Consider the following 576,716-nt stretch of genomic DNA (forward strand, 5'->3'; position numbering starts at 1 on the left):
GACCGCGGCGTTTTTACTGAGGTACCAGATGGTGCTTCTGGTGCACAGTCGGGCGTGAGGAGCGGTCCGAGGCCATTGTGTCTAAACCACAACTGATGCCGCATCGAGCCTGGAAACATCAAGGCAGTTACATCTCCGACCTCCTGAGAACGGGCTTTGCCTCGTGCGAGTGATCACAAACTTCCTCATCTCTCGCAGCTCTCTCCCTCCCTCCTGCCTGTGCCCCTCTCAGGAGGGGCTCAGCTCTAGACCTGACTCGGTTGGCTTTAGACCCGACTCATTTCGCTGCACACCGACCCCCCTGCGCTGTGCTGCCGCTGCCCCGCCGCCCTGCCCGGCCCGGAGCTCTGCGCGGAGCCGCCGTGCCCGTCAGCCCGGACGGGTCCGATGTGTCCCGTCCCAAAGGCAGCCTCGCACCGCCACCCCCGCTCCCCACGGCGGCGGGGCACAGGTGTCTGAACACTCGGCAACGGGCCAGAGCGCAGCGACCGCTCCAGCCCCCGGGGGGAAGGGACCAAGGGACCGCTGCCTTCCCCTCCTTCAGAGCGCGGGGGAGCGGGACCCCCTCTACGGTCCGGGGAGCCCCGCGGGACCCCCTCGCGCCCCGAGCAGCGGGACCCCCTCGAGGCCCGGGAAAGGGGACCCCTTCTCCTCCGGGGGAGCCCCGCGGGACCCCCTCGCAGCGCGGGGAGCGCCCATTGAAACTTTGCCCCGAGTTGCGGGGTCGCGGCGCTGCCGCCGGGGCTCCCCGCACGCCCCCGCCCCAGGTGCGGGCCGGCGCTGCCCCGCCCCGCCCGCGCCCGCAGCCACTGGCGGCGGCGGTGCCGGCGGCGGGCGGGGCGCATTGGCTGGAGGGCGCCGTCAGTCTCCCCCGGCGGCGCTGGGGAGGGGTCTGGGCGCTGCGTGCGGGCGGCTCGGCGGCTCCGCGCGGAGCGCAGCGCGGGGCTGAAGCAGCCGCGGGAGCCGCGCCGGCCATGGCGGTGTCCGCGCCGCCCGTCATCGCCGCCACTTCCAGCGGCGGCGGCGCGGGGGGCTCGGCGGGCTTGTTCCGGGCGGACCCGCTGTACTCCAGCCCCGCGGAGTCCCCGCGTCTCACCAACAGCCTCGTCAACACTTTCCTCTCGGCCGGCGGCGGCGGGGCCGGCGCGGGCGGCGGCGGCGGCGGCAACGAGTGTAAGATGGTCGACCTGCACGGGGTGAAGGTGGCCTCGTTCCTCGTGGAGGGGCAGGAGCTGATCTGCCTGCCGCAGGTCTTTGATCTCTTCCTCAAGCACCTGGTGGGAGGGCTGCACACGGTCTACACGAAGCTGAAGCGCCTGGATATATCGCCCGTGGTGTGCACGGTGGAGCAGGTCCGCATCCTGCGCGGGCTGGGGGCCATCCAGCCCGGCGTCAACCGCTGCAAGCTCATCACCAGGAAGGACTTCGAAACTTTGTACAACGACTGCACCAACGCGAGGTGAGCGCACGGCCCGCGGCGCTGGGGTCGTGGGAGGGGTGCGGAGGCACGGGGGGGATGCGGGGGAGCGGGGCCGGGGGCGGCGGGGCCGGCGTGGAAAACTTTCCCGGCTTCCCGGAGCCCCGCGGTGCCGGGAGCGCCGGGCAGCGGAGCGGCTCCGCGCCGGGCTCCAAACTTTTCCCCGGGGGTAGTTCCCGAAGACAACTCCTCGAAAAAAAACAAAGCGGAAACTTTTCTCCGCTGTTTTTCTCCCTCTGGAACTCGCGGCTCTGCCCGGGACCCGTCGCTCGGCAGTGCCCCGGGCAGGGCTGGAACCGCTCGGTCCGAGCTCCGGAGCGGCCGCAGCCCCGGCCCTGCCGAGCCCGGAGATCCCCGCTGGGTCCCGCAGAGCCGGGATTACAGTCCTGGTCTGTGACCTCACGGCTGCTGCCTTTAGAAATGATAATGATCTAAATAAACGCAAAACCCTCTCGGGGCTCGGTGGAAACGCTGGTGCCGTGGGGCAGAGTGGAAGGCAGGGAGTTTGGGGATGGCATTCCCTGGTTCAGCAGTTGGCGAGGGACTTCCTCGGAAAGATTTCCCTGCCAGCGTGCTCCTGCTTTCTGTGGCAGCAAACTTTCTGTGCAGAGCTTTCAGAGAGCTTTGGGTGCGATACCCGACCTGCAGCCTGCAAATCTTCGGTAACTTTGGGGGTTATGTCACGAATTGCTTAGCACTGAACGTGGGTGTTTTTTAATAACAACTTGATTTCGTGCTAATTTGGGGCCTGATCCTGCTCTCGCCGCTGTGAGCCGAAGTAGGAGCGGACTGGGCGTCCTTTTTTGATTGCAGTATTTCCTTTGTTTCAAATCATTTTATATTACAGGTGTCGTTTTAGAGATGTACTTAATTCCTAGATAAATTAATACGAACTATGTGTTTCTTTTCTTGCTCCTGTTCTGTTTCTGTAACTCCTTCTCCCGCTGCCCATTTCAATGTCAGGCACCTCGGTGACATCACACCTACTGCTTTATTCAAGTGATGGGTTTATAAGTAAACTCTGAGACTTACATTAATATTATTCAAATACATTTAATTACTCAGGGACACGTTTAACATGTAAATGCTTCTCTGAAATGTTTCTGAAACTCGGCTGGCGTGGAAGCTGACGATTAAAGAAACACGTCTTCTTGATTTCTGTGATCATGCCAAAGTTTTCCCTCAGGGAAGTACAGGATCTGATATGATGATACAGCCTGTAGATACAATCTGATGGTTTCTTCTCTCCTTACAACTAGTGATTTAAGATCTGGAAATGCTGAAATGGTAAATATTTAAAACCTGTGTTTCACAACTCTTGTTTTTTTCCCCTCTGACGAAGACTTATGGCTGTGATAGGATGAGGGAACAGGTAAAGCAGGGAGCAGTGGGGAGGGAGGCAGGTGAGGAGCCAAGGGATGCTCTGGGGGGTCTGAAAGGAGCAGTCAGAGGAACAGAGCCCAGGCCAAAGGCTGGAGATAAGGCAGGAGGAGTGTGAAGGGGCTCTACCAGGGCAGGAACGTGTCTGAGCGGAGCCAGAGCTCTCAGCTGAGGAACACACGTGTTGAATGTGCTTAAGCACAAGCTCTCCCTGCCCTGTTTTGTAAACACTGTATTTTTACCTGTTCAAGACAAACAAATCCTGGCGCATTTCCCCAAATATTTACTGAAACCGGCACTCAGCCTTTGTTTATGTCTCATGGAAGCGCCACTGGTTCCAGGAACCTGCTGATACCCATGTGTTTTGCATTCAGTGTTTCAGGTGTGAAGCACGAGGAGCGTTACCAGCACACCTGAAACTTCGCTCAGGGGTTGTGACTTAACGTTAATTGTGTTCCATCATGCTAATTGAATGCTTTTCATACGTCATTTTACTTACAGATTATTATTTCCCCTTGATCAGTCCATACTTACTGGAGAGAATGGTGGATAAAAACAGCTAAATGCACGAGTAATCTAATTATTTGTGTTTGCTGTGAAGTGACCTGGGAAGCACTGCAGTGTTACCAAACAAATCAGATGTGGTAGAACTGTTAAAGCCGTGCACACAGGATTTAGTTCTGTACCTGGAAAGTAAACACTTGGACAAATGTGATCTTCAGAAGCATTACTTTCAACTAGGAATATTATGTTGCTTTGGTAATAAATATTTTTTTAATTTCTGGGGATTTGTATGTATGTACTTGGATACTGTAGAAATAGTGCATTAAACTCACGAGCTGCCAGAAAAAGCAATAAGAAAGGCTGGGTATCATTATTTTCGCTGTTAGTTGACTTCTAAAAGTCAGCATGTCTTACGTTAGTGTGCACTTGTAGCTTTTTTTTAATTGGAATGCAAACCATCAATTATGTATAACTGAAAAAAAGAGAAATTCTGTTTCCCCTGCTTACTCTATTTCCCCCTTTTTTTTTTTTAATTGAGTTTGTCTGCAGAGAAATACCCCCATCAGCGAAAGTTGTTTGGTGTGTTTGTGTTGTGTGTGTGACAGCAGTTACCTGTATCCAGCAGCTTTGACCTGAGTGGTTTTTTTAGTACGTTCACATTTGCTGTTTAATTTTTCATTCGCATGTAAACAAAATGTTCCTACAATGTTTAGCCATCATCATGCAGTCTAATTGGGAAGCAAGGCTTGTAAAACTGAAACTAGCTGTTCATTTCATTCCAGGTCGTACCTTCCAGTGAGTAGTGAGTACAACATCTTGACAAAATCTGGCTCCTGATTGGCAATACCTTACAAGATTACTTAAATTAGGGACACATGCTTAAATTTGGTAGTAAAGCATAACATTTCCTTAAAATAAAAAAAACTATAATGAGGACTTATTTAAAAATGAAATTTAAAACTGTAGTGAGAACATACTTATGATTGTAAATATGTCAGTCTTTAAAGATAGGATTATATGAGTACGATCATATACCCTCTTCTACAGGGTTCTGTATTTGGTGGATGCTGCTGGCCACTGAAAAAGCATAATGTTGGTCTGGATTATTCAGTGAATAGTCAGAATACTTTCCAGAAAACAGCATTTCAGTGCATGGTGTATTTTTTATGATTTAAAATATCCAGTTAGGCTGATATTTTGTACTACTTTGGCTATTCACAAACAATAAAAGGCTTTAGGAATTAATTTAAGCAGTAAATGCAGACATTTTATTTTATGAGATTAGGAGGGTCTAGTCATGTTGTCTATTAAAAGCTACCTTATAGTCAGCAATACTCTGTCTTTTATTAGGAGACTGATGTCAAGATTATAATTAAAGCAATCCGGTCGTGCAGCTCTGCACAGAGCTTCCTGCATATTGATAGTCATTGTGGACATCTGATTATACATAAACTTCTTTGACCAAGTAAATATTTAGCACGCATTCAGACTTGGCCAAAGTTGTGAATTTTGGAGGTGCTAGCATTTTAAAATAAATAAAGCTCAGTTGCTCAGTTTCCTTCTCTTCCTTGGAGAGGAGGCTCCCTTCAAATACTCTGGAGAGAGATCAGTAGCATAGTGGATTCTGCTTGAGGTGCAGAAAGGAATTTTCCCATTTTCTGAGCAGAGTAGTCACGCTTTTGGAAAAATCCCTCTTTCTTTCTGGACACCTTGAAAGTCTATGCTTGTTCAAAACTCCTAAAATGCTCGAATATTTTCATCAGATGCATATCTAATGTGGAGAACCCTTGATTAAAATTCCCTTCTTTCTTCGTAGCACTAGAGCTCTCCCCATTTGAAGTGTAACTTGCTTTTCCTCTAAAATGGAGTATTTGTGTGTTTCCTGCATGTGAATATGCATAATACATATGTAATTTTCTACTGAGACTTCTACAACTGAAAAATACTGTGTTTTTGTAGCAAAGACAAAAAAGCTAAACAATTAGGTATTAATGATATTCTTGTTGCATATTCAAAAGGTCTTTGCAAGCATTTCTTCTCCTTTTTTTCTTTTCACCATTTCAACCTGCAGAACTCTTCACTGTCACTTCAAATCACACAATTCTACGAAGATAAAACAACATTTAAACTCATTTGCTTTGGGAGGAAAATTGAGCATTTGCACCCAATAAGCCTGATTGTGGAACTGCATGCAAATTGTGTTTTGATTTATCTCTTTTGCACTTTTTTCCATTTGAATTGATCTTGCATTAATTTTGCCAAGCGGCTCTGTGAGGCTGCAGATGTTGCCCTGTGTTTAATAAATCAATGAGACAGATCTGAATGAATCACTTCAGATGGATTCTCTGCTCGGTTTGATGTCTAGATGTTATTCTTAGCTTGTTATCATGACAGATGCATTAATGTTCCCATACACTGCCAGCAATGTCAAAGAGATTGAAGCTTTTAAAGTGGCGGTATCCCCTTTTCCCCTCCTGTTGGAATAACTAAATTGCCTTTAGGAATAGGTCAAAATATAAATTTGATCGTGGCATCATTGTGGGGGAAGATGCTAAACTTCTGATCGTGTTAGAACACAGAGTCAGGCAAATGCAGGTTCTTAGAGAATGATTAATTATTCCCAAATAGTGGAGATCAATATTAAAATCTAAACATAGGATAGCTCCTTAATAGAGTAACCACTTTCTCAGCATTAATATTTCATTGTAGTAGGAATGATCCGAATAAATAATATAAGACTAGAACATGTTAAAAGTGTTGCTATAAATAGAATATCATTGTGTCCAAATTGATTACAGGCTGAAGTAAGGCTTTTTCTCTTTTTTTTGGTTGATTTTTTTTTTTTTTACCTCATTAATAATTTTCTTTTAAAGCTAAATACGTCTGGATTCAACATCTGTTAGATTTAAAGTACTTATTTATTATGTTTCTGTTCCTACTTAACATTTAAGGCCAGATACGTTAGAAAAGTTGCTGATCACCGTTAATTTTGGATCGGTTCAGTCTGGTATCCATTATCTTGGAGCAGAACCTGTGGAGCACAAATCATAAAGAAGGCTGGAATGTGTCTTTGTGGAACAGCTTTAAATTCTAGGAAACATTGCACAAAGTGTAAAGGACTCTGCCGTGAATAGTGAAGATCTATTTCCCACGTAGGCTATACACAGTCTTTATTGGCTTTATTCAGTAGAGTTTATTAAACCACTCGTGGTCTTCGTTTTTTCTTCCGAGGATAAAACAGGATTTTGATGCAATCATTTTGTTAAACCTGATTTCTCTTTTATTTTAATTTTAAAAACTATCAGGAGCGTTCCTTTTTCTAATCTCTCCCCCGAACAGAAGAACTTTGACTTTTTGTCGTTAAGGCTTCTGAGAATAAATTGGAGAAACTGGCTGTAACAGATCTAGATTTATGTTGGCATTCTTGGTATTCTTGCTCCAGTAGTTCCAATTTGATAAAGGAAACAATATATGTAATAGAAATTCACAGTTTATTCAAATGAGTTTAAGCTTTAGCATTGTTATATTTGCCTTTCTCTCACCAATATATCAATGTGTGGCAATAGCATTATGCTAAGAAAGGCTCCAGAAGGGACCAGCTCTGGGGATGGGGAGTTATTCTCACGCTGGGGCTGCACACGCAGCCTCTGGTTGGGCACTGCTTTTAAAGGCAGTGAAAATCAACTTTGGTGGGACTGAGGAGCACAGGAAAAAACACTGAATTAGGGAATCATGTTTTGTTGTATTTCAGTGACCTTGGAGTGAGAAACTGGTCTCTACCTACTGTAGCAGTTTTGAAGAAAATATTTCAATGAGCTGTGTGAGCTGTTTTGAAGAATTGCCCTGTTTATTTCCTTGTTTACAGGCTGGAATTGGCCTCGTGTAAGGGCTGTTTGTCAGGATCAATATTAAAAAGGGGTTGAAATCTGGGCTGTAAAGTCCCTGTTTTGACTTTGCTGAGGTGAACCTCCCTTTCATGCCAGGGGCAGTTTGCCAGAACAAGGGCAAAGAACTTAGAAATGTTTCTAGGATCTGAGCCCTTCTCCTCACAGGTGGGACATTTACTGAAAACCTGTGTTTGAAGGAATTATGTGTTACTGCCATTTTGGGTCTGATCTTGTACTTCCTGAACGTGTGATCTTTAATCCCTTTTGTGCCTTTTCCAGAAATCAGAATTTTGGATTTTCTGGAGTTGGGAACAAAATTATCCAGATCTTTAAAATACCTAGGACATTCCCGTCTGGTTTCTTTTGCAAGTCCTTCGTGTGATTATCAGTGTAATAAAAGCCTGTGGGTGTATGGAAATGCGTAATATTAATGATTATTTACATAAACAACACGAATAACAAACCCAAACATAACAAGGCTGTTTCAGAGTTCCTGCTGTCTGTGGTGTGTTCCTTTGGTGTGAGCCAAGGCAGGGTTTTCATGTGTTACAGTTAACCCTGCATTCCCAAGCACAAGTGTGTTAGTTAGTACTGATTCTTAGTTGATTTAGGTTTATCCTGCTGGATATTAGAACTGTCCCTCGGGGTACACGCTTTTGATCTTTGTTCCCTCTTGGAAAAACAGGGTTACCCAAAGGGACTCAGTAATAGGGTTTCCCCTCTCCCTCTACTTTCCAGCCTCCAGTAAGAAACACCGATACCTACTAACTAATGCACTTTGATACCTGCCCCAGAAGGTTCCAATATCCTAGTCCTGTAAACCAGAAATTTGTTTGCTTTCCTTTATTTTTGGGAGCGCAGCCATGTTGTTGTTTTGCGTGTGCATATAAAGTTTATTGTCACTGGCAGGCGTGGGGAGATTATATTTCCTTGTCAGTACATCTTGACCTGCTGAGCCCATTTTGCTCATTAAAATAGATTGTGTCAGAGCCTTTCTTGACTCCCTCACAAATACCTCCTCTCCAAAAAGTGAGAACTGAACCCAATTAAAGCGCTCTCTTTATTACCGTACAGTGGCTTCAGGTGTGATGTTCAGCAGTGTATGTTGTTCATATGATAAGGTATAAAATGTTCAATTGCAATTGTGTCTGATGTTATCAAGTTTCTGGAAATTGATATCTGGTACCAGCGTTTAACCTACATGCAGTCTGCCTGCTATCTATGGGATGGGTTAAAAAGAAAAAGTAGTATTGATCTGTCGCTGGATTAAAGTTTGAAATCGGCAACAGCACGAGCACAAAAGGCTTTTTTATGATTTCTCAGCTTACCATTGATCTACCAGTTTTATTGCATTCATTATTTATTAAAAGAATTTGCAAGCTAAACATAACGTTAAGCTAGTTTGCACACAGGGACTGCACTTAGGAAATTGGATGGAAATTGCATTAGAGATGAACATCTGTGCTATTTTTCCACTCGTGTGTTTATGGGTTTGTATAAAAGGTGTATTGGATTAACAGTTATAACCATTATAGCTTGCAGCAATATGTTAGAACCCCAAGCATTTAATAGTTATTTAAGAGGGAGACTCTTTTTTTCCTTACACTAAAAAGTATGGTAATGCCACGACAAACAGAGCTTTTATTGGATTATTCTTTATTAATGGGCTTTTTACTAGTAATGTGTAAAACTTGAGGTATCTTGCTGTATTATGCATCTGGTTTATTATCTATGCTACATAAAGCTCCATTAATATTGCCATTAATTGAAGGTTTCTAGTGACAGGATTAGTTAAGGATTTGGCACATAGTACTGAAGTATTGAAATGTATTTTATGGTGTACAATAGGAATGTAAGTATTGAAAAGATCCTTAATAAATGTTCCTTCAGAATTTTCCCTGCAATTCAGCTTTTTTTCTGTCCTTCTTGAGCTGGGTACCTTCTGTGATGTATGATATCAGTGAATCAGGTGAAAATCTTAACTATTTTGAGATATTTTTCCACTTTGGTTCAACAGTTCAGTTGCCCTTAACACTTGTGTAGTTGTGTGTGACATACAAAGTGTAGGGTAGACCTGGAATTTTGAGGTCATCTCCTGTAATGATTTTTTTTTTTTTTTTTTCTCTGCTCTTTCTATAAAACAGATTATTTTCCTTGAATATCTGATGGTTAAATAGGGAGAAACACAGGAAAAATTACTCTGGGGGCTTTGGAGGAAAAGTATGTTTTCAGAATCAAGATGTTACCTCTTTATTTGGTCTGAAAGTAAGTGCTGGTTATGAGTCAAATGCACTGAAATATGTCATGTTGTGCATCATCAGGGCACTTGCAGTTGTTCTATTCAAGACTCAGCCTGACACATCTCACCAGCTTTGGGACTGTCGAGGGTTTCCTGTGCTCAGAGAAAGAAATGTGCTCCATGCCAGGAGGTTGTGCTTCCCCCTTGGAATGCCACCTCTGCATTCCTCTTGTCTCTGGTAGTATTTTGACAATATTTTGAGCAGAGGTAGCTCTGATTTTGAGTTGAAGGAGTCTCAATGCTGTTTTTCCACATTGTTTTGCATTCAGTGTTCTTCATCTTCCTCACTGTTGTCCCCAACCATAGGCTCCTGTGATCACAGTTTTTATATTCCATCAGATAACACATTTCAACTACTCTACAAATTAAAAGTAGAAGTTAGATTTAATGTAGGATTTATACAATTACTATATACCTATACACATGTTGTGTAATGATAATACTTACATACACATAAATGTATTTATAATGCAATTTAAATTTCTGAGTTTTTCCAAAGTACCTCTCTAGCCGTGGAAATCAACTTCGATTTTTTTGAAAAATTGCTGTAGGTATTTATAAGAGAGAAAAGATTTGGAATAATCCAGAAGTTTATTTTAAATTGCATTTGCTATGGACATGAACTAAATTTGCTCAATGGACTGACAGGGCTCTAGGAGCCGTCTTGGTGTCCTGACTAAAAGTCTTTAATTTTTTTTAATACTTCTCACAGCCATGTAAGTGAGCAGTATTCTCAGATTGTAATTTGATTTCTGTCCAGTCTGTGGCAAGAGAACTTTTAACCTGGGATACCCTTTTGGTACCTTAAATCAGCAGAACTCTGAGTCATTTTTCTCTCCTGTTTCCAAACCTGCTTGAAGAGAACACTTTTTAGATAAAAAAGTTAATCAAAATTATTTCACACTGTATGTGTACGGGGTTCCAAATCTGACATTTCTGCAGTCACAGGATTGCAGAGGTCAGCACTCTTGGGTTAGTCTTGGTGCACCTGGATCATGGCTATCCCTGCCTCTAAACTGGAGAGATGTGGGTTTGATGGATGGACCACTAGGTGTGTGAGGAATTGGCTGGATGGTGACACTCAGAGCTGTGGTGAACAGCTCGGTACCCAAGTGGTGACCAGGGAGGAGTGGGGCCCTCAGGGGTTGGGGTTGGGACTGGCTCTGTTAAACATCTGCCAGTGCCATGGACAGTGGGATTGGGGGCATCCTCAGCAGCTTTGCTGACAGCCCCAGGCTGTGTGGTGCTGTCACACACTGCAGGGGAAAAATGGATCCAGAGGGGCCTGGACAGGCTGGAAAGGTGAGACTCTGCAAACCTCATGAAGTTTGACAAAGCCACGGGCAAGTTCCTGTGCCTGGTCAGGGCAATCCCAAACACAGGCTGGGTGGAGAATGGATGGAGAGCAGCCCTGAGGAGGAAACCTTGGGGGTGTTGGTACCTGAGAAGCTCCACATGACCCAGTAATGTTTCTGGCAGCCCAGAACCCCCCTGTGTGCTGGGCTGCATCAGAGAACTGTGGCCAGCAGGTCGAGGGAGATGGTTCTCCCCCTCTGTGTCACTCTCCTGAGACCCCACCTGCAGAACTGCCTCCAGCTCTGGGGCCCCAACAAAAGAAGGACCTGGAGCTGCTGGAGTGAGTCCAGAGGAGAACACAAAGATACTCCAAGGGCTGGAGCCCCTCTGCTCTGGAGCCAGGCTGGGAGAGCTGGGGGTGTTCACCTGGAGAACAGAAGGCTCTGGGAGACCTGAGAGCCCCTTCCAGGGGCTAAAGGGGCTCCAGGAGAGCTGGAGAGGGACTTTGGACAAGAATCTAGAGGGACAGGACGACGGGGAATGGCTTCCCACTGCCAGAGAGCAGGGTTAGATGGGATATTGGGACGGAATTCTTGGCTGTGAGGGTGGTGAGGCCCTGACACACATTGTCCAGAGAAACTGTGGCTCCCCCATTCCTGGAAGTGTCCAAGACCAGGTTGGACAGGGCTTAGAGCAGTGTGGTCTAGTGGAAGGTGTCCCTGCCCATGGCAGGAGGTGGAATGAGATGATCTTTAAGGTCCCTTTCAACCAAACTGTTGTGGGATTCCGTGATCTGGACCAGTTCGTCTGTGTGAGCAGGGTCAGGCAGAGCTGGTTGTCCGGAGCTGTCGCCTGATAGATTTTAAGTAGTTCCAGGGATGGTTACTCCCAGCCTTTTTGGGCAACCACTTTGCAGAATAGAAATAACTGTGCTGTGGAAGGGAAGATTTTATTGGAATGACTGGATGCCGTGGGAGTTGTTGGAGCTGGGAGTAGGTGTCTCAGAGAGCCCCTGCCGTGGTCCCTTGGAAGGTCCATATGGAATCAACCATGTCATGTTCAGATTGTGCCATCTCTGTCTCTCAAATGATTTCCTGAAATCCTGTGTGTGTCCCAAGGAGTAGATTTGTCTTATTCCCCACTGCTTTCCAAGAAGAACATTTGTATATTTGTAATTAAAAAAATAAAAAAGGTGGCTGTAAGAAAGCTCCTGGCACAGCCGTTGTGCCAGTAGGGGGATTTAGTTACTTGCATGTTACAGTAATTTAAGAGTTGCTAATTAAGAAGATAAAACTAGTTAAAAGAAAAAAATACTTTGAGCTTCATTTAGAACCTCTAATCAGTATATTTAAAATATTATACATGATGCTTTCTCTTACACATGTAGCAGTTTTTGCCTAGTACGAGTTTTCTGTGCTAGCTCATAGACTGTTTTGATGACAGTTAATCAGAGAATGTCCTGTGTCTGTGAAACCTTATCCCTGTTGTTTTTTGAGGCTGATGAAGGCATCTCTCCTCGCTGCTGCAGGTGTCTGCAGCTGCCTGCTCTCCTCTCCTACTTACTGAATGTTATTGTGTGCTGAAGGAGGGCAATTTTCTAAAGAGCTTCTGAGATAATACTGAAAAATAGAAGTAGGAAAAAAGTCAAGTCTTTCCAGTGAGACCTAAAATACATGTTTAAAAAAGAAAACCCAAAACCTCTCCTCCAAACTCTCTCCCCTCAAAAGACTGAAAGTGAGCCAGGTAGTAAAATGCTGGTGGTCAGAGGAGAGCAGAGTGTGGATCCTGAAACAGGACCCAAGGTAATGAACTCTGTGTTCTCTTCCCTCTGTTGTACGAGCTTGTTGCTGGAAGATGTATTTGTAGGTTTGGGGAGTTTTTGCCTTGTAAAGCTTTATTTGTAAATAGGAGGGTTTTTATATGGCAGTTCATGTATCTGGTTGGTGACTTATCAAAGTACCTCAAGTCGAGCATCTCAGAAGGGGTTTGACCAGAGTTCTTGCTGTAATGTGCTGCAAACCTGGCTCACTCTCACAGTCAGCAGTACTTAGGAGGGTTAATTGATCCTGCTGTCCTACACTGGAACTAAGATTCCTTGTCTCACATCAGAACCAGAATCACTGTCATTTCTTTCTGCTCTGTTTTTATAAATTGCCTTATTTGTTGCACAACTGATTTTTGGTTCAAACAAATCTGTTTCTCTCTGCTGGAACTCAGGAATGTTTCTGTTCTGCAGTTTCATGAACTAAGTCATGTCAAGCTAGAGGGGTTTCTGGTCATTTCCTTACCTTGCCCTTTTTAATATGCTTTCTTCAAAGTTTTAGTTTTGTGTCCCACTCCAACCCCCTAATCAGCAGCCCTCTAGCAAACTGTTCCATCTTAGTTATTAGTCCTTAAAGGTTTATGATTTTAGCTTTTAATCTTACTGACTGAAAAATTAACTCTTTATTACACTGAGAGAATCTGTATTTGTTGATGAGGAAGCAAACCAAAAAAATATTGGTGACATACTTATTGTGGTCATCTTTACTGATTGTGAGAGTGGTTCAGAGTATGGCATTATTTTAAATACATTTTTGAGACCTCATATTCTCTTAATGAAGATCAGTTGAGTTCTTAATGCTGGTATGGTATATTCTGATCCAGATAGAAATGCTTCATAAGAATTTTTTTTCATTCATTCATGTGAGAGTTCCTGATAGTATAAACTCCATATTTTTGTTGTTTTTCTAAACTTGGCTACTAACAGGACCTTAAATGCCTGGCAAGGATGAGCATCTCTGCTGCTCAGGTAAGGCAGGTGAGAGGCTTAAACTACCAGCACTGCATTTGATTTAAATAGTGTGTTGTATTAGGGTCTGAATGGGCCCATTCTGTGACAATTATTTCCCCCCATCATTTGCTGTCACAGATACTTTTCCCATCATCCAGACTGATCTGTCATTGACAACAACAACAGAAATAACTAAATACCCAAATCGCAGGCACCACTTACACGTTTCATTTGCTGCATTGAATGGTCTTTGAGTTGTCTTTCAAGTTTTAAAAGTGTCTTTTAACTCAAGAAGTTTAAGGTTCTTGACCATATTTTGATATTGGTGTTTGGTTGGTTTTTGGTGCTGCTGTTCACTTTTCTGCTTTTTGGTTAGAAGCTCTTTTTAGCATCTTATGCACATGAAGTTGTTTATCTGATGATGTCACACAGTTTCTAAAATAATCCCCTTTGATGTCTAGTGCTGTGAGAACTTGTGTGATAGTAAACAAATCCACAGGCAGTAGGTTGGCAAAGGGCAGTTTTATTTAAGTGCTTCTGTTGATTGCTTAGTTCTGTTGTCTGACTGTGGGCAACACTTCCTTTTCCTTCTGTTGATTTTTCACAATATCCCATTCTGAAACTGTGGTTTCAACTGTCCTTTTTCTGAACAGATAAGAGTCTTTTCAATTCACTGATGCTGTTGAGGGTGTTAAAACAAATAGCAGTGGTCAGGAATGGACCCAACTCTTGCTTTCTGTGCAATCCTGCAGAGGAGACTGAATGAACTCCAAGGGCTTGGATCTCCATGAAGGAGGAGATTGCTTTGTCCTTTTGACCTCATTGCAGGTGAAATTCTGCAGTGGAACTGTTGTAGGACCAGAATCTTTCAACTGAGTTCAGTGGTTTTGGATCACCAACCCAGAAAGCATCCAAACCTCAGTGCACATCCAGGAATCAATCTGTGAATTGCCTTGGTCCACGTCAGGAAATGTGCTGTGTGAATTTGGACGTGGGAAATCGGTTGTATTTAGCTAATCTCACATTTGGATAGGTTTTGGGGTTTTTTTTTAAGTCCTTATACAAAAAATAAACATAGAAGAAGTATGTGTTGGAACCCCAAATCATTCCAGTAAAGAGCCTGTGTGTTTGGAGTCCTATAATAAAAGGGCACTACACAGACTAGAAGTAGGAAGAGCCAATAAATGTATACTTGCATTGCTTGGAAAACTCTTTTGAAGGATTACATGGTGTCTGTGCAAACTTGCATAGGAATATTCTCTTTTTTCTTTGAGGGAAGTGTGTACCAGTGGTAATAAATGGAAAATATTTTCAGTAAAGTGAATACTATGAACGTGTTACTCTGCATATATTCTACATTGCTGATCTTCAGAAATCCTTACTTAAGCATAATCATAGTTCATATATTTGAGACTGTCTAGATTTTTATTTGTTGAGGGGGGTTTAATAGTCTAGGTGGAGGTGACTGAGTAGAGAGTAGTGAAAAGCAATGCTGTGCATCTTAACAGTTAAAAAAGTAGTAAACTGATAATTATGATGTATTTAATAAGCATGTGCATTTCACAAAGTTTACAGTATCATAAGTAGCATCCTGGCTATTTAGTAAGCTCTTGATTTATTGTTGCACATAGAATTCAGAATGGATTGAAAACATGAAGGGCAAACCACCAAGTACCTGTATTTCTGAATACTCTACAAGCTGAAATGATGGTCAGTGCTTAGGACTTCACACATGCACCTGACTTTTCTGGGAATCCTCTGCACCCTTTGAACGGGAATGGCCCTTGGTGGACTATTTATTGCTCACTCTGGTTTGGGTGGAAAATTCGGCCTTGTGTGTCATTTAGACTTTGTGACACATGTAGCCTCCCAGGGCCTAATGACTTGTCTGCAGATGGGCTGTTATTTATTACAGTCATGTAGAATAAAATTGATTGTCTTCTAAAATTAATTTTTCATTTGCCTCCAGCTCTGCTTTAATAGAGGACACACAGTTGCCTGTTTGCAGAAATACTGTTTAATCACATTAATATCTCAGCCCCCCAGGCTGGTGAAGATAATTGTACAAACGAACAGCAAAATCTGTATCTTTAACTTCTTTTTATGATTAAATTATGCAAATGACTTATCTCCTGCCCTTCCAAGCACTAATCATCTAATTAGGAATGATGTGTTAAAGGGATGGTTTTGAATCAGGAGAAGGGGAGAATGGAGGAAGCAGAAAATGGGACCTGACAATGAAACTGCTGAAGGTACTGTAGTGGTACAAGATAAATCTGTGTATGCGTTCAAAAAGCAATAATAAAGCCTTGTTGTGCTATTTCTAGTCCTGCTTTAGTGATGTTTTTTCATAAGAGGATAATTCTTCTGTCCAATCTCTGCCCATAATTTTCCATATTAACTTTAAATTCAATTATTAAGGTTCAAGAATTGAGTCACTTAGTACTTTATCTTCCAGTTCTTGTAAACAAGATAGCGCAAGTGTCTTTGTATTTGGCTTCACTGGTAGAATGTTTGAAAAACAGAACACATTTATTTGTTGTTGTTTTTTTATAAAAGTGCTTGTTGTTGTACTGCTAGATGTCCTGAGCCTGTCAGGTATTTCTATTAATGTATCTTAGTCTCTCTTTTTTGAAGACTTAACAACTGGTTAAAAAACCCTAAAAACATTGCCTTTTAATGTACAAATGCAAATGCCCAGTAAAGCAAATGCTCATCTTTTTGATCGTGTTCTGTGCCAAGTTTGGGGAGTTTCCGTTTCAGTTACGATTGAAAGCCCTTAAATTTAGATGTTTCAATAATCATAAATTCATATTTTAAGCATATTTATACAAAAGAATCATGTCTTCACCTCTCCAAGAGCTTATAGCATGATTTACTGTGTTTCTGTTTCCTACTCTGTCAGCAAATTCTGGGTTTTTTTTTGTGAGTGATGCCTTTATAAGCAGCTCCTCTCCTGCTTAAAGCACTTGCCCACAGTGGGTTCAAACTTATGTGTTATTCCTCTTGCCAAAGGTACAACAAACCAGCTCGTATTGGGTGATAACCCTCAGAGTTTGGTAATACTTTACTCTTGTTTTCCCTTGACTCAGTTGTTGATGTACTTGCTGTGCACAAGTAGCATGCAGTGTACCAATAAAATAAGAATATTCTAGAGACTAACTGGAATTTCAGGTATTCCTGTGTATATGAATGTATGAATATACAAATGTCTCAGTTCCTTGTGAGAAAGTATTCGTGCAGGGAGTATATGAATTCATAGGATAGTATATATAGATAAGCAGTAGGTTCCACACTCCCCAAAAATGTCTTACAGAACCTACCTCATTCCTTAAGGAACCTCAGGTTCCCTGCCTGTGTGTAGGGCTCGTGCTCCTGTGTCTGTTAGGCACAGGTTTACTGATACAATCCGAGGAGAAGGTGTGAAAAAACACTTTTATTAGAGGTGGGGATCCCCCAAGAGAAGCCAAAAGCAATGATGTCAAACTAATCCTTTTGTTAGTGCTTAGGTGTATGACAGGGATTTAAAAAAGGGGAAAGAAACCCTTAAGCAAATGAAATTTGAAAGCAGTTAAAATGCTGACTGGGGTAGGTGGATGATTTGGCTTTTCTGTGTTGTTTTTGGATGTTTCAACGTAAAGGATGCAAGTTCTGACACTGCTTCCATTTGTCTGACACACACATAAATTGCTGGTGGAATGTTTTCATAAACACTTCATGGATGGGGAGGCTGCATTTCTTTCTGTACCTTCCAGCAATAGGACTGAATTTAATCAGTTCACATCTGTCTTTACATGTGTTTTCATCATTATCCCCCCAAATTCTTCTCAAAAGGAAAGGTGAGAAGACCTTGTTGAAGAGCTCTTGCACGAAGTATTTGTGGCAAGAACATGTATGTAACTAATTCCAGGACACAAGGTCTGAGTATATTTTGTAAAAATTACAGGAGACTCAAAAAGACAGGATTTCTTATGGAATTAAAAGGTTCTGGGATTCATCGGAGGTTTAAATCTCAGTGAGGGCTTCCAGTGGAACTGCTTTCCTCTTAGTGTGGGAGATTCTATGATAATTAAGGAGCAAATAGTCCTAGACTACTTAATTTTTTTTTTCTTTTAGATTGGCTGGATCCAGATACTACAATAAGAGATAAAGATAGAGGCTGATGGTGTGTGATAGCTCAGTGGAGAGAGTGGTGGACATCCAGCTGCTATTCTTTCTGTGGCTGAATTTCCCAACTTTTGTAGCTTTTGGCTGAGGTATTTTATTCTGGGAGGACTGTGGTACCGAGGTCAGGATGTCTGCGATGAGCATTTGCTGAGGTACCATTTGTAGATGATAATCTTTAAAGTTGTAGCATCAGTGAGGAATCTAAAAGCCCTTGGGATCTGTGGCCTGCATTTCCCACCTGTTAGGCTGGGGCAGATTGGAAGAAGGTGATCTGTAGGAAGGACTCAGATCTCTCTTATTTGCTGTGCCTGCACATGCTCAGGGCTTTATCTCACCCAGCTGCTCATTCAGATGTTTTCCTTATCTCTGCACTGGGCAGTTGCCATTGAGTAATGACATGTGACAACAGATGGTAGATAGCCACTCATTTTATGAATTAAGGTGTTGGTCTTAGAAGAAGTTGAACTGGAAAGAATTCTTCTGAGACTTCACAATTGATAGATACAGTAGTGAAGCCATCTCATGATTTTTCTTTGTGTTCAGAAAGTTTTAAATCATTTAAGTTTACTCCCCTGAGTTCCTCTTGGTGGGTTTAAGTGCTGGGCTAACACAGAATGGCTAGTTCTCTCTGCTGAGATAGATGATGGTCTCTAAAATATGTAGCAGCCTTTTCAAATTGTGAAGTCTCTTAAATGTGAGAGATTTTTAGCCAATTTTGACCTCTCTGCATGTTCTCAAAGCTGCCTATTGGCCGTGCATGGCATACTGAGAAAGTGGAGGCGAGTGTGTTTCAATTATTAGCATTGCTAATTGCTCTTTTACTTTATGAAGGAAAGGATTATACCCAAGTAAAAGGGAGGAAAGTTGATACACAAAATACTAGACCGTTATGCACCTTCACTAGTATGATCTTAAAGCAAGTTCCTGTTTCAGTGGTAAGGTCTAAACCAACTGTGACATTTGGGAGCAATGAGAGTTCTTACAGAGGAGTGGTCTTATTGATTTGGCTGCTAATTTAAAATGAATTTAGTCCAGAAATCCAAATTAATTCCTTTCTGTGGTCTTACTGGGGGTTGGGGTAATTGAATATTTTTGAAGAAATGTATAATCCTGTCATTGGAGTGAGGTTTTGGCAAATATTAAGAAATAGTAGAACATTTAGATATTCAAGGCTCCAGCCTGTCAGTGTATGGGGGTGCAGTTTCTGGAATCGTGGGTAATATGGAATAAAACCCTGTTGGACAGTTTTCCTTGACTTCACAAGAATAATGTGACCAATCTTTCTTAACCCATATGGGTGAAACCCGAGTTTGATAAACTGAAAGCAGTAGTCTCTTGCTTCCCACAGCAGTAGGACACACTGCTTCATCTCTTTTCCAGAGCCTAATAGTGCATGAGTGTGAAGTGACACCCTGAGCATACTTGTGTGATCATTTTAATGTATTTCCATGGCTCTGCTCTTTCTTTAAAGTTATAATCTTTGATCTTGGTTTTTCAGAAATTGCTGAACTTGTACTTTTGATGACTTACAAACATTAAAAGAGGTCAACTCCCTTTACCGTGGCCCTGTGATTAACTGTCTATGACTCAGTGCTGTTCAAGCTGGGATATGCAATGGTTTTCAAATTACAGCTCTATGAAAGTCTGGGAAAGTGGAGAGGGGGGAGAAAACCCAGTGGGAATACTGGGAGGATGTGCATGTCCCCTTTAAACTGTGGAGGTTGTACACAGGGGTTACCCTTTGAGTGTGTATTCTGCCGAATTAATCTCTCTTGACCGTATTCTGCTTGTTTTAAGAGTCAGGAGAAATAAGGAGTCATTAAAGTAATTAGTGAAGCATACGAAGGCAAAGTTGGGATTTCTGGGCTGTACAAACACGTGGGTTAATACTTTTCTAGGAAAAGTTCTTGTCTCTGCAGGCTTTGATGTTTACAAACCCTTGTTACCAGCCGTGTATCATGGCCAGCAAGGCTGGGGAAGTGCTAATCTCATGTTTTTTAAGTGGGTTCTTTGGCCAGTTGTGCAGTTGGTATGATTTAGTGGTTCTCTGTGTGCAGAAGATACTTAATATTGTTATTAATATCTCAGGAAATGAATGTCTGATTTTGGCAGTGGGCACAGTGATAGTTTGGGGGGTGGTGAGGGCACCTCAGCTTTCCCATTATGAAAGGGAACTCATTTTTTCCCTTTGTGGAGCGTGCTGGTACACGTGGCTTCTATTTACTTGGCTGCTGAGCTTCCAACCCTCTGCCAGGGATGAAATAGTAACAGGGCACATCAACTTTGGATCCATTTAAATATAAACAGATTGCCTGAGGGCTCTTTATGTAGTTACCTTTATTCAGAGAACACTGGTATTAGACAGATCACAGCCAGATCTTGTCTCTTTACCTTTGAGATCAGACTCCTGTCTCTAAACCTGTATGGGCAACCTGCCTGTAAAAATGTGTATCTGAATATTTAGTAATATATATTACCTGGTTTAGCATTCCTTAACCTGCAGCAGTGTGATTCCTAACAAGTGATTGTTAGAAGTTATTTGGGAAGGTGTGTGGAACAAACAGAAAACAGAACAGTGGAATGTGACTGTGTAGATTCAAGAGGCACTTTCATCTTGGAAGCTATTGGGGGAATAGTTTGAAGGAATGGGAGCAGAGCTGTCCAGGAGCATTGACCATGTGATCTTGTTTTTGTTACCTGCCAACACTGAAAAATGCTCCTTTACCAGGATAATATATTCACCTTGGGTAAGCTGTTAAAGTTACTTAAAAAATCAACCCAAACAATCATTGTAAAATATACAATACGCACATAATAATCTAGAAAAGTAACATATATATTCCATAATGCAGTCTTAGGCTGGAGAGTACTCAGATTCCAGTTTAGACTTAAAAAATTAATTTTTAGGAGCGTACTGATTTTTTTAATATGACAGCATAAAAACTTGAAGGGGAGCAGCATTTCCCTGTAATATTTTTTTAATAAATTTCAGATAAGTTATTTTACTGAAGACAGTTGGAGAGAATAAGTCACTGTAAGTCATCTACTCTCCTGAGCAGAGCAGCTGCCCTGTGAGACTCGTGGGAAGGTGCATGGAAGGCACTTCTGTGGGCTGAACAGCCTTGGGTTGTTGTGTTTGGTTGTCAGGCAGGAGTTGGGTTGATTCAGTTACAGCCCTTGTACAGAGGTGCCATGTCCAGCAAGCTGGGATTTTGTTGGGGTGAGTCTCACTTGGTGCTGTGAAATGAGACTCATGGAATTACCTTCTTTAAGATTTGCAAAACTGAACTTGCACTTGGTTCTGTTAATGAAAGTACTTTTTACATGTAAAAAATCCCAGAAATGTAGCATGCCTGGACAAAATGATGGGGCATGGGTTGTTGCATGATAAATTAGTATTTTTAGTATTTTTAAGTTTTATTTTTATGTATGTGAACTACATTCATACTATATACACATATAATTCATAATGTAGATTTAACACCTTTTAAAAAGAGTGTTCATTAAGCATAACTAAGTTTTATTTGCATTTTCATGGTACTTAGTGTTGTGGTAATCTCAGGAATTCCCCGAGGTGTTCGTTCTCCCTGGGTATTGGATGTTAAACTGCTCAAGGAGTTTGGGAATCTCAGACCTTAATTTTCAGGTAATTGAAAAAAAAGCATGAGAATCAGATATCGCCAGGGTCACAAGAGATTCTGGTGGATATTGGGGCAAGAGGAGGATTTCAGTGGCTGGTTTGGAAAACTTAAGCCAGAGTCACTCAAGGTCAAAGCAAAGTTGGGCAAATCCAAGAAACAAAATGTGGAGAGGCAGCTCTTCCTCATACACTGAAAATATAGTGATGTAGAGGTGCAGCTTTACAGAACTCTGTGTATTAGGAGCTCTATTTTATTATGGGATGAAGGGGAAAAATAGTTTCCAGATTCTCCCCTTTGTTTCATCGTAACAGCAGCCTTAAATTTTGCTATAGGAAAAAAAAGGGGTTTTTTATGTCTTTATTCTCCTAGTACCAACAGGCTATAGCTGGGGGGGTTCTTTTTCAGTCCCTGTTATACCTGAGAATCAAAGGGTGAAGAATAAGAGATCAGTGATTTCAGTCCCTTTCTTCTAAATTAATGTTTTCAAACATTTGATTCTTTATTATAAGCAAATTCAGTTGGAATTAAGCTTAAAATATCCAAACAAGTTGAGCTTGTCACATCTATGGTTATATAAAAACAGGACTTTGTGATATTAAAGCAGCAAATTACTGGTTCATTTCTAGAGCATGCAGAACATCTTTCTCAGTATAGTCTGATTTTATCGTTTATAGTTCTGTGAATATCCCACGTAATTTGCACTTTACAGATAATGTAGACTTCTGAAGATTTTCACCCTGGAATTTGTATTTTGTTTTTGTAGTGAGAAGCAGAGAAATAGGGAACAACCCTCTCATCATTTATGTATCATGACCCAGCATCTCGGAGCCTTGGGCTATTATTTCAAAATCCAATATATTCAAACTTTGGCCTCAGAGAGCAGTAGGATCAGTACACAAGAACAATAGAGTGATAAATATAGATTTTTCATTAAGGAAAAGACTATATCCTGTCATTTTTGAATCAGTGTTGGAAAGAGGACCTCAGAATTCATAGCCTCCCGTAGCCTTGAGCACTATTTTTGTTGCAAAAAAGGACTTTTACCAGCCTTTTTGTGTTGCTGTGAGCGAGGCATCGCTGACACACAGAAACACAATTTTCATCTGTGCTAAAGGAGAGCTCCACTAACACTGTGACAGTAATTTAATGCAAGTCAATTTGGAGCCGTGCATAATGAGAGGCGTGAAGTGGAGCCCTGCTCGTTCCCGAGGCTGGTTCGTGTGGAGCCACACGGATCCAGGTGCAGAGCCTTGGCTCAGGGGTAAGCTGGAATTCTGGGAGCTGGGCTGCCTTGCTGCCCAGACTGTTCTCCCACACTGGAAATTCACTTTGGTGGTCAAATTATACCCGGTGTAATTCGTCTTGTCGCAGATTTCTAGGACGAAAGTGAGATTCCTGGATGGCTGGCATATGCTTTAGGCATGTCCCAGATAAATGTACATATGTACATGGAAACACCACCCTCACGTGGGAAGGGGGGGATCTGCTCACATCCTAGAAATCGCTGAACTTGGAGCCATTAACACGTGTGAGATTCTGGGAGACTTTCAGATTCCAGAAACGCTTTTTCGTTGGAACAGATTTTCACCCAATTTCTCGAAGTAGAACAGCTGTGATAGTGTACAAACAATCAAAATTCATGCTGAAAAGTGATTCTTGTGCTGTTCGTTTCACTCTCAGGGAAACAATTTCTGTTCTCGTTTTGAAGGCAACAGTTTAACGCCTGTTATCAGAGAAAGCACCGAACAGTGAAAAGTTTTGGTTTGTGCAGTAAATTTAACAAACCTGTGATTTTTTTCCTGGACTCTGATGCCACCCAAGAGATGATTGACCTCATGTGTTAATATGAGGGTCCCTACCTAAGCACACACAGCTCAGGTTTGAATGGAAACAGCAATGCTGGGGAGGGGTTGGGATGTGCTTTGTACATATGTGGTGATTATATATTGCTGTTGTACCTTTTTGAAGTTTACAGAGCAGCCCTGTGTTTGATTTGGTGGGAGGGAGGGCGGAGGTGGAATGATAAACTATGGGTTGGCTTTCCAAGCCCTGACAGGGAGATGCTTTATTCGGTATTGTTATCAATGAGAAAATAAAATTACAAAAATAATATTATTTCAAAAGTTTCCCGCTTGCTTTTAGCTGACAGGTCTCTAAGTGGATATAGCTTTTTCCACCTGCAATCAAATGTAATAAACCATCTTCACTGCAGAAGTCAAATTCCTGGAAAAAAAGAAGTTGGAAGCTCACACTTACACCATAAAACCTTGTTTATTGCGCCCATCAGTCTTGGAAGATATGCCCCACAATGGGCTTTGGTAAAGCCATTACAAGGTGCCGTATGAGTTCCATTTGCCTACAGTAAATAGAATGTCAGAAGTGTCAGGGGGAAATAAATATCGGGCTGGTTAAAAGGGAGCAGAGATGGCTCAAAGCATCATTGAGAGGATTGATTTATCTGGCATGCTGTAATGACTGCAGATGTGGATCTGTTATTCTAGATGAGCAATGAATTTGATGAGCTGATAACACAGGGCCAGAGAGGCCTGGTTTTAATTACTGATGAGGAATTTATTTGTGAAGCACTGTGATTTACTGAGGGTTTGTTCTGTTATTGACAGGTGACCTTGGGGCTTTTCTCTTTTGATGAATAAAAAAAGCAGCATTTTTTTAAAGGAAAACTGTTTTATCAGTGCTGTGAATACAGCGAGGTCATTTTAGATAGAGTATTGTCTTTCAAACCATCTTTATATATAATTATATTTTGCAGCAGTTGTTAATTGCCTCTCTCATTGAGATTGTTGTGTATGCTACACTTGCTACTTGAGAGACACTAATTCTGGTGCAGATTGTTGCTAGCAAGAATATTTTGAGTAGAACTTTTGTGGTGGGGATCTTAAAGCAAATAACGAAAAGTGAAATGAACCAGGGATGTATTACTGGGTTGTTCAGCTTTTCAGCTGCATTATCTTATACTGCATGTATGACTTTTACTGTTCTGATTTTCCTTACATATCATGAATGGGAAAAAATTAGAAAGCATTGAAAGGCCTTTTTTTTTCCTGTTTGTTTTTTTTTCTTTCTGTTTTTAATTTTTTTTAGGTAGACATATTGTCTTAATTATTTGAAACAGCAATTAATTTGAAGTTAAGTTTTAATCAGGATAGATTCATTTGTTGGGCAGAAAGTTATAGAAATACCTGTTATTTTTAGACAATTATTTTACTTTTTCTCCCTTAGAATATAGCTTTTGATCTGTACATCCAGTGGGAATTTTAATTTTGACTTGTGTGATTATACTTTTAATTCTGTGCTGCACTTGCAAGTTAAATTATCAGGATAAATCAAAGTAGTTTCTCTCTGGACTGTGTGCAGGTACTAGAGATGTTTTCCAGTTTGTATACAAACACCCAGTTTGTATTTGTATACAAATATCCAGGTTGTATTTGTACACAAATATTCAGTTTGCATTTGTATACTGCTTGCTCTTAGGAAAATATTTTTTTAACAAAACCTAAATTGGAAATTATTTGAACTCAGCATTTTGTAGATGATGAGTATATATGATAATTTTATGGTATGCCAGGAAATGTAGGCACCACATCAAGTCCCTGCCTTTTCACTTGCCCCATTTCCACCAAAGTGAACTTGAATCTGGTACTATGAGGGGGTTTTTAATTTGTCCTAAACCCAGGAAATGTTTTTGAAAAAAGTACTTTTATTTGTTTTTTAGTGTTTCTTAGACTCACTAGAATTTTGTTGGAATTTTTCATATTAATCCAAACCAGATTAGAATTGGAGATGAAGGAAAGGTGAGGAGAGTTAGGAAGAAAGAAGAGAGGAAGAATGTTCCTTCATTTTTTACATGAAGACATAACTTCTTGAGATAATAGAGGGGAAAAAAAAAGGAACAAAGATCTCTTGATTCAGTGCAGGATGACAAAACCCAAACCAAATGCACCAAAAAGCCCAACCCTGGTGAAGCAAACACCTCCCTTTGCTCCCTTACTCTCCCCTTGCTTTTTCTGTGGGATTTTCCATGGAAAGGGAGCAGTTAGTTAATTATGAATAACATGTATCTTATTATAAAAACACACAGTGTTTAGCTCTAGGGATAGTATTTCAATTAAATGCATCTGACAATTGTAGATCTGCTCATGACTTAAATATCACAATTAAGCAAACTGCAGTTAATAAGAGTATTAAATAATGTTCTGTTTTACAGCTTTACTGGGTTTAGGTCTTTGTTTGTAAAAGAGTGTGTTTTTAAACCAATTAAGTGTATTTCAGCTGTAAAACTGAATATTTGTCTAAGTAACAACAAAAAATCTGTCTCTACATTTTTTTTGTGGGATGTACTTCTGAATATTACATAGGACTTGTTATTATTAATAGAGTGAAGGGATATCTGTTGTATGAGTTTTGAACAAGGATTTGGACATTTCCATACAGTCATTTCAAGCCCAGATTTAGGTCTGGAAGGTGACCTGCAGCTGCTGAGGTCAGTTGATTTTGGTCATTGATTACAGCAGGAGATGGCTGCATCCCACAATCCAAAGCAATTGCAATGCTATTTATAAAATTTGTTTTGTTTTTTTTTTTTTTAAAAGCACTTCTTGTGTAGCATCTTAACATGCACAATAAATATAACAGATTTAGCAGACTTGGAAGTTTTTACAGCTTCTGTGGGACTGAGCTTAACTTGGAAACAATGCTCCAGAAGACACATTCCTTATTGCTGCTTTCCCCGAGTGCCAATCTGTATTTTGTGTCACTGTAAGTAGCAAGGATGGAAGGGACAAATAAGCTGTTGTGTAAGAACTCTGCTTGTTTAGAACAGTTTTTTAACTTTTTTTTTCCCCCCCTCATGGATAATTAATGTTGTTCTTATTTTAAGGTTACAGTCTGCTGCTGAATTGCTTCTTGCTCTCACAGGGAAAGTTCTGTGATAGCTGGGTGTGTGTGAAAATAATTTTACAAAGTTGGCATTGTAAATTATCTGATGAGGTTTCTCCCGATTTTGTGCCTTTCTGTGAAAGCCATTTTGCTCTGTGTCAGTACCTGTGATCCAGGCTTTTGGTGTGAGGGAGCTGCTGCCTTAACTCCCCTTTCACCCCTGTGTGACCACTCTGTGATTAGTGTTTAATTCCTCCGACTTCATTGTCTGGATTTACCAAGGCCTCAGCTAGGAGTGAAACTTGGGAATTCCCGTGGAACCAGGAGCTGGTTTTGGGAGAGGGAAATACAAACTTGGATCTCACTTGGAGTGTCTGTTTGAGGAGTGCTGTGCTTTAATTTTTGAGGGTTTTTTGTGCGTGGTGGAAGGATGATGCTGAGATGACCCCACTAAAACACAGACCTGTGCTGCCAGTGCTGCTCTGGGCTCCAGGAGCTGACAGTACATCTGTCTGTCTCTATCTGTATAGATACACAGAGATATCTAGAGTCCTCTCTCTTCCAGGCTGTGCAGAGAGGTGCAGCAATATGTAAACTTTAATATTTGAATTGCCTCTCTGTCACTGCAGCACAATGTGCAGGATGCAGCAGATGCAGCAGAGGGCCTGTGAGGCAGATAATCAAGTTATTTGCAATATGAATGTCTCTGAAGCAAGGCAGTCTGTAAAGAGACGTCAAGATTCTCTTATGAATTATGAAATCTTTTAAAAATGCTTGATTTACTATTCGATTTGAACATGTATCACAACGTATCTTGTTAGATTATTTTTCTAATGTTTACATGCAATCATATATATATATATACACACACAAATACATCTTTAAAACAGTCTAGAGATGGAAAAGGATGTGCACTGTTTGAATATTTAGCTCACGAACACTGAGGTCTTGCCCAGAGCAAGGCAGATCATGGACCTGTCTCAGCCTCAGCCCCTTGCACACAGCCAGTATAGGGAGTTTCTGCATTTGTGCTCGTTAATGCTGAAGCCTCAGAACAGAAATTAAGACGTGTCAAGCGTGTTGAAGATGGAGATGTTAAAATACATCGAACTGTTGCTACCTGGCAGGTTGCACAGTGCTGTTTCAGTGTAAACAGCCAGTCTGTTCCAGGGCAGTTATTCCTGGCGATCCCTTTATCCTATGGGATAAACCAGTATTTCAGTTTTAACAGTTCTCAGTAGTTACATGAAAACTGTGAAGCTGGCAGGAAACAGTATTTTCTCCTGTTGAGAGTGGTGAGAGTTCAGGTGGTTGGAATGAAAAGTACTGATGCTGCTTGATTGAGTTCACTAACAACGTCCTGCGGAGCGGGGGGAGCATGAAGGTGAAAAGTCCACATTTAAATAAATGTCAGGGAAAGGATTAAGTGGTCATTTGAAGATGTGCATAGTAGTACTTCCTTTAAAGAGTCGTAATTAATCTTGCAGTGTTAACTTTTGGACCATATGACAGTATAATAAGGCACAAACATTCTAATTCAGTGGTACCACGTGCTCCGAAATGAGAAGCTGAGCTGTCCTGTTGGTCACGTAAAGCTGATCCTGCAGTGACTCTGAAGTCACTGGTGCTTAATCAAATCCACAGTTGGGTAGAACAGAGCAAGTTTGGCTCGTGTCTGTGTACTTTTATTAATACAATAAAACTTGTGTCTTCTGTTTTCGTCAAGATTTCCGGTGATTCCTGTGAGGGATGTGCTCAGTAAAGGATGCAGGAATGCTGCTTGCTTTCCAGCGGTACCTGAGGTCCTGTTGTGTTTTATTGCTCTGTGGGTAGTTGTTTTGTAGAAATTCCCAAATACTTTTATTTGCACTGTTAATAAAATTAGATACATTCTGCTTAGTTAGTATTTTATCAGAATCAACTCAGTGTTGAATGTAAAATATTGTGGTTTCTTCACTGTTACTAGATGAGATTTTTATCATGTGAAGGGAATAGTGACCTTGCCAAGTGGAGGGGTGGGTTGAAGCATTCAACCATTGATCTCACTGAGAAGCTGGATGTGCTTCCATTGGCAGATGCTGACTTCTGTAACACAGCCAATAATTATAGTATTATATAAATTGTGTCAGTAACCAGTATTTATGAAAATCAGATTTCATCAGGTATGGCTCTGTGGAAAAACACGAGGCCTGTTTGTGGTCCATCTGCATTCAGGCTGGAGCTCTCTTCTTGTTTCTGTTGAAGGTATTGGCTTTGCAGCCCTGCTCGAGTTCTCCTGTTTACCTGTAAGGGGCCTCTATTTTTAAATACTACAGATTATGTTCATGTACCTTCCAGAAGTACAGGCCTGCACTTGATGTTCTTTCTTGATGTGGTACTGATAATTGTTACAAGGTGTGAAAGATCATTTATCCCTTCCACTTTCTCTGTATTTAAAAGAAGTAGAAAAACCATGCCTTAGTGACATTAACTTAGTGGTGATGGGACATAAAGGAATATTCTAGAAGATACTGGGTGCCAAGCTTACCTCCAACATGGTATAGTTTAATATGATGTTCATTTACATAATTTGGAAGTGAGTAGTAAAACATGCAGTTTTGCAGAGTTCATCTTTAAACTCTGATTATTGGCATCACCAATAACAGCTCAGATGGGATAAAGCAGCTCTGTTTATAGACACTCTCACACTCAACATAATCTCATGTTCCAAGTTTTTTGTCACTACATGAAAAGTAATTTCAGGCTTGTGTCGTTACTTTGAATTTCTTTTAAGTCATTTTTTTCTTGTGGTACGATGAAAGAAATACCACTTGTTTCGTTAAGCTTCATCTGTTCTGGGGAGAGGCAGAAAATGTCCAAATTTCAGGAGCAGTTTTGATATCTTTCTGGAGGAGGAAACACAGAAATCCATTCCCTTGATTTCTGAGCTCGCGGTGTTAGTGTTTGAGCAGATACTGGATATTTGTGGAAATATCTGTAAGCCTTGAAGGTTTCACAACTCCCATCACAAAACCGTGTTACTATGGAAAAGTGGCGTTCACTCTTTTGACAAGTGTGACACTTAACCAAGGAATAAAAATAATACAAACCACATAATACACCAACCGAGGAGGGAGTTGTCTGTGCAGACAGTTTGTTGACACTTTGTTGGAAAAGATTTCTCTGATCTGTTTGTTGGGAAGGATCAAAAATACATTGGAATTGGACAGGGCTGTGAACGTTTTGTGGGGATGTTGCTACATATACATGTGTTCTAAATTGGGGCGTTGCTGTTACGGGTTTGGGGCCTCCACGTTGAGCAGGGACTGGCCAGGGCTGGGGAACTGCCACCAGCTCGTTAGAAAAAGCAGAATCCAGCACTTGAGCACTTTTTTAGAATGAATATCTCTCTTCACGGCTTTCCAAGAAGATGCTAAATGTAAGGTGTGCAGTTCTTTACAAATTGGAAGAAATAGCATGTCTCTATTTTTTTCCCTTGTTAAGATTGTTTTCCAAACATGGATACAGCGAGACAAAAATGTGCAGCTCTTTCTTGGCGTAGGCTGTCAGAGATGACACTCACAGAGGCTTATTTCTGCAAAATAGAAAAATGTGCTCATAAAATATATGCTTTCTCTTTTTTTTCCCCCATGTCTGAAGTTGGCCATAGTGCAGTTGAGCATTTGGTGCTTCCCCCAGCCTTTCCCAAAGATGTGAGGGCTGGAGCCATCGCTGTTTGCGTGTTGGGTGGACTCTGGTGCACCTCGTGCAGAAAAATCCAAGATCCATCCTTTGTTGTCCCTTCCCTCCTCACGGCCGGGTTTAGGGCTCCGAGCCAGCCCGGCTCAGTGTGGATGTTGTTTTGGAGTCCTTTGAATGGGGATGTGAAGCAGTTTGTCTGTCCTTTGCTTCGCAAGAATTCTCTTTTTTAAAAAACAAAGCTGCGGCTATGAAGTAGCCTATTTGTCCTAAAACTTATGAAAAGGAGGGGGAGGGAGTGCTGGGACCCATCTTTATAACAACAATCAGCCTTTGTAAGGTTTCATTCCAGGCTAATGGCTGGTGAAATTGTTCTGGGTAGTTAAAATGAAATGAAATGAATTAAAGAACATGAAGGAGAGCAAGCAGAATGGTTTATTGCTTTTCTTTGAAGGCACAATAGCTATACTCTGTCTCTTTTTGTTACTCATATCTGTGTGGCGGATATTTAAAGTCAGGGGTTTGAATAGCATGATGGCTAAATGAGGGCTATAAATCGAGGGCTATGGTGCAAAATCCTAGTGCTAGCAAGTACTAAAACACAATACCAAAGAGGCTGGGGTCTGAAATTGTTTTAGATTGATGAATATGCAGACATAAACCCAAGAAAATATATATATTCCCTAGCAAAAAACCTCCAGAAAACACTAATGATCAATTATTTAAAAGAGAAAAATATTTGAAACATGTTAATGTTTTCAGTTTATGCTGGAATGTTGCTGATGTTTCCTTGAAAGCCTGATGATCCATACTTCAGAATTTTAATTAAAAGTGTGAAAAGCATGAAGTTGTCAAATATTTTTGTTAACGGCAAGATGGGATAACGTCAAGAATTTAATTTATAAATCTACAAATTTAGGCAATTTTTTTTTTTTGTTACCTTGCTGATAGCAACACAGAAGTTTCCCCAAATGGGATAATGCAGCTTAGAAAGCACCTGGTTTAAGACTGTTGTTACACAGCTGAAAAAATAAAGTGTCATATCAGGTTGGGGTCACGTTTGTCTAAGAAAAACTAACAGGAGGATTTCTATTGTCAACACAGGAGATGAGCAGTGTGATAACAGCAAATTATACTCTCTGATCCACCCCCTGTTATAGAAGTGACTCGAGATTAAAGCCTCGGCCAGGAATTTCATTACTCTTATACATTTTTCACAAAGGCAGTATTTGCAAAAACACTGGGAAAGAAGGGTCAGAAATTTTCCTGAGAGCAGGAGATGATTTTTGCCTGTGTGTGCACACGCATATATCTGTGTGCACTACGAGCAGCATGTTTAGAAGCAAACAGGACTCACAATGTGTCTAGTAAAGTTTATGTGCCGGGGTCTTGGGCTCCATAATGTGGGAGTGGACGTTTGCTGGTATTTATTTCATGTTATGTGAAACGTCTGGGTGTTTTTTGTTTGGTTTTAATTTTTCTTTTATTTTAAACTTTAGCATAAGGCTATAAACTAAAATTGAAGATGATTTAGAACATTATGTGTTAATAAAAAGCGAAATCTTTTTAGGGAGTGAAGAGTAGAGAAATTGGTTACTTTCCAAACGACAAAAGTTTCAGTTCTGGTTTTATTGTCCCTCAGTTAAGCAAAGCCCTGACTCTGGGAAGCTCAGTTTTGAGGGTTTTGGTGAACTGTGGCTCTCAGAATTTTTGAGATTGTGTCTCTGAGAAGTTGACAGTGCCCAGCCTGACACTCTCCTTGGCTGTCCCTGGGATCTCTGGCTGGGATCTCTGAAGTGTCACAGCTCTCCTTGTGCTCCCAGAACGTTCACTGTTATGTCTCTGCTCCAAAGAGGCTTCTCTGCTTCCCGCTGTTGTCCTTGCTGTGCCAGGGGCAGATCCTGGCTGGATTGAGCTCGCCTGTCTTGGAGCTGGTGAGGTACCTTTCTTGTGTTTGCCAGCATGTGAACTCCCCTCCATGGATCCTGCTGGAGCTGAGCTGCTGCCCTGGTGCAGATGGGCATCATCCTTCTCTTGGTGGCTTTCCTTTCCCTCACCTTTTCTCATACTAGATGTCAAAGCATTTTTCTGCACTCAGGGCAGGGGCAAGATGGGTGGGAGAAGCATCTACAAACTCGTGGGTGTTGGTAGCTGTTGTTCCTTTGAGGGGAGAGAGCCAAGCTGAAGGGTGAGATGTGCTCCTGGGTTATGGTGTCTAGATCTGCCCATCAGCACTGGGACAGTTGTGCTGTGAGACTCTGCTGGGATGGGTGGCACCAGAGAGGGATATTCCATCTCCAGGGTGGGCAAGTATTTCCATTCTGGGTGGGGAGCCAGCCATCCCTAATACCCATTGCCATCTTTTGCTGGAGGTTGGCTACTGAACAGGCTGCCCAGAGAAGCTGTGGCTGCCCCATCTCTGCACGTGTCCAAGGCCACGTTGGATGGGGCTTGGAGCAACCTGGTCTAGTGGAAGGTGTTCCCATGGCAGGAGGGGGGGGACAAGATAAGCTTTAAGGTCCCTTCCCACCCAAACTGTTCTGGGATTCTGTGAACAAAAAAGATTGAACTCCCAAGTCCAACTTGGGGTGCACAGAAGAGTGAGCAGATGTGGCACGTGTGACCACATGAGAACTGGGCAGTGCTCCACTTCAGGTGCCTCAATTGCTATTTGACTGGTTTTAGCTTCTCACTTACAGGCAAAGATAGTGCTGGGATGACCTGTCCAGTTCTACCAGCAGCAGGTACAATAAACCTTGGAGCTTCATTAAAAGAGTAATTTGGGGAGTATAATGAGCAATCTTAGTTGTAACCTGAGTGTTTCACAAGCATGAAGCTGCTGGCCAACTTCTGATAGAGAGCAGCATTCATATTTTTATCATGTATTAAGGAAGTTCATCCATCAGATTTAGGAGATGGATTAAGTCCTGCCCTGTGGCTTGCTGTGGAATTGCTCTCTGGCATTGCCCATCTGTTACTGCAGAACACTTACTGCTGCAACCTGGCCTTGTTTGTAGTTGTTTCCTTTCCTAATAGGTTAATGTGTAAGGTGTGTATTTGCAGATGCATTGCCATCCATGGGGAAGGATCACAGTGTGATTCCATAACAATGGATGGGCTCTGTGTTCAGGTGGGAAGAAGTCTACACACACTCCTGCTGCCTTTGCTTGATACCAGTGTTCTTATTTCCTCCTTGGGAAGCTTTTTAAATGTTTAAAAAATGGTAGATGACTGACATCTGCTTAGACAGGCACCAGGAAAAGCTTTTTAATAGTTATGCATTTAAAACTTTGAGAGAACAGTAGATACGTGTCCATGAAAATATTTATTACATCCATATGAAATGGCCCATTTTTTACTGAGTGCTGGTGTATTTCCATAACGAGCATGTTCCACTGGGATTGTGTTTACTTTAATAAAATCCTTCACTGCTTCACTCTGATCGTATCTGTTCTTGGATAAGAATAGTTTGCAGGGCAAAATGAATGAGTGGCTTTATGCATAATACAGGAGTATCAAATTAATCAAAATGTAAGGTGCTTTCTGCTTTTTAATACTGACTAAATGTTTTTCTTGCAGAACTTAGTAGAGTTGGCTGCAAAATAGATTGTTACATTAAAATGTCTTTTTCTTTTTTCCCCCCTTCCTTTAAAAAAAGATTTGAATTGTTCCTTGTTAGAAGAGCCCTTTTACCCCAACACATGTGAACCCTTTTAAGAGTATTTGGCTATAGGAAGCATGCAGTAGTAGAGGGTATGTTTGAGGCTTAACTATGGCTTTAGGAAGCTGTGACAAATACTGAAAATCAGAACAGTAGCTCATGAGTTGGGTTTCCAGCCTGATTCTTCATAGGTGAAGGATATCTGACCCATTAAACCAGATTGTCTCCCAGTTTTCATTGAAGCTGAAAGCTGTGGCTGCTGTTCTGAACAGCTCCTGCTGGGAGACCGGAGCCATTTCATACTTGTATGCTTTAAAAAAAAAAAAAAAAAAAAGACTTAAAATCAATAAAAGCTTTCTACAGACTGAGCAAGACCCTGGCATGGTAGGACAGCACTGTCAGTGGTACCAGGCTGTGGGGTGGCACTGTACCACTGGTACTTTATTTTGAATAATGAAATGCTGGGGGGAGGTAGGCAAGTAGTGCATGGGTTGGGGTCTCCAGCTCTTCTTTCTTCATATACTTTGAATCCTTGTACAAATGCCCTTTATTCAGGAACAGCCTGATGTGCTGCCTGCTCCCCTGAACCTGCTCACAGTGTCACTGGTACTGCTGTTTTGAGGTGAGACACTGGTCTGTTCTCGCTGCCTGGAGCCACTCGGTCTTTCCAGCTGTTTTGGTGTGGAATTTTGCAGAACAGTTTTGCCAGAACACTTGTCTGTTGTGTTCTTTGTCCCAGGAAGGACAGCACTGTTTGGCATTAACCTTTTTGGACTATGGTTAATGCCACTGCTGAAATTCTGTAAGAATGCGGTGAATTCACAGTAATTTAACACAGAATAAGAAACCTATAATATTGATCTTTCTGGGTTATTACATTTGCTTTTAAAGGTAGATGAAGCATTAACACCTGAGACTGCAACACTGATCATCACAGTGTCACTGTAAAAGCCTAATGACTGTGAGTTTACTTCAGAGATAATATAAAGAGCAACCTACCTTTAAATCAGGTGATTAACTTGCTTCTCTGTGCTGAGGCTGGAAGAGTTTCAACAAAGGGCAAATCCACAGATTGTGCTGTGTCCAGACAATGGGGGTTTGCCCATTGTCCAAGTCCAGACAATGACTTTTCCAGTTGCTGAGCATTTCTCAGGTGGGTTCCCATGAGGAGCATTCCAGCCTTTTCTTGGCTGTTGTGTTGGAAACCAACTTCAGAATATAAGTTTGAGGTAGGTGGGAGTAGATGTTTCCACATCTTGGTTTTGGAAATGTTTATGGTGTTTTGTCTGTGGAAAATTAACTTGGGAATGTTGCCACCAAAAGAAAAACCCCCACCCTGAAAACCTGAGACCGTGCAACTTTTTTTTTACTTACTAGATTTTTAATACATTTTTAGATTCAAAAATCAACACCCAGTCTTAAAGGTGGTCAGATACCTTTGAGGATCTGAAGAAACAGGGAAAAGGGAGGAGAAATGTCAAATCCATCCCTTTTGTTAAGGAAAAGAACAAGTGATGATGATTTTGGAATATCCAGTTGGGCACCTGTAGGGTGAAAAGTGTTGAGAAGAAACCTTTCAGAAGGTAAAGCCTGGTTTCAGTGTTGCAAGTATTTTTTTAAGTGAAAAATCATGTTTACAGGTGGAAATCTTTGTTTTAGCTTAATTATATATTTCTAATTCTGCAAAGACCGTTTCACTTTTGATAGCCTTTGCAGGTTGCCATACTTTTCAGTGTCTTTCCAAAGTTTTATTATTTGATTTTAACAAAAAGAAGAGCTTACCTGTGTCTTTTTTTTGATTACTATGTTTTTGATAAAATGCAAAAATTTCTGAAAGCCTTTTGTAACAGTCTGAGATTTAAATTTTACAGTAAAGGCAGTTCTAGAAAACAGTTTTAAAGCAGTTTATCAGAAGAGGTAAATACCGAATCTATATAGTGTTCAGGAATGCAGAGAGGCTGTGTTAATGTGTGACTCTCAAAGGCATCTCCCACTCTTCTGCTCTTTTTTCTTCCTTGCCTGTGTTTGCCTTTTTTGATAAGTAAATACATAATGAATTTAAGGAGTGCTGGGAGGGCAGGAAATAAAAGGAGTAGCTATTTAATATTGGTAGTAATGTGTATTTTGTACATAAAGCCTTGAATTAAGATGCAAAAAGTAAACTGAAGAAATGAGTGTGACACAGGATTGAAAATGGCTAATGAGCAAATGCTGTGGAGGATTTGGGATTTCCCTTCCCTTCTTCCTGTTCCTTCAGAGCCCCGAAGGTGTCTGACAACCTTTAAGATCGGATGTTTATTTTTTAATCTAATAACTTAGTAAAAATCTAATGAAGTAAGAAAGGTCTCATGGTTTCAGGTTTGGTTTTTTTTTTCTTTTAAGCATTTCAGCAGAAAGCAATTAAGAGAGCTCATTCTAGTGGCTAATCAAAATCATAAACCAAAACACAAAACAAAGGCGAAGTATAAATTAGTGCTACTGAAAAGATGTTCCCAAACCAGCTGTGCTTACATACATCAAGTTTACATTATTAACTGCACCATTTCTCCCCCACTATGTTGTCAGCACAGTGGAATGAAGCCTTCATCTTTCCCCATTATTTCCTTTCATGAAAACTAAAATAACTTCAGCAGAAAATCAGACAGCAAATAAAGTCACAGTGGAAAATGTGCCTTTTCATTCAAACGTTTCGTTTTGAAGCAAAAGCGGCGAAGCTGCGCGCGAGGAGTTTGTTTAAGGGGAGCTGCTGAGATAAAGATGACAAATGTGTGTGGGGGCTGGCGGGGCCGGGAGCCCCCCTGTTGGGGCTGACAGATCCGTCCAGCAGTGGCAGCGGGGCAGGAGGAGCAGCTCCAGTAATGGGGAGATGTCTCCTGGAAGGATTGCTCTATCACCGGGATGGGCCCGCGCGCGCCATAAATCTGAGATTGTTCTGGGCCGCCGCGGAAATGAGCCGCTCTTTCTCCTGCCCAGAATGAAATGTCGGGGAGAAAAAGGAACAGAAATGAAAACCAAAAGTGAGGAAAGTTATCTTTTTAACATAAATCTCCTGTGGAAGCAGTATCAGAGCCGTTAGTGATTTGAAGAACAGCGCTGTGCCCGTCTTCTCCCTGCGCGGGGCAAGGAACGAGCTGCTTTATGGCCTCTCCTCTCGCCCCTCCTCGGGGGTTGTAATCTGGGGGCTGCAGTGATGGGCTGCTCTCAATTTCTGTGTGGGAAGGGAGGTCCAAGATGGTGACAGCTCAGGGAGCTGCCATCTGTGCAGCAGTGAAATTTGGGAAGAGGCTGCTCAGGGGGGTGGTGGAGTCGTTGGCCCTGGAGGTGTTAAGGGAAAGACTGGACGTGGCACTCGGTGCTGTGGGCTGGGTGGTGATCAGATTTGGTGATTCCTGTTGGTATGAAGCTGGGGAAGGCGTGGTGGGCCAGTCCCCCCTGCCCCCAGAAGGGAAGCCCTTGGTCAGCAGTTCCAAAGAGGACCCAAGAGCAGTAAAAAATGGTCCAGGCATGTGCTTACCTGGGACTGGCTCGTCTGCTGGGGTGTCTGAGACATTTGAGGGTCAGCCCCTGGCACACAGGCACTGCCTATGGAAGCTGGCAATGGATGCAAACCAGCTTCCTCTCTACCCCCTCCCACCCTCGCTGCCCTTCCTGCATCCTGTGTGGTTTCATCTGGTGTTTGGTGTGAAGAACCTCTACATAAGGGTTTACTTCAAATCCTTCTGACTTGGTTCAAAATGCTTTAGGAGTCCTGCAAATGCTGCTTCTGGTTGTGTTTTTATTGGGTGGAGGCAAACCTGGTGAACTGCTACAGGTTTTGGTTGTCCTAGTAAGGAAGTACTTTGAATCCTTCTTATTCCTCAGTAAGGACAGATATGCAAACATAAATTTACTTGTCTTGGCAAATTTATATGAACTTTCATGGTTCTAAATATGGAAAATTTAGAGGTAATCATTTATCTAAATGGCAAAGGGGAACTTGAAACAAATTCTGTTATTAAATGTAGTTCAAACCAAGCCGAAAAATGGATAGTTAGACACAATGTTATGTGATTTTCCATGGGTAGATTGTGCTGAGGTGACTCAATAGCTGTGTTTGCTAAGATCACTGATTTATTTGTTTATTTATTTATTTATTTTAAGACATAGGTAAGGCTACCACTGCTATCTGGACTTCTGCAGAGCAGTTAGTGTAGGAAATTCCTGGAGAGGGTGGTAAAAGTGGGGAAAATGGCTCAAGGATGTAAAAGGTAATTGGAAATTATCAGACTTCAAGTTAGTGATTGAGTTTTCAAGGATTGTTTTGTGGCTGATCCTGTTGAATATCTTTAATGATCAGCCCTGGCACAGAGTGGGAGTGTGGTAATACAGTTTACTGATGACAAATGTAAGAAGATATTGTCAGTATATAGAAGACTAAAGATGACAATTTGGGAACTTGAAGGACTTGAGTAATTGAAATGGGATGGAAATTAGTAAATTGTAAGGCCAATAATTCACTTAAGATGACTGTTAAATCTGAAACATTAGACCAGGCAAAATAATGAAGTTGATTAAAAGACTCTAAAAGAGACCAAGAGGAGGAATGGTGCAGACAAGTGAGAGCGAGCTCTGGTTCTTTTAGAATTGAGATGATTAAAGCTGTTCCAGGTAGGGCATTGCCAGTGTCCTGAACAAAGTCATCAATACTTGTGTCTTTGCAAGAAGCTCCACTCTTTCCTAGGTAATTCCTGTTACCTGGAATTAGATTTAGCTCTTTATGCTGTGTTGGAGAGGACCCCTGGAGGTCATCGTGTCTAAACCCTGCTCAAGCAGGGTGCCCAGAACCACGTCCAGATGGCTTTTGGAGAGCTTCATTAAAATACCTCATTTATTCTCTCTTTAATTACCAGTATTTATTTATTTGACAATGCATGTAGTTCAAAGACCTCATGGGAGAGGAACAGCCCCATGAAGACAGTAACCTCTCTCTCCCCTGTTTTCTTTTTTCATGTTTTCAAGGAGTAACTAAATTGCTCCTGCGTTTTATAGTGAATGTTGGAATGTTTTGTACAATTTTTTTGTCAGGAAAAAAAGCCCTGAAAACCCCTTGTAAGAATGACTTGGGAGTTTGGTGACTGGCCTGTGTTGTTTTCCTGCAGTTCTTGTGTTCTACATTCTAAGTTGCGTGCAATGAAATCACCTGCTGTGAAAATATATGCCCATCTTAATTTAAGACTTTGGAAAGTTGTAATTGATTGCAGTGATTGATTTATCATTCAGAATTATTCCAATAATCTGTTCAAACTCTCAGTTTTTAAACTGCCTGTATACTGTCCACTTTGTTCTCTGTGTGCCTGAAACTGCTGAAAATTGGAGAAAATAGATAGGTAAGTGGATAAGAAATAGTGAATAGTAAACAGCAGTTGTCATGTTTAGTCTTTATAGACAATTGTTTTCCAAGCAGTAATGTAACTTCTGAGATTTGCAAACAGCTGGTGGTTGTTCAAATTCTGGAAGTAAAGCAGAACTGGACTGGTTTGTTCCCCTGTGTTCCCCAACCTCTTGTAGCTGCTCAGCCCTCCTGCTACACGGCTCCTTTCCCACCAGCTTTGGGAGTTTTTCCTGCTCTTCCCCCCAAGTTTTCAGGTCAGGAATGAAGTGTTGTCCTCCCATAAAAATGTCATAATCCTCGAGTGATTTGAAGTGCTCCTGGATCCGAGATTGATGGCGCAGGGGAGTGTTTGCTGTAATACAGTTAAAGGCATCGTGGTCTGGTTGCCGGAACCAGGAGCTGAGGAACTGAAGTCTCATTGCTGGCCCTGGAAATGACTCGTGTTGTGACCTTGGACAAATCACCTCATCTCTTTGTGCCTCTGATGTGCAGGTTGTGAGATGGGGATCCTAATGCTCATGTAGCTTCATCAGGCACAGAGTGAGGAGTGATATGTGCGGGATGGATTTGCCATGAGGGGACAGATTAGGTCTATAAATTCCATATAAAGTAAAATTTATCTGCTAGTCTGAGTTTAGCTTTACTAAAAGCTTGGAAACAGAAAGGCATAAAATTCTGTGTGAATTTTCTCGTTAGTCTTGGCTATTTCAGGATCTCACCCTTTTCCTGCCCTGGAATTGGACTTGCTTCCCTTGCAGTGTGCATTTTCTGTTGGAATCCAGTGGAATTTACTTGGGGTATTTTTCAAATGAATAGTGCCTGTTAAGAAAGCAGGTTTGCCCAGTGGGCCAGTTACTGTGTTTTAAAATACGTATTTATTATATAATCGATTTCTCTTTGCTGTTCTGTTATTCAGCAAGGATTCATTTTTCCACACTTGGGAACCTGCCTTATGCACATATCCTGCTTGAGAATTATACAGGTAGTGTATCTGTATTGACCTGTTGAAGGGGGCAGAGGACACATGGCTGGTCTGATTTCACAGACAGATATAATTTCTTCTACTTTTTGTTGATTCTTATGGAATCTGCTCAGTTTGAACAGCAGAGATTTTAAGAAAAAAGGGTTAATATTCTGAATTTCACGATAGAGTATGTGTTTGGCAGCAGTGGGTATTTCTGATGAGCATCACTCACCTCATGCCATGGGATTGATGTGTCTGTCTTGGCTGCCTGAGGGGAGGGCATCTCCTTTCCCTTTTGTTCCATGTCAATACCTTACTGACTAATTTGGAAGCTTTAAATGCCTTTGCACAAGTGTTTTCATACAGCATCTATTTTGATGTTATATGTCTTAAATACATTCTAATTCTAGAACAAACTTAAGGAGGATCTCTATGTTGGTCCATGCAGTTAGGGAACTTCCACGATCATCCAACTGGAGGTGCTTTTTGTTCATTGGAAAACACTGGAAATATGTAGGAATGAAATTAGATACAGTATCTTAAGGCTTATGTTCAGTTCTTTATGTATCAAAGAAATAAATCAGGGAATTTAACCTAATATAAAGTTATTTTTCTGGTTTATTGAGGGGGTTTTGTCTCGTCTGTAGAAAGGTTTTATTACCATTTAACCTTACCACTTTCTTCTTCACATTTTCTTCTAAGACATATTAAAAGGAACATCAGACTGAGAATGGACATGACATTCAGGTTTAAAAACGGAGTGTTTAATGGAATCATGAATAAATGGAAACAGATTTGTCTGTCAAAAATTAAATAGGAGTATTCTTTGATTAATATCAAAATCTAATCTAAAATAGTTTTAGCCATTTCATACAGGTGACATCTGTGCTTAAATATAATTTCCTCTCCCTGTTCTGGCATGACTGTTAATTACTTACTCAATGTAGTTCAACATTTAGTTAATAAATATGTCAAGCTTTTACCATGGTGTTCTTTTTGCAGAGTTGTGAATTTGCAATTAGTTTTAGATTTACTACATGGTGACAGACAGTGCTGTATAAATAGAGGTTAAACACACAATTTACATATTAATTTCATGATTCATTTATTCAATGATTTATGTGGATATAGATTGTATTTAATCTCCGTGCTGTAGTTGTTTCAGGCATGACGAGCAGAATCACTACTCTGGTGGAGTAGTAATGATGTCTGCATTGAGCCACAGCAGCAGAGAGGAACAGGGAGAGATTTGGAAACCCAGTTATTCATTAATCTCAATACTTTTTTGAGAGGTCAGTGAAGAGCAGTAATAGGTTTGTAAAGCAGGTATTTATAGATGTACACGTGTACACATGCACATACAGACACGCCGTGGATATCCCCACAGGATGGATGCTCCATCTTGTCTCTGTAATAATGAATATTATCATTAGATAGTGCTCTGTGCCCCATTCTGTTCATCCAGGGAGCCTGAAGATTAGTTACCACCTTCTCCTTCTGGGGTTGGTATTGCATGTGTCCTATGATTGTCTCTTACTCCAACTTACTTGCATGTGTGCTTAATTTTAAGTGTATGCTGATTATTGTATTCCTGAAGTCTAGGTATCTACTTCTTGTGGTCAGATCATTTGTAATGGCTCTCTCTTCACCTACTGCAGTTTTAAAAGGCAGCTTAATGAGTATTATTTTATCTGTAAAAACACTTTCACTGTATTTTTTTATCCATAACTTTTAATTTTGCTTGATTGAAGAGAAGAGCAAAGTATTCCTGGGTGAGATGAGAACGTCAGAAAATGCATGCTCTGATTTTATACTTGGCTATGGTAGATACATGGATATATAAGTTATTAGGAAGTATTTTGAAAATCTAGTTAGGTTTATAACTAAAGCACATGCACATGTATTTTGATATGGTGACTGATTAACTTAAACCATGTTTTTGGTTTAATATGATTTTCCTTGCTGCTCGTTGTGAGTATAAAGGTCTCTGAAGTGCAGGTAGATCTCTGACCTAATTTAGCAGATTATGGACTTGATACACTTCAAACAGTGTTGAATTAAAATATATCTTGGATTTTGCTGCTGTGCTGGGTTCCTGTTCCTTGCAGTACTGTGTGTGTGAATCCTGCCTGCCTCTTATTCCAAATCTTTTGTGATACAAGGGGAAGGCTCCACTTTCAGTGTGTTCTCTGAATCCCTCCAGAGAAACACTGATTTAGCACAAGAAAAAATAAATCATAACTGAAGCAAATAAACCAGGATAGTTGGAAACAGATTAAGAACTTGAAACAAAAGACATAATTCATTAAACCTTTAATTTATTAAGATAAATGGCACGTTAGTAGTTGCTTTTTGAAAAGACCAGGGACCTTTTCCTGGGACTGTTCTGGGTACATCTTCGGCTGTGCTGTGCCATCCTCCCTGCACCTTCACAGGCATTTCAGGACATTGTTTTTGGAAGAATGCTCTGATTTTTTAAAAGGACTGAAAGAACTGCTGATTAGGTGAAAATAATGTATGACTGATCCTTTTATTTTGAGATAATTTGGTGATGGTGTAATAACCACTGTCAGTCCAAACCACTTGGATTTCACAGCTGGGAGGGGGGGAATCCCTTTTTGCTTTAAGGAATTGCAGCAGTGGGAGTTGTCTTCAGTCTGATCCCATGAAAAGGGACCCATGCTGGAGCAGTTGGTGAAGAACTGCAGCCCTTGGGAAGGACTCATGTTGGAAAAATTCAGGGAAAACAGTCTCCCATGGGAGGGACCCTCACTCTGGAGCAGGGGAAGGAGAGGCAGAGGCACCATGTGATGAACTCACCACAGCCAGGGTCTGCCCACCACAGGGCGTATCCATGGGGGAAGATCCCACCAAAATCTCAGGATACCTTCTCTCCTAGGAGGAAAAGTAATCTGAAATCAGGTTTTTTGGATTAACTGTCACAGAAGCTTCATGGGGAGAAGTTGAAAACTTGAGTCTTTCTTAGGTCCCCCCTTCTGTGACACATCAGTTCTGTGATGTTCATGGCTCCCTGGGCACACAGATGTGAGCAGCACATGTTTTTGTGCTATTTCCCTTTATTTACCTGGGAAAAGTTGCCAAGTGTCTGCTGAAGCTGCCATTTCTGCTTCTTAAACCGAGTCCCTGAAACATGTTATAGATGCAGTAGAGCTGGAACCTCACTCCTAAACCCCTCCAAAGTGCTGTGTGCTGAGTACTGACTGCAGGGAGCAGGTGTCAAACAATATTTAAATGACATCCTCAACAAAATAAATATTGAGCTGCCCTGTCACTTTGGTGGGAGAATAATCTGCTCCAAAAAAAAATCCCATTCATTGTAAACTGCCTTTGACATTTGTTCTTCAGGAATTATTTGCAGTTTATCTTCTGAGCTGGAGCCTTTATCAGCACAGCAGTTGAACTGCAGTGCAAAAAAAAAAAATGGTAATTGAGTATTTTATCAAAGGCTTCCAACAAAACGGACTTTGCAAGTCGTAAATGAAGATTAAAACCATTGTTGGCAGGGATGAACAAATTGGAATGATTTATTATCTGAAACATCAATATGTCACTGCTCAGAAATAAAATAAAAAGAAACAAACAACTGCCCCCCCCTTCCCCCAAAATGTGCACTTAGTCTCAGCCAAGTGATGGAAGGTAAATACATGTTTTAATTATTTGTGCTAGAGAGGCTGTTTAAAAAAAGAAAAAGAGAGAAGAGAAAGCATCATCATAATGGCACAGCTGCTGTGGGACATTATGTGAGGAAAAGAGACAGTAATAAGAGAACTGTGTCAAAGGAAAGCAACTCTGAATGTGTACTTCAGCTCTCCTGATTACAGAAGGAAGATTAAATATTATAAATGGGGCAATTTGACAAAGTGGATTTACTACTTGTGTTTAACACCTAAAGAGCCAGTGTTTTAAATGGAACCTTATCTCACTTATGTGAAATAGCTTCAAAAACAATGTAGGAGGAAAGCATATTGCAAATTGTCTTATTTACAGTGTATAAATAATTGAATGGTCAGGAATAAAATGAATCTGTTATGAGCTCTGTATCAGTTTCATATTACAAAACAGAGGAGAGGAGAACAGCCTTATGAAGAGTATCATTTTTAGAAATGGTGTTTTCTGTATATGTTCATAAAGCAGGAAGCTGTACAGGCTGCATCTTGGGACTTGGTGACCCTGGATTAGCAAAAACCACTCCCTGTGATGATGCAGGAGTGTCCCCACAGTGAGGAGCCCAGTAGGCAGCAATGGGCTGTCAGGGGCAACAGGAGTCCCTCCCTCTCCCCAAATGCTTCTCTGTAAAGCAGTCAAGAATGGAATACCACAGTCTTCAGATTTATGGCAAACCTAAAGTAAATTTATTAATTTATAAATCCGTTACTTTTGGATGTCGGTTCTGTATGTGTCTTGAATGCTGTTTTTAGCTGAATTACTGTTTCCTTCCCTGATTCTTCCTTGAGGAAAGGCATATTGTGTATGCCAAGCCAAGGCATTATAGTTTATAAAAAAGCCAATTAGTATTTCCCAATAAGAGTGTTCTTCTGCCATGATATGCCAGTAAAATGTTGACTTTTTAACTCTCTTCTGAAATCTACAGAAAATAATTCATTCCATCTGCCTACAGAAATAGTTTTAAAAATATATATATTTTGAAAGAGAAATGTCCACCCTGTTTTGGCTATTTTCAAAATATTTGGGAAGTTTATAGAAATTGACTGGGGAGATACAGAGCCTCTTCCTGCTGCAGAAATTGGATTCCCTGGAGTTTTGTACAGTACTCTCTGAGCAGTGTTTTCACTGAGAAACTTTCAAGATTTGTTAGAGATCTCTTGTACATTGTTGAGGATATAATAAAAAAATTATTTAAAAAAACCCTGCTTATAGATTGCTACTGGTTAACTTTCCATGACACCTGAGAGTTGTTGTATCTTCCATGTTGTTGCTTCTGAATTAACCCCTAACATCATAAAAGAGTTCTGGACACCTTCCAGCACCATGCAGGGAAGGTGGTCCCTGGAACTGAGTGCTGAATAACTCCTCAGGAGAGTGGACATCACTTTTATTTGGTGCAGTAAAGGTGGAGAGGCTTTGGACCATCTGTACAGTGTTGGTTGGAATTTTGTTTAAAACATTATGTTCCAAAGTGGTTTGGAGTTCAACAGAGATAAAACTGTATCTTCCCCAATTAAAAAAAAAATTATCTCTGGTAACAAAATATTAAGGTTGGAAAATAAAGCTCTTAGAAGTTGGGCAAATGCAAAATTTGGGGAATAGGACCCTTTCCCTTCACTGTTTACACAACTGTATGATTATTTTTTTTTTAAATGAAGCTGCTCTTCCATGGATTTCTGAGTTTAGGGAAACCAGGGCTGTTGAAGCTGTTGTGCTTCAGGGTCTGTTCTGTACAGCCTGGGAATGAAGGTGGTAGGACTGTCATTTGGAACCAACTCAAAGATGGGGACAGACCAAGAGTGGGATCTCCATCTGTAGTTGGTCCTGATCAGAACTAAGGAATCCCTCAGCAACCAATGCTGAAAGTAATTCTTGTGGTTTATATCTGAATGAGGTCTGTGCTGCTCAGATTCTGAACTGCTTTGCTTTTGGTTAAAGAAGCATCCTTGGATACTCCCAAAGCCTTGCTGAGTAAGGGACATTTTGTGTCTAAGCCAGTGAATTTCCCGTATTGGAGCCATTTTTACATAATAAATTCATATTGTGGAGTTGGAGGAGTTTGACAGGCCTGTGTGTGGTGATTAATCTTCATTGTCACCTTTTCCCTGTTCATAAATTCAGTATAACATAGTTTATATGTTGGTACAGCTTAGATTGTTATCTTTGAGAAATTAAAATAGTGTAACTCCTATCCCACCTATCCCAGCTTCCTATACCAATGTGTAAGCTTAAAATATATAGAGAGAATCAAATTAGCGAGGCTAGAGGAATTCTGTAAGTAGTATTAAAATATGTTTTGCTGAATATAAGGAAACTTTTGGTTATATTTAGCTCTTCTGAGTCAACATTTTGCATCAAGTTCTAGTATAATGTCCAGTAAAAGAAATGCAATTACAATAAATGCTTTATGTACTTGTTTTTTCAATCAGCAGGTTTTTTCTTGACCCTTGATGTCCCAGTGACCTTGAATTTTGAGCAACTGAGTAATAGTACACATTAAACTTTATTATCTTCCTCTGCCATCCAAGCTAAAATAAAACAGAGGGCAAAACTGAGGTATTCTGCAGGCTAAATGACGTAAGGTGCTTGTTCACAATTTTTAAGAAACCTTACTTATTGTGTATAAAATGTGTGATAACAAGAGCACACTTGGAAAAAAAAATAGTATTTATGTTCTGGCTTAAGCAACATTGGCCTTTTGAGAGCGTGCTGGGTGATTTTTGGGAAGTTAGCTTGATATTTCCCAAAGGTGGTATCAAGAAATTACTTTTGTCTCTTCAGAGAAGACATTCAGGAATTATTTCTGTGCTCTGAGTGGCAGTGATTCTGTACCTGGATGAAGCTCCAGCTGAATGGTGTGATGTCTGTAGTGCTCTGAGCTGTTCTCCTGGTGGTTTCTCTCTGAGCCTGCACAGTCCTGGGTTAGCAGGGTCCTCTTTGTGGAGATTTTGAGGAATCTGGACAGTGTCTGTCAGATCTGGTGTCCCTGAGCACCCAGGTCTGCTGATGTCGTGGCATCCTGCTCAGTCAGTGACAGTAATTCTGTGTAAAGTGGCTCTGCAGTAGCTCTCCCCAGGCCATCCAGGAGGATTATCCTGCTGTGCAGCAGTGCTTTCATGGACCTTTCTCTGGATCTCAGGGTTGTGTGATCTCCTGGAGGCAGAGTTTATGATGATGCTCTTGGGCAGAGGGTGTCCAAAACTCTGTCTTCACTGTAGCAAGCACAACCCTCAGGTATGAGTGACTGATGCTCTGAACAGATTTGATATGGGACTAGTTACAAAGCTGTAGAAGTTCTTGTGTCTGAGCCTCATTTTTCAAACTCTACCAGGTTTCTTTTTAAAAAACCCACTTCCATTGCAGCCCTAATCTAGTGGATATCACAGAGGAGAGTTAATATAACAGTAAATTTTATTATGCAGTATATGGACGAAATAAAACCCCGTGTGCCACATTGAGCTGCCTTGTATAGGTGCAGTTTTTACCTTTTTTCCTCTTCCAAGGTACCTTTTATTGACTGCAGCAGGAAAAGTGACACTTGCTCGAGGGATCAGATTTTCCTGCAAACTCCTCTATTCCAATGGGAAATGCATAAATAAATCTGAGACACAACAACATCTGGGATAATACCAGGCAAAATAAAATGGTACTGGCTCTCCTGAGTCTGTGTAAAATGCACTGAACAGAAAAGCTTTTGTGTAATTGCTGTTGGATGCTCTCTGTGGTGGTGGTGTCTGTGTCCATCCAACCTCAGTGTTCAGATGGGATTTTGGTGAGTGATCTTCAGAAGTGATCTACTGTTTGTGCTGGAAGTTTAACTCAACCAAAAATACTTTTCACAAGTTGGACTTAAATACGAGAAGAGTCTACTGCTACTTTATAGTGCTTTTTTACCCCCTTGGCATACTGGCAGCTGCAGGTGTTGGGAGCATATTAAAAACATATCACAAATTCTGAATTAGAGGAGTTAGAGCATGAGTTTCCTTCTCCCGCTTCAACAACAGGAGCTTATCAGGTCAGTTAGAAAGAATAATGCTAATTCTGATGATTCAGGCTTTTAGCAAATAGAAAATTCTAGGCAGCTAGAAAGCTGACAGTTGTGAAATCTCTGTGAGGTTGGAAAAGCATTTGTAAGATGTGGACACGTTTAGTTTATGCATTTGGTAGGTGACTCAGGTCACCTCTGCACTCGAGAATGAGTTACTCCTTGTTAACAAGTGTGCAGGTGAGATGCTTTTCCTCAAGTGGTTGTTGGTCTTCTGAAGTGCAAGGAGCCATCCAAAGGGAGGGCATGAGGAGGGCCCTGTACCAGGAGGCAAAAAACTACTGCTTGAGAACAGCATTTTTAGGTGTCTCTGCTGCCACTGGTGAGCGTTGGGTTGATGCCCCGGGCTCTCCAGGACAGCGAATGAAGGAGCCCAAGTGGTGAGTAGTGGATATAAAAATCTAACAGATTGTCCTTGCTGTGGATTTTGAAATGGCAATTTCAAAATCAGGTGGGTCACTGATGGACAGTGCGTATCTGCAGTTTGAATTAGAAGGATTTTTGTGTGGATGTAGAACAGAATGTCCTGAAGAGAAGTCAAAGAGTCCCCTTAAAGACTTGGGGTTGATTGTCTTTTGGGGTTTTTTCCCCTGTAATTTTCTGTAAGGTGTATGGTTGTTTTAAGAATGGATGTGAAACTAAAACAGTGTATTCTGTGCCTAAAACTGGGTCCTCATCCTCATGGCATGGTGATTCTTGTCTTTACTCCAGCCACCTCCAAAAAGAGTGTTGGCTTTCTGTTTGGGGAAATCGTCTCCAAAGACTTTGCAACTGTCAGGTATTAGAAAGGGGGAAGCCTCAGGGAGGGTTAATTTTATCAGTACCTGTAGTACCATAATATTTTTTATTAATGTAATTGGTCCTGGCTGTTGTTTGAATCTCAAATTTGAGAGAAAATTCTGTGTGAGGACACAGGAATGTGAGGACACAGGAAACTGGGACATTACATGAAACCAACAATTTTATTTCTTGTAATTTTCTGTCTTCAGCAAAGTTACAAAAGGAACAGGGTAAAGACTTTGTGCTCTTGCAGTCATACAGAGCAAGTTGAAGATGTAGACGATTTCGATTTACAAGGCTGTCAGTCAGACATTAAATTAATTACAAATAGGCAAAGATTTCACAATGAAACAAACAAGGTCTTTGACATAAATTATATCCTATCATTAAAATATTTAGAAATGTGTAATTATGGGTTTTAGCAGTGTTATTCAAATTATAATTAATAGGAGCCTCAATAATATTACCTCTTCTTAAGTGACTTCACATTTTGAAATGCTTTCTTTTATCTTTATGTGCATTTTGGATTTAGATATCCTATTTAGGTATTTTTATACTCTTCCTTCAGGGATCATTATTCTCGTGCATGGTGTGCAGAAGTTTCAAGGTCAGCATTACTTGAACAGTTGTAATAGTCCCAACAGAAAGATAAATATATATTGACTAAGGCTGGAGCTTCAATTCTTTCAGTTGCTGAAGGTCAACAGCCCCTCTGAGGTGCTCTCCAACCTTCAAATGTCTATAGGTTAAATCACTGATGAATTACTGCACTTTCCTAAATGGAGGGAACATATTCTAGACGGAGGCAGCTCGTGGTGTTGTGCCTGTTGACTGACACAGTCTGGAGGAACAGAGAGGAAATGCTGTTCCCAGGCTTGGGGAAATACAAACCTGAGAGCCCGAATTTGGTGCATCAGAGCTGTGGGGGGTAACAGAATTCCCACTCTTTTTTGTATGGAAGTCCTGCCCCTTGCACGCAGGGTGCACTGAACACAGTTATGATAAAACAGTTGTCACTGACAACCTGGTGGCAATCGCTGGAAGTGTCAGGGAGGGTGTCCCTGAGGCTGTAGGGACAGCACTTGGTCTCCTATTCCAAGGTGGATTTCCCTGGCACACTGTTCTTCTCAGCAGAATACACAACCTGACTAAACAAAGCCAGATCTCCTTCCTGAAAAATACTCCTCAGGCTGGAAGTAATCCTCTTACAGAGCACTCCAGACCCGCCTGGTGGGGCAGAGGGACACTGAAGGAGACACTTGGCTTTGCAGATATTCCTGCACTATTCCTGGGAATATGATCTGCAAAGGGCAGCTCGAGATCACCAGGGGGGCACAATAAGGAATCTTGTGTTGTGGTTCTGTATTTTACCTCTTAGCCTTTTACATAAGCAAGCAGAGCAACATCCTCTGCAAGTTTAAGGGGCTGCAAAATATATTTTGATTTGATAATCTCTTAAAATGTCCTTTCAAAAGCAAAGTACTCTTAGGAACTTTGTTCTGGAATGTCCTTTAAGGTGCATCATTCTAGGCATTTTCAATATTTTTAATTTCAGTTTGATATGTAGAATATGTGTACAGTGTTCTTACAGAAAATTGAATGAAACATTATACTTCAGAAGATCTGTTTTAAAATGACTTGTAAGGAGGTTCACATTGACCTGTAGCTGATCTAAAATAAATATATATTTTATATATATAATATGTATATACACATACAAATATATGTATTTATAATATGTATATTTATATATATATACACTCATGTATATAAAATATATATATTTGTGTGTATATCTACTTCATAATGTATCTAAAATACTTAATATTGGGATCTTTTTAATATAATTTTTACAGCCAGCTTCCTTGTTTTTTTCTACACATGGAAAAGCTGATATATTTATCAAGAGTGTAAATGTATTATTAAATATAGACTGACTCAGCTAAGTCTTGGGGCCAAAATTTTCAGTCTTAGGGAAAACATTAAGCATCGTAATGTCCGTAATACTGTGCATTCCCATAATTTGTTTGGTGTCTGATTTTCATAGAACTAGTAATTAGTAGTAAAACAACTGCAATATTTGATAAGTAGTGGTTTTCCTTGTGCAAGTATAGCTCGTTAATGTGATTTCTACAAGAACAGATATTTGTAAAGTTAAACCACTTTAAAATATAAATTTAGAAGTATGGAACACATTTCAAGAAATCCAGTTGTCCTGATGGCAAATGGAATTCAGCCCAAAAATACAAGCAAGTGTAGCCATTGCCATTATGTTGAACAGTTGAGGGAAATTACAAATACAGTGTAAAACCTCAGAAATTCTTCCACAGGAATGACTGTAACACGTTGGGCAGCAACTTATTAGTTCAGATTTTTGTCCCAACTTTTCCCTGTGCTGTTTATTAAATGCCCTCAATATCAGAATACAGCTCTTGAGGTCCAACAGTCTGCAGGAGGATGTGTTGCTAAAATGAGGCAATGTGAGAGAAAGAGAGGTTAAAAAAATTGAGTATCAGCAAATAAATTAACACAGTTTTAAAAATGCATAAATTTCCTACAAATCAAGATTTTATTTGCTTTCAGCCTTCTGCTTTTTTTACTTTTTCTCCAAATGAAAGCTGGTTCCCAAACATGTCCATGACTCTTAGGGCTGAGAACTTTTATAAACTCTGCACAGTGTGGAATATATGAAAAACCTCTGAACATTGGGAACACGGGACTTTGATAAGATTTGGATTTCAACAGTCCACCCGTGGGGGAAATTGGGAAATACTGAAAGCAGAGAGTGTATCAGCAGATAAGTGCAACCTTCTCCTTGTGCTTGTGCCTGTGTGTTGTTGTCTCAGCTTCTGACTCACTGGATTCTTCCTGAGAGATGAAACCACAGGCCTGACAGTTTAAGTGACAATTCTGTGTCAGTAATTGCTGCCCTGGCCCGTTAAATAATTTCATGTTAATTGTGGCACAAATGGGGAAGAAATTTAGTCACTACAGGCTGTGTTGAAGACATGCTTCAGGTGCACCCAATCTGTGTGACCTTTTCCTTGCTGTGGAAAGCCCGGGGTTTATTTTATTACCATCAGATTTCACTATTGATACAATTTTCTGCATTTTGAAGGACTTTATGTTTTATTGAAATTTGATTTGGTGGAGGAGGATTGTATTATTTGTGTCAATTTTGCGTTTGGAAAAGATGATGATATTCATCCTTTGTTGATGTTGAACTTTAGGATGAGATCTTAGGCAGAGGGGGGAAGAATTGATTTGGGCACCTGAAAATCCTCATTTTGCTTCCTTTGTCCTCTTGAGCTCCAGCAGTGGCTGCCAGGGCAGAGAGGGACCAAGTTAGATGGGTCTGTCCTGTTGCACAGTCCCATGAGAGGGCAAAGCTGTGGATCACAGTGGTGGCCGTGGATGTCTCTGACCACTTTCAAGAGGATTGTCCATGAAAGATGGTTCCACCTTCCCTCCTGCAGAAAAACCTTCTCTTTGGGAAGAGCCCAGGGTTGCTACTCTGTGTTGTGCCTCATTTCTCATCTTGGTGTCCTTTTGGGATCCTTTTGACACTGATGCTCTTCCAGCCTCAGTGTCAGTGAGGATCTGCTGTGGCAAAAATTCATGTTTGAGGTGATATCTGTTCTGGTGGATGATAATTTCTGTTGCCTGTTCTTTTAAACCTCTTATGAACTCAGTTTCTCTTGAGTCCTCTGGGTCTTTAGATGGTCCAAACCATCACAAATGGACCCTTATGAATATCTCCTTAAACATTCTTACTGTTGGTATCCCATCATAGGTATCAGTATTGATCCTAAGCATTGTTGTTGTCTTAAGAAGAAAAAATGAGCATAAGGGGAAAAAATATAAAATCAAACCAATTTATCTCTTTAAAGACCTAAATGCTAATAAAGAAAAGCATAAACTCCTTTAATCAATCAAAGTTGTCACTGAAATGCTGTAGCTTGGGCAAAGGATAATGAAATTCTGCGGAATTTTCACTGTCTTCTAAGTACCAAATATAGATTAATATATAGTTCAAAACACTTTAATTTTTAAACTCTTGTCTTTCTTCTTCACCGCTGAAAAATTATTCTTGAAAAATAAAGAAACTGCCCTGTGGTCAAAGATAGTCTTAACTACCTGTCAATCAAAAGGAGAAGTTTGTTGAGACATTTAATTACAAGATAATGTAGTCATCAAAATCTCGTTGTGGTAACTGACAGCTCATTTTGGACTGAAAGCCTGCAGCTCCCTCCCCTGAGGTCAGAGATGTTCTGAGGTTAACGTAGTAATGACAAGTCCTTTATTATCACATTATGACATTGAAAAAAATTGCAATTATACTAATAAATTAATAACAGTAATAAAATGACAGTCATAATTGCATAATATACATGTTGTCAACGGCATTTTTGTTACATGGCTGGAATTCATATTTTATCTGCATATCTTACGTTATATTAAATTTTCCCAATGCAGTCCAGGAGTGGAGTGGCTCCTGAAATTTCTGAAAGCCTGGGCAGTTAAAGTAACTGTTGGAAATGCTTTAAGGTGTGAATTGTTTTTAACATTTATGGATTAAAAAAAATAAATAGTGAAATTGAAGAATTTCACACTCAACTGTAATTAAATATTAGAATTCTGTTTTTAGCAATATCCCTACAGTGTCTCTTATCAGATATAATACTGGATAAAAACCTGGATTAGACATGGACACTTAAACTGTTACTTCTCAGTTCATAAAAAGAAACTTAAACCACACAAAGGCTCAAGTTTAAGTGCACACTGTGGGTCAGAGTGGAACAGGGCTGGATCATCACACCTTCCATGATCAGCTTGAGCACAGGACCAGTGTTTTTGTACTTGTAGTGAAGTCAGTCTGTGCTGATGTAATGTATTGCTCCATGAACTGGTGATGCCTCTGGTTTCCAAAAAGAATGTTCATTTTCCTCTGTAAACAGGGAATTTCATGGTGTTTTTTTATTCAGATCTTTAAAGACTGGCTGTAGACTGGGGTAAAATTTGTGTGGACAGGACAAGGAAAAAGGATGGGGTCAAGATATTGCTGCTCTTATTTTGTTGCTGAATTGCCATGGCACTGGTAGAAATCAGAAATCTTCCAGTCTGATATCTCCCCATACATTCAGTTTGTGTACACCTTCAGAAGTTACAAGATTACCACGCTCAGCACAGAACTCATTTATCCATCAGCAACTGGTTTTCTTCTGGTGCTAATAGAACCTTTTCTGGCTTACTGTGACATCTCTCTGTCAGTTTAAAAATAATACCTGTCTGGGACACGTGCACTGGGGACAAGCACTCTCTCCTCTGGTTTTCTGGAGGGTCCACCCAAGCTCTTGGGGTCCCTTGTGATTTTGCCCACGTTTTCACAGTGGCTTTGCTGTAGTTGGGAACAGCTTCCAGTGATGTGGAGGTTGAGGCCTTTCACCATTTCCCAAATCCTGCAGAGTGTTGTCCTGATGTGCAGTATTTGTTTCCAAGTTCCATCTTCTGTTTTTTTTTTTTTTTGTGGATTAAACTCTGTGTAGCTTTTATCTCCAGTCTCTTTCCTTGTTTTATTTTCTTTTTCTGGCAGAGTGTGAAAACACCACCAGTTTTTGTGACCTGTGGTGGTGGTTTGGTTAATTTGAGTTGGGTGCATTCTTGCTTCAATTCCACCCTCCCTTTTTCCTTCTGCTTCTTACCCAGATTTTCTTTGTTCACCAGCACAGCATTGTCATTGTCAGTGTTGTTAGGGAACCATAAGTAAAGGCTTAGGGTACAGCTGCAGTGAGGCACTGTTATCTTAAGATAAATCATAAATACTTCTTTTTCTTTTGCTTTGAGTTCCTTTGGAACCTCCTTGGAAGGAAGTGGAACTACCTGCTCCTGTTCCCCAGGCTGTTCTACAGGACTCCCTGGAAAAAGAACTGTTATTTGGGTTCAGGTTATTTTTATTTAAAATCTCTGTAACCTGGCAAGGAAAATACAAACTGATTTCTGTAGAAAAATCCGATAATTTAGGTACTGCATGATTAACATTTACAATATCAGATTGACTCAAAAGCTTAAATGATTTGACTGTGTTTAGGTGAACTTGCAGAGGAAGAGTTGACATACTTTTCATGACTTCAAAATAAGTTTCTTGGAAGGATATAACCCATACTTCGTTTTTTGCATTAGATAACATCATACAAACAAGAGAATTTAATATTGAATAGTTACATGAGTTGTAAGTATAATGTTACAATATAATAATATTTAGCTCAACAAATTTTAGAATGCAAAGAAAATAAAAGTTAAAACTAATGTTTCATTAATTTATTAATCTGCATGAGTCATATACTTCAACAATTCAAGTAGAGTTTACTCAATACAATTATTATTTTACTGTTCATGTCAGTTATTCTTCAGAGATAGTGATGAATATCAGATAATTAATTCAGTTGAGAGTGTTTCTCTTTAGTAATGGACAATTTGTGAGAGTAAGGGGAAAGTTTTTATTTTTAAATTGTCCGTTATTCCTAAATTTACTTTGTATCAGGGACAATTTCCTATTCCAACAAAACTTAAATGTGAAAGGTCCCTTTTTTTAAAGATAATTTGGGTTCAAAAGAAATGCAGCAGTGCAGTGATATCTATAAATGTGTACGTAGAGAAATAGAAAATTTCAGGAGTCAGGAGAGTCTTGGAAGTAGAGAAGTGTGTTGAGTCTCCTGAGATTTATTTGTGTCTGAAGGGACTTCACTCAGGAGATAGGATAGTATTTTTACATGCTGTTGTGAGGCTGAATTGTTAAATACACTGGGCTGGTCATGATCATCATGAGAGTTTTCCATGGCCTCGACTCCTGCACTCACAGGTGTTGGGCCCCACCTGCACCCATATTCATGGAGATGAAGGACTTCCTTGGGTCTGCACTCAAAGGAATTTGGAGTTTTCAGGTGTTAGTTCAACCTCAAGTTGGTGAGAGCCCATGTGTTGTGTCAGAGTCCACCATAGGGGGTGTCATGGACTGCAAAAGAGACTCACCCCAACTGGGAATTCCTAACTGGGAATACTGACATTCCATATTCCAAATGACACTGAAGTGTGTGGAAGGAGATCCGCCTGGAACACGGGCACATCCTGAGCCTCGTGTTTCATTGGTTCATCGTACTGAGTCCCAGCCAGAAGCATTTGCTGTAAGGAGCTGCAGTCTGGTTCAGTGGCCTGTTCTGCTGTGGGGTTTGGTTTTGTTTTCCGTGGGTACAGTGGTTCCAAGAGGAATGTGGCAGATAAAATGGGCAATGCTGCTGGGTGCTTCCCGTGAGCCACGACCTCATCCTGCTCTGCCTGTGGGTCATTCCAGAGCCACTTCAGGGGCACAGTGCTCTTCACATTTCAGGTGTGATGAGTTTCCTTATTGGTTTTTATTTTTATTTTTTTTAAAGGTGATGTTTTGCTGGTTTTGCCCAGCCCTGTTATTGCAGTTGATCCATTTCATAAGAAACCCAGAGAGCAGTTAGCAGGGACGTTGCAAGAGTGCTCGGAATGTTTTGTAAGAGGGGACCTGTCACAGGCAGATAAACAGAAAGCTTCACCCAAATTTTAATGAGGAGATTTTTGTAAGCTCTGAAGAAATCAAAGATCAGATGCATGTACAGACATTCAGTGATATTTTACTTCTTTTTCCTCCCAGTTGCTTTTTCTGTACAGTTTTGAAGGCTTTATAAGGGTGTGTTTTGATTTTAATTGTGAAATTTGCTTTCAGTTAATACGTTTGACATTTGCTTTAAACGTTCTCATTTAATACGGGGAAGAAACGAACCTTGCTCAGGAATGTTTATCTAGAAAAATACAGAGGACGTGATGTTGTATTGCTGATACAAATATCTACAGATAAGAGAATTCTTTTCCACTGTAGCTGAGAAGCTGCTTCTTTCTGTCAAAAACTGGTTGTTTCTGTCCTGTGCTGTGTGCACGAGTCGGCTTTAGATGAGGTAGAATTTCAGTTGTTATAGTTATCTATTGCTTTACTTGTGATTTATTTTATCCTTGTTACTCACATTCCTTTCCATCTGATCTGATCTTCCAGTATCTCCTTGTAGTTTCACTTTCTTATTTTGTTGGTTTAATTTCCCTTTCTCCCTGTCCTGTTTGGTCCAAGGAGTCCTTTATTTAGGTGGACAGGTTTTGGTGATAGTGTGAAAAGTCTGGTCCTTGGAGTACACTGAGGGTGTACAAATCATCAGCAGGACAGATCATGTCACCACCTTTCTCATACATAACTCTAGCAGTTAATGTGAATAGTTTTCTTTCTGGAAGGAGGAAGACACACAAAAAAAGAAACCAGAATGTAAAATAAACCCTTTTTTTTCCACCCCAAACCAAGACTGCTCCCCCTTCCTTTTTTTTCCCCCGGACTCAGTTTGGTGGTTGCAATGCCAATCTCCAGTCAGTTTTGAGTTCTAAGATGAGGATACTGGATGCTTTTCCTTGACTTTCAAGTCATTCACCTTTAATTCCTGAACTGCAATTAGAAATAAACTTTTTTCTTGCCCCTACTTTTTGCATCCTAGGGTAGCAATTAAGAAGACCCGGGTGAAGAGGTGACCATTTTCTCCAACTCTATTACTCTGACTGATGGAGCCATTAGATAAAGGCAAACTAATTCTTTATTACCTGCCTGGCTCATTTCTGCACTTTGCCCTGGAGAAGAGCTGCATGAAAGATCAGTGTGTTATTGAAAACTCCTGAGCAAATATTGAGCAACTTACTGGGTCACTCAGGTAATGGCAGGATTTTGTGGCAGTGCAGCGTGGACACGGGAGTGTTTGGGTGAATACGTGGTGAGAAACTTCAGGATGGTGGAGCTGGAGTAGGATGGCTTTGGGAAAGAGGAGCTGAGAACACTTTGTATATGATAAATACGCTTATAATTAGCGAGATCATTAGCATGGACACCATGTACTTAAGTATTCACAAAGAAGTCTTTAAGCTAAGCAGTTAGCTCCACAATGAAGGGAAGAGACAAAATGAATTATATCCAGCTGAATAAGCTTTTCAGAATCTCCAAGGAGGTGACTTGTCTGTTGATGGCCAGTGGGGGTCGAAGAGTGAAATAATTACTTAACAGCATGTAAACAATGTGAGATGTGAAGTGTGCATTTTTTTCCTTTTCTTTTTCTTTTCCCCTTTTTTTTTCATTGAGAGAGTTTCTTGTTGCGATGGCTCCACTGGGACAAGCGGCAGAGAAATTTGATTAAATGGATGCCTGGGGTCACGACCCTGTCTAAACATGCTGCAGCTCTCAGCATTAATCAAAGAATGTTAAAAAAAAAATTTCTGACCTTGCTGCATATGAGTATTGGTGAGCTGTGAATGCAGGCGGGATGGAGCGGGGCTGTGTGAGCGCCCTGCTCACAAAGGGGACAGAGGAGGAGGCAGCTTTCAAGGACAATGGCAACCCATCATGTTGTTCCAGTTCTTGTTATGGGACTTTCATGTGCTGATAGCCCAGCAGCAGCCAAGTTGGGAGATCCCATTAGGATGCAGTTGGGAATGCAGTTTTTTTTGTTAAGGATTGCTGCTGCTTGAACCCTGAGCATGGAAAATATTTACAGCTCAGAGGTACATGGGAGACCCGTGGGTTCAGAAGGGCCTTTGGCTGCCTCCCCTCAGTTTAATGGATCTCAAAGTAGAGAAGAAACAACTCTCCTCTGGAGGAGTAGCCAGGATTAATATAATGCTTATTGTTTAAGTGTGGATTCTTAAAGAGTTCTTGCAGTAGCAGGGTGAAAGGTCTTGGTTTTTACTGAGCAAATTACAGAGTAATACAGGTTACAATAAATCAGAAAGTGAGATGTGGTCATAAGTCCACAAGTGGGTTTTTATAACTTACAGAAGTCTAGATTCCTTCCTGAAACTCCTGATCCATTTGATTTAGCCCTCAGTACCAGCTTATTCTCATTGCAGGCAGGAATATTTACCAAGTCAATCAAGTCTCATTAATGTCCAGTTTTGAAAACAGTCCAAGACAGGGATAGATCTTTCATCAATTTTTAAATTATTTAACTGGGCACTGAAGCAGTGTAATCACAGGAGGACATTGGTGTGTTACCCACTTCCCTGCTGTACAGTGGGATGCTGCTGCTGCTCAAAAGATGAGTTTTGCAGTATTTTATTGTGGTTTTTACTTTTATTAGATGATGAGAAAGACACTGCTTGAAGAACAGAATTGTGCATAATATCACAGAGTCAGAAACTTGACCCTGGTTAGTAGAAATCTGCATTTTGAATTGCAGTTTGCCCTCCTTTCACAGGTATTTAGAGGGTGCAACATGGCAGGGTAGTGTAGGTAACCCACGTACACCTGGAAACTTAATTTCACTTAGAGGTAAAGGTACGTGGTTTGCTTTTTACAAGGCACAGGACTTAAAATTTATATTCCAGTGCCACCCAAGTTCCACTCTCTACTGACTGGATACTTGTTTTTAAGAGAAATCAGTAAAATATGTAGAAATTACTTGCACTTGATCTGAGCATGATTTAAGAGAAAGTAAAATACTACACTAGCGTAGAGCTTGATTTTTGAAGAAGGTGAGAGGAAAGGGAGATGATTGACACCATATTAGAGGAATTTGGTCTTTCTGTCTGTTTTTCTGCCTACTGGAGTCACTATTAAGAAAAGATTCTCATTAATGGGAGCAGCTCCATACATTTACGTGTTGGATTCTGATCAACAACAAATTACTAGAAACTATTGAACTATAAACAGATGTAAATAATGTGAATATATGTGTAGAGCATCTCTATGAAGGAAATACCCCTAAGTTTGAAAACACCTGAAATAGCTGGATAGGGAAAAGGGGTGGTGGGGATCTCATTTAGTGCTGCAACAAAGCCATTGTGAGCTGTAGAGACCTTCAGCTGAAATTTTAAGTTTATTTTCCAAGTGTACTGATTCATTCTGGAGCACTGACCTGCATCCACTGGTTTTGGTGTCATAATTTGCCTGAAAGGCCTGACAAGCCAGTTTTCAGTAGAGCTGTACTGTGCACGTCACCGTGATCAAAAACCTTGAAAAGCAAACCAGGTACTTGAATTCGGGATTATGAACTAATAACACATGAAGATCAGTTTAAAAGATCTTGTATGAAACCTCAGGCAAATTGCCTCTTGTGAGACCTGCAAGAACCCCCAGTTTTAGAAAGGTTTTGAATTACAATGTAAATTACTGATGGTAAAGCCCAACCTGGTGTGGTTGTCGCTGCCTCCTGCATGGCCCAGTCAGAGGAGATCAGTAACACAGGGGTGATTGTTACCAGTATTTTTGTTACTCTTCTTGGCCTTCCTGGTTTTAGCTCCTGCCTTCTTTGAAATTCCTTCCTGAAGAACAAAATAACATTCTCTTAGCTCTGGGCCTGCCCTCAAAAGGCAATAATTCCTTTTCGAAATTCACCGATTGAAAGAAATGTAACCTTTAAAAAATAACCATCAGTGCCACTGAGTTGATTTCTTTGAGGTGAAACCGTGGAGAACTTGGGGGTGCCATTTTTGACAATGGTCTTTGCTTGTTGGTGCAGGATTGAGTCAAAAATCAGAGATGGGCTTGGATTTTCCAAAGAAAACCCATTGCTCCCACTGAAACCAGAGAGAGGATATGATGTTGTTCTTGCCTTTATAAAGAAAAGAGTTAATACAGCAGCCGGTGCTTCTCAAAAGCCCACCTCAGTTTCCCACCTTTTGAGCTTTTTTTGGACTCCTTGGAGAGGTTTGGCCTTGGCTAAAGGCAAGTTTTTGGATGTGCCACAATGGGCCCCAATACTTACTGTGTGAGAGAGAATAATTAAGTTGGAAATTTTTTCTTTTATCCCAATATCCTAAAATTTCCATCTGCCAAATGCATGATTGTTACCCCCAATCTCCTGAGGGTCCTTTTATCTGAGCCCTTCTGCTGGGGGACAGGGTTCAGGTGCTTAAACTGCACTTTAATGTGTTCAGTTTGGTGCTGATAATCCCAGAATTTCTCAAATTACAACACTTCAAGGATAAATGTTTCATAATTATAACTTGTGAAAAGTTTTAGGGGTTTTTTTTTGATAAACATTCCCGATTTTTTAGCTTTACCTTTTGCTGCTTTTTACCTGGATTTTGGCTGGTACTCACCATGTATTTCTGTAATTGCCTGAATTTATCTTCAAGAGATGAGGCAGGGGGTGGCTGCTGTTGGACTGAAGGTGAGCAAGGTCATTGTGTTCATGCCAGGCTGTTTGTATTTTTATAATTACAGTGCAGAAGAGTTGTTTTGTTTGTTACAGAACAGGTTATTCTTACATAAATTCCTTTCTGTGAATGGTACTGAAAAGGAATTAAAATCATCACACATCAGTGTCTTTTTACCATTTCCCCATGACAATCATAACATGTTATGCCATAACTAACTCTTGAGGCTCTTTAATATATAATAATTATAATCATATAATTTTTAAAAAATCATTTAGAAAACTCCATTTTAATTCACACAGCAGTTTATGCTGTAAAGCAACCTAAATGGCCAGTGACTTTTAGATATCTTTATTTAACTATGCTAAACGTAATTTGTGTCATTAAAGCTGAAAATTTCGATATCTTAACAAAAATGTTTTGCACAAAGTGCATATTTTTGTCTAATAAAAGTAGAAGCGGAAAAGATGGCCACATCTCAAGTTACACACGTGCTTTAAGATTAATGTAATGTGCTTTTTTAGCAAAATTAGCAACTTGAATAGGAGTTACCTGATTTAAAAGGATGTATTTATGGAAGTGTTTATTGTAGGTTAAGAAAAAACATAATAGTGATCAGTAAAATGGTTTAGATAATAGCATTTTTTAGAGATGAGTCTTGTGTATTCAGTGTTTCACATCGTGGTACTGTGCTTTGAAGCTTTACTGTAAACTTTTGTGTCATTTTTTGGGATATGCAAATGAAGAAGATCAAGCACAGCTAATCACAGTTTTTAACCAGGACTGGTAGTTGGTCTCACCAAGGACAAAAAACATTGTGTGACTCTGTCACTAGAACGGTATGGGGAGGTAAATATTGCAGAATTTGATTAAAATAGAGTGATTCCTGTAAATTTCATAGTTTCAGAGTACAAATAAGACCCACATCTGTGTGTCTTTGTAGTCTTTGTACACACATGCAAATAGGGAGCTGGAAGCACGATTCTTAACACTCATGTGTTTATCCAGATATTAAAAGGAACTTCATGAAAAGCGTACTTTCAGCAAAATATTTTGTTAAAAAAAGAGTGAAATTTATTCGTCATTCTCACTAAAACAATTCTACAGTAAATATTTTAAGTAAGTTTCTTAGGGAACACAATGGGCCATGGAGACTCCAGTCCCAGTGACAGCACTAAAATGCACTGCTCGATTTATGAGAGCTCTCTGTTTACCAAGAATGTAGAAATTTCCCTTTCTAAATGGGACAGCCTTATCTTTATTATTCCAGTGCCTTTTAGTTTACAGTCCTGCTGTAAGCAATGTTTCAGGAGCCTACTTCAGGATTCCTAAATAATGAACAGCCAGAATTAATGCTCACTGCCAGCAATCTACATTTTATATATGGTGTGATTGAATGGAAGCCTTGCTGAGCAGCACAAAAGAAAATGACGGTGGCACTTTATTGATACCAGAATTTATTGTGATAACAGAAGGTAAATTGAGCTTCTGAAAATAAACCTTGTTTACAAATCCAGGGGTTTTTATTTAAAAACACAAGCCAAACCGTGATGGCAGTGAAAAATCCAGGTCCGGGCACTCCAAGAAGCCACCCCTCTTCTTTTTCATCAAATATGTGTCAGAATGGATATAATTGTTCCTCATATTTACTCAGTTCATGCAGACGAAACCACTCTGCCCCCAGTGTGGCTGGTTGTGCCTGTCTGTCACTGGGAGTGGGACTAAAACCAGTGTTTTATTTGCCAAGAGCAGCATAAACCCAAGCGGGCTGATGGAATTGCGTGGTCCGTGTCCGGATGTCCCCAGGAAGTGTCACTTCCAGCATAAATACGGACCAGGGACTTTGTGGCACCAGAAAAGTTTTCAATATGTCCTGCCCAGAGTAACTGGAAACAGCAGCTGAGTTCCAGCACAGGCACTGTTTTCTCCCCGAGATAAAACTCTCCCAGGGCAGCAGCTGATGGAGCTGAGGCGACGTGTGCTGTTTCCATCTTCAGATAACAATCTGATAAAGAAAGCAGCTGATGTAAGTTAAAACACAGTGTACTATTTATATGCTAAAAATAACATTTGGAATGCTTTTGTGTTGAGTTATCTTGGCTGTCTTGAGCAGCAATTAATAATTTATTCTGCCTTTCTTAATCTGCTTTTCTGTCTTTTTATCAATGGATCTTCATTGGAGAAACCACTGTGACAAGTCAGTAAGATGCTGGGATTTGATACACTCTTTAACTGAGAGGTGTTTCTCCGTTTTAAGCACACTGCTACTGCAGCTGAAATTCTACTTAATGTGCTTTTCTCAGTCCTGTTTTGTTTACTTTTGTGTGTGACTGTTTCCCTCTTCCACCCCCTTCTTCATCAAATAACCCATCATTCTCCAAGGTGAACCTTAAAAAACCCACTACAAACCCCTCAATCACCACCCCAAACAAAAACAAACAACCCAAACCCCAACCCTAAGGGGCTGAACTAAACTGATGGTTTTGGCTCATTTAGGGAAAGATTTTGGCTGTGGAATGAGGTGTTCAGCATAAATTGTCTGTTGTTTTATGTACAAGGGAGTTAGGTTTCCTATGTTTTTTATCATGTAAGGGAGTATAGGTTCCAATAATTATAGTTTTATTTTTTGAGATAATTTAAATAAAACAAAATTTAGAATTGATCAGATTTTTACCTCTAAATGTTTATTTTTACTCTAAATTTTTAGCGATGTTTAGTAAGGTTTGTTTTTCCTCTGAATTTTTGTTTGAAGTTTTGTCATGTGTTACTGTAGAAATGCAGTATTGTTTTAAAGCTGATGAGAGGCCCATGGTTTAAAAAATTCTAATTTGAACAGAGAGTATGAAGTGCCAAAAGTCAGTGATAACCAGGTTAAGTTTATATCCTCAGCCACACTTTTAAATACGGAAAGGCTTTCACCTAACGTTATAACGTCATCATTTTGTGCATTTTCATTACTTTTTAGGGTTTATATCAGTTGTAGAAAATCAGTAAAACATTCCATGTGTTTGCCTAACGTGACTTTTCCCAGGCCACTGAACCAGGTGCTGGATGAGGCCGTGCAGCACCAGGACGTGGGTGAATTCAACCCGGGGCTCATCCCAACCTCTCCCGGGCCATCCCTGCGTCCACGCGGGCTCCTGCCTTACAGCCCAACTTCAGATGTTTGTCTTCCCCTAATTAGATCCCCGTAATCCATTCAGCCAGGCTGTGACTGTCCCTTGTCCTCTCTGGCTGGGGCCAGACAATGAGCACAAAGATACAGTCGGACTCGTTTTCTCATTATTGATTTCACGCACCAGCTGGCAGCTGTTGGAGCTTGTTCGTTTTTATAACCCTCTGGGCAACTTTTTAAAAGTACTTTTCTTTGACCATCTGCTAAATGCAATTGGTTTAATAATTAAAGACTCGCCATCCCTTTTCAGAGAAATACAAATGCTGTTTCTGCAGCTGAGAGAGTTGGGTGGTTTTGTTTTAAGCAAAGGTGGGATGGTTCTGTCAGCGACGCGGCCGCTGCTCCGGGAGGATCCCATCGCTCATGTTAATAAGGGGATAAAAAAAGGGAGCTTCTCTGTGGGTTTGTTTCACACCAGCTCAGCACAGGGGGTTGTGTCCAAGCTCTGCCTGTTTTTAAGTCCTGAGAATTCCCAGTCCTTGTGTTTGTAGGATTCAGGGAAAACCTCTTCACTAAGTGTGTAAGCAGCACATTTCAGTCTGAACTGGGCATCAAGGGAATAAGGACGAGAAGCATTTGGAAGTGTTTTGTCAGTGCTTTGGGATCACCATCTGCCTCCTCCCTGCCTGGGGTTGGGACAGCACAGGCCCCTCAGCACAAACTGGAGACCAAACTCCTGGAAACCATAAAAACTTCCGTTATTTTCTGAGACTTCCAACTTCTTTCTTTCTTTCCCTTTGCTGAAGTGGTGTTGAGTGAGACGCCAGTGTCTGTCTTGCTGGGACTAATTTGAGATACAAAATTATAAGTAGCATGTTAAAAGTTGTTCCTAAAAAAAACAAAGTGCTTTCTAAAAGTAAAAGCAGAGACAGTAGGTCACTGATACGAATGGATCCCTTGGAGCCCCTGGATTTTCCATGCAGTGTGCTTCATAGGCAGGATGTGTAAAAAAGATCCAACCTTAGTTTGAACTCATCTTTATGCTATGATTAGATCTAAACTTTCCCATGATTCCTTCAAAAAGGGCTGCTGAAAAATCCTTCTGTTTACCAAACAGTTTACCATTTGTTTCAGATGTACCTCAAAGCTGACCTGGAGGATTACTCTCATGAGAGGTGAAAAAGGGTAATTCATTTTTTATGTTCCTTTAATCTTGGAATTCTTTCAAGAACTCGCCGTGCAGGAATCGGTGCATTTTATTTTACTACTGCATCATTTATTCCTCAAACATTCTTTGCTGCACAATGTACACTTAACAGAGCTGGTTAGAAATGCATGTGGAAGAGGAAAGCCTATCAGAATTTGTCAGGTTTTTTTAATACCGTTGAATAAGACTCTTTTCTACAGAATGAAAAAGGAAATAGTCATGTGTTTTCTTAATAAGATGAAAGATATCTGTGTTTGCTTTGAGATTTTTATGTTTGTTTGTTTTAAAAGTATTCCCATCTTTAATATTTTTGTACTTTACAAACATAATCTTGTTCCAGACAGCTGTGATCTCTGGTCCCTTCTAATTCCTAAAGTAGACAAGAGCAAGTCAAATTTTCCAGAGTATCTGGCTAAATATCCCCTGAAATATAATTGAACTGAAAGTGAATGCTTACAGTAAAAGTTCAGATTAGAGTGCAAAGTTTGCATGAGAAATTCCTTTCTTGAACTTAATCCTGTGGTGGTTTTCATACAGAGCATTCTCATCATAGATTTCATGGTTGCAGTATTTTTTTAGATTGCAACAAGTCTGCCCTAAGCTGTGTAAACCTCGCTGTGTTTCGCGTGGGTATTTCTCTTTCAAACAAACTCCTCACTTCTCTTCATTTTCTGCTGCTTAATTTCAGGAGCTGAGTCTCAGCGAGGCTGTTAATTACAAGCCTGTCGGACTCAGTGGAAGTGGGAAAAGGGCAGAGGAGATAAATACAATTTCTTGTATTTGTTGAGCTCGCACAGTTGACAAAACCAGTGACAGCTGAACAAAGCGCGTTTGGGTCAATGATGTTTCTCTTTAGTAGGTTCGAATGATTCTTCCTTGAATGCCCTAAACCTCTTGAAGTGTTTCACAATACTCTGTATAGTTGCTTTGAAGTGTCCTTTTCCTGTGCTAAGTTTAGTTCTAAATGAACTGCGGGTGGATGAATGGCCGATAGGCCCCGGCAGGGAATTCAGGCAGGGAATGGAGCTCGGGATCAGTGCAGGAGCTGCACTGCAGGCTCTCCTGGGCACAGCTCTGCCTAGGGGAGAAATCACATCAAATCCTTCATTGTGGGAACCACTGCATTTGATTTTATTGAAATACAGCGAATGCTCCTTGATTTGCCCCTAAATAGTGTTTGCATTCACTGAGGAGAGCGGAGACACTGCTCATCCTCTTCCTCTCAGTGCTGATCCCTGCAGACCAACAAATGCTGCCTTGTTTCTGGAATCTTTGTGGAGAGGTTAGGAATGAGAATTCTTAGAAAAACACCTCTCCCCTTAGCCCCACTGACCTTTCCCTACTTGGGAGCTGCACCCAGTTCCTAGAGAGGGTAGTGCAGAAAACCTGGAGAGGGTTTGTGGTGCAGAACCTCTGTAGGTCTGAACCTTGTGAACAAGTGGATTTATTGGGTTATTTGGTAGCGTTTTACACCCAACTTTTTTCACTGTACAGAAAGCAAATTCTTCCCCAGAATTAATGCAGGCCAGAAATAAGCTCAGGGTCTGTAAAAGGAAGTCGTCCTAAAATGCATTCATGTGTTTGCAGTTCCCAGGATAAATATTTTTGTTCGTGCTAAGCAGTGATGTGACATTGGTACAAATTCTGAAAGCAAGAAATGGTATTTCACAAGTTATTTTTTGTTTGGGTTTTTTTTCCCCTTTTTTTCCTTCTGACAGAACTTTACCCAGATTTTTTTCCTCTGAAGTGGCTTTGTGGTTGCAGGGCTGGGGGAGTGTGTGACAGGCAGGTTTTGCTGGGATGTGGCTACAGACAGCTGTCTGCTTCTGGAAATGGACTTCTGGCTTCGAGGTGGGGTTTGAAATGGATGTTGACATGTGGGAATTAATCCAGTTTGTCACATACATTGGAGTGTGGCAGAGAGTGAGTTTTCCCCCCCTCTTCATGCTGACCCGGATAATAAAAATATAGGCAGAGTTTTCTTGTGCTGCAGCTTCAGTCGTTATGTCGTTCCTTAACTGCCTCCCTTTGGAGATGCCTCCCTTGCTGCTGCAGGACTCTGCATTGTGGTTCCAAAGAAAAAGGTGAAAGGATTCATTCTCCCCTAAAATGTGCATTTTTGTCCCATGCCATTGATTGCTTTCATAGGGTGAGCCAGAAAGGATTCATGTCTCTGTAAAGATTGTCGGTAAAAATGGGCTCTGCCTGCTGGATTTCAAGTCCTGAATAATTCCTGTGCTTTTAGAACTGGAATAGAGACACTTCAATGAGCAAACCATAGATAATGCTCTAAGCAAATACAGTAAAAATCTGGTGTCTCTAGTTTTGTCTGTAATCTAACAATAACATTAATACTTAAAATATTTATGGAATTTACATCATTCAGTGATGGTCTGAAATAGGTGTGATTTTGCCAGCTTTGGTCCTTTCTCCATGAGAGCAGGACATTGTCTGTGCCCTGTTTGCAGTCCCATGGAATGCCTGAGGCCCTCACCTCTATGTAAAAAGTGGAACATTTTTTCCAGATACCAACGAGCTGGTTTTTATCAACTCTCATTTCTAGCTTTTGGTGTTTGTGCAAACAATTTGTGCTGATCTTGGTGAGATTTAATTGTGCAAACAGTTCCTGTAGGACAGAAAGGGAAAATAAACACTGTGAACAGGACAGGAGGAAACATAGGTGGTCAGGGCTTCTATGCTATGATCTTTAACTACAGATAATATAAAATAAATAGTGTATTGAGGGGTTTTCTAGGGAATGTTAACACTACATTTTCATCTTGTTTTTTATTGCTTGTTGTGCAAGTAAAATGTCACCTACAATTAAAGGTGTTTTTTCAGAGAGGTATTCAACTCAAGCTAAGAACTCTCTGCTCAAAGTAGTTCCATGTAAAGATATTATGATATTACAGCAAAGTATGAAAGATACTTTCTTCTAAATAATGTACATTTTGATGTATTATTTCAAACAGTTTTATGCAGGTTCAGTTCAACTAATACGTACTAAGTTCTGAAGACCCTTTGGAAAAAACTGATGAGTACAAACGCTGATGGAAAAAATTATAAATAAAACATTCAGTAATCTTTTGGACTAGAATGAACAGCTTATTTGTAGATCCATCATTTAAGTTCTGTAAAACTAAAACAAAAATGGTAAAAAAAAAATTAAATAATTCATTGGTCTTGTCAGTACTTCCAAGTGAATGAAGTGCAGAATGGTGGAGGTGTCTGGGTAGTTGTTATTTTTCTTCTTTACATACTTTGTAATCAAACAAAACTGTTTCTTGAAGATTGTTGGTATTTGTTTGCAAGGTCTGTCAAATGCAGTAAGATGTATAGGTGCCATTAAAAATCCATATTGATTTCCCACAGTCAGCTGGGAGTTACTTGAAAAGTCAATCATTAGTTGAATGAGTGTCCAAAGCATGTTCTAATATCTATTAGTAGTTTAAGTTTTTAAGCAAAACTGACTGTTTTAAAGAGCAATGGTGCCGGTCCTGGGTTCTGAAGTGTAAAGATTTGTGGTTTTCAGTGTTCCTGCTGGGCTGTTCTGCCCTGAGTGAGCACCTCTGATCCTCCGTGTTCTAATATATCTGTATCCAGTCTTTGAGCTTTCCTGGGGTACAGTCCCTTACAGTCTGACCCTGTGGATGTTTATGTGTGTCTGGTGGGATCTGGGAGCCTGGAGGAGCTAAAACTTTGCCGTGTGTGTCATCTGCCTCCTGGGACCCGATCCTACCACTGCTCCTTGGGCACTCATGGTGTCCTGGAGCTGAGCAGGATTTTAGCATTTCCTCCTTTTTCCTTCCTTCTTCTTGTCTCCTTTCTTCCAATCCTGAGTTTTGAGAGGAGTTAACACCACCTCCACTGGTCAGGTAGAAGGGTTATCATTAATGGATGATACGTTCTCCTTACACTTAGTTGCACAGACAACATATGGGATATCTACCTGTCCTGGGATATCTGCCTGTCCTAATGGATTGTTCCTATTTAATGTATATTAGTAATTAAGAAAATACATTTTTAAGAAGCAAGGATATATTTAGTTTTAATAACTACCTTTCCCTGAATCAAGAAGTCTTCGCACAGAACTCTAATGGGTAACATTAGTCAAATGTGTGATAGATCAAATTGTTAAGTATGAGGGGTGTTGTTAATGCAACACAGAAGAGAAATCTGGTGAGGTAACTCTGATAACACCCAGGAAGAGTGCATTCATCATGGTATGCGACAAAACATCTGAGTAATGATGGCCATTAAATCTTTTGTCATGGCTAAGATATGAAAAAAGCAAACAAGTTAAAGGTGTGAAGCCATTTAGGAAAATTGCCATTTGACATGTAAACCTTTCTGCCTCTGTGTGTTCATTTTATATTATGGAGTGAATTTGCATTTAGAAGGAAATTTGATTTGTCTAGCAATTAGGGGGAAAAGGTGAATTTCAGTCTCTAGTTAGTCAAACATTTAAATGGAAAGAGCAGAGCTTTTTTTTTTTCTTAATTTCTTTTCCCTGCCTTGATCTGGGAATTTGGTTTCAATACAGTTTGGAAAGGCAGAAAACAAGTTCACAGCAAATCAACCAACTAATGAGATTTAAAAAGATTTGATTTATTGATATATTTATTTCTGGGAAAGACCCAGTGTCCCACCATCTGTATTGTCTTTGCATGACCCTGTGTGTGATGTTAATTGGGCTGCCTTAAACCCGGGAGAAGGGAGTGATTCCCAAACACTCAGCACTTCTCATGTTCCCTGTGCATTAAACTTGCTGAATTCTGTGTGGTGGGAGGGGAAGAACAAAATTCAGGCAGCAGTGACACCATAAAGAACAATTTCAGTGATTAAGTAATGGAAACAAGAAGTGACCAAAGAGTCTTTTGAATAAAGATGGGCTGTTTCTTTGTATCTGGAGCTGTTGATGTTGTGAGAATATTTGGTTCGAGTGACTGCTCAGACAGAGGTAAATGCTGGTGTGGTCAAATATGGGAATAAAAAATGAATTTACAGTGTTAGGTGAAGTCACTGGATCACAGAGTATTTCTGAATTGCTGTAACAGAGAAGAGACTCTGGAGAGGTACAGTAAGAGAAGTAAAACTCGGGGAGTCCCCACTTACTCTGATGTGGGGGCTGAAAAGCCAACTGACAGTTTTCTAAAATGAATAAACTAAAAACCAATTCCTTACCAATTCCAGGACATTGATGGAATTGGCATTTTGTAGCAGCTGGTTCCCATATCACATTTTTCTAAGAAGATAAATAAGAAGAAAATGGTGATGTTGAAGTCAAGAAAGAGTATGTTGTGAGACATTTTGGAGTTGCTGGGAAGGTCTGTCAGGTCACTGGAGTGTGTCCACACAGCAACATTCTGTTGTTATATTAGGAGGAAATGAGGCAAATTACAATAAAAACTGCATTTAGCCAAGAAGGAATTTGTAGCAGAATTGTCCAGATGGTTTATCTTAACCCTGACAGCAAAATATGTTAACCAGATTAGAAATTTAGACACCAGTGATATAAGGAGGGACTGTTTGGAGCAATAGTGGTTTGTTTTTTTTAAAATTGGTTTCTTGATTGAATTTCTTTAAATGAATGGTCAAGTTTTCCTGGTTCAGGTTGTGTTTTAATAAACGTGGCTCTTTCAAAACCTGATTTGATATATACAACTTGGAATAATTGCCAGTGTAACTCATGCAAGTTTATTGAGTTCGTTTTAGTGTAATCCCTTCTAAAAGTAAACTTTAGATAGCTTTGAACCATCAAACAGAGTGGTATTTCATCAGCACTATTTACAGGGGAAGGAAAGGGCCTGGAAATTCTTCTGCAAGTTGTTACAGCCAAGTATCAGCCCCAAAAGAGCTGAAGGGGATTGGATCTACTTATAATTTTAAACTATAGAGATGTCAGTAAAAGAGCTGAAAACACGCATGAGACAGAGAGAGTGAGGAAGAAAGGAGAAGGGGTAGGATGGCCTGTGATGGAATAAGAATGTAAGGATATATGTAAAGGTTAGGAAATCTTCTGACCTCACTTAGGATATTGTTTTTGTTCTGGTTACCATACTCTTAAAGATGTAACATTTGAAAAGGGGAATTTGATTGACCTTATGACTAAGATAGGAACTCTGAGGAGAGGCTAAAATCATGAATTTCTATAACCTTTAAAGAGCAAAGGTTGAAAGGCATTTAATTAGAAAATATAAAATCTCCTGAATTATATATCAATATATAACTCTATTTCTTCATATCAGAAATTATTATAAAAGGAAGAGTATATGTCAGCTGAGAGGAAGGAACTGAGCAACCTCTGTGTGCCTGCATCATTTTGCCATTCCCACAAAGAAACCAGGCTTCCTTTTCACTGTTAACATCATCTGAGCTGAACTGGGAAAATACAAAAATGTGTTGTTAAATGAATATAGGGGAAAAAAACATCTGAAAAAGCCCGAAATTGCTCTCAGGTATTCAGGCAGTCTTACTGATCATTGCTGCAGGGGGTTGCAAGGACTCTTCAGTCTTTTGAAGAGAACACGGACGCTTGGGGATGGACCAAAATCGTGCCAGGGGACCTCAAGGGTATTGTTTACACATGGTAAGAGCAGGAATATGGATGTTTTTCTTCCAGGGGAACATGAAAGGAGAAGGACAGAGGGTGAAGTGGATGCCATTGGTATCTTGGGACTGATGCAGAGGCCCGTGGCTGTTGCAAAGCTTTCTGTGGTGGTTGGTCTGTGCCCATAAATAAATTGTCTTGTGGTCTTTGGCAGAGACCATGGTATAACTTCTCAGGAAACCTTTCAGGATTTGGTTCCTCAAGATTCCCAAGGCAGGGAGAGGTTCCACACCCACTGAATGACTGGATCTCCCACCATTACCTCCTCAGCAGAAGTTCTTCACACCCCATGGCTGGATCTGTCTGCTGGCAGAGCTTTCCCTCTGAAATAGCAGTGGGAAAGGAACCAAATGTGGGGGAAGCTGTGCTGCACTATTGTATCCTAAAACTGTACTGGAATTACCAAAATACAGCATTTAATTTAAAACTCATTACAGGCATAAACAGGCTTTGAGATTGTTTTTAAGATGAGATTTTAAAATTATCCTATTCAATGTTTTCTCTAATTATATAATATTTTAACTTTATTTAGTCACTGCAGAGATTAAAATCAAGGGTGCTTGAATCTTTGAAAACAATATACTCAAGAAAAATAAGATGTGTTTATGTCCTTATGTTTATAATTTAAGGGTTCAGGTTTGGGAGTTTGAACTCTTAAGGTTTTCACATGTAAAAATATTTTGGGATTTCCCAAAGAGAACAATATTTGTGGTAGAATACCCAGATTTTGTGTCTGTGTCTGTCTGTGACAGCTCATCCCAGAACCACGGTTTTGAAGTGGTTGCTGAAAAGCAGAACCCAGTAAAGGGAGATGAGCAGCAGCAGTGTAGCCTCTCATGTTGGTTGGCTTTTGCTCAGCCAGTGACACCAAAAAGAAGTGAATCTTCTGAACTTTGCCATTAACTTGCAGAAATGGAGTTACTTTTCTAGGAAATGAAGTGGATGGACTTGGTATTTCCCTTTATCTTTGATAAATGTTGTTTCTTGTACTCTTGATCTAATTGAGTTTTTCCCACTGACATCACTGTTTAGGTATAATATTTAACCTTGTTAATTGAGTTTAATTGGGCAGCTCTGAGGTGATCCAGCCCTGAACAGTCACTTTATTTGCCTCTTTCAGTGTTCAGAGTCACGTTTTTTAAACTTTTTATGCCAAGAACGTTGGGATGTTTTGTTGTTTCGTTTTTGTAAATAAGCACCATTTTGAGAAAGATGTTTGGTCACTGGAGCTCGGCATTGATTGACTGTTACTGTTGAGCAGGATCCATGAGAATGCTGAATTCCCGTTAGAAAATACAGAGCTTGATTTATCCTTGATGAGGGACATTGATCACATTCACACACTGAACAATTATTGATGCAATCTGTGATGAACAAGTCAGTCTAGTGTGTGAACATTGGCTTCTAGCAGACATTTGACACTGAACCATGAGATTCTTTGTTGTTACAGCACATCTGAGAAAATCATTAAGCTTTTTGAAGCCTTTACAGGCTGTCTGAAAGCATTATTTGCATCCTTTCACATCAATTTTGGCTTTTTGGCAGGAGTACATTTGCAACTTTTGGTTATCAGAAGCTGTAGCACATACTACAGACAGAAGTAAAATGCAGCTCATGGATGTGTTTCTCCTTTGAGGAGAGGACCAAAGTAACCTCAGGAAAGCGCAGAACATGTTTAAAGCTCTTCATAATATGGTGAAGGGAAACTGCAGCAATTCCACAAACAAAAAGAAAAAGAATGGAAAGTTTGTAGCTCAAAATTCTTGTGGGTTCCTATATTCTTCTTGAGGAGAGGAAGGTTGAAATTCAGAAAAGAAATGTCTTTTTCATGGTTGTTTCAACCAATGTATGACTGGTTTTATGACTGGGAGGAGAGTTTAAGGAAAGCACTTTTTTGTTTGTTTTTAACACTGGAAGCCACAGGGTTTAGTTGAGGATTTTGAGAGTGGAAGTGGCTTTCCAAGGGTTGTTCAGATGTTGCAGGACAGTCATAAACACGGTCCATCACTGGTCAGACCTGTGGGATGGTTATACAGTGTTCTGGAAATGACATCAAGCTGCTTAGAACAATTCCTTGCAGCCCATTTCATGTCATGGAACATGAAGGGAAGAAAGCTGAGCTTGGGTTATTGACCAGTTGTTCCTCATATTATCACATACTTGGGGGCCATGAAATCTGCTCCTGAGAGAAACAGGGAGAAATTTGTGATCACTCACAGGCTGCTTGAAAACAAAACCAGTAAATGCAACAGCACTGTGGTTAAACCTTGTCCAGCAGGATCACACTCTGTCTGCCTAAAGATCCCAATTGATTTGTGTAACAGCCTGAATAATGAATGTGGATTTTTATTTGGCTCCCCTGAGTGAGTGATGCTGTTTCACTCCCTGGGAACTCTTGCTCTCAGCTTTGTTTATGATCTTTTAAGTTCAATTTGCTCAGTGTAATTTTAGATTCAAGAAGACTGGAAAAATGACATTATCTTAAAAATACAATATTTTTTATTGTCTTTTTTGAAAGGCATTGGTAATTGCTGAAATGTTCTGTGATGGAGAGTAACTTGAAGATTTATTATCATTTTAGTATTTAAATCTTTGGAGATCTCTGACCATGTTCTCTGACCCACAGGCTTCCTGTCAGTCCTCTTGACCTCCTTGCACTCCTCATTTTCTTTCTTTGTTTTTTCAGTAAACTGGTGTTACACATAATGAAATGGATTTATAAAAGTTAATACTCTCTCTTCTTTCTGAGCACAGTTACTTGATATTTTTGCTCCTAAAGCGCATTATAAGTCTCTGTGCAAGCAGAACAGGATCATACTTTGTATTTTATGTGCTAGATAGGTGACCTGAGAAACTCTGTGCCAAAGGAGGGTGAAGGACAAGCACAAATCTCACTGTCCTGTATCTTCCAACACACACACACAGACAGAGAAATATTTTTTCTAATATTTTTGAGGACCAGAAATTGTAAAGTCATGAAAAAGAGAGTTTTTAACAGTCTTCACTAGTAGCTTTTGCATTGGCTTGCATCAAAATGCATGAGGTGAAAAATACTAAAAGGGATTATTCTAACCCAGAAAACTTTTCCCATTAAAACCAATGTGTCCAGCAGTGATTCTTGCTCAGCATCACTTTCATTAGGTGACCTCTGGGGATGTTCTACACGTGGAAGAGTCAGACAGACAGAGCTGACTCACATTGGACTTGCACAGATGCATTTGCAGAATGTAGTCCCTGAATATTTACACAGCATTAGTACAGAGGAGATGCAGCTCAGTGTTACAGTGTGCTGAGAAAGGTAGTTTGTAAATTGTTATTTAAACATTGGACCACTTCAACTTTGAATATTTTCTGGTTTCTTTCTATTTCTCTTCTTTAGAACAGAAGCTCTTTGGGGGAGGAAAAAAAAAAAAGATGTGAAATTTTACTTAATGGAGTAAAGGACTAAAATAACCATTTTCTTCAAGTACCTCTGAAACGTGCTCCCAAATATGTTTAAATGAGAATGTTTTGCAGAACTTTCTGGTTTCAAAAATGGTATTATTTAGACTAAAAAAAATCTAACAATTATTTCAATCCCGTGTTATGTAGGATTTTGCAATACCTGCACTCAGTGACTCAGAGGGAATTTGGGCACTGCGTGCTTTGAATCCCATGAAGATGGTGTGTTGTGTGCCTGCCACGGGGGATAACAAATCCAGCTTTGGGTAGGTAGCAGCTCGTTGTGCTGTTCTGGGATAATATGAAGTTTTCCTGCTAAGTGCTCAAATTTGCCCCTTCTCCCAGATGTTTGGAATAAGTGATGTGAAAATCTCAGGGGAAGATGCCTTGGTGGGGTGTGGGATCATGGCTAAATGCATCTCAGTCAGTACAGAGTGCCTCCTAAAAGGCAGGAGGAGAGAAAAGTGGAATTGCTGGGAGTCCTTGGGAAGAGGCAAGCTTGTCACACATGTCATTTGACATTAAAGAGCTAAAATAACATATATTCTCACAAAATAAAAGTTGTGGGTTGTAATCCCGTTGCAGGAGAATGGGGGTGTCTCCATTAGAGCTTCCTGCACCAGACAGGACTTAGCACTGGGTGACACTTGCCAATTAAAAACTGAGCTCAGATTAATTACAATACAATTCTTTGTAGTGAGTATTGCATCAGGTAAGTGTTGCATAAAGATATTTTCAAGGATATGTGAAAACAAAGTGAATGTAGTGCTGTTCTGACAGACTGTAATAAAATGCATAAGAGAATTATTAAAAAATTGAAAAAGTGACTTTGGCCATTCTCCACATCATTTAAGCATTGTTCATTTGCTACCACTACAGTAAGCTCTCTCTTACTGCAGTTTATTTATTTGTTCCTCTTGCAAATGGCAGGAGGACAGTTTGTTCCTTCTAGATGCAGAATATCTCATTCCTGATTACTGAAACTTGCCTTTTTTTCCCTTCTTGCATTCCAGATGCTCACAGATGAGAGTTCTGTTATGCTATCAGGCATATTTGTTAATAAGAAAGTAACTTAAGTAGTTAACATAACAGGGGTTGATTTGACCCACTGATAGGCATTTTTGCAGAATAAATAAAGCCTGTTATCTGAGATTTTATTATAAGGATCTGCTCAAGTGATCTGAGATCCCCCTTGTTTGCCTGTCCTGCCCTAGACCTCGGCACATAATCTCACTGTACTGCTGCCCTTTTGACATCTGATTGCCCTTTCCATCAGCAGCCATCCAAAAGCATATTTGTCTAAAAAGGAAACAATTAAATTCCAATCTCATACAGAAAACCTTTACTTTTCAAAGAAAACATACTGAAGAAGTCACAGAGTCATACATGATGGGGAACCCTCAGTAAATCAGAACCAGAAGTCATTAGGCCAAATTCAGCTCCTGCCAAAATAGACACCAAGCCACTGATCTTGATGATATTTTGCCTGTTTATATTAGTAATATTAATGCACTTAGTTTTTATTTGTTTTTCCATTAAATCCTGTAGTAAGACTAAGTTGTAATAAATGGTGACAAGGATCATTGACATGCAAGATAATAACAAGTGTGATTGGGGAATACTGAAATATTCAAATATGAAATGAACTGCTTGTTATAACCACCTATGACTGGGCTAAAATGACTGAATTCTGTGAAATTCAGTTTAAATGATGTTACTCTCCTCTAATACCTGTGTGTGCCATTGCAGAAGGATCTAAGAGTTGCATTTTTTTCAAGTATAGCAGTAAGTTCCTGTGAAGTGCACACTAATGCCCAGAGCAGATCTGCTGCACATCCTTTTCTGGTTGTAGGTCTGCAGATGATTTCTCTTGGGAAACACCTTTTTTCCTTCATGCAGAGCATCGTTCCCTGACTTTGTCCATGGTCACAGGTTTGGGATCGTGACTTTGAGCACTGGGTGTGACATTATCTGTGGCTGCAAGCTGTAAAAAAGCTGCAAATAATTCATGATATATAATCAGTGGCATGATTGAGCTTTACTCTGAATTTGGGTTTGGTGGGAAAGCAGTCCCTGTTTCTTCCCTTCGAAGCACCTCATGCTGAGGAATTCACTAAAGGGAGTTTTTGTCACTGGTGGCTCATTGTAACTGTCTCCAGGAGCGGCCAGGGAAATACTCAATGTGGTGTTTTCAGAGTGGAAAGCCGTGGGGCCATCCTAGTTAACAGCTGCAAAGAAGAAAGATAAGGGACACATTTGTGTCTTACGCAGGGTGTAGAAAGTGGTGTGAAGGGAAAAAGATTCCTTTGTGTGTTGTTCTACCTGTAGTTGTTAGTATTCATCTGTCACAGGTGTATCTGTTGATTATACACTATGAATTAAAGGTTGATTATCTCAGATTATATTGTAATTTGACTTTTGGAAGAAGGACATGAAGAGTCAGCCAGGAGCAGGCTCGTGGCTCTTGCTGGCAGTTCCATCCCTGACAGTAACAAGCTGAAAGCTGGAGTGGGCAGATTTGACTCCTGTGGCTTTTTGGCAAAGGCCTGTTTTTGTCAGTGAACTTCTGAATGTAATTCCTACCTGAGAGAACGTGAAACAGTTTAGTTTTGTCATTAGTGAAATTTCCCACAGCCACTGTTATAGATAGAAATGGCTGAAGTGACATTTCCAAGGATCTGGGACGTCAGTGACACGTCCCTGGGTACCACTTCTCCACAGGTGGAATTCCCAGGAATTCCTAAAGCCCTGTTACTGATAGGGATAGCTAAATCCAACCAGTCCTGGTTTTGTTATGTCTCCAAGTATTTAGGCTTGAGTGCTTGTGGATTTACAGTGTTTGAACAGTTTTGGAGATGCTAACAACACTTTTGCTGTTTAGTGAGTTTTATAGTGCTGGTGCTTTCCAAACCCACAGAGCTGATGGATTTGTAGGTTGTTATCTGCTAATTGGAGGAGTGCAGCTTGCTCACCTGTGCAGTCCTTTGTTTAGGTTAAGATCCAACTAAATCCTGGGTGGTTGAGAACTAGACAAGTGTGTGTATGTATATATATATGTATATATATATACACACAGACACTGAAACATGTCTGTGTGCATGGAGTTTACCATGTATTGTTGGGGTAAAGAAATTCAGTTGCACATTTGGCTGTTAAACGTTGAAATCACAAAAAATAGTGTAAATGCTTTCCTATTGGAAATTCAAAGGTAAAACAACTTCACAAGTGAATTAAAAAAAAAATTGTTTGTAACAATGAGGTTAATATGTTTTCCCAGCTCTCTGACTGACAGTTTAATGGAGGTTTTATTGTGTTAGTTAATGATGTCAGTGGAATATATATTTCTTTGTTTGCATCTGTCACTTATAGAGTTAATTAATATTCTGCTGATTTCATATAGGGTTTGTACAAAACCAGTTCTCTTTTATTCCATGCGTATCTTTGGCAGCAGAGTCCTTAAAGAGAAGAAGTTTGCAGTGTCCTGACCAGCTGAATGTCCCTACAAACAGCAATGCAGTTTGCCAGTGATACCTTCTATAAAACAGGACTAAAATATCAGTGTAGTACATAAGCCTTTTACCACCCTTGAAAACCCAGCTTGAACCTTGAGCGAGTCATTTACATGATGTTTCCTTGGGATTACCTACATTCTTGTCCACTTTGACCTTGTAATTTTGCTCACAGTTGGAAATGTAATGCAGAGTGACTAAGATAATGTTGTTTACACAGACTTTAAGTGGAGTGACATTATAGTCAAGCAAGTGTCACATCACCCAAAGTGAAGGAAGACTTAATTACCATAATCCTGTGAATACTAAAATTCCTTAGCCATGTGCAGCATAATAATGTAATGTTCTGTGTGTTCCATTTAATAACCTGAAGGTGCTGTATTAACTCTCAGGGAACTTTTAGTTATCCTAAAGTGAAAGCAAACAGATTTAGAGCAGGGTGGGAGAAATTCTGTGGTCCATGGAGATCCTTGGTGTGGTACAGTGCTGACAATACATCCCATCTTTCCTTTGAATTTATACTTTGGCAGGTGAAACAAAAACTGAGTGATTGTCCCATCGTCTTGATCTAATGGTATGGTCTGGGCCAGGGATTTCTGCAGGTGACGAAGGCTAAAGTTCATTAACTAACAGGAATGGTAGGAATGAGGCAGTAATAAAACATACTGTATCATGGCAAACATACCAGTAAGTGGAGAGGAGTGTTAAATACTGCAGGACTGGAACAATCTGTTCCTGAAGTGTTCAAACTATCCCACCTTTTAGCCTGTAGTGCACCAGCCTTATGGACTCAGCCAAGTAAGTGAGAACTTGAATGAGGATATAACCATGAAAAGCAAATCACTGGCAGTTGTTGTGCTTCACAAAGACTGAAGTGTTTGTCACGTTCTCTTCTGAGCAGTGTGTAACCATTTTACAGACATGGAATGATTATTCCTAATATATTGTCTTGAGTAACACTAACTAGTAGTGCACAGCCTCCTGCATGTCTTAAGCACGGTTACAGACATACTTAACAAGAAACAGGTTATTTAGCAGCTGAAAGAATCCAGCTTAGACAAAACCAGAGTTCATTGAATAGCTCTCTCTCTTTTCCTACTTGAGAGCCCAGAGAGTTCTCCAGATCCCATGTTCCTGTTGCCTGGGCTCTGGACTGCTGTGGTCAGTAGCCGGCAATGATAGATTGGATTCAGAAGCAGAAGTGAGAACCCAGTGTGATTTAGTGTTGTTTGAAGTACAACTTAGGGATTTGCATCTTACTGAGCGCAGCAGATGTAATGGTTAGTCTTGGGAGGGGTTATGTGCTTTTATTTGGAATTGGCTTTTTAATAACTGTTACTCTCGTAGTTCAAGTTTCAAGTTTGGTTCTATGAGGACTGGAAAATGCAAGTTTACAAGAAAATGTGAGAAAGCTGAACATTAAAAAACACGTGCTGCTGGTGTGTGATGTTAGTGTACATACAGGCAGAAGCACTTGAGGAGTGAGTCAATAGCTGGTGTTGGTTGGGCTGGCTCAGAAAGCTTTTCTCTCTACTTACACCAGCATGATGCAATTGCCTTTAATGGAATTGGTCTTATTTGTGGAGAGGGAATGGGAAAGGAGGCTTTCAGTAAGGATTTTAAAGAATGGATGTTGGCATTAAGGGTACTCTGTGGAAGGAGGCTGCAAACTATCACTGCACAGCCTACAGTTTCTACAGCAGTCTTGAAAGATGTTCCTTAGAAGTGGTGCTTTTCCTGGGAATTGGGCCTGAGGGGAAGACAAGAGGATACCCTGCTGTCATCTCCAAGTCATCTCAAAATTATGAAGAATGAAATGAATATAGGAAACAAATCGTTAGTGGTTGTCCTGTCACTGGGATGTTTGTGGTCACATACATACACTGGGGCTAGGCTAATAGAGAATAATTTTCAGGCTAATTCTTTTTTCCTGTGGAGTTTCCAACCATTTGTGAATTAAATAAGTGCTAAATATTTGATAGGGGAAAAGAACGTAGACTTGCTGTTTTCTCAGGTTGTTTTTGTTGAATTAAGCTGTGTTTAACGCTGCTGATTTCCAGAGGTCCGGCCTTGCCTGTAGTATCCACTAATGGTATTAGGGGCTAAATAATAGAAGACAAAACAAATGCAAATCACAGAGAATGGAGATTATACATGAGTTTTGTTGTTATGGCTTTCTTATTGTTTGTTTATTTTATTTTATTTTTTTTTTTAAGAAACAAACTTTCACTCAGCAGCAATTGCCTGGGCTGTGCCGTGTACTCCTTCGTGCATCCGTGTCCCCTCTCTGTTGGCTCTGGTAGAACAGCATGATTTGGCTGAATATGTAAGATGGGACTGAAGAGCTGTGCAAAGCAGCAGCATTTCTTTAAAACCCGCCTTTGTGTGACTCCCCATCCAGCTGGAGGCAGCCGGGTGGATGCTCCGCTGGTTGGTGAACACGGATCAGTTCTCACTGCTCCAAGCTGATTATTTCCCCTGGAAATCAGGGAAGCTGTACCCCTGACGCTGTGGTGATGCAGAAATCCTGCTGCACAGGCTGGTGCTGGAGCCTGGAGCACCTGTGAGCACAGACTGTGGGGCTGGATGGGGCCCCAGGAGTGCTGAGGCTGCAGCTGCCGGGATGAGCAGCAGTTGGAAGCGCTTCCGCGCTCCCTCTCACCGAGCCCCCCGAGACCCACTAAAGGGTTTTAACTTCCTTTGGATGTATAATTTTTGTTGATTAACAGGAGTTCTGGGAAGGAGCCCTTTTGTAAAACTGATGACAGGGAGGAGCCTGCCTGGGCAGAGGCTGTCAAATGATCTCCTTTGTGACTGCAATAGTGCAAATATTACGAAGGATCCAAAATCCCTTCCCTCATCCCGGCTCCCTGGGGGCGGCAGTGCTTGAACATGAAACTCTTCATATCACCAGAGGTGAATCTTACAGGTTCTGGCTTTCTTTTTTGCCATTTCAAATTGCAGAGTGTTTTGAACTACGCAGACTTTAAAAGATCATTCTTGGGAGCAGAAAGGTCAGAGCCTATTCCAGATATTAGGATGCTGGAGCTTGGCTTTCATCATTGCTGACTTCCTTAAGTAGGTTTATTTTCCTAGGTGTCTGAGTAGTTAGTGCTGTTGTGGCTGAGAGCTTTTTGGGTCCAGGACGTTTTGGTTTTCCTCCTAGAGATGTCACACTGTGTCCTGTGTTGTTATGGAATGCAGAGCGTGGGCAAGGGTTTTTTCCAAGGTATCTATGAGTGCTGGGCATGAAGATTTTGGAAGAATGGTCTGAGTCTGAGTGGCCCGAGTTTGAGACGTGATAAGTGCTGTGTTTAAACACACATTTAAAGTTCAGTTTGGATAAAAACTGGTCAGATTCCTTAAAAGAAGCAGTAGAAGCTTGACTGGAAGGGCAGAGTCAGTGGCCACCAGAGTGTCATCACTTATGTCCACTTTTCAGGGCAAATGAGCATTTTCATCTCAAACTTTGCACAGGACAATCTGAACTATTCTGCTATGAAACAAACCCAGGTTTTCCATGATTTCTTTTACATTCCTGTAAAAAGCCTCCCAGTCACTTGAATGATGTTTGAAGACAGAGGGATAAAATATGTAATGCATTGATTGTTTGCCACACTCGGAGGGGAGTGTGGGGGTCCTGGGGGGGCAGATCCCGGAGTTGGCATGGGGAGGGTGGCCCTGCCTGTCCACCTGCCCATTCCCTGCCCGTGCCCTGCCTGTGCCCGGCATCCCGGAGGAGCAGCCGCCCCCTCGGATTCCTACAACTGCAAAACTAATTAGTGAAATTAAGTTGAAAACGCTGTAAACAAGTGAAGTTGTTATTCATTCCGTGCGGCACTACAAATGTGGGAGGACATGTTAAATGATAAATTAGGCATGAACTGCTTTAATCTGGAAGCCGAACATGCCAGCGAAGGGCCTGCATTTGTAATTAGCATCGGGGCCACAGGAGAGTGGTGCCTCTTTTAAAACAGTGACAGGGAATTGATCAGTTTAGGTTGCCGTGGCAACCAGGAGCCCTCCATCGCTTCCCCTCGTCCTCCTCTTCTGCCGTCCCCACGTTCAGAAATATATTTATGAACTGTAAAGATAAACTACTCAATAATGCAAAAGAGACTCCGGTGCTCAAATGCCAAAGTGATGGGGGCCAAGCGGTGCCTGACTACCCGATAACGAGCTTAAGTGTTCCATGGTTGTCATGACATTTCTTTTACAAAGCAAATGATGTCTGCGGGAAAAAAAAAAAAAATCTCGAAATTAGCCGAAAATGCAAATCTCTTTATGAGGCTGTCACCTTCATAATAACAGACGATAATTGATGATTTATGAGATGCCACCATAGCAACCAACTCCTTCGGCACCCCCTGGTTCCTCTCACACAATGGCTTGGGCTCCTGTGGAAAAGTTTCCAGCCCAGAGCTCAGGAGGTCTGGAAACCTCTTTACTCCATGAGATTGGCAAATGTCACAGGGGTTTTCTGCAGTCATTCTGCATGTAAAGGGACTCAAGTAAGAGCAGGGTAAATAATTATCAAAATAGAGTGGTTTCAATTTAAACCTTTTAAGAGAACGGATAATTTTTATTTGCTGTTGAAGCTGGAACAGAAGCTGAGGGACCCAAATCTCTGCTGTGCCAAATCTCTTGGCTTTTCAGGCTCTACCATCTAATAGTTGTATTTAGAAGTATTGGTTGTGTAAATCAGCCCCTTTTGTGCCTTCTGCTGTAGAAGTTAAACTGACTATCCTAAGATAAGTGATGTTTTATTTAGATTGAAACTTAAGTGACTGCAAAAGAAAGGCTTTTATTTACAAATGGTTCAGTACATTAATTGATGAATGTTTAAAAAAATATTTAGTTTTTTCAGATTACTGTATTTTCTACCTGATGAAACTGAGTTCAGGAGAATTAGGATCTCTAGTCTTGCTTGAAGTTAGTACAGCACTAGGAGGTATCAGGTTGAGTAGCATTAATGTCTTCATGTGCAAAGACCATATTTTTGCTCTTCTGAACAGGACTGGAGGGCATGAAAACCCTCACCCCTGGTTCTGTATCACTTTGTAAAACTGAAGTCCCTAAATTTGGTACCTAGAATGGCCAATTTAATGTTGAGGGAGAACTCTCATTAACAATTTCTTCTTGAGGTGGTGTCATTGATCTCCCCAATTTCTTCCCCTCTTCCTGCCACTTATAAATGGAGATTCTAAATGTGCCCTTTTACTGCAGTTCTCTTTTTTAAAATGTGTTGCAGTAGTAGGGAAAATCCACTGATTAGAAAAAGCATTCTGAGAGCAATATGTTAATTCTCCACCCATATCTGCAGATCCATACTCAGACAAGGGTGCCAGAAACAGTAGTAGAAAGTTGTTTGAATTAGGAATTCATGATCTTTCCCATTCTTTTTTACTTCATCAAATCTGACAGTGAGAGCTGTCAGTTCCAGAAAGTCATTTCTGGTAGAATTGTATCTTTCAGTCACCCTGCCTGGGATAGAGAGGAAAAAAAGAATAAATAGGTGGAAACCCTTTATGTTGTTACTGGTTATATCTTTTCTGTTCACATTTTGATTTCTTTTTCTTTTTTCATTGCTTAATTTAACTCTTTCTATAAGTTTCCATGGAACATTTTTATAGGATTAATTTATTTATATGTTTATATATGTATCTTTCTATAACTTTCCATGGAACATTTTTATAGGATTAATTTATTTATATGTGAGAAAAAATGGAAATTTCATGGAAACAAGTAAACTCAGTGTTTTCCATGACTGTGTCCTCTGACTTCAGCAGAACTTGCTTGTGTTCTCTTTCTTGCCAAGACAACACAAACAAAAAAAACCCATAACATCTCTTGGCATCTTATGGATAACCATGTTTGGATACTGCAAAAAAAACACAGAGAGTAAGAAGAGGAAGGATAAAAGCTGTTCTTGATGTACAGGGCAAAGTGGGTATGATTTCTGTAGCTGGATCCTTAAAAAAAACCCCTCTATTTTTATATGTTCCTTTCCCAGTGCTGCTGTGGTTTCAAGGATATTGAGGATATTCTCTGGGTTCCTCTGGAGCTGGGCTGGGTGTGGAGCTGTTCTCATTAGCATTTTACAAGCTCTGTGTGTGCACCAAGTGTAGAAATGGCTGTACAATTTTTTGCAGTGTATTGACCTGAAGTCCATTTGAAGTTGATAAATACCAGCTGTTCAAACAGAAAATTAAATAAAAGCAACTCCAAACTTACTCTGAAGTAAACAGGTGAACAGTATGTAAGACAAAGCAGTTCCCCAAAGGCATTTTTAGTACATGGTCATTATTTAACTCCTGACTGAAAATAAACAATGCTGACAGAGTGTGTGTTGGGGGGCTGTGATATATGAACAGTGTCAGTCCTGTAGGCTGATAACCTATAGCTTGACATCCTTATCTATAAACTTTGACAGATACATCAGTTTGTTATTGTCACTTTATTAACTTGCTTCTATGATAGCAGAAGATAATCTTTCTCAAAGCCTAACTCAGCTAATACTTTACTAGGTAAAACAGTTGGAGAAATGTCAACAAATTTTGTTTTCCCCCCTCAAAGGAAAATCCTTTACAGTTCTTTACATACTGAGCCAGTATTTCACAATATGGAGCAGCATTGTTTGCATATCAGCAGCAGACAATAAACTGTTTTGTCACATTAAATTATTTATGCCAGAGACATCCTGACAGCCTCTCTTAAAAAAAAAAAAAAAAGAATATATTGCTGGAAATGTAGTTGTGATTGTGTGAACTGAACACTCGCTTAATAAGTTAATATTTTTGTCTTGTGATTTTTAATTGGAAAATAACAGCCGTTCTAGTTGGAACTGTCTACGTTGTCTGCTGGTGGTTCAGGCAGAGCTGTATTACAGATTTCACAGGCTGGATCACTCCATCCTGCTCCCTGTGCTCCTGCCACTGCCACGGGGTGAGTGAGGGACGGGGCGGGAGCTGAAGTGGCATCACAGAATGTACAAAACCAAGCACTGACTTCTTTTAAACTTCTCTCAGTCTTACTTCAGAATGTTAATATGAATTATACTTCCAAATGAGCATTTTTTCCGTGTTCTCTGAGACAGAGTTCTTTAAGCTTTGTTTGATTCCAGAACTTTATCCAACATCTGTTGCATCACTCTGGGACAGGCACCCTGTACTTCCAGGCCCCTTCTATCCTGTGTTTAACAGCACACCCTGTATCCCAGGCTGTGCATTACAAATGGGGGAGTTGGGAAATGATCCTTTAAATGCTCAGAAATGTTGGTTTTTTTCTGCAGAGCAGTGAGGTGAGGTCAGGCTGCTCGCCAGCCCAACCTCACAGCACTGGTGTCCGTCCCAGGGGTTGTGTTTTTTGGGATGGATAAGGGGGAAGGGCAGTAGTTGGGCTATAACAGGAGAGCAGAACTTGAGCCACTTGAGCAACCAAAATCCTGAAATTACATCACTTTAGGGTACTTGGTCCTCTCAGTAGTGGTCTTTTAACATAACTCTGTGTGTGATTACTTGAGATTTTTAAAAACTCAGTCAAACCCTGTAAAACTTCCGTAATTGGCAGCCAGTGCCACCCACGAGGGTCCTGCAGGTACCAGGCTGTCCAGACCCACTGTGGGACTGCTGGAGTACCTGGAGCTCCTGCAGGCTGCAGCCATCCCTGTGAGCCAGCACTGGGAAGAGCCAGATGCCTTTGGCAGTGCTGTTCATGGGTAGGAGCTGCACTGGAAATACTGAGCTGCACTTGTCTTTGGAGAGCACTTCACGTTTCCTGCTCGTCTTTCACAGCTCACACGACTTCCCCTCCCTTTTCTGCTCAACACCCGCTCCTCACTTCAGTCACATGCCCTCATCTTTTGTTTCTTCTCATCAGATTTGCCCTCCAAGTCCCAGCTTTAGCCCCACACAACTTCCTTCAGCTGCTTGCCTTGAAAACTGCTCTGGTTTCTTGGTGCCTCAGAAAGACTGGCAGGAGTAGGGGATCGTTCCCCAGTGTCCCAAAATGTTCCATTTCTTCTGCAAACTGTGTTTGAGACAGGAAGGAGTTACTGAGAGTAGTGCTGGGAAACCAGAATAGATTTGGAGAAAAAGGGGAAGGCAAAATTCAAGTGACATTGGGCTGTGGGGTTGCTGTTGATGTAAGCAATAATTTAGGGTCGGAGGAGATCCAGGCAGGAATTTAAACCAGTTTGAGGGAAGGCCCCAGTTGGCTTTGCTGTAAAAATTTAAAGGGGGTTGCCAGTTCTAATTATCACAAGTGTAATACTGGGAATGGGGAAAGGATGTTAATAAAAGGACAGTTCAATTAATGGAATCTCAATTAAATTTGAGAAAATACGGATTTTCAAGATTCGACAGCTTTTCAAGTTATACGTGTTATGAGGGTGCTCCAGAGCCAAATCTATTCCTGTGTCATAGAAATCAATACTATGAAACATGGGAATGTTAAAGGATGATATGTAAAGAACTCATATAATAAAAAAAAATTACGGTATTTTTCTCTTACTGTTTTTCCAGAATGATCCAATGAGGTCTTATCAACAGTTTGTGTTTGTATGATTTCTATAGGAGACTCTGCAACTGAGCCTGCCCAGGGTGTACAAAATACAAATATTTATTGTTTGGTTTAGTTAGAATAATAGTATTACGTGTTACAGCATTATTATTACTTCACAAATGAAATGATCTGTATTTCAAGGCAGAGCTCTGTGGATGAAAAAATATTAGCTTTATAAAAAAGTCCTGGGTTTCTAAGGAATTCATAGATAAATGTGACATTTTTTTGGAAAAGATCATGCAGAATAAACTCAATTTTAAGGACATATGTGTGGCATCAGAGCAAAATCCTGCAGCATAACATTTGGTCTCTTTCTTCTGTTCTTTATTTGGGTAAAAGTAATGTTCCTAATTTAACTGCATTCAAGTTTAGCATGGCCTAAAAAAGTAAATCATTAGAGAAGAGAAGAGAAGCTCAGCTCCCTTATTGAATGGCTGTAATGAAACGTAGCTGGGGGAAGACAAACTTCTAATTCCTGTTAAGTAGAATTTTGCAGTATCTGGGAAACTAAACAAAATGGTCATAAACAGAGTAAGAAAGATTTATTTAAAAAAAAAGTAAACAGTTGTGATAATTGATCCTGGGATTCTGATGGATTGGGATCTGTGTCACTCCTGAGATGTTTTCCCTGACTGAGCACACCCAGTGCTGCCTCAGTCCTTTGGCAGCTGCATTGCACACGAGCCCTGCACAATTTTTGGTAGACCCTTGCTGACTTGGAGCACTATATCACGGTGTCAGCTGCGTGACAGCAGCACTGCTCCTGGATCAATATTGTATTATGTCATTTTGTGCTGTGAAGGAGAGCTGCAGGAAACTTCTGGATGTGCTGCTTTGGAAAAACGGGCCGGTAAAAGTCTGGAGTGGTGTATGAAAATGGAGAGAGGGTGATAAGGGGAGTAAGTGTAAAGGGAAACAGGAGGATTCAGACTTGGAGGTGCAAGATAAGGAAGGTAACACTACTTTCATACAGCAGCTGTTATCACTTCATTCAGGGATTGTAACAAACTGTACATAAGGTGGTTGCACCTTTGAATCCACTGGATTTTGCTGCCTTTCCCGTGCAGAGTAAGACTGTGCACAGGCTGTTGCCAGTTATTTCTGCAAGAAACAGGGTGATTTTATCCCCATCAGTGGATCAGGAACTCTCCTGATGGTGTGATTTAGGAACTGCTTGTTAGTTCTGCTGGTTTCTTGCTTTTCTAACCTGTTCTGGACAAGTGGAAGTGTTAATACCAGAGGGAAAGAAATGTGTTCACTGGAATGCACAACCTGAAAAAGTTGATGTGTGTGTTTACATATTAACTTGCTAATTAATCACAAAGCTTCTAGGTTAGAATTAGAATGATATGGCAAGGCTTGGGGGTGAGTGTAGATAAAACAACTGGTCAAACTTTTAAAAAAACAGAGGTGTGAGGTTACTGTTAATGAGTTTAGAGCAGGTACAAGAAACAGGCTGGTGGGTTGGTTCCAGATCACCCTGAAGTCATGTTGTAATCTCAGTAGGACAGGGAAATAACAAAAATAATAGTATATTATCATAATTTATCATTGTTATGAAAAAGAATTGGTCAGATAATTCACATGTAGAGGATATGACTTGTTCAGGAAGCAAAAGCAATTAAGGAAGGAAGAGATGTTGCCTTTAAAACAGGGCATGTGCACTTGCTTGAAGGTCCAGGCTGTGGAGGGAGATGATGTGGGAAAGGAGCACTGAATATGATGTTCAGACATATAACAAGCGTGTACTGAAGTGCTTTATAGAAGATATTTTGTTTAATTCATATATAAGATAAATCAGCTTTAAAGGGACGTTTATGGAAAAAAAACTAGTTGAGAATGTCAAAATATAATAGAAATTGGGTGAGAGTGGCTATGAAATGATAGAGTTTGTGAGCCACATGACAAGTAGAAGAAATAAATAAAACAGGACCTTAAAATAACGCAGACTGATGTATTAGGGTTGGGAAGTAAGAGCTCCACAGCAGTAGAAGGGTAAAAAATTTTAAGAAACCTTGAAGTTCCTTAATTTAATGTGGGTATAAATACAAATGATTCCTTCAAGGAATATAAATAGCAGCTGTAGGAAGAGGTCAGATTGGCTGGGTTGGAATCCTTCTTTGGCAGTCGGGGGCTCAGTGTGGCAAGAGAGGGAGGTCAGGGAAGGCAGCTGGGAAGAGAGAACAGCATGAGCACGTGGGACAGGATGAGAAAGGGCAGAGAACAGGGAGATGCCATCAGAGATGCCTTCCAGAGTGAGAGAGAATCATTCCACATGTCCATCTCGAGAAGAGCAAAACGAGGGTTGATGTGCTGCAGCGTGAAGGGAAGGGAAGCAACAGATGGTGCTGGGAAAGTTTCGTGGCTCTGGGTCACCTGCAGTTGGATGTCTGACACAGTTAATAGCAGTGACAGAAGTGCAAGATGGAAACTTGAGTGAGAAAACAAGTGTGACAGAAAGCTTGTTTAGGTTGGATGTTTTCAGATGAGCTGGGTCTGGAATAATGTAGTTAAGGAATGGTGGATGGGATGTCGGAGTGATTAATGGCTGACTTTGAAAAGTCATGGAGGGACGAGGGAGGTACCATGAGAGCAGAGGGAAGAAAGGAGGAGGATAAGCTTGGAAATTATAGACCACTCAACTAGAGAAATACTGCAACTGATAAACAAACTGTTTGTGGGTGCCCAGGAGATAACAGACAACATGGATTTGCCAGGAGAAAATTATGTTAAACTAATCCAGTTTCCTTTTACAAAAGAGTGAGAGTGCAGGGAGGACAGAGGTGAAGCCATCGGTGTCACCTGTCTGCACTTCAGGAAGGTTTATGGTGCTGTCTCAGAGTGTGGGAAATGCAGTGTAGGTGAAACTAAGAGATGCAAACCAGGTTTGAAAACTGTACTTGTCAGAGGATTTATGGGTACCCTGTCCAAATGAAACTCAGGGGAAAAGCTGGGAGCACAGCAGCTGCGTGGATGGTCAGTGTGCTGTACCCCAAATTCAGACCAGCAGACTGGGAGTCTGCTGATGGGAAAGTTCTCTGGGGGCTGTAAAATTAAATATTGCATCTGCAAGGTGGGGCAAGTTAAAATTTTGTGTCTGATTTTCCAAGCTTACCTTTACTGATTAACTTGTTAACTAGTATGGAATTCTGCCTCCAAAGAACTTGGATATATAATAGTAATTTGAAATTAGAGTATTATTTCCCCTTCTGATGTTTTGCTCTTTGTAACAATGAGGATATTCTATTCTCTCCTCACAGTTCAGCTCTTATGCCCATTGTTACTGGTTGTCAGGACTGGGATTTCTTCCTCCAGTGCCAAGGACATGGGGTTTGTGATCTCTCAAAACTGCTCTGCATTTAAATGTCTTTAATTTGCCTTTACCAATGAGGGGTGAAGGAGAGAAAAAGGAAAAAGAGAGGTTCCCCCTCTTCTTGACCTCTTTCAGGCTTCACTGTCCAGTACAGGGCATGTTATCCCTGACTGTGTTAAGTAGTACATCAAGGAAAACTGGCAAATTTGTTCTTTCTGGGAGTTTTATTCAGAAAATGCAGCTCTATCAAGGTGCTAAAACAATGTATCTGATTAGGAAACACATAATTTTTGTTATTTCTCTTGACTGATTGTGTTGCCAAATGTTCAAGAGGAGTCATTCCACTTAGTAAAGGTTCTCAATTAATATGATTTTATCCCTAGGGCGTGCCTGGGTGTAGATTAGAGTTTGGGGGCCAGTTTCTTTGCCAGGTCTTCATCAAAGGACATAGAACGAGTAGGAGCTTCTCCCCATGTGTTTGGGATAGATCCCTGCCAGTCCTGGAGCTTGGTGAGTCCAGCAGGATGTACCTCCCACTAGTGGGACAGGAATGTTGTGTGTGTCTGTCTAACTGAGGCTGTAATTTATTCTTAATGATTTCCATTCCAAAATTATGAATTCTGGGAGCCAAACTGCATTTTTCTTGATGTGTCAAATGCGGCATTTCGTAAATATTATTATTAGGGCTGAAATGGATGTGGATGTGTTTGCAGTGCAGAGAGAACAGCAGTGATTAGAGACAGGGTGGTGTGAGGGCTGTGTACCCAAATATTGCTGTCTGCACGGAGAAGGTGAAAGTGAGTTCTTACTGAAATCAACTTGAGAAAGGCAGGGTATTATTTACAATTACTGGGAATTTCTCTGGGCTTTTGCTTTCCTTCTGTGCTCCGTTATGTGGGATTCAGTTGTGGCCCAAGGATTCTGGTTTGTACTCAGCACCTGGGCTCAGTTTTGAACATTTATTTCCTGTCTTCTTTTCCTCCAAATGACAACCAATGTTTTTAGTTTGAAAAGTTGTGTTACCCAGGGCAGTTTTTTTTTTACAGTAGTTACATTCTATATTTAAAGTATGGTCTGCAGAAGATGTAAAAAGAGGAGATGCTCATTATCATTTTGCCATCTTATTCCAAGGGCAATTGCAGAGGATGGTGCTTGTTGACAAAAGAAAGAGTCTGATTTTAAGGGCTGCAGATCAGTCTGTGGGGTGGGATTTGGATCACTGTCAGTGGAAGGAAAGTGTGTTTATAATAACTGAGATCCCACGTGCTCATAATTGACAAAATTAGAGGCTATATGCACGATTTCCCTGCAGAGAAGAAAGATAATGATTTCAAAACCTTGTTTGTTCGGGCTTTTTAATATACTTTTATTAAAAAGGAAAAGGAAATCTGGTGTTTGCAGCGGTCTAAACTCTTAACTCATGTGGGAACTTCAGATAAAATCATGGCTTCCTTTGCATGATTTGTACATCATTACAAATCATCAGACTGCATTCTGTGGCACAAAGGCTGGTTGGAAATCAGGGCTTTTTGTCAGGATGTATTTGGATAGCTTCTTGATTTATCTCCCCAAAATTAAGTTGGTATTGCTGGAAGCGCTTTATTATTTTGCCAGGAATACATATTCTAAATGTATTTTGCTATTGACTTATATGCTTTTGCTATAAGTTTCCAAATGTAATCAAAGAGAGCATCATTTCCTCAATATTTAGCATAGGAAACCCAGTGTTTTCAATAACTACTATATTTTTATGCTGTTTAAAGAGATCTAACTCGGCTCCTGCTGCTCAGTCCTAGGAAAATTTTAATTTTCTAGATTTTTATATCCTGCTGTTGGAAACACTAAAGGAAATCATGTCATCCTGTTGCCAAAATGTTGGTTACAGGGTTTATATGAAGTGGCCATTCTGTAGTTTCCATGCCATAGTAAGGCCAAGAACGGGTAGCACAAAGGTGATGAAATAATGCACTTCTTATATTTTCAAGTTTCTTCTGCAGCAGTAGACTTCAGTAGGAACTGATTCAGTAGCAACCACAAACATTTCAATTTGCTCTCTCCAACTGGCATTTTTTGTAATAAAAAGTGAATTTTAATGACCAGGGAAAGCTCATTTGAAACAAAGGAAGCCGTCTGTTAGTTTTATTTTGATTGACAAGCGTGCCAGGGATAAAGTGTTGGCTGACACTGGAACATGCCTCATCAGAGCAGTCTACAATGTCCCCAAAGTCAGCTGAAAACGTTAAATAACATGGAGTATCAGGATCTTGGAACGGCTTGAGCGACAGGAAACAAACTGTTTTTTGTTTTTCCTTCGGTTTGTTTGTAGGTACAAAAAAGGAATCTGGTGAGTGTTTACATCTTCCCATGACATTTTGCACTAATACTGTTGCAAACAGATTACAGAGTAGAATATTAAATAAATACCACAAAAGGAACTCCTGGTTTTCAGTTTCCCCCAGTGCTGAGTGACAGTAATCCTCTCTGACAAAAGAGGGTTATTGCCATTAGTTAATCCTGTTATGTAGTTCCCTCAGCAGCCTGTAACACACGTTGATGAAGACTGGGAAAATCTGAAATGTCAAACTAAGAGGCCGCCGATCATCTTGACCATGAGGCTGTGGCAGAAGCAGCCCAGAGGATTTAACTCCTGGATCTGAGCTGAAATGAGGCTTTTGGGCTGAAAGATGCCTGTTGTCAGTAGCATTCATTGTTTGCCCAGTGAAGGGATGCCTCATTCACATTCTTTTTGTGCCCAGTGAAGATCAGCTTGAAGGCAGGTGGGTAACAAGAGGCAGCAGTTACACCTGGTTAGATCATTTGTGGTGTGCCAAGCCCTGCCAGAGCACACAGAGTGAAGTCTGCGATGTGCACACAGTTTAGCTGTATTCTGGGTGTTACAGAAACAGTTTTGAAGACCATGCACATCCTAAATCCTCCTCATAATTCTAAAGTTAGGTATAAAATCATGGGTCAGGTGATGGTTTAAAAAACCAAAAACCAGTTAGATCGATGAAGTTGGGGCTTGTGGTGCAACAGTTAAGGAGTCTGTAGTTAATTTAGAATTATGAGAGTTCCTGTGCATTAGGATGGAAGGTCTGTTTGGGAAGTAGAACCTTGTCTTTCCCCAACAACCAAGACTTTGGAGTCAAAGGAGTGGATGTATTAATTGTTACTGTAATGGAGATGAGCCATGTGCTTGCTTGGTCTGCTGCTGTCTGCTGCTTACAACCATATTCCCTAATAGAGTCACTCCACGAGGGTGTTTAAAGCATGTCCTGTGTGTCTGTGACACAGAGACAGATCCTGGGAGGCTGAGGATGCTCCTCTGCTCATATTGCAGCTCTGAACTTCATTAGAATGTGGGTGATTTGCGTGATTTGCTGTTCCTGAGCACGCAACGGTTTTCTGAAGTTGTTACAGATCTGAAGGAAACTTCAGCAAAACAGCTCCTGAGTCTGTTGTCATGGCGAGAGACACTAATTTCTCTTTATCTGTCAGTGTAGTTCAGTGCTTTCCAGTAAGAAAATTCAATGGGAGGGTTGCAGGGCAGTTAAAAATGTTGGATTACTTCTGCTTTGTTATAGCTGATATTTTTCTAACTAATTTTCAGTAGTCACAAATTTGACTCAAGTAATTTTCACAGAACAATAATAAAAGTAATGTATATACATAGAGATATATAATTTAGTATCTGACACAGTAAGCAATCATTAGTGTGTGATCTGAACATTTAAATTGCATCTAGTTCTGGCAGATTCGAATGCATGTAAGTTATTTTCAAGACACTGAAATATTTGGAATATTCATTTCAACAAGGAATATATCTTTGGACCTCAAGTGTTGGACCATTAGGATATCTTTGGGATATGGTTTCCTTGGGTTAGTGTGTTGTTTTTCCTGAAGATCACATGGTGTGTGGTAAAAGGAAGAGGCAGTTGTGCTTTAGCTGTCTAATCTATCACTTCACAAACTGGTTTTTTTTTTCAGAACATAGGAATTCCTTTAATTGCTCTGCTTTTTCTTTAAATAAGCCTCACTGAAAGCCTGTAGCTCACAGTGCTGCTGCTCGGAGAATGGCTCCCATTTATTTCTAGTCATAGCAATTGAAATCCAATATTTATTCATTTACCACTCAGTAATATATTTGACAGATGTGTTGAATAACTGAGTCAATTGCTGCCTTTAAACTCCCAGCCTTTTTTATTTGAATTCACAGTATCTCAGAACACTGCTGGTAACACAGCATTACAATATCCACAAATTAATGTAGTTGAGATCCCACTTACTGTTGTGATTTGGCTGCAATTGGATTTGGTGGTTGGTTTTTTTTTTAAATCCCTGATTCAGATTCCCCCTGAATAAGCATTGCTGAGAGGGAAGTGAGTTTGGGAAATGCTGTAGGAGTCTGATCTGTGGTGTTCCCTGCTGGAAGAGCAGTTCTGGGTGTTTGGGCTCTGCCAGAGGTTCTGGCTGTGGGTGATGTGAGCAGGACTGGCACGGCCAGTTCCCTGCACGGCTCTCAGAGTGGATACAGAGCATCTACCTCGTTTCTTCATGAAAAAATAACCCAGATATCAATGTGCTCTTCCCAGAAAGGCTGCAGAGATGAACTCAGGGTCCTCATATCAGACACCAGAAGGACCTGAGCAGCCTGAAATGCAGTTGCTGTCCCAGCGTTGGGGGTGATGCAGTGTGGTTAATGTGGGAATTCATGGGCTGGAGGGATGGGGTGGTGGAGGGTGTTGGTTTGTGAGAGGTTTGTCAGCCCTCTGGTGCCAGGTGAAGAATGCACTTCTGTCTTTTCATCGTGACATGTTGAATGTATCTGTAGGAAGGTCTCAAGGCCACAGATAGTAAGATAATCATGAATGTAGGTGCAGTGCACTCTTCAGTGTCCAGCTTGATGTGAACTTAGGCCGTGTGTTTTGTATTTATGTTACTGATGCAGAAATTGAAAGGTGGAGGAAAACAGTGAGAAAGAAATCCTTCAAAGTAACTGTGTTATATTTATGGAAATTACTGTCACAGACTAGTGGGAGATTAATTTGCCAAGGCTGTTTTTTCAGTGCCTTACACCATTGCTCCTACATCTGCAACCTTTTGGTCACAGATGTTCTGTAGGTAATCCAATATAATTTTATCATTTTTTCTTGCTAGGACACTTTCACTGCTGAAATAATACTTGGTTTTCTTTCATTATTTGCCCAAACAGTGGATTAATCCACTGTTTGACCTTTGGCGTGAGACTTTTGGGACGGAGTAAGAACATGAAGGTAAGAGGTTGTGACAGGGCTGGTCATTAGGCGTCAGACTCAAAAATACAGAAGTATTTTAGGAATGTGTCATGCTGTCCTCTTGGTTGCAAAAATTAATGCTCTTTAGGAAATGTGAAAGATTCCTGATCTTGTTATTTTTTTTTGTCTGGAAGTGTTAATTCATCAGTTGTAGTTTCTCAAGCTGAATGGTGAAATGGAGAAGTCTTCCCGTCTTGTATTCCTTGCTGGTGTTCCGTAACGAGCAGAGCTGCTGTGGAGTAGCTGACTTTGCAGGTAACTGGAAGGTGTAACAAATAATTGCTTTTGGGACTGGAGCAGTCAAGGGTGAAAAGCTGATGAAAAGTTTTGTCAAACTTTGATCCTTCTTGGCCAACTAAATATGATTAAGACCCTCCCCAACAGTGAGACCATTGTTAGCCGCTCTCAAATATTAAATTGGTATCAGACAGGAAAGTCTGAAAATTTAAATACATCTTAATGAGTGTGCTCTGGCCATGTTTATCTGAAGAAGGGCTTTCTGTGAAAGTGTGTTGCTTGTCTGCACTCCTTGTTTTGAGAGAGGGAGTTTGGGAATATCAATTTACCTTCAGAAAGATGTTAATCTGAAAGTAGAGTTTCGTTTTGTTCATTTTTAATCTGGAGATAATTTTTGCTCAGATAATGTGTTAAGAGCATTAGTGGCTTCTGCCAAGCGTTAGGAGAGACAACCAGAACACACAGACTGGGGGTGAGGTTCCCTTTCCCTCCAGGTGCTCTGTTCTCACAGCGTTTTGTAGGAGCACAAAGATGCAAATAAGCGAGTGCTGATGAAAGAGTGCATTTTATTTTCTCACTTCATCTCCTGCCAGAAAAGCTTAATGGTATTTTAGAGCTGATATTACACCTCAGAAAAGGGGTAATGCATCTTTAAAAGCTAAACTACATCTTCTTTACTTTTATCAAATTCTCTATAAATCTTTCATGACAGTTTATTTAACAAAGTGTCATTGAAACTGTATAGATGATTGATGTGACCCATGTAAGATCAACATGAAATGTTTGTAAATGTCAGCAAAATGTGACCATCTAGAAGCAAGTAAGGATGGTGTTACTGTGAAAGTGAAAAACAAACAGAAAATGTTTATCTTATACTTTACTTTCTGGGATGAAATTACAAATTCATAGAAGCAGTATTATGTGATTTTTCTTGGACATCATGCTATGGAGTGAGGAGGAGGATCAAAATTTGTCTTGACATACTGTGCTTTTACTGTTGGCTGCTTTTACAGTGGATAATAGTTTCTCACCTATTAAAAAATTTTTCTGATTTCACTTCTCAGTAGAAGAATATTAATTTGCCTAAAAAAATAATAGAAAATTAACCAGAATCTGAATAAAGTAGCTTTATTCAAGCAGCTCCTGTCATCAGAGGAGCTGGAAATAGGTTGAGGTTCCCTTAAGGTGCTACCTCCCCTAAGAATGCTAATCTTAGGAAAACAAATCCACCAGTGCATTGTCACCAGAAAGTTTCTTTAAGATGTTGACCTGGTAACTCCATATCAATGCCATGCTTCTGGCTTCAGTACAGTTAATTAAAAATAAATAGGAAGATTCTACTGGGATCCTTCTGATAAACTAATTTTTGGGGTCACCTTTTTGATCTAATTCCTGACTTATTGTTCCTGTTGTGATTTATTGTTCGTTCCTGACGTACTGTTTGCCAGCATCAAGGGAAACAGTGGCTTTTGGGGCTCTTCAGAGCCCTTGGAATGCCCTGGGGCCTTGCTTGGCAATTCCTGGGGCTCCCCAACCTTCAGTGGCTCACCATTCATCCCGAGAAAAATTGTAACATGTGACATCATAAACCCTGCAATTTATAGTTCTTTGTGGTTTTGGTGGGTGTTCAGACACAGATAATATTCTGGGTCCACAAGGTTTGCAGCAATAAGTTTATGGCTTGTTATTTGCAGCAGCTGCCCTGTTCTATATGTTCAGGTGTGATGAGCCATTAGATTTTAAGGGGGAAAAATATAAACTGGCAATAATGGTAAGTGTGTGTGTGATCCCAGGTTTGCTTCTCATCCCAGTTCAGTGCAAACCACCTCAGTTACACCTTAGGGTCCAGACAGGGTCCCTCTCTTCATTCATAACCACCCAAAGCAACCAACCCTCGTGACCAAAACTCCAAAGGAAGTTCATGAGAGCTGGAGATAAAAACATTTTTGGTCAGCAGCCAAGCAGAGTGTGAGCCCAAGCCCCATGGTTTTTATAGTATTGCAAAACTTCCCTGTTTGGCAGGTCCTTCCCACAGTGCCCAAAGATGAGGTACAACAGCTCACAAACATACTGAGAAAGGAAAAAGAACCTGAAGTTGAAAATAAATCCTTTCTGGTATCAGCTGGGACAAAAGCCTTTGCAAATTAACTCTAATGAGGTGATAAGATACTGTGGTGATAAAAATCTTGTAAATCAGACATGTTTGTATTGCTTTTAAATTAAACTAAGACAACATCAAAGGAAGATGATTGAAAAATTTAATATCTAAAGTGGGAGACACAAAATGAAACTGAAGGAGAGAACAACAATCAGATCCTGTGTGCTGATGCATTTCCAGATGTGACGGGATGAGCTGAGCACAGCACAGAGGTTGGAGTCAGATCACCCACTTCCCTGGATCTCATTCTGCCATTCCTGGCCCCCATTTTTTTAATTTCCTTGTGAGACACCTTATGTTTTCAGAGCAGATATGTAGATCCATATGTCTCATATGATGTATGTATTTAAAATGAGTTTATTGGAGATACAGTATTAGCTGTTTACAGGGTACTGCAACAGGGCCTCAGTTTTGTGACATTGTCTGGGAAATGGAGAATCTTTGGCATTTCTATGGGAATACAAGACTTTGTGCTATTATGAACAGTAACACTGACATCAAAAGCTCAAGAACAGCCTTATTTGGGTACCAGGAAGACCTTGGGTTATACTGATATCTGTAATAACCACAGTGCCCTGATTAAAGAATTATTACTGCAGATGTACTTAAATGATTTTAAAAGGTGCTTGAGTGTTTTTGGAAGAAGCATTGAAAAGTTTTGGACAGAATTTAATTCTACATGAAGGGGGGGGGGGGTGTGTCTGCATGAAGTTCAATGCAAATGGCAGATTTCCTGAGTTCAGGTGAGTGTGTTTGTGACAGGTAAATGGTGACTGAACTGTGAGAGAAGCAGTGGATTCGAGTTATTTGTAAACTGCTGTCATTCCAAACTAACCTACATTTGGGAGTTTATTTTTTGATCATAATTAAATAATAATCTAGCATATGGTTATCATAAAAAATACAGTGAGTAGCTGGAAGTTAAAAAGCAGAGAGTTTGAGGGTTCACACTGGTGTTATTAATTGCTCACTGGTGATGCAAAAGGCATAAAGAAAGGAGTTACCAAAGGAGACAGGATTATATAACAAATAATTTACAGGTAAGCATCTTGTAGGAAGTGTGCACAGGCAGTCAGAGGAGCCCTGGTGTTGCACACTTGGTTATAATTACTCTGTTTCCCCCAGTTTTCTCCCAGTCCTGCTCTACCAGACAAACGCCCCTCTGCCAGTTGGATCCCTGCATCCCACTGCACAGTGAGTGCGGGTGTTTCTTATAACCATGGTAATGAATATGCAAATATCATTAAATTAATTGGCAGTTACAGTTTTCTGTGCTCTCACAGCACAGAGAGTTGTGAGCTGTTAATAGAAAAGCAAAGAAACTGCGGCCTGTAGGCGACCGGTATAAAATTATACTTTATTTTCCATTCCTTCCTTGGCACTTTGATTCCTGAGGATGTGTTGCACGTGTCATTATGTTCTTCTGTGAAAAATCTTAAGAATCTTTCTTAACAAATTCACTTTTTGACATAAATTCAAATAAAAAAAAAACCCTCAACAAAGTAACCCCTCCCTGTGTTCAAAGCAGGAGCTTTGCTGGTCTGCAGGAAGGGGAGTGATGGAATCACAGAAGGAAAATCAAAAGCATTTTCTGTTTTCAAATGCCTTCAGTATATGGATGGTTCTGCTTCTTCCATGGCTCCTTGTATTTTCATTTGAAGTAGTGGTTCAGAGATTTAAGGGAGATTTTTCATTCTTTCATGACTGATTTGGGAAAAGGCGTGCTGTGTGCTGCTGAAGCAGTGTTATTGTTTGGTGTTTGACCACATATATTTCTACTACTTATAGCACAGATAAGTGGTGGGAATTCCTTTTTATCGTGGGTGTGCCTGATCCTGAAAGCTTAACTTTTCTTTAAGGGAAAAAGGGAATTTGATCTCTAAAATCCCACCTGAGCAGTGACTTCCTATTGCACTTAGCTTCTGTTACTTATAAAAAGCAAGTGATTTTCAAAGATAATAAAGATTAATTTCTTTAGTTTTCTCAGCTAATAGAGTAAGTAAAATGAATGTATAGTTGTGAGTGATGTGTAGTTCTGCTGTGTCTTCTGATTACTTTCTACATTACATCCTTTGCATACATTATACATTAAAAATGTAGAAATTGTTCTAAAAATGACTGTATAGTGTTTTTCCTCAGCAGAAAGGGATACTGATGGCTTGAACTGGCAGCCAGCCACCCCAGAATCTCAGTGGAAATCTATAACTGGCTTAGACTTTAGTCTTTAATTGAAAAATGAAAATTAAAATGTAAAATGTAATTTGTCTGAATGTGGAGAAAATTGAAGTACCTACAAATGTACTTTCTTGTCACAATTGTACAGGTAAAATGACACGTTTCTATAAATTGTTGTTGTGAGAGACACACATAATTTAGTGACAAGTAGTTTTGGACATGTGAGGTTGCAGACTTACTTTGAAGGGTGCCCATGGGGCATTAGTTGCATATTTTTTTCCTGAGAGAGAAATACTGAAGGTGAATCCCAGCAAGGCTTTTCCTGACAGAACTCCAGGGTGATGTACTTGTTCTGGGTGATGTACTTGAGGAACCAGAGGAACCATCTTCTGACATGGAGTTATGGCTCGAACCATCTGTCTGTTCCAGCTATCAGAGGGAAATTGTAGATGTGGTTTAACATTTCTTGAATTTTTAAAACTTCAGTTTAATGTTTATCCAGTAAAAATCCAAGGTGCATTAACGTATGGAAAGCCATTAATTTGGAACAGCTCTCGTTTTCTGTTTTGCTGCCAGATGTTTGTTAGTGTCACCTTCCAATCTAACGAGTGCTGAAATGACTTTCTCCCCCCTCTTTTAACACTGCATAACTCCACGTGGAGAAAGATCAATTCCCAGGGGGCTGTGGCACACGGATGGATTTGGTCCATGAGAAATAGTCAGTGCCATTTGCTCCTAAAGCAACTTCTTGAAGGGATTTAGGACAGACAGGTAAGTGCTGACTGGGGGATAGGGATGTTTGGTGAAGCATCGGACTGAGCTGTTTGATCTTCAGTGACAGGCAGGGCAGCCCAAAGCAGAGTTAGTGCACGGGGAGAGGATTCCTCCTAAATCCATTATTTCAGGTAGGAGAAGGAAAGATGTGACTATTTGGGAAAAATGGAAAAACCTGTTTCCTAGTGATGTTGGGAATGCCGTGCTCAGAGCTGGAGGTGTCCAGGGGCATGAGGATGGAGCTCCAGCATGTGCTGAGCTCAGGGTTCCTTTCAAAGGCTGCTGCAAGCTGAATGCTGCTGAGCAGTGACCTTTCTCCATGGTTTTTGTCTTTGACATCACTTGAGAGCCACGGATTTTTAGTTTTCCTGTCAAACTCTCTGCACAATCCACAAAGTCCAGTTACTTTGGGTGGGATGGAGCTCTCTGCCAACTTCACACATGTGCCAGCTTTAGAAACTATGTCAAACTTTAATTAAAATAAACTGATGATTTTGTCACTACTGTAGGACAGATGTTCTTGAGGGTTTTTTGCAATGACCTGTACAACAGCAAGATAAGGGAGACTTTCAGGACAGTCAATATTATTAATTCTATTAATATATAAAGTCATGTAGCTTTTACTGCTGGTTTTGCCCCCAGTGTATTTGTCAGCTGTTCCCACTGATCATCTCACAGATTCAGTTTAGAGTATGTTTTGTCTTCTTACATGCAGTACATATAGTGACATTTGAATAGTTATACACAGAAATAATTCAAGTTTGTTAGAAAATCACCTTTCCATTCCAGGTGCTTGAGATTCTGTGCTCAGTGCAGCTGTTCCACGAGCCACAGAGCTGTACAGGAACATCTCCTGCGAGATGGAGCTCTGGGGAGGGGTGGGGAGTGTGACTGTGCCCTCCTGTGTTGTGACAAGTCATCATGGAACGAGCACAGGGGAGTGCCCAGCCCCAGGCAAACGGGTTATTACACAAGAGTGTTGGAAAACACCGGGAAGGAAAACGTGTCAGTCACTGCAGGGAGTGGGGACACAACCTGCTGGAGAGAACAGGGCTGGGAGGATGCGGAGTGGGGTGGGAACAATCCCAGAGCAGTGCATGGGGACCAGATTCCAGACCTCTGGTGTGTCACGAGTGGGGGATTTCAAGCCTTTGTGGCTATTTAAACTGGTTTCTTTAAAAAAAACTTGTACTGTGTACTGACATCTCATATGGTTTTTTTTTTCACGGACTATTATACGAATACTATAGAATCTGTAGCTTTTTTTTTTTTCACTGATATATAATCTTGAAGTGATGAGTGATGGTGAAACAATTCTTTTTCCTCCCCTTCTCCACCCAACAGTTTCTCTAAAATTCATGTTAAAAGAGAGTTAATAAAAGATAAAAAGTTAAATCAAGGCTGTTGTAAAGTGGAAACTTGAAAATCTCTTTGCCAATCAGTCGTGTCAGGGTTGCTTTCTTACGATTTTTAGGAATCCCAGTGATTCTTTAATTGTCAAAAGATCTCCTGGAGAGACAGGAACTGGCTTCCAGTATGAGAATTAAGCACATTAAACACCTCAAAATAATAAAAACAAAGCGTCTGACTCTATGAAAAAGGACTTAACCCGTGTCTGATTCTACTTTGGAACGGACAAATCTCTCAAATCCTTAGGGTGCACAGAATTTTGAAGAGGGATATCTTCACGTTGTAAAAATGAATTTAGTACTTCTGAAAATGCTGGAAGCACACTGAAATGTTCTGTTATTAAAGGGAAGTTAATAAATGGACGACCTTGTGCTCCATGGCTGCCTCAGCAGGTCTTGGCTCTTCCCAGAGGGGTTTCAGAGCTGCGATACGTCACCTCTCATGGGTTGGAGAGTTGCTGAGAAGTTGGTGCTGACATCAGCTGGGGTGTTTATCCTTTGTTCCATTAAATTGTTTTATATCTATATTTATGCAGTGGCTTTAATAGCAGCTAATAGCTACATGGAAACAAACTGTTTAAAGTCATTTTTTAAAACATTTGGCAAACGAACGTAAATAGTAGGCTAGTTTTAACAATATATGAAGAATATAATAATACCATAAGTGGAGCAAAAACTCAGTGAGTGTAAGAGATGAGCAGTGGCTCAGTAACAAGACTCTAACGAGTGGTTATTGCATTAGCCTTTCACCTTTGGAGATTTGAATTTAAGACCTGGTTGAGGCTGCAGTTAATGAAGGTGAGTGGTTTCATGCATTTTAGTCAGTGCAGTTCTCAGTGTTGGCCCTCAAAGGCCTCAGGCTGGGCTGGCTGATGTGCTGCAGGTCAGGGCTGAGTTGCCAGAGCTGTGGGAGGACGTTACAAAACACCACCTTTTCTTGATATTTTTGTCCCTTGGTACATTTGCAATCAGTATGTTAATGCAAACAAAAAATAAAAATACCTTTCTAGGAAAAAAAGAACAGCCATAGAGGGATGTGACATTTTGCTGTTGCTCTTCCATGAAGCCACTGCTGTGGCTGTTGGATGTGCAGGAAATCACCACCACTGACTCACAGGGGTGTTTATTCCAGAGACTGCATGGTCTGCAAATACCAGAGTAAGATAAACCCAGTGAGCAAAACAAATGCAGAATGGAGGTTCTGGTGAGCCTTCCCCATCATCGTGACAAGCCATGGAAAAATTAATCTAATTACAGATACGTGTGTTTGTTTCATGGATTAATTTGCAAGTCATAAACTACCTTGTCTTCCCAGTGGTAGATGCCTAAAGATCATTGTTTAAGCCCCAGAAAAGACTATAAATGCGATGTAGAAGCAGGATATGTGAGTCGGTGTTGAGTTTGCTGCTTTTTCCGTGTAGTTCCTGAGCCTGTCGTTTGCATGTTGGTTGTGTTCTCATGGTTTCTCAAGTTCTTCATAAAAGCTCTGTCTGTCCTGTCATTGAGCCACTGCAGGTGTGTGAATAAGGAAGATGATACTGGGCTGTGATGTACAGACATCCGTGAGAAAGCTGCAGGGATGAGGGAACATGGTTCAGATAGGCCAGGGAATGTCAGATAGGCCAGGGGATGTCAGATGTTTGGGCACTTGGATGTGCTGGGTCCAGCTCATGGAGTAGAAAGCAATTATGGTTATATTCTTATTTAGCTGGAAAAGGTAATGATGCTTTGAAAAGAAAATATTCCACACATATATATGAATCATGCTTATCTAAGAATGTGTTTAAGAGGTGTAGAAAATTAGTGGGAAAATTTCCTGGGTCTGAATACATTCAGATGTATAAATACATTCAGATGTATAAACTTGACTAAATATTTTTGAACACTTTAAGGTATAGATTTTGGTCTAACTTAGCGTGGCCCTTAATGATACAAAGGGAGTCTGGTGAGCAGCAAAGGAACCAGAAATGCCTCCAGGCAGTATTTATTACTTATTATTACTCAGCAATCAGAAGCCATCCCTGGAGGGTTATAAAAGTGGTGTAGATGTGGCACTTGGGGATATGGGTTAGCGGTGGCCTTGGGCTCGACCTAAATAGGTGTAAATGATTCTGTGGTTCTGTGATTCCATTTGAGAAAATCAGGAGAGGGGCCTGGCTTCCTCCAGCAGGGTGGACTTGCTGGGTGTGCTGTTAAACTTCCTTCTGTGATGCAAGGAATGTTGACTCTGATCTGAAATACTGACTCTGATGTGGAATACTGACTCCGATTTGGTTGCTTGGAGACTCCCCAAATGTCCATCCCTGGCTGACAGATTGAGCTGAGAGGAATCCATCGGTTCCAGGGAGGTGCCTGGGCGTGCCTGGGGCGGTGTGTGACGGCAGAGGAGGATCAACCATATGGAAGTGGCTTCTCCGAGGCACCGGCGGGCGCAGCCGGAGCGTCCCCGGGCGCCTCTTGGCAGCTCCGGCTCCCCGAGAACGGCTCTGCTTTCAAACATGAGTAATTGATGAATTGTATGCAATATGCAAATGTGAATGCATAAATCTCCTGAATGACAGCTTAATTTATGTGAGCCCTTAAGAATGTGGGATTAGATTTTAATTAAATATCTTCAAAGGCACCCTGACTTACTCGGTTTTTTGGCCGCTGGCTTTGTGAGAGTTCAGGAGGGGACAAAATCCTAATTTGAAATGTATTATTTACCGTTTCTTTAATAAATAGACATTGGACAAAAGCTACATATATATATATATATATATGTATCTTGATGCATATATTTTAGGGACTGTTAGATAAATCCCATGGTAATGATAATCAAATCAAAGTGCTGTGACACTTGTTTGAATGGATATAATTAGTGCAACTGGTTCACTCGTTCCTTTCTGTTGAAAATGAGCAAGTGTCCAGGTTAAAGCAACTGTAAACGTTTAATTTAATGTCTCACATTCAAGAAGTACCTTAAACTTCTGAAACCAGTTATTTCCATTTTAATGGTTGCTTTTGCTGTCATCGTTACCCCAAATGTGAGTTGATTATTTCTATTTGGGCAGTGAGAGCTAAATCCAGCTTGGCTGCCTCAGCCAGTGTGTAGCAGCTGCAGGAGATTATCTACATGGATAGAGGACTTTGAGGTACCAGGGTGTAAATAGTGGGTGCCAAATTCCTTTGCTCCTGGAAGGGGCAGGTTATCCTGTGCTGGACCCAGCAGATGACTTGAGCAGGGGCTGAAGTTGAAGCAGGCAGGAGCAGAACCTCGGGAAGTATTAATCGGTATTTTGGTGTTTTGCTGGACCAGACTTATCAGTCTGGAAGAAACAAAACCAGTGTGATGGGAAGAGGGTGGAAGAGGACAACAAGAGATTTTTACGTGGAATTTAAGTGTATGTAAAGTCATAGTTAGACTTGAATAGTGCTGTAGTCTTAAAATTTGTTTTACAAAGAAGCAATTAAACTCAGGAAAATAGCTTTCCTCTCTGGCCTAATCAGTTAGTGGTGGCCTTGGCAGTGTTGAGGTTAATGGTTGGGCCTGGTGGTCTTAAAGGCCTTTTCTTTCATTTAAACAAGGAGATAGTTAATGAGGATGGGGAAGCACTGGCACAGGTTGCCCAGAGAGGTGGTAGATGCCACATCCCTGCTAAATTAAACATTCAGGGCCAGGCTGGACAGGGCTCTGAGCAACCTGATCCAGAGGCAGATGTCACTGTTCACAGCAGGGTGTTGGACTAGATGGCCTTTGAAGGTCCCTTCCAACCCAGATCACTCTGTGATGCCCTTTCTGTATTAATGTGTAGTATTTCCATTTGCATTTTGCTCCTCTGCTCACACTGAGCTGGATCCTGGCGACGAGACAAGAAGTTCCAGATCTCTTTTTTGGGTGAGGAACTGTCTTGGAGGTGGTCACTGCCCCACCTTGTGTGCAGCTCCTGAAGCAGGGGCAGAGCAGTGATCTCCCATTCTCCATCAGCTCCTACAGGAGGAATTTTTGAGAAGGTGTGCAGGTGTTGGAGCTGACTTTTTCCATCCAGGGAGGAATAGAGGAAAGGACAGGAACTTCATTTTCAGGTCATTCTTGACTTTCTTTGTCTGTCTGATACCATAATAGTGGTCTAGGGGAAGTGGCTGGGGTGAGGTATATCCCAAGTAGTGGGAGGATAGATTTGAGGTTCTGAGGTAGATTTGGCAGATGTGAGGGCAGGAACAGAGAGTTTGGAGGATATTCTAGAGGCAAATCATTGTGAAATATACTGATCATTTAGGGTAGATGTTGATTAGAAATAATAATGTGGAAAAAATTTATTTTGAATCTTATACAGGCTTTCTGGTTGGAAATAACTCGATTTTTGTCTACCTTAATTTTAATTTTTGCTCCTAATGTAGTACTGTTGCAAAACAGGTTACTCTGGTAAATGCAGTCCACACGATACACTGCATTTTTCAGTTTTTTTGGTGCAAATCCTTAACCACAGCCCCTGGTCAGCTGTTTTTGTTGAGTTCCTGTGTGTGGCACGTGGCAGTTAGGAGGTGGTTGGTTATCAGGATTGGAGCTCCCTGCCTGAAAGTGTTGGCTGTTGCATAAACCATGATAACAGATGAAAGAACAAACTTACAGTTGCTCTAAGTGCAATATTTTGTAATGCCAAAAAGCAAGTAAAAGCTCTAGATACGGTGCTTTTTTATTATTGAGACTAAGATGTAGGAATTTCTCGAAGTAGGATTGTAGGCTACAGACAACAGTGAGAGATTTCTGAGGTTCAGTGAGGAAACACTTCTGGTTCAAAGAGAAACAAAAAAAAAATTGCTGAGGAAAACCATCACCCAAGTAGGGCACCACAAGTGTGCTTGGAAGGAATTGCAGAGAGGTTAAGAAATAATCTCATTAAGTTTAAAATGGTTTTTAATATTTTTACTGGGGGGGTTTTGTAGACCTTTTTGATAGGTGTCACCTTCTTTGTCCCCTTCTGGGCCATCTGTACTTCACAGTATCTCCCTTATATGGTGGGATCTGTGAGGAATATCTGAAGGCAAAAACTTTTCTGTACATCATTAAATCTTCTTTATTTGGACACTAATGGATAAGGTTTGCTAGATATTTTATTACTGCCTTATTAAATTATGTTGACGTGTTCTTGTTGGATGAATGCTTCCTGTAATTATGCCTGCATTTAAAACTTCCAGCCTTTGAAACTAAAAATCTAAAATTCCAATAAAAATAGCTGTATAGATAAGAGATTGGCACTGAATTCTGTTTATTTCTGAGCATTTTTTTGGTTTATGTTGCTAAAGATCAAGAGCTATTTTAAATCACAAGATCAAAAAAGTCAAGTTAAAAATAACCCTAAAACATAAAAAGGCTGGTGATGGAAAATTTAAATATGTAAGTGTAGAATTGATAAATATCAAGGTAAAATTCAAATACAGAGAAGAGAACAGGCCTGTGCAATTTTTTCTGAGCAACTTTATGTTGATTATCTCATATTTAATTTTGCCCAATGTCTTTTTTAGCTTGGAAGCAATTTGGGTGAAGTGCTGCTGCTTTGGGAAACCTGCAGTCGAATCGTGATAATTAACAGAAATTTTAGGCTCCTGTGCAGTAACAGAGGTCTAAAGGTCTTTACTAAAACCACAAATGATAATAAGAGATGGCAGAAGTTTTCTTGACTTTAATGTGCACATCAGTCATTGGTGGGGTATTTTTTGGCTTTAAAGTTAGAATTGATGTCCAGTTTCCTTTTGCTTTTTTAATCATTCTCACATGCTCTTTTTTTTTTTTAATTTCTCTGATATTACTATCCTGTGTTGATAAAGCTAATTATAAAAACCAATTTAGGCACAGGTGGACATTTCTTCCAAAGACTTTCAGAATCTGAGGTCTGATGCATTTAACTGATTCAGTCTCAGCATCAACACAGAAGTCTGTTTGCATGTATTGTAATTAGGCCTATTTGATTAATTTGTGACGGACCAAAGATTAATTCCATTAAGAAATGCACACAAGGATATTTCTGGCGTTCTTACTTGGTGCCCAGACCTGCAAAGGGAATTTCCGTGGGTTGCTCCCTGGAGCTTGGAGGTTGCAGGATGTTTTAAGGTCAGACTTGTTCAGGTAAATAACATTTCTGCCAAACTGTACTATGTGAAGGATTCATAGGGATAGCAGGAATTGGTCCATAATGAAAAGGATGTGCTTCCTGAAGTGTGTGATGGCACCAAATCTATTTTGAACCGACTTGGTTCAAAATTTTTCAATAATACCTTATTATTGAAAAATTTGAACTTGAATAATTTCAAATAATTTTTATGCTATACATACTAGAAACATAAAAAATGAGCATACTCCAGCAATGCAAGATTAAAAGTCCCGTCCTCTTCTTTGGGAAAGTATGTCTTAAGAAATGAAAATAGGAAAAAAAAATTCAAAACTTCATAACTTTTATTTTTGGTCTTTTTTTCCCAGTAAGTGTCTACATCCAATAAGAATAAAAATCAATGAGTAAGTAAACACAGTGAGAATGTGCTTACCAGGCACCAAACTTGGAGATTTCATGAAGAAAAAAAAATTGGGCTTATAAGGAATTACTGAAAAAGTGTTCTTGTGCTTTTTCCTTTGAGATTACAGCAGTGCAACCTAAGCTGAATTTCATCCCAGCCAGATTTTGTGTGGTTGGAAAAGAAATGTCTTCTGTTGTATTTGAAAAAGAATCAAGTTATGTACTTTACACTTCTTCTAATGTCAATTAGTCATCGTAGAATAATGCTTTGGAATAACTGTGCTCTTCTAAGCATCGTTGGAAAATAACCTTTTCAGTTAGCTGAGGAATTTGTTCTGTCGTTAATATTTGCTCAAGGAAAAGCTGTGCAATTAAAGCTGGGAAGCAGCAGAGAGCAATACTGAGGGGGAGAACTGAGAGGGTTTCTGCATCCCTGTGCTCAGGAGGAGACCAAGTATGTTACACATCCTTACAAAATGTGTCCAGAGCACAGCTCTGCCCTGGGCCTGTTCCAGATCTGAAACACCTCTTTGGATGTTCTGAAATCATCTGAAATAATCAAGTGTGGAGTGGGGCAAATCTCTGCAAAGGCTGGGTGTCAGAGCTGTTTAATCAGGGCAGTGAAACCTTAACCTGTTCATAACTGTCCCAGCTCTGCCCCGCAGGGAATCTGCAGGAATTTGGGGCGTTCTGTGCCTTTTTACTAGTTCATGTTTAAAAATTGTTGATCTCTACGGTGCCATTGGACCGGTGAAAAAGTTGTGCTGTTCCTGCTGTGTGTGTCAGAATCTGCTTAGATGTGTTTTATGGTGAACATTCTTTTCCCATCTGCTATCTACCACACAGACCACAGCGATGTAAATCTTAATCTTCCATTTGAAACCAGCTCATTCTTACAACTTAATCATTTGGACTGCCCTGCTTTCAGTTCCCTCCATCTTGGGAATAACTTCCTTGTAATTAGGTTGCTCAGGAATCCACATGCAGTTCCAGGTACAGCCATGCAGGAGCACATGAGTTTGGGCACTTTCTTCCTTCCCTCACATGATGCTTCCAAGCTGCAGCCCGGCAAAAAGTTGGATATTTTCCCCGTTTGATCACATCTGCCTAATTTGCAATCTTTCTAACACCTAAATGTCTCTCAGCATATTAACGTTGCAGATGTTGCCTCTCTTTTGGAGGGCCGCATTTTCGTTGCTTTTCGCACTTCATTAATTTTGCTTTTTGAAAAAGTGGAATTAATTTTTAAGCTGCTTTTGCTCACTCAGATCTCGCTGAAGGGGTTTGTAGTCTTTCTTCTCTCCTGTTGATGCTGTCTCTTCTGTGAGCTTTTGTTTAAACTTTTCTACTTGCTTTTTAGAATGTTTATGGAGATATTAGAGCCAAATCACTTTATTGCTGAATCTTCAGGGTAGCTCCTCTCTGTACATCGTTTACTCTCTTTTGGTCCATGAGTGTTTACATCCATACTCATCTTTTATTAGAACAGAGCACTCTGTTAAGTTGATTTTTCTTTTTAATTAGTTGATTTTTCTGTTTAAATTGCAGTATAAATGTATTACATCTTCTTTTCCCCCCCCATCTATCAATTAAATCTGCAACTGCCTTTCTAGAAGGATTTTATTCTGCCTCATGGCAACAGCACCTTGTGCTGTCATGAGCCCGAGATCACTCTCTTTATAGTTGTTTAACTATTTATCAGAAGCAGAAGTTATTTCTCCAGGTCAGTAGTTACCTGGACCTACCCAGACTGGACACAAACATAGAGCAGATTTTCATGCTTCCTTATCTGAGCTCCTTTAAAATATTTTTTCAATAAAAGCTATTTTTAACATTTAAGGGAAATGAACTTGTTGACCTGGAAACTAATTACGTTGCTTGAACTCAGGTTTTGCTTTTTTGTTTGTTTTTAGTAAAAAGGAAAATTATTAGTTAAAAACACTATTTAGAAACAATTTCTTCAGTAAATTTTGTACTGAGGTGATGAGTCTGTTTTCATGTATTGTTGATACAGGACTAAAGCTAAACCCTCATGATTTCAGGTGCAGTGCAAGATGAAGTTTTCTGTTTGTAGCTTTAAGTGTCTCTGCAGTTTGGGCTTTAAAGACAACCCAGCTGCTTCTTGATGCTGAAAAGTGCTTTCCAACTTCAGTAAATTCAATAAATTTTGTGTTTCATGTCACTTTCTTTTTCTAGTAACACTGAGAAAGAAGCTTCTGTTCTGAATTTTTAAAAATAAAAAGAGCAAAACTACTTTAAAACTCTTCAGTTTCAAGGAAAGAAATATTTGTCCAAAATTGGAGAAATTGGTAATAGTGGGACAGGTAAAATTATGTGAACAAGAACAATCCAGATGTCCATCACTCTAGCATTCAGTTAAGCAGTTGAGTTTATTGTCAAATCAGTTTATTGTGTGATGTGAGAATTCTCCTAAATTAATTAGTTCCAAGCAGGTATTTTATAGCACTTTGGCCTGGCTGTAAAATAATGCAGCTGGGTTGTTTTCAAATGGGAGAGAGTCTCCTTATGTAATTTCTCTGCAGCTTCGAAAAATGTCTGAGTGATACCTGGAATAAGACTAAGCTGGAATTTCTGTGAGCCATTTATTCCAAGGTGATTACACCAACTTGAGAATGTCAACAATTACACAGTACTCATGTTTAATTAGTGAAAGGGAAGCACCTGTATTTTTAGAGGAAAAGACTCCAGGATTAGACTCTACAGATTCAAGTTGTAACAAAAGACAAAAATGAGCATATTATTCATCCTTGGGGAAAATCAGTCACTGGATGGGCTCCGTTCACGGAAAAAATGCAACAAATAGTTCTTTTTGCATCTGGTCTCACCGTGCTTTTGTACTGATGCATATCAGTCATGATGTTTACAACTGCTTTGTCTGTCCAGCAGCAAAAGAACAACAACAGAAGAATTAAGAGCATTTCTGGTTGTTAGACAGACCTGTAACAGTCTTGCTTTAATATCTGAAATTTTACACTTTCCATATCATTCCAGACTGAAAAATGTGGCTTCTTATTTATTTTCTTTAAATGGCTTTCTTTAAACCACCATCTGGTTGAGGCATTAAAACTGGCAATATTGCTCTAAGAGTTTTCTTAAGACCTTTTTTTTGGCTGTTAATTGCACATTTATAATTATGTTCTTACAAAAAGATAAAAGAGTTTTGAAAGATTATTCTTGGCAACAGACCTAAGGTGAAAACCTGCTGTTTTAATGTGTAAATTATAATGTGTGCAGTTGTGAAGAGTGGTTTTTGTGAAATGCTCCAGTAAGCGCAAGAATCTGAGAGAGCTGTCAAAGAGTTTGCACTCGTAAGGGGCTAATGTTCACTGAAAAACAACTCATAATATGCTGTGCCTGAAGGCTAAATGAGTAGTTTAACTTAAACACAATCACTAACTTTCTGGAAGACAGATAAAGGAAACAATTGTTCCTCAAGCTAAGTTGGAGAAATGAAAAAAAACAGCCTCACTTTGATGCCTGTTTAAAAATCATTAATTTTCCTGTAAGTTAATGTAAATCAAGGATTAAACAGAAACTGTTACCATATGACCCTTATAAACTAAACTTCTGTGTGGCTCATCTATTTGAAGTCAGATCTGTCCATACATCTAAACAGGAAACTGAAGGAAAACAGTTTTTCTTTTCATTTCCTATATCCTGCAGTCTTTTTGAAAACCTATTTCCTTTTAAAAGTTGAGTCTGCAGACTTAGGCAGCTCTTTCTGTTTTTCATATGTGGGGTTTCTTAAGCTCTCCACCAGTTACTGAGCAGAGGAGTAGGAGAGGGTTCTCTGAGCACTGCAGTTTGCAGTGTAAATGTTTCTACAGTACCATCTTTGCAGAATTCTTTTGGATTGTGTGAGAGATCCAAGCTTCAGGGTAGTCTACAAATATCCTAATTATGATCACTTTGATTTCATGACAAAATGGCAAATGCCGGGGATTCAGGATTACAACTTCTCCCTACAGTTCAGGGTGATTTCCACCTTGTTAGCTCTGTATTTCCCTGTCTGTAATGACATTGATCTCTAGAAAATACTTTGAACTCTACAGACAAAATTACTGTATATTAGATTATTATTATTGCTGTTATGTATTTGCTGCAAGGATAAATGACACAGCTCTGGAGCGCTCACCACTTAGGTTTGAAGATTGCTGACAGTTTAAAAAGGTGGTAAATATCTAACAGGGATTGCTGTCATCTGTCATGTTGCAGGGATGCAGAGCACGTGGTGATGGAAAGCACTTCCTTCAGTGGATGTGTCTGTTTTCTTCTGTGTCTGTGCTCGACAAAAAATTCCTCATCTTAATGAACTGACTTGCTGTAACTTCATTATCAGATGTTCTCATGTCAAAATAGCATCATTTGCTACCTGGTCAGTTAAGCCTTATACAACATGGTGAGTTGTTTGAAGTCAGATCCTTCACTCCTCTGCAAATAACGTGACTGTAAAGAGCAGATCCAGTGGAGGATCCACAGCCCTGACCCTTTCCTCTTGGTCATGGCCCTGCCCTGTCTTCCTGGCCCCTCAACATGGGATTGTGTCTCAAGATAAGTTGCTTTTTCCTAGATAACAGATACACAACAACTTCTGGTGTTGCACTGTTGTGTATTGAGTTTCCAGAGAGTCAGGACATGTTTCCTGTGATCCCGAGTTACCTGGACAGGTGATACCCGACTATTTCATGCAAACGAATGCGGGGTGTGCAGCCTTTCCAGTGTGCAGTGTATTGCTTTACACAGCTCTTTGGGGGATTACCATTGTCTCTCTTCTCTCCTTGCATGGCTGTAGCCTAAAAAGAAAGTTCTCAGTGGTTTTCATTCGTCACACACCTACAGAATTAGTTTGAGATCGTTCCTGTGCCATCCCAATGGAAAGGTGCACCTGGACCTTCAGCTGTCCTGGTATTTGTTCTTCTGCCAGTTTGGCCATGAAAGATGAACTCCCACATCTCTGTCCCCTCATTTGAAGAATCCTCTGTCTGCTGTTTGGAAACATTTTCCTCCAGGAAATTGTTCCTCCCTAAACAGAATAAGACATTGAATGTTGTAGGTTTTTTATAATTTTTTCCTCAATAACTGGATGAAGAACATAAAGTCCATTAACTTTTGAAAAGAATTCTCATGCATGAGCAGGAGTATGCAAGGTTTTTCATTTATGGCATAATGGTAAGGAAGATGATACTGGAACAGCAAATTCCTGCTGTTCAAGGAGGATCTATTAGAGCACATGAGAAAGAAAATGTAGAGGAGCTTTTGGTGACCTAATAATTGGCACTTGGCAATGTGCTTTTAGCAAGAAACCTGACAAGTTCTGCCTTCATACAGTGTCTGTGCACTTCCCTACTTTTTTTCCTGCTTGTTTTCTTGAATTAGTTAATGAGCACATTGGGGATTGAGGGAGCAAACAAGTCCAGAAGTCTGGAACTGGTACTTGTGGAACAAGCAGCACTGAAACGAGATGTTGCACCATGTCAGAAGTGTCTCCTGCTGCAAAAATGCTGTTTCCCTTGGTTTGCAGTTGATTAAATGGGAGTTATTAGTTGTTGTATAAAGTCTGTGTATCTCAAACTGGCCAATGAGGAGGACAGCAAAATAATTCATGATCCCACTTGCATTGAAAGAAAAAAAAGGATTCTTTTGCCTATTTTGAGGGTAGCAAAATAGAACTTAAATGAATTTGGCTCTGGACCAAATAATCCTCTTTTGCTGATGTTAAAACACTGGCCACAGAAGTGATTACAACATAAGAGTACAAAAGAGGCTTTATTTATACTACACTTCTTCTTTCATGTTTGCAATCATAAAAATAAATACATCTCATTAGAAAAGAAAAAATGTACTTATTTACTAGTTTGCATGCTGGGAGGCATGAAGTATTTCCTTTTTTTTTTTTAAGGGAAATGTGTCACTCGCATTTAACTCAGATAAAAATAAGTGAAGATAAAACTAATTTAATTTTAGAATATGATTTTTTTTTATTTGTTGAACAAGTGTTGTTTTAAAATGGATAGCCTGCTGCGAAAGAAACAAAGCCACTTCAACAAAGCAGGAAATCAATAACCACAAGAAAGCCTAAAGAAAATGAATACATACAGGGTGAGCAAGTGACAGAGAAATTATTTTCTGGGGTATGAATGGTAATAATAGAAGGCATATGGAGGGGATGAAAATATACATAGAAAAGATGTGTTCTCTATTTCTATTTATAAATAATGACCTCTGTGTTACAGCATTTAAACTTTGAAGGGTCTAGATGGTGGTTTTCTTCCTGATTTCCCCACCCCCCCAGTCCTAGGTAAATATTTATGCTTGCAAAATTTAGTAGGCTGGCAGCCATGGAAACGTATGTCTTTCATTTATCTCCAGGAAATCTGGTTACAAACACTCTTTTACTTGAATTCTTTCAGTCTTTTTTCAACAGCTTTTAAAACAACATCTTTAGTAAGGAGCAGGGAGTGCATGTGACGTGTGACTGTGATGCTGTGGAAGTCCATGGCAAGGCTCTGTTTGCCCAGTAAGTTTCACATACACGTAATTTTTGGGAGAGTCAAACCTTTGGGTCTGAAGGGAAATCTTGTAAAGATCAACAGCAGGTACGAGTTGTCTGCTCAACCATTGTATCTACTCTAGGACAGGCTTTAGTTCAGGAAATACCTGAATTTTGCAATAACTTTTCAGTACTCTGAACTGATTTTGGCTTTTTCTGTAGTTGGCTTCTCCCAGTTTTTCCTAATTGTATATGAGAGAGACTAGATGTTAATTTTGCAAAAATTATCCTTCTGCCTTCTTATATTTTCACGGTCCTAAAGGCTCCTTCCTAAAAATCCCCATCTTTCTGTACATCTCCAGTAGAAGTAATAACCTTGTCTGTCTCTGTAGCTAACAAGTGAAATATAGTCAAAAAATCTGGAAAGGTAAAGGTGGAGCAGTGGAGCTGTTTCCTTATATTTACTGCCTGTTTCATTTCATACTGTTCCAGGACCACCAGCAAACTAAAGGGGTATTTTCAGTGTAGTGAAGTTTATCCCTCAGATGTTTACTCCTGGATACAATCACCTAATCATAGAGGCTCCTTTGGATTGCTGAGAACAATTCCTCCTTTCAGCATGGATATGGGTGCAAAAGGTGGTACAGAGGACTGTTTCTATGTTCTTCCACTTATTATTCTTTGAAAGATGAATTTCTGTTTTCGAACTTTGAAGAGTCTTTGCCGAAATTGTGAAAACACTCAAACTTGTGATGCAGAGATGGAAAACAGTTAAGGCAAGAGTAGTTTCCCATTGCATCAGACAGCAAATTGCTCTGACAGCTTTGTACCCCCACAGCACAATGCCCCCCTGTCAGGGAATTAGGATCAGCTCCGGTGGGTTATGTGATACTTGGGGCTGGAAATACGTCCAGTCTTGCCAGTGAGTTTCTGTCCATAGATAATAGGCTTAAATAGCCACATTTTTTACAAGTTTCATTGAATTGAGTCTTACTGAGATACAGCTCAGTGGTAAACAGCAATATTTCAAAAACATTGTAATAATGTTCATCTAAATTGACACTGAATTCAGATACAGGTCAAAAATAAAACTTGTAGGGGTCTGATACAATTCAGAGACATGACATATCATGAGTATTTGTAATAGATGGGGATTCCCTGCTTGGAAAGTATCCATGCAAATATTTGTAGAAGTATTTATGTGGAAACTGAAATAATGCCTGGAAAAATTGGTGCTAAATTAACTTGGATTAAAGCTTCTCAGCCTAGTGGCATATAACTGCAGTGAGCTGGACTGTGCACTGCAGTACTTGTGATGTTCACCCACCTCAGTGAAAGTGAGTTTCTTCGTGCTCTTTCTCATTCCATTTCCAGTCAGTATGTATTCTTTTGTGTTTGGAGAAAATACAGATTTTTATGCAGATTTTGTCATTCAAGGATTTTCAGCACAGGTGAGATTGAGGCTACTCATTGTCACTGTGAGGTCCTCACTTGATCCTTTTCCCAAGAGACAGTCCAGGGTTCAGTCCCAGCTTTGACAGAATCCAAGTAGAACTACCCGAGTAGCTGAGCCAAGGTTTGCAAGGCTCGTTATACACTTGGCAATGTCTCTGCACTTTCACATTTGGTTTAGCTGGACATTGTGGATGAGCATTGTTTGGATAACAAATCTGTAATTTGAATTTGTGGTCTGGGTGTGTAGTTAGTGGCATCATTCCAGCAAGGACAGGCCCCCTCCTGCTGGGTTTGATCGAGATACAGTGGGGAACAATAGTAGTAAAGACACAGCAACAGGAACTTTGTCCCACTGGGTGTGATCTCAGGTTGCTAAATGAACTATATTTTATCTGTACCACTGTACCTTTGCTGCTAGAGTTACTAATTTAATACAGTTATATTAAATTACTGTGTGTATATGGACATGTGCTGTAGTCACACTTCCAATTTCATTACTGACATATCCCCAAATGGAGCTGGTGCAGAGTGTTAACGTGGCTCACCTTCCATCTTGGCTGCAGCCATGAATCACCACAATGCTGAAATTTGGTGATTTATTCCCCTTTTTCCTGTGGCAAGTGTTATTTGACAGTAAAAAAGTAAAAACAGGAGTGTTGAGGTACTTTTTTCTCTGCAGGCACAACGATAAGTAATTCAGAAAGAGTTATTTAAAGTTTTAAATCTTAATGAACCAAGAATCCTTTTTGGCTTTTAACTTGTTTTGAAATGCCTGATTTCAGAAGTAGGCAGTTAGTAAGAACCAGTCACTTGTTCTCTATTGCAACTAGACTACAGTGACAATTGAATAATAGGAATTCGGGTAATTTTTCTGACTGTAGCCCCCAACTCAAGTTTTAAATAAGTAACTAAATCAGTAAATAACCAAAAGGTCCTGTGGGCTATCATTTATCTGTAAGATAAATCTGTAAGACATCTGGTAAATTTACAGAGATGTAATAGTCCACTTTAGTCCTGCTCTGAATGGTTCAGTGCTATTACAAATTCTTCTCTTTGTCATTATTGAACTGATGTTGAAAAAGTTCAGATTTGCGATGCTTTAGGAACAGACCTCCACTGATGCTTTCACTGAGGCTGGTGTTGAGGACCTTCCTCACTGAAATCCCGGGAGAATGGAGTGGGAGGGTTTCGTGTTGGAGTGTCAGAGCTTTTCCCCACGATCTCCTCCTGCCATGAGCCCGTGGAAGGTGAGCCCTGGAAGGTGAGCCCTGCCTGCGGCCCTGCGGTGTGGGCACTGCTTGGAGAGTTGCCACAGGGGCCAGGTTCTAGCTGTGGGCTCCAAGAACTTCATGTATGATTAATGTTAATTGCCCATTTTGCATGGATGGCTTTTTTCCTGCTGCTGAATTGGCTCCTGTTGCCTTTGATGTGGCCGGTGATCCGATGTCCTGCCATGGTTAGACAAGTGATCAGTTTGCCAGCACGGAGAGGAGACAGAATCAGGTTGCTGCGAGGTCAGGGTTTGCTTCTCTTCTTAAACACTGAGAGGTCAAGTAGAGTTTAACTACCATTGGCATCTTTGAAATGTTGTAATAAATGCCAAAGCAAGGAGATTATTTTAAGTCCGCGCTACAACTAAAAAATCTGAAGATAATGGGAAGGAATTTTAACTCATCAAGATGTTATATTTTACTGGTAAAAGCTTCAAAAAGTTCCTTTCACAATCACTAGGGGGTATTTAATGATCGTTGGAGAGTGGAAAAATTTGAATTTGTGGTTCCTGTTGCAGTTTCAGGAAAGTAACTAAGATTGGGGGGGTGTGGTTGAAGTTTTTAAGTGTTGTTTTTGTTGTGTTTTCTTTTTTCTGAGCGCTTGCACCAGTTACTGCCACTATTATCAGGGTAATTTACACAGCAGGTCATATACAACTTGTGTATTTCTCCTTTAAGCCTAATAAAACATGTTGCTGCTGAAGAAATCTGTGATACATATGAGAGCTTCCTAAATCACTAGCCTAGCATATTTTTATACCAAATAGCTCAAGCCTCATGAAATCAATAATTAATTTATTAACTGGGGGTATCTTTTGAAAAAAAACCCCTAAAATCAGCAGTCTTGGCCAGGCTGCTCCTGCCAATACATAAATAGTTGATGACAAAAATGAAAAGTGTAGAAGTAAAATTCAGATCTTAACGATCAAAGTATCGGGTACCTCATCTATCACAACTTGGAATAAACATATCACAGAAAGTGTCATATCTCATTGACACTGCAAAACAGAAAGCTTTCCCTTGTTATCTCCCGAGCTGCCAAGGCTGCAGAGTTTATAGGCTGCTAAGATAATGTGCTGGTGGGATCCACTTCACTTGCAGGAATATGAAGTACTGTTGAAACATATTTCTACTTGGTTTATTCTTTGCTCTCAAGAGGGTAGGGTACTATTTCAGTTCCTCTAAAGAAGCTCAGAGAATGAAAAGCGAAACATCAGGATAAATTATGCTAAATGGTGGACTAGACCCCAGAGGAAATCAGGCTTCTGTGGTACAGTATTCCTCCATTTATCTCACAAATGTTACATCTAATGTTAATTTTGTAAAGGGGAAGCATTCAAAGGTTCATCTGATCCTTTTAATTATAGTTTTAGTCCTATAGTGTTATTTGTCAAGCTCATACCATCATAACTTACTTTTCTAGTTTTGGCAGACCATTCAGACAGATAATATTTTGGCCGACTAATACATAACATTTTATTTCACAAAACACAAATAACCTAGTAATTACACTCCAAAACTTAACAAATAATTGCCAGCAAGCAATTACCATTCAATTAAAGAGTAATTACATGGTTATTTGTGCCCTGTAAAATAAAGCATTACTGAAATCAGCAGTGCAATCAATATTTTAGCAGAAACAGGATGCTGCAGTGATGGACCTTTCAACCTGTGCTGATTAAATTGTCATCCAAATAACAGTTTCCTAGTTAAATCACCACATGTTTATTTGTGTTGATTAATATGCAAATTCACTTCTGATTCTAGTAAATCTCCTATATTTAAGAGCACAAAAGTAGAGCACTATCATACATCAACAGTGATGTGCTCTGTGTTTCCACTGATTAATTACATTTCACAAAGCATTGATGAATTCGTGGATTTTATGAAATATAGTTGTCTATAATGAGCATAAAATAGAGTTACGAAAGATGGAGCTGATCGGTAATTTTAAGAAAATCACAAAAATAACCTAATTTCGTGTTTTGATTCAAATTAAAAATCCTTGGGATATCTAGGGAATATATAAAACTTTGAGAGGAAAAATAATAAAATTAGATCTCAACAGGAGAGGAAAATAAAGAAGAAAACAGACATTAATGAACAATTTCACAACATTTTACTGTATAAATTTTAACTGTCAGACATACTGCTTATGATATAATTTATTTTCTGGCAAATTTAATTTCAAACAAAATTAAAAAAATGAACAACATTCAAATTAGTTCCTATTTCTCTTTCAAGAGTTAGTGATTTTTCAGGGGTGGGGTGGAGAGGATGGGAAGAATGACAACAGATATAGTATAAATGCAGGTAGAAACCCCAAACCTTCCAGTCATCTTCACTTCCGTGTAGTTGATGACTTAAGGAGTTTTTGGGGGGTTTTTTTGAGAGATACTAATAGAATTTTAATGAGTAGAGACTTTGAGCTGACCTTATTTAGTAAAAAGAATAAGATTCCTGAAGTTATAAATGAGAAACAGTGTTTTGCTTCTGTTTTAGTTTGCATGGTCTTCACTTGGGACCATAACTTTTGTATTTTAAAATGTTTTTAAGAGATATCTAGAAACCAGCAGTTTCTAACTGCGTTAACATCAGTTTAGATTTGAGTAATTTTCCATTCACATCGTTCCTATTGATGGCAAATATAAAATTTGTGCAGAGATTTTAGACCCTCAAAGAAACACAGTTAAAATTGTTTGAAGCTGATTGTTCCTGTTTATGCTTCCTTTGTTACCAGTGAGGAAAAGATTTTTCTACACTTCTCGAATGTGTAACTTTCTTGAAGGAGATAAAGGAAAAGGTGAAAAAGAAAACACAATAAAGGAGCAGGATGACAAAAGATGATGAGAAATGATATTAAATAAAGTTAATATTTATATGCTAATGCTATTAGCATTTATATGCTAATACTTACATAATCACAAATTATGTCTTACTCTCCCAAAATGATAACTCTTCTTGCCTTGGCGTTGCTGCTCACTGCTTGTATTAGCAATTGTCTCTCAATTGTGGAGGTTAGATGTGTTTTAAACAGTGAATGTGAAATCTATTGGAATCCTAGACCTCATAAGACGACAAGAGGGGATATTTGGGAGTGTTGAGACAGACCAGTGAAATTCCATTGCTTGGTGGTGCCAGCCCTGGCCCTCACATCAGTGCACCCACAACACAAAGTAAATCCCACAGAAACCTGGAATCTGCTAATGCTTTCTTTCCTCTGTGCATCTCCTATTAAAAAATAAGATTTCGTGCAGACCTTTGTATCCTGTTTCTCTGAAATTTCTGGTTTCACATTTGAACAGAAATGCCAGAAAATTTATTTCTGGCCAGAACTGGAATTGTTTGGGTTCAGATGTGGAACCGAGGTGCTTTCTGTGAGTTCTGGTGTCCTCCCAGGCTAAAGGTCTTGCTTTATGATGGGTGACATGTCTCTGATGATCTCCAGGGAATCCATCTGGAAGTGCAGGGTATCTGGGCAGTGCTGGGAGCTCTTGGCTTTGTTTCCTTGGGTCAGAACCAGACACGGGGCAGTGAAGGTGTTCTCATGTGAACTGCAGAACACAGAGCTAAAGACCCAAAGGGTCCTCTGCAGGTGTGTGAAAGTCATCTGTAAGCAGCAGCCAGCCTGGAGTTTTTCATTTAAAAGCTAAGATTAAATTAGAGACAAAGGACTTTAGATTTTATTTGAACAGATTCAGCTGGGAACAATTCCATTCAAATTATTACGGCTGCAGCTGTAGAAGTAAGCCCGGAATCCAGCCTCCTGGAGTTGCTGCTTTATAGTAATAGTCACTAAAAGGGTTTGAGTAGGTTAGAAGTACACTTTTCTTCATGTCTGCTCATGGTATAATGCTGAGGAGCACTTTAAGATCTGCTCTGGTGAACCTGTGGGCTCGGAGTCAGCAGAGCCATCCACACCAACTGTTGTCAGGGCAAAAACTGCATAACCAGGGGTGTGAAACTCCACTGTCCCCCCTGCCCGTCCTCTGAAAACACAAATCATAAATAAAAAGCCTCTTCATAAAATCCCTTAAAGCTGTTTGTTGAATTTTGAAATGTTTTTCTGAGATTAATATCAACATATGGAGTTTTCTGCAAAAGATTTGTTAGTGTTTGAGCTTGAGCAGAGACTGTTTTGTTTTTTTGTTTTTTTTTTTTTCTTCTGTTGGAGAAAGCTGCTAATTTTAGCTGGTTTGTAGTTGTTTGGGGTTTTTTTTTCCAGAGACAATAAGTGCCAACTAAGCACTTAAACATGCCTGTCGATAAGCACAGGCTTCTGTAATTCAAAAGAACAACGACTCTTGTTTGTTTAAAACCCCCACGTACCAGCCTAATACTGTCTGTTAGACAATATTGTTGAGCAGGGGATGATTTCAGCAGGTGATTTTAATAGAAAATGCACATGTGCATCAGACTTCCCGTGGAAATCAACTGCTCTTATTTTAGATTTACTTTATTATAACCCAGCGAGTCGAGGCTCTTGTAACCAGCTTTACTGCATAGCCATCATGGGATGATAAACAACTGAAAGCATCAAAAAGAAAAAATGGAAAAAGTACTGAATAAAATGAAATACAGAATGGACAAACCTGAAACTAAAAGAGGGGGGAATGGTTTTATAGAGATAAAATAATAAACCAAAAAAAAAAAAAAAAAAGATTTTGTGCTACTTCGCTGTACAGTAAAACAAAATAACAGTAGCACGGTGTGAAAAATGAACAGGTTAATGGTACCTCTGTGTGGTGCTGCTGGAAGTTGTCTTCATTGAAATGCAGAGTTTGTTGTACGTTGATGGAGGGCTTTGCCACTGTAAGTTGATCGAGCGAAGTTTAACTTAAATTTCTTTGTGAGCCAGAAGTCATTTTGGAAATGTTTTCTATTCAAACCTCATTCATTGTTGCAGCTTAGTTATTTTATACAGTGTTTCACTCCATGTTGTCAGAAGCTCCATTATTCAACAGAGTAAAATCTGTTTTGACCAAAGAGAAGCAGCAATGCTTTTCCAAACATGAGGAGGTTGCATTTTTATTAGCTGGCTTGGAGAAGAGTCGATTCAAATGGGTTTTTGGCCTGTAAATCTGTATTATGATGGCAGCTGTGCAGGATTTACATGTACACACCGATGTAAGGGATAAATGTGGTAGTAGAAAACAAGAGTTCAATGGAACCAGTCTGTAAATGGACCTTTAACATTTTGGATTAAATTCTGTAGCCATTATTCATAAACTGGTCAAGGGGTGGTGAGTTTTTTGCTAGGTTGGGTTGACATTCTTCATTTAATCTGTAGTAATGAAAACCACCAGTCATAATCTGTGAAAATAAGTGGTCAACCCTGGCACAGCTCAGTGCTAAATTATCTCTGCCCCTTCAGAAGTGGGCAGTTACCTGCCATCATTCCCAAGGCAAGGTTCGAGATGATGTTGCTTTCAGGGTTCCAATTTCTCATCTTTCAGCATCACAGATTTTAGTTTTCTGTGGTGCAGGTGCGTGGCCCAGACCTTGGAGCAGTTACTGCTGTGACCCCTCTCCACCAGCCACCTGTAAGGTCATGGAAGCCCTGGATGATGGAAAAGCTTACTGTTAGCTCCTTTGAAATCTGTACAATTCTGTGTTTAATCAAATTATCTTTCTTTTTTCTTAGGCGAGAATTTCTATTTTTTTTTTTTTTTTTATCACTGATGGTTCATATATTTTATACAAATCGATGCCGTTGTGTCATCAGCAAATATTTCTGAAAGAAAACGAGTTTTCATTTATGCTCTTATTTCATCAGCTCACGCCCTGGCAGACCCCCCAAGCGTTCCCTAGGAGTTGCCATACAAGAAAATGCACGTCTCCTGCCCCACGGAGTTCCAGGCCTCTTATCACCAGGACTTATCTCTCCGACAGGTAATAAAATCCATCAGATGATCAGCCTCATCTCTTCATACTGCACAGCAGTTAAAATAAACTAATATTGATCTAACTGCCTTGTCCTTCAGGGCTTTTTCAGGCTTTACCAGAGGTTACGTTATTGGATTTTTTGAGTGTTCATGAAAACTCTGTTTTGTTGCTGCAGTGACTGAAATCTAATGGATTTGTAATTTAGTTCTTTATTAATTGTAATTTCCTTACAGGAAATTCCATTAAATGTGTTATTTTAGTAAAAGAAAAAAAAAACCTGAGAAAATGAACTATTGTCTCAGAGCCCTGTAGCAGCATTTCTTCCTTTGAAATGTGTGTGTTTTAGTTCTCGTGGGATATGAGCAGCGTGGCTAATGTGTGTTGTATTGTAACACCATTAATGTATGCTGGGAGATAGAGAAATGCTTGTACGAATTAGAGAAGAAACACTCTTGAAAAACAGATAAGTCCACGTTGCCACAGTGGATTGTACTTTAATAATCTGCTTTCAGTAACATAATACGAAAAAAGTAGCATGAAAATATGTGAAATTATAAACAAGCCCTAAACATAGTCTAATGCGTAGTATTTAATTTCACTTCATTAATTTATTAATAGAGTTTAAATTAAATCTTGTGCTGTCCTGATGAGTGTTTTAATTTTTTATTAATTGCTGTATGCTAAAGGTAAGTTGATTTTCATAATAAAGCTATATTCACAGACTGTATTCATAAAAGTAATTGCTTAAACATTCAACAGGCTTAGGAGTTTTACGATTACTGTCAAAGTCCAGTCCAAGTATATTGTAACTCCGTAATAACCAAACCTGGTGAAGTGTTTAGGAGAATATAAAGTTGTAGAATATGTTACAGGAGATGCAGAATTAAAAAAGATTATTTCTAGGAGTGTAGTGATGTCTGTCCTGGTCTGACACTGCAGAACCTGTGCACTGCAGTCGAGGGCCTCGGTGGTCTTGGTGTTCACAGGGGTAACACAGGGAAGAGCTTTAATTTTTTGTATCTCTGTAATGTTCTCAACTTAGGGACTTCATGGATTTGGTGTTGATGTCAGTACTGATAGGAAAGCACAAGAGCCACCTTGCATTGATAATTCCTTCTCTGAAATCCAGAATATTTCATATTACTTTCCCACTCTGTGTGAGTTTGCAAATAGGACATCAGATTACGCAGACTGCCTTGCTGCTTTAAGCTGGGTAATATTTTAGGATGTGCAGGGTGTGCACATTAAGCTCATATCATAGACGCATTCTGTGTCTCACAGATATTTTGAGTAAAAGATCTTTAAGTTGAATTTCTAGGCTGTTGGAGGTTGGTTGGAGTCTGAAGTGATGAGGAGGATGCGTTCTGCTGTGTTTAACACACGGGTTACAGGAGAGGATTGACTTGGGGGGGTGTCTTTCAGCCGAGACCTCTCTGACCTTGGGAGCCGCCTGAGAAAACCTGTGTGTGACCCAGCGCCAAAAGCCCCAGACAGTGTGCCTGGAGCAGCTGAAAGGGAGTTGTGGGAGCAGCTGAAAGGGAGTTGTGGGAGCAGCTGAAAGGGAGTTGTGGGAGCAGCTTGGAGGCGGGGGAAAATGCCCATCTCCAGAGCATCCCGGTGTCACCGAGGGCCCGGACGAGACGGGTCCCTGCGGCCGGGGCGGCCCTGACGCCAGCCCACGGCAGGACAGCTCCACTGGTGCCCCATGGCCTTGTCACTCAGGACTCAGAGCTCCTGGCGGGGGTTTGTGTTGGTGTATTTTATGAAGAAAGAATAGTGTAAAATTTGAGGGAGTTTCCGAGTCAGGAAAGATGCTGAAAGGGCCGCTTGTGAACACAGTGGGGATTTGAACTGTTGTAAACTTGATGGAGCACCTGGGATAAGAAGCCCCCATTAGCTTTATTTATACCTATTTACACTTAATTACTGGGTACCTTCAACACTGCATTTGATTCTTTCCTTTTGGCTGAACTAAGAACAAAATGGGTTTTAACACTTCTTACAGAACAGAGATTTTTTCTTCCAGACTTCCGAGTGGTGGATAATAGACTGGAATAAAAGTTGCAAGGTTATTAACCTCTTGCCTGCTGGCTGAGTGAGACCATAAACATCAATTCATGTTTATGATCTCACTTGCATAGAATTTGCTGTGTTTCTGACAGTTCTGGCCCACAGAGTCTGTGTATAAAGCTGAATCTGTTCCTGCCCCTGGCTGTCCCTGCTCAGTGACCACCAGCTCGGTGCAGGTTTTTGCACAGAGCAGGACCAGGGCCAGGACAGAGACTGAGGAGAGTTTGCAGCATGGCAGGGCTGGATCCACCCCTTCCAGTAGAGAGGACGCTGATAGTGAGGCAAGAAGGACTTTTTACATCTTGGTGATTTCTTTACTTCCTTCCTTCCTCTGTCTGTAGTGTAACTACCAAAAGCATTTCTTCTGAATGTCTTCTTGTCCAGTCCTTGATACTCCCTTGTCCTACAGCACAGATGCAGATGCTTATGTTAATCTGCCTACATTGTTATAATTAAAAAACCCTCACTCACTGTTCTTATGTTGCTCCCTCATTTTCTAATGTGTCAAACTGAGTTGTTTTCTTCAGATAAACTCATTTTAGTAGCAGGCTCCACATCAACCAATGCAGCATGATTCAGCCATCCATTGCATTTTTTCATTTTTACCTCCTCTTTAGTCCTCTGTCAGGTTGAAGTGAAGGAGTTGTCGTTGGTGAGATGGATGGGTCTCAAGAAGTCGCAGTTCTGGCTGCAGAGCTCCCAGCTCTGTCTGGAGGGGGTATTACAGAGTGATGATTAGTAACTTCCTGCAGACTTGACCGAGCCATCTGTGTTTCCACTCCTTGAAATGTGCTGTTATTTTCATCACCCATTTGGTTTGTGTCAGCTCAGTTTACATGGTCATTTTCACATAATAAACAGGTAGTTAAATTAGGCACACTGCATTTCCCAGTGTGGAGTGTATTTTTTTGACCTCTTGGCAAAGCCAGCTACAACTACTCTTATGCATAAGTAACTTGTGAAGGAGCTGTAAGTGAAGCCTCGACCTTTTTAAGTGTTTGTAGGTACTTTCCACCTTTGGGGAATGGGAATATTTGGGTTATGTTTGGGTTACTGCTGTGCCTGAGAAAGATGAGGTGGTGTGTCTGGGATGCACGGAAGGGCTGGTGGAAACTGTGCCCTAAGTGCATCCTTCAAGAGCTGATATTTAATTACTGTCCATTTTATGTTAACTTAGGAGAAAGTGTTTTTCTTCTTGTATTGGAGTAGGAAATGTGGAAATCAGCGTGGTGCCCCTGCCTGCTGTGAGGGCAAAGGAAAAAACCTGCATGTCACAGAGGGATGGGCATCAAAGGCTCGGTCCTTCAAACAATGCCGTGGGATGAAGTGACATTAACAAAAAAGAGCTTTATCTCCTATTAATGTACAAGTCTTTATCTTCAGTGTATCCTAAGAAGACAGTTGGGATTTATTTATGGAGCAGATGCTCAAGGAAGTTTTGAGAAGTTTTAAGGAAGGAAGTTTTGAGGTCTGAACCAGTAGTTTGCTGTGTGGAGAGAAGCTGAAATCTGTTACTTGATTTAAAGCAGTAGTTCAGCAAACTGTTGATATGGAATGAAGCTGAAAGAGTAGTTGAATCTTTTGGTAGTTTTCTGTGCGACTTCATTCCTCCCACCCTTCATTTAGGTTGTCCTCAAAAAATGTTAGAAAACCACTCTATGAAGTCTTCATTGCAATTTTTCTCTATTTAGTTTGTAGAATGGCTGCTGTTATTTCAGTAAAACCATTTTGGGGACTGCTTCATTATGGTTTCAAGGTATTGGAGAGAGTGGCTCGTGAAGAAAATCATCCTGTCACTAGAACTCTGTTAGATTGTGGTCCAGGGCACAAACCTGCTGTCTGGGTCAGTTTTTTTCATGTGGTAGGACAAACATCACTCTGACTGCACTTGAGCTGGGAATCCTGCAGCTGGAGCTGGAAACTCTACATGAGTTTCCTTGAAGTGATCCTTTTTTTTTTTTTCATAAGCAGTTAAAATAGACACTGTCTCATTAGCTGTTTTCTAGAGTTTTTAAGAATGTAATAATTAAAATATTGACCTGTTTGTACAGGTACAAGTACTTTTTTTCAGTGCAGTTTTGTCTTATTAATAGTTAAAAGAAGCTGTTGTGAACTTAATAGTTTCAGGTAATGAATATTTTAGTGAAGTTAATATTTTAATAGCTGTACCAAGTCACATCATTGTGGGATCCAAATGAATAAATAGCTCACAAGATTATGATAACTTCATGTGTTACTTCAGTTTATCAGTGGTATCAGCAGCCACTTAGTCTTTTTATAGGAAAGGCAGGATAAAACTGTATTTGCTGCAATCTTAAGGCACTTGCATGTGGTATATACACGTTAGAGGAATGAGTGAGACTGATCCCACCTCTTGTGGTGTTTAATGTGGGGTCACTGGGGCTGGCAGGAGTCTGGAGCCTCTGGGAGCGGTGGATTTTGGCATTAAGGGAACCTTTTTCTTTCTCAGAGTACATTTTTGTGTGTTTACATCCTATTTCTGTGGCTCATTTCGCTGCTTACAATTACCTTTTTTTTTTTTTCAGTTGTCATAGATGTCATTTCAAAGTTCCATTTATAATGAGAAACATATGCAGGACTTTGTCATTGTTGGCATTACCTGGCTTGGTAGAAATTATTATTTTTAATCAAAGGCAAACTTACTGATTAAGGATGCCACAACACTCTCCTGCCTATGGGAAACGTTAACAGTTTATAAATTGTTCTTGGTGACAATTCAGTAGTGAATTACTTTGATATATATGGCTAATAAATTAATATGATTAAGTTAATGAGTAGTACAAGTGTTGCCAAACTCCACTCGTCGGGCTTTTAATGCTGCTCCACATTTGCAGCTCAAGCTTCCCCCTGTGGTGAGAGGATCAGTGCTACCTACGCACTGTCATTGTGATAAATGGCATATCCCACAGTGCCCTGCACTCCATCTGCTCTGTCCCCAAAATGAGAAATATTTTATACAAATCACACACTCAGAAGCTCAAAGGACTGTGGAAAGATCTATTTTTTCAAACAATAATAAAAATGCATACATCTCTTTAGCAACTCTTCATTTTTACTGTCATAATGAATGCAGATGGATTTGGGAAATGAAAGCTCATGTGAGTAACAGAGGAAAGTTATCCACTACACAGTAAAGCTGACAAATAAGTTACATGCGGGCTCTTTTATTTTATCATGAAATGTTCTTAGATAAAAAATGATGTTAGAACATCTATTTAACTGGATTTTAAAATTAAAGACCATGTGTGCTGCATGATTGAGTACCACCCATCTCATGCCAGCGAATTTCTGTGCTGAAAGGAGCATGAATTGGAGTGAATGAGGAATGCAGGATCATATCATTACTCTTTAAAATAGAGCCATTCAGTAGAGTTCAGATCATCTAAGAACTATACTTGGTGGCTGTGAGTCACTCCTTTTCTCTTTTAATATTATCTTTCTTTAGGGATCCATTTTTAGTGTCTGCTTTATCTGGGTGGGACATTAGATTTTTGACAAATGAATAGCTAAAGCTGTTGAGATTTTGCTGAATGGTTAACCTTGTTGTAAATTTAATTTACACATAGCCTCAGCTACTAATTACTGTCCGAGAAGTGTGAAACTCAGCAATATACTTTCATTTTTATGCATTTGTACAGATTTTTTTTTTTTTTTTAAATTTGATCCTACCGGGTTCATACATCTTTTGTGACGACGAAGTTCAGCCAAAGTGGTCACGCCGAGAGAATTAAGACTGTATCGTCTTGACACTCAGGGTAGGTCTGTTCTGAGTTTATCTTGATTTTTCAGAAGGAAAGGAACCATTTGAAAAAGTTGGCTGAAGTGTCACAGAGTTGGTGAAACCAGTGAGTTTTCATCTATCTGTTTTTATAATCTGTGACATTCTTTACTATCAGCTTTTCTGTTCGTCTCCTGTCAGATGGCACTGAGGTCTGCAGTGATCATAATACCTGTCTGCTTCTCAATCACATCTTTGACTGACTTTGAAACTGTTATAGCTCTTTTAAGTAACATTAAGAAATGCCCTGCAGTCAAAAATAGCATCAGGAGATATGAAAGATTTGTCTTTAGCACTCCCTGTTTTCTGGAGGACTGTTTTGGCAGCAATACTATTGTTATTGAATAGGTTTGGTTAGGTTTTATTTTTCTTTACAAAAACTTTGATGAAGTTGAACAGATAGTTACTGTTTTCAGTACCTTTAACCAGTATCCCAGGCAAGTGTATTTAAATGTCTCAAGAGCATAAGGATCCCAGACTGCACATTGTACAGTCCTGCATTTCAGCATAAGAACTGAAGTTTTATTGTCATTCCAGAATTTTTACGTTCCTACTGCTGAAGAATGGCTTATTGATTTAGCTGGTTACAAGGCTCATCAGGGGCATTGTAGGGTGATAATTCTCCTGCAGGCAAATGGAGCCTCTTCAGATTCTGGACTGTCACCTTCAGGGCCATAAGGGCTGTTCATGATCCTTCATTTTAAAAGAAGCATGTTTTATGCTAACACTAGAAATTGGAACCTTGTAGCAAACATCATCAAAGACAACCCACATCAGTCCTTGCTGATTCCCCTACTCAGTTTTAGATGTATCCAGCAGGTTTTCAAAAGACCTGTTAAGCTCAAGTTATCTTCACACACATAAATTTTTATTTCTGTGATCTGTCTTTGGCTAAATAGGTGCAGTTGTTAACTGGTGGGGTAAAAGGTCTCTGGTTGCAGAAGAATGTTGACCCATCGTGTCTTTGCAGTGCTAAAAGCTACTACATTTACATAAGTAATATTCTCCTCAAATGCAGCATTCAGATCTAGATTTAGATTTGAGTGGTGTGGTTTCCTAAAGGAAATCTTTATAAAACTGTGTTGCAGCAGAATTCTTGGTGTAACAACACTGGTGCAAACTGGGGAGAAAACAAGGGAATAAATCTGAAGAAGTATGTATGTTGTGTACTTAAATGTGAGTATCTCCATAGTTTCAATTCTAGTCAGGTATTAAGCACTTTAAATGTGATTTAGCAGCTGTTGTGCTCTGGTCCTTGTCCTACATCCTAAATGAGGGAAATGCTTCAGTATGCTTTTAAAATTAGGCAAACAAATAATCCCATTGATTTGGATTGGATTACTTGATTGCTTAAACATAAGTGTTCTGCTCCTTATTGTGGTGTTTTGGAGAATATGTTCTGTGAGGATTCTTTTGCAAAATTGTGAATTCAGTAAGTGCTTGGTCGATATTCCCTTGTGGTTGTCCTGGTGATCTCATCCTTCTGCTGTCTGTGTGGAGTGGGATTTGCTTTGAAAAAAATATGGAAAAAAATTTAACAAAATGGCTGCTGATTGGGAATTCACCTGAAAGGTGATGGGTTTTTGTTCTGTTTTGGCCACATTGAGCAGCTCGGAGTGTAATCACGGGTGGCCAGTTTGGGTTGGTCTGTGTAAAGTAGTGAAAAACTGTCCTGCTAATCCAGGAGAGAAGAATTTGGCATTTTTTTAATGCATTTTCAGCACTAGAGGCTGTGCCTCGCTGTTCTCTCTGGAGCAGCTGCTGATCTCCCAGGATCAAAACCTTCCCTTCAGAGAAGGTACGGCGGCTGCAGTTGGTGTTTCCTCCTGCACAAGAAGAATGTACTCTTCTTTCAGCCCTTCCCAGGCAATAAAACATGATGCCATGTGCTGGCAACAAATTAGGATTGGTGATGAACAGGAAACATCTCTTCCTGAGCAGTTTGAGGAGGCTCACATTTTTATTTGGAAGCAAGCGGAACTGGAATAGATTTCATTGTCTGATCGCTCTCATTAAGTGACTGGGACCCTATTAAGATTTCACTGGAAATGTGTTTGTATTGTCTAAACTATTTTATCACAGTCAGCATTAATTGGTGTAAAGAAAAACAAGCTGACTTGATGAGTGAAGTATCATACACTGTTCTTTGCTGAAGAGAGAGGCCTCTGGTTTGCAGAACTGTGCTGGCGGCAACTGGGTTGTACCTGTTTTGGAGATAAATGTAGGACTGGAGTTCTGGAGGATTCAGTCTAGAAACCAAATCCATCCTGAAAATCCCTTGCCAAGAAAAATAATTCCTAGAGCTACCAACATCCTGTGACTTGAATATGAAAAGGTTTTCTTCAGAAAGGGAAGCATTTTATATAATACGTGCCTGAATATAAATGACAGACATTTTATTAGGAAAGGAAAGCCTTTATTAAAATATAATGATCTACATTGTTTTTATGTAATCTAATGAATTACAGTAAAAGTCTGAGAAATGAGCTGGAAAAGGTAGAGTACTCTCCCATGAAAGCGAGCTATGATAACCTTTTTGTAATTCTTTAACATGTTGAAAGAGTATTTCTACACAGACTTATTAAATTAAGCAAGGTCACCTTTTCATTTTATTAACAGAATTAGTTTGCCAGATCATGGACTTTGATTCTGAAAAATGTGGATGAATCATGCACTAACATATGTCAAGTAGAAAATTGGTTGTAAAATGTTAAATCATTTTGATGCACTTTACATCTACATCTTTGTTTTTACCGTCGAACAGTTGTAGAAAAGAAAATGTTTAATTACTGTTTTTCACATTTCCATATTGATTTCCATGTGCTTTAATAATAATGATATTTCTAAATTGATTATTTCTCCTGACTGGGTCAGTCTCAGTCTAATATTTGCATAAAGGGAAGAAAATATTCTCTTTCATAGCAATATAAAATCCTGGTTTTTGACATGCAGTCTATAATCATTACCCTGAAAGGTTAACTGTAAATAATAACCAGTGAAACTGGGCATATGCTTAAAAATGAGCACATAGATTACATTTACCAGTGTGACCCCAGTTCAGCAAAGCAGGAATAAAACTGACATCATGTCATACAGGTTGTTCAAAGGCACCCCCAGATCTCTGCATGTGTATTATAGTCTTTTTATATAGTATATATGAGGAGAAAAATTATATTTATCAGGTGTTACATATATCTAACACAAAACCTTGCTGTAGTTGTTTATAAAGAGTTTCATAATCATTTCTAATCAAGACAGAAAATGTCATACATCTTTCTAGATTCTTGGAATTAATTTTTTTTTGTGTCTTGGCCTCTGTCACCACCTTTGTTAAAGTAAAAGTAAACCCTGGGATATGTAACAGAACTGAGAGGACGTGCCAGCAGTAACCCCAAGTTTTCTGTAAATGAGGGAGTTAACAGAGTAGGTTATCTTCATGTTGCATATTTGGTTTCAAATGAAAGTACACTGACATACAGCTGGATCTAAATGTCCCTGTTGTTCTCACATGTGCAGAAGGCCCTTCCTGGTGCTGCAGGGTGCACTTGGCTTGGCCTGGCAGCCACAGAGCAGGTGACTTGATTACACTGAAATCAGGCAGAAAATGTCCTCTTCTGGCCACTCGAGTGAATCAGTCAAATTATCGAGTGGCAAAACTAATTCTTTGCCTTGGGCCATCAGAGCTGCCACTTCCTATAAGTCAAGCCTTCAGTTAGTGTGAAATTGGTTTTTATTTTATTCTCTTTCATTTATTATGCTCATTGCAGCTAATGCAGTGGATGTGAACTGCCCAGTCCACTAAAGCTGTTCCAGGTGTGCGACCTCCTCGTGCTTTGCTGGTGAAACAGGACCCTTCTCCTTTTAATGCACTCCTGACTCTGTTATGGTCTATGCATTTAAAGTAATATTTCACTTTTTCAGATGAGAACTTGAATGAGGGAGAAGAGTTTGAATACAGTTTAAAATGGACTGAAAGTGCATATGGCTGAGCTTTCTTTTAAAAGCACTCACAATTCAGATGGGTCACATTTTTAAGAACTAGAAATATTATCTGCGGTGAATTGTAGGCCATTATGTACTGGTTAATTTGAATGAGTTTGACAGAAAAAAAATACTCCTTTGGAAAGCACTGAATATTGTTTTCAACAGTAAAATATGGCCTTCAGTTTTGGCAGAAACAGAGCTGAGATCTGCTTAAAGCACTCATACAGGTGATATACCCTAGGCAGTAATTGGGTGTATAATTCTGTCCAAATGGCAATCCCTCATCTGACTGTGCCCTCTGGTACACAGCATTAACATCTTCCAATAAATGAAGAGCAAAACATATGGAGTCTTTTATTTCAAGCAAAGAAAAATCAAAAAGAATAATGAGGATAAAAAGTGAAATGCCTGTGGTGATGGGCAAGGGAAGTTACAGGGGAGTTGCTACAGCAGAGTGAATCAGAATAGCAAAGCAAAAATAGCCTGAAGGCACATCCCATAGGCATCCAAATATAGGCTTCCTAGATGTGTAGTACAAAAATGTATGTATCAGATACTAAAACAAAGGGGCTTGATACAGGAGATACCAGAAATATTGTTTTAACTCCCATTCACACTGTGCCTGGAGCTGGTGAGTGGAAGGAAGGGTGGAAAGAAGTTAAGCAGAGCCTCCAAAAGGAAAGTTGAAAGGCTCACACTGTGATTAAGATGGATGCATTGCTGACAGTGTCGGAGCAACAGCTGCTAAATCTGGGAGGCACTTGAAAGAGTCTCTCTATATTGTTAGATATGGAAGTCAATAGGTTATTTGGGCTAAGAACACCCTATTATTCAAATTCAGCTGACCCAGAAAGCTTTGCCGTCTTTCAATGGCAGTTCAGAGGGCTTTGCTGTTTAGATGGTGGGTTTAGTACTTCCCTTGTTCTCTGGAGTCCTGTGTAATATATGGATATGTTGATCTCAAATTCTTTTCCTGAAATACATCAGCTTAGTCTGTATAAAGCTTCAGAAGGCTGTTTTTTGTTTGTAGCTGGGGTAGATTGCTGAAAACTTGTCACCAGAATCTCTTTTTCAAACCTATTAAACATTAAGGAAATGTACCATGAATTGTTTTGGCCTTCCTGTTTTGGAACTGCTTCATTAAAATTTTTAATTACAGATAATATTTCTTCAGAGTGGCTTATCAGTCTGTATTAGCTAAACATGAGTCCTAATCCTGCTGAGAATTTGTGTTCACTGATCGAAAGTTTTCACTGTAGATTTTGCTCAGGAAAATATCCTGAGAAGAGTTTTTTTTGCCCACTGCTATGGGCACATCGTTCCCTTTCTGTTGTGTCTCTCCTGATCTCCACTTTTCTGTGGATCATAGTGCTCTGCCTTTCCTCTTTATTTTTCTGCCCTTGACTTTTATGTCTACACCACAATTTGTGTTGACCTTGAGGTTGCCCTCAATTAGCTGGGCCATTCCAGCATCGTGTCCCACACCAAAATCCTCCACACTGAGCTGCTGATTGGAAAAGCAGAGCCATCCTAGAAAATGCTCCGTGGCCATTTCTCTTTTCCTTTCAAGTTAGTGTTTATTTCCAGGCAGTAAAGAGAAGGAGTGATACAAAAGAGGTAGAAATAGGAAGCCATAAATCATGGGGTCACTTTGGGTTGGTTTCCTGTGCTCAAGCCTGCGGTGTCTGTGCCACCTGCACAAAAGAGGAGGATTAGGAAAGGTTAGGATGAGAGAGATAAATCTCATCCCTGAAAGTTCAGCAAACCTCTTGGGATCCAAAGGGTGGCTGCCAGGGATCAGAATTAGGAGTTTGATGAATAACAGTCAGACAGCAGGTTAGGTTTGGCTCACATTGGACCCTGAGGAAGAGGAGGGTGTTGGACAGTCTTCTTTGGCTGTCCCCATTCCATGTGGGAATTTGTTCTCTGGCCAAAGTTCTGTACTGACAACTACAAACCAACCTTACTGTCTCATGGCAAGTGGGAAGTGGTCTGGGTTTGTGGGTAGACAGAGATGAGGATAGTTTGTGGTGTTATCATAAAAGAATGGCCTTCGGCCTCCTTGGCTGCTTTCTGTTCTTTTTTTACCTCTTTCTGTTATAATTCCTTAGGTATTTCTCTGATTTTTGCAGTCTGATCTCTGGAGCAGCAATGATCCAACTCTGTATTTGTGTAACTCCAGAACTTCTGTGCTGATACAATGACAATTGCAATGAGATAGAAGTAATTTACTGTATAGTGAAATGTTGCTTATTTTTAGGATTTACCACCTGCATATTTTGAAAGGATAAGATGAATAGCCACTATGTTAATTGAGGAACTAGCTGGTCTTGGTAGTGAGCATTTTAGCTGTTTCCTGTTCTCCAGCTCAAGAAGATCACATTGGTCTTCAAAAGAATGTGTGAACTGTGACATGTGATATTATCACTCAGGTATTTTTGCTAAGTGACAGCCAGTAGTACAACTGCAATACTTGTATCTTCTGAATCATCAAATTCTACTTTTATACATCTGTGAAGTAACAAATGGAATTTTTGCAATGGATTTTGTGGGATGCCATTCGATAGCAATTGGAGAAATTGTTTTTGTGTGTCTAATATGAGTTATCAAGATCAGAGTCATTTCAACAAGAAGTTGAAATAAAAGATAAATATCTTCCTCTTAGTGTTTACTTTAAATCCCAGATTAAAAATGAAACTTTTTCTGAAGTGCAAGATGTTGGCTCATCTTGGTTTAGCTGTGACTCTGTGAAAATTTAATGAGTTAAATTGAGTAGATAGAGTAGGTTGATTTGGTATTGCCAGTCCAGACTTGTAACCATGTCAGTACTTACAGGGGAAGTGGGCTGTGTTTGCCTGTTTCTGCAGGTTTAGATGAAATGGCAAGAGCTGCTGCTCATTGTCTGAGGAGAGTTCTGCTGGTTGGGCCACTTGGAGATGTCTTCATGCCCAGGAAAATTAGAACCTTGTTTTCTCAATTTGAGACTTCCATTGTGATCTGTGATGAACAATATCTATAAGTAAAAGGGAATTGGAAGTATCTTCTCTAGGTTAGTTTTAATTTTGCTTAATGGGTGAATGAAAGGCAGCCTCTTCCCCAGGGTTATTTAACCTTAGAACTTGAACCTAATTAAGGGACTTGAGATTTTTTTTTTAAATAGTTTCAAAAACTGAGAATGTTTGAGTCATCTCCTAGTGAGAGGTACCTGGCTCCTGGCCCAAGGATGATCTGGGGACTCACTCAGGATCTTCTGGCCTCTAGTCCCTGTGGTACCATTTCTGTATGTCTGGGTTCTGGTTGTCACATGGCTGTTGTCCTGCTTCCACTCCTCCAAAACTGCCAAGAGTTGGATTATGCCATGTGGGGACTGAGGAGGTTGATAAGTCAATAGATATGAAATATTTAGAGGGTGGAAAATGTGTAGTACAGTGAGGCCATGATGATTAGTCATGTCTTTAAAAAATCTTCCACACAACTTCAGGGCATTCTGCCCACATAAGGAGGGTGAGAGCAGACTTTGCACTGAAACTGTAGGGAACTGTGGTAGATTACTTGAAGTTACAGTCCCTCAACATTTGTATTCTATTTGGGATATCATTTCCAGTAAGCTTTTTAGAAATGTGGTGGTGCAAATAAAAAAGTTTCAGCAAATATTAAATGTAGCCATGAAGACTTTTGTTCCTCATTAAACCATTTCTTGATGTTTCCTGATAGATTTTCATCTAAACACTTGCTAATCCCAGAACTCTGACAGGGAGGGCCTGCTGAATTAGGCCAACTCCTGCTACAAATAGCTGCTGCACATGAAACAGTAATCATTGCTTTCCAGTCTATTATTAGATTAACTTCATAGGGATTGCTTTTTTCTCCTGTGAGTTGATGCATAAATGACATGCTTTACCCTCCAATAAATCTAACAGCAGAGTGGCTCTGACATGATGTTCATACCCCTTAGTCCCATGACAGATTATTTTTGATGGCTGCAGAAGTTTACAGCAGCTTGAAACCATTAGAATTTAAAGGCATCATTGAAATTTTACAGCGTACCTGCCTCAGCCACAACAGGGCTCGCGCTGCGCCGAGCGCGCGGATCGTCGGCTCCGTGTTGTGATCCCCTGTCACGGGGACTCTGACGGGGATCTGCTGATCCCCAGCTCTCTGGAGAGCAGGGAAACAGCCCTCCAGCTCTGCACCTTCACACTGTCTCCTTGGAGAACCTGTGCTCGGTCCATCATACCTGAAACTCTCCTTGGGGACAGCCCTAACACGTGGGGACACCACGGTGCACACACAGGACGTCCTGAACATGGATGAACATACTGGAAACATTTGAACCTTTGTTTCTTGTTAACCTTTTTAAGGATTTTTTATGTTGTTAATGGTCCCTGTTTTCCCCACTTAGCAATAAATCAAAGTTTGCATTGTTAAATTCAGTTTTAGGAGCATATATGTGCTTTTAATAGTGTTCTTTTCTTCCAGATTTAAAAAGTTTGTTTTTTCCCTAATGAAACCCAGATAAAGTTAGCAAAGCTCGAGACTTCAAATCCAAGGTGTTTACTGCTATTTATATCTCCTGGGGTTGGTTTTGGCCCTGGTTCTAAACTGTATTTACCTTTTGTTTCCTACAGCTGCCTAAAATTTGCTGCTTTTAGATGTGAGAATCACAACTATAAAATTGCTGTCTGACTTAGTAGGAAGATACACACTGATTTCCATCGATTTAGGTGTGTGTGTGTACATACCTAAAAAGCATCATGTCAAACTGAGCTCTATAGATTTCCATAAATCTCTAAATAGATTTCTATTCTATGAGGTTTCTAAAAAAAAGAGATTAAGGCTTTTTCATCTAACAGCTCTGTTTTTGTGTTCTGGACAGTGTGATTGAACCTGTTTGTGTTCTTAACTCCAGTCCTGTAATAGGTATGTCAAGCAGGTTCAGGTCGATGAGTCTGGTGTGGAGTAGAGAACTAATCTTAACACAGATCTACTGCAGCCTGACAGGTTTATATTTGACAAATATCCTTTTTAAGGAATGCCTTCATAGAGAATAAGGTACAAAACCGGTATAAATGGTACATATTGTTGATAGATAAATATAAAGCTCTTCAAAGAAAGCTTTAAGGTCTTTGCTCTAATTAGGCTGCTCTTTTTTCTTAAAAACATAAATGAAACAGGTATTTAAGAGTTACATGGATTGAGTCCCTTAGTAAGTTATTTTTGGAAATGGGTTCCAGTTCTGCGTATGTTGTGGCACAGGCTCCCTTTCTCTCAGCACTCTTTATCATGACTGTCCTTTCCTATGTTTGAGAACACAGAACAGGACAAACATTTCTTTGTGGAAATCTTAAGCTCTGTAGTTTTATATATCAGTGTGTTTAGGTGGTAATCTTTCTGGAAATAGGACTGATTTTGTTAGGGTAAAATATTTATACCATAAGAGGAGAATAATTAAAAAAAGATATTGAGAAAGCATTTGGAGTTTCCAGAGGTGAACTTTTGTTACAGAACCTCGAGCATTAAAAGCTGTGCTCATTAAGTCAGGAAAGAGAATTAATACTTCATGAACTCAAGCACATATTAAATTTGGTCTTATTTGAACATCTTGAAATTTGATTTCAGGTGTTTACAGAATTCTTCTACAGAGTTTTGCCCCTGGGATGCTGTTTGAATACCTGAGCTGCCTGAGCTCAGTGTGGTTGCAGTTGGTCCATGCACTGTTGTTCCAGGGCTCTGCATAGGCAAGGCTGAGTGTTTTTTGTAGTACTGGGTTCACCTGTAATGTCTGCAGCAGTGACCTCTGGTCTTTCTCTCCGTATGGATACTTCTACCTATTTTGTGATCCGTAGTTTTATAAATGATGATGAAACGATGATCAGTTGGGATCTGTCTCACAGAACCTTCTGCAGATGAAATAAAGGATGTATTCACCACAGGGAACACAGAGTTTCAGAATTAGGCCATTTTTCTTCTGACCTGGGAGAGTCAAAACTGAAGGGACCTGAGGATTAATCCATTGTTTATATCCATATGTAACCTCACAACATGTGGATTAAATCTTCTCTGCACCTGTAGCATAACATTTTCCTCATGCTCCAGAGTTATACCTTAACTAAAACCACCTCAGCTTTCTGATGACTTCAAAGACATGAGAAGCCACATTCAGGTTGAAAGCATTTTATTGTTTGTAATTTTTAGCATAGTGCATATTAAATGTAATAACCGATGAGTTTAGGAGGATAATCTATGGCTGTATGCAAGAACTGTGCTTCATAAGTTATATACATCTTTAAGAACTGTTAACTTTTATAGAATTTGCTGCAACAAATCATTCTGGGAATGCTGTGTACTTGTGTTTTCAATTGAGGCTCTAAAATTTGGTTGAAGTATCTTCTGTACTTCTCTCATCTCATCATTTCCTTCAGAGCAAAGAGGGAACAATCTGCTCGTTGGGTGGGAGGATGAGGGAATGCTAATTGAAACCATGTAATAAAAAGGTAATTTAGCAAAACTATTAGTTTTTGGTTTTTTACTATTTTAAACCTATTATTTTTAAAATTACATCTGTATTAAAAAGGCTGTAAAACTCCACTCAGTGTCAGCACATTGCATCTTAATTCTCATTTTCCTTTGCATGAATAGTAAAATCTTTATAAATCAAGAACTAAAATTAATTGAATAAACTTCAGTTGAACATTTTTATGTTTCTACTTGGATTAAAAAAAGCATGTTGTGGACTTTTTGAGGAACATTTAATGGTTTCTAACATTGACCACACCTCGAATGCAGTAGAGGAAAAAAGTGCTGATGGAGGGAAACAAACCCAAAGAACAAATGTTAATTGGGCTCTGTGTTTATGACTGTAATGGAGTTGCTAATGCCTGTATCTATTTCTACATCATGGTTCTCCAGCCATAACTGTTATCAACAAGTGCTTTTTTCAGCCTTGCAGCCAGCGAGTTGCAGCAGTTCAACACCTGGAGATCGGGCTGCAGGTTGACACAGGTAACTTATTTTTACCAGGTCACTTTTAAGCTGAATTGTGTCCTCCATGTCTAGTTTTATTATATATTATACATTGTATTATATATAATATGTATAATATATTGTAGATAATAGAAATAATATTATATAATATTATGTTATATCTAGTATAATTATGCATTATATATATTATCTAATATTAGATATTATATTACACTGGGGATAATAGAGGGGACTTGGCAAGCAGGGGGAGCAGTGTAACCACCTGTCCCTTTCCTAACCATGCTTTGCTCGTGTGTTTGGTACAAGAGTTCACACTCGTGTGTTGGTGTGTACATGGAGCAGTGTTGACACAGCTTTTCCCTTTACTGTCCCTCATAAATGCTGGGATTACCTGGGCAATTGTTTTCTCAGAATGCCATAATGTGATCTCAAACCTAATACTCCAACAACCATGCGCTAATTAAAACTGCAATTATATTTTTGCTCAAACAAAACGACTTAATAAACATTATCACAAACTGTTTACCCTTCCCAAAAACAATTTATGCTCACTAATACAATTTCCCATTAAAACTGCTGCCAGGTAAATTAAAAACTCTTGAAATAGTAAGTAAGTGGGAAATTAATTCAACAGTTTAATCTAGAGCTAATAACAGTTGCAAGCTCAGAAAAAGATTGCTACAGCGGGGAGTTAATTAACAGCTTATTCCCCATTTGATAAAAGTAATCCACTCTAATTCCAGTGTAATTTACCTCAATGTAATATAAAACCACAAGCTGCTTCTGGTGCTGGTAATTATTAGCCTTGTCCTGTGGCCACATTGACAATAAAAGTCAGCAGTATCTTAATAATAAAAGGCAGTCTGCTAAATGCCCACAATTAAAGATGTAACATGGAATCTTGAAAATGCAACAATCAAGTATAAAGCTGAAGGGGCTGGAGGTACAACTTCCACAGGAAGAAGCAATTCCAGTTGCTGTCTCTCATCCTGCTACCCAGGTGTGCCTTTCCTAACCCAGGATGTTCTGCTGCATGAAGTTCTGTCTGATAAATGCACTGAGGAGACCATGGGGTACAGGGAGCAAACAGGTCTGGGTGTAATTCCACTGCTGGGTGAGCCAGTGTGGGTGCACTGTTTAGGACTTTGTTAGTATTTTCTCTGTAACACAAGTGAAACAAACGTTTGGAGCTCATGAGCTAAAATATCATACTAGGATCATACATACAGTGTGGCTCTTTTGACCTCAGCTGTGTTGAAATCTGTTTTCCTTCCATTTCTCTTTTCGTGGAATTAAAATCAAGGATCAGATTTATACATTCGTGTATATATATATATATATATATATATATATATATATTTATATCTGGGCATACACATTCATCTGTACATATATATGTATATATGCATACACATTCATCTGTACAAAGACATGAGAAATACATTTTTATTATAACTTTTCTTCTTCGATCCCAGGATGATATTTTCTGAGAATGATTTTGATTTGCTCTTGAACAATCATGGCATCTCTCACTAGGGAACTCGAACTTAATATTTAAGTATTGCCAGGTTTTTTTACTTTGGTTTCTGACTCTTGGGTGACCTCCCTGGTCAGCTTACATGATGTGTTCTTAGCACTTTTCCATTGTCACTGGTTTAGGGATGTCATAGGAAGGATAAGGACAAGTCAGTACACTGTAATCACAATTTAAGTTAAGTACATGAAATTAAATGATCTGTTTTATCATCTGAGTGCTCATATTTGAAATATAAAATGCGTGGCATAATTTTAACCTGTTGGTTATTAACGAGGGGTGAGTGGTTTTGATTTTGTGCTGTCACCTAAAACATTTGTTTACAGTATTGATATACTTGAGTAACTTCCTTCTGGGAAAAGAAAATAAATGCCTGCTGGGATGTGCTCCGTGGCATAACCATTGCTAACAAATACATACAAAGTTAAAATTGTGGGGCTATTTTAATTATTCTAAGCAGAGGATGGATAAATGTTGAAGACTGACTTTGAAAAGCCAAAACACAGGTTCTAGGCTTGTGCTCTTGTGTCACTGTGAAGGTGTCAGAGCTGGTGACAAAGATGAAGACAGTGACTCCAGTGATGGTTCAGTTACAGATCTGGTGTTCTGTTCCACAAGTTCCAAAAGCAATTTGAGTTTTCTGGGGTTACTGCAGAGGCAGACAGATATTTAGAACTGAACTAGTGCTTTTAGCATGTGTGAGATACTGGCATACTCTAGTTTTTCTGTTAGTGCTGATTAGACAAGGCAGGGGTTTTTTTTCTTATAAATGTCATTCTTCCTTATTTATAATACTCTTAATTTTGCCTACTTTCAATACTGATTTTTAGTTTGAATGACTATACCTACCCTTAAACTGTGCTACCCACTCCCACTTCAGCATACTTAGCAACAGTCAGATCTACCAAGTTTAAGCTTAGGAAGGATTTTTTTAAACAGAAGGATTTTTTTAAACAAATCTTTAGCAAAATAAATAATCTTGACTGTAAAGGACTTTCTTTCCTGCTGAAATGGTCATCCATAATTTGTATTTTGTCTATGTACAAAATCTCTAATATGAGTGAAGTGATGCTTAAAATTCTCTAGGTCAAGGATTGAAACCCAGTCATTTCCAACTAGATATCCCTGGAAATGAATCAGCACAGCTCATCAGCTGCTCACACCCTGCTAATGCAGTGCTGGGCCTCCCACTGCCATCACTGTGGTCACAGCAGGGCCAGGGCAGGCTCAGAGCAGCTTCAGCTGAATTAGCATCAGCCTGAAATTATGCTTGAAATTATACACTGCTCTGCAGTGTAGCTTGGACTGAGGTGTTCTAATGGCCAGAGAGAGTCTTGGATTTTAATATGATTCCATAATTGAATAAATTGTATTTTTTTAATTGTATTTCATAATTCAGAGGAAGACCATTTAGGAAGTACTTAAAAAACAATTCAGTTTGGTATTCGCATTGCCTGTTCTTCAAATACATCTGCAAGATTGTCATTGTGGGAAGTTATATATAAATTAATAGAATATTATGCAAGAGGATGGTCCTCTCACAGATGAAATTCTTGTTTAGTAGTTAGGATTTTAAATAGAGTGTGTAGGATGCAGTTGGGGAGGGCTGAGGCTGCAGGAGAGACTCGGGGTCTTGCCTTGCGTGCCTCAGGCTGGAGAGTTGGATGAGGAGGCTTCTCCCACATCCCTTGTGTGGAGATGGCCCAGGGAGTTGTGTGCCCACCTCAGCAGTGCTGGGGTTTACACGTGAGTGGATTACAATAAACTGGCACCAAAGAGCTGCTGTGGTGGCTCATCCTCTGGAGAGGTGGGCTCTCCTTCTCCACAATGCTGAGCCAGGCGAGGCCGTGCGGGGCTGGACCGTGTCAGTACGTGAGAGGTGACAGCGCCGGTGTCATTATGCTGCGTTTTAACCACACAAATCCTGTTCTGCATCGTCCTAACGTGCCTTGGCAGCACACAGAGAGGCAGCACCTGCTGGGTCAGGGGGAACTGTGGCTCCTGCAGCCCACGGAGCATGGGAGGTGCTGGTGGGCACATCCCAGGGGATCCGCGCTGGACGCGAAGATAAACTCCCTTCAGCTGGTTATTCACCCCCCGTATCACAGTCACGCTCAGTTTGCATAAAAATAACCTCAAGGACACAACTTGATTTCCATATGAGGCACAGTTAAACTTGTTAATATACATATAAAAATGTGGAAAAACCCTGGCCACCGGGGCACAGGTTTTAACCAGCCTGTTTCTAAAGAACAGATACCTTTGCAGAGGCCACGTGCAACTAAACAACTAGACCGTTAGAATAATTTTTCTTAAAAAGTTAAAATTTCACGTTAAAAAACCAAAGTAACTGTATACCTAATTATTGAGTGCAAACAGTCTGTTTACATCCACACTGCACATAAGCAAAGCCATGCCATAATCTGAAAGCTCACCACCTGCAATGATTCCGACTGTCCCACAAGGAATTTTACACTCAGCGGGGTAAATTTGCAGTGCAAGCGGCAGCCTGTGGGCCTGGATGGCTCTTGGGTTGCACATCAGTGAACAGAAATGTCAGGGAATGTGTACAGGCCTCCTGTGTTATCTGGGCTATGGAATTTCACCAAGCTCTTCCTTTGAGAAGCATCCAGCTGAACTGGATCTGAGGAGCACATCCAGTCCAGCTCACAGATGAAGAACACCCCCACACCCGGTAAATCGTCCCGGCGTTTATTTATTTGTGCTGTTAAAAATTGACCTTTTTTTTTTTTTACCCAGTTTATGTTAAAATTTCTGCTTATTGCTGCAAATCCATTGAACTTTATCTCCGTGGTCAAGCACTTGCCATTTTTCTTTCACCTGTTGCCTTTTTCCTCCCTCGACCCCGACTGCACTGAGCTGGTGGCAGATGTCCCCAGTGACCGGGAAAGTGCAGGTCCCTGACACAGAAACAGAAATGACATTAGTGGTGTGGGGAGCAAAAGTTGTTGTGGAGTCTGGCAGGGATTGGGATTTGGGAAGGAGGATTTCAGAGCTGTGTGCTCAGGAGAGAGCAAAGTGATCCAATCCATGACTTCTATACAATTCAAACTTGGTTTAAGGTCCCTATAACTTGTTAGCACGTTTTTAGCAAGTCATTTATTTTCTTCTCCCTATTTTGTCTGGCCTTTCAGACAACTTCCATTATGCTAATGTAATTAATATACATTCTAAAAGCAGAATTAGGGCAGTTTGTTTCAGGAGTGTCTACTTTGCTTTTTTCTTGCATTCTTTCCCATACTGCCACTCAACATTTCACCACTAATGCTAAAAGAACCTGCTTTTCTGCAATTCTTTCTGGCATGGAAGGGCTTTCCTGTATTTCTCTGCCTCATTGACTCTCCATCTCATTTAAAAATCTTTGCTGAAAATACATCTTTTTCCCCTTGCATGACCCTCATAATTTTTATCTCTCTCTGCTGTTATTTTAGTATGTAATTTTACTTTTAAACTAGCTGATGGCCCTTCATTTGAGAGAGGGCGATCAATAAATTATGTGCTGATTGTGGATATTCTTCTTCATATTTTTGTATTTCATTGTCCAGACCGTAACAGTTGATATATATTTTTGTTGTACTTTTTCACCTTCTCTCAGGTATCATTATTCTTGGCTTTTAATAATTGAAAGAAAAATTCAATCTTTTTCCATCATGAAAGAGAGAGAGTGAAGGAATGAATCTCCACCTGCTAAATATCATTTCTATCAGTTAATGGCCTTGCTGAGGAAACACAAGCTTGAGCAAACTCAACGTGGGTTGAGCAATGAAAGTGAATGGTTTTCCTGAATCATTTTTGGTTCATGTCACTATATCATCAGCCAGCAGCTTTTAGAGGTATTAAACTTCTGTGAAAAACTCAACGAGAACTTCTGAAATAATTTTTTTTTGTGTTAACAAACTTTTTTTGGGGGGGGGGAGGAACTTCTCTAGCAGCTTTAACAGCAGATGTTTTTGAGACCTACCTTCATCCTTTTCCCAAGGAGTAAAGGGAAATTTTCAATATTCTACTAACTATAGCTACAATTTATAGTTAATATAAATAATATAGTTTGCAGTTGAATGAAGTTTAGAGAAAGAAGATCCCACCTGCAGTAAATATGGTCAGTTCTGGCAGCACAGAGGTGTGTTTATGTGTGCAGGTATAAAGCATAAATAATATTGTCTTTTACTCTCCTATGTATACAGGTATTACTTGCAGATTAGTTCTGTGGTCTCCATTACATGCTAATTAAAAAAAAAAGATAGGACTGAGCAACTTCTGGCAATTCAGAAAAAACTCCAGATTTTCTGTCCGCAGTTGTGTTGCTTCAGAAAGATTACTGGAACATGTATGATGAGAAAAGTTTGTCTTACTGCTGTTTTATGGAGGTTTTAAAAGTAATATAGTATGAAATATCTGCTTAAAGTAGCACCGCCCCGGTGTGAGTTACTTTCCCAGCTTTCAGGAGTGCCTGGTGCTGGCTCATCTTCATGCTGTCACTGAATAACTAAATTGTGATATGTAAAGAACCAGGAACATATTCTTAGGTCATCTCAAAGCATGAATCCAATCTCATAAAGATTTTCATTATGGTTTGAGGGATGAGATGTGCATCTTACTCATTTGCTCATACAGACCTTCGCTGCTGACCCATCCATCAAATGCACCAGTCCAGGCCAACAGGAGTGATCTCTCCAAGAAAGATAGAGAGCAGAAATTTCAAATGAAAGGCATTGTTCTTTGTACCAGCTCACCTCATCTGCCATCACATGTAATTGGGATTATCTGCTCTGTCATCTGCCACTGTATGGGGGAAAAAAGGGTTAAATAGGAGCCATAGAGCTTATGGAACAAAATTAGGGGAATTCCATTTCCTGAGTGTTTCATGTGCTGTTAAGGGAGTGCTGGAATATTATTTAGAAGCCTTTCAATTATTCCAATTCAGCCATTTCTGAAAAAAAGAGCAAGCAGTAACACATTATTGGCGAGGGAATGTCGTCAGCCAGCCAAAACCAAAGACAAAGAGAGACTACTTTGCAGTCTGAAAATGCTGATTGCACTCTCTGTGAAGCCAACAGCAAAAATATGCTTGTTTTATTTCTTATTTTTGGTAAACAGCTTAATTAATTAATATCTCATTGGCCAATGCTGTGCCTGCAGTGTTGCAGATGAATGTGTTCACGTTCGACAGCTGGAGCTCCCAAAACTTTGAAGCTGACACTCAATTTTGTAAATGTAAACCAGCAAGAAGTTATGATACCTTTTCAAACTCCTTAGGAAATTAAAAGGGCTGCTCTTACAGCAATAAACATTATTTACTAACTTCTAAATACATTCACCAGTAAATTGTATCGTGAAATGTGTCAGTGTATCTAGAGGATCTCCTCCAACCCTGCCAGATTTAATGACAAATAACCTGTGCCACTCTGGTTGGGCTTTATAGGTTGCTTCCCTGATTAAACAGCAATTATCATGTTACACTTTGGTAATAGAGTTGGTCCCTCTGCTGAAATTCCAATCAGATTTGGTGAGGAATATCTCAGGAGTGAGCTGAGCATGGCCTTACCTGTGCAGATAAGGTTTGCAGCAGATGTGCAGAATTCCTGAGCTCTGGTTTGTTGTGTTTATTTACTCAGTTACTGGTTTCAAGATACTTGACAACTTCTGTTGTGTATTTGTTCCTTTTTTAAAGGTATTAACATAAGAAATCCTGATGAAATAGTTTTCATTTCTCTCTAGGGTAGCATGGGTGGTAGGAAAGGAAAAGGATGCAAGTTGCTGTAACTGCAACAGTGCTGCTCTTAAAGTTTAGTTTGAACTCTCCCAAAGCGTCTTCAACTTGTAATAATACTGTTTGCAGACTCCTAAAAGTGGATAGCCAAAATATTTATTTTAATGTGTATTTTTATTGAACCAGACAGCATTATTACTGCCACAGATTAAAGACCTGTAATGTGACTTTAATACTGTTATTAGATGTTAATGTCTTAGGAAAGTGTTTTGAAGATGAAATAGTTCTCATTTCCTTTTCCCCATAATGAATCCTAATGTGTCAGGGGACAGAGACATCTTTGCATCTTTTCCTTCTGTTCATTTTGGCCAAATAAAAAAAGACAAGAATGTGAGACAACAATTAGTCACCTGTGAGTGAATGCAGCTGAAGTTGTGGGTTAATCCAATGGAAATCCAGTCGTACAGATCTCCCTCTCATTTTTCTATTTTCACTACATAAAGTAAGAATAGGCAGTAGGTTTTCCACTTTCCAGGATTTCTAGTGGGAATTATTCGTAATAGATTTGTTATTTCTACAGCTTACAACACCATTTCATCTCATCATTGGGGATGTTATGCTCATCATATTATGAGTTCTTTCAGGGAGGGGAAGATAACTCATTTCCTGGAGACCATTTGTTTTCTGCACTTACAACTGTTTTTGCTCAAGAACAAAAATACTTAATCATCTGGACCAAAGTAAATTAATGCTGTCTCAGTAAATCTGGGTACCTATCACAGCTGTACAGATACAAGTAGTTCTATTAGTATGTGCATAGGAATATGTCTCTTTACCCTTGGTTAAAATTGTTCAGGGCAGTTTTTTCACAAGGGAAGAGCTTTTCCTGGAGTACCTTAAATACAGTTTATAGTAAATAACAGGAGGGGCGCAAGTGGTTACAGATTACACTTTTTTTGGAATCAAAGAATGTTGAGGAGTTGGAATGGACCTTAAAGATCATCTAGTCACAGCACCCAAAGTCTGATGATCTTATATTTAAGTCTTACTGTTAGACTTTAAGTCAATGTTTTGCTTGTGACAGCAGAAGTTACGGATGGACTTGGCACCTATGTTGTCTCTTCCTCACTTTGTTCAGCCTAAAGGGCTTCACAGCTGTTGGATAAAAAAAGGTAACATTTTAATCAAGTATTTTTATCTGTGATGTTACCAAATATCTTTTAGGAAGACCAGCAATTTATCTGAAGCGTAAATGAACCAGCAGAACAGACATTCTGCATCTGCCCTTGCCTGTGTGGGAACACCAAGACTCCTGTGCCCCTCCAAGGCTGGCCTTTAGTCCTGCTGCACCTTTCTGGGCTCCTCTTTTTCCTTTGGAAAATTTCCATAGTTACAAAGAAAACAAAAGAAAACCTCACAGTGCTCATTTTTGGTCTCTGGCTGTTATTTTTTAAAAGGTGCAGTTATTGATGTCTCCATACCAGATGGTGTGATCCCATGGTGCCTCTTATAAAACGTGATATATAAGCAACTACCTCGATAGTTCAGTATTCATAATATAAATCAGTCTTATGATATCCTCCACAGGCTGGTCCTTTTATATTCCTACTAAGGACCAAATTAATCAAGCACTATTTTACTTAATTTTTGCTTCATATTCTACTGGGTTTTATTTGTTAGAACATAAATACACTCGTGCTTTTTAATAAATTCCTTTTCTTGCACAGAACCAGACACTGAAGATTATGAAGAATTTATTTATTTCACTGTTTAAGAGGCACAGTATTTTGAAACTTGAGCCCACCAGCAGAACAGTTGGAAGACTCAAGGGATAACTTTGTTTACCACACATCCAAATTAGTTGTACAGTATTCTACTAGTTGGTTTAATTGTAATTTTTTTTTCTGTCATTGAACACATTTCTGTATATTCCATATAAAGAAGCTTTCTGATTTTTGAGCTGCTTTCTTTGGAAATTCCAGTAACAATACATTCCACAGTTGAATCTGCATATAAACCTTCTCTGGGAAATGTATAAAAAGGAAAAAGGAGATTTGTGCTGCTGGACAGGGAAAAGGCTGAGACCAAGACCTGCTTTGGTGATGCCTAAATGTGATGTATAATTAATCCTATGAGTTTTTGTGTCCTTCAGGAAAAACAAAGGATATGCAGAACAGCAAACATTCAGCTGCTGAAACAAAGGAAGTTTTTTATTGACATTTTGTGGGCTTAATGTCTTAAGAGTATAGAAGTGAAAACAGAGAAGTGAAAACATTCATGGCTTCAAGAAAGACAGAAAGTTTTCAGTGCCTGGAGAAATATAACTAATAGGAGAAACAGGAACTGGATCCCACATTGGCTACACTTTGTTGATCAACAAACTGTTGAGAATGAAAGCATATATATATATATATATAGTATATATATATAGTATATATATTTTCTTTATATTTATATATAATGCTTTAATTGCATATATGTTAAAAACCCCTCCATGTGGGGTGGATAAACAGCCTCTCTCTAAAATGCCCTTGGTTACTGTTAAGCAAATATCCAGTTTGCTTCAGTGGCTTCCATTCTCAATGTGTGTTCTCTGTCCTTGAAAACAAGATGTTTTAGTACTTTTCCAAATAGCTGGTGTAAAAATGAGTTACCTTCTTAGATTTTTATTATTTTTCTGTCCATTACTAATCCTTCTGGTTTAAGGCAGGGGTTTTTAAGCATCAGGTTTGCAGTAGCATAGATCAGTACTGATGTGCATCTGAAGTTGGGTGACAAGTTTCCAGTTTAGCTGAAGGTGTAAGTTTTTTGGTGGCAGTGAACTGAGGTGCTGAGAAACAAAGCAGTTTTATTTGTGATGTATGGCAGGGTCTTGCAGGTAAGTTTAGGGTACAAAGGGAGGTGCATACTTGTAATATTTGAGAATGGCATAGCTAAAATATTGCTGGGTGCAGGTGTTCTGTACCTGGGAGAGTCAGATCTAAGCCTATTGGGTTTTCTGGTCTGCACAGATCTTCAGTATCCAGGTGGGTTCAGCAAATCACACTTATTGCCTCAGCAGCAGAAATGTGGTACATGGAAGTCATAAATAATACAAAAAGGTGTAATAGGCCATGTCCTGATAAAAAGAGGGGAGAGCCTGTGATATTTCCACTTTTTAGGAAATAATCAGTATAAAGAAGGAATGAGTGAATTATTGCTTGGTGTGGTTAAATTTGTGGCTGGATGTTGGAGAGCAAATAATGGCTGAGGCATCTTATTCCTTTGTGTTGTGTTATAAGTGGCCCTTGAGAAAGGTATTGGGAGAAGTGAAGTACATGGGAATCACCTGTTCCTTCCCTGGGTTACCTTCAGGGCTTGTGGTCAGCTGTGTCTCCTTTAGTGATGATAAACACCTGACCTTGTATCTTGGGAAATTCTCAGCTCTTTATCAGTTCTTTCTCATTGCTATAATACAGTAATGCAGTAATTTGAAGGTAAGAGCAGGAAGTTCTTCCCTTGTGTACCATTTCTGTAGAGTTTCTGAGGCCAAGGCTGCACTCTTTTCTATTGCAATATATTTTGTGGGGTAAATCATTAATTTTCATCAAAACTCTAAAAAGGCACTTTTGAAGCTTGGGGTTGGGGCATTTCCTGCCATCACTGATTTCTGTCAGAGGGCTGAGCTCATGGAACTCCTTTGGAAAGTTTGACTGTAGCCTATGAAGTGATTTATAGGTTTTTGCAGTGCTTCTGATGGCTAATGATAATTAATTTTTTGTAACAATAGTAATGATTTCAGCCTGTTGCTTTAATGAGTGTTATCTCATCTTTTCCCTTAATTAAGCAAGTTGTCTTCAGTTAGCAAACACCATTATTGCTGACAAATTGGAAAGTAATAGTTTGTAGATTGTAATCCATTCCTGTCTTACTACTGTTTAATTTACAAATGTGGACATCTGCAAGAACTGTGAAATAATTTGGTAAAAGGATCCGACACACTCTGGGCTGGGGACACGTTTTATTTGAGTAATTCCAATGACTCTGCTCAGTGCTCTGCACTTCCCTTAAAGTTTCTTGCTAGGAACACCATTGGTCCTGATTTCACAGCACTGGTGGATAGTAACTCTTAAAATTGCCTATGATTAGGAAGATGTGTTCTTGAAATTGTTTATATTCATCTGGCATTAGCAACAGTATTTAGGCCAGACCTGACTTCATCGCAGTAAGAAAAAGATCTGGCCAAATACTTAAGATGTTTTTCCAAATGTTGGTATATGTTAAAGTCTTACCAAACTATTTAAACCTCAGGACTTCAACCAATTCATTTTAATCATGATATGGCCTAAAGTTGAAGTATTTTATAAAAGCTAAACAATGCCAAATGCATTTGACTGAGATCAAAAACCAAATCTATTTGTTCTCTTTCATCTTCAGTGTTCCATTTCCTAGGAGTGTGACCTTAGTCAAACATCTATTAAAGTTTGCTTTTGATCTTACTCCCTTTAAAAAAAAAAGAAAGAAGTCAATCTTTAAAATTTTCTCCCAGAGACAATCACACTATTGTATTTTAATGTTCCAATAGCGTGTGAGTAAATAGGATTCTCTGATGTATGTGATAGAGCAGGGGCTAAATGGGACAATCATTTTTGTGTCAGAGACAAGAATCAAAAGGAAGCATTCTTCAGAAGCTGTTAACTGGAAAAATCTCCCCCAGGTCAGTGGAAACATGTTCACTGGTCAGTGTGCTGCATTTTTGGGTCCTTTGATGAAAATGCCTTGTAATTTGATAACAGGTAGCTGTTCATTTGTAATACAATTTTCTCTTCAACAGTCAAAGCTGCCTAATGATTAATCAGTAAAAAGGTTAATTTTCTTCTCAAGTATGAGCAGTTTGGTGGATTTTTGAAAGAAATAAGGACAAATTTATTTTCTGAATAGCACATAAATACATTTCTTGGTCATCTGTAAGTTCCTTCACATTAGGGGAGCCAGTCTCACACCCACTTTTCAGCCTGACTGAAGTGAGTAGGCCTAAAAATATACAGAGGAATAAAATTACAGTTAAGATTTATATTTAACATTGTGAACTGGTCAAGTATTAGTTATTAAACCTAGTCTTATCAGTGTAGTGCTACTGTTAGGGAAATGTCAGTTAAAGGATATAGTAGATAAATACTGAAAAGATTTATTTAAAAGAAATATCTATAGAAGAAGCAGAATTTGTGTTTTTAATAAACTCTAAATTGACAGAGGTTTTGCATATTAAACTTCTAAACCCAGAGCTAAATGCTTACTGGGAATGCATTGGAATATTGCCTAGATAAGTTTATAATAATATATAATACTCAACCTATCAGTGTGGGAAAAGGCCTTAAAGTAGAATTAAACCTCTCAGCTCTAAAAAGATAGCTGCAAAAAGTACAGTACTAATATTGCGAAATGGTTGAGGACTGAAGAGTATAATAATTACAATGCTTGCAAGGGGTTAGTTATATAATGTAGAATTCTGGAAAAGTAAGATGAATAGAAACCTGCAGTATTTTTCTGAATTGGATAAAAAGATTTCAGTACGTCTTGGACATCATTTGTATTAAATATAGTTTTATTTTTAAAGTGCATTTAATTAATTTCCATTTCAAAAATCTTGAAAATCTATTTTAAAATCTGAGCATACTTTGACTACTGAAATAATTGCACAAAACCTGAGCTAAAAATGTTTGTTGCCATAGTTCTAGAAGGAATGAAACCGCTATACTGATGCAAACGCGGGAGTAAGGACCAGTAGAGTTTCTCTGTAAAGATTTGCAAGGGCAAAAAGAATATTTGCATAATTTTAGATTACTCAGTGTTTCAATTCAGTGACTAAATTATTCCTCTCCTCCTTGAGCCTGCATTTGGCTTGGAGACTGCAAGTTAATTCAGCTTGACCAATGAGTAGAGACACATCCTTTAAGGTTTTAAAAATGGTGTAGTTCATCTTCTACGTGTTATTTTTATTCACCACCTGGAACAAGAAAATAAGCTTCCAGTCAGTGTCTCAGCTTTGAAAAATGTTCTTTGCCTTGCATAGCGTAAAATGGAAATAGCTATTCTGGCATAACTTCATAAACAAAGGCGATATCAACCTATTGGGACTAAATTACTTGTCTCCCCTGTTATTTGGGTGAGTAAATGTGCATGAATAAGCTTCAGCAAAACTATATGAAAGCAACTTGAAAAGAGAGAGATCAGAACAATCAGAGGTAAAAAATGAAAGTTAAGGTACCCCCTCGTGTGATTGTGCTCCCCACACTCTGGCCCTGTGATCAATAGTCATTAATTTGTGCCCCAGAGGAAGATGGGGCTCGTTGTGTTTCTTTACCTGGGGTCTACACATAGCTCCAAGTTAAATCTGGTTTCTCCAGCCCCTGGGCTGCCCCCTCATTTTCCCTTTGCAGTGTTGTTAATTCACATATCCATCACTTACTCACAGAGGTGCCCAAAGCACCAGCTCAGCTCTGCCCCGAGGACGGGGCTGCTCCAGCCTCAGAAATTTGCTGTGCAAGTGGGAGAGTTACATGAAAGCTTGTCCTTCCTCAGGTATGGCCCTCAGATTGCTGTCCAAACCTTGCTGAAATAGAAATGAGCTTACCTAAAATATCTCATTTCCTTCTCAAAAAGAACTACATGGCAGTGATGTGCCACAACACGCCGTGAGTGCCAGCTCACCACAGAATCCTTAGAACAACCAACTCTGGTGAAAGGGGCTTCACAGCAAAAGCTACATTCCTGAGGACTGTGTGAAGCATCAGGCTGGAACTGGTTTGGATGAGTGTGGTTTTCCACTCTCTTAATTGAAAAACAAAACAGAAGCTCAAGACATCTTGTTATGCCAGAAGTGTATCAAGAGTCCATACAGTAGCAGTAGGTAGAGTCCTCATTTGAAGAGGTAGAGGCCCAAAGTCTAATCCTTGCTGCCCCAAGTATTACTTTATTTTACATTGAATAATTAAAGGAATATTCATTTGGGAATCAACTGTTCCAAGAAAATTAAAGTCATGTTTCTGCACTACATTCCACATCTCTTGTCAGCTTGGTGATAATTCAAATGTGGTAGGTTCTTAAAGCTGGAGAACCCCTAATACCATCCCCAAATATTTTTCACTGTGTGTAAGTTGTGGTATTTCAAATGATCCGAAAGCACTAATATTTTGCTTTAATTCAACAACCAGAATTGGAAAGTGGTTATAAGTCTCAGAAGAATATTCCAGGAATTTCTGTTCCTAAGTGAGGCAGCTTTCAAACTTGAGTCTTTTGAGGTTGTGTTAATTAAATGCCATTTGGAGAGCAGTGCCTGGGCTCCCTCTTTTAATTGCTCAGGTTGTTGTGCTTCAAATAAGCCAAATATTTTTTGTGGGTTTTTTTGAAGTGGCCACAGATTTCTCAGCCTTAGGTACCCAGGGCAGCAGTACCTGTGTGATCACAGCATTTACTTTCTATTCTGGCAGAAAAATTGCCAATGTGGAAGAAATACCATGGAGGGAACGATTCTACAAAGTTGTGCAAATAGAGCTTGGTTGTAATTTTACCATCTGGGGTAACTCTAGTTGCCACCCCAGGTGATGGTCTATTCTAAATAATTTTGGTTTCATCTGAAAAACTGTAGCATGATGAATTTATGGAACTCAGTATTCACTTAAAGTCCTTGAAACGCACCATTTTAAAATTGTGGTTTGAGACAGCTGGGATGTAGCTGAGCTGTGCCATCCTGTACAAAACAAATATTTGTATGGTGCTTTCCAGTCACAAGTAGGAAGTAGCTTGAAATCACTCCCCAAGATATCCTTATTCTCAGGAGACCTTCCAGCCCAATTAATTTTACAAACTCGAGAGATTTGTGCCAACTCCAGATAAGCTTTCAGACTTTTTCATACTTACCTGAAAGCACCTCCAGAAACTTCTACAGTCACCCCTTCATTACCAGTTACGGACAAGTGCTTGAAATCCCCACAGTTGATTTAATGGGAAAGGAATAAGCATGGAGAAAAAAATAACAACAGCTAATTCTAATTTCAGGTGGCAGCACATGCACCATGGCAGACTTCTGTGATTATAGTGAAATTATAGAAGGTCTGTGGTGAACACAAGGAGTATTAAGTTTAATATATTGATAACATAATTTTAGGTTCCCAGGAATCCAAGCATATTCTAATCCAAGGATAACAAAGTCCTGCAATCAGAAGCAAATACTGATGATAACTCCACTGTATTCTTCCCCTGTGGCTTCTGAATATTTAGCACTTTGGAGTTAATATTTTTTTTCCTCTAAATGGGATTTATTTTATATGTTGGCCTCAGGTAATTTCACATATTTCCGGTTTAGTTTTTAATTTTTCAAGTCCTTATCTCAAAGAATTGCAATCTTTAGTCTGTAACAGCATTATGAAAGTGGATGGTTTAAGAGTTTAACTTTTCTTATCCTGACTGGAATCAGAGTCCTAATGAATGAATTTGTCACTCTTTTGATATAGGAAAACACTGTTTAAATACATCCCATATTATAAGTTTACATTTTATGTTGAAAATTTTCAATGACATGGCTAAAATTGCATCAGAGAACATCCAAGTTATAAAGGGATTGTGATTTTTTCCACGATAATTCAATGGCTGCTGTGTATGTCTCTCATGCTTCCATGTCCTGAAACCTGTAGATCAAAAGTGGGGTGGTCAGTCAATCAAATATACAGAAGAAGGTAAAGGTCACAGTAGTGCTACTAAAAGTATTACGCATTAAAGCTGTGACAAATCATTTTCATTACATGGATTGTAAAAAAGAGCAGAAAATGTCACAAAATTCATCAATTCTCAGGAGACACACTGGAAGAATGAAGGCAAAAAAAGTAATGTAACCTTCTCAGTTCTTTTGGTAGTTGTGATTTTTCTGTGTCCCTCCAATAGGGGAAGCTGCAGTTTTGTTTGACAGAAGGCTGCCTTTTTGGGGAGCCTTTGAGTCAGCTATGAAATATGCACATCAGCTTGAATATGAGTGCTCATCTTACAGATCTAGGCACAGATTTGGGATTAAAATTTCTTTATTTCGAACTGTGAGCCCCTTGGGTCTAGACAAGAAATCTGGCAGCTCTTTGGTCATCATCTCCTCATGTGGATGGAGGATATGAAATATCTCAGGTACAGGGACTTGGTGGAAGATGTTCATGTTAAAAATGTTTCCAGTCTCTCAGATGGATGTTGGGGAGGATAAGATTAGGACAGAGGTTGTAACTGGTGTGAGAAGCCTAAATAATAGAGGCAGACGTGGGATGAAAGCATCTGGAAAGCAAACTCTCCCCATGTTTGAAGTGAACACCGAGATTTGTAAGTATCAAGACTTTTTCTACTGTCTAAATATGTGTGAAATTAGAGAGTGACAACCTGTTGCTTCTGTGGAATATTCCACAGAGTGGCAGGGATGTTTTGATGTTTAAAAGTTTTAATCTTGTTTATGTTCATGTGAATTTCTGCATGAAATCATATTTTGAAATTAAAACAAGGTGAGCAAGCACACCACGTTAAACAGAAATTACCAGGATTGCAAACTCAAGCCGTCAGAAATTCAGGAACATTTGTGCAGAGCTAATTCTCATCCCTTGAGCATTTGCCCAAGTCTTTAAATGATATTATCACTGTTGTTTTCCCCAGCATCACTGCCTGGTTGGTGACAGAGCATCAGCTGACCTGTGGGGGAAGAAAGGTTGTGTGATGAAGAGACCTGTCCGTGGGTCTTTCCCTGTCTATCTGCTGCAGGAGGGGAAGTTATGTAGGGAATATTCAGGGACTGCAAAAAGGAAGAGAATCAGATCTCTCAAGAAAACACTTCAACAGTTTCGAGCTGACTGCAGCTTCTCTGTGGAGGATTAATTCCTCACAATTCCTGACAAATATGCATAATATTTGTTTGGATTTTTTTTCCCCCAACAGGATTCTTTTGCCACAGTGAATTTTTTTTTCTTTTTTTGGACATTTTAAGGTGGTGGTATTTAAAAATTTTAGGCCACTCAAAATGTTTAACTCTTATCTGAACTGTTTTGGTAAGGATCTTCAGGAGTCTCTCAACTTTCATTAACTGAACATATTTAGAGAATCCCAGAATGGTTTGGTTGAAAGGGACCTGAAGGATCACTGTTCCAACCTCTGCCATGGACAGGGACACCTTCCACCAGGTTGCTCCAAGCCCTGTCCAGATTAAGCAAGGGGTCTTTATTTTCTCTTTTGCTTTGATCATGTAGCATGATAAATACTGTATAAATACTTCCAGATTTTCTACTCTAAAAATCAATTCTTGCTGTTGTTGGGATGTTTTCCTGTTGCAAAACAGGCAAGACTATATTTTTAAAGTATGGTTGTAATATCAGGACAACTGGCTGAGGTGTAAGAATAGATGAATGAAGATCCAGGGTTGTGATACATTTCTTGGCTGTTGACTGTATTTCATCTTGGCAATGTCAAATGGGTGTCAGAAGGATTTCATCCTGGGCTCAGGAGTGTCCTCCCGGGGCCTGGGGTGATGCTCATGATAAAGCTGAGCACCATCCCCTGCCTGCACTGCCCCAGTTCCTTATTGAGTTCCTTCCCTGGATCTCTCAGATGATTCACCTGGATGGATTATTGTGACCAGTCCTCAGTGTCACCAGAGTATCTTTGAACAGCCACTGTAAACATAATATGCACTAGAACTAAAACTTTCCTACATTTCCAGTTGAGCCAGTTTACAGACATGAAAAGAATCTGCAATAATAAGACAAATTAGTTTGGACCTGTCTCCAAACTGCTCTAACAGTCTGGGCATTTTACTGTTCTTATTCAAGAAGTTGGTTTCACTGTCCTTGGTGTAGTAGTTGGGTTTTATCTCCCTGTTTATCACTAAACAAGCATGATTTGTTTCAGCTACAGAGAAGCCTTCACTTTCTAACTTGATTTTTTAAATTAATAAGTAAATTGTCATAGACATTCTGAAAATGTACATTATATTTATTTACTTTCATTAATTTTATTGAAGTGAACACATCCTTTCCAGTCTTCCAAAGCCTGATTTGTTGGATGTTTCAGGATTGTTTCCACTGTTTGCAATATGGTCTCTCATATTAACATTTCATACTATCAGATATTTCATTGTTGCTGTTTTAGCATATCATGCTTGACCCATGGCAGCTTTGAATGCAAATAAACAAGCTGATGCACAATGCCTGGCTGTTAAACTGAAATAATATGGCAAGGCTAAACTGGGTTTCATTTTTCCTTTTGAATATTATTAATTGCAAAGTGTTGACTGTTAATTTAATTAAATGTTTTGTTTTAATATAAAACCATTTTTCAGTTCACTGACTCACCATTTCATTTAATTAATTGCAAACCTCAAGATTTGATTACTCATAGTTCTCCTTTAGTTAATTTACTTGTTCACAGTTTTGACAGAAAAGCTTTCAAACTAATATGAAGGAGGGGCACAGTCTGACTAATCAGGAAACTGGAAAAAATAGCTGTAGCAGGAGTATGAGATTAGCAGATACTCAGGGTCACCTAAAAAAGATCAGAGTCCTTGTATTCACCATCAAAATCTAATTTTCAATAACCGGATATTAGTTAAATGTGGAGGGTTCACTTGCATGCAAGACGCTGTAGGTACCCCAGTGTAGGGATGGAATTGAGTTTTGGTTTTTTATGTCTCCAGGAAGGTATTTGCTAATGAGTAAATTGTGGTGCTACTGGGGGCAAGATGCACTTGTAACCTGGTTCAGCACTGCCCTGTAACGGGGGCCTGGCCTTGAGGGGGACATTGCAAATGGCCTGGAGTTGGTGTGATCTTTGGGCCATGCAGAAAAAAATGCTGCTTCTGTTGAAATAGTTCTTGAGACTTCCCAGAGGAATAACCTTCAGTTGTCTGTCTGTCTGTGTAGGGGATGTCTGAGTAAACAATTAAGTGGCTTTAATGAGATGCAGACAAGGGATGGAGAAGCCTCTCTGGTGATACCCTTTCAGGTACCACTGGGGCTGTGGCTGTAGGAGCAGAGGATGTGCTCAGTGGGTCCAGGAGCAGCCAGAACCTCGCAGAACATTTGGATCTGTTCCATCTCCAACACCCCATAAGCCCTGAGTTCTCCCCAGAGCAATGCCATTGCCGTGTCGAGTCAGCTGAGCGCGGCCCTCATTTGCATCCAGCTCCCTTGTTTGAGAACTCTTTGGTTCTTGGGCCTGTTTTAAGTGTGGCTCAGAAAACAATTGCAGAATTTTGCTTTGGTGCAGCCTGTACCTGAAGTGTGCTGGTTTGTGTGTCCTTGAGGGGTTATTTGGGGGCTGAACTGGTGTGTTGTGCAGCAGAGTTCTGCAGACTCGTCAGAGGCAGAGTACACGGTGTCCTGACCAAAGTCACAGGAAGAAGGTTACTGATGGCAGCTGGTTGTTCTGCCATATGCAGGGTGGTGCAGGTGTACCTGACCACCACAAGCTGTTATGCAATTGTAATCAAGATTCATGTGCAGGGAGCCGACCCTGAACACTGCTCCCAGATTTCAGCGTGGGTGCCACCGTGTCCCTCTCAGAGATCCCACCAGCTCTCCAAGGAGCTGCTGCATCCCAGCCAAGGCAGCTGGGGGGTTCTGGGCTACTGGTGGCAGTTCTGCAGAGAAACCATTTCAGCTGTGCTGAGACTCTTCCTGCGTTGTTGTTGCATTTAAAGGCTGTACGTGTTTGATAATAAACGGGCCGCAGTTTATTTCCTGGGCATTCAGTGATTGATCACAGCTGGCAAAAGATAACTGAAGGAAGGAAAATTTCAAGTGTAAATGGAGAGGGAAAAATGGGAGCTTTGAAGTATGTGATCCAGCATGTCGGTTTTCCTGGTGATCCTTTCATTTTGGAAGGAAGTAGAGGGATAGATGTATACGTTACAGCAGTTTTCCAGGACATTTTTCAAAGTGAGGTGCTCTCAGTGAGATCCTGCTGCTGATAATGATTCATCTGAGAGGATAGAAATGATTCTTCAGTTCTTTGGAGGTCCTTAGATAAGTCAGTTGAAGAATAGCCCTCTTTACTGCAGCTAGCCTGAGCTGAGTCAATTAAAGAAGGGAGTTTTATTAATAGTTAAATTAAATAATAGCTTCAGTAACGTTAGCCGTGGCAGTACCTTAATTGAAGACCGTGCCAATGGGCAATTTGCTGCACGTTTTCTTCCATCATTTCAATCAGTGGCACCCCCTTACTGCTGAAACCATTTCCTTTAGCCTCAATTTTATTATCCTTCAGAAATGCTGAAGAATTAGTGCGTTGTTATTACAGTGCCTCATACAGGCACATTTTGGGGCTTCTGCTGCTGTCAGAGTTCAAGTAAGAAGTTATACAGACTGGGGAGTGGTGAGTGAGGGCATAAAGACTTTGCTGACACTGAGCTGAGGGATAATGTTGGCTGGATCTGCTTCAAGGCTGTGCAGGATCTTCAGTGCTCTCTGCACTAGGACCGTGCTTTACTCTTTAAACTTTTAATGCTGAAGTGGAGTGACTTTGGTGTGGCAGATGGCACAGCACAGTTTTCTGATCCATCACTGTGTTTTGGCTGGTGTCCTTATGGCAGCTGTGTCTGGTTAGGGAGCTCAGAAACGCCTGACAATAATTACCTTTAATTTCTGCAGGCGGCAGCGTGGTGGTTTTGGGACTGTGTTTATTATTTTCTGTTTGTTCCTTGGTACCCTTTCTGCCTTTGTTACGCTTCTGTACAACTGTTCAGAAGGTTTTTGGGGATTTTTGTGCTGTTGTTGGGGTTTTGTTTTTGGTTTTGTTTTTGGTTTTCCCCCCCTTTTTTAAATGCAGTGCCCTGTATCATTTTTTCTAGTCTTTTCTCTGAACATTTTACTGAAGGTATGAATTTATATTCCCTGTCTCCTTATGAATAGTTTCTTCACTATTTTGTGTAATTAAACTAATGAAATTTTATGCCTTATAGTCCATACCAAGAACCTGTATAAATACTGACCCTGATGAAAATCCTCACTGGTATATTGGTTCCTCGATACATACCTGGGTACATGGAAGTGATAAAAAGGTGTAATAAAGAACTCCCTGCTCAGACCTGTATTTTTATAACCATCAAAAGGAATATGATTTTTTTAATAAATAGATTAGAAATATAAAGTAAAAAGAGGTTGCTGTGGGTGGGTACAAGTTTCTGAAAATGTTTTAGTGATGGCTGTACCTCAAAACTTGGAATTGGTCAGATGAGGAGGAAAAGACTGGAAAAACAGGTAGGTGCTTGGAAATCCTGAAGGCAGTAAATTCCTCAGAAGAGTTGGTCTGATTCTTGGTTTTTTTGAACTTCCTGAAAATCATGTGAAATTCACTCAGAGAGCAATCCCACTTCCTTTCCCTAGGAAAAAAAGTGGGAGTTTATAGACTATTTCATCTTCTCCGGAAACTGTGTGAAGAGTTTTATCATTGAAGATTTATTCTGTGATGGATTAAGTGTGAGTGATGTCAGAATTTGTAAAAACAGGAGTTTAAACATCGGCATTTTATATCTGCTGGATAAAAAAACCTGTAGCATTTGCAGAACTCTACAGTCTGTTAGAAAGAAAAGTATTTTAAAATAAAAAGTGAGTCCTATTACAGTGCAGTGACCTTCTGTACCAAGTGATTAAAGGGCCTAAAAGACAAAATTATTGATGATGCTTTCTGGACTCATGTTTTTTGTATTTAGTGTACATTAATAATGAAATTAACTTTTATGAAGCTCATTAAAGGAGCAGCTGAGCTAATCTGAGTGTCAAATTCAGCTACTTTCAGAAGACTGTTTTAATTTGTGGATGTGTGGCTGTATAGGATGTGAACATTTTGGGTTCCCTTTCATCGGTGTCTAAGCTGTCAGTAAGCAAATACTTCCCAGAAACAGGTTATTTCATCGTGGTTGGATGTGTGATATCTTTGTGGGTACACAAACGAAATTCCTGGGTTTTTGGGGAATGCAGTTCAGTGATTTTGTGGAACCATGCCATGCTATACAGGAGGAAGCCAGTAAACTCATTAATCCATATCTGAATGAATAAACAGTTATACCTGTGGAGGTCTTTTTGGTTATGGGGTTGCATACCCTGAGTTTTCCTGCGAGGTAGATGAATTCAGAGGAGGGATTTTCAGTCATATCTTGCTCAGAGTAAAAGCAATTTGATACTGTGTGGAAGAAAATCCGGTCTTTTATTTACTGACCAAGTCAAAATGATAAAAAACTTTGCTCTTATGAAAAAAAAAAAGATACTGGGAATCTAAATAAAACTAATTATGATAATTATGGAGACCTGTAGCCTGACACTGCTCTATTTCTTCTCATTTACTACAGGAAATAATTTAGTTTTTAGTCACTTGAAAATCTTCTAACAATAACCTCTCTTAATTCTGGTCTTAATGGTCTCTTAAAAATGGGATTGAGTTTGTACTTAACCATATTGTGTTTTTTTACACATTTTCAATGTAATACTTTCCTGTAACAATAATGTTAATCTAAACCAAGAGACTTCTGAAAGAAACAAAATAATATTTGGATACATAATGTAATAGTACAGCATTGATTGCTCCATGTTAATTGGCTTTGAACTGTTGAAATTAGGAAATACTGTATCTTCCTGTGTGTGTGGAAATTTTGTAGCAGCTAAATAAGTCAACCAGAAAGTGATCAAAGTGACAAGGTGATCAAAGTGACAGGAAATTATATTTAAAAGTATAATCAAAAGGGATACCATTAAATAAATATTTCTCTATGTTAAAAAGAAATATAAACATGAAAGACTTTTTTTTAATCCTTAGAATGGTGTATTGAAGTAACTTGACTTTAAAATAAAGGCAGTGTTCAGGACAGCATTACATAACTGGACTAAGAATGTGCAGTGAATTTATGTGACTTTTTCCTCCTGAAAGGAGAGGTTTTGTTCAGGCTTTTCAGTGCCACAGTGTATGGTATGATACTGCATTTCATTTATTTGTCTTTTCCAGGTCTGACAGCGGCTGCCATGGCAGAGGCCATGAAGCTACAGAAAATGAAACTCATGGCAATGAACAGCCTCCATGGAAGTGGGAGTCAGAATGGAACCGAGTCAGAGAACGAAGAGCTCAATTCTAATGCAGGTGGGGGATGCTCTGAACGCCTGGGCTTGTGCTTGGGAAACAGAATCAAAAATCTGTCTCAAATTCTTGTGCTCTTTTGTTTTGTAAGCTCTGCTCTGCCTGTGTCAAATCAAAATTCCTGCAGCCGTTCGTCCAGTGTTCCTCCAGTTTCACTCCTAACAGATATCTTCCTATTGGTGAAGGATTGTTTCCATTACTGATGTTTTAAACTGCCCCATAAATATATGTGTGGTAACAAAAGATTTCTCTATTGCCAATGGTAGAGTTATTTCCAGAGTTTTCCTGTAAACGTTGGAAAGTTTCCAAAGCGTCAGGTTGTTGTAATTCATTCTGAGTTCCACAGTTCACTGGAGAAAGGTAAAGTAGGGAGTGCTAAATCACCAACTTTCTGGCTTTCCTGCATTTTGTTCTTTCCTTGGATGGATATTTGCAAAGCACAGCTGTGAAGGAGAGTTGTGATGAACCTTTGCTGTGGCCTGACTGGGTCTGCTTGGGGGGGAAGGCCCTGACACCCAACGTGTGTTCAGGCTGTACCATATAAGCATTAATGTAAATTGGAATGAAGTTCCCTGAGTCCCACCTCCCCAGGAACAGGGTTCATAGGCAAAGTCAGAAATGGATCCTATGAAGAGGAAATCTTTTTTTATTCTGAAGTCCTTTTGCAGGTGAATAGAAGAGATTTTTACTTGGACAGTGAGAGAACCTGGAACAAGGCAGGTCCCTTTTGTCTCTGATACCTGTTACAGTAAGGGCAGTTTCCCTTGGTCTCACTCTTTTTTTGGCACAGATGATGCTATGGTACACTACCATTCATGGTTTGTTCTCATTATCAATTGAAGAGAAGAGGCATTGTGTGATCCCCCGTCACATCCCGCTCTCCCGTCGGCATTCCCGCGTCTCCGAAGGCAGAGCCTGCCTGGTGTGTGGTGTATACCCATCGTGCCAGCAGAATGGTAATTTATTAGACCAATAAAGCAGCAGCTGGGAGGTCTTAGACTCATTTTCTAAAGGAATAACTTTGAATTCATGACAAATTATGCACGAAGCAGTCTTTCCAAAAGTGGTGTTGCCTTTTGCTAATTTTGTGTACTCATCTGTACTGAAGAAATCTGGCTTCTACCTCCTGCATTAAACCTTTCCCCAGCTTTCTGTTCTGCAGGATATGTGTTTCTTATTCCCCTCTCGGACCCTAATCAATTAGTGCATATTGAATTCAGAAAAAAGGCACTGAAAAAGCATATTTAGCTTGTGTGACTCTATATACACATACTCTTGTACGTAGTTCAGAATGAATTCTGAATTTTCACTGAGTGCTAAGAAATAGGACTGAAGATAGAATTCCTATGGAAGAGCAAGGAAGCTCCACACTGAAAAGATGTAGGGTTGGTATTAGGGATTTAAAAGCTGCTGTACAAACTTTGCTGATGTCAGTGTTCATGGGTTTGTGTGTTACCTGATACAGCAAAATTTGTACCCTTCATGTGGGGAGAATCTACATTAATGTGATTATTTTAGGTATTGAGAATTTTTTTGAGGAACTCTCCTACCATCCTTTGGACAGTGATCAAGGGTGTACATGTTACTGGGGAGCTCTCTGTGCTTTTTAGCAATTCAGTGAGTTCTACAACCAGCTCAATGCCAGTTTAAATATTTGGAGAAATCCTCACTGACTTTCACTGAAGCTGCAGTGGGCCCAAGGATAAGGGTGTGGGAGCAGTTATGTAAAGATCTTTTCGCAATTCTTTCCCCTTTTCATTGCCTAATTCAGTAAAATTGCCAAGAGCAAACTTGCTGGCTCAAGTATCAGTGTTGCATTGAAGACAGAGAAAGAAATCCTTATGAGAAAGAACTAATGCTAATCATACTAAAAATCACACTTTTTCCCTCTTTTTAGTATCCTCAGTGCCAGCATTAGGCTCATTTTGGTAATGTGTGGGTTGGAGGGTCATGTTTTAAAGATTTGCTTTAAGCGGGTACAGCAGGATGTGGCAAAAAGGAAAACCAACATGAAAGGGATGTAAAAGTCGACTATACATTTCACCATAGAAAATAACTAAGGAATTATCAAACATTCACTGCAGAAAACCCCTGGGGGTCTGAGGTGGGGCATGAAGAGAGTGGGAATTTCGTTTAGAAGCTCATACACACGTTGTGACTTTGATCCGCTGTGGAGGGAACACCAGGATAATTCTGTGTGCGTGAAACCTTCACCAACTGTTTGTTTTGCTCTAGACTTACAGTTTAAATGGCTATTAAAAACAAAATGGGGATGTGAAATGAGAAAGAAAATTGAATTTTGAAATTTTTTTTACCAAGAAGAGGTAAAAAGGAACAGAGCAAAGGAGTCAGAAGCCTCATAAGTGAGAAAAACATTTTATTTTAGGAGAGAGACCTACAGTTTCTTTGATTTGAGGTTGTGTTTAATAGCTTCTGTAATGGCTGCAACATGACTCTGCATCTAGATTTCAGCATGAATAACAACCTGTTCGTGTTTCATTTAGCTCCAAATGAGAAATTCTGTCTTTTATTGTTTTAGGAAATTAGTCTGTGTACTATTGCTCCTGGAACTTTATAATTAATCACTAAAGGTTATAGCTGTGGAGAGTTTGTGGGAAATAGATGTCTGAATGATTATAATTGTAACTGTCAAATCAGAAATATAGTTATATAGAGCGGAGGACCTTTTGCTTCCTTTGTTTTTTTTTTCTTTTTACTGTAACAAAGACTTGAAGGGTTGTGCAGTTTTACTTAAAAAAACCACAACTATCGAGGCTGTTGGTTTTTTACCTTAGTGCTACATGTTGACTTCCTACAACTCCACTAAATATTTCACTTTAGGATATGTGCCTTCCTCCTCATCCCACAGTCTGATAGATGAGTGCAATACTCTCTTTTTGCTGTTGTTTATTTTAAATTAAAAATGTCATTGAGCAGCATTAAGTCCTGAAGCTTTATTGCCAGATTTTTTGGAAGTGTGTCATTATATGCAGGCCATTAGTATAATAAAAAAATTGTTGAGGATGTCTTGGCATATTCATTTCAGCCTCCATCTGTATCTGTTGAACTCAGTATGAAATAATTTTGGGTGTGCTTCTTATTATTACCTAGACTGGCACTTTTATAGTTTCTTCCTCTGTGGGTGAACCTATGATGATGGAAATTCTTCCAGAATTTCTCTGTCTGAAGCCAGAATTCCTGCTGTCCATTTAAAATCTGAACTCTAACTTGGTCCAACACAATCACTGCCTAATTCTTTAGATATTATATTGTCCTCTAGGAAATTGCAGGTGTGGAATTGAATCTTACAAGTGTGTCTGTGAAAGTGGGGAGTAAATGTGCCACTTCTTTTCCTACTTCTAGTCCAGCTGGACTGCCTACCTCCTTTTTGTGATGTTACAGTAATCTCAGTAATGATGGAGTTTGGTGCTGGAATATTCTAAATAATATAAAAATGCTACAAGAGATAATACTGAAAATGTGGGGGGGAAATTTCAAAAAAAATTAATTTACACATGTTTTTTAATTTAAGTAATGCCTTAGTTCACAGTGCTGTGAAGAATGTGAAGAATGTTGTTATACATTTGAGTATTGGTGTCCTCCTTCTACTCTCCCTGCAGAAGAGAAAGAGATTTTTTTTGCACCTTCCTACTCATCATATGAAGTGTTGAAGCAGAATTTCTCAGGCAGTTGAAAATCTCCTCTTTAATCCGACACTGTAGGTTCTCTGGCCCCACAGTCCAGCTGAGCTGTGCTGGCTGTTCCTGGTGGCTTTGGTTCCCTCTCTATTTCCTTGCAGGATCCTGGAGGGAAGGTTGAATTTAAGAGAACCAGGTGGTTTGGGACATAGGTGGATGTGGGAGAAATTCATCCCTCTGAAATATCAGATTCCAAGTTGGACATAAATCTTGCATGAGCCTATTCCTTGTTTTTTGGCTACTCCAAGTGAGTCCTTGGAGATGAGGTGGTTTTTTGGTGGCACCTGAGGTCACCCTGAGTGCAGAGGTTTGCCACAGCTAAGGCTAGTGACACATGCCAGGAGTGTTGTGGCCTTTCCTATTCCACTTGGGAAGTGAGTAAGATCAGGAGTGAGCAGCTGGCAGCTGCCTCCAGGTATTCTGGCTGTGTGTGCAGCTCTCAAAGCCCAGCCATGTAATCAATTTTGTTGTTCTATAGAAATGAGATGCACAAAACAAAACCTCTCTGGTTGCGCAAGAAGTGTTTGTAAAGATCACCTCTTTCATCATCGTGCAATGCTAGAACTGAGTGAAGTGTATTCTGGAAATTACTGTATAATTGCATAGGGAAATTTGAAACTTATTTGAAATCAGAGCTTTTATTTTTAATAGCATGGCAGCAGGTAATTTGTACAAGTGTGTGATAGGATAGATTGCAAAATACAGAGTTGGTGACCCTACCTGGACATCCTTTAAGCTGCATGAGCAAGGCAGGATCAGTGCCTGGCAATCGTGACAGCAGCTGTTTGTACAGAACCTCCCAGCAAAGAATAAAGCAGGTATTTCCTTCTGGTGGCTTTTGGAGTTACCATGCATGATTTAAGAAATGTGTTTTGCTTTCCCCAGAGAGATATCAAACAGTACTAAGTGTTTCAGTGGTATTTCCTTAGGAAGTCAAAATGTTATTCTGCATGTAGAGTCTTGTTGCTTAATTTCCAGACAAGGAGCTAAGTTAGGCAGAAAAGAAAGGAAAAACACCCCAGCTTTTGGCATATGAGGATCAGAGAAAAAGCTCTCCGTAGGAAAAAAAGTGTTATCTTTTTATCCTTCTTTCCCTTCAGTACCTGCCATGCAGTTTTCTCACAAATGCAAACATCCTTCACAATCTGTTTAAAAAACCACAAATACATCACTCGGAGGAATATTTAAGGAACCATCAGGAGGGAAAAAAACTCATTGGTTTAATGGAATGCTGTCAAGGAAAATCAGCATCACAAACGACACAGGGGCAGAATTGATACTTTTGCACTGACATGTTAAAAGAAAATCCCATGCATTATTTAGAAAACCCAGAAATCTGTCAGCTGTATGATTGCCGAGTTAGCAGAAGCAGGAGGATGCTGCTCAAGTTGAAAAGAAACGCGTAGGCACAGATCCATATTGTAACCTTTCATGTTCTCCACCCACCACGAATACCCAGCTATTACACGGTCAGCATTTTTGAGTTTTTTCTCTTTTAAAATTTTCAAGTGCTTAAAAAGTCAAAAGAGGTAGGGCTTTTCTTCTAAAAAGCAGGATGCCGAGGCTGTTATTTTATTGTGAGAGTAAAAATGACAAGACCAGAGAATGTGATTTTTTTTAATCCTTGAGTACCATGTAGATATCATGAAGTCATTTTTCCTGGTGTTAAAGCAAGTGTTTGTGTGTTACTCGAGCAGAGAGTTATTGTTCAGAAGTCAATAATTTTATTTAACACAAAACATTCAGTTTTACAAGTACATTCAGTCAAAGCTACTATTAATATCTTTATCATCACTAATGAAGCATACATTTAATTTTCTTAAATTGTCCTTTGGCCAGGAGGGATATATGAGTCTTGAAGTAAGAGAGAATTTCATGTTTTGGGGTTTGGGTTGCCTCATCCGAAAACTAGACTTGTTTGACTCCAGCCCTTGCAGATATATTAAAACATTTTATCCTAAAAATTGAGCCCTTGGTGCTGTTTCTCCAGGGACATGATGCCTGACGGAAATTCATGTAGTGATGAAACTCAGTGGCTTTCAGGATGTGCTTCCATACGTAGCCTTGGAGGGCTGGTTTCTTGGAAATTTCTTGAATCCACTTGCAAGTGAAGGCAAAGAAGTTGTAACCTTTGTTTTTCAGTGGAAATGGAGTGAAGGAACTAAAACATTCACGTAACACTGGGGCTCTAAAAAGAATTTTAGGAGGCTTTCGTGAACCCCAGTTTCAGTGAGGTGCAGAAGTGAATTTCTTATCTACAAACTATTTTAAGGTCCCATTTTAGCTAGATTCTTAAGCAGTCACCTATGTGAATAATTTAGCTGTCTTTTTTTAAAATATTCGTTTAAACATGAACATAAATATTGTATAGTAAATGTATATGATGGTTCACACATGTTAATTAGTCAACTGTATTTGCATATTTGGACTGACTGGCACTCAACTCTGAGAAACACGAAGTAGCTCTGGCGTAGTTTTAGAACTGATAATGGAAATACAACTTCAGATGAATTCTGAAAATTAAAATCTCTGTGCTCTTCCGTGTAACTCTGAGGCATCTTTTTCAGTGAGAGGAATTCTGGCTCAGATTTTTGATGCTTATCTTACACATGATGAAATTAACTGTGTTTATATAACATCATGAGCTAATGTAAACTGTTTCAAAGATCAAGCAAATTTAGCTTTTATCTTATATAGAACTCTTTGTAGAAAAGTTTTTATTAACTGTTTAAGCTCTGGGTTGTGTGAATGCTTTTTGAGTGGGTAATTCTCAAGGGTATATTTTAAATGGGTTTGTAATAATTGGATACTAAATGTTAATAAATGGAGAATATATATACTTGTGTAAGTTTATATTTTTGCAGTTAAACATATCACACAATCTGCTTCTTTGGTATATTTAGGCTGTTACATTATTTGAAGTCAAAGAACTGTTGTCCCTTTTTTCCAGGGCATAAAGAACTTTTCTGTCTTTATTAAGAAAAAAAAGAAAATTCTTCACAATGATTTCTGACTTTTGCTGGAGCAAATTTAATATAGAAAATCAAGATTCATATCTGTTAAAAAAAACTTGCTAATACCAAATCCAATCCCTCTGGGTGCACACAGTGTAATCATAAACAACCTCTCCAGATTCTTGCCATATCTGCTCTCAGAACTAAGTGCAGCACAAGATAAACTAATGACAAAATGCAAATGGTATGGCTAAATGGCGTGGAATTGAGAGCTTTCACATGTCTATCACCTTTCAGATCCTTTACAAATTTATAGTCTCAGAGTGCAGAGGTCTAAATCTTCAAAGCTTGAAAAACAGAGGTGCAGCATGAACTAATCTTCATTTTTTCCCCCCTATCTTCTTACAGCAGCACTAATGGAAATGTATTTTGTTTAATGACTCTGAAATCCTGTTTGTAATTAGATGTGGGAATTGGTCTTACTTTGTAACAGATGATACTGGAATAATAATATGAGAGATGCTACGCTGAGACCACTATCCTCCTAAATCTATATCATTTTTCATTTTATTGACAGGAAATGTGTTCCTGGAACAAAGAGATTGATTTTAAAGAGTGGAAAAATAATGTCTAGTAAAAACTCCAATGAAAACATTTTAGCATTACTTTAAGTGTATCACAAGTGTATATTAACCCTTTAACTTCATTTTTAATTTTAGTAAACTGCCTTCCTAAAATTGTTGCTTTGTCACTGATAAAATCTTTGAGCGAATGTGCCAAAAGGTAGGGAACTTTAATTAATGACAGGGTGCATACAATTAAAATGCATATCATATTTCAGAAGGATTATTCAAAAGAATTAATTTTGTCGCTTAAAACACTTTTACAGTCGTAAATGAAGTAATTAGGAGTGGGCACAGAAGATGTGAGTGCAGGCTGAGCTCACACAGTCCCTGCAGAGTATTACTTGTCTTTACTGTGTCTTGATGTCATAAATCATTTTGGCCACTGTAGAGCCAAGGCTACATCTTTTCCTTGGTGATAATTCTCACTTTTGTTGGTAGGAGCTGAATTTCGTGGTCAGCATCAACCTGCTGAAGGAATAAGGTTCCTGTAAAGTGTACCCCACTCTGACAAGGTCTCGTGTTCCTCTGCACAGCACAGAACTGCCAGAGCACTGTGGGGAGTGAGACTTAGCAAAAACACACCAAATTTAGGGCTTTCCATATAAATTTTTATGGAGACCAATACAGATTAGATGCCCTGCACTTTCAAAGGGAAAATCATTCCAGTTTGGACGTTTTAGTAAGGTTGTGTGACTGCTGAAGGACATGGTGTGAAGAGGCTGTCCCGCCCTCTGGGCAGCAGGAGGATGAGGAGCCACCTCTGCCTTCCTGGTTGGTGCTTAGTGAGAAAGGGAAGGAAAAAGAAAAGTCTGGTCCAGGTCTACCCCTCTGAAATGTATTTTGAATTCTGTGTTGAAATATCCTTGGTTAAAAGCAAAAGCAGCCCTGGGAGCAGGAACCATGACCTGGTGATCAGCTGAACTCTGGCAATTGGGGATGCCAAAAATGCTCAGTGATTTGCAGGTTTTCTACAAAGAACAAGAACAGTGAAGTGCCAGATGTCAAGTACATCCTTTTAATTTTTTTTCAGGTCCTTGTATGTCCTCTTGTTTCCACAAAATCTCACCTCCTGATCATTTTACACGAAGTAACGTGTTTAAACTCTGTGATGCAAGAGGATGTTTAACCAGTGTTTAATTTCCCATTGCAGTCTAAGGAATCCTTTATGTAAAGAATTCCAGTACGTCAGGAAAAGCCAGTATTAGTGATAGTTGCCTTTGTTAATGCTAGTGATTCATCTTCAGTCTCACATTAATGATATTTTAACAATAGAAAGTACTTTAATATTTTAATTACATTGTAAAATCTGGAACATTCTTGTTCTTGTTAAGGCATATATAAGTTAGGATGAAAACTGGCATATTACCTTTGATGTGGGCCACATGCTGAGAGTCCCCCAAAGGATGTCATTGATTGTGATACAGCTGCCAACAGCAGGAGTCTCATGAATTACAATTTTAATCAGATTTTTAAAAAAAGTCCCCTAACATACAGTTAATTTATGTTTGAGGCAAGAAATGTTTGTGGTGTGATTATTTGGAATATTTTCTCACTTAAAGACGTAGCATAAATCCCCCCCCCCCAATTTTAATAACGTGGGTTTCTAGTTAAGGATGCAGCACTAGATTTGTGCTGAGTGCCCTGAGCTGACATTTCTGCAGCTGAGATTCGGTAGCAGTTTTCCTTGCAACAGTTGGTGCTGTTGAAATGTCTGGCTGATTTGTGAATTTGATGAGACAGAAGTCACCGTGGTCTCCAGTAATTCTGCCTTTCCTTGCACCCACGGAGTACAAGGCATCCCTCAGTGCTGGAGTGGGGGCTGTGTGGGTAAGCAGGACATACACAGATCACCACCTTACTCCTTTTTATAGAATACCTTGGCTCTCTGGAGCAGTCAGATTCAAGTTTTGTTTTCCTTTAATAAAGTTTTGATCCATGAGAAAATGAGGATTATGCATTTATTTCTGTGATTTTAAAGTAAGCATCTGACAGTTTTGCATAATAGGTTATGCTTTCTGCTCCATATTCCGTTTAAAAAAAGCTGGAATCCAAAGCTGTGAGTGACATTTTGGTAGAATTTTAGCAAGTACAGTCATTAGCAAATTAAAAATAGATACAGGTGGGTAGTCTGTGTTTTTAGCTCCTTTAAAAAAAATCCAACCCCTAACTGTATACAAGAGCAGCAGTTTATCAGATCCTTCTTGTTACAATTAGGAAAGACCAGCAATATTGTCTCAGACCAAGAGTAAATGTACCTTTATCACCAGAGCCTTTAATTTCCAAATTCATTTTCTCAGATTAAATTCTTATTCTTAATTTCTTAGAAGGTTAAATTAATAATAAGATCACCAAAAAGTATTAAAAATAGGTTCGTTTAGTCACGGAGAAGAAAATATTGTTGGCACCATATAACTCAAGCTACTAATTTGTCCATAATCTAAAGGAAAAATGCATGGATTTTTAATGTACAAGTTTCAAGTGCCTTCTTAATATGTTGATTATTTTGGAAATTTAACCAATATTATGTTATCTGATAACTAACTAATGTGTATTTTAGTTTGCATTAGTTTTTGCAGACACATTTTGGGAGGCACAGCAGCAGCACCTGATGGTTTCAGAACAGAAGTATTTTCTCAGTCATTGATGTTTTCTTGAAGAGAAGAGTAGGTAAGGCTTCAGCTGAGCCATTCTTGCAGCTGAAGAAGATTCCCTGGTGTGGGACAGTGGTGCTGTGTTGGGGTGAACACTCCAGGCTGTACTGCAGTGTGGAGGATCCCAGTGCACACACCTGGCTCAGGTAAAATCAGTTCAGTGGCAACAGGGTGAGCTCAGGATGGGCTGTTCCACCCTGCAGGGTGGTTCTGCCTCTGGATGTGGTCTCTGTATGGCAGCCTGTGGTGTTTAGGGTCATAGGAAAACAGCACTTCAGGCTTGTTTCCTTGTCCACACTCCAGCGATGCAGGAGCTCTGCCAGCCTCATGTCTTACTGACACTTGGCCAGCTTAATTCTAGAAGTTTTATAGGCTTGCTTATCATGGCCATTTTTCCTAAAGTTTTCCCTAAATCTTCCTTGTTAGAGTCTTTCCTTACTTCTTGTCCTGTGGGTATGGAGAACAGTTTATTCCATTTTATTACTGAACATGTTTTTTACCTAGTGCAGACTATTAGTGAGTCTCCTGTCTGTTGTCCCTTCCCTCCATTAAACAACCTGCTCTTCTGAACATGACTCATCCTGAGGATTTTCCCATTCCCTGGTCAGCTCTCCCTGCGCTCCTCTGGCCTCTCTCCAGGTGATTCAGATCCTCCTGGGTCCCAACCCCAGGCAGTGCCTCGGTCGAGGCTGTGCCAGAGCTCTGTGCACAAATGTGGAACAGAGACAAAGAATTTCTCCCAGTTGTACACTCAGTGATCTTATATAAATGTGTGCCACTTGCTCTCCTGGCATTTCCTGGAAGCAGGATACTGCTGACCTGTGTTCACCCACAGTCTGCTATAGCCTCTAGATGATTTTTTTGTGGTTATTTACTTATTTTATTTACACAGGAAGTCAAAACCCCATTCTGAGTTTGTGAGGCTGTTCCAGTCTTTCATCTGCCCTCACCAAATTTTCACAGTATATCTCTCTTAAATCTTCACAAAGGTTTAGATAATTTCTGATACAGATCCAGGGTTTTGGATAGGTTGGTTAATTGAGCTGTGTATGCAGGGTAGAGACTCTCACCTGCCCTTGAACGTGAAACATTTTGTTCAGTTGAGTTTGGCCATTTTATAGTTTATTCCATCTGTGCACATTGACTGAAGGTACATTCTGAAGGTAAATTAAAATTGATAGTTGAAACTGAAAATCAGCATCTCCTGTCTAGATGCTGTGCATTTTTTAAGCTGTACACAGCCATCTGCAATTAATGCTCTTTGTTGTATATCTTCTGTATTTACAATATATTTGACAATAAAACCTTTTTTGACATTTAATCAGTAGCAGAGTTGTTCCACTCTCATTATATATTCATGAACTTTATCACCAAGACAAGACATAAATGTTGAGCTTCCCTTTAAGATCAGACAGGCATTGATATTTAAAACGTTGAAAATTGGGGGGTTTTGTGACTGTTCTACATTTGTACAATATAAAAATGAGAGTAGATTCTTCTCTTTAAGAGGCTTCTCAGGCTACTTTAAGGATGGAGACAATGAAACTCTGGGACTACTGAAACTGTGTAAGAGCTGTATATTCAATTACTGATGTCGTGGGACATCAGAGGCTGCTTTTTCCCCTTTTCCTGTAAGGCATATAATATTAGTTAAATTGTGATTTATTTTCCCCCCTTTCAGATGGAAATTGAAAAGGTAGTAGGAAGTTCCCATGGATCTGTCTTACAAGTTCCTGTGGATCTGCTTGTTGATTGACTGCCTCTAAAAATTTGATGTGAAGGGGATTTTGGCATTTCATCCTTGAGAAATATTCCTCCTCATTTACAGTACCTCTTCTATTTTTCTGGATTTTGACAAAGCCGATATTTTTTGGAAGTTGAGTCCAGCTTTATTGCCTTTCTCTGTAAAATCCTAGATCCAGGAAGAAAAGTCCTTTAGAAAACACCAGAATAGCACGAGTAAGATTTTTCATTTCATTTTTTAAACACCAAGTGTATCTGGCTATGTCTTTTTGTTAAATGACATTTCTGTGTCAGTGAGAGATTGAACTTTTATGCAAAAATATCATTGAAACAAAAGGGAATTTGCATGAAACTTGTAGGTATCTTATATTTTGGAGGATAATCTCTGTTGGGCCTCTCTGAATTTAAACTCCGGGATCCTGTCAGTAAAAGAAATATTTGCATTGTCCTATTGCTCACAACTGATACTGATTTTCTCTCTGACTAACTAACAGCTCTTCTTTCTGCCTTGAATAATTACAGCCCAAACCCTGCCCCTGTACTATGTAAATGGAAAATCCAAGTCATTAGATAGCAGTGAATCTTCAGTTTGGATTAAAAAAAAGTATTTTATTTATTAGATGCAGTTATAGCACTGAAATAAATGGTTGATGCAGTTATGCAACATCTAACCTTCAAAATTTAATCATCTACAAATGCAATTTATTTTTCATAAGCTCCTTCCCTTTAAATATGATTCATTAAATTTTTTTTCCTGCTTTTTGTTCATCTATTTTGGATGGAGACTCCAGGCATTTGTTTCTCCTCTTCCTTAATGTTTGGTGTGGTTGATGTAAAAATATTTTAATTAATGTTCATATTATTTAAATAATTTTATATTTATTATTTATATAATATAGTATATAAATATATCAATATATTGTATATTTATTATCAATTAAATACATATTTTTCATATTCAAATAATTTCATATTTAAAAGTTTGAAGTGCCCAGGGAGGTTGTGAACTCCCCACCCCTGGAAGTGTTGGAACAACGTGGGATAGTGGAAGGTGCCCCTGACCATGGCAGGGGGTGGAACTGGTTGGGCTTTAAGGTCCCCTCTGACCCAAACCATTCTGTGATTCCATAATTCTGTAGAATTCCATAATTCTGTATTATTTGAAGCACATGAAGTATGTGACAATAGCCTGGTCTAGATAGAAAATGCCCTCACAGCACCTCCATTTTTAGTTCTCTTAATTGTATACATGCAATAACTTCTAATTCAATTAAGAGCAGCAATATTCTGCATTAGCCCGTTTGTCAGAATCCATGCAGTATACTATAAAAAAGTCATTAGTTTGGTAATATCAATTTAACAAGTTTTAGCTCATTAACCTTGACACCAGCAGTGCTGGAGAGAGGAACCTTTTGATATTGTTGTTCTCAGCATATACCAGGGAGCTCTGAAAATCTGTTGAAATCTGTGGCTATTATCCCTGATCATCAGTTATGGCTCTGTGGTGGCTCTTCTGGGCAAATGCTCCATAATAAACCACAAATTACAGCTTTTCAAGTCAACTTAATGAATGGTTGGTTCAGTCATACAACATCTCACCTTCAAAATTTAATCATCTACAAATTGCAGAAATACTTCTTGAGCTACTTCTTTTTGCCTTCTGGATTTACTTTTGAGAAGTCACAGGTACCTTTGTAATTAAGTGGTTGGTTTAGCTTTTGAACTGTGCTGAGTAGTTGGGCAAACATGTCTGTAAAGCCAGAGCTGCCTCTGCAAATACTGGTTTTCTTTCTAAAGGGGATCTTGGCATTATTTGACATTTATGAAAACCTGTTAGAATTATATGTGAAACATGTAGTGCCATTTCTTGTGGCAAATGTATGTTATTTTACATTTATGTTAAACCATATATAGGCACATTTCTGCATGTATATGTATGAACGTATCTCAGTATATTTGAAATAAGAACTACAAATCAAACTGCAGATTTGTGCCTTCTAATTTGGAGGTTTGTAGTCTGACCATGTTCACTTTGGATTTAAATATCTTTCAAGGTGTTCAAGCTTGATTACTTGGCCTCACCTGAATAGTATAATTTAGAACTAAGGCTTATATCTGGGTAGCTGTCTTTGTATTATGGCTGAAAAAAATCTATCACTGCTAAGATGTTTTTTAGAGAAAAATGTGTATTGTAGAAGTTTCAAGGGTTTTTTGACCAGTATTTTTAAAAGCTAGCACAATTTATAAAGTGGAGGTTCAGCTGCAAAATGTGGGGCTTTAAAGAGTCCATATTTCAGGAGGATCATGCTCTGGGGTTATTGCTTCACCAAAGACATGGACAGAGGATATTTACAGACTAAGACACCAAACAGAGGTAGCAAAGGTGTCATGAGTTGTGGAATGACCTCTGTGTGGCACTGAGGGAGGCAGAATCCTTCCTCCTTTTGGTCAAACCCCCAGACCAGCACCAGGCTCTGTTCCACTGGGAACACCGAGCTGGGTGCTGGACCCACAGTTACTGAGCCATGGGACATGTGCTGGGACAGAGGGCATCCCTTTAAAAAACCTCAGCAGTGAGGATGACCCTCTTTATTCTTTCTTTTCAAACTGAAAGCTGCCTAGAATCTCCGAAGCGAAAAACAGATCTTCAAGCTTCCCAAACTAAAGAGCTTTGGGAAGAGTGTATTTGTCATTATGTTTAATTTGCACATACCTCACCAAAGAAAAGGCCAGGGGAGCCAGGCCGAGAACACAGCTGTACAGGCAGCTCAACTAATTGCCTCTCCATCCTCAACCTCATTTATCTTCATTTCTTCCCAATTATACCAAATTATCAATAGTCTCTGTTGCATCAGAGCCTTAATCCCCTTTATTCAGGCGGCATTAGATAGTGGCAGATGAATTCTTGGAGGGAGTCAGGGTAAACAGCCATGAAATGCCACCTCTGGCAGATGGCATTGCTCACAAGAAATGTGACAAAACATTTGGAATTTGTTACTAGGCATTGGTATGAGAAGGCAAGCTGTCAATATTTTTTTAAATGATAATCAAGGTGGTGCATACTTATACCACAAGCTGAAATGAATCCTGTCCAAAACCTCAAGCTTAGTTGAGTTCAGCTTGGCACTTATGCTGTTCCATTTTGTTGCAGAAGCTTCTCACTTTTTCTTCTTAAGAAATACTTTTTCTGGTATTATTGTCAATATTTTAGTAATGTTTGTTCTGATAGTAGTGGTTGTTTATAGTACAAAAGAATTATTAATTTGAAGACATAGAGTATCCTTTAACAAATTTAAGATGTATTTTCTTCAGTGGTTTATTTGACACCGTTGCTCATTTCTAGGGGTTTGCTCCTGCTCCTTAGAGAAGCCAGTGCAAAACTCCCACTGATATTCCTTGAGGAGAATTGCACTGGAAATGAGATGAGAGTACCCAAGGGTTGAATGAGAGAAATGTTCTGAAAGTCAAAGATGGATTAAACATGTAAGATGTCCAAGTGCTGTGGTAGGAGTTTATTCAGATATTACTGTGAGCAAAATTGAAAGTGGTTGTTAAAGGAAGTACAAAGTTGGCTGCTAACGTGGTTCAGGGGGGTTTTGTGGGTTATTTTTAGACTGGCATTAACTAAAACACCGCAGATGTCACTGCTGACCTTTTATGTGAATTGGGTTTACTCACAGGCTCTCCTGGTTTTGGCAGCATTCTAAATATTTTGGAAGTCAGTAATACTTAGTGCAAGGGATCAGATGGCAGGTATAAAAAAATGGAGCACCTTCAGAATTGGGATGGACCTTCCCAGTGTTCCCCACCCTGACACAGCTCGTGGGAACTGTGCAAGTGTTTGCACTTACTCCTCCTTCGTGGAAACACGGGCTGTGGAATTAAGTGTCATTGCAGAGCTTTCACAGTCATTCAGCTTCTGTATAAAAGAATGCTGAGCATCCCTTGGCAACCTCTCATTCCCTGGTAAAATTTCCACTGAGTTCGGTGCAGATGCTGGAGGTTTGGAAGATTTTCCAGGTGTGTACATAAAAGGCCACAGACTTTATTTAATTTTTTCAAGCCATACTTTATGGAGTTTTTTTAGGTTTAGGTGTTTTTGAAAGGATTACATAATCCATTTATGTCACTTGAAATTAACTCAGAAGAGTGCAATCTGTAACTTGAACTGTTCGTAGGAATTATTTCAAAGAAACAGTAAATGATGAATCGTTGAAACTCGAATAACCTGATTTTGTACCATAGCATTACCTGTCTGCCACGGATGTCAGGATGTTCTCAAAGCCTCTCAAAATCAAACCAAATTATCTCTCTAGCTGCAGTCATGGTAAAAATACACTATACGTGTATCTCACTGGTTCTTTCAGTAAATTGTTAAATATGGGAAAATATTAAGAAATTTTTTAAAAAAGGCAGAAAATGCTTAGTTGTGGTGAGTGAAGGTGTCAGTGTGATCATCCCTGGGATACAAATCCCAGCTCTGTGCTCGCTGGCTGCCATTGTTGAGTTTAGAAGGATGTATGTTTATCCTTTCTGGCAGGCAGCCCTACAAACTGTGTTCAAGATCTGAAAGTTAAGCTGTTTTATTTCTGGCTTGTGCATCATCAACAGTAATAAAAACATGACAGACCAGAATTTTGACCTTCTTTCTCTCTGTGAAATGCACGTGTTTCTGAAGACAGACTGTGGTCCTGCAGTGGGAAACAGTTAATTTTGTTGTTGATGGTTCTAAACCACAAGAGATACCTTGTTCTAGTACAGCATTCTTATCTTTGTGGAGAAAAATAAATAGCAATAAAGTCACACACTTGTTAATAAAATGGTAGCAATAACTGTACTACACATTGTAGAGAAGAATAGGGTTTTATAACTTACTATTTCATCCACTACAAGAACTGGGAGACATCAGAGGAAGGCAGCAAATGCCAAGTTAACCCCCCAAAAGACACCTACAAATAAGATGAGGTGGTTTTTCATACAGTGCATAGGCAAGCTGGGGGGCTCCTTGCTACAGGATGTCGTGGATGCAAAAAATTGACATCTGTTTAATTAAATGGAAAAAAAAAAGTCTATTAAATGTGGTTAAATTCAAGGAAAATACCTCTCTTTCAGGCATTTCCTAGTGCCTGAATTGTTGGAGAGTGTTCTGGGAAGCTGTCACTGTAGGTTGGACTGTAGCACTTCGGATGCAGTCATTCTGGGAACCATTATTCCTGAAATATCATGGCTAATTTCCATCTAGGAAGCCATAAATACCTTTAACTATTGATATGAAGATTGCAAGCTCCCCCCCCGCCCCTTATCCCATGGTTAACAAGGCAGAAAAAGCTTCATTTATTAATTATCAGAGCTTTTCTCTAGCCTGTCATACTCCTTACTGACCCAGAAGCAACTTGTTTTGTTTAATATTTATACATGACTAAATCAGCAAAAGAAAAGAGGAGAATAGGTACAGGTAACTCTGAGAGGTGCTTGTGAATATCAGTGCATTTTAATGACAATTATTATAACAGTTTGTGTTTTAACTTTCTGCAGACAGGAGGTTTCATCTTGCTAAATGTGACTTTGATGGGGTGCAGTGGTGGAATAAGTTGAATCAGCTGAACCACTGAGATGTGTTTGGTGTTTTGAGTTTAACTGAAGATACCTGGAGCAGTTTGTGGTTTTAGCAAACCAGTCCCTTAAATCACATTGCATTTTCTTTCTTTTCCCTGCACATTAATGGCAATAAGGAGACTTTTCTGGTATTGTGCCTTAGCACCATCATCATCAGTCATCATGTGGGAATGTCAGAACACATTGATTTACCACCTTCTTGTTTCTGTGTCTCTACTCATTTTAAAAGCAGCAGCTGATGGTTCAACAGGGATGATTAGGTTCCTAAATAAGTATCTCATCTCTGCTTTTGTCTTCTCAAAAAGTATCTTCCTGGAATTAATTGTTCTTAATTAAATTGGCATCAAATATTCTGACACATTCCCAGTTATCTTCAATGTCCTGTTTGCTGCGAAATAAACTTTGATTTTGCTGTCATTAAGACTTTTCAAAAAGTTTAGAAATTATATTCAGATTTCAGATGTCTTCTTATTGTGTAATTATCAACAGATTACTTCACCTAAGGCCTGACAGACATATTTTTTAAGTATGACTGACTGATGGACAGATTGGGAATTGCTGAATTAATGGGCACATTTCAAAGCTTTGGCAGGGCTGAGCAGTAATTACATCTGCTGAACCACTTGATAAGTTTTTGGAAGTAGCCCAGTAAAGCCATCACTGGATTTCTTGAGTTTTAATATCTTACCCTACACACTTTCATGGCTTTCTTGTAGGGCAGAGTCCAGAAGTTGATGTAGCCAAATGCACACAGCTAAACAAATCCATGGATAAAAGCTCTAAATGCATTGCAAATGTAGATTTCAGATGGGTATCATGATTTTGGGGGCTGATTAAAAACCTCATTCCCTTTTTAAAGTGAAAGAGTTTGTTTGGGGGTAATAAGGGACCACAGAAAGTGTCCATGGTTGCGTGGTCTCCATAAATAACATCATCTGCTGCCAACAGGAGACACAGAATTTGGGGTTAAACGGGTCATAATCCTGACCCAGAACAGTTTTATGGTTTTCTGACCATAAGTTTCTGTGACAATTGAAAGGAAAGTGACAATTGACCAGGAATGTGACCTGGGTGGTCTCTTGCTGACCTTGCTCAGTTTATGAGAGATGTCAGAAATTGTTTTCTACCTGATTTTGTCCATGGAAAGAGCTGACCGAAAGTTGCAGCCTGAAATGTTTTTGCAGAGGATCTTCTGTGTAGACCAAAAAAGTGACAGTTTTTCCCAGTATTGAGGTGAGATTGGGTCTTTGGTAAAAGCAAATAGTCTGGGACACCTGATGAAAACACAGACTTGTGTTGTTTTGGGAATAATGGAGTTCTAGGTAAGCCAGAAAATTTCCAAGGCTTTTTTGTGTGCTGGACACTTATAAAAGAAGTTAGGGGTGCAAAACACTTTGGAATTAGCAGTGCTGAAATAGCAATGCACTGAATACTTTTTTCTTTGTAGCTGATGTTATGCTTAGTACGCCCAACGGGATGAAAAATGTGTTTAAGAACAATTTTAGAATAAAATTGGCCAGCGGAGATGGCATTGCTTTTCACAATTGGAGTTCAATTTTTCAGAAATGTATCACAACAAAAAATAAAATGACAGACAGAGATTGAAACAGCGTGGTTGTGCAATTTGGAGGTGCCTCTGACAGAGGGGATTTCATTTAGCTCAACCAGATAGTTTTAAGGCTGATAAAATGAATTTGAAACCAAATGAAAAGAAACTGTCACCGAATTGAACTTGGATTAGTTTCTGGAGATCTTTCAATACCTAAACCCAAGAAACTAATTAAATATATCTTCACCAAAAAAAAAAAAAAAAAAAAAAAAGATTTTTGGGGTTTACTTGGAAGAAGAGAAAACACACAGGGAGGTTTATTGCTGGAAGACTTGTGGCCTTAAGAGTTATCTTCTAAAATTGCTAAAATCAAAGATGGGCAAGTAGCAGCATTTTCAGAAAACTGAAGCTGAGATTATCACTTGCATTTGCTTCAGCTAAACAAAATGAAACTTAAACAGAGGCACTTTGTTTATAGACAGGTACATGACTGTAAGTCAGTGCAGTGGGTCTGTGAGTGCAGATGTGTCACCCACAGCACGTGTGTGGGTTGCTTGGGCTGACCTTCCCTGTCTGTTCATGGTACCTGTAATTTAACTCCTGATCTCACCTGAATGTGCCAGTTATACAGAATTTGGCTCCTGGGCTGTACAATGGCATTGAGGGAATGTTTACTGGAGAATTGATTGGAGTTGTTGCATCAGTTCTGCTTTTGCTTAGTTGAACATGTATGTAATTCGTGCAGTGATAAATAACCTGTTAAGACTGGTAAATATCAGACTTTTAATTATTAAGTATATTAAGTAGATCATAAATAACTCTCAGCAAATCCACATAGAGTCCATCTTTATCTGTGCCATCTGAAACATGCACATTTCCATGGACAGTGCAGCCAACCCTTTCTTTTAATCCATATTGTGCATTTAGCTGAAAATCTGAAAGCAGAGCTGTGCACCCCACGTTTGCTGCATGGTCTGAACTGGGGGGTTGAAGCAGGCCAGACATTTCTTCCCACTTTATCCTGGCTCTGGTAAGGAAACCATGATCTCTGCTTGAGCCTGACAAGCTCCAGGAGCTCTGGAAGATGGAGGTTCTTGTCTCTTTTGCCTGTTTTTAATGCTGAGTACAATCTGTTCTGGGACAAGATCGACTAGAATGCAAACAAGATAAGGAAAAATTACCTTTTTGTCCTTTAGTTTTATCTGTTGGAGGGAAGGTCGTGTGGGGAGTGGGTAGGAGAGTTAAATGTAAAGCTTTTGGTAAAGTGTATAAATGATGTATTGGCACTTTGACAAATCAACAGACTTCTGAGTGCTCTGATAGTATTCCTGTGACACTTATGAATCAAGTTACTAATATTTTAAAATGAAACATTCTGTCTCATGTAAAATAAATGAAAAGCTGTATTTCCCCTCATATAAAAGAATTAAGTCCCAATGCTACTTCCTGTTGTCTTGTTTTCTTTAGTGTTGTAAGTTTGCTTTCTTCTTTCACATAATTTTTCCTCTGTTGTTTCATATATACCTTACTTGAAATTCATCTCTCTATATACAGTGGTCTGGATCATTGTTTAATTTTAGTCTTTATCTGCTGTATTAAAAAGAATGAGAGCCTTTACTAGCTTAGTATGGACAAAGAAATTATTTTTCCCTAATACAAATTTCTCTAAAGACCAAACCTTTTGATTATGATGAGTCAAACAAAGAATTACTTTTTTGGGGTGTATTGTGTGATTCGTATCATAAAGTTTCATTTTTAGTTTCACCTATAAACTCATCATACCAAAGACAGGGTGGAGAATTAAAATGTGACATCTTTGCCTTATGGATGGCACCTATTTGGACAAAGAATGTCAACCAGCAGAAATCTCCTGAACAAATGTAGTTAAACCTGAATTTGAAGCATTAAGAAGGATTTACTTTTTATGGGTGTATTCATTTCTAATTGTTATGGTAACAAAGAATTTGGAAGTGTGCATTGATATGTATATATGTCAGATATGTATTTGCTGATCTAGCGTGCTGACAACTGTGTTACTAAATAAGAAAATTGGATGCTCAAAAAGAAATACTTTTTTTTAACATTGCATGACAGTAAAAGGGCTGAGTATATCACCACAGGTTTGCATTTCACATATTTGGTTTATGCTGTGAATCTAGTTCTGCCTTGCTATTAATTTATATATAATCTTACTGTATGGGAATAGATACTGAAGGGAAGAATGCAAATTTTCTTGTAAAATGGTTATTTTTTAGCTGTGCAAAGGGACTGCAGGTGAGATGAACTGGAGGTATCTGTGGCACAGGGCACAGGATTAGGACCTGTGAGCCCTGACTTCTCTTCCAGTTTAGTTTTCCCACTGCTGAGCCAGGAAACAGGGAACTGGCTTTGTAATTCTACACCTCTGCTTTCCCTGCTGGAGCCAATCAGTGCCCTTATAAAACACTTCACAACTGAACAGTTCTAGGTAAGAAGTTGTTCTAATTATTATTTTCTTTTCAAGAGACTTGCTACTCCACAGTAACTGCAGTCCAGATGAAGCTGTTATCTGTGGGATGCTGCAGGCTGCAGGATACATTTCATTTAACATCCACTTTTATTATACCTCGTACACTCAGCTGTATTTTTTTCTTTCTCTAAGGAGAAGTGATAGGGAACATAAGAATACAGGAGTGGTCTGGAGAGATAAGTGTATTGCAATTTATTCTTGTGTTGCTGGCACTGAACACTGGAGCATATTTACAAGTGGAATTTGCAGGGGAAAAAAGTTATTATTGTCTCCATCTGTAAGTAAAACTGGTCCAGTGATTTGGACTGTACTGATTTAAATTTAGTTTCCTGTTCCATTGCAGGTTTCCTGTGTTTCCTTAGGCAAGTCCCTGTTCTTCCCAGTGCAATTCTCCATCTGTAAAAGAGGAATAGTGGTGTTTTCCTATGGAACATGCACTGATTGTAGAGCTGGGCTCAGAGAGCTGGCAGGGCTCTGACTCTGCAGCCCCCAGGGTAGGGCACGAGGCTCTGAGAGACAAGAGAAACTCCCAGAAATAAGTAAATGAGCTGAGTTTAGACTGTCTGTGCTGGGGTTGGAAGTCTGGAACAGAACTAAGAGGTGAGGGAGACTTTCAGATGAAGAGTGCAGGTTTAAGTTTTCAGTTTTCATTCAGAAATTTCTGATAAACTCTTGGGCCCAGTTTTTTTGCCACTGCCCTGATACATAAAGTTACACGTACAAAAAATTCATGCTAAGGTACATGTCATATTTTTTGAGGAAGAAGAAAGTGTAAATGACAAATTTGCTGGAAAAGCACATGGAGAAAAATAAAACTCATTGGATAAAATCAAATGCTTAGCATTTCCACAGAAACTGCTTTATAAATTAGACATTTAACTTGAGAAATAATTTACCAAATAATACCACCTGTGTTTAACAATGGTCAAAATGTAGAACTTCTAAGTAGCAGTCAAATGTTATTTGAAAGAGCTGATATACAGTATATTAAATAGCAAAGATGCTGACACAGCCTTAACTGTAGAAGTTCTTCTAATTGCTGCACTAGGCCATGTTATATTACATCACATGGCATAATTTAGTGTGTCTTTCTTTGTCAATGTATTACCATTTTACAAATTACAGCTCTTTCATAGGAAGGTAATTCATACTTGGACATTGTGCTAAAATGATGGAGTGTTTTCCTTTTTTCTCAATCATTGATCTTTCAAACTTTTGCATTTAGCAGTATTAATCATGCTTATTAGCCAAGTGCTGTCATAAAAGAATGGAATTTCTCTGTTTTGAAGTCATGAACAAGAATCGCAATTAGAATAAGTAAATAAATTACTGGGGTGCAGCAGATAGAGGCAGCAAGCAAAAAAAAAACCATTTTAATTGAATATGAAAGTGACAAAGTCAATGCAGCAGTTACATGTTTTTTAACAATCTGTAATTTAATTGAGAATGTGGGGTGCACTCGGGAAGGGAACGAACTTAAAATACCTTTTCTCCTTTAGAAATGTTCAGTATAACTCTTTTTTGGTGGTTTGTCTTGGGGACCAGATGTATTTTAGAATTCACTAACATGGTCTAGTTAACAGCTGTGTAAAAGGAGTTTGTTATTCAAGTGTGGAAGTGTAATACTGAAAAAAAACTACAGTCTGTAAAATTGCTTTTTTGGAAAACCAGAGATTCTAGACCACAAGTGCTTAGTTCTCTAGACCATTTTTGGTTTAGACAGTAATTACTATGCATAATAAATACTGGACTCCTTAATTTAAGTTCCTGAATATTGATGATGTCCAAGCCCAGCCTATGCCTGGCTCATTTAACCCACCAAAGTGAAGAAACTGTGTCACTTAGGACATCCCCAGGGTCAAACCCAGCAGTGGAGGGGAAGCTTTTGAAGCTCAGAGGTAAAACAGTGGAAGGATAAGTTGTCGTGAGGTCTTTGGGGATGAGTTTCAGCTGGAATGCTGGGTGAGAACTGGAGGGAGGGAATGGCCCAGTAAGATTGACAGTGGTGAGAGACCTGAGGAGCCCAAGGGTGGACATGGACGAGTCTGTGGCAGGGACTGGGTGACCTCATGTCCTGTGATAGCAGGAGATCATGATTTAGTGCCTCAGCTGTTCCATTTCTGTTTATTTCCTTAATCATGACTGATGTTTACTTGTATGATCTTATCCTTAAACGTTTAGCTTTCCCTGTTCCCAGAAACCAGTGTTATGAGGTAGGTGTTGCTGAAAGTTTGCAGTCCTCTTTTTTGACTGATGCCTATTTATTCATTTATTTTTGAAAGATTCAGGTGCAGCTTTCAGATGCTGTGCCTGTGCCATGGTAAAGAGTATTAGCCTACTGCTAACCAAGAAGAATGTCTCTAAATACCAGTGTATGCCATTCATGGTTTGGTTTGCTCTGTTTCACAGGTGGGAGTGAATCCTCCTGGGATAAAGAGAAGCTCCAGTCTCCCATTACGACGGGATCCCAGCACAGCATTGGCCATCCCACACTGTCAGGGCAGTCGAGCCTTGGAAGTGCACACCCGCTCAGTCCTCTCCAGCAGAACCACCTGCTCACCAACAGTATGTACTGGGCTCTTCCTGGGAAAAGAGAGTACCTGGAGCCCTGCTGGGGGCTGGGTTTGCTTTCCTTCCCAGCCTGGTGGAGGTGGGGAAGTGATGGGAGACACTGGAGCAACGGGAGGGTCAGTCTTCCCACTGTCTGCTGCACTTGTGCCTCATGTCCAAGCCACTCTGTTGGAACAGTCACTCACTGCTGGGTTTGGGACTGTTAAATTGACATTTCCATGGCCTGGACTGAAGGGAAAAATAATCATAAAGTTGCTTACAACTTTAGCTATGTTAGAAAATTCCATTCCAGATGAAAATGCTGACCACAAAATACGAGAGCAAGGAATAAATGCAAAATTACCAATTAAAAGTGAGCAGGAGCAATCCCTCTGCCTTGTTTTGCCTTGCACCTGCCAGATGTGGGCAAGGTCGAATGAAATGACACAATTTGGATTTGAAACTTGGAGCTCTCTTTAAAGCCATCTCTTTTCTTTCCCTTAGGAAGGGGGCAGGTGGGAAGTCAGCAGTTCCCCTTCTTTGTACCCAAAGAGGGAAGAAAAGGAATGGAAATATATTCCAAGAAAGGTGTTCAGGATTAATATTTTAAAAGTTATTGAGGAATAAAGTTAACTCTAACTGTTGATGATGGATGAAGAATGAAAAGCTCGTTATTTCTGAACTCTTGTTACTTGTTTAAGCTTTTCATCCTCAGAGTTATGAAAGTTGATTTTTAATGTTAGTTTTAGTGGAGTAATGAGATTTCTGACCCCTTACACAATTTTAGGAGCAGTTACTTCCTTGCTACCTCTGTCGGGCCCCAGACATGAACAAATCAGAGTTATTGAAATGACTCCTATAAGAAGGGTCTGCTTTGTGCATAGGAAGGTGTGGACTTGAGTATTTTGGCTTAGGAGTCAGTAGCTAAAAATCACCAGGTCATAGGACTCAAATTCACTGTAGTTTAACCTTCCCTTTTATATTCTTACATAATTCAGCACCTGAATATATTTTACATACAGGCATCTTGTGTTCTTTGCTCCTAAAGGTATTTTCTAGTAGGCTGGTGTCTATAGGCTGTTAAAGGCTTTATTGAATGTCAGACATTATGCCCAATGATTTGCAAGTGCAGGATGTATTTTCCTCATAGTCCTCTGAAATGTTTGACGGATTGTGTCTTAAAACTGGTGATGTGCTGTTAAATTCTGTTTGTAGTTTGCATTTAGTTTGCATGTCAATTGGACTTTAAGTAGACATACAACTCAGTGTGGCCAGATGGTGTCTGGGAGTTTTGGAACTCTATAGAGGATGAGGGAAGATTATTGGGCTGTTAAGGGAGATCTGCAGGGGAACAAAGGCTTATGGATGCAGACACTGTCAGTGTGGTTTGAAGGGAAGGGAGATGGATGTGGGCTTTGCTTATTGCCTATCATAATTAATATTGGCCTGGATCATCATATAAAATATATAGTGAATCATTAGACATCACAGTTGTTGATCATGATATACTCATGTTAAACAGAAATAGTGTGGGAGCTCAGGATGTTGCAGTTCTACCTTTCCTGGTGGGCACTGTGGTGTTTTTATCCCACTGTAGTCAAATTATATAGGAATAACATAAGCTATCTCAGTCAGTGGTAATTTTTATTGTTAGTTTTGTCATAGACCAAAATGGGGAGTGGACTTTTCATTTCAAATAGTTATGATAGAGCCAAAAGTTAAAATCCTTTTAGCAGTGATTAATGTGAATAGCATGTGGTTATAATTAGCTATATGTTTGTGTTATTTAATACTCGCCCCTGAATTTCTAAATGAGAATTTCTGATCTAAATTTCATTTAGAAATATGATAGGACATTTTGTCTGGCAAAATGAGCCCTATTTTTGTTCTGAAAAAATAATTTTGGATGCCCAAAAGTAGCTATCTTAAAGTGGTCCCTCTAAAGAACTCTCAAATGCACAATAACCTGAAACAATTTTTTTTCAGTGTCTTGGTCTTGCTTTCCGTTGCTGTCATTACTAAATACAAGAAGTAATACACATGCTGAAATGGATATTAATGAAGTATGAGAATCCAATTCTTGCTAGCAGTAACTTCACCTTTTTGGCAATGTCAAGATCTCCAAGTTGGTCCAAATGAATTTCACACCTTCTTAAATTGGTTTATAACCATAGCAGAAGACAATTTAAAGTGACATCCTGAAAATTAAAACCTCTGGCAACAATTTTAACCTTTCATTACATGTTCCAGATCACAGACCTTCTGTACAATAGTTCACTAGTGTCTGTAGTCCAACCCACACCTTCCTGGATTCAAGAAATAGGCCTGATATAACAATCTGGTCTCAGGTTGCTGTATGTGAACTGATAATAGTAAGAGGACTTGGTAGGAGTGTATGATCAGCTAAAAATTATTAATAAATACTCATCTGATGTATTGGAAAACACGCAAATTTTATGTTTTGTGGGGGGTTTGTCTTTATTTCACTTAACAAAGAGATCACTGAACTTGTGCACTGTTATATATTTATTTAAATATGGCTTCCCCAATACAAACTCACTTTCTTTCCCCAATACAAACCAGCCTTTCCTGGGATGCAAAGGCAACCATTCCCCGAGAAGCATCAAAATCCCAAACACATGGTGACGCTGGGTTTGACCAGTCAGCGTTCCAGTGGAACGTGGGCTGTGGAAAGGGGTGTGAAAGGAGTGACTGACCCAGGACCTGCCCCTGCTGTTTTCCAGGGATAGACCTGCCGTTCATGATGATGCCGCACCCCCTGCTCCCCGTCAGCCTCCCCCCCGCCTCCGTGGCCATGGCCATGAACCAGATGAACCACCTCAACACCATTGCCAACATGGCAGCAGCTGCACAGATGCACAGTCCCCTCTCCAGGGCGGGGGCCTCTGTCATAAAGGTACGTCAGACTTTTAAAAAAAACCAGCTCTTTGTGGCTTACAAAAGCATTTACGGTGATTTTCTCCTGGATAACAATGGAGAGGCAGCGAGTTTGTGCCGACTGCAGCTCACCTGGTGTGCTGCTCCTGGGAGTGCCTCAGGCTGAGGAAATGCCCACCACAACAGCCAAGGAGTTCAGCTGCTCTGATCTATCAGTAAACCTGTAATGTGATTAGAAATGGGTACTAACACTCTCTAGAGGCGAGAGGAAGATCTGTGCTGCATCTGTGAAAGCTCAGAAACTATTCTATATATAACTATCAAACTTAGTTGTACTTCTTATCATCCATGTATCTTCAGAGTTGTTCACTGGAGAGGGAAAAAGTGCTGTCTCTGATGTTCAGCTGTCCATTAGTTAATGCAAGTACCTAAACTGTTCAAAATTAGTTGAGATTTTATTCATTTCACTCTGTAACTTTGTCTTTACCTGTTCAGAGACCTCATGAGAAAACCATCACTGAAATGCAGCAGTGGAAAATTTGTAGCAGCAAGTAGAGTTCAGAAGCTTTGATTACATTTTAAATGCTATCAGTATGTCAAAATGAGGATTAAATCTGTATTTGTAAACAATGCCAGTTCTTTGTGATTTAAACTACAGGTTTTGCAAGCAATTTGGTTTCAGGGTGTTATTTTGCAGGCCCTTGCTGATATGAGTTTCTCATTTACAGCTATTTTTGTCCAACACCTGCACTAGAGGATACACAATATCTCCACAGCAACAGTAGGTTTGGCCAGCACTCTGGTGGGAATTATTTCCTCTCCATGTTGTAGAGGAAAATACACCAGTAGGTGACATGCCAGAGGTGGAGTGTGGATCCATTGCTTTGTTACTCTCACCTGTCAAGTGATGCTGCATCTTCCTCTTGTTTGTCCTGAGTGCTGAACCTGTAGATGGATTTTATTACAGTGTGAGGCTCCTTTTTTCCTTTCCTTCCCTTAAGTGCAATCAGCCAACGCTGAATGATGTCAGTTAACATGAAATCCTTGTACAAAATGAAACATGTAAAAGAAAAGCATTGCTGCTGCTGCTGTCAGTGATATTACTTTTATTACAGGATATTGTATAAGTGCATTTAAAAAGTACAAAAAATGACTAGTTTTCAATCCCAGTATCATGTTGTTACTTAAAATGGGAGAAATGAATCGAATATATTGAGTGTGTATCTGTTTCCACACTCTGATGACTAAAATACCACTTGGCTTGTTTTCTATAGGTGTGAGAATCAGCTGCTTTATAAAGGTTTTGAATGAAGTCATTATGCTTTTTATATCACGTTTGCCATTTAGAAATAAGCTGTTCTACCAAGATATGCATGATCAGCAAAGTTAACATTTAGTGCTCCAGAAAGAAATGTCATAACTATGAAACTTGATTTCTTCCTGACAGGAACACTATAAATTAGGGAGGCACAATGGCCAGGCTCACAAAACCTCCTTAGCCATCTATTACATGATGTGATGTGATTACAGCAGCACCCACCAGCAGCACTGTGGCTGCAGTTCTGGCAGTGTCTCCAGGATAAATCCAGTCTTTCAGGGATTTACTGTACATCTGAAGGAGTTTGCTTTGTTGGAAACTTGGCTCAGAAGAATCTGTGTAATTGAGAGTCTCATATGGCAAAAGCAAAATCTCACAGTAATATCGACTTCCCCACTCTCTCTCTTCTCCCTCTTGTGCCTGCTGTCCTGTTAGTTCTCTTTTTTCCAGAGCTGTTCTTCAGCTGGATGTACTCTGCAGTCCAGTTACTGGCCCAGGTGTCAAATGGGGACCAGTCTGGGCTGGAACTTACCTGAACTGCACTTAAGTCATGGTTTAGGCTCAAAAGAATATTGAATGTTCAAGGGCAGGTTGGATGGGGCTCTGAGCAACCTGATGTAGTGAGTGGCATCTCTGCCCATGGCAGGGGGTTGGAACTAGGTGATCTCTAAGGTCCTTTCCAACCCAAACCAGTCTGTGATTCTGTGAATAAGTGTAGCAGTTTACTGTCATCCAGTAATTTTGTTACTGAAACTCAGGAAAATCTACTCAGTAACAATATTTTCAGGTCTTCAGAAGCAAAGTTCAGAGGAGCCTTGACAGAAAGGCCACTTTCCCAGCTGTCCTTGGAAACAGGCTGGTGGGAGATGATAACTCCGGTTAGGCTGGGCTTGAAATTGAGGGAACCAAACCCAACCCAAGGGCCTTTAAGCTGCTCCCTGTTGTGTTAGATACAAAAAGAATACTGAGAGTAATGAGGCAAAATTTTATCCCAGGGATTTGAGACTCTTTTACTCTTTTTTTCCAGAATTATCCTCTACTTTTCATACTATTCACCCCACATATTTTGGGCATTCCTTGCTCCTCTTGTTCACATCTCACCCTCCTCTTACTCCATCTCTCCTTGTGCTCCCTCCCTTCCTTTCTGGCCAGCAGCCTCTTTGGGGCTGCTGAGGGATGTGCTGCTCCAGAGTAGGAGCAGTTCTGAAAATTGGTTTCCTGCTGTCCATTCTTCTTCTCTTGTCATCCCCTCATGCTTGCTGTGTTCCTACTTTTCTCTTACTCTTTCTGCTCTTATCCGGGTCTCAGTTAGGAGTTAAATGGCACTTTTGTTGAATGCAGCTGGAAAACCTAGAGGAAAAAAATTAAAATAAATGTAATTGAGATGCTTTGTATCAAAAACACTCCACAAAATAAAGTTTTTTAATTTTTTTTTATTTCAGAATTCTTTCAGAATTTGACCCCAGTGTACCTTAGAAACAAGTCTGATAGAACAAAGCAATACTAGTGCAGTGGAATCTAGACAAGCAGTAGAGAGTTTTGAGTCTCTTTCTCTTTGAGTTCTGTTTTTCTCCCGATTTTGTGGGATTGTTTAGGCATTTGTAAAGGATGTATATGACATGATTTTAAATTCCCTAAAGAGAATACAGATGGGCTGTGTAATTATTGCTGAGAGGTGCTATTTTCTGTGTGCTGTACAATTCACATTCATAACATTTACCTGACAGCCAGAAAAATGTGGCCATCTCAGAATACTCTGAAACAATTCTTCTCAGAATAGAAACAATTCCCATTACAGAATTTGTAACATCTTTAATTTCACATCTCTCTGTGCATTCAGTCCATTATGACTTGTTTTCAGAATATTACAGCATTTATAAAATTAAACTTCTGTACAATGTACGTTATTTTTCTCATTATTAGATTTATTCTGCCCTGTTTCACAGCATGTGTTCATTGCTGGCAGCTTGTTGCTGAAATGGGACTAGAGACAGAGGAGTTTGTTTGCTTCTTATAAGGTTAATTTTTGTGGCTGTATTTGAGGTGATGGAGTAGGGAGTGTGCAGGTTTATATCCTTTTATTCACTGATTCAGGGAAACTGCTCCGTTGGGAGATGTTCAGATCCCTTCAAGTTGTATTAAATGCCCTTCTCATCTCCTCCTTTGGAGGGAGGCATATCCTTCTCCCTGCAGTGCCAAGAATACCTGGCTCCTTACCACCCACACACCTCGTTGATAGGTTTTAAGCACTGAACACTTACTTTAAACTTCCAAGTGGAAAAAAACAAGATATCCCTTTTTTTTGCAGAGCTTGCAAGGGGAAATTGTTAGGCCAAGCACATATTAGCTCTTAGTTCTGGCTCAGATCTTTTTAGTATTGGCTTGGTCATTTGCATTTGTCCTTAATAACTAATATAAGCTCTGAGGTAGATGAGATACAGCATTATCATCATTAGTCCTGGGAGTGCCTTTCCTCCATTCCACAGCAGCACTGGGTGAAAGGATTCTTAGAAGGGGTAGAAGCACAAAGTTCCCAGTGGGGATCCTTTCCAGTTTTACTCACTGTTGTGCTTTCGGGTTCAAAGTAAAAAGTAAAGGTAAGATGTGAGCACACAGCTGAAGGTTGTCCCACTGACTGCTAATTTAAGAAATGGGGAAGAAGGCAGCTCCTGTTTGGCTGTTTCCCAACACCATCTGATTAGCTGCAGTTCTCTGTTTGGCTGAGCAGCTGGCAATTAATGGATTGATAGGAAGTAGTCACGAGGTAATGGGATTAGTGAGTGAACATCTGGTATTAAAATCAGTAAACGTAGGAGAGTTTTTATGATTTCTTAAATTCGGTGGGAAAATAATTGCCAGTTGACTACAACTGAAACAACTCTATGTACACTGTGCAAAAAACCTTGCATTTTAAATGACAAAGTACATATTTTAGGCGAATGACTTCCCGATACACTGCAAAAGATGAATGGGATCCAGCTGGCTTTCAGACACCCAGATCCTATCTTAGTTTTTAGACCAGCTGTTTACCTTGCTCATCTCCAGTTCCTGCAGCAATCAGAGGTACTATAAGTAGCTCGGAAGACCAACAAGTCACCCATAGTTTGTGTGTGCTCATTTCCAGGCTGAAATGATCCAAAATACAAACCAAGCCACTCTTCTCTAGCCCAGAAACAGTGACTGTGACCATCCTGTTTCTTGCTGGCCACTCCCCAGCATCAGTTTGGGTGTAGCAGAGCTCCTACTCACTGTGTCAGGATTATTCTTTTTCTTGGAAAAGCCTAAATTTCAGTTATATGTTGCTTTTCTCCATAATGCTTGAATTAAGGACTGTAAACTTTAGAACACTGTTAAAAATGTACTTGTTATTAGAATTCAAATAGTATCAACTAAGGTCAATTGGAAAGAAATCTGTGTTAGTATTGACTTAAAAAAATGAGTCTTAGCAATTCAGTTCTTTGCTAACTGAGATTGTGAATTGTGTTAACTTTTCTTATTCTTCTCACTCATTGAGGATGGAATTGAGCCAGGGAGGTGGGAACAGCGTGGAATTGTGGTTGGAGGTGAGGGAGGCTGCATCCAGTCTGTTGCTTCTGCTTCACAGACATTTCCAGACAAACCTCCTGGCTTGTAGAATTTGTAACTGTGCTGTCCACTTTGAGAATATGCATGGTGATTTGGCAGTGAATTTGGTAGGGTTCAGCCCATGAACTCTGTTTTTCCAACATGGCCATCAACTCAAAATCTTTCTCCCAATACTTGACAACCCTAATCTAGACCTAAAACCAGCAGAATCCCCATTTTTCCTTCCTTTCCATTTTGTTAGTGAGGGTGAATTCCAATTCTGCTGCCACTGCAGAGCCTTGTAGAGTAGAGCAGCAGCACCTCAATTAAATATGAAATATTGAGATAAATGTCTGAATAAAATATCCAGGATTCAGTCAAACGTCCCAAACCTGCTTGTCAGCAGTGAAATGCCATTAAATCCTCTAGGAACTCATTAATAGATTAACATTTGGAAGAGTAATTACAGCTGCATTAGAACTAAGAATAAAGAAAAATAAAGGAAAATCCAGCAGCATCATTTCTCTAAATTCTTGACATAAAATGAAGATCAATACTATAAAAAAATCAGAGGTAAGGAATTAAGGTCAAGATGATTATGTCAAAAATAGGTATGCTGTTCATATATATTTCAAATAAAACTAGTGTGGATGCAACTGTTATGTAGTGTTTCATATTATTTGTGTGGAATACCACCTCACAGGGGATAGAAAAGGGGATATTGAGGTGAAATCAAGGATGTATCTGGAAATTGGGTGACTTGATGACTTCAGAGCCGTTAACCTAAATCACAACTAAAATTAACAATGTCAAGCTTTGTAGCTACATTTTCTGAGGCTGAGCAAGACACTGATCTTTAGTGAGACAAATATATTACCCTTCAAGAGAATTAAATACTGCAAAAGTCCTTTTACAGAATTTATGTTATAGCTCTGTAAAGGAAAGAAGAAAGATAAGATAAAGTAGGTACTGTAGGTAGATAAATAGGTGAGATCTTGAGAAATGTTTTCATTTTTCATAAAATTCTCACAATATGTACATTTTTTATGTATAATTCATTAAATTATAACCTGGAATATGAATCTTGCAAATTTATGAATAGGAAAAATACAAATGGAGAAAGTATTACTTTTTTTAGGAATGCTTCTCTTTTACTGTGAATTTACCTGATATAGAACCAGACAGGGGAGAATGGAGCCATTTTCAAGAGGAAAAATAATAAAATATACGAAAAGTAGCGAGGTTGTAAAATACATAGATGACAAATAAAATGAAGTCATCAATGTGTAAAAAAAAAAAAAGTTTAGGTTTGAGATTTGCAATTTTCCTATTTAAATACCCTCATTGATTTGTTACAAATACTGTTAACCCTGTGTTTGGAAAATGGTGAGGACATTATCACTTGTGTTCTCATTTGTAATAAAATAGATTAACTTGCTGTGAAATTTTAACTAGGCTGAGACACAACAGTAGCTACCTAATGAACCAGAGCACATTGCTGTTAAGTAGCTAAATAGATGCATACTGATTACAGGACTGAAAAATGGAGCTGTTTACCAGCAAAAGAAGAGTCTGTTCGTAGTGTTATTCATTATGGGAGGGGGAATTCAGCACCACATTTCTACACAAATGTTTAGGCATAGACAATTTCTTGATCCATGTGCAGTCTCACATGGTGATACCTCACCCTCATTTATAGGACAGATGATACAGAGAGAATTTCAGCTCCTTTGTTGCTTATAGGGAAAACTGTGTTTTCCCTGTGTGTGTACATTTGTGTAACTGGTAAAACATTAGATGACATGATCAACCAGTTCTCTTAGAAAGTGATTCACTGTGTGATTAAGAATGACATTATTATTTGACACTTTTATTTCTGCATGAACATTTTGAACCAAGACCCTGAGTTTGAAGGCAAATTCCTCGAAGCAGAGATTGTTTTATAGGGAGAGACAATGGGAAATGCAGTTACCAGAAGGAGCTCGAATACTTTGCTTTTCCAAATCATCAGCTTTTGAATTACTCAAATAACTCCCATTTAAGATGACATATATGGCTGTTTGTGTGATATCTAAGTGTTAATTCATAGTCATATTTGTTCATAGGGTTTTTTTGCAGAACAGTTGGCATGTCCTCTCCTTGGCCATTCATTTTCATGGTTGCAATAGACAATGAAATTTACTTAAACTATGCACTCTTCTGTAAAATTAATCATTTCAAAATGATATCTTAATTGGAAATTGAGTGCTCTTTGTGGTAAAAGGAGAGGAAATAGTGCCAAAGAGGACTGTTAAACTGAAATCCAGGCAAATGAAATTACAGTAGCCTGTTAGCAGGAACCTCTTTGGAAACTATTATTTACAGGAAGCTAAAAGACATATAGGATTTATATGCTCAGGATTGCATGTATAGGATTCATCATGATTTAGGGCAATACTTCTTGGGGTAAGAATGTGACTTTTAAAAGCAATTTAATCAGCAGCCACAGAGAAAGTCCTGTCTCTCTTTTACTCTTCTGTTCATCTCAGCAGCCTCTAAACCCTCTCCTTTGGAAGCTGAGATGAAGAAAGCACAGGAGACTTTTAAGATCACCAGAATTGAGAACTTGTTTGTATAAACCCATTAAGTTTTCAAAATCTGAAAAACTTGTGACTCTGCATAATAGACTCATATATCTGTTAAGTATTAACATTCAAAAATGCCCTGGTTAAAAGTCTCCCTTAGAGATTTATTAGTTATTGTATGTTCATTAAATAACAGATAATGAGTGGAACTGATCCACTGAGGATTAGCAGCTATGTAATAGATACATGTTACATGATTTTGAGGTTCAGTTGTTATTTAAGATACAATAACTATCCTTTTAAACCCACACCCACTGCTTAGGTGGTGTGGTTGGAATAGGGAAATGCCCTCCCAGACTATGAGGAGGATCCAGTCTCACCTTCCCTTTGCGTCACTCTCAAATCTCTCTGTAAATTGAAAGGTGAGTGTGGCCTAAAGAGATGGTTTTAATGGGTAACTGAATATTCTTGTTGATCTTGCTACCAGTGTAATTAATGAATTGCCCCAGTATGTTCCAAACAGCAACTTTTATATCAGATATTTCTAATGGAAAAACTATTAGAAACCACCATTCTCTTCCCAAAGCTACATTATTGATTTAGGATACTGTCTAGCAAACTGCATAAAAAGTTCAGATGCTACTGAGTTTGTTTTCCAAAGCCCACAGTAAATCACCACCAAGCTGCCCAGATTGCACTTTCCTTATGAAACATCTCTAGAACAGGTTAGAAAGGAGGAAAAAAATTTCAGATTACACTGAAATTGTGATTTTTAATGAGGTGGGAGCAAGAAAATCTCCCTTTTTTAGTGAAAGAAAGTAATATTTCAGTTCTGAGTTTCCACAGGGAGCAGTTGATGGTGAGGAGTGGGGACAACTCCAGGCAGTTTTTGGAGTTCTATAAATTCGACCATCTCCTCGTTCATGTCTCTCCCTTGGAACTGCACCTTCAAGGACTTGTAACAGAGGTTTAAAACACAGAAGGGATTCTAAGATAAAAATATCTAGAGTATCTCAGACCAGAAGATTCTCATTTTTTGTTGGTCCTGGGAACAGGAATGAGGGATACTGGAATTTTTGACTAATTCAGAAAAAGTATATGTGTGGAAACACTGAGTTGGAAGGGATCTCAAGTGCTCTTACAATCTCTTGCCTGAAGACAGGATGAATTGTTACTTATACCCCACTTGTCTAACCTGTTCCTACAGATTTTTACTGATGAAAATTCCATGGCATCTTCAAATAATTTACCAGTATAGATACACAGAACGACAGAATTTCATTTTGCTTTTTTTTTTTTAATTTCTTATCCTTTTTTTTTCTCCCTACCTCAAGTGCTGTGTATATTTAAATTAGAGGTTAGTATCAAAGTTTCATGTACAAATATACACACAAGAATTTGCAAGCACACTCTTACTTTGGTTACCCAGTGGTGCTTTTCATGCAAAATTGAAGTTCTTACCAGTGCCTCAGCTTTTATCATTTGTCTGGGTGCTACCCTGGGAAGGTATTGATATAATTTATTTAGATAGAGGTTCTAGTGACTTTACAAGTTTGACTGCATTTTAGTGACAGTTTAACACAACTCTGAGTTGTTCATTTGAAATGTGACTCATATATGCCAATGTTACTACCTGTAGATCAAAAGTAGCTTGTGAAGGCAACATGAAAGAATATTTTGTATGTTCCTATGTGTGAAACAGTTAGAAAATAAAAAGTTACCAACAAAAAAAAAAAGGTGGCAAAAATGATTAGCAAGCTCAGACACAGGTAACTGTGCATCTCTTTAAGATGTGAGTTCTGTTCACTGTTGATCTCGGGAAGACAATTTGTTGTTGTTATTTTAAGCCAACTTCGTTTTTTTCAGTGAAGTCCATGAATTGAATGGCACAGACCTTGTTTTCTTTGTGTTTGAAGGAAAGGATCCAGGACAGCCCCTCTCCAGCCCCGTCCCTGGAGGACAGCCAGCGCCCCGGGAGCCACCCGTCCTCCCACCAGAGCAGCAGCGTGTCCAGCTCCCCGTCCCAGCTGGACAACACCCCCGACAGAATTGGTCAGTGCCCTGCAGCTCACACTCCTCACAGGCATCTCAGCAACTCGGGGAGTTTGTTGAGGCAAATATTTGTTCACTGGGATGCTCAGGAAAGCCCTCACTTGCTAAGAAATAGCCAGCAAGTGCATCGCTGTGGTTTGTTTCATTAAGGTCATGGCTATGCAAAGCCCAGCCCCTCACATTCCTCCTGTGCCGGTCTCTACCCATGTCCAGAAGGCATCACTGTGGCACAACCAGCTCCTCTGCCGTGCCTGGGTGAGGCAGTGCTGCTGAAGGCACCTGGAATTCAAAAAGAGCAAGATATCTTTTTCTTCATATGGATGTGAGGAAAGTCACAGATTATATGATGACTTTCTCATTCCAAAAACCTCCCTGTGCCCACACATTCCCTCATCACCCCGAGGCTGAGGGCTTTCTGATTTTTTGGTGTCCCCAGCACAGCTTTCACAGCCTGTGCACTATTGATCTGCCATTTAAAATGCTAATGCAGTCTCGAGGAAGTTTAGATCCTATTCTTGGTGCTTCCAAGAGGGATCTAGGGCAAGTCAATTAACGTCTCTTCACGTCAGTTTGTGTCAGCACCGTTTTCTTCTCAGGGCCTGGAGCCCATGCAGGCATTGCTGAGCTAGGTGTAAACTGCAGAAGCAGTCCATGTAAGTCAGTGCAGACTTCACTCCCATCCAGTAACCACTCAGCTGCTTCCTGGGATTTTGCAGTTCTGACTCTGGTCCCTGCAGCAGCACCACAGCACAGCTGGCTCTACACAGAGTGGCCAGTGGAACCTGAATTTTTTACCTAAACATGTGCACACACAGGGTAGAGGCTAGAAAGTGGATTCCCCTCAGCTTTTTCAAATCTAAAATAATGCTGGAAGTACGCAGGACAAGATGTAACTTCTGTTGCAGCACTGAAAAAGGGACTTTTGATGTCTCTGTGCCAAGGTTTGGTGCTCAGTGTTGTAAAGATATGTATGTATACTTTCTATTAATATAAATACATAAGTTCTTGCTTTTGCAACTAAAAAAAAAGCTTTCCCTAAAATATGGTGATGAAATTTGTAACAAGTGTCCTCAGTGGAATAACTCTAAAGTCTGTCATTGGTTGATTGCAGAGAAGGAAGTGTTTTAGTCAAATTAAGAAAACAGGAATCTTGAAATTATAAACCTCACACCTCTCACTGATCTTACACATATTAAATAAAGAATTTCCTTGAGCATGACAATGTATTGGGTTTTTACTGTTACTTGTCAATTTGGGGTACAATCTGTCAGTTGGTGGATTTTATTAATCTTGTTGCTTTATAAGTAATTATTAATACTTAAATCCTTAAATGTATTTTTGCCCAAATGGTTTCTGTGAAAGTACTTTTGTAATTAGTTAATTAGAACATTTAATAAGAGATTACATTCCTCTCAGTAGTAAGTTGGGTTCTGTCTTGGTATCTTTGTTTAATCCACTTGAGCAGATTTGCTTTTGCTGCATATTTTACTTGGCTCCAAGTGTTAAAATACCAAAACACTGACCAAGAGGAAATACAATTTAATATTTTCCTTTCTCCTAACAGTTTTTTACTGACAGTGTTATGTAACTGTGCCCTCTGATTCTTGCAGCTATGCTGACCAACAGCAGGGAAGGAGAACTCATTGACCAAGAAACTGGGACCAGCCTAAAAAAAGTACAAAAGGAGAAAGGTAAAATTACAGACTGTTTTCCATCTCGGGCATTTAATTGCCCTTATTATGTGTTTTATTCCTTTTTCTAGTATTCTGCATATGCAATGACATTATATTATTAATTTAAGAGAACTAAGTGCCTAATTGCAATGAATAATGTATCCAGTGAATTTACATGAAAGTGTGAGCAATCAGAACTTCTCTGTTTATATAACATGAGAGTAATATTTTGCTGGTCTTTTGGCTCAATTATTTAAGAAGTTCCTAGCAAATATTTGATTAGTCACATGGTATTGTTTGTTTGCTTCCAGAGGGTGTGTGTGCAGTGCTCTAATGCTGTGGGTGAGGGAAATAAGCCATTTTTTGTGTCTAATAATATTGTATTACCTCTCAAGTGGGAGGTAGCAAGGGAAAAAGTGATGTTTGGCCTGTAGGGATTGTCTGTAGACAGGGATGTGTCTCCTCTGCTGGTTCTCTCTGCAGTCATTGTTGGGTACTGAAGAAGGTGAATACTCAATGTGAGCAGAAGCAGCAGCTGTTTTGTTTCCTTGTAAATATAATAAAAAAAATCAATCCTATTAATAATGACCGGTTCATTCTGGCATTATGTACAGAAAGCACCAGGCAAAATGTGGGCCTGCAAAAAAAAAGGAGATGAGATATAGTTAAAGAAATAAAGGAGAACTGAAGGTAAGTGAATTCTGGATCAATACTACAGTGAGATACACTGAGGGAGATATGAAGGTTTTAGAGTGAAAAAGATGTAAAGGAAAAGAAAGAAAAGAAAGAGGAGGCAAAATAAGCTAAATGTACTTGTAAGTCTGCTGCGAATGTTCATACTTATTGTATCATAAATGAAAACAAACTGATTTATATCATAGTTGAGGTTGTATATAGTTGTATTTTCAGAGAAGAATAAAAAGGCAGGTACAATTTTATGAGCTATTCAGAAGCGAATTTGGAGGCTTTACGTGCCCTGTGGTTCCAGAGTTATATAAAATTATTTGAGGAGCTTCATGATTTTGTACAACAGCTCTGTTCCTTAGAGATCTGTGTCTGATCCAGTCTTGGGTAGGAAGACCCTGAAACCTCCTCCTTATATTTTGTATTTTCACACTCAACTCTCCTTGAAGGCAGAAGAAGCTGTTTTCTATTCACTGGTTTCTCTGGGCATTTAAGCACTTTCCTTATGAACCCCAAAAGAGCCCTTTTGTGCCATTCTGAGATAATTTTCTTTCTGAATCATCATGCTTAAAGCCTTCCCTCTTGACTCCTGTTGACATTTATGGACCAGCACCAGAGGTTACTGTTAACAGCCATACCTTCACTCCTAAGACTTAAAAATTACATTTCTGTGGTAATTACACAGTGAGTATTTAATCTAAATCTGAAAGTGTAGTTGATTTTAATTTTGTTGAACTGTGCCTGGTTTCTTGCCACATGTTCAGTCATTTTTCAGCGAAACAATTCCATATCCTGTGGGGTTCAAAGATGCAAATCGTGTAGTTATTGGTAGTAGCAGTTCTGCCACTCAGGATGGATGAAGGAAGGCACAGTTTAAGAATCTGAAAAGATAATTCAGAAATCCTCAAAAGCGTGAAAATAATTGAACCCCCACCACCTGTGATCCCAATTCCCAAGCTCCTGAGATCACTGAGTATTCTTGTAACAGGGATAAAATCACAAAGATCTGATGCTGACAATTTGTGTACCATAAATCACCTTAAGTTTGAAGTTGTATAGGTTTATTCATTTCCTGGTCTACATTTTTGCATAGTGTTACCTTTCTTTAATTGATTAGGTACTGGGAAATACATCTTTATACATGTGTTAGTTCTGCATGCACTTAGGGCATATTTTCGGGATTAATTTAGTGTTCAGAGACTCACCTGCATCAGAAAAAAGGGCTTCAAAATCATGAGTATGTTTAAGGATAAAATAAAGTTTCTGTTTTTTTGCTTGGTCTGCACAGGTCAAGAACGAAAAATTATTTATTTTTGTCAAGTAAAGATGTGATTTTCAAGTAATCCCCCAGCTCCAGAACCTGAACCTTTCCGTGGCGTTCTAGTGGGAAAAATGCTGAAATTGTAAAGGCACCAACAGTGTACATCCAGCAATTCCAAGCTGATTTTGCATTTGGCAGTGTGACAGACCTGTATTGCTGTAGGAATCTCTGTTTTATAGGATATGGGCACCCAGTAACTGAAGGAAATGCACGAGTAGGACAGTCAGAACTCAGCTCTGAAAGTCCCCAGCCGGTGTGTGCTGGGCCCTTCTGTCACCCCACACCACTGGGGTTATTCCTCAAGGATTTGTCTGACTCCTGCATAGACTCCTTGTTCCCAGTACTATTATTATTCTCTCGTGGGTTATTATTTTGGGCTCTGGTGCTCCTCAGTTATGTTGAATTGTAGAGTCAGATGTGGACAGTCACTGAAGAGTGTGGTCTGTGCTACCTTGCTCTGCAAAAAATATACCTGTAATTTGTATACAGAGCAAGCTTTGTTTTTCCAAACCTGCCATTACTTTTACTAAGGCAAAATATATTTACCATGGAAAAGATTTTCAAAGTTATTAAGAAGGAATGTAGTTAAAATAAAAGTATCAACATTTATTAAGTATGACAAGTAAGCGGTTTATACAACCGTGGCAAACATATGTTTTCACATCTGTTTTGAGTAATATCATCATGATTTTAAAAATGATTTATAGCTCTGCAGGCCATAAAATGCCAGCTTTGCTGTAAGTTGGAAGTTTTCAAACAACAAAGAAATTATTGAAGGCATATATTGAACATGGTTTTGTATTATACACCTTGACATAACTTTAGAAAGCTAAGCTCTCTGTAACGATTAAGATAGCAACAATTAAAAATTAAGTAACTACAATTTATCAGCAGCACTACCCATGTGAAATCTTAGCATAAAAAATGATAAAGATTGTAGTGATTATAGACAAATACTGTGATATCCCTCAGGATACTCAGTTTTTGTTTTCCGTGTCTCATTTTGAGTGATCTCGGCACCAGACAAAAATGTGCCACTTTGTTCTCATCAAATAATTTCAAGGTAATTAGAGCTGAAGAGAATATGCCTTAAAACAGTTTTTCTTTAAAAAACAGTTCATGTGAGGCTGTTCCAATTGCATTGATCTGTTTGCACATGTTGGTGGGGCAGAATTCCTAGAATTGGTTGCTGTCTGGGTGTAGAGAGGTTAGAACCCAGTTACAGCCCATACCTTTAAGCTTTTTGAAGGAGAAACGTCATTAAATCTTAATTACTCTGCATCCTTTCACCATCTTTTTAGGAAATATGGTCAGGGTTAACATTAGAGGACAGCAAAGTCAAACATCTTTATAAGTTTCCAGTTGTTTTGTTTGGGCTTTTTATATTACATACCATGTGAAATGTCTTTAACCATTATGTCACACCAGCATTTTGCCTGTGCATACATGTTGAGGTGTGAGTGAAAACTGTATGAAGAGTAATCTGCACTTTATTTTGGAATCACTAGTGCAAGGAAACAGTTACAAAATCCCCCCCCCTCAGAACACAGCCCCACGTTTTACCTGTACAATTACTCACAGAAACTTCATTTTAAATTCATCTGCTTCAGTATGTATCCCAGAAAAAATCTGTATTGTATGGGAAAGGATTGTGTTTGACAGAGCCCTGTGTAGGCTTTACGGAAACCTCCATGTAAATTCTGGCATTAGGAAGGTGAAATGAGCCAGAAAAGAATTTGGCCGTGCCTTCCAGCTGGATTTAGATGCTGGTACAATTATTCTGTTTGACTGCATGACAAGAAATATTTCAGACTGGAGCAGTAAAAGGCACTGGCCCAGCTCTTGCCACAGTGAAATCAATGAGGATGTTCATGGTGTCTCCAATGGGAACAGTTTAGCCAAAGTCTGATCCTTTGGAACCTGCTCCCCCAACTAATACTGCTGGTTATCCAGACATGGACAATGTGGTCATGTGGGTGTTTGGGTGCTGTGCTCCCTCCTAAGCAAAGCAGAGTAAAATTTCATAGGAAAATGTCATTAATGACCCATATTGTCAGACTTACCCACTGTTCAAGCAGTGTTTGAGTAGAAATAAAGATTATATTTGCAGAGAAAGTGACTTGCTCTGCATTTCCCAGCGATGATGTCCCCTCCTTTAGTCCAGTTATCTGCATCTCCAGACAACAAATCCAGGCTCCAGGGCTGTGTCCCATGTTTCAGTAGATTGCAGTTCCCAACCTCTGCATCTGGCAGCTCTCCCTTCCCTGTTTGTTACAGAACACCTTTCCCTTTATTGCTTCAAGGAGAGGGGAATTTTGCATCATTGCTGTCAGCTGAGTGAAATATTTTCAGCTGGCCATAGAGTACAGTAATGAAAGAATAACAGGATTTATTTATTGTATTTCATTAGCGGAAAAGAGGTTTTATGCTGTTTAAATTAAGCATTGCCAAAGGACCAGGTTACTCAGGATGTGAGGGGAGGGGAACAAGCAGGTGCAGAACACCTGAAACAGCACCAGGCCCTGTGGAGGGGGCTGTGCTCCAGAGAGAGGACTTTCCCAACAATTAATCTGAAAGCATCCAGATGGAGAGGGAAAGGAGTAAGGAAGAGAACAAGGAGCTCAGAGCTGTACCAAGCAGCCTCTATGCAAAGTGTGCGATAGGTGCCAACACTTCAAATGCTCCCCAGGCTGTTCCCTTGACGTATCAATTCTTGCATGTTAAAGATATAAGGAGAAAAAGGCAGCTTTTTTCACAAATGTGTTCATGAGTCTCCTCTTGAGATATATGAAAAACTCCCAAAACTAGAAGTGAAGTTCTGGTTCATTCTGGTTTCTGAGTGTATATGTTAGAGACCCCGGGGTCGTTTCATCAGCAGTGGATGCAATAATGCACAAGTTTAAGGGTTGCAAGGGTTTCTTTTTCCTAAAACCTTAAGTGACATACACAGTGGAAATGAGAATAATTCAAAGATATTTTTACATTTTCTATGCACTGATAATACTGAAGTATAAGCAGCCGAGTGCTCTGTTTGGGGTAAAGGCATTTTCCACATTTTTTTGTTGTTAAATTTAACCTACACGTGAACTGACAACTGTTAAAATGGTGGCCTAAGAGTAATTTGATCTTTTGTCAGTCAAAAAAAACCAAACCCCAAACCTGTGAAAGCAAGGCAAACTCTATTAACATTTAGAGTCACAAAATGTAAATAGACATTAAAAGTAAAGCTTTAATTTTTAAAGTGTCTGGACTCATATAAATATGATTGTGTGCATAACCATTGCTGAAAGGTTTATAAATATGAGGGCAATTAGGCAAGAGATGTTAGTGAAGTGCTCCAAGGTCACACCTTTTACATTAGGGTTATATTAGACCTTTATTTGCAGAATTATTTTATGAATGCATCTTTTCTGAAGAGTAAAATACCTGCTTCATAGTTATCTTGGCACATGGACCAAGGCAGTTTCTTACATTGATATGCAATTTATTAATATGTTTTATGTAGTAGATTTCAGTCATGTATTGCTTTCTAAACACTACATATTATGAGTCTATATAAACATGGTGAAAAATGAAATTTTCTTTACTGAAAAGGCTTTGGATGAAATTTTTTAGTAAGGTTATTCATGTGTACAGTAAAATGGGCAAATAAGAGGGAATTAAGGTAGCCATTCTCCAAAGTCAGGTTGTCTCTTCTGAGTTACCATTCCCACTTTTCATCCAATGCTGTAATTTTTTTTTTATTTAAGTCCATCTTACTGAACTATATCAGATTTGAAAAGCATGAGAAGAGGAGAAAAATTGCTGATTGGCACCCAGTGACCTAAGAAAGGTTTTGGATTAGGCCCAGAAACCTTTTCCTAAGAGTTAGTACTGGTATTAAAGCTGACCCTTTGAATTCCCTGCTTGCTGATGCCTCTGTTGCAAAGTCATTAACCTGAGACCTGCAGTTGGTGACATTCTTAATGTCTGTGAGTTATTTAATAAGTTTGCCTTCAGTCCTCATTATGAGCAGTAAGATCTGAAAAATATGCATCCTGAGAGGTTGCTGAATGTTTTTCTCATGTTACAGAAATCCTGGAGATCTTGGGGAAAGCACTGACAGGGGTTCAGCCTCCCCGGCCTGTGCTCTGAGAAGCACCAAACCTGCTCCTGGGAAACTTTACTCCTGTGTTTGTGTGTCCAAACCATACCTACATATAGGGAAGAAAGAGGTTCTTCTCTATTTGAACCCATCCAGTAAACAGACTGTCACCACTTGAAGTGGTTTTTTGTACAGGCAGTGAGTGTTACTGGAAAACCACGTCATTTCTAGCAAGGACACCAAAACCTGCCATCAGACACTTCTTCACTAGGAAACTGCTTAAGAGCCAGCCATTTCTACTTTCCAAACAGGTGTTTGTTATAGGAAGCAACATTTTTGGCCTGTCTCATGCATTTGGTTTAAGCCAAAGCAAGGGAACAGATAAAACTTTAAATTAGCATCAAAACTTATAAATTGGTTATTTGGAAAGTTTGGCTCTATTTCTGACCAAGGAAGACCTTCAGGAAATTCATAGAAGTTGCACTTCATAAAAGACAGTTGTCTTTTCTAAGGTTTACTAACATGGAGCTAGGCTTTAGAGTTAGCTAGGCTTTAGAGTTTGTCCCCTTGCCCACAGCTGGATGTTCCAGATCAGTGAAACACAATGCTCATGGTTGTGACAGCATGAGCTGTTGTGACAGCTCCTGTTGAGGAGCAAATCCAGCACTGGTGGATAGTATTTTGTGTAGCATTTTTTTTGTATTCAGGACTTTTTTCTAGTTTGATCTTGAATATCTAAGATCACTCTGTGGACTGTGTCTTCCTCTGGTGTAATAGTCACCTAAAAGTGACAATTAAGGGTGCTCTCTTCCCTGTTGAAGAGGATTTGCTGCTCAGAGGCTTCTGGAGACTGAAAGATTAAGACAAAACCATATATTAATGTACATCTCTAAACTGTTTATGTATGTGCTGCCTTAGAACAAATAGTGCTGATAATAAAAAGTAAAAAGTCCTTAGTGGACATAGAAGGTAGTGAACTAACCTCAAACTGGAAATAGAAAATTATTACCCCCTGGAAATAGATGTGTAGTCATGAAACTAGAATAAGTGTGCTCTTCATTACATTTCAGACATTGTGTTGAATTCCATCAATAAAGTTACCTGATTTCTTGTTAGCAGAGCTGAGACGACCCATATGCTGATCTCAGAAGCCACTGGGGCTGCAGAAGAGGGAAATCAGGTTTCATGTTTGATTGTTGGGGCAGAGGACACCCCTACAGCACTTTGTACTGTGCATGGTATTTGTTTAGTACAGCCACAGTCGTTCCTGGGGAGGGACAGTTCTGGCAGGAGCTTTTTCATGTTGCCAGCTGTACTTTGGAAATTCACAATTGTACCTGAAAGAACGGGAGCCCACAATAGTAATCAATCAGTATCACTTCAGCTATTTTAAAAGAAGGACTTTATTTTGAAGAAAAATGGCCCGTTTTCAGTTCTTCCCATGATTGGTTTTTTTTCTAGACTCTGTTCAGGTTTTTCTAGACTGTGTTCAAGTTTTTTTTCTATTCATGTTAGTGACAGGACAAGGGGGAATGGCTTTAAACTGACAGAGGGCAGGGTTAGATTGGATATTAGGAAGAAATTCTTCCCTGTGAGGGGGGTGAGGCCCTGACACAGGTTGCCCAGAGAAGCTGTGGCTGCCCCTGGATCCCTGCAAGTGTCCAAGGCCAGGTTGGATGGGGCTTGGAGCAACCTGGGCTAGTGGAAGGTGTCCCTGCCCATGGCAGGGGGTGGAACAGGATGGATTTTAAGGTCCCTTCTAACCCAAACCATCCCATGATTCTGTGAAATAGCAGAATGAGAATAACCAGGAGGACATAATCCTTTTTACACAAATGGAAGTATTTTATCAGTACCTGTGTGAGCCAGCTGGTCAGTGCTGGGAAGAGCCCACAGGAGAGGCTGCCTGGGTCATCCTTCACCAGACTGGGAGGAGAATGCTTACATTTGCTGAAGATTCCCAGCTCTGAATATCCTTCTTATGTCAGGTACTCTAGGATTGATAAAAAAGATGGAAGGAGAGACACTTGTGAATTCTGAAACTGGATGAAAGTACAAAGCTAGAGAGACAGTGATTATCCCAATACAAAATTCCCCAACACACTTCTCTGGTCATGCTTGGCCATTTCATGTCGGTCTCAAAATACCAACTGATTTATTTTTTTTCTTTTATTTTGTAGTCAGTATGACAGTAGTTTCCCAAGCAGATTTTTCTTCTAGTTGACAGAATATGACAGGCTATAACAAGTAGTTTAATAAATAAAATCCTACTTCCAGGTGTATTCTGAGATGTTATAATCTATAAAACATGGTATAGTTTTGAATCTCTCTCTTTTACCCGTCACTGGGACTGCTGTGTGATATTTTGATGACTTGACTTGGCTTGTGTGAATTTGCTGACATATCCCGTGGCTTATTCGGGTGCGTGTTGTCAGGGAGGGGATACAGAGCTGTAAAAATTTTCATGACAGTTCAGTGGAGAGCCTCTCCTGGTGTGGTGGAAGATGCCTTTTTGATGCAGAATATGTTGGATGATGGAGCATCTCTGGTAGATGGCTGAGCTGGAGCAGAAAATGGAATATGTGTGTGCACACGTGCCTACTCACAGAGGTCATGAAATAGGATCTGTTCAGAAAATAACGTGTTATTTATGCATCTGCCACCTCTGGAGACTTTTTAGATGCTATCAATTAGGAGACTGGCCTGTATTTGTTATTGTTGCCTTGTTTTTTGTTGGTTTTAAAACCTAGAAAGTGATTGTAATGAAGGTGCCCTCCAGGCAAAGTGTGGAGAAATTCACATATTAAAGGAGGAGTCGCCATAGCTGCTGTTTGACTTTTGACATTTTTGTCGTATTGCCTCCAGCATTACAGGCAGAAGGGGTTTAGGTAGAAAGGAGAGCTTGAAATTGCTCTATAAACCCAGTATATTTATATTTACTGAATTTTCTTTTAACTGATATAAAGAAAGCATAATATTTTTGTACAGTCACCAGGAGTAATAATAATGATAATAACAATTCTATCGTGACATAATTTCTCTCTTTGTATGAAGCTTTTGAAATTTAAAAAAAAAACAACCAAAACCAACCAACCAATATTCAAAAACTATTAAATGAATTCCTGAGAGGCAGTTTTATTGCTCCAGGAACATTAATTATTAATTACTCTCCATACACACATTTGGAAATCTCAACAAAAAATAAGTCAGGCACTTCTAGATTATAGTCTGATTCGTAATAAGAATTCTCTCTAATATACAAGATAACTTTTCAGCACCGTAGTTTAGGATTAGTATTTTGTAAACATCACTGCCTGTATGGCCTGTATTAAATACAGTATAAATCAGGCTGGAGTTTTAATTTTACAGAACTAGCAGCCCATATATCGTCAGTCACATAAAATGCTGAAGCTAAATGGTCCCAAGTATCTGCAAAGTATGATTATCATTCTGGAACAGTGCTAGCTAAATTGGGAGGATTTTTGTGGGTTTTTTTCAGCTATGAGGGCTAACCTACAAAGATATGGGGGTTTAATCAGTTTTAATGGTAGAACTGAAGTCTCAGAGTTTGCAATTTTTGGTTGGTGTTGCTGTTTGAAGCAGCAGAGTGCCTGGGTTGGGCCTCCCTGTTTGTATGCTGGTGGACTCCAGTGTGCTCTGATGTTCAAACATGGAAATAGAAGCAGTTGAGGGACTGATTTCTCTTCTTCCATGATGCTAAAAGAATGTCTCTTCCCTTTTCCTCTTAGTCAGACTTAGAGCTTCACCATCTGCCTTTTATTCCCAAATCTTCCTTCTTATGTAAAAAGGAAAATCTCAGCTCTCTACACACAAAAGTGCCAGTTTTTCTCTTTTTCTTAAAGTTTACACATGGAAATAAAGCTACAGAGAAAGTCCTGCTGGCACAGGGCCCTCAATAGTGCAGCCAGTCATGCACATGCTGCAGCTGTCCTGGAGGAGTTACTACGTGAAGGAGCTGCAGTGTACATTTAGAATGTTTTCATCACTAAAATGAGACTGTTTATCTAAAAAGAGAGATTATAACAGAAGAAATCCAGAAGGCATAATAATACCTATTAAACCTTGTTTTCCAGGCTGTTGAATCAATTTATAGGAATATGTGAGTGAGCAGGAAGGGAACAGCATCTGGTAGCAATAAAGGTTTCCCTTCCTGAGTTGCAAAATGAGCTACGGGAAGGTGATTAGAAATAAAATATAATGATTTCTGATAGAAATAGGTAACACTGCATGGGCTTTCAGATAAGAACTTGACAAATGTGTAAAATAAATGCAAAACTGGTTTTTGAAAAGGGGGGAGATTACCATTTTCTGTGTTGTGTGCCAAGGTTTGCGCATTTCAAATGTTGGCAGTTGGCTTCTTTTCAAAACTGATAAATAATGATGTTTGTTGTGGAAACAATTATCCTAAAAATAATTTAAAAGGACTGTATTCCCTTTTTGTTTGCCTATAAAGACCACATTCGATTTATATATAGACAGAAAGAGCTCCACTTGCATCTATAAAACAGTTCTTAAATCATTCTAAATTATTGATGTGCACAAAGAACTCTTTCCGCTTTTGTTTGAAGTTTTATTTCTGCGGCGTTGTGCTTTCTAATTGTACTTTCAACTGCTATGACATCTGTTATAGTTGTTTCAAAAACTTTCAATACTCTTCTTTTTTAATGATAGACAGTCTTTTCAAAGACAAACTGTCTTCGTTTTGAGCAAGAAAAATAATTAGTTGAAAAAAGATCACTGATTTGGCCGGGGAACTCACCATTTTACTGTTGGAGTTTTTTTTTCACAAGTTGCTGTTTTATATGATTCCAGCACCTATTCAACAGAAAGCTGGCCAAGAAGAATTCATCTCTGCAGCAACTCAGAAACCATAGAGCATCAGCATATGTCCCTTGCTTCCCCAAGGAAATCCAGGACTTTATTCTAACAAAAAGAGTACCAAGAAAGTACTTCACAAACTGATAGTCTCTATATGTCTAACAGATGGAAAAGTGAGCCACTATTCCAAGCTGTTATGCCCAACAATATAGGAATAAAGCTCAGCAATTGGAGGGGAGATTAATGCTTAAAATCTGTTTAGAAATCCTTTTTAATACAACTGGTGATATGAATATGTGGTGCAGCAGTAAACAGGGTTCTAATGATCTGTGACATAATGCAAGCTCTGGTATAAAATCCAGGAGACATTTAAAGTATTCCAGATTAGGAAAGCACAATGTAAAGACATTTCTTTTCCTGTTTTCCAGAAAAGAGTATTTTTGCCCTGAAGGTAGAATAGGCTTTTTGAAAAATTTAAGCCCTGGACTCTGGTCCAGTTGTGGTACACCATAAACTAACCTTTAAATGAGAAGTTGCCTGGAATTCATATAATAATTAATACAACGCTTGGGGAATTTAATTGACCACAAGATTAAACTATTAAGGAAAAAAATTCATCCTAATTGAGAATTGAACCCCTACCCTTTATTCATCGAGTGTCGGCTCTGCCACTTGAGTCGTGAATTGGGGGTTAATTGACTGTCTAGAATCTCCCAAGGAGCAATTATTTCATATAATGGTGCTAGCATGTGCTGTGGTGAGGCAGTTTAATGGCATCCTTTTTTCCCCTGGATTTAGAGACATGTCAGGAGGACAGCAAGAAAAGATGCTGCTTGTGGGGAAGGAATGAAAGGTGTAAACAAAACAAGGACTTGGGGCTTCCTTTCAAGTGCCAGTTGATAACAGTCAAAACCCAGGGAAGGTGTTGATGTGGGTTTGCAGTTGCAGTAAAACCTCACCAGTTTGGTTAAGAGACCCCTGATCTCCATGTCCTGTCGAATCCCAGCACTCTCTCTGTTTCTGCTCAGATTCAGCTATGTGATTTTGCTGCATATTTAAGTGTCCTCTCTTTTTCAGTGTTTAGGCAATATTACAATTCCCAGCTCAAGTTGTTAGAAAGAATTAGAAATGAGCAACCTGGTCTAGTGGAAGGTGTCCCTGCCTGTGGTAGGGTGTGGAACGAGATGGGCTTTATGGTCCCTTCCAACCCAAACCATTCTGTGAAATAACCTGTAAGTAATTTTACATAAACTACAATGAAATTCATAAAAATGGGCTAGGTATACTTATATTTTTAATATTTTTTAATTATTTGCTTACATGGTGATTAATAAAATTCATTACTTCATAGCAGATTTTTCTGCTTCATTAGTGCAAATTTGCAGAACTTTTCTAATTACTATTCTCCTTTGAAGAATAAATAATAAGAGATAATATCAAAACTTTTTAACTAAATGAAGACTTAGTTATGGATACAGTTAGGCATTTTTATATTTAAGTATATTCTGGTTTTTTAATGCTTTTATTAAAAGTGCTGTCTTTACAGGAGAAACCGTCAGAATTTAGGAGAAACTGTTTTGGGGAGGAATTATCAAAGATAAAAGGAAACAGAAAAGTTTAGCTTCTTTAAACTTTGATTTTGAAAATTAATTTAAAATCCTTTGGGGCAAGAAGGGCTGAGTGTGGGTAATTCATGCTTAAAACTACCTAAAATCACTGTATGCTGAGCGAAACCTGACGAGTGGTCTGGGAAGGGGCAGCACCACCTATTTGAAATGTGGTGCTGTATGAAAACCTGTTTGGTTTTGATGGGGTTTTTTTGAGGTTTTTTTTTCATTAAGTACCACACCCCAAGAAAATTTTAACACTGTTAAAGACTCGTAAGTACGTTAAGTGAGTGTAATTGATGCTCTGTGATAGTGCTGTGTGCAGTTGGTTCAGATCAGGCTGCTCAGCAACAGAAACAGTTTAAAGATGTTTTATGAACAGGTACTTGTGATGTAGAGCTCTTTAACCACTTGAACATATAAGGGGGGGCCTTTGCAATGTTGCTGCAGTTCACAGTGCATCAGGTCTTAGCTGTGTGTTCTTCTGGGCAGTGGAGAAAGACACGTGGTGTGTAGGAGTCCCCCCAGAGCAGTGGTCACCCCAACACATGCAGGACCCCCCTGTCCTTGCCTCGAGGTTGCAGAAATGTGGTGAGGGGCTCAGCTGAGGTGGACAGGACTCACTCCTCCCAGAACTCCTCACTGCAGGGTGATGCTTTGTGTTCACAGCTCGACTTCTGTTTCCCATAAAAACATATGTGCTCGTGTGCCTCCTGCCTGCATTAGCATTCTGCTGCCATCCAGACCAGCCTTGTATGATCACAGACCCGTGGGTTTGTGCTGGGTGGAGTAGGGCAGTGCAGTCAGTGGCACAGTTGACATGAAAGCAGCGTTGGAACATCCAGGTGACTCGTTCCACACATGCAGAGCAGTTGTTTTAAAGGTGACTTGCAGACAACACGCACACACTTCATAACCTGCTTTATCTGCAAAGGAGATTTGAAAGATACTCTTGTGCTTGTTCAGTATTACGGAAATATCAGCAACATAATCTCTCAGACTTTCTGGGGTTTGATGGATGTGGTTTAGAAAGCTGGAAGTGTGGAGAGCAGGCACGGCACAGATCCTTCAGCTGGAGAAACAGTGTTTGAGGCTAGAAAAGCATTATTTCTTCTTGCTTGTAAACATGAGAGGTGAACAAATAAAGGAGATACAACAAATAAAAAAGAAAGAGGGTTTTACAGTGTTACTCAGATTTTAGTTGGGTTTTATAGTTACTCAGTTTCATCTGGTCAGTAAAATCGTGGAGTAAAGACCGAGGAAACATGATCTGATACTTCTAACACAAAAAATCAGCATGGTATTTTCCTCAGTGTGAGGAAATAGTTGACACAGGTCCTATAACAACAGTCCAGACTCCCAAAAGCTGCCACCGTCTGAGGAGAGTGATGCCCTGGTGAAGAAATAGAGTAAGAAAGAACAGCATTTCCCATTGCTGCTGTCTTGGAAGGAAAAACCTGGACATGTTCACAGTATGAACTAAGTGACAAAGCAATACTTTACACTCGGAGTGTGATTCCTTTACTGTTCTCACCTAGTTCTAACTTCTCTCCTTTAAATATAATTCTGTTCCACAGTTTCCTCCACCTGCTGTTTTCTAAACCTCACACATGTCCTCAGTCCATGTATTCCATCATTCTTCAGTTACACTCTCTAGCCACATTTTACCCTGCCAATTCAAGCTCTATCCAGCACCAGCTTGTCTGCCTTCACTTTTTTGTCTTTATGTCTTTTTTTTTTCTATAGAAGACAAATCTGTATATCGATGTAGAACTCTCCAAGGTCAGGAACCTCTTTGTTTTTGATGTTTTGGTTTTCTTTCTAATTTATTTATTCTTTTTAAGTAAGTACCACATCCCAAGGAAATTTTAACACCGTTAATGACTTCTAAATAGTGTAGGGTACCTCCTGTACTATCACTGTGTGCAGCTGGTTGAGACCAACCAAAAATCTGAAAGGCATGGCATAGATGGGCTATGCTAGAAATAGAAACTGCTGCTCTCAGAAATTCCATCAGTTTTCCAATCCAGCCCCATGGTTCCCAGGCCTGCTGGACACGTGTTTGTTCACATGCCTTGGCTCTGTAGTTTTTGGTGCTTTTTCATGCAAGTCTGTGGTGTAACCAGAGGTGTTGCATTGTCACTACTCTTTAGGAGCTGGTCCTGGTCTTACAAGCCAGGAGAGGTCCATCTGTGCCATCCCTCCCTTTCTAAATAGTTTATTTTTAGTGTCATTGCAAAGTCATATCTTGTAGGAAGCCCCCAGTAAATTAGGGCAGAGAGCTCCTAAGGCCATTTGCCACTGAATTGCTTGGATGGACTTGACCCTGAATCAAGGTTTCTGATGTCGTGATAGTAACTGTGGATCAGCTTTTCCACTCATGTAAATGTGAAGTAACTGCTTGGAGTAAGTGGAAGTCCTCTGTCCTACTCCCTACTAAGATCCAGGCACTGCAGGTACTCAGCATTGTTCAAGGAGTGTGTTAAATTGTGTTTATGGTCAATTCTCTTCCCTTTGGAAGCTTGCCTGTAGATGGGCATGGTCTGGTGAACTGCTCAGCTAACAAGCAGGTAAAAACCCCAACAGCCCCTCCCTGTGCTGCCATAAAGAGGCTTCTCCTGGAAGTCCTGGAGCTGTGGGAAGGAGTGCCCTTGGTGCAGCGTTGGCCTTCACCTTCCCTTCACTGTTACTGGAGGAAGCACCTGATAGAGATCGACACGATTTCCTGGGCAGAGCACATTGAGATTTTTATTACGATATTACCAGGACATATGTTTGTGGAAAGAAGATATATCTGTATATATCTCTGTGTTTAGCCTGAGAATATAAACTGTGTAGAAATAGTATATTACTGCATGAAACTGAAAATATGGGTGCCATAGTATGCAGGAGTTGGGCCCAGCTTTGCTTACAAATCAGCTTGATGATGAGGCTGCAAAAGTTATATTTTCACTGCTTTCACATACTGAATTTATTAGCTTCTTGAAATTGATTTTGGATGCCTTTCATTTGCCATTGGGCTGAAGTCAAAGGCAAAACGATGATATACCACATTTTGCTCACTCATCTTTTTATTGCCCAACTATTGTTATTGAGGAAAAGACATTCGATGTGTTCCCCAAAGGAGACAGAAAGCGCATTTTGTTTTCTTTTAATTGAAGTTTAAACGAGTGCAAGTCCTGCAATCCTCACCTTCAATATCCAGGAGGAGCTATAGGGGGTAGAGGGGATGGGCCTGGGATTCAGTTTGGATCAGGGCTGAGGGCACGAGCCAGCAGGGCTGTCAAACTTCGTCCTGCTTTATTTGCTTGGAAGGAGCGGAGCAAAGTTAATATCGATGCAGCGCTAGGAGAGTGCTCGAGTAGTTATCTCTGGGTAGGTAATGTGAACTCAGCAGTATCATTGCTTTGATCTTTGGTTAAAGTCTTACAAAACTAGATTGCTGTTTGATTGACAGCCTTGTCAGAGAGTGAATGAAGACTGACACTCTAATATCGAAAACGCAGCGTTTACAAAACTTACAGCCTGAGTTTTCTCATGACACTGCTGCTTTTGTGGAAGACTGAATTTCACGTTTATTTTTAAATAAGTGTATACCTTGCTGTGTGCAGCAAAAACTCATGTTTTTAGACTGCTGGCTCACAAATAATTCTTACCCTAATGATTGATGCAGATATGTTTATAGCAACAGCGCTGTCATTGTGGATTTGAAGGAGTGGCTGTTTGAAGGCTTGAACGTGGTGGTATTTATCACATCTCAATACCAAATAATGATTGATCCAACAACTGGGTGATGGATGCAGAGGTGGCAGGATGCAGCTTGGGTTGGGTAGTGGATCTGGAAGTTTCTGGGTTGGTCTAATAACAAAGCTTAAAGGGTTTCCAGCTTATAATTCTGTCTTGAAGGATTGTCTTCAGCTGCTTGTTCCTTCAGTTGTCCCCTTAATACTCTCAAATGAACACAGGCTACTAAAGGGAGAGTTAATTTGTGGAGTAGACTTCTCCTTTCATGTGGGTACTTTTCCACACTTTCCTCAATGTCGTCTTTAAATTGGACAAAGTAAGATATTTTGCTCATTTAGCAAAAAAAGAAAAAAAAAAGACTAAACTCTCACTCCTATTTTTAGGATGGTATGACATTGACTGCCATGATTTAAATAATGTGTAAGAATGAACCAGATTGTGGCTGTTTCCACATCAAAATACCTTAAGCAAGAAAATGTCTCCCCAAAATAATAATCCTACATCATCCAGAGGTGTTAGTGAAGAGACTCTTTTTATATGATGCAGTTTAAAAATAGGCATCAAAAAGATGTTCACAGAAGGGGCTGCTGAGCTGTGCTATAGGGCGTGGGAACTGCTTAAATTGGCTTTCCTGTCAAAGCCAGTGTTTGCTGAGACGACATCATCAGTTTTTCCCGACCTTCTGCTTCTCAATTTACTTCACTATTGCTGAATTCAGTGTGCAGTTCTTTCCTTACCTCTTAGGTCACATATGTCTTTATGTGAATGTGTGTGTATATAGCCTTTAGGATCTATAGAAATCTGCATAAACACTTTCAGGTTGATACGTGTGCAATACAATATAATATCTTTACTAAAGTATCCTTTAGGAAAAACTATTAATTAAAAGCCCAGATTAAAGCCACTTTCATTAGCAGTGCAGCTTTGCTGAAGAAACCCTGCATTTGACCATGTTTGTAAAGTGGACATGTATAAGTCACGAGAATAATTAGCATTTCATCATTTGAGGTCTGCAAATGAGTGATTTCAGAGTGAAAAGCATATGTAGCCATGCTGATTATGCAGAATAAATTATTTTCAAACCCCACATTTACATCAGTACATTTCTTTTATTGTGTGGAAAATGTCCACAAAAAAAACCCCCTAACGATCACCTAAATTTTGCTGTAAACATTTTTAAAATATATATCTGAAATTCCTTTGGAAACGTCCACAATCTGCTTCCATATTGCAACACATATGGTAAGAAAATCTTGCTTGCAAGCCAGTGACTGTTTTTAAACAGTTTTCAAAGTTGCACTGAATAACAGCTCATGTACAAAAACTGGCGTGGTTTGTATTTATAACAAATAGCTTAACATTTTCTAAACTATGACAAATTTCTCCCTGGATATTTTTTAATGTAATAATAGGATTTGTTTAGCTGTCCCTAGTTTTTTTATGCACGTAGGCACTTTTGGTATATTAGGAATACTTCTGAGTCATTCTGGTTCTGTCTTTCTCTTTTCCTTAGTCTTGAGAGGCCTCTGTGGCCATAAAAGTTGTCCTGTTGATGGCTTTGTTGTGTTCTGTCTTTTCTTTTAACTTTCTCTCAGTGCATGGATGTGTGTGTACATGACACTGAATGTAGATATGTAGGAACATATTGCTATGATTTTGATACAGCGTTTCTGGAACTTGTATTTCAGTTAAAGATTTACAGCTCTCCTTTTGCCTCAGACCTCATTTTTAAAGGTCAGAAGAGAAAAGAAACCCCAAACCATAAACATGTTAAGTGAAATATCCATAGTACCCTCCAGTTAATGGTATTTCCTTAAAGCAGATAAGTTACTGAGACCCCTTTTAAAACAAGAGTGTTAATTTACTGTTTCCTTTCATCTGTTGAAATAATTACTTTTCTTCTTTGCCTTCAGTAGTTTGTTCTGGTCGTTAACATTTCTGTAAAATCAAGTTTGAAAGGTGGTTTTAATGTTCACATAGACTGCAGTGCACATTTGACTGTTAAAATCAACCTACTTAAGGCAGAACTAATGTTTAACACTCGCTGCTATTTGAAGTAGTTCACTGCCCAGTTTAATGGTGCTGCCAAGGGCAATGGTCACATTACTTTCTGTTATATTTGGGGGGGTTGTTATGCTGGCTATAAAGACAATCCATGATATTTCTGAAAACGTTGGCTTAGATCTTAAAGACATTGTTTTTCTACTAACAAAGCCATAAACTGTAATTTCTTGGGCAGCAGTGGACAAGAAACACTAACCCCTACCTGGACCACGTGCTCCGTTCAGGAGTCGTAGTTACTGGTGTTAAATTACTTCTTCTGCAAGCTCTGGTTAAAAAAGACATGACCAAACCGTACAAAACCCCTGCTGATGGTCAACCACAGTGGGAGAAGTGATTTTATATAACGGGAATTGGGTTTTATGGTATCAAGACAGTTTTAAGACAGCAGCAGCAGCAGGTGGAGAGCGACCCTGGGCAGCTCAGCCTCACCTGATGTGAACTTGGTGCAGGAGGTGGGAGGGACACGTGGAGACAACTTGGCTGCTGCATCCTGAAGCAGCTCAGTTGTGGTCACAGCCCAAGCAGCACCTTCTCTCTCATTCCATTTTTGTGGATTTTGCTGATTTGCTTTCTGCAGCAGTGGATGTGTCTGTCACGCACCGGCTGCGCTATAAAAATGCTCCTCCAGCTTCCCATTGAGAACAGACCTTCCCAGTGGCCAAATTCACTTTACACCATTCCCCTACTAACACCGCCTCCATCTGAGGATTTTTAGAGTGTAGGTCAAATAAGGTTATTTATGGGAATCTTCAGGCAAATAGGACAGAAGAAAATGTAACGAGTTCTTTGTGTAGGGGAGTCGATGGAAACTTTGCTGGAGTCTCCAGCACGTCCACTGGGAAATACTCCATGTGGGACTGCCCCAAGTAGCCCACAGCTGAGTCTATACATCATATCTACCCCTGTGTGAGGTCATGAATTCATAACCAAACAGCTGCTTTTTCTCCTTTGATAAGCAGGAGCAGGCAGAGAATTTAAAGATTAAACAATACATCTTCTCAACCAGAAAAAAAAATTATATATATTTACTAAATAGTGAGTAAAATTTTCCCCTTGGCTAGTCTAGTGCAATTTTACAAGCTTCAACAATGCTGAATAGATGTTATTGAGAAGTGAATTTGGCTCATTCTTTTTATGCTTTTAATAAATACCCAAGGGAAAGGCAGTTGTTCAAGGAAAATGAAATACAAATAAACATAGAATTTATTCTCAGTAGGCATTCTGGGGAACTTGTGGCTTGAGTTTTATGCCATGGGTTTTTTTCCCTGTTACTTGCAAGCAAAACTAAAATATTCATATAAGCTGTCAGTTCTCTAAAGTGAATTCATCCTTTTTAAAAAATAAAACAAAATATAGATTCAGTGAAGAAAACAGAAACAACGTGAAACATAAAAAATGACATTTCTGCTCCAAAGTACATCATTGTAATGGACCATATTATTCTGGACTGTGGATACAAATGATTTTTTTTCCACAGCATCCTGTAACAATTCTTGAGACACAGTCATGCACAAAACATCATTTGTAATTATAACAGTTTGCCATTTTCAGCTGCTTCAGGATTATTTCTCATTTGATTGATAATTCATGTACTTCAAGCTAATGAAGATTCTTCACCTAATAGACATTACCAGTTTTTACAACCCAAATTTCAGGACAATGTTGGTGTTTTTGTTGGAAGGAAAAGAAAAAAAAACCCAAACCTTAGTTGCTTCACAGTGGATTTTTTCCTACAAGTTCCTGGGGTGCCACAGAGAAATACAGTCCATGGAGAATGTTTACTGTAATAAAGAGAAATTTAGACTGTAGATTTCATTTCACATTAATCATTGCCCAAACTTTCCACTAGTCCTTCAGAAATCTGTGGTTCCCCAGGTGCAGTGTCCTGTGGAAGGTCAGAGGCACTTCTTTTTGATGCACAAATGTTTTGCTTACGAATTAATTACCTTTCATTATTACTGTTATTATTTCTGACTTTGAAAAAATTTTAGTTGCACGGTCTGATAGATGTCAGTTTAAGCAAATAATATAAAGAGATTTTTTATGGTTCTAGATGGCACATCCAAGTTAGATAGATACCTTTGTCAGATGCAATGCAGGTTGGTATGAAGTCAGTATTTGCTACTAGAGCATGTAAATCTAGACTCTATAGATGATGAAACAGAAACATATTTGACTGTTTGAGAACAACTGAGCTGCAGAGGTTCCCCAGCACCTGAACAGACTCTTGAAAAACCTGTATTTTATTTAATTTCATGGAAGCTATGTGGGAAAACACCTTCCCAGGTAAGGTTCATGTTCATTAATATTTTGACCCACTGCTTATTTTCCAACAGCCATGGACTTGCATGTTTAAACCTCCCAGAAATAGCTTCATCCCCCCTGGGTTGCAGGAACCTCTGTGAGAACTTCAGGGCTTGAATGGCAGCATGTACAGCATCACTACCTTTCAGAATTGTACAAAACTAGCTGATTAAATCTGATTTTAAATACTACTTTCAGCCTAGAACCCTGCCTTTTTAATAATCAATTAAAACATTGCTTCATTGTGTTTATTCAGCACGTATAAAGCACTGCTTGACATGGATTAGACCTTACATAGCAGTACACAGCTGTAGCCCATCCAGCATTTTCCAAATGAGTTTGCACAAGGAATAAAAGATTGCCATCTGAGCAACACTGGAGGGAGACAAGAGCAGACAAAAGGCAGCTAAACGCTACAAAAAGAGAAAAGACCCTGTTGAGATAGAAATTTCTGAGCAAATGCCTCCATTTCATAGGGAGATACTGTAGCAGGCAATGTACATTGATTTTAGCACATGAAGTACATTGCTTTGGGGATTCATTAAGCTTCATTTTGTGCACTATCATGAATGGGGATGTCAGCCACTCTCTCAAGTAATGCAGGGTTTCAAAGTGAGGAGGTAGAATAAGCCAAAGTGAAAATGTAATGTGCCCGGCAGAGAGAGTGAGGCAGTTTGAAAAGGAAAATGCTTGGCTTGCTAAAAGCCGTATGTCACAGGAGCAGTCATCAAAACCTAAACGTTTCTAAAGGATTTTATGCTTATGGAGTTTATAATATGACTTAATAGCAGGAAGTTCCTACTCCTGGCTGGCCTGGTGGGAGTCCCCCTGGAAGGACAGATGCACTGAGGGAGCACAGAGCCTCATTCCTGTCCTTTGGAAGAAAATATGCAGACTGATACCTTTCAGTTATTCACTTTTTGTTTTTAACTGAATATGGCAAGGTTTTGGTCAGGGCTGGTTTTTTAGCTGCTGCAGTGGCAGGGTGCTTTACAAGGTATTGTTCTCCTCCCCTCTGCTTTTCTTTGGGATCCAGCTGCAGAGCTCCCTGTGGCCCTTCACCACCTCTCCAGGCATCGGCTACCAAATCAAGAAGCCACAGAAAGTGGCAGGTCTATGAAAAGGTTGGATTTTTTCAGCCACCAGTGAGATCCAGGGCTGGTTTGAAATCTGTGAATGCACCAGAGATCTGTAGTACTGGGTTCCTGTGTAATTTGTTTTGCTTTGTGTCTTGTTTTAGTCGAGAAGCATATAAATCCAAGGGATTTATCCAAAAACCTGTTTAATAGGTTTTATTTAGTAATGATGGCACCACTGGCATTTTTTGTTTGTCTTGAAGTCTACTATAAATTCTAGTTATTTGGAGTCAAAAGGTTCCTGAAATTTCTGAAAAATTTCCTAGTGATTGGTTTGCAACCAGTGAAAGAATGGGATTGTACCTACACGTGGCTGTGAGGGACAAAAATCTTCATTGCTCAGTTCTCCAGCTTTTGTGCATTACCTTCAGCTTTTGTGCATTGCCTAAGTTCATTTATAATGCACTTAGCCAGGCAGCAGGGCTTTGCTGCCAGACTTTGCTATGTGCATGCTGTAGCAGAGTGTGACTTCATGAGTTTTGCTGTTCCATGTTGGTGGCACAAGTGCTTGAGGTCTTGGGCAAAGAGGAGAGGAAAAATGCTGACCAGGTGCTGGGAGTTGTAGTCCTGCACTGTACTGGTAACCAGTTAGAGGGAAACAGATGGCCCTGGAATGAGCCTCTCGTGGTTCAGTGGTGAGCATGGTGGTGGTGCTGGGTTGACAGTTGGACTTGGTAATCTTAGATCTCTTCTCCAACCGTAATTATTTTTTGATTCTATTAAATAGTTCCCACCTTTTTTACAAGTGGTGTTTTCTCTCACATGTGTGTTGGGAGTCACGGTGAAGGAGGTGGTCACTGCAGAGGTTGAGGGGCTTAGAGCCCCTCCCCACAGCCACCCAGAGCTTGGGCTCCTCTGGAGGAGGAACACGGCAGATTAATGTGAGATAGCTGCTGCTTTCTGCACAAAGTTTTCCTCTTGCTTTCCCTTCCCCAGTATTTGATCTTTTTAAAGCGCTCAGGACAAGTGACAGCAGTAGACTTCACAGTTATTAGGCTGCAAAGTAGTGGATGTGGAGTACTTGGTGGTTAGCTTCCATTTATACCCCGATCGCAGCTGCCATTTGGGTCAGGAGAGGTTTCCCCGTTGATAGATTGGCTCTGTGCTAGGAAAACTTGTCTTTCCCCAGAGCATCATGTAATTATTTGGTGGTGAAGAGTTGTGCTACGTTGCCATGGACATGCTGCTCCACACGGAGAGCTGCTGGAACGCTGATGTATGTGAGGCTGATCCCTCTGTCACCGCGGGGTAATATCGATGCACCAGGGCAGCATTTCTGTCAGAGGGGCTGTTGTTTGCCCTCTTAGTTGATGAGGAGAGGAGGGCAGGGATAAACCAAATTCTGGCTGTTTCTTAGCCCAGGAGAGGCTTGGTTGTGTTAGGGTTCAGCTCTGTAACCTGTGGTACCTGCAGGAGGTACTGGCACGATCTAACTGGTGGCACTGGGAAGTGCGCAGGGCACACAGGTGGGACCAGGGATGTGCTCTGTGCAGGTGGGAGAGCTCTGGAGCTGGGGCAAGGCTAAAGATTTCTGGGGAGGTCCACAAGAGGGCTGTCAGGAATTGTACTGGTCACAGCTGCAGCACAGAGCTGCTCCTCACCTGTAGAAAACAGGTGAATTAAAAAGGGATGGATTTCTCATGCTTCTTGATAATCAGGGTTTATAAAATCAACATGTAACTGAATTCTGGGATGTATAAGCAGTCCTTCTTCATTGACATCTGAAGAATTCCTAATTCATTCAGAGGGAGACTCCTCAGGTGATCATCTCTCTGGGTATATTTTCCCGTTAATCATATTTCTCCTAACGATCAGTTTTGAAACTCGTCTTATTTCTGCAGTGCAAAAAATCCTACCCGTGAACATCCCCCAATTGCACTCATAATTATTGCTGATTAAAAGTGCCCTGGCCTGACAGCACCAGGGAAATTAATAGGAGAAGCTTTCTACAAGTTTTAGAAGACGAGCAAAGACATACTCACTCCCTCTTAAAATTATTTAAGCAGGTGCTGTGGGAAGCCATTGCTTTTATAATGCTCTTCAGATGTTTACAGCAAAACATTTTTTCCCAGTGATTGAATTTTTCGAAGTACTAAAATACCACAGAGAAATATGTTTCCCACCAGTTTTATGGCTCCCTGGATGCATTCTATACAAACCTTGTATCTGCCTGGACACGAACACTCTATTGCAAAAAGATATCTTGCCGTTTTAACAAGCTGCACTGCTTTGAAAGGATACACTGCATCACCAGTGGGAATGTCAGAGCCTTAAGAGTAATACTGCTTTAAGGGTACTATTTTATTAAAGCAGACCTCAGTAATTTGTTCTTGACTGTTATACACCCTTATTTTATTAAAGGTATTTTACATCTGTGGAGGAGATTACTACCACTTCTATTTTCTCCACTGCTTGGCTTTAATGGATGGTGTGGAATATAATATTTATTAAGCCTAAGCAGGGGAGGACATAATAGCAGAATTGTCCTTTATAACCTATTTTACACAGCTGTAAAATAAACCTTAATAAAGCAAGAATAATTATCCAGGAATATCCAAGAAATGGAGTATTCCTCCTGCTTCAAATATTTGGAGGCTTAACTGCTGGTTATTCATGTACTTTAAGAAATGGAGCTTAACAGGAATAATACTGATACTAGTTTGATACTATTTTAAAATATATTAAGAGGTTAAGTATCTTGTCATAATGACTATATTAGCATATGTTGTGTAAGTGTCGTGTCATAATTACTATGCTGGCATAAATCAGTACATCCCTGTCATCTCTGTATGGTGGTGACTGTGTATAATCCTACAGGATTACACTGCTTCTTGGATAGCTTTGTTTTTCTGATTCATGTATGATTTCTCTTCTTGGTGGCAGTCACTGGAATCTGTCCCAAAGGGAATGATTTTTTATTAAGGACCTAATGCAGCTTTGCAAACTGATTCCTCATCAGCTATTCCAGAAGAACTGCTAAAGCACTTCCTCTCTTCCCCCTGCCTTCTTGATTTCTTCCTCCTGTTATCCTATTTATATTTTTTTTTTCATAAATGAATATTGTGGAAATGATTTGGACTACAGTTATTACATTAATTATCCAAACTGACATTTTTGCAGTGTGTGAAAGGACAGGGTGGTGTGTAAAATAGATGCACTAAGAACACCTACAGTATGACAACAAGTAGCAGGGTAATTGCTGAAAATGAAGTCTTTTCTGCTATCCCTTCTCTTCAACATCTGTTGTTCCATATGGAGTCATAAATATTTGCAACAAAATAGTTGAAGAAATAATCTCAACATTAATAGGGAAAAGCTGAATCCGCCAAGAAAATTGAAGAATCTTTTTTTTTTTTTTGTTGGCAAGTTCCTCCTACCCATCCTCATCTGACATTTTAAAATCTCAGTAGAAGAATAGTCAGACTACAGTGATGCTTAAAAATCACCATGAAAAAAACCTTTGTGAATGTTAATAGGAGAGTTAGCTGAGAAAAATTTATAATCTCCTGATAATGACCATGAGGAGGATTTTGGTTGTTTTCTTTTATTGTCCTGTTTTCTTCCACACCACAGTAATTTGATTAGTAACCTTTTATTGAAAAGTTAACATTTTCACTTCACTCCATTGTCAGTAGAAATAGTCCTTGTGGTGGTGAATGACAAGGTACTATTACTGGCTGAACATAACTAGTTACTTTAAATTACCATATGGAAAATGCACATTAATAGTATTTAAGCTTCTCCATAGATAAGAAGCAATTTGAAGCACAGAACAACTTCAAATATTTTGGAATCCAGAATACCAAAACCTGTCTGAGGAGCAGCTCGTAGGAGAAAGCAAGGGTAATGATAATAATAATAATAATAACAACACAGACAAACTGCAAGTAATTGTTATGAATATAAAATAAAGCATTTTGAAGGCTCTTTATATATTTATTAGGAGCCTTAATGGGAGCACTTCTCCCTAATGAACAGAGTTTAACCAGGTGACATCAGTTGTATTTGTTTTTCTTAATCTGTACAACTTTAGACTAAAGTTATGTGCAGAGAAACACTTCATTTCTCATGTCAAGCCAGTGAATTGCTGCACTTCTTAATTTCATTTTTTATTATTGCAAACCAAGTATCTCCTCTAACTCAGGTCCTTGTTTTTAAGGCTTAAATTAATAAAATATTTTCAGGTGTTTTTACTGCCAGTGCCATGTGAACATCAGAGTATATTGTAAATATGTTGAAGTTATAAATAGGTACAATTTTCTGTTATTAATGAGAGTACACTGATGAAAATGTCAAAGCTGTATAATTACGCACCTCTTGATAAAGAGTGCGCAGATAAAGGCAATTTGTAAACTCTAATTTCAGCCTTTTTTAGTGAAATTCTCATTTCTCTGCTTTTTGCCCCCTTCTCTTCAAACACCCAAGTGCCTGCTTTATGACTTCCTTCAGGAGAACACTCCCTCATCATTCCTGAGAGCAGGTCTATGGAAAAGCCTCTGGCACCTGGATTGGATCAGGAATAATGTGGCCACAGACCCAGTGCCCGTCCCTGTGCTGGCACTGCTGGGGCACCTCCAGTGCTGGGGCACTTCTGGGACCCTCAAACTAGAAGGACATTGAGGGGCTGGAGCGTGTCCAGGGAAGGGAACGGAGCTGGGAAGGGGCTGGAGCACCAGGAGCAGCTGAGGGAGCTGGGGGGGCTCAGCCTGGAGAAAATGAGGCTCAGGGGGACCTTCTGGCTCTGCAACCCCCTGACAGGAGGGGGGTGCTGGGGGGGGGTCGGGCTCTGCTCCCAGGGAACAAGGGACAGGATGAGAGGAAACAGCCTCCAGCTGTACCAGGGGAGGTTTAGATTAGATATTAGGAAAATTTCATAATGGAAAGGGCTGTCCAGCCCTGGCACAGCTGCCCAGGGCAGTGGTGGAGTCCCCATCCCTTTTTAAAAGCCCTGTGGCTGTAGCATTTGGGGACATGGGTTAGTGGTGGCCTTGGCAGTGCTGGGGGAACCATTGTACTTGATATTAAAGGTCTTTTCCAGCCTCAGTAATTCGATGACTCTGCATTTTTCCACTGTGTTGAATGAAAACAGTGAAAAAGTTTTATTAAACACTTGTTCAGAACAAAATCAATGATTTTTGAGCACATAGGTGAGAAGCTGCTTGGACACAGATTCCATGAAGCAGAGCATAGCTGATGTTACTGTTTTGTGATAGTTTCTACAGATTTTAAGGCAGCCTGGCAGTGTATAGGAAATGTATATATAATGTTTAGATACTGTTCTTAAAGTGAAGTTTTTTTATGGCAAAGCTCAGCAGTGAATAATGCTTGTGTGCTATCGAGTTGTATCAGTCACTTGAAAATGAAGTCTGACTTAAAGCTGGTGACTGGATTAATCAGCTACTCCTCAATTGCATTCATTGACCCTCATCATTTGGGGACTGTAATTGAGAAAAACAGCAGTGACTTTAAGTTTGGCACCTGAATCACAAGGTTAAAGCAGTAAATTTCGAAGTCTGATTGGTGCCAGGCTCAGAGGAGGTATCTCTTTTCTCACTGATGATCGGGAGTCTTGGAACCTGGCAGAGAAGCAATGAGTAAGGGAGAAAAAGGCAGGCAGAGGGTTATGGAGGATTTTCAGAGTTATTAAGACTTGGAAGACAGATAATCCTATCCTTGCAGACTTAGAAATACAAAATATTTGAAATAAAAAGTGCTTTAGATTACTGGGTTTCGTACTGACCTTGCTGTAAGAGAAAAATATATACTGGTTTCTAGTTAAGAATGTAGACGTTGCCAAGGTTTAAAATCAAAATAAGAAGTCTCACTTTTCTGGAAACAGCCTTTTGCAGAAAAAAATTAGAATTTGGACCCTAATTCTGTCAAAATACCTGTCTTTGGACACTGCTGCCTATCACTGTTGATGTGAAGTAAATGTAGAGCTGGAAGTCAAGGGACCTCTTGCCACTATAGATATGTCAGTTTGGATGATTCTGTAAGATATTTGGGCAAATAATGCTTTTTCAAATATGTACCTTTTAGAGATGAGTCACACAGACAACTCAGCTGATGTTGCAGATCCTCTGCCTTATTTTATTAAGAGTCAAAGAGGTCCATTAGAGTATCCAGGCTGTTCTGTAACTATGGAGCATTAAATGTAATCCCCATCACTCAGGTACGAAGCTCAAAGAATTATAACTGCAATAAAGACTTTCAGTCCCTAGATTTCTAAATTTTATGCCACAGCCAGGGAAAAGGAGTAACCCAGCTGCCATCTATGTCCAAAAACATCTTCTTAAGCCTGCCTGAAGGCTGATATCAAATGTCTTGGTTAGTAACTAATAGATTAACATTTGTAAATTTTGTATAAATTTTTTCTGTCTTCTCCATATGCCACATATGTATTAATGCATGAGTTACATCCTATGAGCTGTTTGAGGTCAATAATGCTTATACAAGTCCAGGTAGATAAAGTTCTGAAGTGTACGTGAAGAAATAACTCAGTGATCTAACTGGTGTAAATTGCACCTTTAATATTTCTACCTTGTTTTGAGAGGGCCGTGACATGTTGAGTGTCTCAGGTATGTGACTGATGGGTTTAAAAACATGCCTTGTGAAAGAAAATAAACCAGCTGGCAAATAAAAGTGCCTGTTGGTTTGGACCGTGCCCTGTCGGGAGGAAACGATTCGTGTTCCTCCTGTTCCCAGTGCTGTGTTCAGTCCCTAGGCTGATGCTTCATTTGCCAATCCCTGTTTCTGCAACTTAGGCAGAAGACAGAAGATGAAATACTTCAGCATATTGAATTAAGAACAAGAAACTTGCTGGCAGATTTCTGTGTGCTTTGCCGGGATGATGTTCCGCTCACTGTTAGTGTTCGCTGTGTATTTCTCTGCTCTGCAATATAATTCTTGCTTTCGTCTATTCATCTGGATGTCAGCTAGAAATTAAAATAAAAAGGCTGCACTCTAAATGGATTCCTGAATGCTTTTATAAAGCATGGCAGGTTTAACAAACAGGCTCGATAAAAGTAGTTCCCACTTTGCCTCGATAATCAGAAAGGTTGTTTGTGTCCTTGATCAGGCTGTAGCTGTCTTGGCTTTATTTCTTGCTTATTCTGTTGTATTCTGTGTGTGAGTGCAGCTTTTAGCATTTATATTTTTAGTGGTGTTTAAAATCAAAATCCTTAAATCAACATTGTTGGTTTTTTTCATTAAAGAGATGCATTTGATACAATCCCCAAGAAATGCTTCCAGCACGTGCCATTTTTAATTGCTTTACCAATTATGATTCCTCAAGTCTAGCTAATAAATTCCTGCCTAACTGTGCACTTATTCAGAGTATGGGCGAGATGTAGACACCGTTCAGATGTGAAGACCTATTACAAGATTGAAATAGATTTCTAATGCATTTATCATTCATCTTTGCAGAGTGTGATTTCAATCAGAAAAAAAAAAATGATGAATGGTTTGACAGTTTCCACCCATATACGCTAAAACATAATATGCTGCTTCTAGTCTCAGCTATTACAGACTTTAACATGCAATGTGACCTTGGTCTGCAAAGCATGTTTGGTTAGCACAAAAACTTAATCATAAGAAGTCATAAGTAGAATCCTTCTTCTTTACTGCCCTTTTTCTGGGACTTGGAAATTTATTGCTTCTGGGACAGGTAGGATATGAACAATGGGCCAAATAGAGTCCAGGGTTATCTCATCTGTGTGAAAACTGCTGCTGAAAATCGATGTGACCTCTGCTACACTGTCATCCCAATTCCCACCCTCTGTGTCCTATTTGTCTTTTGGTAGAAGCTTAGATCTGTGTGCTGTCTCTATGTGTCTCTCTTGGGCCAGATTATCAAAATGAATCATTGCCTGCATACCTCTTATATTTCTATTTATTTTCCTGGTGTTGACTAGGTCTGATGAAATATGATTCTTTTTGCATTTGATCCTCACTGCAGCAAGCAGCACCTAATTTAGCTGTGTCTCTCTCTTTAAAGAAGAGTAATACTATTTTGAAACTTCAATCTGCTGTACAGTAGCATTACAAACCATAGACCATGCAACCTGTCTTCACAGTCAATAGTAATTTTCCTTTCGGCCAATTTAATGTTATTACTTTCATCTCCAAATAGTAGAGATTTCTAGAGGTGTTAAGGCAGCTCCTGTTTTTTTATGCATACTTCATGTATTACCTTCTTTTTCAAATGCCACTTCTGTTTAGTTTTTTTGTGACTCCATGGCTTGGCTGTTATTTCTGTGCTGCATCATATGCGACAACTAATCAGTTTATTTTAAAGACTCTGCCACTGATATATTTAAATATGAGAAATGGTGTGTCTGAATCAGCACAAACTCCGTGGTCTGAGCATGTTACCTGAGTTGGGATTTTTTTTAAATGGATCATTTAAATTACATCTAAGATGTTTGCTCCGAGGATGTGTAGAGGTTACTGGCTTTTGTTATTAGTCCTGAAGAATCATTATGAAGATGTTCTGTTTAATGAACTCACACAGCAAAACCAAAATACTCCCTAAACAGAGATTTCAAAGAATACTTGAAAACTATTAATGCTCCTGGTTTGTTGTCAGGTGGGTGTTTTAGACACACAGCAAAAAGTGCTGCTCGATGGAAGCTCCTGGAGTTTGTTACACGAGGAAATGTGCTGCTGGGGAGACACCTTGGGTTAATTCATTGTTGCCAGATTCTTTCTGAGTTGTTTTTCCATTAAATAAGAGGGAAAAACGGCCTACTTGTAAATCTGGGCTTTAATAATGTGACCAAAATACTTGACAGACAAAACTGGTGTGCAGCTGCCCTGAGCAAGCACTGGCATCGTGAACTCCTGGTCAGTGCAGTAGGCACAAGCTTTACTAAAAGGCAGTTGCTGAGGAGATATTCATCATGATTTCTACAAGTGCAGGATCATAATATATATAGGCTGGATTTTCATGGAATATTACACAGAAATATTCTTTTATATTTCAGGGTAAAAGAAACGTACCAAGTTTGACTTTAGGGACTGCTAGATGTTAGTTTTGTAGTTTTCAGGGATTAACTCTGTGTTTAAAATGAATACGAGGGAAGAAGTACTCACAGGGATCTGAGAGAAGGAGATACATTTACTGTCCTAAAAGATGGTTAAATTGTTCTCTTCAAAAATGCGAGTTCATAGGTGATGGTACTGATTCTTCCCCAAATTTAGAGGATTTTTGAAAAATAATTACTAATGTTGCTGTTTCTCTCTGGATACACATTTCTACTGTCTGAGCACAGCTTGATCTATGTCAACATGATGTATTTGAAACAAGGGGTGAAGGAGAGGCTGCCAGGTCCTGGTTTTACACTCTGTAAGAAATACAGTGAGGACAGGAGCCATTCCTGTGACCCCACCACCACCCAGCTCTCTCTCCACCTGCCTTGGAAAGAACTCAGCAAGGCATTTTTGGCTGCTGTCAGTGACTAGAAAGGCTGACAGCAGCCAGGTACCTGTTCAGGAACCCACGCTGACACTGTCCTGACACCACAGAGCAGGAGGGGATGGATGACCCAGTGGAGATTATTTACTGCTGGGCATGGGAAGGGTAAAGGTAAAGGAGTAAAGAGATGTGATCCATTCCTTGATTAGAATTTTGCCAAGGTTATAGCAACAAAAAAAGCACATCACAGAATGGCAAACGTGATAGAATGAAGAAAGGTCATTCAGGTTTAATGAACTGCGTAATACAGTTATAATTCTGTAGTATAATTCTGTAGAATTTGAGATATAATAGTCTGTACTCTATTACAGCTGTGTTACAGTCTCAGTATATTGATTATTGTTCTGTATTATTTTGCAAACTTACCTTGGCAACAATCCCAGCTGCCCAAAGGCTGAAACAGTGTTCGATTTCCTAATGCACTTGTATTTACTTCCAGGTAAAGAGAATGCTGGTTTCTAGAAATTACATTCACCTGTATTTCCAATGCTTTCTGATGTCCCTTTAAAACCTGTCTTTGCAGAAGAGGTCCAAATTGCCATTCCAATAATGAAACCAACCTTAGATAAAGTCCAACTGGCTGGACAGGCCTTGCCTCCTGGATTTCCGGCGCCATTTCTTTTTGCTGATGGTCTTTCATCAGTAGAAACACTATTAACCAACATTCAGGTAAATTATTCTCTACAGGGCCTGGCTGTGTCATGATGGATAACATGTGTTTCTTTTTCGCTCTTAAAAAAGTTTTAGGAACTATTTTGTATCTGCAGTTCTCATTTCTTCTATTTCACATAATGCTTAGATTTCCACTCCCTGACATTACTGATTGTGAGAGGGTTTCATACATTGTCTATTTGACTTCATAATTGGCAATAATAGTCATATTAAAATTCACCAGTCTCATTATTCCTCTAGTGTGTTCCCCCAGCAGCTGAACAAGGTCAGCACTGACATGGCACTGTGTTTATAACAAACCACAGCAGGAGGACGAATTAGCCAAACTTATACCCAGTGATTCCATGCCACAAAATTCCTCATATTTTATGTACTTCAAATGCCCAATTGTGCTCCAGGTCTATGGGTTCCTGCTTTTAATTTTTCTGTTTTCCTAGAGGATGTAAAAGAAACAAATGGATGAATTTTGTGACCGCTGCAACAAGATTGTGTTTTCAGAGCTTGCATTTTGTGTGCTTTAGGGCTTACTCAAAGTGGCTGTGGACAATGCCAGAGTCCAGGAAAAGCAGATACAGCAGGAAAAGAAAGAGTTAAAGATGGAGCTTTGTAGAGAGCGAGAACTACGAGAGAGCTTGGAAAGGCAACTCACAGCTGAGCTGCAAAGCAGAGGTGAGTGAATGAAAAATGGAGTTTAGGTATCTATTAAATGTGTAACCCTTTGGCATTTCCAGCCAGAGCTGTCGAGGGCTTGGAGTTAACTGACACACTCCAGCACTGCAGCAGTGGACTAGCACTGGTAATGGAAGATTTAAATTTAATAAAGCCAGAATGAAGCACCCTTTCCTGTGAGCAGACAGAACAGTGACTGAAGGATTATTTCCTGGAGGGCAAGTGGCTGCAGAGAGTTTTGGTGGGTTCTGAGGAGTGAAACTGGAGCAGTTCCATGGCTTTCAGGTATATTAGTATCACTCTGCCCAGGCATTCCTGGCCTGATTTCTTCATTTGACATCCCTTATTTCTTTTGGTTTCTGCTATTATCCTCCAAGCACTGAGAATCAGTCTTACTGTGAGGAAGATACGGCTGTAATTTGGGTTTTTAGGTGATTTTTTTCATCACCTTACTACTTACTTCCTTAGCCCACATTTCTGCAGTTTCAGTGCTAGTCAGTTTGTCTTGTAGAGAACTTCAGTGCAGTAAAATAGGCAGAACTATTAGAAATTGTCTGCCCAAGTACGAGAGCTGAAGCAAATAACCCTAGGTAATTTTATTTGCCATCAGGGGAGAGTGAAGTACAATAACACACCCCAAATGGGGCCTTCTAAGACAAAACCATGACTGTTTGGAAGCTTTTGATAATAATAGGCAATTAAATTGGTAAATCTGAATTTCTCGCCGTGCTGTTGAAAAGAAGGCAGTATTCTTTTTAAAATTCAGATCTGCATCTGAAGGAAAGGAACAGCACTTCATGTGCCAAGAGCTACTTCTAGATTATATCCATGAAATCAGAAAGATAAAACGAGATAAGACCAAAAATGTAGGTGCCAAGTCCTGTCTTCCTGTTTTGAATGGAAATGAGGTGTGTGGAACAGAGCTGTCTGCAGCCCAGGTCTCACTTAGAGACACCAAAGGGCACTTCTCAGTTGAGTAGTGGTGGGTCAGAAAATACTACTGAAGTTGTTAAATTGCAGTGGGTGTCCAGAAATGTTGCATCACCCCAGTGTAAGTGTGGATGGCACTGTGTCTTTCTGTAAACCAAACCTTAGGACAGCACACTTGCACCTCCTGAGTCACATTTAAGTCACCAAAAACCTTAAGGCATTCACAGACTTTGTTGGCTTCTGACTTGAAAGAGAATTTCACCAATAATCAGTATCATCAGAATTGTTTACCTTTCAGGTTATCACCACGTTCACATCTTTATTGTTACAGAATATATGTCAGAGATAGGCTTTTTCACATGGGCTGGCCAGTTTTCCAAAGTTAGGTTCTATAGATCACATTCAACCATTCATCATTTATTAAGTCCCTCAGAGGTTTCCCGTGCAATGGTATCCTTTAATTTTTCCTAGAGCATTCACAAATCCAGAAAGCTCTGTAAAAGTCACTAAGAATTCAGTGGTCCAGACCTTGCTAAAAATGTTCTCCTGCTAGTTCTGAGAACATATGTGGGCATCAGCCTTCTGGTCCAGCTCATCTTCCTTGTGCCAATCCAGTGTGCCAGCTGATCACAGACTCCTGGAACATGGGGTGCTCTCAGGAGGAGAGATTTCCTGAACACAGGATAGACTCAGCAGAAGTGTGGTGATGGGCCTGTAGAAATCCTACCAGGGAAGGGAACTGCAGATCCTGCAAAGAAGAGACACAAGAGAGTGTGTTTGCAGCAGTGGTGCAAGAAAAACAAGTGTAAGAAACCAATAAAGACAGGTTACTAAGGACAGTAAGGACAGTCCATCAGCCACAGGAGCACGGGAAGAGGGGCTGTTGGCAGTACTGGTAACCTGGGACTGGAGAAAAAAAAAAAAAAGGTTAAATATGGGATTAAGATTCAGGGTTTGAAAAGGAAAAGGCTTAAAAGGTGCATTTTATTGCTTGAGTTTATATAGGTGAGGGAGTACAATCATAGCCAATGTCAGCAGTTCTCCATGCAGATATTGATCATCTGGCTACAATTAATACTGTACAATTCTCTAGTTATGGTTTTAGCTTTATAGTTGGCTTTAAAACTGAGATTAGTCAGGAATACTGTTTTCTGCCAAATCTCCCATGGCACTACCAGGGGCCTGAGGATGATGTTTGTCAAGGCACTGGTTCTGCTTTCCATGGGTAAAAGAGAGAAGATGAGATGACACCCCCCTTCTCAGTGCGTCGTATTTACCCACCTAACTCAGCTTGTCAATGGCCTTACACCTGGCTTCTGTCTTGGGCAGAGGTTCTTGATATTTCAGTTATTCTGCTTCAGAATTAACCCAACTGCTGCTCCATTTTTACCCCCAAAATTACCACTTTATTCCCTGGGATTTCACTCTCTGCACCCTCAGTATTCTCAGATTCAGATTCTCTTCCACTGCACACAGACAGTTCACCTGCAGAAATAAATTCCACTTCCTTTTAATGTTAGAAGATATACCTAAAACTGAATCTTTGACACATTCAGGAGACTTCCTCCATCCATGGGGAGTGTCAGTGTCTGGAGCTGGAACTGGGCATTTGAGTACTGAACATAAACAAATTTTTTACTGTCTCGGTCATCTATTAATTGTGCCTTAACAGCCTTTCTTACACCGTATTTACATTTCAGCAACAATTCAGAAACGCTTGAAGAAAGAAAAGAAGGCAAAGAGAAAATTGCAAGAAGCTTTGGAATTTGAATCTAAGAGGAGAGAACAAGTGGAACAGGCGCTTAAACAGGCCACATCAGGTGACGGTCTCAGGATGTTAAATGGTAATGTCTTAGTTGGCCTTTCACAGTCAGCTTAAAATGATGTTTAATTGAGTGGAGGAAAAAAAATAAGATGGTGCACAGAGCAAATTCCAGAATGAAACCTCACAATTCTTTCCTGAAATAATAAAAAAAAATCTATTTCAGGCCATGTGCTCTGGGTCATGAATTAAAAAAAATTAATAAGTCTGCAAGTAGAGAAACAGACAGAGCAGTTTACACAGAGATGACAAGAAATGCTGAATATATTACAGAGAAATCTGTTACAGTGCCAGCTAAGACAATGTGAAATTTGGTTCCTATAAGGTTCTCTGAACTCTTCTCTCCCAGCAGATTCATTTTTAGAACTGCTGAGCTTCATTTTAAAAGCCATTTGGCTGAAGTTTGCTCAGCCTCAGGACCTATTAAGTTTGTTAAATATGTATCAGCTTTCAGAGCTGACTGGGTTTTGAATACTTCCCAAATATTCTTTTGAGACAAAAGCAAATCAGTTCATCTCCTACACAGTGCTTATGTTCTGAATACTGGGAGGATTTGCCTCTCCTGCTTAAGATGGTTCTAGCCAAAGTTTAGAGCTTTGCTTTGAATCTTTAAGACTGAACCTAGTTGAGTTTTAATTAATTTCAGGTTCTGTATCTAAGGTTTAGTCTGTACCTCCCTACTCTGAAGTCTCTACAGAGGCTCAGGAATCAGAGAGGTGTTCAGGCTCTGCTGTGTTTGTGTCTCCTGTGGTCTGTCTGTTAATTTGTACTGCCTGCTTTGGGCACTGCTAGAGCCTGCAACCAAAAACTGCCCGGACTGCTGAGTGAAAATGCTGACTGTAGTTTGTGTGGGCTGCCCAGACTGCTCTTTAGAGTCAGGGCAAGGCTGTCTCTGTGAGCTGGCACCTCACTCCGTGGTGGACCGTGAGCTGTGATTTATCTGGAGCACTCAAGAGACATAAACTCAGTGAGTAGGAGAACAGGATCTCTCAGAGCCATCCTCATCTGCTGGGGTTTCCAGCCCAGCACATCACTGTGAGCAGGGCCTGCCTGGTGTTCCTGGAGCCCCACCAGTGCCCGGGGCTGATCCAGGTGTGAATTTACAGCCACAGTCACACCATGATGAGGGACAGGGACCCAGGGCAGAGTGGGTGGACAGAACCAGCAGAAATCTTTTCCTCCTCTGGATCAGACAAATGCCCACATTGGATCCACGGTCAGAACCAGCACCTTGAGATGAATGTCAGAAAACAGCCAAAATCCTGCTGTACTGTAAGGTCATTCACCCAGGTTGTGCCACTGCAGGGAGGCACCTGCTGCTCACACACCAGTCAGGAGCACCCAGCAGTTCTGGAGCCACAAATCCAGGGATGCCAACGTGCCATCAGTGTGATTAACACACCTTTACATCTGCTGGTGTGGACCTGGCTGTAAGTTTGATTTGCAGGCACACTCAGGTAGTCATATATGTGTTAGTGCCTGCAAGAGGCTGATATTTACATGCTAATCTGATTGCACATGCAAATCAGGTAGCTCATTAGCATCTTAATCCACAATTTAATTGCAGGTACAATTTTATGACAACAAAATGTGAAGGGCTATTCTGAGTATTTTTGATTTAACTCTGACGGTCTGTCTCATTTAACAGATGCTGTTATTAGTTACAGATGACTTTGTCATTTTTTGTATATACAACATGAACTCTGAAGGGTTTGAAAAGAAAGAACCTTTTCAGACTGATAGATCAGTGCCCTGGGCTTGCCTTCAAAACAGGAATCTGAGTAAGGGAAACCCTATGGAATAGCAGTCACTTGCAATTTTATAAGAAAAGATTGTATATATGTGACAATATTACTTTTTAATCATATATCTTTACAGAGCTATATATGCATACATGACCTATATTTCATTTACTCATATATTATTAAGATATTACCCTTCTGTGTAAGGACTTTGCAGGGTTGTCCTGCTTGACACAGCTGGTGCTGTGGGGTGACCAGCAAAATATCCCCAGTGTCAGATACTGACGCTCCAACTAAAGGGATCTGCAAAAGCAACAGTGCGGTTATTCTCTATTTGAGAAAGTCCAGGACAGGCTTCTGCACAGAAAACCTCCCAAACTGTACACACAGTTCCCTTTCAGGTGTGGGTTTTTCCTTGCTGTGATTTCTAAGTGCTGTGTTATAAGGGAAGCAGATGTTTCTCCAGGATTTGAGGTGCCGTGGATTCAAATCACATACCCTTCATGCTAATCCTTGTTGGCACAAGGTGGATAATGGCATCTGTTATCGTAACACCCTGGGGTGTTGGAGCCCCCGCCCCCACCCCAAGGACTGTGCAGACAGAAATATTGTCAATATGGAATTAAATAGTTCCAAAGCGAGTATCGTTAGGAGACTCCTTCTCAGGGCACAGTCCTCTTTGGAAAGCTCTTCTTAGAAGTCAGGAAATATTTCACACAGTATGACAGATGTGGTTTGGGTTTGGGTGGTAACACGTGCTTACACAGCCTGAGCTGAGGTTTTCAGTGCAATTTGCACAGCCCTTGTCTGTAACATGCCCTCACACAAACTGATACACACACATACACAAAACTGTTGCCTGGCACTGAATGTATTCTTAAATTCTTTAATTTAAAGGTATTTGGCTGTATAGGAGAGTCAATGTATTTTAACATTAAGCAGTTTAATTTTGACTTTTATTTTTCATATGTCAGATGCCCTCATTCTCCAAGAGGTTTTTACAGACATATTAATACCACATGTTGGTTATTATCTGATCGTCAGACAAATGTGAAGCACATTAAAAATAATTCACTGTGAGACCAGCAATGTTTGCACATTTTGGAGACAATTTACTACTGAAAATTCTATGAGGACCAAATGTTTTATGCAAGACCGTGTAACTTGGAGATCACCCTAGTTTGCTATAAATATTTTTCTAAAGATGCATGAGAGAGGGGCAAAGGGGAATGCATTAATCTTCAGTCTCACATCTTTCAGATGCTGGAATCCCAGATATGGAAATAGAACACAACGGAACCCAACATGACAGTGCAGCAATGCAAGGTGCAGTATGTACCACAGCCCCTCGCCTACCTGGTTGTCGTGAGCCACAGTAAAAATTAAATGTGTTGCAGAATAGTTTTTGTATCTGTTTTTTTGCTTTAAGATAAATGTGAATTATACAACTTCAGTGTGCTTTCCTGTTTGATATAGAAAACTGTGTAAGAGCAGTACTTAACAAGACCAGAAATCAACTTTGTTTAAGTACAGGTGTGAGAACCTCATATTTATCTATCAGATATATGCTCTTAGTTCAAACGGGGGGTTACATTTGATGTGTCTTTTTAAAATACTTCACTTGTGATCCTTACCTACCTTTCAAGATCACAGGTGTTTTCAGAAAGTAAATGAAGTGTAGGTGAAGAAAGAAAGCCATGTTCACGTTCTAAGTTAACCAGTGCTCCTTTTTTCTCACTGTTCAGCACCAACATGCACTGTCTGAGTGCTTCCCAAAGAGTAATACATGTGTCGTGGTGTAAGGAGTTGTCTCATCATCCTTTGGGGGAGCTGAGCTATAGAGTCCTAAGGGATTTTCCCAGTACCATTGGAAGCCTGTTTGAGCCACACGGTCACCTGTGATAAAATTTGGTCTGAGCAATTACTGAAATTCTGTAACTTTGGAGAATGTCCAGTTTGTAGAGTTGCTTTTCTGTAAAACCAGCCTTTTTCTCCCTTCAGTCCTGTGCCATATTCGTTCCAGACCATTCAGTTCTGTGCTGGCTGCTGCCTCTTTCAATATATCTGCTTGTTCTAAGAGCAATTCCACCCTTTTTACGGCGTCATGTAATGGTAATGTGCAAAAATACCGTGTGCTGAGGTAACTAAAGACAGTCCCTTCTGTGCAGACAGAAGAAGGGCTGCAGTGCAGTTACAGACACAGACCTCACTTGAGCATTTCTCAACTGGTGAAGGCTTGACTTCACATACCTCTGGTGTGCATCTGTTGTCCATCTGTCATCCGTACAGGAAAGCTTTCAAATATTTTTACTGTTGTCTCTTTTTTGTGATTTTAGGTTCATATGCTCTGTATTACAGAAAAGGAGAATCACAGCTTTATTGTAAAGCCTATATATACGTATAACATATGTGTGTGTATATATATATATATGTACACAGATGATTAGAGTTGTGCTCTAAATTTTGCAATTGGAAAATTGCTGCTGCCAGAAATAGTCTAAATGTTGGATAAGCAGTTGGGACACATGTGTTTAAATTTGACAGGCAAAATGTTCCTGTTTCTGCTCTGTTCATGATACCTGCTGGAATGAGTGCTCAGTGTTCTTCTAACACAGTTCTGAGAGTCAAAGGTACATCTGGGCAGACTCTTGTAAAGAAAAGAAAGGTAATTTCAGTTTTCAGTTGAAGAAAAAAATTACACTTGGCTCAAATGTGTCTTCACATCAAAAATGATTACAAATACTGTGAGGAAAGTGATGCATAGCCAATTCCAACAACCATTTACTTAAAGGAATTAAGAGAACTCTCTTATATTACCTTTAGTAGTTTATTAATACACAGAAAAATGTTGTGATTTTACCATTTTTATTTCAGGTTGTTTTGGGGGATTTTTTTTTTCCCCCTTTTCTTTTAATCTGATCCCAACAACATCATTCTTTAATTGTAACAGGCTTTGGCTCATGAAGTATTTGTTCAGGTTAAAAGCCTGGCCAAAGGAACAGCTGTGTATCCACAGTGTTCAGTGTCTGTGGGCTCAGTGCATGACCTGTGCAGTGGGAGCTGCAGCCCTGTCCCATGTCCCTGCATAGCAAAGCCTCCCTTCCCTTCCTTTCCCACCATAGGGACTGGCAGCTCCAGTGGTCTGACCTCTCTGCTCATATGGAAACATGGGGAGCAGCTGAGCCAGTTGGTCACACTACACAGCTGATAAAAAGGTTTCTGAAGAGCTCTCGGTAGAGCTTGTTTAGATTTCAAAGTGTTTCTGTCCTGTAGCACCGTTTCTTTCATTTTATTTTTTTTAATGCTGATACTGTAATAACTTTTTATTCTCTTTCCCTTTGATTCCCATTTGTGTTCCTGACAGCTACTATTGCACTGCCAGCTTTAACAATTCGAGCACACTCCCTCGTTGCCCCTTCATTTGCCACCTTTGTTTTTCGGGCCCTGGGAGGAGAAAGGGTCAAAACACATGTCCCTAATACAAAGCTCTTTCCAAGCTTCCAAAATCTCTCTCTACTGCACAGAAAAAGGCTTTAGCATCAATGCAGACCTTTCTTTTTCTGTTGTCAATAGCTCTGCTGGACAGAAATCTATCATTCACACGGTGCCTTTCCTTTGAAATTCAATTAGTTCCACTGCCAGTATCTCCTTAAGACGGTTTAAAGGAAAATTACAGAACTACTGCACAGCCACCTTTCACAGTGATTAAGTCATATCATATTTTATGCTCATTTCTTAAAATGATTTTATTAACACAAGCTGTTCATGTACTACATTTCTGATCTGCATTATAAATCTTTTCCATTTAGTTGACTCATTTTCTCTCCGCTTTGTATATTAATTGAACGGAAATTTCACGCAGATGAGACTTGAAACTTTTCTGTACTTTACAGTCTAATACTTCCATCCTCCATATACTGAATCTTCTAGTTCAGAACTTGATCTGGGAGGCTTTTAGCTGACGGAAGAGAACAGCAGTAGTTGCAGTGGTCATGAAACTCCTGCAGTAGGAGCGGGTGATGAGCACACAGAACCCTCCTGCTCCCCTTGCATCGCTCACTCGTGGGCCAGCACGATAGTACATCAAGCATTTTATCAACCAGTCTACCTTTCACATAAAATAAACATACTGGGTGTCATTAAGTGCACCTTCAGATCAATGATTTTTGCAAATGACATTCAAGTACCATTCGAGTAGTGCATTTTTGCTGATAAAAGCAAATTAAATTAGCACAACTACAAGTGTGCTGATAAAAACTAAAACCGAACAGCAGCACCATTAGCTAACAAAGTAATATTTTCTCTTTACTGCTTTCTGCCATTTAGTTATTATCCTATTGGAAATCTAATTATAATCCTTTTACTCCCTAGTCAAACTTCACAGTTTTTGCAAGCTTAGCACTGACAAGTGATTTCATTACATTTGATTGCCCGCGCCCAGATTGACTTAACTTCACTCCGAGACCTAAAAGCCCTCTCAGTTTCTCAGATTCCCTGTTTGCACATTACAGCAACAGCTCCTTTAATTAATTAGCATGAACAGCAGTAACATGAACTGCTGAACAGAAAATAACATCATTTTATGATCGCAGGGAGACTTCTCCTTTTGCATGTTTATACCTTAGTTAACTTTTGTATTACGATATTTCATTGTTAGGGGATATTGGAACAATCAGCAGAGCAATGTTAGCTTAAAAACTTAAAAATTAGATGTTACTGTAATACTTGATGATAACAATTTACAAAAAAATAAAATCCTCTGCGTTTCAAGAAGGAGGCAGCAGCACAGGCTGCTCACAGACAGGTGAGGTGAGAACATGGTTCACTGTACCTGCAACAGGAGACGACCCAGGGCAGGTGCTGCTGCTGCTTTTGTTTGTGAAATAATCTGGCAGAGATTTGGCACAAAACCTCTCAGTTACTAAAAAGTGAGTAACTTTTTATTTTTGGATTTTTGGAACTTATTTGGGGTTTTATAATGAAGAAAACTGTGCCATATTTTTTTAGTATTGTGATCTAACCAGTCAGTTTCTAAATCCAGCCTTCTCCGTTTGAGTCTTGGGCCTTTTCTTCTTCCTCCTGCCCAAGCTGGGCTCTGTCCCTGCTGCATGTCCTGCTCTGGATGCTCTGTGTTATTAAACCCTTAGTAGTTACCTTGTGCAATGGTTCTAGAAGAACTCTTCTCAAGTTCCTGTGCAGCTACCAGACTGTGACACCCGTGCACACAGCAGCCAGTGTGGCTCAGAGCTGCTCTTCTGCTCCCCAAGTTCAGTGAGGAGCTGTGAGGTGCCTGCCCTGGCTGAGTCATTTTAGTCTCAGTGCTGTTTCTCCTTTTGGCACACAGTGTTTTTCTGGCTGTCTCTCTCTGTGTAAGCCTGTACACACAAAATACGAGGGAGGGCGCTGAGATTTTGTGATTTGCATGAAACAGAAGGTGGGTAAAGGTTTCCTCAAGAGACCACTGAGCATGGAGATCTGGACCTGTCTGTCCTTACAAAGGGCTAAAACATTTATTCAGTAGTTCAGTGTCTGTAGGCTTGAATATTTCCTAAGCAGGAACCACTAACCACTGTGTTACCTCCCTACCTGCTCAAACTGACTGTGGCAATCCAGCATCTGCATGGTCTGTGCTCAGTGAGCTTGTCCTTGGCTGTTGTTACTTACTGGAAATCCTGTTTTTAGTACAAGTGTTTTCAGCTCTATTAATGTTTACGTGGAAATGTTTGACAGGGTAGTCTTAAGCACAGAATAAGTGAGGAAGAAAGCTTAAACCAGCAGGTCTGTGAGTGAACTGCGCTGGAGGGTCAGGCAAGCATGCTCCTGTCTGTAGGGAGGAGATGTCAAGGCAGCACTGGACATCAGAGTGCACATCAGCAGGGGTGGAAAGAGGCCATAGGAAAGTGTGAGGGGTTAAAAGAAAGCAAACCAACCTTGGTTAGTACTGCTGCAGAAGCACCATTTATTATCCAGGTTCTTCCATGGGTCTGGAGGAAGCCATGCCCTGCTCAACGTGTGTTACTTTTGGATGCTCAGTTTGGACAATACTTGCAGATGAAGGGAGAAGTTTTGCTGGACAACTAATAAGCAGGCAAAGAAGTCAGTTTTCCTGTTGTCATTCAGCTGAGTGACCAACCCAAATCCATGAGAGCTGGCTGCAAGCCAGGTCTTTTTTTTTATCGTTATAGTGAAGGAATCCTTTGCCGTGTTTTGTAATTGCTGTGGCCTTTACCCAGCCTGGATGCAGCCTCCTTCCAGGCAGGCAGCACTCCTGTCTACCAAGAGGATTAGAGAAGGAGGGTTTTCTGAGGGCTATGGTCTGCAGTAGAACCAAACTGTTCTCTCATTTTTTTCTTTTTCTTTCTGCAAAATGAGAGACTGGTCCAAACTAATTAGCCCCAGCTTTGCAAGTTAATTTATTGTTATTTCCCACGTGTTGCTGCATCCAGGGCTGGGCTTGGCTCTGATCTAACTGAGGTGCTGTTCACACAGCCTGGCAAGGGTGGAGAGATCAACTCCTGTCCTGTAGGATACTTGTAGTGTGCTGTCAGACCCTTGGATCCATCCCCTCCAGCAGGAGTTGTGCAAGGGCTCTGAGAGTGCATTGTCTGGCTACAGAAACTGCCAGGTCCCAGCTCCACCTGCCCTGTTTTCCAGCTGCTCTCCCAGCTCCTCCTCCAGCTCAGTTGGCAAAGTGGCATTTCCAGTTTATTATTTCATCTCTACAACCTGTAGTGCTGGTTGTAGTGCATTTTATAAACTGCATGTGTAATTTACAGTTACTGATACAACAAATTTATCCTGGTTTTCTCATTACAAAGCAGATCCCAAATTTCCTCCCTTCACCAGTTTACTGTGTGCCACAGTTACCTGGCAATCCTAGGGTGTAGCTGTGGTGCATTGCTCCCCAACCTGGACTGGATTTGCACACCAGCATTGCCAGGGCACATTGGGAGGGTACACAGTTTTGGTTTTAAAGTAGTTTTATGGAAATAACAGCCAAATTCTCAACTTGAAATAGAGGTCTTACAACCAGAGCCTCAAAAAAGATTCAGGAAATTAGGAGATGTTGAATAGGCTGAAAAAAGAAAACAAAATAAACATGTATAAATATGCAGGTGATGATTATTGCCTTTGGATTTGTCTGTTATACACACATTAAAGCCTTGAACGATGATATTGTGGCTAAAAAGAGTGCAAGAGCTGAATATACCCTGGACTAACAACTCAGGGAAGAGAATGCCATCCTGAGGGAAAATTCCAGTAATTATTAACACAGGCTCTGGCTCACCAAGGAACTCTGAGATCTTTACTTGTCTTACACATTGTGAAGGGGAAAAAAATCCCTTCTAAATGTCTTGCTTATTAAGCCAGTCATGCATTGCTCTGTAGGCTGTAAAGCAGTGTAACATGCACAGGGGGCTCATAAGCATATTTAGTGTTAGGGAATATCATTTATACAGTTTTTATATTGTCAGTATTACCCCTAGAGAATGAGATTAGGCTTTAAACTACTGTAAATCTACGCTTTTGCTCACCTTTGTATAATTTCGGTTTTTAATAGAATGAAGCCCACATAAATGAATATTTGATTAAGGGATAAACCTTATAAAAGAATACATTTATTGCACACAGATTTATTCAAATCTTTGCTGTATAATACAGTAAAATGCTATAAAATGGTCTGTAGCTTGCAGTCAGCTGCACTGAGGAGATGGTGAATATTCTCCAGAAAAGATTAATTTGACAACATCACATTGTCTTTCCTGTGTAAGTGGGGGCACAGCTGCTCCCAGCACGTTAATTCCTCAGAGGTGGTTGCTGTGTGACGTGGTTAATGCCATGGAGTTCAGTTTATTGCACAGCAACAAAAAAGTGTTTTAATTTCTGGAGAATAATTGAGAGCGTTGTAAAAAAGGAAATATTTAACTGTGCACTTTCTGTTCACTGATCAATGACATCCCCTGAGTGGCTGCACTGGGCTTTAGCTGTGGCATTTACTTTGTCTCTTACAGGTATTCCAGATACCTCTGTTGAACTTTCTTAGAGAAATAAAGGAAATTGGAAGGAAATATGGAAACCTGTTCTGAAGTTTAGTCAGGCCTTCAGCACTCAGTACCCTCAGTGTCCACCTCTTACCTTAGCTAGAAAAATATTTTTTAAAATACAATAAAAATATCAAGAACAGCCTGCACTGGGAAGGTGTCAAGTGCAGCTTCTTAATGATCACAAGGAGAGAAATTAAAACAAACCCCACAGTATCCAATAGTTGCATTTCTGCTCACCCCCTCCCCAGGCTTCAGTATTTCCCCCACTAAGTTTAAGACAATAATTTTCATCAGCCAAAGGCTTGAAACAAATTAATTTGAGTCACTTCTGTGGAGGTTCCCATGCTCCCAAATGTTCCTCTGGAGCTGTTATGTCCCTGGCTCTTCCGATCTTTATTTGTGCTTACGTCCAAAATACGTATTAAATCATCTTGGTTTGGAGAGTCTGAGCCTCCTTAAAACCACGAAACATTCAATTCCTAATTAGCTGTTTCCTGTTCCTAATGAAGTGAACATGTCGGATTTGGATTAAAATTCAGCTACTGCTCTCCTCTGTTTATGGTTCCAGATGTTTTTGTTTTATCTAGGAGGTTACTTTGACAGCTACTGCTAAATGATAAATCACTCATATTATAGCTGAAATGCATTTTGAAATTGAAATGTGGCAAACTTGGAGATTGCTCCGAGGATCAGTGTCAGTTAGCAGGTCAATACTTCCTCGATCCTTAGGAGTGTTCAGTATTGGCATATGTAAAACAGTAATGGGAGAGATGTCAACATTATACAAAATGCTTCTCCATATTATCATTTTGCTATCATCTTCCAGATCAGTACTTGCAGATTTAGCTGGGTGGATTCATGATTCATTGTATAATGAACAGGAGTATGGATTCTTGTTAGCTTCAGTTTCTGTGGGCATTTCAATATTTATTTTTTTCTCTGGGCTTGAAGTCGCTTAATGTGAAAAATCACAGTTGATAGGTAATGTAAGTAGGAATATATTTATGAAGGAAATAAGTGTTTTTCTACTTCATTCTCTAAATAAAGAAATAGAATTTTAAATGAAATGTGGTGGTTTGTGAATGAAAGAACAGTTTTCTAAGAACAGATCTTGATTTACATTTTCTTAAAGCACTGCAGTTTTGGTTTAACACCCTGTTCCCTGGCAGGTTCTGTGCATGTGATAAGGGTCTGTTGTGAAGCTGGTGCCATGTTACTTGCTCTGTCCTAGGGAGGGAGGCAATCCAACACGGGCTGCCTTCTGGAAAAAAAAAAAAAGAAGGAAAATGAGTGTTCAGTTAAAAGCAAAAACCATAAAGGAAGAAAATCCAAATCAAGATATTTAGAGCCTGCAGTCAGCAGCTGCTGACTGGAAAAGCAGGGCTGGTGGGTCCTGGGCCCAGCTCAGTACCCACACCTGCACCTGAGTTGGGAGGTGACCAGTGCCCTGAGGCAGCTCATTTCTCTGCCAGACATTCATTTCTTGAGGGCTTGGCTGGGTTTTGTCACCCAGTGCCTCCTTTTCCTGTATAAAACATGCTCACATGATGGAGAGTTTATATCATTTATAGATCTGATCATCTGGCTTGAACTAAAAAGAGGTCCACAAAAAAGTGAGGAAGCCACCAAAGTGTCAGTTAATTATAAAATGTTTTAACTGTGTCATTTTTTTTTTCCCTCCAGAAAACAGAACATACATCAAACCGACCATCATGTACTGAAGGAACCACCTACTGTTGAAAAATGTATAATGACCACTATCTGAAGACTATATAGTTCCTGAGAAATGTCCCTTCCAACCTTTGATGCCTTCAGTACTGTGTGAGGAACAGGATTTGTAGCATGAAACTTGAAGGACAATTCCAAGCAATTTACTGTTGCTGCATTGAAAAACTGCCGTATTAAGACATCCTGAGACTTTTTACAAGCTTACCATACCAAACCAAGCCTGTTACAACAGATCATTTTTAGGTCCCCGGAGATAGAAAGGAGTTTTAGTATTTTTAAGCACATACAGGAATTATTCCCCCTCCCCAGCCCATCCCAAAAAGAACTTTTTTTTTTTTTTCCTTAGGAGGTGGCTATTACTGGATAGCAAAGGCACAATGATTTTAAGCCACACCGGTCCTGCACTGGCTGTACATCAAACAAGTCCAGTTTATCACTGAAACTGTTCAACATGGAGCTGTTTCGATTGTGTTTATAAATTAAGCTTTGTTTACTGAAGCAGATACTCGATATATATTACGTTTTAAAAAGAAATGTGTGTACATTTTTTAAAAGAACGATGTAAAAATTGTCCTTTCATTAGATGACCAATTCAAAAGTGTGAGCTAAACCCTAATAGCTGACGTAATATGAGGATTATAATTGATGCTTTTTTTTTTAATGCTCAGTTCAGCTTGGCTTTTGGTCTTTTAAGATGGAAAAATGAATATGCAGTAGAGTGTTAGATAATGGAAACTTTTAAGTATGGTTTCTCTGTTGTACCATATTAAGTTAAAGTACACATTCTTTGTTAAAAATGTTCTTGCTAAAAATACAGTATTAAAAAGTTTTTTGTTTGACTTTGGAAATCTTTTAAGATTTTTTTTTTTTGGACTGTGAATTCCCATAGTAACTGTACTAATGCAAACCAGTATTTTGCACTATTAAAAATACTTGAAGAAATGACTTAATAAAGAGGGTGGGTTGGTATTAAGCATTTTCCTAATTATTGTATGTTCCAAATTCTGAACTTTGCAACTAAAACATTCCCTTCTCAAAACATGGGACTGAAAGGTGATTTGAGTCAGGTGGAATTTAAGTGATCACCTGTTCCTTCTTTACTTTCATTCCTGGGTCAAAGGCACAATGTTTATTTACTTAAAAACTCCATGTTTACACACAGGTGCCCTGAATTAAATCACTGTCACTTAAAAACAAAAAGGACCTTTAAATAGAGCGATAGGGAATCTATTCCCTGTGATTATGTTTATTTCTGTCTAGATCTATATGTATAATTTTCAAAATTTCTTTTCTTTTTGGCACTACATTTTTTTCTCGTTAGCAGACTTCTGCAGTCAGACACAGTAGAATAGAATCACCTGATTTTTTTTTTTTTGTTCCTAAAAGAAATCTTTTAGCTTAACCAGTGTCAGTTCAAGAAAATATTAGCCTCTGTTTTACCGGTGATAAAAGGACTTATCAGAATATTCTTTCAGTGTACAGAATTGGTTTGTTCCACAGTAATTTTATAGCAGGTGTTCTAATAACTGCATTAATCACACTGCCATTGATCAAACAATCGAAACTTGAATAATGCAAAGAAACAGGAGGATTAAGAATTGTGAGTCCTCCTGACCCTTAATAAAAGCTCATGTGTGACTAAAACACTGCAGCACCCGAACTTGAACTCCACCTTTGAATATATATTAATTTTAGTTTCAATTCCATTGTGATTCTCTGAAGTGAGGGTTGGACCTTAAGTCTAAATCTTACTTTTTAAAAAGGAGTTGAAACAGTCGTTGGGATGCTGCAGCATTTCTGACTGATGGTGCTGGTAGTGCTCCTGAGAAGGGAGGTCTTTGCTGCATTATCCAGTATCCTGAGTTTAGAAAGACTACAAGTAACTGAATAGTTCATTCTTTAAAAGTAGCAACATTTTTGCACTTTCCCTTAATCTCCATAAAGGCTGTTTGAGCACTTTTTTCCTCAGTGGCTGATGTACACATTACAGGAGGCAGCATTGAAAGCCTGTGTTGATTTCTGGTTTGCCCATCACAGACTAGTTTTAAACATCAAAGTACTGACAAATGAGGTTTAGGAGACTCATAAACTTGAGAGACTGAACGTGTCCAGTCCTTACTAGGGGGCTCCTGATAAGTATTGACAGACCAAAGCACTGAGGTTTTTGGTGTCAGCTCAGCCTAAGGAGCACAGTCTGACGAGCACTTTCTGTGGAAGGAACATGTTAAAGCCATCCCGGGGTGGAGCAGGGCAGGAGGCACTTCAGCCTTCAGCACCACACTCCTCCTCACCTGAGGCCATGAGCTGAACAACCCCAGCTGCTGCAGTGCTGGTACCCAGGGAGGGACAGGACCTCTGGGAGGGTTTGGCTTTTGGGTTTGTTTTTGGACGTGGGGCTGAGGGACACTGACAGCCCATCCTCTACAGGGTCTGGGCTGCTGGCAGCTGAGCTGGGGGGTGTTTGCAGCCTGGGGGGCACTGCCAAGGTCGGGGTGCAGCACCCACAGCCCCTCTGCTTCTGTCTCTGACAGCTCTGGGTCCCTACAAAGCATCTTGTTTTGTGGGAATGGCCTTTGGAATGGCTGGGTGCCAGCAGAGCTGGTGGTGGCTGGACACAAGGTGATCTTGGCTAAACACAGGCAGGTTAATGGCCACTATTGCAGCCCTGTTGTGAATCCTGTGTAATGCAAACTGCTGCCACAATAAACCCCAGCAGGATCAATAGTGACCAATCTCCACGTGAAGCCTGGATCTATAGCAGTGCCCAGCGAGAACACTCTCCTTTGGAAATGCAGGCTGTGCATTAAAACCTGAGCTGCTCTAAGTAATTGCTACCTGCGAGTAAGTGGCCCATTAATAAATGTATTTACTGACGATTTCTGGTACCGTGACAAAACGTGGGCTAACCTGAATTGTTGCAAATTTCCCTCACGGCCTCAGCTGATCTCCACAACCACTCCTGTGCCTGTGCACAGACTGAGCCCTAAATACACACGGGACAATTCCCAGCCTGGTCTTGTTACCTTTGGCAACGATGCTGATGGAGGCACTTCCCACTTTCCTACTGCTGCTTCCAGCTGCGGTCCCCCAGCGTCCACCTGCACTGCTGTCCTTGCTGGGATGGGGTGAGGAGGGACAGAGAGGGAAAGGAATTCACAGAGGGTTTTTTTTTTTAAGCCAGGTCATGTGCTCTCACAGTTTTTAGCACATACTACAAATGTTTAGGCACTTTTAAAATCACAATAAACAGTTTGACTTTAGGTCTATCTGCAAATAGGGATGTCTTTGATGAATTGAAGATGGGATGGAGGGGGAGGGGGGAAAAAAGTATTTTTATATTGATGTATTTATAGATGGATAATGATTTGCTACTGCTTTATATTTGTGCATCAAAGAAATCAATTGAAATGAGCCAATTCAGTGCCAGCACAGCACAAATGCTGCAGCTTGCAGCCACCCTTGCCATTAGACCTGAACCTGTTCAGGTCTTATGTCGGAACAGAGCATCCTTTGCATGAATGTTTGGGTGTGGGAATTTAAGGCAGGGAAAAAAGTGGTTTTGGAGCTCATTTTATTAAAATAAAGACTCTCATTTATTCTTACTTCCAGTTAAAAGTACAGTAAGGTTTTACTACATCTTCATTTTATGATTCTGTTGACATAAAGCAAATACAACACCATATATTAAGATGTTCTTATGATAACTGATACTTTACAAATTGGATGCTTTATAATAGTTACACTGTTTTAAAAAGTACATTTGGCCTTGCATGTTTGAAAATGCATACACAGCTTTTTCAAAAACTACACTGAAATGTATATTCCCTGGGCAGTAGTGAATATCCTTTCACCATCTATCAGTTCTTTGGCTGTCTCCAAGAGGGGTTAGTTGTGGGAGAAAAAGAGAGTTTTGCTGTCTGAGATGTAATTTCTCACTTTTCAGAGCTCAGAGCTCCCCACAGGAATTCCCTGGCTGGTGTTTCTGCCACACGAGCTGCAAGAGCAGCCCAGCTCTGTCAACTCAGCTGGGACAGCACCTTGTTTAAGGTCATTATCTTTAAAACAACGATCTTACACGGGTTACAGATAGATAGATAGATAGACAGGCAGACATATGTACACACCTGCTGCTCCTGGTAACAGAGCAAGTGCCCAGTATTCTGGAATAAGTTTTGGCTGGTCAGAGGGAAGATGGAGATGAACCAGCCAGAGAAGTGACACGTTCATATTGAACTTTACAAAATCAGTCCAGCTCTAATTAATCATTGTGTGCCTCAGTCAGCCCATAGTGAGCCAGACATACTTATTTTTCACAAAAAAAAAAAAGTCTAAAATAAGATAATGGAGAGAAACTCAGTAATTTTGAATTCTTAGGTGAAGACATGGTTTCATTATAACAAGGTTTGCCTCACAGCTCCCTCATAATAAACATTACAGTGCAATGCACCTTATATTGAGGTTATTAAGAGTGTTTCTGCTGTAAAACAGCCTGATTTAAACACTGCATTAACAGCTGAGTGTCACAGCATGTGGGTGTACCACAGCACCAGGGCACAGACGCCTTTGGGACAGTGCCAGAACTGTGGTAAAGAACTGTTTGGGGTCACAGTGTGTTGCCCCCTGCCTTTGGAGGGCTGAATACAGCATGGAGTGCTCATTTTAGGATCTGGGCTTTGCCTGAAGCTTTAATCTTGTTACCCAAAGCCACATGCCCAAAATGAATTGCCTCCCCCTCCCACCAAAGTGGCCAAATAGAAAGGAAAAACCATTGGCATTAAATGAAACAAGATGAATTAGCTAAAAGGAGACCAAAGAATAAACAGGAATGAAAAATAAGCCTGAATTTGCTCCAGTGCCAGTAGGATTTGGCATTTAACTTTAATCATATGTTTCATTCTATATCAGGAAGAAATACCTGTTTGCTGTTTCCCCTGACAATTCCTGCCATTAGCTGAAAGTCTGTTTATTCCCAGAGCTGTGCTGCCATCAGTTGATGATGCTGGGGCACTTACAGAGAGGTTTTGGCAGGAAAAATCCTTTATCATTTGGAACATAATTATGAAACGTAATATTGTTCTTTGTACATCAGTCCAAAGCAACTCCATACAAATTGTTGCATTCTCCTCCTTGGTGTCAGCTGGGGCAGGGGGGGAAACCACATTCCTAAAAGTAAGAAAGTAGACCCAGGAAAGATGATAACTTAAATAACAAGGAATAAACTCCCTATTGGACATTTTCTTAATAGTTCTATAACGCTGCTGAGGACAGAAATGGTACACAGAGATTTTTGGTGTCAGATCAGTGCTTTGCATTTTGTGTGATCATTTACACCTGTGCAAAGTAAGTGTGTGTGACATCTGACAGCTGATTTATTAACATTTGACACCTGTATTACAATGTTGAAATGACTCTACGATGTGCAAAGCAGTGGAAAAACCACTGATTCCTTTCATGGCTTTTTTCTGGTAGTTTAATACCGAGATTCCATTCCAAAGGAAAAAATTGATTCCTCGGACCCTGACTGTAATTCTTTATTTCTTCTAGTATGTTATGGTCAGCTCATACTAATGTGGGGTGGGGGGAAAGAATAAAGGAAGAAGAGAAAAACAACTGTATTTAATTCACAGCCCAGATTCAGAGGTACTGGCTCTGACACCAAACCAAACTCAGTTCCTCAAGGAGCACAGCAAAGTGAGAGCTCTGAGGAGAAACCCTGCAGGACTGAGGTTCCTGACTTAAAACAGAGCTGGTAAGTAAATTGCATATTTTTGGTAGTTATTAGTTTTTCAAATGAACAGAAGTTTCCACCAAATGAAAGATCTGTTTTCACTGAAATTGGCGTTGGCTTCTTCAAAGCAAATTATCAAGAAACTCCAAAGCCAGGGTATTTGTTTTGCACTGTTTGAAGGCAGACAGTAACACACTGATCAGAGTTGGTGTATAGGAAGTGGTTGATCAGTTTAATGCTTTCTGAAATGCAGTGGACTTCACAGTTTTAGAATTCTTAAAATAGTTGCACCCATTGGAAAAAAAAAATCAATTTTAGCAATACCATCTCCATGCATAAAAAGTTACTGGAGCTCTGAGTTTACAAAAAGAGCCTTTTCCACCCCAGGAGATCAAGCCCAGTAAGAAGGATCATGGACACAGCAAAAGCACAGTCTAAATTAATGCTATACAATTTGTCAAGCATACTATTATTTGAAATGCAATTGCCAATGTTATGCGTTGACAGAATGTGATATCTTAATGAAAATAATAATGTTGTTTGCTCCTCTGGTACCAGCCCAATTTCCAAAGGAAAAGCCTCTCTGATTTCACACGTGGAAGTAGCTTTTCCAGCTAAAATAATGCAGCAGCCAGTGTAGCATGAATAAGTTAAGTATCTGTGAAGTTCATGGACTGGTGAAGAGGGAGGACCAATTTGCCAAGCTGGGAATTACTGACAGACTGAATGACCCATGTCTAGTCCTGTCACGTTACTTTACACATTGTAACACAGCCCAGCGGAACAGAACGTGGGAAAAATGACTTCAGCACGAGGCTGCAAGATTTTCAAGGTTACCAGTGTTTCACTGTCACAGGGGCCACCTTTCCTGGATCAATTGGAGTGGCCTTTTTTTGGCACCCATTGATAAGGCAGAGAGCTTTGCCATCGCTCGGAATTAAACTCTCCCATATTTGCCAGTGTTTGTCTCTTGGTCTACACCAAGTACACAGAAATCCAAGCTCCTAATGCTCATTGACGCTGCCCTCCCTGTGTTTCACCTGCAGGTCCTGCCTTGGAGCAGCCAATTTTCATGAGGGGAGAGAGACAGTGTTAAATGTAACTCAAAGGACAACAAAATTAGTTATTTTAAAGAAGAAGATAAAGCAGGTCATTTTACTTCCTCAGCATCACAGCTATATCTGAGGGGGAGCCCAGAAACCAACCCAAATGTTTGTTTTATGTAGCTTGTAAGGGCAGCAAGGGGGAATCATTTGCTCAGTCTCAGGGAAGGATTGATTTGCAAGGATAGCAGTTCCAATGCAGTGCATCCCAATACATAAGATTTTACTCATTTTCTTGCTGTGGTTCAGAAGCAGAGAACAACCAGGAATTACCACTGAAGGGCCCTATGTGCTCAGGCATTTTGGAAAAGGAGGACTGCAGGGGGATGAAGATAACATCAGCTGCTGCAAATGGGCCCGGGTGATTTTTGACTTAAGTTTTATTAGGAATTTGAACGTGACATCCCTTCCTGATGAACACATCCCCAGCCCATTAATGTCAATGAGAGTTATGCTTACATGGCACAGAGAGCATTGTGCTTGTCCAGGGTTCTGACACACAGCCCCGATCCTGGGCCTGACTCAAACAATGACAACTTAATGAGGATTTACTTTGTGCTCTAGATCTCTATAAAAGTAATTTTTAAATAGCATAATGGAATAATATTTACTCGACAGCCTTTGCGTTGTTTATTCCCCCATGTCTATCTTACAGTCTTGTAAGATAGAAATATTTACTCACTCTTCATTCATGCAGTTTATTCTATGTAGAACTGTAGCCAGCTCTGTGCATCATGTTGCCTTTCAGCTGGATGCTATAAAGAAAGGAAATTAATTGTTGTTGAACTTAGGTATGTGATAAAAAGGAAAAAAAAAAAAGTTTGTGCTGGCTCCTGTCTGCATTTTACTGCATTTTACAGCACGTGCCCCCTCCCACCCTGTCTCCTCTGCCAGTGTGGGGGTGTGGATGTGAGTGTAAAAGTCAGATTACCTCCAGCTCATTACTGTCCACTGACAGGGTCCCTCTGTAAAAACTTTTGATGAATAGTCAGCATCTCGTTCCTCAGTCATAAAAAACCCTTAGTTGCTTGAAATCATTATTCCAAATGGAAAAATTAATTGTAAATAACTGGAAGTCAATTAAGGCTGGGTTCTGCCGGGTAATGCAAATCTTTTATAGTTTTGTTTCAGTTAACTGCCTCATTAATGATTTATAGATGTGTATACAGCTGTGGGAACCATAGCATTATCTAATGCACTCAGAGAATAATTACATATGAAAAGAACTACGCAGCTCAAGGGAAAAACTCAGAAATTACTTACTGCCTTAACTTCAACCATATTAAGATGCAAAGCATTTAGAAGCCAACTGTGATGTTTTATCATATTCTTGAGGTTTTATACTCTTTTTAAAAAGGGAAAAATAATTCTCTCTAAAGAAATATTTGTATACTTCAGTATTACACAGTACGCAAAAATCAAGATGTCTCAAGTGAGAATGTCAGCATTTATTTATTATTTAAAAGCCTGAGTTATAAAACATTCCCATTCCCTTTGTGCATCTGCTATACAGGAATAAAAGACATTTCTACAGTTAAACAATTCATGGGCATATGCATATATCTCCCTGAATTACACAGAGCTAGGAGTAATTTTAGAAAGTCTTCCTTCTGGAGTCATTTTCCTGGATATACAAATCCATTGGTACTTGTTCTTTGGTGATGCCACTGTTTGAAGTTTGAGGGGGTTTTTGTAAAATATTCTTTTCACTCCTGAAACTGGTTTCTCATCTAGAAGGGCACTAAACCTGAAGTCTGTACGATTTGCTGCTTATTTCTTAGAAATTCTAATCCAGTGATAAACTGCCATTGGACATTTGGAAGCACCATAGGGGATCCTTTGCTTTAAAGCCTGCTTTTCTTCCTTCTTAGAGCTGGGAGGGTCAGGGTCTTTCTCACCAAAACCTGCCCTGAAATTTCAATTACAGTTGGCTCTGTAACAGTGCAGATCCTCAGCCCAAACCTTTGGCATTGCTGTGAGGGAATTCTCTGGGTTGTGGCTGTGGGAACGGGGCAGAAGAGCCGAGCAATCCTCCCCCTTCATGCTCTGCCCCCCAAAATCATCTTCCACCTTCAGGCTGAGCAAAATCACCATCCCATGCTTTTGTCCACAAAGCAACTCTAGGAAAATTCGTGTGTTTGTGTCCAGCTGCTGCTGGTTTGAGCTGTTCCAGCCCAGCCAAAGACCAGGGAGTGCACTGGGGGGCTCACAGCCGCCTCTTCCCCCAGCACCAACACAACTTGAAGAACTTTCTTCCTCTTGCTCCTCCTTCACCATGTTCTTCAGGCCTCTGCTCCCAGCTCTCTTCTCCAGCCCAATGCTCTTGATTTGTTTGCTCAGTCAGGCATGGGTTGATCTGTCTGTGCTCCTGCTCACACGTCGTGTGATTTAGGGTAAGTGCCTTTTTTGCCATATATTTGGAAATATTAAAATCCTGGCCCAGTTGTCTGTTTGAACTATACAAGGCCAGAGGGAGACAAATAAAATTTTTTATTTTGTCTGCAGATGTTCAGCCTCTTACATAAAACCTACAGCTATCCTGTATTACTGCTTCATTTCACAACTAACGTCAGCACGTTTCACCAGGTAGGAAAAAAAAAAAAAAAAATCAGCCCCATGTCCTTTTGGTGGGAGGTGGAGTAGGGAAAGGACACCACAAACTCATTCCAGGTTTTCCCAGCGGCACTGAACCACAAACACTGCTTGGCCACCAGCCTGGTGCTCCTGGCCAAGTGGCTGTGGGATTAAATGGAGCACAGAAATGCTCAGTGTCCTGCTTGCTGTGCTGGAGAGCTGGTTCCATAGAGAGGGAGGCTCAGATGAAAACTCACAAGTTTTGTCTCTGCAGAAAATCTGTGGTGGCATTTGCTTGCCTGTTAAAAAGCAGGTTTAAACAGGTTTATAACTGTGCATATATGTTTTTGCTCTCACTGAAAGAAATTACTCTAGATTTTACCCACTGATAGAATAATTCATACTGATGAGATCTCGGGAGGTCACCTGTTCCCACCTCCTGCCCAAAGACTTCTGCACCTACATCAGTGGCTGTGTGTGAAATGGAAGTGAAGTCAAAGCCATGTATTTGGTGATTTTATTGCCAGAGAATAAACTAGAAATAGACAATGGAAATTGTCATAATTTTCTTTAAATCTAAAGTGGTGTCTTTCTTGATAGTGAAACATTGTATTAATCTACAAGGAAAATTAAGGACTGCAAATCAAGTATCATTTAACATTAGAAAAAAGGTACTTTTAATTCTAAGCTTTTGAGGTTGTACTGAATAATCTGCATAAGGAACAACTAAATAAATCAAGATTAGGCTGTCTAGGGTGATTAAACACACAGATACAGGCTTTGGCTTATGACATCCTCACAGACATCCTTATGGAATTCTAGGCACAGATGAGATGACAAACCTGCATTGGCCAGGAAAATAATCCAAGTAGTTTAAATTCAAGAAGTTGGGCCCTTAGGCCCTTGAGCCTTCATTTTGTGCAGTGCCCAGAAGTGAGAGGGTCTGTCAGGGTCCCCATGCCCCCAAAACCCTCAGCAGTTGTAATAAGAGACTGGCAACAGTCAGCTGGAAGTGCAGATCCATAGTTATTTTAGTAATTGGTAATATTTCACTGAATTAAGGTGCCTTTTGGTGTCCTGCAGGCTCCAGGCAGAGCACACACACATCTATTTATGGAATGGGAAAGGTGGGATCTGCTGGGTTCTGCTGAGGGAAAAAATCACAGATGCTCAATGCTAAAGCACGACTGTATCTACAGCCAAGCATTCCAAAGGCATTCCAAAGGGAATTGCTTACCCCGCTGTATCTGTCAGCCTTCCAGGGCCCAGAGAGTAGCTGAAAAAAAAAATGGATAAAGATATTCTAAAAAAATCCCCTGGGACCATCTCCCGTATTTAATAAGGAAAAGCACCTTCTGTGCAGCCAATAAAAGTTGAATCTCTCATGAAGATTTATACCATATTACACACTGAAATTCAATGTACAACGATACCCTTGTGTATACAGTTGTCAGAATAATAATCTTTGTCTGTCTGATCAACTTATATTTTATGCCAACAACACAGCATTTAATGTTATACAGTTTCAGAGGAAGAAAATAAATTTATTCATGCAGCAACTTGCCCAGTAGCTTAAACAGACAAAGTGAAAAAAAAATAGCTTGGAGTTTTTACATTAACTTATGATCCACAATACAGATTTCTATGCGATTTTAGCAATTTCATGCAGCAATATAAACTATGATTCTTAATCTAGTTTGTGAAAGTGTCTCACTATTTTATGTGTCATGAGGAATAATACAGTTGGATCTGACTGCTGAAGTTTTGCTTTTGGCATTCTCCTGAAATGAGGAGTCTAAAAATACAAATGGTAACCAACAGCTTCTTTCTATATTCTGCATTGTCACATTCTGTGCTGTATTCTTAGGTTTTGTGTCTCAAAATATATATCAAGAAACACTTATAGAGAAGATATACATGGACTCCCCCACAACCAAAGTACTCCTTGACAGAAATCAGTAGAGTCTACCCACGATATAGAGCTGGTTCCAAATGATGCAAAGCTCTGCCAGATAAGAAAACTTCAGCAATATAGAAAATCTCTGTTGTATGTAGATCCATTAAATCTATTCTTCAGGCAGCCTGTGCAGCAAACTGACAGACTTTGAATGATTTATTGTTACCTTTTTAAAGGCATCTACTTTTTACCTTACATTAGTTTTTCTTTATATAACAATACCTGACAAAAATGGAACCTGGCAACACACCACCCCCCAAGCAAGCTAATGAAAAGAATGGAGGTAGGTTTGGGAAGAGAAATAAGAGAGGATGGTTAGAAATGTATCTGTACCCCAAGATGTACCCCTAAACCAAAGGGGTACATCATGAAAGGAAGGTGTACTCCAGCCTTTAGGCAAGAGTACTTAAACCTCACTTAAAGTTAAGCTCACTATTGGTAAGGCCCTGGCACAGGTTGCCCAGAGAAACTGTGGCTGCCCCATCCCTGGAAGTGTCCAAGGCCAGGTTGGACTGGGCTTGGAGCAACCTGGGATAGTGGGAGGTGTCCCTGCCCATGGCAGGGGGTGGGACTGGATGGGCTTTAAGGTCCCTTCAACCCAAACCAGTCTGGGACTGCAGAAGAAAAGGCAAATTCCTGTGAGAATGTAATAAAGTGGGCAAATTTCTCCACGGACCGTGGACTTCTCAAACCCTTCCAGTCCTGTGGCCGGGCTGTGCGTGTGCCTTTAGGGAAGCGCCGCCTGATAATCTCTTGGTGACTGTCACTGAAACTTTTCCAAAATTATGTATTGTTGCTTCAAGACACAATCAAATTGCTGTTTCCTCATCATAACAGGATGTGCTTTCAGTGCCTAAAGAATGTGACTGACTCCAAAATACACACACACACACACACACGTGCTCACACACTCACACGCACAAATAACTCCTATGTGGGAAGGAGATTTGTTGGCCAAGAATTGGCCATTTCTTTTGCAATCAAAGGGAGGAAACAGCCATCTACTGTCATATTATTTATCAGAACCTTCCCATTTAGGTTTTTGTGGACTAGTTTATATGTAAGAATTCGTACACCAAGATCGTTTTTGTGGAATAAAATACACGTGTTTGCATATGGAAATAGATGCCACATGACAGAAATGAGGATAAAAAAACCACACCTTACAAACCAGGAGTAGAAAAAAGCTAAAGGAGGGCACAGATTAAGTCCTGCTTTGAGATTTATAGGAGTTTGTTTGCACAGAACATATTTGGAGCACTTTGATCAGATTAATTCTTTTATATAAAAGCAAACCAACGCTTGGAACCTACATCATATTGTCCCGTGGGGGGAAAAAAATGTGAGTAACAAATAAGCTGGCCCCCAAAATAACTCAGGCCTTCATGGACTGGTAGTCTGAAATTACTCCAGAGAGGTGAGAAATAGCAAAGGGAAATCAAAGCATTGAAAAAGAGAATTGCCTAAAAGCATAAGAGAGCTCTTGCACAAGGCCAGCTGAGCAGAGGGCAGAGTTCTGCTGACTTACACCAGCTGAGGAGCTGCCCAGTGTCTGTGTGTTCTTAGAGCTCAGGAATATAATCAGTGATTTGTAGAATTGTCTGAGAATTAGAAATGTAGTGTTGAGAGACCAAAAATAGACGTGATCTATTTATATATATATATATATAATATATATATTTATATATATATTTTTATAATCACCAAAAATCTCCAAATCAGATTCACAGGGTACAAATGGAACACTTTCAGCCTGGAGAGGTTTTATTTGTAACTCAGTCAAATGTTCTTTGAAAATTGGTAAGTGCTGAATAGCACACCACATGAATTACTGTTACAATGGGATTATGACTGATAATATTGTACAAACAAATTTGAAGTTAAAATTAAAGATTATAATTCTAATAAAAATAATAGATTCTTAATTGAGAAACTGTTTTAATTACTCAGTAACTATGATTACCAAAATACACTTTTGTGTAGCTTAGTTAAACTTCTGAACTTAAAAAAGGAGCAGATTTTTGTCCTGTTTAAAAAGTATTCTACGCATTCTGATGATCAATTTAAAAGATTTCATACACTCCAATTACCTTTCAAAAATGTACTGTGTAAGATACTACGACACAAATATCTACATGCTGCAAATGCATTGCACATGAACATTTGTGCTTGTCTAACCAGGCACATTAAATTGAGCTACACAGATATGTGTCATGTATTCCCCTCGGATGGTTCAGGAATGCTGCAGCTACAGGGAAATATCACCTGCCACTACTGCTCCATGGACCCAGTCCTGCTCCTAAGGAAGTGGAATACTTCATATTTAATAAATATAATCAGGGCTTACTGTAGATAGGGAAGAGACTCAACAAACAAAGGTTGATGTTTGTATTAAGACATAGACTTTTGTGTTCAAAATATTTGTATTTTCAGTCCTAAATATTTTTGTCATATATTTGAGGATGGTGAATCTAGAAACAGTCAAATTTTGCAGCTGGTGAAAAAGAAGATTTCCTTCTACTTGTAAAACAGCTGCATCTTAGGTTAAAACTGTGTAAACAAAGATTTCCTGAGAGATTCCTTTATCCTCTGGGAAAAGTTTGGAAGATACCCAAGCATACATTAAATATTCTACCAGATCTGACCTCATACAGGGTCTTCTATGCTGATTAAATAAATTTCACCTTTTTTTTTTTTTCGTTTCGTAAACCAATTTGCTTGTCCTAGCAGTGTGTAATGAAAAGCTGGTTACATAAAACATAGAGATTTTATACTTAGTGCAAAAGGGAGTAGGTAAAAACAGCTGCATAAAATACTTTTGCAGGGCTTTTTTTCCTTTGAAGGAAAACAGGTATCCCTGTTGCCTATTAATCTTTCCTGATTCATTCCATTCAGGGTGGCCAGCAGACTGATAAGATCGTTTCTTCAGATTTCAAAATTACTGAATCTGGAAATAGTTCTCATTTATCTCATGCACTGCTGAGAAAACAATCTCAAATCGTTGGTTCTACTGATGAAGCTTCCTTAGCAACCCAAGGGCTCCAGAATTATTTTTCAAAGCTTGTCAATGCTTCCTGTGAGGTTTCCGTCACTGTCAGCATTGAACACTTTGCAGATGAGGGGGGGAAAAAACCCACCCAACCCAGAAAGCTTTGATAAATTAATAGAAGGTAAATTAATAGATTAAATTGAATTAGTAGAAGCAGTGATAAATCTGAAATTCCCTAACAATAGTCTGGTGAATAATGTTTTAGATTTACCAAGTGTTCTATCATGTAGATGAGAATCTATAGGGAAGGGACTATGTCCCACTGGTGTTAAAAAAAGCAGGAAAGCTGAGCACTTGCACCTGTGCATTTCTCTGCAGTGTAACACCCCACAGCAGGGGCTCTTTACCCAGGAATCACTCACTGCATCTGCCTTTCAAAGCCTTGGTGTAGGACAGGCCACCCCACAGGCTGGGGCTCCTCTCCAGAGGAGGAATTCCTGCTCTGCTGAACCTACCAACTGGCCCCTCTCCCTTGCTGGCCCTTCAAATTGGACTTTTCAGCCATATTCTCTCATGGTACATTATATTTAGGCCACGATTTAAACCTTTACCACATCCAGTTTATATTGGTTAAGTCTCAAGTGTGCAGCCAGACTCTTGAAGCCAGATTTCAATAGTTGTAAAGTTTGTAAAGTGTCAGGAGTGCAGGATTTGGCTTTTAATGTAATTGGAACAGACTAGTTTGAAGTTATTTTATTTCAGGTACCTCCAGTCTCAGGTTAGAGAGTGCTTTCTGCTGTGAAGATTTTTTCCTTCTCTGACACAAGTGCTCACCCTTGTTCTCAAATTCACCAGTGCTCATCTGACACTTCACAAGTTGCCAAATGTCTACTCAAACACTGAAAAACCCAGTTCTGCTGAGTTCTAAGCTAAGTGTTAGAGAGGAGAGCTGAAAATTAGCGGGAGCATGTCTACCCAGGGCTGAGCAAAGACACTAAACATTAACCCTTTGCTGGCTGCTCAGAGCACTGGTTATTTGTGCAGGGCTGCCCTTTGCTCTCCTGTGTCCCAAGGCACAGTCACTGATGCCAGGAGCCTGCTCAGCACCAGGGAGCAGCACCCCCTGTCAGCTTTGTCGTGTCCTGACTTCCATTTTTCTTTTTTTGCCTTCAAATTCCTCAGCACTTTTTTAAAGCTACTTTGATTCAGTCCCTGGTTTCCACAGTGACTGTCACACAGGGCTGTGTTGCCCAGACTGAAGTGGATATGTGCTTGTGTGCTTGAAGTGGTCAGGAAGGAAAAGAAATTGTTGCTGATATTGTGCACGACAAATAATAATATTCTTAAACTCTTTGGCTTCAACTTTTAATCTTAAACTACTCCTTACCACCCTTCAGCCTAATAACAGCTTCTTAAAATTTTAAGAATAGGTTAAATCCTCTAAAGAATAACTCAAGAAGAATGGCTTGTTAACCTCCTTCAATATGAGCTGAGTGCTCCCCTCTTGATCCTTTCTGCAGTGACTTCAGACAGACTATTTAAAGCCAAGGAGATTAAATCAGAACAGAATGGTAGACAAGATTTCAAATGTCCAACATTGAACCATCTACTGCACAAGACCATTGTGTAGATATAAGCTGGTAACATACAATACAAAATGAAGTTAAATAGCATCAAGCAACATTATTTGGATCGAAATCTTTCTCTAAAATGTCATGAAAAACCACACGGGCTTCTAAACAAAGAAAATGAAAAGTTCAAATAGTTTAAATGTATATATATATATTTATTGTCTTCTTGCCCCATCCCATCCAAGGTTATCTGAGCCAAATTTGAGGAAACAGTTGGCAGTGCTTTCACCAGGAATATTGAAGAAAACAGGAAGAGTGAGAGTGAGCAAGTGAGTTTAACCATCTTCCTTCCTCCTCCTAAGTGCTTAGTAAATGCTATTTATTTATTTGAATAGTTATGAACTATGGTATTGCTGCTGCCAAAGAGACAGAACTTCTTCCCCATGTATAATTTAACCAATGAAATGTAGGAAACAGTGCATGAAAGGTACAATTTAATGTTAACAAAAATGAAATGTGGGCCCCTGGATGTTATACTAAACAAGTATGTCCTTAAACTCAAGACAATTAAACTAATTTAATATATGAAATGAGGGGTTTAGGGGACAAAGGAACTAATAGTTTCTGACATTAAGCAGGTTAGTTTGTTAGCTGGCAACCAGAAAAAATTAAATGCAAGAAAGTTCAATGCTAAAAGGGATTTCTCAGAAGAGATAATCTATGTATCATAGATTTCAACTTTTAAATATTTGGTATATTTCTGCATTACATAAATAATAACTCTACCATTCTGTACTATAAATACATTGCATGAATTCAAATAAATGTTTTATGTTGTTCCCTCCCTCATTTATACCTTTAAAAACTGTGCAGCTATGTTTTATGCTTTTGAGGATGGCATAATAGAATTTGACATTTTCCAGCTGAGGTGTGGCCTAGTTCCAGCTCCATGCTTCATTACATTGTACTCCCTTTGAGAGGGTGAGAAGAGTAAAAATAGCCAGGTTGTTAAAAATGTAAAAAGCATAAATGAATTCTCACCAGATGTGCTGTTCAATTGTCATTTTCATAAAATTATGGTTGTTAAACTTTTGCTTACCATGGAACACTAGAAATCAATATGTGCTACAAACCACAGAGGTTGTTCCTACCTCACAAGTAGCTCTCTTCTTTGGATTCTCCTATAATTTAAATAGGAGAGGACTGTTCTTATTTAAAATAGAAGCAAAATTATGTGTTAATGTGAAGAAAACTAGCAAATACACATTAGATAGTGGAAGACTGATCATAGACAAATGCACACATTTAAGAGGAATCAGGAAAAACAAATATTTGAACCCATGAGTTTTTTTTCCTTCATGAAAACAGAGTGAACATGGAAAAATGAATATACAAAAATGAACCATAGCATCCCTGTAACCAGGAACAGGATTTAAAGGTTATAAACACCAAGTGCAGTCCCTAAGTTAGAAAGGTAAATAGTTTAATAGCTTCTAACACACTGTCTTTTTGGCAAGGAGTAAATGAGAGTGTAAGCAACACATAAAATTTGTTTTCCTTATCCTGCTGGGCAGATTCAGGATGTTTTTATCTTAACATCAAAGCAGGTGGTTTTGGCACCAGGTAACAGAAATGCCTCACAATTCATTCAAATCTGTTTTGCTGAATGCTGGATCAAATTGTAATGTTCAAGCATGAAGCCTATTTTATGGCTGTTCTCTCACTGTAAGACGAAAGTAAAATAATTGTTTGAGGAGAAAAATGGGAATTATGGCACTTGCAACTCTTAGGGCTCCTGCACACGGGTGACTTGCTTGCTGAATGTCATAGGAAGTTTGGGCTGAAGATTTCTGCTGCCTGAAGAAAAAGTGCTGTTCTTTGCTCACAAAAGTTGTTACAAACAAGGTAGCCAAGAGGAGAGATTTGTCAGCTCCCCTCTGGATGGCAAAAGGTTGAGTAGATTACTCAATATTTGTCAGGTTTGAGGTGATTGCCTGTCACTACACAAGAAGTAAATAATATTGACAGCTCTATAAGATCAAAATTCAAAGCCTGCAAGGATATGTGCCTGCATCACACAGAACATTGCAAAGACCTTCTGTGTTAGGAACCTGTTGGGCTCAGCTGTGAGGAGAAGAAAGAGTGCCCACACCAGCAGGTGAGTGGCAGGGGATGGTCCCTGTCACATCTGTGTTCTCCAATGACATCCCTACCAGGACGTTCTAATAATGTACTGGAACAGCCTAAATAATTCTCTGTTATGCTGGACTGACATTTCAGCTCATTCTGAGCCACTGTGGACGTTTAACACGAAGCTGTACACCTGTATGTAGACCTAAAGACCGTAAAAAATAAATTATATATTTTTTTTTTTTTAATTATTGTTTTCCCTGCCCATCCGTATTCATCCTCAGAAAATCTCTGAAAAGCTGACATTTATGACCAATCCCTTGTGTAATCCTGCTCCTATAGCTGCTCCAGGCTGGGGTGGGTGCAACTTTGGGAGCAATGCACAGGGAGCCTGAATCTCCTTTGGAATCACTGACCCTGTTACTAATGGCCATGGATTCTGAATAGAGAGGGCACCTGATCTGCTACAAATGCAGAGGGGTGAAAAGCAGAATAACAGGAAGGGTCACCAAACCCTTGATTAAGTAATCTGGTAAATGTGGCCTGAACGGGAGGAGAACCAGGATTAAATAAAGAACAGCTGTGAATGGAAAGGGGGAGCAGAAATTCAAGGGGTAAACTGAGCTGCAGTCAGAGAAAGAGAGGGTGGAGCTTGTTTGATTAAAATAAAAGAGGCCTGGTATCAGGTGAGGGCTTGCAGCTGCTCAGCTGAGAGAAAACCAGGTCTGGTGAGAGGATTTGTTAAAGACCAGGACAAGAGGCAAGTCTGAGGGGTGGGGAAAAAAAAAAAAAGGAAGTGAAGCATATTTAAGTCTACTCAGCAGAGGAATACAGCTACTAGTCAAATCTTTGTTTTATTCCTATATCTCCTACCTAGAGATTTTGAAATATCAAAAATACAGATGTTTTTATTTCATTTCTCATTAGGCTTCAGCGTGAACTTTCTCTAAGCGTGGAAGTCAGTGGAAAAACTCAAATCTTTCTGCTTATATTCTAAAACTAATTGCTGTAAACATTGATGAGCAATTTCTCTCCTGGAAAACGCTTTTAGAGATTGAATCATTTGTTGGAATATTAGAAAAAATGGTGTGAAATAATTGCAGGCCCATAAACTTTCAATATGGAAATACTAAATGATAAAAAGATCCACCTCTTATCAGTCTTTACACTGGCAGTGTGCAGTATTATTCTGCTGGTTTTTGAAAGAGACTACTTATGTTACCTTATCACATTAACGAGTCTCTTAATTAAAATATATCTGTGTTATCATCTAACCTTCATTTCGAGTCATTAGCATGACTAAAATGATCTGTAAGATTTTAAATACAATACCATAGGCAATGTTTTCAAGGATATCTATGACTTTAGAATTGTTTATTAACTCAAAAGCAAAAAAATAATTAATTGTTTAGTTCTGTCAAAACAAGCCTCAACTTCCTGAAGGTTCCTTTCCAACAACAACAACAAAAAAAGCAGATCCCACCTACCTGCTTTTAATGGGTGAGAGACAAAGCAAAACACAAATACAAACCAAAATACACCCCACAAATCTTGCTTTGGAAAGCATGACTGAAAAAAATAAATCACACTCTTATAAGGGAATTAAAGATTTCCTGGGAATGGCAGGGACCTCAGTAAAGATATTATAATGTGGCATTTGATGTTCTAGAGGGATTTCAACAAGTTTTGCATGGTCAAATTCCATTAATAAGTTGGCTTCCTTCCAAGGCTGTGTCTGTCCCTCTCATCTGCCATAGTGCCCTGACTGGAAGGAAGCCTCACCTCACCTGCTCAGGCACATCTCAGCAATTTTAATTGCTTTCTCTTGCTTGTTACAGTACCAAACAGGCTTAGAAAAATCCCAGCACCTTATAATGCAGATGATGTGGGTTATGAGTAGAACAGCAACAATTTTGGTGGCGGTGTAAGAGGATTACGGAGCGTGTCGGTGGGGAAACACCACGTGGATGGACATTAATGATGGTGGGGGGGGGAACAGGGGAGAATCCATGGAATTGCAAGGAGCTACTCGGGGAGAAGCACTACAGCAAGTATTGTCACTGCACTGCTCTGTAATGGATGGGTTTTATTCTCGAGCCACCTTTGCATTTGAATTAAAAATACATGTTTACTGTCCCTTTCATTTTGCAGAGCTGGAATGTGTGCAGGCTGAGACCAGGCACGTTCTGAGCCAGCCTGACTCAGTTTTTAGCAGATGACCTTTAATTAGTGGGAAGATATTCTATCCATATCATATTCGTTCACTTGTCTTACTGGGCATTAGATGGCTGCTGTGAAGCATAAAGGATTTTTTTTGTCCTAATCCCTGTGATGTGACATGATTAATGAGATGAAATTCCCATTTGGAGTTTCCTACCAATCAATAGGCAGATGGGCAGTAGTGGATGTCGAACAACAAGACAGCAGGAGTTGCTTAAGCTCTTGCTACTTTCATAGAGGAAAAATATTTGGAGACATAATTTAAAGGAACAGTTATTATCCATTTTCCACATTTCTCTCCTCCTTCAATAACTGTTTCATTGTTTTTAATGGACATAGAAAGGTAAAAACGTTATCTTATATATAAAGCCATATTATGCTAAAATAACTATGTCTGAAAATCTTATTAATTTCCCTGGATTTCACAATGCCAAGTGGGTATAACCCAGCACTGGCATTGAAAAGCCATTTGCAAAACAGTGAGTCTGATTTTCCTCCACATCCATGTGGATATAAATAAACAGCTACAGGAGAAGCCAACAGAATCACAAAGCATTAGAATAAGGCCCATGTGAATACAGAAGTAGGCCAGCGATTCATTTTTTTGATGCTCCGGTGAAAAATCAAATGCATTTTGCAGACCTTAAAAAATACACAAACTTTTTCACAAACTCCAGCCTCCCACTCCATGAGCACATATTCTTTGATACCTAGTCATTGACATGTAAAATGATTGAAGGAATAATCTTTATAGGTTATTCTCAGCTGTGAAATATTTTAATTTCAGTTTATAAAATTTGTAAAAAGTCATATGATTTTATGTCTTTACAGTTTGTCATTTCTTTCTTGCTAGTAGAATTAATTTCTAAGTATGGGTAACTTATTAAAATAAATTTTATTAAACAATTTTACTTTTATATGTCCCAAGATTAAAAAAAAAAAGGCACTAATACCTAAAAGGAAATGATAAACCAAAGGGCAGAATATGGCAGACTGGTGGATCTCTGCCAACCAGATAAAAATGTGAAGAAATAATCCAAGTTTCCAAACAGGAGAAGCAACAGGTTTCAGGAGACTTCTTTCACAGCCCTTGTGTGGATGATTATTTTCTTCTGCGCAATACTTTGCTGTTTCTTTTAAATACAAGTATTTATATTTAGTTATTTTGTATGTTTTAATGATTTATCTTATATTTTCCTCTCGTTGCCTCGCTCTCCCTCCCTCTCTCTCAAAGACAAAGATGCACACACAGTAAAATTCATAACACACTCCTCCTAATGAACAAACTCCCACCGTGCACCAAAGTGCTTAATGATGCTCAGCAGGCAGAGTTCTGCAGTTCCCTTATGTGAGCCAATATATAATCACACCACAAGTTAAGATAATATTTAGGTTGCCAAGAGAAACACTGAAAATGTAAGGCATGCTGCATTTAAATTTGTCCAAACTTTAATTCTGTTCCTTTGTGTTTTCATCCACTGCAGCTGGGGAAAAAAAATGGTAAACTACATGTGATTATGAAATTAAAATCTCTTTACAAGGCAGCCAAAGTAAATATAGGCAAACTGTTTTTAATCAGTTTTCAGCAGCTTGCAATATACTCTATTGCAAGGAGTTTTATATATGTAGTACATACTATATATATTGATCTCATCTTCTTTTCCTTAGTAATGTCTACAGACCAGATTCTGCAATCAATCAGCTCTATAGGTACAGTCCTGCCTGCAATGAAGTTTACAATTATTGAAAAAAAGCTTTTTACCCTGATCTTTTATTAGGGGGGGTTTAAATTAGAACTGGTAGTTAGAAAACTTGCCATCATGGACCACTCACATGTACTTTTAGGAGTGTTATTCAAATATGCATCAAATTATTCTTGAAAGAATAAAGCAAGCAGAGCCTTAAACGGGTGGTGGTAGATCACAGCCTGATCCCATCTGCTGGAATTGTTCAAAAAAGGTGTGAATGTGGCATTTGGGGACATGGTTTGGTGGAGAACATAGGGGAGTGGTTGGACCAGATGATCTTGGGGGTCTTTTCTGACTTAAACATTAATGTATTTCTATGATTTTAGTTGACACTGCAGGTCCCCCTTATGTCCTCAGGCAGCTGGGCTTCTCCCTTCTTCCCTGGGTGGGTGTAGGGGGAGAACAGGTAACTGTGAGCACTGCTCTGGCTTTTCCTCAGATCCTTATCCTTGTGTCCCCTTGGGAGGGATCCTGGAACAGTTTGGGGTTTGGGTTTTTTTTGTCTTTTCCTGCTTGTTTGGGTTTTTTTTGTTTGGTTTGGTTTAGGGTTTTTGTGCGTGTGCATTTTTGTTTGTTTGGAGTTGTTTTTGTTTTGTGGGCTTGGTTTGTTTGTTTTGGTTTGTTGTTAGTTTTGCTTGGGTTGGTTTTTTCTCGTTGGGTTTTTTTTTTTTTTTAGGAGACGAATCAAGAGTCCTATAAAAATTTGGCAAAAAACATGTCAGTTGAGACCAAACCCTGTCACTGCTATGGTGCCATGCCAGGGATCATCGTCCTTGTGGGGAAAACCAAGGACACATCGATAGCTACAGTTATTTAGAGGAAAAAATGTTGGACTATTGCAGGGCTCCTGCGTTCATATCACATCATCTCTTCATCTGTTCAGTGATGCTCCTAAAGGCAGGCATGGAACAACACTGTCCCTTTGGGGCTGCATCATTAAAACAGACAATGAGGGTGATGTGTAAGAGCAGCAGTGGATGGGGTAGATCACGAACAGGGTACAGAACGTGCATCCTTCAGCTGCACACGTGTGCTCACAGCAAAGAATTGGTGCTTTGTTGGGTGCTTTAAGAGATTACTGGATTAGATGGCAGACAAGCAGTGAATAAGACACTTTCAAGAGGTTTAGTTGTACAGAACATCACACCCAGCTCTAAGGTCCCTTGAAATCCCGTAGCCAAGAGCAGTGTTTTCAGTTTCTTCTTTGAAGTCTTGCTTCGTGCTCAGTGTTTTCTTCGTGAAAAGACAATAGTCATTAGTGTGTTAGTTTAGCAAAACAATTAAGCACACTAAAAAGATGTAAGTACATGCTTTATTTATTCATGATAAGGCTCACATATGCATGCCCACTTGCTCTGATTTTTTTCTTTGGATTCTGGTGCAATACATGGTTGCAAATTGTTTTACACACTTCACTTCTCTAGATTCTTGACCACGTGTGACTATGCAGCAAGTTCTGCCGAGAAAGTTCACATTATGAATGTCTCACCCCTTTGTGAGTGATTTCTTTTTTTTTTGCATGCTCTAAAAATTACTTCATTCAACTAAATACTGCAGAACTCTCTCCATTTCACATTGATTTAGTAAAAACACTGCAAGAACCACAGAGGTGAAGGACTGAATGTAATAGGCAAGGATGCTTTTTTGTTTCCCTGAGGAATGATATATTCAATTATATATTGAGGCTCTGATTTCCTAAAAGGTTAAATTGAGGAAATGCTGGGGTTTCAGTCATCTTTGCATTTGACCACAGTCTGAAGCTGGATGGGTTCCCAGAGCCAACTAACACTTCTACTGCACTGACCAGCTGACCTCCTAAAATGTCCCAATAAAGGCCAATGATTCTGATTTATCCAGTGCTTGTTCTTTGTGTACCCTACAATAATCACTGTGGTAAAGCAGACAAGCCTTATCCCAAATTAAAAAAATCTCTTGTGTATGGATTTTTTTCTATTTATTGGAGGAGCTAAGGTTCAGTTCTCCTCCTGTTTCATAATCATTGCAACCTTAACAGCGTATGAGGCATAATTTCCCCTTACAGATTATGTAACAGGCAATGCTGATATAATTCTTTTTATGTCATCTCTCAGGACTCACTTTGGAAGATATTTTGCAAATACCTTGAGAAATTCTGGTATCTGGTACTACACAGTTTATTTCACTTAAATGAGAAGAGTTTTAGGTGTGTTCCAACACAATAAATAACTTCACACCAAAATGGCTGAATGAACAAAGGGTTTGGAACATGAAGTTCATAATTCTCTTATTGATAATTATACACATAAAAATACATCTCTGTGTGGATTTGTTTAGAAGGAGGGTCCATTCTTAAACTTCCAGAGCACTTCTTTAAAATATGGAGCTGAAAAGCCCAGGTTTGAATATTAACAACAATGCCTCAGGTTAAGATGAATATTTATTGCAGACTTCTTTTGAGAAATGGGAACAGTCTAACCCATGTCTCCTAGATTTATTTTCTTTTTCCACCACAGCATAGTAGGAAAATACTAAATATTTTAGGGTATTTCAGTAAGCAATAGGAGTATTTTTGCTATGCAAATATATTTAGAGAGATAAAGATTCTTGTGTTCAAAAGGAAATGGAAGATAGTTGCTTGAGAGAGACTTGTGCTTACAAGGTTTTGCTGTTATAAAGGATAATAAAGGCATTTGTGAGGGCAAAAACGGGCAATTGCTCTTAGCTTCTGCACCATTAACAGTTGTGCTGTGTGAGAGAAAGAATAAAAAAGGTTTTGTTTTGAAGAAGCTACTTATGAACTGGCAATTACAGCTACTGCCTCGGGCTCCTGCAGGAAAAAGCTTTTAAGCGCCAAACTCAGCTGAGGTTGTTGCATTACAGAGAGGGTGAGCAGGAGGTGTTCCACAGGCAGAAACAGGCTGGTTCTGCCCCTGCTTAGCTGGGGGACTAAAACCCAGCTGAACATCCTTAGTACAACGCTGAGATGACTTAACACCGAGTTTAAAAGCCAGGGCCCATGAGCCTGGGCTCAGGGTTACCACTGAGGTTGGGCTCGTACTGGCCAGGCTCACGTTGCTCTGCTGCCCTTGGATCATGGACTAAGCAGGACTTTGTGCCAACAAAATCCTGGGTATGTGCTGATATCCCGAGTGTGGTTGAACTGCCAGGGCTCTCCTTGCACGGAGAAACAGGAATTCTCTTTGCCCCACAAAGGTCATGCTCACCCTGGCATCATCCTATCCTTCTGATAGGAAAAGCTTAAATATCCATTTTTTTCCTCAGATTTTTGGACTGAGCTTATATTTATGCCTCAGGCATATCAAAAAGCTTGAGGCATATTCAGTGCTCCTCACCCCCCAAAAATTCCTTTTAGTAATAATTCTACCTTGTTGTGAAGGGAAAACAGCTTGTCTGTTCTCATGGACAGCCAGGACCACTTGGTAGGAGGGAGGATTAAGAGGAGCCCTCTGTATTACTGTACAGTGACTTTTTAGAAGGAATTATCATTAACTGCCTTAGAATTAACAGGGATTCATCTCTGTTCTCTTATATGCCCATCTAAAGCTACAGACATTCCCCCAATGTGGTTTATTGTCCAATACTCCTTCCACGGGGGCACTGAAAGAGAAGTTTAAAAAAAACCAGCCCCTTGAAAAAAGGGTCCTACTCTGTGTTTAGACATACAAATAGGTATCTTGATTTTCAAGTGCATGAAGTATCCCTTGGCTCCTAATAAAGTAACCCAAAATTGAAGTGATTAATGCTTTTAGATATCAGAAGTTTTTCAGGTATTGAACAGATGAGCAAAGCAGATCACGTGGAAGTTCCTTTAAATTAAAAAAACTCATGTCTGTGTTCTGCTAAAAAGAAAGATATTTAAGATTTGCCAGCATTGCTCTCTGTTCCATATTTGAGTAGGAAATACTTAAATATCTGGTACTTCTCCTCCCAGTAGAGGCCTGACTGGAAACCATAACAAACCCATCCCATTTACTCCTTTTAACTTCATCACTGAAGACCTGAAGAACAAATAAGTCTCCCAGCTAAAACCACTCCTCATTCCTTTCAAATGCAAGTTAATCCATTGGGCTTTGTATTCCTCAACAAATAAAACCTCTCATTTGAAAAATTAGAAAAAATTGGCCTACACAAGACTGTCCATGGCTTGGGAAACAGGAAAATCTGCAGTGTATCAAAACCAGGCAATGGCAGAAGTTGAAATTGTGCACATCCAGCCCATTTCCCACCAGGTTTGCACACGCAGAGTTGCTAAACCTCATTACAACGTAGCATAAATGGAGGCCTAATTATCATAAGAATCTGATCCAAAAGAAAATCCCATCAACATACATGAAAACGAACTTGATGCGTTTGAAACGCAGCCAACTACAAATTAATTCAACATAGATTACATATACAGGGAGAGAGAGACTCCAGCAGAGTAACTGGCATTGTACTGGTGTATGTGCCAAGGAGATTCCCTCTTTCCCTGTATCCCCTCCCAATCACTAAGATGAATTATATTTGTGCACCATATGCTCCGGCAAGAAACGAAGCAGTGGTCAACCTCTTGGTCTTGATTGCTGTAATTTCTTTATAAATTAATTTATGTTATGCCTGTTTCCCCTTTCCTGACAAGTGATCCTGGGCCAAACTCAGCCATATTGTGGCCTTGTAAAAGACCACAAAAAGGCTTCTAATTACTGCAGCCCTGCACCGTCACTTACAGTTGCTGATGGCATCCATGCAGTGCCATGGAAGTGTCTGTGCTGTGGGAATACCAGTGTGGCAGCAAGGAAGGATCTCAAGATGCCTGCACTGTGTCTAAGATAAGAATAGCCTGAGAAAAGTTTTTATATCCTTCAGGATCCAATCTGGTTTTATTGTGAGTGTCGCTCTGTGTGATGGAGCAAACAGTGGAGGTGAGAGCAGGGAAGAGCTTACTCAGTCCTGCTGGAACAGTGCAAGCACCTGAGCCATATTATTGGAAGAAAATAACTTTGGAAATCCTGTTCCTACTCCACCTGCTGCTGTGTGACTGAGCAGCAGATATTTGTGTCTTCGTGCTGGTGGAAGAGCCATTTATTTTCTCTTTATTGCTGTGGTCTCCAGATCTCAAGTTATCTGAAATACTGTCTTAGTTAAGTTCATATTGCTCTGCCCTTCAGGTCATAGCAGATGCCAGGGCCAGAATATTCTCTAAAACACTGGCAGATGTTGGTTTGAGTGGACTTTTATAGGTCTGAAGCCTCATTAGTTGTTTTCATGACCCGAATACTAATTCAGCAGTGTGATTCTTAGGCTCTGGATCTGAATACTCAGACAATTCTGATTAATTTCAATCTACTAGTTATCACTATTTAAAATAATAGAAATTAAATTAATAAATACATTTTAAGCCAATAAAAATTCTGTTTAAGTATAGCATATGATTAACAAAATCCCTTCAGTAAAGTGAAGTATTTTATGTCAAGATGTCCCAGCAAAAAATAAATTGTTGGGTCAAGTGACAAGTGAAAGATATTCAGGATTGGTAACACCTCATTAAAAACCATTTCAACTGCCCTAAGGCAAGATGTTAATACACAGTAATTGTCTGCCCAGAGCAAATCTTTTTCCAGTTACATGAATAATGCAAAGTAACTAAATATGCTTGTTTATGTATTTAGCAGATTCACTATAGCTTCAAAGCTAATGACTAATTTTTTAGTGTTTTATGCTACAATCACAAGTTCACAAACAGGAGAAAAAAAAGGTTAAAAACACTGTCTTCTTCAACTGCAAACTTCATTTGCAGAAAAAAATGTACAAAAATAATTTAATTAGGACATCTGTAAATCCCAGGGAATTAGTACTGCTGCTGCATCTGCGTTCATCTTGTTGCTCCAGTAAAACTGTAAACAAATAATAGGACACCAGTAATATTAATTTAACCAGTATAAGTTGTATGTCTATCACTGTACCTCAGAAAATTACAGAATGTTTTCCAGTTGCCTATGTAAAGTTGTCTGTGTGTGTTTTCAGCATTTTGACAAAGAATATCTGTAAGTAGAGAAGCAAAAATTCTGCTAAATCCGAAGTACCCTCAAAACAGAAGACAATTTCCATCTTCAGTCTGCCTGTAGAAAAGGAATTTGAGATTTATCCATCCTGAAATAATATTTTGGTCATATGCTTCAGACTTTGAATGTCTGGAAAAAAGAAATTTGCTTTCCTTCTGGATTACTGATTTATAAACTATTACCCTAATTTTTGGAAAGGCTAGAATTCTTAACACTAATCCCTAAAATTGACACTTCATATGATATTTTATGAAAGTAGATGTTTTGATAGGTATTGAATGTTGAAATAAGTATTTTAAGCCTGAGCCAAGAAAAAAAATGTATCTCTTATCTAAAATAATTTTTACAACAGTACTTTTGGCTGCAACCACTGGATCAATGATATACAATTTCTGCATTCTAATGTCAACTGGAAGGTGTAAACAAGATTTAATAGAGTGCTCCAGAATATTAATGTCCTAGCTGAAGATTTTACTTATTATTCATGCCTACTAAGTAGTCAATATTACTGTTTCTTTTGTGTCTGCTCTACTGTAAATAGCTCAGAGTTATGATCTGTTTTGCAATCTAGAATAAATATTCTATTTCAGTTCAACAAGAACGTGTTGCCACTGGATTGAGTTTTTTCATTAGCAAGAGACAGTGGGTGACAAACATTTGCTCAAATGCTTTCATTCCCCAAAGTGTCCCACTCTTCAGAATTAAGTAAAATTTCCTGCTAATATCTGGTGGTCTATCCTGAAAGGCTTGTATCAATTAGCATACAAATATAATTTATGTAACTGTAAATTGTCTCAGTGAAGACCCTTTTATGCTCAGGAAAGACAATTTCCTCTGGTAACTCCATAACCCTTGAATGGGTCCTGTAACAATCAGCCACACAGGGCAAGAATCCATGGTGTGGTATGTGGGGAATTCAAATCTCTGCTGTGTTAGCAAACAAGCTGCTCTTTAATTAGACATCTTAAGCTATGTTTTTCACTGTTTATATTCTGAAATTATGATCTAATCAAATTAGGATTGAAAAAATAATAGGAGAAGGAATCATGAAGTTAAGAGTAACGAGACTGAGCAGAATCCAGAGAAAACCATCTGGGTTTGCACAGATTTTTCAAAATGTAGATGTCAGTGCTAGAAATGGGTATCATGGATGTACTGTGCAGTCTGAAGCCCTTTGAAGAAATGAGAAGTAGCTGTTCTCTCTCTCCTATTGACATGTTCCAGCCTTGATTTAAAAGGTGTGTTTTTCAGACAAGCCAGGGTAGTTCATGCCTACCCTACACTTGGCCTTCCCTGCTGAGAATACCAACGAGAATGCCTCATCTCCATGTGATGTTTAATCTAGACTGTAAGCCCCTCAGGGGCAGGGATCACATCTTCTTGTCTGTAAAACCTAATGTGCACATATGGCAAAGAGCAAATAGGAAAAAGGATCACAGGCAATACGTGGGGCTAAGTTTTGTTTACCTTTCCAACATGAAAGTGTATTTACACCACAGTTACTTTCTAGAAAACTTAAGCCCAATAAAGCCTGTGCAGCTCTAGTCAAAATGCACACCAGGGTGATGTGGTGCCACTCAGTGCAGCAATGTGGATTTTATCAGCAGCCTATTCTCCAGCAAAAATGTTCTGGGAACAGCATTTGAGGTTTAAAGGCTAGTGAGGAAGTCTGAATCCTTTGTTTTATCCCGATGTATGTCTGATGTGACCCTGCTTTAAGAAGAACTGGAGAACCTCCAAACACAGCAATAGAATTTAAAGTAAGGGATGACAGAAGTTTTCAGGTTTTCAATGCTTTTTTTCCCTCTTTCTTTCCCCAGTCAAAAAGCAGCATGTAGTAGCTGCACACTGTCAGCAGTGCAGTGCTGAGGATGGTTAATCTGTGACCAGGGATGTGGGAAGAATGATGTTCCTCAGCAGTGTGTTAATCACCTGACCACGGCGGTTAAAAATGGCTTCAGCACAACAAAACCCAGGGAAACAAACTCCCAGGCTATCACAGGGTGGCTCTGACTATCCTGTTTCCAACGGCAGGTTGTGCCAGAAAAAAGCTGGAGTTACATCTTTAAAGTAATTTAAACGAGCAGCCAGCTTTGGCCAAGATGACAATAAGCGGAAATAATGCAGGTGAAGAGCTAAAAACTGCCTTCCCAACGCAAACACCCTCTGCTGAAATCATAAAGTATGCACACGAGCACTGGGTTGGAGCAGGGAGCCAGCTTTCTGCCAGAGCTGGCAGCGGAGCAGAACATTATTTGGATCCAGAAACTATGTTAGAGAGGACAACAACATTGTCTTTATGACTCATTTTTGTCAGACTGGATTCAAAACTTATACCAACAAATTTGACATTTCGTACTGCTCTGCAGAAAGCAAGGAAAATGAGTCCATGTTTTAAAACAGCAGGGAAGCTTCCAGTGCTACAATTAACTGGTAACATATGCCACTGCTGCCAAGAGGATTTTTAATCTCTTTAAACATTAATGTAGCATTTTTGCTTCTGTCGCAATAAGGCAGCCATCTGTGTTTGAACCTGCTGGGAAACCAGGGATATGTTTACAGAGAGAGAAACAGAGAGAGGCAGGCAGGGAGGTAGACATCCATGTTTCTAGACCCAGCATCAAAAATAACAATTCAAACCTTTTAAATAGTATTATTAAGGTGTCATATAGCAGTAGGAAGATTGTTAAAATGCTCAGACTGCTCAATTTAAAACTGAGTGAAAAGATAACCCCCAACCCAGAACATATTCTCCTTATTTAATATACTTGTTTTTCTGCATAACTGTGAGAAGTGAAAGGATTTCATTACAGACTTATTTCCAGGAAAATCCCGGGTCTATGACATTGAAATGAACTTCTTATATAATATCAAGAAGCAGTAAAAAGTTGAGTGTTCTGCAAATCCTTTCAGCATGATCCTCCAGTTCTGCATTTCTTACAGCACTGTATTCTAATATTTATGAGATTTTAATTTAATTATTTTTTTATTAGAAAGTAATGTCCTCTGAGAACCAGACACAAAAAATGCAAGCTCACAGCTACCCTCTGTAGACGTATAAAAGGTGATGGATCTTGGAAAAACACCAACCCTGCTTTTTTTTCCAGTTTCTGCCTACACTCCTTGGGATGACAACCCCCAACACGTGAACAAGTGTCAGGAAGAGATAAAGTGTGAGGGGTTTGGCCTGGGTGGCAACACTGCACTCAAAACCACGTCTTGAAAACCCACAGTCATTGATCTCTTCTGGGTTTGGGGATGATCCCAAAGCAGTTCAGAGCTGCTGACACGACTGCTGGTGGCTCTAGAGCCAAGGTACCCTCACCAGCATGAGCTGGATCAGTGGGACAAATAGCCCCAAAAATAACTGATTAGAATGGCATGAAAAATGCCCCAAACTGAGGATGGATTCCTGGGAAAGTGCCAGCCCTGACACAGATTACCGTGCTCTTTATGAATTCACATGGTTAATATTTTTAATCTGGTGGACTAAATTGTGAAGTGCTGACATCCAGCATCCTTTGATGAAGCTGCGGGTGCTGAGGACATTTAAAAATGTAGCCACACATATTTGGGCCCATTTGTTTTTCCTGGCTGCAGCAATTCAGCTGGGAGATTTTAAAGAACTTAAGTGTGCTTTTTGCTGCTGGGTTATTGCTGGTTGCTGTGGATATATTGACTAATGGATGGAAAGGGGATACAGGAGTGGTCAATTGTGTTAATAAGGATTGTCAAGCAGGAGATAAACCCCCTTTTAAATGAATATGTACATAGGTTAAAATATATCACATGGATCTAGACACAAGTGTATAAACCCTGGAGTTGGGATCTTTGGCTACAACTCCTAATTTAGTTTAAATGTAAAATGGCCATAAATAACAGTTATTTCTCACACAGACAATTAAGTACCTAATATTTATAAAATACCATGTATTACACAGACCTCTAAAGTTCTGAGAAAAATCTTATGCTGTTTTTCTGATTTATTACGTCCTATATATTTCCTATTACATCCCATATATTACCTAATGAAAGAAAACCCATATAAAAAGAATAATTTCCTTTCTCATACTACTTGTTTCAATTTTATCTCTTTTTGTTTAAAACAAGCCTATTCTGAGCCTCTTCTTAGCTTTCCTGAACTTGGAATTGACATGTACTACCTTATATCTTTATTATCTGTTGAACTCACCTATTAAAAGATAAGTGTAAGGTTTTTAACAAATCAGTGAAGCTTTGACTATAATTGTGAATTGTTTGATTTTGACTCACTAAATATGTGCTTAAGTACTGTAGTCCACCAAATTTTTTGCCATTATACTTTAGAAAATATTTTATCATGAGCTAATTCTCTTCAAACAAACCAAAGTAATTCTGTCAGACCGAAATAGGTGGAGCAGGAGAAACTGAAAAGGAGAGCAAAATTCCTGACAATGACAGTATTTATGAGCGCAGAATCAGTGGAATTTTTCTAGGTGACTCATCACTGCATTTTTAAAATTATTTTGTCCATCTATTTTTTAATACTTGTGGTTCCAGCCAGATTTTACCTTTGAAATGACACCCTGTGATTACCTTGGAGTTTGCTTTCTGCAAAATATTTGAGATTAAAATTCTACCACAAAAAAGGATTATTTATTATTATTATTATTATTATTATTTTCATCAACTCTTGCAGAATTCTCGCTTTTCATGAGCTCTGTGTGCTGAAATTTCCTGCACTGCAGCTCAGGGGTAAAGAAAGGATGCTGAGCTCACTCATGATTGTCCATATATTCACTTGCTTAAAAACAAGAAGAGTTTGATTGAGTTATTCCTATGCCCAAAGCTAAATATATGTGTATATGAACTCATAAACTCAAGGGCACTCAAGTAGTTAATTTTTAAGTAGTGCCTTTACTAGATATTTAATTCAATGAACACCTATGGGCAGTAGGTAATAGCCAAAAAAAAAAAAAAATTAAGCTTTTGTGAGAGATTAATTAAGGACCAAAAAATTAACTTAGAGAAAAATATTGATAATAAAAAGCAGCATGAAATCTGCTGATAAAATAAGTATTAGAACCTAATTCTCTTCAAGAACTTTCTTCAAGGAAATACCAATATTTACTCAACAGCAAAAAATCCCAACAAAGTAATAACAATCTGTAATCAACAGAGGCAGAACAGAGTTATTTTAGAACAGAAATCAGTCAGGTTGGTCAAGTGTGATTTGTTCCTGTTCAACCCAGACACCTTTTCCATCTTGTACCTGAAAACTATTTCCATGAGGACATTCTCCATAGTCTTCTTCAGGACAGTTTAATTTTTCCAGGCCCATAGTTCTCCACATCCTCCTTGACCTCAAGAACGCAGCAATCCCACCTGTGAGTCTCACAGCCAGAGTCAAACATTAAAATAATTGCTGATAGCAAGAAGATTGCTGCCAGATGCCAAACAGAAATCAAGTAAACTTGATTAAATTAGTTCTTTTTTCTTTTTTGAATTTTTCAGCCTTGTTGAGACCAACCTTCCTTTGATTGCAGATGTCAACAGAAATGCTAAATAAATCACCCTGTTAACTTTTCAAAGATATAAAAATAAACTAAAACTTGAAATTTTGGATTCCAAAAATTGCTAAGAAGTTGCTGATCTTTCACAGAATGTAATATTACAGGTGTTCATAATACCCTCCCTGCAGGTCAATCTCAGTTACGTGGTTTTATCTCAGCTAAATCCGAGTTATTTGATAATTTGTCAAACTGAGTGAGTCAATTTCCAACAGTCTGCTTTATCAACTGCTGTATGTACCTCTGGATATCTTAGTCAGGTTTACCAGTTTTCTTATTGTTGCTTAGAAGGATAACAAAGAAAATGCCTGTTGGTGTTTTCCTGTTTAGTTCTACATATGCCTTGCCCCAGTAAATGTTTCATCTCCCTGGATGCAAACCAAGACAATTCAAACAGCCCAGACCATCTTTATTGTAAAAATAACTCAGAAGAATCAAGATTTCTAAAGACAATTACCTGTGAAATTACCACCTCTGGTTAATTTTCTTTAAAATCCTCATTTCACCTGGTGACCTGAACCACCACACACAGGTCTCATGTTGGGGAGAACAACATCACTTTTCACTCAAATAGGTTTCCACATTCCATCAGACAAGGTGGTTTAGGAGGACAGAAATGTTTAATGGATATTCTATTTTTAAACACAATCATGAATATAATTAATGCTGGGAATAGACTGAAATGATTCAGGATAAAATTCCTATTTTTAATTTTTGGTCAATGCTTCTATCAAAAATTAGCATTGTTGGCTCAAATATGAATTCTGAATATGAATTACTGCTCTTCTGATTGGAAGTTTACTGGTGCCATCTCACAGGACAGAACATATAATCTGATCTCATGCAGGACACTTGTCAACTGCTACAAATATCACGCACAAAATCATGTCTTGACCAAAATCAAAGTCCATTGCTTTTGTCACCAGTTCTCTACCACTGTCAGAGCTTTCCTTACACACAAATCCAAGTGATTTTCCCCCTCTCTCTGGATCAATTTCCTCCCACAATAAAAATCAATTCTCGGTCGCTTTGTCTTCTCCAGTCAAAGCCAATTCCGCTCACGCTGACATCCATATTCAAATCTCTCGCTCTGTAACTCAGCACCACTCAGTGCCTGCACCATCAGCAGCAATCCAACCCACAGCCCAGGCTCTCTGAATTGATTTGGTTTACCCACAGGCAAACAGAATTATTCCCCACTCACACTTGCTGGATCAATCTCCTCATCCCAGCTTAAATCCGCTTCCCCTCGCTGACCATCCCGTTCCTCCCTTCCTCACACAGAAATGTGTTTCCACCCTGCCCTGTGCCCTCCAGGAGCTCTGGTGTCCTGGCACACTCCTTTCAAATTTTTATTCCAGCTTTTCTTGCTCTTTTTCCTTATTCCAAACAGGTAGAAGTCCCAGAACATATATTCCATTCTTTTCCTTTACCTCACACCTGTGTCCGGGGTTTCTTACACAGTATTCCTTCCCAATTCAGTAGTGGTCCACTAAGTTTAGTTAAATAGAAGCTGAAATACTCCATTGGTTCAAGCAATTAATTCTACCTGTACCTTTTATTTCCTTTTATTTATTCCCTTATTTTGCTTAAGGTGCTACTACTTTCTTACATGTTATTATTTTCAGATTTCAATACGTATTTCTTGGAAACATATCCCAGTCAGTGTAAATTGTCACAATTCCATTAACTGTCTCCTCTGAACATCTCAGACCTGATCCTTCCCTCTAACAAATATTTGTGGGATGTCATTTTTAAGAAATGGTTTACAGATGGACTCTGAAGAAAACCCACCCACTCATCATATGCCTCTCATAGTGTTTTTATACCTTTTGGTAGATTTTCTTCCAGACTTGTCTGATTATATTTTGAGAATAATTGTTTTACAGCTCAAGAAGAAGGAAAAATGAAAACACAAGCAAATGTTCTAAATAATATCCAACCAGAGTTTCATATCACTGTGCTTCAGCTGGGGGTTAGATAGGTAGGACAGGAAAGTGCATGCAGAAACAGAGATCAATATTCAAGTTTTGCTGTAAAAATATTAGATGTTGTATTAAGACTATCTAAACCAAATTATGTGGTCTGATGACACTCACTTGAATTAATTTCAACGCATAACAAACCTAAGAAATGCAAATTTAGTGTTAGGTTGCTAATGTAATTTGCTTCAGATTTTTTAGACAAAAGTATAATTCTGTGATTGGTGTGATTATGCTTTTGTCTCAGTCAGTTCCACAATGCCAGTCTCCTTGATACATAACTTTAGAGGACTTTGCTTTTTCTAGCAGAATAAACAAAGGGCTTTCACCTTCATTTTTTTTCACAAAATAAAACTTACACTATTTTAGGAGAAAGTAACATTATTTGTTCACGATTGTCCTTAGCTATTGCCCCTACCAGCATTTAAAAATTGCAGTGCTGTTTGTGTGTTCTGTTTGTAATTAATTTCTATGCTAAAAAAAAAAAAAAGGGAAAATGACTGTGAGTGCAAACAACAAAACAGGGATTTTGCTGGCATAGAGCAAGTCATGGCTGACTGCTTTCCTGGAAACCCAGAGTATGAGGGTTCCAGTTCCATCCTCTCTATAAATGTATTAGTACCTATTGTTCTAGCACCAGGTGCACATGTTTGTCTACAAATTATTTTCCTTCTGAAGGCCAAAGAACAAAAGCCAAAAAAACCCTAAATTGGAAAATAACCTCATCCAAGCTCATATACAGGAAATCCAACACTCCCAGCTATATCATTCCAAAAAACATGAAGACAACACAAGGCAACTGCTCAACGTGCTTCACAGAGACAGAAAAGGACAATTAAATCAAGAAAACTCCTACAGTCCCACTGAGGGATTGGGGGAAGAAATTTTCAAGTTTAATGGTGCCTTTGATTTCAATAAGTTCTATCTAATTATTTAGCAATAACTTAAAAATCTGAAGTTTCTTTTATCATTTATTTTATTATAGGTCTTGCTGCACAGTTAGAACAATGAAATTCTTGTGCTGAATGACTGAAAATGTGCTCAAAAGGGAATGTTGCATGGTTTGGTTTTGCCATTTTTTTTTCCTCTCCAAAGACCACGTTGAGAGACTGCACAGCTGGAGAGTTTTACTTGTATAAAAAAGGAATAAAGAGATGAAAGGAATATAAAGAAATTGAAAATACTTCAAATTTTATAGAGTTTGTTATGATTATCTCACTCCTGTAATTCAGATAAAATAAATCCTTGCAGCTCCTTGTGGCCACATTCTAATGACAAACAACAGATAACGTGATTTGGAGCAACTGTGGAAAACATCACAGAGAAAACCTACAGCAGGTCTTTGTGCCCACAGTATTTAATGTCAGAACCTATAGATAGGTCCACTCAGGTATTGCCAATTTTCTGCAACTCTGTTTTTCCAATTTTGAATTATTTTAAAGAACACTCTTAGAATATGCAGGTAGATTTTTGGCAGCTTACACAGTCACCTAATAACAGAAATGAATCCTCTTACACTGTGACAGCCCAACCAGCAGCACCAGAGCTTTTAAGGAGTGGATATTAGTCATGATATACTCAAGTAAAGCTTTCATATTTAGAGATCTTCAAAGGTAACAGATCACTGTTACTCCTGTAAGAAACAGCTATGAAGGAATGCAAAGCAAATCTGCTGTACCAGGAGAGTTTTGGGAGGGAGGGACTTATCCTGACAAATCGGAACAGTGTCAAATACACCAAACCAAGTCACTCCTCTGCAGGGAAGTGTTTAATTTAGAAAGGCCATTTCAGTCCTGTGGGAAGTCAAAAGAATACATCACTTTCTCCTGCAATTCCTTTTTGCTTAAGATCACACAGGTAACATCAGCAGAGCAGGAGAGCAGTATGCTACAGCTGCCAATAGTGATTTCCACAAACACAGTGATTTCCATGGTAAACACTTTTTAGAAACCCTCTTCCTCTTGGGAAGCTTGGGCATGGATTTTGTGTTCAGGGGTACAGGTACTGATAATGTACATTTGATTAGCTTTCACTGAAATTCAGGGCTTGGCTCAGTGATGGCACAGTTTGAAAACAGCCTTCTAGAGAGTCATTAAAGGTTTGTGCCACATGGAAAATGTTCACCCCTGGGACAGTGGTAGGGAGGGAATTGGGTGGGATAAATGGGCAAAGGAGACAGTAGGTGAGTTTGCTGCTCAGAGAAAATGCAAAAATAAAGGCATGGGGAAGAGAAGTTTCTTGAGAAGGGCAAGAAGAGGCTTTAGAAGTGGAATGTTTTCACCTGTGTCCCCCTGCTCACCACCAGCTCTCCTGTGAAGAATGTCTGAGCTCTTTCTCTTTCTGTGGTGAAGATCTCTGTCTACGAGTCCCATTCCAGTCTCCAAAAAGTAGGGCTAGGAAGTCTTGTGGGTAACAGAGGGGGATATTTACTCTACCTGTGTATAGGGAGAAATGAGATATAGCAAAAGTCAGAGCAAGAAGGCCAAAAGTCAGGTCATCTCTTCTAGAGGTTCCCTGTGGGGTGTAAACGAGTAAGTGAATCTTAGCCAGCAATAACAAATAATGTCCTTCTTTACTTACATGTAAAACAGAAAATAACACTCAGAAATCATCTTTGTCTTCCTAAATAAAATGTGTAAAGAAAAAAAACGAATGCAGAAAAAGGTAGGCTCCAAAAAATGTTTCCTGCTTGTTTTTATTTGTGTGGAGGAGATAAGGGAGCAGTGAAACACTGCAAATTCTCCTGAAGTGCAGCAGTAGCAAGCATGAAATAAAACCAGAACAATTAAACACGTGAACTGCTGCTAGAGGGAGGATGCAAATTGCTCACCTGTATATCTGACATTCCAAATTCAGGAAGGTTGGGAAGAGAAATCATCAGTGCTGGTGGTGATGGGATCACCTAAGTATCCAGGAACCCAGATGAGAGTAGAGGGGAGATGAGAACAGTTTTCTTTTAGGGGGGGTTTTGTCCCCTTTTAAAACCAGCAGTGGGTGTAACATTATGTAAAACACAAAAGAAAATAGAGAAAATTTAAGAACTTGCTGCATTCTCAAGGTATTTGTATTTCTCTACTACAGTCTGGCTCTGAAATATTTAACTTAAATTTACTTCTGAAACAAATTCACCTTATTTTCTACTTAGGGACTGCAACTGGGCCAATATGTGTTACTTTCAACTGTTTTCAGTGCTACATTTTCCTCTCTTAATATTTGTTTTCAGGTATCATTGTTGGCTCGATTTTCCAGAGCTCAAAATGTGGAAATTTCATATTCCATTCACCACTTTCTCATGAGATATGAAAAAAGTATTCATAGAAAGCAGTTGTATTTGGGTTTAACATTGTTAGCATTTCCTCTCATGAGGGATATTAAATAATTTCATGCGCAACTGCTCAAAATATTTTTTAAACTTCTGTAAACATAAGATTGCCAAAATCTAACATATGTTATGTGGTATTTAATCCTCCAGAGGAACTGAAGGAACAAAACACTTCTGCTAAAGTAATTAATAAGCACCAATACAGATACCTAGAAGCTGTTCCATCAAAATGAATCATATCCTCCTGCAAGTCACGCCCAATATTTAGCAGTCTAAAAATGAAAATTCAATCCATAAGAATATGGGCTGAAACGAGTGCTGAAATTTTATGCATTGAGATCAAATCACCAAAGCTGTGCTACCTTCTGGTGCTCTTGAATTAGGAAAAATAGGGAAGTTATTTGGAGAAAATTAATTTTGCCTCTGAGAAATCTGGTTTGGCACAGCACAAGAATCCTGTGGGGACTGGCGATTAAGGTTAAAGTGCACGATAATGAATTATTGTGAGTAAATTAAAAACCAGGAGAGTTCCCTAAATCCATTCCATTCCTAAAGGTATTTTTAGTTGCTGCTTACAGACATGACAGATAATTCCTACATTTTGTTCTACTCAATTTACTGTATGCATGATTCTGTTAAGTGAATCCCACCATAATACCTGGACAGAATTATGGGACTTCATGTCTTTTGTCCTAGTATTTTTTAAGCAAAAATAGAAACTCAAGTTGTGTGGATCTTTTTAATCAACATAGAATTGTTTGGGGGGGTAACAAAAAGTTAGAGCTCCTCCGTCTGTATTAAAATCATGGACTCCTCTATAGGTGGAGGTGGTTTATGGCCAAATTCATGCTCTTTGCTTTTACCTGTATTATTATTATTATTTTTTACTATTTACCATATGAAATTTCTACACATGAAGTTCTACTTTATATATCCTAATATTTGTATTTTCACTGTTTATAATAATTTCAGTATAATTTTTATGACTGCTTTGGATTTTTTTCTGTTTCTCATTTTAAAGTAATTTTTTCCAGTGTTGATTCTTGATTTTGTTTTTGATAAGTCTCTTAGGACTGAATACAGAAATCTGCACGGTTTAAGATGTTATTAATAAAATGTAAGGCCTTAGGAAAATAAAAAAAGGAAAGTAAAAAGCCTGTATTTCTTCATCTTCACAGAATAAAGAATGGAAATTTCTTGCTAACAGCCTTAAATGCTGTTCAGGTCGATTGTCCTGTGTTATCAGAATTAAAGAACGAGGTTCTTACGGTTCAGTTACAAGAAGTTATTTCATTCAGTTGTCATTACCTGGTCCTCTCTTTGATACCCTGAATGTGACAGAAGTGACACAGAAATTGAAATTTCTTTATCCTTTACAGAAGGTTCCTCCAATTCAGTATTGAGAGAGTGAGCTGAACAGCAAAACTAACTGTGTCTGCCTGTTTCACACGGGCTTCTGCTGTGGAAATGTGTTGTACACCTTTGCAAAAATGATGCATTAACTCACACTAATGATGCAGCTACCGTATTATTACACAATTCTCCTCACTACCCTCTTGTCACAGATCTATTCCCAGGATCAAAGGCAGCATCCTCTAGCTGGAGTCTCACTGCTTGCTCTAGGGCACAAATTACCTCGCTCAGGAGAGATATGTGCAATTTATTTGTTTTTATTCTTAGTTGAAGAGGCTCTTAAATATCTTTACCACAAAGCAAAATAAAGTGGCCATGAAATTTGGGCTCATCAGTGGATGAGGTGTACATTAACCTAAGCTGCCTGTGATTAAACAGGCTGAGACAAGAGCAAGCTTAATTACATAGATGGAAGAATTTAAGAATCACATTAAAGAACAGAAGATGAAAACCCTCACAATGCTGAACTCTTTATTTAACAGAGTATTTATAAAACATGTATTTAGCAGACACTTTTTTTGCATGTCCTAAGCAGGACATGGTCCTGCAAAGTGTGGTTTTGATGGTGTTAAAGACCAAAATACACTTTTTTATAGAAAAGCATGTGGGAACTGGCTACCAAGCTCCTTTCAACTACACCACAAATTTACTTCTTCACTAAACACAATACATTTTATAGATGTTGTTATTAGTTTTTTTTGCTTATTTTGGAAACAACTCAGCCCTTCCCCCAGCATAAAGAGTTTTGGATCCACTCATCAAATTCAATTCAGTTCAAGAACTATGAGAACAGTGACAGGACAAAGGCTTTAAATTGGCAGAGGGCAGGGTTAGATGGGATATTGGGAAGGAATTCTTCCCTGTGAGCGTGGGGAGGCCCTGGCACAGGTTACCCAGAGAAGTTGTGGCTGCCCCATCCCTGAAAGTGTCCAAGGCCAGGTTGGATGGGGCTTGGAGCAACCTGGGCTAGTGGAAGGTGGATGATCTTTCAGGTCCCTTCCAACCCAAACCATTGCATGATTCCGTGAAAATCCCCAGTTTGAGAGGAAAACCACTGTCCCCACAGAAGTAGAGCTCAAGAGTTCAATATTAGAGCTCTGTTTCACCAAACTGTATTTTAGCAGTTTTCTAGGAATGTTTGGAGCCAGCTGACACCGTTTCACGGGTTGGTGGATAAAGGAATAGTTCTTGGTTTGAGGTTCCAGGTCTTCTGTTTTGTGCATGTAGGAACACATTTACAAGAAATCAGGCTGCCTTGTTCCACAAGGTGTCTTTCCAGGTTTTCATGCCATATAAATTGTTTGTCACAAAGCTGAAGCTGAAATACTTAAAAATCAGGTTCTGAAAGAAGCTGCACAGAGAACTTCACATTTTTCACAGCTCAGCAAACACTGTCACGGAAAAGCTCTGTTAACATGGTTCACATACTTGTGCTGAAAATGACATTTAGCTGTAGACACACACACCAAGCCAGAGATGCAAAAAAATTCCAAATATTTTTCCACATAAATTCAGAATGAAAAAATATCATCTGCTAACACAACATAGAATAAAAAGAACTAACCCTCTTTTTGCTAGGTATTTAAGCTCAGTAACTGTCTAAAAGAGCATTTCCCCCCTCTGCTTTTAAGAACCCAAAATTTATTGCAGTGTAGTAGGAGTCTTCAAGGTCAAAGGGTATATAGTCTGCTTGCTGCAATATAATCTGACATGATAAATCATGTACAAGCAGCCAGCAGTGCTGCTATCATGAATTTGTAGGAGAATGGAAAATGATTTTTACAAAATATTCATTAAACTATATAGCAATTTTCATTTTTTATGTGTTCTGTTTTACTGCTTTGTTTTCACTTCACAATAAACAATCTTTACAAAAAGCCCCTTCTTTTGCTTATCTCCCCTCCAACAAACATTGTGTCACAGAGCAAAGGCTTCTGATAGAATAGTTTTAGACACAGCAGGTTGAGGCATTTTTGGGACAATATAACAGTACCATATAAAAAGGATTTTCAGTAAGTATGGAAGAAAAGGTGACATATTTAGGGGGGGTCTTTTGTTTGTTTTGTTATGAAAAAACATGTCTATAAAATTCCTGAGGATGATGGCAGAGGATCAGAGCTTTCAGAAACACTTTAATAAGCTGTTCACTCTATTTGTATTTCACCCAAAGGAAGAAATAATCAGAAGATTGACAAAAAAAAGTTACTGAATTTGCTCAGTGCTAAATTCTGTAAACATGTTGGGCTGGTTGAAAGATAAAAAGAATCAAAATCTCCACAGACATAATACCATAATATGGGAACTCCTGAAAGAGATGAAAAAGAAGATCCTAAACCAGCCAATGCCACGACCGCAGGTGGGAGTGGGAGGAAATTTGAGTGTAACATGTAAAATCTTATGGGCAATATAGGCTAATAAATTGTAGTAAATATGAATACAAATGGGAAAAAGGCACAGTATGCAGTGCATCAAACAAAACAAGGAAGCTGAGAAGCAGTTTACTCTCAGACAGGATGGGATACAAAGAATCAGAGTGGATTCCTCCAAAAACACGAGCTAACTTTTAGCTGTACTGCCAGAAGTGCTTTCAAGGTGCTGTGGAAGAAATGATGGGTTTTTATCCCCTCTCCTTTACACAACTCACTCCGTGATCCCTATGGCTGCTGACTTTAATCCATTGCTATGAGAGAGAGAATTACTGTAATTATTATTATTATAATCATCATCATCTATTAGGAATCTTAACATTCGTGGCTTAAATCCTTTGTTATCTTGTCAGGAAGAACTAAATTCCATTTCACTGTCTTTATTTTCTGATATCCATAGCCCCCTTATTTGACACTCTTCAATGTTATTTGCAAAAATAAAGACTAGTAAATATTTAATTCATTCAGGACAACAGAGGACATTCCCATTGGCCATTTACCTCTAAAACACAGAACTGAACTACTCAAAAGCTGGTAATTTAAATAAACATATGCAACAAAGATATTAACTCTAATAGTTATTTCAGGAATAAACTATTACACAAAATCATTGATTCATTGACAGATATTACTATGTAAAGGCCAACCTCACAATCTAGGAAATACCTGCTGTTTCTATTTGAGTTATCACTGACAGTATCAGCATTAAAAAAGGAAAGAAAGATTTGACTAAAACAACTCTATTCCTTTATTTCTGGGATGGCAGAAGTGAAGCATTTATTGCATTTTGCACCTTATTGCCCAAATATGCTACCTGAGAACACCTGAGCCACATCACATCTGCTTTTCAAGTTGAAGCATCAAATGCAAAACTACATACAAACTCTAGCAGGACACCAGATTATGGATGCTAAAAGCTCTCATTTTTACCCAAGAAACCCAATTGTGGTACTTCTTAACTGAGAAACTATTTTGAGTCTTTGGACATGGTGAAGCTTGAAAGCATTATCCCCGTGAGGGATGTGCAAATGGAAATGAGATGCTGCTTTTTGCCCAGAAAGTAAACAACTATCAGCCCTATTGAACGTTTGCTTTTCCTTCTCTTTTTAATTCTTTGGAACAAAAAGGCCAGCTGGCATTATTTCCATTTCTATTATTTTCTCAAGAGTTAGAATAAGCCAGACTCACAATTACCAGACATCAAGAGGGCAGTGAGTGTCTAATACAGAAACCCACCAATGCTGATGATTAGAACTGAGCTTTTGAGAAGAAATTCTGATCATATTGCACTCATGATTTAATTCTAAATACATAATATGAAAATTAAATGCATCTCTCAAACCTGCTGTTATTTTTAATTCCACTTTTTTTCTCTGGCTCCAGTCACACTCCTTATCATCACTGTGGGCTGCCATTTACAGCCTTCCATGATTTTTGTGTCCAGTGAAGTAGAAACAGCTCAACCCAGTTGTCCTGACCTGCTGAACAGGTGCCTTTGCCATAACCAGGGGCAAACAGAGCACAATAAATATTATTTTAAGTCACTAAACACAGAAGTCTGCAGTAAATGCATGGTGATATACTTCAGGCCAGATTTACTGCTCATGCACGTAGGGATAATCCTTTCTTCAAAGACTGAATCCTCGAAGGACTGGAAGGACCTTTCTACTTCCTACCCTCAAAATGTGGGTAGGAAAGCTATTTTGAGTCAGAAAGGTGTCAAATTCCCAACAGTTAACAAACAAAATTATATGAAATGTCAGGAATACGTTTTTGAAATTTATAGTGGGAATATCCTGTTAACAGCCAAAGCAGTTACCATGAAAGAGCTACACTTGGTATCTGAGACCACCACAGGGCCTCTGCAGACCTTGAGCCTTTGAGGCAGATACTCCTATGTTTGGATTAGAAAGCCTTAGAAAAGTATGGGTTTAGTGATAACTACAGACCAAAAATTCATACAAATACCACAGGAATCCATAAACACCAATCCAGCTTTGTTACCAGTCTGTACAACTACCTCTCTACTGCAGAGCTGTCTGCTTTGAATGAACTAAAACGTGTGGAATTTGGGCTACCTGGGAAGTGCAATGTGGCTGATTTGTTTGCTATACCATTAATAAGAGAAATCCCATAAGGTATTTATATTTTAAATATAATGTTAACGCAGAGGTTCCCAAAACTAGATCTCAGCACATATAAATGGAAATGGAAAGGGAGTTCAACTCACACACATCCAAAGATCTACAAAGTAACCTGGGGTTGCATCCCTTCGCTTAAAGTAATGAAAGGCAAATCTGGAGACTGCCTTCTTAATAGAAAAAACACCTTGCTGCAAATGTTCAGCTTTTAAATGCTTGGTCAATTATTGACCAAATTGGTACTTCAGCTACTAATTTGCAAAAGGAACTGAAAGAATTCAGAAGAAGGCATTTAGTTTACAGAGTGACCACAGCATGTGGATTGTAAATATGCAGTCTTTGTTCAAAGTAGCCCAGTTTCTAAAGAAAAAGCACTTTGTTGGTCATTAGTGCAAAATTCTGTTTTACCATCGAAACCCGCGCCTGTTCACCTGGGAAGCATTTTAATACAGAAGCATTTTAAATGTTAACACCTACATAATAGCCTACAGAATGAGGCTAATAAAGGCTGATTTACCACTGTATTTGATTAAACTGTATCTCCATCTGCAGAAGGTGAATGGAATCTGAAATTACTCGGGATAATTATAGCCCACAAACCTTGCAGACCCCTCGCATCTGTCCCCGTGCAGTGGGATAATGTGGCAGCTCCACCCCGTTCCACTGTCTGTGTGCCCTGGGCTGTGGAAGGAATGCTGCCATGTTATCTGAAAGTCTGGAATCCCACCCAGGGAATCAGTTAATCCCACAAGTTTCCCTCCTTCCAAAGGCATCACGAGAAACTTAGCGAGGGCCCTACATCAGTGCTGACCCTCCTTGCAAACGCCCTCCCTTACTGTGACCACTGACTCCGCTTTCTAAAAGAGAACAACAGAAATTCAAAACAAGCACAAAAGAGGTTGTGGGTTCAGGGTTTTTTTCCTCATTAAATGGCTAAAACACTGAACAGTCCAATTTTCAGTAGAGCAGGCAAATGTCTTGAACTCAGCCAAACAACACTATTTAAAGTAATTTCACCTAAATGTCAAGGAAAGTTTAGCAGGTAGAAGGATAATTGTAGATGATTAGATAATTATTGAATTATTGAACGATTATTAGATAACTATTGAAATAAAAAATCTTATTTAAAATGGACACACCATCCTAAACTCAGTGTTTCTCTATTAACGATGTACAGAAGCTGATTTTCAGACTGAATCAGATTAACATGTAGATTGTGTTTTGATATCACATTTTCCAACTCCAGTTAAAACAAAGAAGGTAGGAAGAGATTTGAGGGCTTTTGAGTCCCACTCTGCATGCTGAAGTCAATCTTCCAGAAAGGACAAAATGAGAAAAAAGGGGCTGTAAAATGTTTTCTTTTTTGATAATGGGAGAAAATTGTACAGTTTCCAATTTTGTTGTTGACTTTGCTGATAAGAAATCGGCTGTTAATGAAACCTTTGATGATAATTAATTTAACAGCAAAAAAAGTGATACATTGTCTTTTAATTTAATGCCAAAAATTACCCTTTTTGCTGGTAATTTATAAAAAAATTCTGTTTCCCTTGAAAAGCCTCTAGGCAATAGTTTTAAAGTCTACAGAAAGTAGAGAGAATAAAAGGAAAAGATTTGGCAAGACACTAGTATATATTAAAAAAAAAGATATTTAAGCAAAAATATCTTGACAATAAATATCTGTCAAATGCTTAATAATTTTCAAATTACACAAAGGGAAACTATGGGTGCTGTAGTGGCACTTGTGCCTGACTCCACAGCTGCCACAACTAGACCACAAATTTTGATATATTTCGTTCCATATCACTTCTGAAACACACCTGAGTATTATTCCCCTTCTAAAGAATAAAGTAAATCTGAAGATCAACTGGCATGTAAGAAAAAATATAAGGAACATGACAAATGAAGAGTGTGTAGGAAATATGTCAGTTCATGTCTCAGTATTTCATGTCAAGGATGTAGAATAACTGAATTCTTATTTTTAATTATTGTTTTATGCAGTACTATCACTTCAGTCTGAACTCTAGAATGAGTGAATAAGTAAAACAAAATGAAACAAAACAGCACCACAAAATGTAGCTTAGGAGGGAATAAAAAAAATGACTGTATAACTCTTTTGGTTTTGTTTCCTCTAGGCCAAGTATTCCAGTATTATGGTAGAGGAATCTGACAGCCAGAAAACAAATTACACAACAAGAAAAAAGCAAATTCCATCAAGATTTTATGTCAGAATAGAGACCTCAGTGCCGTGTTCTCTAGCACTGAATGAACTGTGGTCTGAGGGTGGTGAATGAAATTAAGGTTTGAGGTGCAACATGTAATGTCACTACAAGGTACAGTGTGAGTCTGGTCCTGTCACAGCTGAGCTGCTGCTGAAGGGAATCCCCAATGTTTACTTGATACACAACTCAGTGGACAATCAAAGCTACTTGAGACTCTTCAGTGTCTTGAAATTACATATATTTTCCCAAATAATTTCATTAATTTGGAAGATGATGCTATCACCTAATAGTTTTCATATGATACATATTATTTAATAAAAACCCCTGGCATCAACTACAGCAACTGCAACAAAATATGATTGTTTTTCTAACACTCAGGCACATTAAGGGAGAAACACACTGCTCAAGTCACATATGTTCTATTGTAAACCCTCAATTTTGCTCCAGCAGATGGGATGGCTGAATTACAATAGAAGCAGTTACGTGTGAGGGAAACTGCAATTTCTTCTTCAGATTGTGTTTTTTTTGTCAGAGTAATTGATGCTGGAACTTTTGACAACAAACTACTTTTTAGCCTGTAGAATTTTCTTTCTCTGCTGGTAATGCTGGTACTGCTCCCTGGGCTATGAAATGCCTGTGTGTGAGCACAAAATGCATTTCCCTTAGTTTTGAATTCCCCCTCCAAATAAAAATTATTAATTTCAATCGTACATAACTTTAATACAATATTTTTTCTATTTTCAAGGTCTTCTAAAGCAGCCATTCTCTATCCCTACCCTCTCTCAAAATTCAATGTTCTGACTTTGTGCTAAACTGCCTCAGAATTACAAACTGCTCTGATCATATAAATCAACATGCTGTAGGAATGAAACCCCCAGTTCAGCACCTCTGGAACGCTGTGTATGCAGAGCCCTGACATTTAGATGATGGGCTGATGAACTTTATTCAAGCACCAATTTATTTTGTTAAAAGACACCGAGAATTTTCAAGAACAGAGGATGATAGAGCAAACAGGAGTTAAGTCACTATTAACTGTATATGTATTGAACCCTTAAGTTTACTTCTCAATTGAAATACAATTATCAGTATGTATTCAAGCCAAGAGAGTCAGGGACATGAGGATGTCCTTTGTTAATGCCAGCAGAGATTACAGAAAACTACTATGAAAATTACCACATGACTGTAAAAAGGCCCAAGGACACAATGATTTTCTAAGTGATGTAAAAAATGTGATGGTTGGTCAAGCCTAACTCAAACCTAGCCCAGAAAAAGCAAAGCTTTGAAGTAGAAAAATATGCTTAGAATTATTCTGATGTAATGGATATATTAGTCGTGCCAAAATAATAAAGAAAAAATCAAGATAGAATTGCAGCCTTGTCCATTCTGATCAAAATCACTGTGTTCTTTTGAAGGTATTTAAATGTCTTTAAAGTTATTAATTCTGAAAGTTCAAAATAGCACTTGCACTGTTTTCTTTATTATACCAGGAAGTAGATAAGCATCTCTCTACTCTGATGAGTGTTATATAGACTGCAATATTTACTTTTTAGTGCAGTCTACACTGCTTGCAAACTATTTTAGTAAGAGTGACAAAAGTGAACAATAGACAGTTAAGCTAATAATCTATAAAGAACCACATTCTGTTTGTATTAGAATCAGCAGCAAAGTTGGTGTATCGGATCACAAATAAAAGTACACACAATTAAAATTGGAAATACAAGAATTATCAATGGTAAATGAAAATATTATGCTGCAATAAATTCTGAAAATCCAGTGGTAACACAATGAAGAATTAATGTTTTGACTCTGAAGCAGCTGAAGGGGAAAAGGATTCTCTCAGCTGATTCAGTGAGGATTTAGGATCTCCAGGCTTTCGCCATTGCCTTAGCTAAACTTTGGGGCATAAACCAATTTGAATTTATATTCAGATGGTAAAACTGTACTAACACTATTTCAAATCTTGGGCTACCCCTGCATTAAATACTCTGCAGACATTTCATCTCCAAGATCATGCAGATGCCTTGTGCACACATTGGAATTTTTCAGGTTTTAGAGAATTTGGGCATTCATCAGAATTTTCCATTTGATATGAAAAAGTGCCTTTCGAACGTGAAAATGAAAGGATAAAAAAGCAAATGCAGCTTTGAGTTTCTGAAAGGGATATTCTGAACTCTAAAACTAAGCCCTGAATTACTCTACCACGTGTGACTGACGGTGACTTTGGGGTCCCCTGCCCAAGCAGGGGGCTGATGGATCTTGCCTTTCCAGGGGTGACACCCCTGAATAAATCTGAATAACTCAGTCTGAAAGTTGAGCTAACAGACTTTTGGACAGTAGCAAATCACTGTCAAACAATGAGAGACACGTTGATGGTTATAACTCTTTTCTCTGTTGACACATCAATCTGTCTATCATCCAGCTTGGAACAGAATCCATTACATTAATATGTTTCCACAGGCAAATTGGGAAATTCTGATTTTAATCTAATCAGGGTGGTTATTTTTGTCAATAGCAATTTTAGCTTGTTTAAAGTTCTTCTTATGATAAATTAAATTTTAGTTGAAGAAATGAAACATTTAGAGCTGAAAAGAACTAAATATTAGCGCAAGTAAATTAATTTTTATCTTTTTGAGTGCTATTGCTTCTGGAGAAGGTAATATTGCATAGAACGTAATGAAGACGCTACAAATGTCATCTTCAAAACCAGAATATTCTAATTCATGAAGATACAATGCACCAAATGTTTCAGGTATATTAAAAACTCACAAGAGTCATTCACTACTCCTTCCCCAAGCCACACTAGCTGATACATGTGTTTTCAGTGCCCCATCAAATAAATAACCACTCAAAAAGACATAATGGTATGAATCAATGGAGCTGCCCCCATAGGCCCAGATGGAGCTGGAAACCATCAAAGACTGAGAGACAGGCTCCTTGAACTCATTTCTAACACCAAAGACTACACATTTTGCATAGAAACTCATTTTTTTTCAAGTTCACACCTGCATTTTTGGAGGAATTTGATTCAGACAACCAGCAGAACATGTGATGAATCTGAACTAGACCTGTGAGAATTCAAGCTCGTCAGAAAACAGAGAAATGTTTCAAAGTATTTCCTGTTTAAAATGAAGGTTTCTTCTGGTACAAAATCAAACCTGAACCAACTGATCGAGGCTCTTTTCTTTTAAATTTTATTAATGATCTTTGTATTTTCAGCCTAACACTGCTCTCTGAAGATCATTTTAGTGCCCAGTCGAGTGTAACTCATTTCCTTTGAGATCCAGAAGTACAAAAATACTCTTCCCTAATTCAGTCCATGTGCCTAGAACTTGAAAGCTACCTTAATGAGACTAATATAATTGTTTTCAGGTTTTGAAATATTTTCATTAATGACGAGTTGAGATGTGGACATTCACAAACAAGCAAGAGCATCCTGGGCTAAGGGAGCAAAATAGAAGTTATTTTTTTCAATAGATTGGATCACACAGGTAACCTTTGCCATTACTGTGTACTTTATGTGAGTCAAGAGAAGACAGGATTAAATTATACAATGCCAGGTATGTAGAAATGATAATTTCCTGCTCATAGTGTTCTCTAGACAGCTTATCGAAAAACATTAGAAAGGTTAGTTGCCTTAAAGAAAAAAATCATGTCTCTCTGTATGTCAACATTGTGCCCATATTTTTATACACTTGTGAGCATGGTGAAAATATATGGTACTTGTTTATAAAATAAAAAATTATTACTGACTTGTACATCATTGACTGTGAAACTTGTCTTGATATCATAATGCTCACAAAATCATGACAGCTGTATAGGAATATTAGCAGATGTAATAATGTAAACTTTAAGGCTCAAAAAGGACACAGAATTTATATGTATCTGTAGCCCACGGTCTGTGACTTATTTACCTCCACATATACTTTTATCTTTGTGTAAGTAATTTTGCATTGTACCCTGCTGTGCACTTTTGGGCTTGTACCAGGTATGTTTTGGGTGACAACTCAGTACAAAATGCTTGACATTAATCTTTAGGTCCTATTGCTTTCATGGTAGGCAATTATGACAGAGAACATTTATTTTTTCCTCTTTTAACCTAGAGGTGACCTGCCACTGGAATGCAGTTCCCTCTTTCATCATGGTTACTCCATAGAAACACTAATAGCACTATGTCATGCAACATCTAGAAAAAACCCAAACAAACCCAAAAAAAAAACCCCCTCACAGGCCAGTAATTACATTATTACTTAGATAATAAAGAAGGGGAATTTTTCTTTATGTCTCAGAGTTGGACACAAATGTGACAAATATGGAGAGAGAAGTTTAGAGCCTGTGTTTCCTGTGACCCAGCTCTGCAGACTGCAGACAAGCAGTACAAGAATGAAGTCGGGGACAAGTGACAGTGTCAGGCAGAGGAGCACAGCCCACCTGCAGGCACTTGTTCACCCACCAGAAGGGCTGGATGGAGCACAGGGAGACTGAAGGCATTTCTCAGAAGCTTCAATTTGCCTGCAAACCCTCACTCGGGGCAGGAAAGAGAACAGAAAGCCTTAGAAGCTCTTAAAAGATTTTAAAAATATTTTTAAAAAATCGTGGTAACTGTTTAACACGTGCAGGTAATCAGAATTATTATTATTTTATTGCCCTGGTGCAGGGGAGGCTCTCGGTGCTGACAAACAGAACCAGCAGCAGGGAGTGATTCCGACTGGGATTGCACAGAAACACAGCCAGACAGAGACTTCTGAGGAAATATTAATCAGCAGGATAGGCATGAACACAGCACCTCAGCAGCTGATTCCTTCAGGAATCTCCAGGAGTTTATCCTGAGGCTGCGTGTCCTGGATGTTCACCATGGATGCTGGAGGGAAACAGAGACTGTCCTTCAAAGGGAAACTACCCAAATCCACTAAAAATGACGGAATGAGCTCAACTGCCACATAGTTCCAGAAATTCAGAGCTTTTTAGCATGGCTAAACCCCTTCCTAGTGGTTAGAGGGAGCAGATATGTGACTCCACACACTCTAATAATTGGAATTTCTGCAAACCTCAGGCAGAAGAAATTATTTCTTTTGGGGTATTTCCTAACCACTATTTGGGAATTTCCAACTCCCTGCAGGCTTAGAGAAATCCCAAGAAAAGCATAAAATTATTGAGTTAGTTTTCAGATATGCTAAGCCTTTTAGCTCGCATTAAATCAATGGTAAATGAGGTACATCACATCTCTAAAAAGCAGATTACTCATTCAGGATCAAAATGCAGCTTTGAAATATCTGGCAAAGGCATTTTAAAAATCCAAAATGTATTAGTGATTAATATTTGGGTAAATTCAAAAGCATTTTGATGGGGATTTTAATCAGACAAAAAATACAACATGACAGTTTAATATAAATACTACTGGAAAAGATAATAATAATTGCACACGCAATTTTCAGATTAATTTTTTTGGCAAAAAACATAAACTACTATAGAAACCTCATATAAATATGATATTTCTTCAATTCATAGAATTCTTTCCATTGACAGAGGGAAAAATTGGCTCTAAGTAATTTATTCTTCTGTTCTATTTGTGTCATCTTAGTTTAATTTAAATTGAAACTTGTTTCAGAAAACTCTCACGGAGTGAAACGAGACAAATTTGAGTGTTTCAATTTTGCAGATAATGATTTAGCATTCAAAAAAGCACCTTTACAAACCAACTCATTCTGCTGCATTTTTTAACTTTTGTAAACAGATTGCAGAGAAGGAGCCAATGCGGATCTGGACATCTTGTATGTCATCAGGCACAGCTTTTGAGTTTTTTATTGCATAAGGGATGGATTTCTGACAACACATTTTAAAAATTGCTTCTTATCCAAAAAACGACAGGCAAGAAAATTACTCATGAGGAATAATCTTTGTTGGGTGAGCGAAGTCCCCCCACGTCCCTCGAGCAGCCGAGGGAGTTGGCTGCGCGTGAGGAACACCAGACGGATCCCAGGGGACAAAATCTACCCAAAACTCCTGCCATGGGGTGTTTCCACAGCACTCTGGGGCTTCCCCTGGTTCAGAACTAGAGATACCTGAGCTTTCCATAGCCAGGGCTCCATAACTACCAAATCTGTCCCTATAAGAATAAATTCAGATTTTTAGATACCCTTCGCTGGGCATTGCACCAAACCCGCACAAATTTTATTGATTTTTCAACAGTTGTTGCAACAGTTTTATGGATTATGATAGTTAGGGTTTAAAAAATTGTGAGTTTTCATCAGCATATATTAAAAAAAAATACTGATGAATAAGTGGGAAAGTTTCTTTACAAGTGTTAAGACTGTCTAAGGAGTTGGAAATGTTTGTTAGAAGCAAATGGTCAGTTCTCACCATGGCAAAGAATGAACAGAGTATTTCAAGGTTTGGTGCTAAGGCATATAAAATACATTATTAAATTTGCAATTTACTAACATTTGTATAACTATCCCCTATTTTAGCTAGCTATCATAATATTTTTATAATAAAAAGCAAGTTCCACTCATAGATTTTACACAATTCTAAATTAATACCATCAGCTGCATCAAGGGATTTATAATTGTCAGGAGGCAGATCCAACACAGCTGCACAGGTGTATTCAAGAAATAAATGTTATTATAGAATGATGCAGGAGAAAGGTGAAACTATAGTGCTGACACCTGCATGCTATTTCCTAAAAAGGTTCTGCTCTTATCTGTAATAATGGTCTCAGAAAGATGTAAAAATTTGAGAAGCATTTAAAAATACTACCTGATGAGAATTTGAAAAGACTAGAAGGTCTAATTCAGAAAGCCATGAATAAGGATACATCACACCAAACTGACACTCACTAATGGTGTGTACAGGATACACAGAGTTCCTTCCTGTGTGTTCAGGATCTTATCTGAAGAATACCCAAATATGAGATTGTTCCTTTTCACTGAGTTGCTGATCTTGCCTACATCATCTGCATGACAGACTTAGTACCTCTGTTCCCTTGTTTTGAATTTCCCAAACAGAGATCCTGTCTCATCTCTCTTCTACATCATAACACAGTCAGATTATTATGATATTATTATTGTGTAATAAATTCTCTCAAATATATCTATGTCAATTTTGGGGAACAGCACCCATTTCTTCATGTATTCTTTCCTATTTATTGATATTTGACCTTGCCAGGAATCTACAGTTACTCTGAATGTGTCAATCTGCACCCACCAGATTCTCCAGCCTCCATCCATGGTCTCACACATCCAGCAATCCTCTCCTCTGGCAGCTTTCTTTCTTTCCCAGAACAGAAACTACAAACTCCTTGTACTCCTTTTCTCTAAATACTGCTCATACTACTAATTACAACCCCAGCATCACCTTTTAATTTATAAACTTGCTGCCCATCTCCAGCGTGTTAAATAGTGGAATTAACATCCACAGAACAGAGTTTTGACTTCATCTCACCCACTTTCTTTTCAGCCCTCACATGGCCTTTAATCCATCTAACAAATTAATTCATATCTGATGGTCAGAGACCTATTCCTGGCCAAAGCAGAGGTTCTTTCTGTTCTTATCTTGTGTAAATCCTCTGCTTCTCTTTTCTGTTATCTCATCTTCATATCATCTTGCACAACTCTTACAAATTTGTTTTCTGCATTACATGGCACTCTTTCAACTATAGATACTGAGCCAAAATTTACCTATTTTCTCATAAAAAAATAAACATAACATTTTAAATACAGTCAACTAATAACCATCTAAATAGAACTTGAGTCACACAGTGAAAAAACCCCCACTTTGAATTCATACATGGTATCTGTTACATCTCTGCCAAACAAAGAATGAGCTGAGCACAAAATGAACTTCTTGTTTTCCAACAAATGCTACTTAGATTTAGCTCATAACATTAGCTGAGGAGATTAGGCCTATGAAAACTCAATTTTCCTCATCCAGCGGGAATAGTGGAAAATAATACACACCAAAATAATAAAACCAGCCTTGTTTTACTCAAAAGAACCTAACACTGTGTCAACGTCCTCTTCCAGTGATTGATGGAGTAATATGGAAGTACACCCAAATACCAGCTTTGCTATCATTTAGAGAAACAAACACACCGGAGTCAACCAAGGAAACAATTGTACAGATTAAAAAAAAACCCAAAACACTGACAAGGCAAGAACACAACACAGCACAAACAAGTGTGGAGAAGTACAGAGATAGCAGTGATATTCCATCAGCTGCCCAGATAACCAGGGACAAAGTGCTGACAGGGCCTAGCAATGCACTGGAGAAATGCAGGAGCCAAAGCTGAAAATCCCAGAGGGCTTTCCAGGCCCTCCCTTCCATGATTGTCTCATTGATAAAGATGTACAAGCTCCCAGGAACCAGGGGCACATCTCAGGTCATGGCTTTTGCCCAGTGCAGATGAATCAAGGGAAACAGAGTGGGAGAAGGGCCTTGGCAGCCAGAATTGTAGGGAAAAACAGTGTGCCCTGGACAGTTCCATCACCCACACACCTGTACTTCTGATGCACTGGGAAAGTGTCCTCAGGGGTTAAGGTGTGAGCTCAAAGTAGGATCCTTTGAGGAATTTTCCATGAAGCACTGTGGATGTGACTGATGGATAAAACCCAGATCATTTTTCGACATTTTTAAAGAAATTAAAAATAACTACTGAAACATGTAATACAGATCTGATCTATTACAAAAAGCCTTACTGAATTTTCAACTACAGATGCAAGAATCTGCCTTCTAAGTTCTGTAGCTCGTTTATTGAAATGGATGACTCTGGATCAGCACTCCAAAAGCTATGGAAATGGACACATGAATTCTTAAAAGCTGCTGTTAGAAACACCTGCATTAGTCACAACCTGGACAAACATGAGCACACCTGGACAGTGGTCATGGCTAAAGATGATTTGGTAATCATGGAGACTCTTCTGCTCTTGGAGCATCCATATAATTTAATATAGTTTTCCCTAAGTTTTTGTGCTGTCACATTATTATTTTACTACTGCCAGGTTAGGGGAGTGTCTGAGCTCTCTCGTGATTAACTTCGTGGTTCACACTTGCTTAAGTTCCAAAATGAGACTGCAGTGCTGTGGAACTGCAGATCTTCCCACAGTACTACAATGTTCTTGAATGGTTTTGTTACTGGAGAGAAGAACACTTAGTGTGAAAGGAATAAAGTCTGGAAAGAACACAACAGAACTATAAACTCAGAGAAGTACCTGGAAGAGAAAGGGAACAGTCTGCTAACTGTATTTGACTTGAATGATAGCCTGGGTTGGGAGAGAGTTATGAAGCAAGGCAGGTAAAATGGGAAGGAGATACTATTTTGAACAAAAGCAGAGAAGATATCAACTGTGAGAGGCTGACAGTGAGAAGGGTCTTGTGCTGAGGACCCAGGTTGTCAGACTCCCAAGTTAGCTTAAAGGTCAGCCATGAAAGATAGCATTTCAAAGGGCAAATATTACAAGGTTGCCCTCTCTGCTCCTACAGCTGAATTAAGCCTCCAAGAGCCAGACTTTGAAGGATAACACTCCAGTTCTGTCCCAACTGGCCTCTTCTCTTGCATCATTTTTCTCTGTTAAAAGACAACACTTTATGTATTTACTTCAAGATCAGCAATGCAAAGAGCAAAATTGCATACAACCATAAAGAACATGTGCATTTATCATGATAACTATCTACTACAGAACACCAGAGGAAGAAAATTGGATGGGTGAGGCTTTTTTTTTTTTTTGTGAGATGCTGGTAGAATCACTCAAAAAGACTTTGCCAAAACAGGGAGATTTTACACACTCGGATATGTTGTAAAAGAAATAAAACACAAATTGGTCTCCAAATTCTTAGAAAGCAGCAGTGACAGCTTTTGCAGCTCAAGGAGATACTACATAAAATGCTCTGTTTATAGGAAGTGGAGCTGGCAACTGTAGTTATTTTCTTGGAAAATGTCTTAACTTTTAAACATTTGCTTGCACCATGAGACAAAACTCATTTAAGACTTGTGTAATTCTAAAAGATTTTCAGCATGAATTTTACTGCATTTTACATTGCAAAGTGACAAAACCTTTTGACATTGATATAATTCCAAAATCTTTCTAATGTTACAACTGCTATAAAAGAAAGCCAGGGAAAGATCCTGCTCCAGCACAGTGTTTTATGGTAAGTAAATCCATATTCAGTGAACAGAGGATTTGGTAAGGGACCAGATCACACACATGTCTTCATCTAAGGCAAAACCCTTCCCTGGTCCAAATTTCCTCTGAATCTCCTGATTGTTATTTCTTTTTGTACTTTGATCACAAATTCCCTTCTGTGCCTTTGGAAATTCTCCTAATTCTTTTTCTAAGTAAAATATATTTTTCTTAAACAACTCCTTCTCTGCACTAATCTTCTGGCTCCATATTTGCCATCTTTCTATGCTATCTGGAAGTGTGCTTAGTCTGCAAAAGTAGCATGGAAAATTTTTAATTCTCTTGAAATACCTGGCACTGAGCAACCTAAGGTGAAGGAAATTTAATTTTGTGGAATATCATTTGGCTTTGATACAATTTACCCTACATTGTACACTAACTCTAAATTGAAAATCAGTTCTTTATCCAAGACTCCTTCTCCAAAAAAATTTAAGTGGTAGACAAGGTATCTTCTTTCTATGTTTTTCACAAGTGTAGTCATTGATGCCTGAATATTTGTCCCCCCATTTTACTTAATAAACAGCTTTGTTATTAACCCTCAGAGTTGCAGCTTTTGTGAAATAGTAGCATAAGTAAGTAGAGTTTTCTTCCAAATGAAATGTTTACTCTATAAACCTGTAACTGCTATATTGCATTATATTTTTATGTTTATTGTTATGAAATGGTGTTATTTGTAAGTATAATTCTGTAATAAAAACAAAACAAAGATTGATGCCGAAAGAGAATGAAATTTCAGAACATGCTATAAAATTAATCTAATACTGGAAAAAAGTGCAATTACTCTATTTACAGGTGAAAAGGAAAAACAATTGCACACATAAAAGTAAAAGCTTTATTGTTATAGTAAGAAGCTTATGAATATCAAAATGAAAGCAGAATCCCCTTCCTAACAAAAGGGTTAATCTTAATTGTGCATCAGTTTTGACTATAGTGTGGACATTATTTTAATGCTATAAAACATCTTTCTTTACTCAAAAGTACCTTTGCACAATGAATGTCGTGGCTGTTGCAGAAGTTGCCTCAGTCTGTTCTCATAAATCACACTGCTGCCAACCTGCTTTTGTTTTGCAGAGCTGATGCTCAGTCACAATATTTTCTTGAATGCCCATTCTGGAAGTACCAACTGGTACTGATGGAAGCTGCAGATTTTAAAATCGACCCACTAAACACATGTACAGCCTTCAGAAGTACCAAAGGAGGGGGCAAATAAGATCCTTTGGTATGGGGATGGCTGGAACCACAGGATATTAAATAGGAGGGATGGAAGGAAGAAGGAACAGGATAATGATAAGACAAGGGGGAATGGCTTCAAACTGCCAGAGGGCAAAATTAGATGGGATATTGGGAAGAAATTCCTCCCTCTGAGGGTGGTGAGGCCCTGGCACAGGTTGCCAAGAGAAGCTGTGGCTGCCCCTGGATCCCTGGAAGTGTCCAAGGCCAGGTTGGACGGGGCTTGGAGCAACCTGGGCTAGTGGAAGGCGTCCCTGCCCATGGGAATGGGAAGATTTTCAGGTCCCTTCCAACCCCAAGCACTCTGTGATTCTATGATTATGACTTTGGATTCATCACAGGATACCTGCAATCACATCTGGGCAGCTCATGGGGTGGAGATTACCTGGAGAACTGTTTAAGAAACTATTAAAAAAGACAGTCTACAAGAAACATCAATGTTTACTCCTTAGCAATACTTTCAATTTTGGGCATTTCCTTGTTAGAGAAGCTCCTTTGGGCAAGTTTCAAGGAAACCTTTGTTGCAGCTTACCAGACAATGAATGAAAATCACAAACTATCATGAAAATCTCAAAAAATCTCAAAGGACAAGAAAATGCCTCCATGTGACATGACATTCATAATCAAGGAAACATAAATTAGGGAATCAAAGTGGCATGCTGTGACTTCTGAGTCACATCCCTTTTCACTGGAGTGTTCTTGTATGGCTTGAAAGAAAGATAAAAAGATAAGTTTACCTCAAATTTACCCTCAACCTACACATATTAGACAAAAAATAAAAACTTTTCTGCAAAATTTCCTGAGGTTGAATACCAACATCTGCAATATCCATCAACCACTGACTTTTACAACAGCAAAAGTGCTGTTGTTGTAGCCAGGGAATTTACTTGTAAGGGAAGATCACATCTCAACCCACCAAAGTCAGACCCTATATTCTCCTTTTGGAATTAAATGTACAAGAAGATAAGAAGGAACAATATGAAGCCAAAGAAGAATGGAAAAAACGGTGGAAAGAGCTACTTCCTGAACTATAGTAATTAAAAACCTTCACATATCTATGAAAGAAGGGACTGGATAATCTTTATTATACTGTAAGCAAGGCAAATGGCAGATTGATATCCCTTGGCACAGGAATACGCTACTAAATATTTGAAGACAAGCTGTGACTTCAAATATCACATCCAACTGCAACTTTAATTTTTTTTTTTTGCAGAAAAAGCAACTCATGCTGAGGAAGATATGGCTTATTTGAAACTTATTTACTGTCATAACAGATGGTGAAGACTAGAGAGAATATAAATGAAAAATATGGGGGCCCAATAAATGTCAAGGCTCCCAACTTGGTCTGTAAAATTAAAAGAAAAAAAAAAAAACAAAACAGAAAGAAGCTATATCTATGCAAGATACAAAAACTTAACAGAATAGATTAGCTTTTTAACATCTTGGAAATAACCATTTTTCTGCCCACACAACGTGAGATTAAAAATTGCACTGGTGTCACAGTCACTGCCATCTTGAAAAAGCTATCCAGCATGATCTATGCAGAGTTACCATTATCAAAGCTCCTTTTCAGGTATTTACCCTCAAACTCCTGTTGCACTATGAAAATTTTATCAGTTACATCTGCAGTGGTCAAGAGAGTTTCCTGTGAACCCATGTGGCAGAACCCAGGATAGAGGTTTTGTTGGCTATGTAACCATAAGAACCACAGCCTGGGGAACCAGGTCAGAACTCAAGTCAGAGCTACAGGTCCAGAGCCTTCTCTTGTCTGGGAATTTTTCAGGCCTGGGGTTTTCATTTCTAAGCAAAACATCATTTGAACACAGCAAAATCTGGAAAGCAAAATGATTCTTTATGCTCAGCCCTCTCTTGCCCTCACTTCAACTTCTCTGAACTTCAGAGAAAACTGAGGGCTCTTAGGACACTCTAAAAAGCATCTGGCAACCTATAAAACCCTACTTCGGAATCTCTTGAAAGAAAGGGATCCTGGCATGGTGCATCCTTCCTTATTTTCTGAAGCATGCAGGTGAAATAGGAAACACTGAGGAAGGAACCATCTCCATTCACTGGTAAAGGGAAACTGCAGTTGCATTGTTCCTGGAGCCATCATTGTCTTGGCAATGCTTTTGTTATGAAAAGCAAACAAAATTAAGGCAGAACTAAAACAAAGTGAAAGTGATATTCACGAAAATCTGAAATAAATTGTCAATGTACAGTTGTATAATGAAGCTGAACAATTCTACACCTTATTGGAAAGCAGAGCTTCTACAGTTCTACTGCACCATGGACTACCACCATAGTTCACAGAAGAGGAAAAAAACCCACAGCAGAATGAATAGACATTATTCTATATTTAGCTTCTCTGTTGCTGTTTTATATCACTTGGATGACTAGAAAGTACATCCTTAATTCAATATCTCATTCACTAAAATACTTCACAGTTCATTTTGCTTTAAATCTAGTAATGAATTTCAGAACGTGGTAAGAAATGTAGTATTAAGTATCCCATAATAGCACAAAGAGAAATCAGATTGTGAGTATATTTTTATACAGTTTTTCTTAATGAAAAACAAGGAAACATGCACAAAATATTTGAGTTTTTCATGCTGCTACCTTTTATGTTTTCTGTGCATTGTGTGTGAATGCTGTCCTCTTGATTATGTTCTCTGAAATACTTGTTTGAAGTAAGATACTTTATTTTAATAAGTGGAACAAAGCTTTGAATAGCTTGGTTCAAAAAACAGTTTTAAATGAAAGGAGCTGTTGCTAAGCACAGGGATCTTTGCCAAATACTTTTTAAATGGTTTATTGTGCCCTAGCAATCCTGAGATTAAAAACATCTCTTGAATTACAATGACACATCAAAAAATAAAATTAATGTGGGGGTTTTCATTACAAGAACTGAGCCTCTGTGTGTTATTCTTTCCATTAGATAAGAAAGAAACATACTGTGGTACATTGTTTTTGCTGTCAGAGTGAGCTTTTAGGCAAATATACAATATCACACTATATCCCTCATGGATTCAATCACGTACTGTACAAGTTCTTCTATTAATTTAACCTAATGCTGTGGATTTAAGGGATAGACTGTATATTTTCTCATATTTTTCTGTACTGGGGATGAGTTATTTTTAGACTCTGTAAACCTGCATCAAAATCAGGAGGTTGCATTGCCTCATCCCACTACAAAATGAAGAACAGTGTCGCCTCACTCCGTAATGAACATCTAATTTTCCACGGTTCTTGCAACGCTACAATACAACTGTTTCACCAAACTCTGATGCTGCAACAGTGCAGATAATATAGATCTCATTGCCAATGAGAAACCTGAATGCTGAGTGCTGGATGCTTTAGAGAAAACCAGAATCAATAGCATTTCCCAGCTAATAAAGATGTCTAAACCAGTGCCCTGAACAGAGCTGGCCTCAGAGCGCACAAATTATGATTTAGAATAGGGAAAAGGAAGTAGCAAAGACAACAGAGAAAGTAGCTGCTAACTGGTTTTAAACCAAGCTTGATTTCCACACCCTGAAATGCTGTTTTATTTTGTATCTGGGGCGCTGTGAATGTACGAAAAATCAAAGACCTAGTTCCAGGTATCTCACACTGGATCTCAAAGCAGGACATGCAGACTGGGGGCATTTTTCTTTAAATCATTGACTGTTGTGTTTTGCCCAATATTTCGTAGGATACCAGAGAAAGGCAGCACATGTACCTTCCCAGATAACACGACTACATTGGGACTGTTTGGCTTTACCTCACAGGTTTTGCTTGTCAACATACACTTTCCTGCTTTATTTCACAAGGGCAAATTAAGTAATTCATCTGCAAGTCATAGGTTATGGCAAATTAAACCAAAACACATCGTACATATTAAATCTGAGCAAAATCTGACCTAGGAAAATTGGAAAACACAATAATGATTGGAACGAGCGAGTCAAATTACATTTACGTTGTTACTCTCATACAAAACACCTCCAAGTACTCAAATAACAAATGCAGACATATCTAACTCAGAAGAATTACAGTGAAATCCTGCCACTTTCATATACTTTCATGGGTAATTAATTATAAAGGTAATTATTCAGGTATTTATTAAGCCCAGAACGTTTCTCTCACAAAGAACTTCTATATTTTTGTACCTGTCCCCCAGTGTGACACTGTTAACAGAATTTGAACCCACGTGTAGACAGCTTTTTTATTCCCCATCTTAAACTCCATAAAAGGAAATACATGAGAAAAAGGCAACATGCCAAAAAGAAAACCAAGGTCACCTTCTCAAACTGGCCATGGATTCCTCGCTCTCCAGGCTGGCACAAGCGTTTGGAATTTGAGTGGGGGCCTACAAGGGCTGGAAGAGCGTTCCCTGGTTGTAAGGGTTCTGTCTGTTGGCACAACATCAACATTCCTGGAGCTCCCATATTTAAGGGAGAGAGAAGGATGGTGGGAAAAGAGAAGAGGTGACAGATGGGATCCAGCACATCCACCTTCCACTATTGGAATTGACAGCAACCTTCAGATACTAAACGTTTTCAAGGAAGGGTGAAGAATGTGACTGTGGATCAGGAAGTCTAGAAACAGGATCCTGGTCTACTCCCCCAGCAGTCCCTGGTGCTGAGCCCATCTCCTGGGCAGCTCTGGCCAAACAGCACACTGGGAATGACAGCAGTGGGAAACACGGCTGGAGAAAAGCCCCGGAGTATAAAAGCCACAGACATCCTCTGGGAGTGATGCCTTTTCTTCATGGCAGTTCCACTGTGTAGTGTTAACTGCTCAGAATCGTCTTCTACAACAAAATTTGCCTGTAGTCTACCACAGTGGGTTCTCCTCTCAAAAGAAGTAAGAATTTCATGTTGATATTGCCTAATTAATATTCATATTAATTAGGTTAATATACAACTAACATTGCACAAACTATGCAGTGTCTGTCACGGGGTTATGCAGCTCTCAGAAGGTTGTTTCACACTCCCAAAGGCACAGGGGTGAACTTAAAGTGCATAGAAAAAATTTAAAAAGATAACCCCCTGAATTTTTAAACACAGATATTAAAGATGTTGCATGTTGGTCAAGTTGAGAAAGACCTGTACAAAATTGCATTTTGAAGACACTATGTATTTTAACTAGAGACACTCTGTGGATTAACTTCCCTCCTTCAGGAGATCCCTGCTAATCTACTCATAATTAGGATTCTCTCTGCCTAGTCATACAGGACTAGGACTGCACCCTCCAGCTCCTCAAGCTCACTCATCTCACCGGGAGTTCAAAGGCAGTGAATGCCACCAGGAAAAATATCCCATAACAGCCCCATTTGATTCCCTGCTCCGATAGGAAATAAGAAATAAAACAGTTTAAAAATGAATCAGATCCCTTCAACCTCTGCTGAAAGAAGACCATCACAGTTTATAGTGCTCCAAAGGTGAAGAAAAAATATATAAAAAAAGATGAAAACAATTACAAACCTTTACACGCATCTCTGGAAAAAATACGCTTTTCTGGTTTTCTTTGATAATACCACATAACTCAAGGAGAATACACGGTCTCACATAAAACATCCACCCACCAGCAAAGGTATTTATTGGCCTCCAAAGGCAGATATCACCCAAACCAAAATGCACCATTATTTGGACGAAGATGAAATGACTTGTCGTGATGTTGTCACTTGCAATGACTCTTCGTTACCAGTCAATATTCAATAACACTCATTAAGTAATTGTGGAGGCTTTGGACATTGGCACTGGAACTCACAGAATGTGGCAACTGCATTTGTTCCTATTTAGTTCTGTGGATTCTTCTTTATTCACTAGAAGAGACATGCAATATAAAGTAACTCTGAGCTAATATTTTTCTCATTTCCAAAAAATAATAACTATGTTAATAATTAAGGCATTTCCTCTTTGTACTGATTTGAAAAGGAATTAACACAACTGAATAAGCAGTAATTCTCATGATCAAATTTTCAATGTTCTCCAAAGCACGAGCTTAATTTTCGTGTTTGAGTTTCCTTATGACAAGGATCAGACTGAAATCTTTCCAGGCATCCCTATATACCTCAAGCTTATAAATACAAGAAAAAAGCCTGTGTTGAAGCAAGTAATTTGAAAAAGTTATGCAAATGTTTAATTATTAGAAAAATCAAAGGCAGACTAAAATTCACGTGACTCTGCTTCTAAGAGCTTAATAAGAGCAGATCACCCACCACCCATGAGTTACCCAAGATAAATATTTCTTTCTAAACCAAAAATGAAGCTTTTGGGGGAAGAGTTATAAAAATGGAAAAATATGGAATAACTGCTGAGATTTTTTAGTTCTCAGGAGGAGATTTCTGCTAAAGTGTCCTTATTTCAGACAGTGTTAGTTTTATTTTATCTCCTCAAGCAGTATGGTGGTGTCTTACCAGGGTACTTGGCTTAGAGCTTATTTTTTAAATTGAATTTCTGTTATAATAAACTCTTGCATAGATTAAAGCAAAATATTACAACAGTAGCTTGTAGATGATGTTATTTCAGCGAAGAAATGTCGTAGGCTCAGAGTTTAATATTTCTCTAATGATGGCTCTATCATTTAATTGAAACAGAGACATTTGTGCTCTTTGGCAAATGCCATTTTCACTAATGTTCGAGTAAAAGTAAACACGCTTTGGGTTCTGGAACCTCCTAAAGCCCTTGAGTAAGCTGAAGACTGAAATTTCAAAATTAACAATAAATTGAATTAAGTTTTCAGGCAGCGAACCGAAAACGGGCCCCCCCGAGGGCTCCACCTGGCGACGGGCCGGGGAACTGCGGCGGGAGCGCTGCCCGGGTCGCGCCCCTATCGCGACATAGCGACAGCGGGGAGACAATTAAACTCAGCTAGTGATGAATTAAACGCAACCGCGGCCACGGAAACACGAGGCGTGCCCCGGATCTGCCGTGTCGTCCCGCTGAGGAGCAGGGCAGGGCTCAGACTCTCCTTCAACTCAGTCTAGTTTTGCTCCATAATACACCTCACTTCTGGTTTTGATCTCTCTAAAATACCTACAAATACCTTATTTTCTGCTGCAGTTATCCAGTATTTACATCACACATACCCTTCAGAGCCATTCCTTCACTCCTTCCTGCCCCTTCTGTAGCATGACCTTGTCTCCCTGGTCCCGTGGGCTTGAACGAGACAACAGGTGACAACAAACACCCAGGGTCTGCCTTCTAGTTATTTCTAAGCTCTTACATGCCACTTGTTTAATCTTTCAAATGTATATATAAATATATAGTATTTATAACAATATATAGTATATAATTTTAAAAAGTAAATCTCGTATTAAATTAGCTCCAGAAAATCAAAATATTCTGGTTAGTGAACATACAGAGACCAAATTGGGTATATTGCCTTTGAATATGACAACAACAATTCTGTAACATTTCCTTAGACAGTTACTAAGCAGTACTAATCTACAAACAACCTGTAAGTATACAAGTCTGTTATGTGTAATTTGACAGGATTTGTATTTGGTATATACTATAAATTGTTCAACAGCATAATAATTGAAAGTTATTAGTCCCTAAATGCAATAATCACTATGAAAGTGACCTGTAAAGCAGTTTCCCTTCTGCAGACATTTGCTAATACTCTCTGGGAGCAGCATTACAAGATCTAGTTGAAGTGTCTTCATGTTTCTGAAGTGAACAATTCTGGCTGCTTTGCTTTTTCCTACAAGCATTAAAGGATCCTTGACTTTCCCCTGCCTGTGCAAAGCCTTCCAAAACAATCCACTGGTTGAGTTCACCTTTATTGTGTGGCATAGAAAAGAAATTCTACACCTACCACAGGAGCCTACCACAGTCAAACAGACGTGGGTAGGGAAATATTTTTACCATTGTTTGGGCACTTACAAGGAAATAAACACTTCTCAATGACTCAATCCAGACTATCCAGCTGCTGGAATGGTTAGTTCAGCAGTACAGGGCTTGGGATAGTGCTTCAGTTCTGACTGGTGATTCCCAGCAATATTACAGTTTATGGATTCCTTATCCATTTTCCCAGGCTCTGCCTATGGAAATCAGATTGAGAGCTGAAGATACTGTATTATAGGAACACATTTCAATCTAATTTTTCCAAATGCTTTTAAATCTATGGAATTTAAAACAACTGATTTCCTCACTGAACAAGCGAAATAAACCAAAAGAAATCATAATCACTAAAAACTACTAAAATTATTTTAAATATTTCCCTTAACCCACACTGCCTAGTGACACAACATCCTTCTGCAGCCTTTTTGTGCCTAGTTTCCTTGCTTTTCCCGTATCTTTCCACACTAATTCCATACATTCAATTGAAATGATAGCTGCTTATCTGTCTGTATCTTGTATAAATCTTTGTGAATTTGGCTGCATGACCTTTTCATGGCCTCCCACTCCCCTACAACAGAGGAACCAAAGCCTGTGCTATCCCTTGGCTGCATGGTCTTTTCTTTTTTCCAGACCATTGGCTTATAAAATGAACAAAATTGGTCCTAATACTGATGTCCTGTAGCACTCCACTAATCACTTTCCTCTTTCCCAAGCCACTACCCACTCACAAATACCTTTGTCTTTGATGTCTCAGTAGATAATTTATCTATTCACATACCTCAGCTACTATAAAGCACCAAAATTACAGACCTTGCAGATTATTCTTTTGTGTTGTGCTCTGCCAATAGATTTCCTAAATGCCAGGAAAATGATGTCTATGGACCCAATTTACCTTGTTACTGCATAGCGATGATTTGCTAAACATAATCAAATTTTTGTGGCTGCCTTTAACTGTAATATTCCAGGTGCCTCCACTGGGGCCTGGTGTAAAAATAAATGGAGTAGGAAAAAAAAAATAAAACACAAAGATCCTTTTGTGCACCCATTTACCAACAGAGCTCAGGTCGTATCATGTCTCAACACTTCTATATGGAATATTAAAAATATCCAAACTAATGAACAATCAACATAACCCCTTGCATCTAGACAGGAATATGTAGGCATACAAATCCATGTATCATCCTTTTTGTTTAGGAATTCATACACTGACCTAATTATAGCAATAATATACATATTTATTATTGTTGAAAGGATTCTGTTCTACTCACAATACAGTTATGTTCTACCCTTACTTCAACTACACTTATTTTCCTTGTTCTAGTAGTAGTGTTTCAGTCCTACCAGCTATATTCCCCACCAATTCCCTTGGGTTTATCCAATGATTTCCATGCTGCACTTCTCCAGCAATGTGACAGAAACAGGTCCAGTCACAGGCTGGGATGGGGGAGGGAGATAAGTGGGGTTCACTCTGTCCTTGGCACAGGCTGGTGGAGCAGTGGGTGTGGATCACCCCCTCCCTCACTATTCCAGCCTATTCTGCATGGCCTTAGAGCATTCCTTAAATCATTATGGACATCTGCCTTAGAAAACCTTATAACATAGTCAGTTTACTCTATTAATGGCTATATTAGTCTATAGAACAGTCTGTAAGTCTACATTATTCTCTATTAATAGTTGTCTGTTGTTGTAACATCACCTGTTTAGTGAAGGTGCTGTTTCTGATGTGCTGTTTCTGATGAGGATAAAGCAGGTGATCCAGGAGAAAGAACCTGTGTGTTCTCCTTGCACTCACATGGTCTAATTTTCAGAATCTTGTGCCCACCATACTCGTACCTCTTTCCCCACACAAGGCTTTAAGTCCTCCCCCAACAGACAGGACCTGTGTTTTCCCTTCATCCTGAGTTGTTCTCCCATCACTCTCCCAGACTTGCACTCATTTACTGTGAAACTCAGGGTGCTTTCCTGGGGCTTAACTACATGTGGGCATGAAAAAGGAGAAGCAAAGTATTCCCTCTGCTCCCAAATCCTTGTCTCCCACCTGTAGTGGCAAAGTCCAGTTTGCATCCTGGGATATCTTAAGAAAGTACAGCTTCTTCTAGACCTCACTTCTTCAGTTGTGAAGCAGAGAGACAGCAGTGACACCATCTCATGGAGTAACAATTTTGTACCACAGGCAGAAGTAAAGATTTGAAATAAAGTGAAAAGTATTGATGGAAAAGTGTGCTCTGAGCTGCTGACATCCTTTAGCTATAAAGCAAAAATAAAAGCAAAATAAAGCTTGGAGAAAAATAAAAGTTCTTGTTTATATTTACTCTGTGCTCACAAAATTCATTCTTTCTTTCCTTGACTAGTCAGAGACATAAAAATTCTATTACAACAAAAGAATTTGTTCCAGACCCCATCAAATGTCAGAGGCATCCTGATAGCTAAGAGCCAAGACAAGATAAAGATTAATAATAGTGGCAGAATTCCTTTCCCAAGACTTCTATAAAGAAAAGGGACAGACAATTCCAATGTAGCCACATACACACTTCTCGGCTACCTTTCCATTTGTGTTGTTTCCAGTGTAAGCCTTAATATGAATCCCTTGAATAACAATTCAAGTCAAAATCCCGTGGATTATAATGACATGGTACCACCATTTCAACCTTTCCCCCTGGCAATAAATAAATAAATAAATAAACAAACAAATAGCTATGTCACAGTGCAGAAATATTGTTTTGTATTCCCAGCCAGTAACACACATTCCTGCAAACACAGTGACTATATGGATGTTCCTCTCATGCATAAAAAAGATCCTTAACAGGCTGTCTTTACTCACAGGGCCCTTCAACAGGTATTCCTGCTTATGTCTGGTGGTGATATGTATTGTAAACGTGTACACCATCTTATTTTATATTAAGACAGAAACAGATTGTTTCATATAGTTGAAATAACTGATAACAGAAGGCATAGCCATGCTAATTTATGTTGATCAGGATCTGTGCACATTTTCAAATCTTTGAAGGGAGGCAAGTCTAACTTAAGCTGTTATGTCTAAAACCATCACGTAAAGCCCAACTGGAGAGAGCTGAAAAAATAGCTGTAAGAAAAAAGATACTTTTAAAAAATAGTTAAATTCTTGTTGACTTTCAAATTGAGGCAAGGTTTCTATGCTGAGATTGAGAAGAACCTCTGCATTTCCCTTGTGAACAAGTATTAATGGCTAGGATGCAATGAAAGGAGTGATTTCAGGTAACCCAGAAACTATGAATTTAGGAGAGAAAAGCACAAATGTCCTATTTTGATTACATAATTGATGACAGAAATCTTCTTCTAAAACACTGACAAGGATTTTCCCCCATAATTTCTACCCTCAGCATTATCAAGAATGTTTTCCCAGGATGGCAATGGAGTTGTATCACCAAGATGTGCATGAGCATTTCCTGCTCTGCACTGGCATTACCAGTGGTAATTTCAAGCTCCACGAGAGAGAAGACAACAAATCAATGCTTATCAGATGGAAAAAGACATAAGAGAAACGAGAGAGAATTAGAAATGGTTATTTGGCAGCACTGAAAAGGGTTGGAAAGTGCCCTTGTGAAGAGCTGTGGCGGTTCCAGTGGCAGTGGCAGTGTCTGCTCCACCTCTGATCTCCTCCTGCTGTGCTAGTAGGGAATTACCAGGAGTTAATCCTGGCAAAGCAGCAAAAGAGGCAGCTTTAACAGGCAGTGAAACTTAGTACTCCACAAAGCTGGAACAATTAGGACAACTGATAATGGCCAGAACTGGTTCTTATCACTCCAAGAGTAAACCACCACAGGGATGGAAAGTGATGCCTCAGAGCTTTTTGGACTTTTTAACTTTAGTAGATTTTAGAAGTAGTTGTGTAGTAAATGTAAATTTTAATGTAGCTGCATTATATCCCTCACCCTTTAGCATAATAGTTACACATACCCAAGTCCATTACTCCATTTCCTATCAGTTCCTCTAAATTCCATTGGCGTGTTTAGTCTTCTTTTCGAGGTAGAATTGTAGAAAAACACCTCTGCTTAGGAACATTGCACCCTAGGCATGGACCAGAAGATATCACACAGACACAGCAACCTACAAGCCCAGAACTTTGGAGAAGCTCCAAGGACTGTAAATGCTGTGAAGAAGTCATCTTCTTCAGGCCCCAAAGACCCCAATCCCAATTCCCAAAGGGGCAGGTCAGGGGGCAGAACTGGGGGATGGACAGATCTGGGATTGCATGGACCTTACTATAAGATCATAGAAGCACTGTGGGGTGTGTGTTGGGTGTATTCCCCTGGGCCTGAGGCCTGATTAAAGAACCTGCTCTTTTTATCTTGTCTTATGCACTAAATTGTCCCAGAGTCTGTTTTTCTCCACGGTCTCTTTAGGCAACAGAAGTCAGTAGGGAATTCAGCAGCAGATGCTTTTTGCTGTGGACACACTGAGTCAGGCTGGGGACACAAGGTTTCATTCCTTAGATCAAAATTATATTTTTGGATAGCTCAATACATTAAAGCATGCAGGCACGTATCTATACAAAACAAATATGGAAGCTTGAGCTTTTGCTGGGATGGAGATTTCCTCATCACCATCCACCACCTGCTTCATGGCCACCACACACTGGCAGAGTCACAGTTTTAATTCTGATATCAAATATACCTTCAGACTACCAGAGATGACATCTATTTTGTAAGTGCAGGGCTAAAGAACCCCTATTCATGCAATTTTAATGTCTAAAAATGGCTGAGGAATCTTTCTCACCAAGAAAAAGACGGTTAGGAGAAGCTGGATTTCCAAGCCAATTATCCAGCCAAGAAAAGTGTAAACTTAAAAATCTTGACTTTAATAAGTGTATTAAAACAAAAAGTCTTCAAATGCTTTCTGTTTTCAAAAATATCTTAAAAAAAATGTTGACTGCCTAAAACTGCTTTTGAAACTTTTTGCCTTTATGGAGAACACAGAATTTCCTTTCATCGCAGTGTTTGATGGAGGCCTTGCCCTACCAGAGGAAACACAGAGAAAAAGGGGTGTTATTACAGAGGTATTAAATCAACGTTTGACTCTTTAATAATGCATGTAGACATACAGAACTTGGTAACATTGAAGCATACAGGGATTAAAAAAATGAAATTACTAATGTTTTGGCTTACAGGGGTGGGTGCAACCCTGATCAGTGGGGATAGAGCTGTGTTGGGAGAACACTCTGGGAATGGATGTGCTGACAATGAATGAGACAACTTTTACCTCCTTGGTACCTCCCTGCTCTTTTATGTCCTCTACCAGTAAGTCCAGGGCTGATTTCTATAAAGCACCTCAGAATGGAAAAATGAAAGTGGACATTTTCGATGCTGCACATCACTTGAGAAATCCCTGACAGACTCAGGATTTGCGGGAGACTGAATTGTTAACTTTTAGAATTACAAATCAAGCATCATCCCATATGGCAGCACTGTTCAAGCAACTTCCCTGTAAATCACAAATCTCAGAAGTCTGACTCATCAGCAATGCCACTGTGTCCATGACAGGAATTCAGGCTCCTCTTAGAACCAAAGAAGGTATCATGTCCCATTAAGTGCCCAGTGTAAACTGGGAGCAGCTCAATTCTCCTTCTGTGTCCCCCCTTTTCCCCCCCTGTTTTTATCAGTTTCTCAAGGGTTTGCTTTTATTTTGTATGTCTTTTCTGGAACTCCTTGGCTCCCTGCTGGCTCTTTGCCACGTGAGTACAAGATCCAGTAAATATCCAATCTAGGCATTTTTCTGTAAGTTTTATGCAAAGGAATGGGGACATCACCAGCATCAGCTGTACCAGTGCAATGCTGCTGTTTCAATCCTGCTTTCTACTGGTCAAGTACCAATTGCTTAAGATGACATCATTTAAATTAAAAATTTTCCTTCCATCCCCATTCTCACAGGGTCCGGAGTCAGGCAGAATTTGGAAATGAATCTGCTTTTCATAATAAATCACCAAACAATGAATAAAACAGATAACATCTGTAATCAGAGAGTCTCATTTTGTGATATCAGAATATCCTCTCTTCTCCAAAGTTTGCTTCTTTTCTGGGCCATCCAGACAATACATATCTTACATATTTAGTGTACTGCATTGACAATTCTGAATATCCTCCCCCTCCACGTTTGGAATAGACTTGTGTAAGCTCTCTGCCTTCTAGTATATAAACTGTAGCATAAAAAAAATGAGTTTTTCAGCAGCACCAGTACCAAATCCAGAGTGACCAACTAAATCAGTTGCAAGAATCAGAGGCAGAGAGGACTTTGCTTTCTTCAGCATCTCAGGCTTTTCCAGCACATGTATTTAATATATTGCTATTGAGAAAGATTATACCTTTTGTTCTTTAGCTTTCAAAAATACAAAGACTAAAGAATGAGGGGATGAAATATGAATTTGTTCAGTAATTCCAACTGTGAATTAGTCAAAACTTATAGTACAGCAGGATATAAGCTTTGAACAGCAAATCCACATAGCTCACTCCTGAGATTATTTCATTGCCATCTGAAGCACGTATGGAGAGACAGGGCCTACTCTAATTACAATATTGTAGTTTTGACTGACAGACAATATGTCTACAATCAACTCATTTGAAAGCCATGTGTTGCGACAGTTCCTTGTCCGACTCCATAGTGAGCAGAATCAAGAGAAATCAGTGCCTTGTTACTATACACTAATCCCACAGTTAAAAAAAAAAAAATCCTAGAAAACCCATGTACACAAAGAACAACATGGGCCAAGAGGTACCCCAGGTTTTTTTATCTTTTCCTAACTGTTAACATCTGTTGACTCTTTATACTGAGCATTTGAGACTAACACTTCAAGACATATATACCCCAAACCCAAACCACTGTTTCCAAACTTCCCAATCTTCATGTTATTCTAAAGCAAAATTTGAACATGAAAATTTTAAAATCTCCATTTTTGAAATCACAAGAGAAACCACATTATTACACACATTACTAAGGCACACCAATATATAGCCAATGCTGAAACAATGTTTTTATTCTCACCTCACACAGGCCTGCATAAGTATAATTATTATGCAGCAAAATATGACAGAGATATCTGTCATTAGTAGAATTTCTGGAATTTTGCACATACATTTCAATAGCCTAAGTGGACCTAGCTTGGCAATTTAGCTGACCCTGGAAAAGAGTGCCTTATGTTCATCTTGTGCAATCTGTCCAGTAACAGATGTACACCATTAAGATGTAAAGTGAGGTGGAGGAGGATGGGAACAGCAGGAGAAGAGTCAGGCCATTTAGCAGAGGAGCCACGAGTTTCCGTGGGGCAGCACCGAGGAAGAGCAGGGACACACAAACCAGGCAAACCAGGTTTTGAGTAAACCTGTGATAAACAAACTACTATTTTTGCAGTATTGCACTTACTTTATGTTAAATGATATGTAAACATGAAAAAAGTACCCGCAGCATGTTTGTGGTGAGCGCAGGAGACGACAACAAAGTGCAAGGAGGTTTGGGTGTAACGGGGGCATCACTGCAGCTGAAGGAGTGAAGTGAATTTAACCAGTTTCCAAAGACATGTTGGTGTCAGATGGAGAAGATTTCCTCTTCCTTGCAGCACGTGGACCTGGCCACCAGGAAGCCCACAGGTGGTCAAGTTCTCCAGGTGAAGAGTCTGTGTTGATGACCAGCCACAGCAGGACCCAACCTGTCACGTTATTAACTCATCCCCCTTATCACTGCCACTAATATACTGGAAGGGTTTTAATGGATTTAAGCTCTGTCCTGCCTACTGGTTTCTGTGAAATTTTCTCACCTTTGTTTATTCAGTTACTACTACAAATGTGTAAAACCAGACAGGACTTGCAATTAATTGGTTTTTAAAATGTTCAAAGTGCCACTTTCGAGGATTATCGCAACATAAAAATATTCATCATATCTGCCCACACCAAATGTTGATATAAATTATTAATTTAAGGCAAATGTGACAATTAAGCAGATTTATTAGCCTTAATAAATCATGCAATTACTAAATGACTTCTTTTTAAAGCTCGTCTTCTCTTTTTCTCTGCAATTAAAACTGCTTTTGTTTTAGGTACCATATTTTATTTATTGATACACATCATCTTGAGAATGAGCTATCCAAGTTAAATTTTGTAGTGACAGCATTTAATTAACACACAAACAAAGTACATACAGATACTTATTAGCATCACAATAGCAGTCTCGAGGGAGGAAAAAAGTCTCTTTCAGACCGAATTTTCAGTAAATAATTAACAGACAAAACAATCTACGAAACTGTCGCTAAAGCACACCTCTATTTGCAGTTTTAGCACATGGACCTCTAATTGACTGAGGTTGGATTGTTCATACCTAAAAGCAGCCTCTTTTGCCACAGGGCTGATACCACAGATGGGAGAATAATGGCCACGTTTGTATTTCCCTTGCCTATGGCACAATGTCTACTCTGTCACTAATAGGAGAGTAGTTTTCAGGACTATCAGGATTATGATTTTCATGTGTGCAGAAGTATGAGACTCCCTAGCTATCAATATATTAGAAGCAGAGATAGAAAATTTTTAAATCCACTTCATTATAATAAACACATCTAAAATAAGGTTCTTTGGACAACTCTGGTGTTTACCACGAACACAACTGATTCACCACATATTCCTTTGGGTGTCCTTTATAAAAAATAAGCATTGTTGTGGGTTTGTTCTTCCCCCCCTCGCACATTACATGTTGCTTTGGGAGCTTAAGATATTGTTTTCAGCTGAGCAAAAGGAAATGTCAGGGATAATTTTGATAAATGCGAGCTATCTCATATTTTCTGTTAACAAGTGCTTTGTGTGTCTAATAACATGCACCTGTGAAGCTGATTTTTCTTTTTCATGTGACCTCAAAGAACTAAAAAGAGACTGTGCAGTAAAAGAGACTATACCTGCTGCTCGGTCAATAACACTGATGGGAAGATTTAATCAATGCAGAGATAAAATAAGGCCTTCTAACCCACTCCCCACCCAGTGGACTTTCCCTCACCTTGTCTGGGGGCTTGTTCTCTGTAATTTTCTTTTTCTCTTGCCATGGTTACCTGGTGAAGTACAAACCTGGACCCCCAGACTCTGTGCTGTGAGGAACATGCTGGGGTTCAGCCCTGGAGCGAGTTCAGCCCAGCAGCAGCTTCAGTGCAGAACCTTCAAAAGCATACGAGATCAAAGGGTGGACTCTGAGGTCCTTTATGATTCTATGATTCTAAGACTTTAAATGGTTCCTCCAGTTTTCAAAAGGAGCTAAACTCTCTTTGCATAAACTAAGACAACCAGTAATTCCTTCTTTCTAACAGACTCTTACTCGGAGGTGAAAAATGCTACTGCATATAGTGAGGATTGATACTGATCTGTTGAATATTTTGAATGTTCCAGTAAATTTCCTATGTGTTATTCCCTGTAGCTAAATGTTAAGCTTGAGAACGAAAACAGATTCTCAAACTGTAAAGTCCAGGAAAATTCATTGTGGTTCCAACCCTCTTTGTTTTCCAATCAAACAGATTTCCCACGACCATACTACACACATCTTTCCTCCTGAGCCATCACACAGCACTGTGCCCTCCACAGGGATGAGCTGTGGGTTTTTAAAGTTCCCTGATACAGCCTGACAACATTTCCGAGGTCTCCTTTGTTAAAGAGGATTAGGGAATGGTTATATGTTTCCTTGTTTTGCACAGGTGGTTCTGGTTTGATTCTGTTGTTCTGGGGATAAAATATAAGAAAGAAAGAATTATAGCCTGATAGGGAGAATTCTAGTAAAACAAACAAAAAAGCCCATTTAATTTCTTTAAAAATTCAAATTTCCTACAGAACCTCTACTGATATCTTTGTTACAAGGGAAAGCTCCAAAGTTTCTATTTTGAAAGGTGTTTCATTTTTTATCATAGAAAGGCTCCTGTGAGTCAGGGTAAATAGTAATGAGTTTCTTTCAATCATTTGACAAATACAAAAGAAGTGAATCTCCACGGGCTAATAAGAATTAAAAAGAAAATTGTAGTCTACCTGGTCTCCTGCAAAAAAAGATTTTCCTAAACAGAAGTGGTAGATATCCAAGTGACAAAATATTTTTGCTTTAGATAAAACAACTTTCTCAGCTTTAAAGCAGTTCTTTAGAAACAATTTAACACAGATTTGATATAAATGTTCTCCCATACTGATCCTAACACTAAAATACTTCACAGTTAAAAGAAATACATCCTGTACTATACAAATTTGCACAGATAATCTTAGTCTATAAACCTAGACTGGAATTCAATGTGTCTCTGAAGCCTGATTGAATAGAAATTTTCTTTTTAAATTAAACAGCTTGTAGTCAAACTTTTTCTTTTTTTTTTTTTTTATTCAATCTCTGCTTCTAGACTCCTCTAAGCAAGGTTGTTTTATTTTAGGAACGCTCTTTTAGTCAATTATTTAAATTATAAAGCTGTACACCAGCATACAGTCTGTAGGGATTTGTTGTGTACCGAGGGGTCATTTATTTATGAAATTTCTGTGCTCTACGCCTGTTAAAATATTGATGTTCTTTCCCTTTGGCTCCTTTTTCTGATTTAAGTAAAATGGTAGGTATTGAATTGAAGTAATTTACAGATTAGCCATTATAATGAAGTCTTATTTAAGCATTAAGACGAACCAAAAGAGGCAGGAGTTTTGGAGAAGTGCAGCCGTTCAGCAGGCAGGAATCCTGGGAGGAAACTTGGGTGAAGTCTCACCCACATGTTGGTTTAAACATGGTCTACCTGGGTTCCTTTCTCTTAGGAGGGAAATGTCAGTGCCATCTGCATCCCTCACTGCCCATCTCTCCCGAGGAGGTGACACACAGTTTACAGCCTCCCCTCACAGATGCCTTTGATTTAGGGTTTGTAGCGAAGTGGAAGTGTCAAGGTGATTCATCCCTCTGCCAGCACTGACAGCTGTGTTACACACACTACCTGGGTGGGAGCTGAGGGGCTCAGGAACCAGGGATTCCAGGTATTCCAGTGGCAAAGGGAAAGGCTTTCTTTGTCGCTACAAACAGAGCCTGCACCAACACTATTCTGAATATTTCCAGGGACTAACAGCACTCTATCCCCTTGCAAACTTGCCTGGAGAAGAAATCGTGTTACCATGACTAAATTTAAAAAAAAGGGGAAGTGATTACAAATATATTGGTTTCATAAAAAAGCCCCGAACCCTCTTGGTTATACCCTCGATCTGTCACATTTTAAACAACATCCCCTGCTAGCTAAAAGTGTTAGTGCAATTTTGCTACAAATCTTGCAGTGTGTTCCTGAGGTGTCTCAACACATTCCCATTCGTTTATGGCAAATTATCGCCCATTTTCTATTTCGTGATTTGTCACTGCTGCTTTTACCCGGCAGCTGCTTTTATAAGGTTCTCATATTAGTAAAACATTTCCTACCACCATTTTGTAATCTAATTCCTGTTTTTCCATCCGTACATGAGAAATGAACCTTGCTGGTCAAGTTGAGTGATAGACACTGTTGTGGTCTGAGGTGTCATTTGTAAAAGAATGAATTATTAGGAGAGGTAATAGGAGCAACCTATGATGATACAGTGTCAACTAGAGCTATTTGTCCTTCATAATCCCTGCCTTTATGGATTAAAAATAGTTGTATATTCAAAAGCAATCTGAAATTCAGTGTTTCAGTTGTTGATATGTCAGTAATTTATCTAAAACAGTCCATACTTTATCATAATATCCCAAAAATATTGCAAGTTCATTTAATAGTGTGCTATGCATTAGAAAAATACATAGTTCCATTTCAGGAAAAATGTTACATTCAAAGTTTTCTTGGTGTCCTTGGTATTTTGAAGAGACAAGAGACTTTGAAATTCTAATATATGGGAGTTTAAAGAGCTTTAGAAACTACATTAATATGAAAAAAAATACAAAGAAAAAATTTTCTTTTCCATAATAAAACTATTGGACCACCAGAGTCTGGAGACCAAAATGCAGCTCATGAAGTAATAAAAGAAAACCTTTATGTTTATATTTGATCAGCTTTGAAATGCAAGTGAATAGAGAAAATTCTAGTCTGCAATTCCAACTTCTAAACAGTTTATAAGGAACAATTGGATCATGAGGCAGCCTGTGGAATCATCAAAGGTGGGAGTCAGGACCTCCTGTATTTGAGTCAGGGCTCGACACCTGACTCTGCAGTCTTAGGAAATTTGATTTCCCCTTTCAATTTTATACCCGTAATGCCACACTTTCCTTTCACAAAAGTTTATAACCAAAGGAAGAAATATCAGCCTCAAAATGCGTAAGTAAAATCTGGGACTTATTGTGATCCATGAAATCCTAATTACTGAGCTGTTTTTCAGAGACAAAATCTGGCTGACTGTGCAGTGTACAAGCACAGTTTGATCACTAATTTTAATATATCAGGAGCCATAAAACTACTTCAGAATGCTAATTATGATTTTTAATTCTGAACTGGGAATTAGAAACCTTAAAATACTGTTAAAAGATCCTTTCTTATCTTGCCAAAATAAGCTTCTATGAGTAATTAGAGGAAAATAAGGGGTGGATGGAGGGATGAAAGGACAGACCGTGTAGGGTGCAAGCAGGAAAGCACATAGGGTAGGAATATTTAGGAACTGGAATGACTTCAGGAGCCAATTTAGAGGTTTTCTCTGGATATCAGATGACCTGGTGGGACATCAGTATAGCAGGTACCTTACCTAGGCCCACTGAGGTAAGAACATCTGAAGTACCTTGTTAGATCTCCAACATTCTTGAGGGAATGATGAGAAGCAAGTTAAAACATTCCTTCTCTAATATTTGCCAGTTGCTCTGCTGAACATCTGCTCCATAACTTCAGTCCAAAATTTGCCATTAAAATTATGTAAAGAAATAATGTAAATAAATAATGACTGGAACAATTTTTTCCTAATACTAAATTCTAATATTCTTCTGGTTATTGAAGCTGAGCAGCTTCATTGCTCTTTAGCTCTTTCAGTAAGCATTAAATTCAGACTTAGCAATCAGAATATTTATATCATTAGTCAGAATTTGGACTTTAATGTAAACAGCAATAGGTAACATGATGAGACATTCTAATGATATGGTAGAAAATAAGGCTGGCATTGCAATTTGGGAATGATGCAGATCAGGAATGTGGGATATGCCATGCTCTGAGAATTTGGTACAATGTGGATCTGACACAGTCAGTCTCTGGTACATGAAAATACTCTGGAGAAGTGTTAGTGTGGGCTTGCTGTAGTCTCACTATGGACACTGCTCCAACCTTCCAAAGTGCCCTTCAGCTGCCAATAACAAACCTGTTCTGAAACAGGAAAGTCCTGAGGGAAAGCAGAAATTTTAGTGACAATAATTTTTTTTTGAACTAAGAATATTTATCTCAATCCCTCTAAACATTAATTGTGAAGGCAGATAAAAGATATTTGACTGCTACTATTCCTATTTTCCTTGTGACTACTGGCCAGCTTGCTGACACTCTTCCTTGTGATATTTAGTTTCTTCCTGAATGAAGCAGTGTTCTTACATAAAGGGCCACTTTGTTTTTCTGGTCTTCAGGGAAAAACTCTGGCCTTAGATCTCCAAAGAACAAGTATTCAAATGACTGCTTATAAAATAGCATAAAAATTGCATTTGTCACAATCTCCTGTAAAAATATTTTCCTAAAGTCCAAAACGCTTTAGCCTCGATACTTCAGAAAGTAAGTTCATTACAAGAATCCTTCAAATTTGGAAAAGAACACCTTTGATCTCCAACTTTATCTACAAGGCACTCTTTGACTATAACCTCTGGAGCAGCTCAGTTTCTAAATTCTACCTATTCCTTTATATTGTCATATTTACCCTTCCTTACACATTCTTTTCTTAAAATGTAGAAGTACTAATTTATTTTGAAGGACTTGATGATTTTCTCCAGTTGTCTTTTCTTCTGCTGATGGAACCGTAATAATTTTATAAAATAAATTTAATAGTTTTTTAAAACTACTGATGTGTCTACAGCTTGGCCAACAGACAGTTGTTCAGAAATGAAAATTTCTAATTTGCTCTTTCAAAGCAAATCCAGCATCTGGTACACAGAAATAACATGCATGCCTATCTTTCATAGGATTTTCAATAAAGCAAGCTATTATTCTGACAATCATCCATCATGTAGTAAGGTTGTTCAAGAAATTTAGGTAAGCAAAAATCAGTAAAATAGTGGATATATTTAAAATTCTTTACAAATACAACTGACTTCAGTTCAGACCAATATAATCAGACTGCAAATACATTAATATTTTACTGAAACACACATTTCTTTAATCTGTGCTCCATGAATTCCATCTCTGCAGTGTGCACTGAGTGGAACTTCACTCAGAATATTTTTACAAAGTGCATTTAATTTTAAACTATGGACAACTTTTCATTGAGACTAAAAGAAGAAATACGATTTGAAAAATAATTGCTAGAAGTGAAAACTCGTGGATGTTGCATTAATACAGCATTGCTAAAATTCACTACTTGTTATGCAGTTATTTAAAGTTTGAAACATATTCCAGTCTGGTCGTTAGACTTCAGCACAAATACTCTCCAGAATAACCTCTCCATGATCCAGATCAGTCAAGATAATGTTTCAATTGGCTGATTGTAAATGTCTGTGTGTTAATTCTGTAACATTTTTACAGCATTTATGGCATTTAAAACAAGCATTAGGCTGGTTTTATGGGAGATGTGCTGTAACCTGGCATCTGAAACGGAGACTGAACCACACACAGATCAGTGGAAAGAAACCTAAACTTCAATGTCATTATTCAAAAACATTTCATCACCCCAGATGTCTTACTGCAAAACCTCTGACCAACAAAAAATCATTCAAAAAGCACTGCACCCCACTTATTTGCACAAAAATTGAGAACTGACCAACTATTGCTGAAAAGCCTTTTTCACTTATTTTTTTAACTTCATCAATCTAATAGAGTTCAAATTCTTTAGTTTTCTTCCCAAAGTTACATGATGATCATATTATCATATTATAAACTCCTTCAAGTAAATCCTAGGCAGTAACTGGGGATAACTGAACTTCATCTGTATTTGTGGCCACTTTTGTATTTATATTTCTGAAACGAAATACCCACCCCATAGTCCACACGATGATTCGAGGGACGCTCAAGCAGTTTTTTCCACATTTTTTTAAACTACTGATAATAGAGTGAGAGAGGAAAGGCTTAATCAAGCTACGAAAACATGAAAGGGAAGAAAAAAAACAAACCCCTTTCACGTCGATTTTCCACATTAAAATTCTTTGTCTGTTTCAAATTTAAAAGCAAGTAACAGCCAAAATACGCCCTGGGTTCTGTCAGCTGCAAAGCAGCCCTGGCTGCTGCAGATCCACACACATCACTGGTGCTCTTTTCCACGGAGAGCTCTCGGGAGCCCAAATCCCTTGGGTGATTCCCAAAATGCTGCACGTCCCCCCGGCGATGCCAAAGCAAAACCGGGCCAAACCCGTGGTTCCTGCTCTGTTTGCACACGTATTACCCCAATCCTCCCAGGGCCAGAGGTGTGTTCTCTGGGATGTTTGCACTTGGCTGTGTAAATTCTCAGCGCTCGGCACAGCCAAAAAATTCAGCTGAAGTTGATATCACGGGGATAATTTTGGTTTTCATTATAAAAAAACCTTCAGTTGTTAAACCCGAGCCTTAATTATCTGCATAGGCAGAAGTTGCACTAAATTATAGGTATTTTGCTTGTGTATAGACTGAATTGTAGCCCTTAGTTTTTACAAATATGCAAGAATTCTAATCAGATAATACTGGGTAAAGTAATATGTCACATTTTTTAGAATTATAAAATATTAATTCTGAAATTTCAGTAGAACATAATCCAAATTAAATACTGAACTCAGCCCAGCAACAGTTCAATTAACTCAAGGTTATAGCCAAGATGGATTTTGGTTTTTTGTTAAAAGACTGAATTAGCATCATAAACCCAAAATTTCACCTTGCTATAAGGTGACTCTTGAAAATAGGCAATTGTAATTTAAGACAACGCTGTTGAAAATGAAATTCCAAATGAAATCCTGACAGGCTTTTTCTCTTTGGGGTTGAGTTTTTTTTTTAGTAAATGAAACAAATAATACAGCAGCTCAAACTCTATTAGAGGAAAATCAAACAAATTTTACATAGGAAGTATTAAACAAACATTCATTTCCAATGTTTAAATATAGTGCATTTCATCCCAACTGCCCTTGCATCTGTGTAATAGCACAATTAATGTGTCTTCCATGGATTACTTCACTGAAAATAACACTTTCAAGAGAAATTAAATATGGATACAACCTTCTGGCTCAAGATGTCCCTAAACTGCAGATTGCTAGAAGTGTCTCTGGGGACAAGGCAGGAGTGTCTGTGTGCTTGCTTTGCTTTTTAAAGGATTCCAAGACATCCTCTCTGGTCCAAGTGCTGGAGGGAAAGGCTGGTGCAACCCAGTGGCAGAGCCCATGGACACCAGTCATTCCATTCTCAGCAAGGTGACTCTGGAGTATTTTTGTGCCATACATTTGTTCTTGAGAGGGGGAAGGGACTGAGAACAGCCTTTAATAAAGGGACACAGATGTTTGTGTTTATTGCACCACCTGAGCTAATTAAAATTCTTACCTTTTTAAAAAAGAAAAAAGCTCCCTGTGGGAATGAGAAGTGGCTTTAAAAAAAAAAAATTACAGATGGGATAATGAAAAAAGACTATTTTCAAAATAAGTTATTTGGGTTAGGTTTTTTGAGGAAGAAAATGAGTATAGTGACACTGGTGTCCAATTTGAGAGCTTTCTTTGTCTGAATTAAGACATAAGGAAATGGGTTTGTCAGACAAGGGCCTGAAGTTCCAAGAAGTTCCCCAGCACCTTGTAGTGGGTGAGAGCTTTTGTACTTTGTATTTAAGAGAGAAAGGATTGGAAGAAAGGATCCTGTGTGTCTTGGACACTTAAAGGTGACAACCTTTGGCAGATAAAGACTGCCATGGCATTATAGTTGTTGCATGAATCCTAAAGAAGATGAAAAATCTTGTTGAGTATTTCCCAGATGTTACTGAGCTTTGCTGCACCCACAGGGAATTCTGAGCAAGACCCACAAGAAAATATCAGTTTCCCTGAAGTGATCTATAGTTACAAAAATTCATACCTCAGTTGGAGGTGTACTTCTTTTTTTTAATGTCATTTTTTATTTTCAAGGACTAAACTCTTTCTGTGGTGAAGTGGTTAATGAATATAAATTGAACAACCCCATCCCATATTTCACTGAACTGCTCTTGAAACCAAAATGCCAGATAAAAGAAAAAAAAAAGCTTTAATCTGAATTAGTTTTAGAGTCAAATTCTTTTGTAGAGATAAAAGATACCTGTTCACAGATAGGTTGCTGTTTACCTAACAACTAACAAATATTTTCTAAAGGTCTGAGAATTTTCCATACCATCTTGATACAATTGAATAGAAGACCCATTTAGCCTAATGAGCATTAAGATTAAATCATTTACTCACAGATCAAAGGAGATTTTAATTATGTAAACGAGTTGTTCAGAAACACAAAGTGTTCCATTAAGCTTCACAATTAATACATACAATATTTATGAGTTCAGACTTTTTTCCTTGTTAAAAATTGATTGTTACATCAAAAAAAGTTTCCCTAGATGCACTGATTGAAGGAAAAATATTTTAAGCCATAAAAGTAGCAGGCATGCAAAAGATTTTACTGCCTTTTGCTTTTCCTTCTCCTCTTCTTCCCCCCCCCCACCTTTTCTTTTTTGTTGTTGTTGCTCTGAGCGTCTTGTCACCAGATGTTCATTATGTGGACAAAAATATTGAGTTCATATAAGTACTCAGAGCACGGTCCTACCACTGCAGGCACATCACTGGGGTCCTAAATAGGACTGGGGCAAAATAAAGCACTTCTGAAAATCCCAGTTTAAGGTCTCCATGTTTTCTATTGTTTAGAATATGAAACAACAGTAATTGATTACATGGTGCAAAAAGGAACTGGGGTTTGGTTCACTGGCGTGTATCACAAATTATTTTTCATGCTCTTTTTTTAAAGGGAATAACCACAGGTAAAATGAAGCATAAAAGGCTCCCATCCTGCTTCCATATTCTGACAGATATTACCTTTCAGTAGCACAAACAATTCTGCACAGGATGGATCCTTAAATCACTATATTATTTCTAACAGGCAAGATTAAAATAAATGCAAGGAAAACAAATGATGGAAAGAATGCTGATAAAATATGCAAGATGGATTAGTTATAGAGTAATTTATTTCTACTAGAAGTTCTACTTAGGAAAGCAAATCAAAAGAATGGAAATTTGCTGACACTAAGTAATCCTGGAAAACACAGAGACTGGTTGTAGGAAAACTGATGACTACTTAAGAGGGATGAAAAATCCATTCAAATTCTTGAGGCCAGAGGTTTGCATTAGAAAAGTTTTTGACAAGATTAGTTTCTAAACTTAAAGAAACTTAGAAACCATTAAAAAAAGGTGATGGCAGATTGCTTTTACTAGGTGTGCTGGGGCAAAATTCTGCCCTTAGTTACAGAGTAAGGTACAAGAGACTAAAGCAGATTACTACACAAGAACCTGAGAGTCCAGACTGCTTTTAATCAGATTGAGCAGCTTAGTAATGGAGGAAACTCTGAGGCACTGACAAATGTGTAAGTTTGACCAAAATAGCCAGTGATGGTTCCATGTTAGATTTACAAGGAAGAAGCATAAAATATTTAAGTATGTTATGAAATCTGTACCATTGTGTCAGGAAAAATTCCAACACCTTCAACATTCTGTCTTAACAGAGCAGCTGAAGTTTGGTTTTGGGTTCGTTTTTTTTTTTTATTTTTTTTCATATATTAGGGACTCATACTTTAGCTCTTTCACTCCATATCATGATCTTATGAGTGATCTCATTTATTTTTGGTTTGTGTGCAACTTGAAGCTGATGCCAGTTATTCTAATTATAACACAGTGAACAGAGTGACAGAAATCTTATGTCCTGGAACTCCACAAATAATTCAATGGACTAAATGGAATTTAATAGCTTATATTCACTCCAGTCCTAATGAATCCACAAATTTAAGGTCAGTTTCCAGGTATTTTCCAGGTATTTACCTTTCTGTTGTAATACAGGTGCATCCCAAACAGAATCATCTGCCATGCTCCTAAAGCTCCTGCTTTTGGATACAGATGGCTGGAGGGAAAAAGTTAAATTCACTGCCCACCTAGTCACTGTCTATCAAAATAAGTATGAACGTAAATTATCCCAATCACTTTCCTGCATGGCTTATGAAAACTGAGAAATTCCAATGTCTTTTTCCTATCAGTGAAGAATCAACTCATAATACTTTCAGTAACTTCTCATTATTTCTTTTTTTCACCTCCAGTACTCTCATTTTCCATCATCTGTCCCTTTCTCCAGCCTGCACACAAACAAGCTCGCAGCAGACAAAGCAGCACGTTCTTTCTCCACATCCAGGGGGGAGGTAGCCAAGGAAATGTGCTCTGGATAAGGCTTATCCCATAGACCCAACCCTGGAGTTCCCACTCGTGGTTCACGTGCTGTGCAAAGCTCTCCTGCAGAAGAAAGCAAAGCTCACAGCTGTGGAGGCTGAGAGGAGCTGGGCCATTAAGGGAGATGATGCTCTGGGCTGGATTCAATCTGGCTGATTAAGATTTTCCCAGGGGGACTTCAGCTGACAGTCTCCAAGCTGTGATCCCTGTCTGCACCCTCTGTAAAACTGGATGCATCCTCACCACTTCAGCGCTCTCGTTTTGGTGGGCAGCTCGTTACTCAGAGACAAAATAGATCTCTACATATAGCTCCTGCCATATGTTCAGCAATTTTAAAGACGTGGACTCTAGTTAAGTCAAAGTAGTTAAGCTGGGCAGAAAAGGATAGAAACAGAGGGAGGTTTGGAATTGCTTTGGAAACATTTAAATGATCTGATTTTCCTGGGTGTACGACAGCCACGAGAAAGGAGCAGAAACAGGAAGGTGAGGTGGGTGAGATCCTAAGAGGCTTTTCAATTGCCTTAGGGCTGCCTAATGTACCAAAGAGACAGGACAAAATGTGCCATCAGCGCTGCCTCATGGACTGGTACGTCCCCTTTGAAGTGCTGATACTCAAAACATGCCTTCCACGGGGTTTTTCCAGTCCGCAAAGAATTAAAAGGAAGCAGTTTCCAAAGTTATTTTAGGTTTTTTTTCCTCCTTCTTACATATTTGATAAAAGACAAAAAAATTTCTATCTTTCAAAAGTACCATTTCATGCTTTTCAGGGAAGGTGGTCAGTTTTTGGAGGCACTTTTTAACGTCCAGCAATACCCACTGCAAAAATAAATCCATAAAGATCACTGGTTATATACCTGTGCCATTGTCATTTCTACAGAGTTATGTCTTTCTCAAACCGAGGAATCACATGAAAACTTAAGTCACACACCTGTTCCACAAATCTCCTGTTTTTAATATCCATCATTTACATATTCCAGTTAAGGGGCAGAAGAAGGAAGAACAGATCAGAGAAGGAAATACGGTCGTTGAGCCTCTCTTGCTGTCACTGCAATATTTTCTGCAGTATATTGTTTAGACCTTTTCTCTGTCCACTCTTAATGACTCCAAAAAAGAGCATTCATCACTTTTATTGGAAAATGATTCCCTAGCTTAGTGGCTGACGGCCACAAAAAAAAAAAAAATTAATTTTTCCTAAGTTTTATCCCATTACTCCAGGTGAAATTCTGTGCCATCCCAGATGCTTGCTCTTTTAATTCATGTATATAGACTCTCCTTATATTATCTCATGTGTTTAATCTTTAACCAGCCCAAAAATGGTGAATGTGATGTACTTCTTTTTAGTGCACTCTCTAATGAATATTCATTTTCTCTTCCGGGGTGCAAAGACAACTAAGGAGATAAGGAACTGAATAAAATAAAAAATTAAAATTTAAATATTCACAATACATATATGTGTATATTCCTTAATTCAAACTGTTTTATAACAAAGATACTACTTAAAAAATTATGTAATAAAAGAGAAATCACACTGAGCTTCCATCTGAGGCAAATTAAAGCATTCGGGCCCATTGTTAACCCTTGTACAGCATCTTGAACATGAAAGAAAACCCATTTTATCCACTGAAATATAAGCTATACAGGAGGAATTACAAAGAACAGAGGTAAAAATTAAAAAGAGATGAGGCTACTATGTAGCTTTAAAAAACCCCACAACTGTTCGAACAAGAGTTGAAAGTGAATAAATTAAAAACCTGCCAGATTATTTAATTAAAAAGTCCTAGTCCAGTTTTCTACACTGTTACTTTCGGTGGGATTACACAAAGTCATTTCTATGTCATTTGCTGCTCCCTAGTGGAGATCAAACATAATTTCAAGGTTAAGGAGAGCAAGAGGGAAAAAAAGTGCCAAAGACCAATCATTTGTAAATTTTGGAATTTACAAATATTCTGTATTTGTAAATTACAGCTATAAGGAAATCTCAGTTACTGAGAAGAAGGTCTGACCCAATGTCACATGGCCCTCATTTCTGAGGTGCAAAAATGAAAATTTAAGTAAGTATGGGAACATATATTTACTTATAACTATTTGCAACATCAGTTTAGGATATTTAGACATTTAAAGATACAATTTCATCTAGAAAAACACCCTTTCACACCTTGGATTTAACCTCCTTGTTGAAATTCACAGGTGGCATTATTTGCCTTCAGAAGAGGAGAGACCACAGATTAATAAACTGATGATGCGTGACAACAATTTAAAATCCCAGTCGTTTATATTTGCTTTGGACAAGTCAGGAATTGCAATAAAACCGAATAAATACATTTGCACCAAGTGAACTAAGATGTGTACCCAGCTACCTGATGATGCCCTTTTACCAGTTTATTTTGTAAGTTGTCCAGTTCCTCCTCCTTGTTTTTTTTTCTGTTTCTCTTTTCTTTTGTTGTTGTTTGGTTTGTTTTTTAACTCAAACTCAAAACTTCAAAGCAACAGGAACACAGACCCAAATGCAACTGCTTCTTTTTGCATTCTTGATAGCTATGCTGCAAGATTATTTGAATTTCAAATTAATACTATCAAACCTGTGACAGTCAGTCACCATGGAAGAAACTGTAACAGTAAAGAAGATTTAAAGAGATGACCAAAGACTGCTTGTATCATCTATTTCCTTTTTAAATTGTCCCTTTGAAAACGTGAAGTATGGGAGAAAAAACAATAACAAGAAACCAGGATGTTTTCTTATAATTTTTCTTCCAAATATGCTAATATATCAGAGAGAAAGCATGCACAGCACTGCAATGGAAGATAGAAAAAACTCACTTTATCTGCAAGCGAGAAAAAGTTGGTAGGTGCCCACAAGTTTATGGAGAGAGAAACTTGGAATTTAAAATGCTGAGAAACAGGGGAAATATCTGAGTCCTCTCCTCCAATTCAGGAAGTGACTGAGATATTATACCCAAAAGAAATGGTCGAGTAGATAAATAAGATAAATACCAATCTGGGAACAAAGCAGGAGGTTTCGTAGGCCACAAACCAAGCAGCAGCAAAGTGCTGCTCCTCCAGGAAAGGTCAATGGCTGCACCTCTTGCTGTGCTGTAAAGTCAGTAACACACCCTGGGAAAGCACAAAAAGTCTTCTGTGGTCATGCAGAAAAGGCTTGAGCTGCAAGACCAACTTCAGTTTAAGGATGGCATTTCCAGGTGTGGAAGAAGTCCAGGAGGGCCTGGAGAACCTGCATGAAGTTTGGGGATTGGTATCTCTGAAAGGGCGGGAAGGGATTGGAATTATTAAGGCAGATGCCAGATGATACCCTATCATTCACAACAGGTTCATTCTCCTTCTTTTCCTCCACAGCAACAACTGAATTTTGTTCACTTCTGGACTATTTTCCCTGCTGTCCTGCAGAGGTGATCGGAACCCAGGATCTGTGTAGGACACACTCCAGGATGTGCACTGCAAGTAACTCATGGCTGGTCCAGGGATGGCAGGAATATGTTTCATAGGCTTGAGAGATTTGCTTTGGGTTCCATTTTCTCTCTACAATTTGCAGGTCTTGTTTGGAACATGTTGTGCCCTGTAGATGCTTTTGGATCCCTTTTTGGAAGTGTATAGATCGTCTTGGTTAGCTAATAACTAATTTTTTTTTTTTCTTTAGAGAGAAAGAGTTTTTCCAGACACACTGGACATTAAAATTATTTTGAAAAATTTAGAATTCCAATGGTTATTCCATTTTATACAACAGACCACTGTAGAGGCAAACACTGCTTTCTTGAATATAAATGAGAAATTCATAATGAAATTAGTGAGAGTGTTGCTTGCGTATCAAAAACCCAAATTTGGCTCCTCTATTCTGCTTTGGTTGATGAAATACACTTTAAAACCTAGACATTTAATAACCCTAAAAGCCTGTAGAGCAAAATGAAAAATCGCTGTACAAAAAGAAGAAACTTTTTTGCTTAACCTACACAACTTTGTAAATGTGAATATTCCTGCACTAATGTAGAGGCTCTGTTTGTTTGTTGTTGCCTCTTCCATGACATTGATTCCCTAATATCCTTGAGTGCAGGGATGGGCTCGTTTGCTTTCTCTTATCACAGAGGAAAAAGCAATAAATTATATACAGGCAGAATGCATTTACAATCTCTTTATGCAATTGGTACAGCACGTGCATTTCTGGCTAATTCTTCCATTAAAATCACGTCAGTGTGACCAATTCACCTTGTTCTCGAATCTTATCATTTGTACAGGTTTTGCTTTTGGAGGGGCAATCAAAATGTCTCACTGTGCAGTGGGAATTCTCCAGTGTCAGCTGGACTGTGAGCAACCTGCCTGACTATCACCAGCTGCCCACAGATTTGCTTTTGAACTTTCAAGGATGATTCTCACACATCTAGAAATTCCTCTGTTTTAAATGGCATTTGGACTACCTGATTTTCAGCTGTCTCCTAATTTAAATGAAATAAAATTTTCAGCGGAAAAAATGCCTTGAAAAATTTGGAACTGACACTCGAGGCTGCTCAGAACATTTATTTTATGACTCAGATACTTAAATACGTGTTCGGCAGCTGAACTGCAGAGAGACAAAGCTTAGTCACACATTCTAGACCTACTCACAATTCTTATTCACCATTTCCATTCTTTAACATTGTCATTAAAACTTGATGTACTGGTCAAGAAAGTCATTAAGAATATCTGATAGGCAATGGTTCATGTGTGAACTGTGTAATTTACTTAAAAATTCCTCTGCGTTCATTCTCACTATAAAGAAGAAGGACATGGTCAAGAAAAAAGCCCATTTTTGGATTGTCCCTGATGTTTCCCTTGCATTACTCTCAGAACAAGTCATAAGGTATTTATTAAACACTTGCAAGTTTAAAACCTCCCCTCATTTCACATTCATACAAAGCAACTTGTGAGTGTTTCTGTGCACATTTGTACAGACACACCACCTTCAAGTAACATCATTTACCTTGTTTATTGGACTCTTCAGCAATTTTTAGTTTATTGCCCTGTGCAGTCAAATAGAACTCAATACCTTATTTATAGCATGCATTTTATTGTTTTGTAGCTGGTTTTTTCATTGGCAGTTTCAGTAATTACTGTCCTGTTGTGCAGAGCAACATATTAAGCTTACTGTGAGCACAGATAAGTAAAACTTTAAGAACTCAATGAAATAAGCCAAAAATAGTTGAAAAAACAGGGAAAAAGGTCAAAAAAATATCAAGCTATACAAAAAGAAGAGTTGTGTAAAACTTGCTGAAAAAAAGCTAAGAAAAGATTAAATTTGCCAGTATTAAAACTTTCTAAGTGTTCTACACACTGAATTTTTTTTTTGATAAAAAAAAAGTTACAGTGTTGAGTCCTTATTTCTCTCCTTGTAATAAATGCCAGAGGGCACCAAAATCACCTGCAGAAACCAGAGCCACTGTCACACTCCTGTGTCCCAGAGCTGAGCTCATCTTCACTGAAGCCCTCTTGACAGCATTTACATCTCCTATATTATTACCTGCTACTGTTATATTTATATCAGATTATTAATTATTAATTTGTTATATAGACCTAATGCTTTCTTAATTTGACTGCTTCAATTTATAAACTCTTGTTTAAAAAACAAAAACAAGCCACGAACCGAAAAACAATGTTGACACTGGTTTTACTCTTCACTGTCAAACTGTCTGACTTGCAATATAACCCCTTCCTCCTTTTCCCTAAAATAGTCACTATTATTACAAGTGACAGGTGTTTTTCCATGTGGGTCCTCGTGATAACAAAGAAAAGAAGACTTATCAAATTGTATTTTGTGACCACCAGTGTAATATCCATATTAAGCAGAGAATGATCTCAGAGGACCAACAAAGAGTCCTGGCTGAAAGAACTGTCCAACATTTCCTTTAATAATGTTATCTGCTCCATTCAAGGCTCAGACAGGAACAAAGCAGAATGGTTGTTTTCTGCTCTTGTTCCTTTCTGGAGGGCAGAAGAGGTGAATGCCACATGCCTTTTGTGTGTCAAAATCTTTCATGCAACATCACCAGTTCCCTGTATTTTAAAGGTCCTATTCAGACACCCATTATTTCACAGTATTTAAATAGATAAAAGTGCACCTCAAGTGTAACATTCATACCATGGGAAGGACACAAGATAACAAAAGGTCTGTGCAGTGTCTTTGCAGAAGGAAACTTTACGTGCTCTCATCAACCTCTGAGGTCTTTTGGCCAATCTGAGTGCTCAAAAAAAGCCAAACCTGTCTTAAAAACCAAAAAAACTATGGAACCACCCCTGGAAGTAAAGTGTACTGACACTGGACATACGACCTCTCAGTTTACATCTCAGCTTTGCTGCTTCAACTGCAAGATGAAAATAATATGAAATGTGAATATGACAACCCCTGATCTAACCACTACATGGAACAAACACACTCAGCTATTGCAGGCAGCACTCAGCACCAGCTTTTAATGGAAAATGGACCTTGAATTTTTGGTTTGAGACATACATTTTCCCCAATTTTCTATTCTTAAAAATCAGCAGGTCTGTAGGTACAACATACCTCAGTATTAGTGTTTTTTGCACTGCAACATACTGCAAAATTCAAGATCAGCCTACACAGCCCCCCTGCACTGGAGAGCAAGGAATTCAATGTGCAGGAAAGTGGAGGGTAAATATAGTGTTTTATTGATTTATTTCTACAGTTTTAATAGGGTTTTTTTAGGTGTATGAATTTCAATTTTAAACATAGTTTTGTAGTGGTATAATTGACCAGGATATGGTGGAATTAGTACTGCTAGCAGTGATTTATCTCATGTCGCCAAGAGAAAAATACATAGCAGAAAAATTCCTTTTAGTTAAAAACCTAGAAGCATAGCGAACAATTCCCATTGCTGAATAAAACAGGAGTTGCTCTCTATATTGAATATACCTTAAAAGAAAGGATAAGCAATTAAAAATTGACAAGACTGCTCTAATGGAATGATAATGGCTATCAAGGATAATGGCCAACCAGATAATAAGCAACTGAACTAACAGATCAATTAAACCTATGAGAAAATTTGTGCACTCTCTGTCACAGTGGTTGTTCCAAGAGAGGATATTCTACACAGAACAGTCTTCCACACCCAAAGGATGAACTAAATTTGTAACAACTCCTGTCTCAGAAATCCAAAGATAAGGAAAAAAAATTGAGAAAACAAGTGCTTAACTGCATAAAGAGAGTAAGAGTATTTTGTAGAAAGTATAAAATTTACTTTTGACCTACTGGGATTGAAGAGTCATAAAGGAAGTTTGGGGGTTTTTTTAGTTTTCTTATTTTTCCTCTTAGCAAGTCTATATATTTTCAGAAAGCCCAAGATACGTTTGGACTAAAGGGAACGTTGAAATCCTTGCTGGCCTCGCTGGAGAAACGACACCTCCATGCCAGCCCTTGCTGTTAAGTAGCTGAACCAACCAGATGTACCAGTGTTTTATTTATTTTGTGCATTGCAGGCTCACAGGCTGCAGTTTATCACGGTGACGGCTGAATCCATCACCCTCTACCTGGAGCTATAATAGGAGTGCTCTCAAATCAACAAGTCTTTCCTTCAGAGTAACTGAACTGTAAATTGTCCTTGACCAGTCAGACAAACAAAAACAACCTTCCCTGTTAATCTGCTGAAGACAAACAGTTCACTGTCTCTCCTCCCCCGAAGAAGGATGTCTGTGGCAATGGTGGTTTATCTGTCACATCCCTCACACGGTGCAATTCTGCTCTCAGGTTCAAAAGCATAGTGAGGTACTGAGAAATGGATGCAATCCGACCCCTGTAAGTGTAAATAATCATTTTGTTTTTAGGAAAAGAGGGCTTTTTAAATGAAAATGAGGTTTTCCAGATCATTAGAATACATTAGGGAAACATAAGGTTTTCTTTATTACATAGGGAGAACTTTCAAGACCATGGGCAGAACATCTTGATAATCCAGTGTCAAACACAGGCAAATTTTTATTCTTGTGCAAGATCAGGAAAGCAGTTTCATACAATACAGTTAGAGAATTATTTGGGATGATGCATATGCTTCACTATTATAACTTTACAGATGAGATATATATCTTAAGAAATGAGTGGAAATAATTTTTATTTAGCTTATGTGTTTTTTGCAGTATCTGAGTGCAGATATTTTCTAGCTCCTCATCGCTTTTTGTAACTGATTTTTTAAGGTGTTTTACCAAAAAAAGCATTCCTGAAAGGCTCCATTAAAGAAATGCTGACACATTATGTTACAGTATGTTACAGTATCTTGGGTTCTATCAGTCACATTTCATTACTTTTACATAACATGGCTCTATTGATGCAACCTGATGTGACATGTCACACTGCAGTGTCAGCGACAAACTTGGGCGAAAAAGTTTTTATCTTTAAAACCACTGTCTAGACAAAACACATGAGAAATGACTACACATATTCCTTTATTTATCACCACAAATAAATAATTTAAATTAAGAATAACACCACGCCTGTGGTGAGCACATAATTCCCTTCCACATTTGTGCAGTCAAAGTAGGTAATAGTTAGAGTATTTTACTACTGGCACATCTTTATTCAGAACATCCAGAGGTGCCTGGGTCAACAGCTTCCTATTTATTCAAATTTATATTGACTAGCTTCAGAAGGCAAAGCTGACAAAATGATTAATTATACTTTATAACTCATTGGCAGCCTGCAGTTTAATAGAATTAGCAGAGCTTAAGTTCATCTTTAAATACCATGACGGTTTTAATTTTAAAAATGTCAAATTACATTTTTCAGTCGGCACCAAATACAAGATGACTTATTCCAAATTTAAGGAAAACCGAAAAAGACTAAACAGGTACCGGGTTTAATAAAAGATTTTTATGACAACTAAAATCTTTAAGGGAACTGATTCACTTTTTTCTTTCTTCCCTATTAAGCAGCAGCAGTCCCTGCACAGGCTGTGAGTGGACCAAGTACAAAGGTGTTTACAGTGTTGGGGTGGAGGAGCTCTTGTCATCTATTAAGAATTATTTCAACGTGGCAGTTACAAAAAACAACACAGTCAGACTCTGCATGACTAAAGCGAAACAGTTACCGAATTAGGAGCCATGAAGGTATTTTGATTTTAAGTGTAAAAGGGTCTATCTGGCCTTAAACAGAGGATGTGACCATGAGGGTGCCACGTGTGCTGTTTCACATGTCCACTCTTATTGTAACCTATTAAAATTCCAGTGCAGGTTCTGATAGTATATATATATATATATATATAAAAATTAGGTAAAATTTATACTGAATAAAAAGAAATTGATATTTTTGTCCTCTTTATGCATCTTTATTTCCACCCCCAGACACTACTAGGTGAGCTGTTCTACAAGAAGACAGTTCACAATGGTTTTGTTCATGTATTTAAAACACTTTCTAACAGAGGTGAGTTTTCTGCTATCTTTCAATTTTGCTGTGAGATGCTACCTTTTTGCAAAAGCATATATTAACCAAAGGGAGTCATTATATTCATGTTAATAAGCATTACTAAGTGACATTTTTAGACTAAGCTATATTAAATATCGATTTTTATAAGGGATGAAATTTGGCAAAGGTGGACAGCTCTAACAAGAAAAGGTCATTGTGTACAAATCTCCATAATTCCACTAACACTTTCCTGTATGCTGGTTTTTTTAAGCCTTATCGAGACAATTTTGAAATTATGGAAATACAGAAAATAAAACAATTCAACAAAACAGCCACTGAAAACATGTGTGTTTTTAAACAAGCATTGAATTTTATGAAAAACCCTCATCCAATTCAGAAAGCCCACTGTATTCCAAAGATGTGCATGTATCCAAAGCCCAGGCCTTTGATTAAGGCTGTTTAAAAGCTGAGAAAATAGGGAGTTAGTGGAAAATCAGACATTGTGTTTAGATGCCTAAGTAGAACATTAGTATTTTGAAATTTTGGAGAGACATACATAGGTATGTATAAATACATATTTATATATGAACAGGGGCTACTCTCTGCTTAGTTTCATCATATTTTACTACTGAAAGCCCATTAAACCAAATATTCACGTGATTTTAGCAACAAAGTCTGATTCCTTTGGTCCCCACTGCACTTCCAGTCATTGCACCTCTTCCCAGCCCTGCCAGGTAAAAGTGCATCTCCTCCATTTTTGTCTCCCACATTTGTCCAGGCTGTTCAGTGCCACTGAAAAGTTCAGCTGGGGACACACATGTTCATTCTCTCTGTGAGCCTCTCCAAAATCACACCAATTTTATCCCTCTTTAGGGAAACGTCTCTTTTACATCCTGACCTTTCCATACCTCCTTCAGGAGGGAACACTTCCAGGGATGATAATGTAGAATTCCTGCAGATGATAAAACTTGTCATAGATGTACTGGTCCTTGTGTGCATTTCCTGAGGAGCTGCAATAATGTCACAAAAGTCACCTGCAGTCTTTTATACGACTTTACACTTCCAAATCCAACCTTCACGTTGGTTCTAAACCTAAGTGCTGAATTTGCTATAAATTTGTTTTCCTTGTCCATTTTCTCTCTGTTTATTTTTGTTTTATGAACTCAGCTTGCCTAAGGAACAGGCATTTATATGTCACAAATTGTTTGTGGTTCATCTGTTTTCCCAGAACATGTGATTACACTCACATGTATGATCAACTTGTAAGAAGATTTGACATGAAAAATAAGAATATGAGTCTAATATTAGTGATGATTTGGCATGAATTCTAAACTTATTCCACAGTGTTTTACTTCAGACACCTCCTGGTTTACTATATAGACGTACAGGGTGTTAAAAAAAGTAATGATTTACACAACATACACACCAGGTAGATTGACCTTACATAATAAAAGCCAATTAAACCATACTTGATAAAGAAATGATGTCTTAAGGAGGATACTGCTAGGTAAATTATACAATAAATCTTTTTTTTTCTGAATATTCAAGAGGAATTTAACACCATGACACCAAAAGCAGATGGCAAACTGTAAGGAAAGATCTCCAAACAGGAAAGGATGGGTTCAAGATGCCCATAGCTCTGTAGTTTGAGGGGTTTGTTTCAGACAGTGCATTTTCTGCAGTATTAAAGGAATTCCCTCCTCATTCCAGCATTTTCTGTGCAGGTAGAATGGCAGTAGAAGACTGTGAAAGGTAGGAAAATAGAAAATGGCCGGGATATCTCTGTAGCCCTTTGTCCACCTGTGGGTTCTCACATGTATAAAGAAACCAGAACCCTTGAGATTAATTTAAATCTACCAGAAATTTGCAGGTTGTGTTTTGATCATGGACCTTGTTAGTCAAGAGGGAAGAGAGAAATAAAGAAGCTTTGCCCCTTAGCAGTGAAATATTTGAGTATTATTTTATAGAAAATGCCAACAGACAGGTCTGCTGGTCCTTCAGGAAGAGGTAATTTTCCACTTAAATGCATATGCATATTAACTTGTGTAATACTGTGCAAATGAAGAAGGCAATCTATAAGAAACTTAAAGCAAGCATACTGAATGAGATTCCAAAGAGCCAATTCAGCATATAGGGTATACATGACTGATCATAGAGTGATAATGAATAACAATATCCCTTTGATGTTAATTAGTTGCACTTGATAAGGCAGTGCTAAAGCGGGTTTACAGCAGCAGAGGAAGAAAAAATCAAAACCTCAATAACGCTTCCAGAATGCTGAAACCAATAAGGATTTATTAAAAAGCAAACCAGAGCAAGAAGTCCCTAATTCATTGGATTATCTAAACTCCAGAGCAAGGGGAAAGACCTAACAAAAAAAATGAAACAGATGTACCAAAGGTATAATTTTGCCAGAAACATCTATCTATATATTTTTTTTAATATTACTATAATACTTCTCTTTGTCTCTTTTACAATCCATGTTGTAAATTCCCCAAACCCCAACAGGGCATGAACAGATTTACCCAAGGGATCCTCATGGTCTGAAAAAATCCCCATTCAATTAGTGACCTTGCTTCCTGCTCTTGGATCTCATCCCTTCGTTGTTTGCACACACTCATGGCCAGTCAGGTGTCAAAGTGTTCAAAACTGAATATTCCTGCTTTTGTATGAGACCTAAAAATCCTGAATCCATTTGAAATTCAGGATTTCAATCACCACTGAGCACTTGTCCTGAGGACAGGCAAAGTAGGGGACTCTGCTGACTTATCCCCACCATTGGATGTTCTTGGAAAACATCTTGTTGCTGCAGTTTTCCTGCTTTGGCAATTTATGGGATGTCACAACTCAGTGTTACAAGTACAGAAAGGGAAAAATACACGTATGGGAAAACACCACAAGAACAAAGGAATAAAACCTCTCCATAAACATTCCAACTATTGGATCAGCAAAATATTTTAGAGAAGGAGATCTGTAAAACTCCCAAATCCCTGCTAAACCATACTTTCAACCTTGATATTATAGAAAAACTCTTCAATTTTGTTAATTTCGTAAATATATTAGATTATAAAAGAGGTTAAAATGATCTTAAAGATCAAGTAAAAATTAAAATTAAGGTTGAAAAAGCTCATGTTTGTCTTGTTAAGTGTTAAATTTCTGATAGCTCATCAGTGATTGTGTTTGTAGCATTAGGTTGATCAAAAAATAAGAAAGAAATCTTATGCTTTTCCTATTAAAAAAAAAAACCAGATCATGCTTTGATTTAGGTTCTTATCATCTGATAGCCTTAACTTCATCACTGTGTAAGAAAATGGAGGAAATGATTTATTGTTGACTGTCATTCTTTCTGGAGATGAATAATCTTCTTCCTCAGTATTAAAGTGGCTTTCAGGCAAATCAATCAACCATAGATCATGTCATAAGACTGTCTGCTGATGTTAATAAAGCATTTGGTAATAAGGAGCTTTATGTGTTGTATTTATAGACAGAGAAATACTATAATGTCCTGTTTAAAAGGGGACAATCTCGCCTGTGACATTGTTTTAAAATAAAGTTTAACATACTTTGCCATGAGTTTCTTAATTCTCCAGTATATTTTATGTACAAGAGAGCAACAGTTTGCTGGAAATGCTTTTTCAAATAAAGGGACCAAGTGAGGAGGACAATGGTCAACTGAAGGTGCAGACCAAGTAATGGACATTGTGCAAATTAATTATGGTATTTCACTTTGAAAATTAGCATACCTCTATATCCTAGTGTTCCTACATAACCCAAAGACAGCAATTTAGATTACAAGGACAAAAAGAGAAGGATTAATGTGGAACAGCATATATAGTTAAGCCTTGCTTTAAAACTGCTTCTTCTTCTTCCATTGTATATATCATAATATGACAAGATAATGAAATGTCAGGCCTGCAGAACACACAACATTGCCCAGTTGAACTTCAGCACAAGCACAGGGTAATTTTCGGGTCAGGTATTCACAGAAGTGGGTAATTTAAATTATCTATGAATTAATTCTTTCAAGCTCCTGAAAATTCATTACCTCCATATCTCCAATAATAAGGAAAAATGACATTTACTGCAGAATTTAAATATTTAGAGGAATGACTGAGTAATGGCTTTTGGTCATCAAATTCAGTTTTGTAATTGAACAATGAAGGAAAAAAGAATTAGAAGTACATCAGGAGGCTTCTGGGATATAGAGAAAGAATTCACTTTCTAAAACCTAAAATCTGGACTTAAATTACTTGCAAATGTCAAATATTTAGCAAGCTGATCTCTGTTGATCTTCATGATTTGGACATGCCATTCGATTATCACCTCTTGAGTAGAGGTTGGGTACTAAGGAAGAGCTTAAAGAAATAGCATTAAAATAAATGTTTAAGTAGCAGTAAAATAAAGGATTCTTCAGAACTTCCTAAGTAACTGTCATGATCATGTCTGTGTAATATTTGCAAGGGTAGGAATATCGGGTAGGAGTTTATAGATCGTGCCATGAAAGCACAGACATTTTCCTTATTGAGCAGAGACTTTCCCTGTAGGAGTGAACCATCCAGAGCTCCTTGTAGTACCATAAAAATGGATTTTGAACCTCATATGGTGGAAAATCAGATACTTAAAGGCTTCAGAAAATCTTTGCAGGACAAATAAAGTGATGTGAGCAGCTGCAGGTTCCATGCTCCCAAGGAAATTGGAAATTTCATTGTTGGCAGTTCAAAGATTAAGAGAGTGCAGTGGAAAAAACAGGAAGAGATGAGAGGCCATTGATCAGTTTGGTAGGATTTGGAACAGTTGTGGAGAAAGCATCCACAGAATCATAGAATCCTTAAAATTGGAAAAGACCTTTGAGATCATCAAGTCCAACTGTCAAGAGAGCATCACAATCGTGTTCACCATGTCCCATGTGAGTAATACAGGGGGAGGAATTCAAGACTTGAAATTTGCTTGTCTGACAAGCAATTCCTGGAATTCTTAGCAATAGTTGCTGTGTAAGAGTCCAACTTTTGAGTTGGCCATAATCTGGACTACTTTTAACAGCACTTAAGACTTTAATTTCTGAAGAACATAAAGTAGAAATTCTACAGTATTTTTTCTTAGCCAAAACAAGAGGTGAAAACATCATTCAGCCCGACTTTCAAGGGTTCTTGGAACTGGTGATGTGACAACACTACATCAACACAACCAGGCCTTTTGAGTTTAATTTTATTTTGGAGTTCTGTTGTACTGTTTTGCCTTCTCTGCAAATCCTTACTTGGCTAAAAATTTCACTGCGATAATTTAATTTTAATGAATGTGGTTTTTTAAAACTCAATCTTCCCTATTTTGTTTTCCATTTTCATTCCAGATATTGCAGTGAGGTGGGATTTAGGAGCCTCCAATGTGTAGACTTAGGTTGAAGAAGCCAGTTAGATTAGTTACCTGGTTATACTGTGGAGTTATTTGCTACCCTGATGGCACTGAATTAGATTGCTGAAGTACAACCTTTACAATCTGTCACTTCTCCAGATCTTTTAAGTGCTGTAGATATCATCCTAGAAATTTCAATCACTAGAGTAGGAATAGCTTTGGAAATTATTGATGTCTATAATAAGGTAATATGTCACAGCAACAATGTCATTTTTGTATGGATTCCAGCCGGTGTAGATATTAAAGGAAATGAAATGGGAGATAAAGCAGTCAAAAAAGCTTTGCAAAATAATTCAGAAGTCATTGAGAAAAGAAAATTCGGTCAGTCAACAAAACAAAAAAGCAAAGCCCAAACAACTAATTCTGGCAGGTGAAGGTTAAAAAAGGGTAAGTTAATTTACAATACAAGAATATTCTGCTCAGCTACCAAACCCCACAGAAATGGTAACAAAGAACCATAGAGTGTTTCTTCCTACATGCTGTAAGCAGACTAATTACGCCTGAGAGGTGGAATGGTTTTTCTTAGATGCAAATGCCTTTCATATTATCCAAGACTTCAATGTAAACTCATTACAACAGCCAAAATATTGTTCAAGAGTGTACGAGATTTTACATGCAATTTAAGAAACCTAATATTTGTGGAAGTGCACACCTTCTCTTACTTGAATAATTGATATTAAATGCAAATACAGAAGATCCAAGAGGAATGAAAAATCAGATAGTACCTTACAGCTTGCAATTACTGGAGCTAAAACTATCCATCAAGTAATACTTCCATATTTTTTCAACTAAAGTATAGGTAAAATACGAATATCACATAGTTTACAATATATGCTTTCCTCAATGATGTTATTATTTACCTTTATAAAATAGTTAAGTGGGACATTAAGCTCACTTAAAGGCATGTTGGATACCCATGAAGTAATAGCCAAAAAAATTGAATGCCACTATCTAAAGATACATTCCCAAATTAATTCTCTGACACTTAATGAAAATCAGAATGCTCAGACACACACAGGAACTTAAATACAGGCATGATGTAGATTTTTGGGAGAGACTTGTGATTTTTCAGTGTCTTCCTTTTCTTAGACCCTTCTCGAGGTATCTTAATTAGGCTTGGTTTCCTGGAGACTCTGAATTGCTGAGCACCCACCACTGAAAGTTGCTTTTCTGTGTGGTTTTGGTGGGAAACCTGAGAGGAGCACCACAAACCTGAAGGAGAGCTACTACTTCATCCAGTCTTTAGCAGACAGGGGCATGGTCAGAGCACAGTCCTTTTTACTGTTCAAGGAACAGCATATTTAAGGAAGACGATTTTTAGAGACAAAATCATCAGTAGAAACATGGTATGTAAAAAGCTTTCTTTTATTTTTAAAATCCTCTAGTGGGAGCTGACACCTGTCCATGCCAATACATCACTTTCAATGGTATCATCAGATTTTCCACCGTGGAAAGCTTAATAAATGTTTGGCCATCAGCTATGGCCTCTTTTCCTCCCTCTGCCATGACCACAAGTTTCTATACACAAGGGCAGCAAAGAGAGACCTACTAACAAAAAGGAAAACTCCTTATAACTTATAAAATCTGGAGATAAAGAATAGGGTACTGTGTAAATGGCCTTTTTAAAAATCTGTATATGTTTTAACAGCAGCTCAAACATTAAAAAGAAAAATAAAAAGCAAAATAAGAGGAGGAAAAGTTGAAAACATTTTACCCCCCTCTAGTGGCGAATGTGAGATGGACAAGAGCTGAAAGAATTTTCAGGGTGTAAAGGTATTTCTTCATCCGCCTTCAAATCTCCCCGAAATAGTTCAGAGCTTAAAAAATTAAGAGGAAAGCCACCTAATCCCAAAATGTTGACCCCTGCAGAACCAGGGCAGACGTTTGAGGAATGAGGATGAAGCCAGTGTATGTGCTCAATAGTTTGGTACAGGCTAAAGGGTCTCTGTGGAGTTCTTGCAGCTCAGCACAGGGCCTGAGACACAAAGCCTGGCCAGAACTGCACTGCCTTGGTGCTGCAAGAGTCAGAAGACACAGATAAGACACACAGATATTTGAGACTGTCTTGCATAAAACTTGTTTGCTTTGCAGTTTATTAATTTATCATTCAGCTGTGCTGAACATCTGTATCACTTTCAACCCAGGCTGTGAAATGGCCAAGAAACAAGTGTTCACTTCTCTGGGAAGACCATACTTCCTTTTCTCAAAATGCTCCAGTGGCCCTGCTCTGGGGGATATTCCACTATTGCTCTCCTTCTGTTGAGACATATGACTACAAACCTGCTCTTCTCACAAGCAGATAAATGTTTCCTCTCAATCACAGCAAACTACTTCTGTCAGCTGCTCATTTCCTCACATTTCCTCCCTCATTGTATGTTTTGTATTGAATTGTATTTTTTTTTTCACATAAAATTTTCTCGCCTTATTTGAAATGGAAAAAAAATTCAAACAAAACAGAACATCGAAAACCAAAGGAAAATCATGGAGTTATTTGATTACTATGGTATATAATTTCTGTTAGAGGCAGCATTTTACAAATAGCTGCATATCTGTGCTGAGGAGCTCATCAGCTCTCAGGACATACCTGGAAATAGTTGACAAAGGCAGTTCTTCTGAGCCAGAACTCCTTTCTCTGAGGCTCTCTAGACTTGGACAGTTTCTCATTTTGCATCTTTGTGATGCTCTCCAGCAACTTCTGCACTCGGTGACTGGGCCACTGCTTCCTCACAAGTATCTTTTTCCTCATTCCTGACCTTCACATTTCCTCACTTACCAACTTCTCACAACAGATTCAGCAACATTTCTGTTGTTTCTACTTCAAATCTATTATCAGAGGAGTCTTATATTTTTATATTATACTTCCCTACTTTGTTACTGTGCTTCTGTCCTCCCATCTTGGTAATTTCTGTCTTCAAAAGAATTATTTTTTTTGAAAGAAACTCAAGCAGGTATAATATATTTCTTGGCAAAAAGACACTAGTGAATTTTTTTTTTAGAGAGTGTGTACCTGCAAACAACTTTCAATACAACTAAGGAATATTGTCCTGACAAGCTGCAGTCAGTGATAACTTCCAGACTTCAAATTGCTCAAATCTCTAAAGCTTCCCACTGTTCATGTAATGGGCAGCGTTAAGAAAAAAGTTGTCTTCTCAAGCAACGTGAACTTTTCAACTGGAATTTACTTTTAGGGGGATTCCACCCTCTGTAAAATAGTAAACATGGAGCAGCAAGTGCTGAAATTCCTTTATCAAATCCCATTTGTTACTGTAGGATCACACACCATATTCTAATGGAAGCAAAGTACTGAATGGTTTCAGATACTTTTTTTACAACTTCAGCTCTCTGTGTAAAATGAAGCTACTAACAGAAATGAGAGACCACAATAGTCTTGGATCTCAGAAGTAGTTTATCCCTAGCAATTTTATTCCTGTTGTAGTTTATAAAAAGATACAACTTTGATTCTGTACAAACAACTTTTCTGCTGTATTTTTTCTGCTCAATAATTTTGTCCTTGTGGAAATGACAACTAACAACTCCACTTGGATAATACAGAAGAAAACAAGTGTCACTACTTTCAATTATAAGAGTGACAGATAAATGGCAACTCATTATAGAGTACTTAAAGCTTCAGTCCAAACTTACTATGAATTACTTTCTCAATCTAAATGCCAATATTTTACTTAGGTGTATCGATTCAGACGTATAAACCTATTTACCCCTCTGGGTCAGAGTTTGTTATTCTTTTGTCAGCAAGAGAGGACTAAGGCAAGGACAACAACAGTGGATTTAGATAATGGAAGGAGTTTGCCTTGAGTGCCCAGCTTCTTTAGGGGGTGACAAAAGCCTGGGATTGCAAGGCATATACCAGACCATTTTTATATTTTACATAATGCTCAAGTCTGAAATGGGGTGCTGAAACTCTGTTTGGAACCAGCACTTTGACATACACAAACAGTAAAGGGACTGAAGAACGTGATTGAAACTAAACAAGTTCTTCATTGTATTGAGGCTTCAGAGAGGCCCCTCTAAATTCAGTTAATTGGGCAAAAATCATTGCATCAAAGGCAAACCCACACAGTGCAGACTGTTAGTCACTCTTTGCCATTCCTTATGTAATTATCTGCTTTGCAAACTCTAATGAGAATCATAAGTGTCTAAAAAGACAGTTTCTATATCCCCACTCCCCATCTCCTCAGATGTCTCTGCTACGTGACCTTGGCTACAGAAATGACAGTGTAAAGGGTTTAACAATTCCCTTTAAGATTTCAGAGATCTTCTCAGAAGTTTGAGAAAACAGTTATTTCCCTAAAGCCCCACAGACAAAACTCACTACTAAACCCCAACATTAGCAAAACTTTAAACAATAAAACTGTAGCAGCAGGGAGAAGGATGAGAGAATAAACTTGAGGGATCCAACAATTAATAAATGTCTCACAAACAGGACTGGTACTCACTGAAAAGTCTTCTTCCTGGAGCTGTCTCTATTCAGCACAGTTCTCCCATCCTCTGGAGCACAAGCAGACCCTGCTCAGCCCCAGTGCTGAGCCCACACCTGGCAGAGCAGGAGGAGCAATGTTCTCCCCTCTGCAGGCAGGGTTATAAACAAACACCCTCCCAGCTGCTGTGTCTCTCTAAATGGGGGAAAGGTACTGGGAATGAGGGGAAAAGTGTGTGGAACAGCTCTGGGAAGAACAGCAAGGTGGGAGAAGGAGGAGGGAGAGAAGGTGTTGCAGGTCCATAGCAGGTCTCGGAGACATGGAGGCACCACGGGGCAGGAGATACCCACACTGCAGCCTGGAGAGGATCCCATGCCACAGCAGGTGGATATTTCCTCATAAGGAACTGCAGCACAGGGAAAAGGTGTGAGGAGAAGGGAGCAGCAGAGAGGACCTGCTGAGGACTGACTGCAACCCCTCATTGCCCTAGTCCTGCTAAGAGGGTGGGGGAAAGTAGCAGGGCTGGACATTAAGGAGTGAGGCTGAGCCTGGGAAAAATGGTGTACATGAGTGTAAGAGGAAAGTGTTGGTCTGCACTGTCTTCGTTTCACACTACAAAAATCTATTGTAATTGCTGATAAAGTAGATTATTTTTCCCTCACTCAAGTCTGGTTTGCTCATTGGTAAGCTGGAGGAAATGCTGTCAGGTAGTATCTATTATATTTACAAATTTTCCTTGGTAGTTGTTCACCTTTTTGCTTGAAATATCCAACAATCAGTAAAGCAATGTGAATTTGCAGAAGTACTCTGTGATGTTCCAGCCCAACTTTTCCCCCAAAAGGCAGCATTCTCCAGTGTAACTGAACAGTGCTGAGGAATCTTTACACACACAATACCTTGCTAAGTGTCCAAAGGAGCATTTTAATGACCATCAGCTTGTTCTTGAGATCCAGCTCTAAATCTAAACTCATAGGAGACTTAAGAGAATGGGATTCAGGTGCAGCTGTGCAATCAGATGCTGTTTCCTCCTGGTATGTTCCTACACTCTCAGTAAATCCAGGTACAAACACTTAAAACAGGGAGAACCACGTATTTGTGATTGGGATTAAACAAAGAGAGATCAGTGCTTTCCTCCTGGAAGTTCTGAGCCAAAGTAAGTTTTTCCTAAGTGCTATCATGGCTTGGTTTTCTTTTCCAAATGTGAAGAAAATGATAGTAGCAATTAATATACATACAGTAGTAATAAATACTTACTCAAGATGCCTATTCTGATTTATCTTTAATGATTATGTTTACAAGTGACTCCAAAGCATCACTCCTGACTGAAACTGTAAGCAAGCAGTGAGCAGTAAAAATGCTGTGTTTGGGTTCCTATTACGTATTTATGACATTGAGTATAATAAGTGATTTCAGAGTGAAGATTATCCATGCAAAATGATATCTTGAAGCACATGTTCTACAGAAACCAGCAGATTATTTACCATGGTGTTGTAAAGCATTTCTAGGCTGGGATACAGAAACAAAACCAATCTTCACATGCACCCTCAATTTGTACATATTTTATATTTGCAAAAGAGAGAGAATCAAGGGAAAACATGCAGAAACCTTTCAAATTTTTTCATCCAGAATGGCATCTGATGGAAATTACTGACCCTGTGTTTTAGCAAGATCTGTGACACCTAGTTTTGATCCTGGGGGCAAACAAACCCATAGCAGACTGACTGATTGTGGGAGCTGTGGGAGAGATCTGCTCACGTGGACATGGATTCCTGTTGCAACTGCTCCCAGGAGGGTTGGAAGAGATGAGTATGGGAATTGATTAGAACTGGGCTTTGCTGGTGACATTTTACACTCACAGCTTGTCTTCTCAGCAGACTCCAATGAACTTGCTTTCCCTTATTAGTTTAGTAATAAATGATGGTGGAAATGTCTGTGATCATCTCTGTGTGGTTATTCAGGAGAACCTCACAGCCACTGTGGACATAACAAAGTGTGAACACCCTGATGTGAAGGAAACACTACTCAAAGCCCTCTGACCTGATCCAATTGCTTGTCTGAGGAGACGTCTGAGCTCTGACAAATGTGTTCACTGTGAGTGTTCTCATCAGCGGAGGAGGATATAATTGTGTATATCTGACACACTCCTGAGACTCTACATCAAACCTCCAAAGAGAAGAGTGATGGCTGGGGAGTGATCATTTGCTGGGGAAGTGGCAGCTCTGACAGGGAAACTGCACAAAGGCCCAGCTGAACCCCCAGGGATGGAGCCAGGAATTGGGTGTCCTGAGCACACACAGCTCTGGGTGCTCCATCAGGGAATGGCAGGTTTATAACACACCGGGCTGTCAAACTGGATGGAAGGGGATTAGAGAACCTGCTTGCAGGAAGATAAGTCTTTGCAGGGGGAGAGTGTATGATTGTCCCAATGAACTCTGTGCATGGAGCCAGAATATAATTTTTTTTAGAACTGCACCACTTGTATTGCTGGCTGAACATTTATGAATAACAGCAATTAGGGCTCAGTTTGCTGAGCTAAATAGAAAAATTTTTTTTTTTACCTGAATATATTTCATACATAGAATGAAACTCCTATGTGATTCATTCAAAATTCCATAATCCTATTTTTCAAGAAAAGTTAATTCTCTTCCATTAAAAGCAGTTGCACTCAAATTCTTAATATGGTAGTGGGAATCCATAAATCAGTTAAAGAAGTCACAATAACCTTATGTCATTGAAGCATTATCTAATTATCTATAATTTCAAACATTATTATTGGTGTTTCGGTGCTTTTTACAGAAATTCTGATCAAACCCACTGAAAACTGAACCTACATCTTCAAAATCCCAGCCCAGTGCTAATATTCATATTTAGAACAGACCTGTCATATTCACTGAAAATCTAAATAATATGGATAAACACTAAAATTTCATGTGTTACTCTTCTAAATATCTTTGACAGATTTATAGGCAATCTAACTCATAAACGGCATTAGGCTCGAAACAAGGACAGGGATATTGCTTCACTCAGGTAAACTCTTTTTTTTTGCTTCCAATATAGATTTTTTTTAAAGAATACTAAAAAAATCATTAACATTTAAAAGAGAGACAATATCCTCCTTATATTTTTCTTCAAATATAGTTATAGCTTATTTTATTTACTATAGTATATTTTATCATTAAAATATCATTAGAAAAAACCCCACTCTTTTTCTTGCAAATGTCTTCATAAAACTAAAGTTCTAAAAACACGTGAAGACAGCTGTATTCACTATTTAATGAGTATTTGTTTGCATCATTAGAAAATGCTTTGTGTCACTATATTTTACTAGTGTCACACTTGTGTCACTTTTATTTTAAACATAACGCCAACCCCTCCAAACCTTTGCAGGGAATTATGAAACGAGCCAGCAGAGGGACTCCTTCTGTCAAAAACTAAAAATCATCCAAAAAAACAACCCTTGAATCAAAACCCACAAGGGTTTTATTTAGGCACAGTCCCAGATAGTGTCTAAATAGTAAGAGCACACAAATTAGCAATATTTCTGATACAAGACAGAGAGGTTAAAACATTAATGATATCTCTTTTTGTGTTCTTATATTTCCAATAAAAGGATAAGCTGTGATATTTTAAGATTACCATTCATTACATATTATTTAGTCTGACTGGTAGCAAGTTGCTAAATAGCACTATGTCAGTATTACAGTCAAGAAAATGATCTAGTCATATTGTATGATGTTACCTGAGAGTAAAATAGGAAACAGGGCTGTGTTAGGAGCAGAAACTTATCTCACAAACTGTCTCTTCCTTATTTAAATCATTGCCTTCCTCAGAATTAAACAGGAGGTCCATAGGAATTTGACCATATGAGAACAATGTCAAACTGAAGAGAATGTCTGAATTCATCCTGTAACACTGGAATTGAAGCCTGTCAGGGACTGGTGCTGAAACACATATATTTAGAAAGTACAGTTCTGCAGCAAACACTTCCTAAATGCATCTTGAATTTGAGGGAAAATGTTATCAGGGAGTGTGTCTTTTCCAATTGTTGCCATGGCAGCTTACCCAGTCATGCTGTTGTAGAAACAATTAATTTTCCACAGGAATTTGGTATTTTATAACTTTCTGCTTTTTATTCTTCGATTCTATGAACTCCCAGAATATTATTTCTACCTGTTCATAAGTGGTAAAACCATTGTAACCCGTGTTTATTCACACTGAGATATGACAAAACCTCCAAGTTTCTAGAACATTTATTCTAAAATAAAAAATGGTAAGCTCTGAGGTAAAGCTGAATTCCAGAATTTGCATTCTGGAAAGGCAAATTCAGAAAAGAGCTTATTGTGCTGCCTGCTTCCCAGTGCTTTACAATGCTCTAAGGTACTTATTACATGTAAAAGGTTATTTTACCACAATGGCCATAACACAGCTCTGGTATTACAGAAAGATTGAAAAGTAAATCAGGTTCTACTCATTACAAATTTAACCAGGTTGTATTTCTTTGCTATGTCCTAGTAACACTCAATGAGGTTTTGAGACACAAAATAGCTGTGGGGAAAAGTATTACAATCACTATTAATGTTTCATAAATGATGTTTGCACAGCAAAAGGTAGCCTGGAATCTGTAAAACTCTCACCTTTAAAATTGTGCCTCTTTGGACAAAATCTCCAATCCAATAACTACTGTGATTAGACAGAGAACTGATGGCAGGTGTATCTTTGAACCTGTTTACTAATGAGGATACAAACCCCCCAATTTTTGTTAATGTAACAGTGATATTACAATAACAGCAAACACAGGGAAGCTGTTTCCCTGCACACAAAATAATACTTTCACTGTGCCCTTTGTCTAAAAATTCCTCTCCTTCCTCTTCAGGCAGTTTTGAAGCTCCTTCCTTCTTTACCTGTAATTCTCACCCATTCCCTTATGTCATCTGAAGAACTCAAGTTCTCCTACAAACATTCTTACACTTGCATGGCCTTGCAGCATAAAGTGATTGTCAGGATGTCAGAATAAAGGATTTTATTTCTTTCAAGTTCTCACAACTTTTGATGGACATATAAAAATTTACTTAGAGTTAAAAAAAACCCTTGGGAAATATTTTTTTAATTACATGTTCCAAGATGGAGAAGTCTATAAGTGTATCAGAACAGCAACATGGGAAATAACAGAAAACAGTTTGCAGAGAGTTATTTTATGACAGGACAGTTCTGATAATTTGTCAGGATAAAATTTTCATCTAGTGTTTCACCAAAACTAAAACATTAAAAATAAATGTTCTTTATTCACAGGCTCTCTCAGTCCCTGTTTTTCACATTCCTAGTACTTTTTGTATCCTGTTCCAAAGCACTGCTAGAAAGAAATGAAATCCAATTGTATCTACCAGTACAATACAGGAATTTTATTCCTCCCCCTGTGCTGATAACCATCACACTGAAGACAGGTGGCAGATGCTAATTCCCACCCAGCTGACACACGGTGAGTTTTTGATCATCGTGTAGGGAAAAGCACTATAACTTGTAAGTTAGTTTGAAAACCTCATTAGATGACCAGAATTTGCTGGACAGAAAACATGGTCAGCAAAACTTGAAAGCTGAAGATCTCTAAATAGTGCATATATATATATATATATACACATGCATATATCTCACTATGTAACTACATATATAACTATATATATTTAAAAATGTTCATCCACATTTCTAATTCTTGAAGTTTTACACCACTTCCATAGTAAAAGCAGCTAAATTCTTGGCATTTTGGGATTACAGAAACTCCTCCCTCGTAATTTAAATGTATTTCTGGAGTGCATAGTTAAATAGAGGAAAATACAAATTCAGAATGACAGGTCCATTAAAAATCTTTCTCATTTTTTAAAGCTTATGGTCTGACTGCACTTCAGTGCTGAACATTTCAGATCTGGAATAGTTCTATGATACAGAAAATATGACATAGAAAATACCTCATTTGCTAAAAGCTGAACTCACAGTACATCAGGGTGCTTGGAGACCATATCAAACACTGTGGTTCCTATAGCACAGGCATAGCAAATTTACTTCCAAATGCATTTAAATATAGCATTTCTCCCTGTACATTATTTTTACTATAAAGCTGTCCCTACTATAAAGCCTTTACACCAGAACACTACTTTCTATCTTTCATCAGCAGGTGGCTTCCTTCCTCCTGTATTAAAAATTCAAGAGCTAAATCCTACAAGACACCAAGGATTTCAACAACTGGCCTTTCTGAATGGATAAAATTTGCTTTAACTAGCAAATAAAAATATTAGAATAAATTATTAATACTGGGGGGAAAAAAGGGGTAGAGGAACTATGAAATCTGAGTTTGTTTCTTGGAGAAGTCAGTTGCAATGTCATCACAATAAGGCATCAAAGCCATAAAAAAACAAAATAGAGAATTGTACTGTTCTTTTTTGGTAGTGTCAACCCCTACTGATGTTAAGGTTTGTACACTATTACCTGGACTACACTACTCTGAACCTGATGGCATAACAGTGTTTGAAAGCTCAGCTGGGGAGATGAACTTTCAATAAATTATTTTCAATAGTATTGCTTGACTTTTTTAAAATTTATTTCAATGGCATTTCTTTTTCCCCAAAGCAACGTCAGCTGCTGCCTTACATAACTTTTATTTAATTTAAAATCAATAAAACAATACTCACATACCCTTGGCATTCAGAAATGACATTTCTCCTTTGTTTTTACAGCACACAAAGCAAACAAAAATCAATACTTTATCTTTCCACACTTGAATAAAAAAAGATAATAAAGCAGCAGGCTCACAGTGCTATATAATATTGATTATAGAGTCTTTCAAGATAAATTACTGAGATTTGAAAACAATTCTTGGTAAGCCAGCACTACAGATTTTTTTATCAGTTTTCACAAATTTGAGGGACTATGTGCATCAATATATGAGCTAAAATACATCACACTGGGTGTAATTCTTTGTAAAAGTCTTCAATGAAAAATGTGCTCACAGATAACATTTAAAAGTGAATTTTTCATATTTTTTTTTCTGTAGAGGAAAATGATGCAAGTTTCGTAATAAAAGTCATTGATGACACTCCAAAACTTGGGCAATATACGGAGAAATGAGAAATTCAGGAAGAGAAAAAGTTATTCTGTAGGTAATGCTTCTTTTTTAGCAAAAAATAGCTTTTCGAGACAGACCTTTTTAGTGAATATTACAGTACAGGCAAGATCCACCTTAGTATTAATTATTTTATATGTCATCTTGAAAAGACTACTTTAAAAGATTTTTAAATTTAAAGTTAATTCCATTATGGATGTGGCTCACTTAGCAACTTTATTTTCACAGTAAAACTCTAATGAATCATTAACTGCCATTGAAACATGCTCATAAGAACCTGAATTTTAAATGTTATAAATGAAATGTTATTAAACCATTTGACTCAGAGGACGATGAGCCTAAACAGAAAGTGGTTCCAGCAGGCTGGAAGTGGTGGGATATTGCTGAATATTATTTGGTAAAATAAATGGAAGTGCTATCAAACAGCCTCACTATAATTCATCTCAGTGTGTTCATGGGTCTCCTAAAATACTAAATCACCTACCAATAACAGGGTATAAAATAACAGAACATCTTACCTTCATCTTGCTCCCCAAAGGACATTCTTAGTTTCCAAAAAACAAAAAAGTCTATCTGTAACTCTCAAGAATTATTCTTTCTTGCACTTGCAACGATCTGGTAGGAAATATTTTTATCATTTCAAGGAGACTTGGAGTGCCTGGCTAGAGGTGTTTTGCAATTTCACTTGAAAACTGAATTCTTCCACTCACACAGGGCAGTGTTGTACTTCACACATCTCATGGCTCAATTCAGCTTTTCCTGGATAAATTACTGGATCATGTGACGATGGCAGAACCTGGCCAACCTTTCAAGGGGGTTGTGTGACCTTTCCCAAGGCTCCCCAGAGCACACCAAGAGTGTCCATAGAGGAGTAAGTGGCTGTGCCATGACTTTTTTCATGTCAGCTCCCTACACAGTAACTCCCCTGGACACATATGTCATCCTGATATTCTGAACTGCCATGGAATGTGCAAATGCTCCTCTGACAGAAAGCTTCATGTTCTACCAAGATTTTAAGGTTTCCTCTCAACACTGAATGTGGGTTCAATCCAGACAAGGATCCCTCAAGTCCAAATCCGAGAGCTTATTGACTTTTTCCTTGCAAACGTAAAGACTACACCAAAGAAATATCCCAAAAATATACCCTCCGAAGGTGAGAGTTTAATAAAAGTCTCTTCTGCTTTGAGACTTGAATGTAAGTCAGTATTGACATCAAATGAGGGAAAGCAGAATCAAAATTTTCAGATTTCTGGAAAATAAAAATGTGAATAAAAATTGACATAGTTTAGACATCTCCATCCCAATTTCAAAACTCAATAACTGATGGAATTGATGGCTCCTCCCTTTAAAAATAAAGATTTAAATTCTCTTCACATTTTAAGGAAATGAAAATTGAAGGAGGCAGCCTACATAGCCAGCCATGCTGATTTCCACCAATTTTCTGTTGTGAAATTCGTTTTACATATGAAGCTTCAGAATAAAAATTTGTAGAAAGATTCCTCATCTCACTAGACTTTTGGGTGCAACTGTAGGAATAAATAAACAAACTACAAACTCCAGTAAGATTTTCTAGTCCAGTTTTGTGTCTGATAATTTTAAACTAAGGTATCTGGCACCCTGAAGTTGACCAGTACTGCTTTACTTTTTTGATTTATGCTTTGCAGAAAGCAGGGGTGAAATTCAAGGCTGTATGTACCTTTCTCACCTGACTATGTTAATCTAGAAGACATTTTAAGCAAACAGATATAAAAGGTCAGAGGCACAGTTTTCTATCGCATTTCTAATACAATCACCTCAGCTCCTGGAAAAAAGCCACACTAAATACAGAGCACACCAACACTACAGCCCTCACACAGGAAGCAAGGGAAAAGTGGTGTCATATTCTCATGGAGAAATTTAGTCACAATGATGATGTTAAAACCTCTACAGCCCAGTATTCCAAAGATCAAAACTAGCTGGATAAATTTTTACCTCAGAGTATCCTCACGGAACACGCTTCCATCCAAACTGGAAACATGCAATAAAAAATAAGTGGAAGTTTCCTTCTGGCATCATCTTTTTTCAGCGTTTTCCAATGAAAGTATCTCCATTGTTAGTTCCCAAATTGCCACTGGTTTTTCGTTCAGTATTATAGGATTATTTAAAAGTGTAAATTAAAATGACATTAAAGTTAAAATTAGTTAGGCCCAAGGAATAGTAAGGTAAAAATTTCCGGAGTGATATTTGAAATAAATATATTTAAAGACTGGAGAATTCCCTGCAATCTCAAGTACCCCACAGTGGTAGTGGCAGGCACGACACAATCTTGAGGCCATGTGTTGTTCAGCAAGGAGAAAGCAGAGGCCTCAGGAAATGGTCCTTGGCAAAGGCCTTGTTTAATGTAGATGCTGAAGGAAGTTCAACGGAAAACATTTATCAGAAATTTCTGTCCAGAGAGGAGATGTGCTGTTTTAGGAAAAATGCAAATATTACTCAGCACACCAAGGGCAAAGGAAATAGGAAATGGGCTAGAGAGTTCTCTGAAATAATCTGTCACTGAAATGTGAGAAAACAGACTCGTGTGTTGGCTTTTCTTTTATTTTAAAGCCTTCCACAAGTCAAGATCTGTTTGCAGCATTGTGCCATTATCTGAAAGCTGGCTACTTCCAACCCAAACTTCTTAAAGGTAGGATAAAAAGCTTAATTTTGTTCTTATCTTGACCTATCATTTGCATGTTTATTATTTGAGCCTTTGGAATAACTCATAGGAAAACCATGAGCTTATCACGGAAACAATACATCTCAGAAATGTTGTAGCAGTTGACTTTAGGGCTTTTTACAGTCTGTAGAAAAATACCAGTGATTCAGCCAAAATTTTGGAGGATTCTCAGAAGGACAGGGTCCACCTCTGTGGAGGGTGTCACCTCTGAGCCTGCCAGGGTTTGGACAAGGGGTGGAGCAGAGCTTTTGGGAGCAACGAGGAAACCTACTGCTCATATGCAACACTGAACTTGTATGGGGGAATAAAAAGAGATTGTGCTCCGAATATCTCATTTTTAACCTTGAAATACTTGGCTGTACAGGTGCTTAATCGCAAGAATACCTTCATTACATGTCATAAAGCTGGTTATATGAGTGAAAAATAGATGCTTATTGACATTTAACTACTGATATTTTTATCATAATAATATATGTCAAATGAATAGAACAGTAAGTCCTTATACAGGGGAATACACTAACAATCCTTCCTTCAGCCATATCTTATATCCTTCATATTGATTAAAACAAAAAGCTTTCTCAAAGTTAAAAATGAACATTAGAAATCATAACTGCTGCAATTAGTGTTGCATTATCCTTTGCACTCCGGCACCTTTGAGTTTTTATTCAATCAAATATTACTGAAACTGAAGTAATGCCCTCAGTTTGAGAGGTGCTTTCCAGGCTTGTCTGAAAACACAGTGGGAAAGAGAGAGAAGTTCATTATATGGACTATTCACACTGTTTAATTCCAGATACCAGTATTATGAAACACTACTCTCTAGATGCTTCAACAGAAAAGAGAGGCTCCTCCAGAGGGTGATTTGGGACAAGCAAATTAGAGCCATAGTTCTGATTGCACTCAGAGGGCTCGTGGTACCAAAGTGACTGTGTCCTACAAGAGCTGGTGAAGAGAGTATATAAAAAAATTTCAAGCCAGGAAGAAGCAATACACAAGGAAAATAATCAGCATGATTGCAATCCTGCTCTCAGTTGGGTGCTTGTCTTTGTCTACCTGCTCTCCTGTCTCCATTGTTCTCTCTCCATATCTTTCCCCTCACGCTACTTTCTGGTTTAAACTATAGCACCATGTGTTCCTCACCATTTCCTTAATTTATAATGTAGATAAATAAATGACTTCACCAAGAGGATTCATCTAGATAGTGTACTCACGTGCCTAAATGCTTACAACATTTCTGAAGTAGGCTTTCATTTATTGTAAGTGAGCAGAGGAAGTGGATCTTTACAAAGCGTCTCCTCAGTGAGGAAAAAACAGTTTAAAAGTATCTAATTCAAAAAGCTTGATATCAACAAGAGTGGCAAAGTGACCACGGCTGATGCAGATAAATGTGATAGTAAAAGAGTGAGAATGCAACAGAATTGCAGAGCAGGACACCACTACAGAAGAAATTTCAACTGGGTTTGGTTGAAAGAGAAAAGTCATTACACGAATTCACTGGGAAAGGTGACCATGTCAGAAAGCACTAAAGATGTTCTCAGTAGGTTTGGTCTTATTTCTGTTATTCATTGTACTCCACTGGGAGGTGTTCCCTGAGCTGGATCTCTGGGCACACACTGATCCTGTTTGGATACTCCGCAGAGGGCTTGGCAGTCCTGGTTCCAGGACACACATCCTGGAGGCACCTCAAAAGCAGAATTGAGAGCCCTGAACCTGCCCACTGTACACTGGGGACTGACTGAACTACCATAGTTCCAGTTTATTTTCCAACACCTCCTTTGAAAGGAAACCTGAGTGCACAGTGGAGTAGGACACCTCACAGTTTCCTGCCGTAGGGAAGCAGGATGCATGGAGAGCAGCATGGTGAGAGAGCCCCAGGGGCTGCTCCAAAGCCTGGATTCAGCCTCTGGTGCCAACATGTATCACAGCTCTACTGTGAATGAAAAGGATGAATGAAAAGGATGCTGAAGTAATTGTTATACTGTGCTTTTTATTCTTATTAGACAAGTCAAATGGCTTGGCAGGGAGGAAGGAGTTAAAACAGAGAAAAGCTTTATACATGTAGAGAACAATCCAGTTACTTCCGACTTCCATGACTTTTATATATAATTAGATAGTTCTATGCTTTTTTTAAGCACTGGGTATCCTACAGTTATGTAGGTAGTGATGACAGCTGACTAAACATGTGAAGTGAGAGATCAGATTCAGATGATTTCTTTAGGAGGGTTCATTTCAAAAACCCCCACCACCTTGCTGGTAGCATAAATAAAAAGCATTAATCTTACCTAATTCCCTTATGTAGTAGAGCTGACCTCCTTTGGATCAGGTTTGGAGGATAAGTTTGGGAATATCACAGTGATGAGGAAGTTTTTAATCCTCCTCCTCTTCCTGTAAATATTGCATGTATATCCAGAAGGTTGGGGTTTGATTGTAAGAACCATCAGTCTGGGTATTTTATTTGTTTTTAAACAGTTCATGATTTCTGCTTATCATTATTGGTAGATATATTGTGCCACTTACTGAAAAATAGCCAATATATTTATTGCATTTTAGTCCTAGAATTAAGAGATTTAACTGGTTTTGTTAAAATCTGACCAATTTCAGACTGCAACAAGAACATATTGCCTTTACTCACACTTAGAGTTTACCGTCAAAAAACTACCAAACAAAAAATACTCCTCAGAAAATACTCAGCACAGAGCAAGATAATGCATCATTTTAAGTATGATTTTTGCAAACACCATGTCTGCTAAGTATTCTGTACTCACAGAATATGCTCTGAGGCAGGGAAACAGGAACCAAGTGTCTAACTCCTGGGGAATTGTCCAGTTTCCATTTGGAAATTGCTTGTTAACACAGTTACAGCCATGCAGAATAAGGTTGCTTAACACTCTGCCTCTTCTGCTGAGACATAATTGATTTAAAGCTGTATGGGGTCAAGTATACTCTCTGTAAATATGGAAGACAAAAACAGGCAGTGAGGCCACAATATGTGAAACAACTGAATCCACAGATGTTCGTTTCAGAGAACAAAACCCAACTTACTCCTGGGGCACAGAAAAGGTGACTTCTTTCTATATAACACACACATATATGATATATAGCTATTATAAATTTATATATTATTATAGAGGTTTAGCAGTTTGGCCACAAAACATACCAGAATAAATTAATCCTTATGGTTACTATGTGTTCAGCAGCTATATTCAAAAGGGTGATGCAACAGGTCTTCAAAGGCAGGATTTAATTATTTGATTACAATATCAAGAAATAAAATTGCATAGTCTAAAGTGTGCAACATTTGAACATTTTGCTCAGAAAAAGAACAGGACTGTCTACTTCTCTTTTTTTTTAAAGAAAATATGAAGTCCTTACATAAAATCTTGTTTACTACATGCTGGATAATTAGCTTGTCAAATAATAACACAGTGTCAGTTCTGTTCCATTAGCTAGCTGAAGATACTATAAATTACATGGAAAATGTCCAAGGAATAATAATACCAAGAAACACCACCCCTTGGAGGAGTTTTGGTGGTTTTTTTTCCTCTCTCTCTCCACTACATATCCTGTGTAGAGAATTTTTAGACAGAAAGGCCCCCAAATTTAGCCCACAGACTGGAGTGTAAACACCCAGGAGGGGAAATCAGCTCCATCAAAGTCTGTATGTCATATCATATTTACAACCAGATCCAAGTGGATGATGACTGGTATAACATGATCTAGATGAGGCTCAGTGAACAAGGTCAGTGGGATGGAAGAACTGGCACCTCTCTCCCTTCTCTCTCCCCAAAGCACATGGGCACACATCTGGCAGAGCAGCAGAGTCTGGCTGGTGCTGTCATTTTTCCCTGTATGCAAATGCAACATAGCACCTTCTCTGAGTGTACACCACAAATAACTGTGCTATAAATAACCTGCAAATATATGCAGCAAATAAAAAGTCAGCATCTTAAGGCAGCCGTCTGCTTAGTGTTGGTGAAACTCTAGGAATTCTTATGCTCTGAACTGAGCAGTGGGCTGATTTTACTCTGTAACTCAATTTAAAGTTGACTGGATCAATACAAATAAAAAAAGTAAATAAAGCATGATTAAAGATTGCAGAATCTTTAAGGCTCTTTTCAAACTTTACTGTTAAACAGTAACAATATTCATAAATGAGTGGATTCAAAAGTCACCGAAAAAGGGATAAACCCCTTTAACTGCAGCAATTCTGCAGGTCCTGTCTCTTGGGGTAAACTTGGATTGTCACAGTCTATTCCATGGATCTTTGCAACTACAGGTGTAACAATTTGGAATTACAGAATAATTCAGTCTGGGAATGTCCTTTGGAGGTCTTAGTCCATCAAGGTTTGTATGTCTGATCCAGACACATACCTGCAGAATCTGGTTTATCAACAGTGGAGAAAGTAGCTAGACAATATCACAATTTGGACATGGGCTGACAAGACTGACAAATTTCTACCAGAGGGAAATGTTCTCCCTGTTCTTTGAACTACTGCAGGTCATGCATTTGGGAGAGGAAAACAGTTTGTGACTCACAGGCAACCTGGCACATGAGGATTCTGTGTGGATTTACTGTCTGAAATGGTTTGGTACAAAGGACCACCAACATCTCCCAACTCCAGCAAAATCCAAAGACAAAACCCAACTGCAATGCAGATAATAGTTCGACTTTCAGTTTGAGGGATTTAAGCATCTTAACTTTATAAAAATGTCCTTTTAAAAAAATCAGATACTAAAAACTGTAATTATAATCCAATTCTCTCTTTCTCTTCCAGTTTTTGCTTTTTTTCCCTGTGCCTACTGTTCACGCTGTCAACACTTCTCTGGCTCATTTTGGTGTCTGAGAACCCTTAGAATTACAAAATAAATGTACTGTATCAAAAAGCCTGAGACATGAAAACTTGTATAACAGCTTGTATTACACTCCATCAAAATGGAAAAGAACATGTGACACCGTTATCAGCTTGTGAGAGCTGATATCACACACAGTGAGTCTCTAGAGATACCAGGAGTGTATTGAAGCTACTCATGTAATCCAGCAAGCAAACTCTATGCTGTAGGTCATAAAGCAGGGAGCAGTGATAGGCAGAGATAATGGTGTAGAGCAGACAAGATAACCCACAGCAGATAAATAATCTGGGATGGCTATAAGAACTTTTGCCCCTTTGAGGATGTACCCTACAAGTAATTTGAAATACGTTTAGATCCTGTCTTACTTTCCATTATTGCTTTGGAAGGCATAATGAAAAAGTACCTTAGAATATTAGAAATTTTTCCCTATGCCACTTTTGAATGTTGACTTAATCCACCTGTCAGTAAGTCATCAAAGGGCTTTTTCATTTTATCTACATGACTGTTCAGTGGGACTTGGGCTAAACACACTCGAATGCTTTGTGGGGTAAAAGTCACAATGATACATCTATTTATTTCTTTTTCCCTAACTAGTTAAAATATTTCCTTTTTCTCAGCATTTCACTAACTGTTCTTCATTCAGACTTTACAAAAATTCTTTGCATTCCACCGGCTCAGAACCTTGTCATCCCAAATCCCTGAGTGCATCCCTTCCCTCAACACACCTGGCTGTCACACCTTTCAATTTGCTGCCTTTCTCTGTTTGCCTGCCCCACTCTCTTTATCAGTCCTGCAAAATCTTTCCTCCTTTCCAGCTGCTCCTCAGTGAGAACAAGCAGCTTGCAGAGGAGTAGAGAGCCAGGACAGAAAACCCACGTTTTCTGCTCACTTCACAGTTTTACAAACTCCTGGCCACAGTAAAGCCTTTGATGTGAGTGAAGGGAATGGAGATGATGAGAGTGGTTTGCAATGTGACAGTAAGGTTGAGCAGAGGGAGAAATACAGAAGCAGGAATTCTTACATAATCCTAGAAAGTGTCTGGAGGCTTTTTTTGAAACATGGTTTGAGTAGTTTTTCAGAAATTCTGTTCTTCTTTGCTGACAGCAATATTTGTACCATTTGGAGCACAGCATTTATTATTCATCTTTTACTCAGTTATTCTGAGTTAGTTATTATCATTAGGAGTTATTCTAAGTTATTCATATGTGGTTGTTTATACATCTTCTATGGATTAGAGTCTTTCACTAAATGTTAATTAAGAATTTGAATATATCACTTAGTTTCCTAAGCAGATATCCAGTACAAAACCTCTATTAAAGAAAGAAAAAGCTTTTTAAGAATGGCAGATCAAAGCTGCCTGAAAAAAGGATGGTGTCTTGTAAGAGAACTAGGATTGCTTTCCAAAGGCCAGTCTTAATCCTTTCATATAATATTCATACATAGAAGTAAACTCAGGTCATGCTTCAAAGAAGTTATTTCAGCAATTAAGTTATGAAGTCTAACTTGAGTATTTGTCTAAAAATAGTAAACACGTGTCCGCAAAAGGCTTAAAACCGAATTCCTTTAAATCCTAATGCATTTTGGAGTATTATTTGAGATGGTCAGAAAAAAAGGGCCATGAAAATTAATTTGGTATTACTGATGTAATTTGATGACAGGTATTTTTAAATATACCAACTTGAAATAATTAATTTTTGAACGTGCTTTTAATGTACTGGAAAAGCTGTATACAAAGCGAGATCTCTTATTATGCACAGGGCAAGAGCTCACTTATTTGGTCACAAAGACTTATGCAAAAGGACAGAACTGGGACTGGGCAGAACTGGTAGAATTGGAAAACATAGGAAATGAAACCACTATCTCTCTCCATTTCTATTCCTAGTAACAAGAATTCTCCTCCTAGAAGTGAGATCAAATACATAAGTCATGTCATAATGTAACGTACTAAAGTCACTAAATGCTTTAACATCAAGTTAGGAACAATTGTCCTTGGCTCTTGGATACTTGTTCTCATCCCAGAATTGTTTTGTTAAGCCATTAGCTCTATGCGTTCAAAGTCAGATAAAAATTACAGCAATTAAAGAATAATGAAAGTATAGCTCTTTCCTTACTCACCAAAAGACAGAAGTAGAAGGAGTCTATTTTATATGAAATTTACTCTGTTCTTATAATCTAGTGTTTAGAAGCATCTTCATAAAGAAGATTTAAGTCTCGTGTTGCTTAAATAGATAGTGAAAATTATTTTCCTGGTATCTCTTGCTGAATTGCTGAAAGAGAATTAGCTTCCAAGGGGAATCAAACAGTTGGAGGCCTTATTTTAAAATCCAAGAAATAAGAAGTCAGTCATTTAAGGAACCATTTTCTCTCCATGTAAACATCTCAGTGATACTTCTTTCAAATCTATTTTGTTTGAAGAAGTATTTCCTAGATAAGAAATAATTACACATCTTTCATCTGTTTGGTTCATCTGCTCCCACAGTTAATTTCTCCTTCAGCATTTTAATTGACTGCCAGTGCTGTTCCTGCTGTGGGGAAGCGTTATGTCACAATGGATTTATAAATGTTATAACTATATTTTAAGAGGGGCCAATAGGTTTGTCGGTGTTATTAAGTTGTAAAAGGAAAAAAAATTAGTTTATATTCAGAGAGATCTGCTCACTCCAGAAAGCTCATTGTTGAGAACCAATCTCTTTTAATGTCTTTGTGACACACAGTGCAGGCCCGGGAAAACCACGGTTAGGAAACCATTACTGTGTGTCCCAAGGTTCCCCTCATCCCGCTCCTGCCCTGCTCGGAGAGTTCATTACCATCCCCCAGAATTAATGTGCTCTGTTCTGCTGAGCTCACAGCACAATGTGCTGCACACAAAGCTCTGGGAGCAGCTCGTGGCTGAGCTCATAAATCCAGCCTTTCAGCCCCTCCGCTGTTCGCGGTGCAAACACAACCCCCCTGTGCCCTCGCCCTTGCTTTGGCAAAGGGTCTAAAGCATCGATGCAACAATGACTCAACCTCGTCCTGCACCTTGGAGATCCTTTTCCCTAAAATCTCCTCCTGCCTGTCTCTAAGCTGACAGGGTTTCTGTGCCTCCTCCAACCTGGCCTGTTTTTGGAACCAAGGCCGCGCTTCGGTGGCCCTTTGAGGTGTTTCTTACACTTTCCCTCGAAGGCTCCACGACAGCTTCCTGACAGCTCGTTTGGAACAATTTTCTGCTTCCTCCAATTTTGTCTCAGCAGCTTTGCAGATTTATTTCTGATCTGATTGTATTGCTATGCAATACAGATGCTTCAAACAAGAACATTTCATTAGACATATTTACTTTCTGCCAAATCTTACACAACAAACATCATCACTGTGTTGAAAGTACAAACCTGACAACAATTTCTCTACAACGTATCGTGCACTACACACCTTTGAACATGGATTAATTAACCTAAACCTTGTGAAAATAGACTGCTATTTTCTTCTTGTCAGAGATACATAATTTTTGAAATATAATGTAATAACTTGGGGAAAAATAGTTTTTAAAATGCAACATTTATCTATTTTATTTACTATCTATTTAAATACTTCTAGAAACTTAGACAAGCTTTTGTATTTGTTCCAAAGGCATGAATACAAATACTAACAGCTAGATTATATTTTTTTTGGTTTTAAAAATTCTTCAAGTTGATGTCACAGTGTTTCCTATGTAGACAGCCACATAATCCTCAAGAAACTGTGTTTATAAACCAGGGTACAGTTATTAAGATGAAGCATCTGCAGGTTATTGTTTTGAAACACACAGTAGAGCTAAAATCTGTTTGTATCTGTCACTGGAGTGAAGCCAAGAGAACAGTTTGCCTCCTTGTTGCAAATATTAACAAATAAGTGCAGAGATCTAATTGTTCTTTATAATTTTATCTCTGTTTTATCCATATGAATATGAAATGTCCACCTCTGGTCTTCTGCTTAGGGACTTCTGGGTAATGACACACTTTCCTCCTGAAAGACTTAGGACTTTGTGAAATATTTCAGTACTACAAATACTGCAGAAGGATCCTTATGAGAACCAGATGAAAATCCAGGACTGTTCAGGCATTACATCCCCATTCCCTTTTGTTCCCTATTTCATGGACCTCCCACACCAGGAGGTGGCCAGTGCTGCCAGTGGAGCTCCAGGAGCCTCCAGTTCAAGAGATCCTTAAATAGAAAGGCCTTTGTTGCCACGTAAAGACCAAAGGAAAGATAGTTTCAGGAGTTGTAGGATTTCCTATAAAGCAACCTGTTTGAGGACAAAGAAGCTGACATTTTCTTCTGGTTTCTACCTTGAAGTCATTTAGGAATATTTTGGTCTGGGCAGAGGCCTGGCAATGGACCCAGCAAAACCTCCCCTCACCATGATGAATTTGATGGACTAAAAAAATACCAGCCTGTAAGCCCCCAAGATGAATGCTCACAGAAAGATGGAATAAAAACTGTTTCTCAGAGAACAAAAGAACTGTTCATCAGACCATGTTTTTGCCACCTTTCCATTTTGGTCTGAAAAAAGCAAAAGTTCTCTTTTTGTGAAGAAAATGTGAATGGGAAAGTGCGTGACAAGCCCAACAATGAGTTCTGTGAGCACAGGACTGCTGAAAGCAAGAATGAGAATTGATTCTGACTGGAAATTCTAAGTATTTATTGAATGAGGTCCACACAAAAATTTTCCTTTTGAAAATACAAGTCTTGCAGGCCACAAAACTTATTCCCTTCTAAAGAATCAGTTAATAGTGATAGTACCCAGGACTATTATCCTGAAATCAGTTGAAATTGGATCTCTGTACACCATAGAACAAATTAATGGTTTGCAACAGCAAAGTCACTTCTAAATCCCTTTCCTAATTTACATAAAGAAATTAATATTCTGAGAGAATATACTCTGGTATATTGGTGGGAATATAATTAATGAAATCAATTCAGTGTTTACATCAGTATTTGTTTTGATAAACAACTGAAGACTATTTTTTGAAATAAATTGATATTTGTTTTTTTTATGGATGGCATGAGTTGGCCTAAAAGCTTGATTATCATTCAGGATTTTAATTACAACCATAGCAACAAACGCTTGCAAATTCATTCAAGCTGTCAAGTTTTTTAGTCTTCCCTGAAGTCACTCTTCCCCCACTATAGGAAATATATTTTTAAAGGTATTTATTCATTAAACAGCAATTCACCCTATAGTGGAGGACATTCATCAAGAAGATCAATAAAATCTCAACCCTAAGGGGTTTGACCAAGGCCAACTAGCAGATCAACTACAGATGATGCTCAGAACCTAAACTGAAAACTAAATTTAACTTAAAAAAAACCTCTCAGAGTGAAAATACTGCCTTTAAAGTCCCATCTACTTTTAGCTCCATGGGGGACCAATGGCTTTCTACCCCTGAAAAACAACCAAAGGATCTCATTTTCTTAGGCAAACCCACAGAACATGTCACAGCCATGGACTGTTTTCAGATCTTTTAAATGTCTTTCTTTTTTTGGCATTCATGGTGATAATAATTTTCATTACTGTTTGTTCTGTATTAAAAACTGCTGAAGTTCAATAATCTCTACTAAAATACATTAATAATTAATTTTCCACCAGTTGATACATTTTAGCTGTGCTTGCAGCATTAATCTTTGAACTCAGCTGAAAGGCATAAAAAAATAGCAGGAATTCTTACATTAGTACCCCAAGCTATTCTGTTTGCCATTCTTCTATTTCATTTAGTTTTGTTGGCTGGAACAATGTCAGTGTAACTGGGAAATTATTTATTAAGGCTATTTCTGAAGTCAAGGAGGGAAGGGTTTAAAAAAAATAAAGAAACCTTTGATATTTCCTTTACTATGCTGTGTGGGTTTTTTTAACTTATATTTCTTGCTTTAGGATGTATTATTGAGGCTATGCGTAGATCTTTATGCTCAATCTAATTACTTTTTCTGTCAGAGTGTGCATTTACAAAATGTAAATGGCTTACACCCAAGGATCTCTGAACTACAAGGTCCATTTTTTTTAAACAAGAATTCAACATGTGTTTGGGGTTTTTTTTTGGTTGTTAAATGAATAGCTCTGCACAGAGAAATCTGCTGCGAGTTCCTCTTTTCACTCCATAAATTCAGTCTGAAATGAGATAGAAACGTAAGACTTGCTCATTTACTTGTATTCTTACACTCTTTTTCATTTGTCTTACACTGCTTTAGAGTTCTTGTATTCAAGTCTACCTTCAGAGCAAGGACTGCCAGTGGGAGAACATGAGGGTGGTCACTGGGGGGAGACCAAAGGTTTCTTCCCACACTGACCAAAGGCTGGAAAGCTCGGGAAAGCAGAGCAAGCACACAGCTGAACATCCCCAGAACTACTTAGAGATTTAATCTTTTTTGGTGGGGGTTAATTTTTAAGTTTTTATGAGACTGTAATCCTAACCTATGATCGTGCTCCTGAGCAGTTACACACAACTCAGAGCCCATCGTTCCATCACTGCATAATTTGACATTACTCTATATTGAATCTCACAGGCCATTTTATTGCCCAGTTACTGGGCTTTGCTGATTTTCTGGTCAAATCTCCACTACCAGGCCCTGACTCTGTTATCCTGTTGCTCAGCATCATCAGGAAATGTTACCAACTTATAATTCAATTCTTTACCTGATTGTTATGAATATGCTGGACACAAAGTTCTGAGCACACAGCCTCATGTAACTCTACTAATGATTTCCCTCAAGGTTAAAGATGAGGGACTTGCACTCCTACCTCTGGTTTCTCACTTTAGCCAATTATTTATCCATTTATGTACCTTCCTTCTCATCACGTGTCACAAGAGGATATGCAGACCAGGAAACATCCAGATGAGGCACGTGGGAACAAACAGCAGGAGCTGAAAACACAGGGATTCAATAATTATTGGTGCTTGTGTGGATGCTTAATGTAAGGATAAAATGAGTAATCAATCAGAAACTGTGCTGCATGACAGATCAGGGCAGATAAGAAAACATGGGAAATGAGGCTCCTCTGGTTAGAGATGGAAGATAAGACTTTCAATGCTGTTCATCAGTCACATTATAATTTTTCTCACCTCAGATGCAACATCAGATTAATACATTTCCAAAGCAAATCTAATTTTGAATCAGGTCCTGCTGCTTTGTAAAGCCTTTCCTTGAAAAATATTCTGGAAAAAACCTGCCACATTTAAGCATTTGCCCCATTTGTTTTGATGATACCTAATTCTGGCATCCAGATACCTGACAAAACTACCGAAAGGGAGTTGTTTTCAGTGCTATGATGCCCCATATAGGACAAAAGGCTGTATTAGTTCAGTACCAAGTGATCTTGGGAGCCTCTTAGAACAGCAAAACAGCCAAATCCAACTAGAATTGTTTTTTTGTGGGCTCTTGTAGAAAGCTGAGTTGCTCCACTTCCTAACCACAGGGTTAATGTTCATTATTTCTTTTCCAGCTTTGTCCCTTATTCTCTAATGCCATTTCCATGAGTAGCCAACAGCAAGCTTTTTTTCCTTTATTAGATGTCTCTCCTAAAAATCAATATTGATTTCTATTGAGAAGTTTGTTTTGAAGAAGTCAATACCATTTGCATTTTTACTCTAAATTTGTATTTACAAATGTCAAAACTTCTACAAGGAATCCCTGTTCTATAATCAGATAATTTCTAGGATGTCAGTACTCATTAGTGCTTCAGCAAAGACAGACTGGTCCAGCTATCACAGTTCCAAGTGATAATGCTTTTGCAAGTATTTCATTATCCAAACAGTTTCCTTTGGTCATGGGAACTACTGATCTAGAAACATATTTACAAATCACCTCCTATTAATATTCTCTGGCTTGGAGGCATTGGAGCAAACTTGTTCAAATCAAATATGTAAATAAGAACTCAGGACAGCCCTATTCTCAGTTTACCCTTCGACTTCCATGTGACCAGGGTTAGATTTTAATAGCTGAATTTTAAAGAAAATGAAGGTCAGGGCTCTTAGCTTTGAGATTAAACTATTCCTACTGAAATAAATATACGACCTGCTTCCTCTAGTTACAACCAGTATTTAATTTTTGTACCTTTCAGTCAGTTCTCACACTATCATGTGTGCAAATGAAATGCAGCTTACACATGGAATTGATTTAACATGAATTTCTCATCAAGGAAGAAGTTAACTTTAGTCAGACTTCAGAAAAGAGCCCTTGCTAGAAGTGCTAAGATAGCAAGTGGAGCACTTGCTCTGAAGTACATGAGTTTTCACTCAAAGTGCTATTTTCTCACATATCTGAAACTCAGGATTCTCTACCACACCAAGAGACGTCTGACATGATTCTACCCATATCCTGCTATAACACTATGAACCCCATTTGTAATCTTTTCATTTTAATTTAAAACATGTTCCTGAAGAAAAACCCTCCCTTTTATCACACTGGCTTTGCTGTGACTCTGATGTTTCTCTCCCCATTTCTTATTTGAATTGAATAGCCTACAGGTGCATCATAATGAACAGGAGCTCCATGCAATCTGTCTCCAGGCTTTCCGACAAGGTGACACTGAAAGACTTTAATTTTAAGTTGTATAAAATTGTCCTTCTTACTGAGCTCCCAGGTTCATGTTTTGACAGCTTATTTAACAGGCTTTGCTGACTTCACAGGCGGTTTTATCTTTGGCCAGAAAAAGACAACCAGAAGGAAGGAAAGGATAGAAATAATGATATAAAAAATAGTAAAGATTCATATACTATAAGAAAAAAAGGAAAAAAAGCTATTTTCTGATAAAAAATAAATAATTTCATGTTTATGCTTCACTTTACCTTCTGCAACAGCTCTGAGATTCAGTGCAAATTGCTCCACACTCCTGTTATTCTAAGGCAAAGCCTTACAATTTTCCTGTCTAATTAAATAGAAACAGCTCTGTGAGTCATATCCAAGGAGGCATTACAGTCTTACTAACACACTCTCACACACGTGTTGGAGAGGCTTTCACTGTAAAATAGCCTTTTATCTGTTCTCATGTGGCCAAACACCTCACAGCCCTCTCTCTGCGTTTCTTTTTTGAGGATTCCCCTTTAACCCTCAGTTCAATATTTCACAGAGACTTGAAGAGCAACCTTGAACATTTTCTTTCATGGGAACTTTTGTGTTCTGTGTGTGAATTAAATGGGAGATGTAAGATTTTGAAGGGAAAAAGGCCCAGGACTTGAGCAGAATAACTAGTCCATAGCTAAATTAATCCACTGAGTGTGTTTCCATTGTACAAGCAATATTATTAAAGAAAAAGTTGTTAAAAGTCAGTGATAAATACAGAGTTATCTCCATAGCACTTGGAAGAGTAGCAACCAGCAATAGTGAACTAAGCCATCAAATATTAAACTTAAAGTTCATTCCCATAATTACTCTGCATGATTAAAAAGCTTCCCTCAAACATCTTAATGTTCAATCAACCCCTGTATTTTGATTTTCTCTCTGGTGATATTTAAAAGTTTATGAGAATTTTCTATAACCAGGACTTTGAAACTGGGTCTTTTTTAATCTGATGGTGGAGTCACCATTCCTGGAGGGGTTCAAAAAATAAGATGTGACACTTCATGTTATTTAGTGGGCAATGGGGCATTCAGGCAAAGGTTGTACTTGGTGATCTTGGAGGTCTTTTTCAACCTTAATGATTCTATGGTTCTAAATGTTCACTAACTATACTCTAAATTAACACAGCAGGATGGGATGGCAGTGAGAAGGCATTTGTATGATGTAATATAATGATTTTTTCCATGCTGTATAGCTTAAAACATAACAGATTAAGTAACTGATCAATTTGCAAAGCATATGTTGGCCTTTCTGAGCTAATCAATTCCTTTTCCAAAATAAAAATGGATTTTTTTTTTTAAAACTAAGAGTCTGGGTCTCATACAAGAGGACTGAATCAAAGTTCAACAACACGGTAGGTTCACAGAAAAAAAAAGCATATCAGATTCCAAAGCTTTACTTCAATTTGCATCTTTTGTGCAATTTCCACTTAAAAAAGGTCATTACATTGAATGGAGTCAAGATTTACTCATTAAGTACTTTCAGGTATGAGAAACTTGGGAAATAACTGAGACTATTATGAAAAATTACAATGACATAATATGGGATCTTTCATATTACTGAGCATCAGTGCTCAAATCCCTCTGCAGCCATTGTCATACATCATGCAGGGCTTCTAATGAACTTGTATGCAAATGTTAATTAGGAATTTCGTGGAAGTTTTAGGAACAGGAAGCGCTTAGTGAGCTGTGACAAACACTCTGCTAAGCCACTTGTCCTTTTCCCCCATGATTTTCTGACAATATTTGTTCTGATGCAGCTACAGGAAGATCCCTGATATGGATCCATTTGGATCATGCACTGAAGACTAAAGTTCAGATGCGACTTGAGCTGTTACATACAGCTATATTAGGCTGCACATGTAGCTGATACACCTTCAAATAATTTTATATAGAGTTCCAAAACACCCATGTCAATCTGATAAGAAGTACCTTTGGCAGTACCCCGTTGTTTTTCCCATGAAAAACTAATTTGCAGGAAGCATCGTCCACACGACTAAAAAAGTCATTTGCCCCAAACTGAGCTCCATAACTTCACTGTCACCACAGAGAAAGAGAGCTGAAATATGCTGGATATGCCCCAACAGCCACATGCTGAGTCAAATATTCCTCAGATTTTCAAGTATTGACCAATACCTGGTCAATACTTTTCACACACTTCAAACAATTTTGCATAACCTGCCATTTTAACATTTGCCTTGGCAACATCTAATTCCTTTAATATATAAGAGAAAGATATTCCCCTTGAGTAGCCCCCTAATTTCAATAAAGATAGAAGGTGGATAACTACCAGATTCCAAGTCTTGTCTACAATTAGTTAAGCCTGTGGAAAAGATGTGAAATGCTGCACTACTGACTAAAAATTCCCAGCAGCCCGTACCAAAGTCTCACTGTGATCACTGTTATTTGTACACCAGCCATTACAGGAGTCTTAAAAACAAAGATCACAACTAACCAAAGAGAGTACAAATCTCAACAAAAAAATTCATATATTTATATCTCTTGTTCATGAAAGTTTACATTTGAAAAGATGGAGGTGAGAGGCACCTGAGAAAGCATTTAGAGTATCTGTCTGTATGCAGCACACAGAATAACTCTGCTCCAATGCTCCAATGCTCCAGTGTCATGGCAGGAGACCTGGGAAATCTGTCTGCCTGCTGTGTTATCTGGCCTATAATAATAATAATAATAATAATAAAGCTTTGCAAGTAACACTTGCTCACATTCTGGAAAAAAAAAAATCCCTAAGAAAACCCCCAAATGACAAAAAAACCCCTCCCCAAAGCCTCTCAAAACTAAGTAATATTTTTGAAGCTATAATGAAACTTATAATTTCAATTCTAATCACAAAATCACAAACATTTATAGAACACATCTACATCTGGATGCAAAAATATTTAAAAAGAAAGCAATGAAGGTAAAAAAAGAATAAAATAGAGGTCCATTAAGTTTCAAAGCGTTGTGTGCCATAAGTTTTGGCATGTTCTCTGCTTTTAAACACATTTTCTCATACAGAGAAACAGAGCTTTGAGCCATTGTAATTTAGAGAAACGTAAATTAACAGATCACTGAATGTGTCATTAATGTCTAGCAAGTAACAAAATTACTGGCCCAACAAAAATCAATGGACTTCTTAAAAGTTTTTGGAATCATGAGAAGTTTAAGAAGCATGGTGAAAAATAAGAACAAATTTCAATATTTGTGATTTTAAACAACGGCTGCTTAAGTCTGAAAAAACTTTAAAATACCACTATGTTCTTCCCTCTGCTTACATAGGGCAGATATTCCTTCACAGACACACTTAATTGACTGGAACAATTCTACTTGGCTTCAGTGACTTTATAATTTGTCATAACCAGCTCACGAGCTCTTGAGGAGACAGACTTCTTCCTCACACTGCCAAAACAATCCTATGAAATATGGTTTGCTTTAATTAAAGCATAATTAATGCCTTGAATTTTAATTGCTTCTGCTATGATCTGGAGATGAAAATACTCTTGTGCCAGAATAATACATTTAATATGAAATGGACACATTTAGTATTAATAACCACTCTATATCAACTTCAGTAATGAGGTCCTTTGATTGAACAGGCAGAATCTGGGAAAAAAACTAACACACAAACCTACAGCTTTTCTGCCTGTCAGAATATAGATGTAGTTGTTTAAAATGGAATTTAGTCATTTAAGTGGCTTGCAAAAGTAAAACTGAAATCTGTTTTTTAAATGCTAAAGGCTATCTATGAGATTTTCTCCTTTATCTTGGAAAAAATACAGTTAACAGGCAAGGAATGTTGAGTGACACATCGACATCAAAATATTTTTGCTAAATGTACATGTTTTAAATTTTAATTCTGTTCTGAAGGGGTGTAAGAAGGACTAATTCCCTATTGAATTAATTACAGGACACTTTCTCTTCAGAATAGTGATCCCCTGTCAGGTCACTTGGAAAAGATGGTGAAAATATTTATTACGCATATTGTTAAGTGCATTGATAATTTGATTTTAAAACATCACCATACGGTTTTACTGCTGCTGACCAGAATTTAACAGGTGAAAAAATACTGGAGCCAGGGCAAAACCAAACCAGTTCATTCAGTGCTCATCAATTCATTATTAAGGATGCTTATTTTTCTTCCTTTCTGAGCTTGTTAACAATTGCTGATTTGGGAAAGAAAACTTGTTTCAAACACTGAAGCAGAATCAATTTAATAACAAGCCACAGAAATGAAAGATGCTATGAATAAATAAATAAATAAATAAACAAAATAATCTAAGGTCTCTCAAAGGCACCACAAGTTTGCTGCCGGTGCAGAAAAACTCTCAGTTTACTTTTGTAGCTTCGTGGAGTTTCAGATGCTCATGTTTTTATTAGATGATGAAAGACAGTTTTAACTGGAGAAATTAATTCAGGTTTTTTATTAGCTAAATTTCGTGGCTCAAAATTTGAAAATGTGGTATTTCTATCTCAAAAAATGAGTGTGGATTTATAAAGGATTTTTAACACACAGTCTCCTCTGTACTAGATCAATGATCTAAAAAAAGATGTGCTTTTGTTTCCATCATCTGCCTTTCTTTCTTCTCCTACCTTTGTTTCCATTTATACCTCCTTGGGATTCCTTCACTTACTCCCAGAGGAGCTCTTAACAATCAGACCTAAAATGAATTCAAACCATGACTATAAACATTAATTCCCCCAGGTTCAGCATGAAATACCAATATATGCCAAAAAATCTTACACATTCAGAAAAACAGAGCTACAAACATATGCAGTAACATATGCCCGAAAATGAACAGTATAGCTATTTTAAACATTGAAATGTTTTTAATTTTTGACAACAGGAAAACAGCTGAACTAGCAGTAACATCATTAAAAATCTGACAATCTAATTTTCAAATGCTAAATATTAAAATGTATTACAAATGCATCAAATAATAGACCTAAAATAGCCCAGTAGTAATTGACATTTACCCCGGATTAACTCCTGTCTTTAACAGGAGTTTTCCTGATAGGTATTGAATAAATGTAAGAATTGCAGAAATAATTGAAATATCCTTGGGCATTTGGGTTAAAATATGAATTTATTCAAACAATGAAATGCAAATATTACACCCACACACAATCCTTCTGACTTAGTGGGCAAGAGGAGAGGAAAGTTTTCCTCAGCCTTTCTCTCCTCTAAAAGCTGTTATTATTGCACCTGAAAATCCTCCCTGTGTCAGAGCTGGCTCAGCCCCTCAGCAGGGAAACAGCAAAATTCCTTTTTTGTTACTCCAAAAACGAGGAGCCAGGAACTACACAGGGAGAGATGGGATGTGTCAAACTGCCCATGACCAGCAGAATTCAGCACCTCTTCTGTGTGATTCCACGTGATTCCATGGAATCAGAGGGGGCTGTGTGGAGGACACCCTCTAACACAGGAGCTGGCATTTCAAAGGGTTTTGCTCACCCCCAGAGCAGAGGGAAAGCTCTTCGCTCCTTGGCAATTACTGAGATGTCCTTTACTTTCCATCTGTGCAGCTGTGACTCTCCCAGACCAAACACCACATGCTGTGCCCTGCGTATAAATCCAGAGCTATTCAAACTGCTACAGAATCTGAAAGAGTAAATTTTTAAAAGACAAAATACCTGGTGGTGTTGATATTGTATTTTACCATACATACATTAAATTTATTATGAAAGCTGCTGAATTTGGCAAGCTTGCATTGGTTCCCATGGGGTGGTAAGTCCATTTATTTTTTCCATGTATTCCTCTATATGATAATCCTCACTAAGACAAAAGAGCTTTCTCTCAAGAGAGGCTAAAGGAAGACAAGCTTACAACGGATTGTCGCTTTCTTTTAGATCCCCAGCTGCCCAAAGGAGCAAGAAAAATCCATACATCCAGTTTCCTAACAGGCACAAACAGAGTTTATGAGAGGGTAGCTGGTAGTTGAGCCACCCCAGCTGTGTAGTAAACAGCCCATTTTAAAAATCATTTGAAAAAAGGGAAAAAAAAAATAAAGCAAGGCTGATGTGAGAAGTGTGATTTGATTTATACCCTGCCAGCCCTTGGTTTCTCTTTTGGCTGCTTTCTTTAGTGTAAGAAGCCTTATTGGGTCAGCTGGAGATCCCTTGATGTTGGATAAGCAGCTCTGGCTGTTGAGCCCCTCACTCTCAGCGTGGATGTTGCAGGATGGCAGCGTGTCCCTCGGACTGCTGGGATCCCACAGAGCCTGGCCAAACCCAGAGCAGGAGACTGAGCTTTGAGCAGGCTCAAACCCCTGCAGCCACAGGGGGATTTAAAGCGTTGTTTGAGCAGAGCTGAGGTGCAGCTCTATACCTTAGAGGCAGATAAAGTTCTATTTTCACACTATTTTCCAGAACACATTAAAAAAAATCCCCACAAAAAACCCAATAAAATGTTTCTTCCAGTTTTTGTTTTTCCTGCAGAAGGAAGGATCTAAAACTAAGACTACACTAAACACACCTGCTCTTCAATAGCTCAGAGAAAATATTCCAGTTTTGGCAAGGAGTGCTTGTCACTGAGGTTTTCAGCTTCCAAGTAGCAGAAATAAATTGAGAATGAACTACAGGTGGCATTCACATTCATTAGTTTAAAAGTTTTTAGAAGGGTGAAATCCAGTGAAACTTCCTATCCCTCCTACTACTGCAATACCTTCACATCAAAAGTCAAGGTTTGTTTGGACTTCTTGTGAAGAGCACCTGTAATCAAACAGGAATTCTGACAGTAATTCGTGGTTGGTATCTCCTCTGCTCCAGTCTCAGACACATAACACAGCTCTCTCTCAGCCTTAAGAAGTGATCTTGTAGTAGGGATTGAAGGATAAATTCCCAACACTACTCCTCCACACAAATCACCCACAAAGTTACTCTAAAATATTGAAATTTATAGATATAGACATATATGAAACATATATTTATATGATTTATATATATATGTTATGTAATATGAAATGTATTAATATACACATTACATATATCATAAACATATAAATATTTTAGCTTGTCAGATGTAAAATAGACAAGTTCCTGTCTTGAGGGATGTAATATTTTGTTAAACAGATTAACTAGAATATTAACTAGATCATGAGATAAATAACAGAAGATTTGTGGACATATGAACCAAACCTTTTTCATTTCATACTACCAAACGGAAAAAAAAAATAATTAAATAAAATAGTTTTTTTTTTCTGGCTGCCAGCAAGAAAATGTTATTGGAAGCTTCGATGCTTGTGGCAAATGATATCAGTCATCATTAATTTGACTGAAACTGTCAGTTTTCCATTATTTGACATGTATTTCTAGTTGGGGCTTATTTTCTAAGCACATTTTGACAAGTGTATCATGGTACAAGTATTTCAGTTTAGAAACAGTTTGGGAAGCAGTCAGAGAAATGCAGAGCAGAAAGGTGTTTGGGCTAATTTCACACAGAAGTCTGGAGAGTGGAATGCCAAAATTGAGGCAAATATTTCCCAAGCAATAACAAATACACAGGAAACAGTCCATGAGATTTGGAACCTGAGGATATGAGCCCAAGTCATGCAATTCATTCTATATTTTATGGAGTTTTTTGGTGACCAGCACTGTTTTTATTTGTGAAAAAATGTAAGAATGAACAGATGACACTGAGGCCTGTAGTATTAAAAATTGGCTGGATTGAGGATGCTTCACTGAAACCAGCTGGCTGATTTTATAAACAGAACTCAGTTACAGTACCAAAGGGGTGGCCAACACACAGCCTTTAAGGCACATGGAACTCAGGGAGCATCTCCCACACCTGCTTGGCACCCTGAGACCCTGGATGCACTTCCTTCAGGAAGCACTTCCCAACTCAGCACTCTCAATGTAGGAGAAATGAAGATGACAGCATCCTGAATTCAGAGGCTATTCTAGAACAAAATTCATAATCATCCTTCTAACTTAGAATGCCTGTGAACTGCCTCCACTCACCCTAACACATCCAACAGTTTCACTGAGATGATGAAAACTCACCATCAAGATAGAATGTATTCATTCAGCATTTAAAGGGAAAAGTCTTCCCCTCACTTCTTTCCAGATAGCTGTTCATATTCTCAAGTCCCAGTCTATTTTTGGAAGGCCCTACTGAACTGTTTCAGGACAGAACATACAATACCCTCTAAGGTTGCCTTCAGCATTCAACTGTGGATGAACTGGCAGGAGGTTCAGTAACACTGCCTTAGATAATGGGTTGCCGTGGCAACATTCCTGCCTACTGCCAAATTCTGGAGCTCAAGTTTAAAAGCTGATCTCAAACCAAGGTCCTTTTCCAAAAAATCTCTAAGCTCTTATTAAGAAAAGCAAACACACCACCATATTCCTCTTGAAGAAATCCATCCCACATACAAAAGGAGGCAGTCCTTACTCTGGCATTTACTTCCAGAACCCTCCTGACCTGAGTATTGGCTCCTCTTATATTAAAATGTTATATTTCCACTATGAATTTGCCTGGCTTAAGATCAAGCATACAATATTTATATACTTCTGCTCAAACATGTAGAGGATTATAATGCCTTTTCTTAGGCAAACAGCAGAGTTTAAAAGGCAGTTCTCTCACCGTGGGTTTTCAAATCACCTCTGGTCACTGCCCTGTGAACCTCAGCAGAACTCAAGCCAGGATTTTCCCAATAACTAATTGCCAGCTCCCTGGAGGAACTGAAACAGCAGTTTCAGAAATGGTTGCCCTAATTTTCTGAAATTTAGGGCACTGTGAAAAAACTCTAGACCTAACAAACAGGTTTTATTAATACAGAAGGTAACAGAGGAATGAGTTAAATTTGTAAGAGAGCTTGAAAGTCATTCACAAACTGCAGTGATGGCACAATTCTAACATTATATTCCAACTGGTAAAGCATTTGAATCTGGGTTTCCAACTCCCAGCTTTAAGTTCTCAAACAGATAAAATATATTTAAACTGCATCACAATGAAAAAAACCCCAGGAACCTGCAACAACTCACACATCCTGTACAGAGAGAGAATGGCAGGAGATACAGTACATAAGGTTTTTTTTCCCTAAGGATGTCAATCTCTTTCCACTTTGTCTTCAAAAAGGACCTACACTTGGAATCAGCTAAAAATAAGAGATGCAGTTTAACAGTCCCTGGCACTTCAGATAAGAAAGACCTTCAAAACCTCTCTGAGTGATGGACATGCCTATGGATCTTCTCAAAATGTTCTCTGCCAAGCAAATATGTAATTCTCCCTATGTCAAGCAGAATTTCAATACACAGGGTCTGCCTTGCACATCTCACTTTTCCATGCTAGAAATGAAATACTTGTGTCGCACCTTTGCACTGCTCAGCACCCAGGAAATGCTCCTGCACAGGCCAGTATCATGTTCTGGTTGTGCTAAATGCAATTTAGTCACTACATGAATGGTGAAATCCTAAGAAGTATGAGGAAGATGCCTTTAAGGTTTTCATGTTGTGATACATAAAGCTTTCTGCAAGTGTTTGAGAGATCTGTTTCTCACAAAAGCAATATACTGGGGGGGAAAAAACCCATAAAGCTCATCAGATCTGGCTGATTCATGCATAAATTGCAATTCAGATTGCCTGACAAAATATTTTAAACAAGTATCTTGGTAAAATACCTCCTCTAGGTGGTTTACTATACAAATAACATCAGCTAAGAGCAGAATAATTGCTTTGCTTCATCTCTTTCTGCACTAAGTGCGTGCATTATTATTGTATGTGCTCTCCTAAAGCAAACTGAACCTCCTTCATCTGCTATTAAAAAGTCTTTTAAACCACTTGAATCATAAACCTTCCTGGCTCCCTGTTGTGCTGTGCTTTACACAGAGGTCTTGTTTGTACTTCCTATCATTATATGTCTGCACATCTGCAAATGTGCTTATTGTGAACAGATTATAGAACACACTGGAATCAAGAGGGGAAAGTTCATGGATAATGTTCCACATGAACAAGCAATATGACAGAAGACTTTTTAAGACCCATTGTTTGCAGTAATTTAAAGAAATGATTCTGTCTTTAATACCTTTGTAAAATATTTAGGTACTTATAAATCCAAATGACAAAGGGGTGCTCACAGGTTTCACGGGTTCCTGCAAGCTTTTGAGCATTTAGATTATAGATTTAATTATAGATTAAATAATTATTATATTTAATTATAGATTTAGATCAGGGCTGAAATGTCTTTGGGACAGATTGATGTAAAACCCCCACCCAGGACATCCCTTTTCCACCTCCATCCTTCTCACAGCTCTGGTGGGTTTTCAGGATCTTGGGGAAAGAGTCTGGGCCTGGTTTAGCAGAGGGGCTGAGAGGAGCCCTGGGATGCTCAAACCCAATGAAATTTTAAGGATAGATTCACAAAAAACCCTAAATTGCTCTTCTCTCCTCTCCTCCTTATCTTTTAAATCTCTTGAGAAAGTTTTAAATTGTCACACACCAAGTTAAAAAAATTATCCCAAGTGCTACTGGAGTCTGTCCCAGTTTAGAAGGCTGGAAATATTCAGCAAACTGGTGAAATTATGCCAAATTCTCTCAAAGACAGTGGGGTTTCAGCTTGAGTGTTTTAGCAAACTAGTGTGACTGTAAATACAGGTTTTTTTTGGTCTCTATGGAAGGTTAGGCTGAATATTAGGAAAAGGTCCTTCCCCCAGAGGGTGGTTGGGCACTGACCAGGCTCCCCAGGGCAGTGGTCACGGTCCCAAGGCTGCCAGAGCTCCAGGAGGGTTTGGACAATGATGATCCTTATGGATCCCTTCCAACTCAGGATATTCTATGGTTCTATGAAAAACTCCCAGAATATAATCTGGAGTTCAAGCAAAAAAAATTTCCTGCAGTGTCATTTAAAAAATTAATTCCAGAGCAGAGATCAATAGAAATTTCAGCAGTTTCAGTCTTGGCTTTACAAAGCAAGAACCTCTCCATTCTCTCCCATAACAGAACTAAAATTGTAGCATTTTTGAAAATTCTCCCATGACTGATGCAATCAGCTGCCAGTGTCTCACTGACAAAGTATAGCAATGATTAAGATATAGAGTTTTAAAATACACATAAATTATATGCAGTATAAGTGCTGGAAAAAGGCACATTTCCAAAAGGAAACATACATCTTCTGACTTTGGAGATTTAACAAGAAATTAGATTTATTTTTTTTTAGTACAAACAGAAAATAATATCTGCTCTATTTTTGTGGTTCTGATCTTAAGACAATGAAAATGCATCTCAGATCCACTTGTAGCTACTCAATGTAGCTACTTAACTACTTGAATCAGTTCAATAGTTGATGAAAATACACACCTTTGAATTCCTGCTCTCTCATAGCTCAGAGTGACTTTAAATCAGTTTTTAGAGAACTGTGTTTCCCACTGGCATCTCTGAAAGCACACACAGAGCCTGACAAGCTGCACAACTTTCTGACATTTCACTAAAAAAAAAAAAATAAAATATCTGAACACATGTTTTTTATAAGGGGAGATATTTACCCAGATGAATTGGTCGGCAACAAAATTTTCTGAAATACAAAAATCTATTAGATAAATATATTCTAGTCAAAGAAAAGCAATGAACAGTTCTTTGAGTATCTTTTTTTTTAAGAATAAAATTTAAGTAACTTAACAGTTGCACTCATATATTCTGGTTTCATTGCATTATTTTCCAGTAAATCAAATATCCTGCCCAAAGACCTTTCCACTGAAGTCACTCTCCCCAGTGCCACGACCAAAGTGTACTGATGAGACAGAAATATTGCATTGCATTCCTTTCTTTTGAGATATTATTCTACTCAGGGGTGTAGCCTTGCTGGGTATTGGTTACCCAGTGAAGCAGAAAGGAGAAAGATGGGCTTTGGAATGTGAGTCTGGAATGAGAGCATGGACACTTTCTGGTATGGTCAGTATATTCTCTGTCCCAGATAACTCCTTCTGGATGACACTCACACTTGGACCTGGAAAATGGTCAGGCCAAATTAATTATTGAGTTAATCTGCTCTCTGCTCCCTGCTTTAAGGAGAGAAGAGTCACAGAGAGCATGAAGTTAATCTATGCATGGTAAAACAAAGGCAGTGGAATAGTGCTTTTCTGAGAAATCTTTTAGAGATTTCTGAAGTTCTTAGAGCTTTAGATCAAAGATAAGGAAAAATTACCCAGTACATAATCTCATTGTAACTTCTAGACAATACTGTGACAGTTTTTGTCAGAAAAATCCTTTTTTTTTTTTTTTTTTGATAGATTGCTTCTGCTCATTAGGAATTGAATTGTTTCTTATCTGTAGCTGCCCACACTCACAGACCTGACTTTGTACCGGTACAAGGAGACAAGAGTGACTTTGAAATCTACACTAAATACTTAAAAATACCAGGAAGTATGGGAAGTATCTTGTTATCTTTAGTTTTATGGCTGATAAAACAGAGCAAACTGTAGTCTATAGTTGTTGAATATTCTTATTTCTCTCTACGTAAAAGTGTTTGCACAACTGTAAGTAATGAAAGCTGTACCAAAAAGTAGCCAAAAAAGCACTTACAGCTTAGTACCACAGCTTCAGCAGCACAAATATTCACTGTATATTCCTGACAATTTAATTTACTGTACAGCACCTGCAAACTGACAGTCTGGGCTGTGTAATTAGGAAATAAGATGCCTGGCAAGATTTATGTGTTGGGGAGAACCCACTGAAACCTAATAGGTTTTTGACAGGTCTGAAAAAGAATTGACCAAACTTATTGACTCTACTGGTGGATCATATGATTTCCTGACTAAAGTATTTTTTAAAAACGTTTCTATATTACGTTTATTTGGTTTAAAAACAAGGAACTGAGGAGACTCCCAAGCTTAAAATGGTCCTATTTATATTAGGTAGGCTATGGAAGGAATTATGTGGGTTCTATAACACAACACAGGAATTTCCACCTACCTGTGTTCCTATTCCTCTGCTAAATTAAAAAGGTGGGAAATGTGCATTCAGCCTAGGGCTACATAATACAGGGAAAATAGCAAAACTGGCTTTGAGGAAAATCAGGGAGAGGGAAAATAAAGAATAAAATAAAGTGCCTTTAGCTAAAAACAAAATAAAGTGGGAAAAGGCTTTAGTCATGCTATGGAAGTCAGCACTGAATTCTTTATAGCAATGGCAGCACAACTGTTCACAGAAAAAAAGAAGAAAGTTTAGTTTGCAGTTAAAGCTGGCCTGTTCACAGAAAATGATGAAAATTACTTCAATGCTGTCTCTTTTACAGGGAAATGGGTGATCTATTCCAAGTACTTTAAAGCTCACTAAAGAGAACATCACATAAGGACAATTTTGCACTGACCTGGACTAGGTGCCCGAGATCTTCCCATTTCAGATTATCTCATTAAAGATTGAGGTGGCAGCTCTGATCCATTTTACACCATTTTACATTGCTGACAGCATTTTAAACAGGCTTCAACAGCAACAAAAAAATCCAATTCTTCTTTTTCATTTCTTTTTTCTAAGCATGTTTTTTTAATCCTTGGGCTGAAAGGGTTCCAAACCTGCTCTTCACAGCTACCCTGGCAGGGCCCAAGCAGCATTTCTAACACAATTCATTCCCCCAGGCAGAGCCTGTTTGCATGGTGACGGCTTCAGGTGCCACACAAACCGTGCCCAATGGTTTGAAAAGTCTTTATTGTGCCATTCAAACCCACCTCCCTCCTTCTGAGAGGCTCAGCTGGGATGTGTCCTTCACTGCAAAGCTCTCTGTGGGTGTTATGGGCTAATTCACAAAACCTCGGCTGAGCTGAGGACCAGCAGCAGTTGATGAACACTAATTAAAATCAGTAAAAACTAGTGCAGACCTATTGTTTTGCCTCATTCCCTGTTTACTTTTATATATTGCTGACATATACCATCATCACAGGTGAATAATGTCTCCAAACAGCTCTGAGAACAGCTTTAAGAAGGGTGACACAAAGCAAAACCTCTCCTTAAATATCACGGTAGCACCGAGTAAAACTATTAGTTCCTGCATGCTGAGAATTCAAACACTGTATTTGTTCTAAATATATCCTTCTTTGTCCTGCTCCAACCCAGCCAGGCAAGGACTCTACAGTCTGGCTTTCAGGAGGCAACCTCTGACATTAAAGCCCTCACGGTGTCCCTGCTCACGCCCTGAGCTGAGGATGCAGCTTTTCGTGGTTTAGCTCTCAGTCCTGCAAAGCTGATTTGTGTGTCCAGATTAATGAGTCACCCGTGTGCTGGCAGTGAGTGGTTTGTGGTATGGAGAGATGTTTTTGCAGGAGTGGAGAAGCCTCTTTTCCTCCCTCTGTGTGGGAGCAGTGAGGCTGTCACACGCTCCCTGCACTGGAGGGCTCTGGGCAGCAAGGCCATGGCTGGTCCAGCCACAAGGCCTCAGCTGGATGATGTCAGACTCAGATGTGTAATAAAATCTAAAAGAAAACACCTGGAGTCATGCCAAAGCATCAACCCTGTCACTAATATATGGGGAGAGCAAGGTGGACACAGGTCACAGAACCTTACCGAGAGGGGACAAGTCTCTTCAACATTTAGATTAAATATTAGATTTAGATTCAGGTTTCAATTAGATACTAGGAAAAAGTCTTCATGGAAAGAATTGTCAAGCATTTGAACAAGTTGCCCAGGACGGTGTTGGAGTCACCATCCCTGGAAGTGTTCCAAAAACATCTGGATATGGAGCTTGAGGATGTGGTTTAGTGGGGAACATGGCAGTGGTGCAGGGTTGATGGTTGGACTTGATGATCTAAGAGGTCGTTTCCAACATTAATGATTATGTGATCATTTAAAACTTCATACAAATGGGTTATAAGCATATAATTATATGTACAACTTAAAAACTCAAAGAAAACTGGAAAAAACATCGACAGTGTTACATAAAGTTTTCTGCAGTGTTAATCAAAATATTGACAAAAATAAGATACTTGAGTTAAAGAATTCTCCATTTTTGAGCTGAAAAGGCAACTGTAATTTTGCAAGTTGTTGCAGAAAGAAAATAATTCTTGTACTGGTATTAAAAAAAAAAAAGAGGCACAGTAATATTCACTTGTTTATTAAAGCTTCTTGGACTTTAGGAGTCCCTGAAAAGAATGTGATTAAAGATCCTAATATATAAGTGATGTGAGTCACATCATGGATTCTCAGAATTTCTGTATAGTTTCCTTTCAGAGATAAAATATGTGTTATTTTCAAGAGGACTATATGTCCCAGTAATACAGCAATGCCTTTTCTGTGGCATGTACTTGCTGGTATGTTATTGAAGGGTCTGCAAGCCAGAATGATTAGACTGTCACCAGCAGAACAATGAGGTGTGTTCCAGCATACAGAGAGCAATTTCAGAGGGAAAAAAAATACCTCAATGGATCAGCAAGAAGGAGTCAGTGAGTAAGGACAGGCAAATAACTTTTCATTTCCCACTGCTTCCTCCCATAACATTTTCATTAACGTCAGACATAAAATTATGAAATAAAGCACTAAAAATAATCAACTGCTAACAGTGATTAAGACATAATCACGTGTCCAAGGCTTTTCTGCATGTTTCCATGGTTAGCTAAATCTTGTATTTTAAAGCAGTGGAATTTGGCAGGTATATTTTTCCTGTGATCATTAATTCCACATTAACACCATTTCAATTAGAGACCTTTTTCTTTAAAGCTAACTGTATTTTACATGAAAATAGTGGTAGCATCCAGTATTCCTAAATGTTAAGAAGGCAAAAAGCCATCAACCACTCACTAAAAAGAGGTATAAGCAGTAACTTAATTTAGGAAACTCAGTAAAACAAATGCCAAACTCTGTAACTCCAACTGTGCCAAGCACCTTAAAATGTGTTCTAAAGTACTTTATAACCCCTGATGTACAAATTGAGACCTCAAAATTATTTGATGCAAACAGCCTTTTAAATTGGTACAATCAACCAAGAGCATCTCTCTTGTTTGTGACATACGCTGCACTATATTAGTTAGATATTACCAATTTATTTCAGCACAAGCTTAATTTCAGGAGGCTTGCTAGGCTTAATTTCTTCTGAAACAGCTCTCTGGTAGTGTATTTGCAAAATGATTTAATTTATCACAGCGGAGTTGTCTTTGCTATAGAATTTCTATAGTTAATGTATGTAGCTGCCAGTATTTTCCTTAATTAAAGAGAAAAGGGCCACCTTGCATTGCCAGATCTCATCAGTACACACCTACCCAGCAGTGATGGGTGTTTCTATCCTGCATCCATTTCAGCTGCTCATCAATGGACCTTGCAGGAAATGGTGTTATTTGACATTATCACCCAAGTGCCAGAAATTCCTGCTGACCAATTCAGTGCTGTTCCATTCCCAGCCAGGCAGGACTGGCTACCTGCATCTCCCTCTAACACCCAAAACTCAGCTGCAGACTTAAAATGGAATTAAAGTTTTTGTCTACAGCTTTTAACACAGAAACCCTGACTGTTACACCTACAGGAATTCCCCTCACATCACTGGTGTTTGGGGGGGCATAAATAACAGCATAAATTCAGGTTCAAGATTAAGAGACATGAGACTGGGTCAAATAAGACAATTGGGTGAAGTTCTGAAAAACATTAATACAACATAATGTGCACTAAAACAAGAGATGCTATTCTAAGTCACACCCCTCTCCTAGGCCATAACTGGATTTTTCAACCCTTTGACACTTAATAATCAGATTTAATGTGTTTGGTTCTGTTCTTCTGTTTCCCTTCAGTAGGCTGTGTATCTCTTGTCCATGGGGACTCTGTCATTAATAGGCTTTGCCTCAGAATAATGTATCTTCTATTTAGTAATCTGTGTTTTTTGGAGGTTTTGTGTCATTCCTCTCTCCCTGAAATTTTCTCTCTTGTAAATTCAATCACTGTGTTGTTCAGTACCTTTTTTATTATTATGAAATGCATATGAAGACAACACATACTATATTTTAAGATCAATTCTTCAGTTTTCACCTCATGGTGCAGTGCTCTTACCTACATTTATGTTTTTTCCCCAGAAAATAAAACACTTCCTCAAAATTTCTTACACACCAAAATAGAGATGCTGAGTCTGACTATTCTAAAAATTGCAAACTTGACAGAACCAAAGTTTTTTCTTGAGAAGGATAGGACTTGAGTGGTTTAAATGTGGGTTTGTGTTTTTATATTCTGGGCTGGTATCACAGAGTAAAAGTGCAGCCTCAAGGCATTTTGGCAGCTGACAGCAGCTAGAGCCAGGCTGAACAACAATAATATCGTGATGTGGATCTGTATGGCTTTTTGTCAAAGCAAAAATGGAGTTATTGTGTGCTTTTACAGGTGACATGACCAAAAGGACAGTGTTAGGATGCTATGAGACAGTTTGATCACAGGGATATTGGTTCACAGCACTTTTTTAGATGAGCTTTGACTGTGAAAGTGTGATTTTAAAAAGTATTCTGTCCCTTGTATTCTTACAGAATCACAAAGGAGAGAGAAACATCTGGGAAAATTGGTAGGGAAAGTGATGACAACTGGGGGAAAACTGAAGGTAGGGAAAAGGTTGATGGATTATTATAGACTTCAACAGTAAGAGCCTTAACTTGCAAAAAGATTGCACTCTTCCCTGTGTTAATGTGCAGGTACACAAGGATTCCAGAATGCCTGTTTCCACCCTTGCAGATACAACACCCTTGTGTGAACTTGTGTGTGTTTCTGTGTTCCAATCAATATGTGTACTGGAAGTTAGATAAGTCATTAAGGAGAAGGACATGAAATGATTGCCTCAACCCTCTCCAACACCTGCCCCAGGCTGGTCATTTCCTCACGAATAATCGAAATGCTCTCTAATCCCCGGTGTCAATGATTCAGGGGAGATGCAGGACCACACGTTCTTAGGGGGCTTTATTGACATACAGCACCTTTCATGAGCCTTTATTGACGTAGAGCACCTTTCATGAGCCTCAGAATGCATTTGTGGGATTAAAATCTGCTTCCAAGAACCATTTTAGTCTACAATGCACAGAAATACCTCAAGGATTTCCCTCTCCTGAAATTAAAGGCATCATTTATTACTTTTTAGGAGACAATGAACAAGAGTAACATTCAAAAACTTACCAGAGAAGACTGACCTTGGGCATAAGTCCTTATTCTGTCAAGGCTTTGAGATGGCAGATGATCCAGACCTATACTGACAAGTGTCAAATCTAAATACTGGGTTTTGTTGAGGGTATGCCAGATCCTTTCCATTCTCTTTCATATCCAATGATAATAATTGATGGCTAAATAGGAGTTATTATCAGTGAGTAAGCAGAAAATTCAAGTATTTCCTGTAAGAACTTAACTGTCATGATCCTTTTACGGTTATAAAATATATGTCATTGTATGCTAGGAATCAGTTATTGTTTGATACAGCTGTTACATGTAATTAATGCAAGTTGCATCAACCATTTTGCTGCTTATTAGGTAAGCACAGAATATAAAAATATGTTATATGTGTAAACATATAAATACTGCTGGGTTTGCACAGTCCTGCCCCAACAGCACAAGAAAGATGTCGATAAACTGAAGTGAGTTCAGCAGAAGGTCTCCAAGGTGGTTAAGGACTGAAACACTCTCCTAAAGAATAAAATCTGAGGGAACAGGGCTTGCTCAGCCTGGAGAAGGGCAGTTCCAGCAGCCTCCCAGTGTCTACAGGAAGGGCACCAAGAAGACCAAGCAGGGCTCTTCACAGAGCTTTGGAGGAGGAGGAAAGATATCAGGCAGTGGGCATAAATCAAAACAAGGCAGTTTCAGACCGGTTGTAAGAAAAATGTTTTTACTACTGGGACAGTCAAACACTGGAACAAGTCTTCCTGAGGTGTTCCAACTTCTCTGTCCTAGAGGTTTTCAGAACAAAAGTAGATAAAACCTTGAGTGACCTGCTCTGACCTCATATGTGCTGTCAGAAAGGAGAATGGCATTCAAATTAAAACATACAACAGTTCATGTTTCACAGTTTATCTCTACATTTTCAATTGCTTGGTTAGTGTATTTTGGTTTGGTTTGTTGTTGTGTTGTTGTTTGTTTGTTGGGGGTTTTTTTGTTTGGTTGTTTGTTTTTTTTGTTTGTTAGTTTGTTACTGAGAAATGGCATTTTACATGAGCAGTAACAAACTATGCTTAGATCACAGCTGCCTACCTCGGGTTTGAGATTTAGGTTCATGGTTATAACAAACAAGTTTGTTTGTGCTCCTTGCCAATGACCTGTTCAGATCAGTTTTCTTGAAGTAGAAAGGCTTAGCTTTCTATAGAAACTCTATAGAAAATGCTTTGCAGAAGAGAACAAAGGGCCAGAGAGAGAAGAATGAAAATAACTTGTTCTGGAGTACTTGCACTAAAAGGATACTTCAAGAACAATGAAATAAATACACCCCCAAAACCACCAAGAAACCAAAAGCAAACAGACCCTTTCTGACTCAGCAGTAGATACACTATGATTCAACTCTGCACTTATTTCTAGGAGGTGTGATGTTTGTGTGCTACTCAGGGCTAATAGGGGTAAAGGGATGTAATTTTATGCCTCAAAAGTAAATCAGTATTAAGTTTGAAATTTCACTTTGGAAAGGTTGTAAGAATTTTCTCATCTTGAGTACATTTAAAGTTGTTTTAAAAGAAAAGTTGCTTGTTTAATTCACTTGAAAAGTTTTTTTCTTAGAAATGGGCTCTTAGGAAGTCAAAATGCCTCTATTGGGTTTTGCTCCACATATAATACATGTAAAATCATAGATTGCCTTTTTCTGCCTCTGCTAATCTTTCTTGATAGCTGGGAGTGCTGCTCTTCATAAGGGGCAGATTTTCTATAAAAGCAGTAGTTCTACATAATTCCTCCCAGTAAAAATTCCACGTGCTGATCCATGTGCTGTATCAAGAAAGCCTGCAGACTTCCTAAGGAGCCAGGGAAGGTGCTGAAGGAAAACCGCCTCCAGCAGAGCTGCTTCCAAACTCTCCTCCCAGCTGGCAGGGATTTGGAACAGTCCCTGCTCCAGCAGAAGGGCTGGGTACAGCTGTCCCACCTCCCTGCAGGTGGCAAAGATGGATGCTGCAAACTGCCAGCATGTTTACAGTTCATTTTCCTTGTTAGTGTTGGACAGGGTCGGAATCACAGAAGGGATGAGGTTGGAAGGGTCAGCAGATCCATGGTAAAAAGGGAAAAGATGAAATTTAGACAAGATTTCCTAAGCTGAACAGTATTTTTACGTGTTCAATACAGTATCCTTTAAATAACTGTGTTTTGGGAAGTGCTGTTTGTGTTTCTCATATCTCTCCAATAAGGCATCCAGAATAAGCAATAATTGTGAGAAACCCTGCCTCTAACCCTTTGACACCTTTGTTCATTATTCAGATCTCTCAGCAATTATCTTTTCTCTCTCATCTGTCTCAGTCCCTGACAGCCAATAAATAGCTGTGTTTTGGTAGGTTGAAAACACTTGACAGCTTGGGCAACTGATTTAATATTTTTGTATGCAGCAGAATAAGTACGATAAAAGGTTATTTCCCACCCCCCCAATAAATTCTTAATTGTTATTATGTTTTTTTAATCTCTCCAATTTTAAAATGTTGTGTTGTGGTCCTGGCTTTTATCAGTAGGCAATGAAATAATTAACGTAACAATTGACTCTTCTCGAGCACATCTGTTTTGAAAAAGATCAAGAGAGATGTCTCAAATGTTACTAAATAGAATAAAAATCACTGCAAACTATTTTTATACATATTTGCATCAATCCACATTTTTTCCATTGTTTTATATCTTGTTCTCGACCTGTGACAGGTATTTCAAGTTGTGTGTAAGCTTATTTTTGCTGCATTACTGGCATCACTTTCAAGCCCCTGTTCATGGGAGATCCTTCCCAGTTGGCTGTAAAATGGATATTTTCTCTTTCTTATTTCACTTTAACATTCTGGCTGCCTTTTCAGGGTGATGATATTGCTCCTGTTAATCAGACTTACTTATACTGGGCTCATGTCTCACATTCTTTTTCCTTGGATCTTATGGAAATGCTGTGATTTTTCCCCAGTTTTGGCATCCAGCTTTGTAGGTGGGTTGCAATCTGTAGTACAGCTCCCAGTTATTTGAGGAAGCAACTGCGTTTAAATGTGTCAACACTTTCCCTTAACTGGATCATCTCTCCTGCCTCCTTTAGTTTGGAATTATCTGAAGGAACTGATTGTCTTAAACTCATTTGTGTTTGTAGAATTCAAAGTTCTCTCTTAAAAGAAAGTTGGACTTTCCTGCAGGTTTTAAATATAACTTTGTTTTTGTTTTGCTCGTGTTCCTTTCCACTTAACTTTGACTCCTGTAATGCTGGTGCTGCGCTATGCAGATGTTTCCTGGAATATCTCTTTCACAAAGGATGGACTAATGGGAGTTCTCCTGAAGCATTATTTTCAAAACAGGGTAATAAAAATACTCGACTTCTTGTTCTCTGTATCTGGCCTGACATGCAATGTGAGTGCAGAGGCTCAGTACACAAACTGTGGAACAAAAGATTTGGGTAGAAAGGGAACTTCTTTCTGTCAGATGTTTTGGTGGCAGAAGTACTTGGGAGGCAGCTGTAGCTAAAAGTAAATTTTGAAGCCTATCTAAAACATGATTTGTGACAGAATTCTCAATAGGTGGTTTATGACAAATATACTTTTAAAATTTGCTAAATCAAGGGAAGCATTAGGTATTTACATTTGCAAGATTAAAATGATTGTAAAAACCTATTTAGACCTTTAATTTTAATACACATCATTCAAATTATCTGGAAGTTCAACATGTTTACACAAACCTTTAGAAATTATTCCCACTTTCCTGCTGGGTGCCAGTCTACCATCATATTTAATGTGTTTTCCTAATGTGAGCAAAAATCTTCCTCAAGAGCTTGTACCCATTGAATGGAAAGGAGGGTTTTCAGAGAATAAAGACTTGTTTTTCCTCAGACTGCCAGGAATGGGATGAACAATTGGCAGGTGGTGATGCTTTGCTGCCTTGCTCCCCAGCTGGAGCTGAGATTTCTAGAGATGTATTTCTTTTTCACAGCTGACAATGGTGTGAGTTTTACTTGGCTCTACCATAGCCACGAGATGAACATCTCCAAGACTCCCTGGCATGTCACACAGTCACAGAAGAACAGATTGGAAGGGACCTCTGGAGTTCATCTAATCTGAACACCTACTCAAAGGAAGCCCAGTTAGAGCAACTACACCAATTAACTTGGAAAACTTGGCAACCAAATCCACTTGGGATCTTAGAATCATAGAATGGTTGGGGTTGGAAGGGACCTTAAAGATCATCTCATTTCAACCCCCTGCCATGGGCAGGGACACCTTCCACTATCCCAGGTTGCTCCAAGCCCCGTCCAACCTGGCCTTGGACATTTCCAGGTGTGGAGCAGCCACAGCTTTTATCTGTGCCTGTGTCTCACCACCCTAAGCAGATCCTTCTTTCTCTGAAGGAGATGCCACAACCTCTCTTGGCAACCTCCTCCCACCTGCTTGATCCCCTCACAGATAGAAAGTTTTCTTCTGAGATTTTCCCATGTACCAGCACATGTCTGTTGTCTCTAGTCCTGTCAGTGGGCACCTCCAAACCAGCCTGATTCTGTCAACTCTCTGCTCTCCCATCAGGTACCTGGAGGCAACAATAAAATGCCCCTGAGCCTTTTCTTCATAAGGTTGAACAAATCCTGTTGTAGCTGCCTCCCCTCATCCATCATATGCTCCAGCTGCCTGACTCTCTTGGTGGCCTTGACTAGATTTGCTGTAGCCCTGAAAAATATTGTTCTTTGGAAACTTCCAATCACGAGGGGAAAAATTAACGCTGTTATGGTCACTATTCATCTAAATGAGACCAAAGTTATTAAATTAGGAATAATAAAAACAGAAAAATCATATAAATTTTCCCATTTAGCAGCTTGAACCCAGTCAGAGATACATCTAAATGTATGGCAGATTTATAAAGAAATTGCCATATATAAAGAAGTAAAACACTCACATTGGATTCAGTTTGCAGGGAATTAGTTTGCTCACCAGAACATAGACCTAAATGATTAAAAGCAGGTGTGTGGCATAAAGCTGCGCCAGGTTTCTACATATATATGCCACATACCCACTTCTAATAATTTTGGGCCTGAAGTTTTGGGGTATCAAATCACTTATACTGTCCTAGTATAGCACATTGAAATTTTAGCCAGAACAGTAAAAAGCTGGGGGAAAAATAATCTACTTATGCTCTACCTGAAACATATTCTCTGCTGACTCAAGCTGACTGTTTGAGTAAGACAGTCTCTTCAGCAAATGTCCAGTTTTACTATATTAATTTTAGCTAAACACACTTTACATCTGCTAAAACATGTACTGAGTTAGCAAGAATCCAACAAAAAGAAGTGCTGTTTGTACATTCTCCAGTAAAATTCAGGAAATACACTTCTGATGATATCTTGGAGTAAAAGATGACTTCTGCAAAAGGGATTTAAGGAAAGGAAAATGACAGAAGCTTTGTGACATGGTGAAAAAATATGGATTAAATGTATCAGAGCTGTTGCTAAGAGGAGCTGACAGAGCTGCTGAGATAGCTCAATGACCTGATTAAATAGGAGCGAGAAACCGTGTTCTCAGTCCACCTCTACAAGACTTCATCATAAATTATTTCATTAACTTGGTATATAGAGATTCCCTCCTTAAAATAGATGTCAGATTGCCAGGCAGGCAATCCTGAGGAATATATATAGATACCTCTGTCTCATTACTTGTATGAGGCTGAAAAGAATAACCTCCATAGGTGTGTAGGTTGAAATTGAAAAGTCAGGGAACATTGCATTGAATGCCTACAGTCGTAATGCAAGAAAAATTATCTGAAACACATCTCAAAAACATTTTACACTGACTACTGGACATATGACTCTCTTACTCAATGTCCAGACTTTTTACTTATCCATTCACTCCATATAAATTCTCTTAAACCCTTGAAGTTTGGGAGCAGCTTCTTTGTTAACTTATATTCTCAACAAGCTTAAAATGAAACCCCCTACGAAATGCATGAACAGGCTTTTATATACCTTCTTCTTAATATGACTTATTAGAAGTTGAACAGGTTTTCTAGTTTCTATCTATTCCCATGACACATAGAGAGAAGTCTGGGTAATGTACATTTAATTGCCACAGCTCAGCCTCAGTGTTCTCTCCAGCAACAAATATGCATTGACTACGTCTGTCAAATCTTTCCTCAACTTCTTCCTTTCTGCCTTTTATGGGCAACTGCTTCAAAGAGGTTTTCTTTTGTACAAAGTCTTTCCCTCTGTGTACCTATATAGTATAATACCTGTCAATCATTTTACTGTTCTTCCCTCATTCTGCAATTTCTCTCACATGCATCCAGTCCATAATGCTGCATATCATTTGCTTGAAAACCATGAATAGGACAGGAGCTGGAGAGCCCAGCATAAAGGCTGATGATTCCTTAGTCCTATACTGTCTTTTTTACTCTCAAAACTCTACTTCACATTTCTCTGTTTGTATCATATGCAGCCAAAAAAGAAAAGAAAGGTAGATTTTATGATTTGAAGGTTCAACATCCTGGCAGTAGAGCTGAGGTAAAAAAAGAAGAAAAATTCACAGTGAAAATCATTAAAGATATCAGCAAAGACAGAGAAAGAGGAAGTTAATATGAAAAGGTCTGAAGAGGAGAAGTAAAGATATCTTAGAAAGGGGTACCCTCCTTTAGCTCTGAATCCTGTTCTGTTGACTCTGTGTTGCAGTTTTTTCTATTGCTGCTTGCAGCTGGGTAGGTCATCAGTAGCAAACCTTAGAGAATATAACATAATTAAAAAACCCAGTTCATTTATTTATCTTCAATTTGCACATGCAAACATTCTGTGTACATTACTTCCAAACACAACGGGAACAGTTCTCAGAACCCTGCCTAGTAACCAAGGGATGGGAAGGAATACACATCCTCTAGTAAATTTGCTGGAAACATGTTACAGTGTACACTGTCAAAAGAAAGCAAAGAAAGGTATTTTCAAAAAAATACCACAAGCGTTTCAGTGTCCGTGAGAAATTGAGAGCAGGATGGGAAAGGGTGTTTACACAGGCACTTAGCCAGGAAACTGTGTTTTCCACAGATACAGTCATTCAGGGAGCACATCTCCGATTTTCCTGAGCTCCCTCCCTCTGTTCTCATCCCCCTGCAATTATATTGAGAAATCTTTCTGTAGGTGACAAAATACATCCAGTTCTGCACCATGTATTCAAACGCTGCCTCTCCTTTAGGTAAGTGCTACCACACTGAGGCCATTTGTAGGAATTTTTCATAGCAAGACAAACAAATGCAAACCCTTAAGGAAACGAGCTGCAGGATAGTTCCACAGTGACTCGTTACCAAAAATCTGCCTAAAAGAATCCTCTCCAAATCTTCTGTGGATGGAGTGCAGCATTGCTCATTAGCAGGCTTGATGGAAAACGCTGTGAGGTAGATAGAAAGTCTTGTCACTTTATTTGGATGTGCTTCCCTGCATCTTAAGTTGCAGCTCCGGATCCCTGAGGATCATGTGAGGCTGGGTTATATATTAGAGCCGCGCTATAGTGCTGGGAGTGTGTAAGCCTGGCAGCTGGGTAGTGTTATGGTTGCTGCTTTCCTGTGCTAAGCTGATTTACTTGTTTAAGGTCTGACCTCATCATCCTGTCAGTATGGATTCCCACCTATACAGTTAGCAGCAGCTCAGCATCGCCTGGGAGAGCTTGCAGTGTATTAATCAGAAGAGAGAGGGAGAGAGCTACCGGTATTTGTTCTTTTGTTGCCTTTTCTTAAGAAGAGGAGTTGAAACACAAGAGATAACAAAGAATCCATTTCCTTCCTAAAAGAATAGGCTTTTGTCTTTTTTTTTTTTTTTTTTCCTTCCTTGAAAAAAATGTCAGTATCTGGAAAGAAAGAGTTTGATGTGAAGCAGATCCTGAGGCTCCGCTGGAGGTGGTTCAGTCACCCCTCGCAAGGCTCCACAGGCACGGGGGGCTGCCATCAGCAGGAAGGATATGAGCACAGAGGGACACCGGTGCAGAGCAGGTTGAAGAACCACTCTCGGGACAGAAATGGGCTGAAGAAGAGCAGCAGCCCTGTCCACCACAACATACTGGCCCCCGTGCCAGGTCCAACCCCGGTGCACCACCGATCTATTCAAGCCTGGCATCAACAAAACCTCATAGAACAGCTCCGAGCAAATGAGGATATTCCCAAAGCAGGCACAGAGGAAAACTGTGGTAAAGAAGATTCAAGTAAAACCTCACAGGAGTTGCAGATGATCACAGAAGAAAATACAGATGAATCTGCAGAGAGGTAGGAGTTTTAAAGTCTGCTCTTAGAAAGACAGACTCGTATCCAAGTTATTCCCTGAAACTGTCTTTGTTTTTAGCCAGAGTTCCTTACTGCATTAATCTCACTTTATATATGTGCACACCCACACTCAAATGAATAGGAACACTTTCATGTTAAAAAAAAGAACGGAAACATTGTCGTGAAATTTTGATCTTTGCTTAAGGTACCTCATTTCATAACTCTGCCATAAAAATATAATCTGCCAGTTTGTCAAATTAGCATACTAATTTTTTCTCTTGATATATTATGTGTAAGTGCAATGAAAAAAAGAGCCTCCTGAAATCCTGTCCTCATTCTGACTTTATCAATGGGTGCAACTTTGACAAATGGGAACTGCTGGAGGTGCACAGGGTGTGTGGTTGCCAACCATCTCTCAAAATTCTCACTGCTTTTATTTCACTGCCTTCCTGACAAGTAAAATTAACCTTGAACTAAGTGGAAAGGAAGCATCATTATTTACCTTTTTTAAAGGTTTGTTTGAAATCCCAGTACTTTCACAGCTTGTTTAGTATACTAAGACAAATATTTTCTGCAAGGTCAGGTGAAAAAACATTACAGCTATGAGACCTTAAAGGTGTAAGCACAAAGGAAGAGCTATTTTTAAGTAGTGAATACCAGAGAATAAAATATTAACACCAGCTGTTTGATAAGGCATTTTTTATGATTTCTTTTACAAAATTATGTTGGCATTGTTAGTTATACAGCAACAGCTTTACCCCACCTTCACCCCACCTTGGACTCAAATTAAGCATTTATAATGCTTAACCATTTGATGAGGTTGCCATTAGTTTTTGGGAATAATTCAGATTTCTTACATTGCATTTAAATACAAAGTTACAAGTTACAGTTTCTCTCAGTGCAAACCAAGCTGGCAGCTTGTGTATTTTTAGCAGTTATTATTTTTCAAGTTGTGCATCTGCTGTAGGGAACATCTGCAGAGTGAACAGAAAAATCTGCATTCCAAAATGTCATTTGGAAAACAGTCCTAGCAGTCAATATGTACTGGATAAAGTCATTACAGAATAAAAGCAGTGAGGTGGGACTGTGGGAGTTCTGTATGTTTACAAGAGTACTAGTTTGGAATGTGTAAGCAGCATTCTCATAGTACACCATTCTGGATGACAGTAAAAATTCCCTGAAAAAAAAAGGTAATTTTAACCACCTTAGAAAGAAAGTCAATTTAGTTTGAAGAAAAATAAGGAACACTTATTCATCAAAATAAGGTTCTATATCAGGTGAAGAAGGAGGTATAAAAAGCCTAATCAATTCAGTTTGAGAGGTAATAATAAACCACTGTCTTCTAAAGTAAGATGTGAAGTTTTCTCCAGCTATATATAAAGTTTCTGCTTAGAGCTCCTTAAGTTTTGTGCCTTCATATTCATCCAAATTAAAGTTCTGCTCTTGAGCTGTTTAAATGTGCAGCTTTTAGAATAGTTTTGGGGAATGTGTATATCATATACTGTTCTATTCAAGTAAGGGGCGTTTTGAAGTTTTCAGTAAAAGCTTTCTGTGTGTGTTGTACGTTAAAACACACCTGAACAATCAGGCACTTGCAGGATCCCCTGAATCATTCTTCTCTCACCACTAAAGCCACCAGAGAATGAGTTATTACAGGTATTGCAGCCAAATGCTCTTTCACATCCAGACCTGAGGGCAAGAAAGACATATTTGCCTTTTATGCCATGAAAACACTGTACCTTCAAAGGGGTTGTCTCCAATACAGACAGGTGGCCTCTGCCTCTGGAAGTCTCATTTTCAGGTGGACTCTACAGCAGGACACTGCTGTGTGTCACTTGGACACTGGAAATAGTAGAAAGGGAGAGAAAATCTGGCCAATACCTCAACTTGAGCAGAGTATGAAAGCAATTTCTCCTAACAGCTTAGTGCTTCCTAGGAAAAAACTTTGGAAACACAAAACCAGTATTCTGAATTTCTGATGTCTTTCTCTAAAAGCCCCAGGATTTAATGCTGTCGGTGATACAGAGAGGAGCATCCCAGGGTTTGATGAAATAAGGGTTGTTGATTGAGGAGGAAGAAGTCCCAGACAACAGTTCCATTTTGCATACGTGATCATCAATATGCTTGTTTCTGCTTTCTTCAATCCAGTTTGGTATTCCTGTACCCAAACTAAAGAGTGTAAGACTTAAAGGAATCCTTCTGACCTATAGACTTGCTCATGAATAATATCCCATGACAAATAACAAACAAATGAGGGCTTAAGTGACCAAAACTCCTTAGTTTTGTCCAAACAGTAGCCAGTTGTCACTAAACAATACCTGCTAGGTCATAACAGATGAATAAATGTCTTATTGGCACAAGGGTAAAGGACAGGCTCCCAATGAGTCTGGGGACTGTCTTGTCAGTGTTGCTCAGGGAACAGGCTCAACAGGTACCAAACTAGAAGCACCTAAAATGATAGGACCTGCTCCCTTATGGAAGTTGCATCTATAGTCTGGAAAAAAGATGAGCAGTGGACAAGATATGTTTACTGACCTGATTCTCACCAATCTGTTCCTTGAATGAGGACTGGGACCTCTACACAGGTGAAAAACACAGAAACTGCCTAAAACCTGAATAGCTACCAAGTAATTTTGTTTATTTGTACAATTTGTACAAATTTGTATAAATTTCTACTTGTATAAAATTTTCTGGTGTTACTGGGATGATCAGAAGCTAAACCTGCAGAGTATGGCCATGTCAATGAAGAGTGAAAATCTTCAAAGATTTCAGATTTGGCTTAAAGAAGGAGCTTAATGAACTCCAAAAGAGCACATGGGAGATAACCTGTGAATTACTGCTGGTTCAGAGGGCCGAGCTGTGAAGGGTTGTGCATTTTAGCTGTTGAGGACCATCTCTGGATGCAACCTTTTGAGGTTCAGGTTCCTCTATCAGGGAGACCTTGAAGCATTCCCACTTCTTTCAAAGACAGTTATCTGACAGTGTCCAGAGACGTCAGCACGAACTGGGAGGATTTGACTGTTAGATTTTGCTTGACAGTTAACAAAAACTTCTCTCTTGTGTGCCACACTTGAACACACACTGAACACACAAACTGATAGAGAACTGGAGCCTCCTGACAAGAAGAATCATGAAAATGAATTACTTTGATTACTCCCCTAGATAAAGTCTGGACTCACAGGCCTGACTGTACCGACCTTTGCATGTGAGACTGTGCCCAGAGTTTATTACATTATGCTACTCTGCCACATCCATTTCTGTGTCCCTGCTAGGTTTGTGATTCCATAACTATACTATTGCACACCATGTGTGCTGGTGAAGTATGTGTGAGGCTCATTTCCTTGTTGCCCAAAGGCAGTTGATTTCACAACTGAATGGATCATGTATTCATCATTTTTCTCTTACGCATTTTTTTCCCCCTAATTTTATGGCTGAAAAATTGCTGACAAACCCTAGTTTAGGACAAACTCTAATTTTGTTAAAGACATATGGTTTCTAATTTCCCATATGAGACAAAATATACTTCTAATTAATTGTCATAGAATCTTTTGATGTCATAATCCAAGCAGTTGGTACTGATGCACATGGAAAGAGAGAACTTGGGAGGACTATCCTCCCAAAGGCAATGCTCTTCTGTGGTCACTATTTTTGATGTACAGCTATTTGATAGTTCACCTTAAGGCTTGAAAACTCTTGTTTTTTCTTTTTTTTTTAGCCATATGAAAATAGCTATCAGATTATTTCCCTCACTGTCTCTGACAGACACATACGTGTACGTGACTATTTTGGGTGTTATCCCCTATGTGAGGGTTTTCCCTTGAGTTCTATTTTTAATTCCAGCAGCAGATGACAGCCTTGGCTCATGTTCTAGTGTGAAATGAAGGTACCATGAGGAAAAATACCCTTTTAGTTGTTGCAATATCCTAGAAGATACTGAAAAGGTGGAAATGAAAAAAAAAAAATCAGTGTGCAGTACCTGACTCCAGTTTCTTGCTCCTAGGCTGCTGGTTTTTTTGTTACCTGATGTGGCACAGGGTACAGATGTTGTCAAGGTTTTTTTTCTCCTGAGCATTTTACTGGGGAGAGTCATTACACTCCACACTCACCAAGTCCTCCAAAGTTTGCAACAGATGCTCATTGAAATGATGCCTGCCTAATTTTTCAATACAAAAGACAGTTTCCAAAAAAGAAAACAGGTGATAATTTTCCTGGTGAGAATGGAATGTGTGAATTATTCTATGAAACCACTGGTCAAATCAGGTTTTTGGCACTAAGAGTACAGTTCTGGGTATCCAAATAAACAGTCCTACCACCTACACATGAGAATGACTGACAATGAATCACAAGGCCCCAGGGACTGGAAGGACTGTGATGTGCCCTGTGCAGAGGAGATGACAGAGTGCTGCATTCAGTGGTACATCATGACACTATTTCCCCCTCATGAGTAAGAATTCAGTTCCATGAACCATCTCTGATGCACAAAGTAAAAGTTTAGAACTGATGATTCCTAATCTCACAGCGCAGCAGCCTTTGTTGCTAAAACAAAACTGCTTCAGATTTATTTTCACTGAACCTCCAGCATTTTGAAAAAAAGCTTTCAAAAAATCTCAACTTTAACAAACAAAAGGTTTAAAAATGTAAAGAATGTTGGACATCTAGTCAGACAGCACTGTGATAGAGTTGGATCAGCTATGTTTAGGTGCTTCCTTGGTTATCTGTAATACAATTTAAGCTCCTTATTTCCTTGATCTTTCACTGGTAGACATAGGTAGCATATTGTACCCCTTATGCCTTTTATTCTCACACTATTCTTCTTTACACAATTTGTTCATATGTTTGAAAATTGGTGTAAGTAAGAAGAGCTGCAATTCTTGCAGTCTTTTTTCAGAAGCCCCATGTCTGACAGGCAGGATATTTTCATTGCTGCCCTGTGTGTCCCCAGCCTGTCTGTCTGCACTTGCAGTACTGGGGACAGATCTGGATGTGTTCCTGTTGGAGTCTGGCAATTCTAGTGCAGAGCTGGATTACTTATGTGTCATCCTGACTAAAAATCTGTTTGAATATCCTGTTCAGTTGTTGTTCTGGGGTTTTTTCTCAACAACATGCTGCTATTGCTCATGACTGGCTTGTGATTCATGTGAAACTCCTGCCCATGTACCAAAGACTTGTTCCCAAACCATCTGTACATTTTTGCAATTATTGTTCCCAAAACCAGTACTTTGCACAAATGGATTCCATTTCATGTTTCAGATAATGTCTCCAACTGGCTGAGTTAATATTCAGTTCTTATTTACTGATTTAATATTCAGTTCTGATCCTATGCCCAAATACACTTCTCAGTTTGGCAGAATCTTCAGTTGTAATACAGTTCCTATCAGAGATTTCTCGTTATTTCTTCCTCCCTTCAGTAATTCAGAAACATTATGAGAAGTTGTAGTGCAACTTCAGTGCTAAATTCCTTAGAAACCCCATTTGATTTACCTCCCTATTTATCAATGAGCCATTGATAATTACTTTAGTAGCATGATTTTAAACCAGTTTCTCACTCATTCCATAATGGTTTACTCCAAATAGTCCTTCAGGTTGAACTTAGTACTGTCTGAGACAGTGTCAAATAATATTCTCATGCCCAAGATATAAATGGCAACCACTTCTTTTCTGTTCTCCATAAAGTCTACTAAAACCTATTAATGAGGCACTTCACTTTGCTTGGACATGTTGTTCTTGGCAAAGTCTTGCTGACTGTTAATCTTCTCTCTTATTTCTGAGTGCTTAGAAATAATAATTATATTACTTTTAGCTGTAGAATTTGGCAAGAGTTAACAACTAGAAAAAGAAATTATGTTTGTGTCTTGAGGAAAATTTTGCAGTTTCTTTCGCACTTATAGCAATTTAATACCTATTTCAGGAGTATATTTATAAAAGGTGATTTTATGCAAGTCCGTTGTGGATAACCAAAATGCTTCAATGCTACCCAGGGGACAAGGAAAAACTAATTGTTTTCTAGGAATGATCTTTAGCTGAAGGTCAAAATACGAATTTGAAACTGGAGACATTTGAAATGGATTATTCAAGATTTTGTAGCTGATCTCTCAGAGGTGCTGCTAGAACAGCCCACGTGGCCCTGCAAGGCTTTAGTGGGGCGGAAGAGCTGATGGCAGCAGGGATTGAGGGGACATTCCAGGCAATGGGGATTGGGGAACAGCCATTGGCATCACTGTGATGCTGCATCTGCAAGTGCCAGAGATCCCTTTGGTTGTAGGTATGAACTGAACTAAGGCACGTGTAGCACACGAGATACTCAGCGAACATCAAGCTGGGTTTTAATGGAATTATATGGAAATTCACTCCCAATTGGTTACTCTCACAGGGGAGGGTAAGCAAGAAAACTTGTTATCTAATGTTTGCTAACTGTAGAAAATCTATAAAGTTATAGTAAGTGGTATTTGAGGCAGGATTAAAATCTAAGAGGAGAATCACATTTTTCCCAGCAGTTAGTAATCAATGAAGAGTGACCAATGAATTGATTTTGACTTAACAAACTCTTTGGCCTCATACAAGAGCTTTTGCTACAGAAATTAGAATCAATATGTCCCAAAGGCATCCTCACATTTTATTCCTACTCTCATCTTCTATTATGACATTTTCTGAAGAACTTGAAAAAGCAAAAAGTATGTGAAATCTAAGTGGGCTGAAACACTATTAAAGATGAAAGGGATAAGTAGGTTTGTATTTTGAAATTAATGTTATATTCACCCTGTGGAAGGAGTGGATATTTATTCAAAATATTTTTTTCATAGCTGCATAAATAGAATAATAGAAAAATTTAAGCTTAAAAGAACCTCTGGATGTCATCAAGTCTGACTGTTCACCCACCAAGAAAACTAAAAGGAGAAATAATATGGCTTACTAGAAACACACAATATTTTACAGGCCTACATTTAACATGCCTAGCTTTCAAAGATGACTTATTACAGGCAAGGGAAAAAAATACCATTTAATAGTAATTTAAGAAACTAGGACAATTCCATTCATTTCAAAACAATTTTTTTATGATTCAATTATCTTCTCATTTTCACTCCATAGAGCTCCCTCTCAGCAAAGACAGCTGTTAAATTACTTTTTAAAGAGTTATTACTGGTCTTAAAATCGCCTCTTAATGTCTCCAGAAAAAGTTAAGGAGATGATTAAACACATGTGCCCCATGCAGAGCAGTTTTTACAGACACACTGAGCACATGCAATTGAAAGATCAACAAGAAATCTATGGCTGTTGAAGCATTCTTGGAAAAGGGGGACAGGGTTTGCTGGGTTTGAAAGTTGTAGCCAGACAGTTCTGAAAGAAAGGAACTATTTCTTTTCACCCTTGGAAGAGCTGAATTGTTTACTTTGAAATACTGTAATAATGAACATTACTGAAATCTTTCACTTTTCAAAATTAAAGGGATTTGTTTGTTACAGTCAAACAACAAAGTTAACACAATATAGACGAGTTTGGTTTAGCTCCTTTCATTCTGCTATGATAAAATAATATTATATTTAGGGAATGACTATATCAGGTGATGATATAAAGAATATGGCTCGTGTAGGGCATACCTGTTGTTATGCAGGTAAAACAGATACAAAAACAAAGCTCAAGTACTGTTGGGGTTGACAGAAAGAGCTTAAGATAAACACAGGAAAAACTTCAGAAAAAAATCTCTAAAACAAAGTTCTACCCAAATTTCCTCCTCTGTGACATCAGACTCTACCTCAGTGACTCCACCAACAGATGCACCAGCACAGGAATGTCCCACACAACTCTGACAGCAAATCTGCTCCCAGCCCACCCCCTTCCCTCCTTTTGGAAGCAAACACTTAACAGGGAGAGCTCAGTTCAAAGTGAACTAGAATAGAAAGAAGAAGAGCAAAGAACCTGGCTCTTTACAGCAATTCTGCCTATCCAGTAATTTGGAGCATAAAACACCTTTGACTTCATTGTAGTAACTGTTTCCATTCTATAGGAATGCCTTAATTCAGCACTGAAACAGCACATGGAGTGCACAGGATTAAAAGTTTGCTCTTTTGCTTTCTCAACTAAAACACATTTAGGCTAAATAAACATATTTAGTGGAAAAGGAAGCGATACCTGATACCTGATCCTTTCTTCACTTTGAAAACCTTGAGACAAAAATCTAGATTTTTTACCTGTATATTAACACTTGATTTAATTTCTACCTTTTAAACTTTATGACAAGGATCTGAAAATCAGTATCCATGGATTATATCCAAAAATTTTCACCTGCTTCTTCTGTTAACTCAGAGAAATCACTGAACCTCTTTGTATCACTGTTTACTCATGTTAAAGAGAGTATTTTCCAAGGGACACAGTAAGAACTGAGCAGGGTTTTCAGTTATCTGAATTTGACTACAAATTTCTACACAGATGCAAAGTGGAATTCAGGTACAGTATGACTGATTCATTATATTATATAGTTGCACACTTTATCTTCTCATTATACTAATATCACAAAAATCAGTCTATTACTTTAACTAGAACTTTCCTGCTACACTAAGTAGACATCAATATCCTTATAATAAAATCTTTTGAACAGCAAACAAAGGCAACAGATTTGAGAATGTGGACTACAACTGTCACCATTTGCCATGCTTCAGTTTACCTGACAAATTAGAAGTCAAGAGGAAGGGAGGCATTCTTGCAAGAAATGAGGATTTTCAAAGCCTGTTCGTTTTAATAGAAGTTGAGAAAACGAAGAACCTTTTTGAACTGGGCAAATACACCTTGATTTAAATAGAAATCGTGAGCACACCACTAAGAAATCCTAGGAGTTGGAGAAAGGCTATTTTAAGCTATTACATATGGTTTGTGTTGCTAGGGAAACCTCTTTTACAGTGTTCATTTAGCACAGATGCTCAGGAAAGCTCTGTGTCTCCATGTCATACCATTTCAGAGCACTGCAGAAGGTGAAGAAATAGAGATGCACATATACACATAGGCAGACAAAAATATCTCTGTAATTCTGTCTTAGTCATGTTCAGTGTCTTTGGTGGAAGCTCGTTCTTTCTGTTTGTGATGTGACTGTGGTGATAAATCAAAAGCTTTGCCATTGAACCCCTGTTTTTAGACTGAAGGTATTTGTTCAAACATTACCTTAATGTTTTTCCATTTGAGTGCATGTTTTAGACAATCATCTACCTAGAGCAAGAGATTTGCCTTTGCCATCTATGCAGTGAAAGTACAAGGAGAAAGGTCAGCTCTGATACCACAATTTCTGGCCCCCCTTTTGACCCTAGGGCAGATGTGACTTGCCAAAACATATCCTATAACCTGCTCCATGTAGGGTTTACTGTCACAGTGCCCTGCTTTATCTCCTTAGTGCCCAGCTAGGTGCCAGCATGGGGGGCAGCTGCAGCTTGTTGGGATCAGGGATGCACCTGACTCTCTGCCAAGAGGGTGGGAGGGCTCAGACCCCAACTACAGCTTTCTGCAGAAAGTTCTCTATTTTGCCCATTACACCAGGGAATTTTGTGCTTTTCTGGGTCCTGAAATGCAAGTCAAAACACGTGCAAATGCTGTACTATGATTATATCAAGAGTTTTAAACCAAATGTACCATTAGAACAATACTTTGTAAAAAGCATTTAAAGATGAAAATGCTTGTTCTGGGTCATGATTTTCAGGACTGTCTCACAGGGGTCACTCACAGAAAACTGTCTCCAGTCTGTCCAGCTCATTATTCAGTTTACAGAGAACTCCCTGCAAAGGCAGAAATTCCCTCCTGTGCCATAAGTTACCCTCACCTCCTTCTGTGTGCTGGGACAGAGGCTTAGGATGGACTTTTGATCTTTCTGTCTGAGATACCTGACCCAGTAAAATCCCCCAGCAGTGCAGCCAACACAGTCTCCTGGTAGAGCTTGTCACAGTGGATTTAGGAGCAGTGCAAGACAGATTCCTGGGAAGCTCCAGCCTGGTGATCCTGCAGGAGCCAGGCTGTTCCATCACAACACACTGAATCAGTGAGACAAGCACGGAATGGAACAAAGTTGTAGCTCAGGACTAATTTTTTTCATCTTATTTGTTTTTTCATTCACTGGAAGGATCCCAAATTCACCTATAAACAAAATTTGGGATGGCTTGTTGGTACAGTATGCTGAGAAAGTTGCTCAGCATGAAGCTCCCATGGGATGCCACAAAGCAGGAGAGTTGTGTGTCTCTTATTGCTTCACTCAAATGGAGCTCAGTTACTCGTGAGCTGTTCAAAGTTTCCTTACACTTTTCCACTTGATGTTATGAATGAATCCAAAGCTGAATTTACCACAACTAGTAAAAGAACAAAATCAGGATTGGAGGGACAGCTTGGCCTATTCAGTGGAGCAGGAGAGCTCTGCTGTGTTTATTAACACACTACTGAGCTTTCGTTCTCTATCTGAAATAATTTCCTTATATATTTAAACAAAATGCATCAGGCTGATATGTCACCTTGAAATTTTCACAAGTTGTTTTGAGTCTCTACAGTTCCTAAAACATCTTTTGCTGTTCCCCATATGTCAAGCCATTAAATAAAGGCTGTGATTCCACTTTTACTGGCTACTGCTATGAGAGTTTGTAAATCACTTGATGGTAAAAGCTACAATTTTTTACCTTTTCTAATGAGTAGCTTTCAATTGTAACCATAATTTAAAATAATTTTGGAGGATGAAATAGCTTAAATGTGTAACATCTAGTTTATAGATTTACAGTTTTCTCATCTGTTACTTTTTTATTCTATAAATTGTTGCTGAGGTCCTTTCAGTTTTCCTATATCCCAAGTACTCTCTCTAATGAAAGACCAATTTCTAATGTAGATTACTTGGAGGAAGGACTTGCAATGCAGTAAGTGGTCTGTACACTCATGGCAAGACAGAAAGGTAAAGGTAAAACCCCAGCAAAAAAGGGTCTTGACCCAGAAATAACATAAATACTGTTACAGCTTTGCCTGTTCAATTTAATAATTGAATTTCACATTGAATTTGGAGGGAAAAATCAATTTTATTCAATAAAGAGGTTCTCAGAAGACACTTTTTAGCAAAAGGTGGCAGGAAAGGCTGAGTACCTCTAAAATATTTGATTAGCTCTCAGCATTTCATCTTGCTGGGGGAAACAGAGTCAGTGGCAACACAATAGAACATATGATATTGCACAAAGATTAAATAACTGTTAGTAGTTTCCTACAGCCAGAAGGGAAAACTGTGTCAGAAACTTCCCAAAGGAGAAGGTGGAACATAATAATTTCCACAGAAAGGAGCATCAGTGCTTTCAGACCACCCTTAAAACATTGAGATGGGAACAGATAAGTGTTTACCTTAACTACTTGAAGACTTTTTCCTTTAGATTTGAAATCCTCATTAAGTTTATTAATACCTTCATTCAGATTTTAAATTGTTGGGAGTCACATGACCATAGGATCATAGGAAAATTCGGGCTGGAAGGGATCTCAGGAGGTCTCCAGCCCAACCCCTGCCCAAAGTTCTAATGTAGATTACTTGAAGGAAGGACTTGCAATGCAGTAAGTGGTCTGTACACTCATGGCAAGACAGAAAGGTAAAAACCCCAGCAAAAAAGGGTCTTGACCCAGAAGCAACAGAAATATAGTTCCCAGGTTGCCCTGGGCTTTATCCATTTGGGTCTTGATAACCCTCTAAGGATGGAGATCCTACAACGTGGGAACAGTCTGAGGCATAACTTGCAACATATTTTCACTGAAACAACACAGATTGCAAGCAGCCTAAATAATCAATTCCTTCTTCAGGAGGCAGAAAACCAATCGAAGGGAAGATTTGTGTCTTCTCTCCAGACTAGATATTATAGCATATTATCACATGCTTCATTTAGTTGTTGCTATATTACAACCTCAGCAAAGCTGTAAGACATATTTTATTGAATAAATGCAATGAACTTGCTCTGTTATTTTCTGCAAGATCACATTACAATGCAATTTTGCCTCTCTCCAGCCTAGAATAATGAATACCACTCTAGGAAAAAATCTGTCATAATAATACTATAAACAATATTTTCCACAATTCATATCAGTAACAGACTTTCAGCCTTTATTTTTCTTTTGATTTAGTGTATGACTTTTATTTAGATTTCATGTTTTTATTCCAATTCAATTTCAGTGAGCTGAGGCTGACACAGACCTGGCTCCTTGGAACAGTTATCACTATTATTGGATAAATGCCACTAATGGCATCAAGAATACAAGTTTTACTAAGACATGTTGTCAGAAACAGTGTTAAATACACTTGATATTGTCAAATAAAAGTAGACCTAAAATCCGATCTGTAAAGGTGGCAAAGACAATTCTCCTTCTGTCTTAGAAAGGTGTTGTGGACTCATGAACAGAGGTTTCCTCACTAAAAAATTTCTGTAAGTTGCTGTCTCAAAACTTACTTTTCTGAGCAAGAACAATAGTCGTTCAGTGGATATTAATTCCTGACATTAGCAAATATGCACATGATAACGAATATTCTCAGGGAGGAAAAAAAGTGAAGGTCAGTGACAAAGGGTAAGAAGAAAAGATAAAGCACAATAGTCTTTATAACATTAACAATTCCTTCCAGTAAATTTGGAAGGGCATTCACTGAATTTTGGTTGGATTGTACTGACTTGAAAGAAAATCCCCTCAATTGAACCAGAAATGAATACAAGAGTGTAAGTTATTCAATTATCTTCCCAGACTTATATTTATGTTTTCTGAGACAGAAAACAAGAAGGTAACAATGAGCTGGAGGATACTTTGGTATCAGGTTGTCTGTACCTATGAACACATAGAAATATTTGGTTATAACAGAGGGAAACACAGGGTACGATGACACAAATAGGAGAAGGAAGGAATTGACCACAGATAAAATTATGTAGCAAACAAAACCTGGTAGAATAGAAGACTTCATTTACCTCTCACATGTTCTTTCTACCTGTGAGGCTGAGCAGACCTTTATACATCTCTGTCACTCTTTTCTAATAAATCTGTAATTAGGACAGGGCACACTGGCTGAGTAGGTTGAAAATCACATTTTTCCCCCATTGCAGCAGTGTTTAGCCTTGAATGAGGTACAGATCAGCTGAAACAGGTGAGGAGATATTTTGGAACAAGCCCTTAGAATTTTACATGACTGTGTAAGTGTCACAAAGTAAAACCTGAAGTGGTGCCTTTAGCTGGTGGGGATTACATTTAATGTATCTCTCAAGCTCCCCTTTGTTCCATTTTAGCCAACAGCAGTAAAAGGGGAGAGTATAAAGCAGGTCTTCTTCCCCACAATCTCTCCCATCAGGAATCTTTCTGAAAGGTGCTTAATGAAGTAAGGAACTCAGAGTTAATTGGTTTCATCTGTCAATAGTCAGGCTCGGAGTGAAAACCAAACTTTTTTTGCCATTGGCTTGTATTTTGTTTTCTATGTCCTCGAAATAAAAATGCCACAGGCTCCTATCCAGCATTTAGCCATTATTTTTCATTTTGTACATTTTGACAGCTCCAAATAGTGCTATATCATGCCTTCTGGTCATGTCATTTTTTTTTGTTCTTTAGAAAGATTATCACTGGCTACAAGGAAGTTGAGCAAGAAGTGCTCAGCCTTGCTGAATTTCTACTTCATGACTTTTAATTTTCTTCCAACAGACTTATGTCATACAAATGTGAAATTGGAAATCAAGCACTGCAGTGATGACTGCTGTTACACTGTTGGAATCTCTGCTAACCAAGACAATAAGTATTCCTCAGGGTTTACATTCCTTGCATGGTAAATTCCAGTGTACAATGACTTAATATCGATTCACCACGCCAGACACACAATCTTCTGGCTTCTACAGGAAATGGTTAAATCAGCTGTCAACACATAGTACAATTTCCCACACTCTTTTGGGTCAAAGATTTTTGCCTGTACCCTAAAACCTTCACACTGCAATGAGTAAATAATGGAGACAATTGCAGTAGAAGTGTCAAGGTAGAGTTTGGGACAGTTACTGATGTGGTATAATTTTATCAGCATCAATTAATACAGGTACATCAACTATACCACTGTTTTACCTGTGTTCAGAAATGGCTTCCTAACTGGAATATTTTATCTCTCAGCTAGCTGCTGGTTTGCTCTAACAGATGCTGCAGCTCTATCATTGATGTAGCAAAACAGACTCTCTGAGTCTCCAGCCCCATGATATTGCCCAGCAGACAGAGGGTCAGAGCTCACACAGCTGCACAGACAGAGCTGTCTGTGTGGGGGCTGCACTTTTCTTATATAAGCAAAAAAAATATGAGACAAAAGGAAAATGATGAGTTGCATTGTAAATATCGCTGCACAAACAAACTGAATTGATGAAGCTGCAGTTTTTTCTCAGGCCTTGTCACAGCTAAAGCACAAACAGTGCCCCACAGTGCTGGAGTCACATTGAAGCTTCCAGCTGTGATAAAGTCTGGAGGATGTCTCATGTCCCTCACTGGTACCCATGTGCTGCTGGTGGGATTGGCAGTGCAGAGGAAAGGTGACCCCAACCCCAAATCTTTAAGTGACACCAGTAACTGAAATGTTATTTGACCAAAGTGAATTTCACAAACATCATAGCAGGTTAAAAAGATACATTCAACAAATACCTATTCAACAAATATCCAAGAAGAGAAGTGGTCACTTATGTAAAAACATAAATAATAGCCTTATCAACAAAAACAAAATTAAAACACTCCAACAAATCACTCAGTTTTCATGCCATATTATCCTTCTAAGCTTCCTTATGGTCATGTTTAATTTCTGGTTTTGGCCCCAGTCACACTGAATGAGGCACTTTAGAACATACTGAATTTTAAAAAGGACATGGCAAATAAATGGTATTTATGTTTTATCACGTTCTAATTATATAATGAGGAAATGTGAATTTATCCTTATAGACTGATTAAAGAAGAGTGCTCTGCTGGTTAATGAAGAGTACTTCACAAAGACAGAAGATAAATTTTACATAATTCAGAAACTTAAAGAATTGTAGGCCTGGAATGAATAAAAAAACTTATTACATTAATTCTGACTTAAGAAAACGTGAAATTTTACCTCCTCACACCACAGTTGAGTCCCAGCTTCCTCAGGGTCCAGTGTAATCTCAATTACCTCTCATTTCTTCACCTGTGTTTCATTTAGGTAATTACTCACACACAGGTGGGAGTAGGTCTTGGAAAAGTAAAAATTTGCCTAAAGCTCAGTGAGGCAAAGGCAAATAGGTCTCTCTGAATTTAAATGCGTTGCTCTCATATATCCATGTAACAACTAAACTCTGTTTCTATCATATGATTTTCTGTAATAAAGCTATGGAGCAGCATCAGGAGCAGGATTTGCCTGCAATTCTTTCAGCACTTTGTCTGCCTTTGGAAGTGAATCCCTGAGAAATTTCAAGCATGGATAAACAAGTTATTCATCCCTCTTATATTTGTTACACTTAAAACATGCCATCCCAGCTCGATTTTGAAAATGTCATGTGAAATAGTGTCAGGAGCCATCCAAAAGGCGAGATGACTTTTGACAACTCCTTTTTTTTTCCCAGTAAGCTTTGGTATTTTGTATAAAAAACCCCTACAATGTTCTGACATGATTCATTCTGACCAGCCATGCTGGCTAGTATTTATGTCCCTCTTATCATCTAGATGCTTAATGTTTTTTGAGTATCCCTTCAAGTTTTCAGTTTATATCATCTGTTTCAAAAATCCATGTTGCTTTTTAAAAATGGGACTGTATCCTTCACAAATCCTTACAGGAGAACTCTGAAATTATTTCACTTGGCTCTCTACCTAAAATGAAATTCTTAGAACTTGGCTACTTTGGAATAATTTAAATGTAGATTTCTCTCTCTAGGCTAAACCACGTTTTAAGCCATTATTGCCAATGCTGATGGTGTTATCTCCATGTCCTAGTGAACACTAATGCAAAAATGACATTAAGAAATTTGGGTTCCTGATTCTTCAAAGCAGTTAATTGATAATTTTTCCTCCTGGCTGTGTGGTAAACTAATTCTTTGGTCATCGTACCGCTAATGCACTGTAGGAAACTTTTATTCTTCAGATTTATTCAGATTTTGTTTGTCCAAACATATTTCATAGAAACAGACATTTCTCTACCTGCCACACGATTCCTTTCTGAGTAGGAAACCTTGAGTTCTCTCAACGTGTCATTCCCAGCACATTAATTAATCCATCCCACACAGAACAGGATCTGACAGGCAAAGGGATTCCTACCTGCCCACTTGGAGCTCCCTTGCCTGTCTTCGTGCTACATCCACTAATAAAATTCAGCATAAAAACTCAAGGATACATTTCCTGGCTTCTTCCTTTAAGATACTTTAATCTCTGACTTCTTTAGTTCACCGGTACCCACTACTACATTCTGAAGGTCAATATTTGAGTTTGACAGTCACACACTAAGGAGAATAAATATTTATCTTTGAATTTAATTTTCCCCTTCCATAATATATTTTACCTACCATTTTGAACCAGCTGCTGAAGATAAACCAGCAATTATAATATAAATATTTATTAATATTAATTGAGCACTTTCTTTTGCTCCCAGTATTTTTCAGTCTCTGAAGACCATTGCCTTTGAAATAATTAATTATATTGGTGGTATTTCTGCTGTAGTTAAATGTGACTCTACAAAACATGTGAAAAAAGTACCCAGGACTAAATGAAATAATTAAACTTTCAGGCCCCTGAAAACGATTCTCTAATCACAAATATATACAGACTATTGGGAATTATTGATTTCACACAACTAGTCCTGTCTAGTTGCAATAGGGATGGTTATTATTTTAGTTGATTTCTGCAAACATCAAGGCTTAGATACAACACTTAGGAGCGGATATAATGAATCTGAAAGAGATATTTTTTAGAAAAATAATTTTCTGAGAATCATTACAGAAAACTTGAGAGAAAAATAGCAAAACAAGAATGTTATAGAGTATGAATTTGGTGTCAAGTAGCTGATGCAAAACTAATGAGCATATAATCCAATTTTGCAGCTTCTTCATTTTCAATGAAGCATTGAAGGAAAACAAATAAGAAAGTAGAGTCATTAAACACACTGAGACAAATTAATTTTTGTAAGCCATAAACTACAAAGGAAACACATTATAGGTGAACTTGGTTTGCCCCTCTTTCTTTAAAAATAAAGTAAAATAAAATGGGTTTGAAATTGCTAATAAAGAGCTTCACAAGAAAGACAGTGAGTTTCTAGCTCTGATTTGGTCTATCTTAATGTATTTGTCATTAAAAGTATAATACTGATTCAACCTGATTTACCCCTTTTATTTACCATTTTTTTTCTCTGTTTTCTGAACTAGATGTTCAATTGTGGATATAATCCAATATTCTGCTAAATTTAATACATTAATTTCATTAAGAGATCTTTTCTAATCACTTATGAATTTGCATTTACAGTATCAAAGACAACCAGGAAATTTAGTCAACCTGCTACCATTATTTCCTAGTTGGGCTTGGAAATTTAAAAAATACAAGTGCTTCACATTTGAATTAAAAACAATATTAAACTGACAACATGTTTTTCTAAATAATCTTTAACTAAAATAGTGTTGAATATTGCAGAATTTTCAAGATGTGTGGTATACATTTATATAAAAAATGCATTATTTACAAAAACCAGATCAATAGAAAAAGAAATATTTTTCTAAGAGAATGTCAAAAAGATGTTTCATTGTGCAACCTGATCCATATTAAAAGGTAGTAAGGAATCATGTTTGGAAAAAAATAACATAAGTATTTATAAATGGAAGAGCTAACAGAATTCTGGAGTGGGAGGAATATATTTATATTGCACATTTCCACGAAAGGCAGAGAACTTTGTCTTCATTATTTACATTCAGATACTAAAGGCCATACAATGAACTGATTCCACCAACCTTTAGTTTGGTGATTTGTCTAGAATTATATGCTCCTCCTGAAATTATCTTTAGATTCATTGTTATTTAGTGATGTAATTTAATGCACAAAGTAAGTAGAGAAAGAGAAATAAGACCCAAGGACATGTAATATCCAATATTTCCTACCAAAAGATATTTTAGCTTTTAGTACCACAGGAAAATAGGTTTGGTTTGTGAATGATCATTGATGCAAAACTGTTAAAATAAGTCAGTGGAACAACCTACTACAGATAAGTGTAGTAAAGTACAGTTTATGTGCAGCCTTAGGAATGAAAACTTCTAGGCATGAAGCAGAAAAAGGTGGAAGAAGGCACGGCAAGACCAGAATCACCAGTGCTTTATAATTGTAATGATTTCTGTGCTGCCTTTTGAACAAAAGTCAAGGCAATGAGCCTTTTTATAGTTCTGCACTCACGGCCTCTGTCCCTGGCAGGCTGTCCACGACCAGCAGCTCCCTGGGAATGACCTCCAATGGCTCCGATGAGTATTTCCAGTGCACGAACCACGCCGAGCAAACGTTCCGCAAGATGGAGAGTTACCTGCAGCAGAAGCAGCTCTGTGACGTGCTGCTCATCGCCGGCAACCAGAAGATTCCAGCTCACAGGTGGGTGGTGTGGCTTCATGATATCTCCAGCTTATGCCTTCCCTGCTTAGCTATGAGTGAACAGTTGCTATAATTAGGACGTCAACTAGTGTGGAATAATCTGATGTAATCAACGTTTCATACCTCTTACTTTCAATAGAAAGAAACTCAAGTACAAACCGCTGGCATTGTCTGTCTTCCCTTCTTGCTGCTGTCACACTACAGCAAGATCAGTGAAGAAAATCTGCCTGAACAAGCACTTTGGGAGAAAATTAGATTACTAATTACTCTCTTAACTTTATTACTTGCTGCTATAAGACTTGAATACTACGCTAAATATAATGTTTCTATTGCACGCACTATTTATGACATAACAACACTGAATTTTCTGCCTGCTATTGAGATTAGGATGTCATTTGCTGTCCCAAACTGCTCTATTTTCAGGCTGGTTCTCAGTGCAGTGTCTGATTACTTTGCTGCCATGTTCACTAATGATGTGAGAGAAGCAAAGCAGGAGGAGATCAAGATGGAGGGAGTGGATCCCGAGGCACTGAAAGCTCTGGTGCGCTATGCCTACACAGGTAATTCTGCCTCCCTCACTGGGATCTCCCAGCTTCTGGTTCTGGAGTTATACAAACTTATTACATATATTTTTTTTAATTAATATACGAATTTTCATAGAATAGTTTGGGTTGGAAGGGACCTTAAAGATCATCTGGTTCCAATGCTGTGCTGTGGGCAGGAACAGCCTCTACTAGATCAGTTTACTCAGAGCCCCATTTTGGGAAAGGTTTTTCTCTAATCACACCTTTATTTTTTATTTACTTAGGTTTTTTTTCAACCAAATCAGATCTAACACTGTTAAAATTCCAACAAAACGGTTCCAATTGCTGTATTCAAAATCCACCAAATCCTGTAAGTCTGTTAAAACATATGTTTAGAGAATCCTTCAGCAAGAAAGGAAAATGAATTTGTGAACCACAGGACATTTCTTTCCAGAGAAGGACTGGGGAGAGACAAACTTTCAAATAATGAAAATACAAGGAAAATGACTTAACATTTTAACATTTTTTTTTTCCTGTATGGAAACTGCACAGGTATCCTGGAGCTAAAAGAAGACACTATAGAAAGTTTGCTGTCTGCAGCGTGCCTTCTCCAGCTCTCCCAGGTTATTGAGGTGTGCTGCAACTTCCTCATGAAGCAGCTCCATCCTTCCAACTGCCTGGGGATTCGCTCCTTTGGAGATGCCCAGGGCTGCACGGAGCTCCTGAAGGTGGCACACACATACACTATGGTAAGGGGAACAAGCTGGTTGCTTTCCAATTATAATTAGGGAAAGAAATATTCACTTCTGTTGTTTCCCTTTTCAAAATTTTGCCCTGTAGAAAGACATACTTAGTGAACTTTAATTTGCAGTGTGAGTGGTACCTATTTCTGCCAAAAAATGTAACAGGGGCCTTAACACGGCTATTTTCTAGAGTCAAACAGCAATGGGCCATTCTTACGCTCTTTATTCCACACAAAGAAAATTCTAAAGCTGATTTTAAGGTGAGACAGTCAAAATAAAGAATGTATTGGAAAGATTTGGAGTGCTAAAAAGCAGCACATCCTTGACTGGAACATAATCCTCCTCTGGCTCAAAGCAAGAAATGAATATTCAGAGTGTGGGAAACAGAAAAGCGAGATAACTTGCTGTGAAACCAAATCGAGGGATAAATATTCAGGGCAACAAGATGTGCTATCACAGCTTCAAACACAAGAAGAATAGCAACTGCTACAGCTAAGTAGATATAAAAAGAACTACTTGTTAGGAGACACATGGCAGCTTTATGCTTGAAATATTAGTGTAGTATGTCAAAACAAGTTTAGAGGCTTCATAATGTGCAATGCTCTCCAGCAAGAGATTGTACACGTCCACATGCTGCAGTAAGTGAAAGTGGTGTGTGGGGATTGAGGGCACTGCTTGTCCTCTTTCCTGTCACAGTAATGAATGGTTTGTTTAGCAGCAATCTACCCTCTTTTTATATTTTAAAACTTGAGAAACACCGTTTAAGATAGATGTTCACTCAGCCTGTCCATAACAGTGTTGTCCTTGCAGCTCCACACCTTTTCATACCAGCCAAAATCAGAAACTTTCCCCCTTTACTGTTACCTCTCTTCCTCCAGCAGCCCCAGCACGAGTGTCAGCTGTAAGCATTTAAAATTGATGGGTCAGATTTCTGCAAAGCTGAAATAAAATCATATGCTTAGACTTAACAACCTAATAACTTAATAAGAGATCCTTTTTTGTTCCTATTTTTTTTAACCCTTTGGATCCTCCAGTCTTTCCCGGGAGTCAAACCTTTACTATTCTCTGAAACAGGGTGTCACAGAAATGACAGCTGGGTCTGTAAGAACTCTCTAGTATGAAGGATCAGGATGAATCTGTGATACTCAGCAGCACTGTGCATAAGCTTTATACTACTTCTTCCTGAAATCAACTTCTACCACCTCTAGAATCACCTCCTGCACCTTTCATGCAACACAGACCAAGAATGCTGCCATGAAACAGGACCTTGTGTGCCATAAGCTCACCTACCAAGTTTGCAGCTCCTGACAGCTTAGAGACAGAAAAGGAAATCTGCACCTCTGAAATAAATGTAAAGAAAATTTTCTTTCAAACCCTTGAAGTGAAATTACAAACAACTTTGGAGAATAAGAGATCATAATGCATAAACACACAAGTGTTGTGGAGGAGGATAAATAAAACATTCTGTTTTGTCTCATGTCAACCTCAACCACTTGAAAATGTGTACCTTAGGGAAATTTGTACTGTAAATATAGAGACTGGTACATTTTTAGAAGACGATGAGCTATAAACACCAGACCCATTCAACAAAACCAGACACAGTGGAGACCTTCCCCTTCAACCACTTTGACCACTGATGCAAAGTATTAACAGTTTCCTGCCTGGTCTCTTTTTGTGCAGATAGAGCTGGTTCTGATAAACATCTTGTGCTATATTTGTAACTAAGAATGGACTGGCCTTCCTGTCCCTATTCTCTGAATGTCACAAAATATTAAAGCAGGATATGCACAGCAGAGCAAAGTTGACATCTCCTTTAATCGCCTCTGTATTTACATCCTTGAAGAGATACAGGAAGCAAAGAAACCACTGAAAACAAACAGCACATTATCAATTACTAAAATTTCTTCACCTGCCCTATTTCAATCTGGTTTCCAAAGAAGATATATTAATTCCAGGCACAGAAATTGAAATTATATTTGAAATGCAGACATGAGTTACTATATGCATTTTTTTGCAAGTAGCTTAAACCCCCATCTCTCTTCACCAAATTTCTTTTTTGCCTTTGGAACTAGAAAAGCAAGCACACTTAATAAATGTTAATATCAACTCTAATATTGTTGTTACTCAACTCTACAATATACTATTTTTATGAAAAATAATTATTTGAAAACTCTGGGGATTAAATACACATGGCCATTTCTGGAGCTGGTGACTTTTATCATAGCAGTAGCTAAGAGAGCTCTTTGTTGGGACTTTTCCAACTTTTTTTGCTCAAATAGTACTCTTAGAACAGCAAGTTGAATTTCCTTTGCTGTATTTTCTGCCACTAAGAGCAGATCTTGCAGTCAACAGCTGGTACAGCTCATTCCAAAGGTATTGGAAGGTTTCAGTGTAATTGGCCCAAACCCTTTTAATCTCTAACAGAGGGTACACAGTTCTTTGAATGCCCACTTGGCATTAATTAGTAAAATAGACATTAAATGTTCAAAAGCTGCACATTAAGATCATATTGATGGACAAACCTACCAGTGGCAAATCCCTAAGCCAGGACACAATGACAAGAAACCTGATAAACACAACTATAGCATGGTAGTGTGGAAATGAACATTACTCTTCAGTTCTGCAAGAGTAAGGCAGCAAAAAGCAACTAAAATCTCCCTTAAATGGTAGAAGGACATTTATATATTGCACTTCCCTATACTGTGAAATGGAACAGGAATGAAATATATGCAAAGCCTACATTATCTTAGAAGAAGCTATTTCTGTGTGTGAAAATCATCAGTGCATTGAAATCTTCTTCTATTTTTAGGAGCACTTCATAGAAGTAATAAAAAACCAGGAATTTCTTTTGCTCCCAGCTAATGAAATTGCAAAGCTCTTGTCTAGTGATGACATCAATGTGCCAGATGAAGAAGCCATATTCCAGGCACTGATGATGTGGGTGAGGCACGACTTGGAAAACCGGCAACGAGACCTGGGAATGCTTCTTTCCTACATTAGACTGCCCCTGCTTCCACCCCAGGTATGAACATGAAGGGCTGGAGTTTTTTGGTGGCCTTTTTCTTCTCTTTTTTTTTTTTTTTTTTAAACTGCATAATCTATATATTTATTATTTTTAAACACAGGTAAAGAGAAATCCCACAATGCCAGTGTAATTACTCGGCTCAGAATTACCTCTAAAAAATGTCAGTGTATTCCAAAAGCAGTTTTTCTTTGCTGGGTAGCAATGGTAATAGTTTTCTTCTAATAACACAGTGACTTAAATACCATGCAAAGATAACTATTTAGATTTATCAAACTGCAGGACAAATAAAACCCACTGCTTATTTTTTTATTGCCATAGAAAGTGCCAATACAAATATAAAAGGGCCTAAATTATTACTGACTACTCTGAGCACTGACATTACTTGTCCCTTCAGACTGAAAGAAACATTTCAGCAATAAGTTCCAGAGATGGACATCCTGTTTTAGGTGTCACTAAAGTATCTGTGTCATAGAAGAATTTTTATATCTCATCAGGAAGACATCCAGGAATATCAAGACTGTCAGTAAGGTCACTACAGCCACTTTATGAATCTCCATGACTGGAGAAAGGAGGAATGGTTGGACTGAAGCTGCAAATATTCTACTTTGGATAAAGTAAAAAAGTACTATACACGCTTAATTTTAAATACAAATAGTATCTTCTAATATTCATAGAGATGTCCAGCACTCTGTGTCAGACTTGGTTCTCACATCAAGACGAGTTCTGCATTCAGAGCGTCCAGTACTACATTTGCAATTTTAACTCTTTTTAAAAGTTAAAAGAGGTAGGAAAAAATTAAACAAAGACATCATATTCAAAGACCTTTCCCCTCCATCTTTATATAGTTTTGCTTCATTAAAAGTGATGAACTTAAAATGAGTATTTCAAGCTACCAATACTTTTATTACTGAAATACATACAATTTTAACGATTTAATCTATGTCAAGATCCTCACTTTTCACCCCTTAGTTACTGGCCGATCTAGAAAACAGTCCAATGTTTGCAGACGACCTTGAGTGTCAGAAACTTCTCATGGAGGCCATGAAGTACCATCTGCTGCCAGAAAGACGGTCCATGATGCAGAGTCCTCGCACCAAACCTAGAAAATCTACCGTGGGTGCACTCTATGCTGTGGGAGGTATGGATGCCACTAAAGGTAAGTTCAGGACTTAGTGTCATTGTATTAATTAACTGTATTACAGACATCCAGAGAATATATGACAATTGTTTGAATATTTCTCTTCATGAAACAGCAATTTAGGGACGGAAAAGAGGAAAAAGCAAATCACAAAACAGCATCTTTAGTATTAGAAGTTCTTTCTCCTTGCAAGAATCTGAAGTTCGTAGATAATATATATATATATATCTTCAAGTGCAGACTAGAGAAGTCTGATTCAGATAGTGATTTTTAAATAAAGTTTTGTAGGAATTTGTGCATATAGTTGACTTTATGAATCAGAAGAAAAATTAGATATTTCAAGATGAATTTAATGCTGAACCCTGTGGTCTATTTTTTGACAAAGTTAAAAGGCTGGAAAAACTTTTAAAGAAGAAAAAAAATAAAACCAATAAACACAACTAAACTACAGAGAACTCAGCTAATGCTTATCAATCCTTATTATAAAATTTAAGATGGAAAGACTTGCATTTTTCATGAGTGCAACAATATTTACAGCTTTTCTTCAAGTCTGCATACACAGATTTTTTTCAGGTTTGTAGTTGAAAGGTAAATATCATAATTGTATTCCAGTTTTTATGATTTGATTTTCACAACTGCAATCAGGTTACAGCTTTACACATTGCACTATTCTCTTTAGAAGGCAGAATATTAAATCATCTTCTCCAGGAACCTTAACTTCAAACCCAGAGCTTGGAGCCAGAGACCTGTAATTAGTTTAAAGTCTTGCAGCTTGCTGAACAGTATTACTTTTAGCTGTGTGAGTTCACTTTTAATAGAATCACAAAGAAGTTAATCCATTTCATGGTTTGCAAAAAGCTGCTGACGACTGGTTTTTCCCATCTGAGATCTTGCAGAGCTGCCTCACTATCTCCATGCAATCAAATAAAGTGTGAAATACACATTCAAAACCACCACAACAGAAAAACACTAATTCCTGGGACAATTTAGCAAAATGAAGTTAACTGGAGCAATTAGTGGAGATTCATTAGTGATACTGAGTATTTAGGAATAAAACAACCATGAATTCAAAGTAATCTTTAAGCTAAATTCTACCAAAATAAGAGTAATATTTTCTAATGGGCTTTTCTTAGTTAAGGTTGTGCAAAAAAAGGGCTATTTCAGTCAACATCTGCCCTTCCTCTTGGTGCCTCTTTTACTCCTTACCTTGGAATAAAGCCAATTGTTTGAACTTTTGCCTTTTGATGGGTAGGATGAACAGCACTTCCTCTCCTCCCTGCTGTCCTCTGCAGCTCTGACTCACACTTTGAGCCTGTCCTGGATTGTAAGATAGAGGAAACAGCGGCTAAAGAGACCGAGATGCTCTGGAAAAACAGCTCTGAGGAGGAGCAACTTCCACCTGTGGCAATAACACGCTGTCTGTGATAAAGGCAGACACACCAGGTTGGGTGTTCCAGGCAATGCCAGGCTTTGTGCTTATCTCAGGTGGTATGTGAAGTCAAATCTCAAATTCAAATGATCAAAAGAAGATCAAAGAGCTACTTTTGGGCTGGAATTTTGAAAAATGTGGATGTGCCTGAACCACATTAAGTTTTGAAACTTTCAAATCTTTCAGCCTCCGTAAAATTTACAGCCCACAGGGTATGTCTGAACACATTTATACCTTACTGCATTTCTCCTGTTTTTGAGTTAGTGTGTGAGATATTTCCTTTGAAGTGGAGAACTTTGGGGCACTCTCACATTAGCATAGAATAAATGAGAAGGAATCAAAGCGAAGAGGAGCAAACAGACTAACAAGATGGAAAGAACAGTCAAAGAAATCCAGCAGCTCAGAATAAAAGATGACAGGAAAGGGGGAAAAGTAGAACTTTCTTTTATTGCAGATGGAATTGGTAGTTTCTTTTCCAGTTTATGCATGTGCAAAAGCATGTAGAAGAGAGAAAAGATATCATGAAATATCAGATATTTATGGAGTTTAGCAAGTGATCTCTGACAGATCTCTAAACCAAACACTACCTTTTTTTTTTTTTTTCCAGCCTTATTACATGGTTGTTTTGTTGTTGTAAATAGTTTCTTAGTCACTAATTGCCTACTGTTATCTTCAAAATACTACTTCTCTAGTCTCAAATCCCAGTCAAAGAACAGGAAATCAGAAAACCTATTTTCCTTGTCTGGTTGCCTTTGGTTGAGCTGAATTTGAGCTCCAGGGTGCACTGGATGTGCCACTGGGAATTGCCTCTCGTCCCTGGGATCTGACTCAGCCCTGTCCCTGCTGGGCTCTCTCAGCTCTCAGAGGAGCAGTTACAGCTGCTGGGTGATGATGGGAGCCAGTGCATGGGAAAGCATCAGTTCTGAATGGCAGGGACCTGGTGCCTTGTGAAGGCATTACTAGAAGTTCAGTGACCTGAAGAAATGGAAAATACAGCTTATATGTTACAGCAGACAAGCAGCTACTGCAGGGCTGCTGCAAAGGGGAACCTCAGGGAGGACACCTGTGGGAACAACACACGTACCTGCACCCAGCTCTGCCTGACTCCATCAGGAAAGGGAAAATACCCAACCCATTACTGAAGATGCATGTCCAGTTCCTCAGATAGACAGATACAAACCTTTTCTGGTTTGGAGATCATAGAATCACAGAATAGTTTGAGTTGGAAGGGACCTTGAAGATCATCCAGTTCCAACCTCCTGCCATGGGGAGGGACACCTTCCACTAGACCAGGGCCCCATTCAACCTGGCCTTAAATACCCTAAGGAACGGGTAATCCACAACTTCCCTGGGACACCTGTTCCAGTGTCTTGCCACCCTCATAGTAAAGAGCTTTTTCCTGATATCTAATCCTAATATCAGTAATGGTTTAGGCACAAATGTGGTTAAAGAATAGACTGTTGTGAGGTACCATATTCATAAAGAATATTAAAAAAATCCCAAATCCAAATCACAAAATCCCTACTCTCATTATATTTAAATGAATAACAGATTTAACTTATCTCTGAAATTTTCAATGCTACAAAAAAATTGCCATAACTTAATTCTGCATCTTCTTGCCCCAGCATACTCTCATAGATTTTCCCATCTTGTGTGCATGCAATTAATTCTTCTTCCTCACTAGATTCACATGAGAACTGAAGTTCCCAGGGAGTGACAGTAAAATTCCACACACAGCATTTCCATATTTTATAATTTAATCATATTTTGTGTTGCACTGACTGCTGGGTACAGCTCCCCTCATGGCTATCCCATAATACTTTTATCTCCAACAGGTACCACTACCATTGAGAAATACGACCTCAGGACTAACAGCTGGATACAAATTGGCACCATGAACGGCAGACGGCTGCAGTTCGGGGTGGCAGTGATTGACAACAAGCTCTATATCGTGGGAGGGAGAGATGGGCTGAAAACTTCCAACATTGTGGAATGTTTCAACCCTGTCACCAAAGCTTGGACTATAATGCCTCCCATGTCCACACACAGGCACGGCCTAGGTAGGAGGTGCTCTTTGCAAGTGCCTTACAGTGCACGTACAAATGAATTTTGGTTGACACAAATGCTGCTGAGGTAACTTTTTAAAGCCTTGAATAACATGCAGAAATATTTGTAGAAGATATTTTTCAAAGGCAGAGCTGTCTATTATCATAATTTTACGACAGCGATATTAATTAACTGGAACTGGTTTTCCAGAGTTAATTTTGCTTGTAGAAAAGTCCAAAAGATAAACAATAATGAAAATAATCAGCTCTTCACATGATTTAATGGTCAAGAGATACATTTACAATACAATAACAACCTGATTTTAATAATTTTTTCAATTATGACTTGAGGTAAGCCCATAGGTACCAAGGACCTCTGTAATTCAGGTCAGGGCATTGCCCACGCTGAAGAAAACATTGAAGCATGGAAATAAGTATGACTTCTCCAGTTTTAATGTTGTAATTACAAGAAGTTTTACAGAGCTCTGCCATGGCTTAGTATCTGTGGGTCTTTAGTGCACAATAATCCTTATTATGATTCAGAATGAAGAAATACTATGAATATGAAATCTAGAATTTATTTCTGGAACCATAAAAAATAAGGCAAGTTTACAGTTGAGGAGACTAATGGAGGGAATATGATGATTTCTGAAGGATTTATGTATCACAGTTCTTATGAAAAAGCTGGGTTCTTTTAAGTTTACAGAAATCATTGATAAGTTCAAGTGACATGGCATATTTTCATGAATAATAGAGAAGGATTGACCTAGAATTATTTGGTCACCCTTGTGGCCTACATCACCTTCTGCACTTCTTGGTGGGGTAAGTGTAGTGTAGGGTTCTTAACAGCTAGTCCACAAAATTTATAAAACCAAATACTAGTAGGTAGCAAAGGGAAAGAAGACAAAACAGATTAAATAATTTTCACTGAAGTCTTTACAATTACCAACTTCAGGGACAAAATTCTACTCAACAAGTGGGTCAGGGCAGTAAATTTGAGTGTCCAAAGCTTGGCTTCTCTTTGTGCATCAGCCTGGTTTGCAAAGCTCCCTCGCACTCACAGCCCCTATTAACTTCAGTGTGATTCTGGGGAGAGTTAGAGCTTTTGAAAAAAATCAGGACATGTATATTTAGGCCTGAAAGACAGATTTAGAAAACTTTTAAGCAGCCAGACTCCAACATTTTGCCTCACCTAACAAAGGGAACAAACAGCAGGGCAGCAGCAGCAGCTCCCAAAGGGGAGGCACCAGAGCCCTTCTCTCTGGAGAAGCATAATGGCACAGGATATGTCCACACAGAGCTTTGCAGACACAGCCAAGTTCACTCTCCTGGGCCTCAGGGACAGCAGACACCAATCAGCTCTTATCCAAAAGTGTGCTCCCCTTAAAGGCATTAATGTGTTATGGGCCTTTAGCTGGCAAGGACAGCCAGCCATCCACCCACTCAGGCTTTGTGCTGGCAGGACTACAGAGCTTCAGCAGGCTCAGAATTAGGACAAGTCATTGGTTTTGGGTGTATTTTTCATTGCCTGACTCCAATTTTGCCTTTCTTTAAATGAATAGCATGGTTTCTCATTTAGAGTCTCAAATTTGTTTCAGAACAAGGTCAGCAGAAGCAAAAGAGATAGAAGTCCAAGAGAACATCAGAACTAAAGCAGCTTTCCTCTAATCTTTTGGCAAAAGATAATGGTTATTTAGAAAACACGAAGTATTTTATCTTTGTTTATTCTGCCAAATGAAAAGGCAGCTTTCAGATAGTTTAATACCAGCTGCAGTTGCTTATCTGCACGCAGGGGATTGAAGTATGAAGACACTATTGGTCACTGAAATTACGAGATAACTTGTCCCCAATTCTATCTTTCAAGGAGTAGCAATGCTTGAAGGACCAATGTATGCTGTTGGTGGCCACGATGGGTGGAGTTACCTCAACACTGTGGAGCGATGGGACCCCCAGGCACGGCAGTGGAATTACGTGGCCAGCATGTCGACCCCCAGGAGCACCGTGGGGGTTGCAGCCTTAAACAGCAAGTATGTCAACAGGAAAACCTCTCTTTGCATTTTCACTTGCTTCCTTCCTTGGAAATACAGTCTCTTCAATTTGCTTTTCCATCTTCTAGTAATTAATGACCTCAAGAAAACAAAGAGAAAACACAATGCGCTGAAATAAGAGAGGGAAGGTTTTTCCTCTGCTGCATGGTAAATTGATTTCAAACTTGCAGTCATGTTTTAAACATATTTCAGACCTTCTAAGTTACAGCAATGTGAAAATGTTATTACATACATATCAGAGTTTTACCTAGAATATAACTTATGGTGATACAGAATCAGCTACTTTAAAAAATATTCCAAATTTATATTTACACTTCAAAATCAGAGTATCTAAGGAAGTACCACTTGAAAGAACGTGTACAGAAATGAAGTCATTCCTCTGTCATTTTGCACCTCCTGCATGCATCTACAGCTTTTATATACAAATTCACAGTCAAGAATAATTTTTAAAATGTTAAAGCTGTATGGTGTGTTTAAGGGAAAGAAGGTAAGTTTATTAATTAAGTATGGAATAAACAGCCCTCTGTAAGTCTTATCCTACCCAGATTTGTTCTTCCCTCCATTAAATACACTGAAATCATGTGTTAATGTATTTAAACATTCTCCTAAGATGTACTTGAAAAGCCTTTCAAGCACATTTGCATGGGAACAGACACCTGTGTGAATCTACTGTGCAACCTGTACTGGACAGTGTTACACCTTGTTGTAAATCCCTATTTGAATGCAGCTGTATTTCAGAGTGAGGAAGAACAATTTCCAAATCAATGCCAATCAAAATTCTATTTTTCTTCTTCAGTAGCACAGTCTTGTGCTGGAAATACAAAAGCCTTGTGAAAGACCCCTATGTTAGAAAACATGGCTTGAACCAACCTTCCTTCTTATTTAAATCTGTGGGAAGCTCTTAGCAATTACTGTTTGTAGGGGTCAGGAACGCCACAGATACAGGCAGAGAATTGCATCTACTTTGAACATCTTTCACTGGCTTCCCTGATCACTGTAAATTCCAGAGAAAGAGGAGGATAAAGAGCAGAAACAGAGATGTCAGCAAGGGGATATTTGTAAATGCAAAACTTCTTCACATACACGTCAGGACTCTGCATTCAAACAGGGCATGACTCAAATCTTTAACTCCCAAGTCCAAGAGAGGCAGAACTGCCTCTCCAAGTCCCTGCTGTACCTCAGAGGAAATGTTCTCAGCAGAAACTCCACCAGAAACTCCTGTTGGTACCTTCCACAGCAACATGCAGGAAACCTCTTTGTCAAAGAGGAAATCCAGCCCAAGCTTGACTCTGTTCTCAATCATTCCCGATACAAAGCTGTCTCCAGCCTGGCTGAAATCACGTCTGTTAGTCTAGTGATGTCATTTCTGGCATACCAGGAGATCAAATGTCCATCACTCAGTGGTCTAACCAGGCAGAATGCTTCTCCTTTTCCCGTTTCCCTAAGTCTTGCTGTACTTTTTTCTATTCAACCCCACCAGAAAAGGCTTTACATTTCTGCAGAGCAGCACTTTTGGATCAATTAGTGGTTCACTGAGAACATCAGTCAATAATGTTATATTTGGGCTTTTCCTTAGAGAAGGGGAAACAATACCATATTTATAGACACATTAGAGAAAACAAAGAAACTCAACCAATCTGTTTGTATATACAGTGACTTCCTCTCCCTGTAAAAGCTGTGTAAACAAGCAGTCAGTATCTAATGGCATGATGTGAAAAGAAAACAAATAAAAGCCTCAAGTTCTGTATGGATCAGGCAACAAACTGCACAACCAAACTCAATTTTATCAACTGCACGTCAGAAGAGAGAGCTGTTAATTTTGTATTATTCTAAGAAGAGAGAGCTGTGAATTTTGTATTATTCTAGCAGTGGTCAAGAATCTTCTAGTTAAAACATGGAGCAGAGTGGTTTAAAAGCTTTTTCAGTCACTGGAATGAAACAGGCACTTCTGAAGGAAAATTCAGCTGATCCGATTTAGGTGACTTATTCTGGGCCAGCCCACTGTTCCCCAGGTCTCTAAGTAGTTGCAATGAGTAAATTCAATTTAATGGCAGAAAATAATAACCAGGGTTTGAAAGGGAACAGAAAAACCAGCACATCTGAACACATCTACTATTGCATACTATCACAGTCCAGCAGCATCCAGGATACCTTGAAACCACAAAGAAATTAAGGCCTTGTAAAATTCATTGACAGAAAGCCACAACCCCCCCACGTTTCATAATGTGGGTTTCCACAGTTAATTCCTACCTGTTGTAGGAATCAGCATTTTAAATATCCAGTTGTTTGCTAAATGTCTTTGGGCTGAACAGAGAAGATGGTGCCTGGATGGTACTTCCTGTCCAGCAGCTTTTCTTCAATATAAACTTTGGGGAAAACATATTTAATATAATTTTAATACATGTTTTTGAGATCTATTCTTATCATTTAAGATTTTTTATGTATTAGCAGCACAGGAAAAACACTTAATGTGACACCAAGATGTCAAATACTCCATGAGCCCATCCCAAGGAGTATTATCCGTATATTTCAAGCATATGTAGTGTCTTTCAATTCAGTTCCTTCTATGCTTCACTTTTAAAGAAGCTGACACGCATTTTTAAGCTTAATTTGCTTGAACATTTGCACAGAAAATGGAGAACATAACTCAGTTCAAATAGCAAAAAACTTTCACAAAGAAAGTCCAGAGCGTAGCTGTTGGAGAGTAAATAATGGGGATAATGACAATTTGAAAGTGTTCTGAATGAATTTAACCGAATAAAATTCCTCTTAAAGTAAATGTCTGAAGACTAAAGTTGTTTGCCTGTTTGTGTTTTTATCCCAGACTCTATGCTGTTGGAGGACGAGATGGGAGCTCCTGCCTGAAGTCCATGGAATGTTTTGATCCACACACAAACAAGTGGAGTTTATGTGCCCCCATGTCCAAGAGAAGAGGTGGAGTTGGTGTTGCAACCTACAATGGGTTCTTATATGCTGTGGGAGGTCATGATGCACCTGCTTCCAACCACTGCTCCCGACTTTCTGACTGTGTAGAAAGGTAAGGAATGTTTTGGGTTTTCTTTTTTTTTTTTTTTTTTTTTTTTTTTTTTACATTCCAGGAAGGAAATATAGAATAAAACCTCTTCACAATTGGAATGCTATGTGTGCAAAACATATCCTGCTTTTTAAAAACAATGTTTGGAGCAGAATGACTGGTTTCCAATATTGTAGTGAGAACAAAAGAATTAAACCTCAGAGGCAAATTCCCCTCAACTCCCCCCTTCTGCTTGAGCTGATCAAGAGCCAGGTGAAGGCAACTTAAGCATTAAGAAAAACTCAACATGTGACCTTTCTATTTCTCAATAGAAAATGCCAAAACCAGCCTAAACCCAGGGTGCCCTATATTGTAAGAGTTAAATGCTTTCCAGTTGTGTCTTCCTCCAATAATTTGCTGATATTGACTATAAATTTTAAAATAAATCAATATCACGTGCTGAAACAGGGAGTACTCACTACACAGGTATTTTCTGATGAGGAGACTGATGAGAAGAGTTCTTAAGAAAAAATGCAAATTCTGGACGTTTCTTTTGGGAAGTGTTGTGTTTGGGAAGTGTTGTGTTTTAAATGTTGCTTTGGCACTGTGGTGGCATGTGGCACATTGTAGGAGGATAGAGAACACTTGAGTCCTGGGTAAGAAGGGAACAGGGCAACTCCTCTGGCTCTCAGTGGGTCAGGGGTATCCATGTACACTCCTGTGTCATTTGGGGACAAAAGAGGAAAACTGAGAGAGCATCCAACCCCGAGGTGTGAATAACAGTGGATTCTGTTCTCAGTTAGATGCTGTAAAACAGGAACTACCCTGGAACTCACTTCAATTGACACTGGAAGTTGACAGAGTAGATCAGAAATAAAATCCACATTGATGTAAGATCCTGCCATACATTTTGTGTGACAAACTTAGATCCACTATACGAGGTGTTTAACTTCTTTTGCAGTGAAATTTTGTGAAAACATTAGCCCCGACAAGAAAAAGAAAACCAAAAGCTTCATGGAAGAAGGAAAAATACTATATTGAAATTAACTTTGCTGACTCAACTGGTGGCCACGTTATTATTCCCTCGGGTCCCATTTATGTTTAAAATGTATTGATTGCTTAATGGGATCGAAATGGAGAGACTGCAGAGCAAAAAGTGAAAACATGGGCATTTTCCATGGGCTTGAAGACCCCTCTAGTGGCCGAATTAAATATTGACTCTCATAACAATTCTGCTAGTTCCCAGCATAAACTGAACTGTAACATAGGAGAAAATAAGCAAATAACAGTAATTTCAATTTCAAATGTGTTTTTATGATGTATTTCTCTACATTTGATCTTCAAACATTCCTAGGTATGATCCTAAAACAGATGCTTGGACAACAGTGGCCCCCCTGAGTGTCCCTCGGGATGCAGTCGGGATCTGCCCTCTGGGGGACAGGTTATATGCCGTGGGGGGCTACGATGGCCACACCTACCTGGACACTGTGGAGTCCTACGATGCCCAGAACAACGAGTGGACAGAGGTAATGAGAAGAATCACCTCGGAAATAGTAGGAATTCGTCCTGCAGCAAGGAATAATTCTGTCTAAATAATCAATAAAACCACGTCACAAAGTTATCGCTGGTGCTGTGAAAAATGACATATCAGGCTGCAGTAATACTGCATTGGGCTTGAATTAAATACTATTGCCTGCCTTGTGAAAGAATTGGATAAAACTTCTCAGACTAAGGGGTGGAGGCTGTGCATGGGTGAGTGAACCCTGCTGCACAAATAATTTTGGGCTTTAAGTGCTTAAATTCGCCATGGATGGAGCTGGGGTGTGTTTGTCATTAGCGGTGTCTTCCAGAGGCACTTTCAAATTTTCGTATTTATGATTGTCACAGTTGAGACCATGAGGAAATACCTAAAACTTTTGTAGTTTTAGGTATTTTTATAGCCACACAGTCTGTTATTTTGGAGCATAGAACATGAAGGTCTTTTACACGTGTTAATAGCAACACTACCACCCTACATTCCTGTAACTCTTAGCAGTTACTGAATTTTGTCAAAAAGCCCAAATTGTGTTTTTTAGAGGCCTGGGTAAATCTAATTTTTTTTTAGCCTTACATCAGTTCAAATAAACAAATTGTTTTCCTATTAATCTGGAAGTAATTTCTTCCAGTCCTATGTTTCCTCCTTTTTATTTTTCATTTCTCTTTCCATTTTTTAGGAAGTTCCTGTCAACATTGGAAGGGCTGGAGCATGTGTTGTTGTGGTGAAGTTGCCCTGAGGACTATAAATATCCCAAAACTAAAGTGAGTGGAGTTTCAGAAGAAACATTTCCAGAGAGCAGCACAGACTACACACATCTCAGTAACCCTCTGCAACAGACAATAACTGAGCCATCTATTAGAGCACAAAAGTGTCTTCCTGCATCACAAAAATTGGACAGTTCTGCTTAACTGAATTATTTTATTATGCCTAAAACACAAAATACAGTAACATGTTTAAATGGTTCCTGTTTGTTAAAAAGGTGTATCTGTTATTTATAAAATGCAGTAGTAAAGTGAGAAACAGGTGTATAAGATTTCATAAACTTTTTTCCTTTCTATGTTGGCAGGAATGAAAATGTTTATAAAAAGAGCTTTTATATTTTAAGCAAATGAAAATGACTAAGAAACACATTCAGCAGAGAACTGCACAGAAGGAAATATTTGCTCATAAATATCACTGGCAACAGAATATTCTCTACAAAGCAGCTTAATTTCTATATTCAGAAACAAACCTACTAAATTAACTTTAAGATCAAATCAGAGAAGGAGAGAATTGGTTGTTATTTACCATCCAGCTTTGGTAGTACTGTGTACAAAATATCCATTTTAAGCAGTATATTGAATTGAATAATGCAATAGTAGGGCTAAGGTACCTTCATGCTATTAAATATGTGCCAACAGAAAGAAATCTCTTTTGTCAAAACACAATGCTGATATAATTTAAAATTATTTTCACAGTGCACAGATATGTGATATTTTAGTGCTGTTCTGGGTGTCAGGTTATTCCTGGATTTCTCTTTGCCCACAACCATCTGTCAGTATGTGCTGAACTAATTTGACTATTCTTGGGATAATAACCATGCATTAAACTTTAAAACAATCATATAATTGCATTCCTTGAATATAACTTACAAAATGAAATTTTTATATCATATTGATATGACAATCTTTGACCTCAGCTGAAGATTACCAGCTTTCTCTCATGTACAGTAGAAATATGGTAAGGAAAAAACCACATCCACTGTGTGACATTATATACCATTTAGATAAACATGTTTATGTTTTATCTGAAAGTAGGGGAATGCTAAGAATCAAGATTAAATGGGAAAACACCACATGCATGATATTTTCTTTTTGTGTGCCAATTTCTAATGAAGGTTTTGTTTTGTTTTGCATTAATTTCATTTTTTATATATATCATTTCAAATGCTGAAAGTGTATTTTAGAAAAAGAATGTATGTAAGATATTCTATGCTGTAAAGCACAATACTTGGTCAGTACCCACCTTAGTGTTTGTTATGTTGTTCTTTTGTCAGAAAATTCAGGACAGAGATGAAAAATCTTTGAATGTGTAGAGTAACTTTCCTGATAGAATACTGTGTTATCAGAATTCAGCAATATGCTATTTTAAAAACTTTATAGTATTAAGCCTATTGAATGCCTCTAAAGATGAAATATCATGAGCATATTTATAAAAGGAAGAACATTTTTAACTTTAAAAATGAATTATGTTTATATATAGCATGCTACATTCAAATAAAATTTACTTTCTCTGCTAAGAAAATTTAGACTATATTTTAACAACGTTGTGGGTTTTTTTTTTCATCCTTTCAAAACCAGGAAACATAGAAGGCTCAATCTCATTTTGTACTTTAAAAGAGCAAAAGATCCATAACCCCCCCCTACCGACCAAATAGGGAACAAACTCTAAGCCAGCTAAGACTCTAAAACGGGAATTATACAAACAATGTACAACTAATGTCAAGATACATACAAGAGGCACATCAAAACAAACACTGGGAGTCTGGAAATACCAGCTGGGAATCAGGTTGTGCACAGGCTGTTTGAAGCTGTTGATATTAAACTTCATTTCAACTTGTAAAGAGTAAGAGGAATATTTCACACTCAAAACATGAATTAATTCAAAATAATCTATTTTAGGATGAAACCCTGACAAGAACTATCACAAGATGAAGTATTAAGTGTTAGAAAACATAAACATAAAATTTGAGCAGATATTTGAATTTAAGCAACAAAGTGACATGTCTGAATTTTCTACAGAAAGAAGTTCCTTGGTAGTTTCAGTACTGAAGTTTGTTTAAGGTTTTTGGTTTTTTTCTCATATTATTTGTACAGCAGTGAAAAATCACGTGAAAGGAAACTAGTAATCCACAAAAGGAAATTGGACACTTAACAGGAAGATAAAAAACAAGCAAACTGGAGAGAATTTGAAGATGTTTAGACATTATTAGGTGAGAGGAAGTGCCGGAGATATTCTCTGATGAGGTGTCCTGCCTTCCCATTTCCTGGTTCTCCAAACATGAGTGGGTGCAATGGTTGTGCAGCATCTTTGCTCAGTGGATCCCTGACAGCTGCAGCACATCTGGCTGGTTTGACAGGGTGGCAGGGAGCCATTCCCAGGGGGAGCCATTCCCAGAGGGAGCCATCCCCTCTCATCCCAACCTTGCACTGCTCTGGGCTTCTTATAAGGACTTTTGCTGGAACAATGATATTATTTGTGCTATTTCTTCTTTGCCCAAATCTTGGCCCAAAGAAGATTTGAGCCCCAATCTTCTTTGCCTTCTTTCTTGCCTTTTAAGTCCTGGCCCTTAAAACACCTTTTTTCCTCTTTGGTCTGGGTGATCTCTACATGAACTGCACCAGCAATGATACTTTATATAACATAATGTATGGGGAGTAGGGACACCACTTACCTGCAAAATCAGTTCTAGAAAAGACTAAAGGTGCAGCTTAACCACTGTCATGTCTTTATCCACCAGAAGGAGATATTTAGGCCAAGAGCATAAGAACCAACTAGCCCAGAAAAATCCCTTTATCAATGATAATTTCAACACTGTAACTGGAGCATTCCTCATAGCACAGCTACAAGGCAGGAAAACTGTACTAGAGCTATTTACAGCTGTCACAGGAAAAATAAATTATTTCCCTGATATAGAATAAATATATTAGAGAAGGATTTGGGCCCAGTTGTTTCAACACACAGATTAGTTAACAAGTTAAGACTGTTCTGGATACTCTCTTCATTAAGCCAACAAGGTACATAGGAATTTGAAGCATATTTGAGCTCCCCAATCAACAAGTTTTGGCTTGTTCTCTTTTTTTGCCTTCTTGGCTGAGGAACTTACAAAACTAGCTTTTTTACAGTACAGGCTCAACTGGTTGAATTGGAACAAGAGATCTTTAAGGTCCTTTCCAACCCTAACAATTCTAAGAGTGAAAAAAAATCTTTTAACGTGAAAAGGGACAATTTGTTTTTTGTGTCTAGAAGGAAAGTCCAAGGTAATTTCCTGGAAGGGAATCAGTAAAGTGTCACGTAAGGCTAATCCTGTCTCTTCCTACATGTGTGTTTCTGTACAATATCATCACACAATGTTATTTTTTTGCTTCCCATGTGACCCCAGACTCCAGATGCTGAATAGATCCTAAATACCTGGGTTTCAGTATCCGACTCCTCAAAAGCAAAATGGTTCACTGAAATTATTACCTCAGTTTCTCTGACCTCAGTTAAATAAACTGCAATGAATTTATTTGTACATTTAAGAGCGAGTCCTTCCCATGGTGAATTTTCTTATTGATTACAATTAATTGTTGAAGAGGTTAAACTGAATTTCTGTAATGGTCACAATGATGTAGCATTTCTAACAGGTTGTATGCTGAGAGTACCTGCAGTTGGTATTTGAGCCTCACCTCTTAGTCCCCATCTCTTCTTACAAGAAAAGGAGGGAATTTTATCAGAACAGAAATAGTTCCACTGCACTTCCTCACAGAAAGAAGCAGTTCTGCTTTTTTTTTCCCCCAGTAAAGCTGTATTCTTTTTATCTCTGAAATCCCTTCTGACCTCCTCTCCTGCCAAAGAAACCTGACAGCAAAGTGCTGCGTTCAACCGCTCCTGCTTTTCAATAAAGCTCCACTACATCGTTCACACACAGAGTCCTTAAAGGCTCCACACCTTTTCTTCCTCAGACCCACATCCCTGAGGACTTTTGGCTCTATTGCAACTATAAATATGCAAAGATAACTAAAAAAACTTGTCCTCTTGTACATGAATACTTACAGAATGTAGAGAAGAGGATGGTGCTAACTTCACCAGCCAACCATACATGACTAAGAAAATATATCCATCACTTATTGCTTGGACTACTCACTTGGGAATGATTGTCCAGGAATGACCTTTTAAACATGTTATTTTAAGTATAGGTTCATCTTTTACAGTTAATATTAAAAAAAATATATCTGAAAGTGTGTTATTCCAGCAGGAAGTTTAATATAAGAAACTTTTTGTTCCACTTCTTCTTTTTGGTGAGAGAATGAATCTGTTTTAATCTAAGTCAAGGCCCAATAAAGCCTCAGTTTACATGAATTGTAAGAAAATACTCTAAGGTTTAGATCAAATAATTTATGCAAAATTACAATATCCCTGTAAGGTATTGCCAAAGGTATCACCAAAGATATTACCCAGAAAACATTTTTAATAATAAAATTAATGCATGAAAGAGGAACAAAAATAAAATAGGGAAAAATGTAGAGTATAATTTTTAATTTCTTGCATAAAGCAGTTTTGCTAAACCACGGTCTCAACTGATCAATGCTAGATATTTTAGAATTGCATAAACCTATATTCAATATTATTGGAACTTGTCCAACGTTTCTTTACGTGGTGCAGTAACATGAGATCATTTTATTGAGAGGATCACACACTACATTTTCTACACAGGATTTCTCATTGTGAATTCCCTCAGGATTAATTGAGGTTTGCCCATGAACTTTTCAGTCAAGGCAGAAATAAACCTCTTAAACACGGACCCACATCTTAATAATCCGAGTACTCTTCCTCAGCAAGTTGGATACAACTTTTCTCATCATGTAGCACTTGGAAAGTCAGGTTTGGAGTACCGAAGTTTGCTCCTATTGCTTGAGTGTACAGTGAAACCCATGAGCTCAGCTGCCATTCAGGGGCTGCTCAGAAGATGGTGCTATGCGACAATTTTTAGAGAACCTGGCTCTTTCTAAGAGAACGCGGGTCAACCTTGTAGTAATATTTATCTTTGAAATATAAGTCAACTGTTTATTACTCTCAGGAGCCCACTACACTTGTTAGTGGAACTGCCTTACGTAAATTTTCACCACGTGCACAAACACAGACACTGCTGACCTCCTAAGAGCAATTTTGGAACCAAAGTTACTGAGTTACAGCAAAACCCCTTCTGTAAATATTCCCAAACCCACAGTTAATATCACTAGTCCCGTGCCTGTCCTGGGCTTTTGGCACATTGAAATCAAAAATTGCTTTTTTTCATTTCCCTGTCTGCAAATCACAAAACCCTTTCCTTTGGCTGCAGAGGCTCAGGGTGAAAAACCAAATACAGGGGTAGATGGTGGAAGAAAAGCCTGTATTTTCCAACTGGTTCATTAGCCCCATCAATTAGCCAAACCACCCTCCCCTGACCACCCAGACATATTTAAGATGCAGTCCCTGACATGGGGTATAATCTATGAAACTCTGCCTTTTAGAAAAGGTACAAGATACCTCCATGGATGTTAAGACCATAAATATAACATGTTTTTTTCTTCTGATTCCCCATTTTCCATATTAGGATAGTTATGAAAAGGAGCCAGAAGTAAAAACAACAAGCTTTACATGAAACACAATGAAACTTCATACAGTCCTAACATTTCTTTCTACAAGGAAAAAAAGCAGGATATCATCCTTCCTCTGCAGCAGAGACTCCTCCCAGATACTGGATGCAACTTTTCCAGGATTCAACAATCTCATCTCATCTCTCTGTAAAACACTGAGATGCAACTTGCTTTTGTATATATCATCTCAAGTTAATATACAGTCTAGTGATACTGCTTCCAGAATTCAGAAAGAGGTTCTGAAGCACAACATTACAAAATTACAGCTTATGAATTATTTCTTACAGAAAATAGAGAGCAGTTTACAACCAGCTTGATGGAGTTTATAAGATAGCTCTAAATATACATAATAATTTTAAAAATGCTGGGGAAAGTGAAGTATTACATCACTTGAAACCAGCCCTTTCCACCTCTTTATTTCTGAGGTAGAGATGGAAAGAGAGTCAAAAATCCAAATGGATTCATTGCCTCAGCTGCCCAAACTGCTCAGTCTCCAACTGGTCCCTTTTAAAAGCTGGAGAGAATGTTTGGATGCAGCTCTTTACATAACCAGTCTCAGTGGTCGTCCTTCCCTCCCTCCCATCACTAAACAGGAGCTTCTAAAATTTGGAAGCATCCTTTCCCTAGAGACTATTCTATGCATCACCCACTCCTTTATCCTCAAAGAATATATACAAAAATATCTTAAAACCAAAAAACCTGCCCTCAGATTCCCCAACCCCCTACAGGATAATTCTTTGCCTTTCCTATCTTGGAGTTTTCCTCCTACAGCTTTAGCTCAGTGGTTATGTGACACGCCTCACATGTGAAACCATGCATGAGAAAATAATTCCAGTTGTCAAGAAATCAGTCCAACTAGGAGCAGTTTTAATTTCAAGCATTCAAATGTAAGTTAATCTTTCTTAAAATAAAGATAAAATCAGCACTTCTAGATGAAAATAAAAAAAAAAGCCAATGTACAGCTACTGAACAACTGATGATAATTGAAAAACCACATTCTACCCAAGGCATTTCTGATAAGAATTGATTATCAAAGACCTCATTAGTTTCTTTCACTCTGCACTGTTTGTATTGAACAATAGTAAATAAAAAGTCTTGTGATGATTCTGTCTTTACACCCTTAAGTATTACATGACACTCAGAAAAACATGTGCTGGAATGATTCAGTTGGGGAAAACAGAGTGCCATATAAAGAAAAATTCATTTTAATCAGGCTCAGTAATCAGGTTCTTTTGTGAAAACTGGGGCCTGCAGCTGCTAGATGGAATCAAACACGCTGCAAAAATAAAGAAAAATCACTATGGCACATTTTTCCCAAGCAATGTTGTACACATTTCATTAACAATATTCTGTAAAACTGAGAAAGATTACGGAGAAGAGGTCGAGAGCCAAAAGAGACAGTACAGAGTAGGTAAAAAAAAAAAAACCACACTAAAATAAACTAGAGAGAATGGATTAGAAATTCTCCAAGGAACTTGTCAAATTTCATTTCATCTTTTAAATATAATAAAATGCAATATAAAAATCTCATTCAATGATTTACTACAAGAAGTAAAAAGGGCCATGAAGGAAAGTAGAAGCAATGAAGCTCTAAGTGTATACAGGAGTATTTGCTACAGATTTTTTTCCTGTTTTCTTGCTGCCAACTAAATCATTTTGTCAGATCAGAAAGCAACGTAGTGTTTGGAATGTGTTTCACCTTATACTTGGTATCTTAGAGATGAAAATTGTATATATATTCACGTTTCAATTATCTAACACGCAGACATAGCAATGGAGTTAAAATGCATAGTGACTAAATGCCAAGAGGTTTTTGTTTCATTTAGCAACAGAGGATGGAAGGGCCTTAACTGACACTTTCATGGTGCTTTCATGTTTTCATGACTTCTAAATAAGAGGGGAAACAACACAATGAACCAAATGACAAATGAGCTATGGTGGAGTTCTGGCCTATTTACCAACACTTGAGGGTTCTGCATCGTTCACCTCCAATATTCAGACTGCATTCTAAGATAGACAGCTACTAAGGAAGGCTAAAAACTCTATGCCTGCTTTAAACTCTTAAATATAAATGCAATTTTTAAAACTCCAACCAATAAATTGTTTCCAGCACAACCCTACTGTTTAGACATCCTTAGAAAAAAAATCTTCCATCAAATGACTTTATAAATCAACATACCAGTCATCTGGCAAAAGAGAATAAATCAATGGCCTTGTTCTGAAGTGCTTCTGCAAGGTAAAATTTGGAAAGGTCAGCAACTGCTGAAGATGATCTTTACAGTCCCACCGGGGGATTTTCTCAGCACTGTTGGTTATTCAGTTCACTGGAACTGAAGAGCTGGTGCAGTGAGTTCTTACCACATGTGGGACCAGCAAAGCTGCTCAGAAAGGGTTAAGTGTGCTTCAACACAAAAATATGCTTGTCTTTTTTAAATTCTGTGAATAATTTGGTCAGTCTATAATCCATACTCTTTAATTACTGACAGTGAAGCCAGGCTGGAGAGCTGGATGTGGATGATCGGTCCTTAGAGGCTCTTGGGAAATATTGAGAAAGTTCAAGAAAGGTCACGTTGGTCTTTACATTTGTTTTACTGTGTCTGCAGTGCCAACAGGCCCATGATAAAGGTACCTGGGGACTACATTTAGGTCTGCTGGAGTCTAATGGCATCACTGGGAATGCAGGAGAAAAGGAGCCAAACCTGCACTGCCTGTGAAAGACACAAAGACACACCAGACAAAGCTGGCCCAAGCAAAAACTAAGTCCTCTATTCTTACTCTTTCAGAGTCTTTACTTCAGAAAAGCAGCAGAGGTTCTAAGTTTCAGATGGAACTTCAAGAAGATACTAAAAAAATTAAAATGAAACTCTATTCTAAAGAATTTTCACACTCCACAAAGAATGTTTCTTCGGTCTTGGTCAGCTCTAAAAATCTACAGCCTACAAGGGAAGGAAATCTCACAGTTCAGTGATGACATATCATGATGTCATGCTGTGATGATACAGGTTTTAATATAAACCCCAGAAAGCACCAATGATCTGCAATATTAGAGTAAAAACAGTAGGATCTGACCTCTGGTGCACCAACCTTATAAGTGGCCACATATAACTGGACATAAAGAATGGAGCAAGCTCAGTAACTAAGTCAACACCTCCCCATCCTCTGTGTTGGGATTACTCCTTTTGTACACAGTAATAACATAACAACACCTCTAAATAAACCTATAATTTATCATTTAGCACATGGAATTCTGTTAGATTTGCAAGGTTGTCTTCATAAGGAAAAACATTTTTCTGCAACCCCATAAAGGTTTTAGCACACGTAGCCTTGAAGGGAGGTGACTGAAGCATTGCACGTGTGATCTGTATCAGTTCTTTGTGCCTATTACACAGAAAAATAATTGCAGCTTAATAGACTTCCTATGAATAGCATAATTTATATAGTGTATAACTTTTAACGTAGCCTTAGGTTACTTTTAAAAAAAGGCAAATTAAACATTTTAAACAGTAAAGATTGTAAGCAAATGGAAGCATAATTCAAAGTTGGAGACGGGTTATGCTACTCGTTGGGTACTGAAAGGCACTAATTTGCATTTCTGTAATCATTAATAGGGGTTATGAGGTGTCAATTATGTTCCACGTGTGACCTTTTTAGTTTCTAGGTAATGTACCTCAATTAATTGGCTGTGGCATCATAAAGCACATTTTCAGTGCACCATGACTATGAAAAGCAATAAAATTCTGCCTCTGCAGCTGAAGTATGAAATGCACAACTGACCTTAGCACTTAGCAGTAGCTCACTGATGCTCCTGCAAACCTTCTAGTGGCATAAATTACAGCCCAGTCCGAATCTCAGTGCTCAGCTGATGCTTCCCTCCTTCAGGGCAAATTTTTGAAAAGTTGCAGAAACAACCGTGCTTTGGAATTCCAGTCTCAGTCCTCTGTGGAACTGCACACTGAGAATGAAACTCAATCAACTGCTTTAAATTTGCTATTTTTTTGAAAGACGAAACCATGAATCAGTAACACTGTTCCTCTCTTAGGAATATAAATGAACCAAAAACCTTGATGTTGACAGGCCTCATGAACACACGCTGATGAACAAAATCAGCTGAGCAACGTGCAATGTTTTCTACCCAAGAACCTGATGCTGAAAATATGATGTGCACGTGTAATCTGTGAATTAAAATCTGTCATCAATTCATCGAGTATTTTGGAAACATTCATAAGAATATATTTTCATACAAACAAATTTTCATACAAACAAATTTTCATACGATTTTTAAATTTTTAATAACCCCCCCCGACAACAATCAATTAAACACCTTGAAGCGAGAAAACTAATTTGATTTTCAGCTTTCAGAGTAATTCACTTGCAAAATCATATGGGAGGAAGAAGAGAAAAAAAAGAAAGGGGATGGGAAAAAATCCAAGATAATGTTGAGTGGTAAAATAACTAAATAGATAGAAGAAACTTCCACAGTAGATCTGCATCTATAGCAGGTGTGTTGGTTACTAAAGGAATGATCTGGGCAGTGAGAAGACTTAAAATCAGTTCTGCTCTCAAAATATTCCAAATGTTCTGTAGAGATTTAAATTCTAGGTTGTGACATATTAACATGCTCTGGTCATCAAACAGTAAGGTGATTCAGTTATCTTTTGTTTTTCTACAATATTTTTAGGAAGCCTAAATTACAGTTGTGTTGGCACTTTAAAAAGGAGGAGATGGTGAAAAAATGAATAACTATTAAAACCCCCTTCCCCTCCCCCCCCCGCTGCCCAACAATGTACTACAGAAACGGAAATCTAATCAACAAACAGAAAGTAAGCTAAATCCAAAAGAATATTTCACCTTTCTCAGCTTTCTAAATCTTCAAATAAATGTCATATGTAAATATATTTTGCAACCTGACAAAGCCAAGCTGTAAAAAATCCTCTTGGGCTTCATGCAAAGGTGTTTTGCTGCTAACAAAGGCTCTGTGAATCAATGGTGAGATATCTATTGATGTTTATATTTATCACCAACATTGCTTTTCAAAGCCCACCTGTCAGCAGCAGTTTGATTTTGTTTTCAATAATTATTGACCCACATGTCCCTCCAACAAAGACAGACATGGCAGAGGATTTTTCTCAAGCTCAGAATAACAAGACTGCTCAACAATTTCACAAAGTATATACTGATACACATATCAAGTTGGTATTACTAGAACTTTTAAAAGAATAAAAATATACTCAATGAGTTGAAATACAAATATCAACATCTCAGAAAAGCTTCAAGCAGTTCTATGAGAACTAGAACACAATACAGGTGATTAATATGCACCCAGATTAAGACCTTCCTTCTTTTTCCCCTGACATTTTGACCTTAACAGATAAAAAGTGAAAAATGGAGATGATTTCAGTATTAAGACATTCCAAATGTCTGATAATAGAAGCAATGAAATGCATTTAGCTGCTTTGTAAAATGCTGTCTTTGAGTCCTCACCTTAAGTAGTCTGGGTGAAAAACCCAATATACCCACTATATATGAGTATGTTCTCATATACATTTAATTTTATGGCTCTGAAAAATGTAGACATATGAAAGTCAGACTTTTGGCTTTCCTTCCCACATAATAGGATTCAACCAGCTATACTATAAATATGGAATTATATTTAGGAATACACCTCAAGCACTCTGGGAACTAGCAGGTGGTTAACACACCAGTAGCTCTAACAGGGAGTGAGTGTCTAAAGATTGTGCCTATGAAAGGAAGATTTAGCAGACACACAAAAACATACTTCATGTACTCAAAAACTACCTGACATTTCCTTATAAGATACATGTTTTTAAAATGAACCAAGCTGGGCATGAGCTTTGTCTCACTGGTAAAATCTTTATGTGACAAATAAAATTAAGGTTATTTATTGAGTTGCTCTATGAAACAGAAGGTTTCCATATGTGTCCTGTAATAAATAATGTGATATGAATAAATAAATAAATAATAAATAAATGATATCAATGCTCACGTATTGGAGAAGATAACCTATTGATTGGTGGGCCCAATAGTGCCCAAGTTACTCACTTTGAACAGTTCACAAACTAACTTTATCCCTCCAAACCACTGCATGTGACATTGGAAAATGTCCATTTTTGAAAGGAAATTGGTGCAGGAACAGTAAATGATGTGTAAAATTGAGTAAGAGTTCTTCACTTTTTCTCTATATTTATTGTTGCCAGCTATTCTCAGAATTGCCAGGGGTTGACAGAGGATTCAGTAGAAGTTTCCATCCATCTGTAGCTTATTTTCATTAAACACTGTAATTTTGTGTCAAAGGAATTTATGTTCTGTTCTGACAGGCATTATACTATATGTCTTAGATATAATAAAATAGTTTCTGGTCACCAAAGTTTGAGAGAGATTAATTCATTCCACTTACCTTATTCAGAACATGCCCTGTGATTCCTTCATAATAATTTCTGAAGCTTTTCTTTTGGGAAATGTTGATTCTGTTCAAAGGATAACCATGAATCTGGAACTCTTGGTGATTAAAAGGAAAAGTTCATGTTAAGATTGAAAATTAAACCTTTGATTACCTTTAATTCCAATACTTCTGAAGGGTTTATTAGATTAGAATATCTCAAGTGAAAATACATACAAATAAATCACAGTTCGGTGAACTGACACTTGATAGAGACACACAAAGAAATATATATGTACAAATGTACTTAGAAGACAATTGAAAAAAATTCTTGTGTAACACAATTTTCGTCTTTAATTTTCCATGAGCTATTCTAAACTTATAATAACTTCTAATTTCTGATAAAAATGCATCTGTAGATGATGTAATAATAATTCAGGATATCTATTTTTTTCAGAATCTGGAAATCTCTAGATCATTTTATGGGAAGGGGGATAATACTATTTGACCAATTGCTCCCCAACTCCGTCTTTCACTGATAGTTTTGTGAATTTAATGTGAAAAAAAATAAATCATGAATTCGTTTCTCTTGTACCAAAACACAGCATGAGATAATTAGCAAGTTACCCTTAATATGTCTTAAAAGGACACAAGTTTTTTAACCAAAACACAAGGACATTTCTTTTTTTTTTTTTGTGATTATTTTCATGACACTGTGAAGGTTTGCACTTCCATGTGTGTGACAGCCTCACAGGCATGGTACATAAGGACTGTTTGAGGTAATCAAATATTTAAAAGCATGTAGAGGAGAGGAAGGAAATCTCTCAGAAGAAAAATGTCAACATACATGATCTCATCTTTGGTCTTTGTGTGATTCTGAGAAGAGTCAGTACAAGGGTGTTATTAGTCAGTTCTACCAATGTATTTCTGAAAACTTGTAAAAGGGAAGAGAAAAACCAACCCCAAATCAAAACCACCTGTCTGGATATGTTACACAAACTGGACATGGTAATCAAAGACCTCCTAGAAGACAGGGGAAGGACATGACTCCATCCTGAAGCAGAGAACTGGAGGAAAGAGGGAGGAAGATTTTATAGTTGTGAAGTGGGAGGCGGGTGCATTCCGGGTCAGGCCAGCTCAAAAGATGCATCATTATTTCTGCTCCATACACCTCTCTCTTCTTTTCTGTTGAAGAAAGATGCTTTGAACACTAGAAAACTGAGAGGAGATTTAAATTGAACCTGCAGAAAGGGGAATGCAAATAAATCAAGATGTGAAAGCAGCCTAAGAGACTTTTTCAGTGCAGTCTATTAATGCATTTTATCTGCTCTCATGCTGTTTCACTAGTGCAAGCTCCCATTTTAAATAGATATATATATTTTCAATCTTAAAACTTTTCAGGTGATAGAGGTGAGCATGAACTATTCTAGCACTCAGTTCTTACAGAGGAGGCATCCCTAAAGCCTGGGTCTAGGACTGCCTGAGAGGTTTCTAGGCTTGTGTTTTTCAAACCCACGTCCCACGTTAAACACGATCTGCTCGCAGAAGATTTGCAAAGGCTATTTGGGAAAGGGCTCCAAAGAGGATCAAAGGGCTCCAAAGAGGAATAGGTACCTCCAGCAAACACCCTGCCACCTTTTGTCGCGTTGCAGTGGGGCTGGGGAGCACACCTGGACTCTGAAGCTCCCAACAGAGCAATGACACACGACAATAACAGAGCGAATCCTGGTTCAATCCATTCCTGCACACTGGGAGCCTCTGAGGATTCTGAGGATTTTGTGCTTTTCTTCTGTCTAGAGTTTCCCCGGGAGGAAAAATGCAGCATGAAAGACAAAACAAAATCTTCATGGAACGTTTCTTTGCATTTATAGCACACTTTTGATCAAGTTCTTTATGTATTTAGAAATTAATTATCAGCATTTCAGGGTTGTTTGCCTTATTTGCTTGGTAAAAACACTTCATTACTGTGGCAGCCAATGAAAGAAAAATAAAATTTAAAAGCCTGCTGGGAAAAAAAAAAGTATTTGCTTCTTTTATCTTCATGAATCATTCCGAATTGTAATCACTCTCAGTACAAGATGGTGGTCCACATGTAAGACCATATTCTGACCTGTAGAAATTTTAATTCACAACCTGTACTATGATCTGAGATGGGAAAAAGAAATAGGAAAGCAGAGGAGCTTTTTGTGAACAGTTAAACCCACTGTCTGTGTTGATGCCCAGACCTGCAAGAAGTGACAGGCCAGTGAATTTCTGCTTCATTGACTTTCCCAGGAATAAGCACAAAATCAGCTGATGCTCCTGCTGGCATGTAAAGAATGGCTCCTTTTAGGTCCATATCATTTAAATGCAGGATGCCCTGACTGTCTGCCCTGAGGGCTGAAGATCAGTGACTGAAGTTTTAGGAGAGCTGTGTGTATTTACCCAAGGCTTCCTGGGGATTAGGGCCCAGGTGGCAGCAAAGGTATTATGTAAACAAAGCCATGGTTGGACACTGGGCAGCCCTTCAGGCAAGGCAGTGTTTAAGAATATCCACCAGCTCCTAAAGCTGCATTTCACTGCTTCCCACCACAAATTCCTGTCACCTCTGCTGCCATTCCAAATGATCCCACTAATCATTTGATGAAGGATTTCGTTCTTCAGATCTGATCACTTTAAACAAGAGGGCTTTGCAAACTGATTCCACTTCATCAACTGCATACTTAAAGCTTTAATTGTGTGAATACTACTAATCTCATTCCAAAATTACTAGTGAACAATTATCATTTTATTGACTGTCACTTATATGCAAATCATTCACACATATAAATCAGTTTGATAGGGCAGACCCTGTTAAGGGTCATTAATGCAGTTTCCATGTACTCTCTGATCTCTCTACTTTTATTGTAGCCATAATGAATGCTTAAATTCATAATAATGAAGCAAGATTCTTTTTTTGAATATATCTTGATGCCTTTTTCAGAAAAAACATCCTTGGACTTAACCAAGTGATTAAAAATCCCAACAGCTTTCTATATTCAGTATTGAATTTTTTTAGAAAGAAAGTTAAAAAAAAAAGATATTGTTTTTAAGTCATGAAGAGGGATCTTTTACAAAAAACACTGTAAGTGGGGCTGGCAGCTTTGTGCCTGTGAAAATGTTTTATCATAATCCCCACCAGTAGATCAATGAACTGTTGGACAGAACCACTCAAAATCACCTCCCTTCCCATTATCCTGCTTTCTGGTCTTCCAAGCACAAATTACCCATCAACCTCCTTGACCTAGTTCCAGACACTGCCATAAAGAGCACCTGTCAGAGTGATGCATGGACAGCCCTGTGCAGTGACAAATAGGAAGCAATAGCAGTTATCACAAGGAATAACAATTCAGCTACAAATCTGGCTCAGCATCAGACCGGTTTGATTTCCCACTGAAGAATCTCAGAATTGTTACTGGACAGGACATTATCATGCCAAATCTTCATGATTCACCACAAGACAGATTGCCAGCAAGGTGTGTGACTGTAGGAATATCCTCCAGCTCCTTAAAGACCTGACACCAGGTTATTTTCTCCCTAAGGTAAAGCCTGCAAAAGACAGCACAGAGGAAATATCCCCCCCCTCCACTTTCATCAGATCAACTTCTACAGTGGAATTCACAGCCTGACATCCTAAGGGTTCTCACCACTGCACTGCTCTGTCTGTTAAAAAATAGAGCTTAATTAAAAGCATATATGCTTCCAAATTGTAATTAGTCATATGTGAAATCTCCAGAGACGTAATGTTTGGCTTAGATTTTATGTTTTTTCTACTGTTTCTAGGCTAGAGGGACAAAACAGATTTTCCTACTTGACATTTAGTTTTGGCATTAGGAAAGCTAAGTAAGGAAAAAGGATGGACAGGAAATTAATTGGCTGTGTCCATTACCATGGAGCCCTGAAGTTATCACTATAGAAACTATTATGGGAGGCTGCCACAGTGATAACAGGCTCGTGGGCTGCTGTCACTTCACAAATTGCCAGGGCACAGGCCAAGGGACGGAGCCGCGAGAGGCGGAGGAGCCACTCATGCGTGGTCCTGAATGGACTCTCACACACTCATTTGTGGTTAGAGCTGCTTGGAAATTAAAGTCTGTAATAAAGGCTTCCATTTCCTTTAATGAATTACTGACTCAAGTTCAAGAGGGCCTTCTGAAGCCAGAGTGGTTCTGTGTGTGGTGGTAATTTAACCCGCTCTTGAACTCCAGTGAGAGCTGTAAGGCTGCTCACATCGTCTCACGAGAAGGGAAGGGGCTGTTGCAAACTCAAGCCTAGTGCTCAAACTCTTCAGAAATGTCAGAGTCTACAGGACAAAAGTCCAAGGCTGTGCACAGGAATAGCACCCAGGACTTGTGCTGGGCAAAGGAACATCCTCTGATCATGCTGAACCCATGGAAAAGTAGTACAGGAAGGCAAATTTTACAGAGAAATTCCTGCTACAATTAGTACCTCATTCTGGCTAACAAACTGCTTTGCTGGTGGAGATTTTCCAGAAGGCTGATTACTGGTTTCATTCTGTTTCTCCTTCTGGAAAGGAAGGTCTGTCTCTGGAAGGGAGGAAAAGGAAAGGCAGTAACAGCCAAAGCTGGGGAAGACTCTCTGGGCCACCAGTCAAAAGGATGAAGTGACATTGCATCACAGGCACTTATATTTGCATGGGGGTGTGTGTATGTGTGTGTGAGCTTCAGAGCTTACAAGAAATACATCCATACATCACCAGAATTACCTAATTCCCTCCCTAGTCGTGCAGAACTTGCTACTGTATCATTCAATTTCTCACATGCAGTGAGTGAAAATGCTTGCCAAACCCACAAATTCATAGCAATGGATTGGAAATTCTGCAGAAATTTATCTAAAGGCTTGACATTCTAAGATATATGTTTTGGCATTTCTCTGTTTCATTTTATTGAAAAACCAGAAGGTAAGGGCAAAATAGATTGTTAACACCAGAACCCTGTTCTTTAGATGTGGCACTTGCAGTATGTGATTTAATGCCAAATTATAATTCCTGTGAATTATCAACCTGCAATACACACTCAAGACACTAATTAAAACTTTCAAAATTACCATCAAAATTTCCAGCAACAGGTGACAACTACCAGCTCCCAAATTGCATATGGGAAATATTAGTGGTTGAAGTTTTCAAAAGCACCTGCCTGGTCAAGAAAAAAATTTTTGTAACTCTTTCCAATTTTTACTTTTATGCCAATGCAAAATGAAGTTTTAAAAATCTCTTCCTAAAGCTCAGGTCAAGAACAGACCTGAAACAGACGTGAAAACCTTGTGGAATCTGCAGGAGAGTGAACTGAACACTTTCAGCTTGTGACCAGTAGATGGTGGCATAAGCTAAAATACTAAAGTATTCGGTAAAACGATGGTAACACTGATAAAATTACAAGTTTTGTTTTTACTAAGACTTCAGATATTTTACCTGGTACCAGGATTGTTTCTGCTTTGTTCTTCTTATTCCGAGTGTTGTCTTTGTTTAATTTTTTAAATTTGGAGAGAAAGGTGTATTTTATTGTGTTTTATCAAATATTAACTTTCATGTTTTTTGATATAACATTTTATGTTGCAATTCTACTGACTCAAAAAGCTTTCACTTTTACAGCTCCGGATTATTCACTTTGTTATTAATTTAAAGTATTTAAATCAGAAATAATAATTAAGAAAGAGCAATACCACTGTTAGCTTGATTCACCCAGAGTTAGGCATTAGCAGGATGGGACACAATAGACCCTGAGGCTCCATCACAGGCCAAAGGAACAACAGCAGCAGCAACTAAAGGACTTTTCTGCAGGTATTTGCTCCGTAGTGTTACACACTGAGGTTCATAAATCATTCCTGTTCCAATACCAAGAAATAGCGAGGGAAACAAAAGCAATTTGCTGTTCTTCATTTCAGACTCGTAGCAATTGGGAAGGAACTGATAGATTTGGTGAGACTGGAGCAACAACAACTCTCCATCAGTGCCCGTCCCAGCAGCTCTATTAGGTAAGAGCACAAAGGATCCTTTAAGGTTTGCCCAATATTAAGGCAGAATTGGCTCTGGAATTAAATAAGTGCTGCCTAGGTGGAACAAGGTAAGCAGAGATAAAATGAGCTTTCAGAGTTTACCACCATTTGTCAGAGTATCCATCAGAAAGAAGAGAAGGATCTAATAACTGGAGGGCACCTCTCTGCTCTCTCCTGTTACCTGGTGGCCAAAGGGAACGGGAACGAAGCCCATCCATTGTCTCTGTCACTCTCAGCAAAAACTGTACTAATGCTTAACTCCAGAGAACATTGAAGAAAAGGTGATATGAGCAGGTACTAAAACACTGGGCACTGTCAACAAGGCACAGCACTGCAACTACGCAGGAAGTGCTCGCTCTGACAATATTTAGGTTCAAAATTTCCTAATACCAATATCTCCAAAGCTTCAAGCAGCTCCAGATCTTACCTCATGGAATTACCTAAAAAAATTAGTTACAACCATGAAAGAAGGAACTTTTACTGCCAGACTTCCAGTACAGAAGTCACTTCCACAAGAAAGTGATGACTGCAGAACTATTCAAATTTAAAATCAAAAGCCTTTACTCAGTTATGCCTATATACAAGTTAAGATATAAGACACACATGCCCCCGAACACAAAAAAGGATCCCTAAAGGCAAGGCACCTTTACAGCTCCACAAAATAATCTCACAGGATTATTGTAATGTTTTCCAGGATATGAAATCTAAACATGAAAGGAAAGGTATGGTCATTTAGAAAGAACCAAATCAGTGATATTTAATTAGTTCTTAAAATTTCTTCCAAACACCTCCTTTTACCTGTATATACATGTAGATGCATGCAAGTCTGCACTTATATTCTGATTAACAGCGTTGAGAGGAGTAATTATAATGTCAGTTCTTACAGAGAAGGATTATGGTGGAATTTTTTCAATAGTTTTGAAGTAAATACATATGAAATTTTCAGATAACTAGAAATCTACAGATAAAAAAAGAAAACAAGACACGCACTGGGAAGAACTACAAAAAACCCCCACAGTCAGGGAGCAATAAAGATAATTATGAAAGAAAATTCTGAACTCCTTTAAAAGGCTTAGCTGATAATGAACAAAAATGCAATGACACGAGTGGAAGTGTTTTAAAGACTTTCCAAGCTGGGAAATATCTGTAGCCATAGTTCATGTATTCAATGACATTAAACAAAAAAGGTATGTTCGACTTTCTATAGTGAGGAATTCCTCCTCAACAGTCCACAAGGGAAAAAGATCCATTGAGTTATTTCAAGTTAGAGCTAACAAAACTCCGGCAAGTTTCTGATGAAATGCTTGAATGTTGACAGGGAACCAGACAAAGTTATTATCAGTAATCACATTCTTCCTCCATCCCTGAGGTTTCACCACATACTTTTTTTGCAGATATTCACTTTAGGGGATGAGATTTCCTCAAAAGCAGTTACTAAATGATGGTAGAATTAAATGATTTGATATCTATATATTTTTAAATTGTTAGTTGGAACAGGTTAATGAAAGCCATGGAAGGGAGAAGGTGCCACCCCACAGGATCACCTGCAGCAGGGATGGTCATTTGGGTGGGGAGGATGGAGGGGGAAAGGTGGGAACAGGCTGCTGGACGCTCAGTACATTGAGCTGTGTCAGCTAGACCCACATTGAGGGGTGGTGGCCACACAGGAGCCCAAAATAGAGGAGCAGAAGCTCTTGGGGCAGCAAGGAAAAGCCCACATTTGCCTTTGCTTCTCTGACAAAGTCACGCTGGAGAGGATAATTTACAACCAGCACTAACAATCACAGGTACTTTTTCAAAATACACCACCTTGTAACAAAGGTAGTAATGGAATAATTTCTGGAGTAGCAACAGCTGCTGCAGAACAGAAATGATAGAACATTATTATTAATTATGATATATGTGTCTGTGTGTTGACACATACACACACACACACACACACAAATGTCTATACTTTTGTTTTGTCCCTGGAAAAAACAGCTTTTTAAATATTTTCTTTATCTAGGTTAGTTGTACATTACAGAAGCATGTCTCTCAAAAGAAAACAATGTGAATATTTGTTAGCACTAAGACCTTTCCAGGTAAATCCAAACCACTGAAGTTATCAAAAAGATTTCAAAAGTGAAATTATTTGTCCATTTCTTCTTTGGTTTTAAGGCTCTGCAGTACTTGGATTTATTTCTCCTTGTCCTGAAATCAGAAGATTTTGCCCAGTTATATTTTGATCAAGTGAGCCTGTCTACTTTCCTCTTAAAACAACAAATTCCTATCTCCAGTAAATGACCAATCTTATACTTCTATTTTGACATCTAATAATTCTTCAAGCTGAAAAAATATCGTTGTCTTTTCTGATGCTGCAGCCATTAAACTCTGCCCTTCCCATTTCATTTTGCAGGGGGTGCTCTTTCCCCACACACACTGAATGATGCCCTTTTCCCAGGTCAATGGATGCTCTGCAGCATCTGAGTGCCAACAGAACTGTGTAATCTGTCAACTTTACTTAAGTGCTGAGAGTTTATTATCCTTGGATGTTTTGACACAAGGGCTACAATAAAGTAAAAGGTGGCTGCATCTCCCTGTGTATTCCAGTGATTCCTCCTGAGTAAGTGCTGCATTTTTCTCTCTTTTTTCCTTTTGTTAATAATGGGATAATCAAGCAACCACTTTTCACCATTAATTCAAGTGGTACAGCACAATTTCTGGACGCAGAATGCACAATTCATTTGAAATGGCAATATTTCTATTTGAGTGCTTAAGAGTGAGAAAACATTTCTACTGTTTTGATGCTGCCAACCAGAAAGGATCACAGAAATTTTTAATGCAGAGAAATAGAGAAACAAGAGGTGATAACTGTTGGAAATGAGGTAGTACAAAGGTTATCCACTGAACTCTTTTTGATACACAACTGAATTTCACGCTATATATGAAAATATAAAATAATACTGCGGTTATATAGAAATGATCCTGCTGTTTGTTAGGTCAGCTGTGGGATGGGACAAACATCTGCAGGTAATGCTGTCAAATTTTACAGACTCACCACTGGCCTGCCACTCGTAGGAATCTTGTGCATTCCAGTGCTGACTGTAATTTCATGAACTCGTTATGAAATGGCAGAGACCTATCAAAGTTCATGTGGATACAGCCTGGACAGGAACAGCTTTTCAGTCGTTGTCTAACTCCAAATCTCATCTAGCTCCTGTACTGCAAACAGGCATAGAAAAGGAATAGAGTAATGATTTGAAATTGTATAGAATCACAGACAGTAAATCACATTAGAAATTGAACACTTCCCAGTCTAATTAAGAAAATCCACAAAACAGTCATTTAACGCTTACAAATGAAGAAATATAATTTTTTTTAATTTAAACCTGTTTAGACAGCAAAGGACTCACAAGTATTTCTGGTAATTGGTTATTTTTTCGTAGGATTTTTTGTTAGTTTTATTTTTAAAAATTTGAATATTAACACAATTTAACCCCTATGTCTTTCAATATTTCAGGTGGTACCAAAGTAAATATATTTCAGATGGAATCTTTTTTAGCTGCTGTCAGTCACTGACATCAGTTAATTTGTTTTTATAGTACCTTTCTCATTAGAGTCTCTTTGCATCTCCCATCCAGGGTACAGAATTTAGCTAATAGTGCTCATCAAAAGGTGCTAGGCTGTACTTTGTATTACAGGTACTTTTAAAAATAACTCTAGTCTTATGTAAATCCAAAATCTGGCTGATTATAAGCCCTTCACAAAGATAAATTATTGCAAACCAATCTTCTGCAAACGAAAATGATTGCAAAGCTGATTTTATGCACGCTACATATTCCGCTTCCAACTCTTACAGTCTTGAAGAAAATAACTTGTTCTTTTCTATTAAAATATAATTGAAAACATGTGGCATTCTTTCCCAGCTAATTTACATAGAGCAACTAATGAAAGTGCTGCAGTGAAACTGGGATGCATTTGGAAGCAATATCATCCAAGTAATGCCATCGCAGCATGGGTCTAATTACTCAATTTTTAAACTAATTCTGGGGGCCTTTTAGTAAATGCCTGATTTAATAGTTTTCCCATGCTTTGCTTAATATATGACCCAGATGAAAAAGAGCAATTGTTTTTAAGCATTATCACAAAGATTCCCTGCAGAAATGTATCCACCCAGTCATTTTGAGACGCTTTGCAGACACAGGTCTCTCTTTCCTGAAGGATCTCCAGGTCAGCTGTGATGTAATCTGTGAGAAGTTTTGCTAAAGGCTGGGAAATACTGAGGGCTACATGGCACTGAGAGTTCAGGCATAAATGATTCCCAAGATTTCCCTCAGCCCCACATTCTGTGGTTATACAACACCTACACATTTCCACTTCTGTTGTCAGAAAAGCACGTATCAAATTGAATTTAATGCAGCAGGCCTGCAACAGTCAGATGCTAAATAAGGTGACTTGTTAATTATGCTGAGAGCGTGACTTCTTAGGAGTTGACTGTTTTAAAATATATTTTAAAAGAATTACACAAGGAAATGACATTTCACTTTATAAATCTGTTTTTATGGAAGGGAGACTGCTCTAAAGTAATGGATATTGCAGTTCTTTGGAAGCACTCTTTGGGGATTACTGCTTGCCCTTGCACCGTGAAGAACTTTAATGTGCTTTAGCTTATACAGTGACTTCATGCTTTCAGTTGAAATCCCCTGGTTACACCATAACTCACTTTCCCTTGGAGATAACAACCATATTTAAAAGAGGACACGTTTTGTTTCCTGGACAGTATGTGTCTTGCTCCTGTGTGCAGATTTGCACAAGGTTTCAGTGACAAACAGGCTTTATTTCTGTGGTGTGTTCCCTGATCTACACATTTACCATATGTACAAACTCTTCATCTTTTTCTGCTAACAAAACTCTATGTTTTCTGAAATTCCAGCAACAGGAACAGCTACAAAATAAAACACCTACAAAAGTTTCTGCATGAATCATCTCTTGTTTCTCTCTCAAAGAGTTTAACTGATAACTAATGCCTATTTATATTTTTCTTTGAGACAGTGTTCTCTAATTATTTAAATGTATATTCTACTAACAAGGGATAAACATAGAATGGTTTATTCCAAATAATTTCTGCTAGAATGCTCTGTGTAAACAATCTCAGCTACCTCTAAGAGCAGAACAGCAACATTAACGTTTTCAATAATCTTGAATAGTCTTAATCTCAAATGCCTACCACACTCCTGTTCCACCCCCCATGCCTCTACCTAAGAAGTTGTTTCTTCTGAATACCTTCCTGTAAATAAGTCTATCCCCGTTTTCCTTTATAATATCTGATTATCTTCAGCGTTGTATAATGAACTCATTTTCCCTGCTTTCTCTTTTAACACTCAGGCAAAAAGCCCAGATAAAAGTTCTTTAAAATAACTTGAAACTTGTTTTGCACAGTTGCTGTAGAATCAGTGCTGTTGGTACCATGACAAGCAGTAGAAGGTCTTTGGGATCTACAAACCAGGCCACTGAGGTGATGATTTACTCAGTGAGTAGACAACCTATGGATTTATCTCTAATCAATTTAGACCAGTTCCACAGTGAACACAAATTGCTGAAGCTGTATTGCAGAATGGATCAAACCTTAAATTTCATATACAGAACTTGCATTTGAGGTGCAGTTGGCATGTGAGCACCTTCCTGGCAGACAGCTTTCCTTTTATACTGAGTGGGTCACAATTGGATGCTAATTTGAGTCAAACATAACAAATAACTCATTTAACCAAATGCAGTCAGTTAGTAAGAGCTGTAATCATGGTGATTTTACTGACATGAAACGCTTAAGATCAGCTTATTTTCACATTCAGTAGGGCAATCCAGAAGATAATTTCTAATTTGCAAATCTGAAATCAGTTATCCTTTGGAAGCATTATGGAGAAATCATTAAATGCTCTCTGAGCTATTACGGTTTCCCTGTGAAAACACAGTGATTCTCTACACAGACAGTGGGAACTGCAGACAATTTCCATGTGCTGAGCTTGTGAAGTGCCTTGGTTAATTGCATAACAGCTACAAAATCAAAAAGAATTTACAAATTCAAATCACAACATGGAAAATAACCTCTAGGAATTCTTTGGTTCCAGCTCTACCTTTTCTTCCCACTCTTCTGTCACTAATTAAAACACACAACAGCAATCCCTTTCCAGAATATTCCCTTGCCCATCCTTCTCTTCTCTTTATTGGAAATCAGTGATGAGTCCATGAAGCACAGCAGAGGGACTATGAATCATAATCCTTTTAACAACCTTTTCTGGGAGATTTAGCAAAGAGAAACAGCTGCAGATTCTTATGCTGGGCTTGGAGAAAACAAAACCCCCAGCTTTGGATGGGAGCTTAAGCTGAAGTCCAAGACTCTGAAAGCCCTAAATGAAGGGAATAGGGAAAGTCAGGAATTTGAGACAGCAAAACATTGGATTATAGATCATTCTCTGATCGTGTTCTTGATGTATCTGTGTAACCACATAGAATCTTTCCTCTCATAAACCACAAGCTTAAGGGAAGAAATAATATTTCTAAAGTGGATATAAAAGCCTCTTGTGAACAATTGTTTTGCTAGAGGTGGTAATAATCATTTCTACTGGACATGGAAGTTTCTGGTACCTATGGTGGAAGTAGTAGTAACCTTTTTTAGTATCTGGTGCTTATCTCCTTGTGTGTGATACCTTTGAAAGATGACTATAAGTAACTCTGTATCTTTTTTTTCCCCCCCGGAATGCATTTTCCCTGAAGTTTAGTAAACAAATCTTCCAAGTATCAAGAAATTTACTTCCTGACTAAAACATGCTTTTCCTCTACATTTCATAACATCTACATTTATATGCAAAGGACTTCTGTCTTTGAGTAGAATCCACTGTTAAAGGTTCTTCTACCCTTTTAAAATTACTGTAGAAATACTCTTTCTCTTCATTTCCTATAACACGTCACCAGTTGCTAAGACCTTTTACTGTTGGTTATTTGGTGGAACTAGAAAAATAAAGGCCTGATTGTGGACTGAAAATTGGTGCAGTTGTAACACTACAAATAACCACGGCTACTCAGGGTCTGTTCACACACCACCCTGCTGGTGCTGCTGGAGAGTGCCACAATCCCACTGATTATGGGATATTTGACATGAGCCTTTCCCACACTCCACAGTGTCCAGTTAATTTTCGAGTTTTATATCACACAAAGCAGAGCATGAGTACATTGTACCTGTGTAAAAGCAACCCAACAGTAGTTGTTACAATTGTTTATCCCTCACATTCCCTACAAAGAAATGTGCTGTGAAGAAAGGCTTCTGTAACAGTCCATCCCTTCCCCCATCCTCAGCTGCCTTAGTTATTGTAGAAGCAGAAATTAAATGCAGAAAATTTACTTACAGACTATCTTTTTCAACAAATATTTTTACTATCTAAAATAGTAAGCTGTCATGGTTTGAGGCTGAACCTGAGCAGACTAATATGAAAATATGGATAAATCAGAGAGGATTTCTTAAAAATCACTTTTTTCAAATTCAGATTTCCTCGAACTGTAGATTTCTTAAATTTAAAAATTAAAATAAGTGGCTGATTTCTTTAGTAAATCAAAGTTCTGTATCATTAAAAACTCTTCACCATAGGGTGTTTTGATTGCACTGTGCCTAAGAAAGGCCTTGCTTCATGGAAATGATAAAGAATAAGATTGTTACTGAGCAAAATCTCTTAAAATACAAGAAATAAAGCATCAAAAAATTTATTTTAAATCACAAAAAATGTATCTATACATTCTATCATCTCTAAACCAGGAGGAAACTGCAGGCCCTTGTGTGTACCAACTTACAAATTAAACTTCTTGCCAAGGAGCACCGGCCTGTCGGTGAGGAGCTGAGGCTGTAGGAGCTGTTACACCTACCAAGTGTCAGCTCAATTAAAAACACAGGTCACCGTTTTTTTCCCCACTCAGTAAACAAAGAACATTTAAAAAGGGCAGCATTAACACAGAGGTGGAAGAATATCTTCCCTTAATGGTGCTGTCAGGAAAAGGGAGAAGGGACTGATTAAAATCCAAGCGCCAGGAACCCAGACTGTTCCCAGGACATGCAACAATTTGTAACAGCGAGAAGAAAAGAATATTGAAGGAGAAAATAAGTCAGACCTGTCAGATAAAGGCAGTGAGTTCATGCAATGCTTCATTGTTAGCCCAAAGGTCAAGTATGTAAGAAAAGATATTGGACCACTTTATGTTCCAGCGAAATGCTAAACACAGATTCACAAACCCATTAAACTTAAAAGCCATAAATTAAAGCAAGATATCACAGCCTCCTTACATTTTGTTGCCTGACTGCACTTGTGACCAAAGGCAGCAGGCTTCTTCCTCCTTTTGCCTCTTTTTTTAGCTAAATTGACTATGAAAACCAGGCTGTAGCTTTTAGAGGCATCTGCTCTCCAAATGCCGATTCTCGCTGCATCTTGACGTCTGTGCGAGGGGATTGTCATTTGAAGAGTCTTCCCACTTCCCACCACCAAGAATATGAAATTACTGTACCACATCCTCTCAGGATTTTGAAACTATTTCTGAACTAGGAAAGGCTAAGGGTTGTATCCTCAAACTGCAATTTGCAGAAGCAACCAACTTGAAAAGAATGGAATAGTGAAAGCCAGTTTACACTGACTCTCTCATAGTTAAAAAAAAAGGATAAGCAATGTCCTGGCTTTTGACTTGGCAAAATTTATTGGAACTTTATATGGAGTAATTGAGACACACACTACAACAGTATCTGGTGTCTCTGAACACAGGAGTTTCTAAGTTATAAAAGTAACTGTCTAAGTATTACTTAAATACAGCAATTTATGACCAGAAAAGTATAAATCTCATTGTAACTACTCAAAGCACTTTGTCTTTTGTAATCCTAAGAAGATGTACATTACACATTGTTGAGTAATGGGAAGTTATAGGACTATGAATTATTTGATTGTGACTGGATAAAAGATAGAAAAAGAAAAGAAATCAGAAAACAACCTAACAAAGTTTGCTTCTCAGTGTGTGCAAAGAAAAAGAACTCATGATTATATGAGGTAATTAAGATCTTTGCTACATAGAAGTCCAGACATTTTAATGTTGTTAAGAGCATTATCAGCATAAATAGGCTGGTATATTGGAACAACCTATTTAAAAAATAAAGTAATCATCATAAGAAAATGTAATTTGTTCATGATAAACCAGACAGGAAAAATTATAAGTACAGCAACAATCAGCAAATGGCTGCAGCAGGCTTGAATTTTTTTATTTTTTGTTTTGTTTTAAACTAAAGCATTTTGGTGTCATGTTCTCACTCAAATCACGAGTAATTGAAAGCAGCAGCCTTTCAGACCTGCTGTTGGAAATTGCTACAGGATAATAGTACAGACCGAAGTAAAAGTTAAAATAACAGTGCACTTCAGCTTCCTTTGGTGAGAGCAGGTTTTTTTAGGGACACTAGAGAGGCTGCAAAGGATGTTGGGGGTCAAACCAATTGTTTTGAGATGGATTCATGTGGAATTATGTTTTTATAATCTTAAACTAATCTAATTACATTTCTAGAGCAGCAATGTCAATGATTTTTAAAATTAGAGATCTAAACCACTTTTCAAATACTTCTAGAATTTAGGTTATTAGTGGTATTTGGTGTCTGGGCAGTGTGGAAGACCGTAGAAAAATAACTGCATTTAAGTAAGCAGCCTTTTTTGTGGATATTAGCACCTCTCTTCCAATTTAATGGCAATTTTTTTGCTTTTATTTACTTACAATGAGAGAACACTTTAGGTTGGTTTGGGTCCTGTACTTACTTAAAGCAATTTCAGTTAGATCCAAAGTTGGACCAAGTTTTTCAGGAATTCAGAATATCTCTGAGGATGCAGATTTTAACCACACCTTCAATTATAGATGTTTCTGTAATTGCTCCAGATACTACATTTTACTTTGTGAATAACGCAGTGCTAGTTACAAGCTAATGTAATTCACATAGTGCAAATATTTTATCTAGTGCCAAACAATTGATATTTGTAAACTTCAAGTAATATTGCCTGACAAATAAGTGAAGAGCAGGGCTGTGGACAGTCCCCATGGTTATTTGTGAACCCATGCAAGGATCAATGTTTACAGAGTCTTCACCACATTTAATGCAAAACATTCAACATTCTACTGTGATCATAGCTAATAATATCATTCATTTTAGTTTCATAATCAGGTGACATCATCATGATCAAAAGCAGAGTTACATTATTTTATTTAGGAGACAGACTTGCTTGAGTAGACTCAAAACAGTAAAAATAACATGTTCAAGAAGACTTGAGTAATATTTGGTTGCAGAATTTAGCTGTAGGCTCTGATCCCAGAGATAATTACTCATAATGGAGCCCTAGTAAAAATTCTGTCTAGTTCTGCTCTTTTTGTGCATTTCAAAATTTAAAATGCACTGCAAGTCAGTTGGTACATTTAAGCATACATGGCAAAAAATGCACATTTATTTTTCCTAAGGTGGAATGTAAGTCCTTTCTTGTGGACCAAAGTAGTGTCCAAATTAAGGGTAATGAAGACAAATAGTATCTCGATTACTATTCATAAACAGCTTATCATACACTTGCTTCTGTTTCAGTATTATGAATAATGAGAATACTTCCACCATCCTCTGTTGCCAAAAAAAAGTTTAAACAAAACATCAGTTATTTTTATACTTTTCAACATGTCTCCTTGTTAAAGTGAACAGCAGATCTGAGTTCAGTTCCTATTTCCTGAAAAAGCCATTTGTTAGGGCAGCTTCAAGAGAAATTTGTACAGCTAAAAAGAGAGAAATGGCCAAAAGCCTCAATTTGGCAAAGCAAATAATGAAATCCATATTTTGCACAAGTTTACTTAGTATCTAATATAGAACAGGCTCTATTTCCAGATTTTTTATTTAAAGTAAAAACAGCTCCCTGACCACAGCCACAGCTCAGCTCACACTTGTTTGTAACTGGATATACACAAGCTGAAGCTGAATTTAACCTAAATTGAATTTATTTTTCACTGCTTTATTTAAAGTGTATTACAAAAAAAACAAACAAACAAACAAAAACAAAATTCTAAAATGAGCAGTGCTATGTCTATGTAGGACATTAAGAGGTTTTTCCAAAACAGACTCTACTAAAAAAGTACCAGGACTGCTTACACCACTGGATTCCAACTTAATGGTAAAGCACAACTAAATAAGGTCCCTTTAAAGAGATGAGAGGTAAAATTTTCTAGCAAAATGCAGATCTATTCGGGGCTGAAACACAAAAACTCTATTTGCAGACAGGCTGTTGGACTGTATTTTTTCCAGGCTCAGGTAAACAGTCACTGTCTCCTGAATTTCACAAAGGAAAAAGAGGGGGTGTCTTTTTGTAGCTGTCACAGGGAGGGCACCAAGATGATACTTTTACTTAATTTTGTCACAGATAAATCATCATTCCAGTTTTCACCACTTAAAATAGCTCTTTTAATGGTGTGACATATTTTTAACTACACTGTCATGAATAGCCACACTGTAATTACATATAAGAATTCGCTGAAGTAAACATCTAATTTCTGAAGTGTCAGACAACAGGCAGCATCACACAGACTAGAGCTCTATATTTTAGTAGTAATCAATTCAACTAACAATAGAGCTGATTGATAGGAAGCTTTAGGCTATTAAAAACAAAACATAATAAAAACCTTATTTTCTCTAAGTCATGAATAATATAAGGACCCTCTACACTCCCCTCATGTTATCTTCCTGTAGGAAAAAATAGTAACATAGTTGAAAGCCAAAGCTTATTGCCCCATCTTTAATGAACATCAAGTCTGAAATGTTCCACAAAAGAGTAACAATTGGCCAATTTCTACAGTACATTTTTTGAGAGCTACTATTCCTGGGTCCAGGAGAAACTGCAAAGGAATCTGCACATACAGATTTATTCCTTGGTTACTACTGGTTAATAATTACTGTAAGTTCGATTTCCGGAGCTAAGGAGCTGTGATCACCACTTTGGATGTGCAACTGTGAGAGAAAAAGGCCCTAATTGTTACTACCATCATAAATGCTATTTAAAAAAAAAAAAAACACCACAGTGTTTTTTTGTGGTTCTGGTACACAAAGGCCAGAAAAGAGCAAATACACAAGCTGCTGTGGAAACACAACTAAATCACAAACTCCTTTCCCAGCTCAGTCCCAAGATGTGTTTTTCCCTATTCACACAGAGAAATAATCCCAATAAAATTTGCCATAGCCTCGTGAGGATCAGCCACAGATAAACAATTGTAATAACCTGCAACTATTGTCTTCTCCTCTTGACCTTAAAGGTTCACTGCCATTTCTCCATGCAGCAGGAATAACCTGAGACATTCCATCTTTCTATGACATGATGAATGAAGTTCGATTAAAAGGAGCTAAAAGAAGAAAAGCTGCTAATGTGTTTTATACAGTCACTGATCAGTTCCTGACATGTAATATTTCATTTGCTTTAGGACATTAAGAAATGTTGTGTACCTAAAAACAACAGCTTGTATGATAGTATATCTATCATTGCATACATCATAAAAGCAAGAAGGACATAAATTTGTTTCTGCCTGTTAAAGTCTAATTACCTGTAAAATCATTACTTGGCACTTTAACAAATTGACACAATCAACTTAACGATCCTTAACATATTAAAATTTGCAATGTGTTTCTGCTTGCTGCCTGTCCAAAGCACAATAAATATTTGCTGGTTCAGATGACATCATAACAAAGGTCACATCTTAAATTTTTCAGCTGAGTAGGAGTAATTGCAATACTGTCACTTGCCATGGTACCTGTGTTCTCTCATCAGTCCTACAGCTTGGGGTATCACCAGAGAGAGCTTTGTAGCATCCTGTCTCTAAAATGATACCAAACACTTCTGCTGTGTGTAAGTCTTCCTTAATATTTGGAAAGACATGCCAGAGTTATGTCAGAATAGGGCCTATGACTTTTTGTCAGAAGAGCTTTTTCACATTTTTCTTTCTTCCGTATGTCTGGCAGTTTGCATTGTGTTTTAGGTGATTTTTCACCAAATGTATTTCTAGACATGGTAGAGCACTTGTTCCTACAGCTGTAAACATTCATCTCGGAATTAGGACAAAATAATTTAAATTCAGTGAAGAGGCTGACATTTTTCTTGAAGCATTCTGCTTTAATCCTATTTGCACTTTCATAGGAAGCCAGTTCCTGCCAAACAACAAGATGAGGATGGTACAGTGTCTCCTAAGGGGCTGTTTTTTGAATCCATTCACGAAAAAACTTACTCATGGGAAAGCCAAAACATTAAGAAGGATTTATAGTGCTCAGAATAAGAAAGGAACAAATGTTCATGTAATGCTTAATGAAATACTATACTCCATGAAAATTTCAGAAAGGGAACTAACTTGTCCTTCTTTCTGCCTGAGCTGTAAAAATTGTATTGGAGATGAATCCCAAGAGTAGTGCAAATTCTGACACTATTTCTTAACATGCTGGAGAAAAGGGAAGAGGAACCAGGAGAAGAGCAAGGAAGAGATTTCCTGACTAGGAATTAACTTGCTGTTGAGACAAGCTCTGACTTTTTTTATGCATAGGCACATCTTAATACAAGTACCCCAAAAAGCCTCAGTGAATTCAAATTAATTATTTTATTAGTAAGAATTTAGTCATGCTGGGGTTAAGCCCCAGTCAGCAGCTCAGTCCCACACAGCTGCCCAGCCACCGTCCCTGTGTCAGGAACTGGGACAGAATAGGAAGAGTAAAAGGGAGAAAACTTGGGTTGGGATAAAAACAGTTTACTAAGCAAAGAAAAATCTTGCTTACAAGCAAAGCAAAACAAGAAATTCATTCCCCACTTTGCAACCCAGGCAGGGGTTCAGCCATCCCCAGGAGAGCAGGAGTCCATCACACCTCATGGTGACTCGGGAGCAGAAAAGGCCCTGACTTCTCTGCAAGTGGTACCCAACAGTAACAACAACATCCCTGTGCCACCCTGTTTCCAGCAAAATTCCAAAAGACAGCCCTATACCAGCTATTGTGAACTCTATTCCAGCTAAAACCAGCACATTTCAGTACTGATTCATTCAGGGACTATCAAAATGCTTGTGAAAATCAAAATGTCCTAACCCATTTTTAAGAGGAAGTACTGCTTGGTATGATAAAGGAAGGATAACGAAATTAATTAGAGATCTTTTCTGCAGGTAAGTGCATGTGGCTCATTAGCATTAATGACAAACAGCCTTTTGTGGTGATGGGAGAAAAAATATGCTCCATACGCAATTACATGTACATGGCTCAGATAAAAAAATCACCAAAACCCAAAAGCTTGTTGCCTCAGTGGTTACAAGAGCCAGGAGTGATAATTTACTTTCCAGAAGAACGTAGAGCAGGTAAAGCTGCTGTCCAAGCACACAGATACATGTCGCTATTTCATTTGTATTTTGCTGCACCAAAGAAGTCAGGCCCTCAGGCTTTAAATCATATAATGACGAAGTTGAAATTTGGAAGTCACATTGCTTTCTAGTAGGGAGTCTGACACAGAAGGTCACAGAGAATCAAAATCAGAAATTTGAGGATGAAACCATATTAATAGTGCACTAAAAGCTCAAGGTAGACTGTATTTCCACGTGAATTTTGAGTCAGAAAGGGCCTGTTGCTTTTATTGCTGTGGTTACCTGTGTTTTTCTCTGACAGTTTAGAGCTAATGTGATAGATTGATGACAGGCTATTTTTCCTTCACTTCTTTTGGTTCCCTTACTGTCTGCTGTGTTTGAACTCTCTCCTTCCCTTGTCATTCATTGCTTCTTATTTTTTCTCCTACGATCAGAATTTTTCTTTATGAGCATTTCACTAGATATTAAACCAGTCACTGCTTCTTAAACACACATCCACATCCTAAAAAGGGAAGAGCATGCATGCCACACTGGAGAAGTTGATCACAGGTACTTGCATTAATTCAGGTGTGTAACACTTTGTAGCAACCATACATTTGAACTTTCAGCTAGACAAGGGTTTAAAACTAGAGATTCAAAAGAAACTTGTACAGCCACCAGAGGCTGTGGTTCCTGAAACTGGAATGTAAACCTCAGGCTGCTTCTGGGAAAATATCAGAATGTTAGGAAAAGTATTTCTCTTCAATAACTGATTTTCTAAACACATCAAAAGTTACTGACTGGGATTCTTAACAACGATGAACACCACAAAACAACAGCTCTGACCTTCAGTGTCTCTCAAATGCATCCTGTACTGCACTGTAACTCTCTTCTCGTGTTTATCAAAAGAAAAAGTAGAAACCACATGTAAAAAGGAAAAGGAAAGAGCTGTGCCATTGTCACAACCACTTTTAGTAGTTTGGTACAGTATTTTAAAGATTGAGAACTATCACTGTGGAGGAGGAAACAGGGGCCAAGAGGAAATCCACTTCCAAAATTGATTACAATGATTACAAGATTGCACATGGCACCAAGGAAAGTGTGTGGCCCCTGTTTTACAGAAGTACTGCAGAGCATGCCAAATTTCCAAGTCTTTCTTTGATACGCCTGCAGTGATTATCATAACCTGCATCCCATCCTAAGAGCTCCATATGGGACTTCTCCTAATTTGCATAAATTCACACTGGGGTTTCAGTTCATATGTTTCCTCACAAATGGTTCAGTGTGGATTACTGATGTGCAGTGCTAAAGAAGCTGGTTTACATGTAATAACTTCCATAGCTGTATCTCATTCACATCAAATGCTTTGTTTCTTTGCCTCATCTGAGTTATCCGGCTGTTGGTCTTGCTACTGAACTTTCATTGTTTTTCGTTAATTTTACACCATCCTTGTTTACTATTTCAGAGTAAAATAAGTATGTTTTATAGTTTTAGGTCTGAAGAAGGTGCTCCAATTTTAAACACATGAGCAGGGAAAACAGCAAGAAAACCTTTAACCACTACTGTTGTGAATTAGTGACTTGGTCATTTTTATTTGCAATATTTTCCCTATTTTGTTCATAAATCTTAGGGGAAAAAGTATTAATTGTAACCTGAGGTACCCATATTCATTAAAAGTAGTAATACCATGTCCATATATGAATATGTATGTATATTGTAATCCTGTCTTGACTACAGATCTCCATCTGTGTGTGAAATTTTATCTTCCATGGCTGCTCTGTGCTCCTTTCCCGAGCTCACTGCCCCGGGGTGAGAGCAGAAATTCCGTATCCTGCCAACTTTGGAGTGGCAACAAGTCAAATGGCACATTGGCAATAGCCACATTGCCATGTTTCACGTTGGCAGGAGATAAACTGACAGTGCTAAGACATCTCCAGACCTAACTGAAAATTATGTTTCAATTTGCACATTTAGAACTGTACACTCAAAAAGTTGTCTCCATTTAAGTTCATGTCTCCATTTTTCTAAGTGCTCTCGTTTTCTCCGTGAGAAAGTTACGCTCCTTTTGCTCTTCTTTGCCTGGGTATAGAAAGGCACAAGAGATGTGCAGCTCTGCTACAATTTGTAGCAGAAAAGAATAGAAAGATCCCTGTCTCCAACTTGTCAGATGCACTATCTGTTTCACATTTGCTAAAACAGTCATTATAGATTTTAGAAAAAATCAGTGTGATGCCTTTTCTGAAAGAAATATCACTTCGGAAAACACTCCTTTAAAATACAGTCGTGCATACGTTAAGCAAATTATATACTATCAGCTTTTTTTTGATTAAATGGTCTTTTGGAGAAAGACTGTATGTAAACCAATTCATACAATAGGATACAATATTTAACATCATTTCATCAAGAAAAGCTGAACCTCCAAAAGTAAAATTACACCAGACTCCTTTTAGAATTTGATTAGGTGAAGAGATAAATCATAATCAGTGCTTGTTATCTCTGTAGTCTATTTTTATTGACAATAACCTTCCCAACATGAGCAGTAAGCCAGAAATCTGAATTTAAATTCAGTTATTTTTAATTTAATGAAAATACTGCCTTTAAAGAGCATCATGACTCAACACAGCAGCTTCTCTATTTCTGTTTGGTTTAGACTGACTCATTCCTTCTCAGAGGACAGATTCTTCGTTCTGCAAAGTATTCAAGATGATGATGATCATCTGTACAAGATTTATTATCAATTTTCAACAAATAAAACCAATGGACTGGATTTGCAAATCCAGATGTTTAGCATTACCCATAAGCCATAAAGCCTTAAATCCCAATCCCTCCAGTTAAGTGTAGTCGTTTTGTTGCCTTTTATATATTATAAAAAACAGCAAGGATTTTTTTAAACTAATTTCATCTTTATACACTAATAGTAATGAGTGAATAAATGAATTAAATAATAAAAACTCCAACTCATTTAGCTGTTAAAATGAGCCAGATTTGGAATACAGAAATTTGCTGAAAGTCTGTTCTTTCTACAAGTACAGATCTGAAATCTACTTAAAAAAAGAAAAATCATACTATTAAATCATAAAGAATTACTTAGCTAATGTAAATTTAATTAAGCATACACTCCTGACACAATATTTTAATGTTCTACACTGTTTATTCCAGTGTAGAGAGACTTTGTTTTAATAAATTGACACAGATTTCTCTTGTCATGAGTGCTGCTAGTCCTTAATTGGAAATCATTTATTATACTAACCAGAAGTTCCAATTAAAAAGGGGACAACTACCAAGTTTCTCACTAATAGTAATAATTAAGTAAACACTGGACCTCAGGGTGGTGAGGTAGTTTGTTGGTTTTTTTTTTAAGTGCCATTTGTACCTTAACACCTTTCTTTAACTTAAAAGCTTCCAGAATTGTCTAAAATATGCAATGAAAAAATAAAATAAAATATTGGGGCAAAGATTCTACTCTATAACCAGCAGTTATGCATTTTGAGATGAAATACTTGCAAAGAGAGTCTGGATCCAGAACACTGGGATTAGAGCACAGGTTAGAGATAAAAAAAAAGAGCTGAAACCCAAGATGTTGCTGAAGTGCTTTAGATACTTTTCTTAGTGGAAAGAGCAGGAAAGCAGCAGTCCCACTCAGTCTTCCCCTCCTGTTCATTTATTTGCTTTTCATTATTGCATTTTCTGTCTCAAGTATCTTCTATTCACAGATATCTCTCTGTATTTTTATGAGTTTCTACTAAAAATACAGTATAAGATAAACTTGCTGTCTTTGTGAATATAAAAATGATAGAAATACACTATTTTAGCTTCTAAAGAGCTCAGTCTCTGAGCACCTTTCATGAGAATTTGAAGGTATAACTTCCAGGTAAGCTCCAACCAAGTTTCCCCAGTGCAGGATGCTTAAATTTAACAAAGGAGGCAACAAAGAACTAGAATCTTCTCACAAACTTACAACAAAAAGTTGGTAATTTGGTTTATTTGCATATAAGTGTGAGAAACATAAGAACTTAATCTTTGCTTTGAGGGAAAATATTCAACAAACCACCACCTGTGGAGCTGATGGGCCCTTTGTAGATTGGGTCAAGATAACCTTGAAATACTGATTAGATAAAATTAATAATGCATTTGCTGCTGTAATCCTAGTTATCCATACTTTCATGTAGGAAAGGCCATCTCCATTGTTTTTATGGACTCACCAAGAACACGTATTAGCACAGCAGTATGTCTGGTTGCAGCAGAAATACAATTATGTAAATTAGATGTGTGTTCCCTGAAGACTGCTAATAGAATGATTGACCTATATACTGTTTAATTTGTTCTCATGCTTTCTCTTTATTGTCTTCCAGCTGCACCAGAAATTAAAACTTGTTAAACTGTATCGCTCCCCAATTATATATCAGAGGTGCTCGAGTCACTTTGTGTCAAAAGCAATTAATAGTTTGCCTGCTCCTTATCACCAGCAAGACATTGGTTTGCTTTTTGTTTGTTTTAAAAACAAACCACCAGTGCCATTATAGACCCCGTTCTCTATTTATTATTGTTGCTAATAGCAATAATAATAGTAACCCTAATAAAATTGATTTTAGAAATACATCAAGGAATAGGCAATAAGTTAAAAAAGAGGATGTTTTCTTTTAAAAACAGTAGGAAAATTGTTTGCAACTATTTCACAGAATGAACTGGAAGCTGGACGGTTGTTTTTATTTAAGAACAATCTAAATGTTCTCTGTTAATGCACTGGGGTGCTTTATTTATTCCGTATATCAAAGTTCAATTAGGGCAAGAAGAATTTGTCAGTAAGTGTCAGGGGACCATTGTTGAAGCCCTCACTATTTGCAGACAAGCCTTATTTTGCTCCACCTTAACAACTTCTTAGAACCAAGATTTGTTGCCAGATTCCAATAAATATTTGCAGACACACAAAATGTAAGTGCTAAATGATATCTGAATTAAACACATATTTAACTGTAGTTACTAGTCAGAAAATGGATTTTCTTAGCATTAAATAACAAATTCTGGATAAAAGTGAGCAGAACAACTCAACTGTGTACAGCCAACAAGGTATATCACAGGGTATATCAGAACCCTAAGTTTTCATGAAGTGTTATTTCTTTTACTTCAGCATTTCTTGTGGCCATAGCAGCAATATTTAGGACCACATCTCTCCTGAGGGACCTCAAAGCATATTCAGCCCTTTAGATTCTTACAAAATCCTTCCAGAAGTTGCATGAATTCCACCTGTCTTTTGAGGTTGAGCAGCTGAAGAAACCAAAGCAGCCAAGTGGGTGCAAAGTTCTCTGTAGCCTGGGGAGCTCCAACAGGCACCCAATTAATTTTCAAACGGTGTTTGCACTTTGACAGCTTAAATCTGCTGTCAGTGGAATCAGTGCCCAAGATCAGTTGTCAGTTCCTGACCCACCCTTTGGGGGATTAGTTGCTGAAAGTATTTTTTAACCAGCTTTAGTTTTGTGTGTTTGTTTACAGTAAATTTGCTTTTCTTCAGCTGTAAATATTTGATGGGAATCAAACCAGAGAGAGAATCGGATATGTAAAGGCTTGCACTGAGCCACAACAGTCAGCATTTGTCAGAGGGTGAAGAGACACAGCTCTGGGGTCTGACAGTAGTGGAAATTGGTGCATGGATTGGGTTTGTGTGGCCAGGTTTTGGGAGAGGGGAGGCTCCCGAGAGAAGCTGCTGCAAGATTTCCCTGTGTCCAATAAAGCTCATGTCAGCCAACTCCAGGACCTCATGGGGACCTTTCTGGAGCAAGTTGTGAAGAACTGCAGCCTGTGGGAAGGACTTAGGCTGGAGAAATTTGTGAAGACCGTATTCCATGTGAGGGATCAGACGCTTGATTAGGGGAAGAGTGTGAGGAGTCCTCTCTTGAGGGGAAAGAAGGGGCAGAAGCACATGTGATGAACTGACTCCAGCCCACATTCCCTGTCCCACTTCACCACTCAGGGGGAGGAGGCAGAGAAAACTGGAAGCAAAGCTGATCCCAGGAAGAAAGGAGGGATGGATGGAAGGTGTTTTAAGATTTAGTTTTTATTTGTCCTGATCCTACTTCGATTTGATCGCTAGTAAATTAAACTATTTTCCTCAAGCTGAGTCTGCTTAGCACATGGCAGTAACTGGTGAATGATCCCTCCCTGTCTTTATCTTGACCCACAAGCCTTTCATATACTTTTTGGGGAGTTACAGAGCAGCTTCTGAGGGCACCTGCCATCCAGTCAGCCACCACAGTCTACAACAATGACAGTATTTAGGTTAATTACAGAAGTTTTCCAAGTACATCTGAATTGTGAGGTTTTTTCCCCCATGACATAATTTTAACACAACTCTCTGAGTCTTTTCTCTGCATCAGGTAATAAAACAAACACAGCAGAGACTCTGGAGCCCACAGGGAACCTCAATGTGCATCTAATAAGAAAGGGACGTGTTTCACCTTGATTGAGCCATGTTTTGCTGTAGACAGTCTTTAATTGAGTATAACAAGTTTCTCCCCAGTTGCACTTTCTTTGATTCAGGTTTCAAAGTTGCTGCACCACGTGAGCTCTGTGATCCCTCACTGAGGTTTATTGAAAGTCTTGGCTGAGGTCTTTTAGTTACTTAAATCACATTATTCCTTCCCTAATTGTGATTAGAAGCAAAGATAGTAGAGAAGGCTTCCACAGTCAGGACAGGGCTAACGAAGAAGAGACAACACATTTAATGATCTCAGTAAAGCAGAGTCAGATGCGGGTTCTCAATAAAGTACTTCTTTTGAGAGGGAGGTGCTTTTTATTGTTTCCATGTTCATATCTGGCCTAAACTTGTGCTCTATTATATAACTATGACGCTGATTGTTAAATCTCAGTAAATATAAGTAATATGGCATCAGATTTATGATCTGATGTATCTTGGTTTTCATTCTATTGTTTGTAATTGTAAAAACTGACATCAGGCTTTGCAGATCAAATCACCTGCTTCGATTAAGTCATAACTGCCTTATGGCAGAGGAAAACAGAAATACAATCAAGGAGAAAAGATCAAGGTTCCTCATCTTCCCCTTCAATATCTATGGGGAAATTAGTTGTTATCCAGTCATCTTCCCACAATTTATTTACCATAAGATAAATAGAACGTGTCTCCAGTTTCTTTCAGATGCAAGGACAGACAGTCCTTCCATTAAAATTCTGCATTTAAATGCAGAAATAAAAAATTTTGTTCAGGACTGTAGATGATACATAAGAGAGTCTTACTTGTTAGATAAAGTCCCTTCCTATTCAGCCTGTGCTCTGTGATCTGTCCCAAGTATTTAACAGATTCTGAAGATATTCAATGGGCATAGATGTAATTTTTAAACATATTCCAAAACATATATGTCCCACTGTCCATTCTGTATGTTGAACATTCAAGGGAAAACCAAATAATTTCAAAAGTGAATCACACTGCAGAAGAAACTTGAGAGATCTGAGAACTATAACGTCACAACTACAAGGTAAAAAAATGTCACACATTAAAAAAATGTTCCATAGGTTTTAAGCATGTGCAGCAGCATTTTTCATCCATTTAAATTTCCAGTTTCTCTAATCCTATCTGACCGTATTTTCATCTGTGTACTTACTAGGGCAAAACAATCACCAGTTCTAACAGAGGAGACAGTTGATACAGAACTATATTTCCACTTATTCTTTATTATTTAATGAACTGCAGCAGGTCTACAAAAAAAGTATGTAAAATAGGTAAAGGAGATTTAGCTCAGAGGTTGCTGATCCAACCAAGGGTTGTCTTAAACTGTTAACTTAAAGTACTTCAGACAACTCAAGTGTCTAGACCCTGCAACCCTGTCACCAGAGAGATGGACTCCTCTGCAGGGCAATTTACCCTCTAGAAGATTCTCATCTGAGTCCTCCCACTGGACTATGGCATTTAATGCTCTCTCTCATATGTATTGAAAAACATTCTTGATACCAATTCCTAGCTCAGACAAAGTATTTGGATTGGTAGAGGAGCATTTCAGATATTGAAAATGTAAATGGAGGAAGAACTTGACAATGTCAGACATATCTGAAAGAAAAATCATTTGACAAGATAGATTCGTTAACTCCTCATTCTTCTTCAATAAAATGATTTTCTGTTCTGTTTTTCAGACATTCACACCTCTGAATTTGGCAAAGATGTAGCTCTCATATATTGGAACTCATTAAGGGTTTTTTTAGCCCTCCTCAGGAAAACAGCACTGACAGCAAAGCAGCTGTTGACTCACTATCTGTGTCTCAGGCATCCTGGGACACCTGGCAGAGAAATATGCTCACATTAACAGGTTCTGAAGAGGTCAGTGACATGTTACCAACGTGCTGACAGAAGGAAATACCACAGGCATTTCTGTGAATGGTGATCTGCACGTAGAGATCTGTCACAGGAATAGCAACTCTGCTGGGAATGAAGCACGAGGGGAAATTCATGCTAAAGCACCCAAAGCACCCAAAGCAAAGAGTCAGGAGTTATAAGAACAGCGAGGGATAGTTCTGAAGGACACTGCTCCTGGACACCACTTCCATGGCACCACTCTCAGAAATACCACTGGAGATGTCTCTGTGCCAAGGCCTTTGTTCTGACACCACCAGAATGGAAGGTGCAGGAGGGGGTGAAAAGGCTCCTCGACAGGAAAGCAGGTTACAAATATATCACTCAAACACTTGTCTGAGCCAGGGAAAACCAGGCAGTGCCCTAACATTCCTGAGAGCGGAGTAAGCAAACTCCAGGGGTAAAACTCCACTACAACTGATGAGTCCAATGGCATATAAATGATCTGTACAAACATTAGTTTGCTGCTTCCAGCAAAGGGGGACTGGAAAGACACAGGCAGCCCTTGCCAGCAGGGATCCCTCGTCCCCTGCATTGTGAACAAATTCTCCTTGCTGAACTCCTCATATGCACACACAACCCTGGCACATGCAGAGTGTGGACTGGGTAAAATCAACTCAGCTAAAGATTTTGTATAATGAGATCTTGCATTTAATTTATTGCAGTAATTTCACTGCAGAGAAATTCAAAATATTGGGTTTCCCCCCCCCCTATATTTTCTCACTTCCTAAGCACCCCATAGCAATTGAGATTTATTAGTGGCAATACTTGTAAAAAGTGAAATTTAGGCCAAATACTTAAGTTTATTGACTGCAATGTCATTTAGTGTAGCTGCACAATTATGTCAATTGTCAAAGGGTAATTCAGGCTATACTCTCTGTTACAGTATAAGTCTTTGTAAGAAAAAGAATCAATCCCACATGATTTATGCAACTCATAGTTGAAGTTTTTGAATATTCATAACAATCCTCACAATCTGTAGGCAAAATATATCCATAATAATTCACAAATCATTTAAAATAATTAGTACGTTGGAGGATTTTCATTCTGTGATCAATAATTGAACAGTTAAAGGGGTAAAATCTGTCAAATGAATTATTCATGGTAAATGTCTCACCCACTGCAAGCAAAAACTTCAAAGAGCAGTCACGTTCTGCTTCCTTAGACGAGTAACAGTGGATTACCAGTGTTTCAGATCCCATGAGAAAGAGCTCATATTTAGTATGTTGTGGGAATCACATGGTGAGTAAGATATGGCTCAGCATAAGCCATAAGAGCCAGGGTTAAATTGGCAATAGCAACTTGATCAATAAATCTGAGTTTGATGGCCTCAGTGCTAATACTCTACATTTCCACGTACAGAATCAAATCAGAGCCCAATCTAATAATCCTGTTTAGCAGGCAGGGGTAGTGCTACACAACCACTCAGCACTCAAACACACAACATACAAACAGTCCACAAGATAAAAAACAGCTTCTGATGCTTATTTATAGGGGTAGACAGGGAGAGTGTAAGCATTTTAAAGTCATTTGGCAAACTATAAAACGTGATGGTTTTGGATAACAGAACTAAGGCTGTTTTCAGAAACAACCTCTCTTTCTTTTTTCAAAATATCTGTAACCCCTCTTTCTTATTTCAAAGTATCTTTGTGCTATAGAGATGTGGCAGAGGTTTTGAATAATTCTTTTTAAATCAATTAACTAGTTTATAATTTTCCCCCCCCCACTTCCAAGTGCTATTAATTATCATTATCTACTGATTAGATAAAGAGTAGAGAAGACTGGAATCCTGTGCTAGGGGCTCCAGATTATATTTGAAACTCGATAATAGTTGCAAATATAATTTATCAACATAAAATTACATTTCAAAATCATATTATTAATAGAAAAATAACTTGTCAATGAAGATTAATAGAAAACCATTAGAAGACATGGATTTTCTAGCTTTATTAAATCAGTCTCCTAGGAGCAAATTGTGTTAGAGGAAGATAATCTCACTGAATATTCCTAGAATGCGTTGAAGATTATTTTTTATTAGCTCAATATATTAAGACTACAGTAATGCACAAGAATTAGTATCCTGATTTCTTATCACAAGTGGTAGAGAGCATTGAGGCGACTACTCCGTAATGAGTGCTTTGCTAAGAAATATCTTATTCATGGCTTAGAGAAGAAGAAAGATTATTACAATTTCTAAATGGCTAAATTCATTTTAGAAAAGAAACAACACAGATGGGAAGCAGAAATGAAAAATATGGAAGACCTGGATGGTATAGCACAAGGTACAAATAAATCACTAAGGCTCTGAAAACAGAGAAGTTTTCCCTCAGCTGACCTCCATCTACTCACTCTGAGGAGGAGATGGAAGAAAATGATGGATCTTCTCTCATTCTCACTATTTCCTATTTCATAGTCTGGAACTAAAAGATGAAAATCTCATGTGATGAGATTTTAATGTCATGAAATATGAAAGACAATTAAAATAGGAATCCTCATCCTCTGACTACTGGAAAACAGTAAAACACTATTCTCTAAAGATCACCGTAATGGAAGATTTTAAAATGCTGGTGCATAGTTTGTACCTCTGTTTCTGTTTTGGAGGAAACAGGGCTTAGTCTTAGTTTAATAAATTCACTTACAGGGTAAAAAGAAGCACTAGGAACAGAGGGTTTAAAGGAGTGTTGGGAATAGCTGCTTACAGCAATGCAGCTCAAATAAAACCACCGTGAGGGGATGAAATACAGACTATTAGCTCAGGGCTTAACCAAATACTTAAGAGTTGGTATCTGTGACAAATTGGTTCTGGATTATTAGTCAGACTTCAGGCCATCGTGGAGGCATCAATCTCTCATTCTGTGGCATCTGCTCAATCCCTAACCTGTGCAGCTTTGTGTCACATAGTCAATTTTTGTCCAAGGATTTGATAGATGTTGATGTTATTGTTTCAGCCACCGTCCTTTTGTTCCAGCGGTGACAGTTCCAGCTTTACTCTCTGGAATCTTGTAAGACTGGAGCTTGATTGGATAATAAGGCAGAAGTTTTAAATTCATCTCCCCATCTCTCTCTGCTCAAGATTTACTTTGGTTTTTGGTCCCTGAATTGCAGCTTCTTCCTGTGCCAAGCTGGAACATTCCAGTGTTGACAGATGTTGCTTTGTGATGGAATTTATGACCCATGGATCCCACCTTAATTTCTCCTGGTCTGAAATGGGCCTGAGACCCAGGACACTACATGCTGACAATGCTTCTGGATTTAGATTTATGTTATTTTATTAAATGTTGCTTAATTTTAACTTGGACTTTTATATTAATCACGATAATACAAGTTTTGGACATGTTTTCTTTAAAATGGGATTGATTTTACAGGGGTTTTTTTGGGGTTACCCTAACACTAGAATATGGTTTAACAATAAAAATGATATTATGTTTCCCAGTCTCTTCCATTATCACCCAGCAAAGTAGTTTCTGGTTTACTATAAATACCAGTTGACAGCTATTTGATTGAATGACTAACCATTAATGAATGTATTAGTATCAAAAATTTTCAGATAAGTTATATATTAATATATAAGATTCTTTATCATGCCTGACCTCCTTTTAAAAAACACAGTTTCTATCCCAAACATTTTTTTAAATCAGTAGTGCAAATAATAATTAATATTAATGCTCACATTCAGCATTATGAAATTGAAATAAAAAATACATAAAGGAAAAATAAAAGAAAAATTAAATTTGAAGTTAGACCATACATCTGATGGAATTCGGTTCTAAAACAGAAGAACTGATCTTATATTTTTAGGGAGATGAGACCTATTTCATATAAAATGATGTCCACTGTGAAACTGTAATATACAGAATATTTTTAGTTTTCCAAATGTCTCAAACAGGATTAAGTGGTTCCTGTGGAAGTGTGTGGTACATGGAGTCCCATGATAAAATTGATATGTGTTTGGTGCTGTGGTTTCTCTAATTAGCACTACTATTACATATCTGTCAAACATAGGATGGACCAACAAAACCTAATTAGCTGTTTAAACTCATTTGTGTGCCACGTTTAATCTTGAGCTTGTCACATTTAAATTTGTTTAAACCTTAATAATATTCAAGATCATGCACTTGTGTTAAAGGCAACATGTGTTAGGGCCATAATGAATGTCTGGTGTTGAAGGATTCATTATGACTCACACAACTTTTTTTCTTTATTTATGCAGGTGAGTCATTTATCTTTCCTGTAAGATTTATGAGGTTGTTCTACTCAAACCAGCGAAAAAACAAAATCTAATAACTTGTTCTGGATTTTGTATTTTGCTAATTCAGCCATATTACTGATCACTAAGACTATAATTTTAATATAGAACACATATGCAGATGAAATGCTTAACCTAATACAAATATTTAATTTTTATTTCACATTAAGCATATGTACTAGCTTAATGACATTCAAAGATTCTAAAGTATCTGGAAAAAAGCTTACTGGAATTTCTTAACTTTTTAATAAATATTTTGCAATGGATTTGTGAGAGGTATGGAGCTACTTTAGCTGTCGATATTAAAATGTAAAAACTCCCTGTGACAAAAAGGGATATTAAGAAATGCCATCATTTTAACATATGCATCTTTGAGTTCACTTGCTGAAAAGCAGCTGCATATGTTCACTATTTCTAGAAGTGCTACCAGTTAATTTTAAGCACTGGTAATTTAATAGATACATATTATTAAGAAGCAATGGAAAGTTGTACCAAAAATAGACCAGTGGTTACTATATGAGTATAATACTTGCATTAAAATCTGATGCATAAAGAAGATGTAGGACTTCTTGTAGGAGGGAAATTGAGCAATTAATTTTTGAGGCTCCTTAGTGCTTTTATCAAGCAAAGCTGGCTACAGAAAACAGGTACCAAGGGCCTTCCCAGAGCTTTCTGTAGGAAGCCAATGACGAGCCATGACGGAGCTATGCAGCTCAGGGACACAAGAACCAGGCTGGAGGATCTCTGGATGCTTAGACCAGACCCTGAGAACAATTCCTACAAGTGACATCACTGCTATGTCCAAATCCTTCCAAGGATCTGAGTCTCAGGGCTGGAGTCACAAAGGCAAGGCTTGGGCACATGGGCAAACTTCACTTCAGGATGCCACAGTGCAAAAGGTGTTCACAGGAAATGCAGTCACACTCCTAAGACTTGTCCTGGCAAGAAGAAGTGCTGATGTCCTCTGAAAAAGCTATTGCCTGTTTTCCTAGACAGCTCCTAAATGAATACACAGCTGCAAAATTTTCAAGCTCCAAACAGTGACCATTAATACCTTGTGGGCACTGTGCAAACAGAAATAAATCCTAGGTAAATACTTCTGTTTATTCACCAGCCTTACACATAAAACCATAGAAAGACAGAGGTAGCTATCTAAAAGGGGATCTTTTTCTCCTTTTCTGATTAGGTAATAATATTGTACATAATTCTAGGTCAAAATGTCTATAGGAATGTTGTCCTACATGGGGCATATATATAAATATTTGAGTATATGCTTTGAAAGGGGATGGTAAGAAAGTAGTAATACTGAACTAATAAATAAAGTGGTAATATTGCACTTATTGAAGCAATTCAGAGATTTTTACCTTAATGAAACTAGTTTATATATCATACTTCAAGATCCTAAAGGAAAGAAAAAGGGTATGATATTCAAAGATAGGTGAGGAATATCGACTCACAGGAGAGATGCATGAAACAAGATCCCCAATAAGCTAAGAAACCTTATTCAAAATGAAAAATCAGAGAACACATCTATCTTGGCATGCTATTATTAGTGACTCATTTATATTGATAGCAAGGTCAGGTTTTTTCATGTTTAATAAATCTTTTTAAATAAGAAAGATAAGGCAAGAGTTGAAATACTTTTTTCTTCTTCGATTCTCTCTGATCTGAATGGAAATTTGCCACAAAAAGTGTCACCATTAATCCTCTAAATCCTAGCCTAAGTTTTCCTGATACATCTAATGTTGTGAATTTGGACAACAGAAATGTCATTGACATCCATGTTATGATAAAAGCTTAATTTTTGCTTTAGACACTAAAGTTCTGCCAGGGAGGAAGACACTTCCATTTCAAGTTGGTCACTGGTTTTTTTTCCTCTACTTTTCATTATCTGCCCTGATTAAATAGGTTGATTCCTATTCTAAAACCGATGTACAGAGGATAAATTCATAATTTGCTGTGTCAATAGAGATCTTTGTAAGTGACAGGCTGCAAGTCCTCTCACACTGCTGTGCTGTCCAGACTCAGGTAGTGGGATTTATTCAGGTTATCCAATTTTCTGAGCTGTTCTCCCTCTGGCAGCTATCACTCCCCATCACAATCACAGGCCTAAATCAGCACCTGATTATTTCTAGGTCTTTAGGCAGCTGTCCTGTTGATGTGATTGCAAATGAGATTTATTCCTTGCAACAGAAAACCCACTGTTGATTCATTCAACTTCATGGTCCTGTAATCAGCAGGAAGCAGCTATCAGGTAGTCTCCATTTTATTCTAAACTAGCTCAGTCCACGCCTTTCTTCACTAAATATAATGAAAATATGAAGTGAATAGTGTTCCTAGATGTTTGCCCCTTTTAAATGCTTCGAGATAGGTCGGAAGAGGACTTCATGCAAAATTTCAGATACAGTCTTTACCAAATATATTAAGATGCTTCTGCAGTTTGGCTTTAAGATTTTTATATGGATTGTTTAAAAGTAGGATTAAAACAAAAAACAAAGTAATTAAAAATTTTATTTTGTCCAATGCTGTCCTGTCTCCTCGTTTTAGTAAGGAACAGGCTATGAAACAATCATAGCATTTTTCATAAGTGTCTTTTTTTGCATTTAAGTCCATTCACACATCTGTCTTCTGCCAGTTATCATGGAATCATAGAACAATTTGTGTTGGAAGGGACCTTAAGGACCATCTAGTTCCAAGCCCCCAGTTAAATATTCAGCTTGAATACTTAGTGCAAAAAGCCATATTCTGCTATATTTAGAGCATAAAAATCTATAAAATAATATGTTTCCCCCAAAGGTAGTGAGCTCATACCCACTGATGAGGAGCTGGATGTTCAGCTGGTTTCATCAATGATAAGAAACAGAAATACAGAAATAATGACAATGGTATCACATGATTTGTGTTTAGTTTGTGTAGCTGCTCCAGAGAGAATGCAGGTAATCACAAATGAGAGAAAGAAGAAACAAGGGTATTATAATCATATCAGATTTCTTTGGACTCAGACTAACCCTCACACTGCATGAGTTTTTATCTTAAAACGGGCTTTTAGTGCACTCCCTCTCTAAAACAGCTGTATTTGTGGTAAGTTATATATTCTTTCTGAAGTATTGCTTATAAATCCAGCAGTAGAAACCTAACTGGAAGAGTTGTGGTGGTCACATGTCATTCCATCACCTGTCCCTCCCTGAACAGAGGGCTGGAAACGCCAGCCCACCGCCTCAAACGTGCTACTGCACTTTGGAAGGTCACGTGGATTTTGCATCTTCCATTTATCTCCCGTGCACAGGCCAGTGGCACAGGATGTGCTGCAGATGGAACAAAGAACCGGCGCAGTAAATCTGCATCCCGATGTTCCAGTCCCACATTCAGGCTTCTAAAATTGTCACGAAATAAAATAGCGCATGCGATAGAATCCACCGTGCTTCTTGGACAATTTCATCATCATTTGTCATTCATTCTGAGATATTCATTTGTCTAAAAGCAATTAAAGCTTAATTGCTGCATAACCTGAATAATTTAGAAATGCAAATTAGGATAGCAGGCAAGCAAGTATGTGTTCATTAATTTCTTTGTTATCACCATCTGTTTAATTAAAAAAATGAGTTTTACTGAATGACAGCTTGCTAACTATATAAACGTTTTCCTTAATTGAAAATGTCTTTTGCAATTGAGGTCAGCATCTGACAAAAATTGTTTGAGCTTTTGCAGAAAACATTTTATCTAAACAAATTGTAGTATTTTTAAATTCACATTAAAGAACATTGCCAACATATGCAATGTAATTCAAGAAATGACATCTTTGCTTCTTAATGCAAAGCCATAATTTTAGGAAAAAAATCGTCGCTTTGGAAAAGTGCTGGTTATTACAGGAGAAGTATATGTGATTTATCATCCCTATTATAGATTATTTTGAAAACTTCTGTAAAATCCAGACTCAAAATATGAATACCTCTGGCAAAAAACAATCATCTGAAGAAGGAAGGAATGCTTCAAAATACGGATCGTATGATTCATATGATGCAGTCTTGGTACTAGGAAACTAAAGTGGTTTTTCAAGTAGAGCCTTTTTTATAAAGAAGCTAATTCTTTGCACAAGTATACAACTCTTCATAACTGAGGTATATCAAACTCCTTTGATCCCAGCTGGTTTTATTCCAAACACCTTTACTCCACCCCACCTGTATGAGGGTGGTGAGGCTCTTGCACAGGTTGCCCAGAGAAGCTGTGGCTGCCCCTGGATCCCTGGAAGTGTCCAAGGCCAGGTTGGACAGGGCTTGGAGCAACCTGGGCTAGTGAAAAATGTCCCTGCCCTTGGAAGAGGTTGGAACTGGACGAGCTTTAAGGTCCCTCTAACCCAAACCATTCTATGATTCTATATATTCAGAAAAAAAGAAAAATCATTCTACTGTATCAATGCACGTCTGAACACCCTGGGAATGCTGGATCTTACATTTGTCTTGAGCTGGTCCAAACAGACAAACCTGTGTATCTGAGAGGCAGATCTCTAAATAAGTAATGTGCAGACCTGCAAGCCCACTGTGAGTTAACTAAGATTTAAGCCAACAGTTCCACCCTTTCTATGAGATCAGTAAACTAATTATCTTGGACTGAAATCCCAGAGAAGTGAAGAAGGGCAATGTTATACCACTGTATTCCAAACTCATCTATTATTCACCTTGTGCTGTTTACACAATTAATTATATTACTTTGTTATAGTTTAAGTTACACTTGGCTTCTACTGTCTCTTACTGCATTTAATAAAAACTTTACATTGCAGCCTCTGGATCAGTGAAAACATATTTACAGAGTGCAGCAAAAGGCCTTTCTGGTTTGAAGGCAGCAGTGGTGACAAAGATGACAAAGCTTCAGTGATTTGCACTGAGAAAAATCCCCAAGAATACACTTTCTCTCACACTACTATTTGCTGTATCTCCTTTTGTAGTAAATTACTGGGGCAACTGCGAGCTGTATATATTACCTTTGAAATATTTTGTTAGGGGATTAAAAAATAAATAAATAATCATTCCAAGCCATGGTTGTTGCCCCCAAATAGTTAAAAAAGTGAACTGCCCAGTCTCACTGGGTAACAGCACATAAACACAAACTCGGGGTGACACCGCAAGGCTGGGCCATGTAACTTGATAATTCTCTTGTCAGGGAGTTTCTCTGCACTCAATTAAATGAGCTTTAGACCTTTTAACTGTTGTATAAACATCATCTGACATTTGCAGGATCTTCCTAAACGGGGAAACAAACATTATGACTATCACTGAACACTTTGGGTAACACAAAGATTAAGCAGCTTTTTCACAACAGGAGAATCCAGTGGGAACACACATGAGGAATCCCAAACCAGTACCTGCTAGCGAGACAGACTTTCCCTGTGACTCAGTTGCTCGTGGTTGTTGTGGGCAGATCTACAGTTTTGTGAAACAAGCAAATTTCTTATGAACCAAAAACAAACAAACAAACAAACAAACAAAAAACCCTACAAAAAAACCCTCCAAAAACCCCTGGTAAATTACTGCAAGATATTTTTATTTTCTCGTGATTTGGAACTATTCCAAAATATGAGTGTGGATATTCTCATGGAATTACAGTGAAATCACATGGAAGATTTAGCAGGCAACACAATACAAACACTTCTGCAGGAAGTACAGGAGGTGAAAAATAGTGCAGAAAATCAGCAAAGAATTCCGCTGAATATACAGATATAAACCCTCAAGCAAACAAAACCAAACTAAGTTACAAGTTCTTATCGGCATTGGCTTGTCAAAGTTGCACACTCCCAATGTTTTGAAGTGTTAATTTCTAAGTACCATGTTTACGTTTTTATGTTTGGCTGGATATTTTTTATTCTTTCACTAGATGGCAGTATTGTATTACATTCCACTATATAAGTAATTAAATAAAGAAGGCATATAGACAGCCCACTAACTACACCACTGCATTGAAAAAAAAAAAAAAAAAGATTTACTTTAATAGCTTTTATTTGCACAAATTCTCTCAGTAAGAGTATCAGTGCATTTTTCTCTTTGATTGTCTAGTGGGATTCAGCAGTTGTTTCTCTCCCAAATCATAGCAACCAACCCCACCTTGATTCGTTCCCACTGAGAGGGATTGCCAATTCCTATTTCTGTGCACATGATAACTAAAGGCAAACTGAAGTTTAAGTGCATAGCCACTTAATCTCATTACTCAAAATCATTGGCACAGTTTCCTCATGACTCCTGCTTATGGGGTGTCGCTGTTTGAGATCCCTACCATGAGACCTTAGAGCTTGCTGAATTTTCCTCTACCCTCAACCAATAAATCACATGGAACTAATTCTCTTGATCCTCAGCTTAAAAATGTGTTTGTTTCCACTCTTTTCCTGTGTCTTTACAGCAAGAAACCAGTGAAGCAGGAAACATTAGATGAAGCAGAAGAATGATTTATTGGTTAAAGGGAAGGAAAATGTATTTAGAGAAGAAGAATGAGAAAGTTGCAGTGACAGGACCCGCTTTGAGGTGTGTTCTAAACATTAATTGGGCCAGGAAACAGAACCTCAGTCAAGCCTACACGCTCAGGTCATTAAGCAAAAGACTTATTTTTAGTTTTCTCAGATTCACTAGCTGTGTAACCTCAACAGGAATGATTGAAAGAGTTTGATTTCAGGTGACTGAACACCCATTTGCCTCGGGCATATTTCCGGTTGGTAGGAAATAAGGCATTTAAGATTCAGGTTTTGAGAGCTGGTGCACACAGCCTGGAGAGTCTGGAGAAATTGTTTTAATGATGAAAGGTGATTAAGAACAAGTCCTGACAGTAGCAGCCTCATTTTTCTTACATAAATCTACTCTTCTCCCCCAGAAAACTTTTATAGTTTGGCAAATCAAAGTAGTCTGAAAAACTGTTCCCTCCCTCCTGGGCTGCTTGCTGTCAAGAGGGCTTAAAAGCTCACTGTTTGGCTTTTAAAGAGTCACCTTGTGTCATTCAGACAGGTTTGATTGCTGGGCCAAACTGGTTGCAGCTGTAGCATTTACTGCAGTAAGACACAGCAAGTTTTACAGGGAGGGAAACACCTCAGAATAACAATCCAAGACACATCCACTTCCTTTGGGCTTGCTCAAGAGAGAGCCAGACACTGAATTCCAGTGGGCATCCAAGAACTTACAGTCCAGCACTGACTTACTAACAACTACAGATGTAACTGCTATAAACCAAGGCAATAAACCTTATATTAGAGCTTATTATAAGCTATTCATTTCCTGACTCATCTAAAAGCTCTTTATATCATCTAAGAGAGATGAGAATCTGAGATGTGAACATTTAGGACTAAAAGTAGCTCTTTCTAGACACATACCACTGAAAACAATCCCTTATTACAACAGGCAACTGCACAAGAGAATCTATTTCAAATCTTTTATTGACCTTTCCTTCTGTTTAAGTCTTTACTAAGATCATCACTGCTCTCAAGATACTTACTCTAATTAATTTTAACATTTTAATTTACAAGATAAAACCTTTTCCTTTTAATGTGTTCCTGCATTTGGTTGTAGCCTTTCTTCCCCTCCCTCCCTGTCATATCAGTTGGTGTAATCAGAGACATCAGCTCTGCCTAAAAACCATGTCCTTCTAGAGATGCTTTGTAACAGTAAAACACCACAGGTATCTCTTCCTGGAAAGTGATACAGTGAAAATTCATGAAAATAGAATATATCTAATCTAGTTCCTTACTGTTATTGCCTTATGCAATAACATCATCCATTTGACCACAGACCAACACAAAGGTAATTGGATTTTTGCTCTCTCTAATTCCAGCAGAAGGCTGTAGAACCTTAGTACTAATCAATTAGAAACATCTTTTGGCTTCTAGTGAGGTTTTTTTACATGGACAATCCACTTATTTTTCTCATTCCATCAGTAACATTTATTCTGAGCTTCTGCAGCATTCAGGGCAAGCAAAAATTCATATCTTACACAGCTAAAGAAATCAGTGGTTATATAAAATTGCTGTTTACATAAAATTGCTCCATTCCATTTTATGTATGTTCCAGTTTGCATTCCTCTGTATTGAGCACGGCAGACCAGCTATAAATGATGTTCAAGGTCCTCTCTGCACTTACTCTACAATGAAATAAATTCTTCCCTGTTTCTGGTAGGAATAATTTAACCAATATGGCTTCATATCCCCATAATACACTGAAAACAATGTAGAAATAAATATTTTTAGGAACTACTTGCTTGCCACAGTGACCTTGGCATATTATGTGCTACTGGATTGTGCCTTAGTGACAAGCACAAAAAAGGGATAACAAAGATTTGTACCATTCAAGAAATAGTTCAATGATAACTGTGTTCCAGTTCGGGGTTCTAATGCATCATCACATCAGCTTCGGTCATGGAGGGTTATTTCATTCTAACACAGGTTTTTTTTCCTTGCAACATCCTATTTTCTTGTGGGAGGGAAAAAAAAGAGAAAGGAAAAGTCTCATAAACTGAAAAGCTAAGGACATGTTTTCCTCTTTCAGAGAGGTTAGAAGAAGGTTAGGTTAAGGAGTAAAGTTAATATGTCATTTTTAGTATTCTATTTGAATAAAATTTAAATTACATTAGATGTATACTACAATATTTTTGAAGTGCAAAATGCAGGATACTACTGAACTTCTCCTTTTGCTTATTAAGTTGGTAGTAGAACAACAAAGGACAAATGCATCCTCATTTAAAACCATATTTAGTATGCAAATCACTAATAAGGGGGGGTTGTAAAAGCTCTGGTCCAAATTGTATGTTACAGGGTAAAGTAGTAAGTGAAAAACTGATTTGGGTTTTAATCACTTTAAAGCCTTTCACCAAACTTGGACAAACTATTTATCACAGCGATATAACATCATCCTTGCACCTACAAGGGCACTTAGTGAATACTGACAATGTTTTCTACATATCAAACACTTCCCCATCAAACAGAAACGGTGAGTGGGCATCCTGGCCGGAACGTACATCAAGAGAGCCTCATTATTTCACAACCCTCACTTTGGCTCCCAAGACTAAAGGAGATGGAAACACACCGGCAACTTCCAGCACTATCACTGGATATTTGGGTTTAGTGAGTTACAGTAATTCAAAGCAGAGCTCTCCAACACATCTTGTTAGCTGTAAATAAATCGAAGGTAATAGACCAAACAACACATATCTCCCGATGTAAAAGCAGCATGTTAATGCTCTCTGGAGGGACTGCAGGGATGGGATGGCTGAGCTGCAATCCCAGAGCAGCAACTCTGCTTCCCTGCTCCGGGAGTGAGGGACAACTGCCCCTCTTCTGGACACCACCACTGACACTGCGGGGTGTTTTATACCCGCTTCTACGGGCTAAAAGATATCTGAAAACTTCACATTTCAAAGAACTACCATCTCAAGATGTAAATTTAACAATTCCCTGTCAGAAAATAACTAAAAAGGGCTACATTTTTTATCAGGTGTTGGATTTATGATGAATTCTTGAGAATTCTCTGTAATCCATGACAAGGAGTGGGAGGGGAAATAAATCACATTGCAGTCAGCTGATCCCATGACATTTCTTTCATTTAGGGTCAAAACCTCATTACTCCAATATAATGAAATCTGAAAGTAGACATTGGTTTCGATTTGCCTCTAACCTAAAATTCCACTCAGAACATAAAATGAAGTCACAACTTAATAGCTGTACCTCATACAAATGCCAGAAAACATGGATGACCAGGGAAGCAAATGCCATGCCTGATTTTTAGGATACTGGGATAATATTTGTTAGATTCTGAACTGAGTTTGATTTATTCTACTGAGTTCAACCCTGTTTCCTTATCAAAGGTTGGTTCCTTTACTACAGTTGTAACTGCTATTCACAATCTGTTCAGGAGTTTTATGCATGCATTGAACTTCCAAGGAGTTTTTCAAGACAGAAAATATAGTACCACAATTTTCTATTTAGAGAAAAAATATGAAATTGCAAAAAAAAAGTAATTCTTTAAGATTGATTAATTTAATCTTAGACCTAAAACTATACATTTGATTTCAATTGTATGTGACTGTTCTGTAGAACTTGGTCTATTTGCTGCTTCCTTCACACATTTATCTGTCCATGGATCAGTATACAAATTCATAATTTCTTGTAAAATATGGACTATATACACACATAAAACGTAAAGGAAATTTAGAGAGATTTATTAACTGTATTTCTAGTCATAGAAACTTAATGGACACGATCAAGCATTTAGCTACTTCTAATGAAATGAAATATAAACTAACACTGCATTTCCTAATGTCATTTTCCTTAATTTTTGGCTACCACTAAAAAGTGGCAACACATCAGCCAGAGATTGATGAAAGAAATACTTGAACTTTATTTTTCTGGTAGTTGAAGAGGATCCAAGGATTTAGGGAGAATTTATGCAACTTAAAGGCCATCTGAGAAATACTTATTAAAAAAAGAAAACCAACAAAACCAACAACCCCTCCCCCAAAAAACCCACAGCGCACAACCCTACTTGCGGCAGTTTGTTTGTTTGTTTGTTTTTAAGGTAAGAATCCTGTTGGTGCATTCAACTTTTGTAGTATTTTGCATAAAGAAATAAGAACTTCTACCAGAGGACAATGAAGATAATGCATCTGCTGATCTTTTAAATCCTTTGTTGATAAAGAATATTTAAATAATGGTTCAAACAGCAGATTTTTTGTATTCCAAGAATTACTTCTCTAACCTATAACCTATATATTTATTATTTTACTAGTGCAAAGGGATTATTCAAGAAACCACTGGCTACTCTAAATGAATATTGCAATCCTCACAAAAAGACTTCAGACAATCACTGTGTTCCTGGGAATGGTACAAGAGAGCAAGTGGAACCAAGGAGACAGAGTTCACAAATTAAATTAACAGGTATTTTAAAGTAACAATGTAATTACATATTCTGGAACTTCAAAGGTCAACACTCGACGCAATCGTTCCCGTTCTCCTATAAAATATATTTAACATGAAAAAAAAAGTCAGGGATCTCTCATCATCAAGCCTGCTAGATTTTAAATAACCTACTGCCAGAGGATGACTCAGGCATTTCAGTGTCTGTAGCCAAGTAGTGCAGAAGGGGATTGTATCAGCACCACCCGACCAGACACACACCGTTCCCTCACGCTCAGTTACCCCTTCACGCCTGGATCAGCCTGGGCAGATTTTGTCATCCTGGAGGGGAATTTCTGCACTCTCAAAGCTGCACTTCCCCTCTTCCCCCTCTCCAAATCACAGCACTTCTGTTACCTCTCCCAATTACAAATCCTTCTCCGTCAGAAATTAACAGGAGCCAAGGTAATATAAACCCCAGTTTTAATAATGTATTAAAGTGATGTGAGGAGTTTGGGGTGCAGGGTTTTATTTTTTGGGAATCTAGCAGTAGCTAAGTTTTCCAGATGGAAAGATGACGCTACAAAGCACAGCACATATTTGTCTTCATGAATTTCTCTTGTTATGTCTCTGACTGAATATTCATTATGAATTGATCAGCATATTTTATTGGTGTGTCTCACACAGATTGTTTGTGGCTCTTACTGGCTATCAACATGTTGATTCACCAACTGGTAGACCATTTAATTTATCAGCTTTTTTCAGGGCTAATATTTAGGGGGGAAAAAAAGCTTAAAATAAAACATGAAAATAACTAAAAAAGAAAAAAATAAAAAATAAAAGAAAACCCTTATCAACTATGGGATTCCATCCAATTGTATTGAGTAGCTGTAAAGAAGTGCATTGCTGTCTAAGCTGGGTTTAATCAGCACCTTGCACTGCTGGTATTGCCACATTACTGAGACAGTCTTAACTGACCCAGGCAAAAAGCATACTGAGGCAGCACGTCCTATCTTCCTCCCCAGGCATGGATAACCAGAACAATGCTTATTTGTTCCTAAAAAGTCTATTAGCTTGATATCCAAAGTGTCCTGCACAGTACTCGGAATCTGCTGCCATATGTCAAAACATACATGGGGCCAGTGTGATGAGGCTCAGTTCACACATTATTTTCAAGTATGACTGCACATAAAAGTATGTTTTTGAACCATTTAAAAAATTGCCTTATTATTTTTATCTTATTTTTTCCAAAGACAGGATAATACTAACAAATCTGTTGCTGTGTATTGCATCACTTTTCAGTTGGTGATCTGTGGCCCTTTACTATTTTCAATGTCAAATTACAGTCAGATTATATATAGAGACCATAGATCACATTATATTTTATTACATATGTCTCCAATTCATGCTAATTAACACTTCCAAAACAACCCTGCATACAGTCAAACCATGTGCCATCAGGGGCCCCCAAATGAACCTTGGATGGGAACCTGTCATTTCAGCAGAGTTCATGTATTGACCTACCCAGAACCAGGCAGCAGGACAGCAATGAGTGTGTTAGACCAGTTCAAGTGAAGCTGTTACAGACCTACAAACTTCCATATGACTTTTCATATTAATCTTTCCCAAGTGGAAAAAAAAATGACATTCAGGAAAAACTGGAATTAGTTTAGCCCTTGGCCTGGTAATGTTAATATCTCATATTTTGTCCTAACCTCCTAAGACACACCTGTCCCAGAAGGATTTATTTTTCATCCAGTGCTTGGTCAAAGGTTGGACTTGATGATATTGGAGGTCTTGTCCAACCTTACTGGTTCTATGATAAAGAAATGCTGTACAGAATCACTATTCACATGCATGGAATGCAGACAACTCTCATTCACACATAATAGAATATAAAAGAATACAGCTGAAAGCTGCTCTCACAGTACCAGCTAAATGCTATCAGCAGAAGCCTGTTTTACCTAGGGATTAATTAGTGAGGTTTTAATTCCCATGGGAGAGTCTTCTCCAGTTAGCAGGAAGAGGCCTTGCATTAATGAAAATGAGATATGACTTGTCACTTGAAAACTTCAAATTTAAGGTCCATCTTTTCTTTTTAGTGAGACACACTGAAAGTTATGACTGCTTGCAATATGGATAACCTTCCAGGAAAAGCACATAAGGAGAAGACAAAGGCCACTCTCCAAAAAATGCCAGTCACCCACTGATGAACTTGGTAGAGTGTATAAATAAAATTATGCAGAATCCGTTAAGTCACCTTCATAATGATGGAAGGAAGATCGAATGACAAATTTGAAGAACTGGAAAGCCACTTCCACGGGAAAATGAGCAACTCCTTATTTGAGTTTTACCAGTTTCCTGTTCTTCTCATGTACCACAGCCCATCCTTTAAAGGTAGGGTTAGGGTTAGGTACTGTGTCATTGTTCCAGACCAAACCCCTGAGATTAGACTGATAGATAAGCTACTTTAATGACTCTTTAAATAACGTAAGTTTTCAGTCTTGGTGGCAATTTGAAATTTTGTCTAATTTGTTTCTGTTTAGGTTTATGTTTCACGTGAGAACTCAGCTGCTTTGCTGAAACATTTGTACAACATAAGGACAATAGCTGAAGATTTTTTAAAATAAATGCTATGATTTGACTTTTAGTGAGTAAGGAGCACTTATAAGTAAGAGCAGTAGAAGGCCATGCCCAAAGTCCTACATTTCTTGCATGTCTTGCACACAATTCAGGTTTAAGAATTGATTGTTATAGCAAACCAAGAAAATCCAATATTTAATTTACTTACAAGGAATAAGTAACAAAAGCTGCTACATTCTATGAGGACATGTGCCAGTTGGGTTTGCAGAAAAATCAACATTTTTGTATGGAAATTAAAAAAAGATTTCTCCATCATGATAGTGAATAAAATCCTCAAAATATCTGATGCTTTAGTCCTCAAACATTTCACTGCTCCAATTTCTTTTCACATAGAATTGTGCTTACATTAAATGGGCAAAGGGAATGGAAAGAGGATTGAATTTGATCCTTGAGATGTTCCCTTCACTGACAGTGCTGAGTAGTATAAAACTCTACAGAGAAACTCAAACACTGAAAGGAAATTCAGTGATTTTCCTCAAGTGAGTCTTGCAAATACTTTTTAGCTGTACCTTTTTGTATTAAAGATTACATAAGAATATTAAATAATAATAAATATTGTCTCTGCAGCTAAAATACAGGTATACAGGGCATTTTGTACACACTCAATCTGCTCAGGAGGAGAACATACAGAATCACTATCAGAACCCTGACTTGTTGCCTCATGAATTGCAAGCAATGTGCTCACCAGGTAGCAAAAGACATGAATAGCTGGTGTCAACTCAATATGACAAATATTTAACAGTGTTGTGGAAAACAAGTTTTGACTGCTTTATTCATTTTTTCATTGGCAGAAACATTCAAACTGCAAGGGTTATATTTTACTAATACCTTCATTATGCATCTGAAAATAAAATATGTTGTGCACAGTGATGTCTCAAACCTAAATTAACCCAATCACATCATTCTGGGAACATAATATCTGGGTAGCTGAGATGATTCTCAACAGATAAGGAGACATAAAAATGTAACACCTTGCAGCACTTGATTCTGCACAGAAGAAAAATTCAGGATCTACCGTAGCTAAATATGGGTACATTTGTAATAACACGACCACTATACCATCACTTTAAATGTCAGTACTGATATTCAGCATGATTTCCTATGTATGATGGCTCAAGTCAATTAGAATGACAGATAGCATCCTACTGGCTTATCTGATTACCTCTGACCTTTTAACAGCTGCAGAAAGCCAAAACAGCCCGAAAGAAGAACTCATGCATATATGACACAAAGCTGGAATTTCATATTCGAGCCATAGTCAAGAACACATTGAATGTCAGCAGATTTCTGACAAAGCCTATAGCAAATAATTTCTTGGATGGTTTGGCACCACAGGAGCCTGTCATTTATTATGGCTGAGTACTGACAGGGGACATAAACTTGATTAATTTTATATCAATACATGATATGAAAGTCATTACAACACATAGCTCATTTTAAAAATTTGGAATCCACTACTCAAAGTAACCATTCGTTTTGATTATTATTTCTTTTATCAGAACCTTGGTTAGATGAGTTAGGGCTTCATGGCCTTTGCAGGGAAACAAGAATCAATATTAAGTGCAATTGTGTATATTCAAAAATAAAGGGACCTTTGGAACAACAGATTACAACCAACTACTCAGAGAAGCCTCTCACTGCTCAGGTGTCCTTGCTCATTCCTCAGAGATGACTAGTCAAGTGATGGTTTGATAACTAATCAAAAGTTTATCTTCCTGTTGCTAAAAAACCCATAAGCACCCAACCAAAATCCTGTCACTTACAGGAATTAACAAACTAGGTCTCAAATATTTTCCACTCTAGTAGCAAAAACATAGAAGTAGAATGAAATAAAGTGTGTTTTATTTTATATTTTCAATATAAGATTACCTTGAGTATCTTAGCACTTGGAAGTAGCAGCAGCAATTTGACTTGTATAAATGACCTTGTCTTTACATCATTGCTTTTTGTGACAAAATCTGAGAGCATATTCCATTCCCAAGGTAAAGAAGCTTTATAACCCCAAAGCATCCCCATTCCTCATGCTATTCTGAAAAAGCCATCCAAAATGAAGCTTCTTCTGATAATAAGCTGGTATTTATTTAAATTGGTTTTGAAACCTTCAATTACTTTTCACGGAATTCTTCAAACTGATAATATTGGTTAGAAACTGTTTTAAATCCTCTCTACAAAGCAGCTCCTAACTCACCCACTAGTAACAGAATAACAGAATAGCACTTCCACAGGTCCACAACTGAGATGAAATCCCAGCTGTATTTGAGAATACACCACAGTCACCATTATCTTCTCCTGGAGCACGATTTTACCCTTCAAAATCTGTAGGTTGCCTCCATTGGGAGTAAACAGAAAGAACAGTACAATGCAACCCAATGATTACCTTTATTGACAACTGAAGTTTAAAGACGAAAATGAAAAAAAGAGAACCAACTTTAAAAATTTATGAACAACTACTACTGTAATATCTGGTTAACTGAGAACACTAAAGAAAAAAGTAAAATATCTACAGATTTTGGAAGAAGAACACATGCTTTGTTTACACTGGAACCATTGCCAAAGAAATTTAATGCAGATAGTTACAAAGGTCAGACTAAGAGGTCAGAAACATTTTGGGGCCTGCCAATGTTTTTGGCAAATTTAATTATCCCAAAATCAGAGAATTTTGTGATGCTATGGAAAAGTTAAGGAAGAGCAAAAGGCTTATGTCGAGTTTCTGGGCAGGAGACAGAGGAGGGAAAGGGCAGATGCTGTGCTTGGTTGTCATGTGTGGGGAGGAGCCTCAGTGGAGGGACAGTGTGTGTGACCTCTGCTGTCCCACGTGTGTCTGCTCTGGGAGAGCAGACTCAGAGCAGGAAGGTGGAGTTGCTACAACTTGAGGTGAAAGACTTGAAAGGAGGGAGCCTCAAACAATAAGAGAACAAAAGGCCTCTTCCTTGGGCTCAGAGGGGGCTGTGCAGCACATGGCAGAAATCAGCATTCAAAATATTTTTATTCATATTTTGTCCTACCTATTGACTTCCAGTTGCCCCTAAAAACTCATTATGCTAGTTCATGCTCCTAAAGGAAACCTGTTAGTTTTTGGTTGCTTGCTTTAATTTATATGCCTTTCTTTTGCAGCTCATTTAAAACAAGGGTCTGCTCAGGTGCACCCAAAGGTCCTTTCACACCCACACATCATCATCTCACCCTCAGGAGCACCAGCTGCACCATTCTGGGGGCTCTGGCAACCCAAGTGCATTATCATTCCTTTATCCTGAGGACTCTGCCCTGGCCTACAACATTCCCATGGTAAAAATAAGGACACCTGACTCAATGGAATGAGGACCTTCACTCCAATGAGTTTCAGAAAACTAAATATTTAAGAGATGAAAGAAAGCAATTAGGATAGTAATACATATCAAACAATGTTAATAACATTTATAAGCAGAGAGAATACCCAGTTTATTCAGCTATCATAAAACAAATATTAAACATACTCTGGGAAAAAGAAAAGACATGTTATTTCTGCTCACAAATGTAATTAAAAAGTGAACAGAATGGCTTGGCAGCTGCACAATAATCCCCTCCAATATCTCAAACAGCCCATACTGGTGCAAGATGCTCTACCCAGCACTACCAGATAAGAATATTGCTTCAATCAGTGGAATGCATCCAATTTACTTGAGGTCTTTCTACTACAAAGGAATCAAAACTAAAATAATACAAGTTTCAAGTGAAAATCTGAAGTATTTACACATTACACCTAAAAAGAGTAAGTGAGGGGCATGTGGCAGAACCTACTATTGTGTTCCTTCAACAAGCAAAACAAGGAGTTACTGATTGTGAGACCCAATGCAGTCAATACATGTCTGTGAGAATACAGCAGTCTCTCCTCTGAAATATGCTCCAGGAAGAGGCTGCTGTTTGTAAAGCTCTGTATAGATGCCATAACATCTATTACAAGAGAAAAGTCAATTAATGTGCAATCCAAACCTTGCTTTGGAGTTTATCTGCATGCAGAATATAGTCAGCAGCAGTAAGAGCATGCTATTTCCTTGAACAGTGGAGAAAATGAGGATGGTTTAATCAATATTATGACAATTTAAGTTTTGCTCAGCTACTAGTCAACTCAGTAAACACTTATTGTGCAGGAAGGTAAGGTATTGGAGACAGGGTAATCAGAGGAGAAAAGACCAGTTAGTGGCTTCCTAGGAAGCCAATCCTATTGCATATTGCAAGAGGTGCTTTACAAAAGAAATGCCCCTTGAAAGCTTGCTATCAGATATCCTGCATAGCACAACCTTCAGCTTTATGTTTGCCTTGGAGCTTTTATTTAAAACCCTCAGACTTTCAAGATCAAAGAGCCTTTCCACCTCCATTCTGCTGTACTAACCCACTGCTCAAGCAAATGCCTCCCCCCTGGGTGTTTTACCAGCCTTTTATAAAAATGAGATGTGAAGAGAGGAAAGAGCAGCTCACAGGGGCATCACGGGGCAGGTGACAGCTTCTCTGCTTTGTGCAAGGTGGAGCCAACTACTCAGCTGCAAGGGTGGTTCCAGAGCCCAGGAGGGGGTCCCAACAGTAGGACAAGAGGGCTTGGTCTTTAGCTGTGCCTAGGGAGGGTTAGGTTGGATATTAGGAAGAAATTCTTTATGGGGAGGGTAATCAGGCATTGGAATGGGCTGTGCAGGGAAGTGGTGGATTCTCCATCTCTGGAGGTTTTTAAGGTGAGACTGGATGTGGCATCAGTGCCATGGGCTGGTAACTGCGGTGGTAGAGGATCAAGGGTTGGACTTGATGATCTCAGGGGTCCTTTCCAACCTGGCTGATTCTGTGATTCCCCCCTGGTCCTTGGCAGCTCTGAGGGGCACTCTGGCCATGGGCAAAGCAGGACACGAGGGGGTCGGAGGTGAAAACTCGCAGCTCACTCCCACACACTGTTCCTGAGATCCAGGGCAGAAGCCAAAGTGTCCTCCCCAACAAAATAAAAAAACCCCACCAGTCTTCTGAAGCAATTAATCTGGAACGTGCCACTACTTAGCCAGTCCTTTCTGTGTATGTGGCTTTTCTCTGTCCAGCCCTTGCCCCCTCTTTTGCTTGATGCCTTTCTTTCACAGTGGTAAAGGAAAAAAAAAACTCAAAGCAGGGGTTTTTGACAACTTTGTACCCATAAGCTTCCACTCCAGTTTAGAAGCCAAATTTATGTCTTACATAACTTCTACAACAAAGTTGGAAAGAAGTTGAGAGACACTGAAACAAGGAGTTGAGCATGTAGGTTTTGAGCTGTAAGACTGAGACCTGCCTGCTTCTCTTTCACTTCAAATCCTGAGGTGCTTGAAACAGGGAAAAAAAGCTAAAAATTACATCTAAAGTGGAAAACAGAAAATGGGTCCCAAAGTGCCTAAACTAACCTCATCCTCCTTTTAATAAACTCATCTTAGCTGCCAATAAACTCTCCAAGCTTCCACAGAAGATACCTTCCTTTGTGTTTTTAAACCAGAAACCACAAGCCAATTAATGCTTTGTGAAAAAATTATTGTTAAGGTTGTTTTTCAAACTCAAATGGCGATACTTTACAGTAAATGGACTTTATTTAATGCTCAATTAAATTTTAATTGCTTGGTGACACTATTCATAATCATCAAACTACCTAATGTTTATTAATAGCCATTTCTGATAGCGTGTAACACCTCAGATTTCCATGTGAATCTGAGAAGACAAAAATAAATTTGATACAGTTGCCAGCTGAACAATCACATTAAACACACCTCTCTTGCTTTAATGCTCAGGTGAGTTTAAGATATCTGAAACTTTAAAACAAATAAAGTATGTGTCATAAATATAATGCAGAGATTAGGGTAGGAACATCTCACAGATCTCAAAATCCTGGACACAGCATCAGTGGGGCCACACAAAGCCTCACCTTAGTTACTACTATCTCAAGACAAAGATATAAGTCACCAGACACATAGGATTTTGGTTCTCCTACAGAAGAAGAGTGACCACTGTTATGCTGTTTCTTTTTCAGCCATACCCTTTTAATCAGACACATTTACTCAAATAATTCATCGCAGCAGAAACGAAGGTTTGATTTTCACAGAGAGTTGGTTATTTCACCACACCTTTCCACATTCCCCTTCCTATCCTAATATAAGTATAGGGACACTTAAGAAATAGGGAACATAAATACTGATAATAGGGAAAAACATGGGAAGCCACTTCATGAAAAACGCTATAAATCATCAGGCAATTGCTACCTCACAGCAATTTCTTAATATTATCAGACACTTAAAACATCTCTATCTTAAATTAACAAGGTTATTCTCTGCCAGCCAGACATTTTAACACTCACCTCACTCTCAGCAGTCTTTCCTCTTACATTTCTCCCATGGCAAACTCAAATTCTCCAAAGGAACTTCTTCCTGTGCTGCCTGCTGGGCATTAGGCTTTCCCAGCAGCTGCTTCTAATTGGTAGTTTGATGCTAACTGGGGGAAGTAATTAAACCCTTCATCATTCCCTCCTGACCTGCTGCCTTTTAGATCATGCACTTCCCACTATGAAGATCAGGTGTGAGTAGAAAAGCAGAACACAGTGTACAAGCATTTGAAACATGGATTTAGTGTGTGGGTATAATCAACAGAGAAAGTTGAAGTTACTGCCACACAGAACAGGTTTTTAGCTGTAGGGAATGTGTGTGGGCTGGGTTTTTTAGTCACTTTTTCATTTTGGTTGAGGGGGCTGAGGTGATGACCATCCTGTCTGCTACTATCAAAACCTCACAGAAAGCTAATTGTGGCTTTGAGCAATTCAGTTCCTCTAGGAGTGCACACATCTATCGTGAATAGTATGAGAGGAGCTCATGAATTGCTCTCTGGAGAGAAGGGAAAGTCTTTTTCTGTCACCAGTTTTCCAGATTTACAAAAACTTCAGTGTTCTATTCATTCCAGTGCATGGCTTTGTCTGGAGCAGGGGTTTTTTTTGGTGTGTTTTTTTTTGGTTTTTTTTTTTTTATATTTTATTTTTTTTTCCCATTTCTCTTTCATCACCCAGGGGAGCAACAAACTTAATCCTTAGTTTGCTCTCTGACTCTGCTCTTCTCTGACTCTACTGCCTTTAGTGAGAGTCCCTGTAGATCACTGTGTGCAGTTGTCTCAAGTGCCCTCTGCATTCCCTCTTTTATTGGGATGACCCAAACAAGGAGCACTGCTGGAATCACCTGCAATCAACTGACATGGGAGTTTCCAGGGGCAGATCAACAGGCCTGGAACAACATAGGGTTAAATGTGTTGGTTAAAAGGATCTGTTTGGCAGCTGAACAGAAAAAGTGCACTCCTGTGTCCACAGCACATATGTACCTTAATGAATGAAGAGTTTCTGTGGTTGTACTTTCCATCTTTTCATGGTGCTACTATAGCAGCAAAATGGGAATGATATGCTTCCTGTTGGAATCCTTTTGTGTGTCTTCTTCTGAGCCATGTTTCCTCTGGCCCTTCTAATAATTAAAATAATCCCTCTCCCATGTTCTACCAAGAGCAACCCTTCTTGACGTTAATCATTGGCTTTAAATCCCTTCCAAAAGGCAAAATTAAATTTTATGCAATATTTTATGTAATAAATCCATTATTTGATGAAATTCACATCTAAGCCAGAAATTGATCTTCAAACTTCTGCAGAATTCATTTGGCAGAGTTTACTTCAGAAATCATGTTCTCATCTCTTTTTGGTACATACTGTGAACACTTAGTTTTGCACACTTGAGCAGTCTCACTTGTATCAAGTATACTCCTAACACGTGATTTATACCACCATGTAGATAAGTCTCAACACGAAATTATCATCTATACCTTCATTCACAAATATAATATCTTTATTGTTTCATATGTGCTAATTCTCTTAAAATTGCTTTTTTAATAATTAAGAAGATTTGAAAAATCTTATTCTTTTGCATACAGTTGAAAGACATCAAAAACTTTTTCCTTGGACTCAGAACTGGGTTCGTGTTGGGGCAGGAATTAGAGAGGCAAGAGCTCTGTAAGATGCACTGGGCTGGAGATGCAGAGGAAGGCACAGGATTGAACAACTCCCCAGGAAGACGACCTGCTGAGCTGTCTGGGTGTATCTTATTGTTGCATTATCTTGATTAAAACACACAAATTGCAGAGGGAATGGAAATGCCTGAGTCCTCATTTTCTACAGAGTTGACTGGGAGTTACCTCCATGCCCCTGGAGTGCATTAACACCTCAGATACTTTGATACCTAAGACACTGTCACAGGAACTCAACAGCATGTAATGCAGTTCCCAGATATATTTAATTAGTAAAGCAAGTGTATATTTTGTTCCCATTCTGTTAATCCATTCTGATTGAATACTTGTCAACCTGCAACACATTTGCAAGTGACTAAAGGTTACTGTAACATAACAGCAAGTTATATAATACTTTTCCATAGAGCTTGTTAACATTATCAGAATTACCAGCGAACAGGAAAAGTTATCCCTTGGGCATAGGATAAAGGAGTGTAAAACGCCATTACCTTCCTTTTAGTGGCCCTTTCAATAAAGGTCTTTTTAAATAAACTCAAGAAAATGACATAGCTCTTTTCAGTTTCTCTGTGAAGTAATTACAGCTGTACATCCTTGACTTTTGTGTAATTTCAAATGAAAATTAACCAGTGTTAAATATCGATTGCTTTTCTCTATCATTACACTTAATGAACTAAGCGTTTACACTGTCAAAATGGCATCTGGTTATTTAAAATTATGCCATAAGTATGTGTCATCAGTTATTACAGGGGTTATTTTGCATACAATGTATGAAAAATAAAACCTCTGGGTTATTTTCAAACCCAGCAGTGTTCTGTAATGTCTTGGAATAAAATAATAGCTTACTCTTTCCGAAATTAACAGTTGGGTCTGGAGGTGGCACTGTTTCCCTTCAGGAGAAAAGTCCATCACACAGTGAGGTCGAGCCCAACACATCCTGGTGCAACTTCTCTTAAGAAACGTAATTAAACCAAACACATGTGTGATATTCTCTCTAAATCCACTAATATAGTCTATAGTACAGTATGTGCCATCCCATTTCTGTTTGGACTGCAAGTAATTTAAGAATTTGAAGATCAAGACTCTTCAACAGATTTACGTAGATTAAAATCTAATGAATTAATGAATTTAATAACCTTAATTGAAAAAATTAGTTAAAAGACACAAGAGAGTGCAGAATTCAGCAAACAGGTCTTACTGAACCCTTCACAAGGTTCATGCAAGTAACTTCATTCAGCATATTTCTATTGTCTTGGCACAATATTCCAGTAAGGATTCATCCTTACCTCAGGCCAGCTTTGGAATAATGACACAAAAATCACCTTTTTTTTACAAATTAACAGAAAAGCTTAAGGTATTTTTATTTATAAAGCCCTTCTACATCCTCACGAGAAGAGAAGATACTAAAAAAAAGGCACACTTCTTACAACAAAGCTACTAACTACACTGCAATGAAATAAAGTAGGATGGACATGAGAGAACTGTACCCACCTTTATATTGTCACTGCTCTGGGACAGCACAGGATGCTTGAGACACAGGGTGATCACAAACCGCCCTATTCCAGGAAACATTGGCCTCAAACTCCCAAACTTTGACACTCCTCATGTTCTTAGCCTGAAATTTAAACCACAATCTTAGCCAAACCAGCATTTAGAAAAGAAATTCAGAACAGTACTATACACAAGCATACAGTTCTTTAAATGATTGAGTACCATCTCCTGCATACAAACCTTCCAACATGCAACATTTGACAATATGCATGAGGTCCTGAAAATATTTCCTAGAATACTGTCGTCAGAAAACCATAATTTCAATGTTAAATATAAAAAGATTTATTGGCATTTAAGTATCCAACTCAGAAGCACGTGGTTCTATGAGATGGGCCTTCCAAAGGTGGAGATGATATGACAGGTCATTAAATATGATATGCAAATGTGTTATCAACTAGTCCAATTATTCCCTCAAAAGCGGTTAAAATCTCTTCCACATTTCAAAACCAATAGTAGCTACATAACAATTTTTACATCTCTGTATTATAAAAGATGCCACATAAACATGTTTATATTGTAAAACTCCATTTATTATAAGAATTCTGTATTTCAAGAATTATATCTTCATTATGTGGAAGAGCTCAACATATTTTATAACCTATCACCGAAACCTTACAGCATCTTTATGAGTAATAAATTCCCTGCATTTTGTAATTTTGAAGATAGATAGGGCAATTTCTCTACCATGAGGCACCGGACAAGGTAAATCCTAGGAGATTTCATCTTCGTTCCTATTCTCTGGTAGCAAGACTCTCAAAACACAAACAACCATTTCTCTCTATAAACAGAAATATTTTTATTTTGACTTTGATATTTTTCAGTTGAGTTGATATTTTGCAGTTGCTTTCTCCAAACAGTAGTTTGCATGAAAGAAAACAGGTTTCTGCCTATCAAAATAGTGAGTAGCTCTGGGTTTGTGTGATTTAAGCAGTTCAAAGTTCAGGTGGAAACCTAAAAAACCATGTTTTTAAAGCCTTCAAAAGGAAGCCATGTTCTTGATGTCACAAGAGCATCACTCAGCAAATGCAAAATGAGCTCAATAGAATCAGCAGCAGCAGAAGAAAAGGAGTCTTGGCCCCAGGGGAAATTAAAGTGAGATGTGCCATTCTCTGGTTGCACAGATCCTCATTAAAGACTCTGAAAAATATGTTTAAGGACATGTCTCAGTCTCCTACTTTTTCAATGTCTGTCTCTTGCCTGTTGTGTTTCTAGAGGCCTCAGTGAAAAGCATTCTGCAGTTTACAATGGCTTTGGGGCCGTTTCTTCCTGGGTTCCATTCCTGGGGGAGTAATTGTGTTTCAATAGCTGCTGTGAAGAGGATTCCATTTTCCACAGTTCCCTGGTTGTGTAAGTAGCCATCAAAGGAAAGGAGGGCAGATGAACAAAGGTAGGACAATGGGAACCTTCATTCTCATTGTTCAAGGACACAAGGAGTGGCTGAAGGGGCAGGGAAGGAGACAAAAACAGGTCCCAGCCACTCCAGCAAGAACCTGCTGTTAGATCCTTTACATCTTCTTACAGCTCCATGACAGGATGTTTTTTGCAATTAAAAAACCTTCCAAAGGCCTTTCCCCAAACCTGACAGGTCAGGCTGAGAGACCCTTGGAGGGCTCAGGCAGTGGGAAAGAGACCCCTCTGTATTTATGGGGCAATTCAGACCCACACCTGTGAGGTAAAGTAAATACAAAAACTATTTTCACTACACAAACACAACAGGCAAATATTTTGCACAGAAAGAATTAAAGGGTCATGCAAATAAATCAGTTTCAAATTAAAAAAAAGGAAAGTAAAAGCATTTCAGTGCTACAGTGCTTCCATCAAGTAGGAGAGGTCTTGAACTTTCTTAACAGGTGTTTTAGTTGTGTTTCTTAATGCAGTTTATTGAGTGAATGCATTCTGAGAGCTTTAAATTGAGATTTATTTGTCCTTTTGCTAATCATGAATCAAACCTCTTTTAGATCAATTAACTAAATCACTCTGGAGGCAGCTCGATGCATTCTTTATGGATGAAAACCTTTGTTCTCTATTGCCCATAATATCTCTCCACCCCAATAAATACAATTAATAACCTACTTGCTCACTACTGTTTGTAACTTCCAATGTTTCATAGCAATTCATTTCTTATGACTTGCTAACAAAAATAGATTTGAGTAAAACATCAATATTAATATGTACTTACGTTCTCCCTTCTGTTCTTCCAAAAGTACTTAGTTTTCACAAAGAAGTTTATGATGGTATTACTCATGTCACTGTAAAACCTCAATGATTTCTAAATAAACTTACAAGTAAAAGTATGTTACTGCTGCAATGCATACTAGTGGTTCTTTTATTTTTCCTGTAGCATCCATAATACCAAAATAAATTTAAAGTTTCCACTCTGAAATTCCCAACTAGAAAACCTATTTAATTACAGTATTTATTAGCACAGGAAAGTATCTGGCCCTAATTTCTTCCGCAGTTTCAGCAAGACAGGGCCCTTGATATATTACATTTCCTGTAATAGTACCTATATCCTTCCTTTTGTTAAAAATCATCCTGAGATGATAATTATTCTAGCTGAAGGCCAGGGATTCAATAACAGCTGAGACAAACCACGGCCTGCCAAGAGTTGGGCTGCTCTGCTCAGAGAGCATTTGAGTCAATTTACATTTAATGAAAGAGGCCAAAGGCTCTGTGGCCATCTCGGAACAGGACCCAGCAGCCCCACAATCCGTGCTGTCATGTCAGCTCCATGCTGAGCTTGTCCCCGAGCCCAAAGCCCTCCCTGCCCACACTGTGTTGGTTTGTCCTCGGTTCAGTCTGGGCAGGTGCCAGCCCTGCCTGCCAGCCAAGCTGTGGCTGTTTCAAGGCTGGGTTGCCGTCCTGCCCTGGGAGCCATTCCTCCCAAACCCCAGTTCCTGGCGTTCCCCAGGTCCTGAGTGAACCTGATCCACACCGTTCACAGCTTTCTCTGTGGTTCTGGGCACGGCAGAGCCCTGTCCTGCTGTGGGGAACCTTCCTGCCCCTGCAGCTCTGGATGGGTCACTGGTCCTTGGCAGTGTCACACACAGATGGTTCCGGTGGCTCTGCCAGGACTAATGTCTGCTGTGTGTGGGCAGCACGGCGGGCAAGGTGCCAGGGCAGAGTCTCTGAGTTCATCAAGGCTCTTCACCGATTTTTTGAGGTTTGGTTTGCGGCACAGCAGATGTGGGGCTGCCGATGGCTGAAGGTCCAGGGTGGTTCCTCAGTGACAGACACCCCAGAAACCCCACTCGCCCTCTGACACCTTCACAGAACTCGGGCAGCAGGTGCCAGGAACACGTGCAGGGGCTGATGCCAATGGAAGGTGCCTTTGGGTCTGGGGATCTGGTTTTGGCAGACTGAGGTGCTGCAGGCTCCCCTCCACAGGTGGCTGTGAGGAGAGGGCAGGGGCTGCCCGGTGCCAGACACGAGACTGTTCCACTGTGCTCTGTAATGGCCCCTCCGCATGCAGGGCACAGCTGCACCAGGAAAAACTGGGAAAACATATCCGAGGGAGGATGAAACAGTGCCTGACAGAGAAGTGTGAGGGGAAACATCCCCAGGAGCAGCAAAGCTGGGGGAGAAAGAGAAGGAGATGCTCCATGCCCGGAGTAGCAAGATTCCCTGGCAAGCCCGTGGAGAGAGCAAGAAAGAGTAGATAATTCCCTGTACCCATGATGAGGACTTTGTGACAATCACTGGTAGGTGCTCTCCTTGTCTTTACCCCCACCCACAAGCTGCTTTTTGGTATTTTTCTCCCGTGCTCTTGAGGAGGGGGAGTGTGAGAGCAGCTGGGTGGGCACGTGGCAGCCAAGGGCAACGTGCCACAGAGGAGAATGTACAAATTCATGGTGTGCTTGTTCCATCGTGGGGAGGATCAGGAGCCTAAGAGAGCACATGGACTACATGGTACAGAAACCTCTCTGCCATGGTGTGACCAGGGTCTGCTGGCTGGTGTGACATCCCCCAAAGGGGGATGATGGAACATCTCTCTGAAGCTCTCTTGCCATTCTCACCAGTGCAGATGTCTCCAGGATGTCCTTCACTCACCTTGTCAGAAGACAGCACCCATTAAACTCACTGTGGATCAAGGAGAGTCATCCTATTTGGGTGTCTTCTGTAAATCTCATTGCAGAGGGATGGGCTGCCTGAAGTTTGCTACGTGACAGTAGCAAATCCAATCTATGTCATTCCTGCCAAAATGCTCTGCCAGCGTAGCTTGGTCTGTCATCTGCTGCAGGTAAGGGATGAGAAAGAGAAAATACTTCCACTGCAGTATAAAACAAAAAAACCTACTCCCTTCAAACATTACTAATATTATTTTGCCAGGCTAAATGTTCATATACATTACTGCACATCATCATCTCTGCCCAAATTCTTTCCTCATTTAAACTTAAATGCTTTTATTACTATCCTTACTAAGCTTACACTGAAAACTGGAGTAAATGTGGATGGTTATTTTATTGATTTTTTAATTTTTTTAGAGAGAAAATTAATGTTTCCATTTCAAATAGCCACACTAAGGGCTCAACAATAGTTTTTTGTTAAAAATCCTCCATGTTGGAAAAAGTTATGATTCCAGTTCTCCATTTCATTAGCAAAATGAAGATAGAAGGTAATATATTTGTTTCAAAAAAGTTTATGTGATTATAAAGATTCCTACAGCATTTGAAAACAAATTTATTAATAAAAATAGATATCCAATGCAACTTATTTCTTACGAAAAAACAACCTGCTAAAAATATCAGCACATGTTAAACCGTAAAACTTATGGATATCGGTGAAGTTCCATGCAAAATTCCTTCATATTTTTGGGAAGAACAGACTACAAAACTGTTCCTATGCCTAATCAAACTGCATGTTAAAATGACTGTGAATTAAATTCTGAATGAAAAAGTAGTTGAGAGGTTTCACCAATTAATAATGGTAATGATGATGATGATAATAATAGTAATAGCAGCATTGGAAAACCAGCCCAAGCACAAAGTATCCATTGAGGCATTTGCCTGGATAAGGAATTATACTGTTTTTCAGATATTCTTTCTAATCTCCCTTTCCAAAAGCTATCAGGCTCTGGAGATTATTAACTTTTCCAGTTAATTAACCTAATTTATCATGCAATTTTAATGTCAAATGTTACACTATTCTTAACTCCCATTTCAAAGACTCATCTAGGAATATATTAATTTTCTCATTTAACTTGTGTATTTTATGGTTTTACTATTTCTAGGTATTATTAGGATTATTTTTTCATACACCTGACTAAGAAATCTCAAATAACAGAGTTCAATTTACTGACTCCCATAGGAACAAAGAAGTTTCTATGTATTTATGGACTGGTCAATGCTCCAGGTTGGATTTAATGTTGGCCTTCAACGAAACATTGTCTTCAACTCTTTCTTTTTAAATCAATAATGACAAAATCAGTCCATTTAAGGTTAACATCCTAATTCAATGTAAATTCTAATTCAATGTAATTCAATGTAAATTCAGTGTAATCAAACACTATAATAAACAGAAATTCAAGAGGATTATTACATGTGTACATTTTCAAATTAAATTTCTCTATTTACCTCAATGGCTTTGCTTGAAAATGGATATAAAATACCTATAAACTTAAACAATTTAAAGAACGTTTTCTGCTTGAGATGGATTTTGTGGTGTTTTTCTTGTCATTAAGGACATAATCTCCAGTTAACTGCACTGTGCACTGCTTAGCTGAATAGTAACGAAAGAAATACTAGAAAACAAAACATGCATCTCTTGCTTCATTGCCTTGTACAAACACTACAGAAAGAAATATCAAAGGTAACAGGAGATGGATTTCCAGCTGATCATGCAAGTGGAAAGTTCAGTTGTGTTCTATAAACTTTTAAGATGGCTCTGGGGCACCACTGCAGAACCAAGATAAAAGAGCAGAGATGATTATCTGTTCTTCTAAAAGAACACTCTACGTGTAAGGTGTCAGGAGGGTTATGACAATGATCAGTATTTTGCAGATTCGATGTCTATCTATACAAGAGAAGACATTTTTGGTTTAAATGAAGCTTTCTTTTTTTGTTTCTCATGTGGAATTTTATTTTAACTCTCTTGGTACTTACATCCTTGGTACAATTTCTAAGGTATTTGCATTCAGCAGGTCATTTGTTTTACAAAAAAACTGCAGGAACTAATCATTTATTGACTTCTCTTATCAAAAGCACTCAGGTTTATTTTTTCTACATCTCTTTTTCCTTTTTAGATAATTTCTCTAAAATACAAGATGAGGAATTTCTGGGCAGATATTTCACTGGACAGATTGGACAGTAGTTGAAAACATGAATCTTGTGATTCGGTTCAACATGGAGGTTCCTCTGCTGATGTAGTGTATTAAACACTGTGGTAACACATGTCCACTCCTAAGAGAGCTTTCCAGCTATAAACTTGAGCATGATAAAAGGACAGTGTTCTCAGACTCAAGGAAGAGTTTTCTTCTTGTCTGAAGACTTACCTCCTAGTTAGGCATTCTTGTGATACCTACCTGCTGGAAAATTTGCCTTTTCATCTGCTTCTAATTGGCTGCTTCACACCGAAGAGGAGCAGCAGGGAGCTCCCCCAGGGAGCTGAGGTGGGCAGTGCTGGCTGACTGGCTAGTGATGGATCTCAGGGAGCCAACACCACCTTGCCTAGAATCTTTAATGCTGAGAGGATACAGTTCTATTTGCAGGAAAATAATTCTGGAGAGAGAAGCGGAGTTTAATCATCCTTTTCTCCGTGAATCTCAGAATTGTTTGCAGTAAGTTTTCTTCCGTCCGTGACAAACCTCAAGAGTTTGGCACTGTCACTTAAATTGTATTGAAAGCTGCACACAAAGCTGTTTACAGGGATTTTTTTTAATTCAAATCATTATGACCTAATGATCAAGCCATTACAGCAAAGTGCTAAAAGCAGAGACATAGCACCAGTAAATATAACTTGCATCTATGCCAGATTTGGTTATCTCCTGCACTCTGTGTTATTGCTACAGAGAGCAATAATGTGAATCATCTGATTAGAGCCACTAACAAAATTCTCAACATCAAAACTGATGAAGTCAGTGAAAGCCCTGCCAGGATTTTACCTACTGTATTCAGCACATTGTATTTGCATTTTTATGCAATGCAGGATGTAATCACTGCTTTTTAACCTTATGCTTTTTAAAATCAAGCAAACCCATTCTTAGCAAAATGCATTTGGATTTACAGATGTTTCAGACTGAGCCTCTGTTCTACTGAGGAAATATGCTTCCCGTTATTATTTCATAAAGCTACATAAAAGTTTGAACAACTTGAACTACAGAGGATGGATTCAGTGTGTTTATAGGTTAAAGCTCTGTGAGGGAGCCAAGCACAGAAACATTAGATGGAGCATATTTTTATTGGTACTTATTTTTTTATTTCTGTATTTCACAATTAAATTCCTTGTTCAACCACATCGACAATATTACAAAACGTCAGGTGTCTGTGGTTTTATTGTCAGTCACCCACTGTTTTCCTGCTTGTGGAAGTCTCTTGGCTCTGACACTGGTAAATACCACAGAATAAACTGTTTCTATATTTAAATCTATAAGCACTACATGGTTAGCAATAACTGTTACAGGTATTGATTTTATATCTTTCTCAGTTCAAGACAGTAATTCCATTTTCTGATTGCAACTTTGCTCAAACATTAAATTAGAAGGTGTACAAAAACAACCCACTGTTGAAAAGTAATTCAGTATGGTTTGGGTTTTTTGTTTGTTTGTTTGTTTTTTTCATTTCAGAACTATTAGTTGTATAACAACTTTTAACTGCTTGTAAATCAGCAACTACACTGAAAAGAAACATATTCCTAGAATGGGGACAAACTCAAGAGATTAAGATTAAACTAAGTTAATGTCAGCTCACTAAATGAATTGAAATTGGAAAATATGTATTGAAAGTTAAAAAGAAAAGTAAATAAACAAAAAATATAGGTTCAATTTATTGCACAGCCTGTGTGGCAGCATCAGTGAATCCGACACTGCAATTTTCAGTGGTTGTGTTTGCAGATCCTATTTCCTTAGTACCCTATCTGTCTTAGCCTCAACCCCAGAAACTGCTTCTTTGTTGGATATTAAAGAAAAAGGAAACTTTCTCTGTGCCCTGGGTGACCCAAGAGTCATCATGAACTCATTCTTGAGGTGCAATAAGGAGAGCCAACCCTACATTTATCAGTGATCTTATTCTGGGAGGAAGCAGGAGCCTTTAAAGCCCAGCTCTCCTCTGAGAAGTCACTGAATTTTGCTTTCAGTTGCTTTTACACCTTTGTAAATAACTTACAATGCATATCTTACTATTAGCCTTGAAATCCTAAGTTGGGACCATGGAATTGAGCTGGACTGTTTTTCAGTAAAGAGTGGCAAATCTGTGTATTTGTGGCCATGCAAGTTTTTTAAGCATTGGTGCAAACACACCTGGGTTAATTTTGTTGATAACATTGAAGGAATAGGTTATCCACCTGTTTTACAACAGTAAGATTTTGAATATTGTTTGTATAAACATCATCAGAATAAATAAACCAGACTAGGAACCATAAGAGAGATAGATCTGATAGGAAAAAGGTGAAAAAGTGCTATTTGTTCCTCATGACAGAAATGCTTACAGCTTTATCCATGACAAGTAAAAAATATTGAAACTGGCAGACCTCACTTAAAAATAGATTTTTTTTAAATTAAATTCTCTACTCAAATGTGTTTTCCCAATCACAATAAATTTAAAAATACAATTATTCTCTCAAGTTAAGTTGAATATTGGGCTGTATCTATGTCTTCCCCTGGTAAAAACATGTATATATTATACCTTACTATGTCGGCTCATTAATATATGCTCACTTGGACAGCATGCTAATTTGGGCAGTCCAAAACTACTAAAAATTATTTACCATAATTATATGTCAGAAGAACGTTGAGTAAAAGATGTTCTAAAAGTGCAGCTTTTAGAATCAATATACAGAAGAGCTGTGCAATAGATATCTTACAAGACATAACCAAATATCTCTAGCTAATGGTGATATATTGGAAGATCTGGAAATATTTATGTTAATCAGAAAAAGCATTTTTCTAATCCTAACATGAAGATAATATTTCTAGTTTAAGTGCCATAGACCACAATTATATGTGCCCTTAAATGACAATAAGCAATCTAAAAGCTTATTACCCTGCAGCACTGATGTCTTTAATTTTAATAAAAATATAACTGTGACATGCTTGACCTTATAAATAATATTGATGTAATAATTTTAAATATTGTTTGAATGTCATAGTGGTAATAGCAGCCTAACTGGACTCATAATTAATACAAACTATGAAATTCTGCTGTTTTACACAGTGCCTGGGAGAACAGTAGCAGAAAGAGTAAAAAAAGTGTCCTCTTTGACCCTATCTCTACACCAGAGTAAGACAAATTAAAGATGTAAAATGTTTAAATGACATATAGGGTACACACAGTCCTTCTCCAAAAATGACAAGAGAAAAATTAACTTTTCTGCATTGTGAATCCAGAACTCTGTGCTGTGGCATGTTAAGGCATTGACATGTGCTCCCATTGACTTTAGTAATACAGGATCTGCACTTCAGCCAAGTAATTTATAACTCCTTTTATTAATAATGACAACTGACAGTATATCAGCTCCACTGCAATAAGAATCACTGGTTGCTCACAGAAACTCAGTGCTTCTAAAACCTCTGAGAGAAAGTGCTTGCTCCTCTCTCTCATTAACCATTCTCTGCTTCACACAAGGTTTCTTCTTCCAGGGCCTTGTCTTATTTGAATACAGAAATGGTACAGAGAAAAAGGCTTAAATATCCACTCCATCAAAATCTCTGCATGCAAATCTAATATGTTGAGGGTTTTAGCAGGGTGACAAAAAAGAAGCTTCCTTAGTTTGCGTTGACTGATCCTTCATGAGGTCCTAGAACATCCCCATTTGCAATAACCACACATTCTGGAAACAAAAAAAGCCACAAGCTGGTTGTGTTCATGGAACTCCATGCTGGCTTTTATATTCACTGTAAAATCCATATTACAACACAATGAAAATAGAAGCAAATAGACCAGTTATGAGAAATAAAAAGGTAAAGGCTCTCTACATTATCAAACAAGAATGAAAGAGCTGCAGCCTGTCAGATACATGGCATTTTAAAGGCTGTGGGAGAGTAGCAGCAATGAAAGGTAATAAAATGGGAAAGATGTATTTTCATTAGTGTTTGATACATACTTGTTTGACAAAGAGGTTGATAATGGAACAGACTGTAAGGCTCTGTGGTAAAGGCTTCAATGAATTCAGGGTACTGCACTCAGGAATCATAAAAGGAATTACTGCCTGACAACCTTTGTCCCATCCTTAAGGACATAATTTACTGTGCCACACTCACAGGTGTGGTTTGCAGCTCAGGTCTGCAGCCCCTTCTGCTTTCTTTTTCTTAATATGGACAGTATATAACAATAAAACTAGTGACACCTGTATTGACCATAATAGTGCAAAGGAGACATTCACACGCCTCCAAATATCCTCAAAGATCCTCATCCAGAATCCTGGTCTATGAGGCACTAGATAAGGTTCATTTTGGGTTTGTAAGTTAAAGCTCTGAGCAGCAAAATTCCAATTCTATTATTTCCATATCATAAAGCATTTTGGTTTTGCTTTATGAATTAAGACATGGCAGTTCCTCTGTACCTTCAATAATTCAGAGTTCTAAAGAACCACCATAAGTAGGGCCCAGAAGCAGGTAAGTAAGGACACTATGGCTTTGGCTTTGATGCTAATGAGGCAGACACACATGTTTTTTCCCCCCAGTGATTTAACTAATACCTAACAGCATGGCACTGTCAAATCCTAGTGAAGACATCACTATTTTTTCCCTCCATACAGAGTCAAAATCAGCACTGCCCTTGCTGTAGTTGCCTCATGTTTAAACTGCTGTTTCTACTTAATATTTACTTGTGCACTTTATATTTAAAGAACAGCTTTTTGTACACAGTCACAGCAAAGCTCACCAGAAAAAACAGATCTCAAACCAAAAGGTAAGATAGTAACTTATTTTTCTCTAATCATTTTTAACACGGAGATATTTGAACATTGTTGATTTTCTCAAGCAATTTGCTGGAGAAGAATTACATAAAAAAGTGCCAAAGGTTCTTTAAGTACTCAGGCTTAAAATTTGACTTTTCAATTAGCATGACAATGGTGTCAGTGTTAATAACCACTAACCAGAATTAAAGAGGACATCCTGAGGCTCCGGGAAAACAAAATGTCTTGATGCATAAAAGTTTCCAGCATAGTCCACACACATCTAAAATACAGGAAAATAAAAATAAAGAGAAAAAAAATCCTGGAAAATACACTTTTGTGTAGCCTTTTACACTGATTATTCACTTTTATTTTAGTTCTTTCTGAACCTGTATCAATCTGCCTTCCCTTACCTGTTGTGTCCCTTTCCCCACTGACTTGGTGGCCTAACACTCCTCTTGTTAATTCAACCTTGGTGCCTGTTGTGTTTTCACTTTGAGATTGTTCAAACACAAGATCTTCTCCACCCTTCTCTAAATATTTATTAGATCTTCTAATGAAGAACTGTTTTAATTACTGTCTTCTGCATGGACTGCTTTCCTGTCTCCAACATTTGCTAAAATGTTATAAACACCTCTTTCTTCTTGTCTTCCTAAACAAAGCCTCTGCTCTCTCCTTTTTTAGTGCTTTTATCTTGAACTTTAAACTCAGTATGTTAATTCAATTTTCTTTTGGATTGCCAGAATCTCGACCCAGCATACCCTATATTGGGAAAAAAATGGGTGCTTTTTGGTGTATTTGTTTATATTTTTAATCTTATCTTTCTAAGATAAGTGCATTTATCAGACCTACTCTTGAAATAATTTGAAATTATTCACCAATACCAAACAAATTAGAAGTTCAAAAAGAAGACATCTCAAAGATGAAAAGTCCTATGAGTTTTATAGAACTCAGTGGCTACAAGGAGTAGGAGACACAAATTAGTCTTTGCCATGAAAGAAGACAAGAAGATCTTAAGCAACCAGCTCTCCAGTCCACCTAAATATACTGTCCATCTGCTAAATGCATCCTCCATCCTGGTCATTTTGCCAGTGGGAGTTCTGGGAAGATGGAAAAACAGATATTCAATGGGCAGAAAGGGAAAGATAAGATGTGTTTGCACAGGTCACCTGCTTGGATTTGTGTAGAGACCTGTCTATATATGTGTACAGATATATCTGTCTGTCCATCTGTCAAACAGTTAAAAAATAATTCCATAGTAAAATATTATCTGAACAAAACTAATGAAATTAATTTTAAGAAGAAAATGCAAAAGACTGTGTGCAAAACTTACAAAGAATCCCTGAGTTAAGCCAAACAATTCCCAGTTGGTAGCTTCATTGATTTTAAGAGATGAAAGCCTTTTAATAAGGTGGAAAGAAAGAAAAAACCCATTTCACACAAAAGCTATAGGGAGAGAGTAATAGGCATTTTTCCCACAGCCATGACTGAATTAACTTGAACTGAGTCCAGGTACCTGAACTCACAGAGTGATAAGCAAATTACTGAGAAATCCTCCAATTAATTCCCTTGTTGCTTTAGGGGCAATGCTTGTTTTTGCCATTCTGGAACCATTGTGAAATTAGCCATTTTTTAACTGACTCCATATAATTACAGTACTAATGTTCCTCTTACTTTGGGTTAAATTTCTTGGATAGAGAACTCCTCTGTAAAATGTTAGCTGTCTGTACAAACATGCTCCTCTCTGGGGGCTACGTGCCCTATTTTGACAAAAAAACCTATGTGTAAGCACTGAAGCTGTATTATAACTGCTTACTCAGAATTAATAAGGATTTGGGAGAGTCAAGGCATTTACTTCTGCCTCCAAAAGTCTGATTCCATTTTTCTCCATTCCAACCCCCAAACTGGAGCTATGAGAACGTTTGGCTGCCCTATTTCCACTGATAACCACAGGCATTTACCAGTACACCTTCCAACCCCTTCACAGCAAATCTACCTTTCCATTTTCTTACTTATGGAAGGACTTGAATTGCAACAGCAAGCATGGAAAAAGACATAACACAAGAAACTGCTGCTCACTCTCCTTGCAGCTATTCAGTATTTTCTCTAGAGTCAGAAATGCGAAGAACTCTGGAAGGCTATGGTTCTGTCTGTGTCTAGAAGAACTGTTTCATTCCCAAATACCTGCTCTTTCTCTCTAAAATTTCCACCAAAGCATTCCCTCAATTAGATAACTTTGCATACAATTATTCAGCTTCTGTCAGCAGCTGATATCACCTCTCACATCTGTACATTGCCTGAAATGCTTTATATTTATCTGGTACAAGGTACACCAGTCCTGAGTTTACCCTGAGAAATACATAGATTTTTTACAAAGGTTGTTTTTAAAGTCCCATATCTATTTGCTGGGTGTTGGATCACCAAAACACAGTGAACACAGAACAGCTGGAAGGAAAAGCAATTGCCAGCCTTGTGGGATCTTTGTTCAAATCCAGCCATGCCACACTGCAGAGCTAAAATGCTTCCCCTGAAAGTTGGTATTTTGTTTGTACCAGTGTGGTTTGTACCACCCCATGGTGGTACAACCATCATGGTTACCCCTGTTGTTTGTTAGTTTTGGCCACTAGTTTTGATTGTGAACTAAAGTTTGCCTGAGCTGGTTCTCTGTGTGAAGTTGTTTTCCTGTACCTCCGTGACAGCCAGCTGAGAAGAAATGGAGACCTGGCTGAAAGGATTCCCTGAAAGGTCATCCCTCAGTGTGAGAGAGTCCTGTGGAGAGCCCTAGTGTGGAAGAGAGGTTGAAAAACTGAACCTGAACAAAGGGACACATAAAACAGCCTTACAGAAGGAATATGAGATGTGAGGAGCACCAGACACACTCAAATAGAAAGCTGTTTCCTAAAAGTGTATCTGGGACAAAAATAATTTGCATTCTGCTTTAGTCCAGCTCACAGACATCACACACATTCATGATCCAGCCTTCTCTTTATTTGCCATTTCCCAAGCTGTGTACCCAGAAATATTGACAGTGATATTTTCACTTTGGTGTAACACAGACATGGAACAGAAGAGCTGGTCTCCCTAAAACCTATGGAGAACAACTGTTCAACAATTTCTTTGCATTTTCAGGCTTGTCAGTTGACTTCTTTCCAATCCATTCAATATATGTCATGTTGATTTTTTGTCATTTGAGTGTCTTGAAATCTCATGTGGAACCAAACCAAAACATATCATACAGAATATTTGCATTATAACAATACAAGTGTACGTTATCAAGGGAAACTTTATTTAAAAACCTTCTAAAAGTTGAAAAGCTGTGAGGTGTGGGGCTTAAGTCTTATGATTTAGGGTTGGAAATATTCAAGTACTAAATGAAATATGACAATTCAGAAGCTCAAATTAAAAAAAGATTAACTTCTCTTATGTCTTTTATCCCTTGTATTGCTGGAATGGGACTTCAAATTAAATTATGTAGAATTCAAACCAGGAAAAAGAAACTTATTGTATTGTATAAATAAGTATAAGAGACAATTAATTTTCCCACAGTATTTCTTTCTTTCCATGGTGTGAACTCAGGTTAGATATGGTCACAATATATATAGTCTTGCAACAGAAGACAGGCTAAATTTTGAGATTTCTGATCTATCTGTGTTTCTGTTTACATAGATGAAGTTAGTAGTCATTAAAGAAGTCAACCAAAAGAGACCTTCAGATAAATTAAAAAAATATTAGCTAAATCTAGCTCTTAGTAGTTGATGATTTATTAAAAACAACCATGTTTGTAAGTTACTTATTGGACTTAAATTGTTCTTAGTATTGACTTTCCAGTTTATCTTAAAATATTTGGACACGATATAAATTTTAATTCCAAGATCAATAGCTTCAGTTAAGTCAGAAATGTCACTATGTCTTAAGGGAATAGGAGTTTATTTAAGCAAACATGAAGGTAAACACTGAAACAGGAAATCTACTTTATCTCATAAATATTTTACTTTGTTTATCAGCTGTGCTAAAGAGATTAATTGTTAGCATTGTTAATTCTTCTGCTCCCTCCTTACAGTGCAGGTATTACACTGATTATCAGTGATCAGCCAAAATCAGCTTATATTCCATCTAATGTTCCATCTAACTTTATAATTGTTTGCAGAACTCTAATCAGGATGGAAAACCTTATGAAGATTATTGTGTATGTTTTACTTTTTGTCACCAAAATATTAGTGAGACACTAATGACAATATGAAAACTAATGAATAAAAGTCTCTCTGTGGAACTGAAGTTTCAATTTTTGGCTTTTAAAGTCAGTGTGATCAAGAAAAGTGATTGCTGAATGTAGGGTTTAAATACAATTCTTCATCTGAAATATTCTAGAGAATATAACTGGGATTAGGTACCAAAATTTGCATCGGGATGTTAAATCATTTCTGGGGGCAAAGAGTTTTCTAGGTTTGAGATTTAAGGCTAAAAGACAAATGATTGATTTTATCCTTCTACTCTCCTACAGAAATAAAGTTCAAAAATATGTAAAAAGATCTAAATTTAAACTTCTGTACTCTAAACAAAATATACCACTAAGTTTGAAAACTTGCAGTTCCATGTACTCAAAGTTTTCCATATTGCTAAGATAAAAATAAATCAGGGTAGAAATAAACAGAAAAATGTATATTTAGTTCTCTAAGCATGAACTGAAATGTAATGCTCATTGTTTCACAACTGTATCCTCTGTGGTTATTGTCAAGTATTATCAATTGTGCTTTAACCAGATCAAACAGAAGAAAAATAAGCCAGAGAGGTTTGTAGGATTTTCACTATTCATTTGAAATACGTATATAATGTCAGTCTCTAAATTAATACATTTTTTTAAAACTTAATGGGATCTCACCACTGACTTGCTAAAAGAGGAGCAATTAAAATGCTTCTTTCCTTCTAGCAGGATCTCAAATCTCAGTCTGGTGCGTGATTTTGTCTCAAGAAAAAGGAAGAAAAAAAACCAGAGGGGGCTTCAGGAAAACTTATTTCCAAATAGACATGGCTGTTCTGAGCACTTCCCACTAACAGCATGTTAAAATATTACATTGAATTACCACTATTATGCTGAATTACCCTTGTCTTTTTAAATGTTCTTAAAAGGGGAAAATTTTGTGATGCTGTAAGATGAGGAAAAAAATGTTGTATTTTAGGCAAAATCCATGAACATTTCTTAGCACTACCTGTAATGAAAAGTACATTTAAACAGTGAACAAAGGCAACTGCACTCCCTGTTCAGTCAGCACAGAGCAGTTCTGGAGCACATGCAGAAATATCACCCTTAATTTGCCCATCTGTCCAACAGATGTAAAATGCCATCTCTCTCCCTCTTTCCTTCCCTAACCTGCGTATAATACATGACAGAATAAAAAGGTACCTTATCAAATGGGGTTTTTTATATGCTTTATACATATATTTGTAGCAGACATCCAGCATTATGTCTCTCCTGACCTTCTCAAAGCCTGCAGAGCAGTGCCCTCCCCAGAGCTCAGGGCCTGCAGTTGCATCTGTTCCCCTTTTGGAGCCTTTGCTGTGATGTCAAATTCATTGCAGGCAGTTTAGAACAGTATTTTTTACTAACAGCACTGTCAAGGAGACAATAAGCAAGAAACAGCACCTCAAACCCTAAGTTAGAGAGATTTCAACTGAATAAAAGTTTATCAGAAAACAGTGTTTCTGAAGGCAGAGTTTTGAGAGGGTGATTTCTGCTGAATTCTTCATCCTGCACCTTGTATGCCTCAAAATTCAACATTCAGATCCAAGCAATCAGATTTCTTTCTAAGGTAGGAAAACCATCCCTATATTTAACATAATCTTAACATCACGACTTGCTGGTTTAGGCAGAGAATAGAAGAAGAAGTGGGGGCCATTTTTTTGTACATAACATTTTATCCACACTAGTTCTGTTCTCAGAGTATAACAGGAGTTAATGAGGTATGAAACATCAGTCTTGGGTTATATTTTCAAGGCAGGCATGAATAATTTTCCCCACAAACTACTGTTTCAGGAAGAGGTTGAGATTTTTATCTACCATCACTCAGTGTTTCCTGTCAGTTATCCCATACAGCTCCCAAAATAAACTCTTGTGAGTACTATTAGACCTTTTAGCTAACAGCTATTTGTATTTTCCAGACACCTCAAGAACTTTATTTTAGTAGATTCACATTCTACTTCTACTTATAACTCAGATATATGTAAGACAAGGCATTATTGTCTCATGCTATTTTTATTCTTGGGAAGGAAGCTGAATTGAAAACTGCACCATAATAAGCACAAAATTACTTAACTGATGTGTGACAAATTCCACACAATTAAAAAGAATATGTAGGGCAATAGGAACTGAACAAAAGGGGAGCTAGAAAAACATACTAAAATAGTTTTTATGGTTCTTCATTACTGCAAATCTTGCTTTGCTACACAACACCATCACTGAGATGAAGTGGATGAGCACTCACAACTCTAATGCAGATAATTTTGTCAAGGTCATTAGGTGTTCAATAGTCTTTAGGAAAACTGTAAAAGAATTGCACCTGGCTGGCTCTGTAATGGTTTGTGTATCAGGAAATGGGAAATGTCGTGCAGATTGGTTACAGATTATTCCAGGGGATTAGTTACAGTGCTTGCAGATGCATTTGCTAGGGGTAAAACTGGGCAGAAAACAGGTTCAGAATCATCTGTTATAAATTCTAATTTTGTACCAGGCACAGGCCTATCAATTTGTGTCTAATTATATTCTTCCATGTGAGATATAAAATACCTCAGGGTTTCTATAATAAAGGCTCATTAATGTGGACGAGAAATAATTCTGAAACTCTTTCTACCAGGGCTAATGTTAATACAGATTTTAATTGCTCTTACAGGATATTAAAACACTGATTTTTTTTTAATATCGGTTTTAATCTAATCATTAAATGGACCCATTTTTGTAAGCCTATATTTTCAAGTATTGCATCTTCCACTGCTGGGTAATTGCGTCATTACCAGTCATGTTGAACCAGAGAACAAAAGATGAATACATAAAGGATAAAAGGTAATATTATCAAAGATATGTGAGAGTCAATGCCCTTCAATTCCTTGTAGTTCCCTTTTTTTCTATGTTTAAAATATCCTCTTCTTGCTTAGATGGGTAAATATTCTACAATATACATATAAAAATAAAACAACTAGCATTGTGAATAAAATTAGTGTTATATCAAAATTTAAAGGAAGTAAAGATTTTTCTCCAAGGCAAAAACCAACAGTAAATTGTCATATTCCAGCAGAGTCACATTCCAGACTGACATTATTTGACTTTGAGGCCAGGTAACTTAACATCTCTATTCTTCAGCTTCCCATGTTTTATGGATGAAGGAAAAAATATTATTTTTACCCACAATAAAAAGCAAATTCTCTGTTGCCAAATTCCTATAGTACCCCCGTATTTCAATGGCCTTTTGGAAATAGCATTCAAGTATATATGAAAAAGAATAATATTCATGGACTTGGTGGTGATGGAAGAGACACTTTTATGCACACCTTGTCAAACTGCAAAGTACCACCAGCCTGGGGACTGCTATCATTTGAATAGTTGACAGGTGCATTTGTCACAGGGTTCATGTTATACAGCCACTGGATAAATACAATATAGGATGGGCAAAAGGGCCTTCATGTTTTAACTTTTGTCAGGAGAAGGGGGAAAAGACAAAAACCCAAAAGATTCACACTTGGCATTCTAAAACAGACTGAAAAGTAAAGCTGATTTGAAAAAAAACTTCTTGTGATAAAACTGACCATTCCTTTATAAAAGGGAGCTGAGCTAACAATAAACTGATAAATAGATTCATAAAACCAGTATGTGCGTTCAAGAAAGCAATACAGGGACTTACAAATGCCCTGGAGTTGTGATACCATGGATAAGAAGGAGCAGCAGAGAAACACAAACATTTTCTGTACACTCAGTGCTTAGAGCAACAGAAATATATTAAGGTATCTTAAAGAATTCAAATTAAAATCTTATCAAAATATCTTACTTAGATTTTCTTCCTCCTTTGACAGTTGCATGAAAATATCTTGAGAATGATATTTCTAAAAACATTCCTAGTGAAAAGCTCTCCTAGGAGTCTTTGGGGAGTTTATTGTATCTTCTTGCAGATTGCAATGGAACACAAATCCACCTATAGATCTGAGTAATGTCTATCCAACATTGAATAGAACAGGTAGGATAAACAACAAATAAAAGTTGTGAGAGAAAGAAATCAGCCAGCTATTGCACAAACTAGAATAAATAATCAATAGACTTTCTACCCAGGGGATATGTGCTTTAAGATTTAACAGTTGACTTTTGTTAGAAGTGGTGCCATAAACTGATTCCACTTAAGAATATAAAACATATATTTGTCCTAATAAGGGAACTAGAGAGAAAGACTTTTTGAGTTTTTCCCCTTCAGGTTTCAGAGCACTTCTAGAAAACTAGTTGCACTCACAAATGTCAGTGCCTTAATTACCAGCTGAATTCATCTCCCCATTAACTGTCGTTGGGGTGTATGCACCATTAGCTTTTCAGGTTTCAGCTTAGAAATAAAACATGAATCAAAATTAGATGACCTCAATATCCTCCACATAACTAGAAATGACAGGTACTGGGAGGTAACACCCCAGTGTAGGAACTGAAATCCTGGCTCTGCAGTGGAACACTCCCAGAAATGTCTTAGGGCACACTCAGCACTGCCAGAGTGTGGGGACAAGCTGAGGGACAGATTTCCTTCTCTGCCCAGACACCAAAGGCCTTCTCTAAGCACCTAAATACAGAAATACATCCCATTTATAACTTTTAGCCTCAGTTTTACCTTTAATAGCCTTTGGAGGCTGTGGGTGTGATATCTGCATCCAGCCAGCACTTCATGGAGTAGGTTTGGCACAGGGCAGGGAGTCCTGGCACTGAAAGCTGAAAACTTGTAAAAAGTACTGAATTAATTTTCCCTGAACATTTTCCTGCTCTTCATCTACCCCACAGCTCTGCTCTTCCCATCCAATCCTGAGCAGACCAAGGTGGTCTTTCAACCAGCAACTGAACACTCAGAGGCTGAAAAACCAACAAACAAAAAGCAGGTGGACTTCATCACAACTTTCACAAACAAAAAGCAGGTGGACTTCATCAGGAAACGTAAAAGTTCCCATGCTTGAAAGGCCAGGCCTGAATAAAGAGATCAAGTTGCCAGTTCTCAATAAGTATCTCTGCAAAATGTATTTGTCAGCATATTTGGAGTGTTAATAGCTTCCCAACTTTGGACAGTTCCTGGTAGTGGTTTGCATACCTGGTGTGCTACAACCGATGACACCTTTTAGTTAATCACTAGGAAAAAACTACATTTCAGGGTTATAAAATGACATTTATAATCATCCCTACCCGTAAAGAGAGTTCAGACACATTTAATTTCCAGCCAGAAGTACAGGTGGAAAGCCAGAAGTATAGGTGGTGTGCTACACACAGGCAAATCAATTGGAATAGTATATGGGTTTGCTTTGGGTTGTTTGTTGTGGGTTTGGTCTGGTTATTTTTCTATGACAATGCTTATATTTATATTATGTGTTCCTTCTCACAGTCTCTTTAATCTTTGTGAGTATATTATGAAATAAATAAAAAATCAGAAAGTTGTTTTGTAGTCAGAGATTTAAAAAGCAGAATCATAAAACACTGAAATCCCATTTTTCCAACATGAATGTTTACAGGAATGAAAAATGGTTCAGTATGACATAAACTGTTCAAAAAAATACCAGTGAATGTGGTATTTTTTTTTACCAAGCATTTGCCACATGCACATACTAATTACAAAAAGGCTGAAACAAGTCATAGGGTTTTTTTCTCTCTTAAAACCCTACAATGTATGAAGTAGCAAACACCAGCCACCAGCCAGAGAGATTTGTAAACCTTCAGGGTAAAATATTTAATAGGCTAGATATGGTAATGCAAAGTTTTATACTTGATGAAATTAAACTGAATTATAGGAACTGTAACAGATTTTGTACAACATGAAAGGTAAATAATGAGGCAAAGAGTCATTGCTTATGGCCTGTACTGATGTATTTATGTAATTGTCGTCTGGTTTATCATCCACAAGGGAAAAATTTGAATTTTTAATAGATTTTAAGTTGTTGAACAGCTGTCCTGCCATCCAGTGGTACTTAAAAGAGTTTATACATTTTTATAACTGCTCCATTAGAAGATATTCAGCTGGATGTGGAACACTGAACAGCTCTCGGAAATACATTCTGTCCAAATGAAAGCCACTTTTTATTTAGACACAATTTTCTTTCTAATTATTTTAATTTTGATTTAAGAAAAAAAAAAGTCAAATAGAAATGGTTTAGATTATATACACATTCTTAACTCTGTGAATTTGAGCTTCTGCTTTGTTTTTTTGGGGGGGCTGCTCAGTGCATAAACATAAGAGGATGACTCAGGCCCCAGTATGTCTTAAAATTAGATAGCTATGCTTGGCTTCAAGGCAGTTTTTCAGTCTTTTGTGAGCAGAAAACATGTTGAATTAACATACAGATTTTTACTAGAAGTCAGAAAATGGAGAAAATCAGTGGGCTGTGATTAAAAAAATAAGAATTGAAATTAGGCCTAATCAAAAGTACTTCTGATCATGCAGGTCCTACAGGTAAATGTCTAAATACAGCAAATAACCAAAATAAACATTTCAAAATAAAGATTGTGTTTGTTCATCCTTCATTCTGAAACTATTTTTTTTTTCTTTTTTGGATGACTTTACTAAAGAAATAGTACATGTGGTAGGTCCGTGTCATTTCTACTTCTCCTAACTTAGAGAGTCATAAGGACGTGTTTGTAAATAATAGGAATTTTGTTTAGCCATTAGTGTAGAACCAACAAGGACATAAATGAATCATTTATAGTTTCTTAATTCTCTATGATGGATTCAGGTCATGTTTTCTGTTATTCCAAATCTGATTGCCAAATTGTCAGCTCTAATGCAAATCTCAGTTTTAATCCCCCCCTGCAGCTCAATCACAAAATTACTTTTTGATCAAGTTCCTAGATTTTAGAAATATCTTTTCATTATAAATTGGAAAACTGACGTTAAAACTTGCTTTCTGTTATGTAAAAATGATAAAATACGACTTCATGTGGCACTCATAAAAATTGCAAGAAATTCTTAGAAATTACCTAAAAACCTTCCCATGCCCCAAATCTGAAGACCACAAAGTTCCACGGTGCATGTAAGGAAAGGAAGAGATAAAAACTTCAGTATCCTTCTAAAAACTGCTCTTATTGAAGCAATAAATAAAGAACTAACAAAGAATATTGTTACATCTTTGTGGATTCTGCCTAGACATAACCTATCATTTTGTGACAGAAATTAAGCTCATCTATTCTGTGATCACTCCCAAGTACGAATTAGGTTTGCTTTCTTTGGGTAAACCCTCTTTTCATGCTACAGTTTGTTAAACCAAGAAAGTTTTTAAATTAAGGTCTGGAAATTTAATGTAATACATATAATTAAACCCCTACAAATCACAGTTGCTTGATTGCCTACCTTTATCTTGAGCCTGCACAGGAATTGGGCAGAATTTCAGTTGCCCCTGCCATCACTTCTTTTCCATTCCACGAACACACCAAAATAAATTAAGAAAAGGTTTCTAGATTATAAGGATGAATTTAATTAAAACAGGATAGAAAAATGGACTCTATAAATAGAGAAGCTCATTTCTGTTGGTAATGGCAACACAAAAGGGTCTTGCAATCAAATCTCACTTTTGCCCACTTTGTCCTTTTAGACTTGCTTTGCAGCTGATAAATTCTGGTGATCATCTCTGTTGCTGAAAATCTCTCTCTGAGGATCCTTTTGAGTGTGTTTCTTTCTATTCTTCACTCTGGGAGCCCCTTGTGGGCCCAGGAGTGTAGAAAACAACCTGGAACACGCTCTCAGCTCGCTCCCACCCATATGGTCCAGCATCTCCTCATCCCACGTGTGATTTCTTGTGCCCTGGAGGCAGCAGCAGCTTGTGAAGATCCAGTTCATTGTACTACAGCAAGATGTATCCAGTCATTGTATGTAAACATTTTTATTCAGTGTGACCCTTAGGAAACAAGTTATCTTTAACTCTCTTAACAACATAAGCCACTACACACAACAGCTGATTGTGGAGAACACAGTATTTGTGTGTCAGTAAAACAAGAGCAACAGATGAACAGGTCCCAGACATTAAAAGAATGGAAAAAGAAATGTAAAAACCGAGTTTTTTTATATATGTTCCCTTCATACCACTCCTCTGGCAAACCATCTTTTCTGATGGGTGTAAGAATGGGACATAAAAATGTAGAGGAAAACACTGATACTAAAGGGGACATTCCTGTGGAAAAGCAAAATACTGCAATATGACCATTAGAGAATCAGAAGACATAGGAATGCCAACTTGCCCAAGACAAGCCAATAGCATTAAAATGGTTCCTTTATTCATAATGGCATTTGGTTTTATCACTAACATTAATTGACAATGTGTTTCTCCCAGCCCTGGCACAGCCTGGCTTCTGTACAACTACCAACACCACATTTATTTTATGTCACTGTCCAAACTTAGTTGACAGTAAGATGGGGCAAATTTACCTGTGTGCTTTGCAAACCATACACTTGGCACAAATACCCCGTGGATTTCCATAGTTTACATAATATAATCAATGGCCACTTCAGAAATGGCAGAAACACAAAGCATTCACACTGTGTTACGAAACAGTGATCAAAAACCACACCCCAAACTTTAAAATTAGACTCCTATTAAATGCTTTGGGTTTTTTGGCTTTAGATCTAATTCAGAAATGAGTTGTCTGATGAACACAGAAGTTGATATATGCTTCCCAAATCTTCAAAATGGTAGAAAGGAATTAATCACGTTTTTGCCTCTCAGTTGTTATAATGATGATGAATGATGAACCCCCTGAGAAATGTTGCTGAATCATCCAGTACATTGTTTGCTCTACAGCAGGTCTCATCCACAGATATGCTGACCGTCAGGGTGTTCCTGACAGGCTCAGTTATCAAAATCTGGTTTTCTGGCACAAATTCTACTCTTCCAAAACCGTCACTTATTCATTTGTAAAAAAAGCTGCCAGTAATTGAGCCTGTTTATAACCTTTCTGTCAGGATTTTTGCCTTGTATAGCTCCAAACAGAAGAATGTTACACGGATTTCTAATGATGCATTTAGTGAAGTAACTCATTATCAATGCCATAAACACATTAGTAACTTAATTTAAAATGAGGGCAAAATGTAACTGTTCTGCATATTGAAATCTGATAATTCAGGAAAGTTAAGCTCTTCCTCATTTGCATGACTGACTAAAAAGGAACTAAAAATAAAAATTAGCACCAAGTGTTTACCATCTGATGCTCCATTTTTCTCTGAGGAGGTTTTCTATGTCTCACAACTATCAGCAACCCAACCTCAGAAGGATGTCAGTCCCCCTGGGTCAGGACTCCACAGAAATGGCCACACAAATTCCATACTATGGCACAGTTCTGTAGTTACACAGAGGAAGGCTCTTTCTGAGGTGAACACCCAAATACTCCTTTAAATTAAGCCTATCAACAGCTCTACTAGATGCAGAAAAATCACTTATGCACTTATCTTTAGCTACACAATCTGACTTTACTGCTACAGTCCCCAGATCCTTCTGGAGAAAAGTTGATTGTAAACAGCACTTGGGTGCATTTTTCCCTGCAGGCTGAGCAGTCTCACATTCATTTGGTCCCACTTACCAGGTGAGCCATCACAACCATTCCAGTGTTATTTCTCTCAAGGGAATGGATAAAGAGTTGATTATGTGATAACATTGTGCATCTTGAAAGAACCTACTCATTTCAGTTTTACCTGAAGTAGTGTTCCTGATATATCTCTAATTACTATAAGCTGGTCTTTACTTTTAATTTGGACTCAAACAAACACAGCAGGCACTGGAAGGCAAGACAGACAGAGCTTTCAGGAAAGACTCAAATTGACACGTGGTGTTTTAATTCTCCTCAACTCCAGGAGGAAGAGTTTCTCCTACTTAGGTGGGCAAACCATGGCCGTGGAGAAGTTGCATCCTACATGCTCTGAGCAAGCAGAAGAGATTGAATAACAAAAACACCAGCCAGAAGGTTCAATGCTTTCCTGCATCAGCACAGCCAAGGAGCTCAGTGACTCAAGGGCTAACAAATCCATGAAGAAACCCGAGAAAATAATGAAACTGCACTGAAATGATGTAAAATCATGATTTAGCAAATATAAGATTAAAAGCTTAAAGCAACCTCAGGATGTGTCACTACAGGAAATGTCTTAGAACACTTTACCTTAACACCTCAGTACATGTATTAATTGCATGGTTGTAGGGGGAAGCCTCTTTACCACATGTGGAAAATGTGTTATATGCACAACTTAAGGGACATGTTTTGCTAATCTATATACTTAAAATGTAAATTCCACCCAGTGCTTATCATTTATCACTGCTTATCATCAGCACTGCATTATCATTTGCAGACAATACTTTAATGGTTTTATACAACCACCTTTAATGGTACAACAAATTAACAAGTTTTTCAGAGCATTAACTCTGTAATTGCTTCCTTTTTTTCGTGTAGTGGCAGATGGGTGTTTATCTCTTGGGATAAGAGAGTCCTTTATTTGAAAGGCAATTTTCTCTCCCATTGTAATCAATACATTTTATTACATATGTATTAAAATCCAGTTAAACAGAAAAAACAAATGCATCTTTGTACATAAAGATAAAAATTACACTAAGGTGAAATGGGCAGTTGAAATTTTTAATTCAAGATGGTGAAAAAGAGAGAATTCTTATTAAAAGCTCAGATTTCAATTATTTTGCTGAAGGGGTTGGGTCAAAGGAGAAGCTGCAAGAGTCCCAATGTAGTAGGGAATCAAAATCATCTGTTTCCAAAATTTACTCTTATGATCATTCTTCAACAATTTTTCTGCAGTTGCTCTATTCTTGCTGACTGAGGAATACCAATTTTGAGCTTCACACATGTAAGCAGGAATAAGTATCTTTTTGTTTTCCAGTCCAAAATTATACCCCTTGATAAACTTCCTGGATTAAACTTTTTTTTTTTTTAACAAATCTGAATGATTGTGACATTTCACTTTATCAAGAAAGAAGAAATAACACTTTTTTATGATGGCAACAGTGATTATTCTGTAGTGTTGAACAGGCAAGCAGCATAAATTGTTGGAGGGAATTAAGACCATGGAAAGGGAAAGTAAAGTACTTCCTTTTCTTTGTTAAAAACACTGTAAATCCACCTGGCATGTTCTGAGGTGTAATGAGTTACTGTTCTTTTGGAGTACAAGCTGCATTTGTTGCTGTGATTTGACCATTTCACCTCTGAGTAAGTGAACTAACTATTCAGATCCAATTTTAAGCAAACATTCTTCTCAAAGTAAATAATATCCTCTCAGTTCAATAACTCCTGGTACATATCTAATAATACTCCTTATTTATTTTTATTTCTAAACAGAAACAAAGTGCTTTATTCACAATGAAAATAGGTTAAAGATTCACCCTTCTGAATTTGAGTGAATAATCAATGATCTAGAGTTCTTTTTCCTTAGTAATTGTTGCTTTTCAGCCTTCATATTTTAGTGAAAAAAAAAGACTTGTAGACTTATTATTTGATATTTTGATTATTATCTTTAATAAAGACCCTAAAAAGCTCATCAATTCACTCAACAATGGTGCAAAGAATGTTAAGTGTATTGTTCTACTGACATTTAATTCACTGTTCCTGAACATTTCCACGAATACTTCTGCAAGTGACCCTAAGGATGAAATGCAGAAAATTACTTACAGTTCGGTCCATTTTTGTCTCTGCAGTCTCAGAGGAATTTCCTATGAACAGAAGCATTTCTATTTGAAAGACATTCAGCAATGATAATCACAGGTAAGGCCATTTTACTGAAAAAAATAATAATATATGTTCCTCTTCAACACATGGTCCACTGCAATGATTCCCATTCCTATTGTTGCTCTGTTTGGGCAATTGTCAGCTGGAAATGCAAATAAACTTCTGCAGTGGCAAAAGAACAGATTATCAGTACAATCATCTCCAAGACAAAGATTTTGGATAAAATTATAGCTGCACATCTAATATTTTTAGAGGCCTATCATACTGAGCACAGACACTTGTAATATGCATTTCTACAGCAATAACAAATCCTTTATTTAAGAGGTCATATTGATTTGGGAAGCAGTTGTAGTTAAGTAGGTACATTAAGAATGCATGCATCTTAATTACAACAACTCAAAGGTACAGTATTTTTAATGACATCAAATAAATCAATCAGCATAAATTAAAAATGACAGAGGTTCAGAAAAAGAGATGCTCTACCTGACATTTTCAGTCTTTGAGTGAATAATATAACAATAATAATAACAATGGCAACAAACTGTTGGAATACAGTGGCTGTTAACTGGTAGTTAAATACCATCCTGCTACAATATCCCCATAAAATACCAACATTTTTATTGCAAGGATGAATTCTCCTTTTTTTTTTAGTTAGAATGAACTTTGACAAGTTAACTTAATGTATTTTTTCTAATTCAATTCAAGTTACAATTGTTAATTGTCTCACTGCTACATGAGCTGACTAGGACAGAAAGAATTAATGTTTCAAATATGGACTAGGAATATATAAGTGAAATAACATGTACACTCATCCCCTGGTGAGAGTAACAGAAAAAAGAGAATTATCTGAATCAATGAAGATCTAATATGATCGTGTCTTGATGCAAGAAAAATGCACGGATTGAACAGCTCTGAAATGTTAAAAAAATCTGTGGTGTTTTAGCTTCTTTTTTTTTAAAAATTGTCTATTTTTCTTATAAGGAGAATATTTGACTAAAATTATCTTTTTTTTTTTATTTGAAATGACAAGTCTTATGTCCGTGATCTAGATTAGTAATACCAACCAATGTTTTGAAGAGAACTTTAATGAAGAACATTTCCAGTTCTGCCCCATTTTAATGTGTCCTGTCAGGATGTTGTGTTCTGTGACTCAGTCAGTTTTGTTTTCTTTCCAGCAGCAGTGTTGGTTACACAAAACAAGGTCTGAATGATTTTACCAAACCTTCATGAAATGAATTTTATTAACATTCACAGCCAATCATTTTTCATGATGTAACAACTTCAGTGGTCGCAGTGCCTTAATTCCAAAGGTTAGTGGAAGGAGCAGTTATTACATTTGACCTAAAATTAGAAGCATTTTCAATTTCTCTCTTGTACTGCTGGAATATAAACTACACTGGACTAAATGCATTTGGAAAGTCTCCCTTTTCAACAGCTGCATTTTTCTTATCTTAACTGCTGTGGCAGTGAGTACCAAATGCACAGACTGGCTGCCAGCTGTGCCTACAGAACAGTAAATAAGTTTCATATAGTCCAAATTATTTCCATGACTAGTTTCTAAATCTTGTGGCATCAGAAGACCTTAAACCAGATATCCTGAAAAAAATAAGGTACACTGACAGTCCAAAGAAATTTCACCTCTTTAATCAGCTATCTGCCTGCCTGATTAATCCTGTCCCTCATGGCATCAGACAGAAAAAAAAATTTCCTGCCTTTGTCAGAGTTTGCTCAAAGCCAGAAAGGTTATGACAGTCAAAGAAAATCTTTGAATAAATGCGTACTACAAAATAAATATGTTTAGTTTTTTTTTTAATAAATTAAAGAAGTCCTATTTTGTGTATTAATCCATGATGTTTGTTCCATCTCCCTGTCTTCCTACAGCCATCCTATCAATGTGCTGCAAGGGATGGCTGCTCCCTTGGGATGGGGGTTCCACAGGGCTGAGACCAGGCTGGGACCTCAACTGGGGGGCTGAGGGGCAGGATCAGACCCCAGGAGGGGAACTGGGGTGAGGGACAGCCCCAGGATGGCTGGGCAGGGTCGTGGGGTCAGGGACAGCCCCAGGATGGCTGGGCAGGGCTGTGGGGACAGGGACAGCCCCAGGATGGCTGGGCAGGGCTGTGGGGACAGGGACAGCCCCAGGATGGCTGGGCAGGGTTATGGGGACAGGGACAGCTCCAGGATAGCTGGGCAGGGTTATGGGGACAGGGACAGCTCCAGGATAGCTGGGCAGAGCTGTGGGGTCAGGGACAGCCCCAGGATGGCTGGGCAGGGCTGTGGGGACAGGGATGTGCCCAGGACATGCCAGCAGGGCCCAGGGCTAGGGAGGACCCGGTGCTGCTGCATCTGCAGACCAGCAGGGCTGATATGGGCTCAGGTGGGGAAGATGCTCTGGGCCACTGGGACCCTTAAAGACCCTCAAGGCTCTGCCATCCTGTGTGTTCACGGTGTATTGAGAGTTAATGTTGCCATAACTCGACCACATAAATATCTTGTCAAATTAAAGTCAGTAATCTAATTTACTGAAACGTTCAGCTTGATTGTTACACCGTGATTTGAAGCTGCAGGTCTGTGTGGGTTCAGGGAGTGCAGATCTGTGCCAGAAATTCTGCACCTTCCCTTTGCTCACCCTCCCTTTTGCTCCCGGGTGTTGGTCTACAAATCAGGTCTACAACCCAAGTTGCACAAAAAGAGAACTGCTACAAATCTGCTTTCATTTCTTGCTATATTTTCAATATATTGAAATGAAACACTAAATTTTTTACAGCATTAGATTATTTGACATTTATATACAAAATACTTTCGAAGCAGCTCCACTCTCAAAGTATTTAACAATAACTCTGATTTTGGAAAAGCCTCTGGAAAGTGACACTTTTAGGAAGATATTGTAGAAATAGCAGGGAAAATTAAAACTAGAGGATGTTAAATGGGAAGAAGATGAAATGGGAAAGGTAAAGAAAACAAGCAGTTTTGCATAAACATTCAATAGCTGGACTCAATTACCATACACATGACAACAGCATTAAGGGCTAATCAATACAAGAATGATATTAGGTAGCTATATATTAACAGTTGGGTTATTTCTGCAATTATTTTCTAGCAGAGATAAAAATCTCAACCCTTACTTTGTAAGAACAAGTTATTATCCTTAAATTTCAGAAAAAACACAAAAAATTTTATGCTTTAGAAATGTAAAGTACAAGATTTCCTTGTGCCCATACTATGAAATGGGTTTACTGAAGCATCCTGAAGGCATTTGGTGAACAATCAAGAATCAACCACTTTAACTCATTTCTGATTAACTGTAAATTCATAAAAAACAATTGTTAAAAAGTATATTAAAAATGGCATGATCTGCTGAGATTATATCAGTCAACAGCACTTTTAAAATGTGTTTCAGTCCATTACATAATATCGAGTTTTTATTGGTAGTGGTTAAAACCTATGGACTAGTCTTTTATCAGGAGGATTAATTTTTCTATAGCTCCTGTAATAGATTTTACAGAAAAGACAGAGAGATGTCTCTGAGTTAATTAATTCAGGGCAAGTTAAAGCACACTGTGCTTTAAGGTTGGACTCCTTTAAAACACATTTTAAAATTTTGATGCCTTAGAAGATTAAGTATTTAAGCAGCCGACAAAATAAAATAATTTGATGGATTACATTAAATCAGCCAAATATATTTTAATAAAAAGTTGCTTTTAGACTTGCTCACATTCAAAATACTCCACACATTTAAAAACCTCCTTTGCAGACAGAGAAGTGTGTAAATACATCCAGTATAACCAACCATGCTGGATAAGGTTACTGACTGAGGAGTTAAATCACTTGCCTCAAGTTTTAAAAGCATCTCCAAATGGTATGTCTTTTTTCTTTTCTTTTTTCTTTTCTTTTTAAGACGTACAGTAATCCTAAATATAATTTAAAGTGAATTAATGAAGATTACAGCATAAGGAAGTATGTGACACTTATGGAAATGGGGCTAGAAAGGTTTAGGGGGTATTTTTACTCATATCTTAAAAGCCCACCGAGCAAATCTCAGAATTCAGCCATTGTTTTTGGACATGAAAGAGTTGGAAAATCCTATTAACAGCTTTGTGGAAGGGGTCTGGCAGCACTGCTGCTACAGAAGAATGTATTTTGTGTTATCACTTATTACAGCAAAATTCTAACTTGTGAATCCAAGGGAGTTCCTGAAATCGCTTCTGCAAAATTATTCTCCTTTCCTTGCAATATTTTCAGTCACATGTATTACCTTATTGTGAAAATATAATGGAGTGCATGACATCAGTCTATCTCCCTTTCTTAAAATAACATACTTTTGTGCAGATAAGACAGTGTCAAATTTACTTTTTGCATAGTTGTTTTGTAACCTTTCTGAATCACAGTTTCTTTTTTTCCCCCACGGAGTTATTTAGCATCTCTACTTTAAATGAAATTTGGCCTTTGAGAAAGTTATAGTTTCAGTCTCAATTACCAAAAGACTTTACTGCTAGAAGGAATGGATTTAGAGAGCAGTTTCAACAATTTGCTTATGTAGTCTGTGATTTTTTCCCCACTATAGCTGCTTAACAGAGTAAATCTCAAGCCTTTGCAAATGTAGCCATGCACACAAGAAAACATGTTTCTGATTTTCACATTTAAATCTTGCTAGTGATACTCATATCCATTTTGAGCTGGATCTCTTTATAATTTGGCTACAATGAAGACTAAACCACTTGTAAACCTAATCAGAGTAACACAAAGGTTTTACCAAAAAAATGAACTCGGAAGGGAATTTTTTGTAAAACCCAGAAACTTCGCAGACTAGGAAAACACATAAGGGAGATACACAGTGTTCTCAACACCCCCTGTGCCCAGCAGGTGATTCTTGTTTTCAGGTTTGACTGCAGCCAACCCGGTGACTTTTTGAGACAGTAAACTGTGCACAGCCCCCAGGAAATGCTTCTCATCACTTCAGTGGCCTGGCTGCCCGTGCCCAGCTCCCCCAGCACCCTCAGGCTCAGCAGGAGCTGTACAAAGCTCTCAGCCCTCCCCTGGGAGTATTTGCCTGCCCAAACATGTAGGCTCTAAATCTTTCTCTCCCTTGAGCTTGTGCCCCCACTCCCACAGACACAGGAGCAAACTTTCCTCCTGCTAGACATTTCCACCATACCAGACCTAAAAGAACACAATAATGGTGAACAAAGCAGGAAAAAGCATCATGCCACAGATATGTGATCACATTTAAAGATCATGCTATGTTTATGCATATATATGGTGTTTCTCTCTCAGCTGAAGGAGTTCTGTGTTCTGTTCTATTCAGACCAAACTTCCTTTTTGGCAATCCCTGAATGGAAACATTCCACCCAGAATAATTTAGCAGTCCTTTGAGAGAAGCCTCTTGCCCCTTACATCTTAAAGTGGGTATTGTCTTTCCTGCACACAGGCATTTATTTCTCTGTGGCAACACAAATTCCTCTGTGTGTAGGAGAGGAAGAATGAATTACAGAAACATTTAAAATCCAGCAGGATTTTCCCAAGCAGCATAATGAACCATATAACCCATTTGATAATGTCTTCTGTTACACCTTGAAACACCTGACAGAGAAAAAGCTTCATGATTCCACTCAAAGAGCAGGAACACGGAGCATCTGAGTTTTCTGGAAGGAGAGCAGCTTTGGTTTCCATGAAGCTCAAGGGATAACCTAACTTAAACTAAGACATCAGAATTGAATCCCTGAATTTGAAATTAATTTTAATTTACCTTTCCCAAGCACTTACCATGCAAATTAGTAGGTAGCAATGCAGGCCAGCCCAAGGGCCCACCACATCCATCAGCTGGGTTTTCCAATAAGGATTGCAAAGCTGGAGTGCTGTGTTTAGAGATTTACATAATTTTTATACATTGGAAAAGAGTAATCTAATATAATCATTCTGAAGTGGCCTCTTTTGTGTTTAAAAAATATTATATTAACTCAATCAGGTTAAAGAGAGAAAAGGCACAAAGAATCCACTGGAAAAATGCATAATAATTTGGAGAAATTAACTGTGCCTGTGTTCTGAAAATAGGTAAGAGCAACCTCAGTTTATGCAAATGTAAGTAGTAATGGATGAGAATTAACTTCCCCATATTAAATCCATCTTATGGCTTAATTTTAATCTTGTGCTTTTGTTTTTTCTCCCAGATAAACAATTAACTTTTACATCTCAGTGCCAGCAAGAATCAATTTTAAATTTGCAAACTGTAGAAAATTATGAAGGAATTTGAATGTTAAAAGTAGATTAGAACAGAAAAGGTTTAATATCAGGCTGGAAGAGTAAAACTCAGCTGGAAAATAAATTCTTTTTAAAAGAATCTACAAACTCATGTAGAATAAGGGGAACATGATTAAGATGATGGTAGTTTACAGTGTCACTGATTCTATTCCAACTCTGAAATCAGCTGATACATCCTTGATGGGCTTTGGTGGCTTCCACTTCTTCAAAAAACTTTCATTGATGGGAAAGGCAGATGGAGAAAAGGAGGCAAAAATGCCTGAAATACTTCAACAGCCAAAATGGTATTCAACCTGTCTGGGCTAAGCATGAGAATAAATAGTAAAAATATTAATTTACTAATTTTAATCAAGAGTAAAAAGCAAAATCTCTTTTATGGCTGTTTTTCACCTAAATAAATTTTTTTCATTGATAGTTTATTAGATGTCAGTTCTAATTTTTTTAGCGTGGAAAATAAAAAACACACCTCATATGTTGGCAAACTGTGCTGAGGCTAAGGTACAAAGAGCATGATGGAAGTAAGAGTTTCACTGGTACTGTAATAGATGGTAGGAAATCACCTGCAAAAACTGTGCTCTGTTAATTTTCAATGACTGATTGTCAAAAATCTTTTTTCTCAAGGCCACTATCCCTGATACTACAGCTGAGCCACTGTATTATTTGCTGAGGGAGAAGAGAAAAAGTTTAGCAAAATTAATGATACTACATGGTGTAATTTTCTAAGGTCTTCATGAATTAAGAAAGGCAAGTAGTTTGCAGCCTGTAGGAGCTGATGTTGTGGTTCAGTTGCAAGACTGTTCTGGATTGTCCAGTATTCATCCCTGACCATACTGCTGATTCTTGCATTTTGGCCACCAAAATGAACTGTTCCCCAGAAACAGCAGCTTTGTAATCATCAACTATTTCATCAATTACTTTACTTATCATAAATTTATTCATCAGTTGTATTTGGTGAACTAGAAGAAACAACCTGTGACACTGGGACTCCAACCCAGTCCTAAGCAAAGGGGAGATGCTGCCAATGTTTATCCACATTGCTGCTGGTGTGATCAATAGTTCTTACTGTGGTCTAAGGATAAAGCTCTGAGAACCAGGAAAAGCTCCACACACACAGTGTTCTCGGACAATCTGGAGTAGATTGAGGCAATCTAGGTGCAGCTATTCATTGATATCTAGTGTTGCCACATTAGACCATCTGCTCCTGCTCTGTTTCTGCCTCATGAACTAGGAAAATGAGTATTCCTTTTCCAAACCACAAGCCACGAGACTTAAATATTCTGTGATGAATTACTACAGAAAAAAATAATTAATAGAACATCTGCCTGCCAAGAAGATGGAGTGCAAGTAACTTATACCTTCCAGTTACTGGCCCAGATCCTCCCATTTTTCTGGCAGGGAACAAAGACCAGAAGGCAGATGGGTCAATCTGGCCAACAATTTTTTCATTATGGTGTAACTGTCACCTGGCAAATGCAGCTCAAGTTACAACCTCTTTCTGTCTGTGCCCAGCCTGCAGCAAGCTGGATGCTCTTCCCAATCCCTCTCCGTGTCTATCGCTGTCTTTAGGAGATGATGTGACTTTGAAAGTCTGGTACTAAATTACCAAAGCACACGAGTGCCATGATGTTATAATGTGTTTAGAATGCCTAAGCCACCACTGAAAACAGTTCTCACATACCATAGATTGGTACTGCTGATGTCAAGCAAGAAGCACTATTTTTACCCATATGAAATCGTGACTTCAGTACAATAATTTGCAAAAGTGAATTTTATGCCGAAGAATAATTAGCTTCAAGTTACTTTCTCTTTAATTGAGCATTTGGAATTCTTTAATTCGAGTATGCAATGTTTTTATTCCACTCCATCTTTGCATTTGCTTTGAGATGTCAAGTGTCATTTTTACTTTGGCAAGAGGTCTTTTGATTAGGAAGATAAAAGAAAATGTTTGTTCTGAATAAATTCTTATTTTTGTGTAACAAATGAAGTGAATGGAAATATTGTACTAATAATACTCTTCTCATTATCACTGTGGCAATCAAATAAAATCTTTCTTCCAGTTCGTCCTCACCCATTTTTATAATTACCATCACTGTCCCCTTTTTTTTTTCCTCTTCTGAAGTATCATTTGAAATATCTGTGAAAACTTTCCAGTGGCTTTGCTCTAAGGAAGATGATGGACAGGACTCCTGGTGGGGTAATGAAGTTTCTTCCAACCACAGAACTAAATCCATAACCAGACATAAAGTCAGGCAAAGAGGGTTCAAGGCCACTGCCTGAAGGGAAGAAAAAGAGCTGGAACTCGTGATTGTGAGTGTTCAGCATTAACTACAGAACTGCACTTGTAGCTACAGAACTACACTTGTGCCCTGGGTTATATTAAAGTAATTCACTATTGACATCATACAAGCATTGCTCAATCACCCTAAATGAATTCTCCCCACTGTTCCTGAATGCACAGCCTCAAGACAATTTGATGGTAGAAGTATGTATGAGATCATAAATTGGCCTATTATGTATAAAATGAAAGGAAACAGCAGAAATGTGAGAGCTTGCAGTGAAAGAGAAATATTTTGCAAACTGAAATGGCACTGGAAATCAATATGACACAATGAGTATGAAATCTCAGAGTGCCATTTCTACAAGATTGTAAGGAATAACTATTGAGGACCAATATTTTTTGTTCTGTTGTGTAACCCTTAAAAAATGCCTCAATTAGCTGTACTTGAGAGATGAGGCTTTTAAAATATTGGATTTTCAAACACAAAAGCTACAGCATCTCAGCCGAGATCTGAGGTCAAATCTCTTTCTAGAATTATGCAGAACAGATTTACACTGTGAAGTTAAAGAAATTAAGGCATTAAATATTCTGGTATGACCCTTGCAATGAAATGGAGAAATCAGGTTATGACCAAATCAGTGTTTATTTCGTTGTCTTCTGATGTGACATGGGAATAAATCTTACCCAGCTGTACATTTGTCCACACTCAGGAGTGAAATCAGTAATCCCCATCCCTCCCAACACCCAAAGCTAAAATTTAACATGATTTGCTGTCCCCATCAGTTTGGTCAGAACTTAAATCCTTGAACATAACCTGGCCACTTGCAAAACAAATATGTTCACTGATGCAAAACCATCCGCCCTTAAACTACTGTGGGATCAGTGGTTAAGAATGTTTGAAGCTGTGACCACATCAATTAATCAAGCAAAAACACTGATTTTGGTATGCTGGGTCAAAAGAAAGGAAAAAAATCCTTAAAGCAGAGTGAAAGTTTTCTTTGGAAAAAAATGCTTAAAGCAGAGTGAAAGTTTTCTTTAACTTCAGAATAAAATATTTTAGTTGGAAGGGACCCGCAATGATCGTCCAGCCCAACTGTCTGACTTCAGTAATGACCAAAAGGTAAAACATGTTATTAAGCACATTGTCCAAATACCTCTTAGACACTGAAAACCAGACTATTAAGTTTTTAGTAATTACTAGTATTACCCACATAAACTAAATTCTGAACAAATATAAGAAAATCTTGGAAAGTTATGCATTTTTTTTGTGCTATTCCTACATGAAAATAAACTGCAAAACATCTAGTAGTTGATTTTGCTGGTGAAAATACTGCTATCTTGGCAAAAAACCTGAAGATTTTCACCAATCCAAAGAGGCACTCAACTTCCTAAGAAAGGAACATTCAGAATGCAAATACTCTGAACGAACTCTTAATATGTCAGTGCAAAAGATCAAGAAAGACGTAGAAGGCAATGGAATAATTATTTTACAGTAATTTAATACTTTTTTTTTAAGTGTAGGGAATTGATTTTCTATTATCAGTAATATTTTCAGATCTGTGAACAGCATCAGTTTAAGCAGTTTATTAAAAAACCATTCTGTTTGCTCCAACTTTCTTTAAAATTGCTAAAGAGTTCTTTAAGGAGGATCAGAAAGCTTCAGAAATTACTGTAGTAATAGATATGATATATATAAGATATATATGCTATATAAGATATATGAGGCTCACATCATATATCATTATTCCTCAAGAAATAATCATCCTTGCAGATTCACCCTGTTTACTTTGTGGAGGTAGCCTCACTCACTTCATGGGGAACTTTGATCTTTTCTTTTAAAAATATAAGTTTAAAACCCAAAACAACCACAAACTTTATTGGCAAGGAAGCAACAGCTCCTCAATGTTTGTGTCAACTCTCAGTCACCTCTCAAGATAATTTTTCTGTATCTGCCATCAAGAAGCAACAGCAAAATATCTGAAAATGTCACATCCTTCTTAGTTCATCCTTGCAAAACCCAAAAATGTTTGAGAATTCCCCCTTGGCTTGTTTATAGCAACGATGGAATAGAAAATCATGTTTTGTCCTCTATGTTTCTTCACAGGAACCCTTAAAATCTCAAGTTCAGAAGTCAGAACACATTGTGCTCAGTGACCTTTTGCTGTAGTGTACCATTTCTGTCTCCTGTGCAGAGAATTTCTGTTCTTTTTCTGGGAAGTCTGGGGACAAAGTTTCACAGTGGGGACTTGTGACTCCACTTGAGCCAGAATAAGTTAATGGAAAAAGTCACTGCAGTGTTCCTCTCACTCTATCTAAAATATTGTCTCTCTCGAGCCAAATAAAGAAGGAAATTTCCACATGAAGGTCTTGTCCAATATGGAGAGCTGATTTGTGATATTTACAGAAATAATTTTCACATGGTGAGAAGAAAGCACTTTGCTGTTATCACTTGAGTTATTCCTATAAGGATCAGTACTGCAGACACTCAGAAAACTTTAGAAGAGCAGTTTGTGCCAGTTGTTTAGGATTCTTCTTCACATCCAATCATACATCTACGGTCACATTCTACCAACCTAATCCCACAAGCTGTCTGATAACAGAGAGAAATATAGATTATATTCACTTGTGCCCAAATACAAGCACCTTATACCGTATCTGTGCTTATGGAAACAGCCTTGTTCTTGGAGCACAAAGCCTGGCATCACTAGATAAAAACTCTGTTCTTTCCTTTGCCATACATTTTCAGTAATTGCATTACATCTTCTTGTCTTGCTTTATTCACAAGTACATCACGATAATTTCCAGCTCACTGACATGGACAACCTAAAGGATTTTCCAGGCATTGGGGAATTTGAGAATCTAGAGGGAACTGTGATGGAGATGTAAATTACTGTTACACCATGCATATATTCCCATTTTTTACAGTATTATCCGATGCATTGCTTATATTGAGCTAAACTTCCTGTTCTAGAATATTTTTGAATGCCACACTTTCCATTATGCAGGCAGAGATAAAAAAAAAAAAATTCTTTTCAAAGGAAATAATTGTTTTTGTTCTTTTCTAGCCATCTCATTTATATTTATAAGCAAACTGATATTTTGGGATGCAGAGCTATTTTCTCCCTGCTTATAGGATCTCCTCATTCACGATGCCCAGACTGCATTGCAGCTTAATCCAAAGATTACTGAAGCCACAGGATGAGAAAATGGGGGATACATCCAGTGTTTGTCACCTTGTCACCTCAAATAAATAATTGTAGGAGAGACTGAAAGTATAATATAGCATTCTCAAAATCAGAAGGTACTGATAATTGGATGCAGATGTACAAGCACACCTCAACTAAAAAAGTTTCCACATTTAGCTCTGTCAGGTTGCCTCCCCTCTTTATAATCTCTTGGGGCTGACAGTTACCAATGTAAAGTCAAACTACACAAAGAAAGCTGAAAAGAAGATGTTGGAAAGATTGACTTCATTAAATGGCATCTGTATTCAACACAGACTACAAAGCAACACACAAAGGCATCTTTGTGCACTCCCGGTGCTTCACTGACATTTGAAGAGACTTCTAAGTTGTACTAACCTGGCAGCTTTTGTACTAGGAGAGTTTGTTTTTCTAAGTTAAAGCAAAACAACTCTAAACATTTCTCTGCTTAAAGAAGGAAGTATGTGAAGCAGGGGGGGAAAGTAGGTACACGAGGGAAAAAAAAATTACTCTGGGCAACTTCTTTCTGCAACTCCCCGCTCTGAAAACAAAATGTAGATATTATTATTTAGAAAAGCTTGTCCAAGAGTATTTTGTCAGTAAAGTGATTGATTCTTGTCCTTGGTCATCCTAAGATGCTTTTCCAACAGAGAGCAATATTCTGTTAAGTGATAACAGTAGCAGGAGGCTGCAACCCTCACTAGCCCAGGGCTTGATCTTGGCACACATGAGGCAACAAAGAGCCCCTGTCATGGCTGAAACAATTCAGCTTGAGACCTGCAAACAATCTGTCCCAAAGCACCTGGACTTTCTCAGTCTCCAGATTTCAACTCATTTTCCACACTCCCACCACTTTCAACTGTGTGATTGGAGACTTTTCTTAGATGCAGAGCACAGAGCTGAAAGAAAAAGATTGCACACACAGGTCACAGCAAATGAGAAATTCACTCAAAGCAGTGTCAAAGGAATAACTTTTGAGTGATCTAAAAAATACCAGGTCTTCTGATCTTTCTGATAAGACTGGTCTGTGAAAATACAGTCTTTTGTTTTTTGAAAATGTAAAGTACAAAAGATGATAGGTAACATTCCCAGAACAAGCTTCCAAACTCTATCCCCAGAAAGGATACCTACTTAACAATACCTTAAAAAATTCATTTGTTTAATAAAAGTAATAAATATAAAGGTTTCTAGAAATTAAAAGTAAATGCACTTTCTCTCATAACATCACACTCTTTTTCAGAATATTAAAGATCTTTTACCAGGCATTTTAATTAAGTGTAGATTCCATTCACAGTCATCTTGGATGGACTTATACTTTGAGACTAGAAAATCTAATTTCTTTGGAAGCAGGTGTCTCTGTGCACCTAAAGATTAAAAAAGACAAAACCCTCAAAGGTCTGTAAGAACATACAACAGTACCAGTATCAAATTGTTACTGTGGATCTCTGACAGAGAAAAACATCCTAATGAGCTCATAAGAAAACTGAAAGTCCTGAGAAGAGACACATGTGGAAACTGCAATGACTGTGATGAAACAAATCAAATAGTTATGCCAAAAAATCCTGGGCTGACAAACTTTCCAGATGGAAACAATACTGAGCAATTGTTAAGTAGTCTATGCACCTCTCAAAGTGTGACCTGAAGCTGAACAGAATGACAGACATTTTCTGCCTGTTGTCTGCTTTTCCTTGGAGATGCTGAAGTTGCAGTTGGCATGATCATCTAATTGGGAGAGAAAACATCAAATGCCACCTACAGAAATATTCTGGATAAGCCCTGGTGTTACTAAGGACAGAAAGTCCTCACAACATCAGGGACATCAACAGGGCTCACTGCAGTGTGTGAGGAGCAGGATGAGTGCGAGGACTTTTCCTGAGACAGCTTTCTTACAAGATGTGTCTCTGGACTGACAGGTGCCAGAGGCCAAACGCTCCATCTTCAGCTGCTCAGCACCTTTGCAAGCAGAAAATCTGGAAACTTCCCCAGGCAGTGGCTGTGCTGTAAAAGCATGGAATCTCTCACTGAGGTTAATCTCCTCCCGTGAATGGACAAATGACACCTCATCACCTAAATTGTCTGATGGGAGGGGCCATTTGGAAAGACCAGCTGATCATTTGTCACCCTGATATAATTCATCATATGATCACATCTCTCTTTACTTTTTGACACAGACTAGAGTTTGAAATTAAGATAATGAAACACTTGCTTTTCACTATGAATTTGCAACTTGAACTAAAGTATTCTTTTATTAATTTTCTAGATTATAAAAATTAACTCTCCAAACTTGGAGAGTGAAAGGAAACACATATCTTAAGTTTTCATAAAACCTTGGTGAAAACATTATTGTACTACTTCTCCAAGGATTTCTCTTTAATTATTAATAATAAACCCTCCCGTTTCTTTAAAAGTAATTTTAATATGTCAAAGGATCCTTTCATACTGTATCAAAACACATATTTTTGTACAGAAACAAAACCAGACTTCTGTAACTTTAAGGGTACCATATCCATTATTGTACTAGATACAAACAAAATCATTTGTACAACTATGAATAAAAATTTAAAAGATGAAATTCAAGTTGTGGAAGATTGAGGGAAACATATAGTATGGAGTACTCTCAATGTAATAATTGAAATTTGGTTCTGATAAACAAAATCTGAACCAAAGGCAGGTGCAGTGGATTTTCTGCTTGAGAAGTCTGGGGAAAAGACCAGAAATTACTGTTTCTGCTTTTTATTTCTTATTCTGACAGCATTTTGTTTTATTAGTAATGGTGCATAGACCTAAGGACTGGTTGTACACGAGAAACAAGTAATACTTCTATTTTGGTTTTCTGCTCATAATTCTATGGAATGCAAAAAACTCCAGGAATATCCAACTGCAGCTCTTTTCTTTGCTGTGCATCTAAGTTATTTTTACAAAAATGTAAGGTTCTTGTATTTAAATAAATTATTGAAAAGAGGACATGTTAATGGGCTATCATAGTTTGCTTTCTAACATCAGGGATTCTCCATGGGTATGGAGAAAACATAATCACACATATGGTGGAACTAAAATGTACTATTTTTCTTGAATGAAATTCTCTTGTTAACTCAGCAGGCACTGCATGAGATCACATATCATTTTTCAACCATCTGCACATCTCACAGCATTATGGACAGAAAATTTCTATTATTCAGCCACTAAGACTTTATGCTGGGTGACTTGTAAGTGTGGATTCACTGCAATATCTTTCATCACTGGAGGTAAATTTGGCATCTGTGCAGATACTCCTTGTATTTCTACACATTCAAAGAATAAACTTCAAGTCTGTTCTCTGCCCCTGTTTCCAATACCTGACTGAACATACATTCCAGGTAATTTGGACTTATGAGCTCTCATATTATAGAATAAGTTAGGAAAATTCATTGCTCAAATTCCAAAGTGAAAGCCACTTTCAGAAACATCAAGATCCCTTGATTGTGATGAGCTGTTTGATAAAAGAGAAACATAATAAACCAAACAAAAAACCAAAGCCACCACCCTTCACAGGAACTACTTTGCTGTCAAGAGATCAGAAGCCAACATGTTAATGAGCTCTTCTTTATGAAATGAAATCATTGCTGTTACTGCTCTCTGACTTCTGATTAATTCATAGATAGCTTATCACAGTCGTGCTTCATGAATTGCCACATTTAAGGGCTGTATTGGGAATTTCAGACCATGTCTTTCTTTTGGCTGGCTATTGAGGGAAATCCAATCCTAAGGCACTCTGATACTATGCAATTTTTTAATTTCTCTTTTTGCAAATTGGAAGTCTCAATATATACACCAACAACAGGACATTTTTCAGGAAGCTCTGATGGGATATTCTTATTTATAAAAGATATTGTAGAGATTAAATTCATTTTAATTTCCTGAGTCAGTACAGGTCTGCTTTCTTACTTGAGATATGGCATCTAATCTTTGAATATCCTGAAATTAATTAAGAATGTGATCTGTTTTACACAAAAGGGGGTTTTTAACCTGCTCTTAGGCTTTTGTTATTTTAACCTCTTCCTTAGTATTCACAGCTCACCCATTTGGGAGTTGTTTTTTTAATAAACAGAATATGGAAATTCTGTTTTAAAAGGAATATGCATATGTAGATGTAGTTAAGTAGTTGACCAAATTAAAATCAGGAATGGAGGAGTCACTTAACCATTTTTTTTTTTGTATCAGAACTTGGCTAGTGGATTTTACAACTGGCCCTGAAAAATTCCCTTTGTACTTCCATTGTATATACACATACAGCATTAATGCAAAGAACAGACAAACAGGATTTCAAGCAGACACACGGTGTAACAGCAAAAAAAAAGAGGAAGGAAAAACTGTTACTTCAGCTTCACATCTCTGAGAGCAACCCAGTTCTTTTCCTTCCATGAGAAAAGCACACTAGTGAAGCAATCAATGCTTTTTGGTGTCTTAGAACTATATTAAATGCAAAGAGAGAAACATTAGAGCCAACGGCAGAAACTGCTGCATTCTGATGAAGGACATACTTTGATAAAAGCTGATACTACTACTTTTTTTTTTTTTCTTTTTCTAATACCCAGCTCCTTGATATTGCATACCAAGTAATGAGATAAGGGGCAATGCTTTTCTAAAATTAACTTAATTTGTAACCAAGAGAACTGTTCAGAGAGATACTGCAACCCATGAGCTGAGTAAGTGCTTACAGTTAAAATCCCATTTTCTTTCCCTTGCTCTCCTTTTCTCTAAGCTGGGTACTTCTCATAGGATTTCATGTAAACTGTACTTTTTTGCTATCAAATTATTTTGATTTTCACTGCATGCTATGGTAGAGAAAGGGATTGACAGAGACTTGATTTGCCTGTGGCCTTCTTGGTGACAGCAGCGATTTTCAAGAGTTTTTTGCCTGTGTGGATGGAGGTGCATAACACTGCCTCTGTTCTGTAAGTGACATTTAATTTGTCCTTTACTTCCTGTAGCTCATTTTTATCTCCCTTTCATCTGGCCAGATCAGCAGTGTTCTCTCCAAGTTCCTGCAGACTTTGGCCTCACCTGCTCATGTCAGCCCCTCTCAGGTGTTGCTGTGCAGACGCCTCCAGCCTTGCCCCGGTGCTGTCCTGAGTTTGCATCTGTGTCATACATAATGCCATCTGCACCTTGGAAACCTGCCTTTGCCACTCCTTTGTCTGCCTCTGTCCCAGCCCCAGACAGGCCCAGTGATCAATGCAAAGCAGCCACAGGACTTTGTGGTCACAGACTGTTCTTTTGATGAGCTTTTAACTGGAACTTGCCATCACTGAGCTTCCTACAAAGCACAGCCTGGGTTATACAAGCTACTGACCCTTTTACTGCAGAGCATTATTAATTATTACATCACTTGTAATTATCACATGAAACTGTAATGGATAATTATTTAGAAACCTAATTTAGTGACCTAATACTGTCAGGAAGCATATTTTTTATTATTTTTCATTAGGCAGCAATTGCAGCTGGTTGTTTGAACTGCAGGCTCTGCCTGCAGAGGAATAGACAGTCTGTGCAGATCCACAGCTGGCTCCTGAGCCATTGGAATTCTTTGCAGTGTACTGGGATCCATTCCTGGAGTACTGTGCATGAATTGTGCAAAATCATGCCCTTGATTCCCAAATCACTTCTAAAGTCATGGTTATTTTTTTAAAAGATGGCTCTGCATGGTTTCACAAGTAGTGCAGGTTGGTTCAAGAGGTCTTGCTGGACAGTTAAAGAGTCTGTGCACTATAAAATCCAAGGTTTAGCACTTGTTAACCTTTTTGCACTTTATATAATTTATATATAGGTTTTCTTTCCCTTTGATAATACAATCCCTGGTGGACATTAGCTCTTCTCTTCACCAGTACAGTTCAACATCTAATTATTACCCATTTCCCCATGTAAAATAGGTGTTCTGGAGTAGAGGATCTTCTATTCTGACTAACACTGAAACATTAAAATTTTTGGGCTAGAGACATTCTAAATAGATAACAACCAGGAGTCTTTGTGCAACTAACTACAGCTTTAAAATGTATTACATGATTAGCACTATCTTTTGAATGTAACAGAAATTCTATAACGTGGGATTACAAAGAGAATGTTAGAGAATTTTCCTAAATACTGCTTCTTAAAAATTCAATACTACCTTTAAAGAAAAAAAAAAAAAGTCTTTAAAATAGTGTACGTATTGTGTATTAATATAATTAAGAATTTTATTAACATGTATATTAACTTCCACGGCATAAGATGTTTGACTCTATAAAATGCTATGAAATAATTTTTTTAAAGGCATTCCTGTCTAATAGGTTGTGCTGAAGCCTCCTGACCTGATTAAAGGTGAAATACAGCTTGGTTACACTGTTTATTGACATTTCCTTTTGCTGTTGTTACTAAAAACATTTTCTTTTATTATGTTCTTCATTTCCCTGCACGGCATTTTTAGTATTGCCAAATACTGTCGTTTAATTGTTTCTAAGGGATAATGAAAAGATAACATGGGGAATAATTATGTGTATGGCAGAACAGCACTGGGAGATTTTACTCATCAGTTCATCACAAAGAAATGCAAGTCAATGATGTGACACCAGATTAAAGGGAAAAGTTTTCAGGGATATGTTATCCCAGAATGCTGTTGGATTTAGGACACAATTACTCTGGTAAACACAGCACTACTGACAGATCCAGAATAGACTGCCCAGGCTTGAAAAACAGAACTTAAAAAAGAGATTGGCTACTGGAAAGAAACTGGAGGAAAGGGGAATAAGAATTTTAGAATAAACAGGTGAGGAATATTTGAGGTTGAGTTTCCATATGTGTAAACAGTAAGACACTAAGGGTCAGAGGAGACAGGACCCATCACTTGTAATAAAAACAAAGCTGTGGAGCTTTTCAGTGGTTCTGAACCCTGGGCCAAAAATAGCTGGAGCTTTTGTAGAGTCAACTTGACAAGGTTTTGCTTTGTAAGAACGCGTACTACTTTCTGCAGTTTACATATTTAATAAAGCTCATTTGGGGATGAAATTATGTATCAAAAGTTAGAATAAAGCTGAAACTAAATATGACTTTGAACTACACTAATATCTGAACTTAGAATACACTCTGCTGGTAATGTTGCACTACTCTAAATTTCTGTGTTATTGCCACGATATATAAACATTCAGGTACCTGAAGAATGTGCATTTAACTCGTGGTTATACTAATTTGCCTACCCTCTGGTGTTTAATAATGCAACAACCCTTGCTTAGCATTAGTAAAATAATTTGAGTGTTTTGCAATGTTCCATGAAGTGCATTAAAGCAATAATACATTCTAAGCACTTAAAAAAAGGAAACCAATAATACAGTGATACAGCTAAAAGCTCCATTAAATGAATGCAGAAATAGCAGCCATCATAGATGACTTGCTTTAATGTTTTTAAATTAAAGTTCCAACAGCTGATAGGTTTGAAACCACCCTCTGAAAAACAAATGATCTTGACTGAAACCAGTTAAAACACAAACCTGCAAATGATTCATCATGAGAATTCCATGATTTTCTTCCTGAAGATACAACGGAGGAGACAGGAGCAGGTTATAGACATATTAAACCACTGCTTAGGAACAAATAGTGAGCACATTGATCTGTCAGAATGCTGGAGATGAGATAAAATGACAACTTGATTCATCAGCTGCTGTGGATTTAAAAGAGCAGGGGGATATCACGAATGTGATGGCACAATTAGAGGCTTCCTATGTCTAACTTTTGATATTTGTGAGACAGTGCTAATATATTTCAAATCAGACAATTAATGGCACAGGCCAAAATTAGATCTTGTAGCCTTGAATCTCAAAGAATATGTAGCTTTCTAACGGTTTTATTTCAGATTGGCAGGGATCGATGTAGACATATTTTCTTCTGCACAAGCCAGACTCAGTAATTTGAAAGGAGATCAAATTAGTCCTTAGACCTGTATCATCAATACACTTGAATTCAAGTAAAATTCCTATTAGCAGCTTCATTCCATTGGCAGCTTCTAATGTATTTCCACACATTAAACATTCACCACTAAACAAACTCAGCAGTTCAGCCAGAAAATTGGTGAATTCATTACTCTTTCCAGTTATACAATCACAATGAATAAGCAGTGAGCCTTTTTTACTCTGTCCAGTGCCCAGTAACACCCCTCAACATCAGGGCTTAAAATGAAACAAACCAAAACAATCACTATAAGTAGGACATAGTAGTATCTTTATATATTCTATAATCTATAGGAACTTCCCCCTTTCATTTTATTTGCATGATACGGGTACACATACCCTGTAATCTACAATTTTAATATGAATAAGTCATTAATTCTGTATTCTAGAAATAAAATAACATTATATAGAGAAGTCCAAAAGAACTGTGTAAGCATATTCAGGAAAAGACAAGTCTGGAATAGGAAGTGAGCGCAGAAGGATAAGAGGACAAAAGTAGAAATAGTTTAACTGAAGAATAGAATGAAAGAGGTAATGAAAAGAATAACAAAGAAAATGGACTATCTGGAATGCAATGGGTTAAGAAAGAAGGAACTGAGAATAACATGCAACAGAGAGTATTAAGTTATGTAAAATATTGAGTAATAATTAAGACCCAGAGTATGATGCTCAAGATAGAGAAAATTAGCAGCCTCTGCCAGAGAGAAGAGGTACAGTGAGGATGTATGAAAACATAGGAACAGGAAGGAATACGCATTGCTGAGGAACTTAGGCCATCCTTTCAGAGACAAATCAAGTCAAGAGAGTAACATACAGTGGAGACCCTTCTATTTTTAATCTACAGACACAATCTCCTTCAAAAATGGATTCAGTGATAATGGCAGAGTTGAATCTTTAACCTTTGTTTCTATACAGAAATGGTTTAAAGAGAAATGTGTGAGTTTCCCAGGGAAGAATCTGAATAAGCAAATAAAGATATTTGCAAACAGATTTAACATTACCACATGGACTGGTTCTTGTTATCTGTTGCCAAAAGATAGAGCTTCATATAGGAATAATATTCTCTTCAACTTACCACATTGGTATTTTCCCTTTGGAAAGTAATAACTACTCCTAAAATAAGTTAATTATCTCAAGCAGAATGAAATGGATGTTTTCATTCTGGAAACATTCATTATGCAAAGGGGGGAATCTGGAGGCCACTATCACAGCAATTCATTCTTTATATACATTCTTGTCAAACACTGGCATCATCTGCAAATCAAGTAGGACAAAAGACAATGAAAGGTGATACTTCCAGGATGTTGATACACAAGTTTTCCACATTTGCCATCCAATCCCATAGGTACAGAGGATCACCTGGTCCTCAATATTATTCCTGAGGAATTCCGTAGCCAGGACTGGGTGGTGGTACATTCCCAAATGTGTGCATTGCACCACTGGAGCTCTCGTCCCTTCTCTCAAATTTCTGTTGAAGGACAACTTACATGGTTTTCTTGAGCAGCACAAGAATCTACTTCAAATTCTGCAGTTCCACAGCTCACATTCTGCTTATTCCAGCATCATATCACAAGCACAAAAGCCGTGCCATTTTCCTGATGAGCAACCAAGAAATAGGAATTCAAGCATTTTTTAAAATTACTGCTGTCAGAATTTTGATGAGACTATTCCTATGGAACAGCTGCTGTTATATGACTACAAAGTAGGCTATTGATCTAGAAAAATAGTGGCAAAACTACCTCCTTAAGCTGTTTTCAGTGTTAGCTAAGCTTGAAGCATATTTTATCTGTATCATATTTTAATGCTGGATTAACCAGACATAACTCCTATTTCTTGTATCCTGTTTTTCTCCTGAATTATAATTGTCTTGTATTTCATTACAGAAAGAGTGCTAATGACATCATCTTGCATTATATTAGATAAAATAAATTCTGCTCTGTGTTTTAGAGTGGCTGCTAATCAACTTGTAGAGTTGGTTAGATGTTCACCAACTCTTTTCTATTATTTGTAAACCACAGAGTTACTCTTTCCTATCAAAGTGTCATTTTAATTACTAAATAATTAGAGGAATTTATTCATATTAATAAAAAAATACAGGTATACAAATCAAAAAAAGTATAAGGTTTTTGTTTCACCAGTTCCATTGAAGCCCTTTCCACAACACTCACATGACACCCCCACCACAAAATAAACAAAAAACACCCCCAGAAAGGCTTGTTCAGAATATAAGTGTCAAAATTAATGAAACAGATGAAATAAAACTTAGAAACTACAGACCTGGGCTGTGATGGACATGTGGCTTCTCAGTCAGACTCAAATAACAGACACACATCTAAGTCTGCATTCCTGGGAAATTTTACCATATTCCTACACATGTGCTTTCTATTGAGTCATTAAGGTTGGAAAAGACCCCCAAGGTCATCAAGTGCAAGATATTTTATAATTCAGAGGAATAACTCCAGTATCTCCAGTAAAGAAAGTGAGATAGTCACCTCCACACAAAATAACTAAACCAATATAAATTCCATTATAGTTAAAGAAATCAGAAAGGGACAATAAATCAATTAGGGTGCCTTCAAAAAAATTGAAGACATCTCTAAGAGTAGAACATGGAAACGAAAAGCTCTGGAATGGTAAATAGAAACAATGAAGTTCTATCTTAAATTCAAGTCCTGGTAGAAGAAGCCATAGAGCAAATTCAGCAGAATTTTGAAGGGCAGTCTCCAGTTCTGGGTAGTGTTTTGCCCAGGAGTTCTAAAAGAATTCAAGCATGAAACAGTTGAATTATTCACTGCAATTTAACTCGAAACTGCCTCAATAACAGACAAAGATATTTCAGTGCCAGAGGCAAGTATGACACCAATTTTCCACAAAGACAATCGTGGCAGAGATATGGAAAATTACAGAAAATAAGCCTGGCTTCCTTATCATACAAACTAGTAGAATTTGTAATAAACCCACCATGTATTAGAAGATACTTGAATAAATAAGATATTTTTAATGAATCAGCACAGCTTTTGTTCAGAAAAGTCATACTTTGAAAAAAAAGATAAAATATTGACAGATATCTCACATTCCAAATGACCTTGTCCAGAAAGGTCTCTAATACCTGGAAATATTGACAGCTGTCAGGAGTTATTGAAAAATATGTCTTTGGGGAAAGCATGTCTTTTTAAGTAGGGAAAAAAAAAGTTAATGTTTTATGAAAAATGTTATTTGAAAATTAAAAGACAACGTCAATACACGATACACAGAGACAGTTGCATTTTTAGCACAATGTAGCTTTCCTGCAGTAAACAGCAAAAATGACTCAAGTGCAGTGTCCTGAAACATTAAAGAATGGCAATATATAAAAAATTATCAAGAGTAAGTAGCTGGTCATTTTCTTGAACACAGAGTAATTACTTTCTGCAAGTTTAATGTTGGTTCACATATGCTCTTCAGAAAAATGAGAGATATATCCCACATGTATAAATATATCTGTATCTAATAAACATGCCCTGCATTATTTCTGCACATAATCACAGGATATAAATTAGATTTGACAATTTCTACATAAATTGCAACCTCACACTGATTTCTTCATAAATCACAGCTTCAACCTCGGTCAGCTCCAGAGTGCTTTTAAACCAATCCAAGATGCTCTTATTCAAAAAACAATACTGAAAGGAAACTGAAAATATCTTGCAGTCATTTAAAAAAAAAAAAAAGGGAAATTGATAACTAGTTTATAGTGAAGTCCCAGAAGTCAGACACAGACATCTTTAACAGTGACTTTTTCCATGAAAGCAGCTGGGTTCAGATCTTCCTTTATTCACTCACCACATGCCCAGAGTCAGGTTTAGCTCCTTTCCTTGAACCCATGTGTTTTGGCAGCTCCATTTTCCAGACAAACTATCTGACAAGTTGGTCACAAGTGGGATCAGCTCTGGATCCTCCTCTCCACGTGGCAGACTCCTGTTTTCAACTGCATTAAAAGAAACACGTGCCTTGGTGAGGTGCAGTGGATCACACTGAATGAAGACAATCCTTCCCAGTGCTTTGATGACAAACTTGTAATCACCATATTTTAAGCTCTTTTACTCTTCAGTAACTGATATTAATGACAATCAGAGTTTTTTTTGCCAAGGATTTTATAATTTTGCTAAACTCTGAACAAGGCTATAAAAACATGCAGGTCCAAGAGGGGAACTCAGTGACCTGTTGGCTGGGACCGACTGGGAAAGACAATCACGAGAAAACAAAATGAAACTGGGTGTTGTATAAACCCAAACCCCAACAAAACTGACCAAACTTCAAAAACATTCACAGTTCTTTTGAGATTCCACCTGTTTGCATTGTGCTGACCTGGAGATACACTTGAGTTTTCCTCAAATGAGAAGAATTTTGTACCTACACAATTCACACTCCTTCCCCTCCCCATTTCAGGAATGACATTTTCCTTGCCCTCCAGAGCCTTACCCTATGCCAGTAAGGTATTAGTGTTCAAGAGGGCTGAATAAGGCTGGAGGCAACAGGAATTGCAACATAGAAAACATAGATAATTTTCTGGTTTTCCTAACAACAAAAGGAATAGAATATTTCATTAAGATTATTTTCCTTCTAATTATAAGACTCTGCAAATGGTTAAAACATGTTTATGTTTGTATTTAAATCTATTTCAAACAAATATATTATTGTATATAAAAGGCAATTTAAATACATATAATGATAAAATTAAGTTCCATTACTGCAATATTCTTTATTTTCTACAATAACAATTCACCAAGATTGTTATCTCTTTCATCTTAATTGGGTAATGTATTTTCCTCAATGCAACTATTTGGGAAACAAACACTAGCTTTCTTTTAGGCAATTTGTAGACATTGTTAATCTATGTAGCAGTTATGATGCATATTTTCCTCCACCACTTCCCACAGTATTTTATTATTGTGCCACAAAACTCTCATTTTACACGTGAAATAACACCACTGCAGTTTCATTTGTTTCAGCAATAGCTGCTCTTTATTCCTTATGATTAGTAAACAACTGGATGGACAGGAGAGGGAGGACTGAAGTGTGAAAATTCTTGAGAATTTCTCTTATCTACTTGCCCTTCCTGACAGCTGGTGGGGGCCAAAGTTTGAAGAGCAAACAAAAAGTGGGGAGGAGGATGGTGAGGATGAGAATAATAAGGATGAGGATGGTGAGCATGAGGATGGTGAAGATGAGGATGGTGAAGGTGAGGATGGTGAGGATGAGGATGGTGAAGATGAGGATAGTGAGGATGAGGATAGTGAGGATGAGGATGCTGAAGATGAGGAGGGTGAAGATGAGGATGGCTGCACCACTGTCACTCCTGTTGGTGTCTCTTGTTCCCCCTCCTCACCTGATCTTCCCTTTCAGTGACTGTGGTTTTTCCAGTGACCAACTGAGTCCTCCCAGGAGAGGTGTCAATAATTCCCATGTCAAGACAGGTGAGGCTTTATAGGCACAAATAAAAAATAGAAGCAAAAAGGTAAATAATGGGGCATTCCAGTTTCTATCCTTTTGTCAAACTGGCTTTTGAATTTTTCTGACCTTTTTATAAAGAAAGTTCTTGGCAGCAGCTTTCCACAAATGGAGGTTCTTTACTAAAGAGAAGATGGACTTAAATTTAGTTCTCTTTTTTTTCCAAATAATGATAAGGTATCACCCATATGATCTTTTGAAAATCTTGTTTGGCTGCAGAAATGATGTATTAATCTCCGGAAGGATTTTGTGTTATGTAAAATTAAGACTTGGATTTAATGAAATCTAATTTAAACAATCCAAACAAATAAGAGATTTAAGAGAGAACCACACAGGGTATTCAGAAGAGTCTTACACCTAGAAACAGTGCACAAAAACCTAAGTTTAGTGTATCTTCATAGAGCATTTGAGGTCTCTGATATATCAGTAGCAGAAACAAAATTTTTTTATCTATTTGGAAGTAATTACTTTTATTTTTACAAAAATTCCTTCTAGGTAGTTAGGATTAAGATGAAGATTAAATTGAAAGAATCCAGAATGCTTTGTATAAATGGCATAAGACTGGGGTAAAAGTTGGGTAGGAATAGATGATTTGTATTACTTTGGTTCAGTGACCTGGGTTCAAAGTCAGCCAAGGATAAAATCAAAGTAGGTTTTTCAGTCTGAGTAATATAAATGTTATGTGAAAAGATTTATATTCTGAATGCTATCTAAGCAATTAATCCAAAGAGAATTATTTATAATTGCTAATTAGTTAGACAACTACAAACGATATAGAATGGAATTATATATCAGTTCTCTTCTAAAATCTTGTGGGCTAATGTAATTGTGGTCCATTAGTACAAATCCCTTTACAATGGAGATTAAAATAAATGGGACTGAAACTTCCTTGGCTTCTGTTTCCAGTACTTCTGTAGTGCAAGTTTTAAACCCAAATGCACTAATAGGATGATGCTCTCCACTTAAGGGACTGTCAGAGGTCACAGGCTTTTATCACAGTTCATGCTCTTTTCAACAGTGGTTATTTACTCCTATTTCTTCTAATATTTACTTCTATTGTTTATTGTTACTTACAAAATGTAAAAGCAAACTTCTACTTTGTTTGGTCTCTCCCATTCCATTATAGGCATTTCTAAATACAATAAATAACTTTCACCTGTCCACAGATATAAAAGTGTCATTTCTACTTTTGTATTTCCTAAAGACAGAATTTTTATTCCCCCACCATCACGAAAAAGAAAAGATAATTTCTTTGGAGTTATTTTGCTTTTTTCTTCATTGGGACATAAAAAAATATTCAGAAAACAATATGGGTAGAATGTAGAGTTTTGAGGGGATGTGCTGTTAAATCCCTCTTCCTTTATCAAAGGACACTTCTCTTCCACAATGGATAATTTGCACAGCAAACAACAGGACAATGATTACACTGAAAACTAGATCCAAACACACTTTCATTATCCACAGAAGCACAATGTTGTTCTCCATACACTTGAGCCAACAACAGTACAGACTAAGCTAAAGTATTGCTGTATTAATTAGTATTTTAATATGCAGAGTAATTCTGAGGGAGAGACAACTAAGGAGATCAAATAAAAAAGCCCAATAACCACTATTAGAAGCTCATTGATTTGTTTGTCCAATGAAGTTTGAGCCTAACAAATTACTTTCTGCCACGTGACAAATCTCTGACAAGTTCTCAATACTGAGTGAATGGAAGTATTTCCACAGATTGGATACCAATAAAGCAGGATGTCAAAGTATGTGGGTTTAGGTCTGTTTAATTGGAATTTCAACAAAATTAAATTTTAAAAAAAAAGGTCAAAGTAAGCTAGTTCTGTTTATTGATATAAATTTCATGGAGGTTCAAAAAGATATTGAAGCATTTTATTTCAATCTAAAGTTGTGATTCATTGTTAGATATTTAATTGAGTTTATTTACTAGAAGCTTTACAAATACTTAAATCTTCATATGTATAATATTGACACCAGCAGAATTCTTGCATGTCTGTGAAGCAGAAAATCCATCTCAGTCACAGAAGTTATATATTGGATCAACACTGACATCATCTCTTCCAGATTTGTTAAAATGTAAATGGGATCAGAATCTGGCCTTGCAATGTAATTACTCAAATAAAATTGTCATCCAAGACAATTATTCAATGCAAATATTCCCTATTATCATGTAAACTAAGTCATAATTATGCATCTAGTGTTATTTGTAACTACAAAGTTAACAGCAGGCTATAAATTTTTCCAAAAATCTTATGTGACAGAAGAGATGCTGCAACAGACAGAAGGCAACAGACATTTCAGTCGAGACATACTGATGAAAGTTATGGATTATACAGTGAAATTTTTGGACTTGCTACATGTATGAGATATTTAGTGTTACACAAAGGAGAGGAATAGCTTTTGTTTCTGTGAAATGCATGGAAAAGACTATACCTTCACTCCATGGATGACTCTTGAAAGGGTCTAATTGCTTTAGATGGTCAATGAATTCTCCAGCTATAAAAGCCTGTGCAGGACTACACCTAGATGTGCTAAAAAAGGGGCAAAAAGAGAACAGAGAGACCAGAAAGAAGAAGATGCCTGGGTGTTGTGAAGAAGATGAGTCAAAAGGCTACAAGAGCTGAGACCAAGCCAAAGCATTTCCTGCAGTATATCAGTTTAACATCTGAAAACAACAAATAAAGGAACAGCAGTTGTGGTCAGAATAGCAACAGCTGCAAAGTCGAGGTGCACAAGACACCAAGGAGCAAATAGAAAGTGAGGCACAAATGAGTACTAAATTATAAACATTTACCCCTGACTGCAGAAAAGTACCAAGCAGAGACAAGACCTAGAGGAACTGTGCTCCTTTCTGTATTCCAGTTCTGGAATGGCACAGCCAACATAGGAGGGAATGCTTTGGGATAAAACATAGGCAAATATCAAGTCTCATAATACCCCAGACAATCAATTTATTCTAGAGAGTTAAAAAAAGGCTGTGAAGATTGTCATACCACAAAGATGTAAGAGATGAGCACCATACATCTCAGGGACAGGAACATGTAGCGTGTCCTGCTTACAGATAGCTTGTACAGTGCAGCTGCCTCAGCACTGCTGAAATGTCTGGAAAAGATAAAAAAAACCTCTTCAGAAAGTGCTTTCAGGAAGCACTTTGCAAATGGTGACAGCACATAGTCAGTTGAACAACAGTGCAGCCTCAACACTGATTTGTCTCACCCTTTTTCTTGCCCAAGAACCCAACACCTATAGTAGCAAAATATTACCCCTGTAAGAGAAAAGTAAACAAAAAAAAGTCCCATAGATATCTTTTGGATTTACCTTTCTTCCTCTGGGAATCCTATTCTACTATTTTAACACATCAAAGATATTTCCAAAAACTGGAAAATTAGAGCTTAGCTCCCATCCTTAGTTAGGTGGGAACTAAGTAAATCTCAAAGATTAAAATCTCCATCCCTCCTCAGGTGCAGGCTGCTGAACCCTGTGCTGTGAGGGATTCATCTCCCCAAACTCACTGTAACCCTAAATACTGAACTGGAACCCACTGTGACCTACATACATATTTATGTCATGTCTTAGATGCTTGCAAAAAGTATATTTGGTGATACACAGGTGATCTGTTCCACATAGTAAAAGAGATTACTCATGAAAACAAATCTATTGTAGTGAATGTATTGAGGTAAGTCACCAAAAATAAATGGACAAATTTTATTCCCATTGAGCCAAATTAAACTGAGGTTGAGATCAATTAAGCAGGAAAGTACAGCACATGACACCTAGTCTAATAAAGACATTTGCATATTTAAAGAAAGTGAAACAATATCTGTTTTAATTAAGGAGGCTGCTCCTTCAGGTTAATGCATTCAGGGGGAAAATTAAATCTGTCTGGAATCCCTGGAAGAAATGGAGAGCGGCTGTAGGAAATTGGCCTCCTGAAATGTGATTAATGGACTTGGATGATGAGGACTGACTCCTGCTAAACCAGGAGGACTTGCTGGGAGACAGGTGCTGACACTTGGAGCAGGGGTTTTGCATTCTCCAGGCACGAAGGAACGGGCTCTCTGTGAGGCCCCCCCCAGCAAATACAAATCACTTCAGAAGTGTCACCTCTATGCAGAGGCTTTTCTCTGCCTGTCTAGATATGTTGGTGTCAAAAGATTTGACATCTAATTTGCTCCAACAGCCTGAGATTCACATTTCCTCCACTTTCTCTCATACATCAGAATGAAATGCTTATGCAGCACTTCACAAGGCATCTCACCAGAGGGATGAGGAGTTATTGATGCTGTGCAAGTTAGGGCTGCCCTCTTACCTGTCTGGTGGACAGACAGACTTTTGGTAGACAGACTGTTTCTCTCATTCCATACCAGTGATCAATAATTAAAATTACAGTCTGCGTTTCCATAGCTGCTGATTAAAGGTACCAGTTTCTAACACGTTCTCTTTGTAAATGCTTTATATCCTTTGAGTTACTTGAGTCCAAGAGTGAGAAGAAACCTGTTGAAGTGATCAAAATTCCACTCTCAGGAGTGTTTCAAGGTGAGGAGCCCAAGCTCTTTTATGCTTTAGCAGAAAACAGTGCAAAGCAAGAACAGAAAGCTGCTTTTCTACTCTTACTGTCCTCATGTGGAGCATCACAACACTTTCAGAAGGAGTGCCAGGCAGAAGGAAAAAGAGATTTTAAGCTGAGATTTCCAGAGAAAAATAGTGAAGGTGAAGGGAGACTCCAGTAAGATCAAAGGGGAATGAAATGCCTGTGCTATGGACACAAATTTATGCATTTTCCATGTTTTCAAAGAGCAATTTGATGTCATTACACTTTATGTGTGGCATATTATGTAAATATTTTCTGCAGAAACCAGGCACTTCCATGGTATGTCTCATGTATAATCTGACCAAAGAATACAGCTGAAGTCTCTCTCACCAAAAAGCACGGAAAACATCACTGTCAGGCACATGGAATTTTCTAATGGAAAGAGTTCTGGATGTTAAAGCTTTGTAAACTGAACTTACGAATATCAACAGCTCTGCAAATTTCTGCTTGAACCATGAAAGAAGAATCAGGAAGCAAAGTGTACAAAAGCCTAAGTCAGTGGTATCTAATGACTTATTAGTATTTACTGAAAGCTACCATAAGAGATAAATATAAGGGCTGGACAAATCCATATTCAACTCAAGGTTATTAAGTGAGTCACACTTGATAAAAGCACATCTTTTTATTGCCTGGCATTGCTCAGGATGCATCTAGCAATTAAAAACATGACTGTTGCACAATAAAAATTGCCAAAGCTATTAACCAACAATATTAATGAAAACTTTGACTCCTCTCATTTTCCATTAGAGAAATACAGTCAGAGTACAGCCAACATCCTCCACCTTTCCAGGAATTTACAATCATTATATCTTTGGTTTTTGTAAGTCAATCGACTTAGTAAATAAATAAGTAATACTTAAATCCACAGTATCACATTTTTCTAGATATTTTTGGCTTTTATGTAATGAGAAAAATTTAAGTGTAAGATCACCCATTCAGAAAATCTTGTGACATTGTATTATTTTTGGGAGGTTTGTGTGTGTGTTTTCCATAGACTTCAATCTATCCCTATATCTTCCCTATATCAGGTTGTTGCTCAGGAACAGGGCTGAGATATCAATAATCTTCATAGAAGTATTTTTCAGATAAATTTATACCAGTTTAAATTTAATCTAACGTAACAGCCATATAATAGGACAACTAAACATGTTATGACAGGAAATATGAGAGCACAGAACAGTGAGAAAATAAAAACACAAGCAGTACTATATTCTTTTGTGATTTATGACATTTCTCTTGTTGAAGTGAAAACATAAAATAGTTTGATTTCTGACAACAGAGCTCAGCAGAAGTGGCAGATTCAGAAACACTCCTGGTCACTGGAAGGTATCCTGTGTGTCAAGGTATTACTGGGGAGTATGACATGAAAATATATATATTTATGACTTTTTTTCATACCTATAGGAATTGGATTTGCATATATTTTACTAAAAGAAAATTCTTCATTTTTGAAATTAACACCATTATAATTAGTTACCTCTCTATATGCATAAGCCTTAGTCTAACGGTCTAAATTAAGTCTGAAATGTGCTTGCCAATCCAATTTATGACTCTCTTTTGTTTGGGCTTTTTTTTTTTCCTTCTAAAAATAATTGCCTAAGAAATGGGGAAAGGGAAATGAGGGGCAAACAGCACCAGCCCCCAGCACCTCCAGCATCATGGATGTGCAGAAAACACTGCCCACACCTGTGCACTGACAGCCAGGTGCCATCTGCATTCAGATTTATGTCTCTGAGTCTGTCCAAGGAATTCATGCAGCAAGCTAAACTGTGCTCACTGCTTGAGGACACTCATCACAATTTTTCGGCTTTTTTTTGATTAAAGAAAAATAAAACCTGAGCCTTTAAACCACCACAGCTGTTATATCACACAGTGCTTCAAAAAGAGGATGAAACAGAACATGAAACACAAAGGAAGAAAAACAGCCTGTGATTGCAAAGGCAGATCCAAAGCTCTGTGGGTGCCCTCCAAATCCTTAGTGAACTCAGAGCAGTTGTGCTATTTATCTCCAGGTTTATTACTGAATAGCAACCCCCTTCTGGATTTGAAAAACACATGTTCTATGGGTACAGCTCTGCTCTGGAGGCAGGCTGGGAGAGCTGGGGGTGTTCACCTGGAGAAGAGAAAGCTCCAGAGAAACCTTAGAGCCCCTTCCAGTGCCTGAAGGTGCTCCAGGAGAGCTGGAGAGGGACATTTTACAAGGACAAGCACTGACAGGACAAAGGGGAACGGCTTTAAACTGAGAGAAGGTAAATTTTGTCGGGATATTAGGACAAAATTCTTCCCTGTGAGGGTGGGGAGGCCCTGGCACAGGTTGCCCAGAGAAGCTGTGGCTGCCCCATCCCTGGAAGTGTCCAAGGCCAGGTTGGACAGGACTTGGAGCAACCTGGGATTGTGGAAGGTGTCCCTGGCTGTGGCAGGGGGTGGCACTGGGTGGGCTTTAATGCCCTTCCAACCCAAACCATTCTGTGATTCTCTGATTTTGAAAGTCATTTTCATAGTGCAGGGTACAGACTAACAGCCACAGCCAAAGCCCAAGGATGCCTGGAACAGTAGCACAGACTGGGTGGTTTTCATTAAAAAAAAGTTACCAGCTTCCCACATTTTAAAATGACCAAGACATACAGGCATCTTAAATTGCACAGTCAGTTAGACTAACCCTTCTCATTCTTGAGACACACTCAACCCCAGAATTATAAATGAAAGAGAAACAATAATAAATAATAAAATTATAATAGTAATAACAATAACAACAACAAAACCAATAATAATAATAATAATAATAATAATAATAATAATCAAAAATTGAAAATAACTATTAACATTAGTCTATTTGTTAGTTTGAAAACTGGGGACAAAAAAATAAAACTAGGATCTGTAGTATAGGCCAAGGGTAAAACATCAGGAAACACTCTAGATGTTTTCATGGACAAAACATAAGGAGGAAGTGAAATGTTCTAATATTAATGCTTAAATATGGGATAAACAGCAGCTTTTTGTCACAAAACAGTAATGCAAACATACTCAACAACTTAGGCTGCCTCTAATTGCCTTTGGAGTACCTACCATTCCAGCAATTTTGAAAAATGAAATTATATTTGGAGCTTGGTTTTCAATATACCTTAAAAATAACAAAATATGAGAAGAGACTTCATACTTAAAATTAAGTGCTACTGAGTGATTTTGACCTGGAGGAAACATCAGCTGATATGCTGGAGGACATTTTGATGTTTAAAAAATGTCAGGCAGAGGATGTCCAAAGATTTAGGGCAGCATCAGAATGACAAACTTTGTTTTAAGTTGTACATAAATATGGTCCTAGTAATAGCTGGAATTAGCAGGACAAGGTTAAAACTTAATTTTTTTAGTAGTTAGGTGTTGAAATTACATCCTGCAGTATTAGATTCAAATAGCTTCTGTTCCATTGACTTTCATGGGGAGAGGTGAAGTCATTGGACCCAGCTCCAGGAATGTACTCAAGCATATGTTTAAGTGCAAGATAATTATGCATATCCTTAAAATTTGTCCTGCATCATTTTCTCAAGCTCCTACAGCTACAGTGACTGGAAAATACCAGAGGTAAAAATCAAGAAATAATCTGGTTTTCTGGGCAGATTCTGGTCATAAGCATACAAAATATCTGCAGCTTAAATTAGTTTCTTTTCCTTAATCTTTGTGTAATCTGATCCAAATTACTCTGTTTTGGGGGTGCACTATACAATAAAAAGAATCATCAGCCAAGTGTTCCCTCATGATTTTTACTTTATACTACACCCATGAAAATTATGTTAAAACCAGAATTTACATAAACTGTTGGATAGAGAACATTAGGAGAGTTGTCATTTAGTTGTAATTTGCAAATGGCCTGCGAGGCAGAATTGGAGAACTTAGTAAGATATGCGTATTTAAAAATGGATGATAAACAGGATATTAATATATACATTCATTGTGAATTTCATATTTATTCTGCTTCTGCCAATCAGGATCATACATGGCAAAAAAACCCACAAGTACCTTCCAACCTGCAGTATCAACACTTATATGCTATTTTTATGACTACTCTTTTGCCTGTATGATCTTTCCTAGTGTATTCTAAAAAAGTACTTTATACAATGGTGTAGTAAAAATTGCCTGATTTATTTCCAAATGATTATAAATTAGTCATTCGGAAGCAGTACATTTTTTATCTGATACATAATCTGATGTAGTAGTTTAAAAGACAAATGTAATTTTGCAAAACACTATTAGATTGCATGTTTGTTTTAAAGATTAAAGTGGGTGACGGATCGATTGCTCCTAAATTGTTCATTCAGTGTAACTACACACATTTTAAACCACATTTATTTCATCTTCTGTGTGCGTAAATCCAATGAAACATTAATTTTTCTATTAAAAACCCCCGTGTGTTATTGGAAGACATGAATTATTGTCCATGCTCACGACATTAGATTAGATTACTTTGTTTTGATAACTTATATTAGAACAACCAGGTCTTAATTTTGTTATCAAGATCTAAAATGTGGATATACCTTATTTTAGGAGAGATGATATATGAAGATTACTTTTAGGGTAATTTTTTTTCCTAAAGCATTATTCCTAAAATAAGCCATAAAGCAAATTACTCCTATACCAAATAAAGTATATTTAAGTTAATGATTTGTACACTTTATGAGCATATAGTGAGAACAGAAGAAACGTAAAAAAAACCTATAGATTTGTAAGTATTTTATTAGGAAAAAAATGAGCAACTTACTCTCCAGCCTGACTGGCCAATTACAGTGATTTGTTTCTAATAGGAGGATAATTTTGTTTTGGTAAAAAAGAAACCATTAAGTTTAGTGTTGTCATTTATCCCCAGTCAGATTTTGTAAAGGGTTTGAACCCAACAGTTAATTTGTTATTTGCCTCTGTATTCAGTTTTGCTCCAGCACAAGGTTTATGTGTGATGAATACAAACACAGCCTGATGAAACTCTCCTCGGAGCAGTTAAACCCTTTAGAGGAGGCAGATAAAAGTGGAAACAAATTTTTAACAGACAAAAGGTAAGATGTAAATATAGACCTACTTGAGTTCAGGCTCTGGAACAGGCACCGAATCCATTTGTAAGACATTTAGGTGATAGCAATAAAACAAATAAGAGTCAACGTGTTTTTTTCAGAAAGAATCATTTCAAATCCATCAAACTATTTTTTGCAGCGCAGTGACAGGTCTTGGGGATAAGAGAAAACCAGACTCTATAATTCTTCATGACCTCGGTGTTTTACAGTCTCACACGATACTCTCATGAGCAAACACAAAATAGATTGTTTAGATGAAGTTTCCCCCATGTGGGATGATTATTAATCACTGTCAATCTAAAAGGATGAATAAAATGCAGCTCAAGTATGTCTTTCCTAGGAATGACAACTCACTGTTTTGTAGTATTGCCATGGATGAGAGATGAAAAGTATCCCTGGCAGGTAATACAGCTTTGGGAGGTAGTAAAAAAAAAAAAAAAGAAGTTCTTGTGATCTTGACCAACAATAATAAATGGAGAACCATTTTATATGAACTTAATTAATAAAACCTGTAGGAAGTTTTGCTAATTTTAAAGTCAGCATCTTACCTTTTTTTTGTCTCTTCCTTCAGAAAATATCCAGAGATGAGGAAGCTACTACTTTTCCTTTGTCCTTGCAAGTCCTCTGTAATCTTTGTTTTCAGACAGAAGATAAGGCTCATGGCATCTGGTAATGACCCTTCTGCTCTGATCAGATCTGTCAACTCATATTGGCCAATTATTCTGAAGTGTGCAATCCTGTGAGTCGATGTTTCTTAAAAAATATGAAGAAAGAAGAAATATTACTACTTTAACCTGTATGTGGCATAAACTGACAATGCTGTATTGTTTTGTCCTTTTTTTTTTAATCCATGTTTTCAATAGGAAAAATTTCCTAATAAGTACTAAATAAGTACTTATCCATACAATGGAAGAGGCCCAAAATGTGCAAGGATGACTGGATGAGTGTGTCTTGAATATCTTTTAAAAATGTTTTTGTGACCCAGTTGAGAACTGGGTGACCTTGACATCTATGGAATCAGTGTGAGGTGGGAAATCACACCCCCAGGGCTGTGTGTGAGTTGAGTAAAGGGGCAACTCAAACTTCAGCAAAAGCACCACTGTATTTTTATTGCTGAGATAGTTTACACCTCCAAAAGGTTATGAAAAGCTTTTTGCATGTAATTTTGCCTTTGACTTACCAATGCATTTTCAACAAAGAGATCACAAAGCTCATTCTATTCTTCTCTGATTCTTAGCACAGAGCAGAACAGTCAATGGTGCTTCTTTCAGTGGGAATCCCTCCCCTCAGGTTGTCACGGGGCAGAGGTTACCTTTGTCTTCCCAAGCATTTCCTGAATCCTTAGTGCTGTTAGACATCATTCTACATATCCCTCTGCAAATCACACACTGCAGTGCTCCATGAGTAGCTGATGCAAGGGCACAGAGCCACCCTGTCCAAAGCACTGTGCCCCCCTCTCCCTCTCCTCCCCTGTTTTGGGGGTATCTGTGTCAGAATGAGTCAAATGTATAATACTGTATATAATTATAATGCTGCTGTACAGACTGTTTGAGCTTTTAAGTGCTTCTCTCTATGCTGGTAATTTACCTCTCCCATGCTGATCAGGGAAGGACAACAGCATTTTGTCAATGTACAGTTAAAACACCTCCTCAAAAGCCAACTCAGTGCAGCTGAACTGGAGGTTTCCATAACCTGAAATTATGCCAGCAGGAGGTTTAGCTGTTGACATAACAATGTAATTAACAGTTCTTTTTACACGAGAATGTCATTTGTAACAAAAGTTCAGATGTTTTAAAGACCACAGGAAAAAAGTGATGTCTGATCTTTAAAGAAAACTCGCAAGACAAACAGATAGGTGAGGACATACTGTGCAGCAATTAAAATGTTTAAGAAGCAAATGGAATTTTCAAGTTCATTCGAATCTAGAAGAGCAGAATAGCTTTTATTACCTATTTCTCTTTTTGAGGGGAGCTGAGTACCTAATTTGCTTTGAGAATCTAGCAATTCTATTCTCAGTTCCTGAAGGAATGAGGACACGCTTGTTAAAACCTGCTTGGCTAATTTGACATATATTTGCTAGAAGAAAATATATTACCTTACAAGTTTTCTACTCCTATTTGATGTCAAAATACATTAGCAATACTTTTCTCTAGTGAACAGTGCTATTAATTTACACAACAGAATTTCAAAACTGAGAAGATTTTCTAGGAACTGAAGTGACTGATGTTAACATTTCTCATAACTTACAGAAACAAGAAAAAAGAAAAAAGCCATTTACTGGCATGCAAGTAATCTAGTTTGGGGATTACAAAGATAAACCTCATCTACATCAGTGTAACAGAAACAACCTTGCTTTTGAATTGCTTTTTTTACAGTCAACACGGATTACACGAGCATATCTGTAAACTAATCTGTGACTATTTCTAATCCTAAGGTCTCTGTTCTACCCAGGGGTGACCAAAATAAACTTTGGAATTCACTGACAGCAGAAGTGAAAGTTCTGGGGGCGGGATGTGACCCTTACAGTCAGATCCACATTCCAGTTTGAATTAAAGCATGTAACTGCTATGTGGAAAGATACCTTTTGTACATATCTAATACACAAAGCCTAAAGATTTGGCTTTTAATGACATTAATGAGTTTCTGCCTCTTCTGGTATCATTTATTCTGGCCACAGCACTAGGTCTCCATTAGATATTCATGGAGCAGCAGGATAAACTGGATGCTCAACATGACCTAGATTAAAATACAAACATAAAATAAATTGGCTATTTTTTAATCTGGATTTTCCTCAGGCCCTGGTTGACAGCTCACAGAAGGCAGGCTGGGCTGAGTGGAACAGATTAGCACATGCCCCAAGCCCAGTCTGCCACTGAATCCATGAAACTGGGGCCTAATTTGACTTTCTGTAATTTACAGCACTGCAGTGAACCACAGCCTCCCTCCTCCAAAATGGATTAGGCATAAGAATGCTCTTATTTAATTACTCAAGGGAAATATTGACACTTCTAATTCATTTTCATTTCCTTTCTTGTCAATATCTCTCCTTTCTTTACTATCCCTTTTGTATGCATTTGCAAATCTTCCTTTCAGGAAAACCACGGCAGAGACTCTTATTCTTCCCCTAAAATATATATTTTTAATTCCTTTGTCCATACTGCAATTGAAGACAAAGAGTCTGCTCCTTAAAAAACGGTCTTTATGATAACTGCTGAAAGCAACTACTCTGTAAAAGCCTCCCAGTGCTCGAATGGAATGGTAAAATTTGGAGAAGAGAGGAGAATGTTCTCTTGATCCCATCCTTGTCTACAAGGTTATCTGCTAACTGAAAAAAAATTAAATAAAGTTTTCTTATTTATGCTAAATATTTACTTCTATATAAGCCTTGAGATATGTGACACTACAGTAATTAAGCATCATGGACAGGGCATTTCTTTGTTCACTTATTACAATCATGGTTACTTGAATGGAGAGTGCCCTGAGGAAAACCCACCTCCTCTTTGCACTTATCCAGTGCAAAGGTGATCCTGGATGCACACACATGAAGGGGATCATACATCAATGCTGCTCACCAGGGATCTGACTTTATCCATGGACCCAATTTCTTCTTAGTCAAGTGTTAAAAATGGACATGGCATCAGATCTGGAAAGAAAAGCATTTTAATTGACATTGCTGTCTGGAAATACTAATAATGTATTAATCAATATTTGGTATTCAATATTATTCAATATTGAATAATATTGAATACCAAATTCAAAAGGAATGCCAGGTGATTCTTCAAATTTTTTTCTAGCAGCTGCCACAGTAGTTACAGCTTTCTTTCCTGGTTTATTTTCTTTACATGTTCAGATGAGAGTCTCATATATATATATATATATATATATAATAGATGTTAGCAAAAAACAAATAGTGATACACTGTCTCTGCTTCTCACTCATCATTGGGATGTGATTTTTATTTGATCTAAGAAAGATAAGTTCAGTACATTTAAAAGGTGTGTAATTTAACTATCTGAGGTTGTTGAATTCCAATGCCAGGTTTACAGACACGCTGTAAATTTGCAGTACTCTGCTACAAACAGTCCTGCTTCCACTGAGTGTGAGCTGGCAATCCAAAGAGAATTAGAGTTTGTGCAGACAGCTGGTAAAGAGATAATAAAAGATGAATAGAAAGACTATTCACCTTTTACAGCAGGCAGTGGTGAAGCAAAAGCCAGGTTAATAGGAAAGAATTATATTACCTTTCAGGAGTTACAAATATTTACATTTCATTTTCGAATACGATTCCAGCACCAGTGAATAACCACAAAGCAGGAGGCCTTATCCAAAGTGTGACACAGTTGCAGACACAATGGTATCTACATGCAACACAAAATAGCTTCAGCCTTAATTCTACATGGACCACAATTTAGTTAAGATGATGAAAATTCATGTAGGTGAACTCTATTATTATATTCCATCATAACAATGGGCTAAAATTCAATTTCTGTCACTTTTAGACCATTATTATGGCATCAAATAACTGCCTTTGGTGTTATTGGATAACAGAGGAAAAAATGGTGTATCTTACAATCATTTCTAGGAGAGGACAGAGCTGTATTTATGTAAATGATGACAATTCTGCTGAAAGATTCAATATGTGAAATGTGAACATGCAATTCCTTCATGTGTTTTTTAGAGAGCATTTAAGCTGTAGGCTCTAAATTATATATACAGATAAGATTTAAATGATATTCATTTAAGCAAACATCCGAACTAGACCAGGAAAAAACACTTTTAGGATTGATGCAGCAACACCATTTTGCTGAACACAAAATAAAATCTTTTTTGTCTTAATCTGGGTCTTATTGAATGACATAATAGATTTTCTTTTAATGTATAACAGTTTTAAGACTAAAGCACTGTCTTGAAATGATTTCATGTTTGCCTGCAAAATATTCAAGTGACTTTTTACCTTCCCTGTAATATCTTTTTATTTCTCACAAGAAATATTTATACCAAAAGACAAATTGTTCTGGCTTTCATTAATCTCATGGACAGATAATTTGCACTTCAATAACACTCTATGTATTCAAATAAATTTTCTTAAAAAAATATTTGCACTTGAGAGAAAGTTTTAACGGAAAGCAGAAATTTGATATTATTGCATGTCTACATTGAGCTGTACTTGTAATTTTTTATACTATTTTCAATTAAAACATGAGATTCAGGAAAAAGTCTTCCAGGTTCAAACTTCTACAACTGAGAAACTGTGGAGAAGGATAGTAAATTTTGATTATTATCATATGTATTCACATATTTTAAAGTTAATTTATTCATGGGAATCCCATGTCATCCATTTGAAGGTCCCATACCAACAGCTTTGCAATTAATCATGTTTGCACAGTACTTATTTCAGGATCACATTCAGCACCTAATCAGCTTTAATGCTTTTTTAACCTGTATTATTCTTGCAGGTCTCCCTGTTAACCTTAAGTTTTCAACAGAAAAGATTTCACTGCTTCTAACAGTGTGTCCTAAGGTATCAAATACAGCATTTAGATGGACTTTTCTTAAAATCCAAGGGTTCTGAATGCTTTAAAGTGACTTTGCCAACAGAAATTCCCTAAATTGAGAAGTGTGGCATTGAAACTCATACAGGATATATGGAACAATTACCAGGAAGGGAATTAACCTGAAGTAAATCTCTCAAATCAAGAATTATTTTTAATAGGAGTTGCCAAGATTGCAACAATATTTGTATTACTAAAGAAATAGGTTTTGTAAGATGTGTTAAATGTCCATGGAACTATTTTCCTTGTAAATGTGGTATATCCTAAACTCACAAACCAATTGTCCAAACCACCTCAGGGATTAACTGTGATGTCATTAATTCATAAAGACTTCAAAAGCAACAGCTATCAGGACAAATCACTTTTTTCACCTTTGTGATACTTCATATTTTACTTTTCCTCCTCTAAATATCTAATCCACAGGCCCATTTAAGTAATAAGTACTTGCAGAGAACAACAAAGAACATATAACTGCAAATAATACTGATTTCTTACACTTATTTTCTTTTAATCAATTAATACTGATGTATATTAGGAACAATCTCTTAGATTATTTGCTTCTTTACAAAAACTAAAATGCCTCTTTTGGAAAAAGGATTGTGATTCATTTCTGACCTTTATAGATCTCATTTAATTATTATAATGCAGAAAAGGTCTATTGAGTCACACTCTAGTGATTAAAAGGGTATTTTTGGATTTTTCTTTATCACGTTAATACCTATACACGTGTACATTATTTTAATTAGAAAGGTAATAATTGTACATAAACTCTTTTAAATGTCCTGCTCTTATATCCTCCTGAGATTATTTTACAGGAATTATAGAGAAAATGAGAGAGAAGTGGTAGGAGTGTGTATGTAGGTCAAAACTAGCACGTTTACAGCACAAAGAAAAAACAGAATCAAGACTCCTCAGGTATCAGCACAGAGACTTCAATCTCAGTTAGGAGTATGTACAGTTGAATGGATGAATTCAAAATCCATGATCCCTGTTTTAATTCTGATCCAAAACCAAAGCAGAATCACAGAATCATTAAGGCTGGAAAAGACCTCTAAGATCATCAAGTCCAACCTTTAACCGAACGTCCCCATGTGCACCAAACCATATCACAAAGTGCCACATCTGGTTGGTTTTTTTAACACTTCCAAGGATGGTGACTCCACACTGCCCTGGGCAGCCTGTTCCAATGCTTCACCACTCTTTCAGTCAAGAAAATGTTCCCAATATCCAACCTGAACCTCCCCTGGCACAGCTTGAGGCCGTTTCCCCTTGTCCTGCCCCTTGTTCCCTGGGAGCGGAGCCCGACCTGAGCCTCACCCCAACTCCTTCCAGGCAATCATAGACAGCCATAAGGTCTCTCCAAGAGTTCTTTTCTCCAGACTTAACCCACGTGAGACCAAAACCCCAAGAATTTGATTAGTTCAAGCTGCCTTTTAACTTTGACCTCAAAATGAAATTCTTGGAGGCCCCTGCTTTGTTCAGTGCCCAGGTTGGTGCTCACAGAGAGCACATTTGACAGTCCTGTGCACTCCCAGGCTCAGGTGTCACAGCTTGCTAATACCATGATATGGGTATCAAAGCAGAGATACTCAGAAAACCTGAGTTTCAAGTTTCAAGCCAATGAAGCTGAGATTTGGAGGATGTTAATCCCATTGACAGTCAGGTGAACACATTTTGGAGAGGTCTGTTTGACACGGCCCACGGAGACAGGAGTGACTGTGCTGAGCTCTGCTTTAATCAACTCAGTGACAGTAAGACAGGTATCTGTTGAAGAACAAGGGCCAGAACCAAACACTTCAAAGCACTGCTTCTTTTTCTTTTACCCCCTCTCTCTCTGAAAACTAATCCAACTTAAAATATGTCTTGCAAACACGAACCTGATTTGTGACCTACCCAGATTAAAAGAGGGTCCTCTTCTCTCAAAATGTCTCTCACACAAAAGCATAATTAGAACAGGTGTTACCTTTATAACCATCTGTATGAAAAAATACCCAGACAGCAAGAGAAAAGATTCCAATAGAAATGTAAATTGTGAATTTACAGAATGTATTCAAAACACTGACCTCAGATTTATTTCAATTGACTTGTTGATGATAATGTAATATCCCAGTGAAAAAAGCAATCTTAGACATCAGAGCAATGTCTCTAAATTCTCTTACAGTTTAATATAACTATATGAAGCAAATCTATATAAATTTAAAGAAATTATGATCTCTCTTTGAAATGTAACAAATTAAACATTAAAAAAATAAAATCAAACACTCCAAAGTCCAAGACAGGTTCAATTTTTGATCAGTATTCAAAACACAACAAATCTACTGAGATTACAGCTGCCCTATTTCTGCTTCACTCATTCCTATCTGTATATTATAATGAGATTTATAGGCTTTTAATATTACTACACAGGAGTTAGTACAAAGCAAATTTTTCTGCCTGTGTAAATGATGATTTTATTGCATTGTTACATCAAGTGATGTCCTGAAATGCTTCTAGAATAATTTAACTTAAAAATGCCAGATAAACTCTACTTCTACATGGTTTTGTGCTCATCTCTCCAGTGTTTTTCTCATCTCTGTTAAGGAAAAGAGACTTTCTTTTCTGATTTGTAACATGTGATGTCAAAACTTTGTAACTGAGGTCCAGGAACTGTTCTTCATCCAGAGAATAACAAGGGGTTT

At 38.5% G+C, this 576,716-nt stretch overlaps 2 protein-coding genes and 2 long non-coding RNA genes across 9 annotated transcripts; 2 read left to right on the plus strand and 2 right to left on the minus strand.

The window, feature by feature from the left end:
* The first annotated feature begins 974 nt into the window (after positions 1-974).
* DACH2 (dachshund family transcription factor 2) lies at positions 975-250,028 on the plus strand. Of its 4 annotated transcripts, none has more exons than XM_032702180.1 (12): positions 975-1,459; positions 124,019-124,134; positions 164,221-164,352; positions 188,105-188,260; positions 190,990-191,162; positions 200,506-200,641; positions 202,252-202,332; positions 234,096-234,241; positions 234,766-234,913; positions 237,544-237,687; positions 240,668-240,733; positions 249,136-250,028. In XM_032702180.1, exons 1-12 carry the CDS (start codon positions 975-977, stop codon positions 249,171-249,173), a joined length of 1,821 nt encoding a protein of 606 aa, XP_032558071.1. In that variant the 3' UTR covers positions 249,174-250,028. The 4 variants fall into 4 exon arrangements, with proteins under 4 accessions (XP_032558071.1, XP_032558072.1, XP_032558073.1 ...); XM_032702181.1 differs by having other exon boundaries at positions 237,544-237,663; XM_032702182.1 differs by lacking the exon at positions 975-1,459 and adding an exon at positions 10,477-10,598.
* Positions 250,029-254,039: 4,011 nt separating this feature from the next.
* LOC116793970 lies at positions 254,040-259,850 on the minus strand. The gene is made up of 3 exons (XR_004359659.1): positions 259,823-259,850; positions 256,694-256,766; positions 254,040-254,343 (listed from the first exon to the last, which is right to left on the minus strand). It is a non-coding gene; the product is annotated as an uncharacterized LOC116793970 (long non-coding RNA).
* A 104,107-nt stretch (positions 259,851-363,957) lies between these two features.
* KLHL4 (kelch like family member 4) lies at positions 363,958-440,113 on the plus strand. 3 transcript variants are annotated; one of them, XM_032702239.1, is made up of 12 exons: positions 363,958-364,048; positions 403,371-403,785; positions 422,158-422,328; positions 422,752-422,888; positions 423,405-423,601; positions 426,405-426,617; positions 427,590-427,776; positions 431,023-431,247; positions 433,097-433,259; positions 436,105-436,317; positions 437,648-437,819; positions 438,507-440,113. In XM_032702239.1, the coding sequence occupies exons 2-12, from the start codon at positions 403,748-403,750 to the stop codon at positions 438,564-438,566; spliced, it is 1,776 nt and encodes a 591-aa protein (XP_032558130.1). In that variant the 5' UTR covers positions 363,958-364,048; positions 403,371-403,747; the 3' UTR covers positions 438,567-440,113. The 3 variants fall into 3 exon arrangements, with proteins under 3 accessions (XP_032558130.1, XP_032558128.1, XP_032558129.1); XM_032702237.1 differs by lacking the exon at positions 363,958-364,048 and adding an exon at positions 402,607-402,725; XM_032702238.1 differs by lacking the exon at positions 363,958-364,048 and adding an exon at positions 402,607-402,725 and having other exon boundaries at positions 427,590-427,758.
* A 76,292-nt stretch (positions 440,114-516,405) lies between these two features.
* On the minus strand, positions 516,406-523,248 carry LOC116794084. The gene is made up of 5 exons (XR_004359681.1): positions 523,122-523,248; positions 520,409-520,501; positions 520,005-520,006; positions 517,922-518,003; positions 516,406-516,472 (listed from the first exon to the last, which is right to left on the minus strand). It is a non-coding gene; the product is annotated as an uncharacterized LOC116794084 (long non-coding RNA).
* Positions 523,249-576,716: the final 53,468 nt, after the last annotated feature.

The sequence above is a fragment of the Chiroxiphia lanceolata genome, chromosome 14, assembly GCF_009829145.1.
Source record: "Chiroxiphia lanceolata isolate bChiLan1 chromosome 14, bChiLan1.pri, whole genome shotgun sequence".
NCBI classification, from domain to species: domain Eukaryota; kingdom Metazoa; phylum Chordata; class Aves; order Passeriformes; family Pipridae; genus Chiroxiphia; species Chiroxiphia lanceolata.

Excerpts from the sequence above, each read along its gene's own strand:
- DACH2 (XM_032702180.1), top strand. The coding sequence starts at position 975 with ATGGCGGTGTCCGCGCCGCCCGTCATCGCCGCCACTTCCAGCGGCGGC. Across the intron at positions 200,642-202,251 it reads CAACACCCCCGACAGAATTG|CTATGCTGACCAACAGCAGG; the intron begins GTCAGTGCCCTG and ends TGATTCTTGCAG. Across the intron at positions 234,242-234,765 it reads CACTATTAACCAACATTCAG|GGCTTACTCAAAGTGGCTGT; the intron begins GTAAATTATTCT and ends TGTGTGCTTTAG.
- KLHL4 (XM_032702237.1), top strand. The coding sequence starts at position 402,698 with ATGTATTCAAACGCTGCCTCTCCTTTAG. Across the intron at positions 422,889-423,404 it reads GGTGCGCTATGCCTACACAG|GTATCCTGGAGCTAAAAGAA; the intron begins GTAATTCTGCCT and ends GAAACTGCACAG. Across the intron at positions 423,602-426,404 it reads TGGCACACACATACACTATG|GAGCACTTCATAGAAGTAAT; the intron begins GTAAGGGGAACA and ends TTCTATTTTTAG.